This window comes from Spermophilus citellus, assembly GCF_964194105.1.
Source record: "Spermophilus citellus genome assembly, chromosome: 2".
Lineage (NCBI taxonomy): Eukaryota > Metazoa > Chordata > Mammalia > Rodentia > Sciuridae > Spermophilus > Spermophilus citellus.
This window is the reverse complement of record NC_138183.1, coordinates 147,701,580-148,278,295: the sequence shown is the minus strand read 5'-3', so window position 1 is coordinate 148,278,295 and position 576,716 is coordinate 147,701,580. Positions and strand designations below refer to the sequence as shown.

The 576,716-nt window shown below is 43.7% G+C and overlaps 5 protein-coding genes, 2 long non-coding RNA genes and 1 pseudogene across 9 annotated transcripts; 6 read left to right on the top strand and 2 right to left on the bottom strand.

The window, feature by feature from the left end:
- Positions 1 to 11,165: 11,165 nt before the first annotated feature.
- Positions 11,166 to 12,102, bottom strand: LOC308639824 (olfactory receptor 10N1-like; annotated as a pseudogene). Its single transcript has one exon. The product of its transcript is annotated as an olfactory receptor 10N1-like (transcript).
- Positions 12,103 to 20,446: 8,344 nt separating this feature from the next.
- LOC308642264 (von Willebrand factor A domain-containing protein 5A-like) lies at positions 20,447 to 51,821 on the top strand. Of its 2 annotated transcripts, none has more exons than XM_081281109.1 (18): positions 20,447 to 20,472; positions 26,889 to 26,945; positions 27,065 to 27,267; positions 27,566 to 27,788; positions 27,892 to 28,067; positions 28,352 to 28,466; positions 32,179 to 32,348; positions 32,587 to 32,675; positions 33,531 to 33,675; positions 34,100 to 34,179; positions 40,666 to 40,780; positions 41,572 to 41,736; positions 42,013 to 42,113; positions 42,437 to 42,684; positions 44,664 to 44,795; positions 45,164 to 45,294; positions 48,761 to 48,887; positions 51,200 to 51,821. In XM_081281109.1, exons 2-18 carry the CDS (start codon positions 26,903 to 26,905, stop codon positions 51,214 to 51,216), a joined length of 2,280 nt encoding a protein of 759 aa, XP_081137235.1. In that variant the 5' UTR covers positions 20,447 to 20,472; positions 26,889 to 26,902; the 3' UTR covers positions 51,217 to 51,821. The 2 variants fall into 2 exon arrangements, with proteins under 2 accessions (XP_081137235.1, XP_081137234.1); XM_081281108.1 differs by lacking the exon at positions 51,200 to 51,821 and adding an exon at positions 49,402 to 49,744.
- A 7,583-nt stretch (positions 51,822 to 59,404) lies between these two features.
- LOC308631423 (olfactory receptor 10D1B) lies at positions 59,405 to 60,334 on the top strand (the record flags this gene model as incomplete). The annotated part of the gene is made up of 1 exon (XM_081262636.1): positions 59,405 to 60,334. One exon carries the CDS (start codon positions 59,405 to 59,407, stop codon positions 60,332 to 60,334), a length of 930 nt encoding a protein of 309 aa, XP_081118762.1.
- Positions 60,335 to 78,877: 18,543 nt separating this feature from the next.
- Positions 78,878 to 79,816, top strand: LOC308642298 (olfactory receptor 10D3-like; the record flags this gene model as incomplete). Its single annotated transcript, XM_081281140.1, has 1 exon — positions 78,878 to 79,816. One exon carries the CDS (start codon positions 78,878 to 78,880, stop codon positions 79,814 to 79,816), a length of 939 nt encoding a protein of 312 aa, XP_081137266.1.
- A 46,533-nt stretch (positions 79,817 to 126,349) lies between these two features.
- Positions 126,350 to 504,439, bottom strand: LOC308641652 (kin of IRRE-like protein 3; the record flags this gene model as incomplete). Its single annotated transcript, XM_081280293.1, has 5 exons — positions 504,086 to 504,439; positions 162,397 to 162,474; positions 132,028 to 132,177; positions 126,524 to 126,673; positions 126,350 to 126,360 (listed from the first exon to the last, which is right to left on the bottom strand). Exons 1-5 carry the CDS (start codon positions 504,138 to 504,140, stop codon positions 126,350 to 126,352), a joined length of 444 nt encoding a protein of 147 aa, XP_081136419.1. The 5' UTR covers positions 504,141 to 504,439.
- Positions 126,876 to 129,722, top strand: LOC308642299. Its single transcript, XR_014020521.1, has 4 exons — positions 126,876 to 126,977; positions 128,393 to 128,574; positions 128,769 to 128,875; positions 129,633 to 129,722. It is a non-coding gene; the product is annotated as an uncharacterized lncRNA (long non-coding RNA).
- LOC308642010 lies at positions 212,863 to 258,232 on the top strand. The gene is made up of 3 exons (XR_014020481.1): positions 212,863 to 213,390; positions 217,601 to 217,726; positions 258,007 to 258,232. It is a non-coding gene; the product is annotated as an uncharacterized lncRNA (long non-coding RNA).
- LOC308642815 (potassium voltage-gated channel subfamily B member 1-like) lies at positions 365,799 to 368,698 on the top strand (the record flags this gene model as incomplete). The annotated part of the gene is given in 2 exon segments (XM_081282181.1): positions 365,799 to 366,980; positions 366,984 to 368,698. Coding segments are annotated over 2 exon segments (2,565 nt in total). The 3' UTR covers positions 368,367 to 368,698.
- Positions 504,440 to 576,716: the final 72,277 nt, after the last annotated feature.

The following is a 576,716-nucleotide window of genomic DNA, read 5'->3' as shown; positions in this document are numbered from 1 at the left end:
CCCCTTTACAGTTGGTGTCATCTCTTTTCTAATTTCCTTCCCTAATGGTCTCTATTTCAGACAACTTTCTTTATTCACATTTATGTGGTTAAACGTCTCAGCCTTAGCTTCCTTTTGTGTAAAGCAAGAGAAATGTTTTCCATATTCCAGGATAGGGCATAACATACATGTGTCACATAGCATCTGATATATAACAAACATTGTATTAATTGTAGCTATTCTTCTTGTCCTTATATATTTATAATCATTTTTTCTATTTGGTTCATCAGGCTCTTAAGTCCCTGAAGCACTTTCTACAGTCTGCAGTAGAGAATATCTCTCTGAGCTAGAATTTGCCTCCTGGAGAATGCATCAATATGCTTTCTCCAGAGTCAACTGTCATCTTTAGGGCTCAATTTAACAAAAGAGATGAAAGACCTATACAATGAAAATTACAGAACACTAAAGAAAGAAATTGAGATGGAAAGATATCCCATGTTCTTGAATAGGCAAAATTAATATTGTCAAAATGGTCATACTACAAAAAGCCTTATATAGATTCAATGCGATTCCAATTAAAATTCTAATGTCATTCCTTGTAGAAATAGAAAAAAAACAATCATGAAATTCATTTGGAAAAATAGCAGACCCAGAATAGACAAAGCAATCCTTAGTAGGAAGTGTGAAGAGGAGGCATCACAATACCAGACCTTAAACTATATACTATAGAGCTATAGTAACAAAAAAATGCCCTGATATTGGCATCAAAATAGACATGTAGACCAATGGTACAGAATAGAAAACACAGAGACAAACCCACATAAATACAGATATCTCATACTTGACAAAGGTACTGAAAACATACAATGGTGAAAAGATGACCTCTTCAACAAAGGGTGCTTGGAAAACTGGAAATCCATATGCTGCAAATTGAAATTAAACCACTTTCTCTCACCTTGCACAAAATTCAACTCAAAGTGGATCAAGGACTGACAAATTAGGCCAGAGACCCTATGCCTAATAAAAGAGAAACTAGGACCAAATCATCATGTGGGATGGGGTCCTGACTTTCTTAGCAAGACTCCTAAAGTGCAAGAAATAACATCAAGAATTAATAATTGGGATGAATTCAAACTAAAAACATTCTTCTTAGCAAAAGAAACAATCAGCAATGTGAAGAGAGAGCCCACAGAGTTGGAGAACATCTTTACTACACACACATCGGATAGAGCATTCATCTTCAGGATATATAAAGAACTAAAAAATTCAACACCAAAAGAATAAATAGCCCAATCAATAAATGGGCTAAGGAAATGAACAGGCACTTCACAGAAAAAGAGATACAATCTATCAACAAATATATTTTAAAAAGTTCAAATTCACTAGTAACTAGAGAAATGCAAATCCAAACAACTCTAAGATTTCATCACACTCCAGTCAAAGTGGCAATTATCAAGAATACAAGCAACAATAAGTGTTGGCAAGGATGTGGGGGAAAGGTACACGTACATTACTGGTGGAATGCAAATTGGTACAACCAATCTGGAAAGCAGTATGGAGATTCCGTAAAAAACTTGGAATGGAACCATCATTTGACCCAGATATCCCTCTCCTCAGTATATATCCAAAGGACTTAAAATCAGCATACTATAGTGACACAGCCATATCAATATTCATAGCAGCTCAATTCACAATAGCTAAACTGTGGAACCAACCAACCTAGATGCCCTTCAATAGATGAATAGATGAAGAAACTGGCATATATACATAATGGAATATTATTCAGACTTAGAATAAAATTATGACATTAGAAGGTAAATGAATGGAGTTGTAGAATATCATGCTAAATAAGCCAATCCAAAAAAAAAGGCCAAATGTTCTCCCTGATAAGTGGATACTGACCCATAATGAGGGGTCATGGGAAGAATGGAGGAACTTTCATTGGGCAAAGAGGAGGGAGGAGAGAAGAGGAGACATGAAGGTAGGAAAGATGGTGGAATGAGATGAACATCATTACTGTAGATACATGTATAACTGCACATATGATACAACTCTATATTGTATACTATGAGAGAAATGAAAATCTGTGCTTCATTTGTGTACAATGAACCAAAATTCATTATGCTGTCATTTATAATTAATTATAATGAAAAAGAGTACAAGCAATAAAACAATTAAGATTATTGTGCTATTATAAAGTGATTAAGTGGCATAGTGTGATTGGAAAATGGACTTGAATAGAATGTAAATGTATGTGTAAACTTAGACAAATACTGAAAGATGTAGGGGAGAAATTCTAATAATAATTAAGTATCACCTGGTCAGCATAAATAAGTGAAAACTATTTTTAAAACCTTAAGCCTGAAAGTAATGCAGATGTCAGTAAATCAGGATAATGGGTAACTGTAGGTCAGATAATTTTTATTCAGGGTAAAAAGTATCATTTAGAAAACCAAAATTAAAAAAAAATAGGAAACCAAAATTGGGGAATTGAGCACAATATATAGTTTGTAATAGTCTCTAATTATGCTTTTTTGCCCTGTTAATTGGCAGTGTACATACCTCATCCCAACTTAATTTTTTAGTCTTTAAATAAGACCAGAAAACAATACCCTTGAGAGAATGGTTAAAGAGTCATACACAGGCAGTTTGGAGGACAAATCAGGCAAAGACAAGAACTTTTGAGCAAAGAAGTGAAGGACAACTTACAAAAGCTTGTATCATGGAGTCTGATCAAGAGAAAAACCCCTACCTGTGCATCTATATTTGGATCTTGGAAGATGGTTCAAAGAATGATCTACTAAGATTAGCATGAGGCAGGAAATAAGTCATTGCTACATAAATTTGGTAGGTCAAGTAAGTTCAGTGATGATATTCATTTGTGTGTGATCAGAGGACATTGATATTCTCAGGGTTTTACTTCTCATAAATCCTGGGGTCATGTGGTTTGCATGCATGATCATCAGTCACATCCTGTTGAGCATGAGGTTTTCCTTTCAATAAGAAAAATATCTCTTAATCTGTTCTTTCAGGATGGGATTATTTTATGTCTATACTTAACTTGGATTCAAAAACCTTTTATGAAAGATGCTCTCTGTTTCCAAAACTTATATATTTCCCCCATAACTTTCCTTTTTCTATGTAGATTAGCATGACTTTGGTCCTGTACATCTATAGTATAACCTTAGAAAAGAAAATAACTTTGAGGATCATCAGTTAATATGGGAACATAAAACAGAATAGAGCAAATTTCCAATTCGGAGATAAAGAATAGCGATGTAATAGAATGAATTAGAACAAATAAACCAGACATTGATTTTGTTCCAGCTTTATCTTATGTTTGCTGAATGAACCCAATAAATTGGAGAGAAATGATCCAGAAGGTAAATAGGTCAGGGGAAGCTCTTGAAGACAATCAGCCTATGCTCAGATATGAAACTCAGTAGATATAAAATGTGAAGGCAGTGCAAGCTCAATATTTTCAACAAATGCAAGTGTTCAGGCCTAGTCTGACATTATCACTGTTAACTAATTTCACCTGCTGTTTCTCTGTTTTAACACTTTGTGGTTAATCTTTCTTAGCTTTACATAGTGTCATTTACTTGTGAAATTCAACTTTTCTGTTTAGGGCTCCTTCCACCAATACCTCCTGTCTTCCAGTTATTGATGACCAGATGCAGGTGGTTTTGTATAAGTACTCCTTCTCACATCTTTGCCTGCATTTGTGCATCCTTTCATTTCTTCTGTTTCATTAAAAATTTTGCTTGTTAGTAAAGGCATGATTCTCATACATGACTTTTTCTGCAAAACCTTGCCAATGCTCTCTAAGCAGAACAAATGACTCGCTGCTCTGTGCTGTTATGGCATCTGTACTAATGTCACAGTTATGGATTTTACAGTGAAATGATTAAGGAAAATTCCTTGAAGTGGAACTCTCTCATCTGAGATCCTGATTTTGCATTTTCCTACTATGTAATATTTAAGAAGTTATGTAGCCTCTCCATATCTCAGTTTACTCATATAGAAAAGAAGGATAATATAAACACCTACCACCTACTAGGCTAGGAAAATTGCATGAGTTAATAAATAAAAGTGTTCCAACTTATGTCTGGCATAGAATCAGTATATAAGTGTCTGCTATTGTTATTACCAAATTTTGTTATGAATGAATTCATGTGTGTCTAATTATTCCTTTGATGGGTGAACTCCATGGTCAAAGACCCTGTCTAACTTGTCTTTGTAGAATTAATGATTTCAATGCCTTTGTAGAATTAGCATTAATGTATTAATTATGCCTGGACAAAAGTAGGTAACCAGTGGAATGAATGACTTCAGAAAGGTTAAATGTCTTTGAAATGGTTTAGTCTTTTGGCCCAATTGAAATACACAGTAAAATTTGTGTTCAAAATATTTTCCTCTGCCTTTTTGTTACCTCTACTTACTATAATATGTGCAGAAACCTCTTTTTCTTAGGGAAAGACCTCATTTCTTTTATTTCTAAGATAATTTATGAATGAAATAAGATGTTAGCAGTTGTAAACACATTAATTTAAAGGCAAAATTCAGACCTGTATTTGTAAGGAGGGTTCTAAAGTATTCAATTTTTTTCTTTCCCATGGTTGCTTAAGATCCAAGTTGAACACCAGCAATAGAATTGTCATAAATGTAAGTTTCCAGAACAGGCTTCATGTTTTGCATTACCTGTTGTCATCAGTTAAACCATGTGTACATATAATAATAAAATAAGATGAAATAGTAAACTATGTAGATAACCAGTTGATATTGTTATTATTTCTATCATCATCATCATCATCCAGAGTTCGTGTTGCTTCCACCTCATTTATGCGTGGCAAGCACTTCTTCAATGATCTATATCCTCAGACCAGGACCTTATATTTAAAGAGAAGAAAAGAGAACCCCCAACAAATTGCCAAGGGACACTCAGTTCTCACTCATGGACATTGACTGCTACAGAAAAAAATAATGAATTAACACAAAGTCTATGAACACCACACCTATGAGAACTGTCAATCTTGACACTCTAAAACACTTTGGCAAGAAAGGACTGTACCCTAAAAAGGCTCACACATAAGAGCAGGAAAAAATCTTTCCCAACAGATGTATAAAACACAAAAAAACAAGGATAAAATAAAAATTAAAAAACAAGTTAACATAATTATATCTCCTAAATTTCATAGTGTACCAGCAACTGACTCCAAAATCTAGAAGTAGATTAAATACCAGATAAAGAATTAAAAAGAACACACAAAAAGCAAACAAACAAAGACTGAATGAATAAAGATGAAAGTGCAAAGGAGAAATTCAATGAGTTAATAAAAACATTAAAAAAAGAAGAAAACAGAAATCTTAGACATAGAAAAACATAAATAAAACGATGAGTTGAAAGTCTTGCTAACAGAGTATACCATACTGAATACAGAACCTCAGAGCTGAAAGAAAAAGTGGCTGGCCTTGAACATTCAGACAGAATTAAAAAATCAATAAGAAACAATGACTAGATTATACATAAACTCTGAAACAAAACTAAGACAAAATTTAAGAATCATTTATTTGGAGATGGTTGTGAGATTCAGGGAAATAAAAAAATTTTCAAATCTTGAGAATAAGATAGAATGGTGCACTTGAACTCAATGTGGGATAGAGGAAACCACAGAGCGCTAATGTGGGAAGCAAGTCATTCTTCCTCTCTCCTCTTGTATCAATTGCCCCCTGGAATGCCATGGACAACATAGGCAAGTCCCATGCTATAGATCTGGTATATCCTCTTCAGCCAACAAAGAAGTATCCTCACTTGGACTCAGTTTAAGCCACCTTTTCAGATGAACACCCAAACAATCTTTTGATGGAGAATATGGATAAACTGTTAATCTTTTTATCTTACATTTGCTGGTGCTTCCTGTTTTCATTCTTTGTGACTTATAACCTAGCAGGTGAGTAGAAGTCATAGTCCCCAATTCCATGTTTGTGGTCATCCCACTGGGGATAGGAGGAATCCGCTAGAGAAAGGAGTATAATTGTTGGCAAACACATGGATGAAGGCATATGAATTGACAGTATTGTTAAGACCCTGGGTTTGTTTTATAGTAAGAACCCTCCCAGAAAAAAAGTGCTATGCCTGAACAAAGGCACAGTCAGTGTTGATGTGTGCATGTGCAACTCTGTTATAACTCTTTTGTAATTCTATAGTACAGAATACCCAATCAGAATTAGTGTTACCATTTAGGGGAGACAAGTAGGCTAACGTGTTAAAGGGGCACTAACAGAGGGTCTACAAGACAGTGTCCTACTGCACTTGGGGCTCAGCCTTTGGATATGATTCTGCTGGGCCAGTGCCTGCGCAAATAAATGCTGCTTCCTGCAGAAAGTTTTGTTGACCTGACTCTCTGTGTGAGAATCCTAAAACATTTTATTTGTTTTCTCTGTAAAGGTTTCCAGGAAGGGTGTAGGAATGGGGCAGGCATGTGAGCTCCCTGAAGAATGGCAGGAAGACAAAATGGAGGGAAGATTAAGTTATAACTAATTGTAAGGGTGGTCAAGAAGGTGCCTGAAGCTAGACATGGTGGTGCATGCCACCAAAAGTCAGTGGAAGGAGAAGTTGTAACAGGAGGGACTTGTATCCCAGCTCACTGGCTTCCTGTCAGCAGCTGAACATGCCCACAGTGTCTGCATGGCTAGGTTTTCTAAGAGAAAACTCTGTCCTAGCTGAGATATGAAAAGGGCATCAGCTTGCCGGGGGTGGGGGGGAGAGGGGGGGAGAACAGTCTAAGGAGTGCAGGAGTGCAGTGGCCTGCACAAAGACTGTGCTGGAAGAGGAAAGAGAGTAAAAGATCCCTGAGTTAGATTAAATTTGAGAGACAGAAAAGGAAAGATTTCTCAGGGCCCCCTTAGCCACTTTAAAGTCATGATCTCTGCAGGAAGAGTTTTAGCGAAATTTAGTACTTTTTAAAGCAGCATTGTGTTTTAGATTATTCCAGGAGAATATAAGGGGTTAATTTTAGCTACAGTGGGGAGAGTGATTTGGAGGAGCAAGAGTATACCATGACACAAATAAGATCAATGGACTACAGAATTTTGGGATACTTGGTCAGGAACATAGGAGAAAAGATTGTGAATAGGAAAAAAAATACTATTGGCTTCATATGTGGATTGAGGCTTTGCTTTAGACTAATCAGAACAAACCTTCAAATGTGTGTTTCTATGTTTCTAAGTTTCTATGTCTGAAAGTATACTGTGAACCAGGCTTCAAATCTCATTACCTGTCTGGGCCCCACAATCCCATCTGGGAACACCTAGAGGGTAAGAACCAACAGAGGATAGCAACAAGTGACAATGAGAACAACAGAACCCTAGTCTGTGGATATAGAAGATTTTATTGCAAAGAAGTTTCAATAAAATGTGGAAACAACAAAACAACTACTACACCATTAAGGTTATCAATCCCTCTCTGTTTCTTTCCACTGAGTAATTATGCTGGAATTTTTTTCCACTTCAACTTTTTAGCTCAGTTAATCAGCCTCATTTAATCCCAGCCCAAAGTATCCATTCTTGTCTTTTAAAAATAGCTTTCGGGCTGGGGTTGTGGCTCCAGAGGAAGAGTGCTCGCCTAGCATGAGTGATGCACTGGGTTTGATCCTCAGCGCCACATAAAGTAAATTAAAGACTTTGTGTCCACCTATAACTAAAAAAATAAATATTTTTTAAATAACTTTCAAAAGAAAAAATCACAAACTCATTGCCAGATAATCAAAGTACCACAGAAAAAAATTATGAAAATCATCACAAATAAGATTATATATTTTAATATTTAGGTAGACATTGTCTCCATCATCCATTTGTACACACGCAATTTATATGGACATAAAAATGATTGTAAGTATTCACAATACTTTTACAGCTTCTGTCTGCTATAAATATGTTGGCCTTTGTTTATTTTTCTATAAAATAATTTGTTTTTGTCATTGGTATTAGTGTTGGGGAGAATGTTAAGTAATGGTATGTGCATATGTGTCTGAGTGTTTTTTTAATTTTTTTAATATTTATTAGTGCATTATAGTTACACATAATAGTGGGATTCATTTTGAAATATTCATAAATGCATATAACACATTTTACTTCATTACAATCCCCTATGCTCCCTCTTCCCCTTCTATTCCTAGTCCTCTCCTCTATTGGTCTTTCTTTTATTTATTTTTAAAATTGGTGCATTATAGTTATGTATAGAATTCTAATATATTGTGATATATTCATACATGCCTATACATGACATAATTTGGTCAACTTCATTTTCCAATTCTTCCTTTTTCTCTCATCCCTTTCTCTTGCTTCCCTGCTTCTTATTCTAATGATCTCCCTTGCCTGATTGCTTTAAATACAATCTTGTGTTAATTTTTTTGGGGGGGTCACAGGAAAGTAGGGAGCTGAAACTCCAAATCTGAATTGTATTCCTATAGAAGAACATTTAAGGTCAGACACCAAAAGCCATGTAAGAGAACTTCATTATAAGTGAAAATGAGACAAAAGTTGTTTTTTTTTTTTTTAAAGCAGGAAGATTAAGCAGAGGATTAATCAGAAAGCATTCTCAAGAAAGAGAGAGAGTGGGCCTTCTCACAGCAGAGAAGGGCAAGGGAGACAATGCTGTCTCCAAATTTATTACTGTTTGGTGTTTACCAGAACTGGGGTTCTCCTTCAGCAATCTTCACCATCAGGTGTTTAATTTCTTCATGTTGGGTGGTGGAATTTTCAACCTTTGTTGATCCTCTCCAGAACTGTCATGGTGGCCATCATATTGGGGATTGGAGGGCTTCATATACAAGTCAATCCCATGTTAAAGAGGGCACTGAAGTTAGAAGTTACCTCAGTGCACCTGCACACTTCCTTCCAGACAAGTGGAGAAATCTATAGCTATAATTCCTAGCTTTCCGCCAACCTTAGCAGACTCTGTCAAGAGTTAGTCCCATTAATCACTTTTTGACGTAGTTTCCAATTAACTCCTTAGATTCTGTTCCTTTTCTACAAATTAACTGCCACCTTTTTCTCTCTCATATATTTTGAATGTAGTTTAAAGAAGACTAAAATAATTTAAAGAATGCTTGTGACCTTGCCATTCATTTCACTGCTCATTGCTAGCTACTACCTAACACTTTTAAATATAAACAAATTGCTTTTCTCAATGAATGTCAATGCAGCATTGATTTAGGAGGGACGAAAAGAGTGGCCCTTCGGTTTGACTTTCATTTTTCCTCAATCTTATGTAAAGGTGGATAGATGATAGGATTGGCTAATGCTGGTATTGTGTATCCTACTAATTTAACTGATGTTCCTATTTCATTGAAAATAAGTATTCCTCTCTATCATCATTTGAATGTTTAAGTGTTATCCATCCACACATTTATTTTAATAAACCTACATTGGAAGCTTATTAGATCATCATTGAACTATGTACTTTGGATACAACACTGAAAAAAACCCCGAAACATTCTTATGGACATATTCATTGTCTAGAAAAGAAATCTGTTAAAGAAGCAAACATTCTTGTGGTCTGAACCTGTCCATCAACACTATCCAGACTTTGCCAGGTGTCAAGGCAGGTGGATTCTTCCACCAATATTCACCATTAGAACAGCAAACTCATACTGGAATAGTTTGAATCCAGCACTTCCCCTAGGACAGACAGCCCCAAAGTGTGGGGAAAAGCCTCATTGTGATCAGGGATTTTTGCCAATCAGGTCAGGAGGGGCCCTGGAATCCTCTTACTGCTTTTCACATTATTTGTTTATAAATAAATAATGCTAATGCTTGAGTGCACTGTATTTTATCCTCTTTGCCTCATTCACACTTTTGACAAGAGAAACTGTAGGTTTTATTTGAGATTTTCAATTTATTCACTTTTTTTTGGTTTAATAGTTTAAATTAGGATGGGAACTTAGAGAGTAAATGGAATATAAAAAATAAAAATGTCTAAAATGCCATGAATAATGAAGAGCTGGAATATCAGTGTAATCCTCAAAAAAGAGTTTCCTCTCTTTATCCTTGAATTCTGATAAAATTGAGATTTAATTTTCAAATTCAGCCTTATTTGAGACCAGGTTAGAAAATGTAACTTTGTGGGAGAACAAATGAGCACTTCATCTGAACAAATACTTAGGCCTCACACTGGCTGGGAAGGCCTTCCCATGGCTTTTCACTGAAAAAGTAATGCAAAATATTGGAAGCGTGGTAAAGAAGCAAACCATGACACCAGCGAGGGCTTGGGCTGAGGCCTGGATTTCCCATAATTGCACGTGTCATAGAAGGCAAGATACTTACTGCTCTCTATATAAGTGTGGGCAATGGGTTGGACAGAATAAAAGGAGTAAAGACCTTATCCAGTATATAAAGGTGACCTATGTCAGTGCTTACTTTACCAGTAAATCACTGAGTAACTTATTTTTAATGTGAGCACTTTCAACAGGTAATGAGGAGTTTAAACTGGTAAACAGGTCATTCAGGACAGCCATATAGTAGACAAATTAATACAGAGGCTTGGGTGTCAACTGGGTATGAGTGTGAGGTCTGATTTTCTGATTAATGCCCTATTTTGGGTATGTTTATCTTGAATCTTCAAGTCTTTTCAAGAAAATGTAGTCTGCTTTATGTTGGTGATGTGAAAACTAAATAAGGTGGTAGGAAAATTTTATCACAGTGTCTAGGACACAGGTCAGATTCTGTCAATGTTACGTAATATTTTTCTTTGCAAAATAGAGATAATGAAATGTTTGCTGATTGAAAAAGGAGACAAATTACATTGTAAGTAGAGCAAGAGTAAAATAGTATGGTTCAATTGGCACAAAGAAAGGCTATGAGAGAATATTTCTGAGAATATCCCTACTTGAATATTCAATGAGGCAAAATTGAGTGCCCATTATAGGGATAAGAAATTTGTCTGTACCTCTCTGCTATACCTCTCAGACTCCTTTCCCAATATTGAGGCATGAAGAATAATATTATAGTTAATTATGAGATCCTACCAACTAAAAGAACACAGCAGGATAAAAAGTTTTCTTAGGCCAATAAAATACATGGTTTACAGAGAAATAGCTCTAACTATGTGCTTATTTTTTAGAAGACCATAGGAAGTTGTTTGTCAGAAACACTTAACTTTAAAAATCCATTATAAACTCTGTAATTCATTCTTGAACAGAAAATACTGAAATTTGGAACACTCTTTTCAGGGACCTTTTCACTTCTTTGTTCCTTAAGGAGTAGATCAACGAGTTCAGCATGGGGGAGACAATGTTGTTTAGTATCTGCACCATGGCCCCAAGCAGAGGGTTGGGTGTGCGCTGCAGGTAGATGATGATGACAGGTCCGTAGGCACAGAGGATGGCAGTGAGGTGGGCACTGCAGGTGGAGAAAGCCTTCTGCCTGCCCTCTGCTGAACGAATCCTCAGAATGGCCATCCCAATGTGAGTGTAAGAGACACAAATGCTGAATGAGAGCATTAAAGCCAGGAGGCCAACATTAATGGAGCCCACTCTCTGGGCCAGACATAGAGCTGTCAGTACAAACCAAGGATAAAACTGCAGGGATGTCACAGAAGAAGTGGTCCACCTGACTGGGGCCACAGTAGGTTAACTGAAAGGTAAAGGAGGTCAGTGTGGTGGCCTGGAGACACCCCACCAACAAGGCTACCGTGACCAAGCTGACACAGACTGCAGGTTTCCTGATGAGCATGTATCTTAGTGGGTGACAGATGGCAACATAGCGATCATAAGCCATCACAGAATAGAGGCATCCTTCCGTAGAGCCCAGCAGGTGATAGAAGAAGAGCTGTGCAGTACAGCCCTTGTAAGAGATGGCTCAGCTCAGACCAGAGAGATAAAAGAGCATCTTGGGACAGGTTACAGAAGGGAACAACATGTCAAAAACAGACAGAAGTCCCAAGAAGAAATACATGGGAGTGTGAAGAGTGGAGGATGAAATGATTGCTGTAAAGATGAGTAAATTCCCAAGCAGAGTGAAGAGGTAGATGGAAGAGAAGATGGCCAAGAGCACAGTCTCCAGTCCCTCTGTCTGAGGGATTCCCAGGAGGATGACCTCATTCAGCAAGCTGTGATTTCCCATCTTGCTGGAAGGCTGTTCTAGGTTTTCACAAAGAACATGAAGACATGAATGTGGAGGCTGATTATGACAGACACAATACTACTGCACATATTGTCAGCAAATTTTGTGTAAACATAAAGTTAATGATGAAAATGAGAATTTAGAGTTTTAGTCCAAAGAGATTTAGGTACTAGCAAAATATACCTACCACTTCACAACTGAAGGCATGCTCCTTCACACCTATGAATACAAAGCAAAAATGAAACACTAACAAGGTGAAATAAAGGGTGGATTAAGAGACCAAAAATTTCAATACCAAACAGGAACATAATTTAATTAATATCCTTAGTACATTATATAATATGAATGTCCTATAATTACCTGACCTAAAAGGTTGATCTTCTCTATTCCTTTTCAGAGTATTATATTAATAAAATATGTCCCCTGATAGCCTAAGTATTCATGGGTACCCACATGTCTGACTAGAACAACAGATTGCCATACAGGGCAAGGAGCACTAGGATTTGGGTTGTATGAATAACATTCTGATTAAATATGTTCCTAGTATGAACATTTTCTTATTAAAAATGGTCATTTACTTGAAGATAAACAAGTAGTAGAAAGTTAAAATATTTTATGGGGACTCAAATAACTTGGAGATTAGATTCAAATATGGGATATTTGAACATTGTTAAGAGTGCATTTTTGAAAACTTAGAGTCAAAAAGAAAAGCTTTCAGCACTACCATTTTTTTGTGTAACTTTGCATTTAAAAAGAATAGTCATGGTAAGAATATTAAACATAATTAACCTTCTTTACAGATTTGAAAATACACTGTATAGTATTGTCAAATATAGTAGAACTTGTTCATCACAGTATCTGTAGCACACCATATCTACTATTGTTTATTATTGGAGTCAAATTTTCAAATGTTGTAAAGTGATTGTTTTTGTCCTAAGATAAATTTAAGCCTTTTCTAATAATCTCCAAAATCAATCACTGGATGAATCTGCTTTGTGGTCCAGATTCCATGACTAATGAAAGCAATTCACTAAAATTCAGTGTTATAGAATTCCTCATCTAGGATCCATAGGATGAGAATTGAACATCCTCATAATTACTGGCAAGTGCTCTATTGTAGGAGTGAAAAAACGTGATAGGTAGATGGGGAGTCAAGGGAAGATAATGAACTTCCCCAAGTAGAGGGAACACCAGAGTCATGAGTAAAGTTTTGTGACATGAAGGGAGTGGATGTGAAAAGTAATTAATATAAAAGTACCCCAAATATAACAAAGTTACTTACACAGCCTAAGGCTGTTAAAGATGCATTTGATCATGCATCTTAGTTCATGTGATAATAAATTAAAGAATGTTATCACAATATGTTAATGCAATGGATTTACTTTACTGCTGTCATGGCACCAAGTTTATGGAGGTAATTTTACTTTATGAGGTTCTTTGAGTCTTGGTTTATTTTTTGTCTTTTTTTTTGGAAGAACACTGGCATTCTTTACATTTTTTTTTTCCTAGACTATTTCCTGTTGAGCACCATCTGGACTTGAAGCCAGTTTGTATTTGTGCAAATAGGTGGCTCCTATTCTCTTGGGTAGCCATCTTTACACAGACATAATTGGAAGTCTCTGAACAATTTCATTCAGGCTCAATTAATAGAGAGGGGGAACCAATTAACTCCCATGTAGGTGTTCTAACACATTTCTATGAAAAGATGTTTAACAACAAGGTGGAGGAAATTTTTTAATAATATGTGATGCTTAAACTGTGAAAATGCAGGGGATAAATAGAAATGTGGGCAGGTGCTGAGAATCACCATACAGTAAATGGAAAAATACCATTGAAAGTTTGGGATGTCACTTTAATGGTGCTTGTCACATAGTGGGTGCTCAATAAATTCATGTTATTGGTTAACTCAGATAACTTTCCTGCCCAGAATTGTAATAAAGTTTAAATTATGGTGATATTCATGATACACCCTGGAAAGTATAGTGAACTTTACTGCTGTCTGGAGGATAGGAGATAAGGGGAATGGTGATTAGAAAAGATGAGATTTTAAGGTGGGCAGATTTGATTGTAAATTTAGGCTGAATCTTGCTTATTAATTTTGTGACTTTTATTTGTCTTCAGTTTTTTATATCTAAAATAGGGATTATATTACATTTTAAATGTTGTTTAGTAGATTAAACAAGGTAAGTTCCTATGAGGCTTCTAATAAAATGTTTATTGTTTTGCTGGTGTCCCCAAATTGATATTTGCTCTTTCATTCTATGCAAGGGAAAGACACATCTGTGCTGTTTTGGTTTAATATGAACATAAGCATAGCAGAGTTTGGGGAAGTTTTAAAAAATACCTTTTAGGTACACTTATACATTATTGGTGGGAATGAAATACAATCACTCTGGAAAGCAATATGGAGCTTCCTAAAAAAACTAAGAATGGAACCACATTTTGACCCAGTTATCCCACTCCTCAGTATATATCTAAAGGACTTTAAGTCAGCATACTATAGTGACACAGCCACATTAATGTTTATAACAGCACAATTCACAATAGCTAAGCTATGGAACCAATCTAGATGTGCTTCAACATATGAACAGATAAAGCAATTGTAATATATATACGACTGCCATAAAGAAGAATGGCTTTATGACATTTACTAGTAAATGGTTGGATCTGGAGACCATTCGTGCATAGTGAAATAAGTTAATCCCAAATATACAAAGGTCAAATGTTTTCTTTGATATGTGAAAGCTAACCCAAAACTGGAGGAGGGATATGATTTAAATGGATTAGACAAACGGGAATGAAGGAAAAGGAGTATGGATAGGGAAAGGAAGGACAGTGGAATAAATCCAACATAACTCTCACATGTAAATATATGGATACACCACAGTGAATCTCATTGTGTACATCCAAAAGACTGGGGTCCTAAATAGAAAAGGATATTCCATGTTAGTGTAATTATATCAAAATGGATCCTACCATTATGTACAACCAAATTGTACCAATAAAATATAAAAATCCTCTTTAGTCCCTCATGGAGATTGCTGAATTTTTTCTGGGGTTAAAAAATATCTATATGTAGCCGGGCACAGTGGCACACGCCTATAATCCCAGTGGCTCAGGAGGTTGAGGCAGGAGGATTGTGTCAAAGCCAGCCTCAGCAAGAATGAGGCATTAAGCAACTCAATGAGACCCTGTCACTAAATAAAAAATATAAAATAGGGCTGGGGATGTGGCTCAGTGTCCAAATGCATGTGAGTTCAATCCCCAGTACCCTCCCTCCTCTCCCCAAAATATATACATATGTGATGGAGAAGACTGGGAACCATCTATTAAGAGTCTACTGCCTCCCTCACAGCCCACATGCAAATCTGTCTCCAATTCATTCAAAACAGTGAAATATGAATTATGCTGGAACATATAACGATGTACAAAAGGAGAGATGAGTCATATTGTTGAGTCTAAAGGAAAATCCATGATTTCCTTTAGATATAGACTCAAAGTAAAGAAAGCCTACAAGAAATTTCTGATGAAAATTACACTATTGCAAACTTAAATTTCAATGACCACAATTAAAAATGTTTATCTTTATAACTTCAAATATTATTATTAAATCACTAAACAATCAATCTCACTATTTCTAGACTCACAATCAGATAATTTCATAGACATCAAAGACACATGGAACTGAATATGATAATTTAAATAGTAATTTATGGGCCATCCATAATAAAAATGGAGTCAGCTTCCATAATAGGTTGAACTCAAACTGTAGCATTTATCTAGAAAATATACAACATGGCATAGCCAGATATATATATATATATATATATATATATATATATATATAGAGAGAGAGAGAGAGAGAGAGAGAGAGAGAGAGAGAGAGAGAAGAGAGAGAGAAATTAGATGTTTAAAAGTCCACATTCAAAATCCTTCCTTGTTGTTTTTTTTTTTTTTTTTTGATGGTATGACTTTTGGGCTAGTAGTTTGTCAATTCCCAATTTAGCTTTTCCCTGTAAAGAAGTAGAACTTTCCTGGCACAGGTAGCCTTACCCTTAACTACTCAGTTAAAATTAATCATTCCAACCAGGACACTTTTCAGAGTAAAATGAATTAATAACTTAAACAGAATGATAAGGGTAAAACAGGGACGTTCAGGTCAAACCACTTTATATACTTTTTTTATTGGATCCTTGTGTGTGCCTCACAAGTCAGTACTTTGACATCCACCACGATAATAGTGTTCTGTGAGCATGTGGGATTTTCTTACAACCATACTTTGTACACAGTGGGCACTCATTAAATGTTCATTTTTCCAAAACTAATATAATATTTAACTCACCATAAAGATTGAATATCATGATGTTTTTAAAATATTTTGATAACATAAGATATGACATAAAATGGTAGAAATCATCACATTTATTATGGAAGTCCCATATTGATGGATTTGGGAAGGTGCCTGAATTGAGAGGAGTGTTGATGTCTTAAGGCCCAGTGACATCACTAGAGGAGACAGGATAAGACCAGTGCAAACTATGACTGGAGGCCAAACCTTGGGATACACTGTGTTTTAGGAAAAGGAGATGAAAAAAGAAGCATTTAATAAGAAATATGTTCATTCCTCAGAGAATTAGGAAGTGGATCAGGAGAATATTTTTTCAAATTCTTTCGTCATGAACTTTTTATTTTCTTCATGCCAGAGAGCATATCCAAATAATTTTTAGTCCTCATAATTTTTGTGATACTTGAAACATGATAGATGCTGCATTAGTTAGTAAATATATATATATATATGTAAATAAAATAATGCATTTCTTCATGCTATGTGTGCAAAAGAAGGAATGTGGAATGGACCGTGGCCATCACATCAGAGAAAAAGGATGCCCCAAATGAGGAATTCTGCATTTCAAGTCTTTAGAATGAGGTTAAAAGGCCAAACTTGAGAAAGATGGTGGGAACTTTTGAGTACTTACATTGTCAAGAATATCATGCTGTCCCAAGACAGAAGGAAAACAATTTTTCCTTCTTTTTATCTTCCTTTTCTTCTGCAGGGTTATGGATAGCTTCATCCCAAATGTCTCTCTTCCCTAGATGCCATGGAATTGACTTCATTCTCTAGCTACAGATGATCTTCTTCAAATTATCTTCATCATTCAAAATCAACAAAATGGATTCTCTACATGCTAGGTGACAGGGCAATTCCCTGCAAGCTACTGGAAGCAAAATTATCTCCTACATCTCTGGGATGTTAAATGACTTCATGGTCCCTTTGGAGCCCCCTCTGTGGTATGCCCCAAAACTGAGGAATAAGGAGCCCTGTGAGCATAGGTAGCAATTAAATGCTGAATGTTGAAATAGGTTTATAGTTACAAATTAGTACATGGTAATAAAGATAATCTTCAAGGAATTGGGAATTAAAAGAACTTGTAAATCCCACCTGACCACCCATTTCTCTGTTGTGGGCAGATATCTCATCAAATCTTTGTTCTCTATAGACCTTGGGAATCTGGCTGCCTATTCTATCATTTTTCTGATTTCTCCCTATTTTCTGTCTCTTGTGGTTTCTTGTGTTCCATGGGCCCAAACTTAATTGCAAGGTGACACCAGTTTTAAGGGTTGCTGGGAAATGAATTTGAATAGCCATGGACTTGGCTCCACTTGGCTTACTTACTAACATAAAAGAACATGATGACCAATATTGGGGTATACCCAAAGTACAAGCACAGACTTGTGAGGAGATACCTCAATGAAGTAGCCTGCATTTGTTCTGTGTTGTACTACACTCATGTTATTGCATGATGATGTTTACCTCCAAAAGTGGCCAAACCACACCACATCTACGATGTTGTCCATTAAAGCATCATAGAGCTAATAATATTCCCATTTCCTAATGAAATGAATGTCCCAACCATCATAACTTCATAGCACAGTAAATCATGTTTCGGGGGTAATTCTGTTTGAAACAGCCTACTGCACTGCCATCATATACCTGTACAGCACATAAAATTATGGATGCTATGCAGTACTTGAGAGTGATTATAGATGAATAAGTACTGGCGATGTATTTACTATACAATAAACCCCAGTAAATATGTGTTGACTTAAAATGAATTATGCATTTCACTTTCCAAAGGTTGATCACTCTACTCAATTTATGTGGGGCTGGGGATGTGGCCCAAGCGGTAGCGCGCTCGCCTGGCATGCATGCGGCCCGGGTTCAATCCTCAGCACCACATACAAAGATGTTGTGTCCGCCGAAAACTAAAAAAATAAATATTAAAATTCTCTCTCTCTCTCTCTCTCTCTCTCTCTCTCTTTAAAAAAACACTTTATGTGAAAAAAGTGGAATTATCCACTGTGTTTAGAAAAATATGATTAAACAAAAATATAAATAAACAAAATATAACATACCCATACTTCAATAAATATAAAGGCTTGTTTACTTGTTTATTGTGCTAGGTTTAGGGGCTTTTCATATATTTATCTTTTTGATGACCATCAACATAATGTGTTTCTTGATTCAGTTCCAGCTTCTCTTTGTTGCTTTCCAGAATCTTTAGCCAATAGAGTGAAATTACAGCTGAGAGAAAAAAATTACACACACACACACACACACACACACACACACACATATATATATATATATATATATATATATATATATATATATGATCTTTCCCAGGTAAATGGATCATCCTTTCTCACAGTTAGCTTGGCATATGTAGTACTAATAAGAATTAGTACTAAAATTTAGTACTGATAAAATATAATTTGTTCTTATGTAGTGCTTTTTACCTTTGTGCATGGATACGTATGTGTATTTACTTTCACATCCATTAAGATCCATTAAATCTAAAAACAACCCAGGGAGTTAGCTATGTCACTATCTTCATCATACAGATGCAAGAATGTACTTAGGCAGAAATAAAAATTCCACAGCAAGTGCATCAGAGAGATCAAAATCAAAGCAAGCCATCCATACTCATGATATATACTAAACACAGATTCTTACATTGACATGACTTTCTTTATGTCCCAGATTAAGTATGCATTTTTCAATACAGAGGATATAAGGAAATTTATCCCTTCTTGTGTACTTTAGCCAGGAAAATGAGTACAGATTCTCTCAGCTACTTGCATTGCTACACCATCCTGATGAAACACCCATGAGTCACCAGGCCCGGAAGAGGCAGTTCTTAAAAAATGGATAGCTCCCAAGAAAGAAAAAGTATGTTTTCCCCCATTGCTCTGGGTAAAATGTAGAGACAGAGAATTCAAATTAGAGATGGGGAATAAATGACATATACCCACAATGTTCCTATTAGCAGGGTCAGAAGCAGGAAGCCCTTGGTAAAGTCTGTTAAAGAGATATTTACTGTAGTGGGCTGATCACTCAGAAAACACTCTCAGTCTGAATTTTGTCCAAATGAGAGTTTTTTATTCAGCCAGCTGGAGACTGGTCCCTGCAGGAACCAAATTGTCTCTGCCAGGAACAGTGTCAGGTTTGAGTTCTATGGGGTTTATAAGAGGAAAAACCACATACTCGAAAATGTAGGTACTGTCAAGCAAGCAGAATACAAGGGCTGAGAAAGCAGTTAGCAGAGCACAAACAAACAACTACATCCTGGGTTTGAGCAATTTGTCGGCATATGAAGTACAGAAAAATATTTTTTTAACATCTTAGAGATAGCTTATATAACAGTTTCATATGGGAGTCATAAAAAGGAAGTCATGATGGGTATTTATACTTGCCTATTGCTATACATTGTACTTAAATATTGTTCCATTGACCTATGGGCTTATACTTATCAACTTACACTGTTCTATATTTTACTTCTAACAACTTAAATCTTATGTCTCACAGTTAGATGATTATGTCGTCCTACAATATTACTTCTTCTAACTTATAACTACAGCAGCTTAACATTATCTATTCTGTAACACTTATCACATAATCCTATTATCCTACTTATTAATATTTCATAAACTATAACCTACAATTTATAATCAATAATCTATATTGATCATGCTCAGACCATAAAATTTAGTGTATTTTATATCATTGCTAATGTTACTGTTGCAGCACTTTCACCTGAAAAACAAACCCCTTCCCTGTGTATCCCTCTAACAGTTCCTTTGTAGACACCAGTCAGATGAAAAATGCAAATGTTCTCCTCATGTTGGAGACTTTTACATGATCTGGAGAAAAGCAGAAGTGCAAATATTTGTTTAAGAATTATCAGTAGGTCCCTTAGTGATATAGTTGCTACTTTATAACTGGTCCATAGAAGGGGGCAGGACTTCTAGGGAAATTTAACTGCAGTTGCTTTTTCCTGCAGTGCAGAGCTCTGGGGACTTCAGGAGGAGGTAGGCAACCCTGCTGCCTGCACTGGGACAGAATCCCACCCCTGCACCTGAAGCCTGAGAGCCTCCCATTCTGCCTCCCTTTCTCCTGTCTTTACATCTGTTGGTGCCTGTTCTAGCCACAAGCTCCCAGGGTGTGGAATTTAGTACCCGTGTGTGCCAGAAGGATTTATGCAAGTTTGGCTGTTTACAGGAATCTTGGGGAAAGGCCCTGGAGCAGGAATTTAGCCATCTTCTGATAATCTCCACATTTCCCTTTCTACTATCATTTACTTTTCTCTCTCTCCATACCTCTACTTTTCCTTCCTCCTGTTTTATTTCTCTGGGAAAAAGGTGATGTTTTCTCAGTTTTGTGTAAGTTTGTGCTGTCAAAATGTGGCTTTAAGTCTCCACCCAACTCAATTATTGCAGTTGCTAAGCCCATTTATGTCGAAACTGAGATTGCTGTTGTTCCTTTTTGTAAATACCTGGACAATGAGAATCTAGGACTAAAAATTTAAAGATTGAACCACTCTCTGTTTCTGGGAAAGCCCCACTCTGCAGCCCAAATCACTTTATGGCTGGCCCAGGGTTTCCACTTCTCATAACAGGATGTTAGTGTGTGGTTCACTGGACTCTCCTGCTCCTCCCCTCCCTGCCTGCCTGTGACTGCTTCTGTCAGACTCTTGCATCTCTGATGTCCTGTCCAGACAGAGGTCCCAGCCTGAGAGAGAAGCTCCCTCTCCTCCCAGCTGCTTCAGATCCAAGACTTTGACCTTGGTCAGTTGCTGTGATCAAATCTTTGCCCTAGGAATTTCTAGGCACTTTTCTGAAGTACCATCCTGAGAGTTGGAACAAAATTCTGACCCAAACTAAATTTGATTGTATTGGGAAGGGTGGGGAGAGTATGAACATAGCACCTTTGCCTCAGTGAAGGCTGTTTCTTTGTAGGGAACCCTAGTCCACCTGACTTCTCCCATCCACTGGGGTAAAAACTGGGCATCTGAGAGCTTGAGTTTTCTCACACAGTCTTTGAGCTTCTTAGCTCCTGTGTGAATCTACTGCCTTAAGCTTTCTGAAGGTGTTGTTAGATGTTCTTCCCTGTCCCAACCCAGCCTCTTCTGTGTGTCCCAGTCTGGGGGTCATCCTAGAACCCATTTTCCTCAGTGTGTTCTCCTGTGTTCTCACCTAAACTGTCCTCTGTGTTGCTGTCAAAATGTGAGCTGTTTTGCAATGTATAGTTTTTATCCAATTGTGTAAAATAACAGATATGGAATGATGAGCCTGGCTTATTGCTATGCATTTGTATATGGGGGTGTGGGAGGTAGGTGCATAGGAAACACAAGAGATATAACATGGATGATCAGCATGGATATTGCATTGGTTTTGAAGATATTCATTCTCTCTCTCTCTCTCTCTCTCTCTCTCTCTCTCTCTCTCTGTCTGTCTCTCTCTCTCTCTCTCTCCCCCCTCTCTCTCTCTGATTGATTTATGTGCTATGGATCTTACCCAGGGTCTTGCACAAGTTAGATAAGAGCTTTTCTGCTGAGCGATATCCTCAGCCTCAAGGTGTGTTTTAAATGGTGATTTGAATGGACATCATGGGCCTATAAATAGTATTGCCAAATGTTTCAGAATTCTTAGTGTAGGATTGTTCCAGAAGGGAATCTGTCCTTCTCGAGAACATTTGTTTTCTGGCTTTCAGGTCCCTCAGGGAAGGTTGGGGTTCTGTGCACTCATCTGCTTCTGAGGTTCTGGATGAGCACTTGTGTGTCTTTGTTTTTCAGCATGGTCTGTGCTCCAGGTAGTGCCATTTTAACTCCTTAAAGCCTGTTTTTGAGGAAAACCCTTCCTGGTCTTAGAAATTTTAGCCCAGGGCACCCTGTTTCAGAACAGAGAAAGTTCATGATACAATGCATAATGGACCAAGGGTACAGAACTAGGATCAAACCCACCTCTGGATTCCCTGGTTGAAAGAATCATCATGTTGGGCTGGAGATGTGGCTCAGTGGTAGAGCAACTGTCTAGCACATATGAGGCACTGGGTTCAATCCTTAGGATCACATAATAGATAAATTTACTTTAAAAAATAAATCATAACCTGTATATATAAAATCTCAGTTTATTATAATATCACATTTAATATTTGTCCAAGATTATATATTATTAGCTTGAGAAATATGTATCAGACAGCCTAATTTAAAAATAGAGAAAAATGTGTATATATATGCACATAATGAAATTATTAATATATATATACATAATATTTTGAACATAGATAACAAACTGTAGTTTGGTTCAATTCTGAGCCTCATGAGGAAAATCAGAAGGCACGTGGTATAAAAAGGTGCAGGACTCTGAATACCATGATCCAAAGTGTATGAGTTTGGCAGGATGAACCCAACTACTATGTATAACAATAAAACTAAAATTTAAAACAGCAGATACATTGAACAATAGAAATGATGACAACAAGAACAATGTTGGTATCTGTCTCCATTGCTTAAAAGTCATCTATGCCACCGATTTATTCTTGGTTTTATTTTTTGAGCTTTAGCAGTCTTAATAAAGGCATTGGAGCTTGCACCAATATATCAGAGTGTAGACTCTATGGTCTCTTTTAGCAGTTGTAGTGTTTCTGTTTTCATTCCTAGGTCTTTGATCTATTTTGAATTGACTTTTATACAGGGTCAGAACTAGGTTCATAGTTTCATTCTTCTACATATAGATACACAGTTTTCCCAGTACTTTTTGCTTAAAAGGTTGTCTTTTCTTCATTGTGTGTTTTTGACAACTTTGTCAAGAATCAGATGACTGTATGATCTATGTGGATTTCTATTCTGTTGGCCTTCATGTCTGTTTTTTATGCCAATACTATGATGTTTTTTTTGTTACTATATGTCTGTAGTATAATTTGAGATTGGATATTGTGATGCCTGCAGTCTTGCTTCTATGCATTGCTTTGGCTATTCTGTTTTTATTCTTCCATATGATTTTTGGACTGTTTTTTTCCCCCTAGCTTTGGGAAATTTTTATTTTGATGGGGATTTTAGTTCAACTGTAGGTCACTTTTGTTAATATGGCCATTTTAATAATATCAATTCCGTTTTTACAGGAATATGGAGATTCTTTCCATCTTCTGAGATCTCAAATTCCTTTCTTCACTATTCTGTAATTTTAACTGTGGAGATGTTTTTAACCTATTTGATTAGATTTATCTAGTTTATTAAGTAGTTTATCTTTTTTGAGATTGTCATAAATGGAATTATTCCTGATTTCTTTCTCAGCATATTAATTACTAGATTATAGAAAAATTATTGTTTTTTGTATGTTACTCTCTGCCCTGCTACTTTGCTGAATTTATCAGCTAAAGGTTATCTGGTGGAGTTTTGGAAGTCTTTCAAGTACAGTATCATATAATAGTATGAAAAGAGAGCCTTCAGAGTGGGACACAATCTTTACCACATGCTCTTCTAACAGAGAACTAATGTCCAGAATATGTGAAGGATTCAAAAAAAACTTAACAACAAAACCAAACCAAATAGCCTAATCAATAAATGGAAAACAGATATAAACAGATATTTCTCAAAAGAAGAAAAATACATTCTCAACAAATATATGAAAAAAAGTGTTCAACATCCTTAGCTGTCAAGGAATTCAAATTAAAACTACCCTGATATTTCATCTCACTATAATTAGAATACAAATAATAATCATTACTGGTGAGATGTGGATATAAAGGTATACATGTTCATTGGGACTGCAAATTGGTACATTCATTTTGGAAAGCAGTTTAGACATTCCTCAAAGCACTTGGAATAGAACCACCATATGACCCTGCTATCTTGATCCTTGGTATTTAGCCAAAAAGACTAAAATCAGCTTATTATAGTGATATATGAATACCAATATTTTAACAGTGCAACTCACAAAGAAAAATTATGGAACCTGCCATCAACAAATGAAAGTTAAAGAAGATGGGGTATACATACACAATGGAGTTTTATTCAGCTATAAAGTAGAAGAACAAAATTATATCATTATATCATTGCTGGTAAATGGATGGAATGGGAGAGCATCATGTTAAGTGAAATAAGCCTGACTCAGAAAGTCAAGAGTTGAATGTTCTCTTTCAATGTGGAAGCTACTCACCTTGCATAGAACTTAACTAAAAGTGGATCAAATACCCAGGAATTAGACTAGAAACCCTGCATACACTAGAATAAAATGTAGGGCCAACACTCCATCATGTTGGCTTATGAACCAGCTTCCTCAATAAGACTCCTAAAGTGTAATAAATAAAATCAAGAATCAATAAATGGGTTGGTACCAAATTAATAGGCTTCTTCATAGTAAAGTAAATAATTAAGAGTATAAAGAGAGAGCTTACAGAATAAGAGAAAATCTTTGACACCTGTACCTCAGAGCATTAATCTCCAGTATATATATGAACTTAAAATTAACACCCTTCAAAAAAAACCACTCAAATAATCCAATTAATAAATTGGCAAAAGAACTGAAAAGAAGAAGAAATATGAATGGCCAACAAATATATGAAAAAATGCCAGGTGCAGTGGCACATGCCTGTAATCCCAGCAGCTTGGGAAGCTGAGGCAGGAGAATCATGAGTTCAAAGCCAGCCTCAGCAAAAGCAAGACAGTAAGTAACAGTGAGATCCTGTCTCTAAATAAAATACAAAATAGGGCTGGGGATGTGGCTCAGTGGTCCAGTGCCCCCTGAGTTTAATCCATGGTACCCACCCCACCCCCCGACCCCAGCAAATGTTCAACATCTCTAGCAATTAGAGGAATGCAAGTTAAAACTGCACTGATTTCATCTCATTCCAGTCAGAATGGCAACTATAAAGAATACAAGCAACAACAAATGTTGGTGAGGATGTGGGGAAAAATGGTATACTCATACATTGCTGGTGGGACTACAAATTGCAACCACTCTGGAAAGCAGTATGGAGATTCATCAAAAAACTAGGAAGGGAAACACTATTTGATCTGGTTATACCACTACTAGGTATACTTTTTCAAAGGACTTAAAATCAGCATGTTACAGTGACCCAGCCACATCAATGTTTATTGCAGCAAAATTCACAATAGCTGAGCTATGGAACCAACATAGGTGACCTTCAACAGATGAATAGATAAAGAAAATGTGGTATACATACACAATGGAGTATTCCTCAGCCATAAAAAAGAATGGCTTTATAACATTTTCTGGTAAATGGATGGATCAGGAAACTATTATGTTAAGTGAAATAAGCCAATCCCCAAATACTAAAGGTTGTATGTTCTCTCTGATATGTGCATGCTATCACACAACAAGGTGGAGAAGAGGGGTAGAAGAAAATTTCAGTACATTGGACAAAGGAGAATGAAGGGAAGGGAGAGGAAATAGGAATAGGAAAGATATAAGAATGAATCTAACATGACTTTCCTATGTACATACATGAACATACTGCAGCAAATCTCCACACCGTGCACATATACAAGACTGGGAACCTAACTAGAATAAGATGTAATCCATGTTTGTATAAATACATCACAATAAACTCTGATTCATGTATAACTCAAAGAACAAATAAAGTAAATTTTAAAATGTGGAAGCTAGAGAGAAGGAAAAATGAAATAAAAAATAACAAGCCACACAACAATACTAGAAAGACTAATAACGTTGAGGAAGGGGGTCAAGAGGGAGGGAGGAGGGGACTCATGGGGAAGTCCTGAGGTATGAAATCTATCAAATTATATTATGGCCACATATCAACATACTACCATGAATCAAATATATGTGTGCATATATATAACACACAAAATAATATTATTAAAACAAATTAGTAGAGCAAATGGATCAGGAGGAGGGAGGAGGGGAAGGAAGGAAAGGTAATGGGAAATGAGAGTTATCAAATTATATTTATATACAAATATACATAATGAATCCCACAATATGTATAATTATAAAGTACCAACGAAAATAGTATATGGCAATGTGAATAAAATAAAAAGCCATCTATGAGCCAGCCCTAGTGTGGGAAATTCATATGTGATTTGAAGGTACAATTGTTCTCATTTTAGAAAGAGAAAACCAAGGAGGATTAAGGTTACAACACCTATTCAGTATTTTTAAGAAAGGAGTATTAAACCCACTTTTGAATACTTACTATTAGTATTTGAAGCACCCTCTAGCTTTTTTAGGAATTTCTTCTTAGATGGCACTTATTGCATCTTACAATCTCCCCATCTGGGGATGGCATTTAAAAGGAGCCTAGCTATAGGATTTTTTGTCCCCTTCTCCCCTCCATGTTTCTTCCTAGCACAAAATGTGACTTCCTGAATGTATTCTTATGCAAAAGGAGGCTCATAATGTAATAATGTTTGGATGCATATCTCCCAACATGTCATTCTGCTCATGATGTATCTTTTCCTCAGGACACGGTGTCAGTATGGAGGGCTCCTGTGGCCTAATCACTCTCCAAAAGAAGCCAGGTAAGCCTGATTTCTGACTCTTGTGTACCAGTGTGTCTTTGATACCTAGCTCAATTCTTGGCTTGCAGGAGGCCTTCTATTATAGTGTGTTGAACCCTTGAACCCTAATCTATCCCCAGTGGCACTGAAAAGCATCTCTGTGACCTTGTCCATCCATGAGTTTGTGGCTTGTGTGTCTGCAACCTTAAACTATGAAAATGAGGAGAAAGTCCCTTTGGAGGCCTCCTTTGTATTCCCCATGGATGAAGACTCTGCTGTCTATAGCTTCGAGGCCTTGGTGGATGGGAAGAAAATTGTGGCAGAATTACAGGACAAGATGGAGGTACAGGAGATGGGTCCTTTGTCTTCTCCCTTCCTTTTACCTTAATGATTAATGTGAACTCTTTAAGATCTCATTCAAATGCACCTTCACAAAAAATGCTGGAGTTGGATGCTTTTCTATCTATGCACTTCTAAATTCTGATTTCCTGAGATCATTTAGGGATAAATCAATTAGAGGCATTCAAACTACAGCTATGAAATTGACAAGACCCATTAATTTCTCTAACAGTCTTCATTTTCTGCAGTCCTGTCTTTTCATTTGTTGTTACCTTTCTTTCCATCCCTCCTATTTTCCTTAGGCCCAACACAAATATGAAGATGCCATATCCCAGGGTCAGGAGGCCTACTTATTGGAGGAGGACTCAGACTCTAGAGATGTCTTCTGTTGCAATGTGGGGAACCTCCAGCCTGGGTCAAAGTTGGAGCTTACCCTGAGGTACGTGCAGGAGCTGCCCTTGGACGCTGATGGGGCCCTGCGCTATGTGCTCCCAGCCATCCTAAATCCTAGATACCATCTTTCTGGTAAGTACCTCTCCCCTTTGAGTAATAGTGGTGGCATAATAGGGGAATTCACTTTATATTTATGGGGGTGCTAGGGAAACAGAATGAAGTTCACTTTTTATAGGACGGCTTGAGGACAGTTGCCTTGATATAAAAACTCCTCTAGTCCCCTTGGAGGAACTGCCCTACACACTCAGCATGGTTGCCACCATCAGCTCCCAGCATGGCATCCAGAGGGTCCACTCCAACTGCCCCTTGAGTGCTGTTGAGTTCCTTGCAGATGATAAGACTTCTGCTCAGGTAATCAGTAAGAGAGGACTGTTGTTGCCAGGACCCTAATCCTTGGGTCTTGATTTTGTCCAGCCCTTCCCAGGTGGTCCTTACTTTTCCCTATTAACCCAGAGGGGGATGCATTGTGCTCCCTCTTCACCCAGGTTTAATGTGCTGAGTCTTCTCTTGATTCTCCGCTTTGCCACTGGTCATGCTCACTGGTGGAGAAAGACTGTGGCCCTCAACTCTGACCTCAGCTCCAGGCAGCAAAGAGTGATGTTCTAACCTGACTCCTTTGCTGGTCCCTAACTCAGGTTTCCTTGGCTGAAGGACACAAGTTTGACAGGGACGTGGAACTCCTGATTTACTACAGGGAGGTGCACAGCCCCCGAGTATCTGTGGAGGCAGGGATGCTTGAGAAGAAGCCAGGTATATTCTTTCTTCATTTGTCCTCACCTCCTAGGAGGTGTTTGTCTATCTTGGAATCACTGTCAAATATTCTCACTTCCATTTCCTCTTCCCAGTAGCAGGTAAACACGTCAATTTGAAATACTGAGAGTCTACAGCATGCACAGTGGTCAGGTTTGGGAGTATCCTGCGGTATTGTCTTGTAGGCAAGTTTAAGTAGATTAGTAGAGAATTGGGGAAAGGGCATAAACAGATAAATTCACAACAGAAAACAGCCAATTATATACCTGTGACAATCATCAATTTTAAGAGATGCAAATACAAATATGTGACATTTTCCCCATTCAAACCTAAAAGATTTCCAAATCCAGTCATGCCTATTTTTTCAAAAGGAGTGATATAGATTGTTGAAAAATAATTGGTTTTTAATCTTTTTGAGATAAATTTGGCATATAGGTTTAGTATAGTCAGCTTGTTTGCTGCTGTGATTAAAAGACCTGACAAGAACAATTTTAGAAAAGGAAAAGTTCATTTGGGGGCTCGTGGTTTCAGAGGCCTCAGTTCACAAACTTCTCTGGGTTCAAGGTAAGGCTGAACATCATGACAGAAGAGTGTGGCAGAGAAAAGCAGCTCACATGATGATCAGAAAACAGAGAGTGAGTCCACTTGCCAAATATAAAATTTTTACTCCAAAAGCACAACCCCCAATGCACACCTCCTCCGGCCACACTCTACCTGCCTTTGGTTACCATCAGGGGATTAATTCAATATTTGGGTTAAGGCTCCCATGACCTAGTCCTTTCTCCTTTACACGTCCTTGCTTTGGGGGAACATGTCACTTCCAAACCATATCACAGGTGAAAATATATGATCTTTGTGGTAATTCCTGTTTGAGGAATATTACCTAAGGAAGCAAATATAAATATAAGTAAAAATATGCACTAGGTATGTTTTAATATTATTAATAATGTTAATAATATCAGTAAAAAAAATCACAATGTCTCACTTGGACTAAATATACCATACTTTCAACAACTTGATAAATTATTATGCAGCTACTAAAATAATGTATGTTGACACATTGAAATAATTTTTAAAAAAGACCTCTAAGGAATTGGAAGTATAATGAAAGTAAGCCCTACCAATAGATTGCCAGTATATTATACCATATGTATTAGGAAAAAAAACATTTTAAAAATCAAGAAATATACAAGTGGTGTTTGTGATTAGATTAACACAAAATTGATTAACACAAAATTGAATTTTTAAATTTCTTTTTAAATTAAACAAATACTTCATTGGTTAATTGATCACAGCTACATATAATATCACTGCAATTATTTATTTTTTTAATTTTGATAAATATAAATAAAAATTTTAACATTTTAGCCATTTTAAGTGGATAGATCTATGGCTTTAATTTATTTACCTTTTACAGTAATCAACACTGTTCCTCTTCAAAATACTTTTAACATGCCTTGGTTTCTTAATTTTTAAGACTCAGGTTTGTAAATTAGTAAGCAGAGTTTCTTACTGAGGTTTTTTTTTTTTGTTTTTTTTTTTGCTCCTTTTTTTCTAAGTCTTCCTAAATACATATGTGCTTTTTTTTTTTTTTTTTTTTTTTTGTAACTAAAAGTGAAATAACCTGAGTCAGTCTCTTTCTTTGGCCTTCTGTGCTGCTTCCATTTTCATGACAGAAGAGATACTGCCCCTCAGCAACCTTTTCCACGTGGATGGAATGGAGGCATTCTTGGGGACAGTCACATTCACAGTGACATGGTTGGGGCTAGGCCTTTGTCTCTGTGACTACAACTTCTATGAGGACTGTTCCCTGGAATTGCTTCCATAAGCTTTCCCATGGTTGCTTCATGTTTGAGCTTACAAATTGGCACTCTTGGTGGCACCTCACTTGTCCAACTTTTCTTCCAGCTTTTCATACTGAAGTCACTCAGGGCCACCTAACCTCAAAAATATTTGCTATAACTAGTTTCCCTCCCACGAAGCTGCACACTCTATCAGTTAGTTACCTGGTGTTTCTTTTCCTATTGGTGAGCTCCTTCTTGAAATATCCTAGAAGGAACCTGGCCTTTACTGAGTATTATTTAAACCTTATCTTAAAGATAAGGATTGAGATTTCTGTCTCTTTCCCCCCAAGGTATTCCCTTGTTCCCATGCAGATTTTCTCAACTGCTCCTCCTGACTAACTCTGCAGGTCATAGAATAATATGAGGGGCAGTTTTTATCAGTCTTATGAATTCCTTGCAGCAGGTGCTACTTCTTGATCATATATTTGGTTTAGTTGATTGGATGTTATATATACACAATGATGAAAAGGAAAACCTTGAATGGCAGCCTGGCTCAGTAAAAACTTTTAGAACTTGTGCCACATGAAGCATATCAGTATGAGAGGAAAACACACTACATTATTGTTTTTTTTTTTTAATTTAGAATGGGTTTGTTAACTATATTAAGAATGCAATTTTAAAATTAAAATTTATATTTAACAAAATGTAATATTTAAAACTAATTTTATGTAAATATTACTAAGAGGTTAATGTGACCATCAAGAAAGTTCCTTAAAAGTATTGTATCGCTTAACGAATAAAACAATCATAAAATAGGTCTTATTACCATGATTTTCAGATGAGGAAATTGGAGATAACAAGTGGTAGAACTAAGGTTTGAAATACTTTGTTTGAAATCCAGGAAGCAGCATTGGTGAAGCTAAAGATAATTTGTAGGAGGCTGAAAGAATTATAGTAGACAATACACATGCAGTGCTCACCATGTATCTGGCGGTGTTCTGAACAGTTCATATGTACTAACTCCCATCATTCTCATTCAACCTTTCTGACTTCTCAGAGCAGTGCCAACCCCATAATACCCAGGTGTCTCTCATTTCAGAAAGGAATCTACCGTCACCTATCAAAACAGTGCTGCATTATATATCCAGATGTCCAGATTATGTAAACATCATTTTTTCAACTCCTCTTCTATCAAAAGTTTTTTTGGGTGACATCTACTATATTAAGTAGCCTGTTTGACTAGTAGAGTATCCCATGGATAAAAGATTAAACTGAAATAGGTCTCATGGTCATACTGAATCTCAGGGCTACTAAGATTTTAATTCTACCATTCTGAAATCAGTTTACAAAAATAGGATAATGGTATATAATTCCATATCCTCTTATACTCCCTGAACTTTAAACATGGAGTCAATATAACCCAGCCATTCTCATTTCATTTCCATCTCGGTAACTGATGTTTCAACTCCAGTATCAATTTTCATTCACATCTCAAAATGAAATCTCAGCAATGGCTTTGACATTTTATCCATAAAGGGTGGTCTCCCCATGTCTCCTCACACCGTTGTTTGTATGAAGCTATTTTAGTTTACCAGAGATTTTTCTAATCCCACAGCTTCCTTTTCTTGTGGGGAGCATGAATGAGTACTTCACACTAATGCACTATTATAATTATTGTTTGTGCCTACTAACCTCTACCCTCTCTCTTCTCTTTGATATGTGATCTATTTCTATACTTTTATATGTTTATAACTCACCTCCAGCCCTTTGTAAGAAGATTGTGAATAAGGATCAAGCACAGTGTTGTTTATATTTCAGTTTTTCCTGTCCCCTATTGTGTACACTACAATTACTTCCTGGGAATTTTAAGATTCTTGGGCTCTTGTTTCCCCCACCCCCCAGGATCTTTATCTTTTTTTTTTATATAGATAGTTTAATGGGAGATCCTTCTGTCATGGTGAGTTTCTATCCAAACATTCCTGAAGATGAGGCATCTGTGACCTGTGGAGAATTTGTCTTCCTTATGGACTGCTCAGGAAGTATGCAGTGTCCCATGAATAACCAGGATGGGTCTCAGTCACGCATAGAGGCAGCCCAGGTAAATCTAGTTTCTTCTTCTGAGTCAGGTAGACAAGTGAGGGTGAATCTGAGGAGTTAAAGTGGGGTGCATTTGGAGGTGTAGGTCTGTTCTCCACCTGAGCAGCAGCTGGTATGACCACGCGGAGGCCTTGGAAGGTAAAGTGGCATGGCAAGGTGACAGGCTACAGCCCCAAGAGTTGGCTCCACAGGGTCTGAGAAGATCCTCTCACTCTCTCCTCATCCTCTCTCCCCTTCAGGAAACACTGATTCTGCTGCTGAAGAGTTTGCCTATAGGCTGTTATTTCAACATCTATCAATTTGGATCTTCCTATGAGGAATTTTTTCCGTAAGTCTCTGAAAAGGCCAAAAAATAAATACTTTAAAGGGAGGAACTCTATTGTAAAGGGATTCCTGTTACCAAAAGCTCATTTCTTGTTTCTGATGCCAATTTGATAATGAGGACATCGTTTTGAGAAAAGGAAAAAGTTTATTTCTTTTCTGGCAAAGGGGTAGCTAAGGGACTCCTGTTCCACAAGGTGTGATTCTGCCCATCAGGGAGAACTGAAGGTTTTGTAAGAACAGTTCTAGGTGTTTTGTAAGAACAGTTTTGGTGTTGCCTGTGGGAGGTTGTGATTCACTTGTTAATTTGGGAGATTGCCATTTCTTAGATCTCTGGAGCTCCTCCTGAAGTCTGAGTTACTTGGTTCCTAAAGCAGGTGTGATAACTATCAGCCTAAGACTGGAAAAAGATAGCCCATCCCCCACCCCTAGGTTAGGGAATGGGAGAGGGAGGAGAGGAAAAGAAAACATGTCCATTTTAAAATAAGCTTCAGTGGCAGAGCAGCAAAGTCTATATTCAAAGCATGAGGTGTACCACTGTAGGATTACTGAAGGGTCAACCTGAGTTTGGGGGATTTGGGGTGGGATTGCTCTTTTTTTTTTGGTAGGAGGGTTACCAGGGATTGAACTCAGCAGGGGCATTCCACCACTGAGCCACATCCCCAGCCCTATTTTTTTGTATTTTATTTAGAGATAGGGTCTTACTGAGTTGTTTAGTGCCTCACTTTTTGCTGAGGCTGGCTTTGAACTCACAATCCTGTCTCAGCCTCCTGAGAGGCTGGGAAGGATTGCTGTTTGATGGGGTTTCTCAGCAGCAGGCAATATGAAGCTGCCACCATGCAACTGGATGCTTTTGTTTCAGGGAGAGTGTGAAGTACACTCAGCAAACAATGGAAGAAGCAGTGAATAGAGTCAAGCTCATGAGAGCAGATCTAGGGGGCACTGAAATCTTGGCACCACTTCAGAACATTTACAGGAAGCCCTCCATTCCTCATCACCCACTACAGGTAGGAATTGGAATAGACTTAACAGAAGGACACAGAGAAAATGAAAGAATTAATGTCCTTGAGCTTTACTGCAGGAATTTTAAAATATGGTGTGTATTTTGAAGACTCTATTTTATAATAAAGAGAAGTAAAGAGAAGTGGTATTTTTCTTATCCCTTCACTCAATTGGATGGACAGTGGAACTGCCTCTGTGGAATGCCCCAAAGCCTCTGGCAAAGTCAGTGTGTGGAGGAGCCCCAAATCCCCAGTGTTTCCAGCAATCCTGAGAGGACAGGGTCCCAGTGACAGTGGAACACGGAAGAGTGCATGCCTGTTTGAAGAGCCCTTGGAGTCTCTGGAATGAAACAATTGGGGTTTTCAAGGGCAAATCCTGATACCTTGCAATGAGATTGAGGATTGATGTGTATTTTCTTTCTTTGTACAGCTTTTTGTCTTCACAGATGGAGAAGTTTCTGACACATTTAGTGTAATTAAAGAAGTTCAGTCTAACAGCAATAAACACAGGTACGAACTGAAAGTGATTTCTGCTGGGGTGACCATACTCCAGTAGTGCCACATGAAGCCTACAGCCTCATGATACCACTGTTGACAATGTTTTCAGAAGAATGACCCATTCTAAAATTTTATTCTTACCAGTTGAAAATGTATTTTTCTTCACAGAAACAAATGGTAGTTTTCCAAATAACACCAACAACACAGAAAACTCTTTGTCCTTTATTTTTCTAAGCCACAATAGAAGAAAGGTTTCATTAGTGTGTTTTTCTTTATTACAAACGTCTTTGACAAAGTTAAACAGGAAACTACATGAATTACTGTGATTTAGCTTGATGAACTATCACAATGAGCACAGAGTGACCCCACACAGGTCTAGAGCTAGAATGTTATCAAACTTCTTCCTCTTTACCCTTCACTCATATCCTGTTCTCACTCCCAATCCACTTGTTCTTCTGACTTATAACTCAATGGGTTATCTGTCCTTGTTTTCAGTTTAAAATAAGTGAGCTATATAGTAGGTTTTTCTGTCTGTATATATTGTTTTTCTTCTTGTTTTCTACAGTGTGTTGAGATGCAAACATATGTTGCATGTAACCATGGTAAATTTTGATTAGTGAATATTATTCCATGGAATTACCATAATGTAGTTTCTCTTGATTCAAATGCTGATGGACTTTGGCTTTGTTGTTAAAAATAATGCTGCTATGAACATTCTTTCATCCTTGTATTTACCTTTTGTTCATCCACATCTTTATAGTTAACCCTCCACATCTACAAGTTCCATATCTGTGGATTCAAATTTTTATGTAATATTTATATTGTATTAGGTATTATAAGTAATCTAAAGATGATTTAAATTATACAGGAAGATATGTGTAGGTCATATGAAAATACTATACCACTTTACACAAGGGACTTGAGTATCAGATCTGGAGGTTGTTTCCACATGGGATTTTGGAACCAATCCCCCGTGGATGTTGAGGGAGGAGTGGGTATTGACATTTATATACATATATATTTCTTTCAGTAGACAGAGTTGCAGAATTTGAGGGAAATGCCAGACAGCTTTTCAAGTGGCTATAGTCATTTAATTCACAATGTCTTTACAGAAGGTTTTCAGTTGCTTCATTTTCTATCCAAAATTTATTGTGTATCTAAAGTGATATCTCATTATAGTTTTAACTTATAGTTTCTCAGTGGCTCAACATCATACCTAATTTCATCTGTATTGGCCATTCAGTTGTCTCCTTTTGTGACAGAGATTCAATTTGCTTTCCTATTTTTTTTAATTTTATATTATATGATTTATCTATAGTTCACTTTATAATCTGAATGCAAGCACATTGCTGACTATATGTTCCAAAAATATGTTTTCTCACTATATAGCTTGCCTTTTTACCCTCAAAATTTTATCTATCTTTTGAGTAATGGTTATTCTTATTATAATTCAATTTTTGTTCTTTTTCTTTATGATTAGTCTTTTTTAGATGTATTTGTGTGTGTGTGTGTATGTTTTATTTGAAGTACTTTCCTATCCAACATAATGAAAATATTTTCTTTTGTTGTTTTTATATTTTGTCATTTTGTCTTTTCTATTTAGATATAAAACATATTTGTAAATTATGTTTGTGCAACATGTGTAGTAGCTGATCATGTTTTATTTTTATCATGTAAACATCAATTTTTTTCTCATTTATTGAAAATTTTCAATTTCCCTCACTGATGGGCATGCCCTGTTTTCACACGTATGTGCCTGTACCTGTGTGGCTTGATTCTAGATTTCCTGCACCCCTCGATTGGTCTGTCTATTTGGATGTGTGCCAATATTACACCATTTAAATTAATGTGGCTTTATGTTTAATCTTGATTTTTCAATAAGTCCTCTACTTTGTTCATTTTTAAGGTTCACTTAGTTATATTTAGGACCCTGTAATTATTGTGATTGTAGTATTACCTTGTCAGTTTTTAACCAAAAAATATATAGTAGGATACTGATTAGAATTATACTGACTTTTTAAAATCATTTTTTTAATTAATTAGTTTATTTTAATTAGGCACATATGACATCATAATGCATTTTGATCCATTGTGCATAATTGCAGTACAACTTTACATTTTTCTGGTTGTACACAATTCAACATCACACAATATGTGCACTCATACATATACCTAGGGTAATCATGTCCATCTCATTCCACCATCTTGCCTGCCCCCTAAAATCAATTTTTGGAGGATTTAGTATTTACTATGCTGAGTTTTCCATCTATTTACAAGGTACATTTGTCCCTCAGTCTCTGTGCAGCATTGGTTCCCCAACAACCCTAAACTACCAAAATCAGAAGACGTTCACCTCTGACATACTTGGCATAGTAGTTGTATATAACATACTTACAGTCTCCCATATACTTTTAACCATCTCTAGATTACTCATAATACCTACTACAATGCAAATGCTAGGTAAATTGTTGCTATACTTTATCATTTAGGAAATAACAAAAAAAGTGGTCTATACCTGTTCAGTATAGACAAAATTAAAATTTATTTTTAATCTTCTGTTGATTGAATCTGTAGACAGAAAATCTATAGACACAGGAGGGTAACTGTATGTTTATGCACTCATCTTCCCCCCAAAAAAGGACATTCTGGCTAAATGGTCACTATAGAACTATTTAATTTAGAACATGTAGTATTGAGATAATATCATATTCCATATAGGCCATATTTGTCAGTTTTCTAATAATTTGATTTTTAGTTTTGTTTCTGTTGTAGAAACAAATCCAAGAAGAAATATTTTATTTAGTTGTTTTGACTCTTTTGTCTTTTTTACTGGAATAATTCAGTTTTTCATTACTTTTATAGGATTAATAGTTCAAAGAGAACTAGACAGATATTTAGTAGAATCTCGGTTTGTATTTGTTTGACTGTTTTAATTCATGTTTAAATTAATACTAAGAATTTTGGGTAGAAATATTGCAAAAGTGTAACATTAGGCCTGGTGATATTACCTTTGACAACTTAGTTACATACAGGGTGCTTTGTGACATATACATTTTAAATTTGGTAAACATGTTGCTTTCCAGAACATTTACTCAAATTTGTTACTTTAAAAATTATGTTATTACTATCTCTGGTAGTACAATGCTATTCTTTTCTTGTGTTTGATTTTTTTTTTTCAAAGCAGTGATTGGATTGAATCCAGAGCCCTACACATGCAAAGCAGCTGCTCTGCCACACAGCTACATCCTCAGCCCACAATGGTGACTTTTAAAGTATCAAGTTTTCCACATTCACTAGCAGCCATCCTTCTGTAAAGAAGAGCCTTTTCTCTCTTTCCTCTCTTCCCTTCCTTCTTTTTGTTCTATCAATGTGTATTCTTGAATTCTTCCACTATTTTTTAATGTATTAGGTGGCGTAACTATCATCATCTTTTTAGATTCTCAATATTTCCAGATCTGATCAATGGGAGCCCCTTTTATGAGCCCCCATATCTTTTCCACGTGTTTCTTAGGTATTTGAATATTTTCTTGTTTTCAACCCGGAATGTGCCCTTCCCCGGCCTGCACTCAAGCGTTTCCCAAGAAGCCCTGTTCCATTTAGTTGGCATCATAGGTAGAAACCAGCATTGAGTGCTACCTATGCTTCTGACTATTGGCCAATACTGATTCTAGGTATTTCAGGGCACAGAACTAGCAAATATTTTTTTAAAAAATCTTAAATTTTACTGATGTCCAAATTTCCAATGCAATAACATAGCATTCTTTCTCTTTATCTCAAATTCTATGTTGATATCTTCTTTCGTTCAGATGAGAAACTTAATTTTCCACAAAATCAGTGAATTTATTTATTTCCTTAATCTAACAACACATTCAAAATCTCTCTGTAATATTTTATAATTCTCTGCATAGAGACCTTCATGTATTTTTCATTAGTTCATTTTCTTTAGGTGTTTGATATTGTTTTAAGTAGTATTTTTTCATACTTTTATTGAATAGATATTTAATTTCACTAAAGAAATTAATTTTTCTTACATTAACTTTTATATAATGACTGTGCCTCATTGAGATATTAATTCAAATGGTGTACTGTAGATTTGTAGTGCAAAAATTGCCTTTTTCCCTATTCTGTGGAAGATTTCTTCTTAAGTATTTGCTAGAAGTTATAGTGGACTCTCTGGAACTGGAAAAGTATGGGAAATTATTTTTTAAACAATTTATGTTTTTGTATGTTCTTATTTTTATAAAAATTTGAATATTTTTAAAAAATTTCTTTGCAGTAACATTCTACAGATATCACCTTAAAGTGTCACTTAATGTCGTGATGTCTATAGTGATACTACTACCTTTTCAATTCTGATATTAGTCATTTGTACCTTCTATTTTCTTCACATAGAAGTTTATCAATTTTCATGATCTTCCAAAGACCACTATTTTTTGTTTTGTTCATCCTCTCTATTTGTACAAATTTTTATTTCATTTTCATTTGTTCCTGTTTCCATCATTTTCTTTCATTTAAAATACTTGGTTTAATAGTTGTTCCTTTTCTAGTATCTTGAGATAGATGTTTAGATACTTAATTATGAGGCTTCTTGTTTGTTTCTAAGTCAAGTTTTTAAAACTATAAATGTAAGTATATCTGTAGTTAAATTCTGAATTTGGACTTGTTATTTTTCATTTGCAAGTTTTTTAGCATATTTCCTAATTAATATGATGATTTTCTTTTTAAGCTGTGTTATTCACAAGCACATTGATTAATTTTCTCAGATTTTCTATATTCGTTTAGTTATCAGATATTTTATATGAATGTTCATAGAAATTCTTTAGACCTCTAAATTATATCCTGCCTCCTGCAGGTCTTACTCTGCTCTGATGGATGTGTACACTAGAATCAGACAATCTTGATATGGTTAGGATCTAATTAACTTCAGCCATGGTGATGGCCAGTCTATTTCTAATTCTCCTCTGTCTTGAGTGTAGTATCCTAGGGTTCTGTCCAAACAGCTGAGAGGTTTTCAGAGACACTACCCTGTTGGAGACCTCAGTCGCTGCTTTTTCTTCTCACTTTGGCCATTCGTTTTGTACTTGACACTTTCCTCAAAGGGTAAATGGACATCTGGTACCAGGCTCGAAGTTCTTGGCTTCCTTCCTCTTCCAGGATTTGGCACTTAGCTTCTTAAAGCCTTCGTACACAATTGACTCAATTATCTTTGCTGCTTTCAAATAAATTATTAAAAATATTGTGCACAGCTTCTCACTGACCAGAAACAACTCAGTCCAGCATTGCTGAGATCAGGACAGGGGAAGTTTTGATTCACACATTCAATTGCTATGAAGTCATAAAAATAAGTCATATGTTTAAGTTCTAGTTTTTCTTCTTGCTAGATGTTTGGAAAAATCAATTAATCTCTAAGCAATGGTTTCTTTACCTGAAATGGTGATACTTATAGTAGAACTTACCTTGTAGGTTTATTGTGAGGCTTAAAAGAATAAAACTATGTAAAACATCTAGGAATTGTCCTTGACACAAAATATGTACTATATACATTTTTGTTATCATTGCCGTTATTATTTTTATTATCATTGACATGAATCATGTTAGTGAGTTCTAGGCATTTTTCAGTTTAGTTTTTATAAATAAAAAACATTTAAAATTATGCATATATGCATTGTATAATATGGACTAGAGTTTAAAAATCATAATGGAAATTTAAAGATGAGATCATAAAGAGACTAGCAGGACGTGATCTTTTGGGAGAATGACTCCAGTTAAATCACTGCAATTACATATCTGGTCCTATCCTCACAAGTTAAGAGCATTAATCCTAATACTGATGTCACTTGAGGGTGATGAGTCACACAAACACATGTCAAAATAGACACATCAGCCTGCATTCTAGTGTATGAATTTATGATGAAAACTTTCATTTCTGCCATTTTAAGGCTTATCATAGCATTACTAAGGCATTGTCTGTTTATGTACAATTTTATTTTGGAACCCAAATTGAGGTTAAGAATCTCCATCAGTGCACATGGGCCACAACAGGATGAGAACTTTTACCTTAAGAGTAGGAGGCACTTTTCCATGCCCTAAACCTTGCAGGAGCAACATCATGATGCAGCAGTATCAGTCAGGCACTGATGACAGTTTCTAGCTTTTCCTTGGTTTGCTAGGAGACTCTTGTAGTTAGTCATAGCAGTGTTCTAGTGCCATGTCTACCATTTATAAAAGATGTGATCTTGCACAGATTTCTTAAATTCTTAGGGTCCTTGTTCTTTATGTGTGAAATTAAACACAACCTTGCCTCTGAGGAGACTCAGGATGATTCAATCATACTATTAATTTCAGGAATTTATTAAGGTTCCAAAATATACAATATTCTCAATAAATGGCTATTACAACTTTTCTAAATGAAGTAGACTATCTCATCATGTAGTTTTCACCATTATGTATAAATTTTATAAGTTCCTGTGTCTAACCTCCATTCATTTACAATTACAGATGTTTCTCATTTGGTATTGGAGAAGGTGCCTCCACCAGCTTAATAAAAAGCATTGCCCGGGTGTCAGGGGGAACTTCTGAGTTTATCACAGGCAAGGACAGGATGCAGCCCAAGGTGAGGGGCAAGCCATGTGTCCAGAGGTGGTCAATCCAGACCAAGTATGCAGCAGGGTGGGGGACACTGCTACAAGGGTAAGAGCCTAGCTTGCCTCTAACATGCATTTTTCCAAATACCCAAGGTATGAATTATATTTTCAGAGGAGCTGATTGGGTCTTACATCAAATGTTTTTACTTTGGAGAATGGCATCTGACCCTCATAGCTGGAAGTCCAGAGATTAGATTCTGAAAGAGCTTGGGCTGGGGATATTGCTCAGTGGTAGAGTGTTTGCCTGGCATGCATGAAGCCCTGGGTTTGATCCCAACACCACCAAAAAGAAAAGAAAAAAAAAAACCTCCCTGAAAGAACTTTAGGTCTTGTATTTAAGTGCCCAAACAGAAACTAAGAGCTTTGGCTATCATGTTTGAGACTCCAGGCCTATGCTTCAGGACCTCTTTTAGTGGCAAATTGATATTCCATTATCAGTGTGCACAAGGAAAAGATATCTCTGGTTCTGTTTCTAAGTTCCTCTTTCCCAGTTACTGCCATGTCTTCTCTAGTTCCATTCTCCATGGATCAACTTTCCCTAGCATATCATTCATTCACATTTATGCTATTAAATCTCTCAACCTTAGCTTCCTGTATATAAAGCAAGATAAATAATACCCATATCCCCAAGATAGGGTTAAAGATTAGACATAACTTGTATTGTACCATATAGCAACTGATACATGATAAATATTGAGTTAATTATAATTATCTTCATCCTTTTTTATTTATGTTTATTGTATTTCCTTTCCTCCATCAGGTTCTTAGGTCTCTGAAGCACTCTCTTCAGCCTGCAGTAGAAGACATCTCCTTGAGATGGAATTTGCCTCCTGGTGTGTCTTCTAACTTGCTTTCTCCAGAGCCAACTGTTATCTTTAGGGGTCAGAGGTTGATCCTCTATGCCCGACTCACTGGAAAAATGCCGGTGAGTCCCAGTTCTTATTTGTTTCTCTGTTCAGAGTAGCTACTGCCCTGACAGATTCGTTGAAGCTGGTTGGTGTATTAAGATTTTAGTAAGAGGTTGTAAATGCCAGGTAGAACCAGCTCTCTATCTCCCCCATCATTTCAGGTCTCTGGTTTCCTGGGATACCTAATCACTACTAAGAAATGATAATGTGCTGAGCTGGGGAGTTGCCCCAGTTCTGATCACTTTCTCTGTGATCTTTTCTTTTTATCACTTTTGTTCTTCTCCAATTTGTAGGCTGCAGAGGCTACAGGAGAAGTAGGCCTCAAGTACACGCTCCAGGGCAAAAGATTTGAGGATAAACTGACATTTTCTCTCAAACCCAAGCCAGATGCTGAGTGAGAATTGTTTTTTCCCTTCTCTTTCTTGTTTTTCTAACCTTTTGCTCCACTTCACTTCCTTGCCTTTTCATTTTGTTCCTTCTATTCTTATTCTTCCTTCTTCTTTTTTTTTTCTCCTTTCTTACTGCTTACTTCTTTGGACTGTGGCTTAAAATGTGTCCTTGTATTCATTCTTCCTTTGTGTGCCACTCTGTTTCTATTCTTTCCTTCTCTAATTTTTCTTTCCTCTGCTATCTCTAAATTTTAAGAGCACCTATTAGCTAGAATGTGGGTGTTTTTCCCCACCTCTCTGGAAATTTCTTTTTTTTTTTTCCTTTCAGCCTCACTATTCACCGTCTTGCTGCCAAATCCTTCATCCAGACCAAAGACCTTGGCCTCACACAGACCTCAGCAATGGACAAAAAAGACGTGTTGAAGATCAGCATTGAATCTGGAGTCATCAGCTCCTTCACAGCATTCATTGCCATAAACAAGGAACTCAAGAAGCCAGTTCAGGGGCCCCGGGCTTACAGGCAGATTCCAAGGCCAGTTCTGTACAAAGCCTTTAGGATCCCAAGGATTTTATGTGGTGAGTTCTATTCCATGCATAAGTCTCATGGATAGCTGCACACACTATTTTAAGGAAATTGTTGTGAAATATTTTTAAAAACATTGTTTTCTTTTTTTTTCAAAAAAAAATTATATACACATTTAGTAGTAGATAGACACAATAACTTTATTTTATTTGTTTATTCTTATGTGGTGCTGGGGACTGAACCCAGTGTCTCACACATGCCAGGCAAGCACTCTGCCACTGAGCCACAAACCCAGCTTGCCCTCCACCTCTAGGATTTCTGCCTAGTGTTAGAATTTTGTCTTACTGAAGTAGAATATAATCTATTGGCAGAGAGATTTAATATGAAAAGGATAGTAATGTGTACAAGGTGCACATAATCATTTAACAAATAGTTTAAATATGAAGCTGATTTATGTTCTTGATAATGAGGTAGCTAATGATTATCCAAATGGCTGACATTTGGAATGATGTGGTCCTGGAAGTGGTGGAAGTCAGGACTCAAAGAAAAGGCAAAGATTTAAAGGAGTCACTGGGAATAGTTGGAAAATGGATTGTCCAGAGAGAAATAGAAACATCTGTGAAGGAGGGTTGAGGGTCCAGTTAAGTTTGGCACCTTGACTTATTTTGTGGGACCACACTGCCAAAAAAAACCTTAGCTTATGTTTATCTTTTCAGCAACTTTGGCATAAAAATGTTGGGCTCATTGCAGTTTTGGGGTTTTGCTAGATTGGATGTAATGAAAGGAAATTACCAATGTGGATTTGTAGATGTTGATAAGCAGTTGGCAAAAATTAAAATTGAGATGTAGATTGAGTACACAATGAAGATGGAAGGAGGTTGATATATAGGAAAGCAATATATCAAAAGATATATTAAAGACTTAAGTGATTAAAGATTAAAGACTTAAGTGATCTAGAGGAAGTGAAAATTCAGATAAAACAGGAAAACTTGGATATTTATATTTAAAAGTAAGATTTTTTTTCAATTTATTTTTTATAAGTGAAACAATTCTTTGTGATAACAAAACCATCATGACTTGGGAGAGTGAGACCGAAGAAGAATAGAACCCAAGTAATTACATTGAGAAGGTTAAAAACCTGGCTGTCTCCATGGGAGCTGAAATCTCTCAAGAGGATGGCCGACCTAGGAATAGAGTGAAGTCTATGGTCTGGTTTTCAGTTTCCTTAGTGGATGATGGGAGATGACCAAGAGTTTGGGAGCTGACAGTGATAAGGACATTTGGGAGGTACCCTGTGAGGGTGGAGGAATATTGATCTGGACTGAATAGGTTGCCAAACCTGGATGGTTGGACTGCAGTACATTGAACAACAGCCAAGTGAGAGAGATGGAGGGAAAAGAATGTTTTGGGAGGATTCATGAGTCTTCATTTAAGACTTAGTTGGGGCTGGAGATGTGGCTCAAGCGGTAGCGCGCTCAGCACCACATACCAACAAAGATGTTGTGTCCGCCGAGAACTAAAAAATAAAATATTAAAAAAATTCTCTCTCTCTCTCTCTCTCTCTCTCTCTCTCTCTCTCTCCTCTCTCACTCTCTCTTTAAAAAAAAAAAGACTTAGTTGGAAGGAGCCTCTTGAAATGAAAGTAAAGAGGTAGGTAAGATTGTTTAGCCTGTGTCAGGGGTTAGAGAGGGAATAATAGAAAATAGAGATCTGAGAGTGTAAGGGTGTGTTGTGTTCAGTGGTGAGCTCATGGGAGAAGAATGACACAGTTAGGGTAGACTTTATATTATTTTGGCCTGCTGCAGACAGCAAGGGCAACTCATTGTGTACATCGGTATTTTTCAGATTTTCAACAGAACTCAGGCTATAGTGATTGTTTTTATCTATGATTACATGGGATTCAGCTTTCTTTGCTACCATGACATATCAGGAGAATGGTTAACATCCCCATAGGCCTATAAATCACCGTGGTCCACAGTGTAAGTGAGCATCTTTCCAGGGACATTTTCTCACCACTGTTTGTCACACATAGGATCAAGCGCACCTCTATTACATACTCAGAGCTTGGGGAATACATGCTCATCTCTCAGAGGTTCTGTCTTTATGATGGGAAACCCGTGTTCTTCCAACAACAGCAGGACCAAGTCAAAAAGTTATCATAAAGGTGAGGTGGCCTTATTTCACTTTTCTAATCTACCATGTAGACTTTCTAGTCTATGATGTCAACTAATGGGATGATTTCTAAATAAACACAGCCTTTTCCCCCCTCTCTACCTACATATGTTGTCTGCAGGCAACAGAGTTCTGTCTGGAAACAGCAGAACTCTGCTTTCACCCTGTTTGGGCCCCCATTTCCCTAGTCATCCTTTTACAATTTGGGTTTGAAGATAGACCTGGGTACTGTCTGACCATTCTCTCGGGAGCAGACTTGTGGCAGCCTGTCTCTGAATCCTGCAGCTTATCTCAGGTGTGCTCAGAGTTCAGGGGCTCAGTGGTTTCCTCTCGTTCCTTTTTTCTATTTTTCCCTCAAAGTGATTGGAGGCACTAAACTTATGCAGCTGATTGACCTCCAAAAAGCAAATGGTTCCTGGGATCTGAATGAAGATCTGACTAAGATCCTAGGTGTGAGTTTGGAAGACCTGCTTGCTGCACACCCTGCCCCGGTAAGATTCAAAGAAAACAATGGAGTAGGTATACTTTTAAGGAAGTAAAGTTTGTAATGGGGAGTGGGGGTGTGTATTGGTCATTGTTTCATCACTGTAACCAAAATACCTGACAAAAGCAACTTAAAGGAGGAAAGATTTGGCTCAGAGTTTTTAGTCCATGGTCAGTTGGCTCCATTGCTTTAGGCGTGAGGTGAGGCAGAATAGCATGGAGAAAGTGGTTGGTGGAGTCAAGTTGCTCAGTTCATGGCAGCATGGAAACAGAGAAAGAGCAGAGGAAGTGGGGTGGCAAGGGAGAAGATGCAGCGTTCAGAGGATGTCCTCAATGTCCCACTTCTTCCAAAAATGCCCTGCCTTCTCCCAATAATCCACTCAAATCATTAATCTACCAAATGAATTAATACACTGATGAGGTCAGAGCCCTCATTATCTAATCATTTCCTAAAAGCTCCATCAGTGCATTGTTGCATTGAAGAACAAGTTTTCACATCTTTGGGGTACATTACAGATCCAAACCATAAAAGGGTAGATCAGGATCCACCTGAGAAAGCAGAACACAGAGGGATCCACAGACATTGTTAACTTCTAATAAGTCAAGGTTGAAAGTTTTTCTGGTTATTTTAGAATAGAAATAACAAGGAATTTATGGGCCAGCTAGTAGGAGTTCATGTGAAGGTTGATGGAATACAAGGAGAAAGTCACAATCCTTTGAACTTAAAATCATATTCCCTTCCAGACATCTTAAATGTAAAGTTAAAACTCAGGTTGTCTTCTGTACCAGGAATTGTGCTAACTTAACATTCATGACCACATTTACTCCTCACTTCAATTAAATAAGGTGGGTCCTATTCACGTTGTTGTTTGTAGATAAAGAAGCTGAAGCTTACAGGAGTATAAATATGTGTCTGAGCCAGTGAGTGGCAAAGCTGCATTTAATGCTAGGACTATCTGTCCTCAGAACCACTAATAATAACCCCACTATTAATAGTAAAGAATGTGGTTCATACATAAAAATGTTCATCAAAGTCAGGATAGGTGAGTACAAATGGGAGCCACCTAGTTATTTTAATAATTGAAATATACTGACAGAGATAAAATATATTCAGAATGTACATTCAGTTAAGGTAACTTGCTAAAACTTCTACTCCTAGAGAAATTGATAAAATATGATGGCTGTCAAAAACATAAAATCCCATTTCAAACTTTCAAACTTAGGAAAACAATGAACAAACCTTCAGATTTTCTATGATCTGAACATGTAACATCCATGAGTCACCTGTGGCTATTGAGCCTTGGAATTGTGGCTAAGGTTAAATAAAAATTTTAATTGAATGGAGGTGTTCTATATTGTGAAATATATACTGACTTCAGGTAAAAAATAAACAATGTACAATGTACTATCAAAATTATTTTATGTTGATTTCAATTTAAAATAATGATTTTTATAGTGTATTGGCTTACATAGATACTAGCTGAAGTCAGAGCTCACCAGTAGAACACATGCTTAGCATATTGAGGTCCTGGATTCAATCCCTGGCACCAAAAAACAAAATAAAGTAAAATAATAATAAAATTCTGCCTATTTGCATTTTACTTTTTAAGGTATAGCTACTGGACAATTTAAAATTCATTCTGTGTTTGGATTTTATTTCTAAAATAAGTTGGAGCAGGGATGATGAAGTTCAAGGAGCACAAGACATGTCAGGTTGACGTTTCCTTTTTGACATGGCAACAAAGCCAACAAATCAAGTGCGTCAGAGACCTGGTAGATATATATTTCAGGAGGGAATTTGAATGTTTTGTAATGATGAATATCTGGACCAAGAGTAAAGGAGGTGAACATTCAGAACAGTTAATTATGAATTGATTTTTAAAATGGAATATATTTTTAAACCATGAAACTGAATTTTTATATATCTTCTGTGAAGATTTTGATGAGGATATAGATCAGATTTTCCTACTCATGGATGACAGAAAAGAGAACTAAAGTGTTAGGATGACAGAAAAGAGAACTAAAGTGTTAGTCAAGAGTTTGGGGATTCCTAAAGTCCGCTAAACAAGGAATTGCAATTTTTTCATGAAACAATGCGACCACCACTACTGCAAACAGAAAATATAGTAATAATACAACTAAAGAATAGCTTTTGGTTTTAAATTCTCAATGCCACAGTTGAAAGGGGGAGAAATGTGCCTCAAAAGTCATTGCATATTACAAACAACATCATCATATTGGAAACAGGAAGAGGGGAGGCAAGAAGATTTCCTGACCTGCCACAGTACTGTTGAACTGAGGTCAGAGAATTCATAAGAATTTTCTCCTCCAGTTGTTTTTCAAAAATAATTGTGACCTTTGTTTTTAAACCAGGAAAACAGCATGGGAGTTCCTGATGCTTTTACATGATCTTCCTTTTCAGGAAGAATTGAAGGAACTAAAATTTTGATAAAATTAAGACTATTCAAATAGGACATGGTAGCTTTTTACAAATTTTAAAGCTTATGATATATATGAGAAATTTCCCTTTATCCACTGACTCTATAACCTGAAGTTTTCATGAACAGTTGGTGAAACTCATGGGTGACAGTCTTCTGATCTATGGATGAGATTATCTTTTAAGGAGTATGATTACAATTAGACTATTCAGAATCAGTCACACCTCAATTATTTGCTGGAATACTAACTTTGGGCACTTCATTTCACTTCTGTATGAAGCATTTTTTGTCTTTAAAAATGTGGGACTGGGTGTGGTGGTGCATGCCTATAATCCCAGCGGTTCTGGAGGCAGAGGCAGGAGGATTGTGAGTTCAAAGCCAGCCTCAGCAATTTAGCTAGGTGCTAAGCAACTCAGTGATACCCTGTCTCTAATAAAATACAAAATAGGGTTAGGGATGTGGTTCAGTGCCCAAGTGCCCCTGAGTTCAATTCCTGGTACCCCCCCCAAAAAAAATTTGGTTATTGATAATTCCTCATGCCTTTGTTTAGTGGAGAGTAAGAATGAGGATTAAAATTTTAAAACATGGGGAATGATGTTGGCCAACTTATATCGTTATATCATGTGCATGTACAAAATATGTAACAAGAAATCCCACCATTATGTACCACTATAATACACCAATAAAAATGTGGGAACGAAAAAAAAACAAAAACATGAAGACATTTTATAAAATTGCCATGCATGTGTTTCTCTTACACAACTGGGTAGTCCTTGCATGGGTGTTAGGGGTCTCTACACAGCTCTGGATTTAAAGCTTATGACCTTTCTACCCTAAGACTCAGTAGACTGTTGCCTTGGGGTACATGGCCTATCATTGTGCCTTGCAAGTGATAGAGTTAGAGGGAGACCAAATAATACCATGTAGCAGCAATTTGGGACTTGCCAGTAAGGAGGGCATGGCACTCTTTGCATGTCCTTAAGGGACTTCCTGCCCCAGCCCAGAGTCTTCAGGGAAGTCTCTGTCTATTGTACAGCATGTGGACCTCTCAGGCTGGGCCACTGCCCTGGCTGTGGTCTGGCTGCACACCCATGGTAAAGACCAGAAGATGGAGTGGGAGCTTCTAGAAAGGAAAGCGGTGGCCTGGATTCACACCCAAGCAGGTAAGAACCCACTCCCAGGGCCTTTCCTTCCCTCTCAGCTATGCACCTCCAGCCCTGGCAGAGGGTGACCCCAAGAGTCTTCATAGTCACTTCCTTCACTGTCTTGGTCCAGACAATTTCTGGGCTTTCAGGAGTCCTTTTCTTGGCAGGAGGAGGGTAAAATCTTGGATTTGAAGTAGGAGGGGGAGAGTTGAGTAAAGATGTAAGGGAACATGGATGGGGAGTGTGAATTTCTACAAGGACATAAAGTATGCTTGCTCTCCTCTCTCTCAGTACTAAGTTGAATAAGTACCAGGATGGACTTGGAGAACCTCCTTCTTGGAGGTTTATTATCTCACAGCTGCTGAGTGATTCTGGGACCAGAGAAAACTAAAGGAGAATGTGGGCATGAAGTAAAGAAAAATAAAGAGTATTGAGGAAAGATAAAGCAGAACTCAGGGTTTGGGGGTCACTGGGAGAACAGCTGTCTCATCTTCTGTCCCCCATCCCTGATGGTTCTTAACCTTCTTCACAGGCTCCACTGTGCCCATGCTTGTGAAGGCTGCAAATACTCTCCTGAAGTCATCTGTGGACCCTGCTGTCTTTGCTCCCTAAAGATGTCTTCCAGCAAAAAGAAAAAGGCGGGGTAGGGGGAGAGGTTTCTCCTTGGCTATCAGCACCCTTTCACCATTTCTTCTACTGTAATGTTTTGTGTTTTAAATCTCACCTATATCTCTCTTGAAATAAAAGTAAAGGATGTTCACACCACCTTGCCTCTCTAAGCACATCCCTTTGAATGTAATCTTCTTTCCCCAGCATGACCCTCAGACAAGTAATGGTAGTCCCAGAACCTATACCTTTCCTAGAGAAGTTCAAAGCATCCATATGCAATACTTAATATTCCTCCCAGGCTTTCCAGAGTGATGACAAGAAAAACAGGTGACATGGGCACCAGACTAACAATTTCAATATTCGATGCCAGAGATTGCCTAAATAATAGAATTCTCTGTACAATTTTTGTCACCCATTTTTGCTCTTATATATTTACCAGAACTATACATGTAAGCTTTGAAGTCTTCTATCTTTGAAGGAAGAGTTGGAGGGCAATTAAAAGCCAACATCAGTGTTGATGTGACCTCAAGATTACAAAGAGAAGTACATGAAGGGTACACTGTGAGCCCTAGCCCTGTTGGAATCCTTCTCAGTGAATTCTTCTTGGGTTTGTGAGCCTATACCAGATACTTTTGCTTCCAATATATGCCTAAATGACATGAGTTGGGCTAATTGTTGGAGACAGATGTTCTCTTAAATCCTGAACACCTTGTAATAGGATTATAACCCTAGCGCTAGCCTGAACCCATGAGGACTGCATATTAGGTTCTGATCTAGTGCAATAGAGAAAGAGTAGGATTGATGGTAGACCTGAACCTGGGTTGCTCACCACATAAAGAACAGTGGAAATCCATCTGATGGCTCTCATAACTTATCAGAATGAAGTGGCCCTATTTGCTGTATTGTCAGTATTAGAATGCCTATTTGTATGCATACTTTGTTTTCTGGTCTTTCATAGATTCACTCATTGAATCTTCATTGGTTTTATTACCCTTATTTCCTGTGTCAAATTTGCTGACATGTCCACTGTTCGCACTGAATTCTGTCCCCACATCTCCTGTAGGCTGATTTACTGTCTTGCAAGAAGAAAGCAAAGGGCAGTTTTCAGAAAATCATATATAGCTAGGTACATGAAGACTAAGGCAAATGGCTTACCCCCTCAGGGGTAATTTTTCCATTTGCAGAATCGGGGCGCTAACCTACAGTCTATTAATACATTCATGTTGAATTTTCTAGAATTTGGAGCAGGACCTCAGCAGTTTTCTCTCAGTTATTGGATCATCTATGTGAAAACTGACTTTAGGAAAATTCGTGTGAATGCACTATGGATTCCAATCTAAATGTTCCTCTGAGTTTGCTATGGCTGTGATCAGTGGAACAGGACTGCAGGATCACCTGGATGCTTGTTAGAAATGCAGACTTTTGGGACAACACCAACGATTACTTTACTGAAGTCAGCATTTTAGCAAAGTTCCCTGGTTAACTTGTATGCACATTGGAGTTTGAGACCTGGGGGCCCAGTATTGTCAGGTGGCTGAATCCCACTCTGCAATCTAGATCATCTTTATCTATCACATGAGTATTATTGTAAAAGAAAAGTTTTCCAAGGACCATGAAACTTCTGGAACTACCCTCTGCACATAAAAATATGTCACTGATGTGTTTTATGCATAGAATTGGTCACTACACTTAATGTTCAGCCCCCTTTTCTCACTTTTCAGCTTTCAGACCAGACTAGGATTTGAGGCCGCCTGTGCTTTCAGGAACTGATGATACAGGCTGGGAACCCAAGAGAAATGCTGTTCTCATATCCTTGTGGTTTCCTGTACTCTGCACTTGTTTCCTGCCTGCCAAGAACTTGGCCACAGATAGATGATGGATAACCTTGCCTCAAGATGTTCTTACTCAAACAGAGGAGCTCCAATAGAGTGAGGAGACTTAATGAAATGCCCTGCCGATTCACCCCAATCCAGCACAGTCATCCTGGGGATTGATTATCTGATATTCCTCTCCCAGTTCAGTCCTTGTTTCTTTAAAATCAAGCAGCACAATTCACAATAGCAAGACTGTGGAACCAACCTAGATACCCTTCAATAGATGAATGGATAAAAAAAATGTGGCATTTATACACAATGGAGTATTACTCTGCACTAAAAAATGACAAAATCATAGAATTTGGAGGGAAATGGATGGCATTAGAGCAGATTATGCTAAGTGAAGCTAGCCAAGCCCTAAAAAACAAATGCCAAATGTCTTCTTTGATATAAGGAGAGTAACTAAGAACAGACTAGGGAAGAAGAGCACGAGAAGAAGACCAACATTAAACAAGGATGAGAGGTGGGAGGGAAAGGGAGAGAGAAGGGAAATTGCATGGAAATGGAAGGAGACCCTCAGGGTTATACAAAATTACATACAAGAGGAAGTGAGGGGAAAGGGAAAAATAATACAAGGGGGAGGAATGAATTACAGTAGAGGGGGTAGAGAGAGAAGAGAGGAGGGGAGGGGAGGGGAGGGGGGATAGTAGAGGATAGGAAAGGCAGCAGAATACAACAGACATGAGTATGTCAATATGTAAATCAATGGAAGTGTAACTGATGTGATTCTGCAATCTGTATACGGGGTAAAAATGGGAGTTCATAACCCACTTGAATCAAAGTGTGAAATATGATATATCAAGAACTATGTAATGTTTTGAACAACCAACAATAAAAAAAATAAATAAAAAAATTAAAAAAAATAAAATCAGTCCATCTTCCTTCAGATGAAAACCCCCATGCAATGAACCATCACATGGATTCTGTTTCTCCTCTCAGTTCTGAAGTTTTGCCTTATATATTTTGAAGTTCTTTTGTTAAGTGTATCACCATTTAGGATTATTATAACCTTCTTGGAGAATTGACTCTTCTATCATTAGGTAATGCATACCTTTATTGCTGATGATTTTTCTTTTTCTGAAGTTGGCTTTATCTAAAATTAACATTTCTACTCCAGATTTCTAGTGATTAGTGTTAGCCTAATACATTTTTCTCCATAACTTCAACCTATAAAATTGTTTTAATTTAAAGAAAGTTTCTTACAGAAAACATGGTGTTTTTTTTTAATTTTTTTGCTTGTTTTAGATAATCTACTCTGGCAATCTCTGTGTTTTAAACAGTGTATTTAGATCATTTATATTTAAAGTAATTATTGATATTATTTGGATAATATCTACTGTTTTCGTTACTATTTTCTTTTTTTTTTATTAGTTGCTCAAGACAATACAATGATCTTGACATATCATACATTTGATTCAAATAGGGTATGAATTCTCATTTTTACACATGTACAGATTGCAGGATCACATTGGTTATACATCCATGTGTATATATACAGCAATCCTAGTGTCAGTTGTATTCTGCTGCCCTCCGTCTCCCCTGCTCCTCCCCTCCCCTCCCATAACTATTCTCTAGCCATTCTACTGTGACAATTATCTCTTTCTCTCTCTTTTTTTCTTCCCTTCCCCCTCACACCATCGTATATGTATTTTGTGAACCCATGAGGGTCTCCTTCTGTCTTCCGTGCAATTCCCCTTCTCCCTCCCTTTCCCTCCCTCCTCTTTTCCTTGTTTTGTGGTAATCTTCTTCTCATGCTCTTCCTTCCTACACTGTTTTGAGTCACCTCCCTTATATCAGAGAAGACATTTGGCATTTGTTTTCTAGGGATTGGCTAATTTTGCTTAGTGTAATTTGCTCTAGTGCCATCCATTTCCCTGCAAATGCCATGATTTTGTTATTTTTTAATGCTGAGTAATATTCCATTGTGTATAAATGCCACATTTTTTAAATCCATTCATCTGTTGAAGGGCATCTGGGTTGGTTCCACAGTCTAGCTATTGTGAATTGTCCTGTTATGAACATTGATGTAGCTGTGTCCCTGTAGTATGCTCTTTTTAGGTCTTTTGGATATAGTCCGAGAAGGGGAATAGCTGGGTCAAATGGTGGTTCCATTCCCAGCTTTCCAAGGAATCTCCATACTGCCCTCCAAATTGGCTGCACCAGTTTGCAGTCCCACCAGCAATGTACAAGTGTACCTTTTTCCCCACATCCTCGCCAACACTTGTTATTGTTTGACTTCATAATGGTTGCTTTTCTTACTGGAGTGAGATGGTATCTTAGAGTGGTTTTACTTTGCATTTCTCTGACTGCTAGAGATGGTGAGAATATTTTTGTGTACTTGTTAATTGATTGTATATCCTCCTCTGTGAAGTGTCTGTTTAGATCTTTGGCCCATTTGTTGATTGGGTTATTTGTTTTTTTGTTGTTTTTGTTACTATTTTCTATGTTTCATTTGTTCTTTGATCTTTCCATCTTGTTTTTGCCTTTTCTAATTTTAATTAATCACTTTTATGTGATATTATTTTGTCTCTACCCTAAACATATTATATTTTTTTAAAAAATGTTTTAGCTGTTGCCTTATAATTTGTAATATACATTTAAAATTAATCTAGGACCACATTCAAGTAACATTGTACCATTTTATGCATTGTAACAGTGTTCCTAAATTCTTTTCTCCCATCCATTATGGAATTGCTCCTATGCATGTGTTTCACTTATTCACCTACCTCCCAAAAGAATTATTACTATTACCTTAAAATTAGCTTATAGATCAATTATGAATAAAAAGTATAGATTTATTTTTATTTTGATTTATTCCTTCTCTTTACTCTTCTTTCTTAATGTGGATCTGAATTTCTGACCTGTATTATTTTCCTTTATACTGTAAATTTCTTTGTTTAGGTATGTTTAAGTACACAGATACTTACTGTTGTTATAATTGCCTATAGTATTTTTTTTTTTTTAGAGAGAGAGAGTGGGGGGAGAGAGAGAGACAGAGAGAGAGAGAAAGAGAGAGAGAGAGAATTTTTTAATATTTATTTATTTATTTATTTATTTTAGTTCTCGGCGGACACAACATCTTTGTACATGGTGCTGAGGATCGAACCCGGGCCGCACGCATGCCAGGCGAGCGTGCTACCGCTTGAGCCACATCCCCAGCCCCTGCCTATAGTATTTAGTACAGTATCATTATACAAGTTTGGAGTCCAGGAGAAATAGGCTGTAATATATATCCTGGTGTGTAGTGGGCATACATCTAGGTTTGTGTGAGTATACAATATCATACCTTTCATCAAATGCTAGTAAGTGTTTTGTGTTTTCTTTATATACTTGTAGCCAAGATCTGAATTCTACTTTCACTAAACACAAAACTGCTCTCTCCCCAAGTCCTACAAGCTGCATATTTATGACTTTATTACACATCAGAAATTTCACAACAACACTATATGGACAACCTTCATGTCTGCGGCTATGTGTGTATCACTCAAGAGGTACAACTACAATACCTAGTGATATGACAATGGCATTCAATGTTCAAAGCAGAAAAATCAATCATATTGGAAATACCATCCTGAATTCACCTTTTTAAGATCCTCAGTTTCAAAACTAGAGATATTTTGACTAGCTGTTTTCCAAACTCAAGAACTAAGATCATACTCTGCTAATTTTGTTTCCATAGAAGATACTTTAAATACTTTTAAAAAATACAATATCAAGTGATTGATTTAGTTTCAGTATTGTACCAAAATAGGGAAGTTCTTAACATTTTAATTGTTCATGTAGGAGATGATGTTCTTACTGTTAAGAACTCTTTTTTTCTTTTTTTTTATTGGTTAAGAACTCTTATAGATACGATGCAAATCACTTATCAGATACATGACACTGCTTTTATGGACTTATTTAATTGGTTTAATCTTGACTCCAGCTAATATCTGTTTTAGGATATTTTTGTACTCTTAATATTTTAAAAAGGAGTAAATTAGCCTTGGAAAAAAGGAAAATCTTCCTACATTATACCAGTTGCATAACAAAATTTAAAATAATCACAGAAAACTTTTAAAAAACTCACAGTCACAACAATGCCATAAACTCAACAGAAGCAGAGAATGGAATGGTGGTGGCCAGGGTGTTGAAGAAGAGGAAGACAGGGAGATATTAATCAAAGGGCACAAATTTTCAGTTATACTGACGAAGTATTAGAGATTTACTGTACTTCATAGGGCTTATAGATGATAAACTGCATTTCATACCTAAACATTTGTTTAAAGGTGAAAGAAACTTTTGGAGGCAGTGTGTAGGTTCATTGTATGCACAGGTTTGTGATGATGGCTTCATGGTATATACTTATCTTTAAACTCATTTGCACACATTAAATATATAAATATTTTCATATGTTGATTATACCCCAACTATATGGTTTTTTAAAATTAAAAAAAGAAGAAGAAACTATTGTCACTGAAATGAAAGAGAAAGAAGAATATCACTGTGGTAGGTAGATCAGCACATTAACTCCTAGTGGGCAGAGGTTAGAAAATATAAAACATTGTTTCCCAGACTCCCTTGCATTTGGGGTTTTGATGTTATTGAAGTTCTGTCAGTCAGATGCACTTGAGAATTGGATGTTGAAACCAAGTCATATGTGGCAAAAAGCAGGACAATGGGTATCTGTATTTGCTAGTATAAACTGTGTGTTAGTACTAGAGCTGCCAACCATAACAATAGCTTCACATTTCAGCAGCTTTCTTAGTATCTCCTAATTAAGCAAGTGAGTTAGTGACTCAGGTCTACAGCATGGATTTGGATGGAGGTACAATAATAAAATAAATAAAATAATTTTAAAATCAGAAAGAACATGCACTATCTTCAGTTATTCATTCACAATGAGAATATCCTCAGTAGTACACTTAAGACTGTTCTCCTTATATCTTCTTAAATACTTACAGTGATAGAGAAAAGGTGGTATCATAAGGTTGCTTATTTTATTAATGTATATATTATAATAATTGCTTCTTATTTTTAAAATACATCTGTCTTCCTATTATGTCTGTCCATGATTCATGAGTCAGTTTATCAAACAACTCATATCACGTCTATCCACAAGTTCTGCAAACATCTGAAGACCACATTTTTCTCTCTTTTTATTCTTTGAGTACAAAACTCAAATCTCTGGAATTAATTATCAGTACTTTGAAATTAGAGTCTCAGCTTAGTTTCCTCCTAATTATTTAATATTTAAGTTACTTACTCTTTGTTTTGTAAAAAAATTATGTCAAACAATACCACCTACTTTATGAAATTTCTTTTAGAGATTAAGTGTAATAATAAATGAAAATTTTTATCACAGCTTTTATTATGTGGTAAGTGCTTAGAATTAATTATTAATTAAATAATAACTGTTTTGATAATTTGTTTTTGAGACGGTTTATATATTTATTTTGGTCATTCTGTTATGAATGGCTCCCCCATATTTCTCTTTTGAAATACGTACCTGAGGATACATACTGTTAGTAGATGCATAAGAGTTATTATCTAATTATAGTCCTGTCTTAAACAGTGATATTTACTAGAAACAAATACATAGTTACATTGATACACAGATATTTTTAAAAGTGATGAGAGAAATAGTATCACAAGCAAAGGCTTGAAGGTATGAAGGGTTACCAAATGTGGGCATAGCATAGCAGGTGATCTAATATTTAGTAGGCAGCCTATCTTCCCATGCCATCAATCTCATCCTCTTTATGATGATACCATTACTATTATCTCATGATTAGATGATGAATGAGGTTGACAAACTAATTGCTCCCTCAGAGCTATCACTGAGTTCCAATCAGGGCTTAAAAGGATGTAAAAAGCACTTCTAAGAAAGCAACCCAGGGAGAAAGAGTGTATGCTGGTCTCAGTTGCACAAACCCCATGAGATTCTATTTTTTATTAGTAAGGAATGGCGGCTCCTATGGATGGAGCACTCTGTGCTCTGCTCAGCAACGGTAAATGCAAGGTTAAACTTCTGTCAGGGTCTCACCATCAATCTCTGCCTCCTACTTATTAACGAGACCACATATGGGGACCTTTCTGGTCCTTGGAGCTTCTTTTTTTCCTGAAATGGACTTAAAAATCAAATAGCATCATCTAATCAGGGATTATCATGGTGTCTGATTATAGGCAAGGAATAGGGACTTCTGTGAGCCTTAGGTAACCAAGGGCAGGGAGTGAAGAGCTCACAGGAATTTGAGTTGTTCAGGGAGACTATTCAGGTGTGGCTAGAATTAGTAACAAGTGGTAGAATCTAACTCCCACCCCCTAAAATGTCGTTGTTTTTATCTTAGTGTTGATATTTTTGCCCAATTTAGAGTGGTATAGCTGACTTATTCTGGCATGGTCTTTATTTTTAGAAATGTTTTTCAGAGGCACGTTTCACAGCATATGATTGGAATTTCTATCTTGAATGTGGCTCTATAACGAGAAAGCTCCTGTATTAGATACTATACCACTATACTACAGCTGGTACTATGCTGTAGCATCAAAGGCATGGGAAAACCCAATTTTATGATCTCTAAAAGCTAAAGAGAATTTAGCCAAGTGTGGTCTAAAATGCAGACTGCAAATTACCAGGAATAATTTAGATGCAAAGATTTTTCTCACCTTCATGGAAAGCAATTGTGAGGACACATCTGGAAGGGTATAATTGCCCATAAGTGGAGCAGACTGTCTCAGAAAGCAGAGACAAAGAGAGGGCAGATTTGACTAATGATTAAGGGTGCAGACAATGAAATAAAACAGCTCTACCATATAGTAGCTTTGCATTCTTAGGCAATTTACTTAATATTTCTGAGCTTCTATCTCTTATCTGCAAATAGTAATAGTAAATTCTTATTATAGGTACACTTAAAAGATAAGTCACAGTTTCACAGCATGGATCCAGTCCTTGGAACATAGTAAGTACTAATTAAATGGTATGTGTGTATGTGTGTAAATATGTGCAATTATTATTACCTTGTTAAGTGAATAATGAGAAGGAGAACCTGCATCTTCCAGTCAGTAGATCCTGCTCTTCACTTATATAACCTTTCTGATTAGTGCTTCTGTTTCTTTTAGTTCAACATGAGACACTGTACTTTCCACTTTGTCACAGTAACATGAACTTGATGCTTTCCTTGCTGCTACTGTTTGTTTTGGTTAATATTTCTAAGTAGCCATAAGTCCATGTAGAAAAAAAATTAAAGTACTGGAATAACAAGAGCAGTGTCATGTGATAAAGTTGTGGAACTTAGCACTCTAAAATCCAGAGGAATGTATTCTGAAGAAAATGTTATCTAAGTCTATTCAACAGTGTTATTTAACAAAACATTTATTGGAAAATAATTACATAATACCAGCATTAATAGAAAATACTTAAATAACTATCTTTAAGATGCATAAAATAAAGGGAAATTTTTACTTAGGATATAGAGATTTGCCAGATATTTTCATGGACATTTCATAAACTTTACTGTGATACCAGGATGTTTTGTGCAAACATTGTTGTAAAAATTTTGGCTTCCATGTAGCAGATGATGAAACCAGGCCTATGGAAGACACTGTGCTAGTTATTTTTATTATTTCAGCTAATAAAAGGCTAAGCCAGGATTCATATAGAGTGACCTGCATCTTAACACAATCATTTTCTGTTCTTTGCAGAGTGTAATAAATAGTTGGAGTTTGTTACTTAAAGATATCACAAGCCTTCAAAATATAAATGTGCTCAAAGAGAATAAATCCATGGAAAAAGTTTTCTCACTTGAAGATGTTTTGAGTATAACTCTAAATTTCTGCTCTTGTCATGGTGGGCAATTATCAGCCTTTACAAAATATCCCTTCCAAAATTGGATTGACTGGCTCTGAAACATCCATCTCTTATTACCTGAAATTATTGCATAGATTTTTCTCTTGCCTTTCGTATGACGGCAGATTGCTTCTGTTTAAAAACATAGTCAAAGCTTGATAATGTGACTCTGTTGTTCAAATTTGGGTGCTTCATACCCCTACTCAGGGTCAGACTTTCTTACAACTATGATGAATCGCTCAGTGGTGACTGAGTTTGTCTTGCTGGGCATCCCAAACACAGAGGGCCTGGAGACCATGCTCTTTGTCCTGTTTTTGTCCTTTTACGTCTTCACCCTCATGGGGAACCTGCTAATCTTGCTCGCAATTATTTCCTCTACTCGGCTTCATACCCCCATGTACTTCTTCCTGTGCAAGCTATCTATTTTTGACATATTTTTCCCTTCTGTGAGTTCTCCCAAGATGCTGTTTTACCTTTCAGGGAACAGCAGAGCCATCTCCTATGGGGGCTGTGTGTCCCAGCTCTTCTTCTACCATTTTCTGGGCTGCACTGAGTGTTTTCTGTACACAGTGATGGCCTACGACCGCTTTGTAGCGATATGTTTCCCTCTACGCTACACCATAATCATGAGCCACAGAGTGTGTGCCATCTTGGCTGCAGGGACCTCATTTTTTGGCTGCATTCAGGCCACCTTTCTGACCACTCTCACCTTCCAGCTGCCCTACTGTGGTCCCAATGAGGTGGACTACTACTTCTGTGACATCCCAGTGATGCTGAAGCTGGCTTGTGCGGACACCTCAGCCCTGGAGATGGTGGGGTTCATCAGTGTTGGCCTCATGCCCCTCAGCTGCTTCCTCCTCATCCTCACCTCCTACAGCTGCATTGTCTGCTCCATCTTGCAGATCCGCTCTGCAGAGGGCCAACGCCGTGCCTTCTCCACCTGCAGTGCCCACCTCACAGCCATCCTGCTTTTCTACATGCCAGTGGTCCTCATCTATCTAAGGCCAACCCCAAGCCCCTGGCTGGATGCAACTGTTCAGGTCCTGAATAACTTGGTCACTCCCATGCTAAACCCTTTGATCTATAGTCTGAGAAACAAGGAGGTGAAATCATCCCTGAGGAAGGCCCTCCACCTGATTGACTTCCTTCCTGAATAATTGTAAAGAGAGATCAATAGCTAACACTTCAGCCACACATCAGAGCTGATGAAATATTTTTATTTGGTTTGCATAAGGTATTATTATTATCTCTATTTTATAGCATGGGGGACTGAGATGCTGAGAGTTAAAGTGATTTGTCTTAGGATGTGTAAGGAACAAGTAGCAGAATGAAGACTCCAGGGTTGGTCTTCTCACACTGGGATCCATGTTTTCTTGTGGACATCAGAGGGCTCATAAAGAGGAAGAGAAGTTTTCCCAGTAGGCTGAAAAAAAATGGAACTTGTGCTTCTCAATATTAATTGTCTTCATGCTTTTTCATTTCTACACCTCGTTTTCTTCTCATTCTGTTGCTGAAGATCAAGATGTGTGTGATACCTTACTTTATCCAGAGGAAGGAGAGCTGAGGAGTATTATCCAGGAAGAAACAGCCTACTTCTCAATCTTTCTTTTAGGGATCTGGGGAGGAGGGTGAGAGAGAATTACTTAGGCTGATATCTCTTAAACATGTGCCATTATGAAGGAATGTCTTTGCAGTAAGCTCAAATTCAGTATAGCTTCTGATTTCAGGGTTCTTCCCCAGCTCAGCATGTTGTTCTTGGATTGGGGGAGAGGCCTGGAGAAAAGAATTCCATCCATATCGCCTAAAGCAAACTAACCTGTCTGCTTGTCATAGTAGTTCTGAGACATGCTTACAAGTCTTGTGGTTCCAGGTACAGCCTAAACTCTCTCCATCTCAATAGAAGCTCAGAATGTCAGGCCCAGCCTGGTATATGGAGAACTAGGTTGACTTTTATGATAAGATAAAATTTGTATGGATTCTATCATTTAAGAGGCACCATAAGAAGCATTTGAGAAAAAGTATCAGTGGAGGAAATCCCAAATTAGGTAGCCCACGCCGCAGACTATTTTATCTATAGGGCAGATAAAGACAGAGGATCAAAGTTTAAGGGCAGGGAGACTGGAGAAGAACAGGAGTATTGGAGCAGAGGTTCAGAGAATAGTTTTGAGCAGGGTGGGGTGCAGGAAAGCATTTCCTGAGGCACTGGCTTTAAGCATGGCCCAGGGGCCAATCAACACCCAGCACCCTCCCCATATTCTCCATTTTACCCAAACAATTTCTGCAAAATACCACAGCACTCTCCACTCATGTTTACTTTTTGTTCCTTGCTAAATTCTTTTAAAAAGCAAAGCTTGTTCTGACTTTGACGTGTGTAATTTTTCTTTTCTGCAGCCCCTAGAGAACAAATGTGTGTTATGAGCCTCCATGGAAACCTATGACATAGACACTAAAAGTGATGTCCAGATCATGGTACTGACAAGGCAGAGAGAGGCTGTGGAGAGAGGCTTCCCAGGGAGTATCCACAGGGGTCTGCGCTGTTCATTGCCTACTCTCTCTGATGATTGGTTCTCAATGAAAATGGCTGAAGTCAATGAATAAAAAATCAGAAGTTAATGTTTTCAGTCACTTGATCTGCATAATGTTCTTGGTGCAAAAAATGCTATTTTTTCCTTTAGCACAATAACCATTCAAGCTAAAAGAAAAGCATTGCTATGTGGTATACTGGTTGACTGAGGTTGAAGGGCAACAATACCTGTCATTATTGGAAAGCTAGATCGGTGAGGATCTAGCCTATTCTCTATCATTCCTTTGTTTTATGTTTCAGCATACAGACAATTATTTTAATTCTTATCTCAGTGATATCCTATAATGACAATATCACAAAGTTATCTGTTATTGTCCTATTGATATTTTTTTAAAAAAAGTTTTATCCAATATTAAAGAATTAGAAAATAATATTAATGAAAAATAGGCTAAGTGTAAAAAACTATGATGCAATCAGTGCACATATTCCTCTACATACTTTAAAGAAAAGAGTGATGCCAGTGGAAATCCCCAGAGGTTCTGGCCTGATCCCATACTCTTTCCTCCTCCTGGATAACATCATTCTACTGAATGTGGTGTTTTCTTTGAATTTTGTCTCATATGTTTGTGTCCCTGAACACAATATTGCAAGGTTTTGAATCTTATATTAATAAAATTCTATTGAAATTTGCTTTTTTAAGTTGAAATATTAACTTTTAATATTTATGTATTTGTTTGCCTGAAATTAATTAATTCACTATTTACAGAGTGTAGCAGCCCATTAAATAAATACATCTACTTTGCCACTGTGTAGTATCACATTATGTCAATATATTAACATTTATATTTTTATTACTAATTAAATAAATATGAAACTCTTCTTTTTACGTAGCCATAATATTTTATTGAGTTCTTATGCCTCTCGTGTATACAAATGACACAAAGATACCATCACCAAACTCTCTTAAAGATTTCTTTCCATGAGGGAAAAGAGAAAACAGGAAAAACTATTTAGTTTGGATTTGCTCAACAACATACACTAGTACACAGGTTGGGTATCAGCAAATTATTTTGAAATATGCTCCCAAGAAGCATAGTAATGAAGTAAGTGATATAAGAAAGGACAGTCAATTAAGTATGTGTTTATAGCTCACTGTTATGGAGAACTGGAGCTCATTCCCATTAGGAATCCTCTGGAAGACAGAATAAAACCTTCTCCATTATTCCAAAGGATGCTGGGGTATTTTTGTATCAACCATTGCCCCAAACTTGTTAGTGGATGTTCTTTGGAACATTAATGATCAAGCCCTCTGGCCTGCTCTGTATACAGAGGCTAAAAAATCTTCCTTGGCCAGAGACTGCCCTCAGGCAGAGGACATGGGATCCCTCAGCATGCAGTGTGGTGGCACACACCTGTAATCCCAGCAGCTTGAGGGGCTGAGGTAGGAGGATCACAAGTTCAAAACCAGCCTCAACAAAAGCAAGACACTAAGCAATTCAGTGAGATCCTGTCTCTAAATAAAATACAAAATAGGGCTGGGGATGTGGCTCAGTTATCAATTGTCCCTGAGTTCAATTCCTAGTACAACCCCCGCCCCCCCCCAAAAAAAAAAGAGTAAGAGTTAACTAGGTGTAGGAAAGTGAAGAAAAAGGACAGATGAGTTGTCACAGTTCACTACTCTCTTTTCCTTTATTATTGGTGGAATAAACGGAAGCATGACTTCTGGGTGACATTACATTGATGGTCAGGACCTCAGTTTATGCATTTGCCACATGTTATTAAGTGTCTGGCGGTAACGTACTTGGGCTCTGATTTGAGAAGGATAGTAATGGTCTATGTTGACAGAGGTGACAGAATCAGATAGTCATGATTAATTTTGATCTGAACATTATGACTATTACAACTGTTAACAAGTCACACAGCTGATTTAAATTGCTACATTTTGATAAAATAGAAATATATGAATGTACTTTGTTGAACTGTAAAGACTGACTAAGTTCTTTAATTTATCTAAAATTACATTTTGAAGGTAAAAAGGATTTGATAAATTCAGACATATTGGTAACAAAGAATAGTGTTTATAAACAGTATGTGCTGGGCTTTAAAGTCAGACAGACATGAGTTAAATTCCCAATCAGCCACTTCCCATTGGTGTACCATTTGATAAGTTCTCTGAGTACAGTCTAATCAAATTTATTATCAGGATGAAAGCACCTCACTCACAGGATTGATGTGAAAATTAAGTGATGTTATCCACAACAGGAGCTCAGCTGAGGCTTAGTGTATAGTAAGAAATTAACAAATGATAGCCGTTTGTATGAGTCATAGTAGTCATGGTACTCCAGAAAACCATAGCCTATAGGAAGAAGGGTCATAACCCTGAACTTATAATAGGGTCACATCCTAATAAACCTATGATAAAATTGAAATATTGTCAACTGAATGTGCATTTAACACACCTAGACTCCTGAACATCAGGTTAGAAACATAGCACACTGTAGAATGTTGGCAGTTCACCCTGGTGATCCCATGCTGACTGGGAGCTGAAGATACTGTCACCACGCAGCATCATGAGAGACTATTGTATCACATATTGATAGTCCATAAAAAGATCAAAACTCAAGATTGAAAGTACAATTTTTATGACTATGTATTGTTTTTGCACAATTATAAAGTAAAACAACCATAAGTCAAATCATAAATCAAGGAGTGTGTTTGTGTATGTGTGTATTTGTGTGTGTGTGTGCGTGTGTGTGTGCGTGTGTGTGTGTTTTAAGGAACTGGCTCCAACTATAAAGGCTGAGAAATCCCAAGTCTGCAGTAGGCAACCTGGAGACCCAAGAGAGCCTGTGGTATAACTCAATGTAACTCTGAAGACTTGAGAACCAGGAGAGACAGTGGTGTAAATTTTGGGAGAAGGGCAGGAGAAGAACAAAGTGCTCAATCAATAGGGCCTCCAAATTTCTATTTTCTTACCATCCTAATTCTATCGAAGACTTCACATTAATTGAATAAGGATCACCCACATTAAGGAGGCAATGCCCTTTATTTAGTCTATTGATTGAAATGCTAGTCTCATTGAAAACATTTTCACAGATGCACTCAGAAAAATATCTGGCCAAGTGTCTGGAAACTGTGGTTCAATCAAGCTGATTCCTAATGTTAACTATTACATCTATTATTATTAAAGTATTTTAATTTAGTTTTCTATAAAATACTTTATAAATTAATTTATACTTAACAATATGTTGAATTAAAGTAAAATAATGGGCTGTTTCCCATTATAGTTCACACAATTTTTCTTTATTTAAGGTTACTTAAATGCTGAATCCTTTATTATATTGCCCCATAAAAATAGTAGACATTGAAAGTAATATTGGAATTACACAGTGTATGTCATTTCAATCTGTATTGGTCATTTCAATCTGTTAGCAGCAACTAACAATTTATATGCTGATATAACAAAGACTTGGTAAGGGGGATAAAGTAGAGAAGAAGACCCTGTGCCCAAATTGCCTCAAACTCTCAGGAAACATTAAAAATGTCAGTGCACCTGTTTGTAACCACTATGAATTAGGATTTTCTCAAAGTAATTTAACTGAAGCAAAAACATGAGATGAAAAGTTATATTAGATTGAATAGTATTTGGATTACATGAGCAAGCTGAGAAACTTATTAAAAATATAACTGCAGATGGGAAAGAACAAAATAAAGCTACTACCAGGAAATGGTTGTGATTAGCCAAGATTTCTAAGGCATTTAATAGATTAGCCAGGATTTAGAGAACATTTAATATGAGTGCTTTGCCTGGTCTTTTATATTCTTGTCTCATTTAATTCTCATGGTTTTTCCATGAGATAAGTAATTATTATCTCTATTATCTCTCATTTAGGAAAATGAGACTGACAACTTGGGCAACTTGCTCAAAGTATATCAAAGCATTCAGCCCCGAGTTTGTCTCACTCTTACACGTGCTTCTTCCCTCATGACTCTCATGTACAATCCATGATGGGAACCATTGCTACCAGCATGTGCTTTCCCTGGTCATTCCCATTAACATCATTTGTTGAAACTCAGAAAATAGTCCTTATTCCTTAAATTAAATAATGGAAAACTACCAATAAGAAACATTTTCAAAATATTATCTTACTCTCACATCAAGCTGTACGATCTCTCAAAGGAAATCACCAAAAAGAGAACTTTTTAAATTAATTAACCTCCAAGGAATCATTCCTATGAGATGCTTCTCATGCTCATTAAGACTTTTATCCTTTCCCTGTAGCTTTTGGTCCCCATCTGTGAGCTATGTCATGAGGAAAAGTGGATTAATAGGACTGGGATATATTTAGGCAGGGCAAGGGAGCTTGTTAAAGGGTTTATGTCTTGGATTCTCTCTGTAATTCTTGTTCTCAGGAAAAGCCAGTCATGAATGAGACACACACATGTGTATACACAGCTTCCTTCCCACCACACACATGCTCGTGGACAGTGTCATCCACCTCAGTTTCTTCAGTGTGCCCAGGATGAGGCCTGTGTTTCCTAACCCACTGCATTAAGCACATGCCTCTAACATTGCCCCTCTAAAGGAAGTTAGTGATAAAAGTGACACTGGCCACTCACACTGTAATTAAATCTTTGACTAGAATTTTAACAGTGGAAATATGGAGTTATTCATGCGTAGGCTCCAAATGAATACTTACTTTGAGTACAGACTTCTCTCACCTCCAAGAAGCAAGAGTGGAATTTGTCAATCATGTTTCAGTGGTCAGATTTAGGTTCACCCAGCATGTGGTGAAAAGCAGAATGAATTTCATGAAGGAATACATGGGCTCGTGACAGTTTTCATGGTTTTATTTTCATGTGTGTGTGTGCATGTGCGTGTGTGTGTGTGTGTGTGTGTGTTTCTTTTCTTATTTTTATTTTTTTGTTACTAGGGATTGAAACCACTTTCCTTTAATACTGAGCAACACTCCCAATCCTGTTGTTTTTTTTTTATATATTTGAGACAGGATCTCACTAAATTTCTGAAGGTAGCCTGGTACTTTCGATCCTCCCGACTCAGCCTCCTGAGTTGCTGGGATCACAGTCATGCAACACCTCACCTGACTTCATGGTTTCATTTAACCAGATAGTTGCTGATTCTTCTCATCAGTACATGATAAGATATATCATACCTCATATCAGCCCTTCCCCACATTCAGAAACCCCAAAGATAGATGTATTTTACTTTCATAGTTATTTTCATGGCACTAGGGAAGATTTATATTAAATACATAAAAAAGCATGCACATATGCACTTTTATGCACACACAGTATAATTAATAGGAATAGCAATAATTTGCAACAAATAAAGTTTATAAAAATGGAATAGAATCTATTGTTTTAAATAAAATATCATTAAAATCCTTCAGGATCCACAATAATTATCTATGTCAAAACAGATCAATAAATGCTTATATCTCGTTAGATGTAAGTGGGTAGAAATTGATAGAACCTTAAATGTCATGTAAAGCAATTATTTTGTATACAGTGAAACAACAGGATAGAGAGATCAAACAATATAAAGAAAATAACAGAACAAATGTCGACAAAGTTAGGTACTAGAATCTAATTTAGTATTTAAATCTTCAATTAATCTTGTCTGTTTTCAAATAAGTTTTATAATTGCCTTTATACTTGTCTTCTGCATAAATTGAAATTTCTCCAAGAATAGGCACTCTGTGTCTCCGTGTATATCTTTTTGCCTCTAATTCCATCTGCATTTCACCTATAGTGGTCAGCACAAGAGCTGGAGCATAACTGAGATTCTAACTACTAGTGCTGTTGAATTGAATATGTCCTTGTAAATGACATGCCCGTGTAGCTGGCCCTTGGCCCTCTCCAGTTTCATTATGTACAAAGCAAAACCTAACCACTTGGAAGTCAATGGTGAGCAGAATTGAAGAGAAACCTCTAGACTAGGCCCCATAACTATGTCTTATTTTTAATTCTTGATTATTAAAGAGAAACTTTGAACTAGAAGGAAATTTAGAGATTATCAGTGTAAGGACAATTTTTTTTTTCATAAATGAGGAAAAAGTCCTACATTGTCAAATGAGTGTGGAGGAATGAGTGCACCAAATTGAGAGCTCTGCATTCCATCAAGGAACCTGGACCATTTTAATTAACTGAGAACTAATTTAGAAACATTCACTGAGGATTTACTAGGCCACTTAGCAAGGAGCCATGGAGAATAAAAGATAAAACAGACAGAAGTCTTTATGAAACTGACTAAGTGAAATGTGTATATTACCAATCATCAGAAAAATACAGTTAAGCCTGGAAGTCTAGCCCTGACTGACAGACTGATTGCCTAGCATATGCAAGGCTCTGGGTTCATTCTTCTTTAATAAAAGGAAGGTTACAGTTAAAATAATGGTATAAAAAAGTTAGTTTGATCTGGAAATATCTGCGTAGGTCTGAAGAAAGAGGTAACATATAAATTGGATTTTATTGGCTGATAGAATTTGAAAATTTGGAAAAATTTAGAAGTAGGAAAAAATTGTGCACTGAAAAATTCAGAGGTTAGGACTAGAAATGGCAGGGAAATGAGAAAAAGTGATATTTTTCTTCTTTTCTTCAATGTAAAAAAATCAGTGATGTAAAATAATATTGTTTTACATATGGTTAAACATTTTGTGATTAAATATTATACCATATATATTGTCATGCACCACGTAAAGTTTCAATCACAGGACACTCATAAGATTTTAGTGGAGCTGAAAAATTCCTATAGCCTGATGACTTTGTAGCTATTTTAACATCAAACACAACATGTTATTCAAGTGTTTGTTTTGATGCTGGCCGAAAGAAACCTAGTGTAATGCCAGCTCTGTAAAATTACAGCACATATAATAACATGCTGTACATAATACTTGGTAACTAAAAGGACCAACTATGCTCCTGGTTTATGCATTTACTACATTGTGTGTTTTATCCTTATTTTAGAGAATACTTCTTTTGCTTATTAAAAAAAAAGTTTACTGTAAAGCTGAATGCCATGTTAGGTTGTTGCCTGGCTCATCCCATGTTCATGTGTATTTTGACTACATCAAGCAACCACATTTGGTTATTGACTTACACAATCTAGATTTGTCTAAATGCACTCCAGGATCCTAGCACAATAATAAAACTGTTTAGTGATGCATTTCTTATGACATCTCGACATGGTTAAGTGATGCATGAGTGTGCATTATTTTGATTTCAGACTATTTTTATAGGATAGTATTTTATAGCATTTACATTTTCTACAGTAGGGTATTAAGGAATAGATTTATATGCACTTAGTATAGTCCATGCTAAAAACTTTGGTTCTATTGTCAGAAAATAAAGAAAAGAAAGCAGCAGGCTTAAAATTAATTATTAGACTATCTCTCTTTTAGCTCCCTTTATCTGTGCATTTGTTTTTTACTGAGACCTTTCTATAGAGGACTTATGAGTCAACAACAGTCCAAAGCTAATACATGGAGCCCTGTGAGTCAAAGTGTAAATTTTAATTTAATGGTCAGTGGGATAGATACTATTAAATAACACACTGCTCAAATAAATTTCAAGTTCTATTAAATGTAATGAGGTTTATTATCTTCCACACATAGCCCTACATCTAGAATCCCACTATCAGACCCTCCATTCACACCCTGGTGTATATGATGGTAAAACTGATGTCACTGCTATACTTCTTGGAGACTCACAGTACACTGTATGTTTTGTGATGGCAAGAGGTCACCCAGCTCCATCTCCACATTTGCAGGAGAACCAATTTCTGCTGTGGTCTCCATATTGACCCTTAACACCATTTTCCCTTGGAGAATCCCCTCATCAAAACCTCATATGTGTTCATGGCTTCCCTTCAAAAGTTAATGTATTTCCTTTAAAATTTAATTATTCAGCTAGTAAAATGGTACACTTTTAAGTTTCAAAAGTCATGTTTTTTAAAAGTGAGATTACAACAAAGATAAGAATGGTTTCAGTGATGGTACCCTGAACTATAAAATCAAGTTCACCAGTAACAAATGGAAATTTCTTTTTATTAAATTCAGTATCAATTAGTTGGTTGTAAAAAGCAATATAAGCAGATCAAATTAATGCTACATACTAGAGTTTTATTGGTTCTATACTTGCTTTTTATTAGTTCATTTTTTTATTATTGTAGAAAGGTTAAAAGCAAGGGTATATATCAAACTTTGTGCTTGAGATAACATTTAAGAAAATCTACATTTCAATTTGAAATGTCAATAGTTTAAATCTAGCATTTTACTTCTGGGTATATACCCAAGAAAACTGAAGACACATGTACACACACACAAAGACATGTACACAAATTTTTATAATGACATTATTAATAGCCCAAAATGAAATAACCTATACATTCATAACCTAATAAGTGATAAACAAAATGTAGTATATCTATTCATGGAATATCACTCAATCATAAAAAGGAACAAAGATGTGAGAGATACTACAAAGTGGATGAATCTTGAGAACATTAAGCTAATAGAAAGAAACCAGACACAAAAGCCACATTTTATCTGTTTATATGAACTATCATAAAAATACAAATCCATGCATAGTGCATAAAAGTGCATTGCAAAGGCTATGGGAATAAGGAATTCTTATTTATTTTTTGGTACTGGGGATTAAACTCAGGGATACTCAAACACTGAGCCACATCCCCAGTCCTTTTTTTCCTGCATTTTATTTAGAGACAAGATCTCACTGAGTTGTTTAGTATCTCACTATTGCTGAGGCTGGCTTTGAACTCAAGATCCTCCTGTCTCAGCCTCTGAGCCTCTGGGATTACAGGCGTGCCCCACCATACTGGCAGAAATTCTTTTGAAGTGATAAATATATTCTAAAATTGTGTTACAATATTATTCCAAAACTCTGCAAATTCAATAAAAATCATTTAACTCTATGCTTTAAAAAGATGAATTTATAGTATGTGAATTATATCTTAATAAAATTGTTATTAAATTACCAATAATGTCTCTTCATGACATTATATCAAACTATTTATAGTGCTTATAAAAATAAGTGTCAGTTCTTCACATTTGCAGAGATTTATATTTCAGAGAAGCACATAGTATCTCATTTGAAATTCAAATAAACACCTGCAAGAGATATTATCATTTTAGTTTTATAAAAACTTGATGATCCTCAGAAAATTTTACAACTTGCACACGAAGAACACGAAGAACTTGAACACGATGAAAAATAATATTGAGATATTTTTCTAGTTTTGAAATTTGTTTAAATGAACAGAGCCATGATTGTTTTTGTTCCCTTTAAATTTGTTTTAAGATTTATTAATATTAAAACGTTTATCTGTAATTTTACAACATGTTTTTGTATTTGTTTATTCATACTTCTTGTCAGACATATGGTGATTTCTTATTATTATTATGAACATTCTTCTGCGTATCTCTGGGCTCAAGTTCAAGAGTTCCTCCAGAAGATACTTTTAGGAGTGGAAAGACAAACAGTTTTTGAGAATGAAGTGATTATTAAAAATGCATTTGTGGTCTGGGGATGTGGCTCAAGCAGTAGCACGCTTGCCTGGCATGTGCGGGGCGCTGGGTTTGATCCTCAGCACCACATACAAATAAAGATGTTGTGTCCACTGAAAACTAAAAAAATAAATATTAAAAAAATAATTCTCTCTCTCTCTCTCTCTTTCTCTCCCTCTTTAAAAAAAATGCATTTGTACCCTGAATGATGAAAATCCTAAAACATTCCTGTAAGCACTTTATATTGACACCTTTCTTAATATTTTTCAAATTGTTAGTGTTAGAATTTTCCATTCCATTTTAAAATTCAATCCCTGATAACTACTAAAGTTGAACATCTTCTAATATGTTTAAGGACAATTTACATTTCATCCTCCCGCCCATGTCTCACATGGGCAGTGAGAATGGATGTCCCCTTAGTGGAATGGGCTGGCTGAGAAATAAAAGCTAAGAGAAATAACACAGTGAAAAAACCACACAACACAGGAGGTAGTTTCAAAAGCAGGGATAGGAGAGGCAAGCTGATCCAATGGATTGAGCTTCTCATGATAATGAAACTGGAACCTGCTTTATTTATATTAGGAAACATCAAAGGCCTCCCATAGAATGTTCTTCACCAAAATAGGGTAAAGGTGAACTGTTCAGTTGCTAATGGGATACACTTAGCTCCAGTTACTACTATGATAGACCTTTCTAGCAGATCTGAGGGGAAGGTTATGTGCATTGGGCTATCTGTCACCATGGGAGAACAATGGAAAGTTCCCAATGCCAGGCCTAACCCTCCCTGGCTCCTATGCCAAGTGAATTTCCTCATGTATTTTACAGATGACTTCTCACATCATCCTTTGGGAATTTATATTATGTTTTTAGTTTTGTATTCCTTTTAGTATCTCAACTTTTAAAAAAATTGACTAATACTAGTTCTGTATGTACTTTAGATTTTAATCTCTTGGTGATAACATGTACTACAAATACCTTCTCCTAGTTTGCAGTTCCTCCCTTTTTCAGCCTTAAGGCATATTGTTGATAAAATCAATGTCTTCCTTTTAATATGGATGATTTATCAGTTTTCTTTTATAATTATAAATTACAGCCTCCTATTTAGAAATTACAATATACTTTTAGTTATGTTTTTAGTTTTTTGTGATTTTATTTATTCATTTTTAATTATTTTTCACTTAATGCACCTAGTATAGGTTTTTGTTTGTGATTGACATAAGAATTCAATTCTCTTTTACTTTTAAAAAATTTATATAGTTGTCCCAGAACAACTTACTATTTAATAGTTCATTGCCTCCTCCACACACACACAATGTCTTCAATGTTCCCCAATTTTAGGATTTTTGCTCTTGTGTAATCATCTGTTTAAATTTAGTGACTCAATTCTAGAAAATAGAATGTGGCAGGGTTGGTGGAATGACACTTCTGCGGTTATGTTACAGATAACTGTGCAGTCCATCTTGGGTACCCATTTTCTATCTTCCTGTCTCTTGGCTTGATTGCCTTGGGAAATGCCAGTTTCCATGTTGGATGAAGTGATGGGGACAGTCACAGGCTGAACAGTAGCTCTCTAAACATGCATGGAAGCAGATCTTCCACAGTAAAGCCTTCAGAGGAAGACTGAAGCCCCTACTTGTAGCTTGAGAGCAACTTCATGAGACACGCTGAGACACGCTGAGATAGAAGCACCTGTTTAAGCTGTGTCTGGATTCCTGAGCCACAAAAAAAACATGAGACAACAAATATGTCTAGGCCACTAAGATTTGATATAACAGGTTATGTGGCAAGCAACAGCAACTCATGCATATAATTACCCTTATTTTCCATTTTTGAGTCTCAAAAAATTGTTTCAGAAAGTTTTGAAATATAGTTTGTTTTGATAAAGTCACCCAAATTTACTTGCAAATATTGTAATATCTCTTATCATCTAATTAGACAACAGGCTCCTGTCTTCTCTTTCATTCTTTATGTGCTTATATGTGCTTTCTCTCTTTTTTCCAGAGATACTTTTATTACTTTATTTAAATAAAGTGCCATATTCTTGCATTCACCAACCCTCACATTTTTTCACTATTTCATTAGTTTATGCTTTCAAACATCCTTTTCCCCACATTTCTATTTGTGCATTACTATTCAACATAATGATGGGATTAGTTGTTACAGATTTGTACATGCACACAATATAAAAATATAATTTGGCTAATATCACTCCCTAGAACTTCCCCCTCCCTCCTCACTTCCCAACCCTTTTCCCCTTTCCTCTATGATCTCTCTTTCATTTTCATTAAATATGCCCCCACCTTTCTTTTTCTTTTTTCTTTTCTAACTTCCACATGTGAGAGAGAATATACAGTCCTTCTGAGCTTGGTTTATTTTGCTTAACATAATAGTCTCCAGTTCCATCCATTTTCCTGCAAATTATATAATTTAATTTTTCTTTATGACTGAATAAAACTCCATTATGTATATGTACCACATTTTCTTTATCATCCATCCATTGATAGACGCCTAGGCTGGTTTCATAATTTGACTATTGTGAATTGTGATGCTATAAACATGAATATGCCTGTATCACTGTAGTATGATGACTTTAATTCTTTAGGATAAACACTGACGAGTGGTTAACCTGGATCATATGGTGGTTCTTGCCTAGTACTTGGAGGAATCTACATGCTAATTTCCATGGTGGTTGTATTAATTTACAATCTCCCTGATACTGTAAAAGGGATCCTTTATCTCCACATCCTCTCCAGCATTTATTATTGTTTGTATTCTTGATTACTTAGGCAATTTTCTTGCTGTTTTAACTAAAGTAAAATGAAATCCCAGGCTGGGGTTGTGGCTCAGCATGTGTGAGGCGCTGGGTTCTATCCTCAGCACCACATAAAAATAAATATATAAAATAAAGGTCTTGTGTCCAACTACAACCATATATATATATATATATATATATATATATATATATATATATATATATATATATCAGTGTAGTTTTAATTTGTATTTCTCTAATTGCTAATGATGTTGAACATTTTAAAGAAATTTATTGGCCATTTGTATTTCTTCTTTTGAGAAGTGCTTGTTAAATTAATTTGCTCATTTATTAATTGGGTTATTTAATTTTTTTGATGTAAAGATTTTTGAGCTCTTTATATATTCAAGATATTAATCCTCCATAAGAAGAGTAGAATAGATTATTCCCCAATCCACAGGGTCTCTTTTTACATTTATAATAGTTTCCTTTGCTGTGCAGAGCTTTTTAGTTTTATGCAATCTACTTCATTCACTCTTGGCATTATTTCCTAAGCTTTGGGAATCCTATTGAGAAAATTGTTGCTTGTGCCCATATACTGGAGTGTTGATTTTACATTTTCTTCTAGGGGTTGTGTCGCGACCCCCTTGCCCGCAAGGAAGACGCAACACCGGGAATCTTCTTACAGCTGTTTATTCAGGCTCTGCAGAGTTCTTCCTCCCCCGGAAGCCCCTCCCAGCCTTAATAAAGTATCCGAACACCCAATGTGAAGCTGCCACGTGGAGCTTTCTCATAGGGTGTCAAAGAACCAAGTGCCAACTCTCCCAAAGAAGGAGTTGTTTGTCACAGACCACAACGAGGCCGGCGCCATCTTGTAATGGCGACCGGTCTGAAGAAACGGCTCACCACAGGGTTGCATAGTTTCTAGTCTAATTCTTAGTTCTTTGATTCATTTTGAGTTTATTTTTGTGCAGGATGAGAGATAAGGTCCTAGTTTTATTCTCTGCATATGGATAACCAGATTTCCTAGCACCATGGTAAAAAGACTTTATTTTCTTCATTGTATGTTTTTGGCTCCTTTGTGAAGGGTCAGATGACTATAAATGTGTGAGTTTGTCTCTGTGTCTTCTGTATTATTGATGTGTCTGTTTTTAATATGTTATGCTCGAATTTGGGTCCCCCAAAAGACCACCAGAGACCAAGATCCATGTAAGCAACAAAGAGGTGTGTATTGTGAGCTAGCTCAGTCCTCCACACACACATACAGCAACTGGTGACACTGAGAGGTCCCAAGCCCAGGGTTTGCAGCAGTTTTATACACTTTTTGGGGAAGGCAGGGACTTCTCATACATCATAGCATCTCTTAGCAAATAATCACACACCACAGGAAAATCAAACAACAACTCTTAACATTGATTAGCACATTCACTGGTGGGAACAAGTTGGGTAGGGGTGATAGGTTAGTACCAGAGGGGGATTTGTTTGAACTGATTGGTATAAGCCATGAGGGGTGTACGTGCTGAACTACATGGTTTCCCAACATGTTATCAACCACCATAAACTACTGGGAGGGTCATCTGGCATCCCAGGTATTTCCCTGTCTCATGCTGATTGGTGGCTGCTAGGGGGTTGCTATGGGTCCTCACCTAGCCTGACTGAGTCAGGGACACCTGACTCCGCAGTTCTCTCTTTTTATTAGTAGATAAACAACTCAAAAAGGTGGGTATGTGCCTAGGAGTGCTCTGTGAGTCTTTCAAAGGACAGGGGTCATGCCCCTTTCCTTGGACAGGCTTTGCTTTGAGGTAGAGGCTGGTTTCTCAAATACACATAGTTCTTTGATAATAATGAACCTTGTTATATGGAAGATGAACAAATCTTAGATTACTAACATCTGCAAAATCAAGGACAACCTCCACAGCAGAGAAACTCCAGACTTAGGCAACTTTTTTTGCTCATGGTTGTCTAGGTCCTTAATTAATAATTTTGAATAATATCTTAATATATATATATAAAATTACAGAAAACTCATATGAAGAAAAATTCCCAGCTTATGGTAGTCAATTTACCAAATGACAACCCTGTTTGTTGAGAAATCTGGTAATAGAAACTACATATACCAATAAAAATAATAGAAAACATAGTCTGAAAAGTAGAACTATCCTACTCTGCTAAGGTTGCCATAGATTCATACAGTCTAATAAATACAGTAGGACTGTTTTGAGGCCCTAGCTCCAATATATTCAAATGCAGAGGAGGTTATGGCTTTGATACATGAAATTGTGGGCAAGGTGAGCACAGTTCAGTCCATAGTAAGAACAGTTGAGAAACTGAGATTGAAGTGTGTGAAATTATATGAGTTTTTAAAAGCCTGAGAGATATAGGTGTTATTTCTTCTAATAATAATATATTTTCCAATTGGTGGAATGGTTTCTACATAGGTCCTAAAATTGAACCATATCCCTCACCTTTTCTCTAAGCCAGCAAGTGTTGATATAAGCCAGGCATAGTGGCACACGCCTGTGATCCGAGTGACTCGGGAGGCTGAGGCAGGAGTCACACAAGTGTCAGCCACCCCGGGAAACTTAGCAAGACCCTGTCTCAAAACAACAACAACAACAAAAAAAAAAAATTGTAGAAAAGGACTGGGGATATAGCTTGGTGATAAAGTGTTCCTGAGTTTCACTTCAGTACCAAAAAAGAAAATAAAAAGCGTAGATATGGCTCCATCCTGTGTATATCACAATAACACCTCAAGGGGAAGTATTATCATATTGTATTTTGGCCTATTTACCATTTTTAATTAATTAGTCCCTTTGCTACAGAACCTGCTTGAATAGTATTCATTCAGGCATGGAATCCCAAGGCTCCAAAGACATTTAAGTTTCCACCTATGTGGAAACAATGTAGCTATTAGTGTTTTAGAAAACATCTTTCCAGAAGAGAAACACAAAGCCAACTTTGTCATTTATCTGGATTCATCTGCCTAAAAAGAAAGAGCTTTACAGATTATGGGAGGAAATGCCTGACCTTGGTTTACATTTTGGACTTTAGATCCTAGATGGGCAGATGGTAAAAGGACCAAACTTCCTTCTTGTAAGTCCCCTAAGAGCCATTTTTATCACTTTTCTTTTCTCTTTGGTTGATCCCTCTTTCATGCCTCATATACTCAGAAAAGAGGAGAAATTGGAAACTTTGGTTTACAAATATTCTCAGATTTTTTGATGAAGAAGAATATACAGCTAGTGGGCATAAGAATATGTTATGATTTGCTTGGTTTGAAGGCGTTTTCATTTTTTAAAAAATCATTTGAATCTGATCCATCAGTTCACAAACCCCATTCTGATTGTTCCCCCTGATAACCAAGAATTTGTACTGGATTAAAAATGATTTTTTTAAAGTGAAAATTCTTAATGATCCTATGCCCAGATAATTTCAGCTCTTTTTTTTCTGTGGTTTGTGATGGCCAAAACTTTTTTGGAGGTGGTACAGATTTTGTGTAGTATGTGATTTGTATCTTGTCACCTGGAGGTAGATAGAAAACTTTTAAGTACTCAGTGGAATGGAGTAAATTGGGAACAGATAGATGATCAAGCTGTTTTACATGGTTGTTTGGGGAGACGGGGGGATATTATTAATTGACAGCATGACACAAGTTATTGTACAACACAAATGAGTTAATCCAAGTCATGCCAGACATTGCGTGAGTTATTTCATTCTTTAATTCACTGTTTATGAAGGACCTACTCTCCTATTTTATGCCAACCACTATTGTTTTCACTGATGACATAATTTAAACATGAAAAATTATTTACTCTCCTAGACGTGTGTGTGTGTGTGTGTGTGTGTGTGTGTGTGTAGCTGTAAACAGAGGTTCATTTTCATTGCTTAATAAAGAAGAGAGACAGATGAATGATATCCAGGCAAAGTTCAGCAAGGTCAATAATGCCTACAATGTATCACAGATGCAGTGCAATGGAAATACTGATCTCTTTCAAAAAATAAAAATAAAAAGCATTTGAATTTAGTTTCTAGTTTTTCCATTCACTAACTGCCTTAATTTAGGAGAACTATTTAGCCTTTCTCTTGTGAAAATGTTTTCTTTTCTGCAGATCCACAGTAGAGGGTCATCATGAGTAAACAGAGATCATGCATGTGTTTTGAACTATAAAGTAGTAATTGTTCAATCTTTCTTTATGACTCACTTTAAAAAGGAACAAACATAATGCTGTCAGTAATAGTGATTGACAAATATACTAATTTCCCTCATCCATGAGGGAGGAGCAGCATTTATTGTGTGGATCCTGATGTTCCCTTTAAACACTTTTGCTGCTAGAGTTTTCTTTCCTTCTTTTTATTTATTTATTTATTTATTTATTTATTTATTTATTTTTGGCACTGGGGATTAAACCTGGGGCACTTAACCACTGAGCCATATCTCAGCACTTCTTTTTTAAATATTTTTTTTTTTTATTTTGAGACAGGATCTTGCTAAGTTGCTTACAGCCTCACGAAGTTACTGAGGCTGACCTCAAACTTGTGATCCCCAACCTCCCCTCAACCTCCCAAGTTGCTGGGATTATGGGCACCCACTTCTGTGCCCAACTTGCTTTTACATTTAAAAAAATGTTGTTGTAATAAAAGACAGCTTTATTGTGAAGCAGTACAACAAAACTACTTGCTTCAGAAACTTCTAAGTTGGCTGTGGCAGCTCCACTCTAATATATAATGCCCTGAATCTTGGGGCACAAGCAGTCTCTCCATAACTTACAACCTGAATACTCATTTAAATTTCATTTCCCTAGTAAGGTCATTCCTAGAGAGTGAGCAAGGTCATACTTCCATGTCCTCTGTTTCTTCTTCCTTCCCAGGCCTGACTTTCATGGATTTGAAGAACAGCTCTGTGGTGACAGAATTCATCCTGTTGGGAATCCCACACACGGAGGGGCTGGAGACTATACTTTTTGTCCTTTTCTTGCCCTTCTATGTATGCACCCTGTTGGGAAATATGTCTATCCTGGTGGTTGTCATCTCTTCCACTCACCTTCACACACCCATGTACTTCTTCTTGGGGAACTTGTCTGTGTTTGACATGGGTTTCTCTTCTGTGACCTGCCCCAAAATACTGTTCTACCTTATGGGACTGAGCCGGTTCATCTCCTACCAAGACTATGCCTCCCAGCTCTTCTTCTTCCACTTCCTTGGAAGCATTGAGTGTTTCTTGTATACTGTGATGGCCTATGACCGTTTTGCTGCCATCTGTTACCCTCTTCAGTACACAGTAATCATGAACTCCAGAATCTGTGTGGTCCTGGCTGTGGGCACATGGCTTTTAGGGTGCATTCATTCCAGCATCTTGACTTCCCTCACCTTCACCTTGCCATACTGTGGTCCCAATGAAGTGCATCATTTCTTCTGTGATATCCCAGCACTCTTGCCCTTGGCCTGTGCTGATACTTCCTTAGCACAGAGGGTAAGCTTCACCAACGTTGGCCTAGTGTCTCTCATCTGCTTTCTCTTAACCCTCATGTCTTACACTCGAATCACGATCTCTATCTTGAGTATTCATACAACTGAGGGTCGCCACCGTGCCTCCTCCACCTGCTGTGCTCACCTCATTGCTATCCTCTGTGCCTATGGGCCCATCATCACTGTCTACCTACAGCCCACACCCAACCCCATGCTGGGAACTGTGGTTCAAATTCTGATGAATGTGGTAGGACCAATGCTGAACCCTTTGATCTATACCTTAAGGAATAAGGAAGTAAAGACAGCCCTGAAAAAAATATTGCACAGGACAGGACACATTCCTGAGAGTTAGTAAGAGTATTAACAAAGTAAATATTAGAGTCAAGATGAAGTATTTTCTTGTTCTTTCTCAACTGCCTGGAAAACAATTCAGCAAGGTTGTTCTTCCATCTATCTTATGTTTGACCTTGTGCTCAATTACTCTGCTTGAAGGTACCTGGGTAAATTGGGTTAGCTCCTAACCTTAGGATAATGAAAAGTATTGTGAGTATTATACACATGCACATACACACACCTTTGATTCCATTTCCATCTCACCACAAACTAATAATGTGACCATTACCATGGTTCATCAAGTCAGATTACCAGATTTTTCAAGTGGTTTTCCAAGTATTCAAAAATCCCAGAACAACTGATTTGATTCCAAGGTTTCCATATTAATGGTAGTTAATGAGACTGCTCTTTTATCTATCTTATATATTAGATTACTGGGCAAGAGTCCACTGAAAAACTTTGAAAGCCTCTGGACCATGCCATCCCTATGGTACTTTGAAGGACTAAAACCATAACATATATTCTTCTTTCTACATATAGATTTCAGGTTCTTCAACACCTAAATTTCAATCTTACTTCTCTGAGATTCTCTTAGGCTTTTTTACGTTGTGAAGCCTCCAACATTCACTTTATTTGCCTGCAGAAAATATCTGTTATTTACAATTAAAAAAAAAAAAAACCCTAGGTCTGAGGATATAGATCAGTGGGAGAGCATGTACTTTGCAAGATCCTGGGTTTGATTCCTGGACCCATAAAAACAAAACAAAGTGGCAACAACAAAAACTGTGAAGGAAATATTTATGATTAAGCTTACCCCTATATAACCTCCTTTTTTGGTATGCATCAAAGCTAGCTGTTTAGTTTCACAAATGGTCACACAGAAGCCCTATGGGGCTAATGACTGACTCTGCAGTACCACATTGTTAACTTGTTTTAGCATAATTCTAATAACCAGATGGGCAAAAAGCCACAAGAAAACCCAGGTGCCCCTCTTAAAACATGTTCCCATAGGAAAATGGTTCCACCACAGAGGATCAGATAAAGAGATGTTCTGTTTTATTGAATGGAAAGTCTCATGGTCAACAGGATGTGGTTGACCCTTAAGCTCATAAGACATGACCAGGAAAGACTCAAACTCTGAAGTCCCCTGCTCACAGGCCCAATGATCATTATCACAGAGTTTTAAAAAATGCTATCAAGCCTCTCTGGTTAGTTGCCTGAATCTTAAGATCTACTTATTCATTTTCCCTGTCCACTCTACTAAACTCTTTAACCTCCTCCAAATAAATAAATATGATGCCTCTTTTCCCTCCTAGATTTTACAGAATTATCCTGTGCTCTCATCAGATCTTTTCTGTATCTTGAATATTTCTATAGAAAATTTGCTCTGTATGTCGGTACTTCATTATCCCTCAAAATTTCATCTCAGGAGATGACTTTGAAGAAAGGTAAATTATTAGATTTGGGTTCAAAAGATGTCTATGTCTTAATTTCAGGAATCTGTGATTATATTAGTTTAAATGGCAATAGGAAATTAAAAATGCTCATGGAATTAAGTGGCTAACCAGCAAAACCCCTGAAGAGATTATTCTAGGTGATTTGGGCTAGCACATGATGATGACAAAGATTCTTGTAAGTGGAATAGGAAGGCAGAAGAAAGATATAGGGTAATTGTTTGAGAAAAAACCAAAGCCCTACCAACACTAATTTTTAGTTCAATGGGACCTATTTTGGATTTCTAAACTTCAGAATTGTTAAGATAATTGTTAAGACAATAAATTTGCATTGTTTAAGCCAGTTCACCTATGGTAATTTGTTACACCAGAAATAAGAAACTAATACAGCTTGCATACCTCTAAGCTTCACCATTGATTCAAAGCTGTCGTATGACTCTTCCTTCCTCAGCAGAGGTCTGAGAGCATGGTCTCTGAGGGTTGGATTGGGTCCCTGTGAACCTCTAAGCCTCACTGAGCATATTGGCATGTCTAACTAGTGGCACACAGGACAAATATCCATAGACTTTCTCTGAAACATGTCCTAGAAAAATATTGGTGTAAATACTCTGTCCCGACCTGTTCTAGGAGCACAGCAGTATGTTGGCCTTGAGCAGATGTTCCTTGGCCTTACAAAACAATATACTTTTACTGCCAAAGTTCCAGTCTGTCTGAGAATAAGAAGATAGACTGTAAAAGAATTATTACTCCTTCATTGTGCTCCAGAAAATCTCAAGTGTTAATTATCAAAAATAGGGATAATAATGTATAGATTGAAAGCTAGCATACCAATAACTGAAAAAAGGATTCATAGTTATAATTAAAAAGCACATTTATAACTTAGTATTTTAAGAATTAAGCACCATAAACCAATATAAAAAGGCTTAGTATAATGCCTGGAAAACTGATTTTGGGATGAAACATCGAAGTTCACAATATGTACTAAAATAAATATTAGATGAATGAAGAATTAAATAATAAAAATAAAAAAGGAAAGACAAACAAACCAAAATAATCCAGTTGAGAAAATTATTCTGTGTATTTTTTCTTACTAACTAAAGAAAAACAGAAGGACTGGAGATGAAGCTTAATGGTAGAGTGCTTGCCTAGGATGTATGAGGCCCTGGGTTCAGTATTTAGTACTGCAAAACAAAGGAAAGGATGGAGGGAGGAGAGGGAAAGGAAGTAAGGATGGAATGAAGGAAGGAAATAGAGGAAGGGAGAAAAAAAGAAAGGGAGGAAGGGAGTGAGTGGAAAGAAAGGAAGAAAGAGAGAGAGGAAAAGAGGTAGAATGGGATAGCAGAAGGGAGAAGAAAGAAGGGAAACCTCCCAAAGGGCCTCACTAGTGAAAGGCTGTCAATCACCATGTATTGCCAATTTCACCCAAATTGTTACAGTTCTCTACAAATAAGTACCTTACATTTAATTGTGGAAACATCTCTGACTTGTGCTATTGGGCTAACACTTAATATTACATAGCATGAAAACTACCTTCATTTTTGGAAAATAGAAAAATTTCTGTGTAAGTGAGGTTTGTAGTATTTCATGTTTATTTCAAAAATTCTGTCCTAACTTAAACTGGAGGGAGGGGTAGCTGAGAACTAGTACCACCAGCTTTGGTTCCATACCACTCGACCTGACAACTTAGTGAGCAACCCCAAGCCCCATTCTTTGCTCTCCCAAAGGGATATACAACCTCAGAAGAAAGGCCACAAAAGTGGTCTGGCATAGGCAGAGAGCCGCCATTTTTAATGTTTGTCAACAGTTTTGACCTCCTCAGCAGAGACAGTCCTTTAATTTTTCATTAAACATTTATTTTTTTCTTTCTTCTTTTGAGAGAAAGAGAAAGAAAGAGAGAGAGAGAGAGAGAGAGAGAGAGAGAGAGAGAGTTCTCTCTGTGCTGATTGACTTGTAGATATATACATTTTTTTCTTTTTGTTTTCTCTTAATTTTTATCCCTGTTTTTCTTTCCTCAACTCTTACTCTCCATGTTTTGACTTAGAAGGGTAGGATTTTTCTATTGTGTGTATGTTTTGGTTTTACTTTTTGTTTGTTTTGCTCTTGTTTATATTTCCTTTCTTATTCCTTTTTCCTCTTCCCTTTTCATAGTCATATTCCTTGTTTTCTTCCTCTTTCATTATTTATTTTATTTCTTTTACTTAATTTAACTCATCATTTTATAGCTGTCTATCCTACTTTTTCTCTTAAACTTCTGAATAATTTAAACTTTCTTTTACCTTCATATCCCATTTCTTTTCTCTTATTGAACTGCAATTTTACTATCCTTAAGATAAATTTAGTTTACATAACTACTTCATATTTTTGCAGCTATAATTACTGCAGAGGGTAAAGTTGACACCTATTGTATTTTTTAATTATGGATTAGTTTGTAGCTGATTATTGTTGTTGCTGTTGTTAAACAACACCTTGCTATTCCTCTTCTTGAAGTAATTAATATTGTGTTTGCCATAGTAGGCACAAGACATTTATTCTGATGTTGTATTTTGATTACTACTATTGTTGCTGTTGCTTATTTCCCTTTTTCTGAAATAGGCTGGGAAGAGACTGGTACACTACAAGTTCATATCACCCACACCTCCACAACATGTGAGCTCACTGTCTTACACACACAAACTAACCCCACTCAAACTTCAAACATACTTTATTTTTTTTCTTTTTTCTTTTTTTATTGGTTGTTCAGAACATTACAAAGCTCTTGACATATCATATTTCATACATTAGATTCAAGTGGGTTATGAACTCCCATTTTTACCCCAAATACAGATTGCAGAATCACATCGGTTACACATCCACATTTTTACATAATGCCATATTAGTAACTGTTGTATTCTGCTACCTTTCCTATCCTCTACTATCCTCCCTCCCCTCCCCTCCCATCTTCTCTCTCTACCCCATCTACTGTAATTCATTTCTCTCCTTGTTTATTTTCCCATTCCCCTCACAACCTCTTATATGTAATTTTGTATAACAATGAGGGTCTCCCTCCATTTCCATGCAATTTCCCTTTTCTCTCCCTTTCCCTCCCACCTCATGTCTCTGTTTAATGTTAATCTTTTCTTCCTGCTCTTCCTCCCTGCTCTGTTCTTAGTTGCTCTCATTATATCAAAGAAGACATTTGGTATTTGTTTTTTAGGGATTGGCTAGCTTCACTAAGCATAATCTGCTCTAGTGCCATCCATTTCCCTGCAAATTCCATGATTTTGTCATTTTTTAGTGCTGTGTAATACTCCATGGTGTATAAATGCCACATTTTTTTATCCAGTCATCTATTGAAGGGCATCTGGGTTGATTCCACAGTCTAGCAATTGTGAATTGTGCTGCTATGAACATCGATGTGGCAGTATCCCTGTAGCATGCTCTTTTAAGGTCTTCAGGGAATAGTCTAAGAAGGGCAATAGCTGGGTCAAATGGTGGTTCCATTCCCAGCTTTCCCAGGAATCTCCATACTGCTTTCCAAATTGGCCACACCAGTTTGCAGTACCACCAGCAATGAAAACAGGGCTCCCAGGAGCAGCAGACTTGCCACATAGAATCAGAGAGAGAAAAACACCAACCAATGACTGTGTTCTAAGTATGAATAACTATAGAGGAAAATCAGGTCCCAGTCTTGAACATTTACTCCTACAACACAATCAGAGAAATATTTCAAAACGATGGCTCAGAAAAACTCACAGAGTTATAGCAACTCTACAAGAGTGAATTAAATTGGTAGTTCTGCAGTGACAAACTCAGAGGAATTGGAGGTGGAAACTAACACTTCAACTAAACTGAGCCTAATTGTTGAAGCTTAGAACTACAAAAAACACAGATTTGCTACAAAAACATAACTACATACCAAAGAACATCCTAACAAAGGAGAAAAAATAATCCATTTAAATAAATGCACAAGTCCAAAGCCTTTAAAAATTTGATATAACAGGAAATAAATCTCCATGGGAAAGTTACAATTCCCCACTAAAGGAAATATGCATGGAGCAGGATAAGATTCCAGAGAAAGATGTTATAAAAATTAATTATTAAAATGATTAATGGGCTAAAAATGAATTAATAGATGAATTAAGGAATTAATTAAGAGAGCAAATAGAGGAAGTGAAAGACCAAATATTAAAGACAGAGAGAATCTAAAAATAAGCCAATTTGAACTCCTGAGAATGAATGACACAATCAATCAAATAAAAATTTTAATTGAAAGTATCACCAACAGTTTAGATTATGTAGAAAACAGAGCCTCAGGCCAGGAAGGCAGGGTATTTGAATTGGAACAGTGAGTAGACTGTTAAAAGAGCATGATTGGAATGTATAAGAACCCAGGGACAGCATTAAGAGACCACATGTAAGTCATTGTGATACACAGGAACATAGAAATATGGGCTAATGGCATTAGGTTTATATTATCTTGGCCTGTTGAACATTGTGGAAGAATATATGGAGAATGAGCCAGAAGATTTCTAAAATTGTGTATTTTTGTGGCTAGAAAATGTCAAAAGTGACATCATTGTTATTAATGGGAAAGACTGGCTAAAACAGCAATGTTTTTTTTAAGCTGTACATAAGTGAAGAAATTCTTTGTTCAGCAAAAATGCCCTGTGTAATCAGGGATGGCTGAAATACATTATACTGAGATTCTGGAAACCTAGATTCTACTTCTTACCTCTAACTAGTAAAGTAACTTTTACCAGCTCAATAAATCTCTCTATGTTTATTTCCTTACTTTTAAAACCAGAGGAGCAATACTTGCTTTTTTTGTTTTTAACTTTCTATATTATTTCATGATTTGACTGAAATAAAACATGCAGAAATCTTTTGAAATATATTACACAGCATACAAATGAAAGTTAATAATAATTTTTAACTTTGTGACTCTTTTTCTTTCAAATGATATCCTTGCTCCAAGTGGGCCACTCCTCTTACTTCAATTACCTCAAACTGATTATATGTCCATTTTTTCCCTGGAATTTTGGAGCCAAACTTCATCTACTATTGGTCTTTTAAGTCATTACAAGTTTTGTTTTGTATGTTGTTGTATGTTGACCAAATTGATCTTACCTGTCATTCAGTAGTTTTTTTTTTTTTCTCTACCTCATGGAAACAATTAAGAACATAAAGAGACAGTCTAAAAATGGGAGAATTCTTTGTTACTGTTTTTCTGACAAAGAATTAATATCCAGAATATATAATGAACTCAAAAAACTATACCCCCAGTATACTAATAACCCACAATAGATCTAACTTGACAATAGATCTAAATACAATTAACCCGCAATAGATCTAAGTTGACAATAGATCTAAAAAGATATTCCTCCAAAGAAGAAATAAAAATGGCTAACAAATATATTAAAAAAATGCTCAATATCCTTAGCAATAAGAAAGATGTAAATCACAACAACATCGAGAGTCCATCTCACCACAGAATGTCAGTCATCAAGAATTCAAATAAAAATTTCTGGTGAGGATGTGGGGGAAGTGATACACTTATACATTGTTGGCAGAGCTGCAAATTAGTTTAAAAACTTTGAAAAGCAGCATGAAGATTCTTCAAAAGACTAGGAATTAACCACTATATGACCCAGCTATTCCACTACTTGGTATTTATCCAAAGAAATAAAATAAGCCACCATAGTGATTCATGCATACCTATGTTTATAGCAACACAATCTACAATAGCCAGTTATGGAAACAGTCTAAGTGTTCATCAATGGAAAATGGATACAGAAAATGTGATACACACATACACACACACACACACACACACACAATGGATTTTTACTTAACGATAAAGAAGAATAAAATTATGTCATTTGTTTGTAAATGGATGGAACTGGGAACATTATGCTAAATGAAATAAGCTAGATTCAGAGACTGAAGTTTGGAAATTCTTCATTTTTTCTCATATTCAGATACTAGAGAGAAAAAAGAATGGAGAATAGAAGTGGGGAATTAGAAAGATGAAAAATTGGGGAATGCAGTTCACCAAACTGTATTGTGTGCATATATGATTATATTACAATTCATTTCAATTTCATGTATAATCATTATGCACCAATTAAAAAGTAAACACATAGAAGAAAGACTAATAGATGGAAGGAAGAGGATCAGGAGAGGGTGTCAGGGAGGGAAAATGCCCAAAACAAATCAAGATACCACATTATCCATGGACAGCACAGCAGGTGAAATGATGGAGAAGGAGTTCATACTTAAAATGTTCTGTGAATTAAAGAATGATATAAGAGGACAAATACAGGCAGCAATGGATTATTTTGACAAGAGCTACATAAGCAAATATAAGAAGCAAAAAATTACTTCAATAGGGAGATAGAGGTTCTAAAGAAAAAACAAACAAACAGAAATCCTTAAAATGAAAGAAACAATAAACCAAATTAAAAGTTCAATTGAAAGCATCGCCAACAGATTAGACCACCTGGAAGACAGGACCTCAGACAATGAAGACAAAATATATAATCTTGAAAAGAATGTAGACCACATAGTGAAAATGGTAAGAAACTATGAACATAACATTCAAGAAATATGGGATAGCATAAAAAGACCAAATTTAATAGTTATTGGGATAGAGGAAGGTATAGAGTTCCAAACCAAAGGAATGAACAATCTCTTCCATGAAATAATATCAGAAAATTTTCTAAACATGAAGAACAAATTGAAAAACCAAATTCAAGAGGCTTACAGGACACTAAATGTACAAAATCACAACAGATCCACACCAAGGCACATTATAATGAAAACGCCTAACACACAGAATAAGGAGAGAATATTAAAAGCCACAAGAGAAAGAAATCACATTACATATAGGAGGAAAACAATTAGATTATGTACAGATTTTTGAACCCAGACCTTGAAAGCTAGAAGATCCTGGAACAACATATATCAAGCTCTGAAAGAAAATGGATGCCAACCAAGAATTTTGTATCCAGCAAAATTAAGCTTTAGATTTGATGATAAAATAAAAACCTTGCATGATATAAAAAAATAGTTAAAAATTTTACAGCTAGAAATCCTGTACTACAGAATATCCTTGGCAAAATATTCTATCAAGAGGAAATGAAAAACAATAATGAAAAGCAGCAGAGGGAGGTATTACACTAAAGGAGAAGCTAATCAAAGGAGAAACCAAATCAAGTTAAATACAAAAAAATAAGCAAAAATGGCTGGGAATACAAATCATGTCTCAATAATAACTCTGAATGTTAAAAGCCTAATCTCATCAATCAAAAGACATAGGTTAGCTGATTGAATTTAAAAAAAAGACTCAACAATATGCTGCCCCCAGGAGACTCATAGGAAAAGACAGCCACAGACTGAAGGTGAAAGATTGGGAATAATCTTACCACTCATGTGGACTGTGGAAGCAAGCAGGGTTTCCATCCTCATATCAAATAAAATAGATTTTAAGCTAAAATTAATCAAAAGGGATAAAGAAGAACATTTCATACCGCTCAAGGTAAACATACACCAACAAGACATAACAATTATAAATATATATGCCCCAAACAATGGAGCATCTATGTTCATCAAACAAACTCTTCTCAAGTTAAAGAGTCAAATTGAGCACAACACAATAATTCTAGGTGACTGTAACACACCTCTTTCACCACTAGATAGATCTCTCAAACAAAAGCTGAACAAAGAAACTATAAAATTCAATAACACAATCAATAACTTAGGCTTAACTGACATTTATTGAATATTTCATTCTTCAATGAGAAATACAATTTCTTCTCAGCAGAACATGGATTCTTCTCTAAAATAGACCAAATATTATGCCATAAGCAACTTTTAACAAATACAAAAAAATCAGAGATACTACCCTGCACTCTATAATATCACAATGGAATAAAATTAGAAATTAATGATAAATTAAAAAATAAAAACTACTCCAGCACCTGGAGACGAAATAATAATATGCTATTGAATGAACAATGGGTTGCAAAAGGCATCAAAAAGGTGAGTAAAAAATTCCTAGAGGTAAATGAGAACACTGATAAAACATTATCAAAATCTTTGTGACACTATGAAGGCAGTACTTACAGGAAAGTTCATTGCATGGAATTCATCCCTTAAAAGAAGGAAAAGTCAACAAATAAATGACCTAACATTATATCTCAAATCCCTAGAAAAAGAACTCAACGCCAAAAGCAGTATAAGACAGGAAATAATTAAAATTAGACCTGAATTTAATGAAATTTTTAAAAAAGAAACAATTAGAAAAATTGACAAAACAAAAAGTTGGTTTTATGAAAAAGATAAATAAAATTGACAAATCCTTAGATACCCTAACAAAGAGAAGGAGAAAGAAAACTCAAATCACTAACATATGTAATGAAAAAGGAAATATCACAACAGACATTACAGAATTACAGAAGATAATTAGAAATTATTTTGAAAACATTTACTCTAATAAAATAGAGAATATTGAAGGCATTGACAAATTTCTAGAGTCATATGAGTTGCCCAAATTGAATCAGGATGATATACACATTTTAAACAGATCATTTTCAAGCAAGATAATAGAAGACGCCATCAGACGCCTACCAACCAAGAAAAGCCCAAGAGAAGCTGGGTATGCAGATGAGTTCTACAAGACCTCTAAAGAAAAACTAATACCTATATCCTACAAATTATTTTATGAAATAAAAAAAGAAGGAACACTTCCAAACTCAATTTATGAGGCCAATAGAATCCTGATTCAAAAACAGGCAAAGACATATCAAAGAAAGAAAATTTCAGATCAATATCTATAATGAACATAAGTGCAAAAATTCTCAATAAAATTCTGGAAAACAGAATACAAAAACATATAAAAAAAACAGTGCACCATGATCAAGTGGGGTTCATTCAGGGAGGCAAGATTGGTTCAAAATACAGAAATCAATAAACATAATTCAACACATCAATAGACTTAAGGAATCATATGATCATCTCAATTGATGCAGAAAAAAACATTTGACAAAATGCAGCACCCGATCATGTTCAAAACACAAGAAGAACTAGGGAATAGAAACATATCTCAAAGTCATAAAAAGTATCTATGCTAAGCCCAGTCCAACAGCATTCTAAATGGAGAAAAAATGAAAGCATTCCCTCTAAAAACTGGAACAAGACAGGGATCCCCTCTTTCACCACTTCTATTTAACATAGTACTTGAAACACTGGCAAGAGCAATTAGACGAAAGAAATTAAAGGGATACAGATAAGATAAAAAGAACTCAAATTAGCACTATTTGTCAATGGTATGATTCTATAACTAGAAGACCCAAAAACTTCCACAAGAAAATTTCTAGAACTAGTAAATGAATTCAGCAATGTAGCAGGATACAAAATCAACACCCATAAATCAAAGGCATTTCTGTATATCAGTGACAAATACTCTAAAAGTAAACAAGGAAAACTACCCCATTTACAATAACATCAAAAAATAAATAAATAAAATCCTTGGGATTCAACCTAACGAAATAGGTGAAAGACCTCTACAACAAAAGCTACAGAATGCTAAAGAAACAAATTTAAAAAAGATCTTTGAAGATGGAGAGATCTCCTTTGTTCTTAAATAGGAAGAATTAATATTATTAAAATGACCACACTACAAAAAGCACTATACATATTTAATGCAATTCCAATCAAAATCCCAATGACAATCCTTAGCTAGAAGAGTAAAGCAGGTGGTATCATTATCCCATAACAAACTGTACTACAGAGCAATAGTAACAAAACTGCATAGTATTGGCACCAAAAATAGACTGGTAGACCAATGGAACAGAAATGAGGATACAGAGACTAACCCACATAATTACAGTTATCTTATATTAGACAAAGGTGGCAAAAACACACAATGGAGAAAAGATAGCCTCTTCAACAAATGATGCTGGAAAAACTGGAAATCCATATGCAACAAAATAAATTAAACCGCTATCTCTCACCATGCATAAAACTCAAAGTGGATCAAAGACATACAAATCAAATCAGAGACACTTCACTTATTAGAAGAAAAAGTAGCCCCAAATCTATCATGTCAGATTAGGCCCATACTTCCTTAATTAGACTCCTATAGCACAAGAATTAAAATCAAGAATCAATAAATAGGATGGGTTCAAACTAAAAAGCTTCTTGGCAAGAGAAATAATCAGTGAGGTGAATAGAGAGCCTACATCTTGGGAGCAAATTTTTACTACTCGCATACCAGATAAAGAACTAATCTCTAGGGTATATAAAGAACTCAAAGAGCTAAATACCAAAAAAAAAAAAAAAAAAAAAAAACACACACACCAAAGAGCCAATCAATAAATGGGCCAAGGAACTGAACTAACACCTCTCAGAAGGTGATATACAATTGATCAACAAATATATGAAAAAATGTTCAATATCTCTAGCAATTAGAGAAATGCAAATCAAACCTACTCTAAGATTTCAACTCACTCCAGTCAGAATGGGAACTATTATGAAGATGAACATCAATAAGTGTTGGTGAGGATGTGGGGAAAAAGGCACATTCATACATTGCTTGTGGGACTGCAAATTGATGAAGCCAATATGGAAAGCAGTATGGAGATTCCTTGGAAAGTTGGGAATGGAACCACCATTTGACCCAGCTATCCCACTCCTCAGTCTATACCCAAAGGACTTAAAAATAGCATACTACAGGGACACAGTCACATCAATGTTTATAGAAGCAATTCAAAATAGCTAAACTGTGGAACTACACTAGATGCCATTCAGTAGATGAATGATAAAGAAAATGAGGTGTATATTCATAATGAAGTATTACTCAGCAATAAAAGAAAATAAAATCATGGCATTTGCAGGTAAATGGATTTGGTTGAAGAACATAGTGCTAAGTGAAGTTAGTCAATCTCAAAAAAAATTCTGAATATTTTCTTTGATATAAAGAGGCTGATTCATTGTGGGGTTGGGACGGGGGAGCATGGGAGGATTAGATGAACTCTAGATAGGGCAAAGGTATTGGAGGGGGAAGGGAGGAAAGATGGGGGTTAAAAAGATGGTGGAATGAGATGAATATAATTACCCTAAGTACATGTAATGAAGACATGAAATATGTGAATATACTTTATATACAACCATATATGAAAAATTGTGTTGTATATGTGTAGTGTGAATTGTAATGCATTCTGCTGTCATATATAATAAATTAGAATAAATAAATAAATGGAATTGAGGGTCCTATTTTTATCCTCTGCTTCCCTTTGGTCTGTGATTCTAAAGAATAGAGCACACAAGCTTACCTGTGGCTAATCAGATCACTGGATCTCCTGATGTGTTCCTTGTTTTCTTCACTAAGAGGGAAGCGATCATGGCCCTCTCCTTTTTAGCTTAGTTTTACAGATAATGGACATTCTGATCTAGTCATAGATCTACGATGCAATCTAAGAAGTCAGTAAACCGCAACAATAATTTGATTCCTTTGGAAATCTGCACAGCCTCTGTATTCTGCAAACTACTCCACTGCCCCCAGGTGGATACAAAAGCATCTCCAATCTTAGCACACAAAATGAACAGTTCTTCCTGGCTTTAGGCATCATGTGCTGTTTGTGTTTGGAGGGGTCAGGATAAGGCAGTAAATCTGTTCTAAAATTCCTTGGCAATTTGGAAAAAAAATGACAATCTTTTTATAAAAGTTATCAATAAAGATGTTCCCTACCATACTGATAATATGATTTGAAAAAAATCATAAGCAACTGAAATAGTGAACAAAGACAAAAACTGAACAAAACGTTACGCCCACAGGTAAAAAAAAGGAACTAATTTCATTGTAGAGTAGAAATAGTATATCCAAAGGCATTGAGGTTTGATAGTGTGTTTTGCAGAACTACAGATAACTTGGTGATTCTGGAGTATAATGATTAATAGGAAAAATATATATGGACATGAGGTTGGATATGTAGACACAGGCGAGTATAAAATCATTGTATATCATATTTAAATTTTTAGATAATATTCTAGAATTACTGGGTAGATAGAGGAACTGTTCAATGAGTACAAAATTATAGTTACACAAGATGAACAAGTTTTAGATTCTGCTACACAATATAGCATGTATACTTCAGAAAACAGTGTGAAATCCTTTGAATCATAAAAGGGTAGACCTCAGGTTAAATGATCGTACCACATAACCCACATTCACATGTAGCACCTGCTCCAAAATGAGTAAAGGGATACAAGGAATCCTTTGGAGGAGATAGATACGTTTATTACCTTGAAGTTGTGATGAAATCATCCCTTCATGAATATGTCCTAACTTATAAAATTGTGCATAAACATCAAATGTTTAGATTTTTTTCTTTTTGTATATCAATTATATCAATAAAGGTGAAAAGAGAAGAACACATTAAATTTCATGTCTAAACCAATCCACATAAATTTCAAAGTATGATGTAATTCTATCCACATGAAAGCCCTGCATGCATAATATCATCTCTTACTTGAGTAAAATATTTCATTTTCTCTAGAATTATCTCACTATCCCAACTATACACAGCAGTCCTTTCCATGCCCCACTCAGTCCTTCTACTCAATTCATGTAGAAGTTTCATTTCTATTTGTAGTTGATATTAACAGGTCCACATAGCTGTCTCTGATTTCTGAGTACATAATGAATGCTCACATGGCCTACCATTCACATTCTGACTCATTTGCACACTAACTTGCAGCACTCTCTCTTTTCTGAGCTATTTTCTGTGCTCTTTGTCACTGACCTCCCTAAAGGCGTGGGCCTTGATTTACAATGTGCCATGTCACAATCCAAGTCTCATTCTAGTTGTTTTCTACAAAGTATTTTACTGAATTATTATATGATTTTTGTTATTGGAGAAGTATAAAGCAAAATAAAAATAAAAGAATAAATTTTATTTTATACTAGAGGATTTCACCATCACATTACAAAGTTTATTTCAATGAATGAATCCAGTATTCCTTAGGGACCTGATTCCTGTCATCAGTTAGAATTAGTTCCATCTATATTTCATAAAATATAATTATCTATAACTTTGCATATATAGGAAAGAAATATTTCAGTAATAATTAGCAAGGTGATACCAATACGACAATACCCGCAGAGAAGGTTCGTCTGTCATCCTGTGAGCCATGGAGCACTTTCAGTCTCATCCCCTGAGCTGACGCTATTTATTTGCTAGATTCCTATCAGGCTTGCTGCTCTTGAAGTACTGGTGAATTTTAGACATGGCTCAGATGTAAAATCATGAAATCAAGAGATGGAAAAACTGAAAAATAGTTCAGTTAAAAAGAGATTATAGTCTAAAACAAAAGAAGGGCTGATTATAGAAAGATATAGACATGTGAAGACAAAAAAATTATGCACAGGATTGTCCAAGAATTTTTTTCTTTTCTCCTCACCGCTCTCCTTCCTTCTTTCTCTCCCTCTTTTCTTCCTTCTTTCCTCCCTCCCTCTCTTTCTCTATTTCATTCCTTTGTTATTAAACCAGGAATCATACATTGACATTAAATTTTTATTTCAGAATATTTGAAAATGCATACCAAGATTGCAGGGTTATTACAGAAATGTCTCCCATACCTTGCACTCTGTTTTTTTTTTTTTTTTGACTGTCAACATTATAGTGGTGAACTTGCCAAAGCTAAGGAACCATTATTGATACATCGTTATTATCTGAAGTCCCACTTTATTTCATTAGTTTTCATTTCTTTTTAGGCTCTGCTAGACTGTCACAGTGTCTCAGACTTGTTAGTGACGATTTTGATAGTGTTAAGGATCTTTTAGTTCCATGCCCACGCTTAATATTAGCCATTTCTCCAAGGAGTTCCAGTTACCTTTATTGAACAACCTTTATTTGAAGAACAGTATTAAAAACCCATCATAGCCTGGAAGCTGAATATGCTCATTGCTACTGGGGTATCATTGCTTCTGATTCCCTCAGCTGACAGAACCAGGAGATACATGAGTACATACTAGCCTGTATTCATGAACATGCTACCAATATGCCTCTATTTGTGTCTGCTTTGAGCTGAACATCAGTTCATAGTAATATTTCCTACTCTCATACAGTACCATATGGTTCACTCTAGAAATCCTCCATCGCTCATCTGTAACCCTCTGCTTCACAAGACCTGCTTGTCATTATCCACTGAACACTTTCCTATTTGTTTATTCCTAGTATGCAGTTATAGTGGTTTCATAATTGTTGACCAGTACCTTTATGAGAAAAACCTGTGTGTTAGTCAACTTTGTGTCACTGTGATCAAAATACCAGGAAAGAACAACTTAGTGGAGGAAAAATTTATTTTGGCTCATGGTTTTAGAGATGCAGCCCTTCTTCATTGGGGACAGTAACTCTTGGTCAAATGTGATGCAGAACATCTTATAAGGCAGAAGGGCATGGCAGAGAACAGCTGCTCAGTCATGATAGCCAGGAAAGAGAGGAGAGAGAGAGAGAGAGAGAGAGAGAGAGAGAGAGAGAGAGAGAGAGAGAGAGAGAGAAAGAGAGAGAGAGAAATAGTTCTGATCACCAGGGACAAAATCTAAAACCTGAGGTCATGTCCCCAGTAACGTTTTTCCTCCAGCCACACCCTACTTGCCTATACTTACTATCCTGATTGGATTATAATGCTCATAGTCTAATTGTTTCACCTTTGAACACTCCTGCATTATCTCACACATGAGTTTTTGGGGGACTCCTCACATCAAAATTATAACAACTTTATCTACAACTTTATCAAATACAGCACAGAATTAGACAATTTATTTTGTTTCTAATTTTGTTATTTCTACTCATTTCCTAAATTGTTTGGGTCAACACCTTTCATCTTCAACCCCTTCACTGAGATTATTTCATAAAGTACCTTCAAAATGACACATACCTAAAAGAGCAACTTTCACTAATAATTACAACTGATTACCTATTTGTCCAAGCCTTGAATAAGCAGAAGAGGATTAAAATCATGGTTTTAAATATTTCAGAAATTGTGTTCAGATGGGAAGCTGTTGTCAAGACCTCCTAGAACCATATCTATGAGGTGTTGACTTCTAGACCTTAAACTAATCATTGCTTCTTCTCAATCCAGAGAGACTATTATATACAAGGGAAATAATGAGAGTTTCATACAAAAAATCAAAAAAAAGGAAATTTTAATTGCTCTTATATCCCAAAAGATCATTCCTAATGAAAGTAAATCCTGAGGGAGCTTCCACCTATACATGGTTATGACAGCTCTTATGTCTCAAAACTCTAGATAAAAATGACATTACTTTTGGGAGTGCCTTGGGTAGAATTATGAGGAAGTTGGAAGAGGAAATCATGGCAATTGATTCATAAAATGTAAATGAACTACTCAGAAATTGAGATCTGTACTGTGATCCCCAAGGTAAATGAGAGCACAGGAGTCTGTTTGTAACTGCCTCCATCAACATCAAGAGGAATCAGCCTTGGAGAGCTCATCCAGGAGCCATATTAGAACTGCAGAGGGGTGTAGCCTACAGAAAATGGAAACCCAGATCCCTAAGTTTGCAATTAGGTCTGTATTGGCTTATCAGAGCCTAGCACACCTATGGAAAGTAGAAACTAGGACATTTTGCCCAAGGGAACACAGGTAAGAGAGGCTCAAGATAGTTGGGCTCTTCCTAGCTCCATGCATGAGTCCTGTGGCTGGTGGGGACTGACAGGCTATAGCTGGTCAGAAGGTTGGAAGAGAGAGTGTGAGCACATTTTGCTCTCAGCTTGCCCAGCCAGCTGCTCTGGCACCCACCAGCTTCCCGAGACCCTCCCGGGCCAGGACCCCAGGTTCATGCACCAGAATGGTCCCCAGCTCCCTCCCTAGTCTGACATCCACCACTTAGCCAGTTATGCCCGCAGCTTAGTCTCCAGCCCATAACCCTGCATGACAGGATGCTTCTTCCCACCAGAACTTCTCACCAGCACACATGTCCAGCATGCAGCTTTGCAGTCAGTCCACAGGTCCTGGCACCCGGTACTGACCCTCCCAGTACAGATCAACTGGGCCCTGACATGGCCAGGCCCAAACTTGCCCATAGCAGCTTTGCAGCCAGACATGCACAGTACAGCATATAGCTTAGTAGCCAGTTTTCAGTTCCTGGTGCCCAGCCCTGATCAACTTGCCACCTAGCTGTGGCCAAGCGGTTTGCCACCCACCCACAACCCAGCTTTCCCTAATTGCCACTTTGCCTCAAGTCTTGCAGCCAGGCCTGCCCACACTAATCTCCCAGGAAGGGGAATTGGGAAGTCTTAAACCTAAATCTTCAACTTGGTGAGCAACACAATAAAAGGAAGGATGCATAACACAGGGCCCATACTCCCAAGCTTAGATCATACCACAAGAAGAATCAAAAAGAAAACCAGATGGATATAAACAGTGAACACATATACTTAGTATTTTGTTCACCATAGTGGATGCAATACACGAATATCTTAACATCTCATCAGGATTTTTCTTTTTTTGTTAGTTTTGTTGTTGCTTATTTGTTGTGGTAGTAGTTCTGTTTCGGTATTTAAATTTGGGTTTTCATATTGGATTTTTGTTTTATTTGAATGTGTACTGACTGATTCAAGAATTCCTGCACATATTCATTTCTTTCTTTCTTTCTTTCTTTCTTTCTTTCTTTCTTTCTTTCTTTCTTTCTTTCTTTCTTTCTTTCTTTCTCTCTCTCTCTCTTTCTTTCTTTCTTTCTTTCTTTCTTTCTTTCTTTCTTCTTTTCATTGTAGTCTTTTATTGAAGGTGTTATTTTCCCATTTTCTATATTTTGAGGGTTAGAATTTCTGTTAGCTTATTTTTATTTTGTTTTGTATCATTTTTATCACTACTCTGTCTCCCTGTCTCCCTCTTTTCTCTACTCCTGACACCCAAAGCCCATTCTCCCTCTCCTTTATATTCTACTTTTATGTACCCTTTCGAACTAACAACATATCCTATGTTACCAGTACATCTACTCTATTCATCCTTTGATGTTGCAAACACTTTTCTATCCTCCTATCTCTTCCTTACACATACTCAACTTATCCTTAACACTTCTGAATACTAAGGAGCCTGTAACATTTATCCCTCTCACCAACATCATAGCAATAATTAATACAGGAGAAGGCAGAGACAACATCTATTTTTTAATTTTAAGCCAGTCATAATACATGATTATATACTGTTTTTTACTAATGGAAATTGCTGATTGCACTATCCCTCCATATGGCATCAGTTAACACTAGATATCAAAATAGGAACTAAGGACCAGATCCACTGATATGTATTGTTTACATATATTATTGCTCACCAATCTGTGAGTTCCCAGTAACATAGTGGGACACAAAAACAATATGAAAAAATATCTCAATAATACTATTGAGTGTAAATGGACTAAACTGATGAATCAAAAAACACAGACTGGCAGATTGGGATAAAAATCAAGACCCAAAAATATGCTGTCACCAAGAGACTTATCTTGTAGGCAAAGACATCCACAGACTGAAGGTCAAAGGATGGGAAAAACATATCACTCACTTGGATTATGTAAACAAGCAGGATTCTCCATCATCATAGAAGATAAAGTGAACTTCAAGCCAAAGATAATTAGAAGGTAGAAGGGACCAAAAATGTCATTTCAAACTGCTTAAGGGTATTATACATCAATAAGACATAACAATTATAAATATTTATGCCCAAAACATAAATATTTGGAAAATAATTGTTTGGGACAAAATATAGTGGAGCACCTATATACATCAAACAAACCCTTCTCAACTTCAAGAAACAAATAGACCACAACACAATAAAAATGGGTGACTTTAACATGCCTCTCTCATCACTAGATAGATCCTCCAAATAAAAACTGAAGGAAGAAACTATAGAATTAAAAAATAAAATTAATAATTTAAACTTAACAGATGAGTAGAATATTTAATTTATCAAAGACTGAATACACTTTCTTCTCAGCAACACATTGTTCCTTCTCTAAAATAGACCATATCTTAGGGCCCAAAGCAACTTCTAGCAAATACAAGAGAGAGAGAGAGAGAGAGAGAGAGAGAGAGATATGATATCTTACATTCTATCAGATCCTAATGGAATGAAATTAGAAACCAAAGATAAAATAAAAATAGAAGATATTCTAAATAATATGCTATTTGTATGGAGATTAAATAATATGTTATTGAATGACCAATGGATAGAAGAATAAATAAGGATGAAATAAAAAACACTTAGAGATAAAAGAGAATCGTGAAGCAACTTATCAAAATCTCTAGGAACAATATGAAAGCATTTCTAAGAGGAAAATTCATTGCACTGAGAACATTCTTTAAAAGAATAGAAAGTCACCAAATAAATAAACTAACATTACATCTAAAAACTGTAGAAAAAGAAGAACAAATCAAATCTAAAAGCAGTAAAAGACTAGAAATAATTAGAATCAGAGCCAAAATCAATGAAATTGAAACAGAAAAAATTAAAAATAGATGAAACAAAAAGTCATCTCTTTGAAAAAATAAAATAAAAAGTGGATAAACCCTTAGCCAAGCTAATAAAGAAAATGAGACAAAAACTCAAACCATTAACATTCATAATTAAAAAGGAAATATCACCATGGACATGATTAAAATTCAGACAATAATCAGAAACTCTTTTGAAAATCTATATTTCAATAAAACAGAGAAGTATATAATATTGACAAATTTCTAGAGACATCTGACCTACCCAAATTGAAAGAGGAACACATAGAAAATTTGAACACATCAATTTCAAGCAATGAAATTGAAGATGCCATCAAAAACCTACCAATAGAAAAAGGCCCAGGAGCAGATGGAATCTTAGCCGAGTTTCACCAGACCTTTAAAGAAGAATTTACACCAATACTCCTCAAATTATTCCACAAAATAGAAAAGGAGGGAACCCTTCCATACTCATTCTATGAAGAAAGTATCACCCTGATAGCAAAACCAGAATATCTTTACTACTTGCTCCTCAGATAGAGCATTAATCTCCAGGATACACAAAGAGCTCAAAATACTCAACACCAAGAAAACATATAGCCCAGTCAATGAATAGGTAAAGAGCCTAAACAGACAATTCAATGAAGAAGACATACAATCAGTCAAAAATATATAAAAAAAATATTCAACATTTATAGCAATTAGAGGAATGTAAATTAAAACTACACTGAAATTCCTTCTCATTCCAGTCAGAATGGCAATTATCAAGAACAAGTAACAAGAAAATGTTTGTGAGGATATAGGAAAAAATGGATAGTAATGCATTGCTGGCGGGACTGCAAATTGGAAAGCAATATGAAAATTCCTTAGAAAACTTCAAAAAGAACTACCATTTGACCCAGTTATTCCACACCTCAGTTTATACACAAAGGACTTAAGATCAGCATACTACAGTGACACAGTTACATCAATGTTTATAGAATATCAATTCACAATAGCCAAGCTATAGAACCAGCCTAGGTGCCCTTCAACACATAAATGGATAAATAAATTGTGGTGTATATATACAAATGGAATAACACTCAGCCATAAAAAAGAATGACTTTATGATCTTTGCCAGTAAATGAATGGATCTGGAGATCACATGCTAAGTGAAATAAATCATTCCTAAAACACAAAGGTCAAATGTTTTTGTTGATATGTGGAAGCTAAACCACAAAAAAGGTAAAGGGAGGGCAAGGAGATAATTTCAATAGATTAGAAAAAGAGGAATGAGGGAAAAGGAGAGGGATAGAAATAGGAAAGACCATAGAATCAATCTAACATAATACCTAAGTGAATCCCACCATCATGTACAGCCACAACAATGGGGTCCTAATTAGAATAAAATATATTCCTTGTTGTATAATTTTATCAAAATGGATTCTACTGTCATGTATAACTAAAAAGAACCAATAAAAAAATCAGTCTGAAACCCTTCGTTCTGAGTTTATAGAGTCAGAAACAGTTTGACTCAATCATGAGTTCACATTTTCTTACTCACAACATTATTCAGCTTTTCTAGTATAGAATTGGGCCAGAATTGGGGATTATTGTCCTCTGTAAGAGGTGGCCATTGATGATTCTAAAGAGAGGAGACATCAGAAAGCAGTTAATCTTTGTATTTCAGAAAATTTCCTCAATTATAATGTGAGTTAGTTTTCTTCTATTACATTTGTTCTTATTATTTTGTACTCGATTTTTTTTTCTCTAACAAAGACAAAGGGACATGTTAAATTGACCATGAATCTGCCTTGTGTCTGATACTTAATAGTCAATTGCTAGAAAGTGCTAGGCTTTTCTTGTCTATGTATTAGAGAGAAAAATAGTTTATGCTAGGAAAAGATATCATTTCTTAGTCAATATAGCATATTTTCATTTGTTTTTGGAAGGAGAGAGAAATGCTACACTGTGTGGGAGAAAACATAATAAGAATATTTGGCATAAATTCAGACATACCGCATTGCACAACTGAGAACCTAGATCAGGAGAGCTTACAGGATGGTGAGGAATGAGTAGGATGTGATGGGATGCTTTTTGTGTTCTGCATGGAGTCATAACACATTCATTGAAATGACGCTGGCATTTTATAAAGGTCACTGTTTTCAACTGTATATGCAATGATTTTTATTATGTCCACATAGTTGTACAACTACATGCTCTACTTGTAGAATATGTTCATCAAACCTCAAACGATTCTCAGTACCCATTAGCAGTCCCATCCATCATCTCCTTCAAATGGCCTTGGCAGACACTAAGCTACTCTCTGTCTCTATATATTGGCCCATTCTGGAAAGTGGAATGAACCTGACACAGCTTTCCTATGGACACATGTGAATACAACACAATGAATCCCCACATTGCATACAACCACAAGACTGAGATCTCAATTAGAAAATATATAGTCCGTGTTTGTATAAACCTGGTATAAATGGAATCACACTACATATGGCCTTTTGTGTCTGGTTTCTTTCACTTGTTTCGGGTCAGCTCATGACATGGCAACATCTCAGCACTCATTTCTTCTACTACAGAATAATGCTCCATTGTATGGCTATTCTACATTTTGCTTGTCCATTCATCAGTGAATGGGCATTTGTGTGACCTCTATTCTTTGGATCTAATAAATAAAGCTTCTCTGAACATCCATGTCCAAGGTTTTGTGTGGATGTATGTTTACAGTCTGTAAATAAGTGCTCAACAGTGAAACCTCCAGGCCAAAGGTAACTCTTTAATAACTTGAAAAACATCAAACTCATTTCCTAATGGTTTGTGCCATTGTGCAATCCCACCAGCAAGGGACGAGGGGTCACATTTTTTACATTCTTGTCAGCTATCTGGCTGGATATGCAGTGTTATCCCTCTGTGGTTTTGACTCAAATTCACAAAATAAAGGATGATAATAAACAAATTTTCAGGTGCTTATTGGTCACCTGTGTACGTGAATTAGAAGATTATTTATTCAAATCCTCTGACCTACTTTCAATTTGGCTGTTTGTCCTTTTAATTGTTCAGTTTTAAGAATTTTTTCTATCCTGAGTACAATTGATTCCTTAGTTATGTTATTTAAATTTGTTTTATTTAATAACTTCTGTTGTTTTTTACTTTCTGAATGGTATACATTAAGGCAAAAAATATTTTTATTTTTGTGATGTCAAATTTACACTTTTTTTTCTATTATATTCTCTGGTTTTGGCATCTTATCTAAGAACCAATCATCAAATTCAAGGGCATAAGGATTTAATTCATTTTTAAAATATTATTATATATTATCATATTTGATATGTATTAACATATATATATCAATATTATATATTTTCATGTTTTGTTTAAATATAATTATGTATTATCATATCATATTATTATATATTATCATATTTGGTTCTATGTCCTATTCAAGTTAATTTTGGGGAATTTTATGAGAAATAAGAAACTTTAATTAAAATGAAATATATAAAGTATGTAAAAGATCTCTACAAGGAAAATTATACAACTCTGAAGAAAAACTTGAAGAAGACATTAGAAGATGAAAGACCTCCCTTTTTAATTAACAGGCAGAATTAATATTGTTAAAATGGTCATTTTACCAAAATCTCTATACGGATTCAATGCAAAGCCCATTAAAATACTAATGATGTTTTTCATAGAATTAGAAAAAACTTTTAGTCCTAAAATTCATTTAAATATTCAGAATATACAAAAATTTTCTAAGCAAAAATAAACAAACAAAAATACTGGAACCATCACAATACCTGACCTCAAGCTATACTTCAGAGCTATAGTAACAAAAACTACATGGCATTGGCATAAAAACAGACACACACACACACACACACACACACACACACACAACCATGGAACAGAATAGAAGAAACACAGACAGACGCATATAGATGCAGTCAATTGATTCTTGACAAAGATGTCAAAAACATGTTGGAGGAAATACAGCTTATTAAAACAAGATGCCTGCACAATGGATTATCCATATGTAGAATGAAATTACATCTCTTCACTCACCCTGTGGAAAAATAAACTCAAAATGAATCAAAGACCTATAAATTAGAGCAGAAAAAATATAATCCTATAAGAAAATGTAGGATCAACATTTCTGCATGTTGGTGCAGGCATGACTTTCTCAACCAGACCCCCGAAGCTCAGGAAACTATGTCAAGAATTAATAAATGTGATGACATCAAATTAAAAAGCTCCTTACAGGAAAGGAAACAATTACAATATGAAGAAAGAAACTACAGAATAAGAGGAAATGTGTTAGCTATTCTCAGAAAATACTAATATCAAGAATGTATAAAACTTTAAAAAATCAAATAACGCAATCAATAAATAACAAGTGAACAAAACAGACATTTATCCAAAGAAAACCTACAAACTGAAAACAAATGTATGAAAAAATGGTTAATGTTCTTAGCAATCATGGAAATATAAATCAAAACTAGTGATTTCGTCTCATTCCAGTTAGAAGGAAAGCCATTAAGAATACAGAATATAATAAATACTCAAGAGAATATAGGGGAAAGGAAATTTTTCCATTATTAGTGGGAATATAAATTGAACAACTGCTGTAGAAATCAGTATGAAGGCTCCTCAAATGACTGGGAATGGAACCACTAATGACCCAACTATACCACCTCATTGTTCTGAAGAGTTAAAGTCATTATAATATATAATGTAAATGTACTCATGTTTATAGCAGCACAATTTACCATGGTCAAATTATGGAATTAGCTTAGGTGTTTATCAATGAATACATGGATAAAGAAGATGTAGTATCACAATGGAGTTTTACTCTGCATAAGGAATAATTATGTCATTTGAAGGAAAATGGATGAACCTTGGGAGCATTCTGTTTAGCAATACAAGTCAAACTCAAATAATCAAGGGTTGTATGTTTTCTTTTATATGTGGAAACTAGAGAGGGAAAATAAATGCTGGTGGTAGATCTCATGAAAATAGGAGACCAGTAAAGTAGAAAAACAGAATGGGGTCAGGGGGAGGCAGAGGAAGTTTAGGAAATGGGAAATCATATTGACCAAGTTATATTATTGTATTGCATGGATGTAGGACTATGTAACAATGAATCCCTCTTTTATGCATAATTATAATGTACCAATTAAGATATAGAAAAAATAAAATGTATAAATCATAAAATATTTTAACACCTATGAAAATCCACAAGAAAGCTGTGTGGAGTAGTCTATATACTATCTCTACAATTCTGTGTCCATTCCTGTGGTCTTGTCTTCATTCTCACAGCTTCCCCACCCCAAATGGCTTCCTGACTCCTCCCCGAGGATTCAAATTTTACACACATGTCAATGACAAAGACAACACCTTAATTCTCATGCATTTGTCATCAGTCCAGGTCACGATTAGGTGCACCTCTGTTTCATGACCCTTACTGCAATGATTTGGCCACTGGTATTATTTACTATTAATGATTGATGTGGATTACACTTATAAAAATAATCAAATTCTTGAGAACAAAACTTGTGTATTGTTTTTCATTCTATTTTTAATTCATTCTGAGGTTATATCTTTATTAATGAGCAACATTTTTCATGTGGCTATAAATTATGATATTAGGTTTTTGCCCTTTAAAATATTAAATGGTAGACTTTAGCAAAACACCAGAATAAAGGTCTGTATGCAAGAATAAATTCAAAATATTCCAGGTAAATTTAATTCTGAAAACTAACTGCAATTATTTTCTCAAAATTATATAATATTTAGTGGATATTTGGTAAAAACATAAAATACAATTTGACTTCCCATAATTTTAGAATGAGAATAAAGTCTGTACCATATATGTTTTAATTGTTGCTCCATTTTTCTCTTTTACTTTATAAGGAAAAATGTCCTCATCTCTCTTTTTTAGTCTTGTTAGGTATTCCTCACTGGTCATTTTCAGTATCAAATATATTTGAGCATAAAAGTTCAGTGAAAATTTTAGCTTTTATTCACATTCAAATAAAAAATTCTAAAAGCTACTGTCTTATCATGTATCATATCAAATACAGAGAATAGAGGTCAAGTACAACAATTTCAAGTCTTAGAAAATTGGTTTCTTTCCCTGATTAAATAATATTCCTTTCCTTTGCAAAAAAAAAAAAAAGTCTCTTTAAACAATTCCTTCAGTGTATGTCTCATAAGTTTCCAGAAATTTTTATTTTTAAATATGATGGCATGAAATTCAGTAGAACTCTAACAATATCTCTCACATGCTCCTTTTTCATCCATAATCAAATAAGAACATTGACAACATTAAACACTTGAGAACAAGTGTGGAACAAGACATATAAAATTGTAGATTTTCCCCAGATTTGACAACTTGAGGGATGAGGTTCCAATGGTAGATCATTATCAATGGTTGCTCCTAATTAGACTCTTATTGTCTATACACAGCATAGGAAATCATTGCATCAGCCAAATTTTAAAGAAATCCAAGTGTCCTTGGGCATGAGTTTTAGCAGAGAGCAGGATTAGTGACTCAAAAAATACCTTTGGACTATCATCTCCTCACACATGTAATTTTCCCTCCAGAGAAACTGAGAAGAACAAATAGGCAACATCAAACTAACTGGGAAGAAGAAGAGGTATGTTTTCATCCCATAATTTTATTTTTACGTTTTGAAATCTACTAATAGAGTTGCACGTGGCTGTTTATCTGCCTCTCCCAGTCCTCATAGTAAGAGCCACACCCCCGTGTGAACACAAATTCCCTCATCATTTCCCTGTCCCCTGCAGAATGAAATCATTGCAAATGCTTCCTTGTTTACCCTTTCAACTCAGGCATTGTAAGGGTTTTATTCATTCATTTTGATTCTGCAAGTGGATTTTTGATTGTTCAATGCAAGTGTGTAGAAAAACAGAGTGAGGTAGTTGATCTTTTATTCTACACTTTGCTTCACTTTTGAATTAGTTCTAACAGTTCATTTTATAGATATTTTTAGGACTTTCTATATACAATATTATGATACTTATAAATGAAGATAGTGGTTCTAATCTAAGTTTTCTTATAATTTACTTTTGTTATAATCTTTGCCAGACCTCTAGTGTGATATTGAATAAAAGCACAGAGAGTGGGTATCTTGTCTTGTTCATTATCTTAGGAAGAAAGACTTTCAGTCTTTCATAATTATGTGCAATATTTCTGTGGGATTTTTTTTAAATGCTACTGTTATTTTAGCATAAAGAGGTACCTTTTTTTTTCACTTGAGAAGATTACATATAAAGCACGAAAACTACTTGGATATGCTGGTGACATGGTGACATGTATACATGAAGTAGCTGAGGTGAGACATGGCAAGTTGGGGACTGGAGGACCACATCCTCCCACAAGGAGCAGCCACTACACAATTGGTGCCAAGCAGGCAAATGAGCCATGTTGCCCAATCTTTGCAAGAGAAGTCAGAAATTTTAAAAAACAAAACCAAAAAAAATTTTTTTGGTGTCTAGGAAAAACCCGGAATCTTGCACATACTAGGCAAGCACTCTACTATTGGACTACATCCTCAGCCCTTAATAATATTAGAAATCTTTTTTGAGAAAGGATCTTTCTAGGTTTCCCAGTCTGGTCTCAAACTTGTGATCCTCCTCCCTCAGCCTCCTGAGTAGCTGGGAGTACAAGTGTATACCACTGCAATGATCAGAAATCTGAATTTTAATCAAAAACCCTGTAGCATCTTAAATGTTGACAACAATTGTAGAACACTCTGGAGACATTTCTTGTAGAAATAGATAAAGCAACCATGAGATTCATATGGAAAAATAAAAGACCCAGAATAGCAAAAGCAATTCTAAGCAGGAAGTGTGAATCAGGCGGTATAGCGATACCAGATTTCAAACTATATTACAGAGCAATAGTGACAAAAACAGCATGGTACTGGTACCAAAACAGGCAGGTGGACCAATGGTATAGAATAGAGGACACAGAGACTAATCCACAAAGTTACAACTATCTTATATTTGATAAAGGGGCTAAAAGCATGCAATGGAGGAAGGATAGCATCTTCAACAAATGGTGTTGGGAAAACTGGAAATCCATATGCAACAAAATGAAACTGAATCCCTTTCTCTCACCATGCACAAAAGTTAACTCAAAATGGATAAAGGAGCTTGATATCAAATCAGAGACTCTGTGTCTGATAGAAGAAAAAGTTGGCTCCGATCTACATATTGTGGGGTCGGGCTCCAAATTCCTTAATAGGACACCCATAGCACAAGAGTTAATAACAAGAATCAACAAATGGGACTTAATTAAACTTAAAAGTTTTTTCTCAGCAAGAGAAACAATAAGAGAAGTAAATAGGGAGCCTACATCCTGGGAACAAATTTTTACTCCTCACACTTCAGATAGAGCCCTAATATCCAGAGTATACAAAGAACTCAAAAAATTAGACAATAAGATAACAAATAACCCAATCAACAAATGGGCCAAGGACCTGAACAGACACTTCTCAGAGGAAGACATACAATCAATCAACATGTACATGAAAAAATGCTCACCATCTCTAGCAGTCAGAGAAATGCAAATCAAAACCACCCTAAGATACCATCTCACTCCAGTAAGATTGGCAGCCACTATGAAGTCAAACAACAACAAGTGCTGGCGAGGATGTGGAGAAAAGGGTACACTTGTACATTGCTGGTGGGACTGCAAATTGGTGCGGCCAATTTGGAAAGCAGTTTGGAGATTCCTGGGAAAGCTGGGAATGGAACCACCATTTGACCCTGCTATTGCCCTTCTCGGACTATTCCCTGGAGACCTTAAAAGAGCATGCTACAGGGATACTGCCACATCGATGTTCATAGCAGCACAATTCACAATAGCTAGACTGTGGAACCAACCCAGATGCCCTTCATTAGATGAATGGATAAAAAAAATGTGGCATCTATACACAATGGAGTACTATGCAGCAATAAAAAATGACAAAATCATAGAATTTGCAGGGAAATGGATGGCACTAGAGCAGATTATGCTTAGTGAAGCTAGCCAATACCTAAAAAACAAATACCAAATGTCTTCTTTGATATAATGAGAGCAACTATGAACAGAGCAGGGAGGAAGAGTAGGAAGAAAAGAGTAACATTAAACAGAGACATGCGATGGGAGGGAAAGGGAGAGAAAAGGGAAATTGCATGGAAATGAAGGGAGACCCTCATTGCTATACAAAATTACATATAAGAGGTTGTGAGGGGAATGGGAAAATAAACAAGGAGAGAAATGAATTACAGTAGATGGGGTAGAGAGAGAAGATGGGAGGGGAGGGGAGGGGGGATAGTAGGGGATAGGAAAGGTAGCAGAATACAACAATTACTAATAGGGCATTATGTAAAATTGTGGATGTGTAACCGACGTGATTCTGCAATCTGCATTTGGGGTAAAATTGGGGGTTCATAACCCACTTCAATCTAATGTATGAAATATGATATGTCAAGAGCTATGTAATGTTCTGAACAACCAATAAAAAAAAAAAAATAAAAAAAAAAAAAAAGAACACTCTGGAGACACCCAGGGAACTGGTCAGACCTGTCTGTGAGCTAGCTTCGGCTTACCAGTTGCCAGATACTTTTGGAAAGCTAGGTTTAGCCATTCAAATGGTCTCTGCTCACTCTAACAGTGGGGGTGCTGGCAGGTGGCTCGTTGAGCAAACCCTTGCTGCTCAGCACAGAGTATTATTGACTCACCTTGTTGGACCAGCACGTCTCTAGGGAAGAATAGAGTTCTAGACCCCTCATGGGTGTGAGCCTAGGGGTTGTCCTGGGTGTGTTGCCCACCAACCCTCCACTCCCCCTGGTAAGATGAGATGGGGCAGATCTCTCTGTTGACACAGTCAGAAGAAGCTGTCTCCGATTCAATTAAGTTCTGGCTCCTAGTGAGTGCTAAAAACCTCCCTCCAGAGAACCATTTTCTGCTATGGATTTCTGAGACCAGTGGTTGGAGAATCACTCTCCTTTTCTTTCTTTCTTTTTTTGGTGCGGTGTCTCTAGTCAATAAATAAGTGGGAAAGAAAGGATTTGTGAGAAAATAGAACACAGTCAAAACGTAACTTGTGGACTTAAAAGTCCCTATGAGACTGGCACAGACTTGGAAATGTTCCGTGGTTTGTGGCTGTTTTCTTCTCTGGGCCCAGGTTCTAGGAGCTCTGGTTTGCATCTCTGAAAGGTAATCTTTAAAACTGATTTCCCTCGGTTGCATTTCATTGGTGTAGAAACTAAACAGGCCATTGTATTACAGTAATAACATCAACATTTCACCTCCCTTTGCCTTAATTATTTTTCTGTCTTGCCAATGAAACCTGTTCAATAAGATTTATAGGTGGTAGGCAGGTGGCGTGAGGTAGTGTGCGGCTCAGATAATCAGCCACGCTGATTTCCCCTTCATTGGGTGTCACTGGTGTAAAAACATGAACCGAAAGCTCTGCAGCACTTAAGTAATAATAATGTCAACGTTTCACCTACCTCCCCTTTAATTATTTTTCTCCCTCACTCTTTCCACCTAACCTGTTTAGATAAGATTGCTGCACTGATAAAAAACAAGGGCTCTCATTCTCTGGGCAGATAAGCTGCTGCTTTTCTGAGATTCAGTGTGTGAAGGGAGCTGAGTCGGCAGAAAGACTTTCCCTTAGATCTTCCCAGGGTGGGGCTGCAGATATAGTTCAGGGCCTGTGGATCCCAAATGGACCAGCGGTGACAGGAAAGGAGGTAGGGCAGCTGTCCAGGCATTGTTAGCCTGGAGGAGGGCATTCTGACCTGTGAGGAAGGTGGGCACTGGAAGCTGGAAGGGGGAGAGGAGCCACCTCTGTCCAACTTCTCTCTTCCCTGGGTGCTCCTAGGAGTGGGTGAATGGTTTCATTGGTCTGAATGGAGGGGCTCTGATTATGCATCCCACTAGGCTAGCCCTGGTGCAGTAGAAAAGCACTCAGGTAGCCCTAGATTCACAGCTAGCTAGCTGGTCATGTGAAAGTCACTCGATCCTTCTGAGCCTTAGTTTCTCAAAATTGAAGAGGTGAATTGCTGTGGACTGAATGTTTGTATCTTCTCCATTAATATGTTGAAAACTCACCCTCAATGTGATGATATTTGGAGTGGAGCCTTTGGTAGGTAATCAGGGTTAGATTAAGTCATGAGTGTAGGACCTCCTGATGGCATTAGTACCTTATTAACAGAGGAAGAGAGAGGAGATTCTTCTCTGTGTGCATGCACCAGGAAAGGACATGTGAGGACATGACCTGGAAGTAGGCCCTCACTAGAACATGGCCATGCTGGCACCCTGATTTCAGACTTCCAGCCTTCAGAACTGTGTGAAATAAATGTTTGTTACTTAAGTCACCCAGTCTCTGGTATTTGTTATAGCAACCTGTGCTGACCTAGACATTGGTCTATATTAGTCATTCTTAAACGTTTTAGAGCTGACCAACTCCTTTGAGAATATAGAACCTTTTCCTAGAAATGCATACATACATTCAAAATTTCGCATCTAATTTGTAGAAGTAAAAGATCCCACATAAAAACAACTTGGCACCATCCCTGATCCCTCTCTCTCGTATCAGATGTCTTCTACCTCCACTGCTGCTATGCTGATGAGTCTTCTCCTCCCTCATATGTATTCTGCAAGATCCTCTTTATTGTCTTCTTCCCTTCCCTCTTATGGAATGTTCTCAACAGCAGCCAGGATGATTCTTTTAAAATACAAGTCAGATCTTGTCATCCCTCTCCTTAGAAACCTTCAATGACTGCTTTTTCACTTCAAGTAGAAATTTGGCTTCAAGGTCCACAGCTAACTCCCTCACCTATATAAGTCTTTGTTCAAAAGTCACCTCATCAAAATCCGAATTGACCTGTGTCAAGTAGAACATTAAATTAATAAAAATAAATCTTCCCATAAAGGCAACCAGTTCCAGATGATTTCACTGATGAATTCTATCAAATAATATGATCTTTCATAAAATATTTCAGAAAGTGGAGGAATAAGGAACACTTTGCAATTAATTCTACAATACTAGTGTTACCCTTATACCTCATCACAGGAAAAGAGGATTACAGTCCATTAGTCATCATGAATGTAAATGAAAAACTGACTCCAGCAACATATAAAAAAGATTATACCTATGATCAAATAGTTTTTTTTAAATCCCGGGAATTCAAGGTTGGTTTGATATCTGAAAATCAATTAATACAATATACTGTATTAGAGGAATAAAGAACAAAACCCACATGATTATCTTTAGGGAAACAGAAAAACAATGTCACAATATCTGACACTATTCATGATAAAAACTCTCAACAGAGTAGTCAATGAGTACATAGTTACAATTAAGAAGAATGTGTTGTGATATTTTATTGCACAGTAAGCTCATCATAGTTAACAATAATGTAATGTATATTTCAAAATAGTTAGAAGAGGGGACTTCGAATGGTCTCACCATAAAGAAATGTTGAATGTTTGAGATAATAGATATGCTAATTATCCTGATTTGATTTCTGCATAATGTATACATGTATTGAAATGCTACATAATACCCCATAAATATAAATTATGTGTCAACTAAAAAAAATAAAATTTAAAAGGAATCTCAACAAAATAGGAACAATTGGAAACTTCCTCAACCCTATAGAGGCACCTATGGAAAACTTTCCACTGACATTACACTTGGGATGAAAGACTAGATTCTTCCCCCTAAGCCTGGGAACAAAGGTCATAAGTCTGTCCTCACCTTTTCTGTTCAGCATTGCAATACTGAAAGTTCTGTCCAGTACAGTAAGGACAAAAAGGCATCAGATTGAAAAAGAAGTAAAAAACAATCTTTGTTTACTGACAACATGATCCTGTATGCAGAAAATCTTAAGGAAATCACACCCATATACATACATGCATACACACACACACACACACACACACACACACAGCCTAAAAAATTAGTTCAGCAAGGTTATGAATTCAAGGTCGATATACAGATAGTCCCTGATGTAAAATAGTTCCAACTATTTATTTTCATTTCATGATATAATGAAAGCAATATGCATTCTTTGAATTTTCTTTGAATTTTTAGGTTTTTGTTTTCACCTGGCAATACATGGTACCACACTTTCTCATGATGCTGTCTAGTCAGCAGCATTGAGTCATAGTTCCCCATCAACCACTGGATCTCAAGGGTAAACAACTGACAGTCTGCAGTGTTCAGCAAGGATGTGAGTAGATTAGGTGTATTCAATGCATTTTCAATTTACAAAGGGGTTTATCAGGACATAACCCCATAGTAAGTTTGAGAAGCACTTGTATAAAAATCAATTGTACTTCTATATGGTAGCAATGAACAATCTAAAAATGCAATTAAGAAAACAATTCCATTCACCTGGAAATAGGTGTATTGTATTTTTCACTTCAAGTAGAAATTGAAGAAAGAACAAAATAATTATAACCAGACCTGACAAAAGAAGTATAAGATGTACAAACCACAGCTGAGAAAAATTAACGATCTAAACAAATGGAAAGGCATTCCATGATTGTGGATGGGAAGATTCAATATTATTAAGATGGCAATTTTCACAGAATTGGTTTATAGCTTCCATACAATTCCTACTAACATTCTAGTAGAATTTTTGCAGAGATTAAGTTTATCCTAAAATTTAAGTGGAAATGCAAGGGACCCAAAATAGATGAAACTATTTTGGAAAAAAAAAAGTTGGAGGCCTTACCTTTCCTGATTTCAAAACTAACCATAAAGCTATACTAATTATGACAGCGTGGTTCTGGTTTAAGAACAGACATATAAGTTGGGTGCAGTGGTGCACACCTGTGATCCCAGCAGCTCTGGAGGCTGAGGCAGGAGGATATTGAATTCAAAGCCAACCTCAGCAATGGCTAGGCACTAAGCAACTCAGTGAGACCCTGTCTCTAAATAAAGTTCAAAATAGGGCTGGGGATGTGGCTCAGTGCTATAGTGCCTCTGAGATGAATCCCTGGTACCTCCCCCGCCAAAAAAGAATAGACATATAGATCAATATATCACTATTGAGAACCCTTACGTTTTTGGTCAGTTGAATTTTGACAAAGATGTGAAAACAATTAAGTGGGGTAAAATATTTTATCTATGAAAAATAGTGCTGTGACAACTAGATATTTATCTGTAGAAATGATGAATTTAAGCCCTTACTTCACAAATTACACAAAAATTAACTTAAAATGAATTATAGACTCCATGAAGAGCTAAAACTATAAATTTTCTAGAAGAAAATATAGGAGTAAATTTTTGTGACTTTTAGTTTGGTAGATCCAGCATCACAAGAATAATTCATACAAGAAAAAAGCTAGTAAATTGGACTTGATTAAAATTAAAAGCTTTTGTGTTTCAAAAATCATCATTAAGAAAACAAAAACACAAGCCACAAACCAAGAGAAAATATTTGTGCATCATGTATCTGATGGAGGATTTGTATGCAGAATACATAAAGAACTCTTACAACACAATAACAAGACAAGAGATCCAATTTTAAAAATGGGCGAAAGATGTTAATAGACACACAGATAGATATCACCTTGTTTATCACATTAAAGGTGCTCAACACCATTAGTCATTAGAGGAATGCAAATTAAAGTCATGATAGATTGCTATTTCAAAAATACTAGAATGGACATAATAGAAAGATAAACAGCAAGTGTTGGCAGGGATGTAAAGAAACTGAAATGCTTATTTATTGCTAGTGGAAATGAATTAAAATGATACAACCACTTTGGAAAACAAGTTTGGCAGTCATAAGTAGCTAAGCATAAACTTTCCACGTGACCTAGCTATCCCACTCCTAGAAATATAACCATGAAAAATGAGATGGTCTCCACACATAGACTTGTTTGTGAATGTTCATAGCAACTGTACTCACAATAGCACCAAACTGGAGACCTTCCAGATGTTTACCAACTGGTGAGTGAAGAAACAGAAGGTGATATATCCATGCAATGGCATAGGATTCAGCGATGAAAAGAAATCCCTGATATGTGCCTCAATATAGATGAATCTAAAAAAACATTATGTTAAGTGAAAGGAATCAGATACAAAAAGCCACATATGCTCTGATTCTATTATATGACAGGGCTGGAGTTGTAGCTCAGTGTTTAAGTGCTTGCGTAGCATGTGCAAAGCCCTAGGTTTGATCTCCAGTAGCACACAAGACAAACCAAAAAAATAAAACAAAACAAAAAACCCCAAAAGCAACAACAAAAAAACTGAGAACTATTTATATGATAGATCCAGAAAAGCCAAATCCATAGAGAGTAAACCAGACGGGCAGATGCCTGGATTGAGACGGGAATTGATGAGGGGCTGTTTAGATTTATGGAAATGTTCTAATACTGGATTGTAATGATTGTACAACTCTCTACTTTTACTACAAATCATTGTGTTCTATGCTTAAAATGGGTTAATCAAATGTTGCATTTTTACCCCAGGAAAGCTGTTAAAATATAAAGGGAAGAAAAAAAAAAAAGGCCACATTCTCTATGAGGCCTGCCCCTCCCCTAGGAAACCCTAATGCTCAGACTGTGCTGTGAGTTTTTGAATAACATTTATCTCCTTCTAATAAACTATATAATTTTCTTGTTATGATTATTGTCCAGCTTCACCAGTTTCATTCAAGCGGGAGTTTTTTGTTTGTTGGTTTGTTTGTTTGGATCACTGATGGGCATTCCCAGTGCCAGGACTGGGTGTGTGGAGGTACATGAATACATATTGAACACAGAGTGAATGGAGAGCCATTAATGGGAGCATATCCATTCCCATCTGTCAAATTCTCTAATAAAGCTCTAATCAAAGTTAGATTCTGGAGGCTTCTTGTGGTCTTTAGTTAGAAGTATTGCCCAGGGCAAGTTGATATTTGGGGCTGGTCCTGGAGGTGAGATAGGGAATTCCCAGTGACATTGGCTCAGGGCTCAGCTTCATCTGGAAGAGTCAGAGGACTTGTTATCCCTTGTCCATGCATTGTGAAGCCTCAAGCATGCAGTCAACCCGGGTATCTATGAGGCATTATCTTAAGGACCCCTGGAGATACTCAAATCCACGGTGCTAAAGTCCCTTATATAAAATGGCATGGCATTTGCATATAACAGATCCACATCCTCCTGCATACTTTAAATCATCTCTAGATTCCCAATACAATGTAAATGCTATGTTCATAGTTGTTTAGGGAAATCATATCAAGAAAAAAACGAAGGTCTGATTATGTTCAGGACGGAAGCAATTTTGCCATTTGTTTTCAAAGCTGCGGAACTCTCAGATAAGGGAAGCTGACAGCATTTCCTTTCCTTGTTCACCTCAGCGCCCTATCTGTGAAATGGGTTCTCTTGAGCACCCTAGTGACTACACGTGGGGAGGAGTGATCAGAAGTGGGAGGAGTGTGTTGTTTGCGGGTAGGGCAGAGCCAGTCCTTGTAGGGGACCACTGTGTGCCCATCAGCCTTCTCTTCCCTTTCTTGCCTCCACCCTGAAGGTGCCACCTGGGTGATTTCCCAGCTGTTCACACTGTTCCTGACATATTTACACAGGAAAGTTCTTCCCTTAGATAAACATTTACAAACACCTTGATCAACTTGTGAAAATGTGACACTTTCTTGGAAGCCAGCCTTCTCAGGTTGCGGGGCTCAGCTAATTATTTTTGTGAGATGGAGGCAACTAGGGGTTTCTGGGGGCCTGTGAGCCTCCCTCTCAGAAGAACTCCCTCCACACAGACAGAGTAATGTAGGTCCAGAGTGATGGGGCAAGAAGTGGCAGAGTCCCCAGGAAAGTGGGTGCTGTGGGCCTCAGGGTCCTGGATCCTAAGGCACACTTGGGGAACAGGGACTGCCAGAAAGAGTTTTTGAAAGGCTTGGGTTCACTATTCAGGCAACTCCCTGACTCCGTGGGCCCTAAGCACGGGGCTCCTGGAGATCCCATTACTGGAAAGAGCTCTCGATCATTGTTCATTACCTTAAGGGGGAAAACAGGCAGCTGAAAGATAGAGCAGAACGTGGAAAAGAAAGAATTTAGGACAGAAAAACCCAAGCTCAGATTCTTTACTTTTGTTGTGTGAAAACCTTGGGCAAGCTAATGAGTCTAAGTGTGTGTCAGTTTCTTCATCCATAAAATGGGCTTGGGACCTGCCGGGCAGAGTTGGCAAGGAGGTGAGTGAAGGCACATGCATGGATTCCCCAGGGTGGTGGCTGGGGTACAGTGGGAGTTCACTGCTGTTGCCCTTTCTCTTTTCTCTCCATTTGGGACCACCTGATGTGCTGCCCTTTCTGTGGATAGAGGGCATGCTCAGTGGCACACACCCAGGGAGCTGCAGGACCAGCACCCCTGAACCAGGGTTCTGAAGCTGTGTCCCATCCCTGTCATTATTAGGTCAGATCTTCCTGTGAGTGAAGGCAGTCTGTTGAAGAAGACCTGGCCATTGCTCTGCCATCTTGCCATCATTTCTCACTCTGTCCTGGCACATACCTTTTGCTCCTGTGGGAACTCTGACTCAGTCGCCCTGTTCCTACTGGATTGATTCTTGCTCTTTCCTAGAGGTAAACTCCCAGCAAGGAGGCTGTGTTTAACTGCTATTGACCTTGAGCTTTCCTTTCCTTCTCCAGACTCTGAGACATTATTGTAGCTGGTGTGCATGTGGTAAGAAAGGACATATGGGGGTCTCCACCTCTTTTCTCCCAGCCATTATGCTCAGGCTCATATCTGTGACAATCCCATGGCATATCCAGAACTTACTTGGAGGTTTGCAATATAGCAGGGTTGAATGATATTCAGTGACTTAACTACCTGTTACTTTCCTTTATGCCAGTTCTACCAAGTTTCAGTGCTCTTGATGAAAACGTTTGATCTGGGTTAATAACCCACTTGGAGCTGGAACTCTCTCTGCAGAATCCATGACAAATGTGTGGCAGGGACATCTGGATAGGAAGGGAGCAATCTTAAATGGTTCTGCTTTTCTCTCTGCATCATCCCCTTTTTTGGGCCAGCCCACCCGACTCCTGCTCAGCTCCAGAACTGGGATTGTTGCTGCCATCATCTCACCTCTGGGAATAAATTGATTTCCTCCCTCTAACGTCAGGCATATGGGAAAACTCAGCTTCTGCTTGAATACTCTCAGAGACAGAGAGCTTATTACTTTACCACGCTCTGACTGTTAGTTTTAATTGTCAAGATTAAAAGAATTTCCTCCCTGGCCCTGGTTCTGCCCTCTGGAGCTCCACAGAATAAATCTATTTTTCTTCTTTAAATATTTGAGAAGGACCATATTCTCCCAAGTCTTCTCTCTAGCAAGCTGAGCCTCCCCACTTCTTTTAATGTGTACACAATACACATCTCATATCTTTTCCAGGTGCCAAGTTCTCCGGCAGATTTCAGGAATGTTACGCTGTCTATGGTGCCGATTGAGCTCAGGTGAACTGGGCCAAGGATTGGGTCTGGTGCCGCCAGGGTGTGCTGACCCCTTAGCTCTCTCCGTTCTTGCTCCTCTTTGTCTATTCCCAAGGTCTGAGCCAAATTATGACAACCCTCTCCCTCCCAGAGCCAGTACCCATAGGGAGGGTAAATGGCTGAGAGCTGGGGATTTGGGACACACGAAGGCCAACTGGGCTCACTGAAGATGGGCAGTGTTGGGAAAGTGTATGTGAGTGGCACACATGTGAGTGTGTATGTGTTGGAACATAATAGAGAATTCTTAATTGTGTCCCTTATCTCTAGAGCCTGCAGGGATGTCACCCTGGTATGGAATGACAAGGAAGACAGTTTCAGGAGCTCCACTGGCCCCTGGGATGATTGGAAAGGCAGTGGGTCATGGTTCCCACATCCTCCAGGGGGACCTACGGCAAGTGTCATCACAGCACAGGAGTTACACTCTCAGTTCTGAAGTGCAGCGTGTTTGCAGAAAACTGACCACAACCAGGTCCTGGCTCCTGGCTAGTGGCCACCACATACCCTTCCTCTGTAGTGTTCTGCTCTATCTGGGGCAGAGGAGTGTCCCTTAGACCCGAGCCCTGCCCACTCTCCTTGGTCCCTTCTCTCCTTGATTTTGGCTTCTTCCAGCATAATGTGGGTTGTGTGACTTTGTCTCCAAACTCTCTATGAAAACTGCGCCCTCCCTTACCCCACTGGCTGCCGGGGGAAGGCTTCCATTTAGTGGCATTTTCCTTTCTCATTTCATGCTGTAATGGAGATTCATTGCCAGTTTTAAATCCATAATTTGCCATGAAAGCTTCATCCCAGGCTTGGGCTGAGGTCAGAGTGGGGAAGTAGTGAGCTATTTTTAATCCTGAGGGCTCCCTGTCCAGCTCCAACCTCCCTGGGTCTACCCTGGGGCTGGCTTCAGACAGTCCTGAGGGTTCAGGCATGGGTGGCCTGGTGGACCTGTCCTCCCTCTCATCTGCAGTGACTCTTTTCTCTTGCATTTCATTTGTCATTAGGGGAAATCCATAGAGAAGCGGGGCTCATGTCGATGATATACCATGCTCCAACTACCCCATTCTTTTCTGGGCTTGACAGGGTGAGAGTCGATACTTTTGTCAAGTCACCAAGAACTTGCCCATTTCCCAACAGCGACTGATTCCCTTGACTGAGCATTCTTGTGTCTTTCTGCCATGAGGATACTGATGATTTAGCCATGCTTGCAGTGTGTGTGTGTGTGTGTGTGTGTGTGTGTGTGTGTCTGTGTGTGTGTGTGTGTGTGTGTGTGTGTGTACATTTTCCCTGAAGCTAAAGTGTCTGTGTGGGTACGGCCATGAATGATGCATAATCAAACTTTGTAAATGGACAGTGGCCAGCTGGACTTCCTGAGTGAGAACCCCAGTAGGGTACCAGGACAGAGGTAGGCCCTTGTCTGTGCTTTTTGAGGCTTGCAGGGGTATTGGAGCCAGGCCCACGAAGGGTAGAGAGGGCTTCCTCAAGGAGCTGCTCTCTAAAGGTTGCAGAAAAGGGGGTTGGATTTCTCAGGCAACACTGGAGCTTCTGCTTTTATGCCAAAGACAGACACCAGAGGATCAAGGTCCTGCTTTTTGCAAATCTCCGTGGTCTGAGCTCACGCTCTTCTTTTTTGAGTAGCTGAGCCTGCTCAGCATCTCCCAGGGTCATGCTTGGTTAAAGCAGCTGAAGGACATATTATCCTTCCTCTCAGGAGCAAAAGAAGAGGGACTCAGGGAACAATGCACCTCATGCTGGACCCCCAAACCATGAGCACTTGTGGGAGAATCATTGTCAAACTGCAGAGTGGATTTCCACTTCATCTTTCCGGGTTCCGATTTTACCAGGGAGAAAGAGGGCTTGAGAGGTTAAGCATCATTATCCTATGGCTCACAGCTGGACAGTGGCAGGACTGGGACAGCAAAGCACACCTCCCAGCTCCCGGATGAGGTCCCTCTGTCCGGCTTGGATCTGGAGAATTGCTAATGCTTGGGTATGGTGGTGTCACACTTCAGGACTGCACGGCACTGACCTGGAGAGCCTAAGTCATCTGGTGATGGGGATGGGGGACACTCAGAGATGGGCAGAACTAGGACCACTTGGGAAGGGAGCAGGAAGCTGAACACTTGTGTCCTGCAGACCCTGAGCAGACTCCTAAGAACCTCCCTGCCTTGTCCTGGTGTTGAAAGCCAAAGGATCTGGAGGAGTTGCTTCTCAGGTGGTCTTTTGGGGTGCTGCTTTCAGCTTTAAATGGTGAGTGAGCCCTGGGACAGCAGTGTTGGACTTCAAGGCCACTCTGGAAGGCTGATGAGACAATCGGCCTAATCTGTTTCAATCGCCCTTGGCGATACTGGGTGGGCTAGAAGTAGGGGACGTGTATCCCTGGCATCTGGTCTCCCCTTCTTGTGCAGTAACCTGCCTGTGACTGCCACCACATGTAGGCAGGAAAAGGAAGTCCCAGGTTCACTTTCATCCCTGATGGCTGTGGAGCCTTGGGAGTGGTTTAGCATCTGTGCTCCCCGCCTCATTTCTCAGCCTGATGGATGTCCCCAGCTAGGGAGGGGACTCACATTCCAGAGAGGCTGAGATGAAGAATGATGAGAAAGGTAGGGAGAAGAAGGCAGAGGCCTTTCCTTTCTGGGGCCACATGCAAACCAGTGGGGTAGGGCCATGGTCACGGGGGTGATCTTATAGTGCAGTAGGAGGGAGGGTCCAGGGAGACCAAGCTCTGGAGTTCAGCTGGCCACAACCCAACATCTACAGAGAGCCCCAGGGAGGCCCTCAATTGTCCCTGACCCTCACCACCAGCTGCTGTGGGCAACCACTCAGGGTGGCACATGGCCTGGAATCCTCTGTGATGACCTCAGAGATCATCAGCCCTCCCACAAGGGAATTCTAATTTAGAAGGGAGACTTTATTAGTCCAGTTGAGGCAGCTCCTCAGTTCTATGCTATGTTCCCCTTGTTACTGGCCAGGGCAGGTAATTAAGAGTTAAACTCAGAGGGAAATGAGGTGTGCAGTGGCTAAAGGGAGGGAGAAGAGGGGAGGGGACTCCGGGGTTGGCCAGGGCCATCAAGAAGGGCAGAGAAGCCAGGAGGGAGAGGGAAGGAGCTGGTGGTAGGGTGGGGTATGTGGGAATAGGGTGCACAATAGCTCAGACTGGCTTCCATATGGACCTTCAGGAGATAAGGATGTTTTCTTGCACTTTTCTCCCATCTGTGCCTTGTTTGCTGCCCCTGTTTGGGGGTGATTGCAGGGTAATGAATGTGGCAGGAAACAGCACACAGCACAAATGAGATAGAGCACCTAAGATCAGGCCGGGGCCCAGGCAAAACACGCTTAATAAGAAGATAAGGAAATCAATTCTGCTTGTCTTCCCAGGCATGCGCCTGGGAGGGGCCTGCAAGAACCAGGTCTTTCTGCCTTGCTAGCTGCTTGGGAAAGCTGCTGTAGGACATGGAGTCTGATGCCCTGGAAGGAGGGCTCCCTCCATGGTGTCTCTTAACATTGCACAATAATAAGAATAGTTAATAAAACAACAACAGCCATGGGCTTATTTGTCTTGCTGGACATCAGGCACTATTCTGAGACGTGCTTTGCATTATGTTGTTTCATTAAATCTTTTCAGTAACCCTATGAAAGCAGTTAGGATCTTATCTCCCATTTTACACACAAGGAAATAGGCACAGAGACAGCAGAGTTAATATTGGAACAGTCCAAGAAGAAGAGGGAAGTCGGGAGAAAGATTGGGAAAAATGCCCTTTAAAAAATAATTTATCAGACATCCGACACCCCCACTTCCAATCCCCTCACCCTGCTGCACTCTTTCTTCTCTATAGTGATTTCCTTGTTTAATCTGTTTATTATTTTATTGATTGTCTCACTCCATCCTAGAATTCAAGCTCTACCAGGGCAAGGGTGGTCTTGATTTTCATTTACTAATGAGTCCTAGATCAGGGCTGGGTGCATAATAGGTGCTCAGTAAATATTTGTGGATCAAATTCCTAGTACCCATTTTCTCCTTACCCTGGATCCCCCAATTTTTACTTCCCATCTTCAAGCAGTTTGAAAGAGCAAGTGCAAAGCCATCCTTATAGTTCTGACCTGTAATAAGAACCCTGGGGTTCCTGCACTTGGGAAAATTGTGGATGTGTGTGAGTGTGGGTATAGCTTTAGAGTAGATGACATTTTATTGTTTATAGAGCATGTGTATTTGAAGTTCATAATGACTCTGTGAGGGTGATATTTTAATTTTCCTCATTTATAGATGAAGTACCAGAAATTTCATTCAGTCATTCATTCATATTCACTTAAAAATTAAACCAAACAAATATTATTGAATACCTACTCTGTAGTAAGTGCTGGTTATAAAGAACACGCCAGGCTCAGCTCTGGCCCCAAGGACATTGTACAAGGTCACACAGTCAGCTGCAAACAGTATTCTACTTCCCAGCCTGGGGCTCCTCTTCCTATACCACAGCTCTGCACATGTGCATGGGCCCCTGTGATACTCACCTAAGCTGAGTCTCTGCACAGGAGGTTGGGTAAACGTGGAAGACCGATACAGAGGGAAGCCTGGCAGTTAAGATACCTAGCCACGCCCAGAATCCCAGGGCTGGATGGGACTCTGAGAGATCCATCTTCTAGCCTTAAGGTGTGATGCTATCTAAACCATCCTAATCAGTTACTTTCTAGGCCTCAGGCACCATAGGAATCTTGGTTCCAGTGGGGCATGGCCCATTTTCCTAAAATAGTTGGTGTAGCATGTTGGACTCCTGACTCTGGAAGTATAGCCTTTTGGGGAGCTGGACAGTTCTTAGACATTTTTTTTTAATCATCATCTCTTATTTTACAGGTGAAGAAAGAGACCAGAGAGGTTGAATAATAGCACCAGAAGCACATAGCTGGTCAAGAGTAGGATCAAGATCATTGCCTCTAAATCCGAGTCTCTTTATGATACCAAGATTCCTGAGTTGTTCTGCATGCAGAACAAAGACTGTTTTTATATGGACTGAGTAAAGGCTTGGTCCCTGGCAGCTGGGTGTATCACAGAGGGAATGGAGCCTGACCACTGACCTGGACTGTAGCTCCCCAGTCTAAACTTTTCTCAGTTTAGCAAACTCAATTCCTTCCCCCATGTTTTCCCCTCATTTTCTAGTTCCCTCCCTCTGCCTCTCGGGGTAGCAAATGTTCAGCTCAAAGTTGCTCCTTGCCTGATTGCATCTGAGAGCTGGAAACACAATGCTAATTAATGTGTCTGTGACTCTAGGCTTGCCTGCCGGGCCCAGTCCCCATCCCTTCCCTGGAGCCCGGAGGCTCTGCCAACTGGCCCTCTGGCTTCTTCCAGCACGGTGCTGTGGGCAGATGCATATTTTAACAATGCACATCTGTTGGCCATATAATCTCTCGTATTTGCCCTCCTCACTTGGTGCTTTGATGGAAGACCCCCGGGGGCCTCTCTCTGTTTCAGCCAAAGTGTTTGCTTTGCAATTTTGCAGGAATACCATCTGATTCTGCTCTCACGTCTTCTGCAGGTTCTAATCAGGCTCTTACTTTATTTAATTAAAAATCTATCTCAGGCAAATACAGACTAAATTAGGAAGCTCTCTCATTCCTGGAACACAGGGAAGGTAGCCCCCCTCGGGGGACGGGCTGGGACATTTTCCCAGGCTAAGATGTCACAGCAAAGCAGATGGGGTCTTGGGTGGAAGGAAGGCGGCTGGGCCAGGGGGCACCAACACCTTTCTCCCTTCCGTGGAACAGCCGAGTGTCCACCCACCCTTCCCAGATCAGGGCTCCTTTGCCAGCAAACTGAGTCAGCTTCTGCTTGTGGGGCCTCCCTTCAAGGCAGCAGGTGAAGCCCTCCACCTGGAGAAACAGCCAGGCAGAGCTGGTGGCTGGGGGACCTCTAGGACCAGCTAGGGCAGGGAAGGAGGGACCTATTAGGAACAGCTGAGGGGTGGGGGCATGGGGGAGACTCTAAGGAATAAGGAAGGACTCTAGGCAGAGCTCAAGGTAGCTTTTTCTTACCCAGGGCTTAATTTGCATTGGATGAATGGTTTTTACAGAGACTGCATGAAAGGCTGATGGACAAGATGCCTGTCCGGGTTCCCTTTGTGACTCTCAGAAATTGTACTGAGGGGACCCTGCTGGGGCCCTTTATGACTACTCTCCCTTTGGCTGATTTCCAGACTTGAATAGACACCTCCCCCGCACAAGCCCAGCTCTGTGCCCAGAAAACAATGTCAGGTCAGGTCACTGGAAAGTGGGGAGTAAATGCCTTTTAGATGTGATTCAAGACAAAATCAGGTATCTAGATTGGATCCCAAGGCCCTGCTCTGAGAAGTCTGGCTCCTAACCAGCCGGACAGATGAAGTCTGCTGGCATTTGAAATGAGGAGACTGGGCAAAGAGCATTGTTTAGAAGTTGGAAAGCATGGAGTTGATTTTCGATGTTAATTAAGCTCTGTGACCTCCTGTGAGTGCCTGTGCCTCTCTGAGTCTCTCCATTTCCTTATTTGTAAAACACAGGAATAATTTAGATTTAGAATGTTGGTCTTTGTGGTTTACTGAGATGGTAGAGGATAGGAAGCATGAATGACCAGGGTTGGTTGGTGAGGCTCATATGCCTCAAGGACTGGGTATGTCTCCATCTAATTTAGGTCTTGCATGAAATTGGAGGAGTGAACAATGCTTACTTAGGTTCTGCTCTTTGTGGCACCCACCCCCTCCCACCCTGCCCCCCAAGACAAGAGAGGTTCTTTGCAGGATGGAGCCTGGATCATCTATGAAGATAGAGATCCTATAACATCACTTAGCCAATCCATTTTGGTATTTAGCAGCCCTCAAATCAGAATGACCATTAGGCACTAAGTCTGGGGATGCTCTGTAGCCTCCCTGGCTGCCCCTCTCAATCCCCTCCTCCTGGTCCACTATCCAGCCTATTTACCCTGCAGAACAGTTTGTTTCACATCCTTTTCTCACAGACCAGAAAGAGGTTGGAGGAAGTTGGGAGGTTGGCCTCAACTCCCTCTCCCCATCCCAATAAGCCCAGCTCCCGGTTGTAAGTGATCCCCCGGGGCCTGTCTGCTGCCTTGCTTGGAATCATCTGCTCCAGTGTGTTTGGCCGTGTAGATTTGAAGATAACCTGACACGCTCTTAAATATTTCATCTCTGAGCAGCCGTATACCTTATCTTCCAGACGTCGAGGCTGCACCCCAGCTGCTGACCCTGCGGTCACTGCTCCGTTGCAGCTGCCAAGAGGTAGCTGGGGCAGACTGGGGCAGACTGGGGCTTCCCTCTTCTGCCCGTCGGTGCTCCACCCCCCATGTGCTTGGCAAAGACTCAACCACAAGGAGCCAGGGAGGTGGTGCAAGGAGCCCTGGCCAGCAGAACCTGGGCCAGGCCCTCTGCTTCTCTGAGCCTCAGTTTCTTAGCTGGGGTAACAATCCCTGACCTTAAGAGTGGCTCAGGAATGGAAGAGGTGATGTGTGTCAAGGGCTTTGAAAGCTACTGTGCACTGCTCTGCAAATGTGAGCTGTTATTACTTAGGAGCAAAACCTGTTTCCCTGCAACACTGATTCTCAGAACATCTGGCCAGAGGAGGGAGACTCCTGGGGACTGGACTCTCAATCAGAAGTGGTTTAAGGGGTTAACAAGTGAGCCCATCCCTGTCTTCATGCAAGTCTGCCAGAATGAAGGAGTGGAGACCTCTTTAGGAGAGCTGTCCCAGAGACATGTGAAGAAAGATCAAGGGGGAGAGGTATGATTTGGAATAAGGGCCTTAAATAAATTTTTCTAGGAATAACCTGAGAACCAAGATTCTTGGGGAACTGTGTGGTGTGGGGAAAGAACAGGGGTCACTGGCCATCCCTATGAACACCGAATTTATGGGGGAATCAAGATTAAGACTAATTCCACAGTCGAGGTGGACAGGTAGGGCTTTGTTGGCACCCTGGCAGAGGACAACTCAGAAAGAAGGGACTGAGATTGTGCACTGCCTGCCCTATGGCCTAGTCTTGTTCACACGTACAGAGCACCCAGGAGCCTTCATTAGCTCCTAAGGTGTGGTCAAACACACCAGAGTTAGTTGACATTGGCCTTCTGACATTTTTAAGGCAGGAGCCTTTACTTGTCCCCTGTGGTGGAGGGACAGGGGAGGGGGGTTACAGACACCATGGGGGCAGCTGGGGCCCTGTGAAGATGCAGTGGGGGGTCCCCCACCTGCCCAGAAGGCCCCTCCTGGAGCTGAGCCTGGTGGTGGCCAGAGTATCCTTGCCCCCTCACGCGGATGGCTCTTACCCAGGACGGTGAGGCGTGCGGGGCGGGACCGGATGGCAGCCTGGATGGCCTGGCATTCGTACACAGCATCATCTTGCAGTTCTGCCCGCAGGATCTTCAGGTGGTGTTCCCCTGACAGGTGGTTCCCCACCACCAGGTACTGGGGGTAACCTGTGGAGACAGCGGGCAGATGAGGGAGATCAAAACATCCCATCCCAGTAGACTTCTTTAGCCTGTTTCCTGATGGCTATTTGGAGGTGATACAGGCACCAGAGAGAACGACTCTGAAAAGCTGTCCACTTACAAACAGAAAGGCACTTAGTGGGCAGCGGAAGCAGGTAGAAGCTCTTCCATCTGATCTCTACTATCTGCTGAGGAAAAATCTTTTCACAGGGAGAAGGGATTGTGGAGCTGACCCCTGGCCCAGAAAGAGATGGCCTTGTGGTGACTGGGACTGACAGGCTTTATCTGCAGGGTAAGACCACCTTTGCTCCCCGCATTTCCCTCCCTTCTCCCTTCCAAAACTTTCATCGCCCCCTCCCCCCAGCAGCTTCAAGAACCTGTTTCAGCTCAAAATGTTATTTCAGTTTCAACTATCTGGCCCTTTCTTTGAGTCTCCTACTTTGAGGATGGTGCCCATGTTTCGGTACATTAATAAGCTTGTCTACTCCCCCCTGTTAATCTGTCTATTGTCAGTTTATGTCACAGGCTAAAATTATTAGACCCTCAGGAAAAAGAGAAGACTTTTCTTTCAGCTCAGGGGAGCCGGGTGGGGGTGGAGGAATGTTGGTCATTGCTCAGGGGCCCCCATCTGGAGCAAAAAACGTCAGAGTTTCCCAGGGTGTCAGGGCAGGGTGTGCATGTGAGTGTGTATGTGTGTGTGCATGCGTGCGGGCAAAGATGTTGTGGGTTTTATGTTTAATTGGAGCAAAGCCACTACCAGGAAAGGATAGAGAAGAAATGGAAACGCTAAGTGCGGTCAGATACAGCTGGGTTATTGCTCTAGAAAGTGAAATGCTCAGCACTGTGGTCTACTAAGAAGACAAGTGTTTTGATAAGGAGACACACGGCGGGGTGGGGTGCAAGAGAGAAAGAAGCAAGCCAGACTCACAGAGAAAAGATGGAGTGAGAGAGTGAAGGGAGAAAAAACAAAAGAGAGAGAAATATTTAGAAAGGATCAAAGGTGAATTTTGGGGAAAACTTTTGTTCCAGGATGTACAGGAGCAGAAATCTACTGGGACCTGGGAACCTCAGGGCACTTTGAACCCTAAATGGCCCTTTTCCAATCTTTCCTACTACCCACCTCCAGAGCCCAAGGGCCTGATTAAGCACTTGAGGTGCTCAGGACACTTAGGAATTTGGGGCCCCTTCTACCACTGGCAATGAATAATAGATAAATAAAAGTTTGAGGATGATAAATCATTGATCAGCTTTCCTGCTGCTGTGTAGGACTGAATATAAATGCTAACTTAGTCATAGCTGGCCAGGCCGGGCCATTCCTCTCTCTCTCCTGGATCTGGGGCCCTCAACCTCCTTAGTCTATCCCAGCAGGATCCATCTTCCAGGCATCCCCTCACCCAAACTCTACCTTCCCCAGGAAACCTGTGTACCCTGGGCTTCACACAGACACCCGCACCCCCTCCTGGTTCTTCCCTGCCTCCACCCACCCTCCAACCGCCCACATGGCTGCTCTTTCTGAAGCACCTTTCCCAGGATGGGGCATTCTCAGAACATCTCAGGATTGGACACATTTGGCCTTTTAAAGAAGAGACAAGGGCTAGAGAGAGAGGGGGAGAGAGAAAGAGAATGGACAGAGAGACACATGCAAACACTTTTTCAAATATTTCCAAGTCACGTGGTGTGGGTCAGATGTGTTCTTTTGCTCTTCAGGACAGCAGTGACACCCACAGACAGCACGTCAAGATATCTGAGGAGTCTAACAAGGGTTCAGTCCAGGCTGCCAAGAAGGGAAGTGAGTCCCCATCCCCAGCTATAGTCAAGCCACGGTTGGAGGCTCACCTCTCCAGGATGCTGCTGGGGTGATGTCTACACTGGATGAAAGACTGGACTAGGTGAGCTTTAAGACCCATCCCCTTCCATAAGCTAAGGATAGTCCGGAGGTGGGGCAGGGTTCCCTGGGCCACCAATGCCCATTGCTGGTCAGTGGGGTGAGTATCTGTGACTCTCCACCAGGCCTGGGAGCATGCTCTGGGGGGGGGCCCTTTATAGCCACCATCATGCTACTAAGGGGCTCTGCTCTCCACAGCTGTGCAGTCCTGGCCAGAGATGCTCAGGAGGCAATCAGCTGCACCCCCGAGGGCACCCTCTCTCCTCCTGCCCACTCACCTGCCCTTGACTGGCAAAGGAGCCCAGGTAAGGGCAGCTGGCTCAGCCCCTGGGGCCTGGGCAGGGGGCTTCGAGTGGGGCCGGGCTGGAAGCTGTCCAGTCAGATCCTCTCACAGCTGCCTGCCCTCAGTGCAGCTGGCTCACCGCCCCCAGCCCCTGCAGCCCAGCCTCTGGATCCCGCTGTCCTGTGATTAGTCCCTGCTCCCCTGCCGGCGTCTTGGCTGGAGCTGGTGTTTTTGTTGTCTTGTAAGCTATCACCAGCAGGATTTCACTCTCATGAGCTGCTGAAAACATCAGTGATGGGTTTGTTTGTATTTGCCTAATTAGGCGGTGAGCTGCGATGCTTAAACAGACTCAAAAGCATAGATTCTGAGGATGTTCTAGCTCCTTCCACAGCATTGTTACTCTCTGTCTACTCCTAAAGGAGGCAGAATTATTTAGAATCTGGGTTCTAAAGTCAAACTGCCTGGATTTCAATGCCGGCCTCACTGTTGTCTTGGGCAAGCTTCCTTCTTCCTTTTTTGGGAGGGGTGGGGTGGGGCATTGGGGATTGAACCCAGGGATGCTTAACCACTGAGCCACATTCCCAGCCCTTTTTTATTTTTTATTTTGAGATGGTCTTGCTAAATTGCTTGGGGCCTTGCTAAATTGATGAGGCTGGCCTTGAACTTGTGATCCTCCTGTCTCAGCCTCCCGTGCTGCTGGGATTATAGGCCTGTGCCACTGTGCAGGGCTTGGGTGAGTTTCTTTAACTTATTTGTGATTTTGTTTCCTTATTTATCAGTGAAATGAAGACAATGCAAGGACGTCACAGGTGAAGATGAAGCAGAATAGTGTCAAGTGCCTGGTGTATTAAAGGTTAATTTAAATAAAAGACCACAGTGAGTTAGAGGTGAGGTCTCCCCCTTTGGGGCTAGCAGACAGGGTCCTGTGCATTGGCATTGGTTATATAAATGACACAATTTCTCTCTCTTCTGTGACTCTGTTTATCTATTAAATAAAGGGGAAAATCTTCTTGTCCCTCTGGACAACTGTAGATTTTGAGATTATATCTGAGAAGTACTTGAATTTCTTAGAAGAAAAATGTTCTATCCATACGAGGAAGTATATTTATAAGTCATTTTCTTTGACTGGTGTTTCCAGCCCTGGTGACCAGAAAGACACTGAGGTCTTCGGTGAGGATCTCATGCCTGGTACACAAAGGGGGGCAACATGGTTCAAGTGGAAGTGGGCAGACCCCCAGCAGGTAGAGCCCAACCCTGGGCCTCAGTTTCCCTCCAGGAAAACTTTCAAGGTGTTCAGTGTTCTTCAAGTGCTTGCTGAAAGGGAGTGGGTTCTGCCATGCTCCTTTCCTCATCAGGCAGGCTAGGAGCTTTTATTGAGACGGATAAGTATCGATCATTATTATCAGGATGCAGTTTTGGGGACAAGTGATCAAATACAGAACAGATATTTATCAGGAGCTTGAACTTGGGCTATGTAGGAAGAGAGGGTCCAGCTTCTTCCTATAACTGGAGACAAGTTGGAGAGGAAGCCGACCCCAGTTCCTCAGACCCATTGTCCTTCAGCACCAAGCAGGCCTGGAGCCTGACCCCAGAAAGCCATTTGTGGAACTGGATCATAGAGGGGCAATCATCATGCTGTGAGGACCATTCTATGAACCATCCATGGTCACTGGGACCTTTTCTTGGCCACTGACCTAGCAAAACCCATGCTCCTGACTAAAGGCTGAAAACCACTGACCGGGAGCCCAGACGGCCTCTGTGGGCCAAGCTCAGAGCCTCCCAGAACATGAGCCGTTCTTGTTTGGGAAGGTTGTATCATTCTCCCAGTTTCTCTAGGGTAAGGGAATTCAGAGTCTCTGAAATTGGCTGGTTCCCATTATAGTTAAACTTTATGGCCGCACAGTATATTTTGGAGATATTATTGTGTATTTTATCCATGCTCAGCTGGGCTGCAGCATTCAAACCCTGTGACTGCTATTGACCATTGCTATAATGTTTCAATATACATTTTTGGCAAGACATAACTCACATTTTAAAATATTAATTTCCCAGCCATCAGGTTCCTGAGTGCACTTCGATTTTTATTTTCCTGCAGCTGTATACCATGAACAAGGCAAAAGCTACTTCTCAGTTGAATACAGATTTTTCACTCATCGCCCACACTCAGCCATTCCCAAATCACAGGGGAATGACACCCAGATCTGTCTTTGTGAATTTTACTGTTTATGTCAAGCTCAGTAAGCAACCATGTGTCTATCCACCCTGGGGCGGAATAACAATGGCTAAAGAGGGAGTGAGCGGGAGGATGACTCCATTCTTTCTCTGCTGGGGAGAGGTGGGTTGGAAAGGGGTTTGGATGGGTTTACAGGTAGCCACTCACAATAGTCAGCAAATGACACAACACAGACATCAATCAGGGAGTTCATGGGCCAGCAGCTGCAGGAACCCTGGAGCTCAGCGTGGGGGCACCAGCCTGCAGGGCCCAACAAGGTTTGACATTCATTGTAAAACCTTCCTGTCTAAGTTGGGTGTGGTGGTGCGTGTTCTTAATCCCAGTGATTTAGGAGGCTGAGATAACAAATTTAACAAATTTAAGGCCAGCCTGGGCAACTTGACCCTGTCTCAAAATCAAACATAAAAAGGGCTGGAGGTGTGGCTCAGTGGTACTCAGGTCTGCCACCTGAGTTAAATGCCCAGTACCAAAACAACAACAAAAACCTTCCTGTTTTCTGTCCCCATCATAAGATGATCTCTAAGACCAACTTAGGTTTCTTTATGACTTTTTAGTTCACTTGGCTTCCTTAATTGGGTGGGAAGCCAGGTTATGCTTTGAAAAATGGGGACTATATCTTGGGCTAAGAAACTAGAGCACTTAATTTCTGGAAATCAGATTTCATGTGCTTGACTTGGGAATAGATTCTCCAGGGCAACAGTGGGCTAGGCTCAGGAGGAGCCTGAGGTTGGAGGGTGGTTCATCACTGGCAACCAGAGACCCTGGAACTCCTAGGGAGTCTAGACTCCGGCCTTGCCTACCCTGGCTCTGCCCAGGAGTACAGTGGCGTGGGAGGTTTGACCTGCCAAGCCTGTGATGGAAGATGAGCGTTCCCTAGGGGAGTGGACAGTGGGTGGGGCAGTGGCCCGGCTGCTCCTGCCTAGGGGTCTGAAGGTACTCACTTGAGAGGTCTCTGCCTACACCCAGAGCCAAGCCGTCTTTGATCCACAGAACGAAGCCATCGTATTCTGGGATGGCGCACAGCAGCGTCACTGGCTGTCCGGATACCACCACCTGGTCCTGGGGTTGCTGGCTGAAGGAGTAGACTTGGCCTAGGAAGGAGACAAGCACTGTGGTCAGACCTGGAGGGTTCCCCTACAGCGCTGGAAGCAGAGCTGAGGCTGGCCCCGGAGACCAGGCCTCCCCAGGTGCCTCCCTTCCTACCCTTAGCTTTGTCCCCTTCTTTCAGGAACTGGCTCCAAACTCGAGCCCCTCTGCTCATCAATGCCTATCCCTGGCATTGGGGGTCTGCCACACTCCAGCTCCCTAAGAGGCCACCCACTTCCACATGCTGGGGCTGGCCACTCCCCCTTTTCCTTGTTTGAATTCCTACCTGTCCCCACTTACTTGGCGAATGATGTGGTTTAAGTTCAACCCGAGGGTCCAATAAATCAGATTGTGGTTTTGATTCTCTTACTCTTGTTCTAGTGAACCAGAGGGGCAGGTAGTGGTGCGGTGTGGGCAAAGGTGCACTGGAGGGAGCTGGTGGCTAGGGCTCACCACATGCTCTTGCCCCTTCCTGTGCTGCAGGGACCTGCCCAGCCTTCCTCCCGCTTAGGGAAAAATCACCAGAGGAGCCGGTGTCTCCCATCCACACCTCAAAACAAGGTGGCCAAAGCCAACACAGCTCTCAGTTCATATTTTACTAAACAAACACACGGCCACTCGTACAAGATGCAGGCTCTGTTCTGAGGTTTTCAGATATTAGCTCACTAATATTTTCATTCTTACAACAATGAAACAGTAAATACTAAAAATAGTAGGCACTATTTTTATGCCCGTTTTCCAGATTCGAAAGCTAGAGAGAGGGAGGTGAGAAGTAACAGAAGCTGTGCTGCTCGATCACTCATCAGCACTGGTCCCTGCCCTGCCTGCCACACTCATCTGAGCACCACCCACCTGACTCTGCAGGGAGTGGGCAGAGGAGGGCTTTGGGGTTAACTGGCGTGCCTAGGGATCATCTAGTTGCAGGTGAAGGTTGTGAATGCAAGTCTTCCGACCCTATAGACCTCGTTCTTTTCTACTGAGCTATGCTGATGCAGCTCCCTACGCCCGGTCCTAGAATGAGTTGTTAAAGACGGGAGTTTACATGGTCTGTGTTCCCTGGGCACTTACAATTGACCACAACATGAAACCAAGTCACTGAACATCTGGCACACAGTGTGATCTATGTTTACACACCCCCTTCTCCTTCTCCTGTGGTTCATTTAATATATTTCAGGGCAGAAATATCCCCAATTTATGACAAAGAAACTGGGATCAGAGAGGCATGGCAGACTGCCCAAGGTCACCCAGCTAACGAATGGTGGTTGGGCTAGGGTCCATCTGAGTTCTGAGCCCTCACTTTTCCTCTACCCGCTACCCTGCAGATATAAATGACCAAGAGGAACCGAGGCCGGTGCAGCCTCTCCTCTCCCACCTGGCACCACAGGGGTCTTGGACACTAGCTGCTGCTCTTGGAAGGGCCCAGCCCCAGGCCCAGACCACACATAGGGCTCAGCTCTCAGCAGCAGGTGACCTCAGGGAGGCTGGTGGTGGCAGCAGAGGGTGTGGTGGAGGCCCCTGCCCCAGAGCAGAGGTGCAGCTACACACCAGAGAGCGTGTGGCAGGCAGGCAGGTAGTGGGGTTCACAGCCTGATGAGATCCTGGCACGTCTCTGAGGAGTCTCATTAAAAATCAAATTGGCCTTGAATTGTGGGAGTAACACTTCTTATTCTGATTTGAGCTTTACAAATTAGATTTCATAGGACATTTTAATCAGCTGTGTGGTGGATTTCTCTGTCTGTCTCTTCAAGTTTTCTGTTGTAATTAGACTGTTTTTGGCACCAAAACAGAAAAGGAGGGAAGAGATGAGAGAGGAGAAAGGGGAAGAGGAGGGAGAGTTTGGAGAAGGAGCTGAGGAGGGGAGTAAGGGGCAGGAGAGGGAGGAGGGAGGGAAGATGGAGGAGGAGGGAGGGGAAGAGGGGGGAGAGGAGGAGCAGGAGGGAGGTGAGGAGGGGCAGGCGAGGGGGGAGAATGCCTTCCCCCAGGCCCTTTTCTCCCTGCTGTAATGGTGATTTCACAGCTCATTCTTTTATCTCAAAATCTTTCCTGGAAGAAGGACAATGTCAAGGCAGCCGTGGTAGCCGCCAAATATTGTGCTATCAGAGAGAATTATCAGGTTGTCAGCCTGGAGCTGAAGGGGCTGTAATGAGAAGTCCCTAAATGAAGTGGTGCCTGAGTCCTCCCAAATGTCCCTTATTAGACATGGATAATTGTCCCATTCGCCCTCCGCCCCTCCAGCCTGCTTCTGTTTGGAGGGAGCAGGAGGTGTTGGGTGGGGACATCTGGGGAGTTGGGGGTGCAGGAGGCATCCCCAGAGCAAGGGTGAGTCCTGGACTGTCACCATGGAGACCGGGCTCTGGAGCTCAGCACAGGGCTGTCTTCAATGCCTTCTAGCTCAATGGACGTGGTGGGGGTGGGGGCGGGTGGTGGACTCTGCATGGTCAAAGGCCCCTGGAGGTGTCTCAGGACCAGGATTTGGGGGCAGGCACAAGAGGCTTCTGAAGAACTCCCCAGGTTTGCGCAGAGTATAGAGAGGGTCCTGAATGGCTCACCAGAGAGGGCTCTAGGGCACCGAGCCCCAAAGTCCCCTGAAGGCTTCAGTGCTCACACTTTGTCTCTTTGGACCTGTTGGAATTTTCTATGGAAAGAATGTTCTTGGGGGAGATGGAGACACAGGATCATCTCAGAAAACAGGGAGGAAACATATAAAGTTATTTATTATCTTAGGGGGGTTAGTGATGAGTACTGTAATTGATAGTCTTCCTTTTCAGTCCAATTTTAATTTTTGTGCAGTATGTTAAGCCACTAAAAATACCTTTGTTTTCTCTGAAACCCGAGATGCTTTTTCAGATTTTGGGGGGTTGTTTTTACAGTATTGCGACCAAACCCAGGGCCGTGCCCAGGCGAGGCAAGCACCCTGCCATGAGCCACACCCACAGCCCCGCAGGAATCTTATATTGCGATTGATTATGTGGAGTAGATTAGTGTTGGGGTGCTGTGGAGGAGAGGAGTGGAGGGATGCGCCCACTCTCTTCACCTGTGAGACAGATCTTGAGGTCTTCCTTGCCGAGGGCTCCTGAGAGCATAGTCTCAAGCCATGGATGGGTGTCATTGCCCAAAGAATGCTCTTTCCCTGTCCCTTGCTCCCTGCTTTCTTTTCCCCATAAGATCTTCTACTCCAATGCAGTGAAATGTGATGGGCCTGGAATCATTTTCTCTAACCTCCTGGAGATGATCTTGAGCGGACGGCCACTCCTCCAGCACATGTGTGTTCTGCGCACCTTGACGGACACCCGCTGAGAGGCAGGAGCCCTGTCCTCTCATGGGAAATAGGTGATGGGCCTGGAGCCTTGTCGTGGGACCTGGGCCATCCGAGTGAGTGAGCGCAGAGCAGGTGCTGAGCCACGGAGCTCCTGCCCTTGGTGTAGCCTCAACACGCCCAGCACCTCCACCCCAGGTTGCCCCCTCAGGGTCCTATTCTGCCCGATGACAATGATGAGAGGCCTGGCAGTCAGTGCCACGTCCATTGTCCTGCCTCTCTCTTTTTAATTCCGTGATCTGGGGAAGGAACCAGGGCCTTGCGTGCTAGTCAGTTCTCCGCCCCTGAGCTGCATCTCCAGCCTTCCGGCACCATTTTCCATCTGTCACCATTTCAGACTCTGGTCCAGATGTCCTTCGAAGCTCTCTCAGGCTCATCCTTTCGTCTCCATTTCCTCTGCTACAACCCAAGGCCCGTGCCCTCATTGCCACCACCTGGATTCTTTCGCCACACCCCGAGGCTTCCTCACCCCCACCCCCTATTGCACGTGTCACCCTGGATCTTCCTTCTTAAGTCAACTCTCTCTGCCACCTCTCATGGCTGTGCACTGTCTGCGGGACAACATGTCACCTCCTTTCCTGGGTCACATGCTTCTACACAGACTGACTCCCCTTCCCTCTGTGTGGTCCACAGCACCCTATGCGGTTGCTCACTTATGCGACCTGCTCATGTCCTTTCTGTTCCATCATCCTGGGATGTACCTCCTCCTCACCTGACCCTTCTTAAGCAGCCCTGCCCATCATCCAAGACCCTGTTCTGTTCCCAGGAAACTTCTGTTACCCAGAGGGATCGCTGTCTCTTTTCTCCCTTCCTTCCCACTTCCCCCTTTCCCCTCCCCTTCATCTCCTTCAATTTCTCCAGACATTTGTTGAGCACCTACTATATCCGATGCTGAAGAAACAAAATGAAGGAACAGTGTTTTTCACTTGAGGGCAGAGGTCATAGCTATCTTTCCACCTCTGTCCCCAGAGTCTGGCCCCGCGTGAGAACATGGCATGCCTATCTGTTGAACATGCCTGTGTGCTTGCAGCTTACCGACCCTAGTTTGTCGCTGAGATCGGTCATCACTGTGGGAAAATTGGTTTTGCATTATTAACTACTGACCAAGCAGATATTGTGCTGAGCACACCACACAGAGTGAGAAAAGTGAAAGATAAAGGAGAAGGGCCAGAGTCTCGAGGAGTCAGGCTTTACAGCAAAAACAAAAAACAAAACCAAAAAACCACTGAGTTATTTATGTGTGACCCACTGGTGGCCAGGTCCAGGGTTTGCATGCACAGACTGCACCTGCAAAGTGTGGTGGCCATTGTCACCCACATTTTACAGATGAACTGAGCACTGGAGTTTGGACCTTAAGTGTTTCCCAAAAGCCTAGGTGTTAAAGGCCCAGGTGTTGGGTGGTAGTGGGAATTTTAAGAGGTAGGACTGGGAGAAGGTTTTTAGGTCATTGACGGTGCATCCTTGAAAGGAATTGTGGGACCCTGATCCCTTCCTATGTCTTGGTTTCACAGCTAGTGGGTGAGCGGCTTTGCTCTGCCATATGCGCTCTGCCATTGCCTTCCAGCGCCCCTCCAGCAGCCTAAAAGTACTGGATCTGCTGGATCATGCCCTGGAACCTCCCCAAATTGTGTGCCAAAATAAATTTAAAAAAATGAATTTGTGTGCCAAAATATCTTCTTTTTATAAAACTTTTCTTTTTGTAAATTGATTATCTCAGCTAGTTGTCATAGTGATGAAAAACTGATTGACACCTGAGGCTCATGGAAATGAAGGACCTGCCCAAGGTCACATGAGTAACCTGGGTGTAACTCAAACCCAAGAGTCCATATCCACTATCCCAAACTATCCACTGTCCCATATCCATACCCACTGGATATTGAATTAATGACCCGAAACCTGGATTTTGATTCTCAAGCTAGTATTCACCCCACCAACCAGGCAGCCTCCCAGACCATCTAAGGGAGGTGGAGGATCTCTGGAGTGAAGATGTTTTCCTGGTTCTTATGTGGTCTGCCTCCCAGCTGGGGGTCAATAAGACCGAGCTGGGGTTGAGGGTGAATTATAGAACTGGTCACCACTAGGAGGTATAAAAGAAAGGATGTGTAATGGGTGTTGCTTATTATTGTACAAATAACTACTACTTATATAATGATCATAAAACATAATTCTATAAATAATATACATATTCTATAATTATATACAGACAGTTCACAAGTTATAACTTCATGAAGGTGTGGAAGTGAAAGTACACAGCAAATTTTGGATTTGATCTTTTCCTAGGTGAGCAATACAGGGTACTGTTGTCTCTTGTGATGGTAGGCAGAGCAGCCAGCAGCAGCCTCCTGTCACTCACACAAGTGTGGGTTGAGGGAGGGACCACCCTCTGCAGCCTTCTGAGATGCAGGATATGATTGTTGGTGTGTTAGGTCTATTACGTGCATTTTCAACTTGTGATATTTTTAACTTATGAAGGGTTTATTGAGATACAATCCCATCATAAGTCAGGAAATATTATAAGCCATATTTCCATTGTTATAAAATTTATAATAGCTAACTTTTATTGACGGTCAAGCACATAATAAGAGCTTTTCATGATTATTTTATTGAATTCTCTCGAGTCCTCTGATGTGGGTACTGAATTAGACTCATGTGAAGATGAGGTTGTCTGGGGCCCACGTTCTGGCAGAATGGCAAATTCACACAATTTGTTCTTAGAAAGGACATCGGCCCCAGAAGTCTTGTTTCAGAGCCGTGTCCTAAGGTCCTTATTTGGATCTTATACACTTTACTATGCAGTCCCGGACTCCAGGAACTCACAGAACTGCCTTAAGCCCTAGGCCAGTGCTAGAGGAGGATGTGGACTGACTTCCCTGGGCATAATGTCCTCATGGGACTGATTCTCTGGGTGGGTGAGAGCTGACCGCCTAGCCAGGGAAGCTTCACCCGAGAGTGTGAATGTGGGCCTCTGGGTGCTCTGATCACCCTGTCCCTCACAACCACATCAGCCCAAAGAATCCTTCTGTCCCTTCACCCTGTGGACTGGGCAGCCTTTTGGGATGGAGGAGGTAGTGTCATGGTAATGAGTGGGGCCAGGGATTCCAGAATGATCTGGGGTTGAAACCTGGAATGTCCACTGATTTGACAAGCCTCAGTTTTCCTATCCATAAAATGGGGACACATACCACCCACCATCAGAAAGTCACTCTGGAGATTAAGAAAGAGTGCACATCTGGGCCATTGGGCTCAGGGCCTGGCTCACAATAAGTGCTCAGTGGAAATGGCCCTTTTTCATCAGGAATGCTCTTCTTCTTCTCAGAAAGCTGACCTCCATCTTGAACACCAGGCCAGGGCTGCTGACTTCCACGGGAGAGTGGGTGTGGGTGGGAGGCATGACCAGGACAATAGATGACTCCCTTTTGACATGAGAGGGCAAGGCGAGGTGGACTTTTAATTAGTATCAATGGCTCTTTGAGGAGCCGATGTTTCACTCAGGCAAACAGCTGCTCCTGTTTGCAGGCAGACCACGGTTTAGTTCTCAGGTGTTTTCAGGTGGCTCTCAAGGCTGGCATTTGGGGTGGACAAGCACAGATGTTGAGCATGTGGGCAGCTGTGAGCCAAGCTTTGTTGGTGGGAGGGGAGGGGTGAGCAACAGGCCCACGTAGTTGCTAGAGGGCTGCTAGCCTTGGCAGAGTTGGGGGTATCCCCTGGGCCATGGAGGGCCAGCTTGGTTCCTGGTCTGGCCAGTGTTGCGTTGGCTTCCATTTGTCCAGAGAGGCTGTGTGAGGGTGTCCTGTGCAGGGGTGGAGGGGCCTGGATGGGAACGCACTTGAACTCTTCCACATTTGGTGGGTTCAGTCTCTGCAGAAAAATGTTCTGCTCACTGCAAGGAGGGGTCCTGTTCCTGCAAGGAGTGGTCCTGCCAAACAGGGGACCCAGGGACTCTGAGATGAAGCTATGTCAGAACCCCGAGGTGACTGCCTCACCCTGTGTGCATCCCCTGCATGCTCAGGCTGCTGTGGCCTGGGCAGGCCGAGGGAGCCCTTTACCAAGGAGCCCCCTGGACTTTTCTATTTTCTTTTTTTTAATATTTATTCTTTAAGTTTTAGATGGACACAATGTCTTTACTTTACATTTATATGGTGCTGAGGATCGAACCCAGTGCCTCGTGCATGCTAGGCGAGCACTCTACCACTGAGCCACAACCCTAGGCCTCCCCGCTGGACTTTTCTAACACCATGGTAAGGAGGGGAGGGCTGCCGGGCTTGAGAGGAGAGGTGGAGGGGTGGAAGAGTTGGGAATCTGAGTCTGAGGGCCCCTCCTGTGCAGTTCTTTCTAACCCAGGTTAGCAGGAACCAGGAGCAGGAGGAGGTGGCCAGGCTAACAGGCGTGACTAAGAAGGCTTAAAAGTAGGGTGCACTCAGTCAGGAGCATCTTGATGGGGGAGCACCCATGCAGAGGTGCTGAGTTGGTGGGTGCTAGTGGCAGTGGGTGCTAGTGAGTAGCCAGTGGGAGGAAGTGGGGCAGCAGTGGCGACAGGTGGTGTTGGAAGAGACAGGTGCAGACTGGCCCAGGGAGAGGGACAGGGGAGCTGGGCATCAGGTGGTCCTCAGGGGGCTCTGGTCTTGGGGCGGGGTTGGGGGCAGGCTGTCGGTGTCCTTGCTGCCTCTCTCTCAGAACAGCTTGTTGCCCTCCTCCCCCACCCCATCCCCCTCGTCCTGCAGATGTTCCCCAGCCCTCTGTCCTCTGCTCAGGGCAGAGCAAAAGCAGGACATCACAGCTTCTCCCTCCTCAGGACTCCTCCAGATGCTTTTCTCCATGTCCCTGTAGATCTCCCCTCCTCACTGCCTCCTTCATCTCCATCAGCCCCCAAAGCTTCCGGCCTAGACTGCACCCCCTCCCTGGCCTCTTTGGGGGACTGACAGCTCAAGACAGCATGGAAAAACCACCACTCTGGCTCCGGCGGTCTCCGATGTCTTGCAGCAGAACATTTAAAAAGCTGAAGACCTCATGAAGATCTCACATACCTCTGCCCCCAGCCCCTGAGATCCCCAATTATTTCCTGGGGAGGGAGGAGCTGTGTTGACATGGGAGGCTGAGGTTACGAAGGCCGGCTCACGCAGAGTGATGGATTCCCAGCCCACACTGGGGCCCGGCTGCCGTGGTGCCTGCGCACCCAGGTGTGTTTGAGAGACTGATGGAACAGGCTTCTGGGCTCCACCCCTTTCCCAGCCAGACTTTTTCTTATAGAATGTAGGAAAGCCTCTGGTTTAGAATTTCTGGGAGAATTTTTTTTTTTTTTTCTGGAGCAGAAATGCTAGCTGAGGAAGCAAGATGACTGTGCCCAAGCCTTTGTGGATCTTGACCCTTCCCTCCCCACTTCCTCTTCTCCTGGCCTCACTCCCAGCTCTATTGAACCTTTCTACCTCCCTGAAACCCTCTCTCTCTGTACAGGCTAGGCCTCACTGTGCCATGAGGGCCACCTGGGAGCTCTGAGGGGACAGTGGTCTGTGTGGTCTTTAAGACCCTAGAGTTCATGGTGCTATGGTCTCTGTGTGTGCAGAGCATGTAGGAAAACAGCCAGTGTCATTAGGCCCATGGTGATTGGGGTCTTCCAGATCTGGACTCCTAGAGCCATCCCCGCCACCCACAACTGTCAGTCCCCAGGCTTCTGAGGGTATGTTCTGGTCCTCCAGAGTTCCAAATCTGTTGTCACTCCATAGGCAAACGTCCTTGTACTATGGCTGCACAGTGGTGGGGCAGGCTCAGCACAGATGAGTGCAAAAGCATCAGATCTGGGGTGGTTTGTGTGACAGAAGAGCTAGTGCCTTGGAACACACTCTGCACTGAGTCTGATGGGGGAGGAGGGGTGCTACATGCCCCTCTGACCCACTACAATCTCTCTCTTTTGATCCATGCTTGGAGGTCAGCTGGGAGGCCATGGGGGCTGGTGCAAGGGTGTACCCACTCTATTCCTTCTCAGACTGGCCACTTAGGCCTGGACTTTGTCCCAGAAGCAGGTTGAGGGGAGATTAACATTGTCCTTAGCTACACCTGGACAGAATGTCTGAGTCACAGGATGTGTGCCTTTGCTTCTAAGGAGCCTGTCTTTTGCAAACACATGTGCATGCCCACCCTCCTGGCTGTGAGCTGGGGCAGCCCAGCTGAAATCCTGCTACTCTGGTCTCAACTCTCAGGACATCCAGTGAAACTTATTGAGTCTTTGGATGGTCACACTTGATCCCAGGTCACTGGAGTAAAAGGGATCAAATGATCAGTTTGATGAAGATATCATATAAAGTTATTTTGGGGTTTAAGAGGGGCTTACTTCAAGTGTGGAAATTGGAAAGGGGGTGGCAGAGAAGCTCCGTGGAGGAGGAATCATGATATGGGGAAGGTGATGGAGGAGTAATGTCATTCTGGTGCAGGTAGAAGTATGAGTGAGGAATACCCACCCTTAGCTGCCCACTTGGAGTACCTGACCAATGGGTCACCTGCCAGGGTCTGAGTCCTGGAGAGTAGGAAAAAACACAGGGCCAGTCTTGCCTGGGAAGAAACTCTGACCATGTCACTAGCAGTGTGAACTGGGGAAAGCTCTTCACCCTCTCTAAGCCTTACGTTTCCTCATCTGCAAAATAAGGACGGCACACCTACTTGGCAAATCTGCTGTGAGGATGACAGGCCTTGTGTGTAAATGATCCTGGCAGGTGGAATGCGCCTAGTGAAGGGTTGTTCTTGCATAATAATCCATGAGTTTCTTCTGAGCCTGGGAATGTTAAAACTGGGACCAGAGCAGCACCTGTCATGAGGGGTCCTGGATCCAGCTGAGAATGGAGTCTTTGCAAATCAGAAATAGGACCAATCAGACATCTACTTCTTCCTATCCAGTGGTTCAGGTGAGAGATCTGAGTGTGGGGGCCTCTGTGGCTCCACCGTAGCCTGTCCCAGCTGGCCTCTGTCTCCTGCAGAGGCAGATCAGCCATGCAGAAAGGGCTAAGATATCACTGTCTGCTCTCTTATTAGTGACCAATTGGGGAAGGCTTACGAGTACTCGTACTGGGGATATTTATCACCAGCTTTCTCCCAGCCTGAGCATGCAGCAAATTGCCTCTTATGAGCTTAAAGAAAACCATCCTTGTCCAGAGGAGCAAGCAAATGGAAGGAAGGGTAAAAGAAAGAGCCAGCTCAGCAGCCCTGAGGATATCAGAATGCTGCTAGGTGGGGCAGGGAGGGACACGGCAGGATGGCTCAGATCCTTCCTGTTAGCCCAAGTCTTGACTTCTGCTTTTTTTCTGCTGCTCAGCACTGGGCCAGCTCTTGATGTAGGGAAGTGAGCTTTAGATTTCCAGAATGCCCTGTTGTAACACAGGGGCACAGGATTGGTAGTGATGGGAATGCACTAGCCCACTGATTGACATATAATTAATAAATATGATTTTTGTGGATGGCCTAAGGGATGCCAGGGATTGTGCCAACCCTAGGCATGCTCTAGTGGCCTCAGGCAGGAGTGGGGACCAACTCTGAGACCCTGGCCTGGGTACAGGGTGCAGAAGAGAGATAGCTATGTTTTCTGCTGATCAAGGCTTAGAACCTGGAAAAAGCAGATATAAGCACAACGAGCTGGGATCAAAGGCAAAAGCAAGGTAAACACAGTCCCCAGGGAGGAGTCACAGTGGGCTGACTTCTTAAGTGGGCTGCAGGGTAAGCAGGATGGAGGAGGCAAGGAATGTTCGCCGGAATGGAGAGCAACTTAAGCAAAGTGTGGGGGTCAGAGTGTGTTGAAGGAGTGAAATCACCCATGCTACACTGTCTCAGGTTGACCTCTGGTACTGTCATTATAGCTGTGCACCCCTGGGAAAGCTGCTTAGTCCCTCTAAGCTTCAATTTCCCCACTGAGGTGGCAGACACTATTTGTTGGGTTGTTTGTTAAAATGGAATAGGACATTTGTTGTAAAGAGCACAAAGCCCTTCCTGCCTTCCATGCAACTGTCACTATTATTACAAACGTGGTGTGACTGGTGCATGGGCTGTGTGTGGGGATATATTTAATAGGGTGTAATCTAGATGGGCATGGGGGATTTGACTGCATGTTCCCTCACGTGCATGCTAAGATGCTTGAATTTAATGAGACGTCATCAAAGGTTTTGGACCAACATGCTCAGACCTGAGTTTTCAGAAGATCAGAATAGTGACAGTGAGGAGAATGGGCGGCGGGTAGGTCTGAAGACGGGAAGACTTATCAGCAGCTTTAGCCTGTCTTAAGGGCACATCAGTGGAAAGAAGAAAATGGACTTAGGACCATTTGGAGCCATTTGGAGACAGAATTGATAATACTCTATAGGGGATGAGGGAGACAGACACTTATGGGTTTCTAGGTCCTGGCTTTCAGTGTGGGATGATGGGGGAGCCATGTGCTCTTAGAAGGAAAGTTGGCTTCACTCAGGCACAGTGGCACACCCCTGTAATCCCAGCAACTCGGGAGGCTGAGGCAGGAGGATTGGAATTATAAGATTAAGTGAGACCCTGTCTCAAAATAAAATTATAAAAAGGGCTGGAGATGTAACTGAGTGTAGAGCACCCCTGGATTCAATCCCTGCTTACCCCCTGCCTTGCCCATCACATAGAAAAGGAAAGCTGGTTTCAGGTGAGACAGTGAGCTCAGTTCTTGATGTGTCATTGGAGGGGAGCTTGGAGTCACTTAAGTGACTGGTTGTAGCTGGGAACACCCTGGATGTAGCTGGGGCTCTGGGTCTGCAGCTGGGAGAAGGTGTGAATACCTCACACTTACTGAGTACTCACCCAGGACCAGGCATAGGAGAAGTGTTTCTACAGCTTCTCATCTGGTATTTATCTGAAACTTCATTTCGAAACACCAAAGTTATAGACATTTATGTGACTACCTAAGAGGGACACATTTATTACATTAGGCTTGGGTTGTTAGAACCAGCTGCCTGTGGTGGAACATCTAACTCTTGTCAAAATTTGCACAGGGTTTGAACTCTGTTGGGATGTTAGGAGGTCATCTAGCTTAATCCTTAGGTCTGGGATTGGAATTATAAATAGAAAAGCCAGAAGAACCAAGCAAGAGTAGAAAATGGAACCTTCTCACCATAGTCTCTCTTAGCCCTTTGTTGACTTGGGAATACCTTCAACCCTACTGGTGACTTGATTGATGCCCAAGTGAGGAGAAGCTTGCCAATATCACAAATGTTCCAAAAATGACTAAAATTTTGTTTGGGCTTATATAGGAGAGTTGGACCCCTCTTCCCAGGTCTGGATGAGGGGCAGAATGTGCAAGGGGCCCATTCTTTCACCCTTCTTCCTTGCCTGAGCTGGGACAGCCCAGGTAGCTTGTGATTCTTCCAGTCTCACTCTTCTCTCAGCATATACAATCCACCAAGGTCATCCTGGACAGCCTGGGTCTTTAATGAAGAGCAATCGGGCTGGCTAAGGCAGGGTGAGTCCAAAGTCACTATAAATCCTTTGCCTACTGATTATCAGCCTTGCAGCCCCAGCCAGTGCCTGCCCTGTGCTCATTAGTGGCATGGAGAGGGGCTCCTCTATCGATCCAGCCAAGGTCTGGATGCCAAGAAGACACTGATAAGTGCTGCTGGAAATACCGACTCTTTGGTGCTTGTAAGGGAGCCCATCCATCCATCCTTGCCTGAGGTCACCCAGCGGTGGACGGGGACAGGTAGAGCAGTAAGTGTACACGGTGGGGGCAGGAGGGTGCAGAAGGGAGACACTCTGCAGTCCATGAAGCGGGGGCCCTGGTTGTATCTCAGGCCTGTTGCTGCGTGGTCAAGGGTCTCAGGCCATGTTCCTGTCTTTGCATCTCAGGTCCTTGTGATTTCTGGTTTGGAATATGCACTTATGGGAACCATCCCCAGAGGAAGGCTAGGGAGAGAAGCAGAGGAGGAAGTGGGACTAAGGAGCAGTGATAGAACTGTTTGTCATTAGTCCCAGAAGGCACTGAAGGCTTGACTGTGCGCAGAAAGCACGCCCACAGTAGCCTCTTAGAGGACATAAGCTTGGGCACCACTGAGACAGGCTGGAGACTGGGCTGTGGATTGGCTGATCCCATGATGCCTCTCTTGCTTCCTTTTCTAAAGGCTACAGTACAGATATGCAAAACCGGGTCCTTGCCATGAGTACCCAGACCCAGAAGGCACCAGTGTGATGCAGCCTCTGCTGTCACTTAGTTGTGTGTCTTTGGGCCTGATTCTACCCCTCCCCGAGGCACAGATTCCATTTTCATAAAATTTAGGGTCTAGACTATTAGTTAATCTGTCAGACCCCTTCCTCCCAACCTGAATGCTCTGCATTCTAACTTACCTAAAGTCTTATTGGAGGGAAAAATAATAAAAGCAAAAAAAAAAAAAAAAAAAAAAAAAAGAAAGAAAGAAAAGAAAAAGTCTCAAGGACTCTTGGCTTTTTAGGGGAAAATTCATTTCCTAAATATTATTTTTTTAAAAGCAAATATTTTAAAATAATCATTTTGTGCTGTTGTCAGTCAGAGTGGTTCTAAAACTTCCCCATATGTAAGAATCACTGATAGAAATGGCTAAAAATACACCTTCCTGGACTCCAGCTCAGAGGTTCTGAGATAGTGGGTCTGTGCTGGGTTGAGGAATCTATTTAACAGCTTCCTTCTGAAATCACACTGCAGATGGTTTCTGAATCACATCTGAGAAGCATCCTTGTATGCAAACAGCATGGGACTCAGGAGCTGGGTTCTTTCTTGCTTTGGTTCTTGACCTTGAGAACCTTGTGGTCTTGATCAAGCTGCTCTCTCTTCCTGAGTGTGCTTGGTTTTTCCATCTGCTCAGTGAAGGCTCTGGACCAAAGTTAGCAGTTTTCACCTTCTTTTAAGTTTATGCAACTCTTTTGTCATGGAAATCCCACGTGGAACCCCAATGTATAAAATGGGTAGAGGCAGAGCTGAGGTAGACCCCAGGGACTGATCCTGCCCCTGGCCCCCTACAGTGTATACCAAGGTCTCTCTGTGCAGTGCTCAGAGGTTCAGAAGGTGCACTGTGGTTTTGAGGGTCTGCAGGTGCTCCATGAAGGGCAAGGTGGTTATGTCTTATCGACATGAATGAATGTAAGCCCAGCACCCTGTGACACTGTGTGGCTGAGGCAGGCTGGACTTAAGAACAAGGTATTTTGGTCCCCCTCACTAAGCCTAAATTGAGAATCACAGCTTAAATCTGGTGCTCAGAGAGGAGTCTTCTTGTGGCTGTAGGAATTATTCCCAATTGGAAGTAAATAATCTCTGTGCAATGTCCTGAATCTCTCCCCTCTTGGAGACTAAATACAATCAACTCTTAATTATCTTTGCTAATGGAGAGGAGCAAGGGTGTGAATAATCCAAATGACGGACAACCCCAAATAATGAATAATCCTAAGTAACATTTATTTTTGACTTTAAAATGCATTTTGCTATTCATGTTTGAATATGGATGTGTTTGATGTTCTGGGAAATTTTAATACTTAAAACACACACACACACACACACACACACACACACACAACCCAATGATGGAGCTCCCTCCCTGTCTCCTACTCAGCTGGTGAAAAACATCACCTTTGATACTGGTCCAGAGCTCATGCAGGCTTATGCCTTTCTGGCTCACACCTTTCCTAGGAAGGGATGGGGGATCTTAACTGATTTTTGCCTTTAAAGGACTTTCATTCCCTTTGGGCCTCATGCAAATAAGAGCAAAATAAGAAGCTGTGAAATGTTAACAGAGGACTTCATTAAGCAATCTTGGTGATAGCATTTGCCAGGAATGGGGACAATTTGCCAACAGATAATTGAGAGCTGACTATATATGTGTCCTAATTAAAAAAGTGATTCTTCTTCTCCCTGCCCTGGGATCCTGGACCCAGTCTTCTGGTTGGTTTGGGATATTAACCACAACTAACTCTTGTATTCACTTTATACCTCACAAAGCACTTCACATACATTCTTTTACTTAATCCACCCTCACAGCACCCTATGGAGAGTTTCGATCATCAGCCCGATGTGGAGTCTTGAAGAGCTTGGGCTCAAAGCCTAATGTCCCACCATAAGTCTACCCTCCTGATTCAGCCCTCTTCCATCTCCCTCTGCCTCTTTTATCACTACCTAGTAGGGGCCCTGGAAAAGGCTCAGTTATTTGTAGCAACCTGAAAATGCAGCAGCAAAGAGAACAAAGCTCACTTGCAATGACTGTCCACTCTTCCTGAGCATTTGAAGTGGAAATGTTGATGAAGGAGAGATTTTGGGCTGGAAGCAGTTGAGAAAAGGAAGAGGAGGTATGCAGTCTCCAGGGGAATGCCTAGAAGGTGAGGTTTTCTTCCTTTCTAGGAGGCTCAGCTTGGGTCTCTGAGCCCAGGCATCTCAGAAGATAGATTGGCCATAGGGAGGATGAAATTGGTAGGGATAGAGCTTTTTGGAGGGAGGGGTAGCCCCAACTTCAGCTAGCCATTTTTAGCACAATCCTTAAAAACAGGACCATTCCTATTTAATGTATAAGAAAATGGAAGCTCAAAGATATTAAGTAACCTAATCAAGGTCATAGTGTGTACTGGATCTAGGATTTCAACCACTGGATTCCAGTTCTGGCCTTTATTTATACAAGAGTATTCAGCAGAGGGTGTTTGATCAGTGTTCTTCCTCTTTAGAAAGAAGAAGACTGACTTCTGTGCCCCTAACAGAAGTTATAGGAAGTTGCCCAAGGCTACCCCACTGTGCTCCAGAAACAGATATGAAGCTGATGGGACATCTGTTTCATGACCTCCATGTACGGCCCCTGCCCTACCTGTAGACCATAGAAATCTTCAATACTCCTGAGGTGCCCTTTGGGGCTGAGATCAGCTCTGTGAATAATAATTTAGGGCAAAAATCATCTGCACTCAGGCTGATGGATTACCATTTGTAACCCTACCCTGTGCAACCTGAAAGAATTCCCCACGCAAAGACACTTCGCCGGGAGAATTCCAATTTTATTGCAAAAGGCTGTGTGCTTATATAGAACTAAGGGGTGATGGTAGGGCTTAGATAAATGGCAGGCCACCCGTTTATTGGCAAGTTCTTCCAGATATCAGCTCCTTCACACGGGCGGGAACTTTTCGCGCCACTGCAGAAAAGAGGAAGGTAGGAAGAAGAGGTCCTTAGGCGCCATGTTGGGGTTTTTCTCTGGGGTGCGGCTGCCGTTTATACTTTTCCCAACACAACCCCATATAGAAGTGGATCCTGCAATAGCTTTCTTAGCTCCATCCTGGGCTTCGTGAATAATGACTTCCATTCCCTGCACTGCTGGAGCCTTGGGCCTTTGCAACAGTCATTGTGGTGCTGAGCCACTTATTGTTAGACGACCCAAAGAGGACCAGCTGGTGCCTGGCTAGGTCCTTCTGCTAGGGCATGGGATTAGGGGCAGTGAATGGCCGCCATCTTGCAAGATGTGGCTCCATCCCTGCCTGTCTCCCAAGACATCTCTATTTTGTAGCTGGAGTGCCCCTGGAGATGTCAACAGCTTCTCTAATAGGAGAGTTACTCATGGCTTCACTGGAGAAAACAGAACAGCTTTCAAACCTCCTCTCCTAAACGCAGCAATATTTGGTAACACTTGGCGTCTTGGGCAGAGAATTCATGTCCGTAATTAGTTACTGTATATCACCGTTAGTACTCTGCTCAGGATTTACTGGGCAAATACCATTTAACTGCACAATAACTACAGGTCCTTGCTGCTTATTGGGTAATTTACTAAGGCTGGGAGAATGGGGCAGGAGGGACGCTGAATAGAAGGTATTGTAACCCCTTGAATCAAACTTTATGAGTTTGGGTTTGGCAGGGAGGCTGCTGCTTGTAGCCAGCTCTCATTGCTTTGTTTTGCAGAGTTGGCTGGTGGATTGCTTCCTTCCTTTTATTGGTTGCAGGAGGACAGGTCTGAGATTGGGGTCTGGGGCTGCCTAGGGCTACCTGGCATTATGGAGGGGCCTGTTGATAGAGAGGGTCTTTGGCTGAGAGTCTGCAGCAGAAATCCAGGCTGTGTGCCCTGGGGACTTAATCCAGCCTCTGCCATTTATTTCCTCCACGGGGTCCCTTCTTTGTATCTGGGCCAGTGGGTGGGGAGTTCAGGGAACCATTCTTGGAGGGCAGCATCAATATAATCACTGAAGTCCTCTCTTCTCTCCCAAGCACGGGTGTTGCTTGGGAAGCAGCCATTCCTGGACAGTTGGCCGACATTCCCGGCCCTAATCTGCTTGAGCAAAGTCTGTCTTTGTTTGGCCATGCACTGTCTAAACTCCTCTAACCTATTTAGGCCACGGAGAGGGGAAAAGACACAATAATGAAAAACTCAACGTGCAACATTGCCTTACGCAATCTAATAAATTACTCAGTAGCCGGCTGCCAGCTCAGACTAAGCCCAATATTGCCTGCAGTAATTATTTGGATCAAATGCAGTTTATCTGCTTCATATTTGTGCTTCTGTGCTCAGTGGTAACTTATAAATGTCATTGTGGTGTTTATTTGTTATAATGAAACTTAATGGCATTGGAAGCTAGGAGCAGAACTGGTGGGGCGGCAGGTTTAAAACAATCTCCTCATCTCTGGAGAAGAAATGAGGCAAGATAACATGAAACTGCCCTATAGGGAAGAGATTTGCAGAGATGGTTGTGTCTTCATGCTGTGTGGTGGACGAGAGAGAGAGCCAGGAGCATCAAGTTGGCACCAAGGGGAGGCTCCAGGGGCATCCATCAGGAGCAGGGGAGATTTGGCTGTATTTAACCTGGCACTGCCCTATCTGTCCTTGCTCCATCTTCTAAGGGCTTTTTAGGGGTGGGAGGTGCTCAATCTTTGCACCACCTGATGGCTGGCTCAGATAAGCGATATGCATTGCCCAAGGTCTTGGGAGGCTGAGTCCTTGATGAATGGAGATGGAAATTAGAATCCTAGGATGATTGTGTTATGAGGACAGATAGCCGGGAGGAGGCTTAGAAGAGGGGGGAGGCAGAGATGGAAAACAAATAGAGGGATGGGGGCGGGGCTAAAGAGGGGATGCTAGGACTAGCTCGTTTGGCTTGGGAGGATGTTCTGGTGATAGGAAGTGTGAGGCACTTATAAATCAAGGAAGAGCAGGCAAGGTGCCCCACTGGCTCTGCAGCAGTACAAGGGATAAGGATGGGCCATTTAGTGTAGAACTCAAAGTCTTGGCTTCATGTAGCCCTGGGCTTTGGGAAAGTTATTTCTTTTCCGAGTTCTATCTTCTGTTTGGAAAATGGGAGTAATAGAAGATACCACTCAGGATTGTGGGTGTGGTTAAACCAGGTGCAATGATAAATGATAAATCAATGTCTTTGGTGGCAATGATTTGCCTATAGTAGATGTTCAATAAGTGTCTTTTGAGCAGATAAACGAAAAATAACATGTCCCACTTATATATATTACAAACCCTCTTCCAAACAGTTGAGCTTGGATTGGAATCTCACAATGTCTGGGCTGATTTTTCTTGTATCCATTATAGGATGGAAATGCAGGTCCAAAATGGTTATAGGAAGTTGCCCAAGGCTACTCAGCCAGTACCTGGAGCCGGCATTAGTTCTCCTATCCCCTGGGGGCAGCATTCCTTTTACCTGTCCTCCCTGGACAGACCCTCCTCTGCACTGGGAGGCTGAGCTCATCCCTTCTGACTAGCAGCCCCAAATCTCTGGAGACCAGGCCCAGAGCCTATACTGACCTCTCCAGCACAGCCTGGAGGCACAGGGAAGTGGAGCTTTTAACTGACCATTTCATTTTAATATGCATTTAGCCATTTATTCATGAAATATTCATGTTTCTCCCCTCGGTGACATGCTCATACAAGTCTCCTAACACTATAAATATGGATGAAGGTTATTAGTCATTGTTATTTCTCTCACTATCCCACCCCCTCCCTCAACACACCTTCTGTTTTGATCTCAGCAAAAATGGGACTGAATTGAGGGTATTAACCTGCAACACTAATAACAATGTCTTACGTTTGATGGCACTTTATACTTTTCCAAAGCACCTTGCACAGCCATTATGCAAATTTTATCCTTACAGAGAATACATGGAGGAAAGAGGGCTAGCATCTAGAGTACACCCATTTTGTAGATGAGAAAATACAGGCTAAAAGAGATTAAGGTCAAGGTCACATACCTACTCAGGAACAGAACTAATGTTCAAAAACATATTTTATTTGTTTGTTTTGAATCCTAATGAACTGTTCTCTGAAGTGGAGTGGATTTGCTCCATGCAAAGCAATAATGATGTAATTTTTTGAGTAGTATTTTATAAAGAGTGCTCATCCATGTTACTTTACTGTCCCCACAAGGCAGGCAAAATTTATTCTCATTTGACCAAGCTCTCACACTAGCTAGTGGCAGATTCAGGCCTTAAACCGTTATTCCCCAAAGTGGATTCTAAGGAACACTAGGCCTACTGCATGCTATAGGCAAAATGATTCTGTAGGCAAGTGAGTTTGGGAAACTCTGTGAACCGTCTCCTGCTTCTGATGCTTCATCATGCCCCTTGGTGTATTAAAGTCTCCAAGACGTTCCTTAGGAGAGAGACTTGTTTAATTAGGTCTTGCCTAGACTTTCCCTGCCTTATCTGACCGAGGAGGCTGTGTTTCACAGAAAACCTATTAACGTGCCATAGAAATGCTGCTCCAGGGAAGTGTGTGCACACTGTTCCTCCTCCCCTGCGCTTCTGGAGACAAGGCTGGGGGAGATGAGCACAGGGGTCAGGGATGGAGAGAAGGCCTGCTTTAGCGGACCACAGGGCTGAAGGGCTCCCAACCCAGGTTGCTTCCTTTTCTCCCTGTACCCCCTGGGCAGTGAAGCCAAGATGATGCATTCAATATTAGGCACAGTTAGCCACACCTACGTCTGGATCAGAGGGACAACCTGACTGTCCTGGCAAGGTCTATGGGAAGTATACCATGGGGAGGTAGTCCTGGGCCAAGAAGAAGTGGACAGGGACACACAGCGTGTCTCAGTCATGTCTGTCCTGATGGCAGTGGGGGATGTTACCCTACTCCATCACCCAAACACAAAAGCTCCTGGAAGCAGGGTGGAGGTAAGAAGACCAGGGTTTTCCTCTTTGCTTTATGTTGTAACAGCTGCATGTCGATAGGTAAATGACCTAGTCTCTCTAGATCTCAGTTTCTCCATCCATAAAATGGGATGAAACCCCTACCTTGGGATATGACGGGGATTAAATGATATAAGTGTGTGAAGTTCCTCCCTTGTCCCATGTCTTCATGGGTTAGCTCCTTTCTCTGAGCTCTCAGAAGTCCCCCACTGTCTCTCCATTCAGAACAAATGGCTTTCTTCACCTCTGTGTCCCAAGAGTGTGACATCTATAGACTGTACATCTCTTTGGCTCTAGTACCACCCTGCCTTCAGTTTTCACTGTATGCTCTCTCCCCATTGGACTCAGAGGGCTATTGCAGCCCTGCCAGGATCCTGTAGGCTGGACCTCCTCAGAGCCTGCAGGCTAGCTTCCAACAGCTGCAAAGGCCACATGGAGCAGGCCAGGGGTACCTGGAGCTAACAGCCCTTGACCCATTCCCTACAGGAGCTGCTGTTAAATACCTCACTCCTCGTGTGTCCTAACTTTGAGGTATGTACTCTATAGCACTTGTCAGAGTTCCCACTGAGATCAGGCTTCAGCCACCCACAGTGGTAGCAAGCTGGATGACACCCCTGTGTTGGCCTTCCACTTCCTGAAGCAATTCCCTACAGCCTTTCTGGTCCCCTCTGCACCTCCAGATGAATGATCACATTTAATTCCTTGCTTAGGGTCCGCTTCTAGGGGACCATCTTCCACCACTGACTAGCCCCCGCCCCCTGCCCCCAGGCACATAGTTGGCAACCTGATAAATCCTAAGTCAAACAGAAATGAGACATAAGAACAGACACAAGAGTGGCCTCTCAATCAGTGCAATGAGGACAGTAGGCTGGCCAAAGTGATGGCTGGACAAAATGCCTGCTCCCTTCCATGTCAGGGATCATGCACAGACACACTCTCCCCTCTGTACCTGTCCAGCTTGATTCCTGGTCAAACCTTAGTGAGTGCAGAGGAGCTATGGTCCAGTGTCCATCTTGGATGAGAGGAAAATGGCTTGGTGTAGGGTTTTGAGATCCTTTCATGAATAATGGTTGAGAAGTGCTTCTCTTTACTACTAAGAATGGTGGTTGTTCCTAGTCCATTTGACTCAGAGTTGGGGACTATTACATTGCTCTATTTATCCCACCCTCGGTATGCAGTTACTGAAACTGTCACCGTGTCCTATATTCCATAGGCCATTATGTGTATTTCAAACCATTATATAAATGGACTAGATTGGGTACTTCTGAATGTCATTAAACTCCTCCCATACAAGTAACAACACAGTTTCCATAGAAACGAATACATTTCAGAAGGGAAGGCACTGGGAAGAAGCAGGTGGCATGGGTGGGGGGAAACAAGGCCTTGGGATTGCTGCTTCCGGAGCCCTGGCCTGGCGCTGTGACATGACCGCTCTGTGGAGGTGGGGCGAGCTCCTTCGGGTTTTTATTGACTTTCCTTTGATGAAAGCCCTGGATAATTCATCTCAGCCCGAACCTGCTCATTCCAGCACACAGCTCTAAAAACTTTATGGCACTGCAGGCCATTAAGCACCCTCATTTTTTTCCCACTCCTCTGTGACTTCCTGCAGACCCTGGGGAGGGTCAGCATTCAATCAATTCATAGATGAAGTTTCTAAACTAGATGAGGATGAAGCAGAGAGAAAAAAGGAGGCCTCATCAGGACACAGTCGGTTTGGGGGAAACCACGGGCTCTTGCCAGTGGCTGCTGCTCAAGTCACTCTGTCCCTTTGTCAACAGTGCATTTGGAATGTTAAAATGAAGACTCTTTGGATGGAAGGAACACTGTATGTGGAATTTCTTTACGAGAGCCTGGCTGAGGGGTTCCCGTGACTTGGTTAGAAGTGAGTTTCCTGCCTCTGGAGGGATTCAAGCATAAATTGCAATGGCCTCTTTTTATTTATTTCCCTCATAGTTTTATTGTTATATTATAATTGTACATAATGGTGCAATTCATTGTTACATATTCATACATGCACACAATATGGCAATATTAGCCAATATCATTCCCCAATATTTCTCCTTTTCCCTCCCTTCCTGTACTCTACTGATCTACCTTTGATTTCATGAGATTCCCCACCTTTCTTTTCCTTTTCTTTCTCTCTAGCTTATGTATGAGAGAAAGCATCCAACCCTTGACTTTTCTGACCTTGGCTTATTTAACATAATGCTCTCAAGTTTCATCCATTTTCCTGCAAATGACATAATTTCATTCATCTTTACAGCTGAATGAAAAGTCCATTGCAATGACCTCTTATACTAAAAACGGCTAGATACCACTTTCTCCAGGAAGCCATCCTGGGTGCTCCTCACCTACAGTTTGATGAGACTCTTCTTCTCCCATAGCTCTTTATTCATCCTCAATTACTGTAATTGGGACATTATATTGTAATTGCTTATATACTTGACATCCGTGGGGGCAGAGACTGTGCCTTTACATTCCAGGGTCTAGCCCGTGACCAGGCACTGAGAAGGACTGGGTATATGGTTAGTGAATAGGTGAGCACCCAGTATCACAGTGTTCAGTGTTCGAGTCTTTACTATGCTGGTGCCTGGTGGGGAGGGAGATTGAACCAGCAGAAGAACTGTGCATTAGTTGACATTTTATCTCTCCTGGCCTCAAGAATCTCTAGTTATATGGTGCTAAGCCAGCTCTGACTATATCTGGGATGGAACCTAGAATCTCTCCGACTCCTAAGCCATAATGCTTGATCATTAAGTGTACAAGTCACAATGCAAAAATGAAAAGCTAAAACCAAAATCAAGCACAAAAAAACTGGTGGGAAGTGTGTCCCATGTCTCCAAGTGGAGGGCAACAATTTCTGAGGACAGAGATCATGTCCATGATCTTGGGAGCTTCTGTACCTGGCTCAGCGCTGGGCCACAGGAGGGGATGACTTTACTCTGTGTATTTGCCCATGTCAATATTCAAGGGACCTACTTCCCTTCCATTTCCCCAGGACCTGTGCTGCTTGTCTCAAAATATGGCTCGAAACTTGTGGCAGGCAGGTGTCCCTGATTGATCCACTTAACCATGTCATCCTCGGACTTTAAGAATAGCATAGTGAAGTGGAGAAAGAACTAGACAGGTCAGAAGATTAGGTTCTAGTCCTGGCTTGACTTTCCCCTGGCTGTGTTATGCTGAGCAAGTCACATGCCTTTCCTGAGTTGCAATTTTCTCTTCTCCAGGTGGATTTATTAAGTTTTTTTTTCCCTAAGAGTTTGTGATTCTCAAATTGTCCAGCTCTAGCATCTTGGAGATACGGACCAGGGGCAGAAAAGGTCACTATCCTCACTTTGCTGTTACTGATCATTCTGTGCAAACTCTGCTAGGCTCTGGGGGCATAAAAGAGACAAAACAGAACTGACTTACTGACAAGGGAGATGGCTATCAATTAAACAATTACAATATGAACTCATGTGCAAACCGAGTTTAGATGGAAGGGATGGGGCTCTATTTATGTACATAGTACAGTTGCTTGACCTAGACTGGGGAGGGTGGGTCAGAGGAGGCTTCAGTGGGGCAGATATTTGAACTGAGATTTCTAGGATGAGCAAGAATTAACATGTCAGGGGTTAGGGATAGGGTGTGTCCAGTGTGACATGTATCCCAAGAGGAGAAACTAGGAAAACCAAGGCCCCATGTAGGCAGGAGCATGCTGTCCTTGAAGAGCAGGGAGAAGGACCATGTGATGGGGTACAGAATATTAAGGGAGTAGAATGAGGTCCTGGAGGTAGGCAAGAACCAGATCACGCAGAGACTTACAAATCATGCAAAGGATTTGGGCATTTTCCAAAAAGCAATGGAAAACCATTGAAATAATTTCCAGAGGAACATGACATCAGATTTGTATTGGAAACATGGCTCTGGATGAAGTGTGGAAAATGAACTGACTAGGGACGGAGATGGGTATTGGACATATGGACGGGGATGGAGAGAGGCGGGTGGATTCTAGAGAGAGACCAATGTCCTAGGACCTGGTGAGGACTGGATATGGGCATGAGAGAAAAAGAAATTTGTAAAGGATCTTGGTGGACTCTGCAGCCTAGGTGACACCCCTGCCTTAGACAAACATTTCTCCAGTAGGAGAGATGTCTGGTGACCAGAGGAATGAGCCTGGGACACAGTTTTAGAATCCTCCATTGGATCATGGCAAGAGAATGGAAATTGTGGGTCTCTTGTTCCAAGATGCTGAGTGAATTAAATAACAATCATAAAGTGCCCCGGAAATCTGAGTCTTGCTATAAATAATAAACAGGGACGTTATACAAATAACCAGCTTTGCAGCCCCAGTGGAAGAAAACACATCAGTAAGAAAAATGAAATAAGAAAAAATGCACCCAAAAGCCCCAAATAACAAAATGACAATATTAGCTAACATCCTGGGGGCTCTGGCAGGCAGTGGAGAAACGGTCTCAGGAAAATGATTGTGCACTCTTAGCATGACCCGGAGTGTGGCTGCCACAGTTCAGGGGAGAAGCGCTGCACCAGCGAGGCTCATTCTTCCTGGGGTCAGGTCCCCCAGGCTACCTTACTCCTGCTTCCCCTATGCCCTGAGACAAATGCAGCTCATCTGCAGGCTTTCTAAACTACCTTTATGCCACCAAGAATGGAGATGACAGTGGTCTGATCTGGCCTTGTGAGAATAGACAGAAGAAAGAAACAAATCTTTCTTAGGAGGTTGCCAAGAAAAAATTAGTTGACTCCCTCTTACTGGTTCCTTTGGTGACCAAGGCATTTTAAAAATCATGAGATGGGAGCTGGAGATGTAGCTCAGTGGTAGAGTTGAATCCCCAGTACCACACAGACAAAAAAAAATTATGTGATGGGAGATGAGAACAAGGTGAAGACAGGGCATTGAGAGCCAAATAAGAGTTTTGCATAATGACATTTAGAACCGTACAGGTGATCTCATCTGACATTATTCAATCTCTTGGAGGAGAATATTGAAATCCAGATGTCCAGAGACTTTCCAGGGGTAAGTATTCACAGTTGGCACTTACTCCCTGACTTGTGGGGCATCTCTACCCACCCCCATGAATTCTGGGGAATTCTAATTCTTCTGTGGAAGTTTTAAGCTCAGTTTTATGGATTAGGGATGGGATGTAGAAAGAAATAACAGACTCCCACACCATCACAGATAATTTCAGGGCTGTTGGAGATGCCAGATTTTCATCCCTCCAGGGCTCAGCATCCCTCATAGGGCTGACAGGTGGAGATGGACACCACAGTGGAGGAGCGTTTGCACACAGAGCCTGGACTAGGACCATGGCATCATCTAAGAGCTGTGGCCCAAGCAAGAGCCAGTAGGGGGCCAGCTGTCTGTGGAGCCTGCTTTCCCCTTCAGAGGTGCTCTAGCCCCTCCCCAGGAAGCCCTGCATGTGCAGTGAGCATAGCTTCCTTTACTAATCACTCACGAGGGATGAATGGGACCGTGCTGGGAGGCATTTCTGCTTTCCCTTCACTGAGCTGGGAGAAGCAGCTGGTCACTAAATGAATGTCCTAGAAATCTGCTGCCTGCCCCCTCTGCAACTGGGGATGGCACCCACATAAAGAAGGAGAGCCCTTCTGTGTAGTCCCACCTTGGCCTCAGGGGCTGGTGGGAAGGGGAGGTCAAAGCTTCATGCTTCCTCACCCCTTAAGCATCCTCTTCCTCATTACTTCTTCTCAGCAATTCTATCATGGAATTCTCTGGTTCCTTAGGAATTAATTGTCTTTTCTGTTTCCTTGCTCTAAGTCTCTCTTGCGTTCCGCCCTTTCTTTCTCCTTGCCACCACCACTTTCCCTGCCTTTCTAGCCACCCTGAAAAACCAAGCCAAGTTAAGGAATTAGGGGGCCTCTGCTCTGTTCATAATCTCAGCCTCATCTTTAAGAATTCCCAGAGCCCTGAGAGTCCACAGACCAGGACTAGAATCCACTTCCTGATCCTAGTATGTGGCTCAATGTTCCTGAGTTGGCAGGCTGCACTGTCATCTCTGAGGTTGTCCATGGTTCCAACATGCAGGGCCACTGAGCTTTCTGAGGCAGGCAGAGCTCCTCACCTGATACCTTGTGACAACTTTCTGCTCTGCCTAGGAAGAAGACCAGCTCTGTGTGAGCCACATTCAGTAAGAAGGTGGTTCTGGCGGCTTCAGGCAGGAGGAGTCATCAGGGGGAGATCTGAGAAAGGGAGGTGAAGGGTGTGTGTGTGTGTGTGTGCGTGTGTGTGTGTGTGTGTGTGTGTATGTATTGGAATGAGGGGTGAGAGAACAGTGAGAACAGAGATGATAGGTAATATCTGCCTAGAGACACCCAAGAATGCCCAGCAGTAGGTGGGGCGAGGCAGGAATGCGTGTGGAAAGCAGGAAGATCACCCCAAGGAAGGCCTGGCCCTTCTGCTCTGCTCACCTGCCTCTGCTCTGGCTTCCCAGGAAGGGGCTCTAGTCCTGGGATTGAAGTGAGAGTCTGGGAGTTGCTGAATACGTGGAGACTCATTTGGTGGAACTCTCGGCCTCTGTCTGCTCTGCTGGATGAGCTTCTTCTCAAGACACACCTGACACCTACAAGTGATTTGGTACATTCCTTTACTGTCACTCATTCAAATAAAATGAATGCTTAAATAAACTTTGAGTGTGCAAGACACAAAGCCTGGAATGGGAGAAGAAGAAGAAAGTAAAGATTTTTTCCCTCCTGCTACTAGTTCTGGGTCCAACATGTAATTGCAAATTGTATTAAACACAACAAAATGAATAGACTGGTTGCCATGATGGAGCGTATGGTGGGGAAAAGGGGTGCTCAGCTTGGGTAAGGCATATGGCAGGGTCTCTGTGGAGGTGACATTTACACTGCGATGTGCCCCAGTGTTTTTATTGTGAGCTCCTTGAGGGCAGGGATAATGTCTTATTTATTTTTATATCTCCAGTGCTTACAAGAATGCCTGGCACTTATTTTTTTTTAAAAAATTGGCATAATTTTTATAATAATCAATGAATGTTTGATGCATAAAGAAATGATCTCCTCTCTGCAATCACTTTAAAGTGTGCTACTTTTAATCACAGGAAGACAGTGATGGCAAACAAATTTGATATTCTTATGGCCAGCCTGTCTTTATTCCCTCCTTTCTTGTCTGCCCCTCATTGATTTTTGTTCATATCGCCATTGGATGCCTCAGATGTGTCGAGTCCAAACAGGAAAGAAAACACACACACACACACACACACACACACACACACACACACTCACACACACTCCCTGCATTACCAACCACATCCATCCCTGTGAATGTTGCAGATTCTCTCTGTGAAGCTATTAAGCACTTCCAAATAGAGCAAACCTCTCATTGACTATCACATGCCTCCTTAAATGATCTTTGAATTGCGTTTTCTTTTTTATTGCTTTGTGTAGTTTAACAGCACCAATTGCGATTACTCTAACTTATGATAAATCCCAGATCTATAAAGCTCCTGTTCATTCATTATTTTCCTTTTGCTCCTTTTCAAGCTGTTATTGTTTTTTTTTTTTTTTTTGGAATATAGTGAGGAGGGGGGAGTGGAATGAGAAGAAAATAAAAAGATACCAAATTAACAGGGAAACAAGTGAAATAGGGGACCACTTGTCCCTGGGTGACAGACGCCCTATTAAGATACTGTTAGACAAAACAAATATGCTTTCGCACAGCACAAGCAGATCTTTTGTATTTCTTCTGAATTGGAAGTATAATGATCACCACCTTATCTTTAATAGAAGCAGCAGCTAATTGTTCCGGTATCTTACTAATTCCAGCAACTGGAAGAAAAATAATTATTTTTTACTATTTTGCCAATTGTTCAATTTATACCAAGGTATGTTGTGCGGCATGAACAGAGATTTCTGTTTCTTGATTAATATCATGACTGCTATCCCAGTTCAATTATTAATATGTGTGAATTATAATTATTTTTGGGTATTAGTATGAGATAATTATAAACCATAAAACAGCTCCCCATGCTTGTGGATGCCTTTTCTTATCTGAAGATGTGTTGGAGGTTGGGCACGTGAGCTTTAGAGAGAAACATGTATAATGTAGCACTGGGGGTAGCAAGGATGTCCGGAGTAGAGGAAGTCCTCCCTCTTCCTCACCTCCATGTTTTCCACCTCTCCAGAGTCCAAGCTGATCCACGTACTGCGCCTCTCCTGCTCCACTCACACCCTCCTTTCACCCTGTCTCCGTTTTATTGGTTGAGACTTGTAACTCATCACACATGTTGGCTCAGCTTGCTCACCACCCCTCATCTCCATGGTCACCTAGAAGCTGGGGTCAGAACCCTGGAGCTTGGAGTTTCAAGTCCAACCCAGCTCCTGACTTTTTGGCTTCCCTAATCCCTAGGAACCTTGGTGCTGCTTTTCTAGCCAGTACGACCAGCAAGAGAATATGTCTGTTCAGCACCATGGACAGGGGCACACTACCCATTCCTGCAAATGAGAAATTACAGCCTAGCACTCTTGTCAAGGTGGCAGTGAGAAAGAAAGGAAGAGAGAAAGAAAGTCAGTGAAAGAGATTGATGGGCAGGACCTAGAATATTTAGACCCCATACTAACTGTGCTCAGCCATGGGACTCCCCTAACTGAGAAGTGGCTTCCAGAGCCTTCTTACATAGAGAGGTGGCAAATGAGGGAGGTGAACGCTTCCTGGGCTTAACTGTGCTGACCTAATTCCTATCAGACTGTCACCATGACCGGTGCTTGTGGCAGAACCATAGCTGGTAAGTGCTCAGGTCTAGAACACATGGGGTCATTGGTGTTATAAATGGTGGGCTGGAAGCAGAGTCAGATGAAAGTCATAGGAAGAGGACACTAGAACTCTGCTGTGGTTGGCCTCTGGGGGACACAGGGGATGGAGGTGAGCTTCCTCCTCCTTTCCTGGAGTGGGGATGAGGCTACAGAGGCTCTGAGCCTCGGGAGGAAGGGGCCCAGCTTGTGGCAAGTGGGGTTGATGGGAAGCCAAGGCTTCATTTGTCTGACTTTAATGAATAAATGGCATCCCTGGCCATTGTTTATCTACTTTTGAATCCTGACAAACAGTCTGTGGCATCTGATGAAGAGGGTTATTAGCTGCACGAAGACAGATGGCTGGGGATAGAGAGGATTGGTTCTTTATTACAGCAGGCCCATAAGTGACGGCACTTCTCTTCCATCCAAGCCTCTGCGTCAATGTTAATACTTTCTTCAAGTCTTCTGTGACTCAGGCAAGCCTCAGAGGAAAGACCAGTTACAAGAGGAAAGCAGAATGGCTTGTGAGTAGGAGGGAGAGGCAGGTCAATGGAAAAGGACAGATTTCCAAGTGCAAGCTCTTTGAGAATAAAACACTCACATAGCACTTACTATAGTCCAGGCAATGCCTTATTCTTTAGGATTCTCCTAAGTGCTCTGCAAGGTGCTATTTATTCAATAGGCATTCAAGAAATGTGAATGATTGAAGAGAAGGACAGAGATGTTTGGATTAGAAAGATGAGAAAAGCAGATTTAAATGGCTGGGTAGGTGGGTGAGGGACAAATCTAGGGAAGAGATAGGAAGAAAAGTAGAGGACCCAAAGGGAAGAGGGTTGATAGCAAAAAGAAAAGGTTATGGGTCAGCATCCTGTGTCTCCGGTATTAGCTGCTCTTCCCCATGTTACTATGCAGACAGGTTCCTGATAATCCAGTGGAGCCACCCACTCTCTGAGATGTCTCAGGTTCCTCTGTATCATAGCCATAGGGCATAGTTCCTTCCCTCCACATCACCCCTGAGACAGTAGAGAGGTTCTCACTGACCTTCATTCATTCTCCGAAACTTGTCCTTGGCCATATAGCCCAGCACCAGACAGCATCCTCTCTTCTGGAGGCCCAGCTCTGGAAGGAAAGCATAGGTGGGTGAGTTGAGAATGAGTCTGATATCAGGGGAAGCCCCTCTGTAAGAGGCTGTGAAGTTTGTTGCTCTTATAAACAGGGTTTCTTATTTATTTAACAAACATTTATATAGCACTTACTATATTCCAGGCATAATTTCAAGTCAGTAGTTCTTATTCGTGTCTCACAACATCATGTAAGATCATTTCCCATTTGATATCATCCCCATTTATGAATATATGAAATAAGTAACCTTAGATGAATGAGCTAGCAGATGGCAGAGACAGAATTTTGAACCTACACCGTGTGGCTCTGGAATCCATGATCATAACCATTACTCTGGGCTCTTGAGGACCTTTATTACCCAAGCTTAGGGAAAGTGACAAGATCACCTTGGGATTATGGTCAGACCTGCCAGAGGAGAGGCAGGACTAGTTTCTGGTATCTTAGGTGAGAGTACAATCAGACATAGTGGGTACCCCAGGGTGAAGGTGACTGGGTGAGTTCAAGGGAAGATGTAGGGGTTGAGGTATTTTTCGGAATGGGTGAGTTTTTGGGACTTCCCTATTTTGAGACACCAATTTAGCACTGTTGTCCAGCATTTAAGAAGTGTAGACTAAGAGTTCAGAGGTTGGAGAGCTGAGAGACACAAGAACCCACAGAGCTTTGACCCAGGTAACAAATGCAAGAGACATTTATTTATTTGTTTCATAGTATTTTGTAAATCAGTGCCTATTGTGTGGAGCATTAGAGTAGAGTACATCTGCCTCATGAGACGAGACGGCAAGCTTTCCTCTCTGGTATTTATCCTTTGATCCTGATTAGTCTTAAGCAAATCAGGGTTCTTAAGCAATTCCATACCCAATTTCCCATTTAATGCTCACAATAGCCCTTGGAGGTAAGCAGATGGGCTAATGCTATTCATGTGACACAGATGGGAAAATTGAGTTTCAACAACGTTAAATGACTACCCTTGATTATTTTAGACTCCTCATCTCCACCTCTTTGTGTACATATCATACAAATGTGACAGCTGCCATAAACTGGGAAAATGGGGAGTGTGATTTCTGGAAGAGGGAAAGTGACTACTGTTTCCCCGAGTTCTTGCCAGGATTCCCAGGCACCTAGCTGCTTCCTCCCTTCTCAGAGGACAGTGAGTGGGGTGTCATGCAAATTCTCCAGGAGACTCTGCATGTGTCTGAGCTCCAGCCAGTCCGTGCCTGGGCTGTTAGGGACAGACAGAGTGGACTCATTCCTCCTCCTGCCTCTCCATCCACTTTCTGCTGTTCAGGTCCCCCCTCCAAGGTAGCAAGATAAAAGGGAGTGTAGGGCCCATGAGACACAGATAAGTCAAGCTTGGGGGCTCCTGCCCTAGAGAAAAACAAAGCGTGGCAGGCGGTGGCAGAATGCCATGGCCTAAGGAGGTCGCCTGCTTTGATCTCCTGATTCTTTAAAGGGGTTTATTGACTATCAGTAAAGAGCAGAGAGGCAGATCTGAGGGTGCTGTTTCCAAAGGCACTCACTTCTCTTCCTTCCCCTGCACACTCGCTCGCTGATCTGAAGGCGCAGCCAAACCGCCCTCACTTCAAACAGCATCACATCTCAGGCACCCAAATTGACCATGTTAAGTTCTTCCATCCAAGGCCTTGGCCCTTTCTTCAGGGGCTCCTGCTCTGTCATGGGATCAAAGCCCCTTTGATGTTTACTTACTATATTTGTGGATTCTTTCTAACAACCACCTCCAAGAGGCAGGAATGCAGCATGCCAGGAGGGGGCCAGCGGAAATACAAGCTGTGAGGAGGCGCTGAGCTTCATCCAACAATAGCTTCTTGCTGGAGATGGTATTGAAACCTCAGCATGCTGAAGACAGGCATTAGAATTCTAGGCGTTGCCCATCATTGGAAGGATACAATTGCTGATGATTCCTATTATATTTGCCATTGACTTCTTATACCCATTTAAAGCAAATAGGAACCTTGGCAGTGGTTGCTAATGAGAAAGAGAGTCTGAGATCCTGGACTGAGCCCAGGGGAGTTCTGAGGAAGGAGGGCAGAGGTGCTGGATGGACTTGGCCCATGCTCCAATTGGTCTTCTGAATAGTCTCCTGAACTCACAGGAAAGTGGAAGGGGGAATAATCCTCCTAAAAACTTAAAGTCTAAGCAACTTGTTGTATTTGATTATCTATGTTGGCTGTCTCTCCCAGTCCAACTCAACTTTTCCTTTGTCACATGCTAAAATGTCCCCTCGGGGTTATTGCCTAAGGAGATGTTTCATGTGCATAGTTATTATGAGCAAGAGTCTCCCTAACCATGTTTGATTTTTGTAAATGAGCAGGAAAAGAAGTTTTAAAAAAGCCCTGATTAATAAAAGAAATTGAGGACGAGGTAATTTCTCAATGTATTTGGCTCATTTAATTTGACACGTGTGGGTTAGTCTAAATTATTTAGGAGGCTACATTACACGGCGCTAATAAGCACACTGCAGATATTTATTAAGTGAGAGGGCTCTCTGATAGAGTCTTTGCTGAGAAGTGGGAAAAAACCACTGGAATCTCTGCAAGAACAAGCAGGTTGGAGGATTCGTCAAGCGAGAATTAGCTAGTTTTCTGTGCAGGGAAATTTGAGATGCTCCTTGGAGAGGAATGTGGAGCTAAATTAGAGGTCACTGAGTCCACATGTGGAGGCATGATGCAGGGACAGAAGGCTCGGAGGGGAGGAGAATCTGGAAACAAGTTGGGGAATTGGGCCATTGTTAAAGACAGACTGCAGAGAGAAGTGGGAAGGAACAGGAAGTAACCACTTTGACTTGGGGGTAATTCCACAAAGTCAATATAACTAGGGTATTGACTTCTGTAAATGAACAGAACTGAATAGAGAGATGAAAGAATATGGCAGAAAGAACAGGAATCTCTCACTTTGTGAGGTAGATCAGCCACCAGATGGTCACCTTCCTTGCCATATGGCACTGAGATGGTTGAGTCAGATCACAGATGCCCATTTTGGAACAGCAAGATGATGGGGTCTTCTCCAAGAAGGCTCTGGGCTGACATCTTTGACTCAATCAGTAGCAGAACCACCCAGATACACTGATGGCATTCATGGAAAGTGATTTACATGAATGAAGTCCTAACTTAAAAGGGAAATTTATAGCAAAGAAGTTCAGGGTCATCTGCAAATAGGGTGTGGAGGACAGTATTTGGGAGAACAAAGTTTAGGCAATATTGCCTATTCAAGGAAACAGTTATCAGGACAAGGTATGCTTTTTTAGGGAGAAAGGAAGCTTGCACCTCTGGGAACTCTTGGCTTATAGACTGTGAGCAAAAGAAGGGTCAGGACTGTGCCTTTTTCAGCTCTCAGTCTCAGTACCCAGCTCAATGTTCCTTACATGGCAAATGTTTGGGGAAAATCTGCTGGCTTAAAGAAAGGGTTGACTAAAAATATCGAGGAGTGATCATTACTCCCCAGTCCAGGTCACAATGAAAACAGGTCGGCTTAGATGTAGCACAATGCATTTAGGGAGGTGAGGATGGTTGTAGAGTGAATGAAACTTGTAATTCATTGGGACACAGAACAGTTCCACAACCAGGGAACATTGTGGGATTTCCTCTTGGGAGGAATAAAAAGGGATGGCTTTATAAATGCAATGGGTTTCTTCAGTTTCAGAGGGTGTAGATGGGGCTTTTTCTAGCTATAGAATTCCTTTAATCTTAGTAATAATAATGATGCAGTGATACTACTTCACATTTGTGAGATACTTATTTTTTTTCACCATATTGTCACATTCACTGTCTCATTAGATGCTCTCAGCAGCTCTGTGAAGCAGGCTAGGCAGAAATTATTTCCTCCATTTTGGTTTTAGAAACCAAGACTCAGAGAAGTGAAATGACAATTCAAGGCCAAAGCTCTCGCTCATCCCACAATTCAGGGCTGATTTCTGGCTTAATTCTTAGAGAAAGATGTGGTATCATAGGGCTGCAGTTGCTACAAATCAAGACAGACCAAAGAATAGACATCAGTGGTCTGGGAAAGGGCAGTATTAAAGGTCAAATTGGACCCTCACATTCATGTGTTAAAATCCTAATACCAATACTACGGAATGGGATCTCATTTGTAGATAGGGACTTGACAGAGCACCCATTGGCAGCCCAGGGTGTCTCTGGAATTCCTGCTTCCTCTGTGAGGACCATGCTGGCCAGCACAGTGCTTGCTTATCACCCCATCCAGAGGCTAATGAGCTGTCAAGTAACTGTGGCTAAGACAGGAGCCAGCCCCTGCTCCTTCCCCATGTCTGAAGCTGACCAGTGCATTGGGATGTCTGCTTGTAGGAAGACTTCCTATCCTGTCCCCAGATTGTCCACTTACAATAGTTCAGGTATTATGGAAATTTCACAGTTGTGTGGGCTATTTATTTATTTATTTATTTATTTATTTTTTGGAAGCCATCAAATTCACAATCTCATTCAGTTGCTGAAAACTCATCTTTTCCACTTGGAGCTATTGTCTCTAGAGATCCACCAAACACGAAATTGAATATTATTGGTGTGCAGTTTGGCGTGATTATAGCCGAGATTTGGAGAGGAAATGAAAAGAGATGAAAGAAACATAGGCAGAGACCAGATCCTGGAGCAGCTGAGAGCCTCCTTAGAAGTCTCAACTTTCTCCTATAGGGGGTGGGAAGCCAAGAGGAAGGCTGAGCCGGGGATGGAGAGGCTAGCCTTGCATTGAATAAAGATCACGTTAGCACGAGTACAGATGATAAAGGAGAACAGCCCAAGGAGGGAGCCAGCTGGGAGACTATTGCCATACTCCAGGTGAAAGATGATGGCTTTCCAGCTGCTCCCCCTTCCTGCTCTCTGAAGACAGAGATCAGAAAGCAAGTGAAAGGACGCTGAGTCTTCTCAGGAGGACACTCAGAGCCTCCAGATCCCCGCCACCTCAACACAGAGAGCAGCAGAGGGGCTGAAAATAGCTTCAATTTTCCAGATGGTGCCTGAGGCCATATGGAGAAGATGCCAGCTGGACCTGGTTGGAGTCACCGGGAGGCCACGGATGCTGCTGAACTAATAGAGCTTTCTGATGCCGTGCTGTGCACTTAACAGTGAGCAGTCTTCAGTGCTTCCCTGAACTTTAGTTTTCTCATCTATAAATTGCAGATACTGAGACCCTGCCTGCACGATGACTATGAAGATCAAATGAGCCAACATGTAGTGAAAAGTGCTGGGCATGAAGTACCTAAGAAGGTTGAGTTCAGTAACCAGAAACAAAATATTAGAGTGGGGTCTAGAGATCAGCAAGGACCATCCTCACATCTTTTTTTTTTTTTTCCTAAACAAATGTGAAAGCAGAGACACAGAGACTTAGAGTGACTTTGCCAAGGTCATGCAATGAACTATTAGGTGGTCTTTGTTCAGTAGCTATAAGTCAGATGGACTGAAAAAATGAAGGGTGTCAGGAAGATAAGCTAATGGGCAGAAGCAGAGGAGGCTAAGGGACTAGAGGTGCTGGGAACAGAGAAGAAATGGTGAGTCTGAGAGACAGTCTAAGGAGAGATTTTGAGGCTAAGCAACTGAGTGGGTCAATCAGAGAAAGGGGGGAAAGATGACCAATGTCTTTCACAGGAAAGATCGGCACAAAATCAAAGCAGGGTGCTGACAAAGGAGACTTCCTGTGTTTGAGATGATGAGGTCCCCAACGAAGAGGACCCAGCTGATAATGTGAGCAGAATTTTCAGTCTGAGGGAATACATATTTAACCAGCTGCCTTGAACTCAGAGCATGAATGGCTTGTTCTGGAGAAACAACAGTGGGACACTATGGGTAGCCTTTGCTGCAAGCATTCATGCATCCTCCACAATCAGCACTTAATGATAAAATTGAGTGGAATAAAATCCACCCCACAAACACTCATTGACAGGCTGCTATGCATGTGTTAGTCAGTTTTCCATTGCTATGACAAAATACCAGAGAGAACTTAAAGGAGAAAAGTTTAATTTTGGCTCACAATTTCAGAGGTTTCAGTCCATAGTTACTTAGCCCTAGCACTGTGAGGAGCACATGATAACACAGATCTGCTCACCTAACAATGGCCAGCAAGTGAGGGTCGGGGTGGGGAGGGAGAAAGAAAGGGAGGGGTTGATTGACTATGTGATACATCAATCAAGAACATGCCCCCAGTGACTTACTTACTTCAACTAGTCCATCAACTACTACCTCCTAAAATTTCTACCACCTCACCACGTAAGGCCATATTCCTGTCCCAAAGGCACAGACAGGTTGAGTAGCCCTTATCCAAATGCTTGGGACCAGAAGTGTTTCAATTTTGAAGTTTTTTGACTTTTGAATATTTACATAGATTTTACTCTTTGAGCATCCCTCATACAAAAGTCCAAAATCCAAAATGCTCTGAAATTCAAAACTTTTGGGGTACAAAATTTCAGCTTTGGGAACCTTTTGGAGTTTGGATTTTTGGATTATGAGTGCTCAACCTGCACTTGTGAGAAGGTAAATGAAAGTCAAGACAAGTAACAGTTCAGCAGAGAAAGTGTCATGAGCAGCACACAAGTTATTTCCACTCGAGTAGTGGTCATCCTTGCTGCTGGAGCCCTGAGGGGGAAGCAGAGCCACAGGCTGCTGAGGGGTGCCCCACACAGGGCCGCGGGGCTGGAGATTGTCCTGGGTTGGTGTTTGTTGGGTGCCCATCACCTGTCTCTCATAGGCGATCGTCTATCAATAGCCATCAGTAGCCATTCTGCCCTGCAATTTCTTCCTGATTGCAGGACACTGGAGTATTGTGTTGGGGAAGCTTCCACCTTGATTCTGCTAAACTCCTGTTTTCTGCCTCCATTCTGCCTACTTCTATTTTCAGCATAATTACTCACAGCCCAGGCAATAATGATGTCCATAAATCATGCAAAGATCACCGTTTTCTGATCAACTTCTATAGTAAAGAGACCTAAGGAAGAGGATTAGGTAGTTTATTAATTTTGACTAGTGCCTGGATGTGACCCTCTAGGACAAATAATAAGTGTTTGATAGCCCAATAATACCTGTTTCATAATTTTTGAGTCTCACTGCTTGCTACTCTAAGTTTATTAAAGAACTATAAACTTTACATTGTTGTAAAGACATAATTGCTATTTCATAGCTTACTTAATATGAGTTAATTATATTAGAACTAAGTTTCCCCCCATTCATATTAAGTATCAATTAGTTGTTTTAAACTATTGATTTGTATTTAATTAACTATGCTATTACATACCAATTAAATTCTTATAAGAGAAACTTGAAACAGCTGTGGTCTTAAATTAAGTTTTTAAAATAATGAATTACACAGAAAGCTCATGTTGAGATATTGTTTTTTAAGGAAGAGTTGACAATCATTTGTGGTCATTCCAAAAAGGTTCTGTGACCACCAGCCCATCCTTCCTTACTCTGGTGGGGACAACGCTCCTTCAGGCACCTGCTTGTGGCTTTGTGCAGCAGGAGCAATGACTGACATTGGGGCAGCTGATTGCCAGCCCTGCCCTCCTCGGCCTGCCTCAGCTGTGCCATTTTCTGGCTGGCACAGCCCTAATCACTGTCTGGCCAAGGCAGGAGCATTATTAGCAACTCTTCACCACCAGCTGTGGGGTCTAGAATGGGCTGTGTTGCCATTGGCTCCAGATCCCAAGTGCCTGCAGGAAATGTGGGTGCCCATGTGGTCATGAATCCTTTGGTTTCTCCACATCTCTGCTCTACTGGCCTGAGTCTATACATCCTGGGGTGGGAGGAATGTCCACATTGACCGAGTGGCAATGAACATTCTCCTCTTGTTCCACCTGCACAACAACCTCTTGAAAATAGATACTATTATCCCCATTTATTTATAAAGAAACTGACTTTCGATTTTTTTTTCCCATGCTAGGGATTGAACACAGGGCCTCGCACCTGCTAGTCATGTACTCTACCACTGAGCTTCATCTGCAGCCCAGAAATTGACATTTTAAAGGGGCCAGGAGTTTGCCCAGTGCCCACAGCTGTCAAGCGGTGAAGCTTGGAATAGCCCCATCTGCCCGCCCACTGCTCGGTAAATCCTACCACGCTCTGACTCCATTCTCTGTGAGACACAACCCCTCACCCATTCTGAGTCTCAATCCCTTGGCTGACTCTTGTCACCTTTCTTTCCTGGAGGGCTGGGCTTCTCCCCTCCCCTCAGACACTGCCTGGGCTCTTTCTCTCAACTGATGAACTGCCTAGAATTCCAACTGGCCACCAGCCGATGCACAATGTGGCCTTCCTCAGGATGCTTAGCCATCAGGAAGGGTCCCCAGGTTGGCAGAGTCCACTACTTCCCTCTGCATACTGGAATTGGGACACTGGCTATCCCTCTTGGGGGCTGAACACAGCCAAGCCTTGTCCCTTTCCATGGTTAGCAGTCACTAAGGGCTTACCCACCTGGGGCAAAGCCTACTTCATTTACTTGTGAATAATCATTCTCTGAGCTAAGAATTTTGCATGTATTATCTTTGTTAATCCTCAGAAAAACTATAAGGTATTCCCATTGGACAGAAGAGGAAACTGAGGCTCCAAAAGGTTAAGTAATGTTCTTAGGGCCCTATAGCTAGTACGTGTTGAGCACAGTAAAATTAATTAAATGAAATCTCTTTGTGAGGAGGATTGGGGGAGGAGGGTGATGGTAATAATGTTGATTAAAGAATTCTATGAGAAATTGGACAGGAATAGCTCAGGCCATCTCTATTTAAGATGTCTAACCCCAGTGGGTCAATTGCTCAGTGGGGAAACATAGGATCATGAAGGTCATTCTGGCCTCCTGGCCTGTCATCAGACTATGTACCCTGTGAGGAGCAGGAGCTGCTGAGGGCCATATGCCTGGAAGCCTTTAAGACTTCTTGTTAGAGGAAGTTGGAAGGCAGTGAGTGATGTTTGAATGGGGCCAGATGCACAGCAGCTGTGTGCCCTGCCCCTGGGGAGCTCCACCTGGGATGTTCAGTCAGTCATGGCTAGCAGGTCAGGCAGAGAGAGGGCAGCTCTTATTTTTCTTTTTTTCTTATAAGACCAACAGAGTCCCCCAAAGACTCAGCACAAGGACAATGAGGGGTCCCACTCTGCTGCCAAGTGCTCCTGTACTGTCCATGGCCATTTTCTTGAGGTCTAGATCTTTGCAAAGGCAGAGGCCCAATAAGAACCTGTGAATATAAACTTGACTTGAGGATTCAGTCTTCACACAGATTAACGAAGAGATAGAATTTCTGCCTCACTGCGCTTGCACAATGGGGAAGTAAAGGATCCAGGATAAAAACCCAGGCCTGTTTGGTTCCAGAGTCCAGCCCCAGTCCCTTCTCCCAGGATTCGGCATTGCTCAGGGACCAGGAGAGACCCAGGAAGAGAGGACCATTAGAAGGTGCTGGCCAATGGTCATGGGCATTGCGGCCCAGTGGTCAGGAGCACCGGAAACCCTCCTGGGATCCCAGGGGACGGGTCGGGGTGAAGTACCTCCTGGGGAGACGTCGGGAAGCATGGTAGGCGCCTGCCTGCTCAGGGTGGGCTGGCAGTAGGGCAAGACTGATGTTGAGTGATGTGCTTACAAACCACTTCGCCACCACTTATGGCCTAAATAAAATTGGGAATGTGGGGGATTGACTGAGAGTCCCTAAGAGTTCACCATGGGAGTCATCAGGAGTGGCCAACCTTTGCTCTTGAGACCCCTGGGTGGGGGGTGGAGGGAGATGTCTGCTTTCACATGGTACAGGGAGGATGACAGACAGAAGGAAAAATTCTCTTGAGAATGGGAGAGTGTAGGGTGTTTAGAGACCTTGGGTAGAAGAGGGTAAGCTGGGTTCCAGTGGGCTGGGAATGCCCATTCCACTTTCTGGGCAGAAAAGCAGCACAGGAGGGAAGTCAAGTGTTGATGGTAGGCTCTTGTCCCTAGCCACTACACAGCCAGAGTTGCCTCCATTTGCCTTCTAATGGCCAGGACTGGCCTTGTGGGTGAGCCCTGTCCATCCACACTGTGCACCTCCACTGGCGTGGAAGGAGGGTGGGGTCTAAATATGCAGTCTCATGCCCTGAGCTGCCACAGTTCTCTAGGGTGTCCTAATCCAGGCTACCTTGGGAGCTGAGGCCACCAAGGATCATAGAGCCTGGGTTTAGTGAGACCTTATTCACCTGGCAGAGCAAGGCCCAGGAAGTTGCTGCTCCTGCAACCAGCCCCAGCCCCCAGCAAGGGGTGAGGGGTAGACCCAGTGGAACAGGCAGGAACCCTGCTGCCCTCTGTTATGGAGATCCTCTTCGAGCGCCACACGCTCCATTACAACTCTGTATCTTATAATTAAATGGAATCTGCCAGTTACCTCTCAGCACGGCAGCAATTCAGGCTCATTGGAGGCTTTCTTTGTTTATTTCCACTTGTTTATTTATTTAACAATTATTTATCCAGCTATCTATATAGCTAGATGGAGGCCCTAGGCCAATATTTCTTTTGCCTTCAAAAACAAGAAAGCTCAAATAGAGTCTCTCCCGTGTCACTTTCAGGGAGAGGAGGGAAGAGATGGGGATAGCTGGGTAGCTGCCAGTCTACAGTACAAATCTGTCCCTGAAATGGTTTAGGTGAAGGTCACAGGCCGGGAGCTTTGCTGCCAGCTACAACTTGGATCCTGCTTTTGATTCTACCACCCCTTTTCTTGCTATGGACTTCTTATTCATCCTGAGAAAGTTCTCTGGCCAGAGAGGCCAATGAAGTCCACTATTTCTAGAAAGTTCCTTGGAAGGCTTTTGGAGCCAAGAGCCTGAGGGACTAGAACACAGGTCAGAGAATGTGGAAACCAGGCTGTGAATAGGGATTATTAGCAACAAACACACCTGTAGGGCTTGGCAGTTGAATAAGCAGTCACCAAACATATATTTTCCTTCAACCCTCACAGCACCTGGGAACATTCACTGAGAATCAGAGAGGCCCTGCAACTTGCCTAGAGTCACCCAGTTGCTAATGGCAGAGCTAGGATTTGAACACAAGGTTTGTGGGTAAAACCAAGCTCCCCTACTTCTCTCAGAGTCCCACATCCAAACAAGGCAGCCCAATCACAGAAACCAAAGTTCCTTTCTTCCCTTTAATGATAACCTTTCAGTGATGAGGGGGCGAAGGGAGAGCCTGCTAGCTTTGATTAAGGACTCAGCTTCAAACAGATCCAGGGGAGTGATTCTGAACCACCAACCATCACTTAATTCGAACATGAAAGTTTACTTTCCAAGAGGCTGGCCCAGTGGGAGGCTGATTGCTAATAGGCATACCAGGGATTGCACAAACCTTGCACATCAATAGCTGGGCCCCAGAGAGGTGACCCGATTTGGGGCCATCCCACCTAGCAGCCCCGTCAGAGCAGAGGATGAGGGTGGCTAGGAAGGTGTGAGAGCACACACATATGTGCCCGCTCACATGTTATAGTGGGAGAATGGGAAGGAATTCCAGACTAGAGCTGAGACTTTAGACTTAACTCCTTTTGAAGATAAATAGTATTTATTCACCACTTTTACCCTTGCTTAACTACTCCCACCAACCTATTCACTGGGCCACTCAGGAGCTGTTTCATACTAGGAATAGGAATGAGTAGTACCGGAAAAGCCCTGGGCACACTAGCTATTTCCTGTTTGTTCAGAAATAATTGAATTTACAAGGTTTTAGGAGGGATGGAGGTGGGCATCAGTGTGTTCTGGTGATGTGTTTGACCATGGGAAACCATCAGGGACATTGTTTGAGGCTCTAGTTGATCCACAGAGGGGTCATAGCAATGAAAAGGAGTTTGGTGGTCCAGACCCAGAACTGCATGAGGATTCACAGTTCTTATTCATCCTGAGAAAGTTCTCTGGCCAGAGAGGCCAATGAGGGAGGCTGGTCTGAGAGAAAGGGTCATTGAAAGGGAGGGTTGTTTAAAGCCCCTCCTTCTTATAGGCCAGGTCTTCTCCTAGCTCCTGAGTCCACAAAAAGCCAGCTCAGGATGCTTGTGCCATTGATCCCCTGTGTTATCATGTCAGCCTTTTATCACTGTAGAAAAATACCTGACAAGAACAACTTAGAGGAGGAAGAATTTATTTTTGTTCACAGTTTCAGAGGTTTCAGTCCGTGGTCAGTCAAGTCCATTCCTCTGGGCCTGAAGTAAGACAGAGCATCATGTTGGAAGGGTGTAGAGGAGGGAAGATGCTCAGCTCATGGCAGCTGAGAAGGGGGGGAGTGGGAGGAGGGAGAGAGAAAGAGGGGAGGGGGGAGAGGAAGAAGAAGGAGGAGGAGGAGGAGGAGAGGAGACTAGAGGAGAGAAGGGAAGGGAGGAGTGGGGGGTGGGGTGCAGAAAAGGGAATGGAAGGGAAAGAAGAGGAGAGAGGGAAAGGGTCAGGGCTGGATATCGTCCCCAAGGCTGCAGTGACCTACATCCTCCAGCCATGCCTGCCTGCCTATAGTTACCACCCAGAATTCTATTCAGATCATTAATCCAACAAATGGATTAATCTTCTGCTGAGCCCTCAAGAGCCAATCTTTTCACCTCTGCATTTTGCATCATTGTCTGACACATGAACTTTTTGGACATTCCAGATCTAAACCGTAACCCCTCCCCCTGCAAGCCCTTGAGACTTCCCACACAGCAGAGCAGTCCCTCCAACGGATGCTTGGCACTTGATCTCAGGTGTCCACCTTCAGTGTCCTCAAAATGCAGAATGGAGAGTTCCTGAGATAATGCATGTCAAATACTAGGAGGTAAAGGTGAGGAGAGGGGCATTCTTGTCATCTGTCCAAAGGTACAGAACCAAGTCTGGACACATTGTAAGTGCAGTGTAAGTGGCAGATAGTTGTAAGAATAACTATATCATATGTACTTATGAAGAAAGGGATGTGCTAAAAGTCAGGACAAACAGTGTGTACTCTAAGGTGGGCCTCAGAGCTCTGCTTCTGTAGTTTGAGGAGAGGCTACTTTCCATCTTATTGAAGTTGACCTAACTCACACTGTCACTCTCTGGGAGAGACTGGCACTGGGTGTCCTGCTGGTCCTGCCACCCCTGGCTCGCATGGTAATGTGGGTCCCAGGCTGGTGTTCTGCAGGAGCCGAGGAGCAACAGATTATTGGAAATGGTTATTGTCAACCTCACCAGAAGCTATTGAGTAACCGCACAGTGAACCCAAGGCACGTCTGGGCACTACATACAGGCAGAAAGAACTAAAAAAACCTCTCTCATGACATATCCAGTCCAAGCAGTTGCTGAAAGTTTCTATGGGGCACAGATCAGATCATGAGGTAGATACTGCCAGCTCTATCAGCCAGGCTTTAAGAAGCACCTGGATAAAGCTGGGGACACAAAGCCTGGCCATGAGAGCCACAGGTGAGGGAACTGCAGGAAGGAGAGAGATACCATGTCCTTAGGGAAAGTGTCAGGACCAGATGGTGGGGATGGAAGTCCCCTGTCCTGTCCTGCTGGGCTTGGAGGTTACCATCAGTGCAGTGGCCACCTAGTACCAGCTTGAAGAGCTGATGGTGTGCATCTCTTCCCAACTCTGCTTTCAGCAATGGCACAGTGGTATCTCCAAATCCAGCAAGGCGGGAGTGTTTACACGAAGAGAATTGGCAGAGCTAGAGTCAGGATTCTCTCCCTTCCTTTCCTCACCCCTCCCTTCTCTCCCATTCTCTTCCCTTCCCTTTCCTTGCCTTCCCTTCTGGAGCTTGTCTATTAGCACAGCATTGGCTGAGCTTCAATATTTGAAGAGAGAATGGTTTACCCAAACCCTGGCTTCTAGGTAAGTGTGACTGAGGACCTCACCTATGGTTTCTGCTTCCTTTCAGGTGAATGACTGCCCTTTTTGCCTCATCCTGTGTTTTCTGAGGTGAAGCTCCTGCTATATAAACTTGTAGGTGGGCGGCCATGAGAGCTCATGTGACTAGTTCCCTTGTTTCCTTGTTGCATTACTATTTAACTATTCCATAAAGGTGACAACTTGCCTTTAAAGTGTCCAGAAGAGCAAACTTATAACATCTCAAGGGCAGCAGCTGCCAATGGCATCAAGCTCTTCCAAGTCTTCTCTGGAGTCTTTTGTACTCTGCAAATTTTAGAAAGTATGGAAGATGTCTTCCTTTTTCTCCATTGTTTAGAGAGACAATACGTAGCTAGATTTGGGATCCTGAAGAGGATCTACTCTGCTGGGAACCACTGGGCAGCGTGATAAAACAGCTACAATATATTGCCAGGTGTGGTGCTAAGCATTTTAGATTCATTATCTCATTTAATCCTGACACCAACTCTATGAAGCGATACTAGGATGGTCCTGATTGTTTAGATGGAAAAACAGAGGCTTGTAAAGGTTAAATGTCAGCTCATTTACAAAGTAGCTGAGTCAAGATTTGAATCTGAGCCTGTCTGACTTCAGAGCTTGAGTTCTATTAAATCCCACTCCTCATCCCAGGAGTAGACTTTGCCCTGCACAGATCCTAATCTGCTCACATTATGAGGACAAGAATGTGGGAAGCCAGAAGAACTCCAGTGAGGAGAGCTGGTCCTCTGGTTTTCCTTAAGAGGAGTGTTCTATGTGGTGAGTGGGATGGATCCCAGGGGCTGTTCAGAGGGTGCTAAGTCAGGGAACCATTATCCAAGTCCCTTCTGGCTGGGGCTATGGGAAAGGTCAGCTGTCACAAAGAGTGAATGAAGCAGCAGAGAAAAACTTGGGGATGGCTGATGATCAAGGCTGAGCACCTGGCAGTCCAGCTTGGTTGCCCCCTCGCCCTGTCTGTGCCCCCTGCCAGAGCTGAGCCACGCCATCTGCCAGAGGCCTAGCACTGGGTCAGACACAGTGATGGTACCTCCCAGGACTCTCCCTGCTCAGGACTGATGCTGGCCTGATTTTCTGAGACCTGGCTCTGTTCTAATTAGCTGTGTGACACTGGAGAAGTCACTTAATCCTTCTCAGCTTCAATTTCCTCATTGAGCTAAATAGATTAAACTAGGGCAGGAGGACCTTAAACCCTGAACCCCATGTCTGAGGACCTCTATGTTCTGCAAAGGGGGTTTTGACACTTCTGAACTTGTATACAAACCAAATATGTTTGTGTCTTTCTACAGAAAGCTCAGGTGACCTTTATGATTCTCAAAAGAATGAAGTCTTAATCCATTTGGATTGTTAGAATACCATAGACTGAACGGCTTACAAACAATGGAACTATATTTCTCACAGTTCTGTAGGCTGGAAAGACTAAGATCAAGGCAGATTTGACATCTGGTGAAGCCAATTCCCTGACTCTCAAGTGTCTTTTCACTGTGTCCCTCTATGGTACAAGGGACAGGCTTCCTTGGAGCTTTTTTATAAGACACAAGTCCCATTCATGAGGGCTCTACTCTGTGGAAGGAAACATCTCATCTTAATGCCATCACCTGGGGGGGATTTCAATATATGAATGGAGGCTACATGAACATTCATACCACAGCAGCCCTCAAACTAAGAACCTTCCTAAAATCCTTCCAGTTTTAGGATTTGTTGGGTTCCAAGTCCTCCCCTCCCTTGATGAGTGCAGATTGACAATAAAGTCAGTCTCAGGAACTGAGGGCCATGGGGGAGGATTCCTAGGACTTTTTACCAAAGTACCTCTTCCCTGAGTGCTGGGATCTGGGGAGTGAAGTGAATTTCTGCTTGAGCCCTTGGACCAGCACTGAGGCAAGAAGGCAGCCCTCCTGTCTGCTGCTTCCTGTAATTCCTGCTAGGGGCACTGAGATCTTGCAGGGAGAGACTGCTGCAGGTGACATCTGGGATCCCTCCTTCCTTGAGGGCTGAGGGAGGAACTATGGGGTTCTGGAAGCCAGGGGATGACTCTGCAGACATTTCTGAGACTTACCAGTGTAGCTAGTCCTTACAGGTCTTCCACAGTTTGCACTAGATTAACCCATGTTTCTTTGTGTGTTTTCTTATGCCTCTGGTCTTGTGTACATATTTGATCTTGGGCATTAGTCAGAAATGTCATGCAATGTTAGAAGCTGAAAGGAACCTCAGCAGTCATCTTATCCAATCTTGCACAGAGAAGCAACCAAAAGCTCAGAGAAGGGAATGGATTGTCCAGAGTCACCCAGGGCAGAGCTCTGTCTTTTGTAGCCTGCGAGCACCCTGAATGGTAAGAATGAGCACCCCTGCCTGTCTACCTCCCCAGTCTCGCTCCTGACCCTCCCTTTTCTCCCCCACCCCACAGGGCTAGTTGCATGAGTTGTTCTGAGAACATGTCCCAACAATTCCAGTTCTGTGCCTTTGACATGTTCCTTCCACCAGAGATACTGTAGTCTTCTCATCCCACCCATATTTCAAGACCTAACAAGATACGTGGTGTGGTCTCTCTCATCCATCCAGATGGGTGGACACTCCCTCCTCTGGCAACACCTTCCTACCCCTCCACCTTGCACCATCATCCCTTGGCATCATTGGGAGAATGGGTTCCAGGACTCCTCCTGCAAGCCCACATCCTCAAATGCTCAAGTCCCTTAAAATGGTGTAATATTTGCATATCCATCATATCCATGATACTTTAAATCATCCTAGATGACTTGTAATGCCTAACACAAGGTAAGCGCAATGTATACAGTTGTTATACTGTACCATTGGGAGAATAATGATAATAAAAAGGTCTGTACATGTTCAGTACAGACACAATTGTTTTGATCTGCAGTTGGTTGTTGATGCAGAACCCAAAGACACAGAGGACTAACTGGATAAACCTTTGCTATGAGACTCCACAGATGTGGCTAAGGCCTCCCTCCCTCCTTCCCTCCCTCCCTCTGTCCCTCTGTCCCTCCTTCCCTCCCTTCCTATACTGGGAATTAAACACAAGAGCATTCTACCTGTCAGCTGCACCTCTATCTCTTACTTACTTGTTTGTTTTATTTTGATACAGGGTCTTCCTAAGTTGCCTGGGCAGATGTTGAACTTGCAATCCTCCCACCTCAGCCTCCTGAGTGGCTGGGATTACAGGTATCACTACTGTGCCCCACTGGTTTCTTACCTTTTGCTCCATCCTTCTGACTGAGAGGTGGGGCCATCTTGATTAGCCCTTGCATCTCTGATACCTAGCACAGAGCCTGGCACCTAGTGGACTGTGAATACTCATATGGGGTGGGTGACTCAAGAGACAATCTGCCTTGATATTCAACAGGTGACCATTTGATTTGGTACCTCATGTCCCTTCAAAATCATGGGAATCAGGGCAAGAGCTCAGATCTGGCAGCTTCTCTGGTAGTTTGAGAACAGGACTCTGAGCAGGGCTCTTTGACCTTGCATCTTCTCTACCATTACTCGCCTTTTCATAGAAATATGCCACAAGTCAGCCGCAGGCATGGGTTGGCCTTAACCTTCCAGGCAATTCTGGTTTTGGTCCTTGAGCTTTTCCCATCCAACCCTACGTTCACCATTTGTTGAGAGCTCACTGTGTCAGTGGCTATGGATATGGGTGGCAAACAGGATGGACAACAATTTTTGCTTTCCTGAGCTTCCCTTTTAGACAGCATCTATCCTCATGCATATAACTTTCTGGTGAGAAGTTTCCTGTGAGCTTGGACAAGTTTCTAATGTGCTCGGGCTGCAGTATCTCCATCTGCAAAATGCTCTCATTAATGCCTGCTTCAAGGGGTGGCGTGTGTCACTCTCCATGCCTTGGCCTGTGGCTGGGACTTGGTAACGTCAGTTGGTTTGGATGTAAAACACGTGAGAGCTAATTCATTTGTTTCCTGTCTTCCTGGTGCTTTGTTTTTGGAGGTATATTGAAAAGACCCTTTTTAATCTGCTGAGGAACAAAGGATTCCTGAGCAGCAGTGAAGTTCTCTGGGCTGGAATGCAGAAGGGACAGGGGACCAGCATCACTGGGCAGCTGCCAAGTGCTTGGGGCCATTACACACTTTTGGTGATGCCTTACACTACCCTGTAACTGGAGAGGCAGGCGCCATCTCCCTACTTCTCCGATGAGAAAGTGAAGGCGCAGAGAAGCTGAGTTTTACTAGGTGTGCAAGTCCCACAGTTAGTAAGCAAAGGAGTGGTGGCCAGCCAGTCTCTGTGGGACACTTCTCCACATGTCAGTGGGGGCTCCCAATCGCATGGAAAGAAGAGAGAAACAGAATGTCACGAGCCCTCTTTCAATAAAGGTCTCAGCAAAATGTTTGTCTTGGCAGTGTTTCATATCGACCTGGTGTGTGGCACACGGATTAAGTATGCAGTTGGGTGGTCTTTAAAGGATGAACATTTTCTCTGGGATCAATAAGCCGAGTGAGTTTGGATCTAAATTCATCAAAACGTCACCTGAAGCAAATTTAGTCTCTGGGCTTCTGCACGTAGGTCAGGTCAATGGCCGAGGATGCAGCAGAACCTGGGGAATGCCTACTTGGGAAGTAGGTCGGGGACACCTGTTGGACCCGTGAGAGTCCATTAACCTGGGTGGGATCCAGGTCCTAGCTGGCAACTAGTATCCAAGAAATTGTTCTGGCAATCCTTGTCAGGGGGCATTTCAGGGAGAGGGATTGAGTGACAACTTTCTAGTTCTAAGTTCTTCACACATAAGGGGGCCTCAAGGTCACTCAGTCCTACCCTCACACCCAGTGCAGGAGTCCCTCTATGGCAGCTATGAGATATAGTCATGTGTTTTCCCTGGGATCCTTCTAAAGACAGGGAGCTCATTACCTTCCAATATGTGCTTTTCATTCTTGGAGAGCTAAAATAATTTTAAATTTCTTCTATATTGAGCTTAAATAGATCCTCTCTTGGCCCACAAATTGAATTAATTAGTCCCAAATCTGCACTGCAGGGCGATGCAAAAAGAGACCAATCCTTCCATCAGCTACCCAGAAGTTTAGCATATGTCTTCTTTTCTCCAAGAGAAACATTCCTGGGATATTTGGGGCTTGGGATTTTTGCAGCCCAGGAGGAGACCCCTGGATCTTCTGCTCATCTGTGGCCTCGGCTTCCTTTACTGGTCCTTTTTCAGAATCTCATGAAGAACAAGGAGGGAAAAAATGGGAATTTGCTGTCAGAAATGGGAATTTGTTGACTTAAGGGTCTAGGAACAGAAAGGGGATGATCCTGATCTTGGTGTGGACTGCCACATGGGTGGTGTGTCACACATTAGTCCAAGTGGTAGTGTATATGGGCTCACATACGAAGATAAAGTGAGAATAGGAGTGTGACATGTCCCTGTCTGTGGACATGTTAGAGCATGTGGGGTGTGTGGGTAAGCACATGTGTGTGTGCACACTGCCGGCACAGGCCTTGGAATGTGTGTGGCCAACAGCACCTGGACCTCCACCTAAGCACAAATCCCACTCATTTTTTCTCAAGGGCCAGGTGTGTCCTTGGAGATGTAAAAACTCCAGCCTCCCATGTTGTACCCATCTGAGTTTGCCAACTCTGAGATGGAAAGGGACCTCCATCTCAGGTCCCTGTGAGAAGGTGTCTACACGGCAGGATGCTTTTCATTTTATCCTCAGCACTCCCAAAGATTGGAATTTATCTCTGTTGAACCGAAAAAGACCCGAGGATCAGAGAGGTGGTAATAATAGTCTGAGGCACACAGTTAGAGAGAGGTAGGACTGGATCTAGATCAAACTCAAAGCCCATGCACTGTCCACCAACATGTGCCACTTCCACAAAGCAGTGACCAAGGGAGTCTCTGTGCCAGAGCTTGCCAGGGTCTCTGTAAGGTTCTCCCTTCCTGCCAGTCATCCATGACCCTGGAGTTTGAGCAGACACTTCAAATCACATGATGGCAGTGCAGGTTCCAGGGGCTTCCACCAAGAGCCCTAAGACTCAGCACTTGGGAGGGTAGTTCCTCCCCAAACACAGGTGAGTATGAAATCCAATTTCTTAAATTCCATTCAGGGCCAGAGGAGCTCAAGCTGCTCTGTCAATTTTGACTTGCTCAGGTACCTGGGACTACAGCTCCTCATTTCCCCAAATCCTCCTGCTTGTTGTTTGAGCTTTTATCCCTCTGATTTACTTATTAGATTTCTACTAGGCCTTTCCTCAGCTGAACACTCAGTGTCTCCAGAAACCACTCTCTAATTTAACCAATAACTTCTTTCATGAACAAGATGGGGCACGGGATCCAGCAGGAATCCCGTGGAACAGGAGAACTGGGAGACAGAGAATGAGAAAGGAGGGGAGGAACGCACAGGACAGGCCCACGGGAGGTGGACCAAAGGGTCAGCTTGCTGAGTGGGGTGGCATTTATGTCATTCTCCACATTCAGATTTGTACCTGGAATCTGGACAGTTCTTACAAGTTACCACTGCTGGTTACCATTGTCCTCAAACCTCCTCACTGCCCCCTTAATCCCCCTGCCTCTCTCCAGTACTGTGCTACATTTATCTGTTTGTGTGTCTGTCTCCTTGGGTTGTAACATCTTTAAGAGCAGAAGCCAAGTTGTCTTTCTATACTTGTCACAGTGCCTGGTTCACAATAGGAGTTTAATATCTATTTGCTGAAACGGGCCAGTTGCAGAGAAAAACTGAAAGAATAAAAATGCGCTGGATTCCATCTCAGCCTCTCCAGGGTCCCCCACCCTAGTTGGGGAGACATGATGCATATTCAAAGGGCAACCCAAACCACCAGAGCTGGTCTGGCCAGGAAGTCTTCATGGAGAAGGTGGGAATAGACTGGGCCACCTAGAATGTCAGCTACAGAGGGGGTGGCACTGTAGCCAGGAGGAATGGATTGAGCTAGGGTTTGGGTAGAAATGGGCAAAGGGAGGTACTGCATGTGGCAGGAAGGCAGGCACTTTGTCTCTAGGAAAAAAAAGGCAGGTTCAGGCACACTGTGGAGGACTTTGCTGCAGAGGGTAGAGCCTGGAATTTCTCCTCCTTCATGATGGAGAGTCTCCAGCTTACCTAGGCCAAACCCCGTGTCAGGGACATTCCTTCATTGCCCTCCCCATGAGTATCCTGTGGTAGGTGGCATGATTTTTGTGTACCCAGGACAAACTTGGCCATGTGTGGCCTAGGACTGTTCTGCCCTTCTGAGCCCAAGAAGGGAGTACCAGGTGTGGACTCTTCTGAGGGAACCTCTGCCTGACCCTGCCTATACGAGGAGAATCAATCCTTTCTTCCTTCCTCTTCCTCCCTCCCTCCTTCTTTTCCTCTCTCCCTCCCTTCCTTCTTCCTTATAGTTACTTAGTTTCACTTGTCCTTCAGTGGTCCCTCCTATCAATCTTTGCATGTTCCTAATAAATAAATCTGTGAAGATCTGCATCCTTTTTTTAGGTAGATATGAATATATACACCATACCCTAGCTCCTGAATAGGTCTGAGAGTCTTTCTCAGACTGTGACTCCAGTGAGAGTTTACAGTTTGCACAGGAAGGACAATGACCTTAGAGACAAGGCTCAGTGATAATGCTGGGTCATCCACTCACTAATTAGGTTATAAAAATAATTTTGCTATGGTTTGAGGGTTTAGAGCTGGTCATGTTATATTTGTTTTTGAAGGCTTTCATTTATTTTTTAAAATTATTAGCCAGAAGTTGTATATATTTAAAAGATGTATACATTGAGGGACAACTAAATCAATGTCTCCATTACCTCACATACTCACATATAAATTTTTTTTGGGGGGGTGTGGAGAACAAATCTACTCTCTTAGCAATTTTCAATGATATAATCCATGGTTATTACTTATCTACAATCAGGCTGTTGTACAGTAGGCAGGAGACTCCTCTTGAGCAAGGATCAGGTATAAGCAGAGAGTGGGAGACTAAGTTCCTGGCATGGAGAGCTTTGGGGTCCCAGTAACTGGGAGAAAAGAACCTCAGGGGCCGAGAGGAGGGTGCTGGAAAGGAATCGTCCACCTGCTGAGTCCCCATAAGAGACCAGACCTGGCCTTATGCATCCCTGTTCCTATGAGGCAGGTATTTATAGTTCCATTTCACAGAGGATAAACAGAGACTCCTGGGACTTAAGCAGACTGCCCAAGGTCACACAGTTAAATGACCAAGGGGTTGGAAACCAGGCCCACCAACCCCAATCAGGCTCCTCCCCTTGACTTAACCCTGATTCTGCCTGTGGGAATGGTCTGGCTTTACTCAGTGATCTTGAGCAAATCCTTGAACCTCTCTGGGCGTCTCTTTGCTGTCTCATTGGGTCCTGCATAGGGCCAGTCCTCCTGGCTGGCCAGGGTCAGAGCAGAGCCGGCTCCCTCGCTCCCTGCCTGCAGCTGCCGGCTGCCAGGACGTGCTATTTGCTAGGCAGCCCTCGTTTCGCATTTTGCCAGCGGCAGCCTGGTGGTGCTGCAGCCGCCTCGCTAAGCCCCGGTTTGCGCTGTTGCCTTTGGTGTTTTGCCTCTGCGAGTTGGTATCAGAACGCACTCCCCTGATGCTGCCGGAAGCAATAATCCAGACACGGTTCGGGGGTTTAGTGGAAATCCTCCTTTATAGCGGAAGAAAGCGAAACCCAGCGAAACAAGGATTTCAGCAGATGCAAAATCTGCCCATTTACCTTCGAAATCCAGGCGCGTGGCAGGGAAGGCAGCTCCGGGTCAGGTGCGGAAGGGGCGAGAGCTGAGTGCAGAGGACTGGGGTCTCTGCAGGTCTAAAGCCCCAGTAAGACGAAAGAGGAAGGTCGCTCAGTCTTCACAAAAGATTGGAAGATGGCGATTTGACTTTAATGAAATGTGGATTGCGCAGCAAACCAGCGCTTGTCGCAGCTCGGCACGTTTTCCTATTAAGTCCTCACACCATTGACACAAGAAGCAGGATCATCCTTAATTTTGGTGTGAGGCTCAGCCTAAATGACTTGCCCAAAGTCACACAATCAGTCAATGGCAGAGCAGAACAGAGCTGCTTAAGGCTGACAGGGGACACCACTATCTATCCTTGACAGCCAGGCTCTCCTCTGTGTCCCCTAGATCATACTAGTTACCTGGCATCGTGGAAAATTACCTGGATATAGTCAGCCTGCTGCCGGGGCCCACACTCTTGTGTGCTTCTGGAGCCTCCTCCATCTGATACACCCGATCTGTGGTCCCTCCTGCTGTCCTCAGTTGACTGTTTGGTCTCCTTCCCAACTGAAGAGATCGGGCAGTTACCAGGAAAAAGGTGCCCCTGGCTCTAGGCTTGCCTGCAGCTCTAGGGCAATAAGCTATCTTTCTAAAATGAGGTTTTCCATTTTAGAGACTCTGGAAACTCCATGTCTGCCAAACTGCAGTCCTTCCTGGTTCAGGATGCCTGGGATTATAGCCAAGGTTGAACTGCTTAGAGTCCCCTCTTGGCTAACTCCACCAAACCAGAGATGACAACCCATCCCGGACCCCAGCACCACATACACAGTGTAGCTCATAGAGCTTCTCTTCCTCTTCATCTATTTACATATTTAGATAGAAACTGAATACACAAAGGTGTCTAGCATGATGAGTACAGTATTGTATGTGCTCTGGAGTTAGACAGACCTAAGTTTATCCCAGCTCCAGGACTTACTAATTGTGTCACCCTGGGCAAGACATCTGAGTCCTCACTAAGCCTACTTCCTTCTTTGTGAAATGAAAACAGTAATGCCACTCACCTCAAGATGTTGCTATGGGACCAAACTGAACAAGCACAGTGCCTGGCACGCAGAGAGGGCTCCATCAACAGAGGCTCCTGTGGCCTGTGGAATCACCACCTGTCTTCTCAATTTGGAGAGTGACAGCTGACGGCAGGCCTCAGGCTGCCAGGTAGGGAGGCTGCCTGTCTGGAGCCGCCATGAAGCCGCTGGTGGCTGCCGCCTTTCACAAGGCATTACAGGACATTGTTTTAATCAATACTATATTATTTCCTCCACAGCATCTATCCCCATGTTTATTATGTGTAAATAGGGTTTTTCAAGGATGTGAATGTGTTAGCTTAATGTAGCTGACATTCAGCGTGTACAATCTGGTGGCTGCCCCTCAGGACCTCCAAGAAAATGAGATGATGTATCTGCCACAAAGCCGTCCTCGTGAGTGAAATTTGAGAAATTCAACACGGTGGTGGCGGTCAGGATACCAGTGCATGCTTGCAGGCTTGGGCTGTGTGCTTGAGCAAGGAAAACAGACAATAAACATGAACCTGGTAGCACAATTCAGGTAGTAGGAGGGAGTGTGGAGGTTGGGGTTCTGGAAGTAAGGGATTGGGGCTCTCATCTCTTTGCTGCCAGATCTAGATTCTGCACAGCTCTACACGGTGTGGCCAATTCCTATCTTTCTTTTCTTGCCTGTCCCTGGAATTTGTCAAAGTTCACTCTTTCTGAGAGCTGTTCCTCTTTTTTTCTGGATTCTCAGATGATCACCTTCCTCTTTTTTGGATATGTGACCCCAGTGGTCTCAAAACTCATCTTGTGTATGTTTCTCTGGCTCAGCCCAATTCTATGGGTGGTACCCAACCTGGCTGTCAAGGTAGGTGGTGTGTGGCATAGCTGGCCTTTCCAAACTTTCCACATGGGCTCATCTCTACTCCTCCTATGCCAGGGTGCTCAGGATAAGAGATGTTGGTGTTCTCCATCCCTCTCCCTCAGACCCATAGGGCTGCAGTGAAGCAGGAGGAGAGTTTTATTTAGATTTTGGGGAGACATTCTCCACCATGACACCCTTCAAATTGCAGGTCAGAAATCTCTACCACACATGGATCACTATCAATAGCTAGAGTCCCAGTAATGGGCATTTAACACAATCTAATAAAATATCAGACAACTAGGAATTCATTGGTAGAGCTTGCTAGGGTGTATCATAAAGGAATTAACCATTTCCAAGATAGTTCATGGAATTTTACCAGCAGGATGTGTTTCCATCCACTATTTTCTTAACTGTGTTTGGAAGCAGAGGACTGGATAGGAAAATTGCCTGATTTCCATCTTTATGCCAAACATCAAAGAGGGCCCAAGGGAGGCCCCGTCTAAGAACTGTGGGAGGAAGGGATCGGTGCCTAGCCCTTCATGCCTGTCTGTTCATCTGTCCAGAATTCTTGGCAAACTCTGGGGGTCCATCTCACTAAAAGGTACTCTATAAACGTAAATGACCGTTGTTATCATTAAACTCCGTCTGTGTGCCTTAAACCCACCGAACAAAATGTGATTGGCGTTGGGTTTCTGCTCCCTTCCCTGCCTGAGCGATATGAGGGAGGTGTTTTTCTTGGCAAATAAATATGATATCATAAGCTCTGGCAGAATTCCAACCTGAGTAATGGCCGTCTGCCTTCCTAATTCCCTCAGCAGCTCGGAACAGGAACATTATTCTTTACTTCCTCTCTTTAAAAACAAACTCTCTATTGGAGAGCATTACTCAGCCGTAGGATCCCTCACAAGACGTGGCTGCTTTCTGACGACGGGATGTGAGTGATGAGCTCAGATTACAGTGCACATTTGGGAAAACACAGTGAGACATTTGGCCTGGAAAAGGCACCTGAGGACCTCGGATGACAGCGGCTGCTCTTCACGTGTCCTTGTTCATGAGGGATGCAGAGCCAAAGTCAATAAGAATCACATTGCTTAGTGCAGCCATTTCCCCTGTCTGCATCATTATGGAGTAACTGGGTAACTAGGTAATCGACTTGAGCTAGACATTCACCAGGAGGTATTGCTGAGCCTTCTCTCCATGCCTGGCTGTGGGGGCAGGGTGCTGGAGAATGATTCTTCTCTGCTCACCTGGCCACTGCCACCTTGAGGTATATAACCTGCTGCCATCTTTGGTTGTCATCAGTTCCTTATTACAACACTTTGAGAGAGGTAGCAGGTATTATTACCATTATGCTTTGGATCTTAAATACCCACTACAGGCCATGTGTTAAAGGCTTGGTGCTACTAGGAAGTGGTGGAACCATTGGGAGGTGGAGCCTAGTGGGAGGAAGTTAGGTCTTTGGGGGTGTATTCTTGGAGGGGATATTAGGACACTGGCTTCTTCCTCCTCTGCTTTCTGGCAACCATAAACTGAGCAAGTTTGCTCCACAATAAGCTCCTCACCATGATGATCTGTTTCACCCCAGTCCCCACAATGACGGAGCCAATTGACCATGGACTGAAACCTCTGAGACTCTGAGCCAAAATAGACCTTTCCTCTTTTAAGTTGTTTATCTCAGGTATTTTGTCACAGTGACAGAAAGCTAATACAGTTACCCTCCCTCTTAGAAACCTGAAAACAGGCTCAAAGAGATTCATCAGAGAACTTTTTCAAAACAACAAAATACACAGAGCAGAAGTGGAAGCCCAACTTGAGTCTTTTGACTTCAAATCCTATTTTTATGACATTACATCAGGTCTCGTTATGATTTCTGGACTGTGAGGACTTTGACATGCCACTTGCTCATGTTGAAGCAGCTATTACAGGGTGGCAGAGTGAAGGCACTGGGTTGGGAGCAAGGACACAGCTCTACCTCTGTTGGTCTCAGATCTGCTGAGGACTCACTGGCAGCCACTCAGACTGATGAGGACAATACTGGCTGGGCTTACAGGGAGGCCTTGAAGCTGGTATGCCTCCAGGAATCCTGGGAGAAGGGCAGAGCAGTGTGCAGTGGGCCAAGTCTCAGCATTATTGATTCAGCCAGTCAACATTTATTGGGCACCTACTATGGCCAAGCTCAGGGACACAATTATAAACAAGAGAGTTCCTGATAGAAGTTCATAGTCTGGTGAAAGAGGCAAGTCAACAGACCATTATAATTCAGGTTGAGCATCTCTAATCTAAAAATCCAAAATCTGAAAATTTTTGAATGCCTATTTGGTGCCGCAAGTGGGAAATTCTACACCTGGCCTCATGTGACCTGTCACAGTCAAAACGTAGGCACACTAAAAATATTGTATAAAATTACCTTCTGGCTAAATGTAAAGGGGAACATGAAACATAAGTGAATATTGTGTTTATAGAGAAACCATCCATTAGATATCTCATTATGTACATGCAAATACCTCAAATCCAAAGAGATGAAGAATCTGAAACACTTTCTGGTCCCAAGCATTTTGGATAAGGGATGTGCAACCTGTACAGTAAGATGAATGCTCTCACAAGAGAGAGCCAGGGCACCATGGCCATGCCCAGGGGAGCCCTTCATCAGACATGGCAGTTCTTAGAAAACACTCATGGGGGACATGACATCTCTGCTGAAGCCAGAAGGATAGATGGGAGATGGGCAGATAACGATGGGGCTTCAGATATTCCACGCTGAAGATGCAGCACTTGCAAAGGCCCGTGGTCAGATGGCAGAAGCAGTTAGCAGACCTGGTTGGGCATCTTTCCAATCAGGAGCAGAGAGTCATGGAGCCATCATGTCCCCCAAGCCCTTAGTGCTTCCCTGCCTCAACCCCATAGCCTGGAAAGTTTCCATTTTGCTCTGAATGTCTTTAGCCTTCAGTTGTGCAGGAAAGAAGAGCTGGAAATGCACCCTAACCAGAGCAGGCAGCACCAAGTCCAGAATCAAAAGGATCCGGCTGTGCTTTATCTAACTGAAGGACTGTAATCTGCGAGATGTTCATTTAACATATTTCTGCCTTCTGAATGGCTTTTACTTTTCACTAAATTGAAACCGCAGCACAATATATGTGAATGATTAGGTTGTGTAATACATTCCAGCAAATTTAGATTAGGAATGATTATGACTTAAGTAAAATAGTTGAACACAATTCTTATTGCCATATATCTTTTCTCTTCCTTTTAGTGTTCCTGGGAGTGATTGAATACAAGGAATGAATGACTCCTAGGAGAGCTGGGGCTGGGGCAGGGAGGGTTTGAGGTCTGTCTTTGGAGGGCTTTCAGGGGAAGGGAGAGGCTGACAGGAAGCCTCAGGTTCTGGTATGCAGGGAGAAGCCCTGGGCAGTTGGGAGGCAAGTCCCAATGGATCTGTCATTTACTAGCCGTGTGACCTTAGGCAAGTTACATAAATTCTCCGAGTCTTAGTTTCCCCTTAGCAAAATGGGCTATTAAAATTTCTGGTTCATGGGATTGTTGCAGGGATTGAATGAAGTCAGATATGTTAGAGCAATATTGTAGATAGACCAAAGGCTTGGGTGGGGAGGTGGAAGTCCCTGTCCAGTTCTGGGTCTACCACTTACTGGAGCTGTGTGACCTTGACCTTTGTTACTCAGCCTCTCAGAGCCCAAGTTGCCTAATCCACAAAATGGGAATAAGTGTAGGTGACCATGGGTATCCTTGGAAAGAAGCTTAAATCGGATTTTTCCATGTTAAAAGTGCTTTGCATTATGTAAGCCACCTGGGAGGGCTATGTGGCTGATAAGGGTAGGAATAGGAGTATGGGGGCATCTCCTTCCTGGGAACAGCAACCAGGCATGGTGAGGTGGAGATTTGCTGGGGGCCCTGGGAGTGGGGAGGGAAGAGAGGAGCCCCAAGAGAAAGTCCCCTTTGGAGTTCCAAGCCTTGCATCTGCCCCAGGCACTCCCAATCTTCCTTCTCCTGCTCCGTATTTCCTAAGTAGTATTGAACTCATTGTAACAGTTGGTATGAAGTATTTATGTATTATGTTCATGTTTAAAGTCAGCCTGCCTGGTTCAAAGGGCAGGGAGCTGTTTCTTAGTGTGATGTTTCTCAAACACCCAGAGCACAGCCTGGCCAGTTAGGAGGAGCCCAGGAAAGATATGTCAAGTGAATGGATTTATGAGTGAGGCTGAACCTCCATCTCCTGGGAATGACGAGCGGAGGCTGGGGAACCAGGGTAAACGGAGCGCATCTGTCACTCTGGTAGGGATCTTGCTGCAGGGAGAAAGAGCTGCAGTTTGGGGCATGGAACCTGGAACCCGCTCTTCAAGGGAGCCACAAGCCCCTGGAATTTTCTCTGAGCCCTAGAAGCACCCACAACCTTGATGATCTCCCTGTCCCCTCCTAGCAACCTGACAAAATGCCTTCCAATCAGAGTAACTATTGCTGTCCTGGAGCTGCTGACTCTTGAGGTGGCTGCCTCTTGTAGTACCTGCTGGAGACTATATTTCTTTTCTGTTCATCATGAGAACAGGGACAACAAAAGACAGTACAGCAGATGAAGGCCCCTCCAAACCCTCCAGAGCTGGGGGAGCCTGGGCTGGTGGCAGTATTGGCATGTGGGGGGACAGCGTTATGGCTCTTGGACTTGGGGCTGGCTGTGCCAGTGACTTGTGCTGCTCCTGGCCAAGGCAGGCAGGGCTGTGGCCACTGAGCCCACTCTCCCACCTGCAGGCAGGTGCTTAGAGTCCCTGATGCTCTTGGGAAAGTGCAAGGCACCACCCAGTAGGAGCTGGCATGCCATCAGGGGCCACCTGCCTCAGGTGTCTTGCTAAGTGCTTTTCCCTCCACTTGAAAACCCTGTAAAATAGCTGCTGTGTTTAAATGAGGAAGGGAAACTCAGAGAAGTTAAAAACAGTCAGCTCTCCATATCAGCAGATTCCACATGCATGGGTTGAACCAATCACAGATCGAAACCATAAAAAAAAAAAGTGGCATCAGACCTGAAGATGAACAGACTTTTTTTCTTGTCATATCCCTTCAATCATATAGCATAATAAGTATTTATGTTGATTTTATATTGACTGGGGTGGTATAAGTAATCCAGAGATGATTGAAAGTTTGTGGGAGGTCTTATACAAGTTCTATGCAAATACTACACCATTTTATATATGGGACTTGAACATCCATGGATTTTGGTGTCCTCGGAGGATCTGAAACTAATTTCTTCAGACACTGGCATGGGGGGCAGGATGTGTGTGTGTATGTGTGTGTGACTGTAATGCAACTTGTTAATTGGTATTGTTGGGGCAAGAACTTCCATGTTTCCAAACCCCAAGTGCCTCCACTCTCCATTCCACCCAGAATCCTCTGTGGGGTAGACATTCCCTGTAGGGGTTAAGTGCATCCCCTTACTCCCCAACCTCAGTTTCCCCACTATTGTACCAGCTATTGATGCCTAGGTGATGAGCCCTTAACTTCAACCTCACCTTATCCTGCCACCTTGCCTAACCTTGCCTTCAACCTCACCTTGCTTAACCTTGCCCAACCTTGGGCAGGACCTGTCCTGGGACCTGAGCTGTTGGCTGAGGCCCTGTTTCACTTGCCAGGTGTTGGCCCCATCCTTAGGAGCGGGGCTCCCTCTTGAATACCAGTCAAGGCCAATAGCAGAAGCGCACTGAAATCCCTTGGACACTGAGTTCAAAACACCAGTTAATAGCAACTTGGCTGAGAATGTTGAACGTTTCTTTTAAAAAATTTTTATTAATTGTTGATGAAATTTTTAAATTTTATTTATTTAGTTGTATGTGGTGCTGAGGATTGAACCCAGTGCCTCATACATGCTAGGCATGTGCTCTACCACTGAGCTACAATCCCACCCCTGTTGAACAATTTTTTGAACCCAGGAACTGGAGGTCTGAGGTCTGTGTTCTTCGTCATCATACTGTCCTGCCTTTTCTTCATTTGACATAGTCTTTCACCTTAACCACCTCAATGAGTCTGTTTCATTAGTATCCCCCTTCAAATCTAGAAAAAGATGCAGATGTGGTCTGACCAAACAAAGCCCAATTGCTTTGCGATTGATTCTGTCTCAGGTTGCACTCCCTTTCCTGGGTTCTTCCGTCCCAGGTGGGCTCCTCTTCCACTGCTCAGTTAGCCCTCTGTCTATAGGGCTCTGCCTAACTCCCCAGGGCTTCCAGAAATGGGCCTCCGTGGGAAAGCCACTGTGTGGCTGAGGTCTGAGGCCCCCAGCCATGTTCCCCCCGGCAGGTCGTGTCTTCGTGTGGCTCCCACCATGGCTCACAGCAGACACAGCAGAGGAAAGAACCTCATCTTGGGCCAGTCGGGGGCTGGGTAGAGACAAAACCGTCTGTGAAGGTCACTGCCGTTTCTCAGTGAGCGATCTGTCCCCATTTCAGCCTCAGTGGGAAAGTGATGGAGGGTGTAATTAGGGCCTGAGCAGAGCCTGTAGGGCTGCTGTGCTGGCTCAAGGAGGCTGGGGACACAGGCAGTAGTCTCTGTCCTCTGAGATTCCTTGGGATCGGGAGCCCAGGCTGCTCAGGACAGCTGCCTCAAGGGACCAGGGACCCAGGCCTTCCTTCACTCTTCTCCCCACTACTTCTCTCATCAGAATTTATTTGTCCTGTGTGTCTCATTTCACCCCATTCCCTTGAGGACTTGTCTTATTAGCGAGTGATCTAAGGCACTAATGTGGCATTAAGATGTGAAAGTCTAACAATTGGTTTTGATGTTTGTAGTCAGCTTATCCCAAGGGTGCAGATCTTGAACAGGAGGATTCCTTCACCTAAAGGCATGTATCCCTCAGGATGAAATTCCACACGTTCTGGAAGAAAGGTAGTTTGTGTAGTGTCAGCCCCAAGTGGTTATCACTTAGAGGGCATTACCGTGCACTGCACGAAGACGAGAAATGGAAGCTCCCCGGGATGTGTGTCTTTCCCAGGATCCCATTGCTAGTGGGTGGCAGGGCAGGGATGGGAGCCCAGCTTGGTTACTTTGAGTGATGAGCTCTTCCTGTGTCTCCTAAGGCATCCAAACCACATCCTGCGTTTCACCCGAACCTAAGGCTAATTTTGGGGTCCTGCTGTAGTTTAGATCTTGAATGTCACCTGAAGACATGTGCTCAAGGCTTGATGGCCAGCCTGTGGTGCTATTGGGAAGTGGTGGAGCTTTTCAGAGGTGGGGCCTAGTGGAAGGAAGTTAGGTCACTGGAGGTGTGCCCTTGAAGGCAATCTTGGGACCTGGTCCCTTCCTGTCTCTTTCGCTCCCTGGCTGCTGTCCTCCACCACATGCTCCTGCCATGACACACTGAGTCATCACAGGCCCAAAGCAACAGGGCCAAGTGACAATGGACTGAAACCTCTGAAACTGGGAGCCAAAATAAATTTTTCCTCTTTTTAAGTCGATTATCTCAGGTATTTTGTCACAGCAATGGAAAGTTGATTAACACAGGTCCCATCAGGTGTGTAGTGCTATTAGAAGGATCCGATATGGTCAGAGAAAACTCTGTCCTCCAGGAGAGAGGGGCAGGAGAACTATAACTATCACTACAATTTCTTGATCCCTTAACACTATTTCAGGATCTTCAAATACTCAGATCAATTTGTAAGTTATAGTACCATGTTCTGTTTGGCCAGTAAGGAAACGGAAGATCAGAAAGTTCACGTCACTTCCACATAGCCCTCAAAAGTCAGCATCTGGCTTACTCACTGTTCCTGGAGTCCTAAAAGTCCCAGCCCCAGCCCCAGCCCCAGGCCTCTTGCAGGGTCAATAGTCCCACCCCATTCCATCTCCTTGGGGCACTGACTGCTGTGTAGGGGTCTGCAAGGGTAGGCAGGACGCTGCTCGCCTGTGGTCTCTCCAGAGAGGAGTCCATGAGGGAGCTGAGGGCTTGCTCACTGCCCTGGGTGGACCATGAAATCAGATTCTAGAACCTATAGTGCCCCTTGGCTGGGGACCTCCATGTATTGGGTGCCTCTGATGTCCCAGGCCCTGTTCTAGATATTTTCCAAACAGTTCTTATTTTAATCATAACAACAACACAGTGAAGTAGGTATCATCCTTCCCCTTACATGGATGAGAAATCAAGGCAAGAGGAAGCACAAAGTCACAGAGCTAAGAAGTGGGGGAGTCAAGATTGGGTGGTTTCAAGTTATTCCAAACTCATGCTCTTCCTCCTGTACCATGTAACATTCCAAGGGAGGCTGGGGAGGGAGGAGGCAGAATCCTCCTGGAGCTGCTGACTGGGTTGGGGAAACAGAACGCATAGGATGGAAAGGACCATGGCAGCCTCTCTGGGTCCAGGGTGGACAGTGGTCACCTACTTGGCCCTGCCTCTTCTGTCAGTAGCTCAGGGCACTAGGCAGTGCACCTGGGGCCAGCGAGTCCTTTAGTTTGGGTAGAGGCCGGGAGTGCCAGGGTGGTAGGTCCAGGAGGCCCCTCCAGGAGGTCTTGGGGTGGATGTGAGTTTGGCAGCAGTCAGAGGTGAGGCTCTGTTCTAAGTGCTCTGGGATATAAAAGCTGCCGCACGGAGGTGGGCATGGCCAGAGCAGGAAGGAGCCTGGAGCAAAAGCCTCTCAGCTTAGCTGCAAACAGGCCGCAGCCCACAACAGAGGGACAGGCACCTCGTGCCTTTTCTGTGAGGGGACTGGGAGCAGGCTGGGACCCAGGGGGCAGAGGGGAGGAGGCACAGGGTCCCATCACATCAGGAAGCTTGCATAAAGGGCTTCTTGGCCTGCCAAAGCCTCAGAGCCAACCTCTTTTGCAGACGTGTGTCTTGTCTGATTTGTCCTCCAATAGGAAAAATGCCAGGGCTTTGGAGGAACAAATGTTGTGAGCCTGGCTTCTTCCTATGGAGCCAAGGCACTGTCTCCTGCAGGTCACCCTTGTGTGGAGGCGGACCAAGGGCCAGGCCGCTCTTCACAGTCGTTTCCCCACAGCTCGCCCCATAATTGACTGACTCATCGGTCACCGCTTGCGCGCTCAGCCATTGTTAACTGGTGACTTGAAAATTACCTTTATTTAGCACCGTTATCGGGAGGCTGCAGGGGTGCCGGCATTTCCACTCCACTAGTTCCCTCTGGCTGACGGCAGCAAGTGGACTTGTCGCACACTCCATAGTCCCAAGCTGCAGCCCTCCCTGCTCCCTGTGGGGATGGGGCAGCATGCTACGTGGGCGCGGCAGGAAGGCCAGCATGTGCCTGGCCTTAGCAGCTCCTCTGGGTACTGGGCGGGCGGTGATTATCCACCTGGCCCTGCTCCCTGCTGCCGGTCCAGCACGACCTGCCTGCCTCCCAATCATCTCCCGGTGGCTGCATCACCTTATATGCAGGAGCCAATCTAGAACAGGGTCCTCAATGGGAGTCTTGGGTACACAAAGTAGGGTGACTTGCAGAACTTGTTAAATTCCTTAATTTTGAGTGAATGTGACTATAAGCCTTTAGGGAGGGAGCACTTTTATAGCTCCCATAGCTTTCAGTAGACTCTCAAGAGGGGCTGTGACCTCCAGAGAGCTGGGAAGCCCAGTTCTGAGTCATGGGTTTCAGATCACTTCTCCACGAAGAACTGGGTTCACAGTCTGCTCGTCTGGGAGTATAAGTGGCTGCTTGCTGATTGACAAATCAGAGGGACAGAAGGGACTGGGCGTCTGCAAGAGTCCTGCCTTATTGGGGCAAAGAAATGTCCCATGGCTCCCTTTCCTCTGCATGTTGGCCAAGTGCATCTGCTTCCCGTCCCTGCGTGTCCCCACTGGTCACAGGCCCTGTGTTGTGGGAGGTAGGATGTGGGACTGGTTTAGTGAGAGAAGAAGGGGGGGCAGAAGAGGTGGGCAGGGAAAGATGGAGAGGTGGGTGCAAACTAAGGAGCAAGGTTGGGTTAGCTTCTTGCTGCTGTGACCAAAATACCTGACAAGAACAACTTAGAGAAGGAAAAAAAGTTTATTTTGGGGGTCAAAGTTTTGGAGATTCAGTCCATGTTGGGTGCCTCTGTCACTCTGGGCCTGAGGTGAGGTAGAACATTAGGGAAGAAGGTCAAGGTGGAGGAGAGCTGCTCAGTTCATGGCAGTGTGGGGTGGGGGGGGCGGATGAGGAGCACGGGACAGGTTACAATCCCCAGTGACATTCTCCCAATGACCTACTTCCTCTAGCCATGCCCCGCCTGCCTATAGTTAGCACTCAGTAGTTCATTCAAATTATTAATCCACCAAATGGACAAATCTACTCATGAGGTTACAGTTCTCAGAAGCCAGTCTCTCACCTAACACAGGCGCTCTTGTGACACTTTCAGAGCCAAACCATAACAAAGCTGAAGGTCAGGCATGGCTCTAGGGTGGAGACAGTCCTTCCTCCCCACACACCACAGCCTTCTCCTGCTGGAGTGGCTGTACCTGTCCTTTTTCCTCTCACAGGTGCTGCCTTTGAAAGTGCAATGAGGCCCTGCCGGAGCTGTCTCTAAGGTCAGCTCTGCAGTTCCTTAATGTCTACTCCTGGCTGTCTCTGGTCCTCACAGACAGCCAGAGACGTGAACAGAAAATAGAGGAAGTCATTGTCCTAAAGATCACCCAAATTCGGGAGCCTCAGAGAAGGAATCCGTGCGCAGGAGTGGCTTGCTGTTCTCTGCCACATCCCCCTTGCGTTTCTCAGTCCTCAGTGCCAGTAGCCCAGCCTCTGGGAGGAGGGGCAGTGTTTCCTGGCAAAGCCACCCTGCAGCTGGCCTGGCCCTCAGACCCATAGGGGCCTTTCTGGTGGCAACTTGCGCAGCATCTCTTCCTAAGCATGCCCTGAATATGGATGCAGAGTCCCTCAGCTGCCCGTGGCACTGTTTCCATGCAGCTGTGGGGACAGGGACAAGGTCTGTGGGCTGTCAGCCCTGCTGGAGAGCACTCAAGAGCCACTTCATCGACCTTCTCTTCTCTTTCCAAGCCTCTTAACCCACTGGAGTGTGGGAGGGGCTGAAGGGGGTGTGCCCTCATTTGGGCGGACAAGGGAGCACCAGTCAGCCTCCTCTTCAGCCTGGCTCTGCAGATCCAGAGGCGGGGACAGGGTCGGGGACAGGGGGCAGAGCACCTCTGGCAAGGCTGGTGGTCCCAGCAGGGAGGCAGGGTGAGAATAAGCCATTTCTGGGAGGGGAGGCCTTGGGAGGCCCTGTTCTGTTGATGACTTGTGATGTGGCCTCTTTCCTCCCTACTCAGAAACCTGGGCTTTAATTTGAGCCTCTTTAATTTACAAAGTATATCTGGAAGATGATGTTGCTGTGACTCAGAGAGACTGAGTGCTTTGCCCAAGGCCACATAACAGGTCAGTGGCAAAGACAGGACCAAAATGAGGTCTCCTTTCCCAAGGGGGATCCAGTCAATTCTCCACCCTCTAGGGCCTTCATCCCTTTGGAGTGACAGGGACTGCTAGAATTGATGAGCTCTGATGGCACATAGAGCCTCCAGAGTACCACCAGGGACCGAAGCCAGCCAGGACACCCTTCCCTGGGGCCTCCTCCAGCTTTGCTGGCATGGGCATGGTCTGCTTTTCAAGGGTCTTCTTTGGTGTCTGTGTGGCCAGAAAGAATTGGAATAAATTGTGACTTAAGGGCTGGAGTCACAGGCTGGCACTCTTTCTACCTTTAGGAGAGCTCTTGGCTCCTGGGGGGGAAATACTCCAGGATGAGTCTGTGTTGGAGGTTCTGGTGAACCCCAGGGAAAGCCAGAGAAGCCAAGGTTGAGAATCCTCGCTGTGGCTGAGCTGCTTTCTCTAGAATCTGTTCACCAGTCTCCAGAAGCACCTGTCAAGAAGTCCCAGCAACCCCAAAATCCAGTGTCCATGCCCATGAAGCTACCTAGCAAGACTGCTCTACTCACTGTTTTAGATTCAGACCTATGTAGTACCCAGCACATAGTAGATGCTCAGTAAATTGTCAAATGAATTAATTAAGTGAAAGGAAACCCAGAAGGCCATCATCTGCAGATAAACCATATTTTATAGGAGTGACATTTGAGGCCCAGAGAGGTCAAGTAACATGCCCAAAGTGATAAAGCCAGTTAGTGGTGAGGGAAGTGCCAGAATTTAGGTCTCATTTCACTTTCCTCTCTTCCTTCTGAAAGGGGAAGATAGGAATGTGATGCCTCTTGACCTCTGGTCAAGCAGCTGACTCCACTTCTGACAAGTTCTGTCCTTGTTTCTTAGCTGCATTGAGTCTATGGTTAGCGGATGAGGCTTGGTAAAAAGAGATGGTTCATCAGTGCCTTGGGCACATGGGAGCAGGGAGGAGGTGTGTCTCTTCAGTGCCTCGGCTTCCTTATCCACTTGGAGCCCAGATTTCCCCTCCCAGAAAGGAGCCTTGAAGCCACTATAGCCAAGCACTGCAAGAGGACGTTTTGGTCAATGATGAGCCACATGCCCTGAAACCGTAGGATTATGATGGAGCTAAAATGTTCCCACAGCCTAGTGACGTCATCACAGCTATAATGTCATAGTATAAGCCTGGCTCAGATGTTTGTAGTTATTTCACCATGTGTTCCTTCTACGTATAAAAGAAAAATTTACTGAAGGGCAGTTGTGGCCCCAGCACCAGTCTTGTAGCCCACGTGTTTACCAGGTCTCTGGAGCACCATTTTTTCCTCGTGCGTGGCTGAACCACATGTGGTTGATCGCAGCCTGGGAGCAGGCCATTCTCGGTACACTACCTCATCTAGGTGTGATGTAGGCTGTACCTTCCAGGGCTGAGTGTACTCAGTGCTGCTCACACAGTGAGGAAAGCACCTTGTGATGCATTTCCCAGACCTCGCTCCTATCCAGAAACTGCCCGCCTGGCTGTACTCGTCAAGTTAGAAGGTCCCAAGGTCCCTCTGCTGCTAGGGCTCTGGGAGACACAGCTTGGGCCCAGGTTCCCATGCCCTGTCCTAGAATCTCTTCAAAGCAGGGAGAGGGAGCAGGATGGAGCATCGTGTGTATTCTAGACCCTCCACTAAATTATTCAGGAAAGCCAGGGTGTGGGAGGATTTGGGGAGTGGCATTTGGTCCCACCTCTGAGGAACCCTGCTTTAGACCAGACATCACTAGGAGCCCGCGTGGCCCCTCTGTTCCTCAGAGGGCCGTTCCCAGCACGCATGATCCAGGAACTGCCCCACTATCAGAGCCTGGCAATTTTCAGTGGCCAGTGCCCTCTCTTATGGAGAGCAGTGTGGCCTGCCTTGGTGCCTAGACCTGAGCCTGTCTGTCACCCTGGGGCTCCTCAATGTGGGGACACTAAAGGGTAGTGCCAGCTGCTGACAAGGCTGAGCGCACACACATCAGTGCTGAGGAGTCGACAGGACTGTCTGAATTGAGTGGCTAAGTTTAGTTTTTAATTAAGCCCCCGTGGTCCTTTAAAAAGGTCACTGATGATACCATGTTCTTTAAGGCCAATATGAAAAGACATTCAAAGTCAAAGTTCTGAGATGGGAGCCTTGTAACTCGAAATGTCACAGGAAGAAATTTGGAAATGGGGGAAGAGGAAGCTGGTGGGAAGGACAACGCTGTCACATTGTCCTGCCATGGGCTTTACAGTTTCCACTTGGAGCTCCGGACTATTTTGGTCTCAAAGGGCAAAGGGCCCCACTCTGCTCTCTGGAACGCCTTCCCCACAGCTGCCTGTGGGGCTCCTTGTTTGCTTTGCCAGTGAAAAACAGGGCCCTTGTGTACCCGATGTGGAATAAAAGTTGGTGTCAATGGCAGAATATGGCAGCTTGCCCCATCTCAGGAATTAATTCAAATATACGCAATTGGCATCGTCCTCCTGCGCCCGTTCCTTCCAGACTTCTCTACAGACCTGGACAGATACTCTACCTCTAAAGTAAGCACACAGCCACTGAATCAACTCCCCTATCCCATAATGATCCCACAGTGAACATAAAGACCTGTGCCTGGTCCTAGGGGGGCCCAAGAGCCATAGACATGAGTGAGCCTGAGCAGAGTGGACAGCGCCCCCTAGGGGAGGGATGTGGCCTGGCCACTAGCTAGAAGCTCAAGGTTTGGTCACATGGGTGTATTTTCCTGGAGCCCCTTGGCTGGCACCAGTGTGGGGGACAGCAGGACATTCTTGATGGTGAATAGTTCAGTGTAGTCAGGGAAGTCTGGGTTACTTTGTTTTCCATGGTCACCAGGCAGAATAGAAAGTGGAAAGGAAGGACTTCAGATTTACACTCAGGAAATTTGGGTCTTGCGCCAAAGAATGTTGTTTGTCTATTTAATATACAACTCCCAGTTATTCACCATCAGAATACTTACATTGTTGACATGACAATGTGCTTCAATTAATGAAATATGAATTTCATAGCCTCCCTTGAGAAGTTAGGGCTGCTTAATGATATATATATATAAAAAAAATCACTGGGAGGATTTTTTTTAAAGACAGCTGATTCACCTGGAAGGTACACTTCTTACTTTCTTCTCCCTGCGTGAAATGTGGAGTTGATGGCTGGAGTTTCAGCAGCTATTATATGACCTGAGGTTATGCCCTGAGAATGGAAACCAGTGCTAAGGATGAGCTGGCTACCTTCCCTTAAATTTCATGTAAAGTGAGATAAAGTTAACCCTTGGTTTTCTTATGCCACTAAATATTACTTTGAATATCTGTTTCAAAAAGTTGCATATCAAAGTGACACAGATTGATTGCCAATGCTGTCATTTACTCCTGAGGGATTTGGGTAGGTCATTAATAACTTTGAGCTTCGGGTTCCTAACTCCTATAGTGGGAACAGTACTCTCATTTTGCCTTGTAAATGTTACTCCTGACTTGCAAGGCCCACTCAGGCTCCCCAGAAGGTTCTGGACGTGTTCTGAAGATCACATGGCTTTCCTAGGCTGGCAGTGCTGCCTCCCTCCCATTGTTGAGCCAGATAATAGTTCCTGATGCAGGGAATGTGCCTCCTTCCAGCTTCAATCGCCAGCCCAGGCTGTTATCAAGCCCCCTCGTGGGCTCCCATTTTCCAGAGACACAATAGCTTTTCCCTCCTCGCCTAGGCCTCACCCTCCCAGCTGGGCCAAGACAGTCTGCTGTTTCAAGCTGCTAAAAAGGAGGCTTCAAAGAGCCCACCTTGGCCCCGTCAGGCTCTGACTGACAGAGACGTTTCTGGAGATGCTCAAAAGCCTTATTAATCTGCTGAGATGTCCCGGGAGCCGGCAGCTCGCACCCTATTCCAGGCTTTTCAGCGGCCTCCATTGTCTCGGCCGCATTGTCCTCCTCGGTGTCGTGGCCCCTAATGGACTCTCTCTGAGGCAGGCTGGCTTTTGGCTGTGCCCACGATTTCATTTCCTGGCTCCTTTCTTCTTCTTCTTCTTCTCTGTTCCCTTTAACTCTTAAAATGAAAAGGTGACCGGTTCTTCTTGGGCTGTTTGTTCCCGTAACTCCCTGTGTGTCTTCTTCACCTCTTTCCTCTCTTGGCATTTGGCTGGATCCGGGTGGGGCACGGGTCTGCATGGGAAATTGGCACCCCGCTGCCTTTGCTTGCAACGCAAACCTCTTCCTGGGATCCCCACGGGCTGCTGCAGCGTACAGCCACTGGATAGAGAAGCTGGCTTCCCCAGGGAACACCTGACTCCAGTCCACCCATCAACCACTCTCAGCTGTGGAAGCTTCTCTGCAAAGGAGAGCGAGCCAGACACCGAGGGCTCTAGTCCTGTCTCCACCCACTGCTGGTTACCATTTTCTTTGTCTAAAATCAGGGGCTTGACTTTCTGGATAAGTCCTGTCTGTGGGTCTTCAAGCCCTCGCAAGCTTGGGTGTTAGTTTTCCAGCACTATAACAAATACCTGTGACAATCGACTTGCACAAAGAAGAGGTTGTTTTTTACTCAGAGTTTTAAAGCTTTCCGTCCATAATTGCTTAACCCTGTTGCTTTGGGCCCGTGGGGGCACATCGTAGCTGGAGTGCATGGTGGAGCAAAAGTACTCATGCTATGGCCAGGAAGTGACAGAGAGAGAAAGAGGAGGAGATTGGGGGTCCTCTAGTCCCTTTGGAGCGCACATCTCCAATGGCCTGAAGACCTCCCTGTTGACCCCGCCCCTTAAGTTTCTGCCACCTCTCAACCGATGCAGCCTCTAACACATGGACCTCGACTCATAGATGTGACTCATGTTCCACATTCAAACTCTCTGGGTGTGCGCTGGACCTAGAGTGACTTGCCTCTCACCAGGATACAGTGGAAGTGGAGGGATCACTTCTGCAACTGGGATGTAAAGGACTGGCCTGTGTGCTCTGCCTTGTTGACTTACTCCCCTTTGTTGTCCATCTGTCTTTCCCACCTGGGGAGGACAGCTGCTCCCCAGGAGAAGCCCAGAGGCAGGAATGAAGGGTGGGCCTTGGCCTGTGTCCCGTGAGCTATGGAGCCCTCAACCCTCCAGCCCAAGAAGCTGAATCCAACCCACAACCCTGTGAGCCTGGAAGCAAACCCTGCTCCAGGGAAGCCTTGAGATGGCCACAGGCCTGGCCAACGCCTTGGTTCCAGCCTGAGGAGAGGCCAAAGCAGGGAACCCAGAAGCCATGTCCAGATTTTCGACCCACATAAATTTGGAGATAATGAAAATGCATTCTATTAGGTGGTTAATGTTAATAAGGCAATAGATAACTAATACAGGTCCTCACTAGCAAAAGAGAAATGGTTTCTTTGTTTCTCTATATTTGGACTCAAGGTTCTATTTTTTTTGGGGGGGTGGGTATCAGGGATTGAACTCAGGGGCACTCGACCACTGAGCCACATCCCCAGCCCTATTTTGTATTTTATTTAGAGACAGAGTCTCACGGAGTTGCTTAGCTCTTTGCTGTTGCTGAGGCTGGCTTTGAACGTGTGATCCTCTTGCCTCAGCTTCCTGAGCCACTGGGATTACAGGCTTGTGCCACCACACCTGGCTACACTCAAGGTTCTTATGCCATTCATATCCACGAGTAGGTTACTGGGGGGTGCAGGTGCCCCCTCCCCCTCACATGTGCCCCCTCCTCCCACATGCTCTGAAATCAATGGGTTGCTGAGTCCCTTTGCCCCTATTACAATAATGCATGATCTATATATATATATATATATAGATAGATAGATAGATAGATAGATAGATATATAGATAGATAGATAGATATAGATATATATATATAGATAGATATCTATATATATAGATATATAGATATCTATCTATATATATATATCTATATCTATCTATATCTATATATATATATATATATATATATATATATGAAAGAAAAGAAAAAGGAAGAAATCACGAAACCAAAGCCCCACTGAGTTGATTCCTGTTTCCTATTAGGATCATATATAAAATTTGAGTTTTTGCCAGAATCCGAAGTGCTCGAAGGGGCTTGATTGATAAGGCTTGGGGGTCCTTATGGACCTCTGATAATTCAGGCACAGGGCTCGCCTTTCAGAGTGTGGTGCACACTGTCTGTTTTCATGATTTGCCGGTCCTCTCCTCCCCCTGCTCACCACCCGTCCACCCACCGTTACATATCCCCAATCTCAAGAAGCTCAGCATGCAGTGACATCTACAGGAAATCACCCCAGACTTCACAACTTTAGTTAGAAGCAAAATTTCCAACCCTTAGTCTCTCCTCCCTCCCCAGCTCCCCGATGTTCCAGGAAGCCAGAGCAGAGCCATCTCTCCAATCTAGGAAGCAATAAAGAAATGTATTTACGAACCAGCCTCTATCTAAGGGAGGGAATTTATGTCTCTTCATGCTCTTGTTGACAATAATAACTGATTGCTGCATCAATGTGATGCAATATAATTTTAAAACCCTCTAGAACAAGGATCAGAAAACAACTGGCAGGGAGACGGAGCTGCGGTGGGCACCTCTGGTGTTGCAGCGGAGGCCCGGCCGCTAATGCCCCGAGGCGGTGGGAACCCAGCCCTGGGAGCACCTGCCATCTCATTTTGTTTCTTTCCAAGCGCTAGGGAAGAAAAACAATTTGTTTGCTCTCATACTCTAAAGATGAACTTCCCGTGCTCAATCAAACGTTATTATACCAATGTAAGTCAATTTACCTTTGAATTTGAAGGCTATTTTCTTCCTAAATGGCTAATTATGGGAGATAGATGGCTGTAAACAGAAGACTTCTCCTTCATTCCTCAGCCAGCCTTCTCCCCAGGCACCTAACAGAACCAGAGAAAGGAGGCCCAGGCCAGGGCTGCCTTCTGCACCTGGTCTGGGCTGCCCCCTGTCCGTCTTCCCATCTGTGTTCCTAGATGCTTGTTCTTTGGAGTTTGGCCCCTTGAATTCTGTCTCCTGCTAACCCCCAAACCACAACCTCTGGCTGTGCTCATTTTCCAGAATGACATCCCCAGGTACCATCTCCCAGGGACTCCGTACTAAAAGAGGCCATCGCAGCCCTGGGGCTGCGTAAGCAGGATGTGGGACAGCATGAGTTTTAGGGGACAAGGGATCCTGTGAGCCGCTGAGATGAAACAAGGTTACCGGAGGCTGCCTCTTTGATTCAACCCTTTTCACGTGGAGTGATCAACACCTCGCAGGAGCTAATTGAATGGCTGAGTTTGTTTACCGAGAGGGGAACAGCAGCTCCCCTCCTTCCTTGCAAAACAAAGGCTTTCCCTGGGAGCTGTGGCAAGGAGGTCAAGCCCACAGCATTTTTGTTTGCCTTTTGATGGAGGCTGGATCTGGCCACTCTGAGGAAGAGCTTATTGTGTGTGCGCTGTCAGAGGTGGCGCCAACAGGGAGACCTTGGCTTTGGGAGCTTTCCAGGTCTGGAGGTCACTGAGCCCGTGGTGAGGGGCTTGATCTGGAGGAACCTGGCTTTCCAACTCCTTTCTCACAGGCCTGGCCTCTGGCCTTCTGCACTTCTGACCTGGGTGGGAGAAGTCCTAATAATAGTAACTCAAAAGTGCCTCCTGGCTTACAAGCTCCTATAGGCGTTAACTTATTTGATCCTCACAACCATTCTACAGTATCATCCTCACTTGACAGATGAGGGAGAGGCCCAGAGAGGTCAAGCTTTTTAAAATCTTTTTTAAAAGTTGTAGATACCTTTATTTTATTCATTTATTTTTATGTGGTGCTGAGGATCGAACCCAGTGCCTCACATGTGCGAGGTGCACGCTGTACCATGGAGCCACAACCTCAGCCCGAGGTCAAGCTTTTTGTCTGAGGTCACACAGCCAGTAAGTGGCAGAACTAGGACCTGCATCTGAACACTTGAACTTCAAAGCCTCCAATCTCATCATTTTGTCATAGCTCCATTACAGAAAGGATGGCATGTGGCTCTGAGGTCAACACGGAAGCCTGACTCTCTCTTTGGACCCAGGTCACTTGGGCGAGGCTTCTAATCCGTAATTCTTACTTTGACCTTGAAACCATGGCCTTGATAAACTTGCTTGCCTTGAACTTGCTGTTCTGGCTGGCTGGAGGGACCAGCGAGAGGGGTGAGCTTTCTAAGAACTGCCTTGGCAAAGTCTAGGGCCATGGTCAGGGTCAGCTCAAGGGGCCAAGCAAGGGCAGGCCTCTCCTCCTCAGCCACACTTACAGGGGTCTCAAGAAACCATCATTGAAGTCTGACTTTCTAAGGCATAGAGGACATTATGAGTCATTTTCTGTACTAGCTTAGATTCTGAGGGACCTTAGGACAGGCACCCTTGTGCCCACCTGGCCACCCTGCAGGGGAGGGGCTTGCACACCCAAGAAGGGAATTCATTTTGCAGTGGTGGACTGTCATTTTGAAAACCCCCTATGCACGCTCTGAACTGCTGTGCCTTGTGCCAGGGTGAGGAGACTGGGGCCCCTGTTTAGCTCAGTGCTTTGATTAAAACAATAAATTCACGTTGAACACGGATGGGCAGGCGGGGGGGGCATGCCAGCTCTGGCTCCTCCTGGCATCATGTCGCAGCAGCTGGTTTGAAAAGAGGTATCTCCCTCTCTCCCTTCCTGTGAGAGCCCTGGCTGCTGATAGATACGGGAGCCATGCCACCCTGGAGCCTGAGGAAGGAGGGCAACGTGGCTGGGGGCTAGTGTTCCTGGGCACTGAGGATGTGGGGCCTTGACCAGCCTGGGAGGAACAGGGCAACAGAGAAGAACATCAGGGAGATCTTAGTGACCAGCTCCCGTGTGCTCCCCGCCTCTGACCTGCCACAGACCTGCTGGCCTGGCAGCAACATGGATGGCTGTCAGCCTTCTGAGCAGCTGTCGGAGCCATGTGGCAGGTCCCTAACACTGGTGGCATTTGCATGACTCTCTGGGTTGCAGAGCCAAACGCCTAGCAGCCACCTGGCTAGTGGGTGTGCTGGGGCTGTCACCTTTCCTGGCCCTGAGGGGTGGGCAGCTCTGCTTGTCCAGGCTGCTGATGGGAAGAGATGTAAGGCAGAGGCCAGGGAGGAGAGAGGACCTACACCTCCCTGCTACAGGGGCTTTACCTGTGTTCTGTAGGACAGATCCCTCCTCCCACTAGCCCAAGACTGAGGATCAACTCCAGAGTCTTTAAGAGGAAACCAAGTCTGTTTTGGATGGAGCAGTCCACCAAAGGATGTCATTATTTTTATCATACAGCTATTTTTTTTTTTTTTTTTTTTTGGTACCAGGGATTGAACTCAGGGGCACTCGACCACTGAGCCACAGTCCTATTTTGTATTTTTTTTAGATACAGGGTCTCCTGAGTTGCTTAGTGTCTCACTTTTGCTGAGGCTGGCTTTGCACTCACGATCCTCCTGCCTCAGCCTCCTGAACCACTGGGATTATAGGTGTGCGCCACTTTGCCCAGCTGTCATGAAACTATTTTTAATTTGACTTCTTCCTTTCTTCCTCTGCCCCTTCTTTCCCCTCTCACTTCTAACTATCCATTAGTATTTATTGATGCTCCTTCTTAGAAGGGATGAAGCCAAACTGTGGAAATGAATAGGTGAATAAACAACGGCCCCTGTCCCTGTGCTCTCTCCTCAGCATCATGCCCACTGTATTTCTGAGCCCATGGTAAGGACACCCAGCTGACAAGAGTGAATGAGTGCCCACATAGGGACAGGTATGGAGACTATCTTGAAGATCTGAGACCTTCTGTCCCAGGAAGAAGCCAGTTTAGCCAATCCACCCTGGCTGCACTACATTCTTGGCTGGCAACTTTGTTCTATTCTTTAATAAGGACAAAAAGAGCCATCATTAATTGAACATGTACTATGTGCCAGGGTAGCACGAGACCACGCGTGTATAGTATCTCATTTAGTCTCTACCATAGCCCATTGTACAGATAAGGAAGTGGAGGATCGGGTGGTACACAGTGAGTTGGTAGTGCAGTCTTTGTTGGCCAGCCCTAACACCTGTGTTACGTCCATGGCAAGAGGTTTCATGTCCATTGCACAGATGTGTCCTGTGGGCCACAAGTGGAAGATGGACGCACACAGCACCCTGTCCAAAACCACAGTGCCCATGATGGTGTGTCTGGGCTGCATGGCACAGCATCCTTCTAACCTAGACCATCAGGACTCTGACAGCCACTGCCGTTTGGAACGTAGTAAAGCAAGAGGTCTTGGAGACGAGGTGAAGTGGAGAAGCAATGCTGGGCTTGTCCTGCAACTGCAGCTTGCTCCCTTGGCAGCCTCAATTCTGCACTGAACCCCCTGAGCCTCCTGCCAACATTGGTGCAAAAGGGAATCAGGCCCAGGTGATGACCCTCGCAGCAGGACTCGGGAGAAGCCAGCGGCAGGGCATGTATGAAAGCGTGTTACAAATTGCAAAGCGGCAGATGTGATCATTATTACTGCTTCTTGCACCTTGGCAAAGACCCATGGCCACAGACAATGCATGACCAAGTGGCCCCAGCCCTGCCAGCCCTTCTCGGTCCTGCTCCTTCTTTTCGGTTCCTCCCCTCCTCTTGCCGTTTCTTCTGCATTCTGTGCTCTCCTGCGGCCCTGGCTGGGGTCCCTGGAGATAACTCTCTCTAGTAATTGACTCCGGTGGGCTGAAAGCTGGAATCCCACCAAGCCACGTGTGCAGTTGGTACCTCCTCCATCACTGCCAGGATTCTGGTGGGGGTTCGTGGGCTGCATTTAATGTTTTCAATCAGGGCCCCACCAGGCAGCTCCGTCTTCAGGTGGATGCCTGGGGATAATGGAGCACCCTTGGTCTCCAGGCCTCGGACCACCTGGGTTGAGATTCATGACTCAGAGGGATGTAATCACTGCTGTAAGGAGAATGGTGTAGGGGCTCAAATGGGGCCCATTTCATGGAGAATGATGGATGGGAGGCAGGATGCCGGGACAGAGGCCCCACCCACACTGAGTAGCTTGGCGCATGCAGGCAGGTCTCTGCTCATAGACTGCGCTAGACACTTCATTTTCCAGAGACAACCAGTGTGTTTTAATAATGTCTACTTGGGTTAATGAAAGTTGTCGGTTTCACTTAATAAATACATCGCCATTCTTGGCTATGCATATCTGTCACACTGGGCCTGGAGCTGTGCATCCCGGCCTGATGAGCAGGGGAAGGGAGGAACACGTGGCCCATCACTGGAGAGCTGAGGTCTGGGAGGACCGGGAACCTGGTCCCTGGAGTGAAGTAGGGAGGCTCCTTGCATTGCACCTTTTCTCTGGGGTCAAATCAGGGCAGAAGGGAAGTGGGGGGGGCACTGAGATTTTACCCTGTTTTTTGTGGTACTGGGGTCTAACCCAGGGACACTTTACCCCTAAACTACATAGCCAGTCCATTTAAATTTTGAGACAGGGCCTCACTAGATTGCCCAGTCTGGCCATGAACTTGTTGATCCTCCTGCCTCAGCCTCCCAAGTTGCTGGGGTTGTAGGTGTGCACCACTGAGCCAGGTGAGATAGTAGCTTTTGGAGGAAAGCTGTGAGTAGTATTGCTGCCCAGAGGACTCAGGCTATGGATTCAGCCCAACTTGGGAAGGAATTCCCGTTGGCTACTAGCTGTGTGACTTTGGACGAGTTATTTCATCTCTCTGAGTCGCCACTCTTTCATTTATAAAATGGAGATAATAATGGCATTCGCCTCGTGAGCATTCTATGCTATAAGGCATGCACAGCTCTTATGCAGCGCCGAGGAAACAAAGCACTCAGATTGGAGCCAGTGGTCTTAAAATACTGTTTTTATTAAGAAGTTGTTTCGTGAGTGTTTATGAACAGGGGCTCTGGAGCCACGCTGCCTGGGTTTGGATTTTCCGCCTATCACTAGCTGTGTGATACTGGACAAATTGTTTAACTTTTTTTGTGTCTCAGTTTCCTAATCTGTAAAATATGGGAGAGTTATTATGGTACTTATAGGGTACTTATAGGGTTGTCATGGGGGGTTGAACAAATCAAGATGTGCAAATCCTCTAGAAAGGGACATAGTAATGACTCAATGAACCTTGGGGGTATTAGTATCATTGATGGCTTCACAGGGCCATGGGGAAGGGAGTCCAGACTCTGTGGGAACTGCCTTCTCCATTTAACCACAGTCAGGTAGTCACTGGGCCGCATCCGGGGTGGCTCTGCACATCCCAGGGACTGATGGGAGGCAGAGACCCTGGACCTGGGGTGTGCTGCTGCAGAGCAGGGGAAGGACTCCAGTCCAAGTTTCCAAACTGCACAACTTAGTTCAAGGTTGGCGGTGAGGGGAGGGGTGGTGGAGCATGTTTAACATTCTGGGGACATTCCCCCTGAACTCTGCAGAGGCCTTCAAACTTCCTGAACTGCTGCATGCATCGACACGCTTGCTTTCCTCTGTGCTCCTACCCTTGTCCACTTTTTCTAAAAGCTTAGGCTGATCAAACATGGGAATGGATCCGTGGGATGGGGGAAGGCCCTGGATGTGGGGAGGCAGAAGCTCAGAGGATAATGGGGAGGGGCCAAGGCAGCCAGCAGGCAATTTCTAGCTGAAGTAAGCAGCTTTGGAACCTGCCTGCCTACAGCCTGCTAGTCCAGGGTTTTATAATCTGCATGTTTACTTCATTAAGCAGTCACTCACTTCTGAGGGGGCTCCCTCTGGCAGCATGTCTTGTTGTGGGATTTTGAGTAGCCAGGGTTCCCCAAGGAGGCCATACAGTGGGTGGGAGTGCTCAGCCGTGGGGATGGTGGGGCCTCCCATTCCCTAAACCCAGGGACACGAAGGAGCAGCAGGGCTGGGATGGCCCACCTCTAACTTTTATAGGAAAATAAACTGAGCTGGGTGTAATGGTGCACACCTGTAATACTCGGGAGGCCGAAGGAGGAGGATCACAAATTCAAGGCCAGCCTGGACAACTTAGTGAGACCCTGTCTCAAAATAAAATTCTAAAAGGCTGTGGGTGGAATTCAGTGGCAAAATGCCCCTGGGTTCAATTCCCAGAATCTACACCCCCCCCCCAAAAAAAAAAAAAAAGAAAAAGAAAAAAAAAACTGAGGCCCAAGTGGCAATATGAAGAGTTTGCTGACACATTGGTGTGGTTCTGGACAGACCAGTCCCATTTGATGTGGCTGGGACTGTTTTCCGGTGTGGACTTGCAATCTGGCTGGGAGAGGAAGGACCTGTGGAACAAGCAGGCAGGAAGAGCAGGATTCCCTGCCTGGCTCTCGCCGGCCATGACCACCTTCCACTGGGGGGAGCAGCCTCTCCACAGGTGGGGCTGTCCCTTGGGAGCAGGAGCTCAGCTCCCTTGCCCATCGATAAGCAGCTCTCCGTGTTCAAAGAACTATTATTGCCATTATTAATTGCTGGCTGTTACTATCGTGTAGGCATTAAGTGGCTGCCCCTGCTCTTAGAGTCTTAACCCTGAGAGCCATTACTAGCAAGGTCAAAATGGGGCTTCACTTCTGCAAGGGTTTGCTCTGTGACCCTCCTATGATAGCCTTCTGCAATTGGTCATTTTACAGATGGAGAAACGGAGTCCTCCATGACTTTATAAGGACAGACTCCATCTCCTTCCCCTTCAGGGTCTTAGCCCTGCAGTGTGCACAGATGAACAGAGAGGGTCGCTGAGAGCTTGCAACCAACAGGGTGATAAGACAGAATCCTCACTCTCCCCAGGGACAAACACCACTCCTGGGTAAGCTCCATAGCAGCAAGACTGGGGGAAAGGGACCACCCAGGCACCAGGGCCACTGTCCAGCCCATTGTAGTAGCCAGGGCCATGCTGAGTCCACTGTGGCTCTCCTGAGGCTCTCTGGCCAACCCTTGTTGTGCTGAGGAGGGAAGTGTGGTCCCAGTGGAGTCTGAGTTAGGTGCCAATTTCCGGGACACTTGGGGAGGGGGTTGGGGTAAGGGGTGGGGCTGGGTCAGATCAAGTGGGAGAAAAAGGCAGGAGGTAGTTGAAGGGGACAGTTCCAGAAGCCCCTTGGAGGAGCTCCTCTGAGGAGCCTCCCATCTACCTGGTAGGCTGGAGAAACAAGGTGCTGAATAACGAAGGCGATTGTGCAATCTAATTAGTGCAGACCTAACTTCTGACTTCCTACACAGGGCTCCTCTTCTAGCCCCAGGCTATCGAGCTGAATTAAGCTGCCTAAGATCACCTCATTAAATTCACTAACCTTGCTTTTCCGCTACATTTAGCCTCTGGTGCCCTTCCTCTTGTCTGTGGGAGGCGCCTGCCTGGCGCTACTCCAGTGTTCCCAAGCAGGTGTTTTTAGGATCCTTCTCCTCTCCTTCAGGAATGGCTCCCTTAATCACTAAGTTCCTTTCTTCTGAGCTCAGTAATCACCCTGAACTAATCCATCCACAAAGTTCTGTGGCTGCGGTAGAAGCCGCCCCTCCTCACCCTCCCTGGTTAAGGGGATAGTGGTCCCTGGGTGTTAGGAATTCAATGAGGAGGGAGGCAGGGGACATCAGAGCACTGGGCCCGCTCGCAAACTGAGAACTAGCACACATGACTGGCATTTCCTGGGGCTTACCTGCCAGCAGTGTGCTTCTGGTACAGAGATGGGCAATAAGGAGGCCCAGGGAGAAAAGCATGTCCTGGCAGGAGGAGCAGGGACACAGAGGAGCCCTGGAGTCCAGCTGAAGAAGCACACAGTTCAGGCAGTTCATTCTGAGCCCTGATAAACAAATGAATCACTGTGGGTCAGGGGAGGTAGCAGAAACATTCAGGCCAGAGGGGTATTTGTTTCGAAAAAGAAATGTAATGCAATTAGTATTATAGGAGAATGGGGGGAAAACCTAGCTTGGAGATAACTCCATGCAAAATTGTGCTAAACTGTGGAGCGCTTCAGGGAGAGCTGGCCATCCATGTGACTTGGGTTTGTGTCACTCCTGCTGGCGGGAAGGGGCAGCTTGTGGAAGACTGGGCAGGCTTGAGAGCACAACTGTGTGGCCTTAAGCAGCTCCCTTAATGTCTCCGCTTAGCCTCTTGCCAGGAGAACTAATGCATGCCTTCCTCCAGGGGCTGGTGGCTGGGTTAATTGGACATTGTTTATGTGGCATTTATTATTTATGATTTCCTTTTGTCTATCCTGAGTGTGACAACGGTGGATAACTGACCAGAGTTATTCCTGCCTTGGGACATGTGTAAGGAAGGTCTCTTTCTCAACCTGTCTTTGAGGCCACGAGTGACTTCAGGAAAGGCAAGTGCAGGGGCATGCAAATGTGTTTGAAGCCAGAATTAGGCGACAGCTTTGCTCTTGCTCCTTGCTGGGGGACCTCAGATGCATGCTTACTTGTGGGAAATTGAGCTGGGAGGACTTTGAAAGAACTGGGATCTTGGATCATCTGGTTCCAATGGTTCTCCATTTTGGCTGCAGTTTGGATCCACCCGAGAAAGCTTTAAAAAGTACAACTAGTTCTTTACCAGAAATGCTGATTTAATAGTTACAGGGGAGGAACTCTGAGGTTTTAATTTTCCCTGTGATTCTAATATGCAACAAAAGCTGAGAATCACTCATACCTCCAACTCATTCTTATTGTGAATATTTTCTTGTTAATTATTAACAAACTAGCAGCTAACATTAATTGAACTCTTACTATGTGATAGGCATAGAGATAAGACTCATGTGCGTAGCTGCAACAAATCCTCAGAACAACCCAATGTTGTTGGAAGATACTATTATTATTTCTACTTTACAGATGAAGAAACTGAGGCTCAAGGAGGTTAAGGAAACTAGTCCAAGGTCTCATATTAATTCAGTCGCAACGTTAGACCTGACTTGACTCTAAAACCTGTGCTGTTAATCATTGTACTTCATTGAGCTTCAAAATATGAGAACAATGCCAAGAGAGTGGGGGAATTTTGAACTGTCATCTGCAAGAGGATTTTATTGAACAGTTTCCCAAGCAATAAAACTTATCAATAAATGAGCATGTTGGGCATGAGGACTAAGAGGACATACCTTGGATGACAGGCTAACCTGGCCTGGCCTGTGACCTTAATGGTACTGGGGGATAATGACTTCCATCTACTCACTATGAGAGAGGATTCAGGAAGGAGGCCTATGGGCTGCAGAGCACTCTACAAATATGAGGCTCTACTACTATCATGAAAGGGAGCCAACAGTGAGAGTCTGCAGGGGTCATTCTCTTCCCCTCAGGAGCCAGGACTATAGGGTTAGGGACAGTGGGAACTTGCTGAAGAGATCCATCCTTCCCTTTGTCCCTTAGAAGGCTGGCCATCTCCCTTAGGGCAGTTTCCTGCCTGGACTTTTGAAGCAGTCTCAGAAGCCTCCCCAGGTCTGTGCAGATCTGGACAGAAGCATCCTGCTCACAGAGCTGAAAATATCTGTTCCTTGCAGATGGCTAAGGTGGAACTTAGCCCAAGATGCTCTGGGCCTCCTCAGCTTGACACAGTCAGGGCTTTGGAGGCTGCAGGTTTTAGAAACACACCTCCTGGATGCATCTGGAGGCCTCTGGACAACCTGTGATGGAGGCTTTTGCAGAAAGAGGCAGGGTATCTTAGGGGCTAGGAAAACAGATATAGGAAGTGACTGCCATGTTAAAATCTACCTCCAGTGCTTCTTAGTTGTGTGACCTTGGGAAAGTTCTTAATGGAAGCTGAAAGGTCTGAGAGGTAAGGAAAATAATGGCACCTGCCTTGTCTGGGCATGGAGGTGCACGCCTATAATATCAGGGAATCAGGAGTCCTAGGCAGGAATATTGCAAGTTTGAGATCAGCCTCAGCAAATAACAAGACCCTCAGCAATTTAGGGAGACCCTGTCTCAATAAACACATTATATATATATATATATATATATATATATATATATATATATATATATATATATATGCTTATGGACTAGGGATGTAGCTCAGTGGTAAATGCCTCTGGGTTCAATCCCTAGCACCACCACCACCACCAAAAAAAAAAAATGGGGGAGAGAAGAAGAAGAAGAAGAAGAAGAAGAAGAAGAAGAAGAAGAAGAAGAAGAAGAAGAAGCACCTCACTGTATGATAGGGAAAAAGGGGAAATTAAGAGATAACGGTTGTAATGAACTTAGCCCAGATCTTGGCTCACAATGCTCTGTGCTGTCATTACTGTTATGGTTACCACCACCGTCTACCCTCTCATTATTTTCCTTTTATATCTTATTTGCATTTTTAGCTTTTAATACCTTTTGGGTGCTATGGTTTCAACATTCACGTGTTGAAAACCTAATTTCTGAATTCACATGTCAATTGGTATTTGAAGGGGGGCTTTGGGCAGGTTATTAGGATTGGGTGAGGTCATGAGTGTGGAGTCACCATAATGGGATTAGTTGCTTTATAAGAAGAGGAAAAGGGACCTGAGCTGCACATTTGCTCTGTCCTGCCATGTGACGATGCATGGACTAGGCCCTCCCCAGATGCTTCTTAGATGCAGGTGCTATGCTCTTAGACTTCCTAGCCTCCAGAACCGTGAGTCAAATAAACTTCTGTCCTTCATAAATAAGCTGGTCTGTGGTATTCAGTTACAGTAGCAGAAAGCAGACTATTATGGAGGGACAATGCCTTTTATAAAATTAGGCTTCTTTCAAACTTTGGGGTTCCCTTTAACAGTCTTTATCCACCTTGCTCACATCCTTGGTTTAAGCTATAAGATGGTCTTTGACTTAACAATCCTCCAAGTTAAGGCACTTTGGCTCTGCAAAAATGGATGCACATTCAGTGCAAACTCTTCTTCAGATTTTGAATCTTGATCTTTTCCTGGGTCAGTGATCTGCAGGATGATCCTCTCACCATGCTGGACAGAGCAGTGAATCTCAGCTCTCCATCACTTCTGCCATCAACAAGGGGAAACCCCAACACTATGGTGCCTTGTGTTGCTAAGGCAGAGTGTGCGGCAGGGTAGATGTGTCCAGTGCATCTTGGACTGGGGATATTTCAGCTCAGGAGGGGATTATTGGGAGGTCATCCACGTCCATTGAGGAGAATCTATGCTCCGTTCTGCCTAGGCGTCCCCTTGGGTTTTGAGGACCCCTTTCCCATCTCCTGGCCTTCCTTTTCACTTGGTTTCTCTTTCTGGAGGTGTGGCAGGCAGAGTCCAGATGCAGTTGTAACATAATTTGTCCAGCTTTACTTTCCGTGCCCTTCCCATAAGCATCCTACCGTTGGCAGCTCTCCAGGCCATACATGGCCAGGTTCTGACCCCAGGGCCAGGTGAGACCATGGAAGTCTCCACACCCCCTGGATGTCCAAGCGGCCTCTCTTTCCATCATTTCTCCAGTGGCTGAGCAGATCACGTCTCAGCTTGGTCAAGCTTAGGCTGAACATCTAGCATTTCACCTGACCTGCAGGACTCTGCTGTCCCTCTAGAACTCACGTCACTCCTGCCCTTGCCACGTGGATCTTCTTCAGTTTCTTAAAGCTGCTCTTGGTTCCCCGAAGAGACCACCTCCTCTAGGAAGCCTCCTGACCCAGGCCCGGCTGGCCCGTTACACATCCTCGCTCTTCCCACGTCCCCTGGGCCCCTCCTTCACTGGTCTCACCACGGCTGCACCTGCATAGTTAGGTGTGTGTGGTGCACTGTCTCCCCCGACCAGAGTAACAACTTCGAGAGCCAGGAGCACGTCCCCTTGTTCACTGGGGCACCTCAGGGCCTGAGCACCCCGGCTTACAATAGCGCTCTATCAGCACTGGAGCGAATAAGTTCAAGTGACATCCATTGGGATTAATTTTCTCCGTCTCATACCTGTGGTTATTATGTTTCTGTTATCTGGCTGTGCTACTAACTGGTGAAGCTGTAAGTTACCGGGGACAGTATTTTCTTTATCACACTCATTTAAAAAAGAGATATTGTTCAGGAAACATAAAATTTGCCCTATTAAAGTATATAGTTTAGTAGTTTTAAAGCATATTTATAACATGTACAAGCAAGGCCTCTATCTGATTTCAGAACAATTTCATCACCCCCCAAATAAACCCCATCCCCATTAGCAACCAATCTCCATTCCTCTCCACTTGCTACCAACCATTAATCTGCTCTCTGTCTCTATAGTTTTGTCTATTTTGGACATTTTATTTAAATGGAATAATACAATATGTGGCCTCTTGTGGCTATCTTCTTTCACTAAGTAAGCATAATGTTTTTAAGCTCTATATATGTTATAGCAAGCTTTAGTACTTAATTATTTTTTATAGACAAATAGTATTCCACTGTGTGGCCATATCACATTTAAAAAATCCACTCATCAGTTGATGGACATTTGGATTATTTCTACTTTTTGGCTCTTTTGACTAATGCTGCTAGGAACATAGGTGTAAGTTTTTGTGTGAATGTTTTTGCTTTCTTGGTTATTCATCTCTATATATGTATGTATAAATACAAAGGCTGGGTTCTGTGATAGATAACTGTGTGTTTTAATCAGCTTTTTTGCTGCTGTGACTAAAGGACTCAACCAGAATAATTACAGAAGAAGAAATTTTTATTTGAGGGATCATGAATTCAGAGGTCTTAGTTCATAGAAGACCGGCTCCATTCCTCAGGGCTCGAGGTAAGGCTGAGCATCATGGCGGGAGAGTGTGGCAGAGGGAAGCAGCTCAAAGGGTAGTCAAGAAGCAGAGAGAGAAACTCCACTTTCCAGCTACAAATATATCCCTCAAGCCACGCCCTAATTCCCCACTTCAATTAATCCCACCAGGGATTAATTCACTGATTGGGTTAAGACTCTCACAACCCAATCATTCTCCTCTGAATCTTCTTGCAGTGTCTCACATGCGAGCTTTTGGGGGACACCTCACATCCAAACCATAACGCTATATTTAACTTTTTTGTGAACTCCCAAACTGCTTTCTAAAGACAGTTTTCCTTTTAATTAATTAATTAATTAGTTTTTATTTTTTGCAGTCCTGGGTATAGAACCCATGTGTGCTAGGCAAGTGCACTACTACTGAGTACCACCTGCAGCCTTTATTTCTACATGAAGGGGTGGGCTGGTTTAGCAGTTCTTAATTTTTTATTTTTATTAAATTTTGATAAAGAACCCCTTTAGAAACACACTAAAACCCAGGGAACCTCTTGCCAGATAAAAGCATGTTTGTGAATATGCATGATTTCAGGGGTTCAAGAACCATCTGAAATTGATGATGGGTTCCCATCTTCTGTGATTACAGCCTCACACATGGATGCATTTTAAAGTTAGATTATTTTGCTAAACATAAAACTCCATTTACATTTTTTTTTGGCTTTTGTACATGGATATGGGAAATAGATAATTTGGTTAATGAGTTCTGATCCATGTTCTGATTTTCATTTGGGATCGGAACATTCAGCAACCAATCAGTCGCTTTAATTTTTTCCACCCACTCTGTAATCATCTGATTGATGTGCAGTTACCTCCCCCTGATCTGACACACACTTCCCCTTCTCATGTTTCCCATCTGACGCCAGATAACCTTCATTTTTTCCCATTTATTTTGTGTGTGTTGGCCACTGTTTGATATAATTATTTTTGCAATCATCTTCTATTAGGTGAAAGAATATTGCAGTAGAGAAAGAAGGAAAAAGAAAATAAATGCCTTCCTGACAAGTTCTAATATTTTATGTTCACAAATAATCTCCCAATATCAGAGCAATAATATTATTTTCTCAATGTGCATTTATTAAAATGTAAAGTAGCTCCGTCACATTGGGAACTAAAACCCTTGCATTACCTTGGCCAGAAAAATATCACTTATTTATTTCAGATTGCATTTCTGGAATTTTAATATTGTTGCTTTTTCTCCCCCTCCTGTAGCCTTTATCTAGCAGGGGGTGAACCTGACGGGTTGATTTCTAAAGAGGCATCGCTGAATGCTCAGGGCCTTAATTTGGTTTTACGAATTGCTTTTGGCTCTTGATTTACGATGAGGTTCCTTTCTGTGTAATTCTCTTGGCTGAGGAAAGGAGGAGTAGGAGAAAAATTATATAAGTGGAAGAAACGATTTATAGTAGGGGGGTGGAGAGAGAGAAGGGGAGGGGAGGGAAGGGGAGGGGAGGGGAGGGGAGGGGAGGGGGGATAGTGGAGAATGGGATAGACAGCAGAATACATCAGTCACTAGAAAGGCAATTTGTAAATCAATGGAAATGTAACTGATGTGACACAGCAATTTGTATACGGGGTAAAAATGGGAGTTCATAACCCACTTGAATCAATCTGTGAAATATGGTATATTAAGAACTATGTAATGTTTTGAACAACCAACAATAAAATAAAAAAAAAGACAAATCATTCAAATCCAATGTATGATGGAAGAATGGAAATGAAAACTTTATTTTATGTACACATACTTGTTAAAGCAATAAGGAACCAAAAAATTAGCTGCCTCTAATTTTTATTAAACTTATTTCTTACAAAAAAAAAAAAAACGAATAGAGGTCTCCCTTTGTGGATGGCATTTTGACACCACATTTTAAGACAGAATATAGCTGGTGAGAGGGAAACAGAGAAGACTAGAAGGAGGGTTACAGGGCTGGGAGTGTAACTCTGTGGTAGAGCATGTGCTGAAAGGGCCCCAGGTTTGATCCCCAACACCAAATAAAGGAATAAACTAAATTCAATTTAGGAGAATTAGCATGGTGAGTTTTAGGGTTTGGAAGAATTATCTCTATTATCTACTTCTCTATGACGTCTAGTGACGCATGCTTAAGATTTCAATTCCAAGTCAGAATGTTAATTTCTAGGTAGTGCCAAAGACACTTGATTGAAAACCAGAAGCCAGGAGTCCTAATCTTGTTCTCTACTCTAAGTAACTTTGTGACCTTGGACAAATCACTTCCATTTTGGGGGCTGTTTTCTCAAGTGCAAAAGGAAATACTAAGTGAGGATAGATGGGTTTTCATCCTGGCTGCATATTAGAATGCCCCAGAGAGCTGTGGAAACTATACTGATGCTCAGGCCCTTAGATCTTTTAAATCAGAATTTCTTTGGGGGTGGGTGTTGGTGTTTTTATCTGAGACACCTCGATGATTCTCTTGAATCCAGGAGTGAGCACCCGGTCCAGATAATCTCATGCGTTCCTCCAGATTTCTGTTCGTCTGGAGGGTGTCTCACCAGCTGAGGTTGGTGAGATATGTCTGCAGACAAGTGAAGCCACAGTCACAGGGTTGCAATCTGTGCTGGGGGTTGAGGTGCCCCCCTGGGGGACTTTAGGGATAACCTGGATGGAATTGAATTTCTCTTGGTCCCAGACCTGGGTTGGATCAGGTAAATCTTCCTTTCTTTGTGGCCCCATGGTGCTGAGAAGATGGATGAGCTGGGGCTGGTAAAATAGCTTTTGTTCCTTGGAGAAAGGCAGGTGGAGAGATAAGGCAGCCTTATTATTTTCAGACTGGAATGAGGGATGTTTAGCATAGAAACCAGGGGACTTAGGGGGACGTGATTTGTGGTCTTCAAGAGGCAGAAGGACTGTCAAGAGGTAGAGGGATCAGAGTGATTTCAGATGCTCTAGGGATGAACGAACCCAGGCCAGTGGGTAAAGTCAGGGGAGCAGATTTTAGTGCATTATAAGGAAGAATTGGAATGTTGAACTGTGCTCCTGTATTCCCTGTGCATACCTCTGTCTTAGGGTCTGCTTTTATGACCATCTTTTCTACATTGAGACTGTATTGTTCTCATCTCTGTATTCTCAGCACCTAATCCAGTTCCTGACACAGTCTTCAATAAATGTTTATTATAATTTCTGTGATTCTTAATTGCTCTCATTAATGCCCACTATGCAAATCACTTTCCTTGCTTCATCTCTTAACCCTTCTAAAGCTTTCTAAGGTCTGTACATTTGTTAACCCTCTATGGTGAAGAAAACTGGAGCTTAGGGAGGTTGCAAAAAAAAGAGTAAAAGTCAAAGCCAGTAAGCAGCAGAGGTTGGATGTGAGCTCAGGCCTGCCTGGCTGAAAACCCATGCTCCTGACCATTGTGCTACCCTGCCCGCCAGGACCTGGGTGGGCTGTCTGGGGAGACAGAGAGCTCTCCAGCTTCACAGGAAATCCAGTTGAAGCATATTTGGTGATTTGCTTGTGCCATGGCAGTGAGTGTGGACTGAGTTAGAACAGTCCCTCATGATGATAAAGCCAGAGGCTGAGCAGATTTTTAAAGCCAGGTCACCTGATTACTGTTTCTATCAGCCCTGTACCCCAGGCTCCACCAGCAAGGGGCTGGCTTGTGGCTGCACAGCTCTGGGATGACACTGCTTTCTTGACAGGGACGGTCATCTGTAGGTAATAGGTATGTGGCCTTCTTGGCCACCTGCCTGCATTTCTCATTAAGTCCCAAGGTGACATGTCTGGGGAGCACACTCTTTTGTATGCCCCTGGCGACAGGACAGGATGGAGAGAGACGTGCTGGGTGTATGTTTGTGTGGGGTGGGCAGATGCATGACTGCTCTGGCCATGAAACATCGTGTTAGCATCTCCCTTCATTTCACACAGACAGTGATTGCATTACCGCACAGCTCAGAGTGCATGGCAGAGGGCCGGGAGTGGGCACTCCAAGGAAATCTTTCATCAAAGTGCTGGCATAGCCACAGGCACCAAAGTCGTATTACTGAGATGGCGTGGCCAGTTAGTGGGTGGCTGCAAAGGGACCTATGAAAGGGAGGTTTGGGAGAGGGGCTGGACTGGCCATGGAGCCACAGGACAAGGAAATGCGGGATGGGGAGCAAACAGGGATGGGAATGGTGAGGTGGTGAGTCCTTTAAAATGGCACATCTCCTAAATACAGTCCACATCATGGCTTACCTAGAAAGAGGGCATTAAGTCAGAGTCCAAGGTAACCCTTCTGGTTGACATAGATGTGTTGTAGAAAACTCTTTCTCTGGAGGGTGGTGGGAGTGAGGAAGAGGGAGCAACAGTGGAGAGATGGGCTCTGGAAATACTGTGCCTCATCCCATTTGTTGCTCATAAACAATACAGACAGGAGGTGATGTGATTCTTGTTTTACAGATGAGGAAACGGAGACTCACAGGTGTTTCCAAGATTCAATTTAGAAACTAGAATGAGCAAGGCTTACCTAAATATGACTCAAAGACTTGTACTCATTTCACTCTCTCAAGCCATCTTCAGGTCTCCCACTAGGGCAGGCTGCGCTGAAGTTGGGGATTTAGGAAGGATGCTGTCACGAGCAGACCGAGCTCAGTGAGTTTTGAGGGGAAGGCCACAGGTCCTAGTGTCCTGCTAGACTGAGGCTGCAGACTCAACCCACAGAGCTCGAGATGCTCCTACTTGCAAATAGGAAGGGAGTTGTCAACACAGATGTGGACAGAGGGCCTCCCCATACAACTAAATGGCAGGCTGTGAAGAAAGATGGTCACTCTCCAAGGTAACTCTGAGAGGAGGGAAGAGGGGATCACTAGAAATCTGGGGCTTTATCTAGGGAATGGGATATGCAGTACAGAACTTCGAGGCTGGATAATCATTTTTATTTCTGTTTTTCAAAATTTACACTTATCTACTCACAAAACGAATTTGAAAAGGCAAACTATTTTCTCAGGAAAATAAAAGACACCCTCTTAATAGCTTTCTTGCTTGAATATTACCAGGAAATCATCCTTCTTATCAATCATTGATGGGTTGTAGAACAAATTATGAATACATAACTACAACTGCCATTCATTAAATCCCTAGTAGATATTTAACATCATGTTAGGCACACTGCACATATTGTCTTCATAAATATTTCCCACAACTCAGCAAGATAGGCATTTCTATTCTCATTTTTTCAGATGTAAAAATTGAGGTTGAAGGAGATTAACTGACTTTCTTAGAGTTCTGCCATATATACATAGTGAAACTAAGATTTGAAACCAGGTGTGTCTGACTTCAAAGGTAGTTGTATTAGTCCATTTTCTATTACTACAATGAAATACCTGAGTCTGGGTGACGTTACAAAGAAAAGAGATTTATTTAGGTTATAGTTTTGGAGGCTGAAAGTCTAAGATCTGGCAGCCCCATTGATGTGGCCTCTGGTGAGGACCTAAGAGTGAGTGGTCATGACTGGAACATATGTGGGAATGAGAGATCACATCATGTGACAGGAAACCAACACAGTTCACTCTTATAACAATTGGTTCTAACAAGAACTGACTCAGAATCCTACTGAGAACTAAAAACCTTCAACCAGGCCCCACTTCCAAAGATTTTACTACCTCTCAACCTCTCTACACTAAGAACCAAGCTCCCATATGGGAGCTTGGGGAGTAAGCTCTAACCATACCCATCCATAGCAGCAGGTGCTCTTTCCTCTCTGTGACCATGGGGCTATGAACGTGTGACTATGAAGCTGGAGTGCATCTCAACTTACCTATTTAATGCAAGGAAACTTTCCCAGCCTCCCTGATAGGGCTGTGCCTTGATTAACCCACCTCTGCTAATGAAAAAGTCAGTGATTACTCTACAAGGCAGCAGTTCCACTGTTGGATCCTCTGTTTGTTCATCCAAGGAATATTTAATATATTTCCACTCTCTGTCAGGCACTATTCTAGAATCTGGCAAGCCAGACAAAGGCCTGGTTCTCTTGGATCTTGATTTCTGTTTGGGGAAGCAAGCACTAGAAAGTTTAGCAACAAATCAACAAGGGTTTCAGGTGGAGACAAGAAACCAGAGTGGTCTAGTGAGCCTGGGCATGGGGACCACTTTGGATTGAATACTTAGGAAAGATTCTGCTCAAGAGCTGACAACTTGGCCCAGACCTGAATGACAGGAAGGATACACCATCCAAAGATCTGGGGGGAAGGTCATTTGAGGCAAAGGAAATAGGAGATACCAAAGCTTTGAGGCAAGGCTAAGTTTGGCACATTAAACAAGGCCAACAGCCCAGAGAATGCAACTGGGGGAGGACGGGAGAAGATGAGCTCAGGGAGGGAGGTGGAAGCCAGATGGTGCACAGCCCACCTGCTATTGTGAGGGCTTTGGATTTCATCCTAAGTGTGGTGAGATGCCATCAGAAGGGTCTGAATGGAAAAGTGACATAAGGTGATTCTGATCTTAAAAAAGATTCTGGGTAGAGATTGAATTGTAGGAGGTAATTCAGATTGTTGGCAAGATTGCTCTCTTTCCTGCTGGTCAAATGTGGTTCTTTTAGTGATGGGTCTTACAGCCCAAACCAACCAAACCAAAGGCTACTTACTTCCCTCTTCCATTTTTTTTTCCCCTAACCAACCATCATATTTCCCTGTAGTTCTTTCTAAATGTCCTTTGTTCTTCAATTGGTCCTTGGATTCCACACCTACCATCTTGGTCATTCTTCATTGGCTTATCTCTTATTTGCCCATGTTAAAATGTGGCACCCACTTTGGACTAGCCCAGAATTCTGAAGGACTCTTCAAGGATACCCAGTAATGAAGAGTATCAGACTGTCTTTAGAGGGGAGGCTTCTTAATCTGGGTCTTCTGGCCCATGGACGGGTCCATCCACACACCCTGTATACAATGGTATATGTGTAGGTTGTGTCTGCACAGCCTTCACTGAAGTCTCAAACAGACCCTCACCCTTGAGATTCACTGCCCTAGGAAGTTAAATTAAGGGATTTCTATACTAAGCAAAAGCTACAAATTAGTCTCTCTCTGGTCCCACATTTACTCTTTTCCTGTCTGCTTCAAATGCCTTTACAGATCTTTTGATCTCCTCTTCCTGCCTCATACCCCACTTTAAATTCCTTCCCTAGCTCCTTATACATCCTCCAAACCCAAAGAAGTCAGCTTCTGCTTTCTTAGAGCAGGCGCTGGTGAGGAAGGCTGTCCCCAACTAGCGGGATGAGAACATTTAGAGAAATGGGTACAGGGCCAGAGGGTTTTTTTTGTTGTTGTTGTTTTTGTTTTTGTTTTGGTTAGTTTCTTTTGTTTTCCTTTTTCTTTTCTGGACTCAGCTCTTCAGAACTGACCTGTGTTCCTCACTTGCAGACTCCCAAAGAGCAGGACACAGAACCTGGTAAAGACCTTGAATGTAAGCTAATGCAAAGGGCAAAGTCATCTCACGAGATTTATTATTCATTTCCCATTGCAGTTAATTTTGGCACCTTCATCAGGGTTTAAATTCTAGTACCATATCATGTCAAAGGAAAAAAGTATTTGATGTACGTGTTAATTACTGCTAAAATGTAGCTACTTAAATCAAGAGTTTAATCTTCATTTGACTATTCAGAACAGCTCTGAGCGGGGGATGGGGAGAGCCCCTTTTGATTTGGGTTATTTAAATAGGTGATGAGAACTTCAAACAAAATGGCTTCCTATTTTCTAAACCAGCGTCTGGATGTCTTGCAATTAGTACCCAGCTGAAGGAAAAATAGTTAGGAAAACCAAGTTCCTCTAGGAATTTCCAAGTTTTTGCCTTTTCTATGAAGCTGGGAGTTTTTTTTTTTTTTAATTTTTTAGTGCATTATAGTTATACAAAATTGTGGGTTTATTTTGACATATTTATAAATACACATAACATAATTTGCTCCATTTCACTCCTCAATACTACCTGCTTCCCTCCCCACCTCCTGAATCCTGATCTCCTTCCTTGACTCTATTGGCCTTCCTTTTATTAATTAATTTTTTACTTGGTACATTATAGTTATACGTAAAAGTGGAGTTCACTGTGACGTATCCACACATGTACATAGCATAGTTTAAGAAGGTTCTGAAAAACAATTTCATGTGCTCAAAAGACTTGAGATTGTATGATAGTCTAATAGTCAGTGATATCTTAAAAGCATGCCAGAGGCTTAAAAACTAGATCCATGGAGAAAATAATTTGCTATTATTTAAAAGCACAAATTGTCAAAATGATACTAGTCTTGAATATGCTCTTTGTAAGACACATCTTGGATGAATCCCTAATGTGCCTTTTTTTTTCAATACTATGAAACTATAAAACCCATCAAAACACCAAGTTATTTACCAAGTGATTAAATCATAGTCATTTGTTATAGTTTTACAAGAACATTGTTTTCTTGGATTTCCAAAGCTTTATTGCTTCAGATATAACACTTTGCTCCTAATAATCCCTATTGATTTTATTATATTACCTTATATTTTTATATTTGTTTTACTGCCTTGCACTAAACTCGAGCCTTAATGTGCTATATAAAATGAGATATATCATCATGTTTCTCAAACCTTCTGAAGATAATGATCTTGTCCAACATGGATGAAAAATGCTCATTTCTGGATGCTGACAGAGGTGGGGATCTGAGGTGGAGAAGGTACACTGTGGTCTCTGGGACTGATGGTTGTTTATTTCTGTGCTGTTGAGGTGCTGTCCATGTGCTGCGTGGATGCTGATGGGTGTGGTCATCGTTTTCATCCCAGATTAGAGGAGGAATTTGGGATCGAATTTGCCTCACGATTTTGCCACTCTCCCTTGGGGTTTGTGACTCACACTGCATCTACAAGATACTTTGCATACAGTAATTGCTCATTTGCTAAGCCAGCCTGCGGAAAACTTGATGTTCTTAAAAAAGTTATCTGGAATCTTTGAGTACTGTTTTAGTACCTTTTTCCAAGGTGCCACCTAAATATTGTTAAAAATGGTGACACATCTCATCTCAGGTGGAACCTGGCATCCCCATTCTTAAAATAAAAGTGTTGGGGTCTGCAGGAAGAGACTCAGGGTGCAGGTGGGGGAAGAGGAGCCAGTTCTGTCTCAAGTCTCTCAACCAGCTGGAGGAAAGGCATCTTTATGTAACTGAGGGACTGAGGGACACCTGAGACCACAGTGAGATCCCACACACTCTCATTAGGTCTTTGCACAAGTGACTTGGCACTTTCATTATACTTTAGAGGGGACTAGATTCTTGGCTATTCAGAAGGCTCAGATTCCTAAAGGGGAAAATAATCACACAGCTATACTTTCTGTAGTGCTCACCACTCTGCTCCAAGTGCTTCACCCATCCTTCCTTTCCATCCTTCCACTGGATATCCTAAGGCAGATACTATTATGTGCTTCAACTGATGATGAAGAAACTGAATCACCAATATGGGAAGTCTTTTGCCCAAGGCCACACAGCTGTAGTGAGGATTGGTCCCAGAATATGCATCCAGCCAATCTGACTTAGAGTCTAGCTGCTTAATTAATGAACAGACATATCATATTGGTAATTAACAGAGAATCACACACTGTCTAGTTTGATTTTCCCAACAACCTGTGGTCCCATTTTAGAGATTTCAGAAAAAAATTCATCATGTGTCGAAGATGATACAGCTGAAACTCACCAATGGGATGGTTTCTTCCTCTCTTCTACACACCTAAGTGGGTGGAAGATCTAGAAACATGCCCCAAGGAAGGGAAGTCAAAGGCATCTCTGCATAAAGACTGGCTGTTTGCACCAGATAATCTGTCCCCTCCCTGATGGTGCGAAGACAAGCCCCTGGGGTCAATGTTCAGAGCAGCAAATACTCTGTCTGGATTAAGTGCAAATGCACGGAGGGAACTTCTTGATCCTCTGACATCTCTGGGCATCATGTCCAACATGCCTTCTCTGCTCGATGCCCCTTCACTATCATTCCAAGTCCTTTGAAGGAAGAGCTATGTCAGTGTGTCAGTATTCTACCATGCTCACTGCTTGATGTGCTGATGAGGTTTTTAGCCACTGGAACGATCAGCAAAGCATCTCTGTGACTCCTGAATGGCAGAGGAGGAAGCCAGATCAGAGCGAGCAAGTGGGAAAGCACAAGGGGCCATAGTTTATGGGCCTGCGAGGAAGGAGAAAGGGTCTCTGTGGTCATGGCCAGGCGGTGTGCAGGGCATGCCCTCTTGCTTTCTTAAACTTAAACAACAGGCCAGTCAACAGAGGTGAAGAGAAAGCCACTGGATAAACATTAAGATAGAAAACACAGACATACATTGAAGGCCCTCAGAAAAGTGAACAAATCAAACATAGTAGTCCCTTTCTACTATGTAGAAAGTAGTCGTCTATTCTCCCAGTGGGAGGTGTTGAACCTTCCATTGAATCCAGCAATAAAACGCATGCCTCCCCCTCCCGGATTAGAAGGCGCAGGCAGGTAGATATGTTAGCCCATTGAGAAATTTATTGTGATCAGTTCCTGAATTTATTAGGTAGTACTTGTCCTGGTTAGAGTCGGAGACAGAGCAACTCAGACAAGGAGAGTGGAGAAGCGTGTCTCTTCATCAGCCACAGCTGCTTCTCTGTCTGTGTTCTGGGAGGGACCATCCTCACTGGTGATGGATGCAGATTTAGTGCTTTGAGTTCCCGGGAGGACAGATCAAGCAACCAGTGAGGCAAATGGTATTTTGGGTCAAATCAATAGGAATGAAGAAGTAGGACACGAAGGAGGGGAAGCCAGAGTGAACGATGGGTGGGTCAGAGAGTGGTGGGAAGTTTACTGCTGGGGTCATCTGTTATTCTCCCTAAACAGATTATTCTCTTCTCTTCTCTCCTGATTTCCATTAGGAGGAAAACAAAACCCAAGGTCTCTTCCAGAATAAGAAGCATGAATCACTTACACCAGGAAGATGAGGAAAGCTTAAAACGCAATGCTAATTGAATGAGCAAGAATTAGTGGTTCATTTCTAGCAGATAAACACACGCATGTTTGGGTGTAAAAACCTTAGTCTCCCTTTCCCATTCTGGGTGCTTTCAGAGTGGGTTCAGAACACTCTCTTGTGCTATTCACCTGACAGATTAAGCTCAGCAGAGACAGGCTGCCTGGGCATGTCGTGTAATTCAGCATTAAGTATCCTATTGATTCACTGAAGTTCTGCCATGGATGTTAATGGAGACAAATATTGTGGCTGTGATTTTTCAAAGGGCTGAGTAATTCCCAAGCATCAATAACATCTGTCATGATGTAATGCAGGGCGACCTCAAGATGTTTGACTTGAAGCCACCCATGGAGGGTGGGGCTGTGGGAAGGGTCTCCGGGGCACTGACCCAGGGTTTGGGGAAGGAGCCTGCACTTTCTCAAGGCCTACCAAGGTCAGGATGGTGAAGACTGGTGCTGGAAGTAGAGGTGATCCGTGGACAGCCTTTTCTATTCACTTATCACAAAGGTCACTGATCATTGGAAGGCACGGGCATCCCTAACTTTCATCAATGATCTCCCGGTACCCATGGGAGGGGACAGATTCTCTGGTGAAACAGCCAGTCTTTATGCAGAGATGCCTCTGACTTTCCTTCCTCGGGACATGTTGCTAGGTCTTCCACCCATGTAGGTGTGTTGAAGAGAGGAAGAAACCATCCCATTAGTGAGTTTCAGCTGTATCATCTTAGACACATGATTAATTCTTTCTGTAATTTCTGTAATCCCATGGGTACTGGAAGGTCAGACTCTTCCCTGATTCAGAATACAGAGTGCGTTTCCTCTCCTATTTAGCCAGAAGTTAAATATCCCCGGTATTTATTCCTGATAATAATGCAGCAGAACTACTGTAATTCTAACAGTTTCTACCCTGTGTCCAGCTTGACTAGAGCAGGTGACCACTTCAGTGCATGATTCTAGTTACTGTCTTCAGAGAATTTAAGTGACTTGCTCAAGGTCACATAGCGAGTTGGTCACAGACTAGGCTAGAATCCAGGTCTCAGGATTTCTTACCCAGGTCTATTTAAAAAAAAAATTTTATTGGGGTTTGAACTCAGGGTGCTTTACTATTGAGCCACATCCCCAGCCCTTTAAATTTTTTTTTTATTTTTATTTTGAGACAGAGTCTCATTAAGTTTCTTAAGGCCTCCTTAAGTTGTTGAGGTTGGCTTTGAACTTGCGATCCTCCTGCCTCAGCCTCTCTAATTGCTGGGATTACAGATGTGCATCACTTCGCCCAGCTACTCAGTTCCATTCCTAATCACCTTTTGGTAAGATTTCTGGAAACCATTTGAATTTATGGCTAGAAATAAGTGATATTTCCTTCCAAAAAAAGTCTCTGTGAGAATCTCAGGGTTGGTAATTGTCAGGAATCAATTACTCTCAAACAAATCCCATTTCAGTCAAATTCTGCAGGCTGCCCCATCTTTCCTAAACTCCAGTTCATTCTCTATAATGCTGCTCACATTATCTTGCTACAAGACAAATCTGATCTTGTCACTTCTTAGCATGAAGACCTCCATCAGCCTCTCTCTGCCGGCAGGATAAACTCGACCGGTACATTCTCTGCCCCCACTCTGCAGTCCTGTTTCCAGCACTCTGAATACTGCTGACCGTTTTATGCCCTTTCATCCTCTTGACACTTCATACATGGAATTCTGTGTCTGGAATATTTCTTCATTACCTATTGTCCAGGAATTTCCTATCCATCCTTCAAGAGCCAGTTCTCTTCTGCCCTGCCCTTGGGAACCGCCCCTGCCTCTTCTGTAAAGTTATGAACAGTTTCTCTGCTGAGATCCCATAGAACATCACTATCTCTGTATTGCATCTTATCCTGACAGCTTTCCTATGATGCTGTATTTGTTTTCTTGTCTTTTTCCTTTGGAATTTGAATTTCTGTGGTCAAGGAATGTGCCTCATATAGATATAGATAAAACACACACACACATATATATGTACATATATATATATGTACATATATATATATATCTTATATTATCTTGTATATTCCTCTTTTTGTCACACAGTAGGTGCCTATATGTGCTTATTCACTGAATGGATAAATGGGTTCTGTAACAAAAAACCTAAAAAATTGGTGTTTCTGTAGTTCGAGGTGTAGGAGCTACCCTCAGGTGACTGAGACCCGTGGGAAGAAAGACAGTGTCTTAACTCAGAAGCATGTTGGGGCCTTTGGAGAGGTTTGGTGGGGCTAAGTGGGCTCTTTGACCATTATGTCCCTCGAAAATAGAGACCCTGAACAACAACCTGCCTCCTGTGGAACAGAATCTGACAATCTAACAGAGGAAGGAGCATGCTAACTTTGACAAGCATCAGGCTGGTGAGCAACATGGATATTCTGGTTTTCAATAACTGTTCGGCTATATGACCAGTCAGAATGGGCACAGGCTGTAGGGTTACAGCAGAGTTATGGAAGTGCCCCTTGTGCCAGGTGTTAACTCTCCAGTTGCTGGACAGTAGAGGGTATCTTGGAAGAGGGTCTGGGAGGAGGAAAAGAAGCAGTTCGGGTGAGGGGGCTTAGAAGAGTGGTTACTGATTAGCCAATGTGAAAATATTTCAGGATTTTTCCAACCAGCCCTGGTACTGCTGTACTGGTACATGCCAGTCATTAAGGGGCAGCCACAGTTTTTAACCCATAGAGGAAGTTGCGTGTGTGTGTGTGTGTGTGTGTGTGTGTGTGTGTGTGGAGGGAGGGGGAGGAATGAGGCAAAACTTTTCTAAGAAGACAGAGCTTTTCATTTTTAGTTGTATTTCAATATTAAGAGAAGGAGGAAGAGGTGAGGGAATCTCAGGCGAGGAACTGAAGGAACCCAGAAGTATGCATGGCCCTGTGTGGGAGAGGTGATGGTACGGTGCTTTGGGATTCCTGGGAGAGATGAGGAAGGAGAAGTAGCCAAAGTCCAGTTACGAAGAGCTCTGGAAGCTGTGTTGCGGTGTTGTCATCTTGTCTGTGATGCCACAGGCAGCCCTCTAGGCAAAACTTATTGCTTGGGCAAGCTTCAGGGTGGCCCTTGCTTGGACAATCAGTGACTCTGTCTTCACCAAATCTGAGGATGTCACTAGGAGATGGGAACAAGCTTCTCCTTAATTAAGAATGTCATGGTGGCTCCCTGGCTCCCGATGACTGACGTTGCCCATCCAGCTGCCATGTGGCCCATGTGCCCTACCACGGTACATCATCTCCTAATTAACATGTCTTGTCAGGTCCAGCGGTCGGCTTCAGTAAACATGCTCTGAGCAGCTGTCACTGGGACCCTGCATGGGGCCTGCTGCCTCATTAGCTCGAGAGAAGGGAGATGGCATTGGTGGCAGGGGGAGGGAGAGGAATGCTCTATGGGGGGTGTTGGCAGGATATCAGATGCACAGAGAGAACACACAGGGTCCAGTGGAGGTTTGGGCCTTGTTTTTTTTTTTCTCCTTGAAGATAGGGTGGATGGCAGTGTGGTCAGAAAGACAGTCCAGAAACTGGAAGCCTGCCTCCTCATTCTGTCTTCCCCATCATCTAACAAGGTTCAGCGTCCTCACTTGAGGAACGGGAATGATCCCGGCTCCACTGACCTCTGAGATTTGTGGTGTGGGTCTAATGAAACAATGGACTAAATTATTCTTAGGAATAAAACTCATAAAAACAACAGAAATAAGGCCAGGGCATGTCTACTTTGGGGTGTCAGGGAGCATTCTTTGCTCAGGCAGGACTGGTCTTGTGAACACGCCTCCCTACCCTTCCAGATCTTCCTACCTGCTTCCTACCCACGTTGTCTGCTCACTCATCAAGCATCCTACAATACGGCCCCAACTCACTCCCTCCTTGGAGGCCCAGCCCAGCCTCACTTACTCCACAAGAAGGAAAATGAGATCATCCAGCAGGAAATGCTCTCCTTCCTCTGGCTGCTGGAGAATCACCCTGGCAGGAAGGACGAGCAGTGCCTCACCTCACAGATGGTGTAGACCTGCCTTAGTCCACTGTCCCATGGGGTTTTGAGCACATATCTCAACTTGGAATCCACAGAGCACAAAGTAGGCAGTGGATAAATGTCTGCTGAGCAGTGCAATGCGACCTCTTCTCGCAGCTTCATGATAGTGGTGGGTGAACTCACGGTTTCTTTCAAGGATTATTGCATTGCCAATCTTTCTATGGTCTTTTGGGAACTAACTCATGTCTTCCTTGGGACAGGGCAGATCTGTTACCTCTTTGTCCCAAGAAGAGACCAGAACCTTTTTGGTCTTTCCACCTATATTGCAAGGTGATATACTGAGCCTCTCTATCTCATCTTTTCCTGTATTTCTTTAATAATCAGATTTCTTGGACAAAACCTCATCTCTATTGCCCTCTCCAGAAGTGCTGCCCCTGTACTGGGTCTGTCCTGGGTGAAGTCTGAGCAACTGAGATGTTGTTAAAGCATCTGGCAGCAGCAGGGAGGCCGACTTTCCGGGCCCAGCAGAAGCACCAAACCCACACAGTTTGTAAATCTTTGATAATGAATGTTTAAAGGGCACATTCTAATGAAGGGAACCAGAATGACTGTCCATGAAATGCAGGCTGAAGATTTTAATTAAAATGCTTCTGTGTTTTTAGTTCTCCTCTGCCTACTCCCCTCCACCCCCTAAGATGCACATGTCTTACTTCTGGACCAGGCCTGTGCAAAAAGTGGGCATCTCATATTGCTACTTCTCTTGGGTGTGGGGGGGATTTGGTGCTCTTCTTTGGCATGGGTACATGGTGAAGGCTTGGTTTCACAGGGAATGTGCACACATGGGTGGAGGCGGATCAGGACTCTGTTGCTCAAGCCAAGCAGATGTCCATACCCCAGGAAGCACAGCAGGGATCCAAGAGTGCTCATGAATGAGTGGCAGCTGCCAGCCTCATGAGCTTCCTGTGGTGAAGCTCTGGGGTGAGGGATGAAGAACCAGCTGAGGGACTTCTGGGCCAAAGGGGTGTTTCTTGTGCCTTTCATGATACTTTTCTTTCCAAATGGCTAAATGGAGTGGGGAGCCAAAGCAGCTGTGAGAGGGCTTTGCACTGTTGTCCCTGGGGTGGGGTGACTACTCACTGGATGCCTTCCATTTGCTTCTCCAGACCCATGTCCACCCTGCCCTGCATCCTGGAGTCTGAGCCATGTGATGTCATCAGGGATGTCCTTACCATAGGCTTCTGATTGGTCTTGACCAATGAGGAGGCCATGGCAGGACATGGGAGGAAGTAGGAAGATGAGGTTGTACTACCTTCACCTGGCTCTTTGTCTGAGGGACATCTCAGAATTGGCTGTGTCTTTTGTTGGAAGCACATAGTTCCTTGTTGGTGTGGCTTCTGCACAAGATGTTCTCCTTTCTGGTTCTGTTCACTACTCTTGCCCCTCACCACTGGGGGTGGGGTGGAAGCTGCCATTCTTTTGAGCACTAGGATGCTGCTCTATTCCATGTGTTATACTCCCCCCACCCCCTGGGCACTACCTAGTAAATAGTCCCTCTATTACTCTCTCCAGATGACCCAATTCAAGAGTGTCTTCTGTTTTCTGCCAGGATCCTTATAGAATTATCATCATCTTCAGGCTACTCCTTTGCACCAGACACATGGTCAGAGGAGGCATCTTGTAGACTTCAGATTATTCCCTGGATCCCAGCTTTGATGCAGAACAGTCTTATGAGTGATGAAACTTCCTTTTCCCATATAGATGAGTTGGGTTTGCAAAAGTGCTAGTGAGTTTGCTTCCCAGGAACCAATGATAATACTTATCTAGAGATCTGTGCTGGGTGGAATAGAAGTCTTCTAAGTGAGTAGAGTAGGGGTGAGGTGGGAGTGGGGTTCATTGTTTCTCCAAATGTTTTCAGCGTGTCTATGATGCTATTTTTATTTTATGAATAAGGCCACTATAGTTGAGTGATTTGACCAGGATTTAATGAGGCATGCTTTCTCCAACTAATATTCAGCAAAGAATTACAGTGGATATTCTAGAACAAGTGATGGGAATCTCCCTCTATTGTTCATTGTTCCTTTTGTTATTGGCCCTATTTGCTATGAGATCCTGAATTTCAGGTATATTGATGGGGAAGTGAGTAGGGCCTTGACTTTGAGCTGGGAAGGACTCCACTGAGGTACAGCCTGCCTGTCAAGCTCTCAGACTTTCTTTTCCAATGGTGGTATATTTTCCTGCCTCTACCTGGTGTGGACCCTTGAGCCAATTAACTTGACTTAGCAGATTAGTTGTCTCCTGTTTTTGCTTCATTCCAAGGAGCTGAGCTTTTAGAAGAATGCTCCCTCCCAGCCAAAGAACTTGTCTTTTAACTCCTCATTGGCCTTCTTGTCTGATATTTTTACTTGCTGCTCCAGACCCCACAGAGTAACAGATTTCAGTGAGCACTACCACCCACAAGGTGAGCTGTGCTCTCTTGAGTGACACTGTGGCCAGCTGCTCTGTATTTGTGTTGCTCCACTATGTCCTCTTCCTTTCCACACTAACCCAAACTGAGAAAGATACTTTTTCCTAATACATTTTGCCTAAAGTGTCAGGTTTCTCCCTTGCCCAGGATTCCCCACACCAAAATATTAACTGAAGTTTATCTCATAATGATCCAGTCGTTTCTTTGTTTTCACTCTCCATTCACTTGTCTGTTGCAATCAGTCAGTTTTCATTCATTTGCTCATTCATTCATTCCACTATTTACTTAGTAACCCTTAGGTGCCAGAATTTGCAAATATCAACTCCTTTCATTCTTACAAAACAATGTGTTTCATGATTTTGGCCATGTTACATGCAAAGAAACTGAGTCAAAGTGACTAAGTGGCTTGCTGAGAGTCACAGTTCAGGCAGCTGGTAAATGTTGGATCCAGGGATTGAAGCATTAGCATGTGAACTCTCAAACTCCAACTCAGTGCTAGTCACAATTTGAAATTTTTCATATGTAGGATTAGAAGGCCCTGAGCAGATTCTGTCTCTCCTCCCTGCAAACCACATGTCTATTGGCTCTGCTCAGAACAGGTACAACTATGTGTGTAGGAAATAGAGAAATGGGAAGAGACAAGGGGAGAAAACTCCAAGAGAGAAGAGTGGGGTGGATGTAGGTGGAACCAGTTCACCCTGAGATGATTTGCATCTGTAGCAGAAGGGAGTGCATGTCACTGCTGTCACAGCCTTTCCCTGTACTGACATAATAACAATCCCTTACTTTTGTTAGCACTTTGTAGTTTTCAAAGCACTTTCAAATCCATTAGCTCGTTTTATCCCCACAACAATCTTGCAAAGAGGCAGCAATTGTTACCCTTGTTTTGCAGATGAACAGGCTTGGAGGCTATGTGATTTGTCCCAAGTCATGGAGCCTGGATGAGAACCTGGATTCCTGACTCTTGCTCTATGGTGTGTGTGCTGTGTCCCACTTTTTCTTGCACCACATTCTAATTTCAAGCCATTTGAAGGGAAAAAATGGCTTTCTAAACTCCCTCAAATCAATTACTCTTGGATTCCAGGTCACCAAGATTATATAGAGCAGTGATTCTCAAATTTAATTTGGTACCAGAATCAGCTGGAAGACTATCACAAAAGATTTCTGGGTCCCACTCCTATAGTTTCTGATTCAGGAGTTCTAGGTGGAGCCATGAATCTGCATTTTTACTAAGTTCCCAGATGATGTTGGTGCTGTTGGTCCAGGGACACACATTTTGAGAACCCTGGATGTAGAGTAATGCCTTATGAATATTTAGCTGGATTTTTTTCTTACTCAGGCTTATATTCTGGGCTAGAGAAACTCCAGACATAGAGAGAACTGCTCTTTGTGTGTGTCTCCCTGAGGTGAGCAATTTGTGTGTGCCTTACTTCACTGACTGAGGGTTGTGTGGCCCAGAGAATGTTAAGAAAACCTCAGGCTTTTTGGTTCATACATACAAAAAGAAAATGTCCACACATGTGATTATTAATTTGTTGTTCAATTAAGTTATGATCTCTAAAATTATCACAATATTTGACTCGGAGGAAAGCAGCATTGAATAGCTTGTTCCACGTAATGTGTGAATAATGTAACTTTATTACTTTTCTCGCTAGTGAGTAATTGTGACTGACACATTGGCAATAACACAGATTACCTTCCTACCCTCCCTTCTCCCTACTCTCGGCACTGAGCATATACTTTCTTGTCTCTGCTTTTTTCTTGCTCACCCTTCTCCCTGCCACCAACCCCCTTTCCTTGTGCAGTTTCTTTTCTGTCCTGCCACAGAGCAGCCCTGAGGAGGGGGCAGTGGAGTGAGGGACTGTGAGTAGCATGGCCAGAACTTGGTGGGAACCCTTCTCATTCATATCCCATTTATTCCAAATCCCTGATATGCCCCGTCAGGAGCAGGGAACCTACCACTCAGCTCTCCATTTCATGAGTTGACCTTGGAGTTGCTGTTTCTGTGTGTGGCAGGGTCCATGCATTCTGCTCCTAGGTAGGACTTTCCTTATTTTCTAATCCCTTTTCAATCCTGAACCCATCTTCTGCCTCCAGCTATTCAATTCTGGGGAAGTCTTACTCATTTGAGCCCCTGGTTTCTGTCCCCAGGCATTCTGGGCAGTGAGGCTGCAAAGGGCTGCCGTCAGCACCGGACAGCTCCACAGCTGTTTATTTTCCCACAAGCATCCTCAGTCTCATGTTGGCTGCAGGGGTGAGGAATATGCTGACGACGCCCCATCAGTACTTATCTCCCTATGCCCAGCCACTTGGAGTCTAAATTTTTTAAATCACCCTTTAGCTGCTAAAATCCAGTTTAAATATTATCTTGTCTTCCTTTCCATCATCCATCAGTGTATATTTTTGTACCAGCATATATGTTTAGTTAGGCAGAACCTGGGTGCTGACAACTTAGCTACCACATAGACATAAAAAAGATAGGAAGGATGTATCCAGCAGGGATTTCATTTCACATGGTTTAGTCATGTTTCTGCTGCAAAGTCCCTGTTCAGACACCATTTCTTGCCTTCTTCCACCTCCTTGGAAAGTACTGTCTACTTTACATGAATCAGAACTGCGCTTTGGGGAATTTTCCCCTCTTCTTCTGAGCTCTGGCCTGGGGATGTGGTTTAACTCCTTCCCAAGCTCCAGCTTGAAGGGAAAAAATTCTCTTTTTTTTGGAGGCAATACAGCATTAAAGGTCAATTTGCATGTGGACGGAGTGTGTTCTCTATCTTGCTCTGTTTACAGGTACTTAAGGCTCTGGGTAGGGTGGAACCAGATCATACTTTAGCTTCCCTGAGTGGTGAGAGCAGCAGGAGCTACCAGTTGAGCATCTGCTTTGTACCAGATTCTGTGATGTGCCTTTAATGTGGATTATTTCATGCAGTCTTTCATAATAACTGAGTACAGGAGGTGCCATTGTTTCCTGCCTTATACAGCTGACCAGTGACAGAGCCAGAAGTCTTCACTCTAAATCCAGTACCGTCACAATATCATAGTTTCCACCCCTGGGTACACCTCTACCTTCTCATCTGGGTACCTCATTAAGCTGATGTGCTTAGAAGATAGAGCCCAAACTGGGGAGGGGGCAGATTAAGTCTCTGTGGCATCCAGAGGAAGACCATCTGAGCTGGAGAGGCTACCAAGACTTTGTGGAGGAAATGAGGTTTGACTAGTGTTCTCCAAGTTGGAGGTTTGCCTTTTCTTTCTCAAAAAACATTAAAGGGATTCAAGTCTTTTGGTAGCATTGCCCTGAGTACATTGCAAAGAGTATATTGGGTAGAACACAGTCCACCCCCCCCCATCAAGCCCTCCTCACACCCAATTTCCATCCTGCCTGCACAGTTTGCACCTTGTTCATAAAATATCATATTTTCGAAAAAACAACACTTCTGGCCCTAGACTATGGGTCTGGGCCCTCTTGGCAGCCTTTGCTGGTGCTCTCCCCACTATGCATTGCCACCTTCCTGGTCTCCAACAGGGCTTGTTTCACAAGGGTGAGCCAGGAGAAGCTTAGGGAAGAAAGTCCATATATTACCTCATTTGTCCCCTAGCCATAGCTAGCCTACTCAGAATTGTTCTAACTTCTAACTTAACCCTAACTTTCTCCTAGATCAGGAATAATGCTTGTTTGAGTGGATGAGCACAAAGAACACTTTTAAAGGCCTGACCTTTTGCAGCTCTGCTCAGCAAGCAGGATTGAATCTTAAACTTGGTTCCCAACAAGAGGGTCTGTAGGAGGCCAGGCAGAACATCTCTGCCTCTAGGCAGGTATAGCAAATGCATATGTCATTTGCTGCAGAAGGGCTTCTGCTCTAAAGCCCTTCATTGGATAGTTCAGTGCCTCCCTCAAAGGCAGAGAGGCATAGTCCTACTGGGTCCAGAGCAAATCATTGTCTTTAGTTTTTTCCTCCCTTGTCACATGTAAATGAATGGGGATTTCATTATGGCTTAGGGGGAGCAGAGATGCTTCCTCATTAAAAAGGCTGGGCTGATTAGGTGTCCCTCTGGCTCCTGAGATATGGGAAGCTGGGAGGCTGAACAGTGGCTGATGGCCTGGAGAGGATACTGGAGGGGTGGGAAATGGTCAAGGTTGGGTATATACCCATAGAGATTAGCAACTCAGATTGGAGTGACCAGAGATCTTGGGTCAGTTGTTGGACAGATCTAGGTCCAAAATTTGGCTTTGTCACAAATGGGATATTTGGTTAAGTCTCCAGATATCTTATCTGTAAAATAGGGATGAAATTCCTGCTCTACCTACCCCAGGGGGTGGTTTTATCTGAAGAAGTGGTGGGTATGAAAATACCTGATAAAGAGCAGAGTGGGGCCTAGATGAGATGCCTCATCCTTCTCCTCCAAGGTGTCCACCTTTGTTTCTCATTCCCAAGATGAAAACAATAAGGAATAACTGGTTATTTGTAAATCATAGAAGGCCTTCAGGTGGTGGGAGGGATCAGTGAAGGAAGCAATAGGATTCCTCTAAGACTCCAATGTCCCCAGGTCAAAGACTGCTCCCCAAAGCAGGCCCTGTTAGTGTGACAGACATGGGGATATGTCTCAACTCTGTCAATTATTATTTTTAGAATTTTGAAAAAAAAACCACATAAAACTCTGAATTTCAGTTTGTGAAACACAGAAGTAGTAACAGCATAGCACTGTTTTTAGATGCTCAGGATATTCCCAGGGCATCTACCCAATAAAGTGGGCCAGTGTTGTTATTATTTGTATTTTTGGATTAATTATCTTTGTTTACTATGACAAAATGCCCATTTCAAAGAATTAGGGGGATAAAATGAGGAGACAGGTAAGCAGCACCTGGCAGATAAATAATGCCCTATAAGTACGCATCTTTCTTTTTATACCTTTTGGAGCTTGTTCTTTTGAGAACTCAGTGATGCCCAGATATTGGAATTAACCCCATGAGAAAAAGGTATAAAGCCACAGGCTATGTGGGAGCTCTGCCTTCACAGTACAAAACTCATCTTGCCTCCTAGATCTTACTTACTGTCTTTGTTCTGCTATCTTAGCACACTGTCTGCTCTTCTCCCAGCACCCATTACCTGGCTGGGCCTTCCTTGGTATCTGTCTGGGCCCTTGATTTGCTGCTCATGGCCTTAGTCTGATGGGCTGAACTAATCCCTTTGTGCCTCCTCAGATCTGTGGAGGGTACAAAAATAACACCAATTGGGAGTCCAGATGACCTAGCCTTGAACTTGAATTCTGGTTTACCTGCTTATTGTATAACTTTAGGCAAGTGGTTTAATGTCATTGGGTCTCACTGATACATCAATAAATGACATTGGCACCTACATCATGGTATTACTGAGAGATAAAAGAGAAACATGTGAAAGTACCTAGGAAGGCAAGGGCTTAAACAGCACTAGGATATTTTTCTTCTCCTTCCCCTGGTCTTCAACACTACTTAGAAACAGGGCAGGGCAGGGTGGTGAGTTGTTCCTTCTTCAAATGACAGAGCCCCTATTCCCCATTCACCCTTATCTCTTCATTATACTCTGGAAAACCCACATTAAAGTAGATTTCTTAGCTGGACCTATTTTGAAGGGCAAGGAACAGATTATCCTTGCAGGTGTGCTGAGTTTTGATTTCCATCTGGACTGATTTCAGAGTAACTGGGAAAATTTAGTGATTTAGCTGCATTAGTGAATTCACGTTGCAATCACTATCTTTTCCCTTCTCCGTCTGCATGCTCTAAACACCATTGTTAGCACTGCCCGACCCTCCCCTGGCCCTTGGCTTCATGCTCCCACTCTTCCTGCTGTAGATGTCATACTTCCTCCACAGCACTATGGGTCAGCCTCTGGATACTCTCCTATCTCCTATCCAAGCCTCTTCCCATTTGATTATCCATAACTCCAGCAGGCAAACTTAACTAGCTTGTCCTCTTGAAAATTACACACACATGAGTTTTTTTCAATTCAAAGAAAAAAGTGAATCATGTCTAAATAACAGACTGCTCATGTTATTTTTAATCAGGGCTGATGAAATCCTGCTTGAAGAGTGGGGGACCTATTTTTTTTTTTCTTTTAGGCTGGATGCCTCTGCATATTGGTCACTTTTTTGTGGGGGGCAGGGGTGGAAATGAGGATTTAACCCAGAGGCAATTAACCACTGAGCAACATCCTAGCCTTTTATATTTTTAATTTTGAGACAGGGTATCACTAAATTGCTTGGAGCCTTGCTAAGTCACTGAGGCTGGTTTTGAATTCACAATCCTTCTGCCTCAGCCTTCTGAGTCTCTGGGATTACAGGCATGTGTCACCACACCCAGCTCTGATTTGTCACTTTAAAAAGGAGGGTTTTCCTCAGGAAAAAAAATAGTAAGTGATTTCATCTATGCATTAATCATTCATTCATCCATCATCCATCCATCCATCCATCCATGTTTACAAAGTGCTGAGCCTAGTATGAGGCTTTGGGGATATGCCTATGGTTGGGAAGACTGGCAAATAAACTGATGATCACTGTGTGGTGTGAAACATGCTAACAGCACAGTGGAAGCATGAGGAAAGATAACTAGGTCAGTGGGAAGAATGGGACCACTTATCTTAGGAAGAATACTTGCATGAAAGATTGAAGAACAAGGAGAATATAGCTTTACAGTTTGCTTTTCTTGGTTTATATATGGTACCAAAGACAATAATCTGTGTAATCTTATAATGTCTTTACCTTCTCAAATTTTGAGGAGAATTATAATGTTTTGGGAATAGAGAGCTCAGAATAGGAAAATAACAGACTTTGCTTTCGGGTTTAGTGCTGACTTCTCAGAATCCAAGAATATAGAACATTTATGAAATCCAACATCCTCTTGATGAGATTTTCAATGCTCTAGAGATTGGAATAGAAATACCTTGTTATTCTTAAAGAACCAAAGCTCCATGATGTTTCTTTTTGTTCCATGACCTGTTGGGAAAACTCTTGTCTGTCTTCTGGCTGTGATGGAAGTCAGTCTGTGTAGGTGATCCAGGGACTCTCACTATCCCTGGTTTAAATAAGTCCAAGACTATGAAAATTATTCCATACTCTATCCTGTGTCTTCCTGGGCTCACAGAATCTACACAAGACTTAGAAACCATGACTCCATGAAGTTGGAACAATGTTAACAAACAACTAAAGTGATGAAGGGTAGCCATCTTGCCTTAGATGGGCAAGGGAGGATGTGTACCATGGGGTGGCATATTGATACAACCTCTTCTTATCTTTCCTTTGCTTATCCTACACTTTCCCACCACTGCAATCATTTGTGATGAGTTGTGGTCATAGATCAACTTTGGTGAGCCGGGATTCAGACTAAGGACATGAAATTCACTTAGCATAGGAACCTTGGTAAGAAGGTTGCTGCTGTGGCAGAGGGGACCACTATGTGGAAGGACTTAAGAGTCAGGTGGTGACTGAGGCATCACCCAGTGCGCCCCCCCCCCAGCCCAGTGACAGAAGGCATAGTGTTTAGATATTGTTTAATTACCTAGCTCCTTTTCTATACTGAGTAAGCTTTGTTTTGCTTACCTCTGTATCCCCAGGGCTTGGGACAGTGCAGTTTAATGACTTTGGGTTGGATGAATTGAGATTTACAAGTAATATGAGAGAAATGTCCATTTGTCCTGCTGCTGTCTCTCAGCCATGGGCTGGGCTGCCAAAGTTTGCAGCCTTTTTGTGACTTGGCCAGCCCCCAGTCATCCTAAAGCCCATCAAGAGAAACACTTCAGTGCTAATGGATCTGGAGACTTAAGCTCTGGAGGGCCACCTGTCAGATGAGATTTGCCTTCAAAGGCCACTGGCTCTGACCTTTTGGTAACATTTAAAAAAAGAAACCTATGTATTGACTGAATCAGTCCTATATCCAATGAAGGTCTAAGCAGCTATTTGTACTTCTATTTGAATTTCTTGCTTCTTTTCTTTTTCCACTTCTGGGTAAGCATAAAGGAAAAAAGTTCTTTTGCTTGACCAAACCTCATTTAAAAATTGTTTGTATTTTTTTTAATGGAACCCAATCCCTTAAACCTTTAAAAGTAACCTCCACTGAGCTCAATAAACCATTTCCAATGTGGCAGCTTCTAATCCAGGAAAGTTCAGAAGACAGATGCTAAACAACCACCAATTGCATCCCAGGACAGTTGCTGGAAAGTCTCAGGGTTCTGCAAGCTGGAGATGTGATCAGCTAATCCTGACTCTGTTCTTGTGTCAGCTCTGCTAGCTGGCCCAACTGTGCAATTAGTATTCTCCCTGGTGTTGATTTTGTTCAAATATATTGGGCCCATCAATCACCCACTTTCCAACTCATCTGTCTGGATCAGTCAATTACCAAGTTATTTTTGAGCCACTAGGATTCTTGTGAAATAGACACAAGAAGGAGCTAAACTCATTTCAGGTTTGACCTCTGCGGCTGGGATCTGAGAAGGCTTCGTTTGCTTACACTTCATGGCCATCCAATCCAATCTGGCCTGTAGAATAGAAAGGCCACTTGCTTAATTGGGAACACTTTAATATAGATATCCATTAACTTATGCTAAATTACAGTAAAACATCTATGGAGGAACTTGATGTGACATCTGCATGAATACTAAATAACTTCATTATGATCAGCACTGTGACAATGAATATGAAATGAACGTGCCCAGAGAAGACAATTAATCTCCCACCTTCCCAAGCCATTACTGTTTTATTTTCCCCTGCATTGACTAAAAAAAATAAGGCATGGAAGCTTTGATTTTCTGAGTCCATCACTTCACTTTCCTGCAGCTGCTGAGTGGTCCCCAAGAGCTCCTGTTATTTATAGGATGGAGACTGGCTTAAGCCACTCTGAGGAATAGCTGTGGATGGTGCAGAGGAGGGGATCTGAGGGTCCAAATTTGGTTTGGGAAAGGAGACTGTCAATACTGACGGAAACACACAGACACACACACACACACACACACACGGAATTGAAAGGTGTCCTCATCTGGAACTAGCAAACAGACTGTCAATTCAGATTAGCAACATCAAAAGCACTCCAATCTGCTTCCTGCATACATTACATGCATAGATCTGAGGGAAGAATTTGGCCTCTGAATTAAAGTCAGCTTTTTCCTCCTGGCTGCCTGTACCTGAAATGTGTGGCTAAGAAGCCCTAGTAGTCAGATTAATACTCCCCACAGCTCTTGTCTGAACCCCACAATTTGCTCTTAAAGATATACCCTCTCAGATTGCTTGCTGCTGCTTCACATAGGTTCTTTCTGAACCTCTGGGGTGAACAACAGGGCCTCATGCACAACTCTGTGAGGAGTAAATCATGGTAAAGGCACATGGGAGAGAATGTCTCTGGGTTTTCTCTACTGACCATTTTCCTCCTAGGTCACTGACCTCTTTGCCTTCTCTCCTTGACCTTCATAGCAGCATCCTGTGCATCAATTCTTGAGCTTCATTAATCTTAGAACTTTAAAATACCCACTCTACTCTAATGTCTCTCGAATTTCTCTTCACAGCCCGGGTCACTACCCTTAACTCCAGATCACACACTATCTGTCTACTCTTCTCTTCTTGGAAGTCTGACAGGCATCACAAGTCCCAAGAGAGCTCCCACCTTCTCCCATAGACCTTCTCCTTTCACAGTCTTCCTCATCTTTGTAAATAGAAGTTTTATCCTTCTAGCTACTCAGGCCACAAACCCTGGAGTGTTCCTAGACTTTCTTTCTTTTGCACCCATATCCAGTCTGTCAACCTATCATGTTGTCTCAAAATATATCCACAAGCCGCCACCTTTCTCCACTTCCTCCAAGCTGTCATCACTGGCTCTCCTGATGGTTGCTATGGCCTCTTCCAGGTTCTGAGTTTAGCAGGAAGTTCACTCCAGGCCTGGTCTCAGAGGAATCTCCTGGTGTTCACTAAGCTATTTGCCACTTTATCATTTCAGGGTTCAGGGTGTCGTGTGGAAGTATATAGCTCTGGTTACAAAGATCTGAGCTAAAGGGATAACTTTGGAATTAGTAACAAGAAAGGAGAAAATTGCACCTCCCCTCTAGATGGTAAGCAAAGAAAGTTCCTGTGAGTGAGAAATGTCCCACCAAGGCCTCTGTAGGCTATATTCAACACAGACCTCTCAGCTTCTTATGAGGACACTGGGTATGCACCATGTCCCACCCCATCCTTGCAACTAGCTCTTTCTCTACTGTGCAAGAAAATCCTCTCTTTGTATCCAGAGACTCCACTATACTTAAATACTGTCATCCATTTATGTAACAACTAATAGTGTACTCAAGAATTCAGAGTGAATCCACTTCCACATAGAAACCCATGTTACTTGATGAAACCCCCATGACAGAACTCTTGCGTGGATTGGCATATTCCCAACTTCTTTTCTTACTTTGGGAAAGAATGGCTTATGGTGCTAAGTGGCAGCTACGAAAAGACCCTCTCTCCATCTTACAAAAGGCAGATGTCCAGTTGGAAGGGGTCTTCCTCTGAAATGCTCAGAAACATGAGAATATCTTTGGATGCTTTGGGATAGAGCCCAGATCTCAATAGGCAGCTGCTGGAGAATCAAAGTCCCCTTTGGAAAGAAAGGGTAGGTCTCCAGAACCCACAGGAGGGCAGGGGGCTCCAACAATCTTGTTAGCACATCAAATAATGGATTTTTGATAGATGCCTCCCTGCCTTCTAGCTCCATCTTCAGAATCCTCTCTGTGCCAGTCTCACTGGGATTAGTGATTAGTTCTCACTGTTCCCACTTCTGAGACCAGCAAGAGGCTCTGTCTGTGCCAAGTCTCCCTGCACATATCCTGGTTATGCCCACACTAGGCAATGCATTCCTGGGAGATAACATTGCATTTGCTCTAGACTCCTGGAGGGAACAGGAGGGGGATGAAATTGCCTCTCTGTGAAAGAGCATTACAAACTCAACTCACCGGAAATGCTAACTCTGCCCTCCTCTTTCTACTCCCTCCCTTTCCTTTACTTTTTCGTAGCAAACTCTCAATGTAAAAAGATCAATTCCAGTTTCCTACATTGACCACCAACTCCAAAAGAACAGCCTAAGAGTAACTATGAACAAGCAAGATGCCTCAAGAAAGCCAAGAGCATCTTGTAGGAAAGGAAGGTCTTAGGGACAGATAGGAGTTGGAGGAGATGACGACCCAAGAGGTGGGCTGGAACCAGAAAGGGCTATAAGGATAATCTTATGCAGACAGGGGATGGGTTTATGCCTCTTCCAGGTTTATGATTTTATATGTGCAAAATTCTAAACTGTATATTTTATTACATAAAGTCAACATTTATTAAGCATTTCCTCTGCATAAAGCTCAAAGTGAAGAATTCAGTGGTAAACCAGGCATGTTCCTGAGTTCAATCTAGAAGGGCCAAAAAGGCAGTTGGGTCTTCCTTCCTTCCTGCTATTCTCCTTTCCCTCACTCCCTCCCTTTCCTCCTTCCTTTTCTTTTCTCCTTCTCTTTCCAGCCAATGCAAAGTGTATTATGTAGTTAAGGACAGGCAACTCTGGGCTGATGCGAAGAATGTTGGAATCAGATTTAGAAACTGACTCTACCACCTACTAACTGTAATATTGAATAGAAAATTCCAACTCACATAGCTTCCATTTTCTCATTTCTGTAACAAGAATATTAATGATACCTATTTCATAGGGATAACATGAGGGTTAAACAAGGTAATGTATATTAAAGTTCTTGGCACATAGTAGATGCTTAATAAATATTAGTTGAATGAGTGAATTGCCAAAGGAAAAAACATTAGGGAAACACAGAGGAGAGCTCATCAATAGTTGGGAGAGATTGGACTGAAATTTATAGAAGGGACAATATTTGAGATGGTTTGGAAGGGCACAGAGGATTTTGACATGTACAGATGAAAGCTATTTCAGACAGAGGAAACGGCTTAAGTACTGAAGTGAGAGAGCAGAGATTGTACTTCCAGGAGAGGTGAGTAGCAGGAAATGGGATGGAAGATGAAGGATGAGGCTATATCATGACAAGTCTTGATTGCCATGCTGAGACAAAGACTTGAACCTGGGGCAAATGTGAATCATCAGAGATTTCAGGGAAGGTCTGACTGAGTTTTGGAATACCAATGTGGCAATTAAATGGGTTGGATCATACTGGAGATGAGTTGGAGGTAGAGGAGTTTGGGGGCAATAATGATCTCAGAGAGATCAAATAAGGATCTTAACAAAGTTGGTGACAATAGAGACTAAGGGAAGGGGAACAGAGTCAATGTGAGTTGCAGACCAAAGGGATATGGAGAGTGAGAGAGAGGGAGGGTCAAGGGTAACTCTGGTGTTTAGGGAGAAAATTGAGAAGACCCTGATGTTGACTGTAGTGTGTGGAACACAGAGAATGCAAGAGTTTTTGGAGGAGGGTAAATTGTACTGTAGACGGTGCATTAGGGACTTTTCAGGAAACTTTTCAGTATGGTAGCTCAATACAGTGAGAACAGTGTGCCTGCAGTCAACCCAGGTCCCAGTCTAATGCTGGAGATCTGGTCGGACAGTCCTGTTCCTGATATCTACCACTGTAAGTGTGAGATGGATATGGTTGGGAAGGACTCAAATAACCCCTGGATTATGGGATTAGCACGCTAGATTGAAATGGATCCAGTGAGTAGTGGACTGAGAATTGGGGGCTGAAAAAATCAAGTAGGTGGAAGGACAACAAAGAGGGAATTCTAGAGTGTTAGCAAGAGTGGAGGTGAAGCCTGTGGCCATAGAGTTCAGAGTGACTGAAGCCGGGGAGGGAAGTGGGAAAAGAGGAAAAGGTGAAAGGACCAAAGGCCAAGAGAAAACCAGAAAACCAGGTCAAGAGGGAGTGAGAAGAAGGGTGTGGAGAGAGCGGGAGTTTGACAATTGGACCTGAATATTCAGCAGTTTTGAGTCATGAGTTTCAAGATGCAGAGCTACAGGTAAAGACTACTAGAGCAAAGACAGCTGGGAACTGAAGAGGTCAGAGGCTTGGAAGGGTCTGAAGTTATCAAGGACGAAATGGGTGATGGGTTAGGTTGGGTGAGGAAACCGAGGTCCTGGAGCTAAAATCCTCAAGGGGATGGGGTCATGTACTGAAAACCTGCAGATGAGGTGAGAAGAATAAAAAATTGGTACAGTGGGAGGAATTTTTGAATTTTGAAGTGGGTCTGGAGAAAGCACTCTGAAGAATCAATTGATTGATTTCCTACTAAATGCCTCCATGAGTTAACATCTTAAGTTGATGGGACAAAGATTACCCATGAAACAAATAATAATCAATAGGTTATAAAGCTAGCAAATATTTTAAGTGCTAAAGTGTATGGTATGGTCACACAGTCACTTGAGAGTGGTGCCTTTCACCAGCCACTGACTTTGGACAGCCTTTGACAACCATTTGACTTTTGACAAATGGAGAGCATTCCAAGTCCCATGAGACACCACCACAGCCCAGGAGAATTAAGACGCCTGTCCTGGAAGAGGTGGATTTGCAGTGAACCTTGAAAGAGGGGGAGGAGGGGATGGGCTTGATATGGCTCAAGTAGTAGTGCGCTCGCCTGTCATGCATGAGGCACTGGGTTCCATCCTCAGCACCACATAAAAATAAAATAAAGATATTGTGTCCACCTAAAGCTGAAAAATAAATATTTTTAAAAAAAGAAAGAGGGGGAGGAATTGGGAGGGGAGATTTTAAGCATTAGGACAGTGAATAAATGAACAGAGGAGGAATAAACTTGGTGTATTCTCAAGCTAGTGTAGGATGGATGCAAGCTGGACATTTTAAAGGAGAAAGTGGGGGGAATACAGAGTGGGGCCCGAAAATACAGGTATGAAGACTGTCATCATGAAACTGTAAAAGCCAATGATCCATTCCCACTTGATTCTCCTGCAGGCACAGGCTTGGGCCAATTGCAGTATTTTAATTTGTACATGAACCTCCAACATCCTGATCTGCAGTCCCCACATGCTGAGGACACAACCCTCTCGTGGCATAGCAAATGGTCCTGGTGGTTATGCCAGTCTTCCTCACTCTGCTGGGAGTCAGTCAAGGGCAGAGACCAGACCACCTTTTTGGCACCCCCTCAGGCAACAGGGTGTGATGCAGGGTGCAGAGTGAGGGCTCTATAGATATCAGCAGCATGAATGGACCAATCAATGAGTAATGGCAGGGCATAAATCAGAGAATATGCCCGGGAACTGGTCTCCAGCATTTGGCCAGAGTCTTCCGCATTTGAACAGAAAACCTCATGGCACATGGTGAAATCCTAAATTTCTAAAGAAAAAAAAAAAAACTGTAGGAAGGACTCTCAAAGCCGTTGTTAATTAAAAACATGCACAGCTCCTCAGGGAAACGTTCTCTACCTCCCATTCTCTCTCCTTGCACTGAATGGCAGATAAGGTGGCATCTTTACCTGTGCTTTGGACCACATTTAATTAAATGCCTACATTGACTGCTTCCTCACATACCTTGTTTTATTTCCTTCCCTTCCTTCCATGCTAAAGAGGGCCAGGGCTAATACTAATGCATATGCTGTTAAACCTTTTTAATTAACTTCAACTTCTTCCAGAGATTTATGTTTAAACAGTAAATTTTTTGTTGATACTCAAATACATAGGCGGCACTTAGAATGATGTACGAGTACTCTTGTCCTCAAAATGATTCTTCATGAGTTACCACCAGAGACGTTTTCATGAGCCTCTTTTATTAAAATAATAATACTCAGCAAGGCAATAATGCTATACAACCGGCAGCTAATTAACCCACCCCGCCCCCCGCCACAGGTCAGCATTAGCGGCTGCAGGTTAGTGATCTGACCGCCTTGTGCACCACCCCCCTACCTTACAGTCGGCACTGAATCAGTCTGGGGTTTTGCTCCAGCATCTGTGAGTAATGATTTTCATTTAAAACACATCTTTGTTCTTGGACTGTAGCTCAATCTATTATTATCGTTATTTATTTTGTTCTTGTTTAGGGCCTCCCCTGCACTGGGTATCAGTAAGTCTAATCTGTAGTTGACCTCTCGAAACAGAATTTAACCAGGCCTTGGAAAATCCAATGGATTAGAAACTCTGGTCTGATTGCAAAATCCATTTATTTTCCTGCAACTCTAAATTTGTGCTCCAAGTATTTTTAATCAGGATCTATGCTGTCAGCTGTAATTGCAACATAGCAACACTTTGCCAACAAAACCAATCTACCCACCCAAGTTCCCGTTCCATTCTTCTTGTTGAGACAACACTTTCCCTGCAAGCCGATGTGGTAGTTATATTCCATGTTGTACCACCGATGAGCCAATTATTTCAATTTTGGCATCAGATTCAGAAGAGAGTTTAATGATCCTCAATAGTATAAACTGAATTTTTAGTCCTACAGCAATTTAGTAATGATGATGGCACTTAAGTCCTTAAAAAGTATTTCTCATCTTCCAACCACTGACAAACACAAGGCCAGACAATCATCTGAGGCACTTTTCTGGACCTCAGCATCAATACCATTTTGCAGTATTTAGGAAGCTCTGGGTTCCCCTGCTACCCTGCCAGGGGCTAAAGAAAGGGAACCCCTCAGACCCAATGGCTCCCTGCTGTATTTCAGTTGGAAGCCCAGGTCTAGCACACTCATTTTAATTAACTCGTTTATTCACCTATTCAACAAATATTTAATGAGTTTCTACTGGGTAAGGAAGCGCAGCCCCAGGAGAGAGGCTGAGATGTATGAGGTATGTTCTTTTCCCCACTAATCAAATTAGTGGGTGGGGTCCAAATTATTTGAATTCTTCCTTTATGCATGTGTTTGCTCCATTCATTCAGCAAACATTCATCAGGCACCTTCTAGGTGGAAGATGCACTTGTGGAGCTGAGACATTTATAAGGAAGATGGAATCTATTAGCAAATTCCATTGGCTCTTCCTTTAAAATAAATTGAGTATATGGCCACTTCTCATCCTTCCATGGCTGCACCGTGGGCTGAGTCACAGAGACCTTAGATGATAGTCAGAGCCTTCTAATACTAGCCTTCTAATACAGCCTGCTTCTGTCCTTGCCATCCACTGTCTATTCTCATCAGAGAAAAATGATGCTTTTAAAAACATAAGTCAGGTAGAATCATTTCTCTGTTCAAAACATTTCAAAGGCTTCTTATCTTACTCAGAGGAAAAGCCAAAACCCTTTCTGTGTTGTCCAGAGTCTGCCATGGTCTTTGCCTCATTGTCCTTTGCTCATTCTGCTCCAGTCACTCTGGCCTCTTTGCTGTCCCTCTGACACACCAAGCATGCTCCTGCCTCACAGTCCTCTCTGGTTGAGATGTTCTGACCTCAGTCATCTGAGTCTCAGCTCCTCACCTCCTCAGGACATGGCCCAGTTGCTAACTTTTCTGGGCTGACCACTCTGTTTAAAATGTGCACCTCCCCTGTACTGGCACTCCTATCGCTCACCCTTCTTTATTTGTCCCCAGAGTGCTTATCCCCACTTGACACATTATTTATCTTACTTGTTTATTTTATGTTTCCCCCACTAGAATATCTTCCATGAAGGCTTAGAGAGTTGTCTGTTTTATTTACTGATGTAATAAAAATTAAGGCCTAGCATACAGCTATTTAGAAATATTTGTTGAATATTTTGTATATAATGAATATATGTAATAAACAGCACTATCAGAGGCTTCAAGGAACATATATCAAATAGGAGATATATCTAAAAATAACTAGGAGTTTTTTTTTTCCTTAAGGAAAGCTAAGAATTAAAGTCAATGGTGGTTTAAAGGAGAATTAATTTTGCCTGGTTGGGATCAGCCTACTAAAGTCAGGGCCCAACAACTACAGGTGGGTCATATCGGAAAATAACTGCAACCCCTATGGAGGGTCATTTTAGTCAGCTCTTTTTTTTTTTTTTTTTTTTTTTTTTTTTTTTTGCTGCTGTGACCACAAGACCCAACAGGAACAATTTTACAGGGGAAAAAGTTTATTTGGGGCTCATAGTTTCAGAGGTCTCAGTTCATAGACAGCCAGGTCCATTGCTCTATCCCCAAGATGTGGCAGAACATCATGGTGGAAGGGTGTGGTAGAGGAAAGCACCAGGAGGTAGAGAGAATGCTGCCCAATAAGGACAAAATATATAACCCAAAGGCACACTCCAGTGACCCACCTCCTCTGGCCACACCCTGTCTACCTTCAGTTTCCACCCAGTTAATCCCTATCAGGAGATCAATACACTGATTAGGTTAATACTCTCACAACCCAACCATTTCACCTCTAAACTTTCTTGCATTGTCTTGCACAAGAGGTTTTGGGGAACACCTCATATCTAAACCATCACAAGGGGGAGAAAAAGGCTCCTTGCTACAGATTTATGCAACTAGACCAAAAAAGGCTCTTGGGAATTGATGACTTTGAGTGCTGTATGGTGTTCTGAGGGCTTTGGTGGATATTCCAACCTGCATTCCTCTCCGTCCTCCCCAATCTTCATGGACAAAAAAAAAAAAAAAAAAAAAAAAAAAAAAAATCCTAGTGACAAGTCAACTCTGTGCCCCAAGCAGACTATTGCTGAGGGTTGTGGCTGCTCTTTACAGATGTCAGGGGAAAGCATTTGGGAGATGAAAAGTTGGTGTAATTTCTCCTGGCTGATCTTGTCAGGAGATGTCAGGTTAGAGCTAGTTATCCTGGAGCCTGACTGGATCTTGGGGATAAATCTCTTATTTTGGTAGCACTTTAAAATAAGTGGCAGCAGTTCATGCATAATTACTCCTGAATTATCTAGGGGATTCATCAGGTTTGATTATAGATGTATAATGAATTTACCAAATTTGTGGGTATTAGGGAGATATTAATTCCATATGAAACCTCACAATTTGGGCTGGGGATGTGGCTCAAGCGGTAGCGCGTTCGACTGGCATGCGTGCGGCCCGGGTTCGATCCTCAGCACCACATACAAACAAAAGATGTTGTGTCTGCCGAGAACTAAAAAAAAATAAATATTAAAAATTCTCTCTCTCTCTCTCTCCTCTCTCACTTTCTCTTTAAAAAAAAGAAAAGAAACCTCACAATTCATTCATGTGCCATTTGTTTTCATTCCTTTTTTATAATAAGCTAATTAGTTTAAATTATTTGTACTTGTACAAGGTCTTGAAACACATATAAGGAATGATTATACTAGAGAACCCAATAAATGGAAAGCTTTAGAGACAGCATTAATTGTGATAAAGGGTTCATAAAGCAGTAGATGTTCAATTTTCCCATTTGGGGCGGTAATAATAGGTCTAATCATGACACCTCCATAAAGTCGTGGGAAGTCCCTAATTAACGTTTCTGAATTCAGATATTTAAAATAAGGTGGGAGAAGTCATTGTGCCAACTGGAAAATGAGGCAAAAATGGGATTTCGACCTTGTGCTAAGCAAAGAATAAATGAAGCAGTGAGGGCTTGTTAATTCTGGGCCAGGAGGAAGATGGGCACTCATGATCTCTGGTCTGTCTGGACGATTCCTTTAAGAAGAACCCAAGGTTCTGAGGGTCCCTGGAAGGCTGGGGTTTCAGCTCCTTGGAAGAAAAGGAGGGGCTTCTTTGGATTGGGCCTCAGCATCTGTTAGCCCCTGTTGTTCTTTGGGTGAAGCTGGTACCCTCTTGGCCAGGAGCCAGAAGCTGGAGTCTCTGTGGATGGTGATTTTCAGCTGTCTCCTTAGGGCATGAGGAAGAACCAAGGCAGGAGGAGCTGCTGGCCAAGCTCACCCAGAGAATCTATGGTAATAAGAGCAAGAGCTACTACACTTTGGGCATGTTCCAAATGTTGGGCAGAGCTGGGGCTGTAGCTCAGTGGTAGAGCATGTGCTTAGCATGTATAAGGCTCTGAGTTACATTCCCAGTATTGCAAAAACAACAAACACATGCCAGGTATTTTATATACACATCATTTCATCCTCATAAAAGGTCTGTTATTAACTCTACTTTGGGGGACTGTAGACAAGAGGTCAAGGAATTTGCCCAAAGTCATCCATTCAATCCCTAGTGGAACTGAGGCTCCTGGAATGTCTGATTCTGGAGCCTGGCCCTTGAACCCCGTGTACATGGCCTCCCATAGGTCCTGCTATTACCCAGAGAGTGCTGATATTATAACCCCATCATTACTACCTTAATATTACTAACCAAATGGGGAACTCTGAAGAGTTACTCTTTTTTTGAAATCTTAATCTCAGACTTTCAGGTGATCACTAGAACAGAGGCCCTTTGATTTCACCTCTTGAAGTCCCCAGCCGAAGGACCAGCCACTTCACTGATCCCCTATTACCATTTATCATTAAGAAAAGCTCTATGGGGGTTAATGCAAAAAAGCTTTTTTTTTTTTTTTTGATGAGACACCAGTTTAATTTATATTTGATTAAAAAAGTCATTCATTCATGCATTCAGCAGCCGGTATTTGTTAAATGTCTCCTCCACTCTTAATTGGGTTTTGTAGAGGAGTGGGGAGGACGAGGGAAAGAGAGCAGGTTATAATAAAGCATATGCAGACACCTTGTTTATAATTTTCTTGTGAAGAATATATGTACACAGCTGAAAAGTAAAGTAAACAAGAGAGTGATTGAATAACCAGGCAACTGAGAGGTGCAGATAGTAAGCTCGATACAGGAAAATGGAGGAGACAACACTGGGGCCTTCCACAGTCTAGGAAAGCTCTGCAGAGCAAGTCGGGTGTGAACTGCTCAGTGAGGATGGGCAGGGACAGGATGGCAGCAGGGCCACCAGCTGGACCCTATCAGGAAACGGAGCCCCTCTCTGTCTCAGTAGGCAGCTTCAGTTATCTCCTCCCCTCGCCCACGCTAAAACCACAATGACCCTAAAACCATCCTCCTGCATCTGTCTGGAGGGGGCGTTAGCCTGGCCACATCCTGAGCCCTTTCCTGCCAGGCAACCTCATGGCTGACATGGAAGAAGATCTGAGCGGTTCTGTCTCCTGGCCTCCCATGGTGTTTTAGTCAGCTTTTTCCCTACTGCAGCTAAAAGACCCGACCAGCACAACTGTGGAGGAGGAAGAGTTTATTTGCAGGCTCATGGTTTCAGAGGTCTTAGTCCATAGAAGCAGGCTTCATTCCTCTGGGCTCAAGGTGAGGCAAGACATCATGGGGGAACAGTGTGATGGAGGGAAGCAGCTCACATGATGTTCAGAAAGCAGAGAGAGAGGTCTCTACTTGCCAGATACAAATATACACCCCATAGCTACGCCCCCAATGAACCACTCCCTCCAGCCACATCCCACCTGCCTCCAGTCACCACTCAGTTAATCCCATCAGGGATCAATTCACTGATTAGGTTAGCTATAGTCCAATCATTTCTCCTCCAAACTTTTTTGCATTGTCTCACACACGAGCTGTCAGGGGGACATCACATCTAAACCATAATATATGGATCCTGCATATCTAAGCCTCTACCCCTTCCCCTTCCATGCTCCCTTGATGTCTCTCAGTTGAAAATAGACAACAACAACAACAAAAGTTTGGGTGTTTTAAGAGTTTGCTTCTTTAAAGGTTTCACTGCCTCATCTTCCATATGACTTATACATTACCACTAACCTACTGGGTGATAGGCCAGGAGTCTGCAGAGGGTCATTCATTCTTTCAACCCAGAGCTAACTCCTTGCTCTGTCTTGGCCTTCAAAAGACAGCTTTAGCTGCTCAGTTTTAAGCAGGAGGAAAGGAGGCATGGAGAGACACTCCAGCTGCAGGCAGGTGGTGGTGGAGCTGTCTGTCTCCATGCTGAGGCTTGTGATTTGACAGCTCTGAGGAAGATGCGTGAGAAGGAGAGGGAAGGGCGAAGGGCTGGAGCAGAGGGAAGGGTAAGAAAGGAGAGGAGTCACTTGAGTCGGGATCATTTTCCCTGATGTCAAAGCCTCACGGAGGGGTGGAGAGCTTTTGCTACAGCTTGCTTTTATCTGGAAAACAATATGAGTGGTAGCTCTCAAAACTGGGTCAGAGCTGGTAGAGGCAGGGGCTTGCCAGGGTGCTAACTGCTTGAATTCTCGGTGGGTTTACGCAGCTCTCTGCTCTGACAAATGCTGCTTTTGTTTCTCTGAAAAGTCTCACTTGCTGAAGCATTCACACCTGCTCTTCTCTCCTTCACCTTTTTGCTCTCCCTATGAACAACTGAATTTGGAAGGGTAAAAAAAAATCTCTTTATTTGTCAACTCCAAAGCTCTGTCTTCCCCTCTGAAGTTGTTTCCCTCCTTATCCAGGGCACGAAGGAAGCCACTGTGCTATCACTCTGGAGACTAGAAACCACTTTGAGGAGGGTGTGGATCTGCAATTTTCATGACACAATTGTTGTCCTGGAGCAAGGTGTGCCAATCTGCCCTAAGAGAGTCTTGGGAAAGCTATATCAGATCATGTCAGGGGGCTGCAGTACTGGGGGAAAATCCCAAGCTGGGCAACAGGGCAGTCCTGGTGGCTTGGATTCCTTAGATGTGTCCTGGCTCGGGTTTCTATGTGATAGTAACATGATAAAAGTACCATCTACTCTACTAAGTTATGCGTGCGTGGGGAGGCCATAGCAGTGTCCACCGCAACAAATACTAGTTCTTTATATTTTGAGGACAGTGTGATTTTCTCTTATTCTTTTTGTTTCTGACACTGTTTGCAGTGACTAAAGTACCTGTGAGATCTCAGGCTAGTTTCTTAATCGTGGTCTCTTCAGTTTTTTTCTTTTGCAAAATGGGTTATGTAAGACAATATGTTGGAAACTCTTGACAAAGAATTAACACGAAAAATTGTTAGTTATCATTGGGGTTTTTATCATGTTTGTTGTGGAAGAAAATACAATAAATTATAGCAATAAAAAATTAGGTGTGTCCCCTCTAAAGTTCAGGAGGAGCCTTTAGAGGTGATTAGGCTGTGAGGTCTTAGATGTCCTTATTAAAAACGTTGATGAGGAAATTTGCCTTTTATTTATTTACTTTTTTTGCCCTGTGGTCTCCCTCTATGTGGGGACACAGCATTCCTGCTCTGCAGGCAGCAAAGAGGTGTTATCTTGGAAGAAGAGAGCAGCCCTCACCAGACAACCCTGGTGTCACTTTACACAGTGATCTTGGACTTCTCCAGAACAGAAAGAAATAAATTTTATTTTTAATAAGTTTCCCAATGAGTTGCACTTTGTTACAGCAGCATGAAGCACCCTAAGACAGATAGTATCATTGGAGTCTCCAGAAAACCTGGAATAATGGCTTCTGAAATTTTTCTCTTAAATAGATTTTTTTAAAAAATGAGGTTTAACATGGAATCTGAGCCCACAAAACTGATGCAAGGCAGTGGGTGACAAGCAGTGGATGGGCCACGGGCATTGCCTGCTCAGCCTCTACACTGATTATAGAGGCAGTTTGGACCTTGCAGGAACCTCAAGGTTCTGAGGAGCCCAGTTAGAAAACTACTGGGTTAGAATGTTAGGGAATCAGTAAATAATTTCCAAAAAAGTAAAACCCTGCCTAATATCTAGCTGGTTGATGTGTTTTAGTGGATTAAGCAAACCAACCCAGAAAGAAGTGGCTCAGGAGAAACTTCCAGTATGGCAGGGAACAGATTTGCAAGGTGAGTGCTTGCAGAACTGATGGCAGAATGGAGCATGTACTTTGGAAAAGCAAGGGCAGTGTTTGTTTTCTTTTCTCATCCAGAGGGGGCCAGAAGTTGTGGAGATGGGTTGGGGTGAGGGGGCCTAAGGGGATGGAGACAGTGACAGAGAAACACATGCAGACAGTAAGATGAATAAGCTTGGGAGGACCTGATGGGGTTTCTGCAGGTGGGGTCAGGTGGATCTGTGCAACTGGATCCTGTCCATGCAGAGAACTGTGCTTCAGCTAGTCATTGTGATGTTTTTTGCATTTCCATTGCCTTTTTCATCCTCTTTGTTTTCAGAGAAATTCCAATCTGGTTTCACTGCAAACTACTGGAAAAGACAGGGAAGTAATCTGACCAGAGGAAGGCTAAAGTTGGCAGACCCCAGTGACTGATCAATCCACAAGGTTCTCATCGGGAATGTCCATTCCCTTAACAGACGGGCACTGTCATGGCTCGGTCATGGCCACAGATTCCTTGGATTGCTTCTCAAGAAAAGACCCTTCAAGATGCACAGCTTTAATACCCCAAAACTGCCATGTCTGCAATGGTAATGAACAAAATAAAGAAGTCATTGTTATGCAAGAATGAGGGGGCTTTCCATGGTCCTGAATAATATGGATTTCTTCTCATTTTTGTACAATGGTGGGTATACTCAGCTTCAAGGAGATCATTATTTTAATTTTATTTCAAGATTGGTACCTTTAATTCTCCAGGGAAACACATAACCCCAACTTCCTAAGCTATTCTTATGAAAAAGCACAAATGCCACTTCAGTCCTGTGCGGGGAATAAAGGCTTTCTGGTCTCCTTCTTTCTCATCTTAGGCTGGAGGTGACTCAGGAATGTACCTTGCTATTTTCATGATCCATTGGTGTGTCAGTAATGAATGTTCACCACCGCAGTGCCCTCATTTAGCCTAATAACCTCAGGAAGGTAATATTTGATTTGTGCTAAGTATCTGACTAAACAACATAAAGTATTTAACCTATTGATCTTTTATACCTCACCAGCCCTGCATTCCTGGACATACTTTAATTATTGACTTGGAGAGCTTTCCTGAATGGGATTTGCATCTTGTTAAGCTCTTTTCTTTGTCTTTAGGGGCCTCTGTCACCAGCATTCTCTTCCTGTAGCCTTAGGCCTTCATTCCACTCCCTGCTCCTCCACTAGATCTGCATGATTCTGCCTGGAGACTGACATCCAGTTAATCTATAGGAAACAGTGTCCTTTATGGGAACATGAATCTAACTGCTTATTTTAGAAAGTCAGCAATCAACTAAACAATAAAACTCGTTACTTAGTCCGTCCTGATCTTTGAAGCATGGAATTTCTTCGAAGTGATAACTCTATTTATAGACAGTGGTCACAGCTGTTGGATTGACCTAACCCTTATGTCTTGCAAGGAGAATAGGCCAGTGGGCATCCATCAAGAGAAACCCCATTTGGACTGGCCAATTAGCTAATCACTGTGCTTTAAATTATTTCTTAGGAAACTATAGAAAACCAGACCCTTTTCCTCTTGCCTACAAGAATGTAGTCATGAATGTTAATAATAATTAGTTGATTTACATGCTGTCTTTCCTTCAAGAATCTCAAACATGCTGAGTTTGTTTATTTTGTTTCTCTTATTTTAAAATTGGCTCTGCAAAGGCTGAGATAGATTCTCCACGGGTTCTCCCAAAAATGAGAATAACACCTCATAGGATTAAAAGAATTCAATCAGAAAATTCATGTGGAACACTTACCATAATGCTTACCACCTAGTAAGTGCTCAATAAGCAGGAGCTATTATCATTGTATCATCTAAGATGACTCTGCGGCTTGTGTGCTGCCCGTGGATTTTTGGATATGGTCAGGCTGGGAAGAAGATGCACTGGCCCAAGTACCTGGGTTCTCTGCCTAGCCCACCTGACCATGCCACCCTGCTTCCTGGCATCCTTAAGTAATTACTGGCCCATCAAACATTAGTCTTGGAGCAAGGCTCATGGATTGTGGAGTGAAAAAGGCCCTGAAAGAAAAGTGATCTTCAAGCTGCAGCTCAAAATCAGATCCTCTAAACAGATCTTCCTGGAGAGTGTCTTGCAAAGGATGGTACATTGGATGGCACTGCAAATTAAAGGATGTGCCTCAGACAAATGAGCTGGAATTTCTTTAAGTAGGGTCCAGGCATTTGCAAATAAAACAATTTCCACAGTGATTCTTAAGTTCAATAAATTTGAGAATTTTAGCCCACCAAGTGGTCTCTTTAAAGAAAACCCTAAAACTTGCAATAAGCTTACAAGAAAGTCTAGAAGTTGCTTAGTTTTCAGAGAAATTTGCAAGGTGAGTGCTCGCATTGATTCTATAGAGCATCTGACAAGCTCCACCTCGTATATGGCCTTCTGGTAGTGAAAGGGTCAATAAAAATTTGGGGTCACTACCAAGCGGGGGCATATATACAGTCTGTAGAGAGTGGCTTGGATATCTCCCAATAGCCCTGCTGGGATCTGGGGGCAGAGAGTGGGCCCCCCAACCTCAGAGAATGTGCAGAGAAAAATGTGCCCCCTAAGGGAAGGGGTGGTGTGAAGCCAGAGCCACCCACAGAACTGCTGAAACAGAGCTCCCTGCCCCTCTTCATTGCTCTGTAAATACCTTGGGGAGCCTTCCTACTCCATCCTGGCTTTCCTCTCTCACTCATAACATAGTTGGGACACCTATTCCCACTTCCAAATACTGTTACCTCAGCGAATGCAGACACTGAGGCACATAAAGCACAGATAACCCCCAGAAATCATGATCCTGCTGGACACACACACACGAGAATATGCACACTTACATGCGTCACATCATTGCCTTTGTTCTGAAGCCAATAAAAGTGATTTTCAGATAATCTGCTGGTTTGTATCGTCTGCACTGCTGCTCCCCTCCATTAGCATGGCTAATTGAGAACTGACTGTGTGTTTTGGACCATTTCCAAGCAGGGAACTCTTGCCTGGATGATATGGACTCCCCAAGAGAGCCAAATCAATGGCTGGAGACATTCGGTTGAGTGCTCATTGGAGGAGGAGCAAACTTTTTTAAGTATGACCTGCCCATTCCCAGGCTGGAGAAGCAATCTTGTTCAGAATGTCACATTGATTGCCAAGTCAGTAAACCATAAAACTGTCCCCCAGCTAGAACATGCACTGACTCTGAGAAAAATGAGGCTTGGTTAGTAAAGGATGAAGCCATCCCAGGACCAATAAAAGATGCAATATGGTTTTCCCTGGGCTGTAGATTAACACCATCCTGGAGGCTATAGGGGACAGAGGCTTGGCAAATAAGTGCTTCGCTTTGACTTTTCCATAGTGAGGATGAGATACAGGCCAATGGGGAAATCACCTGGGGCTGTATGAAAGACTTGGGAGGAATACGCCTCCACAGCAACAGCAACCCAGTCTTTACAGACACCACTGATGTTTATGTGTCTCAGCCATAGTCTTCTGTCATATAACATCATGGAAAAATACCCCAAATAGATCTCAAAACCAAAACATACTTAAAAAAAAAAAAAAGCACAAAGTTGTAACTGCCTTCTGGGTAACCATGTTTTGGATGGTGTCATTTTTCTTATGACATAAGCTCCCAGATGGCATGGATGCTGTCTCTTAGAATAAATAGCAACTAGCAGAGGGTCATGCCTCATGTGGGTTTCTGATAAGTATTGTTTGGTTGTATGCTGTTTATCACAAAGAGGACAGATACTATTGTCAGACAGGCTCAGGAGCAGCTGCCTTTTGCAAGAAGAATGAGAGAAGTCCCCTACAACTTTTACAATTCTGTGTTCTGTCCCAAATAATAATGAGACATGAATCACCTGGGCTAAAGGGTAATTGAAGGCAGAGGCACATCACTCAGGAGGGTTACAGAACCTCTGTCAAGGGTTTCACTGTGCTCAGGGGGTCTTTTTTATGTGTCCTCTATGAAGCACAAGATCTGCTGACTTCACTTGTGCCTGGTCAACCCCTGTCCCTTACCTCCTAATCGGAGCTGGAGGACATGAACATACAATTATTACATGATAGCGTTCTGAGGGCAGCTGCCTATGGTTTGGGACAGGAGCTAGACATGGTAGTTTTCATCACTGGCTGCACATTGGAATATCCTAGGCAAATAAAGCACAAAACAGAACAAGCTCCTCTGCCAGAGATTCTGATTTAGTTCGTCTGGGGTGGGGCCCCACCATGGGTAAATTTAAAAAGCACCAAGGAGATTTTACATGCAAGCAGAGCAGAGGAGGTCCAAGCAAAAGCCTTCTTGGTGGTGGGAGGAACAACAGGAGGCTCTACTTCAACTCGCAGAACTGAGGATCAAGCCTGGCTTTGGAAACAGCATTCCTTATCTTTAAAAGATTCCTGGAACTGAATGGCCATGGGGGATGGGGTGCAAATAGGAAGGCAAAAGAGGAGGAGAGGGGAGAAAAAAAGGGAGAGAGCCAGATAGCTTATTGAGAGGGGAGAGATAATATGGGTTTTCTCCAAATAGTTTTTTTTTTTTTTCCAGCCAGGGTCTAAAATGTGAAGGATGTGTTTACTCTACCAGGTGAAAATTATGTCACCTGGGAAAATCCAGTATTTCTATCTGTGATCACAGAGGAGTCAGGCGACTGGTGGATAGCAATATTAGGGGCTCAAAGAAGGCAAAATACATCACTCTGACCATTACCATAACAACTGTAATTGACTTTGGGAATCTATCTCTTGACTATGAAAGAAACCAGAAAATAGTTTGGGTAGAGGCCCCTTGGAGAATACTAAAGGCTTCCTATTTTGTATCAAAGTACCTGAGATAAATCAACTTATAAAGAGGAAAGGTTAATTTGGTTCTTAGTTTCAGAGGCTTAGGTCCATGGTCACTCGGTCCTGTTGTTCTGGACCTGTGGTGTCATAGTACATCATGGCAGGCACATGAGGAGGAGAGACCTGGTAGCTGGGAAGCAATGAGAAAGAGAGAAAGGGGCCAGGGTCCCAGGAGCACTCCCCAGTGACCCAACTTCCTTCCAGTGGGCACCCGCTTTAAAGGTTCCCCCATTTTTTAACAGCATCACAGACTGGCCACTAAGCCTTCAACCCTGGGCCTTTGGGGACACTGACTGGAACCATGGCAAGGCATTTGAAAGCTGGGCACAGGTAGTAGGAGAGAAGGAAAAGCAGCATGTAGCCTGATACAGAAGTGACCTGTGAACAGAGAACTAAGAGACCCAGTGAGTCACCTCAGCTTCAAATGGGGTCTCAACATCGCCTTGTAGCACATAGGATCTTACTCCTTCCAAAGTTATTTCTTTTCTCTTTCTTTGCTCCATCTCTCCTCTCCTTACTTACATATTTCTACTTGGAATAGAAGCCAGGAATCCATAGTCCCTACTCACCGTCCTCTCTGACAGAAATTCTGTGGCAGAGCAGATATCCGTGGGACTGCCCCTGGCAGGGCAAGAACTATAGGCAGAGAGAGTACAGTGTCACCCACAGGATTCATGAGGAGGGGACCAAGGAGTATGAGCAGAGAGCTGTGCAGGCAGGAGGAAGTCTCTATATTGTGTTGGGATTTAACAAGACAAAGCTATAGACTGCGGCTCTCCTGCACCCCCTGCATTCCCTAGTGTGGAGCTGTGTTCTACTACACGGGGTTAGATAGATCTGCCTGTCATGATTAAAACACCTCATGGGAGTGGACACTTCTGTGTTTCTCTGGAAGATGCACAAGCAGCTAAGCATGGCAGTTTCCCAGGGAAGTAGCACATGACATCCTAGGGCTAGGCAGCAAGGAAGAGACACAGCACCCAGGCCCTTGGATTTCTAAGCTCTGAGCCTATTGCTCCCCGGAGTCAGTTCCAGATTCCATCTGAGCAGAAGAGGGAGACAAGAGACTTGGATGGGAGAGAAGATGGCGGCGGGAAGTGAGTAAGCCGCTCTGAGCCCCGCGCCGCGGCGTCTGAAAAGATGAGGTAAAGATCATTAAAGGAGATCTGTCGACAAAAACCCAGCACCGTGTCATGATAGGGGCCTAGGTGGAGTGAATCAGCCACTAATCCAGCCAAGGTGAAGGGAGTACAGCAGGACTTCAGCGCGAGCAGTAAGGCTGCAGCCCGAGCCGCCCGGCTCCATCAACCCCTTCTCCTTCTCCCTCCCCTTCTCCTCTCCGCCTTTCCACCTTGCTTCTTTCTCCCCAGCCATCTCTCCTCCCAAGCTCAGTCTCTAAATTTAGATCTCAACTTCTTTCCCCCACCCCGCCCGCTCTCCTGCGTGTCCGGTACCCGGACCGCGTGGCCTGACGCGCCGCCTCCCCTCCCCCAACCCGCACCCCCTCCCCGGGGGTCCCGAAGGCCGCCGCCGCTGCCGCCGCCTCCCACAGAGCACCACAGAGCAGACGCTTCACCGCGCGATTGAGCTGCCGAATTATATGAAACAGCTGATAAGATGAGCAACAATTTAAAATCCAAGTGATTCGAGAACACGCACTGAGCTCTGGCCCGCTGAATTCAAACTCCCGGTCACCTGCTTCCCGCAGACAAACAGCTATGACTCGGCATTAATTCATCCCGCTGAAACAACGGGTCAGCCCTTCTCATCCTACGAAGGTAAATGCCTACCGAGCCTTCATAAGTAGAGGCCACAGGTTTGAAACAGGGCTAGGGAGAGAAGGACCCACCAGTAGAATTAGTCTCCCGGCAAAGGGAAACCGTGTCATCAGACTGCTGTGGAGATAACTTTGTTGAAACAGGTGTGTGATCCCATAGCCTTGCCTCTCCACACATCGGGAAAACTCTAAGAGCCCCTCCCAGCTCTCCCCTAAGGGCACCTCCCAGCTCTCTTGTGAGTGCTTCAGCCAGCCCGAGGGAATCAGAGGTGGTGCGGGTCTCGCAAGCGGAAATACCGCTCCCACCTGGGCTGATTGCTGAGGCCTCTTGCACCACCTACGGGAAGTGGATACCAGAGGGCAAGTAAAAGCCGCTGAGGATTCTCAGCCCCAAACTCTACAAGCTTAGGGTCTGAGGGAATGGCAAACTGGAAGAGTGTGCCCAGTCGTTCATGAAAACAGGGCTCCCGGGAGCAGCAGACTTGGCGTGTAGCCAGTATTGTGGTGAGAGGGGCCTGGCTAGAGAAAAAGTGGGAAGTGACTAGACACAAGAGGAGGCCCTAGACACTCAGGATTGGAGACTCGCCCAGTCTGGGAGGAGCTGCTGCACAGTGATTGGTTCCCGCGTATTGACAGGAGAAACTTGACCTGGTGGGCACAGCGCCATCTACTGGAAGAGAAGTTAATCAAACTCTAAGACTGCAGTTATTAGGTTTTTTTTTCTTTTTCTTTTCTCCTTTTTTTTTTTTTTTGATTTAGGTTTTTCTTTCATTTTCATTTTTTTCTTTCTTGTTGTTTTATTAATTTTTTTTTACAAAATATTTTTTAAATTTTTTTTTCTACTAATTTTAACTTAAATTTTTTTAATTATTATTATTATTTTTTTTAAATCTTTTTCTTTTTTAGTTCCTATTCTTTTTCTTCTTTAGTCTTCTCATTTTTCTTATCCCCCCTTTTTTCTTGAATTCTACCTGCCTACTCTCATTCTCTTTAGAGACTTCTTCCCTTCCCTTCAAATACCTTTCCTCCCAAGCATCAAACTAATTTATAGGAGTAAACAGTAACTCAGCAGTCAAACAGAACAAGAAACAACATGAGCAGCTTCAAAAAACAAGGAAGAAAAGGAGTACAAACAACGCAGGACAGCCTAAATATTCAGGAGGACCTAGAGTCATCAGAAAAATGGTCATATAAAGAACTCAAGGAACACCTAAGACAGATGGAATGGAACCTTAAAGAGGATACAAGACAGCAAATTCAAGCAGCGAAAGAACACATTGAGAATGCATTTCACAAACAGATAAAAGAAGAAGTTAAGCATCTTTATCAGGAGATAGAGTCTATAAAAAATAATCAAACAATAATTCTAGAAATGAAGGAAACGATAAACCAAATTAAAAACTCAATTGAGAGTATCACTAACAGAGTGGAGCAAGTAGAAACCAGAACATCAGATAATGAAGACAAAATACACCATCTTGAAAAGAGTCTAGCCAACTCAGAAAGGCTGGTAAAAAATCACGAGAAAAACATCCAAGAATTATGGGATAACATTAAGAAACCGAACTTGCGAGTCATCGGGATAGAAGAGGGTACAGAGATTCAAACCAAGGGAATGAGAAACTTACTGAAGGAAATAATTACAGAAAACTTTCCAGAAATAAAAAAGGAAATAGATATACAAATTGAAGATGCATACAGGACACCGAGCACACAAAATCACAGTAGACCAACGCCAAGACACATTGTTATGAAGATATCCAATATACAGAACAAAGAGAAAATATTAAAAGCTACAAGAGAAAGGAGACAGATTACATTTAGGGGTAAACCAATACGGTTAACCACGGATTTTTCATCACAGACACTGAAAGCAAGAAGGTCATGGAACAATGTATTTCAAACACTGAAAGACAATGGATGCCAACCAAGAATTCTGTATCCAGCAAAATTAAGCTTCAGGTATGACAATGAAATAAAAATCTTTCATGATAAACAAAAGTTAAAAGAATTTGCAGCCAGAAAACCAGCATTGCAAAGCATTTTGAGCAAAACACTACACGAGGAAGAAATGAAAAACAATAACCAAAACCATCAGTGGGAAGTGCCGCAGTAAAGACAGAGGGCAAGGGGAAAGACAATCATGGAGAGACAAACTAAATTTTTTTTTTTTTAAAAAAAAGGATAAACAATCAAACATGGATGGAAGTTCAAACCACATATCAATAGTAACTCTAAATGTTAATGGCTTAAACTCTCCAATAAAGCGACATAGGCTGGTATCATGGATTAAAAAAATAAATCCAACAATATGCTGCCTCCAGGAGACACATCTGATGGGAAAAGACATACACAGGCTGAAGGTGAAAGGATGGGAAAAAATATACCACGCACATGGTCCTCGTAAGCAAGCAGGGGTGGCCATCCTCATATCGAATAAAATCGACTTCAAGACTAAGTCAATCAAAAGGGATAAAGAAGGTCATTATATACTGTTAAAAGGAACCATTCACCAACAAGACATAACAATTATCAATATTTACGCACCAAACAATGGTGCTGCGACATTCACAAAACAAATTCTCCTCAAATTCAAGAATCAAATAGACCACAACACAATAATTATGGGAGACTTCAACACACCTCTCTCACCATTGGACAGATCCTCCAAACAAAAGTTAAATAAAGAAACTATAGAACTCAATACCACAATCAATAACCTAGACTTAACTGACTTATATAGAATATATCAACCATCATCAAATGGATATACTTTCTTCTCAGCAGCACATGGATCCTTCTCAAAAATAGACCATATATTATGCCATAGGGCAAACCTCAGTAAATATAAAGGGGTGGGGATAATACCATGCATTTTATCTGATCATAATGGAATGAAACTGGAAATCAAGGATAAAAGAAGGAAGGAAAAATCCTACATCACATGGAAAATGAACAATATGTTACTGAATGATCAATGGGTTACAGAAGACATAAAGGAGGAAATCAAAAAATTCTTAGAGATAAACGAAAATACAGACACAACATATCGGAATCTATGGGACACAATGAAAGCAGTTTTAAGAGGAAAGTTCATCGCCTGGTGGTCATTCCTCAAAAAAAGAAGAAACCAACAAATAAATGAGCTCACACTCCAACTCAAAGCCCTAGAAAAGGAAGAGCAAAACAACAGCAAATGTAGCAGAAGGCTAGAAATAATTAAAATCAGAGCGGAAATTAATGAAATTGAAACAAAAGAAACTATTGAAAAAATTAACAAAACTAAAAGTTGGTTCTTCGAAAAAATAAATAAGATCGACAGACCTTTAGCCATGCTAACGAAGAGAAGAAGAGAGAGAACTCAAATTACTAACATACGGGATGAAAAAGGCAATATCACAACAGATGCTACAGAAATACAGAAGACAATTAGAAATTATTTTGAAAACCTATATTCCAATAAAATAGAGGATAGTGAAGACATCGATAAATTTCTTAAGTCATATGATTTGCCCAGACTGAGTCAGGAGGATATAGACAATCTGAACAGACCAATATCAATAGATGAAATTGAAGAAGCCATCAAAAGACTACCAACCAAGAAAAGCCCAGGACCGGATGGGTATACAGCGGAGTTTTACAAAACCTTTAAAGAAGAATTAATACCAATACTTTTCAAGTTATTTCAGGAAATAGAAAAAGAGGGAGCTCTTCCAAATTCATTCTATGAGGCCAACATCACCCTGATACCGAAACCAGACAAAGACACCTCAAAGAAAGAAAACTACAGACCAATATCTCTAATGAACCTAGATGCAAAAATCCTCAATAAAATTCTGGCGAATCGAATACAAAAACACATCAAAAAAATAGTGCACCATGATCAAGTAGGATTCATCCCTGGGATGCAAGGATGGTTCAACATACGGAAATCAATAAATGTTATTCACCACATCAATAGACTTAAAGATAAGAACCATATGATCATCTCGATAGATGCAGAGAAAGCATTCGACAAAGTACAGCATGCCTTTATGTTCAAAACATTAGAAAAACTAGGGATAACAGGAACTTACCTTGACATTGTAAAAGCTATCTATGCTAAGCCTCAGGCTAGCATCATTCTGAATGGACAAAAGTTGAAGGCATTCCCTCTAAAATCCGGAACAAGACAGGGATGCCCTCTATCTCCACTTCTATTCAATATAGTTCTCGAAACACTGGCCAGAGCAATTAGACAGACGAAAGAAATTAAAGGCATAAAAATTGGAAAAGAAGAACTTAAATTATCACTATTTGCAGATGACATGATTCTATACCTAGAAGGCCCAAAAGGGTCTACAAAGAAACTACTAGAACTAATAAATGAATTCAGCAAAGTGGCAGGATATAAAATCAACACGCATAAATCAAAGGCATTTCTGTATATCAGCAACAAAACTTCTGAAATGGAAATGAGGAAAAACACTCCATTCACAATATCCTCAAAAAAAATAAGATACTTGGGAATCAACCTAACAAAAGAGGTGAAAGATTTATACAATGAAAACTACAGAACCCTAAAGAGAGAAGTAGAAGAAGATCTTAGAAGATGGAAAAATATACCCTGTTCATGGATAGGCAGAACAAACATCATCAAAATGGCGATATTACCAAAAGTTCTTTATAGATTTAATGCAATGCCAATCAAAATCCCAACGGCATTTCTTGTAGAAATAGATAAAGCAATCATGAAATTCATATGGAAAAATAAAAGACCCAGAATAGCAAAAGCAATTCTAAGCAGAAAGAGTGAATCAGGCGGTATAGCGATACCAGATTTCAAACTATATTACAGAGCAATAGTGACAAAAACAGCATGGTACTGGTACCAAAACAGGCGGGTGGACCAATGGTATAAAATAGAGGACACAGAGACTAACCCACAAAGTTACAACTATCTTATATTTGATAAAGGGGCTATAAGCATGCAATGGAGGAAGGATAGCATCTTCAACAAATGGTGTTGGGAAAACTGGAAATCCATATGCAACAAAATGAAACTGCATCCCTTTCTCTCGCCATGCACAAAAGTTAACTCAAAATGGATCAAGGAGCTTGATATCAAATCAGAAACTCTGCGTCTGATAGAAGATAAAGTTGGCTCAGATCTACAGATTGTGGGGTCGGGCTCCAAATTCCTTAATAGGACACCCATAGCACAAGAGTTAACAACTAGAATCAACAAATGGGACTTAATTAAACTTAAAAGTTTTTTTTCAGCAAAAGAAACAATAAGAGAGGTAAATAGGGAGCCTACATCCTGGGAACGAATTTTTACTCCTCACACTTCAGATAGAGCCCTAATATCCAGAGTATACAAAGAACTCAAAAAACTAGACAATAAGATAACAAATAACCCAATCAACAAATGGGCCAAGGACCTGAACAGACACTTCTCAGAGGAGGATATACAATCAATCAACAAGTACATGAAAAAATGCTCTCCATCTCTAGCAGTCAGAGAAATGCAAATCAAAACCACCCTAAGATACCATCTCACTCCAGTAAGATTGGCAGCCACTATGAATTCAAACAACAACAAGTGCTGGCGAGGATGTGGAGAAAAGGGTACACTTGTACATTGCTGGTGGGACTGCAAATTGGTGCGGCCAATTTGGAAAGCAGTTTGGAGATTCCTGGGAAAGCTGGGAATGGAACCACCATTTGACCCTGCTATTGCCCTTCTCGGACTATTCCCTGAAGACCTTAAAAGAGCATGCTACAGGGACACTGCCACATCGATGTTCATAGCAGCACAATTCACAATAGCTAGACTGTGGAACCAACCCAGATGCCCTTCAATAGACGAATGGATTAAAAAAAATGTGGCATCTATACACAATGGAGTACTATGCAGCAATAAAAAATGACAAAATCATAGAATTTTCAGGGAAATGGATGGCATTAGAGCAGATTATGCTTAGTGAAGCTAGCCAAACCCTAAAAAACAGATACCAAATGTCTTCTTTGATATAATGAGAGCAAGTATGAACAGAGCAGGGAGGAAGAGTAGGAAGAAAAGAGTAACATTAAACAGAGACTTGAGATGGGAGGGAAAGGGAGAGAAAAGGGAAATTGCATGGAAATGAAGGTAGACACTCATTGCTAAACAAAATTACATATAAGAGGTTGTGAGGGGAATGGGAAAATAAACAAAGAGAGAAATGAATTACAGTAGATGGGGTAGAGAGAGAAGATGGGAGGGGAGGGGAGGGGGGATAGTAGGGGATAGGAAAGGTAGCAGAATACAACAGTCACTAATATGGCATTATGTAAAATTGTGGATGTGTAACTGACGTGATTCTGCAATCTGCATTTGGGGTAAAATTGGGAGTTCATAACCCATGTCAATCTAATGTATGAAATATAATATGTCAAGAGCTTTGTAATGTTGTGAACAACCAATAAAAAAAATGTAAAAAAAAAAAATAAAAAAAAAAGAGACTTGGATGCTCTTTCTAGAATTCCCTGGCAATTCCTGATCTCTGAGCAAGAAATGGGGAATGGTAGAATCATCTTTTCCCAAAGTGCCACTGAGCCTGGGAGCCACCCAATCCTGTAGACCTCAAGAGCTGGACAGGCAGAGGAAAGCACAAGATCTAGAGATCAGAGGGAATTTGCCTGAGAGTATATGTGTCTGTCATTTTGAGCCCATGCCCCCGGCACAGGGGAAATTAACCAGACTCTGCATGTTGTGGGAATTCTGCATGGCAGCCTAATCAAGGCTTAGTTTTTCATTAAAATTTCCATTAATACTGAAGCTGTTAAGATCAAGTTGAGTGGGAATATCTGTAATGCACCTTCCGTCCTCCATTACCAGTCTGAAGATCAGAGAGAGGTCATGCACGTTTGCTGGGGCCATTAGCATCTGTCCCATATGATTATCTTCATCCTCAGCACCTATTATACAGAGCAGGCAAAGTCCAAAAAGGATCACACAGTACCTGTCTTGTCCTATGTTGCAGGAAGGGCAAAAGTGGAAGAGGAGCCAGGCGGAGGTAGAAGTGAAGTACAATGAGACTTCCAGGATGTGAACTTGACCTCTTCATCATGGAGGAGCATCTACCTTTTACCATCTACTTCCTTGAAATGAGACTGCTCTGCTAACACTGGCTGGAATAGTCCCAGTGAGGCTAGGCATCAGGTCTTCTATTGGGGATGGGGATCTTGAATTTGGGTCTCACCCCTTGGGGACATTTTCATAGCAGAGCCACCTGGATGGGTGTTCACTGTCCCTACCAGCTCTGTTATGCTCTTTATACACAGCCAAGGCCAATTCCATTTGGAGATGCCCACTACTGTTCCCTGAGTGTGGGATGCCTCAGAACTGGTGTGCTGGTTTCAGAGACCCTGGAGACTGGCTTAATGTCACTTCACTGAGCCCCTTCCCTTTCCATCATTAGGTGTAGCCACATGACACTGTTCCCTAGTCCATAGACATCCTGAGCCCTTAGACATGTGTCTCCCCAGACTTCATGTGTTGGAGACTTAATCCCCAAAGTCATGTATTGATGCTACTTGGAGGCAGGGCTTTTGAGAGGTAATTAGGAACAGATGAGACCACGAGAGTGGGGCCCACCATGATGGCATTAGCGGCTTTATAGGAGGAAAAGAGACCTGAGCTAGCACACCTGTTGTCTCACCATGTGATGCCCTCTGCCATGTAATGAAGCAGCAAGAATAACCTCACCAGATGTTGGCACCTTGATATTAGACCTCTAATCCCCAGAAGTGTGAGTCAAATAAGCTTCTATTCTTTATAAATTACCTGACTTCAGGTATTTTGTTATAGCAATAGAAAACAACTAAGATAGGAATGTCTTGTTTATCCACGGGTAACCAGTGCTCATCCTGCAATGACCAGCTTGAAAGCCATTATCTTGTTCCCTTCAGGTAGAATTAACAGTGATCTTATTCTAAGCTTCTGCATCCTTCAACATACTACTTATAATATTAGTGTTACTTGGGACCATGGCTCTTTTTCCCATCATACTACAATATTATCTCTACACACCCTAAATTATTCAGTTGGTACCCTCTATGTGAAGTAGGGCAAATCACATGTAAAATTGTTTTAAAATTATAAACTTCCTTCCACTTGTTTGAAGTGAGCCTCATTGCTGTTACCAAGAAAACAATTCATATGCAGAAAAACAGATCCCATTAAAAAGAAAATCCAAACACAGCCAATACGCGCTGCAACTGGTGTCTGTGGGATGATGCAGTTGACACATTCTGTTTGTGCTACACCTGTGTTTGCCACATGAGACTGCCAGCTCCGAGGAGAAAACTCGACTATGAGAACATTTAGAGTAAGATTTAGTGCAGTGGCTCTTTGCCAGATATGTGTTTCAGGATATATTTCAATAGAAACTGGCTGTTATGGTCTGAACAATCTCCCCCCTCAATTCATAGGTGGAAATCCTAACCCCTAACACTATACTATTAAGAGGTGGGGCCTCTGGATGGTGATTAGGTCATGAGGGTGAATCCATCACGAGCAGGAGAAGTGCCCTTATAAAAGAGACCACAGAGAGCTGCCGTGCCCCTTTCACCATGTGAGGACCCAGCTAGAAGTTGCTTTCCCTGAACTAGAAAGTGGGTCCTCACCAGACACCAATCTGCTGGTGCTTTGATCTTGAACTTGCCAACCTCCAGAACTATGAGAAATAAATTTCTATTGTTTACAAAATTACCCAATTTCAGGTGCTTTTTTGTAAGACTGGGTGTTACTTATTTGGCAGACAGGAAAGGTAACCTGGTGGAAAAGATATGATTTCTTTTTTCTTTTTTTTTTGGTACTGGGGATTGGACACAGGAGCAATTAACCACTGAGCCCCATCCCCAGCCCTTTTTATTTTTACTTTGAGACAGGGTGTTGCTAAGTTGCTTAGGGCCTGGCTATGTTGCTGAGGCAGGCTTTGAACTTGCGATTCTCCTTCCTCAGTCTCCAGAGCTGCTGGAATTACAGACATGTGTACCACACCCAGTTAAGACATGATTTTTTGAGTGTGAAAGATTTGTAGTCACCTTGAATCTCCAATCTCCCTTCTTTGTTAAAATTCATTTTCCCTTACTTATTAGCTATTTGATTTTTGGCAAGTTAATTATCTCCCCAAGTCTTGAGAAATCTTTATTACTCTTTATTATTAATATTATTACTCTTTATTATTAATATTATTTTTGATCCACAAATCATACTTGCATACATTTATGGGGTGCAATGTGGAGTGATTAAATCAAGCTGATCAACAGATCTACCAATCTAAGGGATTTTGTGATGGCAGCCCAAATGGTTTAAGGCATATACTTGAGTCCTGTGGCTAAGGGAATGGACTTGGAAAATGCAATCTGGGTTTGCCACCTGCCTCTAACTTAGCTGCGTGACCTTGGAAGGTTTATTGACCTCTGTGTGTGTCCAATTCTCCATCTGTAAATTGGCAATCATAATAGAATCTCTTGTATACAACTGCTGCTTCAGGAGGGAATTTATACAGAGAGTTTAGCATAGTTGACACTTATACAGTGTAAGTCTAAGTTGTTGCTGTTATTACCAAATCAGAAACCATGGAGGTCTGAGTTGGGTATCTTTATGTGGAAAGTACAGTTTAGGAAATTCTGAGTTGTGCCCTTGCTTCACAACCACTCACTCATTGGATTGTTTACATGACAGAAGTTGAGGAAACATTAATTAATAATAAATAAGTGCAGTGGGATGTTGGTTAAGTAGAAAGCTCTTGGAATCCTAGCATCCAATTCTCATTTGGCAAATGATTTCAAGGGATCTTGCCATCCTCCTCCTCGCTGAATCTGAAACAGACAGCCTTGGGTTTCACTTCCTGCCGAGGTACCAGCTCTTCTTCCTGCCTGCATGCACGTGGGCGAGGGAGTGCCTGAGAGCCAGGAAAGGGAAGAATTCAAGAGTGGGGGTGGTGCACCAACGGGCGCCAGCCCCTGGATGATGGACGGCTGTCCACGGTCAGAGCTCTCCAGGGGCTCTGAGCTGCCTGAGGGTTTCTAACCAAGATGGGACAAATCTAATGATAAGAAAGTTACTGCAAAGTTTATTGAACAATAACCCATTTCCTTCACTTAGAAACAATGAAGAGACATTTTTCTCACTTCCATGGCATGGGGAAAACAATATCAGGGATTTGTGCTGCCCAGTTTTTGGGCTTCTTTACCAACTTGGCTCATTTTCTTGCTGCACAATATTAACACTGAGGGGTGAGAACAGCCTTGTTTTTCCTCTGGTGAAGGTTCTGCTTTTATGGTTTTTTATTTATATTGATGATGAGGTCTTTCATCAGAAGGATAAGAGACCATTATTCGAGATCAATCCACCCTGCTGGTGTGGGTTGCTGACTTTGGGTCTGGAATGGGTTAACACCTGTTGAAAGACTCCTGGGGAGGAAGAGGGCTTGGATGAGGGTCAACATTCCCAGTGCTACAAAATTCAGATCCCTGATATCTGTCTCAGGAAATTCTGGGGTGATTTGGAAACTTTTTGAACAAGGTGCTTTCATCTGCCAATAGTTCTGGATCATTTCATCCAAGTTCTCTAAGGGATAGATACCACTTTGGGTTAAAAAAAAGGTGGGGGAAGCTCTGGGCTTATTCATGATGGAGGACAAAGCATCTCAAGAAAGTAACTTTGAAAGTGGGGAAGCTAGAGGGGAAAAATAAAATAAGAGGCTAATGAATTCAATCATAACAAAAGTCCATTTCTATTCCCTTGAATTCTACACAAACAATTTCCAGTTGCAAATATCTTTCAGAAGCACTGTACACACACGGTTGGATATTAAGTTGCTTGGCAAACATTTCGGATCAAAACTGCCTGCCTAGAAATGGCTGCTGGAGCAACAATAATGTGGCTTTAGAAAGAACTGGCTGTTTGCACATAGGTGTAGCCTCTGAGTTTAATGGAATTTTGCAGAAGGGAATTGCCTGGAAAACAGTGGGTTTTTAAGGATGCACTTTTGATTTACATTTCCTTGACTGCTAGAGATGGTGAGCATTTTTTTCATGTACTTGTTGATTGATTGTATGTCCTCCTCTGTGAAGTGTTTGTTCATGTCCTTGGCCCATTTGTTGATTGGGTTGTTTGTTTTCTTATTGTCTAATTTTTTGAGTTCTTTGTATACTCTGGATATTAGGGCTCTATCTGAAGTGTGAGGAGTAAAAATTTGTTCCCAGGATGTAGGCTCCCTATTTACCTCTCTTATTGTTTCTCTTGCTGAGAAAAAACTTTTCGGTTTAAGAAAGTCCCATTTGTTGATTCTTGTTATTAACTCTTGTGCTGTGGGTGTCCTATTAAGGAATTTTGAGCCCGTCCCCACAATCTATAGATCGGAGCCAACTTTTTCTTCTATCAGACGGAGAGTCTCTGATTTGATATCTAGCTCCTTTATCCACTTTGAGTTGACTTTTGTGCATGGCGAGAGGAGGGGATTCAGTTTCATTTTGTTGCATATGGATTTCCAGTTTTCCCAACACCATTTGTTGAAGATGCTATCCTTTCTCCATTGCATGTTTTTAGCTCCTTTATCAAATATAAGATAGTTGTAGCTTTGTGGTTTAGTCTCTGTGTCCTCTATTCTGTACCATTGGTCCACCCACCTGTTCTGGTACCAGTACCATGCTGTTTTTATTACTATTAAGATACCACCTCACCCCAGTAAGATTGGCAGCCATGATGAAGTCAAACAACAACAAGTGCTGGCGAGGATGTGGGGAAAAGGTTACTCTTGTACACTGCTGGTGGGACTGCAAACGGGTGCGGCCAATTTGGAAAGCAGTATGGAGATTCCTGGGAAAGCTGGGAATGGAACCACCATTTGACCCAGCTATTGCCCTACTCGGACTATTTCCTGAAGACCTTAAAAGAGCACACTACAGGGATACTGCCACATCGATGTTCATAGCAGCACAATTCACAATTGCTAGACTGTGGAATCAACCCAGATGCCCTTCAATAGATGAATGGATAAAAAAAATGTGGCATTTATACACCATGGAGTATTACGCAGCACTAAAAAATGACAAAATCACGGAATTTGCAGGGAAATGGATGGCACTAGAGCAGATTATGCTTAGTGAAGCTAGCCAATCCCTAAAAAACAAATACCAAATGTCTTCTTTGATATAATGAGAGCAACTAAGAACAGAATAGGGAGGATGAGCAGGAAGAAAAGATCAACATTAAACAGAGACATGAGGCGGGAGGGAAAGGGAGAAAAAAAGGGAAATCACATGGAAATGGAGGGAGACCCTCATTGTTATACAAAATTACATATAAGAGTTTACGAGGGGAATGGGATAACAAACATGGAGGGAAATGAATTACAGTAGATGGGGTAGAGAGAGAAGATGGGAGGGGAGGGGAGGGGGGATAGTAGAGGATAGAAAAGGTAGCAGAATACAACAGTCACTAATATGGCAGTATGTAAAAAATGTGATGTGTAACCGATGTGATTCTGCAATCTGTATTTTGGGTAAAAATGGGAGTTCATAACCCAATTGATTCTAATCTATGAAATATGATTTGTTATGAGCTTTGTAATGTTGTGAACATCCAATAAAAAAAAAGATGCACTTTTGACCCCCAATATGGGTGATAGGGAGTTTGGGGGAGACTACAGAGAGACAGACAGCCTCTGCAGACCTGTTTTCTCTGGAGAGCCATGCCTGTAATGACTTCTACTTTGCTGTGATGGACTCAACGAACAATTTAGCCCAGACTTCTCTTCCAGACACAATCTCAACTCCTTGGCGCAGCTGAATGGTCATCCAACTGGATTCTAAGGCCCATCTCGGGACCTCATCTGAGATATTTACAACTTCCATTACTGAGAAGTGTGCAAGTGTGTCGATGTGTGTCTGTGGCAGGTACAATTTTAGAGAAATAACAAGGATAGTGATGTTTGGGGAAACCTTACTTTGGGCAGGAGTGGGGAGACCCTTTGAGTAATGCACAAAAGAGTTAAGATCCTGGATTTGGCTGGTGTGGGGAGGTTTGTTCCCTCATCTTGAGACAAAGCAATTTAAATCCTGGGACCTCTGAGAGAAATCCTACAGCTAACTCCTGGGTTGGGGCTGGTTATTCTCACTGGTTGGTGATTTGTGGTTATAAAGAATCTTATGTCTCTGAGCCACTTCAGTATTTCCTGGGCGATTGATAGTTGAATCCCTGTGACTTATTCCATTTGAGCTTGCTATGACAAAGTGCCATAAGGCTGGGTGGCTTATAAAGAACTGAAATTTATTTTTCACAATTTTGGATGCTGGGAAGTGCAACATCAAGGAGCCAAGGGGTTCAAGGACTGGGAAGGGGCATGTTTTTACAGATGGTGACTTTTAGCTGTGTCACTACCAGATGGAAGGGGGGAGGGGTGTCTCTTAGGTCTCTTTTATCAGGGCATTGCCATGATTTGGATTTGGTTTTTCCCTCAGGAGTTTGCATGTTGGAGGCTTCATGCTCAAGGACGTAGTACTGGGAAGTGATGGTGCAGCATCATGGGAGGTCCTTGGGTCACTGGGACCCTGTCCATGGAAGAGATTAAGGAAGTTCTCATGTGACTGCTTGGTAGTTCTCAAGACAGCACTGTTATAAAGACCAGAGCCAGGTCCCACCTAACTTTCTCTGGCTCCTTGTATCAAGATGCAATTGCTGGTTCCCATGTGCTTCTGTCCCTGCCATCCACCATTATGGGACATAGCCAAAAAAGCCTCATAAGAGCTGAGTGTTCATTTCCTTAACTTCCCAAACTGTGAGCTAAATCAGCCTCTTTTTTTTTTTTTTTTTTTTTTTGTCTTTAGAAGTAGTTTGCCTCCGGTATTTCGTCGCAGATATTGAAAAGTTAACTAATACAGGCACCAATCACCTCCTGAGTGCCAATGTCCTCATACCACTCAGATCTTAGCGTGCTGGCCTCAGTGGGACACGGTACTTGATCTCCCCAGACTGTTTCCCTTTCTCCACAGTCTGACTGCTGTCTAAGTTTGGGGCGTGTCCCCTGTGGTAGAAAGACTCTGTCAACTGGACCCAGGGAGATGTGATGGCTTCTCTTCCTGCTTCTTTTTCATTAGTTTCTTCCCAATTCCCCAGGATGACAAAAAGGGCCTCCTCTCACTTTTCATGATGGCTGGGAGTTGGCAGATAACGTGTCATTTTCTGCCTCAAATCTATAAAGAGCTGTTGGCAGGTCATTCTTTTTTTTTTTTTTTAAATGTAATTCCCCTAGGTGGCTCACCTTGGTTTTTAATAACTTTCAGCTCCATTTTAAACTCCTAGCCCTGAGTGTGCAGCTAAGAATCTATTTCTGAGTTTTTTGGTTATTCTACATCTAAGGAAAATTTCAGCCCACCTTTCCTGTTCATGCTGAGGTGATGTGTAGTGCTGAGATGAGTGACATCCCCAAGTGTCACTCATCTGTCCAGGACTTCCCAGCCCAACGAATGTCAAGAAGTGTTCCCATATGAAGCCAATCAAGGAATTTCTACTTCCCAACTTGTTGGCCTTTTGTTTTCTTGCTTCTTTGGGATGTGAACCTACCTCTTGTTTCTTTTGGCAAGAATTCTCTCTCTCTCTCTCTCTCTCTCTCTCTCTCTCTCTCTCTCTCTCTCTCTCTTTTTTTTTTTTTTTTTTTTTTTTGACTAGTGCAGGGAATTGCTAGGTCCATTGTAGAGATGACAATAAGGGGACCTTGAGGTCTAGGGTCCTGGTCTTGAGCCCAGATTATTTCAAATGCTTACCTGGTCTTTCTCCTTCCCTGGGACACCTTCTTGTCCTCCTCCAGAAAACAGTCCCCTCTTAACTGTCGATTTTTAACCGATTCATAGTCCTCAATCTTCCCATCTCTTTAGTTAATTCTTATAGTATCTGTGTATCTAAAGGTTTCTTTGTTAATTGTGGGGCAGTTAGAATTTTAATTCCTGGTTTGGAACCAATACATCTTTTCTAGCACACAGTTACGGATCTCAGCAGCACACACTGAAAATTGTTAACTCTGTGGTTGACTCATTCAAGCCCTCCTAGGAGTCAGATTACCCAGTCAGCCAGCAAATGTTGGAGGACTCCTGGGCTTCATCGTGGGCTTTCCTCTCTTCTCCATTTACATTTTTCTCCCAAGATAATTGCATGAGATTCCAAGGTTTTAAATACCATTGAGATACAGACAATTTTTAAAATTATAAATTCAGCCCTGACTTATCCCATGAGCTCCAGATTTGTGGATTCAACTGCTTTCCTTAATATATTTTGGAGGTTTAGTAGCTATTGACTATAATATGTCCAAAATTGATGTGCAGCCCTGGACCTGCCAGTCTTTCTCTCCCAGTCGTCGACATGCCAATACATTTGAATGCCATCCGCCCAGCTGCTTACCCACCCCCACCCCACCATAGAAAAAACTCTCCTTGATTTCTGTCTTTCCTTCTCTCACTACATTCAACCTGCCAGAAAATCCTGTTGACTCTTTTTCCAACCTACATCCAGAATCTGTTCATACCTCTCCATTGCAGTCATTGTAGCACAACCCTTGTCTTGGCTTTAGTTTTAGACTCCCCTTGTAGGGTCTCTTGTTACTTTTCTTGCATCCTAAAAGTCCATGCTCCACATAACTGGCAGTGTGATCATGTAAAAAAAAAAAATCAACATTTGCCACAAAATTCAATATCCATTCATAATAAAAGCTATCAAATAATTAGGAATAGGGGACATGATTAACAATAGGAAGAGCATAAGAAAAACCAAGAGATAACATTGCACTTATTGGTAGAAGGCTGAATGGTTTTGTGCTAAAATTGGAGGGAGTCAAGGATGTCTGTTCTCACTGCTCATGTTCAACATTGTCCTGAAAGTCCTAGCAAGTAGAATAAGACAAGTAACAGAGATGAAAACCATGTGGACTGAGAAGAAAGAAAATAAACTGTTTTTATTCACAGTTGATATGATTACCCATGTAGAATATTCCAAAGAATCTATAAAGAAAACAAAACAAAATTTCTAGAACTAATAAACCAGTATAGCAAGGTTTCAGGATACAAGATGAATATACAAGTTAACGATTTTTAATAGAAAGAGTCATGGCAAGGTGTTTGCCTTGTTCTATCTTTGCAGACTACATTTTGCTTTTATGAATAGGGATAAATGGTTTAATGGAAAGAAATAAAAATTGGTGTCTTGAATGAAAAAAGAAGTTAACTATTTTACTTGTACCAACAGTGACCACATGGAGTTCAAAATTAAGAAAACAGTACCACTTGTAAGAGTACTCTCCCTTCCCACCAAAAAAACCCAAATTAAGTACTTAAGTATAAACCTAATAAAATATGTACAGCACCTAAAGTGAGAAACTAAAAACACTGATGGAAGAAATCAAAACAGATCTAAATAAATGAAAGAGACATTTCATGTTCATGAATAGGAAGACTCAATATTATGAAGGTGTCAGTTCTTTTCAGTTGATAGAACCAATGTGATCTCAATCAAAATTTCAGAAAATTATTTTGTGATATCAATGAAGTGAATATAAATTTTACATGAAAAGGCAACGGACCTAGAATGTTCACAATACTAAAATAGAACAAAGTCAGGCTGGGGTGTGGCGGTGCACACTTGTAATCTCAGCACCTCAGGAGGCTGAGGCAAGAGGATCATAAGTTTGAGTCCAGCCTGGGGAACTTAGAGAGACCCATTCTCAAAATAAAATAAAAAAGACTGGGGATGTAGCTCAGTGATAGAGTATTTGCTTAGCATATGCAAAGCCCTGAAAAACACACAGACATAACACACACACACACACACACACACACACACACACACACACATATTAGAAAACTCATACTACCTGATTTTAAGACTTAATATAGAGCTATAGTAATCAATACAGTATGGTATTGGAGTAATGATAGTCAAATAGATGTGTGGAATAGAATGCAGAACCCAGAAATACACCAACAAAAGTAAAGTGAACTAATTTTTTGGTAACAGAGATTGAACCAGTGGTGCTTAACCACTGTGTCATATCCCAGGCCATTTTTTACTTTTTAATTTTTTTTTTTTTATTTTGAGACAGGGTCTCACTGAGTTGCTTAGGGCCTTAGTTACTGAGGCTGGCTTTGCACTCACAATCCTCCTGCCTCAGTCTCCCAAACTGGCAGGAATATAAGTGTGTGCCACTGTGCCCAGCAATAAGTCAACTAATTTTTTTTTTTTAGAGAGAGAGAGAGAGAGAGAGAGAGAATTTTTAATATTTATTTTTTAGTTTTCGGCGGACACAACATCTTTGTTTGTATGTGGTGCTGAGGATCGAACCTGGGCCGTATGCATGCCAGGTGAGCGCACTACCACTTGAGCCACATCCCCAGCCCAACTAATTTTTTATAAAGACATAAAAGCAGTTCAATGTAGAAATGACAATGTTTTCAACAAAACAATTGCCACATATATGCAACAAAATGAAGCAGATTTTGAACCCTACATAATACTGAACTCAAAATAAATTACAGACTGAAATGTGAAATAGAAAATTATAACATTTGCAGAAGAAAATGTAGGAGAGAATCTGTATGACCTTGGGTTTGGTGGTGAGTTTTTAATTTAATATCAAAACCACAATCCATAAAACTAAGATTTGATAATTTAGGCATTATTAAATTTAAAAACCTCTGCTCTGCTAAAGACACTCTTGAGAGATTGAAAAAACAAGTTAGTAAGAGAAAATATTTGCAAATCACATATCAGAAAAAGAACTTGCATCCAAAATATAAAAGGAAATCTTAAGACTCAACAGTAAGAAAACAGTCCAATTTAAAAAAAAAAAAAACAGTGAAAGATCTGAACTTATTTTTCATCAAAGAATATATAAAGATGGCAAATAAGCATATCAAAAGATGCTCAATATTATTTGTCATAGGGAAATGCAAATTAAAACTATAATGAGATTTCTCTATGAATCTTTTAGGATAGTTATAATCCAAAGAGCTGAGTACTGGAAAGACCACTGAGCAACAGGAACTCTCATTCATTGCTGGTGGGAACACAGAGTGGGACAGCCCCTTCACAAGAGAGTTTGGGAGTTCCTTACAAAGCTGAACATAGGTGATTAAATAATCACCCTCCTAGATATATACACAAGTGATTTGAAAACTTATGTGCATGTGAAGGCTCATAGCAACTTTATTTGTATTAATCAAAATCTGAAAGCAATCAAGAGGTCCTTCAATAGTTCAATGTATAAATAAACTTGGGTAAATACATACAATGAAATACTATCCAGCCATAAAAAAGAATGACCTATCAGGCCACAACATGAATAGATTCTTTGCTAAGATAAAGAAGCCAGTCTGGAAGAAACTACATACTGTATGGTTACATTTATGTGATACAGGAAAAAGCAAAAATGTGTAAATAGTAGTTGCCAGGAGTGTGGGCTAGGGAGAGGGTGGAATAGATGAAGCACAGGGGAATTTTTGAGGCAGTGGTGTATAATTGAAAAAAGAGGTATTTGGTATTTGTCCTCAGTTCCTGGCATAGAGGTAAGAGAATACAAAGAATAAGAAAAACAGCCCAAGAATACCTAGGGAATTTATTATCTAGTCAGATACCTGATAAAGTATTTCTTTTCTTCTATGTATAGTGATATTCCTTTCTTGTTACTTATCTAAGCTAACTAACTTGTTAAATATTTTTTTTCATTCCAATTTGAATCAGTGTCTCAATTGCTTTGGATCAACCTTTTTTTAAGTCTCATGTTCTTTAAGTTGATTTTTATTAATCTTCCCTTCATCAAATTATAGAAAGTAGCATAATAATCAAGCTTGCATTTCCCTCTCTTGGCTCTCACTGGGGAAAGGAGTAGAGATGGAAACAGCCCCTTGTGTACCATTGGGGCCAGGGAGGGGGACTACGGCTGTGGACTTGGGTTACTCAACCAGAAGCCCATCTGGAGGAGGGCAGTTGGTTGTACTCTGCTAACTCAGACTGCCACACCTGCCAGGATGCGGAAAAGCAGATGACCCAGACAAATGAAGTTCAAGGAAACAAGTCCACAGTCGGCTGGGAAGGGCAGAGAGGTCGACTGGTCAGCGAGAGAGCTGTGCTGCATGTGCAGAATCTGAGCTGGTCCCATCTGTTATCTGTCCAGGACAGGCGGCTTGCAGGCAGAGTTTGGGCTCCAGCGGGCGGCACCGAGAGGAAAATTTATGAATAGACCTTTAACTCTGGTCACTTTGGAGCCCAACAGCTCTGGAAATTAGATCCAGATGGATAGTATTTTGATAGCTTCTCCTGACCAAGGAATTTATGCTAATTCTTGGGACCCAAGGGGAAGGAGGAGCATCTAAAGGCAAGGAATCCATAATTGCTTCTTAATATGTTTCCAAAATTCATCTGTGTTTTCACTCATCACCACAGTCGGGGCTGGTACGGAGACTGGGGAAGGGAAAATCAATGGGAGCCCAGGGCCCCACTCATCACACACATGCCTTCTGTGACATGTCCTGCAGCAGAACAGCAAGAGGGTTTTGGAATATCCCCCAATCCAGGAGCAATTCTGGGTTGGATTTGCAAGATCTTCCTCCAGTGGGGAATTTATTAATTCTTTCTCCTCTTTCCTAATCCCAAGCAAGAAATCATCCTCCAATACTGATAATGACCCTGCCATGGTCACTGCTTGGGGACGTGCAAAAGGATATCCTGCTTGTTTTCTCTTCTGAATTTCACAGTACGGGCATTTGAAGGAGTTAGTGAGGAATGATGGCAGGCTCTCTGAGGTGTCCCCTTTGCTTGGGGGCTAAGAATTTTAACTTCTTAAGAGATGGCCACAGTCAGTAGATTCCAAGAGTTGATGTGTCTTCTCTGTACACTACGTCCATTCTCGCAGGCTGGGCCAGGAAGGAAAACACGTTAGTCTTGTCTCTATCATTTGGATGGCTAGAGGAGATGACACAGCGAGTTTTATTTCAAACTGAAAAGTGGGGAACAAACTGCAGGGGTGCAGTTCATGTTGACCAGTGACCACAAGAAGGGGTTTGTCTTGTGTAAAGAGGAGGATGGTGTACCTGGCTCTTCTGGGTCAAATCCCAGTTCAGTATTCAAAGAAAACCCTCACCTTGGGGTAGCTGTCTGCTAGCTCCATTCTGTGACCTCTTACAACTTCAGAGGGGATGACGTCAGCCCCCAACTCCCTGCTGGTTTCATTTATCTCTTAAACATACCATCCAGCTCTGGGGGCCTTTATCTGCATGCTAGTCTCATATAATCAAGTCCAACTGAGCCAATGATCTGACCTTTTATGCTTCCTAGAGCTAGTATTCATGTCTTTAGAAATGGGTTCTGCTGTTCAGAGCACTCAGTTTGTTTGATCTAATGGGCTGGACCTTCCTTGCTCTGCTCTGTGATTATGCATTGGGAATGTTATTAATTATGGCTCTGCTTTATATTTTAAAAGCCCATGATTTTGGACTGAGGTTACAACAAAAACATTTAGCATCAGCACACATCTGCCTTCACATAAGAGGGAGGGAGTAGGACAGTAGGGAGCAAAATTGGCATGATAGGATTGAAGACTGCCAGCATCAGGATTAGACAATTTCTCTCTCCAGCAAGGGACGTGGGAGTGGTGAGGGATGAAAGGGTCAATCAGCAAGTGATGTGGGGACTTCCCAATGTCACTGTCTGTCTTTGTCACTCCCAAGAACAAAAGCCTGCTTCCTGGATGACTGGGGCCTGACCATGGTGGAGATGGGGAGTAAAAAGAGATGAGCTAACAGGGTCAGTTCTTGAAAGGTTTTGTAAGCCAAGCATAGGAGTTTGAACTTTATTCTGTAAGCAATGGGAAGCCATTTGAAGCAGGGAAATGATCCCTTCCGAAGTGGTATGGGTAATGGATTAATGAGGAGCAATTGGAAGCTTAGGGACCACTCAGGAGGCCACAGTGGTAATCCAAGCAAAGAAGAGGAAGTTATTTAGTAGGCAGAACCCAATGGACTTGTTGACCGAGAGATAAAAGGAGGGAGGAACGTTGATGATGCCGTGCTTTTGGTTTGAGAAACTGGATGAATGATAATGTTAACAGCCAGAGTAAGAAACCCAGTAGGAGGAAGATGTTTGAGAAAGGGAGAGAGAGGGTGACAGATTTGGTTTAGGACCTTCTGCCCTGAGATGGTTTGGGGACATTCAGGTGGAGTTGTTCAGGAGATAGTTTGTTCCTGTAGGTCTAGTGCTCTGGAGGGAGGTCTTACTAGAGATGACAAATAGGGGTTATGTTCAGCATAGAGATGAGATCTTCCACAAAAGAAAGCACAGAACCATCAGGAGTGTACCATTAAGGGGCAGTCAGAGGCAGAGAACTTCTGAAGGGGAAGGATGCGGTTGGTGTCCTGGAGTGAGCTCTGACACACACGGGCTGTCTCACTCAAGGGAAGAGTTCTTTCCCATTCTGGGGCCTCTCAGTCTTCTGGAGCCACAAAGGCTGGTTCTAGAGAATGGCTGCACCAATGCTGTAGTGTTTCTCAAACTTATATCTGCAAATGTATTGCTTCGTTTGGGAGAGAGGTGCTGAGAATTCCCTTCACAGAGTGGGAGTACATGGTGTTGGGTTCTCAAGTCCAAAAAACTCTGAGGTGGCATTTGATTCTGCTCACCTGAACTTGAGGGAACTGCCTTGGCCTGTCTAGACCAGAGGTATATGTGAGGTCATTCGTAACTCATCCTGCCACCAAGTGGTTCCATTTTTTCCTCTGTACATTTTAATTTTTATGAAGAGCTGATAGAGTTGATGGCCTTTGAGATAGGATTTTCATAAATGGATTTCAATACATCCATTTAAAGTGTACGATTCAATGATTTTCAGTATATTCACAGATATGTGAAACCACGACCACAGTCAATTTTAGAACATCATCATGTCAAAGAAGCCCTGTACCCTCTAGCTATCCCCCTACCCTTAGCCTCTGCTGTGGTACAAATATGGTGTGTTCCCATGAAAACTCATGTTAAAATTTGGCTGCCTTTCTTGCAGTATTGACAGGTGGGGCTTTTATGTGGTAATTAGATCATTAAAAGGGACTAATAGCCTTTTTTGCAGTAGTGGGTTAGTTATTGCAAGAGTGGGTCGTTATACTGAGCCCAGCCACTCTTGATTTCCCTTTTGCACATGGTCTTCCCATTTTCTGCCATGAGTTGAAGCAGTGCGAGGCCCTCTCTGGTGCATGCTCTTAGATTTTCAACCTATAGAATCATAAGGCAAATAAAAATCTTTTTTAAATGAATTGCTCAATCTCAAGTAAGAGGAGACAGGAGAAAATGGACTCAGCTTCCCTAGCCCTAGGCAACCAGTAATCTACTTTCTGTCTATACATTTTCCTATTCTGGACATTTCATTTAAATGAAGTCCTATAACACAAATGGTTTGCTATAGCTTTTAAAACTTTCACTGTCCTATCTGATTATTTCATCTTAACTCTGGGGCGAGGATGTTGGCAGTGTGCAGAGTGCTGGGTGTTTTTCTACCTCTTATCTCTTATAAATCTCCCCAATTCCTTGGAAGGCCAGCCTCATTCATCCCATTCTACAGATGAGAGAGCCAAGGTCAGAGAGGTTAAATAGCTTGTCTAAGGCACTGGGGTGGGCGTTTAGCTCTGGCTGACTGCAAACCCACTGAGTTGCTGTTGTGCTAAGTGCTGAATGAGGGATGGCGAGGGAAGACAAGATACCCAGCCTCCCAGAATGAGTCCCACGGAACCTGCAGGCCCACAATGGTGTGGGCCGATTTCAGGAACAACCACACCGTTGCCCCGTGGTTGGGGTGAACTTCCCTCTTTTGCTGCTTCTCTATTAGTCTGAGCCCCCAGGCACTTGGTGCTCTGGGAATGTTCTGGAACCACATGATTAAGGCTGTCCTCACCATCAAGCCCTGCCATATCATTAGGCTCTGGGACACAGAGAGATGCCCCTTCTCTAGGCTCCAGCTTTGTGGAGCTTCAGAACAGGGGCTCCAGGACATCCGCCACAGGGAACTTATCATCTCATTATGAAGGAGCTTTCTCAGTCTGGTTATATGCGGTAATGAAGCATGCAGAAAACCACACAAGATAGATGGCAGCTTTCACTGGTGGAGCCGAAAACCTGGTTAACTTAATAGTCTATTTATTACATTCACTCTCTGAGCTAACGGCATCTGATTAATATTGCTCATCTCCCCCCTTGCCAGACAATTAAAACTAGTAATATCTGATTGGATAAGCCATCCACAGCACAGATGGGTGTGGAGTGGAGCCCGAGATGAGGAGTGGAGAAGGACTTTTCTTCCTGGTCATGAGGGTGGAATCAGATCCCTGGCAGGTTAAATAAGAACTGCTTCTAATGGAGTGACCTTTGAAAATTCTATAAACTTGAGAAGAGGCCCCTTCTGCCGCCCATGGCCTGGCCTTACCCATTCCCTAGCTTCAGGCAGGAGCACAGCAAGGCCTACATACAGAAAAGGTAGCAGAGCAGATGGGTACATACCCTTTAGCAAAAAGGAAAGATGCTGGACATAATCTCACTCACTAAAATAAGAAGGCATGAGGCTGAATTAGAAAATAAAGATGTAGCCACGGAAGGGCGAGTGGCAACTTCCTGCTCTCTCACATGCCTGTTACCAGAGAGCTGGTTATGCAGCCACATTCTCATCAATGAATGGTTGTCAAGAGAAAACTTCTAAGTTGTTTCTGGGAAAGATTTTTTTTTTTTTTTTTTTTTTTGCAAAAATGGCAAGGCACACTAGGAGGACTGCCTGGTGCTGCCTTTTGCTCCTTCTTCCTGAATGTGGGTACAATGCCTGAAGCTTTGGCAGCCATTTTGTGAGTTTGAGAATGGAAAGGTAACATGCTATAGGTAGGAACATTAAAACTGAAAAAGCCTGGATTGTTGATTGCATTACCTGGCTGGCAGACTAACTCCAATGTCATCTTCCTCTGGACATTTTGTTAAGCAAATATATGGCTTTATGGTGAAGCACAGTTAGAAGGGCACTGTGGTAATATAAATAGCTCTCCTTTATTAAACTTCATGAACATTTTTGTTAAGTGCTTTGTGTTCACTTTGAATCATCACAGCATGTTCCTTTTGAAGGTACTACTACTACCTCTATTTTGTAAATGAGGACATGGGTTTAACTACATAAGGTCATGATCAAGAAATAGCAGAGCTAAGATTTGAGTCTGGATTTTTCTGACTGTAGAGTGTGATTACAATGAATCATTATAGTCTATGACTTTACCAATGGGACCCTTCAGCATGGAACCCTGGGGTGAATGTCGCTTAGAGTCTAGTTGACTTCAGAGGACTGAGCATCTATCAGGTGTATCCAAGGGACCCGATGAAAAGACATGATTCAGTCTAACTGGTGATTGGGCATAGACTGCTCCTTCCCCGCTTCAACCCTCTACAAATGGCCCGAATATGACACAGGCATTGACAGGTCAAAATGAGTCAAGCTAATCTCACCCACCCCAGCCTAGTAGATGGCCAAAGGGTGACCCGGTTATGAGGAGAAAAGTTCCCAGGGAGAGCATTCGAGTTAAAAGACCCCTGACCTGAGAATCTGTGGATCCCATCAGAGCCCAATGTGTAGCTTTTGAATACAGAAAAGGTGGCATCTCACCCATGGTACTGAAAAACTCTAAGAAATTAGAGTAGGAGAGTTTTGAAAACTGTGTCTGGTTCTCTCAGCAACACTTTGGTTGCTTCTCCTTAGTTGGAGAAGATAGTCCAAGTATGCAATTGTTCTTTTACTTGAACCCCACCCCCCAAACTTAACTACTTGAGTCTGTTTCCAATTCTTGGAGGTACTTAGTGAGCGCTGATCACATAATAGGTGTTCAGTAAATATCTGTTGCCTTTGTGACCAGCCAGAGTAATAAAAAAATGAATATGATCCATCCTTCTATTCTCTAGTGAAAGGTAAAAAACATGCTCTCTTGGAGGTCTGCCAGCTGATGATACTTAGCATGCGAGGGGCCACTTATTGATACTTTCCCATCAGCCCAGGGCTCATCAACTCTCCAGCCGTCCACCGAGGGACTTGGCCACAACCCATCAGACCATTATTCAGCAGGGGAGTCTTCCCCTCCCTGCCTCCCCTCCAGGGCAGGAGCCATCTAGAGAGGGGAAAAAATAAGAATAAACATATGCAAGAAGTGGGGCTTAAACATCCCATGAAGATTAACTTATCTTCAGTAATTGCCTTAACTAGGGGATTTTTAATGCTTTTCAAAGTTTCTTAGAGGAGGAAAATTATGCAGAGTGAGTCCTATAGCAGCCAACAGAGGAGATCCTTAGAGGGGAAAAAAAGGTATCAACTGTAAGAAGCCCATAGCTAGGAAATTTTAAGGCACTGATTCTAGGGGATTTAATAAGAATGTAATTTGTATAATTAACCATTCATCAATGTCAATTTCATTAAATGAATGCCAGAAATATTACCTTCAGCAGCATGACCTAACTGGATTGGAATATATTAAATGAAAAATGAACACTTAGTGGTTCCCCCCTCCCCTGCTCTGTCTGTCATTGCAAGATTTGCAAGGCTGAGAAATAATTTAAAGGGTAGTAAATGAAACTGGCTAAGGCAAATGTGTGCATTTTGGTAACTAACCTCCGTCATGATGTATGAGAGTTTATGTCAAAACGTTTTCCTACAGCAATGACTAAAGGGACCTGTAGCTCCCTCCCAAGTGGCAAAATGAGAGAAATAATATCAGGAGCTTCCGGAAGACACCCCTTGTCCCGTGCCTGAATACAGCCCACCTTTCACTGGATTAGGGTCCAAGATCAGGAGTCACAGGCTTTCATGTCCAGATTTTGCAGATCTTTCTAACTCCTCCAGCGTGGCCTCTCACTGGACCACTTGCCTATCTGTCCAGGAAAAGTGATGATTGATGCCCAATAGAAAGAAATCATTCTGAGTTTCATTCATGTTATTGCCTACCGTCACCAAGGGAACACGGGGCTTAGTGTAGGTGGGCTGATAAAATATTTGTAAATAGGACTTATTCCCAAGGTTGTGCATGAGAAAGGCAGTTTATGGGGGATTTATTCATTTCAGCTCACTATGGGAAACATGGAAGGTTGAGGGGGCAATAACTTGCCTGCTTGTGTGCTCTTGGGACTGTAAGCATTGGCATATGCATACCCACACCCACACCCACACCCACCCCCCTCCCACACACACATTGGATCAATGATATAATTTCACAGTTGAGTCTTCAGATTTACAAACTATTGTCATTGGACTTGGTGTGTGCCTTGCACATAGTAGGTGCTCAGTCAGTACTCATTTGACTGCATTTCCCACAGTCTTCGTTCCACTTCTATTCTCTTCTGTTTCAGTATAATTTTAGGATAATAATGTTATATCAGTATTCCTGCAGAATCTGCTTTTTAGAATCCCAGGTCCTGAGAGACAAGAAATATTTGGCAAGCAAATCAAATGTACTTTTAAAAAAATGAAATCATGCCACAGAAAGGTTTTTCCATTTTTTAAAAATACATTCAATTTTGAAAAGTCACACATCCTAGGAGGAAGAAAGAACATATTAGTTTGGGAATCAAGAGACCAGATGTCAAGATCGGACTACATCCTTACAGCTGTTTCCTGACTTAAAGTTATATGTTATCCATTATTTGATGTGAAGCAATAAAATATTCCTCCTTCCCCTCGCTGTGGAAAAGAGAGGTCATACCTAGTACTTGAGGAAAGGCAGAGGGTGTCAGAGCTGCTGGGCAGTGCCTGCCCAAGTCCTGTGCACCAGATCCCTGGGGCTCCAGGACTCAAAAGCATTTGCTCCTCTTTCTGAAACATCTCTTGAATGTGCTCCCTCTTCTCCATCCCCACAGCCACACACTCTTCTTCTAGCTTGGACTGGGTGATTTGAGTAAGCAACCTGTCCTCTCTGAACCACAGTTTCTTCATCTGTAAAATGAGGATAATGATATCTCCTTCCAGGGATGCAGTCAGAATTCAGAGAAATGGGTATAAAGCATCTCGTGATATAGAAGAGAAATTTGGACAATACTCATTTTTTCCCTTAGAGGCTGATTTTCTACAAATGAATAGTGATATCTAAGGGCTGAGTTCCTTCCTCAGTCTCCTAAGAGGACAGGAAACTTGGTAAACACCTTAAGATGTTTTGAAGTTACCCTTGAAGAATATTGGGATCTCAGGAAAATGCAACAGGGAGAGGTTAATGTCTCAAAAAGGAAACTGGAATGGAGTTCATGATAGAATTTTAGGTATCTTCTTTCCATAGATGATATGTTTTTTAGAAATATGATTCAGTGTTGAGCCCTTTGATCCTTATCGTATGGGTAACCATGATCTATATTTTCTAGCTCCTAAAGTGGGACATACGGTGTTTGGCACCACTGGAATCTCTGGAGCTACTTCCAAAACCATGAACTGAAGCTGGGAGGTGAGGTGGGGATTCCGAGGTATTGGAATGTCTGGATAGTCCAGGGATAGACTGTGTGGCATTTAGACAGTCCTCCAGAGAACAATGCTTCCCCATGTAACTCAGTAGTGGGTCTGAGGATCCATTGGTCCTTACCTAGAGTCTCCTATGGCTTTAAGCAAGTGACCAGACCTCCCAAGCCTCTATTTCTTATCTGTAAAATGGGAAGAGGGATGGCAATCTCTTTAAGGAGAATAATAGAGGGGAACAAGATTTGGCTTGCAGCACTCTTGGTACACTGCCTGACACATAGCAGAAGTCAATGTTAGTGACAGCCAGAATATAGTTTCAAGACCTAGGGACCAATGGGACGGGGACCAAAAGTACAGGAGCTGAAAATAAGTGAGCTCATCTCAAACCCTTTCCATTTTGTCTACAAGGAGCAAAAGTCTCCAATTAGGCGGCTTCTGCAGGCCTGGCCAGCTCCTCTCTCAGGAGGCAACCTCGCTTAGAGTACAAACATGACGCAGACTGGACACATGCAGCCAGGCCCCAGACAAGTGTGGGTCTGCCTATCATGAGTCTGCTCAGGGTACCATTCCCACCTGGACCCTTGCAGGGACTTTCCTGGGCTGTGGCCTCAGCGCTCCTTCACAGGGGGTGGGAACTGGAGCCCAGGATTTGGCTCTGGGCCTCTGGGCCTCTCCAGCTTCATTTTGAAGGTGGCTCAGTGGTGTGGCCTCACTCGCTGACAGCCGTGGTCCAAGCTGAGCCTGACACCTTGTCCGAGAGATGCCAGCTTGGGACAGCTGCTCAGAGCCCTGGAACAGGAGGCTCCCTGTGCAGGGCCAAGGGGTAGTAAGTGATGTGGAAAAAGCCAGGCCAGAGTGTGCAGACACAGCATCTATGCCCTGCCCTGCCACCAGGCAGCTGTGGGACTGTGGGAAGTCCCAACCTCACTGGACCTGTTTCCTCCACTCTAACAGAGGGGGGCGGATTAGATCAAGGGCTGCTGAAGTTGTTATTGTTTCAAACAGCAGAAACCTTTTCACAAATTGAATGTAAACAAAGAAGTGATAAAAACACACCAAAGTAGAACTTTCTGGTTAAACTGGCTTTCCCTTACCCCCAAAGTGGTCTTGAGTCACCTGCACAGATCCCCAGAGCCCTGAGGGATGTTGGGCAAACCATCAGCGTTCACTGTGTCTGTCGGTCATTCTGAGTTCATCTGACTGATTGTGTCACTGCATGGTTCTGATGAATATCCCCTACCAGGAAAGCCTGATTCGACCCACTGATGACCAAATAGGAGGGAACACTTTTTAGAATCAAGTTCATTTCTTTGGGTAGGTCTTTTCTTTCGTTTGTGTTTTCTGAGAAGGCATTTATGATGTCAATGTGACTTATAGTTATCCTGGTAGGCACTGAAGCTTGTAAAGGCCACCTAATCACTTTGCTTTGGTGTTCATTAGTCATCTTACACATATAAAGAGTGGAGAGAGGCAGAAGTTGCGTGTGGGTGGAGGCGGAGGCGAGGTGGTCCTGAGAATAGAGGAGGGAACTAACTCCAACCAGGGCAATACAGGGCCAGTTGGTGGGGCTTGGAGTTATGTGAACACACAAAGCTTCTCTCTCGCCGGAAGTAGGCAGATTTGGTGGTGGTGGTGGGGGGAGTGTGCTGGGGATTGAACCTAGGGCTTCGTGCACGCCAGGCAAGCGTGTGCTAGGCAAGCACTGAACCACTGAGCTATGGGCTACTTCCCCAGCTCCACTAAGCATATTTTGTGGAGGGGAATTTTTGGATAGTGACCGAGAGGCAGAAAGTTTATGGGAAGGACAAGAGATAGCTGCCTTGAGAGAGGGAACGGGGTTCCCCAGGCAGAGTTATGCTTCCCATCCCCACACAGGCTGATGAGACCCATTTGAGAAAGAGGTCTGCCCCCTGCACATAAGAATAGCAATGATAATTAATAATTTATACTTAATGATATTAAATTAATAATTATTTTAATTATGACATGTTTCCCTCCTCTCTTTCCCCTGCCAGGGCAGACTTGGCGCTTCTCAGGATTACAGTCATAATGGTAACAGATAAACCTTAATTAAAACATTCCAAAATACAATGGCTGAATTAAAATGCTGTGACATGTCGTTCTCGTCTCATTTTGAGCTCTCGCCGATGACGATGAATGTCTCCCCACTGCTGGCAGCATCTTGGCAGTTCAGAGCAGTTGCCCATACATCTCTCAGTGGTGTCTGCCGGAGACTCCCTCACACCCCTTGGGGTCAGCTAGCAAACCCCCTGGACCAGGGACCTCTCTGGCTCTCCCTTTCTCATGCCTGGTAAATGTTGAGCATACTTTCCCTGCATGAAGCCACCCTTTTCCTGGCCCCAGCCTGCCTCCATCTTCCTTCTCTGTGCTTGTTCTCAGGCCATTGTGGATCCAAGGAAAGCATTCTGGGTTCTGGCTCCCTGAGCACCATTCCTAAGGTTTAAGCAAGGCCTGACTCGGTCAGGGGCTCTTCCCTTCCGTCTCAGTTACTGGCTGGAATCTCGGCTTTCTGCCCTCACTTTGAGCTTTTCCTGCACAGTGTACTCATCTGCAGATACTTACTGTCTGTCTTAGCTTTTTTGCTGCTGTGACAAAAAGATCTGACCAGAACACATGTAGAGGAGGAAACTTTTATGTGGGGGCTCACTGTCTCAGAGGTCTAAGTCCACCCACTGCAGGCTCCATTCCTCCGAGTGTGTGGAGGGAAGTGACTCTCGTGATGATCAGGAAGCAGAGAGACTCCACTTTCCAGATACAAATATATACCCAAAGCCACACCTACCTGCTTTCAAATACCACTCAATTCATCCCACCAGGTGATTAATTCACTGATTGGGTCGAGGTTCTCATAACCCAGTCATTTCTCCTCTAAAACTTCTTGCACTGTCTCCTGCTTGAGCTTTTGGAGGACACCTCACATCCAAACCACAACACTGTCTCATGGCTCCTGTCTAGAGACAGGTTTCCAAGTATGTATGGCTCTCGCAAAGCCATCTCCAGATCAATGGCCTTTTTATAGTATTTAGCACTCACTGATTCAGCTATGTATTTGCACTTATTAGTAAACATTTAGGACGATTTATGCTTGGTGCTGGGCTAAAGAGGCATAAGATACCCTCTTGTTCTTGTGAACCTTATCGGTCCATAAAACAGAACAGAAACTACACCGACAAAGTGATTCCAGGTGTGAGTGTTCTGATGGAGTCTTTGCTGGCTGGTATGAACAGGAGGGTGGGGCTGCCCCAGACTGGAGAAAGGCAGGAGAGGGAGTTTCCTGAACACGTGACCCTGTGCTGAACAGTAAAAGAAGGCATTATTCAGGTGATTCCAGGGCGAAGTTCACACTGAGCAGCATCAGAAGCAAGAATGCCCAAAGGAGCCCAGCATTTCAGGATCTACAAGTAGGGAGGATGGCTATTGGGTGGCATTCAACAGGGGAGAAGAAGAAGGGGAGTCTGCAGATTTGGTTAGAGCCAAGACCATGAAGCATGTTGAAGGCACATCTAAGAAGGCTCAAGTTCATGAGCAGGTGCATCAAAGAGCAAATTAATTGATATGAAGCTACCATCAAATGTACTGAGTCCTGCTTGGTACCAAGGCAGTGAACTAGTCCTTATTTTCCCTTCTAGCTTTCATGCCAAAGCTAATTAACAAAGTTGCCCTAATTTGAGTCATTTGCAGTACAAAATCTCTTTTAGTTTAGCACAGAGAGGGAAAATAAATGTGCACATGCAAACACACACACACACACACACACACACACACACACACACACACACTCCTAACATAACATCCCCAAATTTACCTAGCCCAGAGTTATTTTAAAATATTTTCATTCTAAACGATTAAGCCTTGGAAACAAGGCAATCTCACCCAGCTGGAAGCTCTCCTGTAGAGAATCTACAAAAAGATACACCAAAGCCTCTGGGAGTTCCCCTGGCCCTTCGGAGCTGCTAGTTCTGGAGCCATGATGGGGGGAAATTGCAGGGTATTTTATTAGCTCCAAGGAGGTGTTACTATTTCCTGAGAAATGCTCCTGCTACCACCTCTCACATCCTTGGTTAATTGATATTGATCCATTCATGAATGCATTTTCCCCTTTCTTCACTTAATAAATCTACATTGTGCTCACTCCTCCTTGTGCTAAGCATTGTTGTGGATGTTGGGATGCAAAGATGAATGCCACAAGGCCCCTTGACCAAAGCACTCCCCATCTAGGGAGAAAGCTAGGCAAGTCCATAGCTAAGGACAGGCAGAGGGAGGCAATGTGACAAGGTCTTAAAGAAGCACACGAGTGAGGAACAGGCTGCACTGCTCCCAAGGAGAAACCCCTCCCACCCACCAAGGGGAAAAAAGAACCATCTAGCAAAAGAAAATGAAGGTTTAATGCCCATAAAAGGTATCCAGAGCACTAGTTAAATTCGAGAGATAAATAATTTTATTTATGAAAATGTCAAGGGGAAGGAGATGCATAACTTTTTCGAGAATAACTCCTTCCTCTGCTCGTATGTCAATAACAAGAAGCCTAAAATAATTTGGGCTTGAAGATGGATGGAGCTGGAGAGCTTGGCATTATTGCCAGCATTGTAAATCAGTGGGCCACGAGCATCTTTCTCCCACCTGTCCTGCGTCTGCTCCCTGGCTACCTCCTCACCTGGCTCTGGCTGCAGTCAGATGATTGCTTCCGTTTGGAACATGATAGCATGCATGCTGTACATAAGAGATATTGATTGTGAATACGTTGCTGACTGGAAGACATGCCTCTGTGGACATGTTAGGAGGGGGGGAGGAGAGGAAATAAAATTAAAAAGAGAGTGAAAAAACACCCACAGCCCTCAGTTAGAAACTGCTCACATATTTGAAGCTAATGATGTTTTTGTTGCCTATTTCTTTTCTTCCTTCCTTTCGTTTTTTTTTTGTTTTGTTTCTTGAGGTTCTAAATGTCAATATTGCATTTACTGCTGAACAAACTAAAATCATCACAAATATAATAAAAGGAGAGAGGTAAGCTTTGGCTCTCTGCAGAGAATGATTGGCACTTTTGAGCCCTGGATTGGTCGGGCCTTTATCTTGACTGCATCAGCTCATAATTAAACAATAAAGGAAGGGATTGCTACTTGCTTTGAATATATATATACGTGTGTGTGTGTGTGTGTGTGTGTGTGTGTGTGTGTGTGTGTGAGTTTTCTGTATGGAGGGGGCACAGCGTATTTTATAAACTCGGATGCTGCCCCAGTTTTCTGTAAGGAAGGAAATGTGTGTATTTTATAAACTCTGCTCTTGTCTCTGTCAATGCTGAAAGATTCAGAGGTGACATGATAGCTGTCACAAAGAGTTTTTGCTCAATAACATTGAATGCTAACCACCCGGAGGTTCCCTAGGTCCCCCAGAGGAGTGGGAAGATGATGAGGGAGGAGATAAAAGCAAGAAAATGGTTGGACAGGAGGATTTCTGTAGAAGTGTATGTGTGTGTGTGTGTGTGTGTGTGTGTGAGAGAGAGAGAGAGAGAGAGAGAGAGAGAGAGAGAGAGAGAGAGAGAGAGAGAAAATCATGTATTGACCATGAGCTGTCTCGTCTTCACCAGGTGATAAACCGAGCCTCTATGATCTTACAGGAAACATCAACTGCCTAAGGAGTGCTGTTTCAGCGACTAGAAAGAATCTTGGAAATAGTCAAGATGATTTTTCAGTGAACCAAAATGCTCTCCCAGTGGTCCCTGAGATTAAGATGTGGTATAGGAGGGCTGGGGCGGGGGCTCAGTGGTAGAGTACTCGCCTGTCATGTGTGAGGCACTGGGTTCAATCCTCAGCACCACCTAACAATACATACATACATAAATAAATATTTAAAAGAACCAAAACTAAATAGAGCTTTAAAAAAAAGACATGGTTTAGGAATTTTATCCATTAAACCTTGGGGGAGATTGAATCACTCCTGAGGATGAGCCTGAACCAGGTCACAGAGTCACATGTTCCCCCAGGAACTCAGGTATCTCATAACCTGTCATTTAACATCTTTGTCCAATGTGTGCACAGGAGATATCAGGGCCACCAAAGGAGCTTCCTCTGCTCTGGAGGAAGAGGAGGCTTCATACTTTCAGCTGCCTCTGTCACTCAGCTCTGTTGTACCTTGACACTTCCCCGGGAGACATATCTGATTATTCTACACAAACCCAGCTGGGAGATTGGAAGAGATGTCCTGTTAGCCAGTTGCTCGGGTAGCTTCGATTGCAAGGGTCCATCTTTTGCTTTTTCCCCCTTCAAGTCATTGCACCTAGTAACCTGTCTGCCTGTCACTTCTCTATGGCCCCCTGGGTGTCAGCAGAAGCTCTCCCAGGACTGACAGGTTAGCAGTGAAGGCATAATCTGCTAGTCAGATTTCACACTGCTGCACAGGGAACAAGTACCCTTGACAGGGGAGTGACTAAATACGGGAAGACACTTGGACACTTGCTATTACCTGCAAATGGCAAGCAACACCTTAGAAAGCTATTAGTGACACAGAGACAGGAGTGGGACAGGGGACACTTGTTTGAGTTTATTCCTGTGCCTCTCACGGCCTGTCTGTCCCTAGCTTGAATACCCTCTCTTGTAGTCTTCCCAAGCCACTAGAAGAAGTTCCAAAAAGGAGCCTTGATCCTTTTGTGTGACTAAGATGTTTTCCCTGTTTTAGTCGTGCTACTTCAGAAGGGACCTTATGCTGGCTTTATCTGCAGCGCAGGCTATGTTTAAAGTCATTGGAGCTGATGTCCACACTCCTTAATTCACATATTTGCAGGGATAACTTTCACCTGTTTCTTCACTCACCACCAGAAAAAACATACCTCAGGGGGGGAAATTCTTTGAAGTCTAAATACTTAACCATGCCTTTGGCTCCAAGGAATGTTTGAGAGAAATTAGTTCTGAGTAGGTTTTTTTTTCTTCTTTTCATTCATCTGAGAAGTTTTCTGGGCAAGAAAAATGGTTGCTCTTTTCTTGGTGGATGGCCAGTGATGAAAGGTGTCCCCACATCCTCTGGGATTACCTGGAAGGGCTCTGGCTTGGAAAATATTACCTGGTTGTCTTTGAGAAGAAGAATTGCTTCATGTCAGAATAATTGCTTCAGTTTTAGAGGTTTCTAAGGGTGAGAGCCCCTCGTCTACCATCTGGGAGCATGTCTTCATGTCCCTGCGAATACCTTGTCTCAACTCATACGAATTCTCCGGTTGGTAAAGGAAGGAGCAGCGGGCTCTTCTGACTCATCTCTGAACTAGCTAAGGACAAGGCTTCAGATACTTGTGCCTCCATAAAAGAAGCTTTCCATTTAGTGTTGAGGAAACGTGACTCCATGACCAGCTGCTGTCATGAATACAAATGCATCTTTAGGGCTGACAGTAATAACTGGGGGATTTTTCTGTGAAATGTTTGTTATTTCTTTTTCCCATTTCATTTTAAGTGAGCTGCCCTGTACTTGTATATATTCTTTTTTTTTTTAAAGAGAGAGTGAGAGAGGGGGAGAGAGAGAGAGAGAGAGAGAGAGAGAGAGAGAATTTTTAATATTTATTTTTTAGTTCTCGGCGGACACAACATCTTTGTATGTGGTGCTGAGGATCGAACCCAGGCCGCATGCATGCCAGGCGAGCGCGCTACCGCTTGAGCCACATCCCCAGCCCCACTTGTATATATTCTTCACACTCATTCTTTGTCAGCTTATGTGTGTGGTTTAAAAAAAAAAGAAAGAAAAACTTGTCTCGGTCTCTAACTTGTTTTTCACATTCTTTGCAGTGTCTTGATGAGCAGAAGTTCTTAATTTGATTAAAGAAACACATATGGTCAATAAACACGTGACAAGATGTTGAAACTTGTTAATATTTAGGGAAACGCATAACAAGGGCAAATGAGATACTGTCTTCACTCATTTGAATGAAAAAGTGTGGCAATATCAAGTCTCGGAGAGAAAGAGGATCTCTAAGACCTTTTGTATATTACTGGTGGGAGTGTGAAATTGTGCAGCCACTTTGGTATTTTCTTGTAAAATTGAACACTCGAATGCTTCCTAAGCCAGCCATTTCACTAGTGAGGAACCATTCTACCCCTTGCGTACATGTTATGGGTTGGGATATGAGGCATTCCTCAAAAGCTCCTGGGTTAGTGCTGGGATATTCAGAGGTGAAGTGCTTCCACTGCAAGAGCTGTAACCTAATCAGCTCCTCCTGGCTTGGATGGACTAATTGGGTGGTAACTGGAGGCGGGTGGGTCATGTCTGGAGGAGGTTGGTCACAGAGGGTGAGCTCTGGAAGGGTTCTCCTTTCTCTCTGTGCTTCTTGGCTGCCGTGCATGGAGCAGCTCTCCTTCACCCCACCCTTCTGCCATGATGTTTTGCCTTACCTTGGGCCCAGAGCTCTGGAGCCGGTCTACCCCATGGACGGACCCTCGGAAACTGTGAGCTCAGAATAAATTTTCCTCCTCCAAGCTGTGCTTGTCAGTTATTTTCATCACAGAGACAAAACCCTGACTAACATGGCCTGCAAGGGCAACTCTTGCATATGCACACTGGCAGACATGTATGAGAAGGCTCACATCGGCATTATCTAGAAAAAGAAAAACCTAGAAACAAAACAAATGTACTCTGACAGGAGAATGGATAAATATATTGTGGTGTGTGTATATAACGGAATAACAAACCTCAGCCAAAATGAATGAATAATAGCCCACGTGCAACAATATGGATTACTCTTAGTAATAGAATTTGAGTGAAAAAGCAAATCCAAGAAGAATGCATATTGCATGATATCCTTTGTATAAAGTTAAAAATCAATACAAACCAAAATATTCCTTGGTAAAAGAATATATATATATATATATATATATATATATATATATATATATATATAGCTGGGGGAAAAAAACAAACCTCTGCAAGCTGAAGACTGCAGCTAAAGAAAAGGAAAACAAGTTGATGGACATAAGCTTCAAGATAGTGCTTGGTTACTTTGGGCAGAGGAAGATGAGATATGACACAGATTGATATGGGTGCTCTAGTTTTCTTGTTATTTGGTGATTTAGTAAACATTTATTACGGCATAAATAGGAATACATAAATGTGCCAATAAAAATAAAATAATTAGATCAAAAAGTGGGCAAGAACACAAATAGACATTTTTCCAAAGGTGATATACAAATGGTCAAAAAGCACATGAAAAGATGCTCCACATCACTAGTCATCACAGAAGTGTAAATCAAACCCAGAATGAGACATTGCCTCATACCCATTAAGATAGCCACTATCAAAAAAAAAAAAAAAACAACAGAAAATAATAAATGCTGTTGAGAATGTTGAGAAATTGGAAACCTTGTGCACTGTTAGTAGGTTATTAAATGATGCAACCATTATGGAAAACAATATGGAGTTTCCTCAAAATTAAAAATAGAATAACCATATAACAGCAATTCTACTTCTGGGTATATATGCAAAAAAATCAAAAGCAAGGTATTGAGGATATATTTGTATGCCCATGTTCTCTGCAACATTATTAAAAATAGCCTTCAAGGATGACTAGATAAACAAATTGTGGTGTATACACACAATGGAACTTTACTCAGTTTTTTTTTTAAAGGAAATCCTGTCACATATTACAATATGGATAAAATTTGAGGACATTATGCAAAGTAAAACAAGTCACAAATAGAAAAATAATGTATGAGCCTTTTCACTTAGATAAGGATTTAGAGTAGTGAGATTAATAGAAATGAAAAGTAGGGACTGGGAGACAAGGGGATGGAGACTTGTCTTTTCATAAGGGTAGAGTTTCAGGATTGTAAGATGTTACAGTTTGGATCTAGAGTGTTCCCCGTGTTTTTAAGCCTTGTGTGTTGAAGACTTGGTCCCTAGCTGGTGGCACTATTGGAGGTGGTGACAGGGCTTAGTTGGAGGAAGTAGGTCCCTGGGGGTGTAACTTTGAAGGGTGTACTTTGTCCCAGTACCCTTCCTCTCTCTTTGTTTCCTAGCTGCCAGAAGCTCAGCAGCTTTCCTCTGCCACATGCTCCTGCTGCCGTGATATTCTACTTTGCCTCAGGCTCAAAGCAATGGAGCCAGCTGACCTTGGACTTCAACCTCTGAAACCATGAGCCAAAATAACCCTTTTTCTTTTAAATTGTTTATCTCAGGTATTTTGTCACGTAATGAAAAGCTGACTAACACACAAGATAAAAAAGCCTGGAGATTTGTTTCACAAAAGGTGAGTATACTTAATATTTCTGAATTTACATTTAGAATAGTTAAGATGGTAAGTTTTATGTTATGTATTTTTTTAAAATCACAGTTTAAAATACACTTAAAAAGGTAGGAACTATACTGTAGGCATTTACTTTATCACTGCTGAAAGGAATCTTGGGTGAAGTTAGGCACTAAAGGAGAAAATCACACTCAACTCCCCAAATTCCAACATAACAGCCAACATAACATAATGATCAACATAACAATAAGAAACATAAATGAACAAATGCATCAATTAAAAAATAATGAGAGCCATTCAGAGACTAAAAGTAGGAGTGTGTGGTTTTGTTCTATTTAATCCTGCTGTGTTGCACCCTGGATTGTTGTTACTCGTAAAATGAAGTTAAGGCCACAAATAGAAGCATCCTGAAGGTTCTGATCAGGACTGAAGTAAAAACCTCAAAGTAGCATGAACATTGAATCTTACCAGGGAGGAGGGGGACTGGCCAGAAGGCCAAAGCTACAGATCCTTCTTAGTCTCCACTACCCAAAGACTGCTCTCTGGGCAATGGACAGGCCAGCATTTTTGATTGAAAAAGATTTGAATGCGCCTTGATTGCTTATTAATGGAAGTAATAAAACCTATTGGATTCACATTTGATTTACTATCGTCTTATGAACTCACAGGTTGGCTCATCTAATGATAGATAGAATTGATCCCTTGATCCCATTTAATTAGATTACTTATTTGACTGTGACAAAGGCTTTCTTCCCCTCATCGGCAGCTGGGATGACTATGCCCTGACCAAACTGGGAAGAGATCAAAGCTAAGTACCAAAGAGGATATAGAAATGAACATAATTACAAAAGAATTGGTTTTTCCATTTTGTTCTAGTTTATATATCCATTCATTAATGGGTATGGCAGATTGACTGCAAAAATGTCTCCAATTCCCCACCTCTCCTGGGATCCACCCCTATGCAATGTGACTGTCCAGCTGTCTCCATCAAGTTGTGGAAGTCATTTGCCCTTCCCTTGGATAGAGGCTGGCTTGGAGACCTGCTTTGGCCAATAGAATGTGATGGAAGTGAGGGTGTGCGAGCTCAGAGCCTGGGCCTCAAGAGACTTGTGTACTTCTGCTTGCTCCCTGGGAAACACGCCTCTGTGTGAACAAGACTATGCTAATGTGGTTGACGACAGCCATGTAGCCCAGCTATCTCTGTCATTACTAATTGTCAAATGTGTAAATGAGGCGAACCTAGATCAGCCTTCCCCTGGCTGTCCCTCAGGTGACTAGTGACAGTTGAGAGTTCAGCTAAGTTCCACTGAGCTTGACTAGACTAGCAAAATTGCTCAGCTGACACCTGGAGAGATAAGCAATAGGAATGCTTATTGTTGTTAAATCACTGAGTGTGGTACTACTTCTTACACAGCAATAGCTAACTGCTCCTGTAAGACTGAGAAAAGTCTGTGTATAGGAGTTAGTTTTTTTGTCTTCAGAGAATGTACTAAACTAACATACAAGAAATACTTTGAGAATAGTAAATGAGATTGTAAAATCAAATGTTAAATTGTGTGACCCTGTAACCTGGGCCTGCAACATGACCTTGTGTGGCAGCTTTGCTGGGACTGAGCCTCACAACATAGTCCTAAGGAAGGCAGCAAGTTTAGGGTCAGGGAAAAAATGGTTTAATATTATTAGAAAAGGCAGATCTTGGTTGCAGGCAACTTGTTTTGGTTTCAAGCATGGTGAGGACTTAATGAAACCAGGCCAGAGGACCAGAGGAGGAGGGTGTCTGTAGGCTAAGACCAGAAGACAGGTGATTTTGTTGGGTTTTAGTCCTAATGTGGAAAATGTCCCATTGGGAGGTGAAAGATGCATTTAAAAATTAAGGAAAAACCGAGACTGTGCTGGCATGCCATAGAAGCATGTAAGTTATGGCAGAGGAACATGGAAGTCTGTGCTGTGTCACACACTTGCATCCATATGTGCACATGTGCAAATGCTGTGAGTGCGTGTTCATGCGCACACGTGCTCTCTCTCTCTCTCTCTCTCTCTCTCTCACACACACACACACACACACACACACACACACACAGTCAGAGGGAGCCTCAAATCAGGTCAAGTTTCCAAAGTGGAAATTTCATTAGTCCCCAAGGACAGCCTCTGCAGCTTTCCATGTTAATGTAAATTTGAAATAGGCTACCTTTTAGTGATCAAGTCACATCTGACTTCAGAGAAAAATCGAGAAGAAAGGGAGACACTTCCAACCATGCTCTGGACTGGGTTGCAGCCCATTCCACTCAACATCTAGACACATCTTTATGAAACTCAGGATGTTTCAGGTTCAATTTCCTCATCCTTGGCCCTTCCCTAGAGGCTGCCCCTGTCTGCCCACCTTATCTCCCTGGATGCTCAAAACTTAGGACAGAATCCTGGGCGGGTCTGTCGGGGGAGAGGGCAGGGCCGAGGAGCCGCAGTTCAAAGGTAGAGGAAAGATGCTCAGCTCACAAAGTAACACTTGGACAATTTGAAAGTTGCATTTGGCAAGTTGCAGCAGGCGCTGGGAACACAGGCTCCATCCCTAAGGAGCCACATTCGCTTTTTTCCCTTTCAAAGTCATCAGGCAGTAAAAGAAAATTGCAGGGATGGGGAAATAATGAAAAAGGCTCTTTGTTTTCCCCCCAGTCCGAACTCCTAGCTCATCAAAACTTGGAAATGCTCACTGCAATGGCTGCTCCTGTTTTATTGCTTATTTATGGGAATCTATTTAAAGTGAATTGCACTTTTCCATTGTATCCTAGCGAGCATGTGCCGGAGTTGTGTCTCCCCTGGCTGGGGGGCTGTCTGGACTGGGGATTCTGTCTGATTGTGTCAGCATCACGCTCCGTGACATTTGAAAGTGGGGAAGGAAAAATACTGCAGAGGAAGCAAGGAAAGTGTGCAGAGTGATTGCTCAGGCCTCCGTCAGCTCTGGGTGGGTGCAGGGAGAGTGTGGATTTGGGGGTGCCGACCATGCCTTCACACAAAGAGGAATCTGCGTTTTGGGATTAATGGAGGACTGTGTACCTTTTGAAGTCTTTGAAGTTTTAATCTGGTTCTACTCTAAGCAATGGGATCTTATGGCAGTTATCTAAACTCCATGAGCCACATTAAAAAAAAAAATCTATAAAAGAGGTTATTAATACAGGGCTATTGTTAATAATAATGATGATGTTCATGATTGTGGAGATTTATTATATATGTGAAAGTACTTACTTAGTTCAGGAAATGTACTGACTAAATACAAAATATCCTTCCAAGGGCAGCTGGAATAGGGGTTGGAAGAAGTAGGGAAATACTCTGTGATAATTTGAGTCTGGAATGTCCCCCCAAAAGCACATGTGTTGAAGGCAATCCTGCAAAGTCCAGAGGTGGAGCTTTTAGGAAATAATTGGATCAAGAGGGATGTAACCTTAGCAATGGATAAATCCGATGGGTGGATTAATAATTTGAATGGACTACTGGGTGGTGACTGTAGGCACGTAGGCAGGTGGGGCATGGTTGGAGAAAGTGGGTCATGGAGGCGTGCTTTTGGGGATTGTATCTTGTCCCTGGTCCCCTCCTCTCTCTGTTTCTTTCTGCTTTCCAGATGCCATGAGCTGAGCAGCTTTCCTTTGCCACACCCTTCCACCATGAAGTTCTGCTTCACTTCAGGCCCAGAGCAGTGGAGCTGGCTGACCGTGGACTGAGACCTCTGAAACCATGAGCCCAAATAGATCTTTCCTCCTCCAAGTTGGTCAAAGGAACAAAAGCTGACACATACCCCATCCTCATTTTCTTAATCCAAGCCCATTGACTCTTGAAAGGATGAAAGTCCATTACATTCTTTGCCTTGACTGGAAGATCAGACACAAGGTTCACTGTGCAGAATGCTCACATCATTAGGGCTTAGCAAACAATGTCCAGATCTGGCCTCCATTCCTGAAAGTAAAGCTTTCCTGGAACACAGCCATGTCTACTTTTTTGTACACCATCTGTGGCTGCCTTTGTGCAAGAGTGAGAGCTGAGCCATGGTGAAAGAGATCTTGGGGCCACAAAGCCCAAAATATTTACCATCTGGCCCTTTCCCGAAAAACTTTGCCAACCCTGTTCTAACTCATTGGTATTTCTAGGGATCTCTGTGGTCACAGGAATCGCTGTCTGTATGACGTTAGGGCAGGAAGTGATCTAAGCCTCAGTGAAAAAGATTGCAAAGTTAGTGTCTGAGTTAGAATGGCGATTAGATTTCCTGATTTCTGGCCCCGTGTTTCCCCATTATTTAAATGCACCATTTCACAGAGATTCCAAAGCCATTGGGATTAGGTTTCAAAAGAAAAAAAAAGTCAGTAAGTCACGTGGCACCTGATTTCCACTTAGCTGGTGAAGTTGGCATTGGTCCCTCTTGCTTTTTCCAAGGCTCTCCTCCATTACACCCCTATGTCTACAGGCTCAGCAAACATGTTTAGAGGCCAGCATCTCCTTGCCATGAGTCCTTTACGAGCCAGCTGTGTTGGCCACTGTTCCAGGTTGACAAGGGTCAAGCCAGCTCTTCAGCACAGGGCCTGACTCTCTGTGTGTCTGCCAGTCTTTGGGCTCTTGTGTCTCTGGGGCTCTGCTACTTTGTAAAGGGGTGCTGGACAGGGATCCAAGAGCGGGTGGGGAAAGACATGGAGAGAGAGCTTCAATTCCTGGAGGATCTTTCCCCCTTGGAGACATGCCAGCAGGTAACAGGTATGGAGTCACATTTCTGGAAGACTTTATTTTATAATTTAGTTTTGGTGGGGGAAGGAATGAGGTAACCTCTAATTCATGGCAGCATCCCCAATGCCCTGGCACTATTGTTTCCCAAGATCCCTTTGTTCAAGAAGCCCTGATGAAGCTTTCTTCTTGATTAATTTGTCCTCCTCCCTCTCCTTCTGCACTGTCTCCTCCCCCTTGAATCTCTAGTGTGGCTAAAGGCAATACCATCCAATTTTTAGGCTACAACTTCTGAGTCATCCTTAGTTCCTGCTATTCCCTCATCTGCAACCTCCAATCAGGTATCAAATTTGCTGCTAAACTTCCCTGGCTTTAGATGAGGCACCTCACCTTTGCCTTCCAACCAGCCTCCAAGCTAGTTCTCCTCCTACCATCTTCCTCATGAGTGCAAAACATTGCCAAACATCCGTCATCACTCCACAACCTAAAATCTGCAGTGATGCCACACTACCTTGCATGGTCCTAAGGCCTTGGAAGGTGACATTAGGCTCTCTCTCACACCAAACACTTGCACACACCACATGCTGGTCACACCAAATGTCCCTCAGAGTCCAGATATACTGTGGCTCTCTCCAGATCAAGGACACAGGATAGACTATGGAATGAGGATGAGGCTGACCAGGGTTCAGATGCTGGCTCTACTATATCACCTGCTCTCCAGGCAAATTACTTAACCTTCTGAGCCTCAAGTTTCTTCATCTGCATTGAAGGAGACTACCTAAGGGCCACCCCGAGGATTAAATGTTCTGGTGTATGTAGAGGACTGGACAAAAAGAAATTGTGTTCAATAAGTGCCAGCTCCTTCTTCAAACTCCTGCTTTTACACACCTGCTTTTCCCTTTTATCAGATGTCCTTCCCTGCTCTCTCTCCTGGGTATACTCCTATTTCTTCTTTAGGCTGCTGTTGAAGGATGTCCTCTGCAGATGACTTGAGAATGTGTGCATATAACTACTGTGCTTTGAATATGCTTTTCACAAAGTTTCTGTATTGGAAACTTAATCTCTAACGTCATTTATGAGTGGTATTTGGAGGTGAGGGCTTTGGGAGGTAACTAGAATTAGATGAGGTCATGAGGGTGGGGCCTGCAGGATGGCATCAGTGGCTTTATAAGAAGAGGAAGAGAGACCCAAGCTAGCACCTTGCTCTATCTCACCACGTGATGTCCTCCACCACCATGTTATGATGTGGTGAAAAGGCCCTCACCAGAAGCTAAGTTGATTGTGGTGCTGTGCTCTTAGACTAAAATCATAAGCCAAACAAAACTTTACTCTTTATAAACTACCCAATCTCAAGTATTTTGTTATAGCAAAAGAAAATGGACTAAACAGTCATTTCCTGCTCTGGCTCCTTCTGACTTCACCTGGCTTACGGTTCTTCTTAGGCCCTAGGGAGTACTGCAAACAGCACCAGCTTCACAGGCCAATCAAGCACTCCATTATGTCTCTGATCTGGGGAAGCAACTCAACCTCTCAGAATTCTTTTTTCCAGTACTAGGGATTGAACCCAGAGGCTTTCTACACTTGAGCTACATACCCAGCTCTTTTTATATATTTATTTTGAGACAGGGTCTAGCTAAGTTGCTATCATGCCTCTAATTTGTGATGGTTGAACCTTAGCCTCCTGAGTAGCTGGGATTACAGGAGTGAACCTCCACACCTAATTTTGGTATTTTTCCCCTTTTATTTAAAACATGAAGACACTAATTCCTACTTGCCAAAGCACCATCTGAGACCCTAATTCAGGCAGATATTCAATGACTTCTGGTTCCCTGTACCTTTCCAGTGTTAAGTACTATGACTGGGACATAGGAGATGCTCAGTGACTCTTTACTGAATGAATATGTGAATAGTGCTTAGGAATGAGTATAGAGCTTTAGGCCCACATAAGTCACAAGATTTGGAAAACCCCTGCTAACCTGAATCCAGGTAAAACTGGATGAAAACAGAATATTGGCTCTCTCCTCCCACTCCAAACCAAGGATTCCAAGTGGATGTCCAAATACAGGTAGGTAAAAGAAATCAGTTCTAGTATTCCACTGCATAGTGGGGTGACTATAGCTTATAATAACCTACTAAATGCTTTAGAGGAGCTTGAATGCTCCCCAATATAAAACAAAGATAAGGAGATGGTAATGAAAGTTACTCTGTTTTAATCGGTACACACTTTAGTCATGTGTTGGAATGTCTCACTGTCCCCCACCAATATGTACATGCTAATCCCCAAATCAAAAGTTACAAAAATTGTGACATAGTTAAAAAAAACAACAAACTTTTCTTCAACTTCTCCCATAACTTCTGAGAGGACCTGGGTCAGAAGTCATGGCTTCTGGATGTTCTGGTCCCTTCTCTTTTTCCCACAATAGATCATGTCCCACTCAGGCTGCAGATAAGCAGCCCTACTCCTGACTGGCATCTGAGCATCTTTGCTGGGGATCAGGAAAGTGGGAGGAAGGGAGTCTGAAGGGATGAAAAGTGGCAATAAGGGAGAGACTCAGGGAGGGGAGGGGAGAGAGAGAGAGAGAGAGAGAGAGAGAGAGAGAGAGAGAGAGAGAGAGAGAGAGAGAATACAACTGCCAAGAAGAGAAGATGGCAATGTTGGTGAAATCTGAACAAACGCAAAGTCAAGCACAATAATAATTTGGGCAAAATGGCAAATGGCACAGCTGAGGAGGAAATAGCATTGTGAATGTAAAAACTCCTAAATGGATCGCAGATGGGAGGGAAAAGTGTAATCTTCTGGAAAAGCCTCTAATTGTCTGCCCACACTAATAATTTCAGCAAACGCTCCCTCTCTCCCTCCTGCGTATAATTACACCATTCCATCTGTCTATCAGCAGGTTTTTTACTGTGCCTTACTGCTACCGCCTTCTCATGCTTGTGGAGAGATGAGGGGTTTCTGAAGACTTAAGAATCCTTCTGACACACATCCTGAAGAAAAGACACTCAGGAGAGACAAATCCCTCTCCGAGGCCTGCTAAGACTCCGTTTTAAAAGTCATATAATCTCTTCAAACACTATTATGGAGTCAAATGGTGGCAGGGCCACACAGTCCCCCAGTTTGGGGGTGCTCATCAGTCAACCATGGTGGACCCTCCCTGGAAAGATGACTGGTCGCTGGCTGCAGCTAGGAGGAGGCTGGTGGACACTGGCCTGTGTGTTCCCAGGTGGCAGGCTCTGAGAACAGCTGTCCCTTGAGTGTTTCTCAGGTGTGGAAGGCAGGGTTCTGCTGTGGGAGGAGGAAGAGGAAGCCTAATGGAAGAGAAGCTGAGTGGCAGGGGTGAGGGAGTGTCCGTGGCCCGAGTGTAAGCTCAGCTCGGCTGGCCTGGGAGGGCTACCCAGTGTTCCGTCCAGTGCTTTGCATGGTCCTAACTGCTTTCAGCTCATCTCCCTGCTCTATCAGTGAATCCCAGAGAAGACAGGTGACCTCGTGCACATAGCCCAGTAGGAAAGGCTCCATGTGTCCGACCCACATCACTGCCCACCCTGTGCAAGTGGCACAGTGTGTTCCATTTCCTTGCCCCATGGGGGGAGAAGCTGCACTCTTAGGATGCTGCTGAGGATGTGATCTTGGGGTGCTTGGAAGTGCCTGCCGGTTATTCATCCTCAAACTTTGTTTTCATGTGGAAAATTCACGTCCCCATTCATCTCTCCTCTCCCAGTAAACAGTTTCTAACTAGTTACTGGGGAGGGGAATGCTGGAAGGGGGGTGGGGCATGTGAAAAGGGGGCATGGAAGCAGTCCCCCAAGTGGGAACTGAAGGCTGAGAGGTACCGAAGTGATGGCACCGTGGGATGTGACTTATTTCCAGATGTGGACTGGGCCTGAGCCCGAGCCCCTCCACCCTGCTCCTGTTCTCATAGTCTAAAAGCAGAATCAAACTTCCCCCACAACTACCCAGTGGGTGGAGAAGCGTGGACTCATGTCACAGTTCATTCCACAAATATTGATAGCGTTCCCACAAGGTGCTGTGAAAGATGAAGACAGCCTGTTTTCAATTCTCTAGGGTAGTGCTGCCCAATATAAATGTAATGCAAACCCCATCTGCAATTTTAAATTTTATGGTAGTATTCAGTGAGTAAAAAGCAATTTTCTTTACTAATAATTTCTACTTAATATATCTAAAATATTATTAAGTCAACATATAATCTCTATAAAATTATTTATTAGCTACTTTCCTTTTTCCTAGGTAGCAAGTCTTCAAAAGCTGGTGTATATTTACATTTACAGCACACCTCAGTTTAGACTAGCCACATTTCTAGTGCTTACTGGCCACATGTGACCAGTGGTTACTCTATTAGAAAGTATAGATCAAGAATTAATTAAGGAGAAAAAAAAGTGTGTATGTGTGCAATGTTCATATGTGCATATACTAGTTATTGTAGTTAAACTCCAGATAATGTTCACATACAGTATTTTATTGAATCTCAGTATTTTGTGAAATGACAGTTATTGCTATTTTTTTATTATAAATAAAACAAAGGGCTGGGGATGTAGTTCAGTGGTAGAGTGTTTGCCTAGTATGTACAAGACCCTGGATTCAATCCCCAGTACTGCAAAAACAATGTAAAATATTTATGAGATTAAATAAAAATGAGATTCAGAGCACTGAAGTGATTTGGGACCTCAGAGAAGCAACTTAACAACCTTTTTCTATCTTTGTTAAACACATGGACACACATCTTTTTGAAATGGCCCAGGATAGCTCATTGGAGGATGTGGCATTCCAAAACAAATTCCATTTGTCACATAGAGATGGGAGAGGGTGGGAGGAGATTTATCCTTCGAAGAACTTCTATGACCAAAGATCCTTGTGGAGAAGAGCATCACTCCAAATGGAGAAGAGCATTAGGCCAATTATCTGCAGAGCTGGCCAAGAGTGAGGGGGAGTTGAAGATTAGGCTGAAAAGGGAACTCGGGACCTGGTTATGGAAAGCTCTGAATGCAGATGGAGGGATTTTGACCTCATTGAGCAGGTGATGTAGACTTATTGACGACTACTCCATGCATCAAACACTTATTGAGCACTTATGATGGGCAACAATGATTTTGTATGGGGGAGTGGAGTGGCCAGAGCTTTGTCTTAGACAAAGTGTCTCATGGTGATACCTGGAGTGGACTGAGTGGATTGTGATGGGAGACTAGGGTGAGGGGGGAAGCAGAGAAGCCCCTTCATGAAGTAGGCTTAGGGCAGCATGGTAGGGTGAACCTGGGAAGGAATGGGTGGATGGAAGAGGTATGTATAGTCATTTTAACTATAGGATGCAGGAAGAAAGGAGAGGCCAGATATGACTTCCATGATTTTGAGCTAGGAAGACAGGAAGGACAGGGCTTCCATGTACAGAATTGGGGTAGTCCCAGCAGGGGTGATTGCTGAGCTGTTAACAAACCTCCCTCGAGGGTTCTCCAGGAGAGGAAGAGGGTGCAGGATGGGTACAGTGATGTCTTAGTATTCCCTTTCCAGCCTATAGTTTCTAGGGTCTAAGAGAAAATAATTCATACCATTTTACTTGATGATAATTGGAAGCCATCTATCTTGATGAGGTGGAGTTTATTCCTTTTAGGATAATGAAAAGGATGTCTTAGTTAACTCCCTTCCCCTCTTCTCCCTACCCTTCCCTTACTCTGCAGGCCAACCTTGGCTGGAGTAAGGACTATGGATTCTTGGCATCTCCCTCCCTTCCCTCTGTCTGCCTCATTAGTACTGCAACCATGAGTTGGGTCTAACCCAAGCTCATGACTCATCTGTAGAATGGGTCTAATGCCCACAGGGCTATTTTAAGAATCAAATGAAATCCTGTATGTGAGAGCCTTTGCAAACTCAAGAACATTATCTAAAGTGGCTTGTGGCTTGTCGCCTGCTGCATTTCCTTCCCAGTAGATGATCTGTGCTAGAAAAGAATGCTGCTGTTACTGTTGCTCCCAACTTCTTACTAGGGCATTGCTCTTTCATGCTTCCAGAGATTTGGTATGTGCCGTCCTTCTTCAGGAATCTCTTCCCTTCCCTTCCCCTCTTCCTCCAAAGTCAATTCTTTGCAGACTTTTTGGATCCTCCACCACCCAAAAGTTAGTCACTCTCACAGCACTTTCTTTCTTTTATTATAATTATTATAATGCTTGATGGTATCTTAAATCCTTATCTGTCCCTAGTCTATGAGCTCTTTAAGGGAAATGTCTTATTTATTTTTGCATCCAGCTCCTAACAATGTTCCCAGCACATGGTCATACACAGGAAATGTTTCCAGAATAAATGAAAGAGAGTAACAAGGAACCATATCCCAAAGCAAAGTTCCTTGGGGACAGAGTCCAAACTTGATGTCTTGAATCAGTGTCCTATTGTTTTCCCACCCAAACTCCCACTGGTGACCATTCTGTGGTTATAACTAAGGAACATGGACTCTAGCCATGATCCTGTCTAGCCTCCTCATCCAGCTCAGGAGATCAGTGGAGCCTGTCACATGAGCTTGAAAATCCTATGTCCTTGAAAGAGTCAGGTGGGAGGAGGCAAACACCTTCCTACTATTCATGTTGGGCTGTGTGATGTCATCTAACAAGTGGCCTTGCATCCTAAGCTCCTGGAAGTTTTCCATTTGGCTCATTTTAACCTTCATTACAGCCTCTTTCTTCTTAAGGACCTTTAAGCAGCAGGGCAGGAAACTGTTGGAGGTTTTCCTACACATACCCTCAGCTCCCTTTATTAACTTCTGTAGCTATCTCCAGATCTGCTGAGTTTCCTTCCCTGGCTGGTCTTCTGTCTCCAAGATGACCTGGTGGACACCATTCTCAGAGGCGTGGGGAGTCCCTCAGGAAGCAGCCAGGAGCTCTGGTGCCCAGGCATTGTCTCTTCTGCAAGATTCATCCCATTATTCAATTCAGCAAATCTCTCCTGCAATGCCCTCCCTCCCCCACAGCATCCAACAGGCCTGAATGTGTGGTGGGCGAATCTCTCTCTGGGAGCTTCTTTTCAGGCATGGCATTTGTTCCCTGCATCCTCAGACCTCAGCAGTGCTAGGCTAATGAGCTCAGTCCTTTCAAACTCAGCTCCTGTCTCTGCCTATCCAGCACCTCCAGGCTTTGTGTCCGGCCATGAAGACAAAGCCCCAAATTAAGTCCCCCAGCTTCATTTCATTTCAGGAGAACCCACAAAGCCATCTCAGCAGCCCATTCATCCCAAAATAGCCTCTGAAAGCCTGGGTATACGTCAGTGTCCCTTTGCAGAAACCACACTGCATTGTCATGAAAGGACCATTTGAACACGGTCTCCAAGTGAAATTATCTCAATGCATTTCAATCACCTGGAAACATCAAGGCTTATTTCTCAGTAACCCAAGCCCTTTGATAATAAATGAATTACACGATAGGTGTGCACGTGCGCATGTGCATCTGTGTGCCATCCTCCTTCATGGTGAATTCTTAGATGTATCAATGTCACAGGTAATTGGTCTATGTGTCCATCTCTCAACCTAAGTCCCAGGCAGCCATAGGACATGCTGAGTAACACTGGGCCCCCTGGATTCTCTCAGTCCTGGGAGTGAGGACTGTGTTCATGCTGATGCAAATGGACATCTAAGAGGAGCAGCAAGCAGGGATGTCTTCCCACTTTATAGATGGAAGACAAACATCTTATAAAGTTGCCAAAAAAGGCTTCGTAGGGAGGGTCCTAAAAATTTCTCATATTAAGACCCTTAGACCAGTCAGTGCAGTCAGACCCTAGGCTCTAGGCTTACCATTAAGATGTTATCTAGCCTCTGGCAGGTCATTTGACATTTGTTAGAGCTCCATTCTTTCTTTATAAGGAAAGTTACCCCATGTAAGTTATAAGTAAAGTTAAGAGTGTAGGCTTGTAGCCAAACACACCAGACTTGGATTCTGGGTCATTGATATGTCATCTTGGAAATCTCCTAAGTTTACTGCTTCCCCTCCCAACCCCCACCTCTACATGTGGATGAATAATACCTGCCTTAGGTTTGTTTTGAGATTTAAATGATAATGCATGTAAAATGCTCAGCATGGGCCTGTCACATACAACATACCCTGTTGATGTGAAGCACAAAGTTGTATTGAAAAACAAATTAAAGAGAGCAAAATCTCCTAGAAAACAGCACAAGAATTCACAAATCTATAACATCATGATTATTATGATCATCATTGCAAATGTTACATCTTCACACAAAGCTGAGTGCTGTGGGCGTTAGCCGTATTGCTCAGGCCCAGCCAGAGGCACTGCGGACAGGGGCCTCCTCTGTGAGGCTGACATCAGGAATGCTAAAGGGAGGCAGAGCTCAGTTCTTTCCTACCATCAGCTTCCTCTTCCAGGAGAGCCCCAGGGTCTCCTCTAGTTACACTGACCCTTTCAGAACAATGCACAGCAGAACAAATAGCACCTAAGCTGCCAGATACAAAGCACTTGTACTCTCCAAAGGCTGGCAGACTCCCTGCTTTGCCCTGCCCTGCTACCTACTCTGGCCCTCACTGCCCAGCATCCGCCACTCTGATCATGCTGCCTGCATGTGCCTTAGGAGGTGGGCACTCGGCAGAGTATGTATGTGTCCAATCTGACAAGGGATCATGTTGTCCCCTGAGGAAGGCCAGGCAGGACCCTGACATCCTCTGTCTAAGTTGTCCCGGGATGGACAAGCCTACACCAGGGGACAAGCCCCAGTTCTGTCTCATTCACTAAAGGGTCATGCCAGTTGCAATTATTTTCAGGGTGTCAGGGAGGACAGTTTATGGTGAGTGTGGACCAAAATGAGGAGAGGGTGAGTGGATGGGACATTCTCCAAATCGTGAAAACTAGTCAGATCAGTGATGGCTGGGCTGGGGCCAGAGACACTGTAGTATGCTGGGGGACCTGGATTCCTAGCAGCTGTGCCACTTTCATCCTGTCTATTCTGTTTGGCCTCCTTCACAGGAGGTTGTACAGGGCACAAATTCCATTTGCATAGACTGTGAATGAGTAGTGCTCCTTGGAGCTACACTATGCAGCAGTTTTGTTCATGTGGATCTTGTGATAAGCAAATAGAATCACTGTCATCATCATTAGTAGCAGAAGCAGTAGCAGAAGTGGCATTTTTCCAATTATGGATTGCCTGATATGGGTCAGGTTCTGTGCTAAGCACTTCAAATTTTATCTTCTCCTACATCCTAAAAGATAGGTACTATTATTATCTTACTCTATTTTACAGATGAGAAAACTGAGGCCATCAATTAATTTTTCAAATGTCAATCAAATAGGGAGTGATGGGGCTGTAATCTGAATGCAAGTCTGGCTGACACAAAAATTCAAGCTCTAAATCTTCATTCACTATGCACAAGAGATGTTGATTTCCCTGAGATCAATGGGCAGCAGAGGCAGAACCTCTGGCCCTTTGATTGACAGGGCCAAAGCTCCTGTGCTAGAAGTCCTGTCTCTAAGAGGGCAGGATTCTTCTCATTGTGCTCTGACACCCTTGTCTTGGGGTTTCTCCCATAATGAAGACTGTGACTCTCACTCAGGGGGCAGTGTCACAGCAGCTATGATGGAGACATGTATGTTCCTTGCTTCATTTCCTCAAATAGGAAGAAGAAATAGTGCTGTCAGATTGTCTGGACCAACTTTCCAGAATTGTCATGCCAATCTTTCCAGAGATATTGCTATTGGAATTATTCCTTTTTCTCACTTTCCCGCCCTTTTTCTCTCTCTCCCTCCCTCCCTCCCTCCCATTTCTTACTTGCTTGCTTTCACTCCCTCTCACTCCTTTTCTCTCTCTTACTCATACACATAGACAGAAACAATTAGATGTACTTCTACATTTAGACATTTACACACTTCACCAATTGATCTTAGCACCTGCTTTTGATCGGCAGGCTTGGAAAGCTATCACATAACTCATGCTTGCATATCCTCACATACCCATATATCTGAGCAAAAAGTGTTCACCATATCCCTTCACATATTGCACACATATGGTCACATGCATGCATGGGTACAATGGTCCTATTTGATTGTAGAACCAAATGAGCACAGCATCACAGAGCAATAGCTCTGTGATGTAAGAGACCCTGTGGATGTGTGTGTGTGTGTGTGTGTGTGTGTGTGTGTGTGCGCGCGCGCGCGCAAGTGCATGGGGTGGAGGGTAGAGGAAGTGGAACAGGAAGAAGTAAATACCTTCAGAAAGAAGGCTTTCAAAAGATTGCAGCAACTAGCTCCCACTGACTCTCTTCTCAGTTTGAAGGTCTGGCTGAGAGATCTTAGCAGAGGGCAACTTCAGGGGCACAATTCTGCAGTTTTCCATTGGGAGATCATCTCATCCATGCCATGTGCCCTTAGGACTTAGTAAGGTCCTAAGCTACTTAGTGAGAACCTGTCTCAAAATGTAAAATAAAAAGGAGTGGAGATGCAACCTTGTGGTAGAGCTGCTGTGGGTTCCACCCCCAGTACAGAAAAAAATTAAAAAGCTGTAAATGCATTGAATCCACTTAACCTACAGAACACCATGGCTTAGCAACAAAGTGCACTGCATGTCATGGGTCATTAACCTTTGTGACAGAACCTGAAGCTGGCTGCCATTGCCCAGCATTGAAGAGAGAGGATCACATTGTGTGTGGCCACCATGGCAAACAATCAAGATTCAAATTTTGAAGTACAATTTCTATTGGATGCCTATTGATTTGGCAACATTGTAAAGTCAAACCATTCTAAGTTGAACCATTGTAACTCATTCTGTGTGTGGGTGGTAAATTTATACTTTATCCACTGAATACAGCTCACTATAGTTCAATAAATGGGCTTGTTTTTCTTTTTAAAAAGTGTTATTTAATTTAAAAGTACATATTCATAGTAAGAATATAAAAAGTACAAAGATGTTAGTCCTTTTCTATTGGTGCCAAAATTATGAACAGTTTCCCAAGGATTATTATTTTTGCATATGTCTATGCATGTACAATAGATATGCACGTATATATGCATCTATATGTACGAGTATCAGCGGAAAGTACATGCTGGTGGATTGCAGATGGCCACAAAATCTTTGCCACTTCTCTCATTTTCCTCCTCTTTTAGACCCCGGATGGCTTTGACACCTGCTTTGCCTATTAGAACAGGGAGGAAGTGATGCTGAGTAACTTGTGAGAATGAAAAAAAAAAAAAAACCAACCCTTAAGAGATTTGCAGTTTTTGCTTTCAGGCACTTGGAATGCTTCTTTTTAAATCCGGTAGCTATGCTGTAAGAAGCCTACACCACATGGAGAGAAACACAGGAATTGAAAAGGCACTGGCCAACAGCACAAATTGTTAGCAGTCAGCCAGCCCGGATGACACCTTCCGAGGGAACTGTTTAGCGCCCTCTAGTGTCAGGATGGCGGCAGCACCAGGGCACAGTGTAGAACAGAGGAGCCATTCAGCTGAACCTATCCAAGCGCAACCCTGAGAAAGATGGTGAATGCTGGTTTATGCTTTAAACTACTACATTTTGGGGGTGGTTTATTATATTGAAATAGAGAACTGAAACTTGTCTATTTGCCTTATTCAATTTAGTAATTCGTTGACAGTTCTCATGTGTAAATATATATTTCTAGGTTACATTCCTAGAAATAAGTGATATGCAAATTTAAGTACTTGATAGATATTGCCAAATTATCCCCCCCCCACTGCACTGTACCACATTTTGCTGTCCACCGAAAGTAAATGAATGTGCCCAGCTTATTATGCCCTTGCTTATGCAGCATGAGGATCTAACAAACTTTTCATCTTTTTTGGGGGAGTGCAGGGGGTCTAATAGATTACAATCTATCATGTACTTTGCTTTTTTCTAATGATGATTGAAGTAGCGGTTCATCTTTTGATGTGTTTTATAAGCATTCTTTTTTCTTTTTCTGTGAATATCCTCTGCCTGCTTTTCTACTGGTACATAAAAACGTTTTTATTTATTGAATTTTAAAAATTATTTTTCTCTTTTGAATTATAAAAACCCTCAGATGTCAAATGATACAGATTAGCTTGTTATCTGTCATTTGTATTGTAAATATTTTTTCGTAGATTAATTTTTGGCTTTTGACTTTGTGCATATATTCTCACACACAGGCACATAGTCATGACACATTTTTATCTTTTTTTTCCCTCATTTTGTTTATCTTTTATTCAGGTAGAACTTGTTTTGCTACAAGGACTGAGGATGGGATCTGTTTAATTTTTCTCTCCAAATGTTCTAATGAGTTGCTTAACAGCATTTATTGGTCTATAGACTACTGTTTAGAAATACTATCATATACTATTTCCCAATATATGTGTTTGGGTCTATTTCTGTACTCTATTTTGTTCCATTGCTCTCTCTATTCATATAACAATACCTAAAGTCTGCTTCTTCCAATCTACATTTCTTCTGTGAGTCAGGGACCAAGTTACTCAGCCCTTGTTTCCAATCCTAATACAATGGCTCCATTCCAATTCTAATCTAACCCATTCTTTCCCAATAGTTTCCCCTTTCTCTTAACTCTTTCATAGAAAGTTTCCATTCTCTGGGTCATTTCTCCTTAGTAGAAAAAAATATTTCCAATCATAGCTCCTAAGCTTTTTCTCTTAGTCCTTGTGATTTTCTTTTCCAGGAACCCTTCTATTGTGGGCCAAAGCTTCGCTCCTCTTGACTGCTCTGGGATGGAGTTCTGTATTTGTGGACCACTATGTTTACTCATTCTCTTGCCTGTTCCCTCATCTGCAATACTACACGGAGTAGTTTGGTCGAGGAAGTGAAGATTGAGGGACCTCTCTGGATGTTCAGACCCCCATGTGCTATCTGATCACCAAGTAACAAGATGAGTCTCCCTCTTTCACTTTTTTTCCACATGTGAAAAGAAGACCTGATCAGCGAGTCAGAAAACATTCATCTGGCTGAGATGCTGCCCTTTCCTCCCTGCGGTTTATAATGTTATTCTGCGACTAAAGTAGCCAAGTGAGTATGTGAAGCCAACCATCAGAGAAGGCCCAGAATGTCTGAAATAAACAATATCAGAATAACAATGTCCTACTCAACAAGGGCCTTTAGGCAGAAAAGTGCTCCTTCTTAGGAAAATGTTTTTCTCTTGGAAAATGGGAAAGCAGTTCAGAAATTTAGCTGTGATACCCTATTTTTGTTTTAAAGAAAATCGCTGCAGGGAAAGACAGGAAATAGAGTCCTTTATCTCAGACCTCAAACCCTGGCCCAAGGCACACAAGAACTAGGAGTCACCACTATCAGTAACAACAGCATAATTAATAAGCTGCTGTTCCCACTGGGTTTCTATTGGTGGGAAGGGAGGTCCAACATCCAGGAGAGGCATTAGGTAAATAGAGAGCCAAGAGCAGTGATCTTGCAGTGGGCTGCTGGTGCTAGACCTCCTCTGCCATTTCTCCATTGCCTGCAGGGGCCTCACCTTTCTTTCAATATGACCTCCATGTATGAGATCCAACTGCCTCCCTCCATCCATTCTCTAGCTCCCATTACTGCCAAATGCACCTTTCTCCACTAAGCTGGGTCTAAGACCCTGATCTATGATCTCTGACTTTCATTTCCACTATTCCCTCCTCATAACCAAACTACCACTAAATTCAGTGCACCTTTCTTCAGGGTGTTTCTTCAATCTGTTTCTACTCTATCCCACTGTTGCCGTCCTGATCTGTGTTAATCCAGCAGTTTCTGCCCCTTCCGTAGGATGACCTATGTTATCATGACCAGATGGTTCTTTCTACAACATGTGCTCAGCTCATCCCTTCTGAACAAGACAAAAGGCAAGCAAGGCTCACTTTGCCCTGGGCCACTGTGTTGTGCTCTGTGCTATTTTATTTAATACTTGCAACAACCATAGGAGGTGGGTTTGATGATCCCCTAGCAAAAGGACAAAGAAATTATCACATCAATTCCAAGTCCTCTTCCTGGCAATCAAAACTTTCCTCAAATTGTGACTCTGATGTGATTACTTGGCCTTATCACACACTCCATCCCAAGTTGAACTGCTGATTCTGTTTAGGACTCTTTCCTGAGGGTGGGGCTGGAGGGGAAGACACTCTGGGCAGGAGGTGCAGTCAAACAGGAAACACGGGGAGTTCACACCTAACTGGCTAACACCCAGACAAACAGTGATGGTGGTGGTGGTGATAGGGGGCTGTAAGTGATTGACTTGTGTCCCCCCAAGTGCAGACGCTAGAGTCCTAACCCCAGTATCCTAGAATGTGACTGAATTTAGAGACAGTGTCTTCAAAGAGGTACTAACTTCAAATGAGATCATTAGGATGGGCTCTACATGACTAGTGTCCTTGTACAAGTAGAAAATTAGGACAGAAAGAGGTATTCAAGGAAGAACCGGGGAAGACAACCATCTATAAACCAAGGAGAGAGGCCTCAGGAGATAGCCCTGTGGACATCATGATATTGGATTTCTAGCTTCCAGAATTGTGAGAAAATGAATTGCTGTTGTTTAGGCTACCAGTCCATGGTGCTCGTCTATGCCAGGCCTAGCAGACCATTATAGAGGCCAAACAGGTTTTGTCTGAAGAAGTCGGGAAGCTGGGCATTGGGTCACCAGGGTGGGTAATGATAATTACCACCTTTACTGAGCATCTTCTGTACATCAAGCACCATGCTCCTATGTATGCACTTCACATTTGTTATCTCTGATTTTTAAAAACCCTGCAGGATTTTTATAAGTAGTTATTGTCACAACCATTTTAGAGATACCATTTTAGGACCTAAAGCTCAGAGCAGCAGTACATTTCCCCAAGAGTTACTGATAATGAGCCTCAGGTCTGGGATTTGAAGTCCAGCGTCCTCTTTGCTAAGCTTGTGCTCATTCTACTATGTTATGCTGTGCCCATCAGCCTGGGGCCAATTGACCCCAGGCCTGTCCCTAGCAGCAGAGCCCTAAATACCAGGTGGGATCTAAGAGCAGTGCCTGGGAGGACATGGTCACTGGATGCCTGTGGTCAGAAACACAGGACTTTAGGAAACAGGAAAAGGACCAGCTGTGTGGCTTCCCATTCTTTCCACGGAACCACGTCCCCTTCCTATTCCTGTTCAGCATGGTCCCAGAAGTTCCTGAATGGGGAGCCAGTTTTAGTTTCCTGAGACAATTCAGTATCATTCAAGGAACGCTTCATGGCGTGCTGATATTCCTAATAGATGAAAACGCAGGTTTTAAAGCTCCTGTTAATGTGTGTGCAGATGGGAGCTTGGGGGACTGTTCCTCTAAACGGTGCTGAACATGAATAACCATCACCCTTCCTATCTACTAGGGAGGGCGCCCCTTCTCTGTCCTCAGATGTGGGATTTCCTCATCCCATTTGGACTGAGAGTCCCTTGGTGCCCTGAGGGGAAGCAAATTAGTCTCATTTATAATTATGTGTCTCAAATAAAGATTTGGTTTAGATTTAATAAGAAAAAAATGATTCCAAGTCAAACAGATCACAATTGATTATTAAGAATAGAATTACTAAAGTTCAACAACAGGCAGAAACACGAATCTTATTTCAGAGTTGCTAAACCTTAATAAATACCATTTTAATGATTAATCAAACTTCAATTGATGCATGGCAACAGTCTGAACCTGATAGATCTCTTTACAATGCATAAGTTGTGATGGGGCTGGAGATGTCCAGGAAGGTGTATATTAGAGAATGGAGGACGGAAGTACTAGGTCCCAGGTGCCCTGTCCCTGGGGCAAGGAGACATGCAGTTGTCTCAGCTCAGTGAGGGAGGGGCCAGCCAAATTCACCTTTCCCCAAGAAAAATCTATAGCATATGCTAATCAAATTAACAACTGAATTGTCAATTACTCCAAACATTCAGGTTGGCAACACCAACCCCAAGAGACTATAAAGTGCTTTGGCATTCTTAAAGTTTCTGTCCTCTCTTTTTGTGGATCAAGTGGCTGGCAGAAGGGATACAGTTACTACAAAATAGTGATCTTCAATCTGTCTGATGTGTGAACAAATAACCACATGAGTTTAAGAAGTATTCTTGATACAATTCACTAAATTAGTGGTTTCCAAGCAGTAGAACTAGTATCAAGTTAGCTGTAGAAAAAAATCAAATAAATAAAATTCTGTCCTGTCATCTAGAAATTCTGCTTGAGTAGGTATGGGATTAGGGTTCTGATTTAGTAAGGTGGAATTCAGTAGGCTCAGGAACCTGTATCTTCAATACAGTTTCCCTGTGTGATGATGCTGTGCCAATCAAAGGACAGGGCTTCTTCAAGTCATCGGCCACCTCTCCAGGTGATGCTGATGCACCATCAACTATGGGAGTCACTTCCTTATGAAGAGCAATACATTCTCTGAGAACATGATGACATTACAGGGACATGAATAAGCTAACACTCCAGTGGAAATGCCTCTTTGGAGTCCAGGAAGGCCACTTGCAGTGACACTGACCTGTGGTTTCTTAGTTGCAGTGAAACCTGGGCTTCTGCCATCAGCTCCTCTCCCACCAGTCCTCTTTGGACCAGAAGGATGCCAGGAAAAGCAAGAGCAAACCAGCAAGCTGTAGCGTTTCCCACTCTGGTAGCTTTTTCTTCCTGTGTCTCTGGTGAGTCAGAGTTTGTTTGAATGTGAATTATCTGCAATCATAAAAGTGACAGTACAGCTGGCTGCTGGGAGCCTGGAGAAAACGTGTATTGCAGATAAGGAAGGAGGTGTGTGTGTTGTGAGCATGCCTGTGTGTATGGGGTGGAGGCAAAGCTGTCCTCACTTACCCAAGCAATCCCTAAGAGGGCTTTTCTGAATGAGGCTGAGGCTAGGAGGGAACAGTCCCTCACCCCCCTCCACCAGATGATTCTCTGATGCCAAAAGGCCAGCATATCTTCAGGCCCCAGAGCCCCTCCTGCAACCTGCCCCAACTCTCCAGCCCTTGGGTTGAAGTTTAATCTCATCTTATTCCCTGCTTGCTAGGGGTGTGGAAGGAGAGGAAAAAAATGGAGACCTGTGACCACTACTCTTATTCTCCTGGTGCTGGTATCTCTGCCTCTGGAGGAGGAGGCAGGATGCAGGAAAGGACTCCGGCATCATGCCCTGGACTTCTGTTAGCAAGAGTCAGACCTTCTGTCCATCATTATGTGAGGCTTGTGGAAAGGAGTGAAGGGAGAAGAGGACTTTGAATTTAGGACCATGGCTTTCTGAGATTGGTGAGAGGGTGGAAGAGGTGCAGCTGGAGATAGTGCTTTTCAATCAAGACCTCCTTTTCCCATCCTTGATCCTCCCACAAAATGAAAGATAGTCTGGAGGCTTCTGAAACTCCTCTGCCAGTTGTCAAAGAGAAATCACACTTTGGGTGTTCTGGGGAGTTCTGTTCATTCATTAGATGTTTACTGATTGCCTCCTATGTTGTGCCATGGTGCTAAGATCTAGATTCTACAGGCTGTGTGCTCGGTGCTGGGTGCTGGGTGCTACACTCCTGGTCTCAGGGGCTCACAGTCTGGCGGAGCAACAGACAGGTAAATAGTTGTAATGCAGTGTGAAAAACATGAAATCTGGTAAGCCCAGGAGGCCATGGATATCCACAGTGCTGATTTCTAAGCAAGACTAGGGGAGTTGGGAGCATGATAACAAATGGTCTGGGAAGTGCTCTCAGGGAAGCCGAGAGCCTGGACTGATTCCCAGAAGAGCAGAAAGGGAGGAAATGCATCGTAGGCAGAAGATATGGTGTGTGTAAAGACCTGGAGGTCCAAGGGAGCATCCTGCATTTGGAAAGTAAGGGACACCTAGTTGGGCCACGTCATGGAAATGAAGGGAGTTGGCTAAGGTGGGAGAGGAATGACTGCTGGGTTGGTGGTCAGGGTCCCAACTGTGAAGGGCCTTTTATGCATTTCTTGGAAGTCCATCTGTTCTCTTGAAGGCAAAGGAGACCCACTGGATGCTTTTAAGCTGAGGAGTGAGGTGTCCAGGAAGATCAGTTGGGAACCCTGTAGAGGCTCAGGTAAGAAACCGATGGGTCTGGACCAGGACTGGACTGGTTGGGGTGATGAGGATTGGAAAGACTTGAGGGATATTAGCAAATGCACTCAATGGGCCTTGGTAACTGAAGGGAGCAGGCCTGCTGCAGAGGGAGACGGACATTAAAGCACTAATTACACAATTAATTATGCAATTGCCCTGTGATTCGTGATATCAAGGAGAGTGGAGAGGTGAAGACATGTTAGGGGCCTCTGACCTGGCTAGGGAGTGGGTGAGGCTTCCTTGAGGAGGTGATTTTGACTGAAGGCCAGAAGACAGATGAGTAGGGAATATCCAGGTGAGGAGATGACGGGGGAGCAGGCAACAGCACCTGCAAAGGTGGGTGTAGGAAGATCAGGGTGCTTTGAAGGCCCCAAAGACCAGTCTGGGTGGAGCATGGGTGGCCTAATTATGGTCTTAGGGTCAAATGAAGTTTTATGTTGGTTTTTAATAAATGGAGTTTTAGTGGCACATAGCCACACCCATTTTTGTGTACTTACTAGGAATGGCAACTTCTGTATAGGGTGTGTTCTAGTGGGAGGGAAGAGATCTACCCAGGTGTGGCATTCAAGGGGGCCCCAACCCACAGAGGGTTTACAGTCCACAGTCCTGATAGCCAGTGCCTTCCTCAATTTTGTACACTGGACACTTGACTTGCCTTCTATGGTCCCTGGCCATACTGTAACAGCAGAATGGAGGAATCACAGCAGAGACCTTCCAGCCATAGAGCTTTCAATATTTACTCTCTGGCTCTTTGTAGAAAACTGACACCTGGGCTACAACAGCATGAGTGGAGGGCACATGGCCCCTTGCCAAGTCCAGAGATGTTTGCACCACTGCCCACATCTCTCAGTATTCAACCAGACAGGCAGAAGTCACCTGCAGTCCCACCTGTGATTCTCTGGGTAAAGGGGGGCATGCTGGAAGGGGACAATTTATAGCTAGAGGACTGTGCTCCACCTGAACACAGGGCAGTGCCAGTGTGATAGAGAGTTACTGACCCAGGGAAGCAGTGGGGGACAAAGATCCCCATTTCCTCACTTCTCAGGGAAGATGTGACATCTGAAATTCCCCAGTAGGGCTAAGGACCAGTTGCAAGCAGTGGTACCTGGCCCTATGATGGATTCTTTATTGTCTCCCTTCCCTCCCTTTTCTGCTCACTGCCTTATTCTCCTACTGAGGATTTCCCTGATCACAACCAGAAATAAACTACTTGCATTTGAATCCTTGTCTCAGAATCTGCTTTAAGGGGCTCAAACAAGGCAGTGGGATATCCACAAGCTTCCCAGGGCAAGGTGAGGGCTCCCACTATTGAGAGCGAGGCAGGTTCCTTTCTAGATTAGCAGAGTTTGGTTGGTATGAACTCTCCCACCTGTCCCCAGTCTCAAGCCACAGGGTGACGACTGGGACTTAATCCTTTTCTCAGATTCCAAACTCACACCTGCCTTTCTATATGACTGCTTGGTTGGGGACTGTATACTCCTAACAATTGGGTCCTGTGCAAGCCTATTACCCTTTAGTTCCAGGAACAATGCCCAGACAACGGAGGTAGTCTCTGTTTTGTCTGTTTCTTTCCTCCGTACAGAGAACTGTGCAGAGAAAGAAATCAGTTGAGAAAAACAGCCTTGGCCTACTTACCCCATTTCCATCTGTTTTGTGAGGGTAGAAAACATCACTATTTAGTATTTCTGAGTTTCCTTCCTAAAGAGCTCAGGTACACTATTGGGGCCAGACTGGGCCATCAGCGGGCTTCTGCCCATACCCACCAGCCCCTAAAGGGTCTTCAAATTAAAATGCAAGTTTTAAGTACATGCTTGTCTTTCCTGGGGATTGTTGGCAGCCCAGGACCACGTGGGCTCATCAGTGTGATCTCAGAGAGAGAAATGATCAGGGCAAATGGCTCCAAATGGAGATGAAAAAGCTTTTACAATGACAGGGAAGAGATATTGCAGGCAGATTGAGAAAATGTAGTTTGGGAATAGAGGGGCACATGGGCCACTGTGCAAATCAAAAACAAGAGGGAAGGAATTCTAGCACGTGAAATGATACAAAAGAAAAAAGCAAGATGAGACAAGAAAGAGGGAGAGGGCAGGCAGGCAAAGCAAGGGACGGGAAAGTGAGGGGATGCAAACATTAGAGAGAATTCAAAAGAGGAGAGGGAAGACAGAATGTGTTCAAACATCACCACAGATGAAGGCAGGGACAGAGGGACCAGCGTTCTAACGTGAAGTATGCAGATGAGCTCCTGGTGCACTCTGAAGAATACAAGAGCAAGCTGCAATGTTATTGACTGATGGAAAAATGGCTTCTCTTTGACTTAGCATGGGATGCAATTTATCTTCACAGAGTACCCTTGACATGCCCAATGCTAGTGCTTAGATGCTCTGGCAAGAGGTGGGTGTGAGAAACATGGAGGAAGAGGTGTGGGGAAAAGAGGCAGATGGGGAGGGGCAGAGGGATGTGGGAGGAGGTGAGAAAGAAGGGGAAAGAAGAAAGGATATGGGGAGCAGGGGAGGGGGACAAGAGAGAGGGAAGGAGGGACAGAGTTATGAGAAAGAATGGGATGAGGATTTGGGATAGAGAAGCAGGCAGTGGGGAGGGTGAGACGGGCAAGAAAGATTGTGAAACTCTAATGCTAAGAAGAGCAAATCAGCTAAGGTTTTTGGAGGACCTGGTAGGTGCTTTGCACTCTTCACACCAGTGCCTCATGCTATTGCCCTGAAATGGGATTCTGTGTATCTCAATAACTTTTGAATCACAACATTGAGGAAGTAGGGAAGGGATTCAGATGCAGGAATACAGGGGGCTTCAGATGAGTCAAGATCTGCCCCCTCCTCCCAAGAAAACAGGCAGGCATTTGCTTCCATGGTTCCAGGACCCCATTTAAGTAATACCTATTTAAGTGATACCTATAAAATTTCAGGATTCTTGGGATACTGTAGACAGTAAAAAAAAAAAAAAAAAAAAAAAAAAAAAAAAATCTTAGGCCTCCAGCCACCAGGGGGAGCCATCTCCCCAGCAGAAACAGAAACCCAGTTCATCTAAGAACTAGCCACATCAGACAAGAAGTTATTTAATAACTTGAACTTGAAGAACATTGGTTGGTAATCAACAGTGGAGGGCAACAAGAGAGAAAGATTCCTATTGACTGGTGTTATGGTTTAGATATTAGGTGTCCAACAAAAGCTTGTGTGATACATTGTATGCAAGAAAGAAAGCTTAGAGTGAAATGATTGGGTTATGAGAGCCAGTGAATTAATCCCCTGATAGGGATTAACTGAGTGGTAGCTGTAGGCAGGTAGGGTATAGCTGGAGGAGTGGGTCCCTGTGTGTGGGGGGGTGACTTTGGGGTATATATTTTGTTGTTGTTGAGTGGAGTTCTCTCTGCTTCCTGGTGACATGTCCTGAGCCACTTTCTTCTACCACTCTTTTCCACCATGATGTCCTGCCTCACCTCAGCCCCTGAGTAATGGAGTTGGCAATCTATGGACTGAGACCTCTAAAACTGTAAGCCTCCAGATAAACTTTTCCCTCTCTAATTGTTCTTGTCAGGTCTTTTGGTCACAGTGGCAAAAGAGCTGGCTAAAATAGCTGGTTTTCATTTTGTCCTGGACTTCATCTAAATGGGATCCACTCATTGTTTGCAGGGGATATCTTTGCTGCTTCTTTTTCCAGCTTGTGGCCACAGACTTGCTTGCTTTGATTTGTTGTTTCTTGAAAGGCAGGGAATGTTCACTCACACCAGTGGGCCTGGGGCCATCATAGTACTGGGCATATCACAGATGGTCGGAGTGTTTTTGACAAATGAATGAGCAAAGGAAAGGATGAAGACATGCTTGAGCAGGAAGGGATCTCGGAGAAGCATTTGATCCAATCTAACCTTGCTTACATCAGAATCTCAAATGTCATCTTTTTAAAAAGAACTCCACAAAGAATTGCTTTCCTTAGACCTTCATATTGACTGCCATCTCATTCGAGATCATCCTTCTTGGTCTTTAGCTGTTTTAACCCACTACGGTCCTTTGCTAGGGCTGAGGCAGGGCATTGGGAGGAAGATTTATTATCCTGTTGTGTCCTGGGACTGATAATAATAAAGCCTCACTTCTGAGGCTGTCACAATATTTAGTGAGACAGTGGACATGTGATTGTCTTTTGTAAGCTAATGCATGTTGTAAGTCACTATCCTCCATGTGCCACTGTTCTTCTAGTGACTGTGTGAACCAGCAATGAAAGAATGTTGACTGTGCCTCACCCTAGACCTATTGAATTTCTGCAAGTTCTTGTTGGGAACAGGTTCTTGTAAAGTCTCCTTGGACTCAGGATTGACTACTGTCACACATTTCCTCCTCTGTATTCATGGCTTTCCTTGGGCTTCTCACCACCCCAGCCCAGTGATTCCTGTCTCTCTTGGTGAATTCAGAGTCATTGCCAAACTAAAAAGTCGGTTTCCATCAATGCTATCCTTCATTTTGAGTCACAACATAAAACACTTTATTGCGATTACAAACAGCAAAGTTATTTCTGCTGAGCCTCAGCATCTGAACTTAATAGCACGCTGTAATGCCACCCTGTGCTGATGTGTGGCATATCTAATATCCATCTTTCTTAGAAATAACAGTGTTCAGAAATTAGAAGGGACTCTAGCAGCGAAATAATTAATGTGGATAACCATCATAAATGCCACAAATGGAACAAATACAGATGGTAGTGAGCCGTGATTGCTAATATGCTAACCTGTTTTGACAGAACTTTAAATTTTTTCCTTGGAGGTTTGTGGATGGAAGTTAAAGCATCCCTTTCCTCATGACAAGAGCCCTGTCTTTCTGGGTCAGGGATTCAGTGATCTCCTACCTGGGCAAGGTGGATCACAGCAGCTTGGCTAAAAGGAAGAATTGCATCCTGGGGAGGAACTGTCTCCCTCCCTGCCTGCCCTGAGGCTGTGTCAGGAGAGAGATTTCCATCTCTACCTTTCTGCCTCCTGCTCAGTGGCTCTGAGGGAAAGGCGGGCTCCCTGGCTGGACTCCACTCCGTGGGAAGCAGCTCTTTGAAGATCTTAGCCGCACACAGGTGCAGGTTATAGAATCCATCTCCAAGAAGCTGCACAGAAATGAAAAATTGTCATGGAAAGATGACTCATCAAACTCACAGGCAAAAATCTACAGAGGCAAATTGAGGAAGGGGGTGTTTAGGGACACTGGCAGTACATGACTGTCCCTGCTTTCAGCCCGGCTGGCTTTTGAGCAGCATTAGAAGCAGAAGGTCTATCCAGTGTTTCAAAAGGAATCAGAGGTCCCCAGAGAAAAACTACAGGGCAAGAGGAGGAAGTGTAGGAGGGAGCCAGCCTTCAGTTCAGCTCACCCCTTCTATGAGATAAGCACTGGGCTTTGTACACAGGATTTGATTTCCTCTTCACCATGATTATTTGAGGTGACCGTGGGAAGATGATAGTTATGACAAAGAAACTGAGAATTAGACAATAAGTAATTTTCCAAGTTCACCAGGGGCAGGCAAGCCATATATTGAGTTGCTGGGCATCTTACTTATCTTCCTGGGCTCTGGGTAGCACCACGCTGGACAGGCACCCCTATCCCTGAATCCTCTAACCCCAAGGAGGCCAAGCTCTCCTCTTTGAGGCTCAGTCCCAGTTTCTCTGTCCCATCCAAGGACATTGATCCAAATATTTGTCCCCTTTCTCTCCAGTGCCATCACTGTCCCCCTTTATTTAATCATTTTCTTTACAAGTATTCTGAACTATATATTTTTAAAAGAAAATGAAGGAACTTCCCTTGACCCTTATCTTCGTCCTGCTCTAGCTCCTTTTCTGTGTTGTCTTCCACAGAACTCACAAGAGCTGTCTCTATCCCTGGCTGCTCCCTCTGCAGGATGAATTCCCCTTCACAGCTCTCTCTTGAACCGCCTTGCTCAGGTTTTGTCTCAGCTTTCCACTGAAGTCATTTTTTCCAAGGTTGACGGATGCAGGTTTCCAACCAATGACTCTACGAGGACAAATCCAGGGATCAACTTCTTGACATGACCGCCTCCTCTGCTTATTTGAATGCATTCTTCTCTTAGCCTTGAAGAGCTCTCTCTTGGTCCCACCAAGAAGGAGTGGCTGCTCCTTCTGCAACTCTGTTAGTGATTCTTCTCCACCTCCAATTACTCTCAAAAGCTGAAGATCCTCAGGGATCCTCTGGTCTGTCTCCATTCACTCTCTAGGTTATCTTATTTAATCCCATGGCTTTCAGTGCCATCTACCCTCTTCCTTGACATCTTTGTTTGGATGTGTCGTGGACATCTGACATGTAACTTATCCAAAACCAGCTCTGAATCTCAGGCTTCCCACTTCACATAACTCTCCTGTCGGATCCTATCAAAATCATCCCCGTCAGCCAATGGGAACATGTTCTTCCTTTTGCTCAGGCTACAACATTAGACGACATCCTGATGTCTTGCTTCCTCTAACAATTCTCATTCGATATTTTATTCAGAAAAATTCCTGCTTTTTACCATTTCTGTTGCTGCCACCTTGGTCCCAAACAGAATCTTTATGTACCTGGATGACAATATTTGCTCCTAAGAAGTGCCCTGTGGGCTGGAAATGCAGCTTATATTCTTGTATTCTTGTCATCCACCTACATACAGTCTCTTTTCAACTCAGTGGCCAGAGCCTTCCTAATACAATGAAGTTGGTTCCTATGGATTTTCTGTCTCCTCCCACTTGAATATAAGTTCTTGAGAGGAGGGATTTTATCTTTTTTTTTGTCCAAAAATGAACCTTTAATGCTCAGAGTAATTGTTACTGATATCAGGAGGGGCCACCAGGAAAGGGAGAAAAGTGCTGGGATATTCAGTATCATGTTAGGAAAACGGGGCTGGGAGCAGTCTGGGAGAAGGATGTGTTTCACATGCCTGAGAGAGAAGAGCGAGAAAGACTAGGATTTCCAAGGAAGAAGCTAACTGGGTACCAGCTGAGCTGGTGAGGGAGGGGGGCCATGAAATGAGCACAGCTTTGGCTGGGGGCCAAAGTGCTTTCTGGGACTGACTGAATGAGACTATCATGGAGATTTGGAAGGAACTTTGAGTCCAGATTGACTTCGTCTTGAATCCTGGCACTCATTAACTTGACTGTGGGGATGTCACTGATGGTGCTCAGCCTCAGTTTCCATGTCTACAAAATGAGGGTAATACCACCTTCCTTAAAAAACAATGACACATGTAAGACAGCTAACACTACACTTTACATAGTAGGTGCTTTTTTTCTGGCAACAGAAGACAACTGCTTCTCAAGGGGACAAAGATAGGATTGAAGAATGGGGTTTTATTTTGGACTTGCAGAGAGAAGTTAGGGGATTCTCAGGCCCTGTTACTGCACTTTCCATCAGCCTCAGGCAAGGAGCCCTGCACATCAAAGCAGGGATGGTAACCGGGTTCTTTGAAGGGATGCCTGCAGTTCATGTGACAAGCCATCTGGGTCACCATCACTGACCCTGACTTATGACAGCTACATATGGTTGAAACTAGGATGGCATCGCAGAGTCAAAAGGATTGTTTGCAGTCCTGAACCATTTATGCATGCTTTGGTCAGAAGAGAAAGATTCCTAGGAAAGTCTTCCCCTATGAGCAAAGTCAAGACTCCTTCACATGAAGGTCAAGGCTTCTGATGTGGTTTCCATTTCCAGACTTACCTTCTGTGTGTAATGCTATGTTATATACCTCATGCTCCTGTCATATCATTCCATTGGTGATTTTATTGTTCCTAATGAGTCATCTGCTGTCACTCTGTCTGCCATGCCAAATCTGCCTGGAAACATCTTCTCAGTTGTGACCTCCTTGCTTGCTCTTGAACATGGCAGACTCATTCCAGCCTCTATGGCTTTGGACTTGCTCTTCCCTCTGTCCAGATGGCTCTTCTCCTGGGCCTCCGAATGGCTCACTTCCTTACTTCCTACAGGAAATCTAGTCTGGGCACCAGCTGATGAGGGAGGGCACCGTGAAACAACTTTGGTTGGGAGACAAAGTGTTTCTGGTAAAGAATGAAAGAAACTATCAAGGTGATTTGAAGGAAATTTGACTTAGTCCTGGCACTCACTCACCTGACTGTGGGAGTGTCACCTTTGCAGGTATCTTCTCCCTATTAAGATTTCAAGCTCTTTCTCTTAACTTTTTTTTTTTTTTTTTTTTGCATTTAGCTTTCCTTTCCTGATTTAGAAAGAAATTTGTTTTAATTGAAATCCACCAGGACCTTTAATCTAAAAAGCAAGGTGGGGAAGGGTCTGGGAAATGCTTTCCTCTTACCAAGGATGTATGAGGTAAATGTCAGCCTCGGCTGCTTAATGATGCCACAGGGCATGTGCATCAGAGGCCAAGGGGAGTAGATTTCAAAAAATGGTTACCTTTTGTGCCAGATTGGGATGACTTCTCACTACCTAACTGACACTACTGTCTAACTGTGGCCTGTGGGCCCAATCCAGCCCATCCCTTGTTTTTGTAAATAAGATTTTACTGGCATGCAGACATATCTATTCACTTATGTAATTGTACTGCAATGGCAAAGTAGTTGCCACTGAGACCATATGGCCCATAAAGACTAGATTATTTACTAACTGGCCCTTTGCAGGAAAAGTTTACTGACTCATGCTCTAGCTTATTTATATTGTTAATTTTCTGTATCCCCACTAGAATGAACATAGGTTTTATGAGGGCAAGGACTTGAATCCATCTTCTAAATTATTGCATTGCTCCTTACCCAGGATAATGTAATAGTGACTCAGAAAATACCTACAGCACAAATGAGTGTTGAAAACTCTACCCATTGTCAAGGTCAAGGTCAAATATCACCTTTTAATGAAGCACTCCTTGATCTTCTAGCTAGATGTATCCTCCTTCCTGTTTGCTCCTGTAATGCTTTCATTTCCTTTGTGACACAGTGCTTTCTACACAAAATATCATTTCTCCCACTAGATGGCAAGCTCCAGGTGTCACCTCTATCATGAAATTATCCTTTGCCTCCCAAGGCAGAGCTGCGCCTATCCCATCTGTTCCTTTTGTGGTTTCCTATGGCTGCACATAGCACAGGGTATTGTAGTAGGATACAGATTATTGCTCAGTCATCCTTGTCACTGGAATCCAGCTAGAAGCCTGCAGCACTGGCACATAGTAGGTACTCTGAGAACAGAGCCAGGCCTCCCCATTGAAATCTCAGCAGAGGCAGGTGCATATTGAGCTGTGGCTAAGCTATGCTTGTGGAATAGAATGGAAGGCAAGAGGAAGGGCTGATGCCGAGAACACTGCATTGGGGGAGGCTATGAAGAGGAATCCAGAAGTAAATAAGCATAGGATGAAGAGGATATATTCTATTTCACCCCAATCTGGCTCCCCTTGGCCTCTGATGCACATGCCCTGTGACATCATTAAGCAGCTGAAGCCTACATTTACCTCATACATCCTTAGTAAGAAGAAAGCATTTCCTGGACCTTTCCCCACCTTGCTTTTAAGATTAAATGTCCAGGTGGATTTCAACTAAAACAAGCATTTTCTACTCCTCTATGTTGTGAATTTTTTGAGAGTAGTGACTATGTCTCACTCATTTATGTTTTTAGTATCTAGACCATAATTATATTATAGATGCTTAATTAAATTTTTGAGTTTCATAAATGATAGTATCTGAAAAAGGAAGGGAGGAGGGAAAGAAGGAAGAGAAGAAGAAAATAAGAATTGTACAAGTGCTTGTTGGGACTTGAAACTTGAGAAACAAGCTCAACAATCAACGAAATACTCAAAGTACTTCAAGAGGGTAAAAATCATTGTTGTTTTCTTCCTCTCTAGGGCTCCTAGGAATTTTCTTCTAGTCAAGAACACAATCACAGAAAATTAGACTGATGATCTGATTGCTTCCATGAAACTCTATGATAATTAAGGGAGGTGTAGGCAGATCTGCGGCCACACATGATGGAAAGATAATAGATGAGGCTTTCTCTTTTCAGCCTTTGTGTCTTGCCTGGCTCTTCATCAACACCAGGTCTTCTTCTGGGGATAGACATGGAGACCAGACCCTGTGTCAACCGGCCCTCTGGCTTCTGCCACCACAAGGGGAAGACTGGTTCCTATGTAATATTCCTCCTGTCTCCTTGAGGTGGGTTAATTTTCTCTATATTTTAAATACTGGTGCAGTAATACACTAAATCCTAATCAAGAATCAGGGCTCTAGTCCAGCACACATACAAACTCATGCACACCCACGCACATGCACAAACTGACTTATTGTCATAGTTCATTCCTCTTACAGACAAGATGCAGAGTGAGTGAGCTAGCAGATGGACACCCTGGAGGTTCTGAGCCATGTCACTCCCTATCAGCCCTCTCCAAAGATCCCAGCAGGATCTGGGAGGGGCTGCTGATGAGATGGGTGGGCTCTATGCATTTCCAGCTGGAGTGAAACCTTTCTCCCTCTGGGGCATGGAGAAGCCTCTTCAGCTGCTCTGTAGATGCATCATGCTGAGATGGAATCCAGGTGTATATTTTAGCTGCCTTGAGTCTTCCCTGTCCCTTTCGAATTCTAGTGAGACATCACTTGAATGTTGAGATTGGGAAGCAAGACAGAGATGGTGTAAGTGCCAAGATGGAATATACTTATTATACTTCGAGTAATCATCATAACAACTTTGTGGCATTTCTCTTTCTCATATGTCAACGGGTCAATTAATCCTCATTTAAGAGATAGGTTTTGTGCATTTCTTTTGTGTCAGGCAGTGTGCTTGATGCCAAAGGAGGCATTTTCATTTCTGTTTTTCAGATGAAAAGAAGGAGGTTCAGAGAGAAGAGGGATTGGCTTAAGGTCACTTGCTCTAGAAGGTGGCTGGGTCTGCAATCAAAGGCTTGTCTTCTGGTGCTGTTTAATGGGCTTTCTGCATCACCCAGACTTTAGCCAACGTGGGTATCAGGTGAGGAAGAGGCCAGAAGAGGGGAGGACACAGGGGTTATTTCCTAAGCCCGTGGGTAACCACTGAGGCAGCAGGCCAGAAGGACATGTGACTCAGTGTGATGTATGGGAGAGGACAGCATGGTGCCGGGTATGCCAGGAAGAATTAATCTCAAGGAGATGCTATTGAGCTCCAGAGACTTAACATCAGTGCAGAGAGATCAAAGATATGATATCTCTGGCAGAGTGCATTATCAGAAGGGATCAAAGCAAAACAAAAGGGTTCATTTCAGTGCTCTGTGCATTAGTGGCCTGGCTGATGCTGGGTACAAAGGGAGCTGTCACATTTTGGAAACTGGGCTAATACCCACCTGCACCTTTTTTTTTTTTTTTGACATTTCCTTACATCTCATTGCTGTCTGTCCATAAGCAAGAATTCTTTCACATCTGTCAGTTTGTCCCTGCTCATCCACAAGCTAGGCTTCCCACTTTCTTCTGAGCATGCCGACGTGTGCTCGGTAACTTTTCTGCCTGCCTTGGGTTATCGTCTTGGGGAGGCTACCCTCATGTGGAGGGGAGAGTGTAATAGAGCACACCGCTGCACTGTGCACAGCACTCATGCCCTGACCTTGCTGAAGGGCTTCTGGAGTACAGGGTGGAGGCTCTCAATGCCCTGGTCCAGCCTGTGCAAAGGCAGGGCCAGGGACTGCTAAGGGTGAGGAGGCAGGAGCTGGCCACCAACTCACTGCAGAACCTTGGTCAAGTTGCTTCACCTCACTGAGTCTCAGTGTCCTGTTCTGCAAAACCAGACAGGTCTAATGACATAAATTTTCCCCCTTGCCTTCTCTGGCAGCAAAATGTTTTCAAATCAAATCATAAATCCAGGTAGTATGTATCCAGTAAACAACTGGATGAATGGATCAAAGCAAATCTATAACATAAGAATGGAAATGCTCTGACTACAGTGGGCAGGACCCCGGAGAACCACTCTCACCCCAGCACCTTCCCTCCCATTCTAAACCCCAGTGCCCTGGAATGGGTTTCTAAGGCCCTTCTGTGGAACCTCTGGGCTCCACTGCACCCACTTTGACAACTACATTATAGACTTGCTTGAGTTTCTTAAAGTTTTGACATTCAGTGCTTTAGGGGAACCATTATGTTTTCAATCCTTCATCAATCTAAGAAAGATCACTGTTATATGTTCTAGAATTTTCTCTTGGAAATTTCTCTGAGTTTCTCCTGGAACTTCTCTGGGGTTATCCTTTGGCTTTAGGAAAAAGTCTAAATTTCTCAAGATACTTCTTTGTGAGCGACTTCAACCTACCTTACCTATCGTCTCTATTCCTATCATTTCCTGTCTCCCAATCAAACTGTCTTGGGCCACACACCACTTCTGAACATGTTATGCATTCCTGTGCCTCTGTGCCTTTCCTTATGCTATTCCTTGTGATATTCCCTGTCTACTTTCTTCCCGGAAACCTCCTACTCATCCTTCAAGACCTGATTCAAATGCTCCGTTTCTTGAAAGGTTTCACTTCTCACTCACATAGGCAGTCCCCGTGACCTTGGCCTCTGGGACACACAGTTGTCACATAGCTCAGAAAAGTCAACCATGGCTGATTTGAACATGCCATCTTCTCCTCTATATGAAGAGCTCCTTAGAAGCAAGGACTTAGCTCTAAATTCCCAGGGCCTTGCACAGACCTTGATGCATAGAAACAACTCTACACATGATTGTGAAATTAATAGCAAAACAACAAAGGCTCATGTACATTTGGGTATTTTCTAGAAGAGGCGACTGCCTGGGCAGCTCCTCCTGGAGGCCAGAGTGGACGCTCATTCCCTGTTCTACATCATCACAGGCTCCTGTCCCCACCTCCCTTCCATTCTATCAGGTAAAGTGTTCCTAACCAGAAATTATTTTTTTTTTGTGCCCTTAATCTGAGAAGAAAGGCAACAGAACTTACAGACCTAAAAATTAAAATGAATAAGTAAATGTACATTAGTCCCTGGGCTCAGGGCTTGGGTCTAAATTTGGAGGAATTGGCATCCATGGTAGGTCAGGAAGTCTGCAGGCTGAGAGGCTGCCCTGTATGGTGCGCAGCTCTCTGCAGAGTGCTGGATCCCATTTGACTGGCATATTCTCTACTATGCTGGTCCCCTTCCTTTGCCCCTCAGGGCACTGGCCATCCCATGCTGAGTGTTCTGTTTTTCTGGTCCTCCTTTTTCTAATCTCTGTCTGCCTCACCAAGTAGAGAATTTGATTTTCTTCCCCAAGACAATCAGATTTGACTTAGCTTCATCCATTTACCCAGGTGCTGCAGAAACACTGTCTCTGTGAGGACAAAGGGCCAAACTAGAAACTCCCAGTGCAGAGGTGGACCTAGGATGCAACAGTGCCCAGGTGACCAATCTGATACGGATCTAGCTGGAGACAGCTGCAGGCAGAATGATGTGGGTCTGAAGCTCTGGGGCCCCAGAGTCCAGTGATGAGGAGACCACAGGGAAGCATGCAAAGTAGGGCATGAGCATTGCTTTCCATTTGCCACTCCTAGGAGCTCTGAGAGAAGCAGGACAGCACCGCCCAGCATCTCCCAGCACATCCTGTGGGATGGGGGATCAAAGGCAATCATTGTGCCACTGGGCAGATCAGAGTGACAGAGGAGCTAGGTATATCAAAGTGATGATGTGGTAAGGCCATGCATGCTACAAGTGGACAAAATGTGACTGGCAGAGCAGTGATCACCAGCCTCAAGGAATGATCAGAACTACAGCTCAAGATGTAAGGTCAGAGGACCTCTAAAAAACCATGTAGGCTTGGAGGAGTCACTTGAAGCTGTGGAGCCTCAGTTTTCCCATCTGCAGAATGCAGAGGAGGGACACCTACCTCACTGATATTACATAGATCAAAGTTCTTTTGTAGCATGCTATGTGTGCCTCTATGGCTCATGCAAGTATACTTACCCACTATGTTAAAGACAATTGTCCTTGTATATATGTCCCATAGAATGTAGGCTTCTAGAGGAACAAGGATAGGTCTCACTCATTGCTTTCTTCCCAGTTCTAAGCAGTCTGCCTGTTCCCCATGGAGCTCAGTGCTGTCTGCTGACATGAGCTGAGATGGTGAATACTAGATTGCTTGCCATTTGCTGCACACTTACTGTTTTGCAGGCTGAAGAGATGCCAGGGTGGGACCCACAGGGACCTATACAACCTTGACTTTATATAGGGAGAGGGAAAGGCAGGAAAAGCCCAGGTGCTTATCAGTTGAGTGAGGCTGGTAGGATTCAAGGGGAGGCAGACTGAGTTCAGTATGTAACTTGGTCATGAGATAAAGATTCTGGACCCCTAAGTCTCTTCTGCTCCCTGTTTTGGCTTCATGGCTTCTCATCCATCCTGCCCCAATTCAAACACTGCAGGGCTGCAGATGACTCCCAGAATTCCTTGCACCTTTCAGCTGATGCCCTTTTCTCAGAGTGTTGTCTATTCAGGAAGCAGAAGTTAGGCGCTGAAGCTTGAGGGGTGGGAGGAGAGATGGGGCTGGGTGAGCAGTGTGCTGCCCAGTTTTGGAGAGACATTGAGGGAGATGGCTTTGGGGAACATGCCTGATTATATAGCTTCAAAACCATAGGCAGCATGTCTTAAACCAGGAAGTATGAGCTGGGTCCTCACCTGTCATCTTTAGCAGAATGGTTGCCTCCTTAGTCCAGACTGAGCCCTGATGGAATGCGTAGGTAAGATGCCAAGCAGGGGCTGGGGATGTGGCTCAAGCGGTAGCGCACTCGCCTGGCGTGCGTGCGACCCGGGTTCGATCCTCAGCACCACATACCAACAAAGATGTTGTGTCCGCCGAGAACTAAAAAATAAATATTAAAAATTCTCTCTCTCTCTCTCTCTCTCTCTCTCTCTCTCTCTCTCTCTCTCTCTCTCTCTCCTCTCTCACTCTCTCTTTAAAAAAAAAAAAAAAAGATGCCAAGCAGATCATAGAGGGAATGAGAAAGGAAGAACCTATCAGAGTATGGCTAAATCTTCCTTGGGAAATAAACTTCCAGAAACACAAGAGTTCTGCTTCAGTAATAAATCTAATTCTTTTTGGGAAGAGAGGTAGTGCATAGATCATGTGTGGAAAGAGAGAGAAGAATGAGGAAGTAGCGTCTGGAGAAGAATAAAAAGCATCAGCATGGGCTGGGGGTGTCTCAGTGGTAGAGTGCTTGCCTAGCCTGTGCAAGGCCCCAGGGTTTGATCCTCAGCAAAAAATTTAAAAAGAGTTTGATCAAGGGTCCTTTTTGAGAATATGATGCGGGAGAGACAGGAGGTTGAAGGTGGGCCTTTTCACTAGATCAGCCACAGCCTCAGAAGGGAATCAGTGGGTCAACAGGTTCAATCTCCTCCACTGTAGGGGGAATGATGAGCCTTAATATGCCAGGTGGTTCCCCTGTAAACAACGAAGCTGACAGGTGACACAGGAGTGAGTTCCAGTGCATAGAAAAGGGTCACAGGAGCCTACAGGTGGGTGTGAACCTGGGAGTCCTGTGTGGACATTTGTGGGGTTCAGGGCACTCACTCCCTGGGGCAGGGGAAATGCCAGCAGCTCAGATCTCAGAGCACACTCTTGCTATTTTATGAGCTTGGAAGGTCACTGTGGTCAGAAGCTCAAGGAAAGGAGACTTAATAGTCATTAGCCATCACTAATAATCACTTCAGCATGGCTCGTTTGTCCAGTGTTTTTGACTATTTCCAAATATTTCAGATTTTTAAGCTTGTTGGCCTCCAAACCAATCCTTCAGGAATTCCACAGCCAAATTTCCTGCCCTTCCTTTCCTGGACATTTATGCAACACTTGACTTGATTCTTCTGGAAACTGTCTTTCCTTGTCTTCTTTCAGGGACACCCTCCTGATTTTCATTCCCCATCAGGTACCTGTTCAGACCCTGCTTCTTTTCCCCAGAATCTGAAATGTTGATGTCCTATCCTCAGCCTTCTTCCCATTCAGAACAGCCTTCCTGTGGGTGGGCCCTTGGTTCCCAGAGACTTTTCCATCTATGTCTCTACCCAGCCCTTGGCTTGGACCCACAGGCCTGTGGAGCCCACTGCTTACTGGATCTCTCTGTGTGGGAACTGTAGGCCCTTCCTCTGGGACTGTATAATCTATGAACCTCCTTCTCCTCTGAGTCTGGTCTATCCCATCTTCCTGCATCCATGCACCATCAACATTCCTTAGATGTTCACTAGGAGTCAGGGAGTGTTCTGTCTGCTACCCTCTCCCACCCACCTATCGGCTAGTCTCGAGTTCCTCTCTGCCTGATTCCTAAGCGTGTCTTTAATCTGTCCTCACCTGTGCATCTCTGTGCTCACTCCAGGCTTCCTAGATTTGCTTAGATCAGTGATTTCAACCAGGAGTGATTTTGCCCCTAGGGGATATTTGGCAATGTCCAGAGACCATTTTTGATTGTCACAGCAGAGTCTTTGCTGCTGGCATCAAGTGAGTGGAGGCCAGGGATGCGGCGGAACATCACACAATGCACAGGAGAGGCCCCTCCACAATGAATCAGAGTCCAAAGTGTCGTGAGTGCTGAGATAAAGAAACTCTGGCTTATGATATGCAATATTTTCCCAAGGTCTCTCAGACATCTGGTTTCCCTGCAAGCCACTCTCTTCATTACCTCCTAAGAGAATTCTTACCTTACAAACAAATCAGTGTACTTCTCAGCATAGTTTGCAAAGTTCCCAGTTGAAGCCTCTGCCTTTCTCCAGCCCCACCTCCATTTCTCCCCCAACTCCATGCTCCTGCAAGACCAGATAATTTGCTGTTCTCTGATTGAATCATGCTCTTCCATTCCTTTTGGTCTTATTCCCATGTCAAAAATCATGCTATCCCAATGTTCACCCCACTACATTCATGGGTAGCATCTGAGCTTATTCAATCCTTCAAGACTCTGCCCCAAATTTACCTCCTGTGCAAAGCCTTCCCTTTGCTGTGCTTACAGTACAACTTGTACATCTTCCCGTATCTTCCTGTCACATTTTTGCCATCTTCTTGAGGTCACAGATGTGATTTTATTTATCTTTGCAGACCAGACGCAATGCCTGGTAAAAGAATAGATAGAGAGAGAGAGGGCTTTGGCAAAGTTGGCACTCTTGGCTGCTGGAAGGACCAGGATGGGGATTTAGCTAAGTCTTTGGACTTTCAAGCTGTGCCCTCCTCCCCAGCCCTGAGGGCTCCATGGAGGCCAGGCTCAGGGTCCTGAGCTACTTCCCCATCCAGGCTCCCTGTTGGAGGAGAACAAGAAACTAGCCATGCATGGCTGTTGCTGCCTCTCTAAGTGCTTCCATTTATTCACAAACTAAAAGACAAGAGCATGGCCCCCCAGCATATGCCGGATCAAAAGCAAAGAACAAAAAGGACTGCGAAAGAAAGAAGCTGGAAACAGTAGCTACTTTAATGCAGGCAACTCTTTGAGGAAGCAACTGAGGACTGCCCCCAGCCGGGAGGAGAGGGAGCTGCCAGAAGGTGAATAAAATCACCCAAGGAAGGAAGGGAGGGGCCTCAGGAGCTGCTCTGATGGTTCCCAGTGAAAGCCAGCAACAGGGGTGGGGAGCCTCATTAATCTCCCTTCCTTGCCGCCTTGCCTTGGGCCTTTACAATCTGTTCCATTAGGAAACTAAGGATTCCAACTGGAGTGGCAAACTGAGCCTGAGATTTGAGAAGGGGGATTATACTTAATGGCTAGAATAATAGAGAAATTAGTAGGAAATCATTAGCAATGCAACAATTCCATAGTTTATAAAAATGTAATATTTAATAAATGTATGAATGCATGAGAGCTCAAAACCCCTCCTCATGAAGTGCCCCTGAGAAAACAGGATCCTACAAAGGAAAGCAAAGCGATGCTTTATGGTTAGTTGGGCTTGTGCTCTGATATCTAGAGCTCTCTGTATAGTTGTACAAGGTTGTGTTTTCTACTAAACAAGTTAGGACTAAACACTTTGCTAACAATGGACAATCCAATACACCTGGCAGCCTCAGGAAGGCTGTGCAAGACAGAGACAATGAGATAATAAATATATTTCTTTGGAATTCTGGGTCTAGGTGGACCTGGGCTGCCCAGCCCTGAATTAGAACAATCTCTGAGCTGGTGCCATCTGGGAGGACACAAAGAGGAGAGGGTAAAGAGACACTTGCAGGAAGGTGAACTTTTAGTTGCTGGGATGAAGATTTTGCCCAAGGTGAGTCTTGAGAACTGACCTCACAGAGCTACAAAGTGGAAAGGGAAAAATGGGAGTCACTTATCTCACCAGAAACCCAAGCATACCAGAAGGCAGCAGGAGTGGGCCCTACATTAAACAGTAGTGCTTCAGTGTTTCTTTTTTGGACCCCAAATAGGGTACTCACCCATTGCACTCACACATACTGCAAGACTTTTCAATACAATGTCAAAGGAGGAAGACAGGCTCCCATTGTGGCTATTGAAGAAATGAGCCCCAGGCTCTGAAGCTATCTTGAGCTATTTTGAGCATTTTGCCTCTGAAGAGTACAACCTTACAATTCTGATATGTAATTTCTAATATCTTTGTTGAAAAGTCAGTTATGGCACTTTACAGTTTCACTTTGGGCTTTGGGCTGAACTTTTCAGAAGCTTTAAAGCAAGGTGGGAAAGTATTTTTAGAGATGGTGACAACTCACTGGAGCCATGCATACAGTAGGCTCTCTGATGCACAGGGCCATGAACACAGTTGGAGCTCAGTAAGTGTCAGACGAGGAGGAAGAACACAGTCATGGCTAAGGCACCTTCTCCGAATAGCCCCTCGTCCCTTAGAACTATAAGAAAGCTGCATCTTAAGCTGAGGAGACCTTAATCATCTTCCCCAGTCCTCCCTCTGTCCCCTGAAGGGATGCAATGTGCTGGGAACATCAAACCAGTTTGCATCTTTGGAACTATCTGGATTCTTTTCTTCTCCCTCTGAGCTGTCACTCCCTGTAAAAACAATCATTGATATTCAGCCATTATAGTTCCATAATCATTAATATTCTTAAAAGGCTCTTGGAAACACATTTATACAAGGCTACATGATCAGTTCCTGCATTTACTTTCAATTTAAATAACGGTTTTAGCCAGGGTTTTGATGTGCTGTTTACTTTAATTACTGTTCTGCCCCTATCTGTGTCTTGACACAGTGTCATTTAATATTTTATGAATTTCCCTTAGCCCTTTTTTCCCTGATATGTGTGATTCTAAGGGGCTGCTGATACATTTTTTTTTTAAACTTGCACTTTTAACTTTTCCGACGCTTGCTGTAAACAAGATGTGGCATGTCTCCGGATTCTCTTCCCCCGGTGATAATGGGAAAGAATAAATAAACCAGCAGACATCTGCTTTGCCAAGCTGGCACAGGGATGCCAGGGCCTTCTAGCCCTGCTCAGAGTGACAGGCCAGTGACTTCAGATGAGGTAGGATGCAGTGCAGAAGAAATCAGAGTCAGCTTCTCAAAGTGTGGCCCAGGCAGCATGGGTGTTACCTGGGAGCCCCACCCTGGAACTGCTGAGTCAGCATCCGAATTTGAACCTAAGCCACACCTGATTTCTCTGGCCACTGGAGTTTGAGAAGCACTGCACTAAAGAAAATCAATTAGTAGGTATGAAGAAAATGGGCTCTGGTCTGTCTCTTTCCCTGAATTCCCAACCTTTCATGGAAAAAAGAAAGAAAAAAGTTCTTGTTTCAGGATCTATAGTAAATTCTTAAGACCATTTCTAAATAAATGCTTTAAATATTGTGTTCATTATCTACCTTGAGATTTCCCCCTGCCCCATGTTTTCATTAATCTAGTCATTCATTTAAGATATTTTTGGGACTGTGTGCTGGGAATTATGAAAAGTAACAAGTCAGATAATATATGCAATAGCAGAGATGTGTCAAAGTGCTAAAGATACACAGCAGCAGAGACGAATGGGCACGTGAGAGAACTTTGCATTGGAGAGGCAATTTTTGAATTGATTTTTGGATGATGAATAGGAAGGAGTTCACCAGGTGGAAGAGAAAGGGTGGCTGGGCTGGACAATGTTAACTGAGGCAGACGGTGTCTGTGGCTGGAGTGGCATCGTCTTCTCGTCTACTTCTGTCTGGCTCTGGACAAGGGCAGGGCCAATGTGCATTGCCTATAGTAATTATAGTGTCTGCAGCAGAGAGGCTCCTAATGGGACATTTATTACCCTTGCAAAAAAAAGATTTCCCTACAGGATCATGTTGGCTCCTGCAGGACCGAGGAACACACACTGGAATGTGGAGCTGGAAGGGGTTTGCAAACAGTTCTACCCATTGCTAGGTGTGGTCTTTGGTGATCCTCTCTGTAAAAGCTGTACAAGGTATTCCTGTGAAGACAATCTGAGATAAAATACAAAAAAAAAAATGGTAGCCATAACTTTTGCTGTGACTGAATATTGCTGAGCAGGAGGGGAATAATGGCAAAGACAAGGAGAAGGCCAAACCCTTGTAAGTATCCCTGAGAACCCAGCACTAGAGTCCTGAGGGATGGCCAAGCAGGAAGAAAAAAAAGAAAATATGCGCTGGCCCCTTTTCCAGCCTCCTTCCACCTACTCTTTGTTGACACTTAATATAGAAACTAGGCCTGTAACTGGCGACAGATCAATACCTTCAGTGAAGAATAAAACCTCTCTTGGGGCAGGCCAGAGCAGAGATGTGATCTAAGTAATGTGCATTGGGGAATTGGGGCTTATTGGAGGAAGGTAGTTTTGGAGGTAACAGGCAGCTGTCAGACCCCGGAAAATGGAAAAAGACAGAAGCAGAAATCGAAACCTGTAACTCAGGTTTAATGACAGATATTATTTCCTTGTCTCTTTCTGTGTGAACTGAAGTCAATTGCCCTTTAGGCAGAATCCAACCAAAGAGAAGACATGAACTCATTGCAAGGGAACAAATCTAGCTAAAAATTACTTTCCTGCTGCCCCACTTCTGATAGATGTCATTTATCACAGGTAACAGATGAATAGATTGTCTTAATTTAATGGCAAAAATTAGGGGAACAATTCCTGATACTGAAGGTGCAAAATAAATACTCAAGTATTTGCAGATCCTGAACTTGGCCGTGGCAGTCTGGCAGGGTTCTGAATTTGTCCATCAGTTATGGCTGCAATTATCAGTCCTCAAACAGCCCTGATTTAGCTTGAGAATTTTTGTGAAACTGCCCAGCACAGCACCCAGCACAAAGTAGATGTTTCATACATTTATTGTTTTCTTTCTTTGCATAGTTATTGCTGCTGGCTCCTTGCATTTATGTGCATTTGGTCTCAAGAGAGATTGTCTAGAGAGAGCAGATGGTCTGGTTTACTTTCAATCCTAGTGATAGCATTAAGAGCACCATATATGGGACAATATACCATGTTCCAGAAGTTTTACACACATTTGCTCATTTAATTCTCCAATCAACCCTACAAAATAGGCTGTATAATCTCCGTTTTGCAGATAAGCAAACTGAGGCTCAGAAAGGTGAAGTAATTCGACCAATTATAAAAAGTTAAAATGTAAATACTGAAATTGAGATTTGAGTGACATTGATATACATGTGACATCTTGACCTAAGCTGTTTTGAGCATACATGCCACTTTCCAGCCACAGAACTCAAGAGCCGGGAAGATCTTCAGGGACCTCAAGTGGGTGCAATTTGCCTTCTTGGGGTCATGTGACAATGTCAGAAGATATTTTGGTTGGGACAGCTGGGAGGAATGGGAAGCACTTGCTACTAGCATCTTGTAGGAAGAGGCTAGGGATGCTGCTAAACATCATACGATACACAGGGCAGTCCTCAAACTAATATTAAAAGTGCTAAGGTTGAGAAATCTTGGTCTGGACTTATCACCTTATTTTACAGAGGAGAAAACTAAAGCAGGGTAGGTTTAAAGCTCATGGTTATTTCCTTAGGATGGAAGCTGTTGGGATCACTGTACTCTGCTCCCTCTGCCTTCAGTATTTCCAGCACCCTATGCTGCTACTAGGAGAAAGAAGCTATCAGGAGAGAGAATTCAAAGGGTGTGTTCTCGCCTGGCTGTCAGCAAGCAGGGTAGAGAGGCAGGACCTATTCAGCCTGGGAGCCAGCAAAATTTGTTACATCAGAAAACATTATCCTCAGGAATGGCATCCTGATATAGATTTCATGGGGGTGGGGGAGGCTAAAATTTCTCAAATATTAAGTTTCCCAATTTTCTCCCTTTGGCATTTCTATAGTGAACTCGCCAAGGGGAAATGAGTGTCCTCCTGGTGGTGCGGGCCTCACAGATAATGGTGGCTGCCAGCACACTGGACTGGGGCCCAGACCTGAGGGAAGGGGCAGGCAGGAACTCACCTTCAGAGTAGAGTGTAAACTGTGAGCTTCTAACTCCAAAGGACAGAGAGGGCCCTGGCCACCGAGGGCAAACAGTGGGAGGCTGGCCCTCCAGCTCCCTCATCACCCCAGCACCTGCATGACTCTGGGGGCAGCCTCCAGAGTCCTGAGGGTCTAGGGCAGGGCTGGAGGGGAAAGAACAGAGCCTTCTGGGTCACAGGTAGATTCTGGTTGGCAGGCTTTGGGTCTCAATTTCCTTGCTGGTGCCATGCTGACAATACCACCAGGTGGGGGGGATTACATGGCCTGGTGCCAACAGATAGAACTCATCCATACATTCTAGTTTCCTCTCTACCTCAGAACCCTCCTGTGTGGGAAGGTATTTTTGAGTGAGGGGAGGTAGAGGAAGCTTTTGTACACAAAGTGTTGTTTAAGGTGGGGAACTTTAAATATGTAGTACACTTGGCCCTCCATATCTGCAGGCTCCACATCCACGGATTCAAGCAACTGCAGATCAAAACATATTTGAAAAAGATTGTCTCTGTACTGAACATATGCAAATTTTTTCTTGTTATTATTCCTTAAATACTATGCTATGACAACCACTATATAGTGTTTACATTGTATTGGGTATTATAGAGAACCTAGGAATGCTTTAAAGTATACAGGAGGATGTGCCCAGGGTCTTATTTAAATACTATGTCATTTATATAAGAGACTTGAGTATCTGTACCTTAATGTATTTGCAGAGGGTTCTAGAACTAATCTCTCATAGATATCAAGAGCTGACTATATTCCTAAATCTTTCTATGTATTGAAGCATGCAAAACCTGCAGCTTAGCTCAGGAACAAAACCCAAGGTATCTTTCACTTATAGGACAGAAGCCTCCAGCAGCCCTCCTTTAGCCCCACTTCCATTCCACCCTGCCTTATCTGGCTCTCATTATCTCCAGGCTCCCAGACATGGGCTGCAGATGCAAGTGGGCTTCATGGAGGATCCCCGGCTGGGTCTCACTTGCTGTGCCCTGGCTGTTCCTTACTGGGATGCTCAGTGTCAAAGGACAGTATCTGATGCGGAATCTACATAGAGAACTAATGTAGTCCTTTAATATTCAGGCTGAGTTTCCAACTTTTTCTTTTCCTAAGAGTGCAACATTGTGGTTCAATATTTGCTGGGTGGTAATTAATAGCACTTAATCTGTAAAGCTGGAGCTTGTTTCTCATTTGTTAAGAAATGAAGTTAACACAGCCACCCAATTTTTGGCTCCTTTTCTCTTTTTCCTTTCCCAGAAATGTCCGTCCCTATTTCAGCACTAGCAAGTCTTAGGAACAGAAAGCCAAAGCATGGAGAGAGGTTCATGGGTGCATTAGTGAAGCCATTAACTGAAAAGAGGTTTATGAAGAAAGAAAAGAAACAGACTCTTACCCCATCCCCAGGCCAGATCAGTGTCAGCCTCCTTCTAGGCTGAGGGGTCTTTTGCTTCCTTTTCTTCCAGACAATGTTGTAAACAAAGTGCCTTTGATGATTAAGTCGTTATTTATTAAGTGCCTACTGTGTCCAGGTGTTCAAATATGTATTTCATTGAATTCTCATAACATTGCAACAATCTTAAAAGGCGGGTACATATTATCTCTATTGTACAAATGAAAATCAGGATTCACAAACACCAAGTAGTGTGTTTGAGGCTATGTAGCTAGAAAATGGCAGAATGAAAGTTCAATTAAATTCAGACTGGGCTGGCTCCCAAACAACTTTTCCACTGTTTTCATTTGAAACACGAATAGCCTCCTTATGAAATGAGGAACTTCTGTGTATGACTGCCCCACACTACATTAGATGAAATGGATAAAGACATGCATTTGACCTCATTTTGGTAGGTCCCGGGGCTTCTCCATAAATTGCTTTCTCTTCATCTAGATAACCTTGTGTGGTAGGCAGGGCATGAATTTGTGAATGACTCTTATTTTACAGACAGAGAAACTGAGGCTCTGCGACATTTAGACTTTGGGTAAATCAAACAGCTCGAGAGTTGTATTGAGTGTGTTTGTCCCTGTGTTGGTGGAGCACGCTGACTGGTCCCTGTTCCTCCTCTTCCCACTTCTCACCTGGCTCGGCTGCTTTGTTTGATAGCATATTAACAACATCTGTGTTTTGGGAAGGGGTGAGGAGAAGCAATGAGATGAAAAGCTGTGAGTGTGTGGGTGCTTGGCAGGCAAGCCACTCACAATGAATACTCCTGCCACCCACATCGATGCAGATACCTATAGCAGAAATGCAACCACGCTGAGATTCAGGTAACGTGCATCAGATTTTAAAAACCTTGGGGAGTTTTGGGCCAGCAAATAAAACGTGCTCCGTTTTGCCAGAGCTGAGGGGATTGGACAAGAAGGAGCATTTAGAATTTTGACACTGCACTTTGATCAGTTTGACGGGTTTAATATTATAGAAATATTTCATTGTTCCAGCAGAGACGAGGAAATCTAATCATCCATCCAGCTGAACTCTAGATTTGTCGTGATTCACTAGATGGGTGGGGGGTAGGGGGAAGAGAAAGCAAGCAACCAATGCTGATTGAAAATGCAGCTTCACCTGAGATAATTTGGCCTATTAGTTCAAATTGTGTGTGTGTGTTTCCCCCTTCCCTCCCTTTTTATTTAAGTCATTGTTCTATTTTTAAGATATTATTTTTTTAAAGTGGCATCTAATTATGTTTTCTCTCCATATTCATTTTGAGCAGGTAATGAAGGCTACAGTGGGGAGTTCTACTGTGATTAATGGAAGAAAATGCAGATGGGGCTGAATTGAAGCAACAGTGCAAAATATGGCTTTATAAATAGGGTTGAAATAAATTAAAGTCCTCTATTGCTAAATTTGGTGGAGATGGTATTCATTCTCTTTTGGTGCTGCAGTAGTGGTCTGGAATTTGTATAGAGAAAAGTCCCTCTGTATACCAACCACTTCAGCTTTCAGTGCCTACTCTGTGCTCTCACTTGGGGGTGACATGAAAGCCCCCAACTCACAGGGGGCTACCTCACAGGGGGCTACCCAGGAAGCATGTTGCTTCTATTTGTGACTTTTCACTATGGGTAAAGCTTTGCTCTCTCCCAACATTCTCTTTTATCTTTGGAGGGAAAACTAGCAAGGCAAGATTCCCTTCTCTTGACAGGCTGTGAAGGAGAAGCTGATAGGAAAGTGCCTGGTGTCTTGATGGAGTAAAGGACAAGGGCAGGGGCTAGGAGCTTGGAGCACAAAATGGATTAAAAGACAGATAAATTCTTAGTTTTGTATAGCTAGGCTCTGATGTGTCCTGTTCTTGTCGGAAGCAGGGAAGGTAACTGTGGCTAGATTTGCATTAAAATGAGGTCATGCTTCTTGGAAAAAGAAGACTCACCAAGCAGAAGATGTACATTGTTCCATGAATTCCCCCAAGGTACAATAAGTGACAAGGCTCTTGGAAATACCATCAGATAGTGCTTGGGTGAGACTGTTATGGTTTGGGTATGAAGTGTTCCCAGAAAGCTCATGTGTTTAATGCAGGAATGTTCAGAGGTGAAATGATTAGGTTATGGGAGCTGTAACTTAATCAGCAGATTAATTCATTTCATGCATTTGTAATCTGAATGGACTACTGGTTGGTGACTGTAAGAAGGAGGGGCATGGTTGGAGGAAGTAGGTTACAGGGAAGGTGTGCTCTGGGTATGATATATCTTGTCCCTGACTCCTTTCTCTCTTTCTGTCTGTCTGTCTCTCTGCTTATTGTCTACCATGAACTGAGCTGCTTTCCTTTACCATGTCCTTCTGCCATGATGTTCTGCTTCATCTTAGGCCCAGATGGAGTCAGCCAACCATGGACTGAGACCTCTGAAATTATAAGTCCCAATCAAACTTTTCCTTCTCTATGTTGTTCCTATCAGATACTTTGAACACAGTGACCAAAATCTGACTAACACACTTGGAAAAGTGGCAGGCCAAGGAAGAGTTTCTACCAGAAGATGCTCATTTCCAAAGGATTTAAATAGAAAACTATCTCCAAGTATTACATAATGCAGGCCAACTCTTCTTCTTAACAGTAGGAAGAGGCAACTCAGGTCAGAGATGGAGCATCCTCTCCTGTGCATAGGTCTCTTGTCTCTTTCATAGTTTCTTTGTTTGAGCAGTACCTTCTCCTCCACATTTCTACATTTCCCAGCTCTTTGGAAACATCCAAGTTCTAAGCCAAATCCTTAACAATTATACTGACCTATTACCTAGGCATGCATTGAAATGTTAATATGCATTTAATTTTTATGATATATCTTTATGGTCTTTACATTCTCTTCCTTAATGTTTTTGTGTCTGTTCCGATTCATCTGTTAGCTTCCATGGGGTAAGCACAATGACCCTTCCAGGGGTTCTGCAATTCACAAGAAGCCAGATGCTGAGCTCTGCATTGCAGCAACTCATTCTAGTGTGTTGAGGTTGATGAAAGAATTTTCTTTTCATCAAACCAGACATCAACAAATTCATGGTGAGTCCTCAGATATCCAAGAGTCCACAAATGGGGCTTTAGGAAAGTGGGAACTTTTAGCACCTAGTAGAGTTTAGGATGCATGTAGAGAAATACAATTAAATAGAGTATTCAGGAATAAATCATTGAATTTTGGGAGGCAGAGAGAGAGAGATCCTGATGGTGGGGAACATGTGGATAACTCAGATTCTGGGCTTTACTCTTGGATTATGAGTCATTAGGCAGGGCCATCTAGAATCTCCTTCTTAGGGAACTCTAGCTGACATTTGGGAAACTCTGAGGTCCTGGGTGGGTCCCAAATAAAGAAACTAATGCCTGGGACAATGAAGTGCCATCTAATGCCATACGGCTAGTTGAGAGGGAGAGATTAGACTCCAATTTCATTGCTCTTTCCATTACCCTAACTGCCATCCATTAGTGTTTTGCTGGTAGAGAATCTCTGTGGGTCTGAGGGTATCAGGGGGTTGAATGGAGGACACTTGGCTAAGAAGGGAGAGCGATTTAGAACACATGTGAAACTCTATTTGCACCAAGTTTTAAATTGAACTTCCCATTTTCCAACTTCAGCTTCCAGAATGCAACCTTAATCTAGTTCATTTGCATAAGCTTTAAAATAAGCCTTTAGAACAAATGTAAATGGATCTTCAAAGAACAATATTATGATGGGTTCAGTGTAAATGACTCAAAAACATATGGACAGCATTTCTTGAGGATTTCCCAGAGAGTCTTGCTGTCTATCTGTATGCAGGGGAGGTTTATTATCAAAGCAAAACCAGGGGGTTGGAGGAGAGCAATATTCATGGGAAGATAACATATCCTAACCTCTCAGTGGTTCTGATTTATTTTCATGCCTCAGTGAGTTGGCTTGATAATTTGGACTGGCCAACATGAAATAGAACTCAAGTCTTCTTTATGGGGCTGAACTTAGGTTACAAGGAGCCGCTCACACCCCAGGGCTCAGGACACTAGAACATAGATGTCAGAAATGGAAGTCAACCAAGAGATTTTTCCATAAGACTCTTTTCATCATAGGGATGAGGAAACTGAGGTTCAGAGAGGGCAAATAACTTTCAAGGTCACTCAGCCAGTATGTCTAACTGGTATGTCTAACTTCAAATCTTACTTTCTTTCTAATATATTACCCAGCTACTAAGAAATCAGTAGGCAGTGGTTCTTAGAACCAGGCAGGCAAGCACAGCTTTAGGGATAGGTTGGCAGCTACAGTTTTATTGATCAGCAGCTTTGGCACATCACTGACATGCTGGTTGCTGGGCAACGTGGCTCCTTTCTGAAGAGGCAAGAAGAAGATCCCAAAGATGATGGATTTGCATTAAGCAAAACCCAATAACAAAGCACTTTCAGGTCAAAGACATGGTTTTCTGTGGTTTTGAGTTTCTAGGTCAGCTGCCCAGAGGCTGTCCCCTGCTCAGCTTATCTGAGATGAGGCCATCAGTAAAGACCTCCTTGGAGAGAACACTCGGGAAAACCAATTTAAGATCCCCTTAGCCAGTGCAGATGGAGATATGGGCTTGTTTTATGCCCAATGTTAGTACTGTATCTTATCTTGCAGCTAGGCTAAAAATCAGGAGTAAGCTAAAAAACCCCAGCCAGCAAGATGACTTGGGGATGGGAGGTGGGTGCTGCTAACCTTGGATGAGTCTTTTGACTACTGTGGGCCTCAGTTTATCCCTTCATAGAATGGTGGCGTTACACTAGTTTTAGAACATTAGTCTATAACATCAGGTTCCAGCTGGCTGTAAAAGAATCACCTTGGACGATTATTAACTTAGAGACTTTTAGGCCCTAATTTCAGCAATTCTGATTTAGAAGCTTTGGCATAGTACCCAATAATAATTCCATTCATTCATTCAGAAGTATTTGCTGCACATCTAGGGGATGTTTTGGACTCTGGATGGGGTGCTGGGAATATAATTGTAAATGCACCCTGCATGCAAAGAGCAATGTGGAGCAACTGGGGTGCGTACTTGTTTAAAAAAGAATGCTTGCCTTAGGAATGGTAGTGTAATGTTACATGCATGGAATGTGGCCAAAACTGGATTTGAATTCTTTACTTGGCCACTTCCTAGCTGTGTGACCTTATGCATGTGACTCACCTAACTTCTTTAATCTCATGCTTTGTATGGAGCTTCATTATGGTGCCTCCTTCATAAGATGATTGTGATGATCACACAAGATAATCTGGCTGAGTTCCATAGCACTGTCCCCTGGAGTACAGCTAAGTCTCTTCAATGGCAGATATACACACAGACAGGTGGGGGATCTTAGAGGGTGGGTGTTTTGCATGTGACAGTGTGTGATGATGCACAAGCATGTACTTGTGAGCAGCATACACAGTGATGGGAGGGCCTACTTCAGCACGTCCACTGGCTTCACTCATGGAAGAGGTGACATCAGATTGGGATCTTGGCAATGGGTAGCATTTTGATAAAATGATAGAAATGGAGAAAGGCAGAAGTGTTCCAGAAAGTGGGGTATAAGCCAAAGGACAGAGGACCCAGGAAGGCAGCAGTGTATTTGGGGATGCAGTAAATTAACAGGTCATTGTGGAGATGAATCTGGACAGCTGGCCTTTAGGAGAAGGACCTTGAATGCCAGGCTAAGGAGCCTGGACTTTATCTTTAGTCAAGGGACATGATTGACTTCAGTTTCTCTTTTGAAACATGCAAGCTGACTTTGGGGGGAAGGCAAAACTGTTGGCAAGAGTCTGTTGAATAAATGACTAAGATGTTGAACAGAAGATCAGTCTTTCTAGAAAGTTCTGGGGGTGGTGTACAGACCAAAGAGGATGGAAGGTGGCTGGAGGCAGGGGGATCAGGGCTGTTGGAGTATCCCAGGTGTGAGTTATAGGTGGCTAGACTAGAGAGGAGTCCAGGAGGTGTGAGGGGAGGGCAGATGCAGGACCTGTTTCCATGGAAGCCAAGACAAGCCTTGGTGACTGATCAGAGGGAGAGAGATGGAAAGAAGAGGCCGAGACCCTGGTTTTCAAAGTGCGTATCTGGAAGAATATTAGAGCCCATGGGGCCAATCAGTGGAGTTAAGGGAAAGGACTCAGAGCCTTTCCAGCCTTCCTGTCTAGTCTAGGCTCCCTGCTCTATGTCCTGTGATATTGCCTGGCAGACAGCAAGTCCCTGAAGAGCGTTAGCTATGTGTATCACAGCAGTCCTCACTTATCCACTGGGACACTTGGAATGTGCTCCAAGGCCCCTGGTAGATGCTTAAACCCACGGCTACTACTGAACCTCATAATACTGTGTTTTCCTCTATGAATACATACCGAAGATAAAGTATGATTTATAAATTAGGAAACTAAGATATTAACAATGATAGCTAAGAATAAAATAGGACAATTATAACAACATACTGTAACCAAAGTCATTTTATGAATTGTTTATTTCTCGAGTTTTCCATGTTATATTTTTCAGACCACAATTGACTGTGGGTGATTAAAACTTTGGAAAGTAGATCCATAGATAAAAGGGAATGGCTATATTATTATTTATAACGCTCATGACAATGTCAGTAACAGTTTGAGTGCCACTTTCCCTGCTAAAGTGTAGACTTTGCGAGGCAGGGGCTTTGTCTGCCGGGTTCCTGATATCTAAAATTGTATCTGCCACAGAGTAGACGCTAAGCAGAGGTTGAAAGAATGACTGGGGACTGAGGGAGTAGTTCACCTGGTTTGAGGCACTTACTTCAGCTTGGAGGAGATGGGGAAGTCTTGGCAGAAGTGTCCATTGTGTAGCTGTGCATTCTGGGTGAGTGGTGCAGTTCTAAAGGAGAGACCTTGGTCCCCAGTTGGACCCTCTTTCATTCCAGGCATTCACCGTACCTCTGCTCCTTCCATTGAGAGGATTACATAGAATTTCCCTCCAAATCAGCCTCCACTCTCCAGGTCCCATGTTCTGGTTTCTCCACCAGCGACTCTTGACTTTGAACAGTGGTAATATTCCTCTGATGCAGAACAGCCTCCTTTGCCTAAAGAAATTTGCAGACTTCCAAAGGAAGTTTTGCAGTATACCTTATAGCAGCTCAAAAGGGAAAAAATGAAGGCTAAACAATTTCCTGGGACATTGAAAACAGCATCTTATTCACATTTTAACATCTGAGAAAAAAGACAAAAAAAAAAATGGAATTTGGCAATGTGGCCCGTGAGCTGAAACTAATGAAGAAAGATCAAGAAGGTGGGGGGAAAAGATGAAAGAAAAAGTAAAAATGAACAAAGAAGATGAAACTGGAAAGAATGAACCCTGATAACTGGCTGCATTACTGTGAACACTTGGTCTGACCATTTCCAGTGGCTTGTTGTTTCCCCCACAAATTCCCAAACACCTACATGAAAACAAGCTGAAGGGGGACAAAATCAGAGGTGAAGGAAGTAAGAAAAAAATGTATCCAGGTAGTTGCAGGTGGTCTAACCACTGAGCATCCCTCCAGCTACTGGTTTGGCTGTGGTTTGTCCCCCAAGGACATGTGTTGGAGGCTTGGTCCCCAGTGTGGTGGTTTTAAGAGGTGGTGGTATATTTAAAAGGCGTAAAGTGGAAAGATCCAGTGGAAAGTCCTTAGGTTGCTGACAGTACTGCCCTGGGAAGGGATTAAGCAGTTTCTGTGAGACCCCTGAGTTAGTTCTTGAGAGAGGGTTGTTATAAAAGAGCTAGCCTGGTTCATCCCTACAACTCTGGCTTCCTGTCTCTCCATGTGATCACTCCCTCTTGTATGTGCTCCTACCATGACATCCACCATGATGGGATATAGCCAAGAGGGGCCCTCAGAAAAGCCAGAACCATGTTGTTTGGACTTTAGTCTCCAGAACTGTGAGCTAAATAAACCTCTTGTCTTCATAAAACATTTATTCTCAAGTATTTTATTATAATAACAATAAATGGACTAATAACAGACAATTCCATTCCTTGGAAATCTAAAGCCAGAGCTCGTCCTCCAGTGATTCTTTGGATTCCTCTGATCACCTCACTGCTCAGTACCCTCTGGGTTTCCATAACTTTACAACACATCCTCTGAGGCAAGGGCTGTTTGGACTTGCAAGGAGAGAATCATTGGAAAATTCTAGAGGCCAGGCTTGCTGTTGGTTATGTCTTTGTACAAGTCCCAGCCTTACTCCTGAAGGGGACAGTACCAATGGTCACTGCAGTGAGCCAGAGCTCTGTTTGGCCTCCATGTAGTAACTGATGTTGGAGGTCACCCTACCATTCCTGAGGATTTTTCCCCCTTTCTTCTCCTCCATATCACTATTTTCTTTTGCTTTTCCTTCTGCTATTCTATCCACTCTTTGTTAGGTTTCTTCGCAGATTTATTTTCTTCTACCCACCCCTTTCATGTTGATGATCACTGAAACTGGGTCCACAGAACTCTTTTTAATGTTGGCTACATTCCCTATTCTACTTCACTTATTAAACAAAATTTAAAAAAGAACCTTATATGTTCCAGACGTGGTATTGGGCATTTGGGATATGAACACAAATGATGGGTTCTTGCCCTTAATCAGCCTGTGGTTTAGTAATGGAGCAGGTGCATAAAACAAATAGATACAGCACCATGTGGTATGGGTTACACAATGTGTTCTGGAAGTGCAGAGGAAAATGGGACTAACTCTGCCTGGTGCTTCAAGATCCACTTTACACAGAATGTGGCAGTAAGCCCAGACTCCCAAATTCACATCCCTAGCCATGACCTGCTCCTGTCTTCTGGGTTCCACATTTGACTTTCAAATGGCATACATCTCCACTGGCATGTTTTTCAGATACACCAAACTGAAGATTTTCAAAACCAAACCCCTTCCCATGTCACCCCAAACTTCTTCCATTAACACCATCAGCTACCTGGTTGCCCAAGCTGAAAATCCCAGAATGATCTCAGACCCCTCTCTCCCTCCCTCACCTTACCACATCCTGATGATCACATCTGTACACAAGTTCTACCTCCTTGCATACCACCACGATTCTGTACAAGTCAAGGCTCTCGATATCATTAATCTAGAGTATCATGAGTATTACCATCACTTCCCAACTCATCTGTCTCCAACCCCAGAGAGCTTGCCAATCCCTTGGAGAGTTTGTTACAAGCATTCATTCTTCATCCCCTTTCCTAGAGATTCTGGCTGAGGTCTGGTGGCCCCAAGGTTGGTGGTTTGTGTACCAAGTGGTGATGAAGGAGCACCTCCCTGATTTAATCCACCTGCTGTCACTAGTTCTCGCTGCCTCCATTCTACATTCTGAAAACAGACTTGTTCAGGTCATTTCATGGCAATGATTCTGGACTCCTTTGCGTAGGCATTGAAAACCTTTTGTAAAATAACTGAGTTCTTTGAGCTGTGTAACTAACTCTTTTTCCTTCTCCATCAAATGAGCAAGTTGGCTTCACTGGCCTCCGAGACAGATTTTGGGTCTGGTGTATTGGATTCTAATTCTTAAATCTCCCGCTTTCCCTAGTTGCCTTCATTTGTAGCATAGAGCTTAGTGCCTGGCTTCATCCCAGGCCGGAAAGCTTCACATCCATGCTCTGCCCAGATGAGCTCTGACCCTCAGCAAGTTACACATGATTATACTTGAGAGGGCTGTTTTATGAGGATTAAATAAAACAAAGGTCAAATACAGAAAGTCAGTGTTATCATCTCAGGCTCTTGGTGATTAACCTGGACCATTTGCCATTCCCGAATTAAGCCACACAGTCTCACGGCCACATTGATTGCCTTTTTCTAAACAGCAGACTCCTCTTCATCCTTCGAGGGCCTTTTCCTATGTTACCTTCCTGCACAGCAGTGCCCTCTGCAGTTCCTGCTGTGTTCACAGAGAAGGATTTGCATCTCCTTCCCTCATGGTATTAAGGACCTGTTATGATTGGGAATGTATATCCTTTGAGCTCTTTGGGACTAGAGACTGTTTTATGTATTTGGGAATTTATTTTGGAATCTCTAAACCTACCCAAGTGCCTGGCACAGAGTAAGCACTTAGTAAAAATTTAGCGAATGGAGGAAAGGAGTGGGGCAAGGCCTATGTACAGACAGTCATAAAAGAAGCCCTTGTCCCTTCCTCTGCTTTGCAGAGCTGACCTTTACAGATGGGACGCTCAGTGGCTCTTGCCCCTTATTGACTCACATCTTCAGAATAGCTTTACTCTCTTTTCCTATCACTTAGCCTGGATGTGGCCTCCTCCAGTGGCTTTCTATTCTATTCTTCCTCAGTCTCCATCTGAACCAAGCCCAGTGGCTCCTAAAGAGGTCTGTCCCATTAGTAATGATCTCCCACAGATGGTTTTATTGGGTCCATGAGTCTGGAGTGATTGACCTTTAAGGTGAAAATAGCTCAACCCTGAAAAACTGATTTTTTTTTGTTTAAACCCCATTCCAGTTCCAGGAACTCTAAAGGGGCTGGGGGCCCTCTCATCCCGCCTCTATGCTTTCTGGGCTTCTGGGGGAGCAGACAAGCTTACTGTTTCCGCAGCAGAAGACAGTGTTCGCCCCAGGAAGCTGTGAAAGCAATAAAAGAACTAAATGTTTTCTAGGTCACCGCCTGATCAAGTCCCCACTTAAACAATAATCTTGCCATTGCATCTGCAAAACCCCAGACTCAGGACCCAAAAGGTTATTTCATCAATCATTCTTGAGCTTGCCTACGGCGAGAATTATTCCCAGCAGGCATTTCAGGCCATCTCTAAACAGGCTCTGTGGAGGAGAGGCCTCGGCTCCACTCAAGTACTTAGGCAGGAACCATTAATATTGTTGAAGGGGGAGGGCAGGGCAGGAAGGGCGCTGGAGTGTGTATTGTAGGGGGGAAGGAGGCTGAGGACTCAGGAAGGGGGCCGGGCCCAAGGCCAGGCCCACTCAGCCTTTGGTCTGACAGGGGAAGCTGTGTTGTACGTCAGTAAATGTGGATTAAACCGGGGCGAGCGTGCCATCCAATGTGAGGAATAAGGAATCTCACTGACACACACATCCCTGCGTGGGATGGATCTTTTTGGGAATCTGCAGCCTTCCATCTACTCTGTCCCTGGCTAGTAAGCTGTTGAAATGGGCCTCTTTGATTTACTCAGCATATTTACCAAGCAATTTGCAAGAGCAAGTAATTACTCCTCAGTTCATTGACTCATAGGTGGGAGAACCACTCAGGTCCTCTTATTTGACCTCCATCTAGCCTTCCAGGGCCTCCTTGGACAGTATTCCTATTAGCATTCAATGTCCTCCTGCCCCTGTCTGCAGGTAGCAGTGGAGTCTGGGCCCCTTCCCTGGGAGAGTCTGTCCCTTTGCTCATTGCACGTCTCAGCTCTGAACTTTCCACTCTTGCGCTTTCCACCTCCCTGCTCCAAGCTGAGGACTGTTGCACCTTATCCCCCCTGGCTTTGGAGACACTGATAATTCCCTTCCTTCATTTATATTGTTATTGTAGAGGTATTTATAGGCTGTGATTGTGTTCCCTCTGAGCCGGATCCTTTCCCAACTATATAAATTTGGTTCTCTTGCTCTCACCTGATACGACTTATCTGCTAATCCCTAGAACATTTGTTGGTATTTATGTTTTGCTTGGATTTTCTACACCTCTACTAAATTGCACTGACTAGTACTGCTCAAGTTGCCCTGTTCTTCAGTACCAGGAAACTAAAATCTGTCTCGTGGTTCTTGTCGGTTTTCTCCTGGGGATTTCAGCTTCTGAGAATCAGGAAGATCATGCAAGGGGAGAGGAGGTTAACAGATGGCTCATAATTATATCACAAGAGCATCTCTAAAGGAAATAGGATCATTTTTCAAGTGACTTCCTTACCAAAGTACTCTGTTGAATTCTCTCCCCCCACCCCACGAAAAGCTCCCTTTTTTCTTTAGAGTCAATTATATTTCCAAGAAGGAAAAAAAAAAAAAAAAAAACGTGCCTCCCATGTTTACAAAGAAGCAAATACTAAAGGAAGGGGATGAGAGAGACGGGAATCAATTTTTGTGAAATCACATTTCCATAACTCTGCCTTCAATGTGTTCAGGGGGCTTCTGGAGCTGGGAGGGAGTCCAGAATTATGTTCACCAACTTTTGGGGCCTGAAAAGCCTCTAGAGACCAGAATCTAACCTCATTTTCTACATGAGGAAACCAAGTCAGGGCAGGTAGGGGAACAAGTACCCATTTTGATGTCACAAATCCTGATGTCTGTTTATTTGCTGACTAGCAGCCATTGGTGGTTTTTGATTTAAGATTCTCAACTTTACTGAACCTTAGTTCTGTAAAACGCAGCTTTCACTATCTACCTGAGGGCCTATCATGGGTATTGAAAATAATGAATTAAATAAATAGATACCTGGCATATAGTAGGTACAGAATAAATAATCATTGTAACTAAGACAATGTGGTATCTGTCCAAAGCACTTTGGTAACCCTGGAGCCAGAACTTGGGGCCTCTATTTCCCTTCCATGTGGTAATTCCCCTTCAGTATTTACCCCATTGACTATGTTCCCATTCCTGAAGGCGCCATGAAGATGTTCTCAGTAACAGGCCGTTCGTAGAGGTGTAGAATGGCATGAACGTGTCAGGGTGTGTCAGCAAGGCCTTTCAGGGGCCCAGTTAAAGCTGAAATCAAGAACGCTCCATGGAACTTTTTTATCAGTGAAGTGCCAACCTGTATTGTCAAGCATTCTTCTGGGTGATTTACAAACGTTGTCTAATTTAACATGTCCCTTCCCATATTAGGTAGCAGGTGGATTTTTTTTAATAGATAAGGAATCTGAGACTCAAATATGTCCTGTGCATCATTATGAATGGGCAAATGGCAGAGTGGACATCTGAACCCAGTTTCTTAGAAAATGACAGATGTTCATATTCTCTACTGTCATATGAGTATGCTAATAAAACACAAGGTGGTAATCACTCTGGAGAGGCCTTGGATTTACAGAGCACCTATCTAAGGAGCTAAATACATTTATAGATTTTTATAAATCCAATTAAGTTAATTATCTTAATATGATCTTGTCTAATTTCTCCATATGGATGAGTACACATTTGACTTGGACAGGGAAATCAATTTGGATTATTCAGACTGATTATATTTTATCTTATGTATATGTTATAGAATTTATCCCAAAATTGATAAAACTGGCTCTTTGTGTCCACAGTATAGATGCTTGGACCTGGTAGCACCCTGGGACTCACACTGAATGAACCTTCTTCTGGGTTCACTCCACCCACTCCCCTAAGTTTAGAAGGCCCCAGGAAGCAAACTCTTATTCTGAAAGACCTTCAAGGACAACCTGACTCAGTACACTGTCTCCTTTTCTCACAATTCTTCACAGCCAGAAAAGTTCCTATACATAATCAGAATGTCTACTGCTTTGAGTGAATCACTTCTCCTTCTGTTCCATTCTTGCTGGCAACGGAGAGCAGCTGGGAAGGGTTGTTTTGTTTTTTTTTTTTTTTTTTTTTTTTTTTTTTAAAGAGAGAGTGAGAGAGGAGAGAGAGAGAGAGAGAGAATTTTAATATTTATTTTTTAGTATTTGGCGGACACAACATCTTTGTTTGTATGTGGTGCTGAGGATCGAACCCGGGCCGCACGCATGCCAGGCGAGCGCGCTACCGCCTGAGCCACATTCCCAGCCCCAGCTGGGAAGGTTTTGATAGCTGTTATTAACTTGAAAGCTGTTTTAAAAACACTGCTGCAATTTCCCTTCCACTGGCCAAATGAACTTGATTCTTTTAGCATTTGTCACACAGGGAGACAATCCTCTACACATCCAGCCATTTGTTAAGACAGTCACAATGATTTTGAAATGTGGAATCTTAGGGGCAAGAGTGACCATCACTGAAAAAGCAGCTGTGCTAAGTAATTATTACAAAGTTGGCTGCAAGCAGATTCTTACTACATATCAGTGTGTGTGTATGTGTGTGTGTGTGTGTGTGTGTGTGTGTGTGTGAAAATCAGAAAAGAGTGAGACTAATGGTAGATTCTAGTGTCTATCTGGAAGTGTCCATATGGGAAGAAGAAAGCTAGAGAGTAAACAAATGAAAGGGCAGGTGAAAGAGGATGAATAACAAAAAGGGTAAAGTCCATACTCCTCAGTTTGCATTTATCTGTAAACTAGAATAGAAATCTACCATCACTAGAATGGGGGCTTAGGGTAGGAAAGACCAGACTCCAAATTCCAACCCTGCCATGGTGTGTGACCTTGACCCAGTTATTCTTCTTCCTTGTGTTTCCGTTTCTTCTTTGCAAAACAGGTATGATGAGGATATCTATCACTGGGTTTTGAGGGTGGAATAAGATGCTATGTTTAAAGGTTTTCCAAGCTCATGGGAAGTTCTCAAGACATCACAGGTCTTATTATTCTCTGAAACCAAGCAGTTACCTATGGGTCTAGGCTTTGGAGACCATATTTAGAAGCCCCCTTGCTTTTGGATTTTGTAGATTCCTCTTCCCAAGAACTGAAATGATGGCTATTTTTTTTAAATGCCAGGATTAGTTGCCTAACTAATTTATGAGTTCAAGGGATCCTAGATGCTAACTGGCTGAAGAGTTAATTATGTAGATATGGAATTAATATTGTCATTACTGTGTTAATAATAACGATTGCATAATAGCATTATCCCTACAGCTCAAGAAGACCACAGGGTGTTGTACCTGGAAACTGATGCAGGGATAGAGAATACTTAACTCTCTCAGGTCTGGATACAATTGGCAAGCATATTTTGAATTGCATATCATTGGCATTTAAATATCTATTCTTTTCCTCCCACAAGATTTACGTGGGGAGGAATAGGAATGCAGATTCCATTTCTCCTGACCAAGAAATCTAAATTCATAAGTTTGACTATCTGTATCCCTGAAAGAAAACTCTCCCAAAGTGAAGAGCATAAGAAAGAATAATTGGTTTGCATGTTTCCTAGCAGATTTCAGGGGGAAATGGAGCTGGGATGGGTGGTGCTGGAGGTGGTGAGTGTGGATGGCAACAAGCCCTCCTCATTCTCTAAAACGTGAGTCCTTTGCTGAGAGAAATAGTAGCAGATTGCCACAAATCCAGCTTTTCAGGAGATTCCTGTGATAATATTAACTTATGTTTTAGCAGAAAAGCCTTGGGCTCTTCACGTGGCCAGCGAGTACAAAGATGATAACAGAGGCAAGCCCTCCACAGATGGTCCTGCCTTCCCCAAGTCAACATTAAGGGACATGTGAGTGGACTCAAGGGACAGCATACATTCAATAAACCTGCTCTATACAAAAAGGGAGAAAAAGCAGGCAGAAATTTTCCCCAGGACATAAAGTATTGATAAATGTTTGTTTGCCTACACCAGAGAAGGCCTCTCAAATCAAAGGGACCCAGCTCAGAGCAGTCAGTGCATCTCTAGCTGCCTTGGAGGTGCTTTGTGGTTTTCTCTAGGACTTGTAATCAGTCAGGCTCTGCAGAACCAAGCAGAGGGGCCTTTGGTTATCCCAAGGAGCCTCAACCCTCAATCCTGCACCATAGCAGTGTCCATAGTCCTTTCCCCTAGACTCTTTAAAGAGAGTGGGGGGGAAAAAAAGCAAAAAAGGACATTATTTTAAACTGCATGAAGATTTTTAAATAAAAATAAAATTAACTAAGACAGTTGTGGGGGATGGGAGTCTTCTTCCCAACTCCCCAGATGGCATGTCTGTGCTGATTCATTTACTCAGTGACAACTTGGTTTTCAAATTTCTTGGACAGTGTAGACCTAGTTCAGATTATATTAAGATCTAGAGAGGGGCTACACACTGGGAGCGCCGCTGGATAAAGCAGTATCTTTACCTGGGCACTTGATCTGAGCTTCTGCCTCCCATCCCAGGTCCCCTGTATGGAGCCTGCTGGGTAATTCCATCACCACCTGTCTCCTCATCTATAAAATGGGAATCATCACATCTGTTCCCTCGTGATGCTCCATGCATCTTCATTACAGTCATAGAAAAGATTCAGTAGAAGGGTCCAGAGCTAGTATGAGTCTTCCAACTACAACAATCTTAATAAATATTTATGCTGCCCAATAAAGGAGTGTGTGGCATTGGAAGAGTTTGTATGCAGTCTATTTAAGACAGGGACTGGGAAATGAGGGCAAGAGATTACCTTGTCACTATTTATCATTCCAAGTTAACAATGTTAGATATATGATGGCTGCTAAACAGTTTGGTGGCAGAACATCATAAATGAAGTCTGTTTTCCCTGGAAACTGCATAACCATTTGAATTAATTTAATTTGATATTTCAAATTAAATTAAACTGTAGAATAATCCCCAAGGGAGAGCATATTTCATTTGCAATGTCTTTTGATGGAGTATTCCCTGCCAAAAGTTTTGCTTTGCATCTGGCTACAGATCTAAATTTATTGCATTAGCTTTGAGAAGACTTTTAATAGAAAGCGAGATTAAAAGAAAACTTGATCGAAAATGAAGATATTCAATGCTGAAAACAACATTCCCCAGAACCTACTTCAAAAACTTTATTTTCTCTTTCTGTCTCTGGTCTTCAACTTTCACCATGCAGCTAAGCAGGATGTTTGGTTGGAGAACTTTCTTTTTGACAAAGCCAATTAACATACAGAAAATAGCAGAGAAAAATGGTTCAGATCTACTTGATATAAAGCCTGTACGTTGGATAATATGTTCAACAGATATTGGCGAAGGAGATCAACATCATTCGGCAGGCCAAGAAAGCCCCTGGAATGGAAATAAAAGATTAAAAGATCACATTTAAAGACACCAGGGAGTCTGTGTGCATTTAGTGGGGCCAGCAGCTGTACTATTCTTCCTGAGCTGTCTTGCCCTCAACCTTCTCTCCTCTGAGCACAGTTCCCTGTTAAGGCTTCGGGTCTACAGGTGGGAAGAGAGGCGCTGGTGACGCATCCTACAGTGTCTTAAAATATAGGTCACTCCAAATCACCACTTAGGAAATGACTGGTCTCCTTCCATGGCAAGACATTGAAGAAAACCGCATGGAGCAGCTGCCTGTAAGTTGATACAGTGGGAATAATCTCTTTCCTGGTGAGCAAATACACAGCGGGAGAGGCAGATGTGAAGGGAAGGTGTTTGCTTGAAACAAACAAAACTGGCCCTTTAAGGAGGGTTTGTGCAAGTTTAAATTGGATCCAAACAGATAAGAGTATCTTAATCAAATATTTTAAAAAAGCATTAGGCGGTCGGGATGGAGGTGAGAAGGCGGCCGTGACGCCCGCCCGCGGGAACCCCTGCACCCCAGCAGCCCACAGCGCTCCCTGCCCCCCTCCCCCGCGGCAGAGGGCCTTGCCATCCAGTCACAGCGGCCTGGGGGAGGGGGGGGGACCTGCAATGCCGGCGGGCATGACGAAGCGTGGCTCCCGCTCCACCAGCTCGCTGCCGCCCGAGCCCATGGAGATCGTGCGGAGCAAGGCGTGCTCGCGGCGCGTCCGCCTCAACGTCTGGGGGCTGGCGCACGAGGTGCTCTGGCGCACCCTGGACCGCCTGCCCCGCACTCGGCTGGGCAAGCTCCCGGACTGCAACACACACGACTCGCTGCTGGAGATGTGCGACGACTACAGCCTCGACTACAACGAGTACTTCTTCGACCGCCACCCGGGCGCCTTCACCTCCATCCTCAACTTCTACCGCACGGGGCGGCTGCACATGATGGAGGAGATGTGTGCGCTGAGCTTCAGCCAGGAGCTGGACTACTGGGGCATCGACGAGATCTACCTGGAGTCCTGCTGCCAGGCCCGCTACCACCAGAAGAAGGAGCAGATGAACGAGGAGCTCAAGCGGGAGGCCGAGACGCTGCGCGAGCGCGAGGGCGAGGAGTTCGACAACACGTGCTGCTCCGAGAAGAGGAAGAAGCTCTGGGACCTGCTGGAGAAGCCCAACTCCTCCGTGGCGGCCAAGATCCTGGCCATCATCTCCATCATGTTCATCGTCCTCTCCACCATCGCCCTGTCCCTCAACACGCTGCCCGAGCTGCAGAGCCTCGATGAGTTTGGCCAGAGCACGGACAACCCGCAGCTGGCCCACGTGGAGGCCGTGTGCATCGCCTGGTTCACCATGGAGTACCTGCTCCGGTTCCTGTCCTCACCCAAGAAGTGGAAGTTCTTCAAGGGCCCCCTCAACGCCATCAACCTGCTGGCCATCCTGCCCTACTACATCACCATCTTCCTCACCGAGTCCAACAAGAGCGTGCTGCAGTTCCAGAACATGCGCCACGTGGCCCAGATCTTCCGCATCATGCGCATTCTCCGCTTCCTGAAGCTCGTGCGCCACTCCACCGGCCTCCAGTCCCTGGGCTTCACCCTGCGCCGGAGCTACAACGAGCTGGGCCTGCTCATCCTCTTCCTCGCCATGGGCATCATGATCTTCTCCAGCCTCGTCTTCTTTGCTGAGAAGGATGAGGACGACACCAAGTTCAAAAGCATCCCGGCCTCTTTCTGGTGGGCCACCATCACCATGACAACTGTCGGGTACGGAGACATCTATCCCAAGACTCTCCTGGGGAAGATAGTGGGGTGACTCTGCTGCATCGCGGGGGTCCTGGTGATCGCTCTTCCCATCCCCATCATCGTCAACAACTTCTCCAAGTTCTACAAGGAGCAGAAGAGGCAGGAGAAAGCGATCAAGCGAAGAGAGGCTCTGGAGAGGGCCAAGAGGAATGGCAGCATTGTGTCCATGAACATGAAGGATGCTTTTGCCAGGAGCATTGAGATGATGGACATCGTGATTGAGAAAAATGGAGATAAGAAGGATAAACTCCAAGACAACCACTTGTCTCCCAACAAGTGGAAATGGACAAAGAGGACACTGTCCGAAACCAGCTCCAGTAAGTCCTTTGAAACCAGGGAGCAGGGATCCCCCGAGAAGGCCAGATCATCTTCTAGTCCTCAGCACCTGAATGTCCAGCAGCTGGAAGACATGTACAATAAGATGGCCAAGACCCAGTCCCAACCCATCCTCACTACCAAGGAGTCTGCAACTCAGAGCAAACCAAAGGAAGAACTCGAAATGGAGAGTATCCCCAGCCCCGTAGCCCCTCTGCCCACTCGCACGGAAGGGGTCATTGACATGCGCAGCATGTCGAGCATCGACAGCTTCATCAGCTGTGCCACAGACTTCCCCGAGGCCACCAGGTTCTCCCACAGTCCTCTGGCTTCACTGCCCACCAAGGCTGGGGGCAGCATGGCTCCAGAGGTGGGCTGGCGGGGAGCCCTGGGGGCCAGCGGGGGCCGGCTGGGGGAGGCCAACTCCACCCCTGATGGCAGCCACTCCTCGAGCTTCCTCATCGAGAGCCCCAAGAGCTCCATGAAGACCAACAACCCCCTGAAGCTCCGAGCACTCAAAGTCAACTTCTTGGAGGGGGACCCCAGTCCCCTGCTCCCCGTTCTGGGGATGTACCCCGACCCTCTTAGGAACAGGGGGGGCGCTGCGGCCGCCGTCCCAGGACTGGAGCGCGCCACCCTCCTGGACAAGCCCGTGCTGAGCCCAGAGTCCTCTGTCTACACCACGGCAAGTGCCAGGACGCCCCCCAGGTCGCCCGAGAAACCCTCAGCAATAGCATTCAGCTTCGAAGCCGGCGTCCACCAGTACATCGACGCCGACACGGACGACGAGGGTCAGCTGCTCTACAGCGTGGACTCCAGCCCTCCCAGGAGCCTCCACGGGGGCACCAGTCCCAAGCTCAGCCTGGGCCCCAGAGCGGACAAGAACCACCTCGAGAGCTCCCCGGTGCCTACCTCCCCCAAGTTCCTTCCGCAGAACTGCCTTTACCCTGCGGAGGCGCTGACTGGCATGGGCCCCGGGGCCCAGGAGAAGTGCAAACTCGAGAACCACCTCTCCCCCGACGTCCGGGTGCTGCCCAGGGGAGGAGCCCTGGGGAGCAGCAAGGATCAGAGCATCTGAACTGGCCGCGGAGGCCAGCGTGCAGGTGAGGCCCAGGGAGAGGGGCGGCTGGCTGCCTGCTGCAGAGCTCTCCCGGGTGGACAGAAAGTCTCTGCAAAGCCCCCAGGGACTCCAGAGAAGGTCCCCTAAGACCCGGAGAGCCAGGACAGGCCCGTCAGCATGAAACCGGCCATGCCGGGGGGACAGCGGCTCCCTGTAACAACCCTACTGCCCTCTGAGGGAGATGACAGGCGCTCACAGCCACCACCACCCCATCGTGACCTGACTGAGGCCACCCACTCCCCACTCTTCTCTGGAGGCTGTCCGTCAAGGCCTCCAAGGGCAAGTGTCCATCGCCCGGGCTTCCGCAGGAGGAGAAACTAGAACCAGTGGCTGTTGAAAGAGTGGGTTGGCCGATTTGGTATGGGGTGTGGCGGGCCACCTCCAGGCACACCTGCCCGTCCTGGATCATCGCCTCCTGGATCGTCACCTCCTGGATGGATCGGCTGTTGGAAGGCTACTGAGAAAGCCTGTGTCGCCGGAAAGTCTCTGCGCAGACCTCACTCAAAAGACTTCACAGACTTCAGTGTCCCCTCGAGCCTGAGGTTTTGTGTTGAGATGTCATCAGGGTGAGTGGCACCATTTGTACTCAATTTTAATTGCCCCCAGCAGTCTGGGAAGGGTTCAGAAGGAGGAACTCAGAGCTTTGGCCTAGGGATATAGGAGGAAGATGCTTCTGTGCTCCTAGGGTAGACTGGAAAGATATGCAAGTGTCAAATATGCAAAAGAAATAGCTACTCAAAGAGACCGTGTGCTACCGAAGAACAGCATCAAATCCAATTTCTTTTTTTTTTCTTTTCTTTTCTTTCTTTCTTTTTTTTTTTTTTTTACCTGCAAAAATGCAAGGGAAAGAACGCCCTCATTGAGATGCCTCACCCGGACTCCTGAATGCCTCCTGCTACAGCGGGGAGATCACCTACTATGATAGAAAGTTCTTTTTGTTTCCTGTTATATTCAAGCTAAAAAAAAATGTTAATAAAAAGCACTTTATGTTTTTCAAAAATAGTTCTACCAGGGACAGTGTCCACCTCTTGCACTTTAAACAAGCACTATTTCCGGGGACCACTTGCTGACCCTGTGGTTGGGTTGTGGCCACATGCCCATTCTGGCCACGGTGGGTACCACTGTCGGCCACACCAGAGTCTGGGGCTCCTTCCCTGCCCCTCTGGAGGTTCCTCCCCGCACCCCTAAGGGGGCAGGAGGGGCCAGGGCCTCCCCCAGACTCGAGTACAGGAGACGGGCGCACCTCAGAAGGTCGCAGCAACGATTGGGCACCGGGTGTTCCACTCCGCTCTCTCTGTCCACCAGCCTTGGGTGTGTTTCAGTGTCTGTCCTGAAAGCTCAGCTGTCCCTCCTGCGGCCACCATGCAGATGGTGCAGACACAAGCAATAAGTCTCTGTGCGCATCCTGAGCGCTCTGCTCTGTTTCTTGCTGTTGGTCCTCTTGTCCTAGCTTGATGACCTGGCATTGTCCTGCCTGCTTTTAGTCCATGGCGTGGCATTGTTGGCTGTCCCTCAGCCCAGTGACGTTGGGTTGGACCACTGTGGTATCCGTCTGTCTGTCAGTAACGATGCCGTGTTCTGGTCTGCCCGTCTGCAGCACGATAGTGCCATGTGGTTCTCTTAATGTGACATTGGTGGGTGCTGTCCCAGGTCCAGTGGTGTGCTTCTGCCTGTCCTCAGTACAGTGCCAGGCGTGTGTCTTCCTGGTGGCTCGCCTGTCCTTCACTGGCTGGTCTGCCCACTGTACAACGGCATCACCTACCTGTCAGTACACAAGTATCACAGGGTTGTCCTGCCTGCTCTCCACTCAATGGCACGAGATTGGCCACCTGTCACAGATATGATCATGTAGGGTCATTTACCACTCAAAAATGCGTTTTTCTGCTGTACAGGAACCCAATTCAGACCACTTCTCAGCATCCCCAGGGACTGTGGATCCTCCCGAAAGGGAACAGTCCTGTTATCTGCTGATTTAACATGGAAAAAAAGAACTCAGGTCTTCCTAGGGGTCTTCAGAGCATTCACACAGCAAGCGCATAGGTCCTGGGGCCGGACAGTGTGAGGCCACCTGGGGCAGGACAGTGTGAGGTCACCCTAAGTCAGTTGGCACATTGGAGGTAGGAAAGAGCAGCGCTTCCAAATCCTTCCCTGGGTGTACCTCCGGGGCTGGACCTGTTGAGGACGACTGGGGGGCAGTCCTCGCCGGCATCTTTGTGTCTCTCTCATTTCCATCACGTTTCTGTCCACCATCATCACAAATGTGAAAATTCAGGGAAAACAATCAAATGCTTTTTGATAAAAGTAAATAGTTGTGATTTCCGATTCAGATATTTTTAGAGCTGATGCTATCTGTAAAAAAAAAAAAAAGTCAATACCACTAACAATAATATAGTCTATTTTACATATCAGGAGAGCAAACATGTTTAAATATAGCCATATATTGCAAGAGGGAACTCATCACCCCTTCTTTAAACCAAGGCATTTCATGTTGGTTGAAGCAGATGAGGAGTGCACAGATTGGAAAGACCCTTCCTTCCTTCCGTCCTTCCTTCCATCCTCCCTCCCTGCCCCCCCCCCCTTTTTAACTAATAACCAATTGGTGCAACTCTCCTTGTAACCAAAGGCCCTTTCTGTCTTGTGTCACGCTGGACCTGACCCCTCCTCCCTTGTGTGTGTTGTCTGACTTTAAAGTAGCATTTTATTGAGTCACTTTTGAAGGACGAATTCAGAAGTATCATTAAGAACCTACCTTTTCAGGCTGCATAGCCAGAGTCCTATATAGTGTTCTTATAGAAACAGAATCACTGAAATTCAGCATATACTATGCTTAGAGAGTACTCCATTGCAGTTTGGGTTCTCCCCTCCTTGACTCTGTGTGTGTTGTGGGAACACAGCTTCTACCCTGTGCTCAACTCAGAATAGAGGATCGTGACATTCCCCAGCCTTCCCCCACTCTGCCAAACAAAGGACATACCCAGATTCTGCACATGCATACGCCGACCTGAACCAGTGTACTCGTGCGGCCATGCACTGGGGAATCTACCCAGGGGTCCCCAGTGGGAAGCGGAACTTCAGGGACGGCCTTGGTAGAGAAGAGGAGAGCCGTGGTCTGGGGCAGCTGAAGAGGACTGGGGCCTGCCATCGGTCACCATGCGTTGCTGAACCCGCCAGACACAGGAAGCAGGTGGACCCAAACAGGCAAGACAGGCGGCTGGAGTTCAATGAAACTCACCATGAATCCAACTGAGCTGAACTTCCACCATCACCAGAAAGGGCTAGGGACCAGGCTGCTGCATGCTCTGGTCACACTGGGAGGGTCTGGCCACCTGGGGGAGAAGAGGGCCAGCCCCGGGGGAGCCGCTCATCGACCTTCTCCTCTTGGGGCAAAAGAGAACAAGAGGTCTGTGGTTCCGTAGATGTCTCAGTGCCTTCTTTAGGAATTCTATCTTAAGCACACTTTGAGGGGAAAGAAAAAGGAGAGAGAACACTTGTTCCCGGGAGGCCCCTTTCTCTAGAAAGATCGGGGACCAAGAGGGAAGAAGAAGAAGGGAGAGCGACAGAATCCTGAGGAGCCCTGTCCTTTCTACCGCTCAGCCTGCCCCCACTGCGGCTGGTGACACAAGCTCCTTCCTGCCGTCCCCCAGTGTCCTCCGCGTCTCGGGACCCACAGCCTCGTCTCTGCCTTCCTCCTGATACCACCCGCTTTTCTAAGGGAAAACAAAACAGTGTTCTCTTCTGTAAAACTGAAATGTGCTGTTGATATCTGTAACATTGTATATTTCTCTCCTGCTCCCAGATGACTGGGATGTCTAGTCCATGAATAAGCAGATGTTTAAAATTCACATCTCTGAAGCCAGATCCCCAGACCCCCACCCGCTTCCTCCCTCATTTCTCTGCCGACTAGACTCAAGTACGCACCCCAGGTTTTCCAGCCTCAGTCAAAGGTGGCCGCAGCAAAAAGTCCCTCGCCTTCGGGGCGTTTAAAACGATGGTTTTTTGTAACTTCAAAGTTGGCAGAAGAAAGAAGGGGCATTCCTGAATCCCCAGAAGGACAAGAAAACTCCCAACCCCAAGTTTCCTCACCTGCCACCGCTTATGTGACTTTCATGTCACCCAGCGGGATGACCCAAACCAGCCCTGGCCACACCCAGAAATAAGAGTCAACCTCGGCGCACCTTTGCGGTTCTCCTGGCTCTAAAAGCATCAAATGTGTGACTACATCACAGAATCGTCTATTTTTCTGTTCAGATAAAATATATATATATATATATATATATATATATATATATATATATATATGTATTTTTAGCAGATTTATAATAGGGCAATTGAGTCTAATTCCTTCTTTTGCAATACAGAGTGCTATCTTAGGAGTCTCATGGTTGGATATTATCCTCGCTGATATTTTCTGATCTTTTTCATTTCCTCCCAGAGTCCTTTGGGCCTTTTTTTTTCTTCCTGCGGATGCTGATTCTCTGGAGGTGGGAAGACTTGGGGTCTGACTTCCTGCCTGTAGGTCTTTCCAGGCACTAGGAAATGTCTGTCTCTTACCTCATTCCACCTCTGTGTTTCTCCTACTCGTTGTTCTCTAGAACCCAGGGCTCAGATGCAGGAGCGAGAGGAGGGGAGTGGGTAACATTGACCCTCAAAGTCAGCCCTGAGCTCCCGGTACCACCAACCAGACCTGAAGACCAGAGCGTGTTCAGGTTTCTCTGAACCACAGAAAACCACGCTGGGCCCCAGATCTCCTCCACTTTGTATCAGCCCCTCATTTCAATCCACTTCTAACTGAGAAACAGTGGTCACACACCCTTGCAGCCAAGAGACGAGAAGAGATGGCCCCCAAATCTGCTCTTTCCTCTCCCCTGGCCTTTCCTTTCCACCTGCCTGGCTGGATCAGTCTCAAGGGCAGCAGTACTTTTCCAGCTTCTGCCTATCTGGCCTGAAGAGGCCTCGCACTGTCCTGATAACTCGTTCCACATGGCAGTCTTCACCGTGGGTGGGCAGAGCACAGCTCACTGAGCAGGACCTTCAGCAGAAGGTGATTCTCTGCCCACGGGCTCATGCAGGACCCTGAAGAAGGCCCTCTGATCATTCAGGCTTTAGTGTCCCACCTGCCTTCCTGTCTCTGGACACTGCCCAGAATAGAGATCTGAGCCAAACCAAGACCCCCAGACAGCAGTGACCCAGCCCCTAGCATGGATCCCCAGAGGAAGTCAACACAAATAGGAATCTGTGACTCTGGACTATGCTCCTATTTGGATTTTCCCACCCACCCCCAAAATCCCTGGCAATCTGGAATAAATACAAATAAGATAAAATAAAACTGACAAGATTAAAAAAAAAAAAGCATTAGGCTTTAATCTTCAGCACTTTAGTAACCTTCTAGTTTATTTTAAATCTTGATTGGAAGAATTATCCTGACAAGAAAATTAGTAGTAAGTCAATAAGTCTGTGGCCCAAAGATAGGGCATTAAGTAAGCAGAGGGAAGGAAAAATTTATTCCAGTCCAAGGTCCCTGCCTGCCCTCCTCCAGCCACAAACACAGGCCTGCAGGCAGTTCCCTCTTGATCCCTTGTCCTAGAGTGGGTGGGGAAGTTCATTACTATTTTAGCCACGAAGCTCTGAAGTTCAGGTAATCATATTTAAAAAGATAAGGAACAGGACAAGAAAAGAACCCAGCTTCATGAAGAAATTCTAATTTTCAGCAGTCATGGGTGGAAAATCAATACTCCCCTGTGATACAAAATGAGACCTCGACTAGATAAGGCCACCTCCTCCCTGTGTTCTCTTAAAAAAAAAAAAAAAAAGCAATGCACCAGAAAGTTTAAAAGAAACATAAAAATGAAGGAATGAATGAAGTGGAGAAGAAGAAGACCTGTAATAGAAAAGATGGGCAAGTGCTCACAGTCCCAACCTCCCTGTGTGCCCTGGCAGCCTTCCCTAGTTCCTGCTGAAAGCCACTTTCCCCTGGCAAAAACCTAATCCCAACCCTCTTTGTCAAGAAGTGTCTCCCTGTCAGTGCCACATAGCTCTTCCTTGTGCTGTGTAGCTACATTTTTTCCTACTTCCTCATCCCTACTTTGCACGTGTGCTTGCCATCTGCCATTCAGGCGGGGGGGGGGGGGGGGTAGGGGTGGGTTGGGGAGAGAGAGAGCATGAGAGCCCAGTACCCTATTTTGGAACCGTGCTCAGGACTACTCAAGCACATTCATTCAGTCATTACCTTGGTAGAAGGAAAGGTGTCATCAACTGACTAGCAATGGAACTGTGGCTCTTTAATTCCTTATCATTCATTTAGGGTAGCAGTTTTAGGAGATTTCTGTTTTAATCACCAATTATGTATTTGGCCAATAAAGCTCATATTGTTAACATTAATATATACATATTTATAACTCAATGGAGCTAGACATAATTAAGTAGAAACGTTCAAATTAACAATGATGATAATCATTCAAAAATGAGATTTCCCTGATGTCTTCCAGCAGTGGAATCCACCCCAACACTGCCATGGAGATTGTGTGCAGCTGAGATGTCATTCTGCCCACACCTTATTTAAATCTAAACCCTTTAAAATGGTCTGTCAGATGTTAGGTAAATAGAAAGATAATGAGTGTATTGATTGTGTATATGGAATGTCAGCTGTGTTCTAAACCTTCAGCTATGGAGGACTTCTTGTAGGTGAAGGGGCTTCTGGAGGGCTGGAGGACGGGTGAACATGAGAGTACGGCAGGTCTGTTGGAAGGCGTGGCCTCTGAATGAGCTGACCAGGACCAGGACAGATGTATTATCATCCAAGTCCGGGGAATGCCAGTGGCATTATCTCACATCCCTGGAAGAGAGTGGAGCCATCTGCTCATCTTGGCTTCAGTAGTCACATGCAACAGGTTCCCCGAGGAGGAGGAGACTACAACTCCCAAGGCATCAGGGGAGCCAAAGCAATAAATAAAACCTTTCTTTCTGGTCAATCTGGCATCTGCCCTTCATCCCACCTTCACGCCCAAGGTGCCAATGTAGCTTTCCCCTTCCTTGGCTTTTGAGCAGCATATATTCCAAATTCAGCTTAGACTATATTCCCACATCCCTGCCAAATTCACTGGTGGCATCCTGTGTTTTCTCCCCATCAGTTAGATGATAAGCTTCTTAAGCCACAAGCTACCCCTCTCTTTATTCCCAGAATGCCTAAGCAGTACTGGGCAGGTGCTCAGGAAAACTTGCTGAAAGAGGGGATCAGTGGATAAGCCTTCCAGAATTTCTGGTGGGGAAAACTGGTGCTGTTGTGGACTCAAGTCCATTTCTTAAAGTTGTCACCACCTGTACTCAGGACACTGGTTTCCTTGACTGCCTGGCCAGGCACATCCATCGAGACTCAAGGGTCTGACTTGCAACAAATGCGGCTCCAATTCTCACATTTTTATATGCCATGTTACACACATCATTTTTGAACCTCTCAGAAGCCCATGCATTTCTGAGCATTGGCAATCAAGCATAAAGTTCTGGGGCAAGCTGTGAAATCTCTGAAATGAAAATCAATTCCATCTCCATTTCATGGAGACTAATGTGGCATTTACAACATAAACAATCACTTCTGTTAGGGAAGAAAATTAAAAGCTGTGCTACATAAAGGCACAATGTTTAAAGTTCTGGTGGAAATGAGCACTTGGCTTTGAGATGATTACAAAGGGAATTGGAAAAAGAAGAAGAAAAAAAAAGAAGGAAAGAAAGAGAAAAGAAAACAAAAGAAAAACTCAGCCCCAACAGTTCAGAAGTGCAGAGGTTTCATAATGCAAATTTGCTATGACCGAAACCATTGGCCTCAGCTCAGACCTCTGGGGATAAAACCAAAACCTTGAGTATTTACTAAGTAATGTGGGAAGGTGTTCAAGGGCTCATGAAAGTCATGCTACTTTTCTTTCCTGATGGTGTCAGAAGACACAGGAATTTTCCCCTGGGAAAAGAAGGGCCCAAGAGCCACAGGATGCCGGGGCAGTGAACCCCATGGTTTAATCACTGCAAAGTATAGGTCTTTTGAGTTTTTGATCTGGTGACCCCGTTTCCCTGTGGTTACAACAGGGTCCCATGCATTTCTGCATGAACAATGCCAAAATTCACAGACCAAAATCAAAATTAAGGGTGGAGGAGGAAAAGAGCCTATTTGAAGTCAAAACCCTAGAATTAAGGTCATCTTTACCACTGGGTGATTAAGAAACTCTAGACAAGAATCCCAACCTCTGAGGACTCAGTTTCCTCATCTGGAAATCGAGATGTTAGATCCTGTGTTCTCCAAAGAGGGCTATCCCTAAAATGTTATCACTCTCTAATTCTGCATTAAACTACAAACAACCATTCAGTTGGCCTCATTTGCAAGGGTGGTGGGGAAGAGACACAAGCTGTTGCCAATCAGGAGGTGCTCATTTGCATAATGACTGATTCACTAATTAGCCAGAAAGACTTCCATACAGCCATATAGGAAGACACCAGCTTTCCCTCTGTGACATTATTTTACCCAGTCCCTGGCTTTGGCTATTGCATTCTCAAAATACTAGCCAGCAACTAACTGACTTTTCTATAAAGCTGCCCAGGCAATTAAGAACATTAGCATAAAAGAATCTTCCTCAATTAACTATTTTTAGAGTGGGCTGGAAGGCTGTCTTGCATCCTTTAAAGATTTTTATAACAGCGCTATGTTTGTTGTATTACCCATGTCACATGTATATTTTTCATTCTATTTTTGTTCTGCAGAAAAATGATTTGTTGTAATACTATTCTGGAGGATAGTTACTTTCAAACCATTTGAAGAGAAGTCAGATGCATTTCTGATAAAGGCAGGCCTTATTAATTTCAATCTGAAGATGGGACAACCTAGGGTATGGCTGGTATACACGTCAGCCAATCATCTCATCACACATCTAGATTTGCCTTGATCAAAGAAGCAATTTGTGAGACATTCCCTCCCCGCTCCCCACCAAAGTTGCTAATCACCTTTTTGAGATAGAAGATAGATGGGAAACACTGTACAAATTCTTGCCATAGCCCCCAAATACTAATCACTTACGTACATCTAAATTATGACTTGAGACCTTGCATGATAAGGTAGGAAAATGGTACGGTACATACAGAACTATTACTTACCAGTGTCAAAAATAACTAGCCTATTTGCATAACTGTGAGGCTAGATTACAATTTCTTCCTCAAAACTGCTTCTGTAGCAGAAAAAGCTTTGACCGATATGAAGTGTGGCATGTTGTTATCTTTTTAACCCTTACAAAATGGAATGGAAACTCTTGAAATTAGATGTTTGAGCACTGATTTGGAAAACAGGAACTACCCAAGAAAACAATTTAGAGTGCTTGTTTTGATATAGTTTCCTTTGGGTATATTAGGTGCTATCTTGTATAAGCTGGTGGCCTCCAAAGTGGGTCATATGTACCCCCAGGAAGTCATTTGACCCTTTGGGGTGCAGAAAGAATCTATTTTATCTCTTAATTCTGTAATATCTGTTTTGCATTTTTTTAAATGCTGTTATGGTTTGGATGTGAGGTAACCCCCAAAAGCTGATGTGTGAGACAATGCAAGAAGGTTTGGAGGAGAAATGATTGCATTAAGAGTGTTAACCCAATCAGTGAATTAATCACCAGATGGGATTAATTGAGTGGTAAGTGAAGCCAGGTGGAATGTGGCTGGAGGAGGTGGGGCATTGAGAGCATGGCTTGGGTATATATTTGTATCTGACAAGTGAAGTATGTCTCTCTGCTTTCTAATCATCATGTGAGCTGCTTCCCTCTGTTACATTCTTCCACCATGATGTTCAGCCTCACCCTGAGCCCCAAGGAATAGAGCTGGCTGTCTATGGACTGAGACTTCTTCAACCATGAGTCCTTAAATAAACTTCTCCTCCTCCACATTTATTCCAGTTAGATCCTTGAATCCCATTAGCAAGAAAAACTAATTAAAAATGCATATAGTATATTAGAATTGGAGTATATGTATATAATTTACAGAAAAATGTATATACTCTAGGTATATGCGATTTTTTTCCAATGGAGGTTAGTGATAAAAGAAAAAATCTTTGAACACCACTAGTAGACAGTACATATTTTTTATGTTGGCCAGGAAGATGGTGTTTTTCTTTTTATTTTTAATTTTTTGGGGCTTTTTTTAGTTGTAGATGGACACAATATAGTGTCTAACGCATACAAGGCAAGCGCTCTAATGCTGAGCTACAACCCCAGCCATAGAGATGGTGTGTTTCTAAAGAGAATTTTCTATAGGAATAAACTCATTGGCTGTATCTACAAATATATTGTTAGAGAAAGTACTTCCATGACATAAAGAAGCCTGGCTATAAGTGTTGAACATGAATACATCTAACATTTTATAAACCCTTCTATTCAGACAGTAAAGAAATAAACTGCTCTGAAAAACTATGCAGTTATCAATGGAGACTCTCAAAGTAAAGAATCACAGATTCAGTTCTACTTGGGTGAAGAAAATAAATCTGGAACAATGCTTTGGTATGGATCTGGAATGTACCCCAAAGGCCCTTAGCCTACAGTCTTGGTACCCAGGGTGGTGCTACTGAGAGATGGGGGAACCTTGAGGAGGAGGCCCCACTAGAAGGAAGTTAGGTCATTGGGGGTCTGCCTGAAGGGCATATTGGACTCTCCCTTTGCTTGATATCCACCAGGACATGGGCAGCCTCTTCTTTCATGAGCTTGCACCATGATGTGCTGCCTTTTCATAGGTCCCAAGTGATGAGGCTGGGAGACCATGGACTGAAAATAAACCTTTCATCCTTTAAATTGTTTATCTCAGGTATTTTGCCACAGCGATGGAAATCTAACAAACTAAATAGGGGGGAGTATTTTTGGAGCAGAACAGTCAGCATAGAGAAGTAGTTGAAACATACTATGTTAACAAAAGCACTACACAGCCAGTCCCAGCCCAAGTCCAGGACTCCCTACAGAGACAAAACTTCTGACATTTCCAATGCAACTCATTTTTATCTATCCCCTTCTCTCCTTATCCCCATTAGCCTTCTGCTCTTGCTCCCCATTCATTCAACCACGAATATTTATTAGGTATTTAAGTTCTGCCAGATGTGGTTCTGGCAATTTTGAGATTTTTTCTATTCCTCCTTACTCTCGTCTGGGGGTCACTCATAGGTCTCTGGGCAGGAGTTTTGAGAGGCTGCCAACTCGTGACTCCTATTTATTGTTCATTGCTCCCCTACTGAGAAACCTAGATCATCAAATATATTTCAGGCGAAGCTGTAACTGGAGGAGTAAAACTGAGAACTCTCACTGAGAATGGAGCCTAGCTCCATTCTGCACTACCTGCACTGTCCCCGCTTCAGAATTTCAGGCTAGTGCTGGTGTGCCCTTTCATTTTGCATTTCTAGGGACCATCGACAAATATTCCTTTCATTTTTGAGAACTTCTTTTATGTTCCATCTTGGGTTTGAAGCACCTACAAGTCAGCCCTGTTTGTCCTGAGCTTGCACAGGAGATACGGGATTAATTACAAACCCAGACTACAAAGAAGCACTATCCCAGAGCAGGACACGGGGGAGTGGCAGGGCTCTAGTCATTATCTACTAAGAGTCAGGAGGACTTGGTCTTGAATTTGAAATCAGACGTTAAGGACCTGGATCTTAGCTCTATCTCTTATTAGCTTTATGACTCCAAGCAAACCACTTCTATCTATCTTTAAGTATCCATTTCCTCAGAATGAGAATGATAATGCCTATTGATAGCATTGTTTTGAGGATTAAATGGAACATTGGATATGAAAATGCTTTATAACCAAGAAAATTCTAAGCACAGTTTAGGAATTAATATCAATGGAAGGTGATTACTCTGACTGGAGTGATCAGGGAAGCCTTTATTCTGTTGTTCATTTGTACTCTCCAGGACAGGGACTGTTAAACATGAATAGAAGTGGGAAGCCAAAGGCCAGCTCCTCTAAGGATTCTGTGAGGCTGGACCATGGGGATGGGCATGGAGGTGGCCCACTCCTGTAACACACCTCTTCTTCTGAAGAATCTGCTAAGACTTAGGATACCTAAGACCCATCTGAGAAAAATGGAAACACTAGGTTGAAATAGAATTGACAGGGCTTTGGGACCATGTAAAGCTTAGAGGAAGAAGGATGGAAACCAAGTTGGCAGGCTGTTGTGTTCTGCCAAGGGAAAGGCTTTTGCTAGACATCTCCAGCAATTACTCAGAAGCGACCATGGGAAAGTTTTATCTCCCTGGGAAAGTTTTCTGCCCACTGGGGTCTTTGGTGTATGGTGACTCATCAACAAAGGGCAGCGTCCAGAGTCCATTTTCCCTTTCTTTCGCTGAGGAGGAGAAAGACTACCCCAATTCCACTCCCCTGCTGTTCTCCTTCAGTGTGTGGTTAACAGTTGACAGTTCAATGTAAATGCCTTGAGGTGTCAAGGGTAGTAGTAAAAGAGAAGAGGATTAGGAAGTCCATGTATGCCTCACTGGTGGAGCAGATGATGTGGTTACACTGTCATTACTTTGGTTCATAGTTACTCTTAATGCTAGCTCATTTGTAGAAATGTAATTATTGTGTAGTTTCTTTATATCACCAGATCTTATGAGGTAGATCAGTGGACCCTACTCAGCCCCTAGAGACTACAGCAGTGTTATGATTGGCACTATTTCGTCTTGGTTTTACATTCATTCCTATAAAGTCTCTTGAGAAAGGAGGAAGTTGTACCCTGTTTGCAATTTTCTGATACCTGGTTCTGAATTTTCTGTAACTGAATACCGTCTCCTGGCTGTTCATCCTAGCTTACTGAGTTTTCTTATGCAGACACCTTGGTGAGTGCTACATTCTGTGGCAGGACCACTTGGCTAGGGAACTGGGTTGGGTTGTTACAGAAGATACATAATATTCATTAGAAATAGTGTTCACTGAACCGGCTGCAGTGGTGCATGCTTGTGGTCAGGAGACTGAGGCAGGAGGAACAGTTGAGCCCAGGAGTTCCAGCCTGGGCATCATACTAGGACTTCAGCAAAAAGTAAAAATAAAAGTAAATGGTATCTACTGAGACAAAAATTACTGTCTCTAATATCCATTATTCTATGCTTCTTTATCTACTAGTAAAGGACACCCTAAATAGTCATAGCAAATATGGCTCCACTTCTGGCTCCCTTGAAGCTGTTTGGTCAAATTTTGGTCATGTGGACAGCAGGGCTCTATACAACTTCCAGATGATGCCCTTCCCAGTTGCTTCTCACCTTCCCACTTACAGGAACCTGGGAGCTAGAGCACTTTTGTGGATCAGAGATGGAAGTCATCATGCTCTACTACCCACCTCCTGAATGGCTATGATAGAGAAATTATTTTTATGGTTTAAGTTTTTGTCACATGACTTTTAATAGAGACTTTTGCTATAGAGATCACCTTCAGTGGGGGATCTGAGGGTACAGACTCAGACTCTTCTTCATCAATCTGTGTTGCAAGCTCTACATGGTTAAAAGCTAAGTGGGACATGGAGGAAACTCCACTGAATCTGGGACCATCTTGTGCAATAGACTCTCTTAGCTCATACTTGGCCCTGGATACTCTTTCATTTCTTCATTTTCCTTTGGTTATGACTGACATCCTTGGAGTTACACCCTCAGAGGCCACTCATGCTCAGAGTTCTTGGGATTCAAGTTTGAGAGCATGACAAGGTAGGAAGAGAGGGGCTATGGCCAGGATGAGCATTGTTCCAATTCTGAATAAATTCCTACCATTGCCTGGCATGGAGGAAAGAGTACTGTGCTGGGTTTGGGAATTGATCCTGGCTCTGTCACTCACCAGTTGTTTAATCTTGAGCAACTCCTCTCCCTGAGCCAAATGAGGGAGTTAGATTAGATGATTTTTAGAATGTCTTCCAATGTTAGTATTCTATAGTGGAACAATTCCATGACCAGCCTTGTGGCTCCAGTGTCATCTTCAATGCATGAATCAGAGGCCCATATCTATACTAAGGGCTGAATAGAGCAGTTCTACTAACTGATCATTGGCTCACTGAACAGAGAAAGGGGTCCTGATGTAGGGAGGAGGGGAGAGGACATGAGGACAGAGGAGGTGGAAGGTACTGCAAAGGTGTCAAGTGACAGAGATCTTCTACTGGAGAGTCTAGTCTCTCTGGGCCATGTGGATTGTGTGTACATGCACACACACACGCACATATGAAATCTGTGAGAATTCATAGTTACTGATAAAATGTGCCCTTGGTATGGGACCAAAGCGCAAGGGAAGGTAGGAAAGAGGGGAGGGACCAGCACAGTTTTGGAAGCTCCTTGAATGAGTTGCTGAGCCTCAGTTTCCTCTGACATGAAACAGGGAAAATGGATAGGTCTGTTTGTAAAGTACCTGACAAGTGGGTACTGAGTCCATTCTAGCTTCCGGGCTCCTTCTCTCCTTCTGACTCCTGACAAGAACAGACTGCCTGATCAGGGCTCCTACTTATTTCCAGCTGCCACATGAACTTTCTGCCTTCTGTCCCCTGGGATTTCCCTCTCTTTTCCTGCATCTCTTATAGCTCTGTATCCCTCTCCCCATCTGCGGCAGAGTTCCCCCACCATCGTTCCTGTTCCTTCTTTACAGAGGGCAGGGAAAGGTGGGGTAATACAGATGCCCAGTGATATTTCAGAAGCTCTAATTAAGGGAAGATTATGCATGCCATTTGAGTTTTAAAAGGGATTCAACTCAGAATGAATAAAATGCTAACTTCTCCCCTGTCTTACCCACTCACCCGCATACCCTGGGGCAAAATGATACATAACTCAGTTTCTCCAGGAAAGGCAGGTCATTCTGGTCAACCAGCTGACAGCCGTGGCACCTACGGTCTTGGCAAATGTCAATTCTATCATGTGTCCTCTCTCTCGCCACCTTTTTGTTAGCTAGATGTAGATAGATGAAAATGACTGCATTTGCTGAATCCTTGCCTCAGATGGAAGCTACATATTCTGTTCTACAAACAGGTGGCAGTGTAGATTCCAGGCTGTGTGACCACTGGTGGACTGCAGAGAAATTTTCCAGTCTATCACCAGGAAAGTGTCCCATCTTGTCTGACCTTGGAAGCTGAGCAGGGTTAGGCCAGGTATTAAGGATCTTCTTTAACATCAGTCTCTGGGGCCCACCCACTTCTTGGCTGAAAATCAACCAATGCCGCCCCTACTGCCTCATGAGACCCTTGCCAGCTCTCTGTAAGCCAATGACAACTGCACCTTATTCCCCAAACAGTTCCCTGCTGATCCCTTGAGTCTTCATTTAGGTGATTTTTCATCAGCAAGTGCTCATACAGATAGTAATGTGTACACCCATCTCTCTTTAAGTTTGGCTCCACATGCTGGTTTTGTGCTATTTCACATGAGTGGACTGCAGTATCCAGCTCCATAGAGCCTCTGCTCTCAGCCTCTTGTGGCCCTCAAACACGACTATTTTTGTGGTCCTATTTCAACTGGGTCTTAGGCCAATAGTCTCAGTCTCCTGGCTTGGACCCCCTTCAATCAACTAAGTGTGAGTCATGTTGGTACTTTCGCTCTTTTTTCAGGGACAAGTTCATTGCTATAGTTTGAGGAATTCTGGGAAACAAAAATCACACGAGCAAAACAGTACAAGGTATCAGGAAAGGGGACAATGATGTTCTAAGAGATGCACCAAAAAAGACCAATCCTCAGAGATCTGCAGGTACTAAGAAGTCTCTGGAATCTTTAAAGCAGCTGTGATTACAGAATAGAAATGGAGAAGCAAGCTCCTGTTGGTTACCAGAGACCCTGGCCCAACCATATCCCATGGTTCTGCAAACTCTTTTTAAGGACTTGATATCAGTTTCCCCATCTGTAAAATGGAGACTATGATCATGGCCAACCATTGAGGGATGAAAGAAAATCTTACCAGAGTTGTTTTCAAGTATATCTGCAGAGGAGAAATACCTATCCTTATTTTAGCCTTCACTAAAATCCCAGAGTTAAGCCCCTGTGTTCTTTCCCATTCTCTTACCACATCAACACCTACCCAGCACAGCTCCTGTGTGCAGACATTGCCCAGGTGGTTGAGACAAAGAAAAGACCACTGTTAAGACCAGGAGGGGCATTTAAAACAAAACTAGCAACCCCATTGCCACACCTACTCAACCAACCCTCACAGAGCGCCTGGCTTTTTAATCTTCCTTATTATGGGTATTCATAATGCTACATCTCAAAGGTTTTGTGGCTCTTGCATTTAGCTGTGGAATAAATGCAATTCTGAAAATTGCCAGGTCACCGTTATTTACCTCTATAGTTATTTTTACTTAAGAAAGCCCTTTCCCCTGGGTTCCAACAAGAAGGCAATACTATAATTTTCTTCACTGTTTCCCTTTGATGAGGCCAAAGGTCAGGCAAAGGAAGTTGGACAGTTTTAGAAGTGACCCAGCAATCCAGCTGACCTCGGCCAGAAGAGTTAAACATAACTCACTCCTCAGGGGGATTAATTGCTTCTGGCTACTGAAGCCTGGTTGAAAGGTGAGGAAGTGATTATCTCCAAGTACTCCAACTAGGTTCAAATTCACCATTTCTTTTCCTAGTTAATAATTTTTATTCTCAATTTGCTACCTGGGTAGGGAGGCAGTCTGGTCCTCTAGCCCTATAATCCAGAGCTGTACAATTTCCATTGCAACTGTATTTTACAGAACCCACCATCAGCAATCCGAGGTTGGCCATGCTGGGAGGATGCTCTTAGTCCAGCGGTTCACCTCTTTGTTTTACTCTTTGCTGCTCATGTCCCAACACCCATCGCGATTGTCAGTCCTCCTGGGATGGCATCTGGTACGGTTTGATGTCTAATGTTGTGAGTGGATTAATGACCATGGAGGCCTGAACTTACTGGAGTCTTTCAAAATTTCCCTCTTCTCTTGTGTTCCTGGCCCTCGGTTGGCTGAGAACAGTAGGAGCTCATAACAGACAGCATGTCATCCATTCTTGACAGCCTCGGTGCTGTAATGTGGGCCTGCCAAACCCATTACAGTAACGACAGCGCTGCAGAATTAGAACACTCACTCCTACATCGGCGAGGGAAAAAAATGGAGAAAGAGGGGGCAGGGTTGGAATCTTATGTGATCTTGCTGTCTTTCTTTTTCCTTCCTCGTATGATGTGGGATTCTTCTCTTTTCTCTTTCTTTTGTTCTGTTAAAGAGATAAGCAAGCATGCTATCATAAACCCCAAACTCAACAAATGAGTTTTCAGGGAAGGTGATGGAGTCACCTGGGTCTTGGGGGACCTTCTGAAAGAGATTATTGTGCCTCATGGTGGAGGAAGGAGTGTCACTCCATTGTCATCTCCCCAAATGGGGCGTGTGAACACAGAAGCTCTTTACTGGGGCCTGGATAATCTCAATAGGCGCTGACAGAATTAACTTTCTGCCTTGGGCTAAGGGACATGGGGGGTTGCAAAATGTAATGATCATCTTTCTGACTGGGGATCATAAAGGACTGTTGGTAATTATGATAATTAAAGTGATTTGCTTACAGTAATTAGTCCCTAGGACTCCCTTGAGGAGGTAAGATAAAGAGATTTCTATGTTTTGCATATAGGCCAACTGAGGCACAGAGAGCTGGGACCAAGCACTAATCCTGTTTGCCCTCAAGAGACAGGTCTAGGCACATAGACTGGAGACTCTGTCTAGACTAGGTGGTGCTGGAGTGGCTGTTTTGTGGGTAAAGGTGCCTTTAACATGAGATGAACAGGACCTGTTTGAGGCAACAAAGAGTTGGCCTGGCCCAGGATATCCTGAGTGCCTGCTGAGTATGGATGTTTAGCCGGAAGTATATATCAGTGGAGGTGCTGGGTTTTCCAGGGGCTGCCAGGTTCAAATGGGGAGACAAAGTGCTCACAAAGAGACAGCAAGCCTCAGAATCAGCTTCCCTGTCAATGATTTTCAACCAAAGGACTTGTAAAAATTGAGTGTATTTTCTACCTAATCTGACAGGGAGCAGTGGTGACATTCTTGGGACACCAGGTAGAGCCTATGCATACCACTGATGATCAGGCTACACAGAGGGAGGCCCCTGAACTCTTGCCTCAGCTGTGACCATTGGATCTGCTTCCCAGGGACTGCAAAGGCCAGAAATGCAGATGCACAAGGGATACTAGAGCAGCAAGAACAAGAAAGAAGTCCTGAGCCTCAGGTTTGAATCCTGGTTTCTTCTGTGTGACCTCGAGCAGGTTGTTTATGCTCTCTATGCCTTAGTTTGCCCATGAATGGGGATAATGATACGAACAACACAGGGCCCAGAGCGTTGTAATGTTGGATGGGTGTTAGTTTCCTTCCTTTTACTCTGTGAGTGTGCTCATGCGCGTGTGCACATGCTTATGTGCATGCATGTGTAATGAGATGCTGAGGGTGGAACCCAGGACCTGTCCTATGCTAGGCAAACATTCTACCACTGAGCTACGTCCCCAACCCTCTTTTTACTCCTTTAAGGGACCACCTCAGACATTCAGTCAGTCGACTGATATCTCATTGAAAACCTATTATGTGTTCAATCTGGTGTTAGAGAAGTTTGATTGAGGAAACATACCATAAGGATGGAATGAAAAACTATATAGAATGTTGAAAAACTATACAGAGTTCTCTGTAAAAATCAGTTAATGCTATATGACTAATGATTTGGTAAGATAAGGTTCAGGCACAAGAAACTGTCATTCGACGCCAATTGAAGCAAAAGATAATGCCAAGCTATATTGTCTGGTGAGAATGATAAATTCTCTAGAGTCTTCATAAGCTACAGGATGAAGTCCAAATAAACACAACAGCTTTTGTCATCAGTTCCTGGAATGTCTCTCATCCTCAAAGTTTGTTCCTCATAGCAGCTTTGTCTAGAACTATACTATCATTCATTCATTTCACCCATCCTTCATTCCATTCATCCATCCATCCATCCACCTGCTTATTCTACAAAACCAATTGCCTATTACATGTAGGCACTGAGTGTCCCAGTCTCTGGGAATGCCAATATATCAGTCAGGCAGGCTGAGAATCTAATGAACCTATGCTTTAGAGTGTGTAAAGAAACAAACCATATAATGACATAAATAAGATAGACCCAAATAGTGAGAAGTACAAGGGAGAATATCAAACAGGCCAATGAGAAGGAGAGTATATGGAGATGGTTTGAAACCCTTCTCTAAATGGGGTGGTCAGGTTGGACCTTTGGGGAATGTGACATCTGGGCTGAGAACTGAATATGAACTCCTGTCCCTCCAACTAAGTGGGTAGTTAAGCCAAGAGAGTCCCAGGTAGATAGAGCTGCTAGTGCAGTTTCTGGGGTGGGAATGGTTTGGGGGGTCCTTCAGGAACAAAAGGACGGCTTCTATGGAGGGAATATGCAGGTACTTGGAGAACAGGTGATATGACATGATATCGGAACAGGAAACAGGACCAGATGTAGAGGACCATCCATGTGAGTCAGGGAAGGAAGTTGAGATTGCTTCCTGCACAATGTGTGCCAGCCAGTGAGTACTTTCAGCAAAGAAATCACATAATCTGCTTCATGTCTTATTTTTAAATGATCACAACTTGTAGTTTCCAAAATACATATTTCCATGCTTTTGCATAGCAGTCCCCTGGGACCTTATTTACCTGTCTGACTCTTCTCAGCGTTGAACTCTTATCTCAGGCACATTTTCCTTACTGAAGCCTTCCCTGTCTTTTCTGCAGGCTCCACCCCCTGCCAGTCACTCCTTTTCCTTGCTCCCATGCTTCCAATACACCTCGAATAATGCATATAATTGAATATATCACCATTACCTTCTTGCATGTGTCTCCCCTAGTGAAGGAGCTAGAACATGGTAGGAGCTTAATAAGATTTGATAAGGGCCAGTAGTCAGGGTAGGCTTCATGGAGGCACATCTTGAAGGATGAGTAGAATTTTGATAGATGATAAAGAGAGGTCAGAATCACACAAATCCTGCAACATCTGCTTAAGTCGATGTGAGACATGATTGGAAAGATATTGTTATGGAGAAAAGTAGCCCACCCCCAGTGAAAACCACAAGACCTGCTCTTTTTTTTTTCAGCCCAACAGGAACACAGGCAGTTAATGAGAATGATAGATGATGCTTTGCATATGATATTCATGCATTCTGCATATTTTTATTTACCATTGAAATGCATGGACAGACTTCTCAATCCCCTCCTTCCTTCTTTCCTTCATTTAACAACTTTTAATTAAATGTCTCTCGAGTATCATGCATGATGATGGGCCCTGTGATGGAGAGGCAAGTAGAAATTTGGTTTTCGTGAGTTCATATGTAACAGTATACAGGGGACAACTGAAAGAGGACATGGTTTCCAATTCTGAAATGAGATCATGTTGAGTGTGAATAGTGTCTCTAATGAGTTGTACTATCTGTGATTTCAGGCATCTATTTGGGTGTCTTGAATTATATCCTGTATGGATAAGAGGAAACTTATATGTTATTACCCTTATTTCATAAATGAGAAAATCAAGACTCAGAGAGGCTAAACCAGTTGCCCAAGAGGTGATTCACATCTTATGCAAGATCAAACAGCATGGTGTAGAACTTTAACATGCTACTCAAAAAGGCATATAGTTTAAAAATTAATTTTTTTCTTGACTATTCCATTTAATATTTTCAGACTGCAGGTGACTTTGAGAAACTGAAACTATGAAAAACAAAATTGTGGGTGGGGGTGTCTACTGTGCCTACCTAATAGGGTGGCTTGTTAGAGTGCTGGGCATGTAGATAGATCTCTGTGAATATTAGCTATTTATTATTATTTCTCTAGGATGCATCTATGGGAGGATTTACAGATTCATTACAGATTCATTGTTCCAGGCTAGGCACAATGGCACATGCCTGTAGTCCCAGCACCTCAAGAGTCTGAGGCAGGAGGATCATGAATTTGAGGCCAGCCTGGGCAACTTAACAAGATGCTGTTTTGAAATAAAAAATAAAAAGTTCTGGGGAATGTAGCTCTGTAGCTCAGTGGTGGAGCACTCTTGGGTTGAATTCTCAGTACCAGGAAAAAAATTCTAGTTTGTGTCCAAATTTGTTTCTTTCCAAATTCCAAGCCTTCAGAACCCAAATCAACTGCAGCATTAACTTAGGACAATGGTGGGAATGCTGAGTTGGGCGGGGAGGGGCCATGGAGAGCCTCCTGCTTTGTATTTGTCAAAGGTTCACCTTGGCTGGCTCTTCAATTCTAAGCAGAATCTACCTACTTCATTCCTTTTTCTTCTCTTTCCTTAAATATGCCCCAGAAAGATCATAAATTGATTTTCCCCTGACCTACAGACACCAGGAAGAGTCTTCAGGGTGGCTCCCAAGACTTCTGCCCCTTCTCTGCCAGTCATTCACTTCTCTTTTCCTGTCACTATGGTCACAACCACCGTTGGGGGTCAGCGAGTGGGTTGAGAGAGCTCAGACATGGTGTATGGTATGATTCATTTGCACCAGGAGATTCTGAATAGATAATAATCATCTGCAAATGGCAATTAACATAATCTTTTTTTCTTTTCTTTTATTTTTTTATTGGTTGTTCACAAAATTACAAAGCTCTTGACATATCATATTTCATACATTAGATTGAAGTGGGTTATGAACCCCCAATTTTACCCCAAATGCAGATTGCAGAATCACGTCGGTTACACATCCACAATTTTACATAATGCCCTATTAGTAATTGTTGTATTCTACTACCTTTCCTATCCCCTACTATCCCCCCTCCCCTCCCCTCCCATCTTCTCTCTCTACCCCATCTACTGTAATTCATTTCTCTCCTTGTTTATTTTCCCATTCCCCTCACAACCTCTTATATGTAATTTTGTATAGCAATGAGGGTCTCCCTTCATTTCCATGCAATTTCCCTTTTCTCTCCCTTTCCCTCCCATCTCATGTCTCTGTTTAATGTTAATCTTTTCTTCCTGCTCTTCCTCCCTGCTCTGTTCATAGTTGCTCTCATCATATCAAAGAAGACATTTGGTATTTGTTTTTTAGGGATTGGCTAGCTTCACTAAGCATAATCTGCTCTAGTGCCATCCATTTCCCTGCAAATTCTATGATTTTGTCATTTTTTATTGCTGCATAGTACTCCATTGTGTATAGATGTAACAGAATCTTTTAAAAAAAATGTCTTGATGGTTATAAAATGGAAGGCAAAGCACACCATGCCTCTTGTTGTAATTACAGAGGCAGTATGTTATGCACAGATTTTGAATGACCTGATATTTCCACCCAGTCACTCTGAAAGATACAAGTTCCCTCCACGTTTAGTCTACAACCCTTTTTCTCAAGGATGGTGTGTTATTCAGCTTTTCATTGCTGTGACCAAAATACCTGACAAGAACCACTTAGAGGAGGAAAAGTTTATTTTGGATCATAGATTCAGAGGTTCAGTGCATGGTTAACCAAGTCCATTGCTTTAGGTCCAAGGTGAGGTAGATTGTCATGGCAGAAGGGCCTGGTGGAAGAGCGCTGACTTTGCTCAAGGTGACCAGGATGCAGAGAGGGAGGACAGGGCCATAGGGAGGATGAACCTTTCCAGGGAATGTCCCCAGTGACCCACTCCTCTAACCATGCTTACCTACCCACAGTTACCACCCAGTCAGTCTATTCAAACTAGGATGGGCTGATTAGGTTATAGCTCTCACAATCCAATAATTTCACCTTTGACTATTCCTGTATTAGCACTGGAGCTTTGGGGGACACCTCATATTCAAATCACAACAGATGGCATTTGAGGAAGATTCATTTCTGAAATCCTCTCTTTGGCTCCACATTATATCCCAGGGTAGGAAAGAGAAATGAAAATCACCACCATTTGAAGACAGAAGGAGAAGAATGAAGAACTCACATTTATTACACAGCAAGTCTTTTGTTAGCAGCTTTTACTCTCCATATCTCAATCCATCCTTAAACAGTCTAGCAAGGAAGTTTTATTCCCTCACTTTTTTAAAAAATAGATGAGGAAACTGAGGTTTTGAGAGGTTAAATGACTTGCTGGAGGCCAGTTAGCAGAAATGAGATTTAGCTTTGCAGTATGTGTTTACGGGGGCTGCAACCTTTTCTACTAGACAATATTCCTACAGTTCTCCATTAGAGTATTTAAACTGTTATTAATTGTCCACCTATCTGATTATTAGCCTCCTTTCCTGTCTTTGATATAGGGTTTGCCAAGGCAGGGAGACACTGTCTTCTGATTTGGCACCGTATAGTCAGCGACTATCCCACTGATAGTCCATTCATTTGCTGAGTGAATGACATAAGTCTTGGAAGTGACCAATATAAGGCCATCTGATGAACAAGCAATATCTTTATTAAGATAGGGCAAAGGGTAAAAGGGGAGGGGGGAAAAGGGAGGGGGCACGGGGGTAGGAAAGACAGTGGAATATGACGGACATCATTACCTAAGTACATGTATGAAGACACGAATGGTGTGACTTTACTTTGTGTTCAACCAGAGATATGAAAAATTGTGCTCTATATATGTAATATGAATTGTAATGCATTCTGCTGTTATATATAACAAATTAAAATGAAAAAATGAAAAAAACTTAAACAAATAAACAAGTGGGTGTGATGGGGCACACCTATAATCCCATTGACTCAGGAGGCTGAGGCAGGGGGATCACAAGCTTGAAGCTAGCCTCAGCAACTTCATGGGACCCTGTCTCAAAATAAAAAATAAAAAGGTCTAGGGATATAGCTCAGCAGTAGAGTACCCCTGGGTTCAATCCCCAGGCCTGCAAAAACCAAACCAAACCAAACCATAAGACCCCACAACACTTTCACATGAAGCCATAGACTTGGTACTTGTCACATGTCACACTATGAAGTCTTGGTTGGTAGTCATGACTTTTGTCTTGCAGGAATCTTCCTCTGAAACAGATGAAGTCCATCTCTGTAATGCCTGTTCACAGGCTGAGCGTGCACCAATAGAAATCAATACCTTTCCTTAGCTATATACTATTATCCTCAAATGCAGCCCAGCTTCCCTGAAGCTCTTCCTTTTCTCCTGGATCCTAGGGTACAGAGGAACAGGCACTCTAAGAAAACCATGGCCTTTCCATCTTGCCTAAGAAAAGGGAGCTGCCAGCTGACTCTCTTGGCAGGCAGCACTGGAACAGACTGTCATCAATGTCTGAACTCTTGTCAACTTTAGACTCCTACACCTGAACTGGTTGAGATGATTTTAATGAAATCTTCAAGTGTTAGTTGGGATGAAAAATGCACTACATCAAAACAACATTGATAAGATAGGGGTAGGAGGGCTCGAGAAGAATGCCAATTCCATCCTGGTCAATTTTTTTAAGACCAGACTGAAACTGGAGGCTGCTAAGATGGATTCTGGGATACAGAACAGCAAGCAGCAGACACTCAGGGGAGTGACTGAGCTCAGGGGCACCCTGAAGGCAAGGAGGGCTTGCGATTTGAGGAAGATGTTTAGGAGGGGGAAGTTTTGGTTGCTCTTTTCTTAGCACGCTTTTGACACCTGTGCTATTCGGAGGACGTGAAATGGCCTGCCTCACCTCCTGAGTCACTCAGTGGGGCTCACAGGGCAGGAGGGCTAGCGAGCAGACAGGGTGGGTAGAAAGAGCAAAGGTGCACCGCAGGTGGCTAGCTGGCGTTTTCCAAGAGGCATCCGTCTCCTTCCTTCTCCTCCTGCTCTCTCACTACCTCGGGGTTGGAAGCCTTAGAGGCGATGCCTGCCTTTTTGAGTGTGGCCCACAGTCTCCTGGGCTGTGGTTCTGGTATTTTCAGCTCTACCTGCCCTTGGGGATTTCTTCCCAGATTCCAAGTAGCTATTTTTTGCTTGTTAGGCTTTAAAGCCCCTGTCCTTAATGCCCACATTATGCCTAATGGATCTCCATCCTCATAGTTGGACTGGGACTCTGCTATCCCCAGGTGATTCTTATGAGCATTAGGACTCAGGTCCTGAGATTCCATCACCTGAAGTCCAGTAGAGGCAGCAGCGGTGGGAACATTTAGCGATGCTGATGTTGAGCAGAACTCGAAGGGCATCACAGTTCTCTAAAAATTTTCAAAAAGGAAAGGACTGTCTCTGTCTCATGTATCAAGTTGTTCGACTCCTAAAATACTGGAAACGTGGGAATCTCTGAACTCCTTAGACTTTAATCTCTTGATTTTATAGGCAGTGATGGTTCACTTTTATGTGTCTATTTAGTAGGGCCATGATACCCAGATATTTGGTCAAACATTCTGTAGTTTCTGTGAAGGCGTTTTGGGGTGAGATTAACATCTGAATGAATAGCTAGAGTAAAGCAGATTGCCCTCTTTAATATGGGTGGATCTCATCCCATCAGTTGAGGCCAGAAGAAAACAAAAAACTGCCTTCACCAGATCAAGAGAGAATTCTGCCATCAGACAGTCTTTGGACTTATCTTGCTCCTTCCTGGGTCTCCAGTCTACAGCCTGGTCGTACAGTTTGGATTTAGCTGCCACCATCATTGAATGAGCAAGTTCCTGAAAATAAATCCCCCTATATATAATCTATACCTCTCTCTCTATAAAATCTATACCTATCTATACATAAAACATTGTGATAATTAGTTTTCCATCACTATAGCAAAACACCTCAGTTAATTAACCTATGAAGAGAAAAGGTTTATTTTGGCTCATAGTTTTGGAGATTCCGTTCATGATCCATTGATGTGGCAAGATAGCACATTGTCATAGAAGCATGTGGCAGAGAAAAACTTCTTGCATCACAAGTTAGGGAGCAAAGAGAAAGAGAAGAAGGGATGGAGGTCCCCAAACTCCCTTCAATGGAACATTCCTACGAGGCCCCACCTCTCAAAGGTTCTGCTACCTCCACTAGCACCAAGCTGGGGACCAAGCCTCTAACAGATGGACTTTTGGGGACATTTAAGATCCACACTATAGCATACGACCTGTTGAATAATCCTGGCTAATTCAAGGTGCAAAGGTGCTAAAGCTGGATCCAGATCCCAACTCACTACAGAGATGTGGAATTAGTGGGTTCAGTTTAGTTCTCCCTACAGGGAGGGCTCCAGCTCCTGCCACAGGAAGGGCATCACGCTGCATGTGTATGTGCATATGTTCCCGTGAGCTCCTCAGAGGCTGGGGCCCACACATCCTATTCCTCTCTATGGTCCCAGCTCCTGATTCTGAACTTTACAGATAGTCACTGTCGAGTGGGTGATGGATGAATGAATGAAAATGAAAAATTCTGTGGCTCTAAGCTACACCAATATTCTGGGGCCTTTCCAAAGCTCTAGGCAGCAGAACACATCCTGAGGAGGTAAGGAGCTTGTCTTCCCTCAGTTTCCCCATCCCCAATGAATATGTTGTCAAATAGGAACAAGGGCCAGGGGAGAAGATGTAGAGCCGCTGATTGGAGGAAGAAGCTGATTAAGGGACAGAGATCTCCTCTTGGTGGCTACCACTCTGCTAGGTATTTGTGTTTAGGCACTTGCAATTAATACTTATTCTTGTCAATATGAAGAATCCCTATATAGTATTTTTTTAAATAAATGAAGAAGGGATAGGAAATTCAGATGGGAGTTAGGGATGGTCTTAAAACCTAACCTTAATCCAGCAGGAAAACAGTTTCTAGAAGAATATTTCATGTACAAGAGAAGGGAGAAAGAACTCAGGTCTGTGCTAGTGGCTACTGCCGTCACCTTTAGCAGGGTCCCCTGTGGTAGCAGAGCAGAACCTCTGTGGCCCTTGGGATGGGCTTTATTCTTACATATACAGATAAAAGAGGCCTTAGAAGTGGTCTGGCTTGCATTCCATTGCAGAAATTTGCTTTGGTTGTAGAACTCTGAGCCACCTGTGCTGAGGACGCTGGCATGCCCTACCCAAACCTAGTGTGGTGTTGTGTGCAGTATGCAGATAGTGAAGCTGTGAGTGGATTGGAGGTGCAACACCCAGCACCACAATACTATATTTATATGACCCATGTCTCCCTCAGAGCAGGGGAGGAATGGGGCTCCTGTCAAGTTCTTTCAGCTCCAGCTGGAATATCGCTCCTGTGGACAGCTGAGCCCTTGGGCTGGTTGCTTTGTCCAGGGCAGGGCTGTTGCAGACAGAGACCCATCTTCTGAACCAACTGGATCTGCATGCTAAGTGGAAACCAAGCTGACAGCCTGGCTCCTGCTGAGCCCAGCTTCACACTCCCTTAAGCTTCTATTTTTAAAATTGCTGCTCCTGCCCCTGTCTGTTTCTTGTCCTGGCCACTGCCTGTAAACTGTTCCATCCAACAGTACCCCAGGATAGACCCCTACAACACCCCAGAAATCCTAAATGTGTTTTGTAGTGATAAAGTAACAACTTTCCCAAGATGCTGTGGGTGACCGGTTGTCCATTAGACTTCAGTGTTCCTAAGCCGTTGGGGAAAATACTCAACAAATACCTACTCCCCAGCCCCAGTCTGGGTCTTCATTCTTAGACATCATTGCATTTTGCCTCCCAGCATTTTTTCTGCAAAAGAATATTCAAGCCATGGGAGGCCGGCACAAGGAGCTGTGTGCCAGATGTGCACACTTAAGGAGTCAATTGATTTAAAAAATTCAGATAGATGTGTTGGAAGTGGGTTCCCGAGAGCAAAATGGAATTCTCCCCAGTCCCACTGAGTTAAGCACCAAGTCACATATCTTTTCTGCCAGCATGGGCACTTCCAATACAGTAAACTTTGTATAGGGGATGCAACCTGGCAACTCCTTGATGGGGGTGACCATCCTGATCCCCATGAGATAAATATGAGCCCTGGGGCAGTGTCACGGCCTCTCCTATTCCTGTATCAGCCTTGGCTTTATTTACCTGCTCCTCCCCAACTTGCCTAATTCATCCTTCCTACTGCATATGCACAGCCCAATTCAAGACTAGCCCAGCTCACTCACTGCCGGGTCCTCAGGCCCCATTAGCATTCCTGGTGCATAGTAGGTGTTCAAAAAATACACCCTAATAAAAGAACCCCTTGGATGTTCCAGGTATTGGAAACTGGCTTAGGTATCCATACACTGTATTACTTTTTATTTTTTAACCCAACACCAATCTCAGAGGTGGAAGTGCTGTTATTTGCATTTTTAAAAATTTTGTTTTTACATGATAACTTTGTGTTATTGGGGATGCAGTGTGATATTTTGATACTTATATACAATAGAGGAGAGAACAGAGCTGGGGGAGTGGAGCTGGGACTTGATTTCATATTTTCTCAAGCCAAGCGTGGGATTTGTTCCCATATCACACTGGCAATGTCCCTCCTCTTTTTGCCTGAAAGCTCTGAGAAAGTGGTAGTGCAGATCCCCGATTCTCCTGGCTCAGGGAAGGTGAGATGGCTGAGACAATAGCCCTTCCTGTTGGCCAATGCTGTGGACCAGGAACCAGGCTCCTGAGGCAGCACCAGGGATCCAGGGGTAGTTATCCCAGAGGGAAGTCAGGCCTGGCTTGGGGGATGGTGGGGTGACCTTCATTTGGGGAGCTCCCACAATCTCTGCCAGCTCTATCAGGCTCTGGCATGTAAAAGCTGGTCTGGGTTTGTCCACAGGTGACTTCGCTCTTATGGCCACCACAGAGGCAGCTCTGCTGTCTCCCAAGGCCTCCTCCATGCCCTCTGCACCGGGAAGAAATAGGAGTGTGTTTCAGATAGTGTCTACCAAGGGGCTGTGGGGGAGCTGCAGACTCAGGGTTAAAACTCGTGGGCTTTGGGTCTGCCTTAACCAAGTGATGAAACCTTGTTAGATCCTGGTTTCCTGCTGATAGAACAAAGTCACTGAAAACTGCCCAAGGGTGTGTGAGAGTCGAATGAGATGATGCTCAGTGCATAAAAAATATGTCTTAGCAGAGATGTGGCATTGCCGCAGGGCACTGGCTGCAAGGCCAGATCTATATGGGTTTCAGGGTTTGATGGGTCAATGCTAAGGTTATTTCAGAACTTTTTAAGAAAAACTGAGTCTTTTTCTAGCAATAAGCCTTAGTATGATCCAATGCAAGGGTTTCTTTCCAAAGCCAGGGCAGAACAAACAAGTCTCTGAGGCACACCAAGGATTTGGGGTCAACTGTTCAAACCTCATGCTTATGGCAAACTCTCATTCCTTTCAGAGACCTGTCCCTGCCTCTCCATGGCAAGCATTTCCAGACCAGCCCTGCTGATGGGGCTCACACTTAGCCAGCATCATCCCAGCTTCCCTGGACCCTGCCTGGGGCAGCACAGCTGAAGTTCAGGGCAGCAATGTCCCAAGGGGGCCTCTGAAAGGTCTCAGGAACTTGGATTTGTAATCACAGATGCCCCATGTGGCTTCTTGAGAGATGACAATGCTGCCATCTGTGAACTGTCCTAACCCTAAAATGTTAGGAGAGACACTGTCTCCTTTCCACAGGGTCCTGGTTAGATTGCAGTATAGGAATGTTCTGTGCCACAGAACTGGACCCGATGCGTCCATGTTGTATATTGCTTGCTAATTGTTTGAAACGGACAGGTTTCATTTCCTTAGCAACTAGGAGCAGAAATTGGATGCTTTTCAGCACCCCATTAGCACATAGCACAAGGCTGAGCAGACAGAGGAATCCAGTAAACACTGCTCCAGCAGCAGCCCTGGGCAGTCAGAACCACAGGGACATTGCTTCTAATCTGTTTCTAATTCCCAACTTTCTGGATCAGGACTTAGGCACAGAGATGTTTAGTGACCTTTGTATTTTACATGGTCAGTAATTGCTGTGGTTCTCAACCTGGGGCAATTTTGTCCTTTGGGGGACATTGGGAATATCCGGAGATGCTGGATTATCATGACTGGAGGGATCTATTGTACCTCCTGAGTAGAGACCAGGGATGCTGAAACATTCCATAATGCAAGGTACATTCCCCACAACTGATAATTATTTGACTCCAAAGGTCAACAGCACTGAGGTGAAGAAACCCTGGGTGAGCATGGATCAAGGCATCAGGTTGCATGAGAGTGTTGTGGTTTGAGTATGGCTTGTCCACCCTGAAACTCATGCTGGAGTTTAATTTAATCCCCGTTGTGAGACATTAAACTAGTAGAAAGTTATCCTGACTATGGTGGTCAGAGGTGGGGGTCATTGGAAGATGATTAGATTAGATAAGGTCATCAGGGTGGAGCCTCCATGATTGAATACTGGTGGCTTTGTAAGAAGAGAGACCAGAGAACACACAGGCACACTCCCTGCCTCTTGTCATGTGGTGCCCTGCACTGCCTCAGGACCCTGCCTGCAGGAAGGCATGCCAGATGTAGCCCCTTGAAGCTGAACCAGAATTATAAGCCCTAATAAGCCTCTTTTCTAAATCACTTAACCTGTGGGGTTGTGGTTTTAGCAACAGAATGGACTAATACAGAGGGTCTGGCAGGTCTGTGGAACAGAGAATTCAGGTGTGAACTGGGAATGTGGAGTTGAGGCAATGATGAGGAAGGAAAAGTGGGCTGGAGCCCGTGAGGGCAGGGTTGTATGCCAGATAACAAAGCTTTGTTCCACCAACAGCAAAGGCTCCCGGGGTTAGTGAAGGGCCAACCAGAGTGACACTAAGCACAGTGAACTGCCCATCTTGCCACACTGCCTCTTTACCCACCACTTGGTTTGGCAAAAATAGAGTCATGGAGAACAGAAGTACAGCCAAAGCCTGCCCAAAGCCAGGCAGGTTTTACAACCTTCAGGATGAAATCAGACCCCTCTGTGAACCCAAAAGTCCACACACTGGTTAACCTACCACACCATGTTAGGATTATTTGTCTATGAATCGACCTTCCTGTTAGAATGTGAGCTCCTTGAGGACAGGAATTAAGTCTTAATCATGCTCACAGCACCTGGCACCTTCTGAGGACTGGAAATGATGGGCACAGCAGGTACAATGGCTGGATAAATGAAGAAATGAGAGGAGGCAGTCCAACTGGCTGCAGAGTTGTAAAGACCAGGGTGAGCTTAACTCTGCTGTCTTTTCTCTGGTATATAAGCAATATATGCTCCATGTAATAAAATAACCCAAAAGAATACAATAAAAAGCCACCTTGAGGATCTTCCCACCCCATGATAAAAATGTTTAACATTTCAGTGGGTATCCTGCCACCCCTCCTAAGGCTGTGTATTCATAAGATTCATAGGAACATATTTTTCTTTCTAATTAAAATGGGATCATATATACATATTGTTCTGTATCCTGCTTCTTCACTTAAAAATATATTGGAAACTAGTGCGGTGGTAGGCTGGGAGACTTGTTTTGAAGTTGTGTTTGCATAGCAATCACCTATTTTATTTAAACTGCATCTTTGAAGAGGGACTCAAATGATGTGAACGTCTTTCCATATCCATAAATATAATTCTGCGCCATAGCATTTAATGGTGCAAACTAGGCAACTGTACAATTGTGCTATAATGTATTAAGCCAGTCCTTGATTGTTGGAATCTGTATTACTTTTATATTTTCACTATGACAACAGTGCTGTGATAAATATTCTTTTAGTGAAATCTTTGCTCATATCCCTAATTTTTCCTTGGTTTGAATTTGTAGAGTAGAAATTGCTGGCACAAAAAAATGCATATTTTACAGGTTTTGAAAAGTATGACCACATGACTCTCCACAAAGGTTCTGTCAACAAACATCCCCATCAGTGCTGTATGGAGAGTGCCATGTTAGCTCTTTCCGAACAAAAGCTATTTCGTGGGACCTGTGGAAACATCCAGGCAAACTATTTCCATTCATTTAAGGCCCCTTCTCTAATTTCTCAGCATGGAAGAACAGCCATCTTGCTATTTTACAGCCTAACAGATGCCTGTGCTTAGTTTTGGCATGAAGAATCATGTGGTTGTGGCCATGCTTCTGAACATACCCATGAGGAAATACATATAAAAGTACCTAGCACAGTGCCGGGTACATAGCAGGGACGCAGCAAATGCCCCTTCCTCCCATGCCTGTAATTGCTGCTGTGCTTATAGCCCTTTTCCTGCCTTATCTGGATACTGTCTCTTGACTCCCGTCTTGGAAACCAACAAGCCAATCTACAACACGTGCCAGAGTGATTTATCTAGAATTCAAGGTGGAGTATGTCACTTCCTGGTTTAAACATAGTTTAAGCTCAGTTGTATCCACTTTCCATATACTAAGGTCTGAACCTGTTGGTAATGCTCATCAGGCTCCATGACTTGCCCCCAAACCCCAAAGGTTTATCTCCCAGAGATCTCTACTTTCCCACACTTGCCCGTGTCCCAGCCATCCGAGCCATGGATCTTCTGGAGGATTCTATCTTTTATTCCCTTGTGATTTGGCATGAGGCTACAATCTCTCCTGGAAACACATTTATCTTCTTTCCTACCTTGTTTGTCTGTAGAATTGTCTCCAGGGAAACCTGTGTTGACAGCCTTTTCCACCTACCACCCAAGCAGTGCTATCTTCTCCTATATTGCCAGAAAATCTTGCCCAATGGCTGTTTAAAGAGTCTTTCATTGCATCATAATTATTGTTCTCACATGCATCTTCCTAGCCAGACTGTTTAGAATCAGAACCTTGTTTTACTTATGTCTGTATTCTCAACACCATCAGCAAGCTAAGTGCATAGTTGATGATTAATAAATACTTCCTGCATGCATGAATAAAATGATAACGTCCTCTCTATCTCTCTCTCGTCCTCTCTCCCTCCTTTTCTCCCTCCCTCCCTCCCTCCCTCCCTTCCTCCCTTCCTTCCTTCCTTCCTTCCTTCCTTCCTTCCTTCCTTCCTTCTTCCTTCCTTTCATCTATCCATCCATCTGCAGGACTCTGTCCACAACATCACTCTTGGTAACATACTAGAGTCATTTCAACACTTTCTCTCATTCAAATGGTGTTCCAGGTTTCAGGGAGTGATTGATGACACACCATAATACTCTTTTCTTAGGCTCGGGAAAATTAACCCCACCAAATGCTTTGCCATCATCTGTATCTTTAAGAGGAGACCCAGTTGGCAGGGGATGGAGAGAACAAGGGCTCGGTGGGTCCTTCAGAGGCTCATCAAATGTGAGCACCTGGAGGGGAACTGGCTACATTAGCTTCCTGGAATGGACGGGAAGCACCATGCTTCATGTGGAAGGGAGGACTGTGCTTTGGGGACCAGAGACAGAAGACACAGGGCAAAGAGAAATAATGCGACTTAGGAGAGGGGAGATGGACCTAGAAGTCCAGGGATTCCGAGTTCACCAAAGGAAAACAGGGAGAGGCTGCAGATAAGAAGGGAGAAACGAGGAAGAAACATAAGCCCAAGTTAGCATGGGTGTGTGCACCCCGATTGTGTGAGAAGAGTCCTGGAGAAGTATTGTGAAGGAGACAGGCTTAGCTTTTTACCCAATGTAATTAATTACTTTGTGGCTTTAAATAAAAACCGCTATTTGCAGAGAAGCCTGACAGGGTTTCTTTTAACTTAATGTTTGCTGAACCATCCCTTCTATCTCACTTACCTGATGTGGAACATATGCTGGAATCAGAATGACAGAGAATAAATCACCAGATTTGCTTGGCTTCTTTGAAAAATTAATTTGGGGGTTGAGATTTCTCATCAGTATATATCTTCCCCTAGCAGCCTCATGACAGGGCGGTGAGTGTGGGGGATGTCCTGTGCGCAGGTAAGCAGGTATCCGAAAGTGCCCAGATGTCTACATCTGGCAACAGATCCATTACCTTGGGACACAGGCCAAGCCACCTGTGCTGGTTGACAGGTGTATCCAGGGCTGGCTTGAGAGCCTGCTGCAATCTCAGGGATAGAAAACAAGTGTGGACTTGACACGACCTCAGCTAATATATATTGAGCTTTTAGTATGTATCAGAAACGTGATTTGGTGAGGAGACTTAATGGGGACAGTGTCTGTGTAAGGTGAGGTGTGCACCTTGGGTCAGAAAACCTGGGCTGAGTCTACTTCTGAGTTCTTTCACTGGCAGCCCTGAGTGTGCCTCAGTTTCTTCACCTGCAAAATGGGATGACACAGCCTCATGACTTCATTTGCTGTGAGTTCAAATGCCAGTCATCCTCTCTCTGTTCTGGCTTTGAGAATGAAATGTTTGAGAATGAATGTTCTCATTCTCACTACTGGGTTTCAGTGAGTTATTAAGTTCTAGCACAATGCCTGGCCTATGAGAGACACTAAATGAAAGATCCTCTCCCTTCCAGGATAGAAACCTAGAGGTTTTAAGAGCTTCAAGCCTCCTGGCTGAAATGGAAGGAAGGGCTGACAAGCATTTCTAACTCTGGGAATTTTGGATCAAGATGAAAGGGTGGTGTGGATGGGCATGTGGTGTGGGTGTCAGCAGGGGTGACTTGGCCCTGGGGCTTAGCCTGCATCTATCTGCCAGACTTTCTAACTGGAGCTACAAGGAAGAACATGCTCTATGCTAGAACTTTGGCTCTTACCTTTCAAGTTAATATTGGCATGATGTTGAACAAATCGTTTGATCTCCCTGTGTATTGGTTTCTTCATCTCTGCAATGGGGAGGTGAGTCGAATTGGATGCTTTAAAATTTTTTTTTAGCATTTCTTTTCTGATTATTAAAGTCATGGATACACACCACAGAAAGCTTGGAAAATACACACAAGATAATTAAGGCCACTCATTATCTCACCACTCAGAGGAAAACCACTGCTCATATTTTGGTGTGTTCTGCTTTCCCTGAGCATAGTATATTAGAGAGGAAAATCATACTGTTTACAATTTTGCATCACACTTCCCCCTGCCAATGTGAAATTATCATAAGTATTCTCCCCATGTCATTAAGGAATTATCTGGACCTCATTTTTAAGGTTCCTTCTGACACTGAAATTCTATGAAGAATGGGGCTCATCTCCTTTGTCATTAAAAAACATTTGTTCTCCTACAGCAGCAGACATCATATGGAGGAAGGTGCCCTTGGATGGTGGCTCTCAATTCCCTTTGGCAGATGTATCATGCAAGGACACCAAAGGGCTCCTTGGACCACCTGGTTTACCCACATTGATTTAGCACCTTAGCTCTTGAGAATAAAGGGGAATGCAGAGGTGCCCTGGAAGAGCCATCCACAGGGATGATGCTTAAAAAAATATTAAACATCATCGAGGATGACCTTACACATTGGCAGAAGAAGGGGCTACCTACAAATAGAATTTCAAGAGTAGAGTTAATAAAAATTTTCCTAAATTTCCCCTTTTCTTTTCCCTTCCCCCCTGGCTGTGAATGTTCAAATGTCTTTATCATAAACAAGGCTTCTTGTTTCAAAGTTAAGATACAATTTAAAATAGAATTGATTTTGAGAAAGTTAACACAAGGACTAATGTTCGGGTTACAGGCGTGGAGCGTGGTACGTGTTCATCATGTGTTTTTCTCCTCCTGGGATCACAGAACGACCATTGCTTAGCCTTCATAGAAACTGGGTTTAAGTCATGAACTGAATTCTGGCCACAGGCATTAGGTAGAGGGAATATAATTGACTTCTAGAGCTTGCCCTAAAAACCAATCCTACATTAATTTCAGTCCTCTCTGGAAATCCACATGCAACAAAATGAAGCTGAACCCCTTTCTCTCGCCATGCACAAAAGTTAACTCAAAATGGATCAAAGAGTTTGATATCAAATCAGAGACTCTGCACCTGATAGAAGAAAAAGTTGGCTCGGATCTATATATTGTGGGGTCGGGCTCCAAATTCCTTAATAGGACGCCCATAGCCCAAGAGTTAATAACAAGAATAAACAAATGGGACTTACTTAAACTAAAAAGTTTTTTTCTCAGCAAGAGAAACAATAAGAGAGGTAAATAGGGAGCCTACATCCTGGGAACAAATCTTTACTCCTCACACTTCAGATAGAGCCCTAATATCCAGAGTATACAAAGAACTCAAAAAATTAAACAATAAGATAACAAAGAACCCAATCAACAAATGGGCCAAGGACCTGAACAGACACTTCTCAGAGGAGGACATACAATCAATCAACAAGTACATGAAAAAATGCTCACCATCTCTAGCAGTCAGAGAAATGCAAATCAAAACCACCCTAAGATACCATCTCACTCCAGTAAGATTAGCAGCCATTATGAAGTCAAACAACAATAAGTGCTGGCGAGGATGTGGGGAAAAGGGTACACTTGTACATTGCTGGTGGGACTGCAAATTGGTGCGGCCAATTTGGAAAGCAGTATGGAGATTCCCAGCTATCGCCCTTCTCGGACTATTCCCTGAGGAACTTAAAAGAGCGTACTATAGGGATACTGCCACATCAATGATCATAGCAGCACAATTCACAATAGCTAGACTGTGGAACCAACCTAGATGCCCTTCAATAGATGGATGGATAAAAAGAATGTGGCATTTATACACAATGAAGTATTACGCAGCACTAAAAAATGACAAAATCATGGAATTTGCAGGGAAATGGATGGCATTAGAGCAGATTATGCTAATCGAAGCTAGCCAATCCTTAAAAAACAAATGCCAAATGTCTTCTTTGATATAAGGAGAGCAACTAAGAACAGAGCAGGGAGGAAGAGCATGAGGAAAAGATTAACATTAAACAGAGATGAGTGGTGGGAGGGAAAGGGAGAGAGAAGGGAAATTGTATGGAAATGGAAGGAGACCCTCATTGTTACACAAAATTACATATAAGAGGTTGTGAGGGGAAAGGCGGGGGGAACAAGGGAGAGAATTGAACAACAGCAGATGGGGTAGAGAGGGAAGATGGGGTAGAGAGGGAAGATGGGAGGGGAGGGGAGGGGGATAGTAGGGGATAGGAAAGGTAGCAGAATACAACAGTCACTAATATGGCATTATGTAAAAATGTGGATGTGTAACCGATGTGATTCTGCAATCTGTATTTGGGGTAAAAATGGGAGTTCAAAACCCACTTGAATCTAATGTATGAAATATGATATGTCAAGAGCTTTGTAATGTTTTGAACAACCAACAAAAAAAAGATAGATGTAGGAGGATGGAAAAAGCCTTAGTGAATAAGAATTTCAAATAGTGTAGATTTTCCAATTTGTGTAGATTTTCTGCCCTTAAGGAGGTGAAGCGTAACTCCCCATTCCTTAAATGTGGGGTGCACACAACAGCTTCCTTCCAAGGAATGTGGTGTGATAAGTGCAAGGAAAGATAACTGCAGTGGGGAAACCTCCTGAACACGACCTCAGCCAGGAGATCAAGGTCACCATCAGCGGTGATGTCCTGGGCATAGCACACCACCCTCAGTGGATGTTTTGAAAGTAGCACTTCACCTTAGTGACCCTCCTTCGCCTCCAGCAAACCCAGGATCCCAGTCTAATCATGAGAAAAAACACCAGACAACTGCTAGTCAGGGGATATCTTACAGATGCCCACCAGTCCTCTTGGAAACAATGAAGGTCTTCAAAATAAAATCTGAGATATGGCAAGCTGAAGCTTAAGGAGACAAGACTACTAAATGAAACTTGGTACACTGCTCCTGAGGCAGAGAAGAAGACATTGAGTAAAAACTAAGGGAATATGAATAAAATACAGACTTGAATAATAACACATCAATATTGGTTCATTCATTGGAACAAATGTAGCCTGTCAATATAAGATAATAACAACAGGGGAGCTGGCTGTGGGGTACATAGGAACTCTTTACTGTTTTGCAATTTTTCTACAAATATAAAACTACTTTAAAATAAAAATATTTAAAATTGGTACTCTTAGAATGATAAAAACAAGTGGACATAGCCTCATAATGGGGCACGTGGCATGGCTAGTGATCAATGTACTGGGTGTCAGTCTCCACGCACCTCCTCAGCCAGGTCCCTCCCTGGGCAATGAACAACCCGTGTGGCAGTCTTGAAGTCAGACTTCCCCTTTATCACTATTTGACCTAAGACTTGTCGTGCACTTCCCCTTAGAGGATTGTGTTTCATTATTTACACGGGGCCCAGTGACAGTGAGCCAGGCATCTCTCAGTATGGAAATATCTAAATACAGCAGAAATGACCATTTTGTGTTATGCATGACAAATCTGATATTAATGCATTGATATGTTTCTTTTTTCTTTTTTTTAAAGAGAGAGTGAGAGAGGAGAGAGAGAGAGAGAGAATTTTTAATATTTATTTCATTTTTTTTAGTTGGCGGATACAACATCTTTGTTGGTATGTGGTGCTGAGGATCGAACCTGGGCCGCACGCATGCCAGGCGAGCACACTACCGCTTGAGCCACATCCCCAGCCCAAGGGTGCATCCACCTCCAGCAGGTTCGGAAGCCTCATTTGTCCCTTACTTGTTCATCAAGTGCCCTGAGGTCACAAGAGCTCCCAGGAGTGGGAGGGGCTTCTCTAGGAGCTTTCTGAGAAGCAACAGAGCCCAGAGTGTTATCATGTGATACAATGCAGTTGTCATATCAGGTCCCTCATATACAAAATCAACAGCTCTGATTAAAAAACCCACAGACCCAGGAAGCTGAGACAGGAGGATTGCAAGTTTGAGGCCAGCCTCAGCAATGTTGTGAGACCCTCAGCAACTTAGTGAGAACTTGTCTTTTTTTTTTTTAATATTTAATTTGTAGTTGTAGTTGGACACAATACCTTTATTTTATTTATTTATATGTGGTGCTGAGGATAGAACCCAGAGCCTCACACGTGGTAGGCTAGTGCTCTACTGCTGAGCCACAACCCCAGCCCCCAAACCCTGTCTTAAAATAAAGAATGAAAAATGCTGAGGATGTAACTCTGTGGTAAAGTGCGCCTGGGTTCAATTCCCCCGTCAGGGAAGGGTGGTAGGGGAAGGCCTACAGAATATGTTCAGGCTGGAAAACAAGTTGATACATATCTACAGCTAAAAAATACATTCATATCCTTTGACTCTGTAATGCTACTTTTGTCAATCTAAGAAAACGATTCTAAACTCCAAAAAATTTCATTAAGTGTATCAGCAAAAGCAGCCTAAATATTCAACAGTTGAGAAATGGTTAAATAAATTAAGGCTCATAGACTTGATGGAATATTATAGAGTCCTTAAAATGATCATTTCTGAGAATTATAGGGAAATTGCATATGATAAGTACGCTAAGTGAAAAAAAGGAGAAGATAGAGAGAGAAGGGGAGGGGAGGGGAGGGGAGGGGGGATAGTGGAGAATGGGATAGACAGCAGAATACATCAGTCACTAGAAAGGCAATTTGTAAATCAATGGAAATGTAACTGATGTGACACAGCAATCTGTATACGGGGTAAAGGTGGGAGTTCATAATCCACTTGAATCATTCTGTGAAATATGGTATATTAAGAACTATGTAATGTTTTGAACAACCAACAATAAAATAATAAAAAAAATATATAAGTAAAGATAATTATTACCATGTTAAAATATGCATAAGAAAAAGACTCAAAGGAAATTCACCAAAACACTAACAGTGTTTGCATTAGACTGGTGGGATTCGAGAAGATTTTTTTTCCCCACTAGTTTCCAAATTTTCTATGATGTGGCAATATTGCCTTATAATGGAAAAAAAATATTTTTAAAATGTGTCAAGTCCTGTCCCCAAATGCATATGAATAGTAGAACAGAGTTCCACTGTCTTTGTTAGAAAAATGTAATAATGGTCATCAATAATAAAATAACCTTAATAAAAATTAATAACTTTAGAAAAAACACAACCCAAGAAAGAATGGGGCAATGATTTCCTAACGCTGAGGTACTGACTTCCTCCAGGATCAGGTTTAGGGCCTTTTATTATCAAAGTGATTGGAGCTTGTCAACTTCAGCTGATTAGGAAGGCAGGACAGCTCTAAGCTTGCATGCTGCTCACAGATTGGCAGCCAAGTAGCAAATGCCCTGCTGAACCCTCTGCCAGTGTTCCCCACACCAGGCTCCTGCTGCTGACACTATAGAGTGCTAGTTGGGCTGGTCTGGGCTTCTTGGCTGGTCTGGCTTAGAAGGCACTTTGGATGAAGCCCTCATTTGATTCCTAATTGGGCCAGAGCTGCTGGACAGGCAGTCTGTTGCAAAGGAAAGGAAGCCCAGTAGGAAAGTGGGACAGGAAAAGGAGCTGGTTTTTCCTAATGAGCAATCAGTAGTTGCTATGCCTGCAAGAGGGGGTCTGAAGGGACACGCAGGGGCTCTGCATTCCTTTATCTAAATTAGAGAAAATCTTAGCTGATGGACCATGGTGGGCTTTGGACTTTTGCCTGCATTAATAGTGAAGAAAGGGCCGGCACAGGGGGCCAGTTATGTTATCAGTAGGAGTGTGGGATGAAAATAATTTTAGCTGAGCCAGGGGGCCACTTGCAGGAAAGAACAGCTGATGGAATAAATGGAAGGAGGACGAGATGATGGAGCCAATCAACCTCCAGTTGGATGAGCTTCATCATCCTCGGCTGTACATGTTTATAGGACTCTCTCCGATTTGCAATATGTGGGCCACAAGGAAACAGCCTGATTTACATGTGGGGAGATTGCACAATTAGTGACATCACTAGGGCCAGTAACCTGGTGGCATTTACTTTTCACATAATTTCAATTCTCGCCAAACACTAGAAACAGTAGAATCCGCCTCACCCCAAACCAACATAAACACATCCCAAACACCCAACAGAACTTTCTCAATACGATTTCTCTTGCCAAAGCTAAAGACGGGGGACCCAAGTTTTCATGAGAACTTCTGGCGTCTTCTTTTCACATTTTTCACTCAAGCAAAAGAAGACTAGTTCTTTTTTTTTTTTTTTTCCTGGAAAGATAAATGTAAATGTTCTTTCAGCTCCTGAGTTTGGCGGAAGGGACGGTACATCTTGGACAGCCAGTCTTAGGAACACAATTGCCTTGCTTCTTGTTATTTCGATTCCTTTTCATTACCCACTGAAGCACAGATGTTCTGTGCTTATGCCTTTGTTTCTGAGCTTGCCATACCCTGAGCCAGCAGAGACAGCTTGTCTTAGAAGGGAACATTCCTGATGAGTTGGCCTCACTGGATTGTCTTCTAACAACAGAAGTGGGTCTACCCTGACACGCCTACTCTTCACTGTGTTTCTTCTTGGCATTTGTCAAGTTTTTATTTATTAAATATCTACAGTGCAGCAGGCGCTATTCTAGCTAATCCTCACAATGACCCTGCACAATAGATATTATTGCTATCATCACCCCCATTTTACAGATGGGGAAATCGAAGCACAGAGAGGTCAAGTAACTTAACCACTGATGCATGAGAAGCTTGGCCACAGGCTCATTCATGACAATATTCTGCCTCCCATAGCACCTAACACCTGCTAGGCATTGTGTGGGGGCGGGGAGTAGGGATGGAGCTGGGGTTGGGACAAAGATGACAAATGCAGGATCTGGAAGAAAATTGTTTCTAACTGTCCTTTTTCCATTCCTATGGGTACTCCCCGCAAGGCTGCTCTCTGGGTCCCAGTTCCTTTGCATTTGTCTTGTTCTCACTGGACTTTGGCTTCCACCTGTTGGCATCAGGTTTCTCTCACTAGTCTACTCAAGAGGGTGGGCAGCCCTTAGCTTTGAACCTGAGACAGGGCTGTGCTCCCCTTCTCACCTCCCAGTCTGTTTCCTAATAGAAGCTCTGCACGGTGACAAAAACTCCTCCTAAAGAAGTTCAGGGAAACAGTATAGCTGCTTCCTGGGGAGTCCCCTGGGTAAGAAACCTCTAGCAGCAAGCTCGTCTCTGCCAGGTCTGTCTTCAGGATGGAGGGGGGGGCTGGGTACTGCCAGGCTGCATGGTAGCTTCTGTGTTGTTTGGGTTAAAAACCAGCTTGGCCTCACCAGACCCATGATCACCAGTTCTCTGCAGAACTGACCACAAAGGCCTTACAATCACCATCCTCAGAGACAGCCAGGGTTCAGCCTGAAGTCATTCAGGCAGCTGCACGTTATGTTATCTGCATCATAAGGCAAAAAGAAATAAGGGACTCCTCTGTAGATCTCAGTTTCCAAATCATGATCTCTGTTTACAGGAAATTAGCATTCCAAATAATCATTATCAACAAACAGTTCCATCTATTACGTCCCTATTGGAGGGTGAGGTGAGACTGGGCATCCTGTTAAGCCAATCCTTGTTGAGCTTTCTTTCATCTGATATCAGCTCAGTTGAGCCCCTGTGTGTGCCTGACTCCCATGGCATCATGTGAACAGCTCTGCCGCTGCCTGTGATGATGATGTAGCAGGTGTCTGTCTCCCCTGTGTGATCATGAGCTCCTTAGGGGCAGCTGGGATGGGGACTAGCCTTCATCAACATCATCAGTGCCCAGAAACCAGTACACAGTAGGTACTTAAAACAGATTTGTTAAATAACGATGACTCATATTTCCACTACCCAATCTAGGACCCTTCTGCATTTGCATTCCTTTTCCTTCTTTTGTTCTCTTATATCTAGTGTTGCTCATGGTCAAAGCCAACCCTCACCATGTGCTCCATCTCCTGCTACCTTCTCAAGAACTCCCTCCGCTCAGCCATCTCTCTCTTTCCTGCATACTGCTGTAGTTTGGACCTCAAATTTCCCGGTAAGGCTCATGTGCTAAAGGCTTGACCTCCAGTTTGCAGCTTTTGGGAGGTGGTGGAAACATTAGGGGAGGTGACTAATGGGAGGTTTTCAGGTCACTGAGGGCATGCCTTTAATGGGGATAGTAGATCCAGAAGATTCCTTCTTCTCTGTTTTTTTTTTTTTTTTGCTTCCCAACCACCATGGATAAACAGTTTTCCCTACCATGTGTTCCCTGCCATGATTTACTGTCTTTCTTTGGCCCCAAAGCAATGTGGCCAGGTCACTCTAAATTGAAGCCTTCAAAACTGTGTGCCAAAATAAACCTTTTCTCTCTATAAGCTGATTATCTCAGGCTTATTTGTTACCGTAACAGAAAGCTAACACATATACCAAAGCTCTTTCTCTTTTCCCTGGATCTTTCCCATATGGCAAAAAACAAGCAGCCCTATACTCAATTATCTCCAGCTCTTGAAATCTCCCCTAGCTATTATTCTATTGTTCAGCATCTCTTCTTAGGAAACTTCTTGAAAAAGTTGTTCCCACACAGAGTCCACATTCTCCCATTTTTGAGCCCATTCTTTCTTGTTTGTACTCTATGGTTCCAAAAATAATTTGTTCTGGTCAAGCCCATCGTCAACGTTTTAAGCTGCCAAGTCTGGTTCCTTCTGTCTCTGCCTTATCTGAGTTTGAGGAAGGATTCCATATGATTGCTCACTGACAGCTTCTCCAAATACACTTCTCTCAGCTTTGAAGACAGTGTACTATGTACTTGGATGTTTTCCATCTCTGTTTCAGCTTCTTTCCAGTCTCCTCTGTCTTCTTTCCCACTCCTTAGATAGAGAACTCTGCTCTTGACCTTTCTCATCCTGTATTCTCTCATACATTATCTCATCAATTTCATCCTATGCAGTTGACAATTCCTATATTGATTTATGTCTCCCGCTCAAACCTTTCCATTACATCCAGCTGCCCACTTGACATGTTTTCTTGGCTGTCTCACAGGACCTCAGAGATGAGATTCCCCACAGGTTCCCAAGTTTTCATTGCCCTCACCCCCAGATCATGTCTTCTCATGCTCCTCACCTTAGTAATTAGCTTCTGTCCAGCTGCTGCTCAAGCTGGGAATCTGAGCATCATCCCTCCTCCTCTTGCCAGCTCCAGTGGGATGATGTCACCAAGCCATGGATTTATTCACTTGTCTCTCCTCCCCAATCTTAGCAGCTGAGCATTGCAACTGGGTCCTGGGTGCACACTCATTAATTGAACAGACTCGATTCACATTCATGGGAAATATCTATCAGATGAATAAATGAAAAAAAGACTGGGTAATAATAAAAGGAAAGGCCCAGAGTGTCATACTTTTAATTATATATATATATAATTAAGGAGGATATATATATATATATATATATACAATTATATATTATATAATTATTACATATTATGTTTATTATATATTATCATATATAACAATTAGATATATTAAGAATACAGATTTATAAATATCATTCTTTATATATATATGTGTATATATATGTATATATATGTATATATATATATATGTGTGTGTGTGTGTGTGTGTGTGTGTGTGTGTGTGTGTATCTCCTCCTGGTCCTCAAGAAAAAAAGGCTGTGCCCTGATTAGTTTGGTAACATTAGTCATAGAAGTGAATCTTTCTAGCACTCTATTTCTTGATCAATAAAATGAGACCAGTAACACCTGATGTCTAGAGTTAGTCTAAGGCTTTAATACCTAGCATCTAGTTAGTTTTCGGTTCATGCTTAATTTGAGGAAAAAAAAATACCTGTAAGACAACCCACCCTTTTAATGATTGTTTTTCCCTACTTTTGGTCTGTGTCACCCCCAGCTAAACAGCATGTGAACACATAAATAAATGAGCACGGAACATTACCTATGAGTGAGAGAGAAAAGTTAATTCAACCCTAATACCAGATGTGGGGCAAGCCCTGGAGTACTGGAGCTCAGCACTGCAGAGTAGCCATGTCAGGCGAGGGTGGGGACCCTGGTCCAGCACCTCTGTCCCTGTATCCACCCTGAGCCCCGTCTTTGCTACTGTCTCCTGTTCCGGCTCCCAGGAGGCACATGATGGATGGAAACATCATAAACCAGAACAATGCCTATTGTGCTCTACTTAGAAATCGGCTGTGTTCTTTTAAACATTATGAATAAAATAATATACTGACTAAATTGGGTGGTGAGGCGGATTTGCAAATGAGAATGCAAATGAGAATGAGGTCACTTCTTAGGTTTAGGAAGAAAAAAAATCAAGTGGTCCCTGAAATGTTCTTTGCCTTCTGTTGGGTAGTAAGGGAAAACCATCTTTGCTCACAAAAGATCTAAAATTGCTTCCTGAGCACTGCTTGTCTATTTAGAAAAAATTTATGTGTTGAGGAAATCTATTATTGAGGAAAGAGTACATTTTGGGGGACCTGTATTGACGGTTTGACTGATATTTTGGACCTGATGAGGTGGGAAAGAGTTGAGGTATTAAATCCTGAAGGGAGGGCATACTAAGACCCCTGGCTCCAGCCTAAAGCACCCAGCTACCGAATCACCAGGCTTCAGCTCACAGGTCCTTCATCTTGGCGTTTGCTTATGGGAAAATAAAACATGGCCATTCTAGACCTTTGTGGTATATCATGCAGCTCTTTTGCCTTTTATACCTTTCTTTGGAAAGGAATGAATTCATTGGCTGCTTATGAAAATGAGTGGCTCATGAAAGGAGGCTGGAGCAAAGACTTTTAGAGATAAAGGGGTCTGGGAGCAGTTTCTGAGCCGGTGGGCAGGGCTGTGGCCCTGGCTCAGTGGGTCTCAATTTCCCTGGGCCCTGTCACCCAGGGTCCAAGGGCTCAGATTCCTAGACCTAGGCCATGTGTCAGTGAATTCAAACCTGGGGGAGGGGCAGGAGATGGAGGGGTGACCAGCCTTGCTTTCCTTTGTCTACAGAAGTCTCCCTTTCTTTCTAGAAGCTTCTTAGCAAATGGACAGATAGGTGAGGTCTGTGGCAAAGGGCTCTCAGAGTGTGAGATGTGAAAATGGGGTTATGTCACCAATTCACACTTGATTTCTGCTTTCAAAACAGTCTGGAGGCAACAGAAGGGACCCAAGACGGAGGGAGGGGCTGCTCTCAGAGGAGAGCAGGCTGAGTTCATGTATGGTGTTCTCCTCCTCTCTCCAGGCCACCCTTCCTTAATTCCTGGTACTCCTGTTACTCCTTGCAACTCCACCCTCCCCTTTGTGAGAAACTTGTTCTTACCTGGCTAGTGAAGGAATCAAGCTAGTCTTGAAAATGTCAGGGGTGGGGGTATGTGTGACTTGATATACATAAAACCTGGTTCTAAGGTAGGTGAGCCAATAGTCAGATCACTGCTCTGTCAGTTAGTTATCTGCTAGCTGACCATTTTGAGTCCTTGAACCCTAGTGCTTTCCAATATCTGTAAAATGGGAATGATTATCACCACTTCATGAAGTATCTATTATTAGAAAAGCTCATGAATTATATGGGTATATGAACTCATTTAATCCTTGAAGCAACTCTATGAGATCAGTACTATTATTATCATCCTCATTCTACAGTTAGGAAGATGGAGATGCAGAGAAATAAAGTAATTCGTCCCAAGTCACACAGCCGGATTGATGATAAAGCTTGGACTGAAGCCAGCCAGGTTAGGCTAAAACTCACATACTTAGCCACTCCACTCCACTAGGTTGTGAACTTGGTTGGATCTTCTTAATGGCCCAGCAGTTCTTCCAGGCACAAATCTAAGTGCCTCAGAACACTCATGCAAGGCAGTTCACAACAGCATTGTTTATTAACACCCTCCAAACTGGACTCAACCCAATTGTCTACTAATAGGAGAAGAGATAAATAAATTATGGTATATGCACACAATGCTATGAATGACAGATACCAGCAACAAGACCGATAAATCTTAGAATACAATGTTGAATGGAAAAAAGCCAAGTTGCAAATACCATATAAAGTCTGAATCCATTTTTATAAAGCTCAAGAACAAGCAGAACTAAAATATATTATTTCGGGATAAACACAGGAGATAAAACCACTGGGGGAAACACAGCGAAAGAGAAATAGTAAAGCTTTTTTCTTGTGAAGATGGAGGATCACATAGGAACGCGGTGCAACGGGCAAGTTCTCTTTCTCACCTGGGGCGGGGGGGCTTTACAGGGACCATGTCATTATGAAACTTATACCCTTGCTGTGTGTATTGCTTTCAAAATTCCAAATATTACATGATGAATTAAAGCATTTAATATTTTGCATGTACAAACTGGTCATATTTTAGCTCCTCATTCCTGTCCACTCCAATAAAAACGTATATGGTTTATTGCCCCAAAGCAACAGAAGGCAAAAAATGAATTGACTTTTCTAGTGAGACAGCAGGCCAGAGCACATAGGCATCTCTCAAAATTCCTTTAGGCTCTGGGAGAAAACCACAGTGCAGACAGTCTCTGGGAGGGGTGAGTGGGGGCTGAGGAAGGGCTAATTTTCCCTTTTGAATCCCTCTTACTACCCTTGGACAGTAATGCTGAATCAAGGGTCTGATGAGTGAGCAGAGAGTGAAGGAGAAAGAGAAAGAGTGACAGATGACAGTGGGAACACAGCCCTGATGTCACCAGGGTAGTCTAGCTTTGTGGCCAGGGCTTGCACAAGGCGGATGACAAATTTCCAGCAGCAACTCCCACAGAGGAGCCAATGGAAGGCCAGGTACATCCTGCCTCAGGAGAGGAGGCTGGGATTTGAAAGGCTGAACAATTTCACCCAAGGAGACTGAGAATTGAGGGGATGTGTAAATTACTGCATTGGATGGGGTTTACTGGAGTGGACCAAAAGCCTGCTCATGCTCATGAGAAGCTTGGATAAGGAATAGACAGATATGAATAACTCTAGTTCCTCTGCATATCTCAACTCCACAGTGAATCGATTAGCAATCTAAATACACATGTTGCTTCTCTCCTCTGTTTCCTAGGACCTGCATTTTAATAAGTGCCTGTTGAAAATCCAGAGAGCTATGGCAAGGCCTAAAGCAATGCATTTCTATTGGTCAAATCTCTGGTGCTGGCAATAGGCTGACAGATACCTTGGATGGGGTGAGAGCAGGTCTGGATTAAAACACTGAAGAGGTAGGAAATACTGAAAATGCTTCAGTATATTGTCCTACATTATTTAAAAAAAATAATCCTAAGGTGTAAGATAATGTTAAGGGAATCTAACAGAGTCCTGGTATCTCTCATGATGGCTGAGATTAATTTAACATGAAATACTAGGTTTTCTCCAAAATATATTTTAGATATCTTTAGACATAGTTGATTTACTGAGTAATTTAGCCTTAGCAAGGCCTGACAGCATGAACAATCTCTCCCTCCTCAGTATTATCTACTCTGCATCTGTGAGGGTTGGCATTATGGGACAGATTCAGTGAGCAGGGACTTTGTAGTCAGAAGATTAGGTTCCAGCCTCTATTCTCTGCACTTTCCGCCTAACCTTGGGTTTTCATATAATTACCCTGAGCCTCAGTTTCTTCATCTATAAAATGGGGATAACAAAAGCTTCCTCATAAGATGGTAACAAAGATCAAATGAGACAATAGATGTGAAAATGTCAAATAATGTTGGTTTATATGATTGTAAAAATATTTTAATGTAGGCATTTCTTACAAAATGGGTAGCTTCTTATAAAACTAAACATAGTCTCATAGGATCCAGCAATCACTCTCCTTGGTGTTTATGCAAAGAAGTTGAAAACTTACGTCCACCTAAATACCTGCATATGAATGTTTATAGCAGCTTTACTTAAAATTGCCAAAAACTTGGATGCATTCAAGATGTCCTTCAGTAGATGAAGAGATAAACAAATTGTGGTGCATCCATGCAGTGGGATATTATTCAGCAATAAAAAGAAAGGAGCCCCCAGCCACAAAAAGATATGGAGAAAACTTAAGTGCTCATTGCTAAATGAAGGAAGTCAGTCAAAACAAAATAAGCTAAATAAGTACTGAATGATTCCAAATGGTCTTACATCCCGGAAAATGCAAAGCTACAGAGACAGTGAGATGATTTGTAGTTGCTGGGGGTTGGGCAGGAGGAGGAAGAATAGGAGAGATGAATACTGGAACACAGGGATTTTTAGGGCACTGAAAGTAATTCTGTATGATTCTGTAAGAGTGGATACCTGTCACCATACTTTTCTTCAGACTCATGGAATTACTATATGAAGAGTGAACCTCGGGGGTTGTGGCTCAGTGGTAGAGCACTTGCCTAGCATGTGTGAGGTACTGGGTTCAATTCTCAGCACCACAAAACAAAACAAAACAAAGATATTGTGTCCATCTGCAGCTAAAAATATTAAAATAAGAGTGAACCCTAATGTAAACTAAGGACTTTAATGAATAACAATGTATCAATGTACCACAGTAATGCAAGGGGCAATGGGCAGGGAAAAGGCAGAGAGGGAGAGGGTATGTGTAGGAATTATCTGCAATTTCTGTTCACTTTTTCTGTAAATCTAAAACTGCTCTAAAAAATGAAGTTACTAATTAAAAGAAATTTAATTACAGAGCTTCCTGAACCACTGGCCCTTCTTTCCCACCATGTATGCCAAGAGAATCGACTCTTAGGAGGAAGCATGTCAGTTATCCCACGTCGGTCTGGCCTCTGGATTGCCAGGCTCATTGCCACCCTGGGTAAAGGCTCACATGGGTATTAGGAAAACCATGAATCAAAAATGACAGCACATTTTTCATGCTGAACTATTACCTTGTCTAATTATTTTCCTATTCATACTGCCAATCACAAGGCACTCTGCTATCTTGTCTTCATTTAATTTATTATTTTGACTAACCTTTCATTGGGGCACTTTGTATTCACGTGTGGGAGGGTAGATTTCATTTTAGTTTTAACTAATGCAATAAAGTTGGAATTCTAAAGACATTCTTCAGTTTTCAGAGGTGATAGGGGAACATCAAGGGTAAGGAGGTGGCTGGCCAGACCCAGAATTAGATAGGACTAAATGTTACTGGTGAAAAAAAAAACCCAAACCCCAAAAGATTGGTCAGTGGGATACCAAACAGGGATGTAGTCCATCATGTTGATTCCCTGGCTTCCTGACCCCAGCCTGTGCTGAGCCTATATATCAGGGTTGGAGATTATCCATCTGGATGGAGGGATGTCACTCTGCAGGGCCTATCGTGATGCACAGGGAGTGGACATTGGCAGAGCCCAGAGGGAAGGTCAAGAGTACTGTAGAGTCTGATGAGAACAGCCAAAGGAGGGGATTTCACAGCTGTGGGTCATAGAGCTGGTCTTCACCTTTAACACAGCAGGCTGTTGAAGTGGTGCCATCTGAAAAGCCCCTGGGGTCTCTGCTGCTGAGACCTGAAATTCTCCTTCCTGAGTGATGACCCCAGCAGGTACTCGATAGGTAAGAGGGCTCTAGATGCTGGGGCTGGCTCCCTCCATGTTAAACATTGCCCTTGTCTGCTCTTTTTAAATACTGATGCTCTTAGCAGGGCTGCACTTAGAGCCCAGGGGTATCTGTGACTTATCAGCAGAGCTCTGGACTTCAGGAGACCCTTGCCTGTTAGTGGGGTGAATTAGCATGGAGCAGGAAAGTGAGAAAGATACCAAAGAGAATATTTGTGGGCTTGAGCTGTGCAGATTCTCTGCACAGTATTGCAGGGCAAGGTGGGTATTTCAAGGGAGGGAGGGAAACCCATCATTCAGTCTCCCTGAAGTGCACATTCAGGACCACCTGGAATTAGCAAACCAGAACCTTGAAGATGCTGTAAGCTTTCTGAACCTTATGTCGCTGAATTTGGGAGCTGAGATATTGTGCAGGGTGTAGGCCTCTGAATACAGAATCAATTCAGATTTAGCCCCTGCCTCTGTCACTTATTGAACTGAGACTCAGCTTTTCAACTATAAAACAGATTAATAATAATAACCTTAGAGCTATTAGAAGAATCAAACGCACCAAGTTTTTAGCGTAGCATCTGGCATAGAGATGTACCTGATACAGCTTTACTGGTGCAGCTGTTATTAGTCAGAAAGAATGTGCTGGTCAGTGTCTGGGTCCCTCCAACTTCTGCCTGCAGTGTCCTCCCCACCCCCACTCATCTGTTCCCTCTGTGGCTGACTTCACCACACCTCCTTCCCTGCTGAGCTCCAGAAGCAAGCCCTGATGGGCACTCTGGTTTCATTAGTGGCTTACCATGGAGCTTAGTCCTAATCTACCCAGTGGCCTGTGGCAGCTGGGGTTGTGTGATGGGGATGCTGATGGGGCCCTGGCAGCGTGAGACTCAGCATCCAAGCACAATCAGCATTGGGTTGATGTATATGAGGAAAGCACAGAATCATATGGTTGAAAAGAACTGTAATTGTAATGGAAATTCAAATCACTCCACTGAACCTGTTTTCTGTATTCGCATTTTGTCCTTGTAAATCAGAAGCACCGGGAGCAATTTATTTCTAAACATCAACAATTCGGAATTAGAAGGAAAATGAAATAATTGCATTCTGACTCGCTCCAAACAATTCATCTGCATGTACATGCCAATCCTGAGGCCTATGGACACTGCAAAGTAATGCCTGGGGCTGTTTCTTCCAACTCTCCGGAGTGCCTGGAAAGGAGAAGGAAGGCTAATATTTTGGAGTCAGGTGGAATTCTCCCTGACTCTGAGAATCTGATGACTGTGGAAGCAATGGCTCATTGCAGCCACCACAGCCAGGTGGAGGGGAAAACCTGGCCTGTGCTGGGGGGCCCTGGGTAGGCATCTGTGTGGTCCCTTTCTGCTCCTCTGACTCAGGAGCCCCCAAGGGTGCCCTGGAGAGATGCAAGATGTAACCCCTCTAAGCTCCTAGGTGCACTACTCCATTCTCTTTAACTCATGACAATTCTCCCCTTTCTCTCCTGGCTTTCTCCTTTGCCAGGCCCCTGGGATTCCTCACCTGCTCCCCGATGTTCAGGTACCTCCTATAAGGCTTGTTCAAGGTTCAGGAGTCTACCTGGTGGTAGAGATAAATGTAGTGGGTCCAAGAAAAGCAGAGGTAACCAAAGAATTGGGAAAACATGTTTTGGAAAGAATTTGGTATTTGATATTTCATTAAAAAACTGAAGATATTGTCATTAGGAAAAGTGAGTAGGTTTTCTTCTGCTGACTTATGGATTATCACTATTTATAAGCTCATAATGGCCTTGGGTTCAAGGGGAATGTGGAGGGGCTTCATATGATCTTTTAAACACATGTAGCCTCTAAGTTTGCCTGTGACTCTGCCCTTCCAGATTTTTCCAGGTCATTCTGGTTTCTATAGTTCTGATGGGTGGACACATATTCAGGATTAGCATTGTCCATCTCTTTAGGAGCATCAGCCTAAACAACACTTTTTGATTGAGGAGGCAACATGCTATAAAAGACAAGAGTATAGAATAGGATCTAAGGCTGGGTTCAAGTCCTTAGTGGTTCTGTGATTTTGATTATGCTGTGCCTCAGTTTCTTCATGTGTAAAATGAAGGTAACAATAGGGTCTTCCACAGAGGAGCATGGGAAAGGATTTATATGAAAATGTTTTCTGAACAGCAAAGTGCACGTGTGTGTGTGTGTGTGTGTGTGTGTGTGTGTGTGTGTATAAAAGAAGACTGAGCCAGGCACAGTGACACATGCCTGAAATCCCAGGAACACAGGAGACTGAGGCAAGAGGATCATAAGTTTGAGGCCAGCCTCAGCAACTGAATGAGGCCCTAAGCAACTTAGTGAGATCTTGTCTCAGAATAAAAAATAAAAAGGGTTGGTGATGTGGCTCAGTGGTAAAATACCCCTGGGTTCAATCCCCAGTACTGAGAGGAGAGAGAGAGAAAGAGAGAGAGAGAGAGAGAGAGAGAGAGAGAGAGAGAGAGAGAAAGAGTTTGAAAAACTATTACATTAACTGCTGCCCCCTAAATTTCTTCACTTTTTCCTGAGTATTTGTTGGAAAAACAAGATTATAAAGAAAGACTTGGGGAAAAGATGAGACCCTTGGAACTTGAACGTAGATAGAGCTAATGGCTATACACAAAACTAAGGCCAGATCCAGCATTGTTCTGGAAAGAGTGGGGAGCCAGAAAAAACGAAAGGGATTGGGCAGGATGAAGGGGGATAGCCAGAGAGTTGGTTGACAGAACCTGTTTCCCTCCCTGGAAACCCCTCAATTCCCAATTCCCCAACTTTTATTAACTTCTTTTAATAAAAGGGTGGAGGCTGGCTGCATGGTTTTTTTTTTTGTTTTGTTTTGTTTTGTTTTTGTTTTTGTTTTTTTGTTTTTCTTTTTTGTGGAAATGTTAAAGCCCCAGAAAGAGTTCAGGACAGATAGCTCCTAAGAGCATAGAGGCCCAGCACAGAGAGTGAGTGGCTGCATATAGAGGAAGGCTTCAATGATTGGTCTCAACTCTGGCTTTTCTTTAGAATCATCTGAGTTAGAATAAATAACAAATAATGAGCCCAATTAATCAGAATCTCTGTGGGTGAGGCTCCAAGCATCGGAATTACTTTGAAGTTCCAAGTAAGACCCCAAAGTGAACCAAGGTTGAATACCACTCTTTATGCTGTCACTGGCCACTGGAACCAGATCTCAAAGGGTCAGGGTCTCAACTACATCTGGGGAATATCTATTATGACACTGGGTCTGGCATTTCTCGAATTCCCTGGGAGATCTCAAGGAAGTAGCCTACACCAACTGAAAATTAATAAAGTTAGGCCATTTAGAATCTGATCAGTGGGACCAAGAGCCTCTATCTCCTCCCGCCAGAACCTTCCTGTATCCCTGGGTTCTCATTCGAACTCTTGGCTACCTGCCTGAGATCCTGCTCCACTTTCTAATCTGGGGAAAGGTAGGTTTTCATAATCCATCAGGGGCGTTTACTGTGATGTACTGGGTAAAAGAAGCTGTGGGCTAGAAAGACAAAACCCCACTAGGGCATTTGCACAAATGGTGCAAACAGAGGCCGCTCAGATCTCCCTGCGAGGTTTTCCCCTAGATTAAGATTCAGCTGCAGAGGAACATCAGCAACCTTATACCCCTTGTATGTAAAACAGTGCTAGGATTCTCAAATACGCTTCTCTTCTCACTTTTCTACCTGCAAACAGCATTTGTGGTTGTGCAACCTTCAGGATTACTTCAGGAATAATGAGCTCCAGGCACCTCTGCAGCCCCATTAGTAAGAAAGATGCAATGATCTGTCCCCAGCATACAAACAGGACACTTCTGAGGCCAGGAGGGAACTTTAGGCTTTCTGACTGAACAGGACTATTCAACCCCTGGACAATGAGGGAGCGAACAGGAAGCTCAGGTATCATTAGACGGTGGATGTAGCTGTGATGGGGATAATGGGATGGCAGAGCACACTGACTGGTTCTAAGTCCATTTTAGGAAGCACCAGTTAATAGGATGTCTGCTGGTGGTGGGGGCTGTTAAGGAGAGCATTGGGCATGCTGCTTTAGTAGCTAATATCTCTGGTGCATGCATGCCCACAGACCTGATATTTGCAAAAAAAATTTCAATTCCATTGGGCTTTCTGATTTTTAGGAAAACCTTGATTAACTTGAGTGCTTGAAAAAGATGTAGATTTATGGTTAACTAAGTGTACTCTGCATAATTGAGGATTAACTAGAAACTCCACCCCTCTTACATTTCAATTTTTATAGAAAATAGTCTTTAAATGCACTAGCTCTCTTTTCTATCCTAAGAATTATAGTTAATTGATGATTTCAGAGTCTTTGGGGACATCAGACAGATAGATCATTTTTTGTGGACTCATTTACTCAGGCATTTCTTGAATTTCCACTTTAAATCTAGTACCCTGCAAGCTGCTAGAATAGGGCTGCTGTGGGTACAGTCATGGTTGTGGCTGATGTAGCACCTGAGCACAGGTCCCAAGACGAATGCCCTGATTCATGCAGAATTTCAAAGCCGTGTAACCATCCCCAAGTCTCCAACAAGTGGAAGTCAGATGAGAGGAAAATTCCACCCAAATGAGTCATGTTAGCATGGGAGTGCAGTGCAAGTGCAAAGAGAACACGATTCAGAGCAAGAGGCTCCAAGTTCAAACCCTCACTCTGCCATTCATCAGCAGTGGGACCTGGTACTCTATCTCCTTGATCTGATTCCTCGTCTGTAAGATAGAATCATAACACCTACCTACAAACAGGGAACAAACCCACAAAAGCCCAGTGTGGCAACTGTTGTGGAACAAATTCTTTGTTAATATTTCTTTAAAATAAAGAAGTTGAAGGCTGGGGATGTAGCTCAGTGTTAAGAGTGCTTGCCAGGCAAGCACAAGACCCTGGGTTCCATCTTTAGCCCACAAAATAAATAAAAAATAAATACACACATAAATAAATACATAAATAAAATCATTAGATCATTTCCCCAGAATATAAGAAAAGCAAAAATAAAACAAATTTCCATCTCACTGCCTCCAAATCCCACAAATCCTGAGTCAGTTGGTTACAATCTGATTAATTGCTACTCCATAGATGAATGATGTGGCGCATCAGTTGTTTGTGGATGTGAGAGAGAAGAAGAGTGGAGACAATAGATGTTTGGACATTGTTACAATGTCAAAGATCACTACTCCTGAGTCCCAGCATCTTAATCATCGGCTAGCAGTTTTTGCTCTCTTTGCCTCAGCCCTATCTCAACCGGAGAGGAGTCCCATGTCCTGTATGTGGATGGCTATGGTTCAGGGGGAGCAGACACAAGGCCAGAGCAGCCTAGAGAGATGGCATTTGCACCAGGCAGCTCATCACGACAGCCCTCTCTACAGGAGAGGACTGTGTTCCTTGGGTGCTCCCTAAATGGGTATTACAGACTTACCTAATTGTCTCCTTCATTTATAAATTCAGAGACACCAAATATGTGAAAATAAAGTGCCAGCCCAAACATGTCACCAGGTGTTCTGAGAAACAGAAGGAGACCGGTGGGCACATGTGGCACTCTGAAGCACCTAGTCCAAGGAGTCCAGTTTCAACTGCTTAAATGTCACATATGCTCTAGCTGTGGCACGCTCATCAGGCAGTGGGATCTCTTAAGAAAATGGCTTTCATCAGATCTGTTTAGATACATGTATGTAGCCTTCACAGAGCTGAACATAAACCAGCTGGGTCCTCAACATGAGAAACAGAGATCACCAAGCACAGTAATAAAGGAACAGCATTAACAATAGAGGGAACAGCCAAGCAAGGTGATGACACATGTAACCCTAGTGATTCGGGAGGCTAAAGCAGGAGGATGTAAGTTTGAGGCCATCCTCAGCAACTTTGTAAGACTCTCAGCACTTTAGAATGAGATCTGTCTCAAAAAATAAAAATGACTGAGGATTTAGTTCAGCAGTAAAGTGCCCTTGGGTTCAATATCTGTACAAAAAGCTAAACTAAACTAAATTAATTAACATAAAATAAGATAAAATAAAGATAAATGAAACAACTTATACAAATACCCAATCTGCTCTTAGAGAAGTCCCTAGTTCTGTGAGCATTAAGGAAGGATTGAAGTTAGGAAACTCTTGTCTTTTCCTAAAATTTGGGAGAATATATATTATAAATCTCACTAACTCTGGGATTTATAAAGTATAAAAATCATAGTATTCACCTGTAAAGTACTCAATCAGCAGATTGGGACTAGATGAGACAGATGACCTCACAGAGAAAAGGGCCCTTTCACTCAGGATGACTGAGCTAACTTTCCAAACACACTGGGGCAATTGCTGGCTGTCAACTGAGGCATCCCCTGGATAGAACATGGGTCTTTACCTCTTTTCTGACCTTCTTGTTTCATGTGCACTGTGTTTCAGCCATCAACTAGATATACTCCAGGGTAAGAGCTCCATAGGGACCTAATGCCATACGTGTAACTATATCTGTTGCCAAGGAAATGGTAATAATACCAAATTGGAACAGGACCCTTTGAGGTAGGATATAGCAGAGTGGTACACTGAAGAGTTATCCAAACTGAAGAGGGAAGAAGTGGTGTGTGATCTTGCGTGTCTATGTCTGTGTGCATGTATATGTGTCTGTGTTTATAAGTATACATTCATGCACATCTGCCTGGGAGTGTGTGTGTGTGTGTGTGTGTGTGTGTGTGTGTGTGTGGTGTGTGAGTGTGTGTTCCACACACTCTGGCTGTATTTCAATAATATTTCAATAAGGGCCCATGTCAAGAGCCAGCAACATGCTAGGAAATAAACCTGATAAAACCAAAAACCTGTAACCATTGAGGTCTTAATCGGAGAAGGAAATTACAGTTTAGGAGCATGTGATTTCTCTACTTGCTGTCAAGAATCTCTGAGTTCTGTGGAGAGCAAAAGTCTGAAGATGACCTTTTCCTGGCAGAATTGAGAGTGGAGAAGCCTATTATGAAGCATAAGCCAATTTACTTTGTACAGATAAGTGGCAATTTTCTTCCTTAAATACATAAAGGTGGAAGGGAAATGTCTATAAACTGAAAGATGCTCTCCTATGGCCAATCTCCTCTTATTTGTGGAAGGTAAAGGATGACAATCCAGTTAGGGATTTATGGTGAGATGTCAGAGGAAGCCAGTGCAGATTCTCTGCTGAACCTCACCTTGGAATATATTTCTGAAGGAGGGTTTTGGTTGGGGAGGAGAAGAAGGAGGTGGCATATGGGTAAATATGTCTTGACAAGAGTGTTTTAGCGAAGGAGCAAGAATCAATGAAATATACCACCCTGTTTTAATTTGTTACTTCTCTTTGCTTAAAGCATTCTTGGGCATTGTAGGTTGAAAGAAACTAACAGTAATAGATGGGCCACATCTTCAACAACATTTACTAACAGAAATGGAAACATCATTGCTATATAACACTCCTAGCCCCACTCTTTCTGCACAGTCAGGGGCTCACAACCCCAGAGTACCCCAATCCCTAAGAGTGGATGGACTTCCTGAAGCTGAAGGCTGAGTTCTGGGTTCTCAGATGTAACTAGGTTTTCAACTTGGCTGGGGATGAAGGTCAGAGGGTGATGAGTTTGAATGGACATTTGGTTGTAAGAGGTGATGAGATGATTATGACTCAAAACAGTTGCTTATTTTTTAAGGATCACAGTTTATAAAGTCTGAGGTATTTTAATAGCTGGCTCTTAACCTGTAATGAAAGACTCACATTTGTGTGCATGCAGGTATTTTTGTATTCATACATTAAAATGCCATCTTTGTATCAGATTAGTTTTCTCCTAAATGAGCATAAAACAATGCAGTGATGACATGTGTTTGGAACTTGTTCATAAAATTAGGTCTCATACTGAATGTTGGGAGAAGGACTCCCCCTTACCAACAGGCATCTATTTGGAGGGGGAAAGACCATGATCCTGTTCCAAGCTTTCCTGGGTGGGTGGCAGTGCTTCAGTGACTCAAAGTCTCTTCTCATCCTCCTCAGAGATCCTAGTGCACGTGGTTGGGCCATTCCCCAGCGGCTTCACCCCATCTCATCCGGTTGGCTTTGAACTCCCATGTTCAGTGAGGTGCAGTGTCCCGACAGAAGAAAGAAACCTTGATCTGATTGCATGCTGCCTCTGAGTTGCCATTCATTAGTTAATGAATAAATTAAACAGTACTTCCTCACTCTGTCATCTTGTCACCTGAAGAGCTTTTATTTTCAGGGTGATTGCGAATCTCCACAGTAGAGAGTATGTAATAGATCTTAAATATTTATTTACTATATAAGTAATAAAAAACAGAGGGGAGGAAGAAAGGAGGGAGGGAAAGAAGAAAGGAAGAAAAACCAAGGGAGGACTAAACAAAGAGGAAGGGGAGGAAGAGAAGGGAGGAGTTATTGGTCTTCCCCCTCAGCTTCTCTATCCAAGCCCCTACTCCACCCAACCCACTGGGCAGTCTAGACGGCACCTAGCCATCCTGGTGCTGCCTGCTTCTCTGAATGTGCCTGTGCCCCGACTCCTCCCTTTAATACCAGCACATTGGAAAAGGCCACACCAAGCCTGTGTCAGTTCAATTCCTGAAGAGTCACCAGCCTGACAGTTGTACAAACATTCAGACCTTGAGTCCCAATTTGAGTTCAAACTGCAACAAGACAGGAAAAAAAAAAAAAAAGTCTGGGGAATCAATAAGATGAAAGCCCAGCTAAGATCTTCAGGGACAGCTATTGTCTTGATTTTGTAGCCTTGATGAGCCTCATGGAGATAATAAAAACATGAATAATATTCTCCCTCATGTACTCACAACAATATGAGTACTAATAGTGATGGTAATAAAAGGGATATATTGCCTTCAAATACCATCCTTTGCCTAGCATTGCCCCAAAGTAGCCTTGGGACCCTGGGCTAGCAGCCACTTCTTCCTGCATATCTCTGTCTGGGAACTGGATGGGTTGGCAGGAGAATTAGTCCTTTCTGGCCCTAAAAGTCTACAATTCCATAAAAGGGAGCCCAACAAAATTTTAGTAATTGTAGAAGTCTTTTATTGAGCCAGACATGGCAGCTTGGGGTACCAGCTGCTCTTCATGGGCTACTGAGTGCTTAGTTGAACTTCTAGTTGTATCCTGTATCTCACTCTGTCTTCAACTCCATACCTATCAATTGGGGAAAACAAGAGCATTCTTAGGTAAGGATCAATTTCCTTGAAAAGGGGATGAATCTGAGACATGCAGAGGGTAACTTTCTCCTTTTGCAAGTCCCAAGCACATTTGTAAGCAGGATGTGGCCCAGTAAGCAGATGGGCTGACTGCTCCAGACCACCCCCCCCGCCCGCCCCCGTCAGACATTATTTCTTCTGACCACACTGATCGCCACTGATATCATCCTACACTTCTCATGCAATAAAGACACTTTCATGCACTGAAATGTTAGATTTTAGTACAGGGTCCTGTTGGATTATTAGGGTGAATCAGGATCCCATTTTCATGCAATGGGAAAGACATTAGGAAAAAGGATATTTTAAAATGTTATGATATTTAAAAAATATATTAGGAAAAAAAGTTCCTGAGTGCACCAATGTTCTAACCAGTCCCTCAGCTTCCAGTGATTGAGACCTTTGCATTCGTTATATGTTTACGTATTTGAATATGTATATAACTATTAACATTTAAAAATGTTACATATATAACATTTATATAGAACATATACAACTATTGATATAAATAAAAATATTAACATTAAAAAATATGTCTCAATGGCTGGGTGTGGTGGCACATGCGTATAACACCAGCAGCTTGGGAAGCTGAGGCAGGAGGATTGAGAGTTCAAAGCCAGCCTCAGTAAAATCAAGGCTCTAAGCAACTCAGTGAGACCCTGTCTCTAAATAAAATACAAAATAGGGCTGGGGTTGTGGCTCAGTGGGCGAGTGCCCCTGAGTTCAATCCCCAGTTATCCCCACCCCAATATGTCTTAATGTTAGAATATAAACAGCCACCTGGAATCCCCAAGTGCTTTGTGCACCATGGTACAGAGCCTACGTTTCACCCACTCATACTTGTGGGACTACTTGCAGGTCCCCAGTTACGGTCTGTTTATTCTCATCTTCATATCTTTCAACTTGCCCCTTCTTGTGCCTGGAACATCTTTCCCCCTCACCCTTCAAACCTGAGTTTTACAAAATTGTCTTTTAACACATTTTTAGACATCTTTTGAGCTTGTTCCCTGAGTGCTGAGCATAGTTCACGGCTTGTGGTTAGCAAATAAATATAAATATGGAATGGATTAATGTCCAAATTGATGTGGGTGAGAAGAAAGGTGAGCAAAGAGGATTCACAGCAAACTGCAGATGGGTGCAGATACTGACCTGGGAATGAAGAACAATTGTGTGCAGCTTGGAGGCTGGAAAGGCACATTTGTATCATAAGATGTCCCTGCAGGGAAGTCATCAGGAAAGAATATTTCTTAAATACTAAATGTCTTAATTTCTTTCTCAGGAGGCTTCATGACTGTTTTTGGTAAGTTGTGATTGAGGGAGAAGGTTTCACAGATTCCTCCAGCAACTTCATCCTTGCCCCAGGCCTGACTGTCCTCCTTCTAATGCTATGAGTGGGGGTTCATGGGCTCTGCTAAGGTGTAACACTCATTAAGCCCATCGGATCAAGTTTTTTATGGAGTGTTTTTTCGCCAGTGACCTCCTGAGGGAGCAGACCCATAGGCTCACTGCAGTGCTGTACCTGGAGGTATTTTATGTCCTTAGTCTTATAAATCAATTTTAATTGTAACAACAGAAACATCAGCAGCAAAATATAGCCAAATGGGCTGGGGCCCTTTCCTGCACTCTCTAACTAGCTCAAATTAAATGCTGAATTATATTTTGGGGTCTGAGTTTTGTCATGCAAACGAAGAAAAACAACTTGCTTTCCAATTTCCACATGCAAATATAGAGTGAATTGTTGAGACGGAGAATATATTTTGCCATCTCAGTGGTTCTAGAAAAGATAAGGAGCTCTTGCAAAAAGTTCCGCAATTTGTCAGCTGGCAGCTTATTAAATACCCAAAACAAATGTTTATATAGCATTAGAGGGACACTGTCAAGGTCGGGAGGTTCCAAAATGGACCAATTCTGCTTTATTCATAACTGTTTGCAAAATCTCTTGTTCTTTTCTTCCCTCCAAAAAAACAAATGCATCTATTCTGTTTTCTCTGCCTTAGGACAGAAAGGGGGAAAAAAAAAAAGAGGCAGAGAGCCAGCCCTTGTGTACAGGCCTCTAATAATAAACTCCAATGCATGGCCAGTTATTCAGCAGTCATATGCAATCTACAATAACAGAGTCTCACGACCTGGAGCCTTTGGCTTCAGCAGAACTTTCATTAAGGGGTGGTGGAGGACAGGGGGTTCACAAGGTCTAGAAAACAAGGCCTGACTCACATGCCCTACGAGCAAATGAAATTGGGTGGGAATCTGAAAAGAAAATGGAATATGTGCTCCTCTGTGCTCCAGGAGAGGCATTTTTAAAGTCAAAGAGCTTATTATCAGGAGGGTCCCTAATCCAGTCTGATAACCATTTATTTAGGTGCACACTAAATGCGATGTATGTTGGGTAACACAGAAGACAGACAAATAAGGCCCTGAGCATGTCCCCAAAGAGCCTTCAATCAGGTGGGCAGATAGGGAAGACTGAAACATAAGTAATTGTGTTGCTGGTTGGAATAATGAGGGTTATGAGAAATACGCGTATACTAATAAGGGAGAGGAACAAGTAAAAATGAAAGGCCCCCATCCCTTGTCTTTAGACCAATGATCTGTTGACAATCTTACTTAAGAGGTCTGTTCATTAACTAATTATTTAATTCAATCCCTCTATGCTAACTGCAGAGGTTAGAAGGTTCATCAGAGGTCATCTGTTGCTAAGAGGGTAAGGACAAAAACCTGGGGTCCTTCCCAGTGCAAGGCTTTACTCTCCTCCCCACCTCTAGGAAATAAGATCCATGTGGCCAGCAAAAGTGGATGAGAGACAAAACACTCGGACACCAACCTCTTTCACATCCCTCCTCTCCTCCCCCACCAAACTCTGGAATCCTTTCTTAAATCCAGTTAACTTGAGATGGTCTGATTTTTGGCAAATGAAATTTTCCTGGGGCTTTGGGGACTTAGGCATGAAAAGTTCTCCTTCCCTGGTGCCATGTCGGTCGCCTCAGCTTGTTTCATGGCTAGAAATAGATTTCTGTCATTCTTAATAATGGCCCCATTTGGTTTGGGAAGGGCGGCATGCTGAGCTGCTGGCCACACGGGGCACTGAAGCAGTGAAGTGAAGGCTGATGGGAGGAGGGGAGCTGTCAGCCCCTTGCTCACACCAGACTAAAAGCATGTAATTCACAACTTCTGTAAGCTTGGGAAGTTATCATTTGAAAGTTGTTGCTCTAGAGTGCCTTGACAGTCTAACAATACAAAATAAATCTTCCATTCACGCCTCTCCAGCAAGCAAGGAATCCAGGAATATGCAGCAACAGCGGAAAACAGCGATAAGTTTCTTGTTATGTCGTTGAAACTTACAGCAGCTACACACTGTGTTGATTACCATATATTAGCTTTCTGCAGACCAAGGGGGACTTTCTGGGAGGCCTTCTTTCTGGACAGTGCTTTAAATATTTTTTTCTGTAAACCCCCAGGTCCTTTTGGGCCCCTACAGAATCTCTGATTTCCATAGGCTTCCAATCTGTAACTTGTTACCTCTGGTCATGGTAAATAGCTTGCAAACATCCCCAAAATGGGGATACGAAGCCACAAGGAAAAACCAAAAGCTCAGAGATCTTCTCAGCTCAGGTCCTACACTTGGGCATCACTAGTATTTTAGAGGCTGCTGAAACCAGAGGCGTTTATGTTGAGGAAGGGAAATTGGCTCCCAAGGAAAGGCTCAGGAAGGGCTCATAAAATGGACATCTGTTTGGAGGAGTAACTGAAAGAGATGAAGACCTCATGGGCTACTGAGTCTAAAACACCAAATGAATCCAGGAGGCCCAGCAACAGAGAGCAGTTTCCACCTTTGGTTGAAGCCCTGGCTGCAACTCTGAGAATATGATGGCTGTTCTTAAGGTTGTCTTAAGCCCCCCAAACCCCTTACTCTCTCTCCGACAGCTGTGGGCGTTCATGTGCATATTGGAGTGTGTGCAGCGAAGAGGTAGCACACTAATGAGCCATGCAGCCTGTCAGACAACCCCATCTGCTTCATTCTATTGGCAACCCAGGCTCTCTGCCTGCCCTGTCTGTGCCCCTGGGCACCTGGTGGTCCCTGCCTAAGGCCAAACAGGAGTGTTTAAATCCCCCATTCTAAGCTCCTGCTGCAGCCAGGCTCTTCAACAGCCGGCAAACAGCTCCATGGGTTGTTGCCCTACCCAGGAGCTCACAATTGCCTCTTTTCTCCTGCTCTGAGAAATCTGCTTCTTCTCTAGAAGGAGCTTGGCACTCTCTTGCTTTTCCTTCCATCCTCCTCTTTCTCTGAGAGAAGTTTGACCCAGTCACCAAATGACTTTATGAGGAGCCACGAGCTCCTTGTCTGAAATATGCATGTGGTTGAGGCCTGAAAATTCTAGAGGATAGGGAACTGCACCTGAATTGTTTATCCCTTAGAATCTTACAAAGTGCCTGGCACACAGAAAATTCTCAATAAGCAGTTGCTGATGAACTGGAGGGATGGATGGATGAGTAAAGTAACAGGGATGAGTGTGTTTTGAACAGGGCCAGTGCCAGCTACAGCTAAATCCTTTACCACATGCAACATTAATGATGCACTTCCAAAAGAAATCAGACAAAGACTTCAAAATGTTAGTTTGCAGTCAAGAGATTATGTCTGAATCCAGCCCTCCCACTACCCTGGCATGACTATTGATAGACTACACATCTTGTATTATCAGTGGTAAATATGAGGAGGTTAAGGCACTTTTCAGGATTAGAGAATTTCCAAACTCAATTTACGTAAAACCATTTATCCCGATGCCCAGCTCTAATAGAAGCAGTCCATTAAGCAAACCATTTGCCATTTGCTACCATTTAACCTATGCTTTCTATGATGATCCTAAGAAACAGAAGGCCAAAGATCTTTACTCTCCCTACTATGGAACTTGAGGGCCTTTATGATAGCTCTGTATATAAAGCAGGCATTCAATATTGTTTTGTAGATGAGGCTGATTTGATAATGGGAAGGAAGGTGGGGATGGGCGCAGACAGGGATGAAGCATCCTATACAGGCTGACCATTTCTGCTTTGGACAGACAAAGCTCCTTTCAGAATTTATTCAGTCTCTATGACAGTGTTTCTTGATAAATTCTGAAACCACTTCACAATGAAATGTCCAGAGAAGAGGATGATGCATGCTAAGAATCCTTGCCATCTAAAGGTAAGGTGACATGTCAATTCTGCACATTGCCTGGCACGACTAGACACTTGACAAATGCTACAATGAGTTGAGGCCCAGATTCCAATCTGTGGATTTCAGATGCAAGGTAATGGTTAGTAATTACATTTTCTTAGTCTGCCTTGACCTTCGGCCTCTGTCAGTGTAGCACCGTCTGAGCAGCTATGTCACTGTGGTGCTGAGACACAGATTCTGGTAATCAATGGGTTTCAGTGAAGCTCCACAATGATCCAGATTCTGGGCTGGGCACTGTCTCTCCATTTCCTATTCACTTGCTAGAAACATGGTTCTGTCTAAAGAAAAAGGCCTAGGGAAGTTCATCACCTCGGCTCCAACTGGAGGATCTTAGGCTTTGGTTCAGAGTGCAGATGGGGTCAAACTGCAGAACATAATGAGCAGGTCAAGGCAATAATGCCTGTTTCTCCATTTCATTAGCTACAGCTCACCCTGTGTCAGGTCCTGTTTTCTCCAGTTCAGACTCAGAAATGGATTTCCATCATTGAAATAGGACTCACCTCTCCTTTTAATAACTGCAAGACTTTAGGGAGGTGTAGAAATTGAGTGAAAATAATTCATCAACTCATTTGAGCTGAAAATAACTTGATTCAAGGACTGCACTTTCAGATACCCAGGACTCACGAAGATAAAGGCATTTGCAACCTTGTTTTCCTTTGTGTCTGGAGCATTAACAAGGCTTTGGGATTCACTTCAAAATCATTAAAAACATGTTCATTAGTCCAAAGCACCTCTCACCACCTGTGTATGAAGCAAATTAAGTAGTGGAACCTCTGATCCCTGTAGCTTGGTGCTTCTGGGGTAGTCCCTTATTTACCTCATCACACATTTACTCTGCCAGGATGATAATTTTTGGTTAAAAATTTATAAATATTTTGGACGAAAATATTACCTTGAGATTTTCCCTACCTGACTTTCACTGAAGGAATGGAGTATTTTTCCCAAAGAATTACTGAAGAAAGAATTCCTTTGCTTACTGAGAGCTTCATATTGTCAGTATCTCAATTAACATTAACCCTTTCACCCTCAGGACGATGAGCAGAGACAACTGATGTTAAGGTTCATATATATGACAAATTTCAAACAAAGAGGTCTCAACCATGAGTAAGAAAATGGGGCCCTTACCTCTTCTCATTCAGAATCTACAAATTAATGAAGCAAAGAGAGAGAAGAGCTTGGTTAGATCCCCCTCCTGCCTTTGCACACTAAATTTGAGGGTTCATCTCTGACATGAAGGTACCTAAACTTGTTGATCCTCTCTTTCAGCTCTAAAGCCTTAAGAAATAAGAAGTCTACACTCATGGTCTCAGAGTTTTTAAAAATAGTTAAAAAGCATCTCTTGGCTTGCAGATTTATCATCATTGTCTAGGACCATTAGAAGCAAGGAGCTCTTAAGAGTTTACTGCCACATGATCTTTGGCACACGGTGTGTTTCTGACTTGAGTCAGGGGTGGGTCCGTGAGTGCCAGCGCAGCCACTGAGATGGCCTGAGCTACTCTAGGTTCCCTAGAGCTACTCTAGGTTCTAGGAGGGACAAAGCCAGAGAACCCGGTCAATGTGACTTCAGTTTTCAGTTCTCCCTTCTCTCACTGTGGGACCTCAGCCACACAACTAACTTCTTTAAGCTCTCAACTTCTCTGTGACATGGGAGGCATAGTAACTGCTTTGTAAGGTTGTTGAGGGAAGGAATAGGACAGTTTTGAAGGGGAGATGAACGGTGGCAGATTAGAGGAAGGGTACACTGTCCAATTGCTCTTCAGCTGAAGATTCAAGCAACTAGAGTATTGTTTCTCAGCCAGAAGATGACTGAAGAAATTCACTGAAATTCAATATTGAATAGTAAAAGAATCATGGAAACACAGAAATTCAGAAACTCTCATTATAAAACAATAAATAATATGTTATCCCAGCCCACTGCTGAGGGTAAGGATAACACAAGCATAAAGGAAAAATCATGGTGATCTGATTTGGGAGAACTTGTGGAATAAGAGGCTTATCTTACCTGATCCAGAGAATGTTGATGATTGAAAAGTGATTATAATCTCTCAGCTGTCAAAACAAAAATTGTTACATAATCCATTTGTTTTCAAGTGGCCATGTCACAGCTTTCAGAGGCCAGAGATTACAAGCTCATAAAAGTCATTGCCAACCTGACCCAGAAGTCACCTGTTGTGGGGTTCAGAGTGTGCTTGGGCCAATGTGACTGAAACTAGTGTAGAAAGAATTATGCCCAGGGAGATCCAGGCTGGAAATACCGAGGGGAGACAGAATGGAGTTTTCTTTGTTGCTGCTGGCCCAACAAGCAGCTGAGAAGAGGCCAGAAATTGGTCAGTCACTCATGTCTGCACTTCAGATTTGATATTTGGAAATTCACATCGATGGATGTGGACTATGTGAGACTTGTGGAAGATTAGATCCCTTACTCTAAGAGTGAAATTTTCAAGAGGTCCCTGAGACCCAGATGTTAAGCAAAGATTGGCATCTGACTATCAACAGGAAGAATGGATACAATATCAAATACCTTCTAACAAATTTCCAAAATAAAGTTAAGGCTAAACCCAGACAACTGAAGCTTCCCATATAGAACTTTGCATCAGTCCTGTTTTGGGAGTACATCAACCTCATCTATGACCACCTCAGCAATTTTTTTCAATTTTTAAAATTTAAACTATTTTCTTTTATGTGTTCCATTCTGTGTTTGTGTATATGTGTATGTGGGGGAAAGGGAGACTTACTGCACTAAGCCAGCACCACACAAAATAAACCCAAAGTACCCAAATGGATGAGGCTCTCTAGAAGAGTAACTAAGCAAATAAAAAGTAAGAAATGAAAATTAGGAAATAACAACCTTTCCTAATAACACTAAATGTAAATGGTCTCAATTTCCCAGTTAAAAGACAGAGGTTGGCAAAATTGATTAAAATCAAGATCCAGTTATATGCTATTTGCAAATAATTCATCTTTTAGGCAAAGACATCCACAGTTTTAAAATAAAATTATGGAAAAGGATATTTCATATCAATGGAGTCTGAAATCAAGCATGAGTAGCTGTTCTTATACCTGAAACAGATTTCAAGAAAAATTTAATCAGAAGAGAATAAGAATATCACTATACAGTGATAAAAGGAAAATCTAGCAAGAGGATATTGCAATAGTAATATGTATGCCCAAAATGTCAGTGTATCTCATCACATAAAACAACAACAAATACATTTCTTGACATTAATCCCAAATTTAATCCAATACAATAATACTGAGTGATTTCAATACATCTCTTTTAGCAATGGACAGATCACCCAAACATGAAATCAATAGAGATATTTCTAGCCTAAATAATGATATAAATCAATTGGACCTATCAAACATCTACAGAATACTTCACCAAAACATATTTGAATTTTAACTTTCTTCTTAGCAGCTCATGTAACCTTTTGCAAAATAAACCATATTCTAGGCCACAGTGTAAGTCTTACTAAATTTTTTAAAAATCAAGTAATCATGTGTATCTATCAGATCATAATGTAATTAAATTATAAATCAGAAGAAAGAAAAATTATAGAAACTACATAAACACATATAGATGGACCAATACTATTTAAGTGAGGAATGGATTATAGAAAAAATGAGAGAAGACATCAAGAAATTCTTACAAGCAAACAGGAACAGAGATACAACATATTCAATTCTCTGGAACAATATGAAGGCAGTTTTAAGAGAAAAGTTTATAACACCGAGTTCCTGCATTAAAAAACAAAATAGAAAGATCCTAAATAAATAATCTAACATTATGTCTGAAGGTCCTAGAAAAGGAAGAACAAAGTAACTCAAAAATTATTAGAATACAGACAATAGTTGAGATCTAGGACCAAATTAATGTATCTGAGAATAAAAATAATACAAAGTAATAAAGCAAAAAATAGTTGTTTGTGAAAAGGTAAACATAGTTGATAAATTGCTAGCCAAACTAAATAAAAGAGAGAAAAGACTCAAATCAACAAAATTAGAGCTATAAAAGGAAATATCACTACAGACACACACACACAAAAAAAAAAAAATAAAATTTTTACTTTTCCAACCTTTTGTGTATGCTTTCAAACTATTAACAAATGTTTAGAAGAGCAAAAGTGTCTAAACTGACTATAGTAATTCTGAGAACTGGTAGAGAACATGATATTAAAATATTAGCATTAGGGGAATGAAAGATGGACAAATCATATTGTTATATTTTGTGTATGTAGGAATATGTAATAATGATTCTCACCAATATTTATAATTTTAATGCACCAATTAAAAACATAGAAAAAAATATTAACAAAGTTATCAGATTCCAAAATGGGGGAAGAAGTGCTACCACAAAAAATAAAAGAAAGTGACCAAGGATATTGAAGGAGAGCTTGTACAAAAGATAAAAACACATAAATTTGTAAAATTAGTAAATACAATTATAAAAGAGCACATGTAACCACAAGTTTTAAAGATTAAAAAGAGACAATAGAGTATTCTTGAACAAGATACAGTGATAAACATGGATAATGTTTTCAAACACAGTTTGGCTTTGATTTCTCTGCTACAAAAATGTATGGATTTCAAAAAAAAAAGAGTTACTGACTTTCAATTAGCATTTTCAGCTATCTTCAAGATAGCACTGGATTTTAGACAGAATCATTTTTTACCTTCTAAATTAATTACGATTAGGTTTGGATGTGCATCACACATGCCCATGGCTGTAAGCACGCATGCACGCGCGCACACACACACACACACACACACACACACACACACACATAATGCTGTCTTAAACCAGATGATTCCAGATGCTTTTAAGGTTTTTCACAGATGTAATTTATTTTAATGTTGTTGTTATACTATGCAACATGTAACCACTATCTTTGTCTCAGATATGTCTCCAGATCCTTCCTTTATCTCCACTACCTGGACATCAGACAGAAATAATATGGAAGGGGGAGAAAATGTCCCCTGACTTGAATAACACTACCTGGAAGATAAGCCTCCCCTACGTATGTTTGGTAAAAATCTATACACAGCATATAAAATCATCACATTGGTCAACCTTCGCAGAGAGCCAAATGGCTTTGGGAATCAGTTTCATCAAAGATCAGGATCAGTGACTCAAAAAATACCTTTGATCTGTTACCTCCTCCTACCAACAAAGTCATTTTCACTCCAGAAAAGCCGATAAGAAAAAAGTAGGGAACACTGACCTCTTCGGGAAGAAGGAGGGGGTTGTCTGAATCTCAGACTTTGACTTCTAAAATCTTTGAATCTTCTGCTGCAGTCTTTCTTTTAGGAGATGCACATGGCTATTTATTTGCCTCTCCCTGTCTTCATTGTAAAACCACACAACCCCTGAGCTCATGTTCCCTTATTTCCCTGTTCCCTGAACTATGAAATCATGGCAAATACTTCTTTATTTATTAATATCAACTGGCAGTGTGAGGGTTTTTTTGTTCTTTCATTTTAATCTACTATTTACTTGTCTCTCCAGTTCTTGCTACAATTTTATTGATTATATTTTATTGAGACTTGTTATATGCAAGGCACTGTGCCAATGCTATAATGAATTTGCAATTAAGTGTAGAAGAAAAGCTGATAAATAAGCCATAGTTAATCATTACTGGTACAAGCTACATGGAGGCAAAAGTAACATGCTCATGGACACACAGAAATTGGTCTTGTTAATTGGTATGTCACTATTCCAACGATCTTAACTATAGTGCCTTAATTATCAAATAAGGTGATAGAAGAAAAGAGGAAAAAAAGAATTATGAGTTAAAATTGAGGGCCTTCCAAGTGTCCTTTCAAATCATGTTCAGGCCATGTGATACTTGTTTAGACACAAAAGAAGGAAACCTATTGTTTTATTTGTCTATAGAAGTCTTCACTGACCCCATTCTGGTCTTGAACCACAATAACTGTGTCCTGTAGCCCCGGTCTAATCAAAGTATTTACCACAGGGTCTAGTTGGCATTCCTGTCTTCTAGGTTCCTAAAATTCTGAAGAGAAAAGATTATGTGTATTATTCATATCAACATACTGAAAACCCAGAGCAAACTTTTTTTTATTAGTTTGCTAATATTAGTCTCCATGCATAGCCGAAGTGTATATTCTTGACTCTTGAATACCATGTGCTTCTTCACTATTACTTTATATATACTGCATATACATATGCATCTGTGTATATGTATAGTTTAGTTTTTTATTGCTTTTTTCAAGCCAAGTCTAAAAAAGATATTCTTTGGAAAGATAGCTCAATATATCTTACTTTAGGAGTGATCTGTAGTTCTGTCCACCTAACTACATTGTTCTCCATTTCACTTACACCATGTAACTGTGTCATGTCCATAGAAGAGATTAAACAAATAGTTTATTAAAATCAGGATAACCTGGGAGTATTCATTTTTTTTACTTTATCAAGGAGTAAAAATTTAATGAAACACAAAATCTGAGAATAGTTTGTCAGTCTTTTGATAATTTAGTCATCATTGTTTTCTTTTATAAGAACTCAAAAATATTTTCTTCCCTGAAAAAAATTTTGGCATTTTACACAAAATGAATGAAGCTGGAGGAAGCTGTGATAAGCATCAGAAAAGGACAAATGTTGAATAATTCTACTCATATTAGGTATTTACAACAGTTCACTTATAAGTGAACTGTTATAATAAGGGGTTTACAAAGCCAAATTTCGGCTGCATAATGAATTAACAATTTCCTACTGTGGACATACTTCAGCTTTTCTGTTAAGTACAGAATCCAGCACAAGGCCACTGATGAGTCAGAAGAGAGTGAACATCAGGAAGCAAATTCCTGGTACTCGACTTCAATCTGCTGGGGATTTTCTTATAATTTTTAAACTCATTTGTAATACAGTCCTCCTTAAGAATATTTTTTTACTGATTTATATTTTTCTCTGATAACATCAAGCCCAACCTAGATGAATAAGGCTTACAGGAAAGTGAAAAATCTAGTAGTTGGTTGATGGTATGTTTTGTAGGGTAAGTATGGTGTCATCACTCTTTTGTAGTCATTTTAATTTTTATAACAATTTATTGAAATGTAAATCATATATTACAATATTAACCTTTCTCGTGTATAGAATTTAATAGTTTTTAGTGTATCCAAGAAATTTTATGCCCATGTCTATGATTTAATTGGAGACTATGTTCACCACCACCACAAAAATAGCTTATACCCATTAGCAGTCCCATCCAGCACCTCCTGCCCACGTTCCCTGGCAGACACTAAGCTACTTTCTGTCACAATAAATCTGCCTGTTTTAGATGCTTTTTATAAATGGTGTCACACCATGGATGATCTTTTCTGTCTACTTTCTTTCATTTAGAGTGTTTCAGGCCCATCCGTGATGTGCTATATCTCAGTGCTATTTTGAAATGTTGCATTTTGCTTGTCAATTCATCACTGAGTGGTCATTTGTGTGGATTTCACTCTCTGGTCTTATGAGCAAAGCTGCATTGAACATTTGCACACAAAATCAACGTGCATGTTTTCATTTCTTGTGGGTATGTATCCAGCAGTAAAATTGCTGGGTGACGTAATAACTTTATGTTTCATAAGATGAAGTAATGAACTGTTTTTCTAACAGTTTGTACCATTATTCAGTCTCACCTGCAATGGATGAGGGTTCACATTCCTTCCCACTCTTCCTAATACTTGTTTTCTTCTCAACTTATGATCATAACATTCCTGATAAATGTGAAATATTTTCTCACTTTGTTTTTGAATGAAATTTCCTTAATAATTAATCATGAGAAACCTATTTTCAGGGCCTTATTGATCATTTGTATGTATTACATAGTCACGCCCACGTCCCTTGTGGGAAAGGGAATGGGTTTCCCTCTGGAGGGATGGGCTGGCTGAGAAATGAGAAAAGTAACAGAACACAGAAAAGTTGTTTCAAAGCAGGGGCAGAGATGGGCAAAGCTGACCAGATGGGTCCACCTTCTAAGAAAGAAAGGAGCCTGGGTTTCCTTTATTTACATGGGAATACATCAAAGGATTTCATATAAAGTTCTTCACCAAAACAGAATAGAGAGGGGGTGGGGACAAGTAGGCTACTCAGTTGCTAGGGCTCACACCCATCTCCAGTGCTGCAGAAGACGTCTTGGCACAGCTGAGGGGAAGTTCACTTGCATCTGGGTGATCTTACCCTGTGGGACTGCCGTGGGAAGTTCCCAGTACCCAATCTACCCCCTCACTGGCTACAATGCTGAAAAAAACATCCTCACATGTTTCACGGATGGCTATACGCAACATAGAAAACTATTTATTGAGGTCCTCTAGCTGTTTTCTAATTGGGCTATTTGTTTTTCGCTCACTAAATTTGAAGATATTTTTATTTATAATGACTACTACCTTTTCTGTTATATTACTAGTATCCAGTAAAGCTAATATAGATTAAAAGAAATTTTCCCATTCTGTGTGTCCAGGCAGGACAGCAGACAGAAGTCTGACAGCTCAGGGGTGGGGCATGGGCTGAGGGATTCCTGCCATTGCAAGAGCTCCTGGCTGTCAAACTAAGCCCCGCCCACCCTCACCAGAGCAAGGCTAGATACAAACCCTAGCTCACACCTTCAAGGGAGGACAAGGTGTCCTTGCCCAGCCCCAGCAAGCGAGATCCTGGAGATGCCACCACCACTTGTTCCCCTGCTGGTGCACCGCCTATCTAATGACATTGCTTTCATCCCTTCCCAGATGACCCGGAAACCTCACTGGGTCAGGAGGTGGACCAGCGGGATCTGAATCACCTCCCAGTGTCAGCACTCAACAGTCCCCCCAGGACCCACGCACCCACCAGGCACGCAGTTCCCTTGCCTATTTCTTCCTCATCTGGTGCACGCACCTGGACTTTGCACGTGCATGCAGACTTTGCACAGGCACGCGGAATTTGCACGCGCGCGTCCGTTCCTGGCGCAAGCCTGCCTCTTTTCCAGTATTGAGGGTTTTCCTCACGCGCTCGCGTGTTCTCCACTCATTCCTTGCTCAGCTGCGCCCTTTCAACAGTCTGACAGCTCAGGGGCGGGGCATGGGCTGAGGGATTCCTGCCATTGCAAGAGCTCCTGGCTGTCAAACTAAGCCCCGCCCACCCTCACCAGAGCAAGGCTAGATACAAACCCTAGCTCACACCTTCAAGGGAGGACAAGGTGTCCTTGCCCAGCCCCAGCAAGCAAGATCCTGGAGATGCCACCACCACTTGCTCCCCTGCTGGTGCACCGCCTATCTAATGACATTGCTTTCATCCCTTCCCAGATGACCCGGAAACCTCACTGGGTCAGGAGGTGGACCAGCGGGATCTGAATCACCTCCCAGTGTCAGCACTCAACAGTCCCCCCAGGACCCACGCACCCACCAGGCACGCAGTTCCCTTGCCTATTTCTTCCGCATCTGGTGCACGCACCTGGACTTTGCACGTGCATGCAGACTTTGCACAGGCACGCGGAATTTGCACGCGCGCGGCCGTTCCTGGCGCAAGCCTGCCTCTTTTCCAGCATTGAGGGTTTTCCTCACGTGCTCGCGTGTTCTCCACTCATTCCTTGCTCAGCTGCGCCCTTTCAACAGTCTGACAGCTCAAGGGCGGGGCATGGGCTGAGGGATTCCTGCCATTGCAAGAGCTCCTGGCTGGCAAACTAAGCCCCGCCCACCCTCACCAGAGCAAGTCTAGATACAAACCCTAGCTCACACCTTCAAGGGAGGACAAGGTGTCCTTGCCCAGCCCCAGCAAGCAAGATCCTGGAGATGCCACCACCACTTGCTCCCCTGCTGGTGCACCGCCTATCTAATGACATTGCTTTCATCCCTTCCGAGATGACCCAGAAACCTCACAGGGTCAGGAGGTGGACCAGCGGGATCTGAATCACCTCCCAGTGTCAGCACTCAACAGTCCCCCCAGGACCCACGCACCCACCAGGCACGCAGTTCCCTTGCCTATTTCTTCCGCATCTGGTGCACGCACCTGGACTTTGCACGTGCATGCAGACTTTGCACAGGCACGCGGAATTTGCACGCGCGCGGCCGTTCCTGGCGCAAGCCTGCCTCTTTTCCAGTATTGAGGGTTTTCCTCACGCGCTCGCGTGTTCTCCACTCATTCCTTGCTCAGCTGCGCCCTTTCAACAGTCTGACAGCTCAGGGGCGGGGCATGGGCTGAGGGATTCCTGCCATTGCAAGAGCTCCTGGCTGTCAAACTAAGCCCCGCCCACCCTCACCAGAGCAAGGCTAGATACAAACCCTAGCTCACACCTTCAAGGGAGGACAAGGTGTCCTTGCCCAGCCCCAGCAAGCAAGATCCTGGTGATGCCACCACCACTTGCTCCCCTGCTGGTGCACCGCCTATCTAATGACATTGCTTTCATCCCTTCCGAGATGACCCAGAAACCTCACTGGGTCAGGAGGTGGACCAGCGGGATCTGAATCACCTCCCAGTGTCAGCACTCAACAGTCCCCCCAGGACCCACGCACCCACCAGGCACGCAGTTCCCTTGCCGATTTCTTCCGCATCTGGTGCACGCACCTGGAATTTGCACGTGCATGCAGACTTTGCACAGGCACGCGGAATTTGCACGCGCGCGGCCGTTCCTGGCGCAAGCCTGCCTCTTTTCCAGTATTGAGGGTTTTCCTCACGCGCTCGCGTGTTCTCCACTCATTCCTTGCTCAGCTGCGCCCTTTCAACAGTCTGACAGCTCAGGGGCGGGGCATGGGCTGAGGGATTCCTGCCATTGCAAGAGCTCCTGGCTGTCAAACTAAGCCCCGCCCACCCTCACCAGAGCAAGGCTAGATACAAACCCTAGCTCACACCTTCAAGGGAGGACAAGGTGTCCTTGCCCAGCCCCAGCAAGCGAGATCCTGGAGATGCCACCACCACTTGCTCCCCTGCTGGTGCACCCCCTATCTAATGACATTGCTTTCATCCCTTCCGCGATGACCTGGAAACCTCACTGGGTCAGGAGGTGGACCAGCGGGATCTGCATCACCTCCCAGTGTCAGCACTCAACAGTCCCCCCAGGACCCACGCACCCACCAGGCACGCAGTTCCCTTGCCGATTTCTTCCGCATCTGGTGCACGCACCTGGACTTTGCACGTGCATGCAGACTTTGCACAGGCACCCGGAATTTGCATGCGCGCGGCCGTTCCTGGTGCAAGCCTGCCTCTTTTCCAGTATTGAGGGTTTTCCTCACGGGCTCGCGTGTTCTCCACTCATTCCTTGCTCAGCTGCGCCCTTTCAACAGTGTGACAGCTCAGGGGCGGGGCATGGGCTGAGGGATTTCTGCCATTGCAAGAGCTCCTGGCTGTCAAACTAAGCCCCGCCCACCCTCACCAGAGCAAGGCTAGATACAAACCCTTGCTCACACCTTCAAGGGAGGACAAGGTGTCCTTGCCCAGCCCCAGCAAAGGAGATCCTGGAGATGCCACCACCACTTGCTCCCCTGCTGGTGCACCGCCTATCTAATGACATTGCTTTCATCCCTTCCGAGATGACCCGGAAACCTCACTGGGTCAGGAGGTGGACCAGCGGGATCTGAATCACCTCCCAGTGTCAGCACTCAACAGTCCCCCCAGGACCCACGCATCCACCAGGCACGCAGTTCCCTTGCCTATTTCTTCCGCATCTGGTGCACGCACCTGGACTTTGCACGTGCATGCAGACTTTGCACAGGCACGCGGAATTTGCACGCGCGCGTCCGTTCCTGGCGCAAGCCTGCCTCTTTTCCAGTATTGAGGGTTTTCCTCACGCGCTCGCGTGTTCTCCACTCATTCCTTGCTCAGCTGCGCCCTTTCAACAGTCTGACAGCTCAGGGGCGGGGCATGGGCTGAGGGATTCCTGCCATTGCAAGAGCTCCTGGCTGTCAAACTAAGCCCCGCCCACCCTCACCAGAGCAAGGCTAGATACAAACCCTAGCTCACACCTTCAAGGGAGGACAAGGTGTCCTTGCCCAGCCCCAGCAAGCAAGATCCTGGAGATGCCACCACCACTTGCTCCCCTGCTGGTGCACCGCCTATCTAATGACATTGCTTTCATCCCTTCCGAGATGACCCGGAAACCTGCATGGGTCAGGAGGTGGACCAGCGGGATCTGAATCACCTCCCAGTGTCAGCACTCAACAGTCCCCCCAGGACCCACGCACCCACCAGGCACGCAGTTCCCTTGCCTATTTCTTCCGCATCTGGTGCACGCACCTGGACTTTGCACGTGCATGCAGACTTTGCACAGGCACGCGGAATTTGCACGCGCACGGCCGTTCCTGGCGCAAGCCTGCCTCTTTTCCAGCATTGAGGGTTTTCCTCACGTGCTCGCGTGTTCTCCACTCATTCCTTGCTCAGCTGCGCCCTTTCAACAGTCTGACAGCTCAAGGGCGGGGCATGGGCTGAGGGATTCCTGCCATTGCAAGAGCTCCTGGCTGTCAAACTAAGCCCCGCCCACCCTCACCAGAGCAAGTCTAGATACAAACCCTAGCTCACACCTTCAAGGGAGGACAAGGTGTCCTTGCCCAGCCCCAGCAAGCAAGATCCTGGAGATGCCACCACCACTTGCTCCCCTGCTGGTGCACCGCCTATCTAATGACATTGCTTTCATCCCTTCCGAGATGACCCAGAAACCTCACAGGGTCAGGAGGTGGACCAGCGGGATCTGAATCACCTCCCAGTGTCAGCACTCAACAGTCCCCCCAGGACCCACGCACCCACCAGGCACGCAGTTCCCTTGCCTATTTCTTCCGCATCTGGTGCACGCACCTGGACTTTGCACGTGCATGCAGACTTTGCACAGGCACGCGGAATTTGCACGCGCGCGGCCGTTCCTGGCGCAAGCCTGCCTCTTTTCCAGTATTGAGGGTTTTCCTCACGCGCTCGCGTGTTCTCCACTCATTCCTTGCTCAGCTGCGCCCTTTCAACAGTCTGACAGCTCAGGGGCGAGGCATGGGCTGAGGGATTCCTGCCATTGCAAGAGCTCCTGGCTGTCAAACTAAGCCCCGCCCACCCTCACCAGAGCAAGTCTAGATACAAACCCTAGCTCACACCTTCAAGGGAGGACAAGGTGTCCTTGCCCAGCCCCAGCAAGCAAGATCCTGGTGATGCCACCACCACTTGCTCCCCTGCTGGTGCACCGCCTATCTAATGACATTGCTTTCATCCCTTCCGAGATGACCCAGAAACCTCACTGGGTCAGGAGGTGGACCAGCGGGATCTGCATCACCTCCCAGTGTCAGCACTCAACAGTCCCCCCAGGACCCACGCACCCACCAGGCACGCAGTTCCCTTGCCGATTTCTTCCGCATCTGGTGCACGCACCTGGACTTTGCACGTGCATGCAGACTTTGCACAGGCACCCGGAATTTGCATGCGCGCGGCCGTTCCTGGTGCAAGCCTGCCTCTTTTCCAGTATTGAGGGTTTTCCTCACGGGCTCGCGTGTTCTCCACTCATTCCTTCCTCAGCTGCGCCCTTTCAACAGTCTGACAGCTCAGGGGCGGGGCATGGGCTGAGGGATTTCTGCCATTGCAAGAGCTCCTGGCTGTCAAACTAAGCCCCGCCCACCCTCACCAGAGCAAGGCTAGATACAAACCCTTGCTCACACCTTCAAGGGAGGACAAGGTGTCCTTGCACAGCCCCAGCAAAGGAGATCCTGGAGATGCCACCACCACTTGCTCCCCTGCTGGTGCACCCCCTATCTAATGACATTGCTTTCAACCATTCCTAGATGACCCGGAAACCTCACTGGGTCAGGAGGTGGACCAGCGGGATCTGAATCACCTCCCAGTGTCAGCACTCAACAGTCCCCTCAGAAACCACGCACCCACCAGGCACGCAGTCCCCTTGCCTATTTCTTCCGCATCTGGTGCACGCACCTGGACTTTGCACGTGCATGCAGACTTTGCACAGGCACGCGGAATTTGCACGCGCGCGGCCCTTCCTGGCGCAAGCCTGCCTCTTTTCCAGTATTGAGGGTTTTCCTCACGCGCTCGCGTGTTCTCCACTCATTCCTTCCTCAACTGCGCCCTTTCAACAGTCTGACAGCTCAGGGGCGGGGCATGGGCTGAGGGATTTCTGCCATTGCAAGAGCTCCTGGCTGTCAAACTAAGCCCCGCCCACCCTCACCAGAGCAAGGCTATATACAAACCCTAGCTCACACCTTCAAGGGAGGACAAGGTGTCCTTGCCCAGCCCCAGCAAGGGAGATCCTGGAGATGTCACCACCACTTGCTCCCCTGCTGGTGCACCCCCTATCTAATGACATTGCTTTCAACCATTCCTAGATGACCCGGAAACCTCACTGGGTCAGGAGGTGGACCAGCGGGATCTGAATCACCTCCCAGTGTCAGCACTCAACAGTCCCCCCAGGACCCACGCACCTACCAGGCACGCAGTTCCCTTGCCTATTTCTTCCGCATCTGGTGCACGCACCTGGACTTTGCACGTGCATGCAGACTTTGCAAAGGCACGCGGAATTTGCATGCGCGCGGCCATACCTGGCGCAAGCCTGCCTCTTTTCCAGTATTGAGGATTTTCCTCACGTGCTCCCATGTTCTCCACTCATTCCTTCCTCAGCTGCGCCCTTTCAACAGTCTGACAGCTCAGGGGCGGGGCATGGGCTGAGGGATTCCTGCCATTGCAAGAGCTCCTGGCTGTCAAACTAAGCCCCGCCCACCGTCACCAGAGCAAGGCTAGATACAAACCCTAGCTCACACCTTCAAGGGAGGACAAGGTGTCCTTGCCCAGCCCCAGCAAGCGAGATCCTGGAGATGCCACCACCACTTGCTCCCCTGCTGGTGCACCGCCTATCTAATGACATTGCTTTCATCCCTTCCGAGATGACCCGGAAACCTCACTGGGTCAGGAGGTGGACCAGCGGGATCTGAATCACCTCCCAGTGTCAGCACTCAACAGTCCCCCCAGGACCCACGCATCCACCAGGCACGCAGTTCCCTTGCCTATTTCTTCCGCATCTGGTGCACGCACCTGGACTTTGCACGTGCATGCAGACTTTGCACAGGCACGCGGAATTTGCACGCGCGCGGCCGTTCCTGGCGCAAGCCTGCCTCTTTTCCAGTATTGAGGGTTTTCCTCACGTGCTCGCGTGTTCTCCACTCATTCCTTGCTCAGCTGCGCCCTTTCAACAGTCTGACAGCTCAGGGGCGGGGCATGGGCTGAGGGATTCCTGCCATTGCAAGAGCTCCTGGCTGTCAAACTAAGCCCCGCCCACCCTCACCAGAGCAAGGCTAGATACAAACCCTAGCTCACACCTTCAAGGGAGGACAAGGTGTCCTTGCCCAGCCCCAGCAAGCGAGATCCTGGAGATGCCACCACCACTTGCTCCCCTGCTGGTGCACCGCCTATCTAATGACATTGCTTTCATCCCTTCCGAGATGACCCGGAAACCTGCATGGGTCAGGAGGTGGACCAGCGGGATCTGAATCACCTCCCAGTGTCAGCACTCAACAGTCCCCCCAGGACCCACGCACCCACCAGGCACGCAGTTCCCTTGCCGATTTCTTCCGCATCTGGGGCCCGCACCTGGACATTGCACGTGCATGCAGACTTTGCACAGGCACACGGAATTTGCACGCGCGCGGCCGTTCCTGGCGCAAGCCTGCCTCTTTTCCAGCATTGAGGGTTTTCCTCACGTGCTCGCGTGTTCTCCACTCATTCCTTGCTCAGCTGCGCCCTTTCAACAGTCTGACAGCTCAGGGGCGGGGCATGGGCTGAGGGATTCCTGCCATTGCAAGAGCTCCTGACTGTCAAACTAAGCCCCGCCCACCCTCACCAGAGCAAGGCTAGATACAAACCCTAGCTCACACCTTCAAGGGAGGACAAGGTGTCCTTGCCCAGCCCCAGCAAGCAAGATCCTGGAGATGCCACCACCACTTGCTCCCCTGCTGGTGCACCGCCTATCTAATGACATTGCTTTCATCCCTTCCGAGATGACCCGGAAACCTGCATGGGTCATGAGGTGGACCAGCGGGATCTGAATCACCTCCCAGTGTCAGCACTCAACAGTCCCCCCAGGACCCACGCACCCACCAGGCACGCAGTTCCCTTGCCTATTTCTTCCGCATCTGGTGCACGCACCTGGACTTTGCACGTGCATGCAGACTTTGCACAGGCACGCGGAATTTGCACGCGCGCGGCCCTTCCTGGCGCAAGCCTGCCTCTTTTCCAGCACTGAGGGTTTTCCTCATGTGCTCGCGTGTTCTCCACTCATTCCTTGCTCAGCTGCGCCCTTTCAACAGTCTGACAGCTCAAGGGCGGGGCATGGGCTGAGGGATTCCTGCCATTGCAAGAGCTCCTGGCTGTCAAACTAAGCCCCGCCCACCCTCACCAGAGCAAGTCTAGATACAAACCCTAGCTCACACCTTCAAGGGAGGACAAGGTGTCCTTGCCCAGCCCCAGCAAGCAAGATCCTGGAGATGCCACCACCACTTGCTCCCCTGCTGGTGCACCGCCTATCTAATGACATTGCTTTCATCCCTTCCGAGATGACCCAGAAACCTCACAGGGTCAGGAGGTGGACCAGCGGGATCTGAATCACCTCCCAGTGTCAGCACTCAACAGTCCCCCCAGGACCCACGCACCCACCAGGCACGCAGTTCCCTTGCCTATTTCTTCCGCATCTGGTGCACGCACCTGGACTTTGCACGTGCATGCAGACTTTGCACAGGCACGCGGAATTTGCACGCGCGCGGCCGTTCCTGGCGCAAGCCTGCCTCTTTTCCAGTATTGAGGGTTTTCCTCACGCGCTCGCGTGTTCTCCACTCATTCCTTGCTCAGCTGCGCCCTTTCAACAGTCTGACAGCTCAGGGGCGGGGCATGGGCTGAGGGATTCCTGCCATTGCAAGAGCTCCTGGCTGTCAAACTAAGCCCCGCCCACCCTCACCAGAGCAAGGCTAGATACAAACCCTAGCTCACACCTTCAAGGGAGGACAAGGTGTCCTTGCCCAGCCCCAGCAAGCAAGATCCTGGAGATGCCACCACCACTTGCTCCCCTGCTGGTGCACCGCCTATCTAATGACATTGCTTTCATCCCTTCCGAGATGACCCGGAAACCTGCATGGGTCATGAGGTGGACCAGCGGGATCTGAATCACCTCCCAGTGTCAGCACTCAACAGTCCCCCCAGGACCCACGCACCCACCAGGCACGCAGTTCCCTTGCCTATTTCTTCCGCATCTGGTGCACGCACCTGGACTTTGCACGTGCATGCAGACTTTGCACAGGCACGCGGAATTTGCACGCGCACGGCCGTTCCTGGCGCAAGCCTGCCTCTTTTCCAGCATTGAGGGTTTTCCTCACGTGCTCGCGTGTTCTCCACTCATTCCTTGCTCAGCTGCGCCCTTTCAACAGTCTGACAGCTCAAGGGCGGGGCATGGGCTGAGGGATTCCTGCCATTGCAAGAGCTCCTGGCTGTCAAACTAAGCCCCGCCCACCCTCACCAGAGCAAGTCTAGATACAAACCCTAGCTCACACCTTCAAGGGAGGACAAGGTGTCCTTGCCCAGCCCCAGCAAGCAAGATCCTGGAGATGCCACCACCACTTGCTCCCCTGCTGGTGCACCGCCTATCTAATGACATTGCTTTCATCCCTTCCCAGATGACCCGGAAACCTCACAGGGTCAGGAGGTGGACCAGCGGGATCTGAATCACCTCCCAGTGTCAGCACTCAACAGTCCCCCCAGGACCCACGCACCCACCAGGCACGCAGTTCCCTTGCCTATTTCTTCCGCATCTGGTGCACGCACCTGGACTTTGCACGTGCATGCAGACTTTGCACAGGCACGCGGAATTTGCACGCGCGCGGCCGTTCCTGGCGCAAGCCTGCCTCTTTTCCAGTATTGAGGGTTTTCCTCACGCGCTCGCGTGTTCTCCACTCATTCCTTGCTCAGCTGCGCCCTTTCAACAGTCTGACAGCTCAGGGGCGGGGCATGGGCTGAGGGATTCCTGCCATTGCAAGAGCTCCTGGCTGTCAAACTAAGCCCCGCCCACCCTCACCAGAGCAAGTCTAGATACAAACCCTAGCTCACACCTTCAAGGGAGGACAAGGTGTCCTTGCCCAGCCCCAGCAAGCAAGATCCTGGTGATGCCACCACCACTTGCTCCCCTGCTGGTTCACCGCCTATCTAATGACATTGCTTTCATCCCTTCCGAGATGACCCAGAAACCTCACTGGGTCAGGAGGTGGACCAGCGGGATCTGAATCACCTCCCAGTGTCAGCACTCAACAGTCCCCCCAGGACCCACGCACCCACCAGGCACGCAGTTCCCTTGCCGATTTCTTCCGCATCTGGTGCACGCACCTGGAATTTGCACGTGCATGCAGACTTTGCACAGGCACGCGGAATTTGCACGCGCGTGGCCGTTCCTGGCGCAAGCCTGCCTCTTTTCCAGTATTGAGGGTTTTCCTCACGCGCTCGCGTGTTCTCCACTCATTCCTTGCTCAGCTGCGCCCTTTCAACAGTCTGACAGCTCAGGGGCGGGGCATGGGCTGAGGGATTCCTGCCATTGCAAGAGCTCCTGGCTGTCAAACTAAGCCCCGCCCACCCTCACCAGAGCAAGGCTAGATACAAACCCTAGCTCACACCTTCAAGGGAGGACAAGGTGTCCTTGCCCAGCCCCAGCAAGCGAGATCCTGGAGATGCCACCACCACTTGCTCCCCTGCTGGTGCACCCCCTATCTAATGACATTGCTATCATCCCTTCCGCGATGACCTGGAAACCTCACTGGGTCAGGAGGTGGACCAGCGGGATCTGCATCACCTCCCAGTGTCAGCACTCAACAGTCCCCCCAGGACCCACGCACCCACCAGGCACGCAGTTCCCTTGCCGATTTCTTCCGCATCTGGTGCACGCACCTGGACTTTGCACGTGCATGCAGACTTTGCACAGGCACCCGGAATTTGCATGCGCGCGGCCATTCCTGGTGCAAGCCTGCCTCTTTTCCAGTATTGAGGGTTTTCCTCACGGGCTCGCGTGTTCTCCACTCATTCCTTCCTCAGCTGCGCCCTTTCAACAGTGTGACAGCTCAGGGGCGGGGCATGGGCTGAGGGATTTCTGCCATTGCAAGAGCTCCTGGCTGTCAAACTAAGCCCCGCCCACCCTCACCAGAGCAAGGCTAGATACAAACCCTAGCTCACACCTTCAAGGGAGGACAAGGTGTCCTTGCCCAGCCCCAGCAAGGGAGATCCTGGAGATGTCACCACCACTTGCTCCCCTGCTGGTGCACCCCCTATCTAATGACATTGCTTTCAACCATTCCTAGATGACCCGGAAACCTCACTGGGTCAGGAGGTGGACCAGCGGGATCTGAATCACCTCCCAGTGTCAGCACTCAACAGTCCCCCCAGGACCCACGCACCTACCAGGCACGCAGTTCCCTTGCCTATTTCTTCCGCATCTGGTGCACGCACCTGGACTTTGCAAGTGCATGCAGACTTTGCAAAGGCACGCGGAATTTGCATGCGCGCGGCCATACCTGGCGCAAGCCTGCCTCTTTTCCAGTATTGAGGATTTTCCTCACGTGCTCCCATGTTCTCCACTCATTCCTTCCTCAGCTGCGCCCTTTCAACAGTCTGACAGCTCAGGGGCGGGGCATGGGCTGAGGGATTCCTGCCATTGCAAGAGCTCCTGGCTGTCAAACTAAGCCCCGCCCACCCTCACCAGAGCAAGGCTAGATACAAACCCTAGCTCACACCTTCAAGGGAGGACAAGGTGTCCTTGCCCAGCCCCAGCAAGCGAGATCCTGGAGATGCCACCACCACTTGCTCCCCTGCTGGTGCACCGCCTATCTAATGACATTGCTTTCATCCCTTCAGAGATGACCCGGAAACCTCACTGGGTCAGGAGGTGGACCAGCGGGTTCTGAATCACCTCCCAGTGTCAGCACTCAACAGTCCCCCCAGGACCCACGCATCCACCAGGCACGCAGTTCCCTTGCCTATTTCTTCCGCATCTGGTGCACGCACCTGGACTTTGCACGTGCATGCAGACTTTGCACAGGCACGCGGAATTTGCACGCGCGCGTCCGTTCCTGGCGCAAGCCTGCCTCTTTTCCAGTATTGAGGGTTTTCCTCACGCGCTCGCGTGTTCTCCACTCATTCCTTGCTCAGCTGCGCCCTTTCAACAGTCTGACAGCTCAGGGGCGGGGCATGGGCTGAGGGATTCCTGCCATTGCAAGAGCTCCTGGCTGTCAAACTAAGCCCCGCCCACCCTCACCAGAGCAAGGCTAGATACAAACCCTAGCTCACACCTTCAAGGGAGGACAAGGTGTCCTTGCCCAGCCCCAGCAAGCGAGATCCTGGAGATGCCACCACCACTTGCTCCCCTGCTGGTGCACCGCCTATCTAATGACATTGCTTTCATCCCTTCCGAGATGACCCGGAAACCTGCATGGGTCAGGAGGTGGACCAGCGGGATCTGAATCACCTCCCAGTGTCAGCACTCAACAGTCCCCCCAGGACCCACGCACCCACCAGGCACGCAGTTCCCTTGCCTATTTCTTCCGCATCTGGGGCCCGCACCTGGACATTGCACGTGCATGCAGACTTTGCACAGGCACACGGAATTTGCACGCGCGCGGCCGTTCCTAGCGCAAGCCTGCCTCTTTTCCAGCATTGAGGGTTTTCCTCACGTGCTCGCGTGTTCTCCACTCATTCCTTGCTCAGCTGCGCCCTTTCAACAGTCTGACAGCTCAGGGGCGGGGCATGGGCTGAGGGATTCCTGCCATTGCAAGAGCTCCTGACTGTCAAACTAAGCCCCGCCCACCCTCACCAGAGCAAGGCTAGATACAAACCCTAGCTCACACCTTCAAGGGAGGACAAGGTGTCCTTGCCCAGCCCCAGCAAGCAAGATCCTGGAGATGCCACCACCACTTGCTCCCCTGCTGGTGCACCGCCTATCTAATGACATTGCTTTCATCCCTTCCGAGATGACCCGGAAACCTGCATGGGTCATGAGGTGGACCAGCGGGATCTGAATCACCTCCCAGTGTCAGCACTCAACAGTCCCCCCAGGACCCACGCACCCACCAGGCACGCAGTTCCCTTGCCTATTTCTTCCGCATCTGGTGCACGCACCTGGACTTTGCACGTGCATGCAGACTTTGCACAGGCACGCGGAATTTGCACGCGCGCGGCCCTTCCTGGCGCAAGCCTGCCTCTTTTCCAGCACTGAGGGTTTTCCTCATGCGCTCGCGTGTTCTCCACTCATTCCTTGCTCAGCTGCGCCCTTTCAACAGTCTGACAGCTCAAGGGCGGGGCATGGGCTGAGGGATTCCTGCCATTGCAAGAGCTCCTGGCTGTCAAACTAAGCCCCGCCCACCCTCACCAGAGCAAGTCTAGATACAAACCCTAGCTCACACCTTCAAGGGAGGACAAGGTGTCCTTGCCCAGCCCCAGCAAGCAAGATCCTGGAGATGCCACCACCACTTGCTCCCCTGCTGGTGCACCGCCTATCTAATGACATTGCTTTCATCCCTTCCGAGATGACCCAGAAACCTCACAGGGTCAGGAGGTGGACCAGCGGGATCTGAATCACCTCCCAGTGTCAGCACTCAACAGTCCCCCCAGGACCCACGCACCCACCAGGCACGCAGTTCCCTTGCCTATTTCTTCCGCATCTGGTGCACGCACCTGGACTTTGCACGTGCATGCAGACTTTGCACAGGCACGCGGAATTTGCACGCGCGCGGCCGTTCCTGGCGCAAGCCTGCCTCTTTTCCAGTATTGAGGGTTTTCCTCACGCGCTCGCGTGTTCTCCACTCATTCCTTGCTCAGCTGCGCCCTTTCAACAGTCTGACAGCTCAGGGGCGGGGCATGGGCTGAGGGATTCCTGCCATTGCAAGAGCTCCTGGCTGTCAAACTAAGCCCCGCCCACCCTCACCAGAGCAAGGCTAGATACAAACCCTAGCTCACACCTTCAAGGGAGGACAAGGTGTCCTTGCCCAGCCCCAGCAAGCAAGATCCTGGTGATGCCACCACCACTTGCTCCCCTGCTGGTGCACCGCCTATCTAATGACATTGCTTTCATCCCTTCCGAGATGACCCAGAAACCTCACTGGGTCAGGAGGTGGACCAGCGGGATCTGAATCACCTCCCAGTGTCAGCACTCAACAGTCCCCCCAGGACCCACGCACCCACCAGGCACGCAGTTCCCTTGCCTATTTCTTCCGCATCTGGTGCACGCACCTGGACTTTGCACGTGCATGCAGACTTTGCACAGGCACGCGGAATTTGCACGTGCGCGGCCGTTCCTGGCGCAAGCCTGCCTCTTTTCCAGTATTGAGGGTTTTCCTCACATGCTCCCGTGTTCTCCACTCATTCCTTCCTCAGCTGCGCCCTTTCAACAGTCTGACAGCTCAGGGGCGGGGCATGGGCTGAGGGATTCCTGCCATTGCAAGAGCTCCTGGCTGTCAAACTAAGCCCCGCCCACCCTCACCAGAGCAAGGCTAGATACAAACCCTAGCTCACACCTTCAAGGGAGGACAAGGTGTCCTTGCCCAGCCCCAGCAAGTGAGATCCTGGAGATGCCACCACCACTTGCTCCCCTGCTGGTGCACCCCCTATCTAATGACATTGCTTTCACCCCTTCCGAGATGACCCGGAAACCTCACTGGGTCAGGAGGTGGACCAGCGGGATCTCAATCACCTCCCAGTGTCAGCACTCAACATTCCCCCCAGGACCCACGCACCCACCAGGCACGCAGTTCCCTTGCCTATTTCTTCCGCATCTGGTGCACCCACCTGGACTTTGCACGTGCATGCAGACTTTGCACAGGCACGCGGAATTTGCACGCCTGCGGCCCTTCCTGGCGCAAGCCTGCCTCTTTTCCAGTATTGAGGGTTTTCCTCACGTGCTCCCGTGTTCTCCACTCATTCCTTCCTCAGCTGCGCCCTTTCAACAGTCTGACAGCTCAGGGGCGGGGCATGGGCTGAGGGATTCCTGCCATTGCAAGAGCTCCTGGCTGTCAAACTAAGCCCCGCCCACCCTCACCAGAGCAAGGCTAGATACAAACCCTTGCTCACACCTTCAAGGAAGGACAAGGTGTCCTTGCCCAGCCCCAGCAAGCGAGATCCTGGAGATGCCACCATCACTTGCTCCCCTGCTGGTGCACCCCCTATCTAATGACATTGCTTTCATCCCTTCCAAGATGACCCTGAAAACTCACTGGGTCAGGAGGTGGACCAGCGGGATCTGCATCACCTCCCAGTGTCAGCACTCAACAGTCCCCCCAGGACCCATGCACCCACCAGGCACGCAGTTCCCTTGCCTATTTCTTCCGCATCTGGTGCATGCACCTGGACTTTGCACGTGCATGCAGACTTTGCACAGGCACGCGGAATTTGCACGCGCGCGGCCCTTCCTGGCGCAAGCCTGCCTCTTTTCCAGTATTGAGGGTTTTCCTCACGGGCTCGCGTGTTCTCCACTCATTCCTTCCTCAACTGCGCCCTTTCAACAGTCTGACAGCTCAGGGGCGGGGCATGGGCTGAGGGATTTCTGCCATTGCAAGAGCTCCTGGCTGTCAAACTAAGCCCCGCCCACCCTCACCAGAGCAAGGCTAGATACAAACCCTAGCTCACAGCTTCAAGGGAGGACAAGGTGTCCTTGCCCAGCCCCAGCAAGGGAGATCCTGGAGATGTCACCACCACTTGCTCCCCTGCTGGTGCACCCCCTATCTAATGACATTGCTTTCAACCATTCCTAGATGACCCGGAAACCTCACTGGGTCAGGAGGTGGACCAGCGGGATCTGAATCACCTCCCAGTGTCAGCACTCAACAGTCCCCCCAGGACCCACGCACCCACCAGGCACGCAGTTCCCTTGCCTATTTCTTCCGCATCTGGTGCACGCACCTGGACTTTGCACGTGCATGCAGACTTTGCAAAGGCACGCGGAATTTGCATGCGCGCGGCCATGCCTGGCGCAAGCCTGCCTCTTTTCCAGTATTGAGGATTTTCCTCACGTGCTCCCGTGTTCTCCACTCATTCCTTCCTCAGCTGCGCCCTTTCAACAGTCTGACAGCTCAGGGGCGGGGCATGGGCTGAGGGATTCCTGCCATTGCAAGAGCTCCTGGCTGTCAAACTAAGCCCCGCCCACCCTCACCAGAGCAAGGCTAGATACAAACCCTAGCTCACACCTTCAAGGGAGGACAAGGTGTCCTTGCCCAGCCCCAGCAAGTGAGATCCTGGAGATGCCACCACCACTTGCTCCCCTGCTGGTGCACCCCCTATCTAATGACATTGCTTTCACCCCTTCCGAGATGACCCGGAAACCTCACTGGGTCAGGAGGTGGACCAGCGGGATCTCAATCACCTCCCAGTGTCAGCACTCAACATTCCCCCCAGGACCCACGCACCCACCAGGCACGCAGTTCCCTTGCCTATTTCTTCCGCATCTGGTGCACCCACCTGGACTTTGCACGTGCATGCAGACTTTGCACAGGCACGCGGAATTTGCACGCCTGCGGCCCTTCCTGGCGCAAGCCTGCCTCTTTTCCAGTATTGAGGGTTTTCCTCACGTGCTCCCGTGTTCTCCACTCATTCCTTCCTCAGCTGCGCCCTTTCAACAGTCTGACAGCTCAGGGGCGGGGCATGGGCTGAGGGATTCCTGCCATTGCAAGAGCTCCTGGCTGTCAAACTAAGCCCCGCCCACCCTCACCAGAGCAAGGCTAGATACAAACCCTAGCTCACACCTTCAAGGGAGGACAAGGTGTCCTTGCCCAGCCCCAGCAAGCGAGATCCTGGAGATGCCACCACCACTTGCTCCCCTGCTGGTGCACCGCCTATCTAATGACATTGCTTTCATCCCTTCCGAGATGACCCGGAAACCTGCATGGGTCAGGAGGTGGACCAGCGGGATCTGAATCACCTCCCAGTGTCAGCACTCAACAGTCCCCCCAGGACCCACGCACCCACCAGGCACGCAGTTCCCTTGCCTATTTCTTCCGCATCTGGGGCCCGCACCTGGACATTGCACGTGCATGCAGACTTTGCACAGGCACACGGAATTTGCACGCGCGCGGCCGTTCCTAGCTCAAGCCTGCCTCTTTTCCAGCATTGAGGGTTTTCCTCACGTGCTCGCGTGTTCTCCACTCATTCCTTGCTCAGCTGCGCCCTTTCAACAGTCTGACAGCTCAGGGGCGGGGCATGGGCTGAGGGATTCCTGCCATTGCAAGAGCTCCTGACTGTCAAACTAAGCCCCGCCCACCCTCACCAGAGCAAGGCTAGATACAAACCCTAGCTCACACCTTCAAGGGAGGACAAGGTGTCCTTGCCCAGCCCCAGCAAGCAAGATCCTGGAGTTGCCACCACCACTTGCTCCCCTGCTGGTGCACCGCCTATCTAATGACATTGCTTTCATCCCTTCCGAGATGACCCGGAAACCTCACTGGGTCAGGAGGTGGACCAGCGGGATCTCAATCACCTCCCAGTGTCAGCACTCAACAGTCCCCCCAGGACCCACGCACCCACCAGGCACGCAGTTCCCTTGCCTATTTCTTCCGCATCTGGTGCACGCACCTGGACTTTGCACGTGCATGCAGACTTTGCACAGGCACGCGGAATTTGCACGCGCGCGGCCCTTCCTGGCGCAAGCCTGCCTCTTTTCCAGCACTGAGGGTTTTCCTCATGCGCTCGCGTGTTCTCCACTCATTCCTTGCTCAGCTGCGCCCTTTCAACAGTCTGACAGCTCAGGGGCGGGGCATGGGCTGAGGGATTTCTGCCATTGCAAGAGCTCCTGGCTGTCAAACTAAGCCCCGCCCACCCTCACCAGAGCAAGGCTAGATACAAACCCTAGCTCACACCTTCAAGGGAGGACAAGGTGTCCTTGCCCAGCCCCAGCAAGGGAGATCCTGGAGATGTCACCACCACTTGCTCCCCTGCTGGTGCACCCCCTATCTAATGACATTGCTTTCAACCATTCCTAGATGACCCGGAAACCTCACTGGGTCAGGAGGTGGACCAGCGGGATCTGAATCACCTCCCAGTGTCAGCACTCAACAGTCCCCCCAGGACCCACGCACCCACCAGGCACGCAGTTCCCTTGCCTATTTCTTCCGCATCTGGTACACGCACCTGGACTTTGCACGTGCATGCAGACTTTGCAAAGGCACGCGGAATTTGCATGCGCGCGGCCATGCCTGGCGCAAGCCTGCCTCTTTTCCAGTATTGAGGATTTTCCTCACGTGCTCCCGTGTTCTCCACTCATTCCTTCCTCAGCTGCGCCCTTTCAACAGTCTGACAGCTCAGGGGCGGGGCATGGGCTGAGGGATTCCTGCCATTGCAAGAGCTCCTGGCTGTCAAACTAAGCCCCGCCCACCCTCACCAGAGCAAGGCTAGATACAAACCCTAGCTCACACCTTCAAGGGAGGACAAGGTGTCCTTGCCCAGCCCCAGCAAGCGAGATCCTGGAGATGCCACCACCACTTGCTCCCCTGCTGGTGCACCCCTTATCTAATGACATTGCTTTCATCCCTTCCGCGATGACCTGGAAACCTCACTGGGTCAGGAGGTGGACCAGCGGGATCTGCATCACCTCCCAGTGTCAGCACTCAACAGTCCCCCCAGGACCCACGCACCCACCAGGCACGCAGTTCCCTTGCCGATTTCTTCCGCATCTGGTGCACGCACCTGGACTTTGCACGTGCATGCAGACTTTGCACAGGCACCCGGAATTTGCATGCGCGCGGCCGTTCCTGGTGCAAGCCTGCCTCTTTTCCAGTATTGAGGGTTTTCCTCACGGGCTCGCGTGTTCTCCACTCATTCCTTCCTCAGCTGCGCCCTTTCAACAGTGTGACAGCTCAGGGGCGGGGCATGGGCTGAGGGATTTCTGCCATTGCAAGAGCTCCTGGCTGTCAAACTAAGCCCCGCCCACCCTCACCAGAGCAAGGCTAGATACAAACCCTTGCTCACACCTTCAAGGGAGGACAAGGTGTCCTTGCCCAGCCCCAGCAAAGGAGATCCTGGAGATGCCACCACCACTTGCTCCCCTGCTGGTGCACCCCCTATCTAATGACATTGCTTTCATCCCTTCCGAGATGACCCGGAAACCTCACTGGGTCAGGAGGTGGACCAGTGGGATCTGAATCACCTCCCAGTGTCAGCACTCAACAGTCCCCCCAGAAACCACGCACCCACCAGGCACGCAGTTCCCTTGCCTATTTCTTCCACATCTGGTGCACGCACCTGGACTTTGCACGTGCATGCAGACTTTGCACAGGCACGCGGAATTTGCACGCGCGCGGCCCTTCCTGGCGCAAGCCTGCCTCTTTTCCAGTATTGAGGGTTTTCCTCACGCGCTCGCGTGTTCTCCACTCATTCCTTCCTCAACTGCGCCCTTTCAACAGTCTGACAGCTCAGGGGCGGGGCATGGGCTGAGGGATTTCTGCCATTGCAAGAGCTCCTGGCTGTCAAACTAAGCCCCGCCCACCCTCACCAGAGCAAGGCTAGATACAAACCCTAGCTCACACCTTCAAGGGAGGACAAGGTGTCCTTGCCCAGCCCCAGCAAGGGAGATCCTGGAGATGTCACCACCACTTGCTCCCCTGCTGGTGCACCCCCTATCTAATGACATTGCTTTCAACCATTCCTAGATGACCCGGAAACCTCACTGGGTCAGGAGGTGGACCAGCGGGATCTGAATCACCTCCCAGTGTCAGCACTCAACAGTCCCCCCAGGACCCACGCACCCACCAGGCACGCAGTTCCCTTGCCTATTTCTTCCGCATCTGGTGCACCCACCTGGACTTTGCACGTGCATGCAGACTTTGCAAAGGCACGCGGAATTTGCATGCGCGCGGCCATGCCTGGCGCAAGCCTGCCTCTTTTCCAGTATTGAGGATTTTCCTCACGTGCTCCCGTGTTCTCCACTCATTCCTTCCTCAGCTGCGCCCTTTCAACAGTCTGACAGCTCAGGGGCGGGGCATGGGCTGAGGGATTCCTGCCATTGCAAGAGCTCCTGGCTGTCAAACTAAGCCCCGCCCACCCTCACCAGAGCAAGGCTAGATACAAACCCTAGCTCACACCTTCAAGGGAGGACAAGGTGTCCTTGCCCAGCCCCAGCAAGTGAGATCCTGGAGATGCCACCACCACTTGCTCCCCTGCTGGTGCACCCCCTATCTAATGACATTGCTTTCACCCCTGCCGAGATGACCCGGAAACCTCACTGGGTCAGGAGGTGGACCAGCGGGATCTCAATCACCTCCCAGTGTCAGCACTCAACATTCCCCCCAGGACCCACGCACCCACCAGGCACGCAGTTCCCTTGCCTATTTCTTCCGCATCTGGTGCACCCACCTGGACTTTGCACGTGCATGCAGACTTTGCACAGGCACGCGGAATTTGCACGCGCGCGGCCCTTCCTGGCGCAAGCCTGCCTCTTTTCCAGTATTGAGGGTTTTCCTCACGTGCTCCCGTGTTCTCCACTCATTCCTTCTTCAGCTGCGCCCTTTCAACAGTCTGACAGCTCAAGGGCGGGGCATGGGCTGAGGGATTCCTGCCATTGCAAGAGCTCCTGGCTGTCAAACTAAGCCCCGCCCACCCTCACCAGAGCAAGGCTAGATACAAACCCTAGCTCACACCTTCAAGGGAGGACAAGGTGTCCTTGCCCAGCCCCAGCAAGGGAGATCCTGGAGATGTCATCACCACTTGCTCCCCTGCTGGTGCACCGCCTATCTAATGACATTGCTTTCATCCATTCCTAGATGACCTGGAAACCTCACTGGGTCAGGAGGTGGACCAGCGGGATCTGAATCACCTCCCAGTGTCAGCACTCAACAGTCCCCCCAGGACCCACGCACCCACCAGGCACGCAGTTCCCTTGCCTATTTCTTCCGCATCTGGTGCACGCACCTGGACTTTGCACGTGCAGGCAGACTTTGCAAAGGCACGCGGAATTTGCATGCGCGCGGCCATACCTGGCGCAAGCCTGCCTCTTTTCCAGTATTGAGGGTTTTCCTCACATGCTCCCATGTTCTCCACTCATTCCTTCCTCAGCTGCGCCCTTTCAACAGTCTGACAGCTCAAGGGCGGGGCATGGGCTGAGGGATTCCTGCCATTGCAAGAGCTCCTGGCTGTCAAACTAAGCCCCGCCCACCCTCACCAGAGCAAGGCTAGATACAAACCCTTGCTCACACCTTCAAGGAAGGACAAGGTGTCCTTGCCCAGCCCCAGCAAGTGAGATCCTGGAGATGCCACCATCACTTGCTCCCCTGCTGGTGCACCCCCTATCTAATGACATTGCTTTCATCCCTTCCAAGATGACCCTGAAAACTCACTGGGTCAGGAGGTGGACCAGCGGGATCTGCATCACCTCCCAGTGTCAGCACTCAACAGTCCCCCCAGGACCCATGCACCCACCAGGCACGCAGTTCCCTTGCCTATTTCTTCCGCATCTGGTGCACGCACCTGGACTTTGCACGTGCATGCAGACTTTGCAAAGGCACGCGGAATTTGCACGCGCGCGGCCCTTCCTGGCGCAAGCCTGCCTCTTTTCCAGTATTGAGGGTTTTCCTCACGCGCTCGCGTGTTCTCCACTCATTCCTTCCTCAACTGCGCCCTTTCAACAGTCTGACAGCTCAGGGGCGGGGCATGGGCTGAGGGATTTCTGCCATTGCAAGAGCTCCTGGCTGTCAAACTAAGCCCCGCCCACCCTCACCAGAGCAAGGCTAGATACAAACCCTAGCTCACACCTTCAAGGGAGGACAAGGTGTCCTTGCCCAGCCCCAGCAAGGGAGATCCTGGAGATGTCACCACCACTTGCTCCCCTGCTGGTGCACACCCTATCTAATGACATTGCTTTCAACCATTCCTAGATGACCCGGAAACCTCACTGGGTCAGGAGGTGGACCAGCGGGATCTGAATCACCTCCCAGTGTCAGCACTCAACAGTCCCCCCAGGACCCACGCACCCACCAGGCACGCAGTTCCCTTGCCTATTTCTTCCGCATCTGGTGCACGCACCTGGACTTTGCACGTGCATGCAGACTTTGCAAAGGCACGCGGAATTTGCATGCGCGCGGCCATGCCTGGCGCAAGCCTGCCTCTTTTCCAGTATTGAGGATTTTCCTCACGTGCTCCCGTGTTCTCCACTCATTCCTTCCTCAGCTGCGCCCTTTCAACAGTCTGACAGCTCAGGGGCGGGGCATGGGCTGAGGGATTCCTGCCATTGCAAGAGCTCCTGGCTGTCAAACTAAGCCCCGCCCACCCTCACCAGAGCAAGGCTAGATACAAACCCTAGCTCACACCTTCAAGGGAGGACAAGGTGTCCTTGCCCAGCCCCAGCAAGTGAGATCCTGGAGATGCCACCACCACTTGCTCCCCTGCTGGTGCACCCCCTATCTAATGACATTGCTTTCACCCCTTCCGAGATGACCCGGAAACCTCACTGGGTCAGGAGGTGGACCAGCGGGATCTCAATCACCTCCCAGTGTCAGCACTCAACATTCCCCCCAGGACCTACGCACCCACCAGGCACGCAGTTCCCTTGCCTATTTCTTCCGCATCTGGTGCACCCACCTGGACTTTGCACGTGCATGCAGACTTTGCACAGGCACGCGGAATTTGCACGCCTGCGGCCCTTCCTGGCGCAAGCCTGCCTCTTTTCCAGTATTGAGGGTTTTCCTCACGTGCTCCCGTGTTCTCCACTCATTCCTTCCTCAGCTGCGCCCTTTCAACAGTCTGACAGCTCAGGGGCGGGGCATGGGCTGAGGGATTCCTGCCATTGCAAGAGCTCCTGGCTGTCAAACTAAGCCCCGCCCACCCTCACCAGAGCAAGGCTAGATACAAACCCTTGCTCACACCTTCAAGGGAGGACAAGGTGTCCTTGCCCAGCCCCAGCAAAGGAGATCCTGGAGATGCCACCACCACTTGCTCCCCTGCTGGTGCACCCCCTATCTAATGACATTGCTTTCATCCCTTCCGAGATGACCCGGAAACCTCACTGGGTCAGGAGGTGGACCAGTGGGATCTGAATCACCTCCCAGTGTCAGCACTCAACAGTCCCCCCAGAAACCACGCACCCACCAGGCACGCAGTTCCCTTGCCTATTTCTTCCGCATCTGGTGCACGCACCTGGACTTTGCACGTGCATGCAGACTTTGCACAGGCACGCGGAATTTGCACGCGCGCGGCCCTTCCTGGCGCAAGCCTGCCTCTTTTCCAGTATTGAGGGTTTTCCTCACGCGCTCGCGTGTTCTCCACTCATTCCTTCCTCAACTGCGCCCTTTCAACAGTCTGACAGCTCAGGGGCGGGGCATGGGCTGAGGGATTTCTGCCATTGCAAGAGCTCCTGGCTGTCAAACTAAGCCCCGCCCACCCTCACCAGAGCAAGGCTAGATACAAACCCTAGCTCACACCTTCAAGGGAGGACAAGGTGTCCTTGCCCAGCCCCAGCAAGGGAGATCCTGGAGATGTCACCACCACTTGCTCCCCTGCTGGTGCACCCCCTATCTAATGACATTGCTTTCAACCATTCCTAGATGACCCGGAAACCTCACTGGGTCAGGAGGTGGACCAGCGGGATCTGAATCACCTCCCAGTGTCAGCACTCAACAGTCCCCCCAGGACCCACGCACCCACCAGGCACGCAGTTCCCTTGCCTATTTCTTCCGCATCTGGTGCACGCACCTGGACTTTGCACGTGCATGCAGACTTTGCAAAGGCACGCGGAATTTGCATGCGCGCGGCCATGCCTGGCGCAAGCCTGCCTCTTTTCCAGTATTGAGGATTTTCCTCACGTGCTCCCGTGTTCTCCACTCATTCCTTCCTCAGCTGCGTCCTTTCAACAGTCTGACAGCTCAGGGGCGGGGCATGGGCTGAGGGATTCCTGCCATTGCAAGAGCTCCTGGCTGTCAAACTAAGCCCCGCCCACCCTCACCAGAGCAAGGCTAGATACAAACCCTAGCTCACACCTTCAAGGGAGGACAAGGTGTCCTTGCCCAGCCCCAGCAAGTGAGATCCTGGAGATGCCACCACCACTTGCTCCCCTGCTGGTGCACCCCCTATCTAATGACATTGCTTTCACCCCTTCCGAGATGACCCGGAAACCTCACTGGGTCAGGAGGTGGACCAGCGGGATCTCAATCACCTCCCAGTGTCAGCACTCAACATTCCCCCCAGGACCCACGCACCCACCAGGCACGCAGTTCCCTTGCCTATTTCTTCCGCATCTGGTGCACCCACCTGGACTTTGCACGTGCATGCAGACTTTGCACAGGCACGCGGAATTTGCACGCCTGCGGCCCTTCCTGGCGCAAGCCTGCCTCTTTTCCAGTATTGAGGGTTTTCCTCACGTGCTCCCGTGTTCTCCACTCATTCCTTCCTCAGCTGCGCCCTTTCAACAGTCTGACAGCTCAGGGGCGGGGCATGGGCTGAGGGATTCCTGCCATTGCAAGAGCTCCTGGCTGTCAAACTAAGCCCCGCCCACCCTCACCAGAGCAAGGCTAGATACAAACCCTAGCTCACACCTTCAAGGGAGGACAAGGTGTCCTTGCCCAGCCCCAGCAAGGGAGATCCTGGAGATGTCATCACCACTTGCTCCCCTGCTGGTGCACCGCCTATCTAATGACATTGCTTTCATCCCTTCCGAGATGACCCGGAAACCTCACTGGGTCAGGAGGTGGACCAGCGGGATCTGAATCACCTCCCAGTGTCAGCACTCAACAGTCCCCCCAGGACCCACGCACCCACCAGGCACGCAGTTCCCTTGCCTATTTCTTCCGCATCTGGTGCACGCACCTGGACTTTGCACGTGCAGGCAGACTTTGCAAAGGCACGCGGAATTTGCATGCCCGCGGCCATGCCTGGCGCAAGCCTGCCTCTTTTCCAGTATTGAGGGTTTTCCTCACATGCTCCCGTGTTCTCCACTCATTCCTTCCTCAGCTGCGCCCTTTCAACAGTCTGACAGCTCAAGGGCGGGGCATGGGCTGAGGGATTCCTGCCATTGCAAGAGCTCCTGGCTGTCAAACTAAGCCCCGCCCACCCTCACCAGAGCAAGGCTAGATACAAACCCTTGCTCACACCTTCAAGGAAGGACAAGGTGTCCTTGCCCAGCCCCAGCAAGCGAGATCCTGGAGATGCCACCATCACTTGCTCCCCTGCTGGTGCACCCCCTATCTAATGACATTGCTTTCATCCCTTCCAAGATGACCCTGAAAACTCACTGGGTCAGGAGGTGGACCAGCGGGATCTGAATCACCTCCCAGTGTCAGCACTCAACAGTCCCCCCAGGACCCATGCACCCACCAGGCACGCAGTTCCCTTGCCTATTTCTTCCGCATCTGGTGCACGCACCTGGACTTTGCACGTGCATGCAGACTTTGCACAGGCACGCGGAATTTGCACGCGCGCGGCCCTTCCTGGCGCAAGCCTGCCTCTTTTCCAGTATTGAGGGTTTTCCTCACGCGCTCGCGTGTTCTCCACTCATTCCTTCCTCAACTGCGCCCTTTCAACAGTCTGACAGCTCAGGGGCGGGGCATGGGCTGAGGGATTTCTGCCATTGCAAGAGCTCCTGGCTGTCAAACTAAGCCCCGCCCACCCTCACCAGAGCAAGGCTAGATACAAACCCTAGCTCACACCTTCAAGGGAGGACAAGGTGTCCTTGCCCAGCCCCAGCAAGGGAGATCCTGGAGATGTCACCACCACTTGCTCCCCTGCTGGTGCACCCCCTATCTAATGACATTGCTTTCAACCATTCCTAGATGACCCGGAAACCTCACTGGGTCAGGAGGTGGACCAGCGGGATCTGAATCACCTCCCAGTGTCAGCACTCAACAGTCCCCCCAGGACCCACGCACCCACCAGGCACGCAGTTCCCTTGCCTATTTCTTCCGCATCTGGTGCACGCACCTGGACTTTGCACGTCCATGCAGACTTTGCAAACGCACGCGGAATTTGCATGCGCGCGGCCATGCCTGGCGCAAGCCTGCCTCTTTTCCAGTATTGAGGATTTTCCTCACGTGCTCCCGTGTTCTCCACTCATTCCTTCCTCAGCTGCGCCCTTTCAACAGTCTGACAGCTCAGGGGCGGGGCATGGGCTGAGGGATTCCTGCCATTGCAAGAGCTCCTGGCTGTCAAACTAAGCCCCGCCCACCCTCACCAGAGCAAGGCTAGATACAAACCCTAGCTCACACCTTCAAGGGAGGACAAGGTGTCCTTGCCCAGCCCCAGCAAGTGAGATCCTGGAGATGCCACCACCACTTGCTCCCCTGCTGGTGCACCCCCTATCTAATGACATTGCTTTCACCCCTTCCGAGATGACCCGGAAACCTCACTGGGTCAGGAGGTGGACCAGCGGGATCTCAATCACCTCCCAGTGTCAGCACTCAACATTCCCCCCAGGACCCACGCACCCACCAGGCACGCAGTTCCCTTGCCTATTTCTTCCGCATCTGGTGCACCCACCTGGACTTTGCACGTGCATGCAGACTTTGCACAGGCACGCGGAATTTGCACGCCTGCGGCCCTTCCTGGCGCAAGCCTGCCTCTTTTCCAGTATTGAGGGTTTTCCTCACGTGCTCCCGTGTTCTCCACTCATTCCTTCCTCAGCTGCGCCCTTTCAACAGTCTGACAGCTCAGGGGCGGGGCATGGGCTGAGGGATTCCTGCCATTGCAAGAGCTCCTGGCTGTCAAACTAAGCCCCGCCCACCCTCACCAGAGCAAGGCTAGATACAAACCCTAGCTCACACCTTCAAGGGAGGACAAGGTGTCCTTGCCCAGCCCCAGCAAGGGAGATCCTGGAGATGTCATCACCACTTGCTCCCCTGCTGGTGCACCGCCTATCTAATGACATTGCTTTCATCCATTCCTAGATGACCTGGAAACCTCACTGGGTCAGGAGGTGGACCAGCGGGATCTGAATCACCTCCCAGTGTCAGCACTCAACAGTCCCCCCAGGACCCACGCACCCACCAGGCACGCAGTTCCCTTGCCTATTTCTTCCGCATCTGGTGCACGCACCTGGACTTTGCACGTGCAGGCAGACTTTGCAAAGGCACGCGGAATTTGCATGCGCGCGGCCATGCCTGGCGCAAGCCTGCCTCTTTTCCAGTATTGAGGGTTTTCCTCACATGCTCCCGTGTTCTCCACTCATTCCTTCCTCAGCTGCGCCCTTTCAACAGTCTGACAGCTCAAGGGCGGGGCATGGGCTGAGGGATTCCTGCCATTGCAAGAGCTCCTGGCTGTCAAACTAAGCCCCGCCCACCCTCACCAGAGCAAGGCTAGATACAAACCCTTGCTCACACCTTCAAGGAAGGACAAGGTGTCCTTGCCCAGCCCCAGCAAGCGAGATCCTGGAGATGCCACCATCACTTGCTCCCCTGCTGGTGCACCCCCTATCTAATGACATTGCTTTCATCCCTTCCAAGATGACCCTGAAAACTCACTGGGTCAGGAGGTGGACCAGCGGGATCTGCATCACCTCCCAGTGTCAGCACTCAACAGTCCCCCCAGGACCCATGCACCCACCAGGCACGCAGTTCCCTTGCCTATTTCTTCCGCATCTGGTGCACGCACCTGGACTTTGCACGTGCATGCAGACTTTGCACAGGCACGCGGAATTTTCACGCGCGCGGCCCTTCCTGGCGCAAGCCTGCCTCTTTTCCAGTATTGAGGGTTTTCCTCACGCGCTCGCGTGTTCTCCACTCATTCCTTCCTCAACTGCGCCCTTTCAACAGTCTGACAGCTCAGGGGCGGGGCATGGGCTGAGGGATTTCTGCCATTGCAAGAGCTCCTGGCTGTCAAACTAAGCCCCGCCCACCCTCACCAGAGCAAGGCTAGATACAAACCCTAGCTCACACCTTCAAGGGAGGACAAGGTGTCCTTGCCCAGCCCCAGCAAGGGAGATCCTGGAGATGTCACCACCACTTGCTCCCCTGCTGGTGCACCCCCTATCTAATGACATTGCTTTCAACCATTCCTAGATGACCCGGAAACCTCACTGGGTCAGGAGGTGGACCAGCGGGATCTGCATCACCTCCCAGTGTCAGCACTCAACAGTCCCCCCAGGACCCACGCACCCACCAGGCACGCAGTTCCCTTGCCTATTTCTTCCACATCTGGTGCACGCACCTGGACTTTGCATGTGCATGCAGACTTTGCACAGGCACGCGGAATTTGCACGCGCGCGGCCGTTCCTGGCGCGCGCCTGCCTCTCGTCCAGTATTGACGGTTTTCCTCACGCGCTCGCGTGTTCTCCACGCATTCCATCCTCAGCTGCCCCCTTTCAACAGTTGTGACAGCCGTTCCTCCTGAAGCTGCGTGAGCCACGGACGAAGGCCTTCTGCGATCAACGCTAGAATTAGCCACTAGCGCCTTCGCTGAGAGTGCCATGGAGACTTCTCACAGCAAGTGTTGTCCCTCACCCCTGCCCCTGGCGCTGAGGGCCAGAGACCTGCCAGAAGGGTCCCACCAGAAGCCCGATCATGGGCCGCGCGGACATCCCTATACTGGTGGGCCACTAAGGGCTTCCTGGGCTGTGCGCAGGTCATCTTGCCGCCATCCTGCAACTGCTCCTCAGCGGTTGCGAAATGTGCCTGCTGGGTGCTTTTCCAGGGTCCTGAGGGCCCTTGGATCTTTTCTCGGAGTCTTGGATATTGCCTCCTCCCTTGGCATGCCAGGTCTCCTGAAGAGGACGCTGCTGTCAACTGCAGCTTTCATGAATTCCTGCATCCCAGGCCGCAGACTCAGACAGCCGCCTTGTAGGGTGCAGGGGCAGGAAGTGGCTCCTTGCCAGCTTCCAGCACCCCAAGAACCCTGCCCAGGGAGGACTGTGATCACAGCCCCTGGGGACAGTGGCCAAGTGGTGGCTGAGCAAGCAGAGCACCCTGTAGACAGAGACCATCAGAGGGGGCGCCCTCAGGTCACTGGAAGAGCATCTGCTTTTAGGCCCCTGGGGGCCCATAGCTGTGTGCCTGCCTTTGTGCCCAGGCCTGGGCCTCTGTGGAGTAACCTCTGCACCCAGAGCTCCCAAGACAGAGCTGAGAGCTCCCGGGCCATCTGCATGAGCTCCTGCCCCAAAAGAAACCCCATCAGCAGCTCCTACAGCTCCACGCGAGGTCTGCGAGCCCTGAAGAGGAGGGCTCCAGACCCATCCAACGGGGAGCCGCCCCTGGGATGTTCTTCATCCCCAGGGATTGCCCCAAAGAAGGCCCAGGGTGAGAAAGTGGCAGAAGGCAGGGCGGGACACCCATTTCCCAAGAAGAAGTCCTCACCCACGGGAGACACCAGTGGGCCACGGAAACGCAAGTTTCCTCTCCTGCAATGCCGCCGAGGGGAACCTCTGAAGCTGCCACCACCTCTGTTACTGGCCTGTGTAGTGACTGCTGAAGACCTAGACAGGGAGAAGAAGAAAGCTCTGCAGCGCATCAACGGTTTTCTGATGGGTGAGACCCAGGTCATTGGGAACAGCTGTGCCATGGCCCCACAAGCCCATGGGGGGGTCCCCTCTCCACCGGGAGGGGCCAGGCCTCTGGCATCAGTGGGCCTCAGCCAGACCTTTCCCCATCCCCCCAGCAGCACAACCATGGTGGCCCACACCCCAGTGTGGGTCAGCTCTGCTGTCTCTTCCCAGAGCCATCCTCCCATCACCAACCTTACAGGACCGCTCTCCCCCAGCCTGCCAATTGCTGCTTTGGCCCTTCCTCCCAGGCCCTCTCTCAGCACATTGGCAGGCTTGGCTGCACAGCCAGTGGCCCCCTTTGGGGTCACACTTTCGAACACCACTATGCCTTCACAGCCCCCACATCTGGGGCCTCCCTCCACCTTGGGTAGGAGCTTCCGGCGCTCTCACCAGGGCCCAAAGCCCTACTGTACACACAGGCCCTCACCTGTAGCAAGCTCCAGCTCTCCAGCTCCAAGGGTGCGAGGACACATTCTGCAGGGGAAGCAGCCTCTCACCCCTGGAGCCACCGTCTCACCCAGTTCTGGGGTTCCTGGTGGGATGAAGCCTGGAGCCCCTAGCTTTGTCAGCTGTCGTCAGCATGGACACGTAGGAGCTCCAGGTCCAGGGGGGGCAGCTCCGATGCCACCCTTGAGCGTGGGCAGCCTAAACTACTCAGCCCTTGGGTCTGAGAAACATAGAAACTCCACTGTGGGTCCTCGTGGCAGCACCCAGACACATGCAGTGACCTCAAAGGCAGATGGGAGGAGAGACTTGTCCTTGGGCCGTACATCACGCAAGGAAATATCAGGCTCAGAAAGTAGAGAAACCCCCAAAACTAGAGAGCACCGTGGGGCAAGTTTGGGAAATGACACCTCCAGTGCCCCTAGCCAGAGCACCACCATGGCACCCAGAAAACCCACAAAAGAGGGTAAAAAAGGGCAAGAAAAGAGTGGAGTTCCTACCCCGAGTGCCATTCCTCAAAGCCTGCCCACCCAGAAACACCAAAGCTCACCTCAGGGGACAAGTACTACAAAGGGTATCTCTAGTTGCCCTTCAGTCCCTGGGACATCAAGGAGATCAGAGAGCCCAGACTTGCTTCCTGACCTCATGTCAGCCTTTGGGGCCTGGTGTAGCTCCTCCCAAAGAGGAGAAACCCCAAGCAACAGGCAGCAACAAGGAGCAATGTTGGAACAGAACACCTCCAGTGCCCCTAGCCAGAGCACCACCATGGCACCCAGAAAACACACCAAAAAGGGTAACAAAGGGCAAGGAAAGAGTGGAGTTCCTACCCCGAGTGCCATTCCTCAAAGCCTGCCCACCCAGAAACATCAAAGCTTACCTCAGGGGACAAGCACTCCCACTGAAAAGGGTATCTCTAGTTGCCCTTCAGTCCCTGGGACATCAAGTAGATCAGAGAGCCCAGACTTGCTTCCTGACCTCATGTCAGCCTTTGGGGCCTGGTGTAGCTCCTCCCAAAGAGGAGAAGCCCCAAGCACCAGGCAGCAACATGGGGCAAGTTTGGAACAGAACCTCTCCAGTGCCCCTCACCAGAGCAGCACCGTGGCACCCAGAAAGGACACCAAAGAGGGTCAAAAAGAGCAGGGAAAGAGTGGAGTTCCTACCCCGAGTGCCATCCCTCAAAGCCTGCCCACCCAGAAACACCTAAGCTCACCTCAGGGGACAAGTACTACCACTGAAAAGGGCATCTCTAGTCTCCCTATGGCCCCTGGGACATCAAGGAGATCAGAGAGCCCAGACTTGCTCCCTGAAATGATGTCAGCCTTTGGGGCCTGGTGTAGCTCCTCCCAAAGAGGAGAATCCCCAAGCAACAGGCAGCAACATGGGGCAAGGTTGGAACGGAAAACCTCCAGTGCCCCTAGCCAGAGTACCACCATGGCACCCAGGAAAAACACAAACGAGGTTAAAAAGGGGCAAGAAAACAGTAGAATTTCTACCCTGAGTGCCATCCCTCAAAGCCTGCTCACCCAGAAACACCAAAACTCACATCAGGGGACAAGCCCTACAAAGGGTATCTCTAGTTTCTCTTTGGTCCCAATGACATCAAGAGGATCAGGGAGCCAAGACTTGCTCCCTGAACTCATTACAGCTTTGGGGGCCTTGTGTATCTCCTCCCAAAGAGGAGGTACCCCAAGCAACAGGCAGCAACAAGGGGCACAGTTGGTACAGAACACCTCCAGTGCCCCTAGCCACAGTACCACCGTGGCACTGGGGAAACACACAGAAAAGGGAACAAAGGGGCAAGGACACACTCATGTTCCTACACTGACTGCCATCCCTCAAAGCCTGCCCACCCAGAAACACCTAAGCTCACCTTGCGGGACAAGCAGTACAGCCAGTAAGGCTACCTCTAGTTACCCTTTGGTCCCAATGACATCGAGAGGATCTGGGAGCCATGACATGCTCCCTGAACTCATTATAGCGTTTGAGGCCTTGTGTATCTCCTCCAAAAGAGGAGGTACCCCAAGCAACAGGCAGCAACATGGGGCACAGTTAGAACAGAACACCTCCAGTGCCCCTAGCCAGAGCACCACCATGGGGACCAAGGGACAGAAAGCAAGGCACACCCCAGGGAAAGCAACGTCTGGTGTGGCCACAGTTACTGCCATCCCCCAAAGCCTGCCCACACAGAAAGGCTTAAGCTCTCCTGGGGGAACCAGCACCACATCCTCAAAATCAACCTCTACTTTGACGTCCACCCATAATGCATCTATGAGGCCTGGGAGCCCAGACTGGCTCCCAGATCTGATCTCTGCTTTTGGAGCCATGGTCATCAGCCCACGTGGAGAAACAAGAAGCGCCAGAAAGCGCTAAGAACACACTTGGGCTTTAACACCTTCAGCCCCTCTACCCAGGTAGGACTGATGCTGCCTAGATCCCAACAGTCTTCCACTGCCCCCATCTGGGCCTCAGCTGGCCCTGCCTCCACTCCATGGGGCCACTGGGCATCCTATCACCTCCACCATAGGATGGTGAGTCTGGCATGCTGTAGCCCTTGAAGACATGTGAGGGCACTCAATTTGGCCAGGGCATCCACCCCAGTGAAGCTCCATGTGTCACTCAGCAGGAGTGAGACTTTTAATATCACAACTTTGAAACTTTTCAAAATAATTGTGAGATTTAGTGGGGTTATATGGGATTTTGTTTCCCCCTTTTTGTTTTTAAAATTGTAGAAAAAAGTTGATATAAACTGGACCACCATTAGCTTTAGAGAATGGCCCAGCACTGTACAAGTATTTAAACAGCAAGAAGTGACAATACATATTTTTATTTGGCCAGGAAAATTAGCAAGAGTGACCTGTGATGCAAGGGAGGATTGTTAAAGTCCATGCTGTCGAACCAAAGAGGGCACCACAGCAAAAGGAGGCCTAGATTTTTGTTGTTCTGTTTGTTTTTATGAGTCTTATGATTTTCCTTTGTCTCTACTAATGGGCTAAGCAATAAAAGTATAAACTGGGGCCAGTATAGATACTAAAATACAGAATTACAACTTGTTTGTCTTATAAGTAATCACCTTATTATAAATTACCTTCAGTTGTTACATTAAAATTTGTACTTGCATAAGGCTTTACGAGATAATAGTTTTGAAACTTGTAAGGATACTACAATATAAAACTAATAAGAGTAAAAGATTTAATTTTATAATAGTTATAAATTAAGGAATATAATTTTTATAATTTGAAACATTTACTTATTTATATATAGTGTTTTTGTTTACTTTAGGAATAGAGTAATCTTTATGACAAAAGCCTATCTTCTGAATTTAATTTTAAATATACTTGAACAATTGTCTTATCTTGGAATGATATGAAAGAATTTTAACGTAGCTATGGTGGCCGCTTGTTCAATCTTAGGCAAGATGTTTTGATTTTGAAACTAATCTTAATTTTTTACTTGAATATTATTTTATAAAAACTTATACCTAATTTAAAAATTAATATTAATTAGTGAACGTAATTTATCATTATGTAAAGGTAAGAGAGCCTTTAATTCCCTCTTAAGGGAAAGAGGCAAAACATTTTTAAACTTTAAATAAGCTAGGCTCTCTTTGTTGTCTTTTAGAGATATATTTGAGTTGACTTCTCAGGAGAACATAAAATTTTATAACATTTCTCGGTAGTCATCATGAACCATAGAGTGAAGCTGCTTGAAGAGGTATCCCATCGGCTTATAGGAGGGTGCAGTTGGCTGAGCGAGGAGGCCAGTGGTGATACCCTGTCTTTCATCCATAATGAGGTGGAAAGGGTGTTTAGGGTTAGGAAGAGAGAGAGAGAGTGTAAGAATATGTAAGAGCATTCCTGAGCTTGTAAAAGGAATTGGCTACTAGCTTAGGGGAGGTGAGGGTCCAATGAGGGGGTCTCCTTAGTGGCCTTGTATAAGGGGTTGGTAAGAAGTGCAAAGTGGGGAACCCAATGCCTGAAAAAGTCTGCCAGACCCAGGAAAGAGAGGATGTATTCCACTGTTTTGGGTGGTTGTAGGTCATGGAGAGCTTGAATTCTGTCTGATGTGAGGCTTTTAGAGGTTGAAGTGAGAAGTGTACCTAAATAATTAACTGAAGAGGTAGTAAGCTGGGCTTTGGCTGGAGAGGCCCAATAGTCCAGGGACCCCAGGAGATCGAGGAGCTGAGCAGTGTGAGTTCACAAGCCTTGAATGATGAACCGCATAGAAGGTCATTCACATATTGTAAGAGTGTGCTGCCCCAAGTGTGCTGTCACAAGCAGTTAGATCCCATGCCAAGCCTTGCCCAAAGAGATAGGGGCTGTCCCTGAAGCCTTGGGGTAGGACTGTCCAGGTCAGCTGATGATACCTTCCCATGTGAAGGCAAAGAGCTAATAAGAGTCAGGATGGAGGGACACAGAAAAGAAGGCATCTTTAAGATCCAGGACAATAAAGTGAGTGCTCAAAGGGGGGACATGAGAAAGAAGAGTGTCAGGGTTGGGAACCACCAGGTGGATGGGAATAACTGTCTCATTCATTAGGCGAAGATTCTGGACTAAGTGATAGGCTCCTGAGGGTTTGCATCCTGGCAATTTGGGAGTGTTTCAGGGGGAGTCAGTAGGAAAGCGGGGTCCCTGGGCAAGTAAGCAGTCTATAATGGGTTTAAATTGCTCCCTATAGGTTTTGGAGATGGGAAAATGGTCTTGAAGGGTCTGAATCATCTGTCTCATCCACTAGGGGCCCCACTGCCCACACTTTGCCCTTTCTGAGGTGGCCTCTTCTTTTTGATCCTTTGTGCAGTTTGTGAGTCTTGGGCCAATCACCATCACAAACATCTTAAAAGAGAGTGCAGGCCTGGCATCAGAACACCTGGGCCAGGAAGAACAAGAAAAGAAAACTCACTTGTTTTTGAACCTAGGGAAAAATCACTTCAAGGGTGTAACATATTCTTGAGGCATTGGTGTCATTCTGCTTTGACAGAGGAAGAGTGCCCCCTGAGTACATCTTCCCACTTTCTGGAATTGGGATGGCAGTAGAGTGTTTTCTGTGTGAACAAAAAACTTAATCACAGTAGAATACACTAAGATGGTTATTCTGCACCTATTTTATAAATTTCATGAGAAAAAATCAAACGGTCATAACTACTACCCAAAGTGGGGGTGGGGGAATGTAGTATCCAGGAGCAGCTCTTGGTTGGGTCATCACCTCTAGGATTCCAGCTCTCCTTTAGCTTGATTTGGATCACTTCACATTTCTACCAGGACACTTAATTTACTGAGAGCCATGTTGCCTGCCTCAAAAAGCTGACACCTGTGAAGACTTGTGTTGGAGTTTCTTTTAGGGCTTCCTCCGATGCCATCAAACAAATATCTTGTGGCATTTTGTCTCTATTAAAGGGTAGGCTAATTGACAAGTCCCCTCTCTCCCCACCCCCCAAAACAAGCAAACAGTGGTTTTATGTGAAATGAGATACCTCTCAGTTTTTGAGAGCTGTTCCATTCTCTTAATGACTGGTTGTCTCAGTTGTTGGGGTTAGTATCAAGACTTCCGGGAAATCTTTATCATTTTCCCCATATTTTTACTGATGCAATATGGCTCAGTTCCCCTACCCCTACCACTTGGTCCCTTTTCTCTACTCATCTTTCCCACATTCCTTTTCCTTTTTGTTCTTTATTTTTTTTTTTTGCATATCAGAGAAAACGTACATCCAATATTTGTGCATCTAAGTTCTTTGGGGATGTTGATGTGTAGGTTTTTTTCCTTGATGTGTCCTTATCTGGTTTGGGTGTGTGTGCAATGCTGGCTTTATAAATTTGGAATGTGTTCCATCCCTTTGTATTTCATGGAGTAATTTGAGGAGTTTTGGCATCACTTCTTCTTCAAAGATTTTCGGTAGACCTCAGCTGGGAGTCCAGCCAGCCCTGAGTTTTTCTTTGTTAGAGACAGTAATGAAAAGCCTTCCATCTCATTACAAGTCATTGGTATGTTTGGGTTTTCTTTTGCTCTGGATTCAGTTTGGGGAGATCCTATTTATCTAGAAATGTATTCATTTCTTCTAGGTTTTCCAATGTATGGGAGAACAAGTTTTCAAAATAGTCTCTAATGATCCGCTGGATTTCTGTGATATCTATGATATCTATAATCTCTAATTTTATAAACTTGGCTTTTCTCTGCTTTTTTCTTGGTTATTTTAGCATGGGGGCTTTTCAATCTTGTTTTCCTTTTTAAAGAAACAACTGTTCTATTGGTCCTTAGTGTTGTTATGTTTGTTGTCAAGTTCATTCATGTTGGCTCCGATTTTATTTCCTTCCTTCCTTCAGTGTTTGCTCCTCCACCATAGCCTGGATTTACATCATTTCCCATTTACACAGTGCATGCTGTCGGCTTCCTCAGTAGAGGGCGCTGAAGTGACACCGCAGGAAGCAGAGGCCTCTTGTGGTTAAGCTACTGCACCATTGCTTTGTGATGCTGGTATGAGTCCATGTGAGGGCAGCGTGGATCAGGTGAGGAGATCCTCAGATCCTGAGTGAGGCTTTGGTCTCCAGGAAAATTTCCCAACACTTTCCAAGCTGATCTTAGGTGATGGTGCCCTCCTAGTGAATGGTCCAACTGTAGTTGGAGGCACCTGACCCTGAGTTCAGAACTTGGCAGTCCCTGGCTCTACCCATGCCCACCTGAGTTGTAGCACACCAAACACACTGCCCTTACCAGGCACATATTCCCAAGGGTCCCCCATCCCTTTCTGTTCAGAGGACACTGTGAGAGCCATGGCTGCTGCTCCCTCAGGTAAGGAAGGTCAAGGTGGGCTGGGGAGTGGACAGCCCTGGATGCTCCTACCATGTGGTCACCCATGCCCACCGGCTTGTCCCCTAGAGATGAAGACCTGGCATAAGGCAGAAGCTGCTGCAGAGTATTGAAGCTGCTGCTGACCTTGAGGAAGAAGGTAGGTGCAGGCCGCACATCTGGGAAGGCACAGCCAACTTGGGTGGGGGCCAATGGTTCTTGGAGGGGTGCTCCCTGGTGACAGGAGCTGCCACACTGTAGGCAGGCTCACCCAGGATGAGCATCTACCTCTGGAGGGCTGGAGGGATGACCCATGTGTTTAGGGTTCTGGGGCTGGAGGTATGGGGTACCTGTGGTGTCTTTAAGCTGTGTGCAGGGGTGGATGCAGTGTGAAGATCCTCCAGGTTGGGGGCACACCTTGAGGTGTCTGGTTGGGACCCCCTGTTGTGCAGGAACAGTTGTGTGGGTCTCAGTGAGGGGGCCTTAAAGGAGAGAAAAGCTCCTGGGGACAGGTAGGCCTGTTTGGGGAGGACCATGTTGAGTGGACCTGCCAAAGAGGGCCCAGCGTTCAGCAAAGGAGAGGTTCAGTTTGGGGACAAAAAGACTCCCTCCTGCACGCACACATTCTCAGTACCCAGAGCCACCACCACCAGGAGACAGAGGCCACTTCTTGGGGGTCTCAGGTCTGTGGACTGCTCCATTGGCAGGCAGCATCGCATCATCTTAACCACCTAACACAGGAGAATGACAAACAGACTTCTGCTGCCCTGCTGCCCATTTACTGTCCCTTGGGCCATGGTGGAGATTAGTTCAGCCTCTGGATGTATAGCTAGTCACCTCTGAGGTCCCTGTAGAGGTAGGGAACATTTAGAGTGGCCGGGCTGAGGATGGCATCTGCAGGTCTGGACTGAGTGTGCGTGGGTACACACATGGCTGTGTGTGTGTGTGTGTGTGTGTGTGTGTGTGTGTGTGTGTATGTGTGTGTGTGGTGTGCATATGTGTGGAGTTTGGGCTGCAGTGTGTGAGTATGAGAATGTATGTGCATCTGTCTGCAGATGTCCAAGTGCATTTCCAGACATTGCATGTGAATCGGTGTGAACAGTTTTTGTGAGTCTGTTTAGTGTAATGCATGAGTATATATGAATAAATAAGGCTATGATTTGTGTGTGTGTGTATGTGTGTGTGTGAGATTTGCCCTTCTCTTGTCACCCCCACCATTGCTCAGCCTGGCACCCCTTTGCAGCCATGTTTGCATCTTGTGAGCTGTCAGCTCGAGATCTTACAATGTGTAGACATTTTGGGCCAGCCTGGTCTGTCTGTCTGTTGTCTGTCTGTCTGTCTGTCTGTCTGTCTGTCTCTCTCTCTCTCTCTCTCTCTCTCTCTCTCTCTCTCTCTGTGTGTGTGTGTGTGTGTGTGTGTGTGTGTGTGTTAGGGGTGGCATCATGTGGTGGATGAACTGAACACCACTGAGGCTCCCCTCCTCGTGCAGATGCAAATTGAGCACTTACTCACATGCTTTCATTGAGAGTACAATCCAGTCTGAGGACAGGTAGATAAATAATAAGTTCCATGGCAGACATGAAGGTCAGAAAGACAGGGAAAGGGCTCACCAGAGGTGGTGGTCAGCTTGGCCTCGCTGAGGGGATAATGTTTGAGCAGAGCGTTGAAGGAAGGGAGGACATACACTCCTTCAGGAAGGGTGTTCCTGGCAGAATTATCAACACCTGCAAGATCTTGAGCTGGGAAGACAGAGTAGCAAGGTGGCCAATGAAACCAGAGCAGAGTGAAGGAGGAGAGTGATGATGCTGTCAGAGAAAGAACAGGGTCCACCTTGCAGAGTCTCGTGGCTGCTGTGGTCTTTGGCCCTCACCCTGGGTAAGATGGGAGCCCTGGGGGAGTTTGGACCAGAGGAGGTACATGGAAGTATCAGGGACCAGTAGGAAGGAAGCACTGTCACTAGGGTGTCAGGCCAAAGAGGAAACTTGGGCCTATTCTTTGCAGAATTTTGCCTCTGGGCTGGGAACCCCAGGCTCAGCCTCCACTTTTCAGCATTCAGAGTAGGGGTGGCAGAATCCTTGTTCATTGAATGGGCACAGAACTTCCAAGAAGGACATTTCTGGGTCCCTTGAGTCCTGTAGGATTGACTCAGTTGAGCCTGTGTGTAGGCTCATGGGGGCAGAACTTCTCATGAATAATGCTGTCCCACCCATACGATGTGTTTTGAGGCTGTTTCGGGACTCTGGCAGCACAGCTCCTGGGAGCTTTGGATAGTGTCGGGTGTCTGGTAGCCTTGATCTTCCTGGTTATCAATAGTGAGAGTGGCAAGAGGGGCCTGGCTTTCTTGTTTGCTTGTGTCTCCTGTGCCATGCTGTTGGGTCTCCCTGCAGAAGCCTCGTGAGGTGCTGTAGTAGCTTGGGGGAGGATTTTGTCATGGGTTAACAAGTAGGAAAGGGCACTTTTGTCACCCCCATGGGCCTGCAAAATTGCTAGGGCTTCAGGCACCTGACGCAACAGGACATGGCCTGAGCCTTGTTCCCAGGCCTCTGTCCCTAACAACCATGTGATTCCTAAAAAGTCCCTGCTCACATCCCCTGTCCCTGCTTTCTAAGCACAGGAGGTTCTAGAGCTGACCACCACCTCTGGTGAGCCCTAGGTTCTAGCCACCAGCTGGCACCACGCTCTGTGACCGGTCCGCCCTGGAATTTGCCAAGGCTGTACTTAAGACATAATAAAACAGCAGCTGATAAGGCTTGCTCCCCTCCAGGAGGCCTAGGATTCAGTTAAAGACATCCTGAGTAAATAAAAGCATAAAAACAAACAAACAAAACAAAAAATTACCATATGATACCTAGCTGTTCAATAGACAATCTCATTTAAGCACCCCCATGCTCTGTGGAGTGAACAACACACCTTCACTGGTGCATTAGAAAACTGGGACAAGGACATGGCAGGTATCTTGCCTAAGGTCACAGAGATAGTGAGTAGTTCACCCAGGGATCTGGCTGCAAACCGTGCTTTACATTGCTCTGCAGCTGCAACCAACAGCCCACGGGCGGTTGTGACCTATGCTGGGAGTGTGAGTTGGAGTTGGCAAAGGGCCAGAGTTTGGAATCAGACAGTCCTGGGTTCAAATTGTGGTCCTGCACATTTAGTAGCACCTGAACCTCTGGAATGACAGTCTCTTTTCCCTTGTGCAGCAGTGTTGCTGACCTGTTCTAGTGGTGCCATCTGTATGCAGGAAGGACTGCTTCGCTCACTCCAGTGGGAGCAAGATGGACTCAGCTGCAGGGGGTCAGTTTCTGCCATGTGCTCACAGATGACTTTGCAGATGCTCTCAGAGCATGAGCTTGATCACCTGGATAAGCCCTTGGTAGGGGTGCCGCAGGCCCCAGAGCTGTGCTATATGTTGAATGCAAGGGGTATTTCTTGATGTCCAAAGGGAAAAGCTCTTTGGGGGGAGCCTCCTGATCCTGCCATGGAGTTGTCCTGAGCCCTTGGGTGAGGGGTTTCAGAGTTCTAAATTCAGATGGGTCACTGTGTTTTTCTTTTAGTGATATGAGAAGATGGAAGATCCATATTTTTATGCTTTTTCTGTTCCTGATGTTTTAGGAGCTCAGATTGTGGGTGTTCTACGGAATGCAACAGTTGCTGCCATACCAAGGCCACATTGAAAAATCAGATAGCTGAGGCCCTAGGAGTCAGACACTCAGTGATACTTGGGTCTTTGAAAGCATTCCCTGTAGTTATTCTTCAGTCAATCATGCTTAATTAGTAGACTAGAATTATAGAATCTTCAGTTCATCAAACATCAATCCTAAGTGCTTTGCCTTGTCTCATATAATCTACAAGGCTGACTTCCTCTTGTGTAGGTGAAAGTAGCAACTCCTCTTTACTAGGAAGGAAGTTGAAGCTCTGAGGGTTTAAGGACTTGAGCCAAGGCCAGACAGCTATGAAGCAGCAAAGCGGTCCACCTTTCAAATTGGATAAACCCTAACACTGTTAGCTAGATCAATAAGTAAACAAGCATAAGTTTACAGGAGAAAGAAAGGCTGACAAGTGGATTGCTTTGGTTCACATGTTTGGGAGTTGTGGGCTGAACACAGCAGATTCAGGCACAGCTTTATCCAGAGGTTGCAGTGTCATCATCAGGACACTGCCTCGCTCCATCTCCCGACACTGCCTTCTTTGCCCACCCTGTCTCTGGGGGTGGTGGCATGTTGCCAAGCAGCTTTAGAGACACGATCTTCTAGTTTGGCATTGGAGGAAAAGACAGTGTCCTAATGATGATAGTGAAAGTCATGGGCCAGCCTGGGTCACTGCTTCTTTCTGCCCATCATGGTGGGATGGGTTGATCTCAGTGGTCAAGCCTGGAGGGGCTGAATCATTGTGTGAGAGAAAGAAAGAGTCACCAAAAATATTCAAGGGTAAATGATGAGACAGGGAGATGAAAGCCATGCAGGCAAGCCACAGATGTCCCCACTGAAGGGGTGAGAGCAGCCACATTTAGAACACAGCCCCTTGCAGTAGAGGTGGCTGATTTTGCCCCTGTGCCTGTCTGTGGTCTTAAGTGCTGCCTGCAGGCTTACTATTTGCCAGGTGTCCACTGGATCATGTGAGCAGACCCTGATATTGTACAAACAGACACCAACTGGCTGCATGGACAGAGCATCCTCAGCTTTCCTGGGTACCTCCAAGTGTCCTGAGTGCAGTACCCAAGCCTGGCTCAGATTGCCCAGGTCTTAATCAGTGGAGGCAGTTGTAACTACAACCATCAACTGTGTGGCTTTGAAACATCAGAAACTGATTTCTCACAGATCTGAAGGCCGGCAGGCCAAGATCAGGGGGCCAGGATGGCAGGGTATGGTGAGGGCCCTCCCTCAGGTTGCAGCTGACCCACTTCTCATTATATCCTCACCCTATGACTTTTCCACAGCTTCCAAGCCCTCCTTTCCAATCCTGGGGGAGCTTTGGAGACAACAGTGAGCACAAGGAAGGCCCCTACCCTCTTGGAGCCCACAGTCTAGAAGGAGAGACCGAGCGAGGACAAGTAAACTGATGAAGACATAGGATGAATTCAGAAATGGTTGAGGAAACAGAGGAGAGAGAGGGTCAGGGTGTTCCTAGGTGGCAGTCAGAATGGGCTTCTCAGAGGAAGTGTCATGAGCGCTGAGAGCTTCTTGATGGACAGGAGCTGCTGGGCCAAGAAGTGGGAAGGGCAGCTCAAAGGTGCTCAGGCAGCAAGCAGCTGGCAGCCTCTGAGGGAGCAGGGGTGGAATGGAGATAAGTAGGGACAGCCCAGGGACAGAGAGGGAGAGGTAGGCCACCCTAAATCTGAGTCTCCCCTCAAGGCCTTCTGAGGAGGTGTCAGGCAGGGCTTCTGAGCTGTCACCATCAGACAGCTTCTCTATAAAGACCCCAAAGCCCCTTGAAGACCATGCTGTGCTGAGCTTGGAGAGAGGCAGGTTGGGAAGGAGGTGCTGGGTCTGTTTGCCCCAAGCTCTGGTTGCCTGCCCTCAGCCTCTCCCGGTGCAGAGTGACAAAGCACACTTCTTCCTCCTCTTGTTTTTTACTTGATAACTTTTGAGAGAATTTTTAAGCTCAAAATTGAGGGGAAGACAGAGATTTCCCAAACGCTCCCATCCCTGCCCAGCCTCTGCCTCTGTCACCATCACTACCCACCAGAGAGGCACATTTGTTCCAGTTCAGAAACCCACATCATTGTCACCTAGAGTCTGGAGCTAACCTTAATCTTTCCTCTTGCTGATGCACATTCTGTGGGAATGGACAGTTGTAGAATGACATGAACCCACCTTTGGCCATGACCATGATGTTTCCTGGCTGTGATCTGAGGAAGCAGGTGCGTTGGCCATCAGGAAAGAGCAACCTGAATCCATGTGGAGCTTCACTGATGCAAAGTGCAGTCTCCTCACAGGCCTGATGGGCCTTGCCTTCCTAGGTCAGCAGCCTCATTGGAAGCTTGGGAATGGTAAAAGTGGGACCTACATTGCATGGGTGCTATGAATCTTTGGGCTTACACAGGAAGCACTCACTTCCAGGAGGCACCCATAGGGGTTTGTTGAATGAGTGAATAACGGTACTCTCTTCCAGACTTGGTGTGGGACAGCCTGGATTTGAATTCCCACCCTGGCACTTGTAGCTGAGTATTCTGTGGCAAGTCATTTCATCTGACCATGACTCATTTTCCTCATCTCTAGAGGGGGGATATACCCATCACATTGAGTTACCATGAAGAGTTGAAGAAACCATATCCATGAGCATGGGCCAGAAACACAGTGGTAGGTGGTGCTACTAAAACAAATGTATGCACACTTACTATGCAGCAGCTACTGTCTTCAATTCTTGAAAGGTACTGCATTCCTCCCCAAATTTGGACATTCCTCAGAAGGTGCTGGAGCTGCTGTGTAAAAGATGTGTATTGCTTCCAAGCCCTGGCACATGGCCATCTCCTGCGTGGTGCTGGGAATTCTGGGAACTCAGTCAGCTCTGGGAAAGTAGTGTTTTCAGAGGAGCATCCTGCCTGGATGTTTAGAAAACCGAGTAGGGCAGGTCTGGTTCTGTGTAACTATAGGCAGCCTATAGCTCTGGCCTTACCCTGTGGGCATATCCCCTCCCTGTGAGAAAGTTCTCTGCCTCGGGCCTCACCACTCTGAGGCTTCAAGAAAAACAATTTCCACATTTAGGAAGGAGTCTGTGGATTGCATCTGGGAGCATTCCAACCTGCATGTAGCCAGAATAGGGACACCTGGGGAGAAACGAATAGGGTCCTGGCCCTGAAGAGCTAGGCAGTAGGTGGTTTGGCTCAGTCATCACTCAAATGTATGTGTAGCACCTCCATGGGCCATCATTTGGCCTATTCTTTAGGAATCAATGCAGACAAACCTACTAGTCCTCCTGGAGTTCCAGTATTGTCAGGAAGTTAGTCAAGCCCACCAGCCATCTTGGCAGATGAGGGGCACAGGATGTTAGAGGTGTCAGCCTCCTCACCATCTCTAGGTATAGAAACTTGCAGCCAGATGTTTGTGAGGAGTAGCTTCAAGGAAAGAAGGGGGTGTTCTTTGGGCCAGTCAGGAGGGCTCCTGTTTCATGGGGAGCTCTTATAAATGATGGCTGGGCAAATCCCAATTTCCACCCTGTGTGATTTCCTGCAGAGGACTCAACTCTGGGGTTTACCCTGTAGAAAGAACATATTGTTCTGCATTTGATTCTGGGCACCAAAGGAACAGAGTAGTGGTTGGGGCCTCAGAGCCAAGCCCTGTGTGGATCCCTTTCCAACACAGCCAATCCAAACCCAGGATGCCACTAGTTATCTGTACAGAGACCGGAGAGCAAGTGTGGGGAGCCCCTTACCCACACATGTGCCTCACAGGTTGCCCTTTTGATCTGGTACATGGACTTGCCTGGCTACTGTTTGGGAACCCATGATGCAGGGACCTTGGGAGGTTCCAGTTAAAAGAGAGGCCCTGTCCATCATGACTGCCTGTTTCACTCCACATTCCACAGCACCCTCTGCTCCATCATCAAAATGCAGCTGTACCTCTATCCAGAATATCTTTGAGGTCCCAAGACTTGGACAACCTGAAGCTTCTCAGGACCTTCCTGTTGATCATTATGCCTGAATCAGAGGGGAACTTCCATGTGCTTCCCCAACTGAAGAACACAGATCCTGTAAGTCTGAGCTCTCTGATGATGGGGTCTGGGGTGGATGAGTGAAGGTGTGTGCAGAGGAATCTCAGCTGGTGCCCCTGGGATCTGCCATATGTTCCCAAGACACACAACTCTGACATCCTTCAGCTGGTGGAACCTAGTCTGGGAAGATGGCCAATTGTGGAGGAGGGCCAGGACTATTCTCAGAGGCAGGGTTCTAGTGTGAATTGGGAAAGGCCCAAGGAAAGTCAGTCATGTTGGGTGTTTTCTCCTGCAGCTCTAGCACCATATCAAGTGATATAATTGCCTCCAGCAGCCATGGCTCAATTTACTTGCTTACATTTGGGGGAGCATATCATCACATTCCCTGTGAAGGAGAAGAAATAGCCCTCAAAATCAGAGGTTGGTCCTCCACCAGCATTGACCACACAGGAGGATATGGAGCCACCAGTGGCCACTGAACCTTCAAGAAGAGGAGGTAGCTTAGCTGCCAATAAGCAGGTCAGTGGATATTGAACATTACCTTCCACTTGGTATATATGTATGGTACATATGGTGCTCCAAGCTGCCATCCCATCCTCTGAAAGAGAACCACCTTTCCTGGCAGCAATATAAATTCAGGGTCCAAAAAAATAGAGGCAGGAGGTCAAGAAACTATTAGGCCACAGCCCTCCACATCTCCTAGAATCTATCCTCACTTCCCTAGTTCTGAACTTTTCAATGGCATCTCCCACATGTGAGCTCCTGAGCATTACCCAGTGCCATGACCCCAGCACAGCTATCCTTCCCCTCCCCTCTGAGATTATCTACTTTATTTTTTCTGATGCTAATTCTTATGGCATTGTAAGTATTTTTAGTGACATTCTTTTATGTTGACCTAAAAGTGCTTAATCCATTCACCAGGCTGTGCCACCACCAGTACTACAAAGCTGCTGATGGAGCCCATGTAGAGCTCATAGGTGCTGTGAGAGAGGATACAAACAGGCCATCCAGGAGGAGGTGAGATAGGTGCCCCTGTTATGGAGCAGAAGGGACTGCCTAATGAGTGTTGAAGATTTCAGGCCATTATAACTCATACTATGATCTACTTTAACTGTCATGTGGCACTACAAATCCTTCTCATATAAGATGAAAACCTTAATATGTACATTCTTATTGCTCCACAGATCATGGCTCACCATCATCTTTTTCTTCAAGACACAATATTGAAGTTAGAACCGTTAATGACTCAGTAACGGTCTGTATTGTTGACATAAAAAGAAGAGTCTTACGTTTTGCACTTCAAATAAAAAGCTGTGCATCTTACACTACTTTGTCACACTGAGAATGCAAAGGAAATGTTCAAGAAGGAAATTAAATTGCTGCTCCAGGGCATATGCAAATGACTAGAAAGCAAAAACAGCCTTATTGCTGATCTGGAAAAACTTTTTATATTCTGAAGAAAATAAGAAACAACCCACGTTCTATGAAGATGAAGTCAAATCCAGATAAGGCCATCACTTTAGATTGTTATACTGACAAGAGAAGTGAGAAAGCTGCATAAGAAGTTTGAAGGTGCCAGAGTTTGGTCCATTATGTTTTTGGCAAGAGGCCCCTCTCCATAAAATAAAAGTGCAAGGCAAAGAAACAAGTGCCGATGCAGAAGCTCTCGCAAGTCATCCAGAAGGTCAATCTTGGGACAGCAGGCCTCAGAGTGGCTCCTCCAGGCAACTGGTATTGCTCCTGGTAGGGCCTGCCTGCCCACGAAGCAGGGCGCAGGAGCTGGTGGTACCCAGACACCTGGTGAGGACCTTATGCTGCTCATTCCAGCAATGCCTGGCATTGGCCTTGAGTCCACCAGGCTGCTCACCTAATCCTTGAGTTCACCCTGCCCCTCCCTGAGTTGCAGCCTCTGAGGAATGAGTAGGCCTGCTGCCAGCTGGGGAGCCATGGGAGAAAGCCCCCACCCTCCCCATCTACATCTCCCCTGGGCTGTGGTAGCAGAGTGCAGAGGTGGGAGGTGGGGGGGCCTAGAAAATCCTCACCCTCCAAGTGCATCCCTGGGGCGGGACAAGGGTGGAGGGCACAGGGGCAGTGGGAGTCTAAGAGCAAGCAGTTCTCTGTCTTGGTCTTCTGCCACCCCCAGCCACAGAAATGCACTTTGGGCGTGAAGATGTCCTAGGACCTCTGCTTTCTGCACCCACAGTCCATGCAAGATGTGGCTGGGGATGGTGAGGTTCTTTCCCAAGACCGCCCCAACCTAGCAGACAGCCTAGTTCCTCAGTAGAGAGGCTATATCAGGTGATGGGGTGAGCAGACACACAGTGGGCTCATGGCCAGAGCGAGACATGGCAGCTCTGGGAAGTATAAGGTCATGGGCAGCTGCCTGGGTACCACCGCCTCCCGCATTCTTCTTCCTGAGCAGCCCAGTCGACGAGGCGCAAGACCAGGTCCTGGAGCCTCCACCACAGAGGACATCCCATCTACTGGTTACCTTATCACTCTGACACCCACTATCCCATGCCCTTGCTGCCATGCCAGCCAGGAGCTCTTCGCTGCAGCCAACCAGACTCCCCACGTGGCCACTGGATGCCACCTTCACTGTCCTGCAGCTGGACGCCAGTTACTTCTGCAGGATCAAGATGCTCACTGCTGGACGCTGCCTGTTGTTGCTGCCCCTGCTTCTGAACTCTTATGGTGCCACCACCATTGTGCAGCACTCAAACTTCCAAACTCCAGATGAACTCCAACACTGCCCACCAAGGCCCTAGTGTCATTGTACTTTATCCCACACCTGGTGCCCGACCCCTATACTGAGGCTGGACCCCTGATGCAGCTGCATGTTGCTCCCGCCCCTGCCAGACTCTGGAGCTCCACCCTGCTGCCACCAGACTTTAACATGGATACTAGACAGTGACACTCAGTACTGGGGCCAACTTCATTGCAACTGCCAGAGTTTGGTGCATTATGTTTTTGCCAAGAGGCCCCTCTCCATGAAATAAAAGTGCAAGGCAAAGAAACAAGTGCTGATGGAGAAGCTCTTGCAAGTTATCTAGAAGGTCTTGCTAAGCTATTCGATGAAGATGTGTTGTGCTTTACATAGTAGGTGTCCCCAGAAGCTCATGGGTGAGCCAATACAAGAATTGTCAGTGAAATGATTCAGTTCTGAGAGCTTTAACCCAATCAACGGTTAATTCCCCTGACAGATATGAACAGGCAGCAGGCATGGAAGGGCATGTGCTGGACCCTTCCCAAGCCTGGAGGTATAGGTGGCACCTGCAAGGGCATCTAGTGGCTGTGAAAGAAGTCTGGTTTCTAGGACTGAAGCATATAGAAGCCAAACTCAGCGTTCCACAGCAGGAACTCCTGGTCACTGGAGGTTCCCAGTGACCAGGAGCAGTGTCAGAGTCCTGTAGCAGGGGCATCCATCTGTGGGGAGAATGTCAAAGAGCAAGCCTATGTGTCTTAAGGGAGTTTGAGGAGCCCAATGTATCAGTAGCAGGATGGAGAATTGGCCTCAGGCTTGGAGGACAGCCATGGGCAGGAGCCTGGGCAGTGAAGCCTTGGCGTTTGGAATCTGTGGAGGTATTGGTGTCTGAAGTGCAGTTATGGCAGTGGTGGCAAAGGCAACTGAGGAGTCTGTAGGTGGCAACGTCAAGCCAGGCATCCAGAGAGTTGCATTCTCATCCTCTGGCAGTGGCAGGAGTCTGGCCCCAGTGCAGTGATGGTGGCTGCGGCATCACTGGTGGCCCTGTGGGGACTCCAGTGGCTTCAGTATGGAGCTCTGTTAGCGGTGATGGTGACAGCTTGGGACAGCAGGCCTCAGAGTCAGAGGGCGACTGGAGGCTGTGATGGCCTCTGCAGTGGCTCCTCCAGGCAACTGGTATTGCTCCTGGTAGGGCCTGCCTGCCCACGAAGCAGGGCGCAGGACCTGGTGGTACCCAGACACCTGCTGAGGACCTTATGCTGCCCATTCCAGCAATGCCTGGCATTGGCCTTGAGTCCACCAGGCTGCTCACCTAATCCTTGAGTTCACCCTGCCCCTCCCTGAGTTGCAGCCTCTGAGGGATGAGTAGGCCTGCTGCCAGCTGGGGCAGCCTTGGGAGAAGGCCCCCACCCTCCCCAGCTACATCTCCCCTGGGCTGTGGTAGCAGAGTGCAGAGGTGGGAGGTGGGGGGGCCTAGAAAATCCTCACCCTCCAAGTGCATCCCTGGGGCGGGACAAGGGTGGAGGGCACAGGTGGCAGTGGGAGTCTAAGAGCAAGCAGTTCTCTGTCTTGGTCTTCTGCCACCCCCAGCCACAGAAATGCACTTTGGGCGTGAAGATGTCCTAGGACCTCTGCTTTCTGCACCCACAGTCCATGCAAGATGTGGCTGGGGATGGTGAGGTTCTCTCCCAAGACCGCCCCAACCTAGCAGACAGCCTAGTTCCTCAGTAGAGAGGCTATAGGGGTGAGCAGACACACAGTGGGCTCATGGCCAGAGCGAGACATGGCAGCTCTGGGAAGTATAAGGTCATGGGCTGCTGCCTGGGTACCACCGCCTCCCGCATTCTTCTTCCTGAGCAGCCCAGTTGACGAGGCGCAAGACCAGGTCCTGGAGCCTCCACCACAGAGGACATCCCATCTACTGGTTACCTTATCACTCTGACACCCACTATCCCATGCCCTTGCTGCCATGCCAGCCAGGAGCTCTTCGCTGCAGCCAACCAGACTCCCCACATGGCCACTGGATGCCACCATTACTGTCCTGCAGCTGGACGCCAGTTACTTCTGCAGGATCAAGATGCTCACTGCTGGACGCTGCCTGTTGTTGCTGCCCCTGCTTCTGAACTCTTATGGTGCCACCACCATTGTGCAGCACTCAAACTTCCAAACTCCAGATGAACTCCAACACTGCCCACCAAGGCCCCAGTGTCATTGTACTTTATCCCACACCTGGTGCCCGACCCCTATACTGAGGCTGGACCCCTGATGCAGCTGCATGTTGCTCCCGCCCCTGCCAGACTCTGGAGCTCCACCCTGCTGCCACCAGACTTTAACATGGATACTAGACAGTGACACTCAGTACTGGGGTCAACTTCATTGCAACTGCAGCCAGACCCTTGTCACTAGGGCAGATGAAAACACTCATGGCTGGATGCATCTGTTGTTACAACCACTGTTTCTGGATTCTTCCACTGTCACCACCACCTTGAGTAGGAAGCACGGAACTCCCAAATCACAGCTGCATGCTGACACCGCCACAGTCGTCCCCACCCCACGCCAATACTCAACTCCTGACTTTTGACGCCTGATGCCCTGTGCCCAAAACAGCTGGATGCTGCTCTTGCCACCATATGCCACCATTTTCTGGGATGCTCTAGGATAGACATTCAGAACCACTTCACTGTACAATGCAGAAAAGCTATCCTTTGTGAACATGAGCATCTCTGATGTGCAATGTCAACTTCCCAATCATTCTAAAAAGCAGGTGGAAGGAAATCAATGCCATGCAGAGCTGCATTCTTCCCTGTCAACAGAGATCCTCACGCTGCTCTCTGGGTTCCACTGAGGTGGTTCAGGGCCACAAGTTACTGAAAGGAAGGGCTCTCAGCTTCTTCCCAGTTGTGAGGAAGGCGACAATCAGTGACAGATTGGCAAAACCATCATGTGCCAAATCCTCTATTCTTGATCTTATCAAACCTTTGGTTTCCTGTATCAAGATGAAGCTTGAGCCCTGATTTCATTCTCATTGTTGGTGCGAGTCATCCCAAACAATGTAACACGAAAACCATGAGGGACAGCTCCTGGGAGTCACCTCCCATTACCTGGTTGGAAAGTACTCTCAAACCCTGTAGGCTTCATGTCAGCAGGGTTCATGGGATGAGGGGAAAAGGGGCAGCAATGAGGCCTGTGTGAGAGAGAGCAGCACTCTCAAAGTTCAGCGTGCCTCAAAATCAGCTGGAAGTTTGTTAAAATGCACAGGTTTCTGGGATGAGTCCCAGAGTCTCCGTGTCACAGCAGGTCTGGGCTGGGACCTAAGAAAACAGACTTCTAACAGATTCCTGTGTGATGTTGGTGCTGCTGAAATGGGTGACCTACAGATTACACCTGGAGGACCACTGTTCTTGAGGATCCAAGAACCATAGTAAGGCCCCAACATTTCCTTGATATGCCAGTTTTACCTGTCAAGAACACACAAATGAAGTCCACACTTATAAGTAGGGAGATATATTGATGCCCTAAGATTCTTTCCCCACCGTAATGAGTAGATTTTTATATTATGTCTAAAATTAACAACATAAGAAGACTAAGACAATTAAACTAAGAAAGTTTATGGGATGTGTGTGTGTTTCTCTGTGTGTGTTCAGTGATATGAGAAACACAGGTTTCTTATTAGGAGAACAAAAGGGGAGGATAGTAATACATTTTTAGATGGTATTTCTTGATTTTGACCAGCTTCAGCATTCAGTTATTTTTGCCTATAAAGCATGAATTTCTATCTGCTTTAGTTGGATGAAGAGAAAACCCAAAGCAAAGCTTGTGCCTGGAGAAAAGGGTATCCATATGGATTTGGAGCCCTGGCACGAGCTGACAGTACATCATTGCCATTATTTGTGGGGTCCACAGAAGGGCTCAGGTTGTGGAATAAAAGGAAGGAATTTGATGTCTTCCAAGCCAAGATCTGCCTTGCATTCTTCCTCTGTATTTCTCTGATTCCATCAAAAGGGGCTTTTAAAATTTCAAAGAACTTTCATGTTTTGCTAGCTTATCATAAGTGTCTATCTTAAGCCAATACTGTGATTTCAAGCATGGCCTAGGCAGATATGTGCGATCTTCTGAAATGATTTTTGACACAAGGTAAGTCATACCTGCCAAAGCCAAAGTGAGGAGAATCACAGGCTGAACGATATGCAGGCTCTCCTGAATCCCAGGAGTCTTTTTTATTTCTTTCTAACAACCATTATTAATCATTTCAAAACCATGGACTATCCTGACATTTTTACTATTCTAGACTGAAGGAAAAGGGGGGTTTGATGTTCTGGAAAGACTTTTTATGTAAAATAGCTTCAGTCTTACAACACACAGCTACCATGAAACTACCCTCTCCCTAAACAGAATGGTGTTTAATTTAAAAAAAAATCCACTGAAGGGAAGTAAAGTAGAAATGGATGTTTGTTTAAAAAAAAATTAGGTTTTGGCTTTCAAAATATTCAGTTAAACTGGAGCTGGGTGTGGTAGTAAAGAGTAGTCACTAGCCACGCAGGAAATATCAAATTCTTATTTGGCCTTTTGCATTGGAGTGGGGTGGGGGGTGTGTCTCCCATTTTTACCAGCTCTTCTTCACAACACCTACAAGCTATGGAGGAGAAACTCAGACCAGGCCAGAGGGCTTCTGTGGCTCACTGAGTCACACAACTGCCAAGGTACCATTGTGACTAGAATTCTTCACAAAGGGACTCGAAGCAAGAGTTTTGGGATCTGAACACTCATGCTTGATGGGTGATTTTGTCACTTACCAGTTTTGTGACCTTTGGAAAAGGAATGGAAACTAAACCTCAGTAGTTTTCATGGCAAATGGGTATAACAATATCTGCTTTATTTGGTTTCTAAAAAGAGTAAGAGAATGCACACAAAGCTCAGCAGGGGACACATTCATAGATAGCCCTCAGTGACATCTCCACACAGCTAGTCCCAATTCAGCAATCACAGGCTTCAGAGTTGAGAAACAAACACGAACAACCCAGAGTTTTGAGGCCAGCGCAGGTTATGATTTTTTTTTTCTCAACACTCCCCTGCATCCCTAATTCAGAATTCCGTTAAAGGATCCCAAAGCATTATGTGAAGTCTCATGTGTGAAGGAGAAAGGAGAGTAGGCAGCTAAGTCAAGGGGCCAGGAGCACAGCAGATCAAGGTCAAAGGCCTTGTTGGTACAGCATCATTTAATTCAGGAAGGAACTCAGTTCCCATTCTTTTCATCAAGTTCCCAAACTATGCAGCTCTACAATTCCTCTCTGACCCACATAGCATCAAATCTGCAGTTTGTAATAAGGTTTTGCAAACCTTATGAAAAAGTTTTCTTCTCTGACATGAGATGCTCAGAGGTCCCTTGGCACTTGCCAGTAGAACTATCAGTGAAATGAAGAGAGCAATCCTACCTTCCCCTCAAGTTGATCTCCCCCCATCGCCACCGAAACAAATAGTGAGAGGACAAATCAGGCAGACAGCAGCTCACCTTGCTTCAAAGAAAGCAGCAAGGTCCACTCATGGTGTCAGGTGAAGGGTGCTTCTTGGGTCTAGGCAAACCTCACAGAACAACCCACTGGCTACCCAACTACAGAAAGGTCAGATGGCATCTGATGACTGCAGGCAAGATAAGTGACCAGTGCTAGCAACACAGGCCACATAGACCAGGCAAGGGAATGGGCCACTCCAATGGTGACCTCATCCTTCCCTCATTCAATCTCCATGGCTTTAGTTGATGCTGTGTATGGGTCAACTCTGGGGTCTAAGATACATCTCATTGTAATTCCTAAAAGGTTTAAAAAAAAAGTCTAACTGCCATGTCCTTAAAGATTAAGGGAAGCACAGTGGCAAGGAGTTCTTGAGACCTAGGACTCTTCCACTATCCCTCTGGCAGAATACAAGACAATAGCTCCCTGCACCTGCCACCAGGATCTGGTTACCTTACCTTATGTGGAAGGTGCCACCAGGATCTGGTTACCTTACCTTATGTGGAAGGATGCACTTTTAAACGGCTGTGTTTCATGGAGATTTTTTCCTAATGGTGCCATTAGAAAGAGTGATTCTGTCCAGAGGTGAGAACAGAGTAGCACATTAACAGCCTGCTTGAGAGATCAGGAACAATGAAGCCCCATTGAGGCTGTTTTGCTTTTTCAGGACGTGAGGGACACAGCAACAGCAGCAGTACTGGCTCCCAGATGGTGAAGAGGGCAGACACCAGGGAGAGGGGCAGTGGGCGCAGGTGTGGGGGCTTCTGGCTGTGGAGAAGTGGGGCTCCTGGCTGCCAGCCCCATCCTGGGGAGGATGATACTCAGCACACACAGGAGAAACATCACCCTTCACTGCAGGGAAACTGACACAGTGAGCTGAAGTTTCTCACTCCCTTTATTTGTAGCTTTCTCAAGCCCCTTTGATCATTTTTAATTGTACACACCTAGCTCTTGCCATTCTTTATAGGGATTCCCCTTAACACTTGGCCCTCACCCCCAAGCAGAATCAAGAGGGAGGAACCTAGCCTTCCAGGAAAGCTGCTGCCATCTGAAACACCCCCTTCACCACACAGACGCAGATGACAAGAGCCCATCCATGTCTCCCCTGGGTCCACACCCCCTGCCTCCTCCAGGCTTCTCCTGTCTCAGTTCCTGGAAGCCCTGCTCCACATAAATACTATTGGGCCTCCCCGGGCAGCCAGCTCTGGGCTCACTCCCGGGTGTTGCAAGCGCTGCTGCTGCCACCATCAGGCTGACTTGGGAACTGCAGTCTTCACAGGGCATCTGATTCCCAAACATTTCCCAGTCACAAAAAGCTGGTCCTTTCCTCTGCAGTTGCCCTTCACACAGGTGCAGTATCCTTTGTAAGAAAAGCTTTCAGGAGCCATATTCCTGAACAAATGCAACTCCCTGTGAATGTGTAGTGGACCACATTGTCCACAAATGATGCACAGACAAGTGCAGGTCCCAGAATATGGGAACAAAGCCACTAGATTAATTGGCAGTTTCTCTTAGCCACCAGGGCAATGAGGCAGAAAAGGATGGAATTCTGTTCTTGAACAGCACCCGGATGCATGCTCTAATGTTCTGTCCCCTGAACGCCTGCACAATGAGCCAACTGGGCCCCGATGTGACTTCGAAGCTGTACATAGCTTCCAGCATTGCCAAGGGTGACAGGTGGACTGTCACGCTGCACCAGAATGGAGTCACCTGTGACATTTGCAGGTGACTGACAGAAATGGGCACTGACATGCATTAAAGAACAGAAGGGCGCAATGGTTTCTTACTGAAGCCCAGGAGTAGGTTGCTTGCCAGAGGATGTTTCTCTTGGCAGTGTCCCTGGTGACCTGATGGGCATTCAAGGCTTTCTGCAGAGAGGAACAACTTCCTACAGGGAAAGGCTGAACTTTAAATAGTTGGGTTCTTTGCTCTGCCACTGGCTGGGGCCCTCTCAACATCTCTGCTGATAATACATGTTCTGTTTTCCTCTCTTTCTTTCATTATCCCTCACACTTTTTTCCAATATCTCAACATTTATTCATACCATTCTATGTGTCCAGTAGTGTGCTAGGCTCTGGCCATAATAAATGACAGATATTTTAATCAATCAATTAGGAGAAGAAAAGTCCCTTGCTTCCTTCCTACCTTTTCGTGCATGTGGGGTGGGGGGTAGAGAGGAGGTACAAAAAGAGCTACCCAAGAACCATTTCCTTGGTTACTTATCATTCCAAAAGGCTGGCCTTTCACTTCCCTACAAAGTCTTACAGATGAAACCAGATGCCATAATTATGAACTCAGAGTCTGAAATTTAAAAAGTAGAGGGCTGGGGATATGGCTCAAGCGGTAGCGCGCTCGCCTGGCATGCGTGCGGCCCGGGTTCGATCCTCAGCACCACATACCAACAAAGATGTTGTGTCCGCCGAGAACTAAAAAAAATAAATAAATAAATATTAAAAATTCTCTCTCTCTCTCTCTCTCTCTCTCTCTCTCTCTCTCTCTCTCTCTCTCTCTCCTCTCTCACTCTAAAAAAAAAAATAGAGCTACCATGCTGGGTTACTGTTTGAAAGTTAGCTCTGGGATTCAGCTCCCCAATCTTCATAGGGAATCCCTAAAATACTCTTATATGCCTGGACACTGAAGAGTACCACAGATTATAAGAATATGGCTTGTCTTAGGCCACAGATTGGAAGGACTTTTGTTAAGCAAGGTAACTTTTAGGGGTGTGACAGCATCATGCTTGCATCTCCCTGCTATCACAGTGACAAAATAAAATATTTGCTTGTGGAAATTGCACTCTGCAACTTGTGAAGCATTTTACAAATGTTAATTATCATCATAGTCATCATGATGAAAACACAATTGTTACCACTGCCACCACGAACAACCAAAGACATTTGCCAGGAACCTACAAGAGAATGTGCTGGCAAAGAGTTCCAAGACCTTCTAGGAATGTGTTATCCAAAATAAATATGTTGTTGCTAAGAGATAACACTCAGGGAATTGCACAACTGGAGAGTCTGGATGTCCTCTGGCCCACCTCAACCTACTTCTCAGGCATTGACTTACATTTCTGATGACCCAAATCTACTCTTAGAACACGTTCAGCAATGGGAGATTGCTCAATGGGCCAGCTTGAGACATGAGTTTTAGATATCTAGACTTTGAAATGTCACTGTCCTTTCTTATAGAACAACTGGGGTTTTTGTTTCCCCATTGAGTTTGTCCTGCCAGCCCCCCCCCCCCCAATTGATGAAGAAAATAGGCCACAGCTCAGAACACACAGGTAGATCTGCTGACACTGTCTCCCCTTGAATGAAAGGTTACTTGGCACCGGAGACTTGTAAAGCATTTCTAACATCTTCTGCATAGAATCATTTAACTTGTAACCTTGCTTTCCCCAAAGCCACTACAGCTTAGTTTCCTCTGGAGAACAAGAAAGACATCATCAGCAAAATGTCCCTAGGTATTTTCTTGCTTTCCTCTTTGCTGTCCTTGTCTCCCTTTCTGTTTTACCACTTATCCTCAGGCTGCTCCATCTCTGTAGCCTTCCAGGGGCCCCGGAAACAAATCCCATTTCTGCATGCTCTCCCCTCTCCTATGCTTTAGTTTGTTCTCAGAAATCCCTGCTTCCCTGTGCTCTGCATCCAAGTCCACATTCTTTATCTAAGGGACCACTCCAACATTCATCTACCTATTCTCTTTCACTGCTTCCCCTCTGGAGTGCAGAGCAACAGTGAAGGTCAGTTCCCTATTATTATTCTCTTACTCACTTCTCCGTCCCTTTATATACATGTGATGGAGGAAGATACGCTAGAAAAGGTAAGTATATTTCCAATCAATTCTACATTTTTTTCAGCCTATGTGAAACAGAAAATATTAAGAAGAATAACTAACATGCACATACCCAAACCCCATGACACTGAGAAAAACACAATCCCCTGAGTTACTAGTAATATTTTTTTAAAGCATTGACTTAATTCTGTCAACCCATCCTCAAAAGATGTATCATGGTATTCATGATCATTCGTAAGCTGACCCTACCCATCCCAAGTTTCCTCTCCGCCTCCTTAACACACCAACATTCCAGCCACCCACAGTTCCCACTGCTTCTGAACAACTCACACTCCCTTCTGCCTTCTTGAGTTTGCATTCACTCTCAGGTAAAGCCTGGAACACTACTTTCATGCATCATCTGGAGAAATCCTAGGCATCCCTTAAAACCAAGTGTTAATGCCACCTCCGCTGTGCAGCCTTTCTGATGCTCTGGGCTATTCCAGCTGTTACTAGGGCACTGTGACACCTCAGAGCCCATCACATTGTAACCTTAGTTGAAGTATCAAGTCTCTCAGCATCAGATTTCAAATTTCTGTCTTGCAGGCAGAAGTTGAAAAGAGTCCGAAATTGCAACCACCATCCAGTGCATGCAAGCCCAGGGAATCATGTGAGCATGTCAGCTCTATGTGAGCACATCTTTTCTCACACTGGCATGCATGTGAGCCTGGGAGTTTTAGTTTCAATGATCCAAAAACCAGCCTCAGGTAAATCTGATTGGTTTTGCCTTATTTAAGGACACAGAGAAATAAGAAGATAAGGGTGAGTATATTCTTCCCATTTGAGGGACCTTGTTGACTTACTCTCGGTCCTGAAGATATCACTGCGCTTTAACAGCAAGTGGTGTGTGCATGTGTGTGTGTGTATGCAGTGGGGATAAGGAGGGTGTGGAAAGGCTTCTAGGCTGCCATAAGAACCTCCCTAGACGACGCAGGCGGTGTGTGTGTTGAGACACTTGCTTGGCGGTTGTTCCCGGGAAGGAGATGAATGATTGTCCGCTTCCCACGCCCCACAGCCCATCGGGGGCTGCAACAGAAGAACTCTGCAAGAAGCAGGATACACCCATGCTGGCCACTATTTCCAAGGACTTTGCTTGTTACCAAGTGTACCCAGGGAAAGCTGACATTTATTTAATCCTCATAGTGGTGTTGACTGTGTACTCACTGAAACACTGTATGCTTATGGAAGACATTTGTTTCCAAGCAGCTTATGCTAAATTGCAGTGATATAAAGGAAACACTTATCTAATATTGACATTTACTGACTTCCATAAGTATGTAGCCAGAATACTCATTTTTACCATTAGGAGAAGAGGAAAGGGGGGGAAGCCTAGTGTTTGATACTTAGATCCATCAGTGAGTTAAAAGCAGAAAATGGATAAAATTTAACATTAAATGAATCAGAGGTACAGCAAAGGCCCATGGTCTCCCTGAGATCCTTAACTCAATGGCACACAGTGGGTGTTAGACAGGGTGGAGGTTGAAGCCCTCTCCTGCATAATAATAAAGCAGGGCAGAAGATTCTTTGCTTGCCTGGGTGAGGATATTCAATGATCTAGAAGGTATCTATATTCTCACTTGACATGCACACCTAACTGGGTAAATTCTGGCTTTCCCCTGAGAGAACAAAATGACACCTGATGACAAATGGAACAGCACTGTGTCTCAATGCAGATGATTCTTGCCTCTTTCCCCTAACTGGAAATAAAATCCCACTCTGCTTGAAACACAGGGAGAAGCTATGACAACGAGGGCACAGAATCCTGGCTGACTGTGTTCCTCACACCTTTGTGGCTAACAGTGATGAGATGTGACACCCCAGGGAACAGACAGCTCTCAGAGTGGCAGCTCTGGCTGAATACTGCTCCTGCTCCATGAATTCTGGGGTGTCCACTGGCTTTGAGGGAAAACTGGGGCTCCAACTGCTTAGCTGCAAGAACCACAATAAAAGTCAGGATCCCATTGGTGGTGACAGTCCAAGTGTGGGTTCCAGCATGCTCACATCTACCTGACTCCTGTTCTGCTAGAATATCCTTGTTCCCAGGCAGAGGATGCATTCAGTTCGGGGCCTCTCAGTTGCTTGAATGACCCCTATAAAAATGCTTGCCCTGTTTTTTTTTTTTTTTTCACATGAAAGTCATTTTGACGTCTGACAAGAATAAAGACTCAGTAGTTGAAAAATAACGTCTATACCCATCTCCCCCACAACCCCATCTGCATCAAGACCCTAAAACAAGGGCTCTGGGCCCTTCTCCCCACTCCTCTATCACAGGCAATTTTCTTTTCCTCATTCATGTTTCCAAAACAGTTTATCTTTTTATCTCCTTGGAAGAAAAGTACTCGGCAAATCAAAGGTATCATTAGTATTGTTATTATTTCTCTATTGAAATCTCTTGAATTCACTCTGGATTATTCATGTGCTTTTTTTGGGTCTGCAATATAATACTGCCTAAGTCACCCCCACTGGGTTGAACAAAAAAGAAAAATTGCATCTTCAGGCCTAATCCCCTGCTCCACCTGTCTCCTGCTGGCCCTGGCTTGTACCAACACAGGCACACACCAGCGGGGCTGATCCTTGGTACCATGCCTAGCTCACTGCTGCCATGTTCCAAGCCAGATCCTCCTTCGTACACCCAAGGGGGGCCATGGTATCCACTCTGAGCAATGGGAAGGCGTTGACCACACCCACACCCTCTGATCCCCCTGGGGAGTTTCTTTTCCATCCTCAATAGTGCTCCCTGTTGGGCAGCAGACACTGTGACTGCCCCCACACCCAACAAACAGCATGTTCTGGTTCTCCACCCATAAGATTTGTTAAAGAAGTGTTCCCACACCCTTGGCAGTTGTGTGCTGACCTTCCAGGATAAAGGAAGTGCTTCTTCCTCCCTGAGACAAGATGTCATAGTGCTTGGGGTGCCAGTGCCAGTGGTGGGGAAAATCACACTGATCACTTGCCTCATCTTTTGTTATTTGGCATTTCTGGGTAGGTTAAGTGCTTCCAAGGTTGCTGCTCATTCCAAGTTTCCTGTTCTGATCCTTTCCTCCCGATCCTCCTCCCCTCCCTTTCATCTTCTGGGCCATCTCTGATGCGCTTTTGCTGTCTTCTGATGTTCTGTCCCCTTCTTTTCTCTCCCAAAGGGAGCTCCTGGCAAGTTAAAGCTTCTTGCAGTGTCTTCTCCTTCCATGCTTCTTGTCACCCAGTGGCTCCCCTCACCCTGGCTGGTTCTCTTCACCCACTCTGATTTACCCTTTTGTCTACTGGATGATCTTTTATTCTCTTGGAGATTCAGGATGCCCTAAACCTCTGCCATCCTGACTTCCCTTTTGATGTTTCCTGCCAATTGAGAGAGCAAGTGGGCTGCTTAGAGTTTTCCCAACAGGGATATGGTGTCCCAAATTAATTCTCAGCTCAGATATGCCATTAACAGGCAAATGCAAGTTTTTACTTTCACCATCATATGTTTAGAGTAGCAAGGTGCATGTGCAAAGCCAATCAGACGTCTGGGTTCAGCAGAAATAGAACTTTCTGAACCTCAAAGTCACTGGGCAGGACAGGAGGCTCTGGCAATGCCAGAAAAATCTGTCAGAGACTGGGGAAATAATGGTTCTTAGAGTGACTGAAGTAAAGTCCACCAAGTCTGCACCACTGCGCATCCCCCAAACTATCTTAGAACTTGCGATGTGATGGAAGCAGGGAGCCATCAGTCCTGCTGAGGCATTATTTTTCCAAAGCTACCTAGATGAGCATGCACAGGCTGGTTGGGATGATGCTTGAAGATTAAGGAGGACATAGAAGGAAATAGTTGGGAGCGAGCTGAAATGATAAGGGGAAAAAATATAGCAAGTTCTAAGTTTATGGATGACAAGAGAATCGATTCTTCTTCACCCAGGGGCAGAACATGCCGTTTCTCCACAGGAGGCAAATTGTGCTGTGACATTATCCCTCTCTGTACAAAGCACGACCATCCTGACAGCTGAGGGAAGAGGCATCCCCAGCAAGAGAGAAACCCACAAACAGCACACACTGGCAGCTCTCCATTTTCTTGTTGGGAGCCAAACTTAGGATCATTGGCAGGGGCCGGAATGGAGGAATGTAATTTAGCCTTTCTACAGCCCCCTTAAGAAAGATAAAGAAAGAATCATATCTACATGAAAAACTCAAACTTTAAAAGAGTAAAGATGCAGCATACTAGTGACATTAATTATACATTAATTTCTGCTCCCTCTCTAAAGGGAGGGATGGAAGAAAGTAAAGGTGAATAAATATATTCAACAAATTAGGAGGGAAAGGACGGTTGAAATAAACTTTAAAAATTCACTTGCACTTTTGCTCTTAAAGTCTTCAGAGCATTGTTGGAGCTCTTGCTTTGCTTAGGAATGAAGACCTTGGGAGCAGAGGTCTTGGACTATGTTCCCAGAAACTCCAAAATGACTTGCAGGATTCCACTGTGAGAGGTGTTGGGCAGCAGATGGCCATATCACCAGAGTGCCAGATAAGGCCCTAAATATAACCCTAGACACTTGTTCTCTCTGAGTGGAGAGGGACATCCTGAGTCTCTGCATATTTCCTTGCAAATGCATCTGTACAGGAACAGCGTGGGGGCAGGCAAGTGATTTTGTGTGCATGTATGAAGTAGGGGTGGTCAGGTGGGGTTCACCCTCATTCCTCAGTCAGGGGGACAATAGTGGGGACCATCTATATTCACTTGGGCTAGTCTTCTTATGGATATACCTTATCCCATAACTGGATGAATGTAGGGTACTGGGTGGGGTGGGGTACCATATATGAGTTATGCAAAGAGGGTCACAGAATCCTCTGAAGAATTCACAGTACTCCAAACAACATCCATGTTTTTCAAAATGTCTATGGATCAAATCAAAGGTATCCCCAGCACACCAATGAAGTCCATCAAACATCTTTTCTCATTATCCTTAATTGCTATTAGTCAGATGTTCTCCATTCAAGATCCCTACAGTGTCCAGTGAGTGAGGCCATTCTGACTGGCTATGTCCACTTTAATCTCTGAATCTTTCTTGAGACCTGTTTTAGTTTCTTGTGCATCTACCACTTGGAGGGATGGGTAGTGCTAGCCAAGCTCAGAACACTCAGGAATAAAAGCCATTTTGAACTGTATGATGCTGTGGTTTCTTCCCAGTTTCCTCAGGGCTAAGGGTAGATGAAGTAGAGCATTACACCTCTATAGGTAAATATTTAAAGGTTCATCATATGAGGCAGTCAAGGAATAGCTTGGTATTGAGAAAGGAGGAAACAAAGTAGAGGATGCACACTGTAATGATTCAGACAGGAAGAGAGGCATTTAAACACCTATAGGCTTCTTATGCCAATCTAGAGAATAGCAGATCAAGCCTCTAAAAATACAAAAGACTGGTTAAAATTTGCACTAGTCCCATGCAAATGTGTGTATGAGGCAGAGGTGAGGGGAATGGTTGGAAGATTCCCTCTTCCTCTCAGGGATTCAAATGCAACTTCCTGAGTGAACTGGTAAGAGAGAAGAATGGAAGTCAGTGTGCATATACGTGTGTGTGCGCGCGTGTATGTGCACGCACCCATAAGCAAGCACATGCACTTCCAAGGAAGAGGGTAATCTCACAAAATGGTAAAATAACTGAATCTGTTTCTGTAACACTGTTCTGGGATAGTTCTTATTCATTCAGCCTGAAAACTCTGGAGAAGGCAATTTATCTTCCTGCTGCTGTAGGGAGTCCTGGTGAGATGCATACAACCATATGAATACATGAGTGTGTGTGTGTGTGTACACATTATAATTATGCACGAAAATGGGTCTATACATACTCTCATGGGGGGGGGGGGTGTGGTTCAAGTTTAATCAGTAAGGTCAATAGCAAAGTTTGAACTGCACAGATAAGGAGCAAATCTGCAGCGACCACAAGGACAGTAAAAAAGTGGAGAAAGGAGGCAGGTTTTTGCTTATATTTTGCTTCTTCCTGAGAGAGGAAGCAACGAATGCATGCTGTTTGCTTGCAGAAGAAGTCACCCATGGTGATGCTCTGCTTTCTCAAAAACTTTTACCCTTCATTTAATCAACAGATGGACGTGCTCTGTTGTGGATTTTTCTGAGAGTCCTGTCCCTGTAAGAGCTGTGCTGGCTGGCACAAATGCTGCCTCAGATGGCAGAGGCGGCATTGGCATTCCAAAAGAGTGGGAAGGAACCTATTTACTTGTCCCCTTCAAACTCAATTCCACAGGTGACTTTTGATGCCAATAGCTAAGTAAGCACTCACAATCCCTCTCAGGAATTTCTCTCTTCTCCCTTTACCACCCTCAGCCCCATGGCTCCTAGTGGCAGGGAGCCCAGGGGCGGCAAAGTTCTTTCCCGAGAGTCCACCAGCTTCTCTGCCCCTGCCAGGCTGCAGAAAGCAAACAATCAGCACCAGGGGTGAAATTCCATTTTATGCCCTGAATCCAGTGCTGTGTAGGATTTAGAATTCAGTCTTATTTAGGAAACTCGACATTCAATGAAACTCTTTACAAGCTTTCCCCAGCCACTGCATATTACCCTCACAGTACATTCTGTAATTGCAACCCCTTCGACAACCCTTGCAAACTGCACACGTTGGCTTTTGAATACACTCATGCAAGATAGACCTTTTTGGAACTGAAATATCCATTTAAGAAAGGCTTCCTTTTCTGCCCCTCTCTTTCCCCAACCTGGGTGTGGAGAGAAGGCGCCCTGAAGTTCCAAAAGGCATGGCCACATACATACTACCCAATTAACACACCAGGAGAATAAAGAACTCATTTGCATCGGAGAGTTTGAGTTGGATGTTGACAAGTGAGAGCAGAAAGTCGCTCCCCCACCACCACCACCCTCTCAGTCCCTTCCTTCCAAAGGAAAATAAACAGTACCATTCTGTTGCGTTTGCAAAGGCAAAAAGGCAACTCCAGAGCATCTCGGTCCGGCACCGAGGGAACCATCAATCAGTGCGAGTTACCGAGGTCTGCCCACATTCCTACCCTCTGCCTCCCGCGCCCTAACAACCCCGCCGACTTTGCTCCAACTCCAGCAGCGCGCCGGTCCTACCTTGACTGAAAAGGAAGAAGCAGAGGAAGAGCAAATCGAGCTGAAAAGGTTTCATTCCTCAGCACAGCAAGGGAGAGCCGGCGGGCAACTTGGGGGTGTAGTTAGTTTCTCTTCCTCGGCGGCTCGCGGTGCTCAGCCTCCAACGCCGGTCCTCTCCGATTCGTGCCGACCATCTGTCTGTCCGCCCGTCGGTCCCTTCGGGTGGTTTCGGTCTCTTTGTGTCTCCGGGTTTCTGCAGCCAGCTGAGACAAATTGCCTGTTTTTAACCGCCTCGGGAAGCCGGGATCCTCAGCAATGTCCCCACTCGGAGCAGATCCATTCTCTGGCTCTTGGCATCCCAGGCACACGGCTTCCTCCGGCGGGCTCCTCCCACAGCGAGCGAGCGAACGAGTGACGAGTGACAGAAGGGCTCCTTTCACAGAAGCTGTGGCGGGGGGAGAGGGAGGAGAAACAGGTCATAATTAAAGAGGAAATACTTGGAAAAAGGAGATCTTTGCAAAACGGAGGATGGGGGAAAGGCTGTGTTCTTTCCTTCTTTTCCCTAAAAAGGAGGATATTCAGCTTTTGTCACCATTATTGATTTAAAAAAAAAAAAAAGTCGTGAACGCGGAGCAGAGCTGTGACTTTTTGTCCACACGATGTAATGTTGTTTAAGGGAAGTGAAGTTAAAGATGACTATATGCATGCAAACGTATTAAAATGTGCATGCCTTGCCTTTGCATAAGAAACTAGAAACTGGGCTGAGAAGGAGCTTGGGAGGGGAACAGGGGCACAGGGTGGGGGGGCGGGGTCTTTCTCCAGCAAGGACTAGGCCAATGTGAGCAGCAGGAGGCTAGGGAGTTGAAGAGGATAAGCATGCTTTGCATTTTTGAGACTTTCCAACAGGGGTAGGTAATAAAACCTGAAGGTTTGGATATTAGTTTGCTTTGCATTGCTCTGAGAAAACCAAATGCTGGAATGGGAGAGAAAACAAGTAGGTTTATGACACATACCCATTTATTATTATTATCCTGGTCTGTGCATTTCCTAACAAGAACAGGAGAGCAGGCTGTCTTTGTATTTGGAGCTTCTGCACTAATGAGCACTCCGTCACTCTGAGCATCTTTTCTCCAAAAGGTGCTGAGTCTGATTTCGAAGGAGAGGCCAAGGTCATAGGCAACCACCTCCTAAGAACCTTCAGGTCTTTTACCTGTCATGAAATTCACACTCAAATCAAACTCGATTTCCTCCAGGATATCAACATGAATTTATCTAGGTCCATTTATTTGATAGACATTTAGGCATGCCTGGAATAAGCAGGCCACAGGGGGAAATAAAATAGTAAGCATAGACCATGCCTTCAGGAGCCCATAATCTATAGAGTGCAAGCAGAGTATACACACTAGACACAAACTATAAGGATATTACAAAGCAACGTTTTAAAATATGCAGCATTATATGAAGTAGACCAAGGGGGGGGGGGGGTAAAGAGAGATGAGACGCGAACAGGACGAGGCTGAGGAAGGGCTGCGAAGGAAGGGCAGGCCGGTCACCAGCCAAGGCCGCGTCCTTCCCGCTCCCTCTAGAGTCACAGCGAATTCCCAGCTTGCTTTGAGCCTCTGGAGCTCCTTCCACACCCCCACGGAACAGATTCCTGCGCTGGGGGCCACCAGGTTCAGCAACAGCCTGCAGAGTGGCCAGGCCAGGGAGCAGAGCCCTCGAGTGCGTTTTTGGTTCGATTATAAGGACAGGTGAACAATGACAAGCCCAGCCAGCAGAATCCCTCATTGAAGGGAGGTCCCCCGATGTCAAGTGCTACACAGACAGTGACCGAGAGACTGGGCAGGAAGTCTACCCGGGCTTCTGCCTTTGCTCACTGCAGATCCCACCCAGCAGTCCTTCAGGTTCTGTCCCCACCTCAGTATGGCATGGGTGTGCCCCTAGCTGCCGTCCCACCACTGAATGGCACATGCTGGCCTCCAGGAGGCTCACCATGGCCCCTACAGACAGAACCCCTCCCCAGTCGGGAGGGAGGTCATGGTGGGCACCAGGTCACCTCCTGGACACCACTGCTCAGGATGCCATCCTCTCGACAGGCACTTCGTTTCCCCAGCTCATCTGCCCTCTACTCTGTGGCCGCCCAGGCAGCAAGGAGAAGGGGCAGCCAAGAAGCATCCAGAGCCCAGGGGACACCTACTCTCAAGGACAGGAACATGGTACTGGCGCTGACTGCAAAGGAGAGGATGGCCACCACAGAGCAGACAATGAGGTCCGACCTCAGGACATCCCTCTGAAAGAGAAGACCAGCTGTCAGGTTTATGCATCCAGTTTCTCTCGGCAGCTCTGGGTAACCAGGTGAGTCAGACGGTGGGTGCTGGCCTGATATGACTCTTCCTGCCCGACACCTGCTAGCATATCCCCAGTGGCATGCCCTGGCCAGGCCCATCACCAGCACATTCACGGTCTCCTGCTGGGGGAATTTCAGGGGACCAAGGCTGGGGGTTGGGGGGTAGACCTGGGAGGTAAGCCCACCTGCTAACCAGGCAAAGCAAACAGGTGTGTGCACCCCAGGAGGCACAGGGCTGCTTCCAAACACACATGGGAGACCTCATGTCCAGAGCACCCCAGAGATTAACGAGACCTAAGGAGACCCAGGTGCCACCAGGCACTACTGGGTCTTGGGGCAGCCTGGGTTTCCTCATGCCCACAGCCTGGGCATGCCAAGCAGAAGCCTCCTGCACCTTTCTCACCATTTAAACCAGATCAGAGTTCACATTTCAATTTCAGTCCCATGGAGAAAAGGCTACTTCCAATGGTTGAAACACATGTGCAGCGTGACTTGGACATGTCTCTCCAGCACACCCACTGTGGCCTGAGCAGGAGCAGGGGAAAGCAATGTCAGGCCTGAGAACACCAATGCAGGGATGTCAGGCCTGAGAACACTGATGCAGGGATGGGAGAAGGGCCAGGGACCCTCACAGGGCATGATGTTGCTGACTGGCAGGTTAACAGGATATAAGGCACTATCAATTCACTTCAGTTAGTTATGATGCACAATTACGGATAACTTTAAGATATCTACAGTTCTCTGAAAATTCTGAAGTCTCCAATACTTTTTTACCTCCCTGTCCTTGATTAAAAAAGAATTATGCTTTTGAAATTACTGTTTGGAATGTTATCTGCCAGGAAATGATCCAAAAGACAATCTCTACCCCATCTTTTCGGATTTTTAACTAAAATGTGGAGCTTCCTACCATGCTACTGGCTGCCTGTGTTGACCCCCAGAGCCAGGAAGGACCCAGACAAGGGCAAAGGGGGCAAAAAGGACCCTGGCCGTCTGTGGCTGACCATTGCAGCCACGGTCCTGGCTAGCCTAACCAGCTGTCAAGGAAGAGACACGTCCTCCACGTGGGTTTGCCCATTACCTGCTGAGGTGGTCTTGAATCTGCCCTTGCATGTTTACAATTCACATGAAAGTGTGGAAAGGGAGGAGCCGCAGTTTAGATTTTATTTCAGATTTATTCTTTGTAAGAGCAATCTGACTGTGGAGCATGGAAACTCACTGGCTTTTAATTCTAAATCCATGAAACATTTGTGATCAGAGGTTTTCACCAAAATTTCACTCTCCGAAATAGCCAAGATCCACATCCCCCCTTGCAGGCCAGCCCCACACCCAGAGGGTGTTCTGGGGTTCTGTGTCTTCCCGCTGTGTAGATATGCCAATTCCCCAGTGTTTCAATGACATGGTTTTATATTGTTTAAGAGGCACTGAATGTTTCTCCCAAGGGAAGTTTAAAATTTTTCCAGATATTTCACTTAAAATTGTGTCAACTTTAGTCACCATTCACGCTTGTTTAAGGGACAGCAGCAGCCCAGGGTAACTGCTGGATGGGGGCCCCTGAGCTGCTCAGAGTAGGACAGAAGGGAGTTGGCATGACCACTGGTCTCCCTCGAAGCTGGGTGACAACTGGAAGCAAGGGTGACCCCTGTCAGGGTCCTGAGGATTCCTCATAAATAACTACCAACCACCCTCGGTCTTTCTCTACTCACTGAAGTGCTCTTTCCACCCATCTCCCTTCTATACTAGGGTCTGTGAGCAGCTTCACTAGGCCTATGAACCCCGCCACCCCGCCCCCCACTTTACTGTGTGCAGCTTGATGAGTTCTGATATATGGTCACCTCACAATCATCACCAGAATTAAGTCATTAGCATATCTATCCTGCTCCCAGTTTTCCCTCCATTCAATCACTCTGTCCTCTGGGGCCACTGGTCTGCTCTATCACTAAATATTTTTTTCTTCTCATTTTCAACAATGTTATAAAAATTGAATTATAGTATATGTGCCCCTTTTTGGTCTGGCTTCTTTCATTGAGAATAATTATTCTGAGATTCATCTATACTAATAGTTCATTCCTTTTCATTGCTAAGTAGTATTCCTCTGTATGGAAATACTGGTGTGTTTATCTATTCACCTGAGTAGACATTTATTTGTTTTGGGTTTTAAGCCAATTGTATAGTCTTATGATTTGGTGGGGTGGGGGGAAGGGTAATATTTGTTTAGATTTGCCAATGTACCTTCTTCTTGCTTTCCTCTTTATTCATTCTTGCATATTAGACCTTATATCTGAGATCCCTTTCTGCTGAAAAATATCTTTCAGACTGTATCCCTACTTTTAGCTGGCCTTAGTGGCACCTGCTTGTCATTCCAGCAACTCAGGAGGCTGAGGCAGAAGGACGGCAAGTTTAAAGCCAACCTCAGTAATTTGGCAAGGCCCTGTCTCAAAATAAAAAATAGAAACAAAGGGCTGGGGATGTGGCTCAGTGGTTAAATGCCCCTAGGTATATTTTATATATATATATATATATATATATATATATATATATATATATATATATCAGCTTTGTTTGTCTAAAATATTTTTATTTTGTCTTCATCCTTGAAAGTTATTTTTGCTGGGTATAAAATTTTAACATGGCAGTTACTTTATTCACAACACATTAAATACATAAAGCCTGTCTTCGGGCTCCATGGTGCTCTTTAAGGGAGCTCATTTGAGTTCAGTCTGTCTGCTGTATTTACCTGTGTGCGGATGGTCTGCATCCCTGGTGCTACAGTCCCACTGAGGTTGGACTGTGTGGATTCTTTCTTCTTTAATTTACCTGCTTGATACTCATTGGATCCCCAGTATCTACATCCTACATCTGTGCCTTCCACCAATTCTCACAAGTTTCTGACATTATCTCATCGTACATTGATTAGACTCCAGTCTCTGTTTTCCCAGGGATTCTGATCAGATATGGTAGGACTTCTTACTCTGCCCTTGAACTCTCCTCATTCCTATTTGGTATTTACCAATTTTTGCCTATCAGAGTTGTATTCTGGAAATTTCCTTCTGTTTATCCTTCAGTTCACTAGTTGTCTCTTCAGAGGTGTCTAATCACTTGGGGTGGAGGAGAGAGTTGGTTTTATTTTTTACTCTATTTGCTTTATTTATTTGCTTATTCATGTAGGAAGCTCAATTTGACTTTTTCAAGCGTGCTAGATCACCTTAAATACATCCTATTGTCAATAAAGTTTTAAGCTTGCCCATACTTCTTTAAATACAGTAGGTATAGTTATTTTAAAAATCCATGTCTGATACTTCCAACATCCGCAGTATTTGTAGATCTCATTTTGCTGGTTCCTTGGTTCCCTGTATACTTTCAAATTTGTACTGTGAACTATTCGTTTTCCTTAGAAAATCAGCTTTGGAAACACTTGCAGTCGGAGAGAATATTCTATTGAGGACTTACATCTTCCCTCCATAAGGTATTTCTGGCTGGGAACCGTATTAAACTGAATACATAAATCAAGGGGTTTTGAAAGTGTGCTACAAATCCCTGAAAAGATACAGCTTTCCAAGGACACACGGCTTGCTTGGCATGGAGGCCAGTCTCCCTCTGCGCCCTGGCACTGGGGATGGGGGAGCGGCCTTCCTTCCTCTCAGCCCCACCTGAGACTGAGGCTCTGTGGGTCCAGGGCTGGCGATGGCAGTCTGAATTGGACACTCCACTGCAGCAGGCCTGGGCCCCAGGAAAAGCAAGCTCCCTGCCCCACCTCCTGCAGGTACCTGGTTCAGATTTTTACCTAGCAGTTCCTTATTATTTTGTCAGTTATTCATTACATTAAGAAGAATTTTCTAATGTTTTATTTAGAATTTGCTTTTGGTCAGCAGAGTTTGGTTTTGATTTATCTGCCCTAACACAGAAACGGAAAGGCCCCCTGTTTTCTCCTCCTCTCTCTCCCTCTTCCTGACTCGTTAATCCCCCTCTGACTTTCATTGGTGTCTGATGAGGGATTAGTTCATAAAATTCTTTTTTCTCTCCAACTGCTAAATGCCATACACTGAATAATCAATTCTTGACTGTGACATTATTTTCCATATAACACGTTCTTATAAGTAATTTGTCTCCTTTCTGTGTTTTTCTGATCCACTAATCCCATTCTCTAAACTTGAATAGGTCTCATATTTTGTTCTGATTATTCAGTTTTAATAACATACTCTTAAATCTCAAAAGTGCTAGTTCTTTTTCTTATTCTCTTTCAAGTTTTATTGAACTATTAACTGCTAGTCTTCTACATAAACCTTAGAATCATTTCCCAATGCTGTGAATATAACTCCATCGGAACCATTTTGAACAATATTAAACCTATAAATTTACTTTCAAAGAACTGGCAGTGTATAAATCTCAGCTTTCCTGTTTAAGATCGGGCTACGCGTGTCCTCCACTGCGCTTGTCCACAACTTCATTTGCCTCGTAAGGGAACTCTGCTGCTGAGTTCATAACAGTGCTGGTTAAGACCCTCTGGTCAAGCCATGTATTTGTGGTTCTCCTGAGTTGGGTTATGTTTTCATCGTATTTTCCAGGAGTATTGCTGCCCTGTTAGGGTGTCTTGCTTATCCAAGTTTTCTTCTTAGGCTGTATTTACGAACCCTCTTACTCTGATGGTTGATTCCAATGGGCCTTTCTGTGCGTCCCCTCTACATGTCACTGGGTCATCTCACAGCTCTCCCGTCGGGCCTCATGCTGGCCAGGACTACTAAGGCAACACTCAGTGATGTCAGCACTTCCCTCCATTCTCATGTTGCGGGCACGATGCTGAACTAAGGGGGTCACCTGCTCTCTCACATGCTTATTCCCTGAGGCAGTCTTCATGGTACTTCATGCTCCCTGAGAGATGAAGCAGCACTGTCTGGTCTCCATGCCCAGCAGGTTTGCGCAGCGTGGGGCCCAGGGAAGCAGCAGCTGCAGCCAGAGGCTCAGGGGGCGCTTAGGAGGGGCCCCTAAAGGCCCGAGTTCCACACGTGAAAGTTGGGAGGTGTTTCAAAAAAATTTTGGACCCTAGGAAAGAAGGAAAATGGACATAACAAAAGCAGCACATCGGAAGAGGACAGGGCTGTAAGTGAGGCCCGAAGGCTGTAGGCCAGCGGCCCACGGGAGACGGAAACTGCGGTGGGGGTTCCCACCTGTCCTGACGGTGGCACTCTGGAGATGAGCCTGTGTGTGGGACTCGTCTTGCTCCGGGCACCCCCAGGCACCGGCAGAGCTGTCTTTCTGGAGCAGCGGCTCCTCGGGCGCTGTCTATAAATCTGCAGGTCAGAATCCCGGTGGACATGCTGATCGGTATGCAGGTCCCCAGGCCACTGCTGACAAAGAAATCAGAAGGGGAGGAAAGGCCAGAAACTGCAGTCTAAGAGCCTCCCTGGGGTTTCTCGTGCAACCAAGGTTCAGGAAAAGAGACACACGGATGGAAAACGAAGGGCAGAGAGAAGACGGGAGCGCAACCAGAGACCACCAGGAGGGAACCTCGGAATCACACCGTGGCCCAGGTAGTAGGCATCAGCTCAGAGAAGCCAACTCTGATGTTCCCGTTAAGATGTTAGATAAGATCAGAGGCTGTTCAGAGAAGTGAACACAAACATCACATGAAGTCACCTCGCCAGCTGTGTGCTGCCTCTGCAGAGACGTCAAAGGGCACGAGAACCAGTAAGGCACTGCTGGCCTTCACATCTAATTACACTAATGAACTGCTATCAGCAGCGCCAGGCAAGTTTCCCATCATATTTCTTTGTAATTCTTTCCTTACTTTTACTGCAATAAATCAGAAAATGGAGAGGCATCCTCATTAGGTGTGAGATGAGGAGACTTGGGGCGCACAGGGAGACTCGGGCTTTACGGCAACCTCTGGGACATTGGCTCAGCCACCGGGTCCCCTGTCACTCTATCAGCTGCGGTGCTGCTCCCATGTCAGCACCTCTCCCGTCTGGCTGCCACCACATCAGCCCTCCAGCTTTGCCTCCTGCCCTCCTCTGAATGTACCTCTGCTCTTAAAACTCACCAACCACACCCCTCCTCCCACTCAGTGGTGCGTCCTTTGAGTCTCTGGAGGTGACACAGAATACTGAATGCTCTAGCTTGAACTGTGGCCACTCTAAGGCCAGGGCTGAGTGTGCACTTGCTAAAACGTGGTCCTGTTGGCCATGAGTCCTGTGTCCTGAAACAGCAGACTGCAGTTAACTCGTGTGAGTCCAGCAGAATGTCCCGAGCACCTATTGTGTATCAGGCACAGTGGACACTGAGACACATGAGATGCAGTTCCTGGCTGTGTCTGATCACTGACTGCTTTTCCCTTTGTCAGTCCTAAAACACAGGAGAGCAGGAACTGGGGACCAGGCTCCGCACTCAAACGTGAGGGGACTTGCACAGTCAACGCGCGTCACTTCCTGAGAACTGATGGAAGCTGATTCTGGGGCAGCTGACACTGCCCAGAGTCATCTTCCTGGTGCACAAGAAATAGTGTCATTATTTTACTGCCCCAGGACTCTCCTCTTCCTCCCTCTCTCCTCCTTCCGTTTCCAACCAGGATAGTGATTCCCCTCAAACTGCACCACAGCTGTGAGCCTAAAGCCGGGGGCCCCTTGGGGGTGGTGCAGATGCCAGTTCAGAGCCAGAAGACCTGGAAGAGTGTTCTGGGCTGAGCACCGGGTGGTAGCAAGGCAGCAGGAGCAGCGGGTGGGGGTACCAGGACTGCAGGTGGCTCGCATTCAGTCTAGGGACCTGCTGTTTGGAGCCAGTAAAGAGCAGAAGCAACTGAATGGATTCACGACAACATCCGGGCCAGCTGCTGCCACCGAAGACCACAGGGCACCTGGGGCCCAAGGAGACGGCACCCCCCTCGGGTGCTCCATGGCTCCCACCTGGCAGCCAGTGCAATGGGCAAGCGCCAGGCCTGGCTTGAGACTGGCGCCTCTGCCTGCCCCATTCCCTCCCGTGGCCATGACCACAGCCCAACCCTGCTGACTAGGAGGCCCACCCCCAACACACAACGCAAAGGTCTCACCACCGAGTCCTTCATCTTCTGTGGGAGAGGGTCTGAGGCCGACTCTTCCAGATTTTGATGTAAAAATTTAGGGAACAATCTGCATTGAATAAAAGACCTAAGAGTGGAAAACACACAGTTTTAGTTTTAAGATGCATCTGGGACAGTGCCCCTGACCTCACACCCACAGATGGCAGACAAGTGCCCTTGTGAGGAAATTAAAATGAAGGAGGTGCCTCCTGAAAGCAGTGTCCTGATCTTTAAACTTCCCCGATAAACGCAGTTGAGTCCCCTCCTCGCTGGGCACTGGCGCTGACGAGCAGCAGTGAGTGCTGCTTCTGCCATCCTCCAGGTTCCTCCCAGAACACCTCAGCAAGGCCATGCTCCAGGGGGACCTCTGACACCAGACACCATACAGACCACGGTTCCCTCTCGCACCCACTTCTCATACACCCAACAACCTCAGATTATGTCACTCTAGCCCCCAAGCAGAGTTTCCCTGGCACTGGGGGTGGGGACCAAGGCAGCCTCCTTCCAAGTGCTGCCCAGGCTCCATGCACGGTGCCTCCGGGGGGTTCTCTGGGGGCTTCTCCGAGACTCACCCAGGGGGGTCTCAGTGGCCCCCACATGGGGCCACCTCCAAGCAGGTGGCAAAGTGGTGGCAGGATGCCCACCCTTCAGCTTCCGGTCAGCACTGCACCGCTGCCCCCTCGTCCGGCTCCCTTGACAGCAAGCATCCAGCGGTGCTGACGGCTAAGGGCACCTCCCACCTCAGCGCCAACACGGGGAATGGGGAGCACTGCAAGTTACTCACAGGAGCACCGTAGGGTCACTGCTCTGCCGGCTCAGATGGTAAGACAATGAGACCAGGAGACTGCAGAAGGCGGAGAAGAGCGCGGGGATGTGCTGCGTGCTCCACGGCTCCTGGGGAAAGACAGCAGGTGGCTGAGCAGTGCAGAGGCTGGGAACCCAGTCCAGTGCCACATGCACCTGCTGCTCCTGCCTCCACACACAGGGAGACGCAGGTGTGGCCTTCAGGCTCCTGCGGCACCGCCACGGTGGGCTCCCGGCACCAGACATGCATGGCATGAGTGGTACATGTGCACCATGGGACCCGTGTGCGATGGGTCTGCTTGTGACAGCACTGCATGGACGCGCTATATGAGCAATGATGATGTCACTAGGCAACGGGGATTTTCCAACTCACTGCAATCTCATGGGACACTGTGGTATGTGCTGTCCACTGACCAAAGGTCCTGGTGGGGGTGGAGGGACAGAGGGAATGTATTCTGTCCACATATTTTCTAAAAATTCACAATAGAACTGTGTGCTGTATGTCCTGGGCAGCAGCTCATCACCCTGTGTTTCCTGGGCTTCTAGACAGGCGCTGTCCAGGTGGGCACCCACGTCACTCCACAGCCAGGTGGGGACAGGAGCTCTTCTACCACACAGGACTCTGACCCCCCCAAGTGGGACTTCTGTTGTCACAGGCTGCTTGGTGAACCACCCCGTGAACTGCCCCGACCAGTGCTTCTCACTGACTACCAGGCTGCCACCTTCCTGAGGCGCGTCCTGCACTGGGAAGGGTTCTGCCAGCATCGGCAGGCAGGCGTGGGGCTAGAGGCAGTAAGCCACAGCAGGGCCACAGGCAGATGGAAGCTCCTTCAACAGCCTGAAGGCCAGGTGACGCAGGAGGCGGGCTGCTTCCTAGGAAAGGGCGGAGCCAGGGACGGGCGAGGCACGGACTCCAGGCCTACCTCGGCCCCATCACTCCTTCCCTGGGCTCTGAGATGGGCAGCAAGGGCAGATGCCCAGAGCTCCCCTGGAAACACCCCTGAGCTCCAGGTTCTGCATTATTCAACACACACACACAGGCCAACTTCCCAGGGTCCATCCACAGACACACACACACACACACACACACACACACACACAGGCCAACTTCCCGGGGTCCATCCACAGACATACACACGCACACACACACACACAGGCCAAGCTTCCTGGGGTCCATCCACAGACACACACACACACACACACACACACCACACACACACACACACACACACACACACACATATCAGGCCAACAAGCTAAGTGTAAGGGAACCACATGGGGCTTCCACAGAGTCGGGTTGGGGTGGACAACCATCTCTGTTCCTGTCTGCCACCCTCAGGTGGTTTCCTCCCTACCCTGGCGCCTCGGGCAGGTGCGCCCTCCTGAGAGTGGCTTAGGGCACTAAGTTGCAGGGTCCCCAAGCCTGGCAACTGAGGGCCAGTGGGTGTTTCAGGAATGCCCGGGGAGAAAACGCATTTGAGGATTTTTATTTTCAGTTTTATTTGAAGTCAGAGAAGGAGATATTGGCATTCAAATAAGAAGGTCAGTTTGCAGGACCAAGTGGCCTGAGGAGGGTTTTGGAGCAGAACAGCCAAGCGGGGTGTGCAGCTGGAGAGGCTCAGAGCTTGTGCTGCCCACCTCTCAGTGGGAGCGAGGGCAGAGGAGAAGCACCAACCGGCATTTCTAGGTTTAAAACATGAGCTCTTTCCTTCCAGATGTGTGTGTCTAGTGTTGAATCATTTTCCACCCACAAGTATTTATGACACTCACACACAGACCCACAAAAGCATGACCATTTCGAGGGAGACCAGATTTTAAACGATCTGTCACTCATGGATAATAAAGCACACACCACGGGACAGTTTGCTTCAACCTCAACATCCCTAATTGCTTTGAGATGTGTCTCAAGAGCCCCTAAATTGGGAACGATACGGATTGACGAGTGCGGGTTTCACAAAGCTCCATCAGGTTTGGAAATGTTTTTATGAGGTACAAGAAAAGCTGCCTCACAGGCACATTCCCCGAGGATCCGTGTGCACTGGGGAGTCACTCTGGGCAAGTGTGCATGTGGGGGCATCTATTTTGACAGGAATCTTGTCTTCTGTGACTATGAAGAGACACAACTGTAGCCATAAAGTGCAATCTGTAATATAAGTAAAAATGAGCTAGAACTCAGGTTTTATTTTCAAATCCACTACATTTTTTTTTTTTTGGTACTGGGGATTGAACCCAGGGGCACCTGACCACTAAGCCCCATCCCCAGCCCTATTTTGTATTTTATTTAGAGACAGGGTCTCACTGAGTTGCTTAGGGCCTCCCTGTTGCTGAGGCTTGCTTTGAACTCACCATCCTGCCTCGGCCTCCCGAGCCACTGGGATCACAGGCATGCCTGGCCCACCACCATTCATATCATTGCCATCACATGTGTCATTGTGACAAGCATCAAGTGCTGATGTTAATGAGCTATCCTTTGTGCTGCTTTTGTACTGCTAGGTAACAAAACCCCACCCTCTGTGGCTTAGAACAACGCAGGAATCGCATAGTCTCGGTGGGTCAGGAGTCTGGGCCCAGCATGGCGGGTTCTTTGCTCAGGGTCCCGCCAGGCTTAAACCATGGAGCTGGCTGGACCTTGGGGTCCATATGAGATGAGGGCCCTCTTCCAAGGTCCCCAGTCAGCAGGACCCTTGGTCAGCAGCATTCAGTGCCTGCAGGGCTGTAGTGCCTGCTTTCTGGCTGATGGACTACTGGGCCCAGCTCTAGTGACTGCTGATGGGTCCCAGCCACACAGCCTCTCTGACAGCCATGCACACGTGGCCATGTCCCTCCTTGAGGGCCTCAGCAGCTCCTCCTGGCCCCTTAGACCTTCAGACCCTCGTTTAAAGAGCTCCTGTGATTAGCTCAGATCTACCCAGGATAATCTATCTCCCTTTTAAATTAGATTCTGATTTAAAACCAAGTTCTCTGGTTGGAGACCCTCACTGTGTCTGGAGCTCCTCACTTTTGCCAGATGATGGAACCTAACCAGGAGCCACCTCCCTTCCTCCCCCAGGCCTGCCCACAGGCCCTGCCATGACCCTTCATCCCTCAGGCCCTGCCCGCACACCAGGGGTGGAGAATCCTAGCAGCCCTAGATCTTTGCCTCCCAGGCTGTGTATCAAGACCCCTTCAGAGAGGGACTTCACACACAGCCTCCATTCCATTCCATTTCACCCCACAGCTAATCCACTTTACACTAGGAAAAAGCCAGTGCAAGTTGGGCATATGCTCCTAGGCAGCCAAAGCTCTGCCTGGGTTCTTCATGGAGCATAGAAATGCTAATGCTCTCTTTGTCCCTCACCTGGGATGTAACAAAGGGCAGACAAGAAAGCACTTGGGAAACTGTCTCATGAACCAAGGCATTAGGAAAGGCATCTACCAGTGGTGAACTGACTGTCCTCTGGTCAGAGAATTCATCCTGAGACGTGGAGGGAGGTGGTGCCAGAGAGGCAGGACCGTGAGACGGAGCTCTGGCTGGGACACAGAGCACCCTGCAGGCCCCACACCAATCTCCCCATCTGGAATAATACAAGGGAAAAGCTGGGCCAGGGACGTCCAGGTTCTGCAGCAGCACTGAAGATAGCCCACAACGATGAGTTGAGTGTGCTTCCCACCTGCAATTAGACCTTAAATGCCATCCTTGGTACCTGATGGTATCACGAGGGGGACCCTGCCATGAGCTAATGGTGCTTGTAAAGCACCAAATGATGCTTGTAAAGCACCAAAACAGCAGGCCTCCAAAGACTGGTAAAGCCTGGTAATAATAACACAGACCCTGGCCACACTCGGAGTGATGGCCCATCTTCAGAGTCCTCACAGGGTTGGCTGATGGCTTTATTCAGGTTCATCACAGCCCAGTCTCTGTCACTATGATACTTGCTTTTTTGGGGGATCCTGCTGTTAGGTACAGAAGCCAGGGCCTCATGCACATGGAAAGCACTCGGCCATTGAGTGACATCCTCAGCCTCCAGCCCCAATCCTTTTCCTCCCTCCCATCCCACTAAATGTCCTGAACATTGTCCATCCCAGAAGTTGCTTCCTGGGGAATCTGCAACCTCCAGCCCATACCAGGAGGAAGGGACCAAGGTGAGGCTAGAACACAAGAGCCAACACTCTTGATGATGACATCTGTGGTCTATTTCTATGGTGTTGGGCCCTGAATCAGGATCTGGGAATGAAGTCCTTCACAGATGACCCTGTACTCCATGTCTTCCATGTTTGAAAGGTGCCAGGTACCAGACTTATATTACTGACAGGAGTGCTAACCTTACTTCAGGAAGAGAGGACAGGATGTTTGAGAAGTAGCTATTGAGCACCAAGTCAATCTAGGGGAACACAGAAGCCTTGCCAGAGGCAGGGGTGGTTGAATCAGGACCAGGGAGAGTGAGGACAAGTTAGTCAGACCAAGCGAGGCAGGGGGAGAGAAAGACTTGTTTCGAGAGCTAGAGGCATGATAGGTTGGAGCATCTGGATAGTCAGGAAAGTTCTGGATCCTCTCTGTGGGATGTGGCTTTCAAAGACACTCACAGTTGATGACTTCCTCTTTAACACACTCACTGCTCCACCCAAGGAGTGGTGGGCTACATCTTCTGGCACTTTGGATCAAGTGGCTTCCTGGGCAACAGAATGCAGCAGAATTGACAAATTGTCAGTTTGGGGCCTCATTCTGAACAGGGTTGGCCCTTCCCACCATCTTTCTGGAAGCTGAGGTCATGCTGTGAAGAAACTCACACCATGACTGAACCATGAGACATCCATGAAGAAGGGGCAACCACATGGAAACACACCATGGGGTCAGGCAAGTGAGGGAGCCTCCTGGACTTTCTAGCCCAGTGGGACCTGGAAGGTACCACCAGCTGAGGACAGTGAGTGAACCCCACCAATGCCAAATGGGACAGAACTGTCTAGCTATGCCTTATCTGAATTCCACCAATGCCACTGTCTAGCAGAACTGTCTAGCTGTGACTTACATGAATTCTGGACCCACTGAATTATGAGAAGCAATAATGTAAGAAATGATAAAGTTTGTTGTTTTCAGCCTTGAAAATTTAAGTTGTCTTGTTACACAGCAAGAGCTGACTGTAATATTCTCCTCTAGTGGGAAAATATTCCAGATACACATGCATACCCAATAGCTCAAATTTATTGAGTACCAATACTGTGCCTGGCTTTGTCCCCAGTGTTGTTGCTCATTTTCTGCAAGACATGTCAAGTCTTGATTTACACGTGATTATACACCTAATCATATAATTAAAATTTAATCCAAATATTTTTAAGTCCAGTTTTATCAGGACTTCCCCCTGCAATTAAGGTCTATCTTATTTGTGTATTTAAGCACTGATGGCCCTGGCTACAAAGTCACACAGCCTGTCTACTAATCCCCACCAAGAAGCAAGAGAGGTGGGGTGTTGGCCTGGGTGGGTCAGAGTTCCAGTGGCCCTGCTGCTGCCTGGAGCCAGTGCCTAGGGAGTCAAGGCTCCCTGACCTGTCAGACCTGTCATCTGCAGCAGCCAGGCCTTGGCACAGCAGGGAGGCCTGCTGCAGAAGCCCATGCCATGCATCACTGCAGCTGGGTCCACAACCTCAACTTCCCACTACTCAACCTCCATTGAGAAAATGGAAGTCGGGCATACATGAATGAATGGTGGGAATATAGAATTGACCAATAGCATTAGATCATTTCCAAACCTGATTGGCCAAAGTCTGGACCAATAGCATTGGTACATTTTTCAAACCCTAATTAGCATAACTTTGAGCCAATCACAGTAACCCAAGGGCTATATAAGACCTCTTGCCGGACACATTTCTCGGCAGAAGACCGCGGCGGCCGCAGAGGAGAAGACGGCAGAAGACGGCAGCGGCAGCAGAGAAGCAGAGGAGAAGACGGCAGAAGACGGCAGCGGCCGCAGAGGAGAAGACGACGACGGCCGCAGAAGAGAAGACGACGACGACGGCGGCGGCCGCAGAGGAGAAGACGACGGCGGCGGCCGCAGAGTCGGCGGCCGCAGAGGAGGAGACGACGACGGCGGCGGCGGCCGCAGAGGAGGAGACGACGACGGCGGCGGCGGCCGCAGAGGAGACGACGACGACGGCGGCGGCGGCCGCAGAGTCGGCCGCCGCAGAGGAGGAGACGACGGCAGCCGCAGAGAAGAGGGTGAGTGAGTTTTTGCTTTTTGCTTTTTGTAGTTGTTCTTGTTATTGACAAATCTAAAAGATATTTTTGTCTTTCTTCTGAAAATTGTTTTTCTCAAAACCCAGTATATCTATGGTTGAGGTATCTGAAAGTTAGGCTTCTGGATCCTGATGTAAGAAAACGTAGGGTAGCTAGTACTAAGTTCAGGAGGAACCAGGAAAAAATATGAAGGGAAGACAAGAAGAACCCCTGAAAAATGTAACCTGCCAGGTCTTGATTTACATGTGCTTATACACAAAAACAGGTTTTTCACCATATGATTAACATTTAATCCAAATATTTTAAATCTAGTTTTCTCAGGATTTTTCCTCACAAGTTAAAGTATATCTTATTTGGCTTTGAACTTAGTCATTGAATAATTAATGCAATAACTAATTTTGCTAGAAATAATTTTAATATTTTCCCCCTTGTTTCATCTATTCATTTCATCATTTTCTTTCCATGTCTTTTGCATTTTCCTTTACCTCATATTTAGTTTATTATTCTGAGAACATGAAGGAATTTTCTTTCAAATACTTGATTGAATTATCACATAAGGTTCTCATGAATGGGATATGCCATTCTGACCAAGATTTGATAATTTCAAAGAAAATTATCCTGTGGCACCCGTGAGAAAGGTAGATGTCTATGCAGTTTCTTACTTTCCAGGATCTTGGCATCTATTGTGTGTCCACATAGAAAGTGATGAAGTATCATTTCTACCTCTTTCATTCAAAGACTGAGCAATATCCCCATCCTCAACAATTTAAGTTACTCAGCATTAAAAGAGAATAAAATTATGGCATTTGCATGTAAATGGATGGAGTTGGACAATATTATGCTAAATGAAATAAGTCAATCTCTAAAAACCAAAGGCAGAATATTCTGATAAGTGGATGCTGATCCATAGCAGAGAGGGGTTAGATATGGGAAAAATGGAGAAATATATTGTTTTTAACTTTAAAATACAATAATCCTTTGTTGGTATTCATTCAATTTCTTTAATATATACAATACCATTCAGATCATCTACTTATTTTGTAGTAGGCATTTTGGTAGATTTTGTCTTTCAAGAAATTATTCCATTTCATCTAGGTTTTCAAATTTCTGATTTCATAACTATTCATAATGTTACTTTATTATCCTTCTAACATTCAGAGAATATTTAGGAATGGCCTCTTTTTCATTTCTAATATTAGTAATTTATGATTCCTCTCCCCCCCCCTTTTAGCTACCTTGATTAGATTCTTACCAATTTTATCTTTTCAAAAGACCATCTTTTTTTTTTTTCATTAATTTTCTCTTTTGGTATCCTGTTCTCAATTTCATTGAGTTCTGCTCTAATTTTAATTATTTCTTTTTTTCCTTTTATTTAAGATTTAGTCTGCTTTCCTTTTTCTGGTTTCCTAAGTGAGAAGCTTAGGTTATTGATTTCAGATATCTCTTCTTTAATATATGCAATCAACATTACCAATTTCCTGCTGTTTTTAATGTTCCCCACAAATTTTTATAACTTGTAATTTGATTTTTGATTATTTTGAAATGCTTTTAAATTTCTCTTGAGATTTCTTATTTGTCTCGTATCACTTTAGAAGTCTTTTTTTTTTTTACCCTTCCAGTATTCAGGGCTTTTCACTATCTTCCTATTGTCAGTTTCTAGTTTATTCATTGTGATCTGAAATTAGGCATTGTAATTTCTACTTGTATGTTTGTTAAGGTGTATTTTATGGTCCAGAATGCGGTTTGATTTGGCTGGTGTTTCATATGAGCTGGAGAGCAAAATGTATAATTGTATATATGTGAATTAAATACAGCTAATTAGTATTAGCACAATGGAGTCAGACTAATTAAAAATAAGAAAAAATTTGTGTTTGCATTTTTCTTTCACTTAATTCTTTGTCTAATACTCATCATGTCTATATGTAGATCTGTTTTCTGAGCTGTGATATTTTCTTTTCCTCTGAGGCATTCCTTTTAATACTTCTTGCAGGGCAAGGTATACTGTCAAAGAGTACCTCAATTTTTGTTGAGAAAGTCTTGATCTCTGCTTCACATTTGAAGGATAATTTTACTGAATACGGAATTTTAAGTGGGTGGTTTTTATATTTCAATGCTTTAAATATGTTGCTGCATTTTTTTATTTGTAAGGTTTCTTAGCAATGTCTGATAAATTTCATGTTTGCTCCTAAAGAGCTAAGGCTTTTTTTTTTAATAGAACTTCTTTCAATTTATTTTTCTTTATATTTGGTTATCCACAGTTTGAATATGGTATGCTTAAGGTATTGATATTTTTTACATTTATACTGATTGATGTTTTATGAGATTTCTATAAAGATCCGATGAACATGGTAAAGAAAATTAAGATTTATAAGTTAGGTATAAAGCTATCAAATAGATATGGTCCATGATGGAACATGGACAATATGTAATTTGAAATGTTCCAATTACTACATATAAAATGCTGGAAATCATAGTAACTATGAGTGGTAATGGCTATATTAATTAATTTGACCATGGTGATCAATACATGATACATACATGATATGTGCACATGTGTGTATACATACATACAATCGTTTTGCATACCTGAATATATATAGATTTATGTGCTTATTAAACATTTTAAAGTAAATAATAAAAATCAACAAATTTAATTTTAATAATGTAATTTGACTCAAATATGAAAATTATTATTTCAGTACATAATTGGTGTTTAATGACTAATTGTATCCCTTCTTTTATATTAATTCTTTGGTACCTGTGGTTTATTTTGCATGTATAGTCCATCTTAACTCATACTAGTCACACTTCAAGCATTCAATTATCATATGTGGCCAGAAGTAACTATATTGAACAGTACAGATCTATACATTGTTATGTATTAAGAGTTCATAATGCAAATATTATTTCAAAATGCCACTTAACTGGTATTTTCTTGCTATATTCCCATGATTAAGTCAGGTTTGTGGGTGTTTACCAGGAAAATCTCACATATAAAGTGTCATTTTCATACATCATATGAGTGGTACATAAGCTTCTTTGATGTAACAGTATTGTTTTTTAAATCCTAATCCATTACTTAATATTTTGAAGAAAGTCACTGTACACAGTGGGAAGGTTTTGTTTAACTGTAGATATGAAATTCTAATTTGGATTTCTTTCTTGCAACACTTTAGATGTTTCACTGTACTCTTCATTTGCTTGCATATAATTTTAGAGGAAAGAAGAAATAAGTTGAAATAATTCATCTGTTTTTTTTTTTTTTTTAGTTATGCTGAGGGTCAAACCCAGGGCCTCAGATATGCTAGGCACGTATTCTATACCCCAGTGAGCTATAATTCTTAACTATACTCCAGTCCCTATAATTCTTAACTTTGTTCTCCATAGGTGCAGTATTTTTTCCATTAGACTTCTTTCAAGATTTTCTCCTTGTCTTTTGTTTTCTGTAGTTTGAGGTGGATATATGTAGGTGAAAAGGTTTTGATATTGTATCTGGCTGCTGGAGTTCATCTCTGCTTATATATAAGAAAGAGACAGAGAGGGAGAATTTTTGAGAAAATTGATATTGGACTTTTTTCTTTTGGGTTTTTGGAAAGTCTCTCTTCCACAACTACAGGGAGGCCTTGATGGTATCTCTTAATGAGGACATCAATCCTACCATATCGAAGCCCCCATTTATATAAACTCATTTAACCTTAATTACTTCCTTAGAGAACTTACCACCAAATAAAGTTAATTTGGGGATTAGGGCTTCAGTATATGAATTTTTGTGAGAAGAAATCAGTCTACAGGACCAGGTAATGTCAAAGAGAATGGACTCAATGTCATACTTGTGGTTTAGGAAATGGAAACACAAGCAGTCTAAGCCCATTTCTCACATGAGGCAAATAATAATAATAATAATATGTACAATAAAAATAGAGTTGCAGTGGGACATATTAGGAAACTGAATTTTAATTGTTGTAACCCTAGTATATTCTTAGCCAACATTCTTTTTAAGTCAGGTTATATACTACATAATTAGTCTAGGGATACAATTGTCTCACTACAGTAAAATATTTATGAGAGAAAGAATATATAATCCTTCCTTTATTTCCTCATTGTTCAATGTTAACACCCTCCAATAGTTATCACATTTTGAGATTTAGAAAATGTTCTGAAAATTAAATGGGGCCATAAAATTGAAACAGGAAAAGCTACTATGGCCAACTCAAAATATTTGAAAGTTAAGAAAAGCATTAGAAAAGCTGAAAAACAATCCTGATTATTTCTGTCAACTAACATAATTTGCCTAAGGTCATTGCAAATCATATGACCTATCAAAATCTTTGGGCAGTTCTACTACCTGCACTGAGCAATACAGTACACTCCTATAATTCATTCACTCCTGTAAAAACAATTTTGTTCTTCAATTAGCTTCTTCACAATACTCTCCTATTTTTTCTCCTATACACTTTTTAAAATCAACACTCTTTCCAAATCATCTCTTCCACTCTGGGCCTTTAAATACCAGAGATGTGCTAATCATTCTCAAGTTTACATGGGAATATCTCACCTCTACCTCAGTGTTTCATACCCACCTTCTTACTCAGTACTTCTCTGGCTTTCAAATAGGCATCCAAATCTAGCAAGTTTCAAACTTTATTCTTGAGTCCAACATAAGCCAGCAGTCCTTGAAGTCCAAACCCACAGAATCACATCTCATCTCTCCTCATAAAAAAAACTCTTCAAATAACCACCACCTCTGCCATCTCTCATCTGGACTTTGGCAGTAGTCTCCTGGTTGATTCTGTCTCCTCCACACAGACTGCAGATGCTTTTTGGTTCATGGGTTTATAAAAGAAAGTGAGATGGGAGGTGACGGATATCTTGTTCAGGTTATGCTGAGCCTGACAATTGTCCCATCATTCAGAGCAGAGAGCAACTATCCCATGCCTCAGAGGCCCTCATCTGCTACCTCCAGATTTGCTTTTCTTAAATGAAGAAGGGAGACAGAAGATATCAAAATCACTCTTTTTATTAGTATGTGCTTTGCTAATGGTGACCTCTGTGGGATCATGTTTTCATTTCTTAATTTCCTCTTGGCCCTCTTCTCCCATGTGGAAAATGAATTTATTGATACTCCCTTCACCTTGAGGTTGATATGAAGATTAACTGACCTTAAACTTCTCTGTAGTGCCTGACTCAACTCAGGTTGACTGTATGGTCATTTGTATTCATGGGATTCTTTTATTTAGGTAAATTCCTTGGAGGTTTGCTGCCTCAAGCATCACGTATAAGTGAAATAGTTTAATTCCCAAGAATAATTTATCACCTCATCTCCAGGTGCTTGTCATTCATCTTTTGTTATGGTTTGGATGTGAGGTGTCCCCCAGCTCACATGTGGAACAATGCAAGAAGGCTCAGAAGTGATTGGGTGGTAAGAGTCTTAACTCAATCAATGATTTTATCCCCTGCTAGGGATTACCTGAGTGAAAACTGAACTGGTAGGGTATGTCTACAGGAGGTGGGAATTAGGGCATGGATTTAGTGTCTATATTTATATCTGGAAAGTGGAGTCTGTCTCTTTGCTTTCTGATCACCATGATGTGAGCTGTTTCCCTCTGCCATAGTCTCCCATCATAATGTTCAGCTTCACTTTCCCTCCTGGGAAATAGAGCCAGCCTTCTATGAACTAAGACCTTTAAAACCATGAGCTTCTAAATAAGCTTTTCCTCTTCTATAATTGTGTTGGTCAGGTCCTTTAATCACAGCAGCAAAAAAGCTGAATAAAACATTTTTTCTATTCCGTTGGAATGCTGTCTCCACCATGTAAGTGTGATTTAATGACCAAAGTATTGAAAAGACAGTAAAGAAAAGGATATTATTTGTATCTTAAGGAAGAAGGGACATTATCTCAGAAGAGATGTCAGACTTGAGAATGGAACACATTGGCCTTGCTGTTTCTAGGTTAGGTTACTACATCTCCTTTGGGTGATATTTCCCAGAATCCATCCAGGGCTATAGAGAGCTCAGATTTTTATCTCCTTACATTTCAAAAAAATACTTAGAAGACCATCTGGGAAGTTTTATTTTCTTACTTTGGTGTCTTCATTAAGACTCCCAAAGACTCAAAGTTGGCTTCCAGCTGAACCAAAGCTGCAGACATCCATCAATGCCTGGGACCAGAGATTTTTTTCAGAAACAAAGGAGTTCTCCACCAAGTCTCAGGATGAGGGACAAGACACCTGGAAGGTCTAAAAGTAGCAGGACCTTCTCCTCCTTCATTTCTGTTCAGAGATTTCTGCATGGAAGTATTCCAATCATGCATTGTTTTATTGCTTCTCTTCCAACTTTCTGTTCTCCAGCTTAATTCATGTGTAAATCACAAGTAAAAGTTGTGTATATTTAAGGCAGGAAACATGATGTTTTGACTTGAGCATAAGTGGGAATGCTGGGTCATATAACAGGCCTATTTTTAATTTCTTGAGGAACCTCCATACTGCTTCCCATTATGATTGTACCAATTTACATTTCCACCAACAGGAAGCAAGTGTGAAACTGGTGAAAACAGCTTCCTCATTCTTCTCAAACAGAATACTATAAAGAGGTAGAGAAGGAGGTAAGAATGAAAGTCCACACAGACCTCCAGCACCATGGTGAAACACTCCAGCTGCTTTGCCAGGACACAGTTCCCTCAAAATTTATTTTTTCCCCAAAATTGTATTTTTCCTTTTAAGCAAAGAGAATTATTTTGAGAATTCATGTTTTAACAAAAGAATGTTGTGGATGAAAGCAAGTCAGGGAGACCTGATAATTGGGAGGCACCACCATTGAATAAGAACATGAGGTTCCTGAGTGCTCCCTGTGGAAGCAGCCCCATCCAGCCAGCCTTTTGGACCAGGCCTAGCCAGGCACAGCACCCTCCACCAGCCATGAGCCAGCCATGGTGTAGTGATAGACCTGGATCCTTCATTTAGGGACCAGCTGAGGAGCTACTGGGCAGCTTAGCAGGCCCATGCCCTCAACTCCAAATTTTCAGATGGTAGCAGCAGTCAAGGCCACTGCTACTTTCTTTCCTATCCTGAAGAGGATTTTCTTCCCCTCATGTCTTTCTTTTTCTTAATGTTTTAAAATTTAATTTGTGAAAGCATTATTATTACTAATTATCCCATAGTAATTGGACATATGTTGGTGTTATCCAAAGGAGTTAGAGCAGTAGAGTTCAATCAACATGTACAGGGTCAAAGACCTCCACTCTTTGCCTTGGTGAATGGACTCATGTAGATGAAACTGTGCTCACAGGACTGGTGGTGATTAAAAAGTCCTCAAAGGATTGGGACAAATTAAAGTGGCCTTACTAGATTGGCATAGATTAACATGTCCTTATTGGATTTGTAAAGATTAACGTGTCTTTATAGGATTGGTTTAGATTAATGTGGCCTCACAGGATTCATATTGATTAAACTGTCCTCACAGGATTGTATATATATATAAATGATCTTTCTACATTGGTATTGATTAAGCTGTCTTCACAGGGATAGGATCACATCACTTCTTGCAGTAGCCTTTTGTTTGAAGTGGAATGAGCCCTGTCTGTGTGAAGGGTTGATTCCTAGCCCCTCACAATTCTTACTTTGAAGTCCTAACCGAGTAGCTCATAATTTGGAGACAGGGTTTTTTTTTAGTGATTATTAAATTTAATGAGGCTTTCTGGTGGCTCCATTCAGATGCAAGCAGTGTCCTTAGAGCTGAGAAAACTGGGCACAGATTCCCAGAGGTACCAATATAAGGACATAGGCCATCTGCAAGCTCAGAGAGAAGCCTCAGAGGGTACCAGCCCTGACCACACTGGTTGTCAGACTCTGGCAAGCCCTGTGTTGGGGCTACCTACCCCACATGTAGGTGGCTATCCTGCCTGTGTACTGGGAGATCTCCCCATATAATGTGGAGCAAAGTGCAGCGGCAGCTTGACCTTTCTGACCACCTGTCTCTGACTCTCCATAATCCCTCCCCCAGTTTTGTCCCTGAATTTTCCTCACCTCTTCTTCTGCCCTCAGCACCTCTTCCTGGCTTTCCAATCAATCCTGAGGACAGCCCCTCTTGGAAACTTCCCTGAAGATGGATAACCCAAAGTGTCATCTGGGAGCTCTGAGTAGCTCTAGTCCTGTCACATTCTGGTTAGACTAATGAAACTCCATCTCGTCTTCCACACTCTAAGATTACTCAAAGTGACTTCTCCCCAACTCTGCCTAGAATTTTGCATCATATATGATTATATGGGCTGTCAGCAGCCTTTTGCATTACAGCCTGAGCCCCTAGGCTCTGCTACCTGAGGTGATTATTTGTGCACATGCTGAGTACCTCTGACTTTGGTCAGCTAAAGTGCAAGAGGATGACACTCCACCCCCAATACTGAATTTCCTGACTTTCCATTTCCATTGAGTGAGAATTCAGTTCCACCAATCTGATCTGTTTGACCTTAAATCTTTAAAGCATATCTCAAGGCCTTTTTGAATTTCAAAATTCTAGAGTGACACAAGTACATTTAAATGCCTTTCAGATTTTTTTTAGAAATGTCTAAAAGTATCCCCTTTAAAGTAGTAGTAAATGTATGAATATGCTTAGATGCTTAGATTCTCATAGACAGCAGTCTATGTAAATTTTTTCATTAAGCTGAATTTCTGAGAATGAGTCATTGTGATATTTTTTTTTGTCAGCCACTTATTTATGAATGTGCAAAATCTGTGCACCCTCAGGAGCTGAGTGGCAGTGATGGAGAAGCACAAACCTCATCTCGGGGTAAGGGTCAAATATTTTGTCAGAGGAAATGACAATTTTTAGAGAATTTGTCTTTTTAGGGTCTTGGGCAGAGTTAGCCCAGCATGCTTTGGTTTCATGGATAGTGTCTATTCCATGTGGCCATTGAGCTTGTGAATTGTGGTTGGGGAGACTTAGAAATAGACTTTTGGTTTTAATTATTTAGAATGAAAATAGTTTCATGTGGCTGATGGCTATTTCATAGGACTCTGGGGAGTTGAAGAGATTTGGACATCATGGATGCCTGCTTTCCTAAGAGAAGTCCCTGAGGGCCACCCAGGCCCTCATGGGGCAGGGATGCAGAATGGAGACAGATGACTTAGGAGCTGAGAGAAACATGGAAGACAGGAGGACAGGACAGTATATTGTGCTGTGTGTTGCCAACCCAAAGCCATCCTCACTGTAGAGGTTGCTCTGTGGAAAAAAGACCAGTCTGTCTGAGGTGGGGGTAGAATAGATGCAGGGGAATGGTGTGCTGGGTGCCCAGGATCTGTGGTCTCAAGGACATGTCAGATTCTCAACCACTAACAATAGGCCCTTCTATGCTAAGGACATTGCCGGTAAGTGGTGTGAGGCCAGAGGCCTCTCAAGAGCAGTGATGGGCACCTTGGTTCCTTGAAAGTATAGCCATCGGGACACCCACCAGCCTCAGAGCTTGGGAGTAAGACCTGAAGAAGCCGCTGGAAGGCCTTGCCCCCAGGAAGAATGTCATTCCTCTGATTATCCTGCATCGCTGAGCAAATTCTCTTCTCAATGCCAGTTTCATTAGTGTGCCTGGCACAGCTCCTTAGGGAAGCAACCAGAGGTCAAAAAAGAGGTGAACTGGCAGAAGAAGTCCCAGGGTAATGTCTGGTGTCCACAGTCATAGAAACAAAGCACAATGGATTCTTCCTCTTATTTCACTTGTAAGAGAAAATGAATGAGGTGGAGGGAAAGGAGGAGGCAGGGGAAGAAGACAAGGAAGAGGAGGAAAGAAAGGTAAAAAGTCATAGGATAGAAGGAACAGAAGAGAAGGAGGAGGAACAGTAAGAGAAAGTGAAAGAAGATAAAAAAGGAGGAGTGAAGGAAGAGGAGGAGGAGGAGGAGTAGGAGGAGGAGGAGTAGGAGGAGGAGGAGTGGAGGAGGAGGAGTGGAGGAGGAGGAGTGGAGGAGGAGGAGTGGAGGAGGAGGAGTGGAGGAGTGGAGGAGGAGGAGGAGTGGAGGAGGAGGAGGAGTGGAGGAGGAGGAGGGGAGGAGGAGGAGGAGGGGAGGAGGAGGAGGAGGGGAGGAGGAGGAGGAGGGGAGGAGGAGGAGGAGGAGTGGAGGAGGAGGAGGAGGAGTGGAGGAGGAGGAGGAGGAGTGGAGGAGGAGGAGGAGGAGTGGAGGAGGAGGAGGAGGAGTGGAGGAGGAGGAGGAGGAGTGGAGGAGGAGGAGGAGGAGTGGAGGAGGAGGAGGAGGAGTGGAGGAGGAGGAGGAGGAGTGGAGGAGGAGGAGGAGGAGTGGAGGAGGAGGAGGAGGAGTGGAGGAGGAGGAGGAGGAGTGGAGGAGGAGGAGGAGGAGGTGGAGGAGGAGGAGGAGTGGAGGAGGAGGAGGAGGAGTGGAGGAGGAGGAGGAGGAGAATTATTCCACATTGTGGACTATAGCAAATCAGAGAGACCCACTCTTTGCAAAGCACAAACCATTGCATTAGAATATGGGGTCCCTGAGTACTCCCTTGTGAAAGGAGCCCCACCCAGCCTGCCCTTTGGACCAGGAAAAAAAAAATGCTTGGAGAGGAGGTTTCATAGGCAGGCCTGGCTAAGCACAGCAACCTTGCCAGCTATGAGCTAGCCAGGGTGTGGGCAGTCCCGTCTCCTTTGCTTAGGGACCATCTGTGTAGCTGCTGACAGTGTAGAAGACAGGTAACTCTGACTTAGTCTTCAGAGGGTGGCAGCAGTCAAGTCCACTGCTGCTATCTGAGATTCTTTTTCCTATTTTGGGGAGGATTGTTTCCCCTTAAGTCTGTTTTTCCTCCCCAGATCTTTAGTTGCAGATGGACACAATACATTTATTTTGTTTATTTAACTTTTTTTTAAATGTGATGTTGATGATCGAACCCAGTGCCTCATGCATGCTAGGCAAGCGCACTACCACTGAGCCACTACCCCATCCCAAGTTTGTCTTTTTCTTAACATCCTAAGTGAGTTTTTTTATTTAACTTATAAAAGTAATTTTATTCCTAATTATCACATAGTCATTGGACATATGTTGGTATTATCCTGAGAAGTTAGAGCATAACAGTTCAACCACGTACAGGGGAAATGTCCTCCCCACATTGTCTTGATGAAAGGACTCCTGTCAATGGGATTATCCTCCCAGGACTGGTGTTGAGTAAAAAGTCCTCACAGGATTATAGATTCAGTTATAGATTAAAGTTGCCTTACCAGATTTGTATTGATTAAAGTGGCCTTACTGGTTTGGTATAGATTAAATTTGCCTTATTGGATTGGTATTGATTAAAATCTTCTCACAGTATTGGCATAATTCAAAATGGCCTTACCATTTTGATATAGATTAAGCAATTTTCACATGGCTTGGATCATGTAACTTCTCACAGTGGCCCAGTGTTTGGAGAGGAATGAGCCCAATCTGTGTGATGGGCTAACTCCAGGCTCACAGTGCATATGTTGAAATCCTAACTCAGTAGCTCAGAATGTTACTATTTGGAGACAGGATCTCTACTTGCCCTGGAGTGAGTGCTGAACCTGTTTTCTGAGACCATAGCTGACCCAGAACTGTGTCAACACCCTACAAGGAGCCTCAGAGTCCAGCCTCTGGGAGGCCATCACACTTCTCACCTATGTCCTGGCATGCCCCAGGTAATCCTCAAGCCTGGAGGAAGAGGACGGCACTAGTCCTGGCCTCCCAGGTTCCCTGAGTTCAGCAGGGTGTGTGGAGTTGGGGGAAAGCTCTCTGCCTGCTTTCCACAGCTGCACTGGGCCCCTGTGACCCCACCAGGAAGTCTCTCCCAGAGTCAGGGCAGAGGGAGTGACTACTGTGTTTTAGGCTGGTATAGGGTGTGGCAGCTCTTAGCCCTCTCAGGAAACATTCAGAACCCTGAGCTCATCCCAGCCTCAGCCTGTGGCCTTTCCTGAAGATGGGAGGGTCTAGAGTTTTAGTAGGGTGAAGCCTGTGAGAAGCTGGTCAATTAGAGTCAGGGACTGAGTGATGACCTCAAGGTCCTTTTGCTTCCTATGCTAGACAGGCAGTGGGTTCCGTCCTGAAATTTCCAGAACCCTGGAACTTCATCATCTGACTTCATCATGTCCATTTTGAGGAAAATGGACTAAAGTGCCTGCAGCTGACCCTTGACTAGGTAGGAAAGGACCTCCTGGGAAGGGGTAACTTTGCAGTGTCCAGAGGTCATCTGGATGGAGGCAGGAGTTCTCTCCTTAGTCCCTGTGCTCAGCCCCTATGGGGAAAGGTGTCTACTCTCAGTATACTGACAGCCAGCCCCCTTCCCTTCCACCCATCTGTCTTGCACCACTCTTATGGGTGTGGCTCCCAGCTTGTTCTGTGCTCACTCCCTTGAAGGGCCAGCTGGGCCCAGTGGGCACAGGTGAGACACCATGACCAAGTGGAGTATCATCTACTGTACATTCCTGAGGGACTCTCCCTGCTGAGATTAAAAGAGAAATTTTGTCTGTTCCAAAGTGTGGATGGCAAGAGGGGAGCTGAAAGAGAATATAAGGGGTGGTTTGTTCAGCCCTGGACTTTCTGGGCTCCAGGGCTTTGGGGACATAAAATATGGGTGGAAAATATTCAAACCATAGCACCATCCTTTTCGATCAAAACATGGGATGATGTGCTCTATTTTAGCTAAAATATGCAAATGTATGTTGAATAACTAGAACAGTGAATTTCAGAGGTTGTGCATCAGGACTAGGTAGTGGCACAGCTCTCTCTGCAACACTAAACAAGCTAATCAATCAACAGAATCCCTGAGAACCCTGAATCTGCATAGCCTACAGCTCCCAGGAGCATCCATGGTGAGAGCTGGACAGGCAAGAGAGTGAATTACCTAGAATGCTCTCAGAGGCTACTGGGAACTTGGTCTGAACTCAGGTTCTTCTGCTCTCCTACAGTGGTCACCTTGGGCTGGGAATTATCAGATTTTCTTAAAACCCCTGATTCTAAAACAGAGCAGTCCCTGGCTAAGTCACTCTTATCTCGAAGACTACATGTCCCAGAAGCCCCTGTGGTGGTCTGTTTCTGACCTCTGTCCTTGGAAGTGTGAGTGAAGGTCTAGACTCCCTGTAGCTGCCTTCCTCTGTGCCTCTGCCTGCCTGGCTCAGGCTACTGCAGCACTTGGCCTGGTGGAGTGCTGGGAGAGGGGGTCTCCTGGACTCCATTTCAACTCTCCTGAGATTCCACTCCTCATGGTGCCACAGCCAGACCTATTTACAGCAGTGGGAACAGATTTTATTCAGTAACTGCCAAGGGTGGAAGAAGGCACTGACTTTCATCAGGGAGCTGGGAGAGGCCCTGCCTTTGAGCCATGAGCAGCTCCTGCACTGCCTGTGGCCAAAGGGGCATGGTCAACAAGGGGCAGGGCCTTGCCATCATCTTCAATGATACCTCCTTCAGAGTGAGGAGCTGGCTTCCCCCTCAGGATCAACCCAGGAGAGCCCTAGCTCACAGGGCAGATTTCCCTTCTCAGAGAAGATTGTGTAAGGGTCAGGCGAAGCGTCGGAGAAAGAGACCACAGGAGACTAGCTTCATGCAATTGGCAAGGGGGGTTTATTAGGGCTCTGTGCTCACTCAATAAGGGAGAGCAGCCCAGAGCCCAGAGCAGAGGTCAAGCAGAGCTTAAGTACACTTTTTGGAGAGGGCAGTGGGCTTTGCATACATCAGAACAAATCATCATGAGGCGGGGGAAAATTGAACAACAACTCTGAGACATGATTAGCACATTCATTGGCAGGAACAGTTTGGGCAGGGGTGATTGGTCACTTCTAAGTGGGGTACACATTTAAACTGATTGGTTTTGGAGCCTAGATGCTTACGTGCCAAGTTACCTGGAGCCCTTAGCTATTAAACAACCAGGGGATCAATGGAGATATTTACTGGGCAGTTCCCGCATTGTCCTAACAACTTACAGAGATTACAGGTTCCAGGGGTAGCAGAGGAATTGTAACAATAGACTTACAATTGTAACAATTGTCTTTTACTTTTTAGCCCAGGCCTTGTAATCTAGAAGCTTTACAATGCCCAGTCTTTTACACTTTAACTCAAGCTTTTGCAGCTTGGAGTCAGCTTAGAAATTTTGCCTTTACAATTGAGAGAGACACCCTCATGGTCACACCTCCAGGGGGAGCTCCCTTGTCCTCAGAGCTGCCTCAGGGGACTCTTGGCTTAGAGACTTTTGTGAGTCTTGTCTTTAGGGATGCCTGGGGCTCCTTTCTCCTTAGAGCAGCCTGAGGGGGATGCCCCTTTTGGGCACCCTTGTGTGTCACATTTCTAGGGTCGCCTAGGCTTTCCTTCTCCTCAGAGCAGCCTGATGAAGATGCCAGGGTTGGGGACCATTGTGGGTCTTGTCTCTAGGATCACCAGGAACCCCTTTCTCCTCAGAGCGGCCTGAGGGAGAAGCCTGGTGTGGGGACTCTCATGGGTCATGTCTCTAGGGACACCTTCTGAGAGCACCCTGAGGGAGATGCCAGGCCTTGGGACCCTCATGGGTCATTTCTCTAAGTAGATCCATGGTTCCTATCTCCTCAGAGTGGTCTGAGTGAGACGCCAGTGTGGGGACCCTACTGGGTCTCATCTGTAGGGCAAGTCACAGCTTGTAGGGGCATGCTGCAACATGTGGTGCCACAGTCTGGCTGGGCACAAAATAACCCAGCTGCCAGGAGGCACTTGTAGGTACAAACAGGAAGTCCTTTATTGCCTGAACTCCTGAGAACACCACCCACAGTGCCATTCCAGGAACACCACCAACCGGAAATCCCTCCTCAACCAACACAAACTCCCCAGGAATCCCCAGGAGAACTCCAAAGGAGCAGGGCACCCTGGGCAAACTAGGCAGACAGCAGGGGTCTATATACAGCTGAATATGCAGCTTAACTTAGTCATTATCATCTCAATGGCTCACTGGCATCACCTCTCAACCACTCCCTCTGGTAAAATGCTAGGCATCATTCCCACTTGAATGTGGCTCTTAATATCTCCCCCCTGACAGATTATGCTAATGTCTTCTTTATGTAAGTGGGTTTTCCGCACTGTGGGAAAAGGAGCAGTTTTAGAGATGTCCCTTCCTGAGATTGTTACAGAAAGACAGGAAAGCCTGTGCTCTCCCATAAGGTAGCTATGAATCTTTATGCATGTAATAGATTTTGGAGGGTCCCACACCATTGCTGCTACTGAGAAATTGTGGAAATAGATCATGTAGGAATGACCAGTCCATTCTACTAGTGTCAGGTAACCTAGTGGAGACTCAGGTGAGGTCTGACTTCCACCTTAAATCTTCTTTGATTTCTGTTTTTGGCAGAAGAAAGATGGTCCAAATTTAGGTATTCAAGCTAGGAGAGACAGTGCAGCTCATCAGTGCTCTCACAATCAAACCTGAGAGCAACAGGCCTCCAGAGACTGCAGACAAAGGTGAGCACTGGGCTGGCTTCTGAATATTTCTCAAAGGCTTCATCAGTTTGCTTGCTTCCACATAGGGAGTGGGAAAGGTGTTTCAGTAGCACTGATGGAACCAAGTGAGGGATGCCTGAGCACAACAAGATGAGGCTGATGCACTTTGCTTCCTTTTAGAAAAAGCCCCTTTTGTACCTGATTTGTAATCTGGTCTATTAAGATTTTTGTTTTTATGTAGGGTGCTTAACTTTGGGCAGGGAGATAATTAATTGGTATTAGCAGATGCATTTACCTCCATTATGGACTTAACTAAGGCACTAGACTGTGTGGTCTGTGACCCCTCCTCTAACAAGTGTGGAAGAGCAATGAAACCTCCCTTGGATTCTTTTGGTTGGGAAACAAACTAGAATGAAAGGCCTTGTCCTGACATTTGGTGCTACATGATCTATGGTAACACTCTTTTAGCACCATCTTAGCAGGCACTCCCAGATGAAGCTTATTGTACATCTCTCAGAATGTTAAGGATCTTTAATATCCAGTTTCTATGCTATTGTCACCTGGCTGCTTAAACTCTTTCCATCTAAATATATATAATGCTAAATTGTGCTATGATGTGAGTATCTCTTATCCAAAATGTTTGGAACTGGAAATGTTTAAGATTTTCAGATTTTGTAATACTTGCATGTATATATATATATATATATATATATATATATATATATAGAGAGAGAGAGAGAAGAGAGAGAGAGAGAGAGAGAGAGACAGAGATGTTTTGGATACTAGTAGTCAAGTCTCAACATGAAACTTATTTATGTTTCATATATAACCTATACACATATATGAAAGTTGTTGTAGGGGAGGACATTTTTTTCCCTATTGTTTTGTTTTTTGCTGTTTTGGGCGGCCTTGAACTGAGGATCTTGCATGGAGTAGGCAAGCACTCTGCCTTGACCTACATGCCCAGCCCCTGAAAATAATCTTACGCAATATTTTTAGCAACTTTTTTTTTTGGTACATGCTGCGGATTGACCCCAAAGATGCTTAACTACTGAGCAGCATCCCCAACCCTTTTTATGTTTTATTTAGAGACTGGGACTCACTAAGTTCCTTAGGGCGCCACTAAATTCCTGAGGCTTGCCTTGAGCTCATAATACTTCTGCCTCAGCCTCCTGAGCTGCAGGGATTTACAGGAATGAATGGGTCACCATGCTGGATACACCTTCATTTTGACTGCAACCCATCACAGGAGGTCATATGTGGAATTTTCTACCTTTGTCATATCATACCGGCACTCAAACTTTTCAGATTTGGGAGTATTTCAGATTTTTTAATTAGGAATGTTCGACCTGTTGAACATATTCCAGTGGTATTTCTATTTGAAAACCTTGATTGACTTCACTTGTCTATGGACATCTCAGTCCAAGCCTTGAATTTCACATAATCACTATGCTACTTAATTCTCAAATATTTCTCTTAAATTAAATATATAGAAATTGCCCTACAAGGTGACCCTTGATGCTAATACTTGTGTATTAGATTTTATCATACCTAAACCACATGGTTGTTACAGAATGAATACAGAGTTTCATGTTAAAGACATCAGCACTGCCAAAATTTTCAGAATTCCTTGGAGACCAAATTGAGAAAGCTTCCCAACTAAGGCAGCTGTCTTCTTACCAGGAATCTCTAGTGTTGAAAGTAAATTTTTATACTTTGGGATAATTGTGGGAATGTGTAATGTAATACCTTTTTAATGATTTTTAATTTATGAAAAATGCATCTAATATTTATCGAGTACTTCCTATGGACACTTGCTATGTATTTTCTCATGTACTCCTGGTGCCTGTCCTGGGAACATGAGTATTCATGCATTAAGCCCATTTTACTGATAGGGAAAATGTCTAATTCTGAGCCCTAGGGAGCTAGTTAAGGCAGAATTCAAACTGAGACTTTTTGCAACCAAACTTGCATTCTAAACCAGTATTCCATCTGGTTTTTCCGTTGATCTTCCTCAGTGTTGGAGACTAAATCCTCTCTTTGACTGTGAGAACAAAATGAAGTCCTTTTAGATGTCAGACACTTGGTAGAAATTCTCTAATCCTGTTGGCTGAAATATTGCCTTGAGAATGAAAAAGATACAGATCATCTGGTGGCACTGTTCTGTTTCTTAACTACCAGAAAGAAAATTGGAAGGGGTGAGTGTGGAGGAGTGCAGAGAGAGAGAATACTTTTGAAAAGATACAGTCTTTGGGGCTGGGGCCTTAGCTCAGTGGCAGAGCACTGGCCTAGCAGTTACGAGGCCCTGGGTTGGAACCTTTGCACCATATAAAAATGAAAATAAGAAAGAAATGCTGTTCATCTACAGCAACAACAAAATTTAAAATATTCAATCTTTGAAGTCTATATGGTCCTCGTTCTTTTTTGGTTAATTGAAATCAAAATCACATAACAGTCACCCTCTTAAAATGTAAAATTGAGTGCTTTTTGGTATATTCACAGAGTTACACAACAATTACCACTATCTAATTCCACAAAATTTTTGTCACCCCAGTAGGAAACTCTGTACCTATAGAACAATCATTCATTCCCTAGCTTCCTTACTGGGTTTGGGATATTTTATATGAATGGAATCATCATAAGTGGCCTTGTGTATGCTTCTTGTAGTATAATGTTGTCCTAGTCTGTTCATATTGTAGCATGTATCAGTACTTCATTTCTTTTTTGGCTGAGTAAAATTCCATTGTATGGACACAGCCCATTTTATTTATCCAAGCATGTGTTGATTATTGTTTGAATTGTTTCCATATGGGGACTATTAGGAATAATACTGGTGAGAATATTATTGTGCAGGGTTTTGCAGATATGTTTTCTTCCCCTGAATATGTCTCTAGGAATGGAATTGCTGGGTCATTGCCAGATGCACTGATTCCGCACTCAGGCCTGTAATCCCTTTTCATCCTGCCTGAGAGACTACCATGTCTCACAGACACAGGTCGTTATCTCAACTTTCTTTGTTCTAGTCAAGAAGATTCACCAGCTTACAAGCCCCAGGAACCAATTTCTTAGTGTTCTTGTGGGATTTATATCTGTATGGGGTCCTCACTTACCCAACCTAGTCCTTGTGTTGAGCTATAGTCAAGCCTCACCTGCCACATTCTCAGCTCTCTGAGAAAGATTGGGTAGTGATCTGAGTTTGGTTTTCATTTGCAATGCTTTAGCTATTCTGTGTGGTGGCTCCTACTGCTTCTTTCTTTAGTTTCCCTAAGTACTGCTTCCTAATCCTTTTATTCTACTGATATATGCCTGGCATCATAATGTTTACTTAAAGAGCCTCTCCATTATTCAGAGAGGCAACAGGTCCTGTAGAATTCCCAGAGGAATAGAGTGCCTGGCTTCAAGATGCTGCAACATACCTGGCACCCAAGAATGGGTCTGTGGCAACAAAGCTGAGGAGTGGACACCTTTCCTTTGCTCCTGGCTGTTTTGCATTCCACAGCAGTTTCCTTACTTTGCATTGCTGCACATAACCCCTCCAACCTCCTGTGGTGGCTCTGCTGGTCACAGTGGAGAATTTTAACTCCCGTAGTTTTTATTGACAGCTTTTTTTTTTTTTTTTCTGTGTATCTCATTGGCTTGCTTACCAACACAAACTGGTTTTGGTTTCTTTCATACCCAAACCAGAATACATTTGGGTATCCTGAAATTTTATAGAGCATGCATTTTTTTGTTATATGAATCTCACCTACCTTGTTTTCTCTTATGAAGTAATGCAAATCTACTTTGTTCTAGTGGAGCTATTTTGGTAACATAAGCAATTTTGGTTCAGTTTAGGGAATGAATTCAAGGTTTTCAAACTCAGTTTGAGCTTCATTTCATATCAGTGACAGCCATTTTAATTAATGTGAATAAAAACATTTTGTTTTTCTCTCATTGTGTCTTACAAAGCACCCCCCTCCCTTGGTTGGTAAGAGAAAGAAAATCTTCTTTGATTCCTATGTTTATGGCTTCTATCCTCCTTTGAAAGCTGAGCCTAACTGATCATTGGCAAAAAATTAGTGTTCTAGAATCTACCTTCAGAATTAAAGTATTATTGGTTGTGAAGAAGTGAAGACTATAGGTCAGGGGCTTTAGGTCTCCGCAGGGTTGAAGGGGGCAAGGTGAGGGAGAAGTGAACCTCTGCCCATGTTCTCCCAGAAAAGATGGGCTTAGTCCTGCTTTGTATTTTGAGATACAATATAAGATCATGTTTACACAAGGAAAAAATGGTTCCACTTAACTTTAAAAAGTAAAAGTGAAAGAAAATGGCTTCAAATATATTGCTAGAGGTCATATAGATAGGACACAGGCTTTCTTTGCAGTTGCTGGACCTAAGCCCTTTAGCCCACACATGGGGGAAAAAATGAACTACATTGCTGAGGGCCATAGTGGAGTTGGAATGATGCGTTGCATTTTTGCCAGAATGGAGTGGTTGAGAGGTGATGCCAGCAAGCCATTTAGATGATAATGGTTATGTTAAGCTGTGTATTCAATCATAAATTAGATCCCTGTGTCCTCCTGGGCCTGCTACTTTGGAGTTCTCCCTGGATTCCATAGAGTTCCCATTAGTTGGGGAAGTGACCAGGGAGGATTTCCGGAGGAGGGATTTCCGGTTGGTGTGTGGTGTGTCCTGGGAGAAGGCCGCGTGGGTGGTGTTGGTGGAAAAGCGCACGTGCAGTGCCAGTGAGAGTTGAAATAAAGTAGTTGCTGTTTGAACCTACAAGGCTTTGTGGCGGCTCGGTTATTCGTGCCCAGCCAGACTGCAGCTCTACATGTTTACTTACTTTTGAGAATCACAATCACACACACCACACTCCACAAAATAGGCAAAACTTGGCAGTTCTCTCAGGGACATCTACATTTAAAGTTTAGATCAAATATGGTTAGTTGTTTTGCTCATTTTCAAAATAAATGGGAAAAATTTGTGTGATAGAATCAGGCTTTTTTTATCTTTAAAGTGGGGCCAAATATCTCATAATTATCTTTGTGTCTCCTTTTTGGACCTTTTCCAGAAAGTATAAAAATTATTAATATTCCCATGTAGTAGAATGACAGGGGACTCAACTTTTGTGTAGCCATGGATATCTTAAGATACATGCTTTGGATGTGTTACTCCATATAATATTAGGTGGTTACCACCAGCCCTTTCAGTAAGCAAATCTGTAGACCAAGCTGATGACACTCCATACACAGTGAAGCATTCATTCACCAAGGATGTTTTAAGAAGACATGATTAGGGAAGGGATACCATGGGGTGGAAAGACCAGAAAGTGTAATGCCAGGCAGATGTAAATGGGAGAAGAGGCTCAGAGAAAATAACAAAAAAGAAGAAAATGGCATATGCCCTTGGAACCTGTCTCATCAGTAAAATAAAAATCATAATAGCTATTTTGCAGTGTTGTTCTTTTAGAAATAATGTAGAGAAACAATCAGCTAAGAATTGATACATCATAGGTATCACCAAGTCAGAACATAATGTGGTGAGATTCACTGACCTCATGATGACTTGTTTGGCAAGTGGCATAGTCACTGTGGACTGGCATGGCTATGTACCCTCAGGCACTGTTACTCTTGTGGCAAGTTTACTTCCCATCCTGCAGAACAGCAGTGCCTTTGGGGACCTAGCCCAGGGTCTTGAACACATTGAATACTTGTTGGAGGGAATTTTGCTCATCCACAAATATTGGCTCAATGTGTCTCTTCAGAGCCAGCCTCCAGTTCTCATTGTATTGGTGAGACTTGTGCCACCATCACACTTGGGGAAGGACATTGCCTTTCTCCTGGCAAATGAGATGCAAATGACTCTGACATTTCAAAAACTTTACTAATTAACTTCTAAATGGGCTCTGACCTGTGTGTCAAGATCACTTACTTGACATTGACTCCATTTTCTAATACCTGGCACCTGAAACTCTCACTTTCAGTGAGAGGAGGCTACAACCCTCAAGCAAAAGTCTGCACATTGGGTCAGTTCACCCCTTGGGTCAGTGTGGAAAGGGAATAGAAGTGGACATGGCTTTCAGGACCCTAAAGAAAGGGGTAGAAGGCAGAATGGTCCAGTATGGGAGAAAAGTTCAGGCTGCAGAGGGTTGGGGCAGAGGGGATCTCCCGAAAGACAATTGGGAAGGGGGATGGGGTCTGTCACTCTGGCATCCTGTTAGGTGAGGGATGCTGTGGGACCACCAGAGCAGGCTGCAGGGGAACAGGGGCTTCTGCCTAGGAGCTGCTGCCTCTGAAGGCATGACACCTGTCTTCATGGAGGTGCGGCTCTGATTGAAGATCCGGAATTTGGAGTTGAATGTCAATATTGGCAACAGCCTGAGGAGGGCCTATTCTGATCGCAGCAGTCATCCCATATCTGTGTCGGGAAGGATTAAATACTTAGATGGAGTAATAGAATTTAATTTATTATATTATATTAACTTATTATTCAGACATTGACTTGAATCTTCTGGTAAAATACATGTATGTTTTGAAACTAAAGAATGAAACCAATGGGTAGCTTATGAAACCAGTAGATGAGCAAGATGGAATATAAAAATTCAGTAAATGTGTGCTTCCTCTTCCTGTAACACCTGAGGTGATCTTGGAAAATGGTTCATTATTCATGTGGCCCAGAAACCCCCACAAAATATGAAAATCAAGTGGTTGTAATCCTTGTATTCACATAAAGACCATAAGTGAAACTACCACGCCTGAAGGGTCAAGCCTCAAATGTTTTCTCTCAAGAGAGAGAAGGAAAAAAAAAAAGAGAAATACATATTTTTTTAAAAGTGTAGACTCTCACAAAAATATGAGAAAGACCAATAGAGTAGAGGAAGGGGATTGAGAGGAAGGGAGGAGGGGAGGACATAGGGAGGTACTGGGGAATGAAATATACCAAATTATGCTATGTCTTTCTGTAATTATGCCACAATAATCATATATGTATGTATGTATGTGTGTGTGTGTATGTATATGTATGTGTGTGTGTGTGTGTATATATATATATATATATAACCTTGATATTGGACTATTTAGCTTCCAGAAATTTAAGAAAATTATTTTCTCTTTTTATAAACATCTAGTCTTGGGTATTCACTTGACTTATTTCACTTAGCATAATATTCTCCAATTCCATCCATTTACCCACAACTGACATAATTTCATTCTTCTTTATGGCTGAGTAAAACTCCATTGTGTATGTATAGCACATTTTCTGTATTCATTCATCAGTTGATGTACATCTGGGCTGGTTTCATAACTTGGTTATTGTGAATTGCACTGCTATAAACACTTGTATGCACCTATCATTATAGAATGGTTTTAGTTAGCTTTGTGTCACTGTGACCAACACACTGAGGAAAAGTTTATTTTTGTTCATGATTTTGGAGGTTCAACCCAATGGTTTTCTGAGTCTATAGCTCTGGGCCTGAGATGAGGCTGAACCTCATGGCTGAAGGTTGTGGCAGGGCGAAGGGCTACAGGGTTCATGACACCTAGAAAGCAGGGGTGGAGGTAGGAATCCAGAGAGAGATCCTTTCACTGGAGCTAAAATATAAATCCTAAATCCAGTGACCTACTCCTTACAGTCACTCTCTTTGCCTACAGCTACTACCCAGTTAGTCCATATCAGTGGATTAAGTCACTGATTATGTTACATCATTTCACCTCTGAACCACAACACATTTGCTGAGTTTAGATCTTTTGGATAAATTCCAAGTATTGGGATACTTGGGTCATAAGATGTTCCATTCCTAGTCTTTTGAGGAATCTTGATACTGTTTCCAAGGTGGTCGTACTAATTTGCAATTTGATCAACAAGTTGTAAGTGTACCTGTCCCCCCACATCTTATAATTATTGTTCTTTGTATTCCTGTGACTTCCATTTTAACTGAAATGAGATTAATTCTCAGTATAGTTTGGATTTGCATTTTCCTAATTGCTAAGAACGTTGCCCATTTTTATATCTTTTGAGGAATGTCTATTTAAATATTTTGTCTATTCATGTATTGCATTCCACTTATTGGTTCTTGATTTTATTTCTTTAGCTTTAAGAACTCTCATTAAGGAAGTCAGCACCTGCACCAAATAACAGTTGCAGTGTTTACGGTTTAATTAATAGAGAATTTGATACACTTTGAGTTAATTTTGTGCAGTAATTGGAGATAGGGTATTGTGATACCACTAATGCTGATTTTATTTCATTTGAATTTTATGGTTTCTTCTGGTTATGTGAAGTATGTCACTGAAAGGATTGCATTGAATCTGTAGATTGCCTTTTGTAATATGGCCATTTTGACAATATTAATTCTGCCTATTCGTGAACATGGGAGGTATTTCCATCTTCTACAGCCTTCTTCAATTGCTTTCTTCAGTGCTGTATAATTTTCATTGTAGAGGTCTTTAACTACTGTAGTAAGATTTATTCCCAAGTATTTTATTTCTTAATTTTAGACTATTGTGAATGAAATAATTTCATTGATATCCTCCTCAGCACATTTATTTTTGGAGTACAAGAAACTATTGATTTTTGTATGTTGATCTTTTGTATGTATCCTGCAATTTGATAAATTTGTTTATGAGATATACTACTAGGTAATGTTTTCTAAGTTTAAGATCATGTCATAAGCAAACAGAGGTTACTTGATTTCTTCATTTCCCCATTTATATCCCTTTAATTTCCTTCCTCTGCCTCATAGCTTTGGCTCTAGAGTTCAATAACTGTATCAAGTAGGAGTGACAAAAGTGCACATTCTTATTTTGTTAATGATTTTAAAAGAATTCTTTTGTTTTTTCTCTGTTCAGCATGATGTTGACTTCTGGTGTTTTTTTCGTTTTTGTTTGTTTGTTTGTTTGTTTTTGTTTTTGTATATAGCCTTAATGATGTTGAGGTAATATCTAGTTTCTTTAGTGTTTTCAACATGAATGGTTGCTGGATTTTGTTGAAGGTATTTTCTGCATCTACCGAGATGGCCATGTGGTATTTTGTCCCTAATTGTATTTATGTGATGAGTTACATTTATTGATTTATGTTCCAAACTTGCATCTCTGGGATGAATCCAAATTGATCATGGTACACAATATTCTTATTGGGTTTTTGACAGTGATTTGCTAATATTTTATTAAAGATTTTTAGGTTCATGCTCATCAGGGATATTTTATCTGTAGTTTAATTTCCTGTATGTGTCTTTTTGTATGTGGTTTTATCAGACTGATACTGACTTCATGTGATGAATTTAGGAGTGTTACCTATCTTTCTTTTTTTTTAATAATTTTTTTAAGAGAGAGTGAGAGAGGAGAGAGAGAGAGAGAGAGAGAGAGAGAAAATTTTTTTTAATATTTATTTTTTAGTTCTCGGCGGACACAACATCTTTGTATGTGGTGCTGAGGATCGAACCTGGGCCGCACGCATGCCAGTAGTCAGAAGTGATCCTTATTTGTTTAGCTCTAAATGTGATCTGATGTTTCTTTTGTTTTTTATTCTCTGTTAAGCATTTTAATTACAATATATCTTGAAATGTTTCTTTTTTATCTTGTCTACTTTCAGTTCTTTGTGATTTCTGTATGTGGATATCCATCTCATTTCCAAGGTTTGGGAAATTTTATGGCATTATTTCACTGAAAAGGTTTTTAATGACATTAGACTGTATCTCCATTTCCTATTCTCTCTCAAATAATTCTCATTTTAGTCTCTTAATGTTGTCCCACTATTTGTATATATTCCGATCATAGTCTTTTAGTTGTTTTTCTTTACTGCACACTGAGTGTTCAAGTTTAAATACCTTGGCTTCAATTAATGAATTTTGTTTTCTACATAATCTAAAATACTCACAAGTATATTAGATTTATTCTATCTTTCATTTCAGGAGTTCTGTTTGGTTTTTTTTCTCAGAGTATCTGTCTCTTTATTGAAATGGTCTAGTATCTTCTGTATTTGTTGTCTTGTTTATTTTATATGTCTTGTTTATTTTATAAGTCTTCATTTAACACATTAATAATTTTAATAGTCATTTTGTAGCCTTTATCTTGAATTATTCCCTTCCATATCTGTTGGTTTCTTTTGTGGGAGAATTATAAATTTTAGAGGGAAGACTTGTTTGTCTCCTCACATTTTCAAAGGTCTTGTATTTATGTATTATGAGTTATTTTCCTCTTTATGAGAGTGTCCTTAAGTGTGTACTTATCTCTTTGGTAATAAGATCTAAGCTGTTAATATATCTTAGTTTCTACACCTAGACTTAGTATAATTCAAATATTAATTTCAGGTGCCAATCTCACTCAGTTTGCTGCTGCAGAACTGATGATTTATTCAATTCTTGCAGAGCTATTGAAGCACTGTTGGTTCCTCTGAGTCATCACCTGGGAACCTCTCTCTGCATTGTTTTGTTTTATTTTTTATCTCTCCAATTCGATGTATTAAAGTATTGAAGCTTAAATGGGGTCATTTTGTGTTTGAAGCAAGGTATGCTGCCACTTGATAGAGTTTAAGTGTAACTCAGAGGCAGAGTCTCTGCCCTGGGAACATATAATATCCTAGTTAATTCTCAGCTCTTCTCAAAACTTGGAAACAAACAGGAACAACAGTATAAAACAACATACAACATTAAAACAAATGCCCAGTGTCTACTATGAAATCTATGACACTAATTGCAACACAAAGAAGAATGAAGGGTAAAAAGTCAACAACGGCAACAACAACAACAACAACTAGTCATTAACTAGATTTATCATTAAAATAAATAGGAGGTGTCAACTATGCCATTTACAGTACTAGTAGTCAAAATATAAATTGTAGGGGTTAAAATTATATAAAATACATAGTTAAGGGAAAGGAAAATAGAATAGAAAAATAAAATCTAATTATTTTAAAAGTATACTGAAAGCAGAATAGAGATAGCAAGTGATGGCATGGCAACAGAGAAAGAAGAGTAGAAAAATTTGACTATTAGAGTGGGGAGAAAGGTAAGGAAGAGTAACAAGGAATAAAAATAAAAACAAAAAAAACAAAAAAATAACCAAATCAACCAAACAAGTAACCTAACCCCACAAATAATAAAGGCAAAATCACAGAAGATGGAACAAGAAAAAAATATGAAAACATTCTTAATGAAAAGTGAAGGAATCATCTCCTCTAAGGTAGCTAAAATCCTTAATGAGGCCCTTACTATCTCTTCTTTGACCATGTACTAACAGAGCACGGATAGGAAACTGTTAAACCAATATTCTTTATGTTGCTCATCAATCTGCCAGCTGGAGTGGAGGCTGGCAGATTGATGAGCAACACAAAGAATATTGGTTTAACTCTCTCACCTTTCCTTCTCACCAATATAAAGTAGGACAGAATGGGAAGCACTGATAATTGGAGTTTTTTCTGAAGTGACAAGATCAATGCCCTCCCAGAGTGGTGCTGATGCAGAGTTCTAAATGAGAAGTTTCAACAGCTTGTGGCTATTGCTTAGCTTTGAACAGGACTTAGGCCTTTGTCAGGTAGTATCCTCTCCAGAGAGATTAGAACACCATGCTCTAGGACTAGTTAGATTCTAAGCTCTGCCGGATGTCTAGATGTTAGGAGCCTCCCAAGAACTCCATTCATAGAGTGGGCTATCTAACTCTTCACTGATCTCCAACATTCCATTACCCATGGATATTGTCTTTGGTGGATCAGATCCTGGTGCAATCCCAAACACCTGACCAGCTCTGGGACTCTCTGCAGCTGGTCCTATGAACTGCCAAAGGCAAAGTGACCTACTTTCCCTTCCGTATCCCCATCATGAACTCACCTAGGCACAATCATCCCGGTGGCCCACTTGAGCTGCACTCCTCCAAGGACACTGTAGGCCCCGAGCAGAAGTTTGTTGGGACAATCTGACAATGTTTACTATGATCTCCCAGACTCCAACAGCAGAAAACCACCACACAGTTCAAGATGGCCTCCTTCCTCAGCTCTGCACTTAGCAGCCCAGAGATTCAGAGAACTTTTCAAATGCCAGCTAACCAAGCAGCCTCTGATGGAGTTAAGATCAGAATGTCTCTCTTTCTACAAGTTCTCCCATGCTAAATGTGTTCACTGTGCTCCTCTCTTCCTGAGTGTGCCACTCCTCCTCCTGGGTAAACTGGTGGTGCTGGCACCACTGGCTTTACTCTAAAGTACTCTTTTCTCCTGTGTTCAAAGCACACAAATTTTGTTGTCTTTTTTATTCTTTTCCATTTCAATATTGAATTTCAGTGTATTTTCCTCTGTCATCCATTCACTGAGAAGCTATGTTCCCACTGCTTGAATCCTGAGCCACAGAGCAGCTTGAAAACACAGTTTCTCTATTCCATTATCCTTCCTTCTCTGCATCTCCACATATGTAAGTCTATCTTTATATATTTACCACTTCACAAATAATATAAAATCTTACACGATATAATTGTAATTATCACCCACAAATTATAAACCTTGTTGTCATGTATTTTGCTTTTACATATTTTAACACTTTATAATATCTTGAAGTTTGTTGTATTTAGAGTGTTAAAAGTCCTTTTTTTAGAAGCTTAAAGATATGTAAAAATAGAAATAAATGCCTTCTATAATTTTCCAAATACTTATGATTTGCTGTTCTTTGTTTCTTTCTTTTCTATACATAATGTATTCTCTTATTATTATTTCTCTTAAGATTCTTTTCTATGTCTTTATCTACATGATTATTTTATTTTAATTTATTTTTATTAAGGATAAAAATATTAAGAAATATTAAATTTAATATTTATATTTCTATGCTTACATTATATATGTTTTGACATTCACCTGTTCATTTTTATTGTATTTTAGGTTTGTTTTTCCTTGTCATCTGAAGGTTACTAGGAGAGTATTTTCTACGATTAATTTTGGTTTTAGTTGTAGTTTTTCAATTTTTCTTTCTAGTTTTAATGAATTATGGCCAGAGAAGATAAAATTACATACTTTAGGAAATATATAGATGGCCCCTGATTTATAACAGTTGGACTTGTGATTTTTTAATCATTATAATGATGCAAAGTAATGGGTACACATTAAAAAACATTACTTTGAATTTTGATATTTTCTAAGTTTATGATATGTAGAACCACAATTTTTCATGACATTAAGCAGCCACACTAAACTGCAGCACTCAGAGAGTCATGAGATTATGAAGATAAACAGAAGATACTTTACAGTGCTCTGTATTGCCAGTGTTTATTGGATATTGTGTTCGATGTTGTGTTTTCATATCTCATCATGTCTACAAAATGTCCATCTTGTACTCACACAACCATTTTCTTCTCTACCTTTTAGCACCATTTTCAATAAATTACATAAGATTCTTAACATTGTATTATTAAATAGGCTTTGTGTTTGGTGATATCTCCCAAATTCAGGTTAATGTAAGGGGGTTCTGGCAATGTTTGTGTTGGGTACGTTAGTCTCTATTAATAACAATTGAGGCATGATAGAATACAGCACTGGAAAGGGACACACAGGTGTCTGCCGTTAAATACAAGAACCACTTAACTGTCATCAAGGGGCTTACGTGAAAACCTAGGTGAGGATACAGCCATCAGAGCTGGGAGCAAAAATCTATCCTGAGAAAATTGTTCTTTTCCTCTGAACACAATTCCTATTGGTAAAAGAGCTACCTGACTTGCTTCCAGGCCATAGTAAACACTTTGATGGGAAAACACTATGGTTGGAATCTGGGATGTTTCCCAAATCTCATGAGAAAATGGAGCAATGTTGAGGTAAAATAATTAGATTATGAGAGCTGTGACCTAATTAGTAGACTAATCCATTTTAATGGGTGAATAATTTGAAAGGACTATTGCACTGCTTGGTAACTGTCAGCAGGTGGGGTAGGACTGGAGGAGGTGGGTCACTGGGGACAGGCCCTGAAAGGGTTTATCCTCTCTGCAGCCCCTCTGGCATCTCTGATTCCTGGCTGTCATGAGCTGAGTAGCTTCCTCCTGTTGCATCCTTCAGTCATGATGTTCTTCTAAACTTTGGTCCAGAGAGATGAAACCACCTGACCATAAACTGAACCCATAAAACCATGAACTCCAAAATAAATTTCTCCTCTTCTTAGTTGTTCAGGTATTTTGATCATAGTTAAAAAACAAAAAACTGGCTAGCATGGAAATTGTCACCAAGAAGTGGGGTCGTTGCTGTGACTAATGGTTTAGAAACTTTGGAATTGATTTGTGGGAGGAGTTTGGAAATTTTTGAGATGAAGACTGGAGAAGCCTTAGGATGTTTTAAGAAGAGCTCAATGAGCAATTCTGGTGGGAGCTCAGAAAACCAGAAGGCTGTCGATAATAACACTGTGCTTGTGAAGTTTCAGAGGGAATGAGGACCCTATTAAGAACTAGACTAGAAGTTATTACATTTTGGTCTTTACCAAGTCAGGCAGCTCTTTTACCAATAGGAATAGAATCTGTCTCCATTTTGCCCATCTGAGACTTTCTGTGAGACTAAATTTAAAGGTGATAGAATAATTAATCTGGTGGAGGAAATTTTAAAGCAGCACAGCATTTAGTTAGTAGCATGGATATTGCTGGCAGTTTTTAGCCAGGTTTGCTGTAAGAATTGGGAGCCCAGAAAGAGGATTTTTTTAAAACTTGAAATTTATCAAGAAAAAATGCATCTAAAATTGGAGCCAAGAAAGATGTGATGGTGAAGACATTATACTAACAATAAAGAGAAGTTAAGTACTTTGCACAGAGACAATAACAAAGATTTCTTGAGGTAACTCAGAAATTAGCAAGATCACATCTATTGCAGACTCGAAAGTATAGAAGTGAAAATTCCATTAAGAAACCATCAGGGAACCCTGCATGCACAATGGTGCCCAGAAAGTTGTTTCTCCAGGATTTATTTCACTGTGCTTGAAAGCTCATGCAGTCAGATGCTGCTGCAGCTATGGTCCAGGAGAGGCTAGTTATTTCTTGAGAAGTGTTAGATTGTGGAATCATCCAAGTAGTGCTGATTCTGAATGAATGCAGGATACTGGAGTAAAGAGTCTTGAAAGCTTCCACTGAGATATCAAAGGCCTAGGAGGCCAGGCAAAATGTGCCAGCTCAGAATCCCCATGGGCAAGCCTTTAGAGAGATACATGAAACTCTGAGAAGAAAGACAAAGCCTAAATTGAGAAAAGAGATGCCAATATTGTGAAACATATGCCAAAGAAAGTTATTGACTGTTGACAGACCCAGTCTCAAAAACAGACATGAGCATGGCCACCGGCAAGGACTGCCCAAGACCAGAGATCACATCTGGCCATCATATGACCCAGATGTTGGGATATGAAAGTATGGAACCTAATGTTTGCCTGGCAGGGTTTAGGTCTTGCTTTGGTCCCATTTCTTCTTTTTGTGCCCTTATTCCTTTAGTATGGTAATGTTCACTCTGTATCATTATATATTGGAATATGTAATTTGCTTTTGATTTTTTGTGAGGAGGGCATTAGCAGGGACTGAATCCAGCGGCACTTAGCCACTTAGCCACAACCCCAGCCCTTTTTATTTTGAGATAGGGTCTCACTAAATTGCTTAGGGCCTCACTAAGTTGCTTAAGCTAGCTCTGAACTTGCAATCCTCCTGCCTCAGCCTTCCAGGTTGCTTGGGATTATATCCAGCTGGCTTACTTTTGATTTTTACAGGGACTCACAGTCACAAATTTGCCTTGAGTCTCAAAGGAAATTGGGACTTGAACTTTTGGATAACTTTTGGATAGCTTTTGGATAAGTCTGTTAAGACTATGGGGACCGGAGATGAACTAAATGCATGTTGCATTGTGAGATGGACATGAGCTTCAGAGGGTCAGGGATTAAATGCTCTGATTTGTATTTGAGATGTTCTCTGAAAGCACATGAGGCAATGTAGCAATCTTCAGAAGTGAAATGATCAGACTGTGAGAACTATAACCTAGTCTGTGCATTAATCTCTTTGATGGATTAATAAATTGAAAGGACTACCATATTGGATGGTAATGTTAACAGTGCCCACAGTCTTAACAGAGTTATCTCCACTGGAGGCAGCTGAGGTAAAACTGGAGGAGGTATATCACTGGGGGCAAGCCCTGGTAGAGTTTACCTTCGATGCAGTCCCATCCCACTCTGCTTCCTGGCCTCCATGAGCTGAGTAGCATTCCTCTGTTGCACTCTTCAGCCATTGTGCTCTGCCTTGCCTTGACCCCAGAGAGATGGAACCAGCTGATCGTGGACTGAACCTCTGAAACTATGAGCCCCCAAACTTTTCTAAGTTGTTCTCATTAGGTATTTTGGTTACAGTAATGAAAAAGCTAACACAGAAATCCTGTTTTAAATTAGAGGTGGAAACATACATGGCTTCTTGAATCTCTTCCTCTGACACCTGCCTAAGATTCAATGAAAGAGAATTCTTGGAAAAATAGCCACAACCAAAGACCACTGCAGGCCTTGTTGCTATGGTAAAGCGGTCTTTCTGCTCCAGATGAGCATGTGGAAGAAAATACAAAGAAGTTTAAGAAGATTTAGTTTAAATAGAACTGAATTGTTTCCAAATGTCTCTATGTTTGCATAAGAGAGTCCCAAATCAGATCTAAACCATAATCACTGCTTGAGTTGTAAGCCTTCCTTTTAGCTATTAGATTCTGCTAATTATACTCCAAAGTATGAGGGGTATTTGCTTTGTTTATTGTATCTAAGCACCAGTTTTTCCTAAAATGCATCACCAACTTATAACCATTTTCAAACTACTCAAGTGTGCCAGTAGTCTCTCTCCAGAGGCAGTATTGCAAAGGGTTATGAGCATAACTTTTAGGTTTGAAAAAGCTGAATTTGAATCAAAATTTTTTGCTGATCTTGAGTACATTCCTTAATTCTCCATTGCCTCACAAGTAAGCTCATATGTGAGTTCTAAGACCTAAAAGCTCAAATGCAACCCTCCACCCCACTAAAAAAGAAAAGGCCTAGTATAGATTATAAGAGATGGTGAAGGATAAATAAGATGATAATCGTTATCTCTTTACTGTTGATTAACTCTAGTAAGTATATGGACTACTAAGTATATGATAATTATTTAATAGAGTAATTATATAGTCCATTCTGAATTGCTAGACTCATCCATCTGCCAGGAAATAAAGTCATGAACCTTTATTTATATGTATCATAGTCAGTCACATGGCTAGAATTTGAATCACAAACCTCTTTGAAAATATAATGAAATCCATAGATACCCTTCCTCCAAGAGAAAAATTGCCATATTTTTTAAAGATAGTAAGGGTAATAGCAGCATTATTTACAAGTGCTTAAAGAGGGAAACAACTCAAATGTTCAATGGATAAACAAAATATTGTGTATACACACAATGGAATGAAAATTTGTCACTTAAAAAGGAAAGAAATGTCTGACATTCTATGACACAAATGAACCTCAAGGACATTATGCTAATTGAAATGAGACAGATGCCAAAAGACAAATATTGTATGATTTCATTTACATGAATTACCTAGAGTAGTTATATAATAGACACAGAGGTAGAATAATTTTTACCAAGAGATAGGGAGCGGAGAACTGCAATTATTGTTTAATGTGTATGATTCCAATTTGTGTACTGGAGACGGGTGATGAGGATAATAGTACAAAAATGTGAATATACTTAATGCTTGTGCTGTAAACTTAAAAATGATTAAAATGTACATTTGTACATTTACTCAAAATTAAAATTTATACCAGGGCACTTTGGTTTAGTAAGTCTAAAGGAAGGCTTAGGTATTTGTAAATAGGTTCATTGAAATACTATACATACTACAAAATTCATCTACTTTAAGAGAACAATTAGTCCAGTAATAGCAAATTCATATAATTGTAAAACCATCACTGTATTCCAGTTTTGCAATATTTTTATTACCCCCTAAAATTACCATTTGTTCATTTGCAGTGAACTAGTACTTTTGACTCAGGTTCAGAAAAATGCTCAAGTGATTTCTGCCTCTTTAGTTTTGTCTTTTCTAAAAATTTCCCATGACGTGGTATTTTGTGTCTAGTTTCTTTCATTTACGATGTTATTTTTGAGATTTTTCTACATTGCTACGTATATCAGGATTTTTTTTCTGTTTACCAGTATTATCTCATTATAAGATAAACCATAAATTGTTTATTCACCAGTTGACATTTGGCTTATTTCTTGTTTGGGGATGTTACAAATAATATTTCTGATAACATTCACAGACAGGTCTTTGTAGAGACATAAGATTTCATTTATCTTGCCTGGAATGTAACTACCAGGTTATACAAAAAGTGTACATTTAATGATTCAAGATGTTGCCAACCTGATTTCTAAATTATCTGTATCATTTTATGTGCCTATCAGCAGGTAGACTAAATCTTGCTTTTGCAGTTAATCCATTTCATTTTGAAGCCTCGTAGGCACCTGATGAACAGCTGTTATGTGTCAGCAGATGGAACAGATGGAAGCCAGTTGATTAGGAATTCACTTGTTATCTAAATTTCTGTGGGATAAATGTGACTATTGATGTAGAGATTCATATTGTTTGCTGTCCTTTTTTCAAAATATAATTGAGAAATGTTGTGATCAATTCTTCTAGTCTTTCATTATCCTGCCATTTTGTCTCGTCCTGTTTTCATTTGCTAATAGCAAAATACCATAAATTGGGTGAGTTATAAAGAGAAGAGTTTCACTTTGTATCATACCTCTGCTCCAAGTTCAAGGAGATGCATCTGGTGATAGTGTTCTTTCTGGCTGATTCCTCAGACACAACAGAGCATCTCTTGGTGAGAGAAAGGGAACACTGAGAGTCCTAGCCAAACTGGCTTTTATAGCACATCCAATCTGGAGATAACCATTAATGCATTAATCCATCAGTTGAAGAAACAGATTAATCCATTCATAAGGAAAGAGCTCTCATGATCTAATAATCACCTTCTAGAGGGTCCATCTGATCCCACATCTTAATATTTCATGATGGGAATTAATTTCATCATGAATTTTGGCAGAGAGGGGGGAAAACCAGCATATTATAACCATGAAACCTATTAACTCCTCCTTTAATCTGGATCCTGGGAGTATATAATATGAGGGACAACGATTCATAAAAAAGAGCTTAATAGCATATGTGTTACCTTTTCAGGACCATCTCTACATTCATGGGCAGAATTCTAGTCTGGGGAAGAACATGAGATCGATCATGAGTCAATCTGTCAGGTATGGAACCTGACACTCCACCACTAACCATCTTAATGTTTTAAGCACCTTATTTAACCTCTCTGTATGACATATTTTAAAATACACACATGCATTCTCTCTCTCTCTCTCTCTCTCTATTTCTCTCTCTCTCTCTCTTTCTCACACACACACACACACACACACACACACACACACACAGCTTTTAAAAAGAAAATACATGACCAAGATAAATGTTGAATCCAAATAAATGACTAGTAAAATACTAGTATATAGTTGAAGAGATCCAACTCAGTTCCACTCTCTGTGTTGAGTCCCTTAATGGAATATGAAAATGATTAAAATATAGTTCGAGAACCAAAACAATAACCTCATATATGTGTGAAAAAATATTGAGGGTAAAGGAAAGTTAAATACTCAACAAATGTTATGATAAGATCAGAAGGCAAGCTTATTTGGTTCTCAAATTTCTCTATTCTCTTATTCTGTGAGCATTCATAACATTAGTGTTTTTCCTTCTCTTTTCCTGCTGCTCTCTTCTCTCTCTCTCCCTCCCCCCATTGTTGTGCCCCCCCCAAACACACACATTAAGATACACTATGGAATGTTGCAATCTAGACTCTATGTATTGAAAGGATTCAGGTGGAATGAATTCAGTATGTATGAGAAGAGAAATATTTTAATGATGAACACCAAAACATTAAAATGAGAATACTAATTAGAAAAGGATAATTTGCTCTGAATTTCACAGAAGAAGCAAAGACCTACAGCATATGAAGGCTTATATAGCATTATGTGGTAAAGCTGAGGATGCCCACTATTCATTCTCCCTTACCCCATCCTCAGAGAAAACCAACAGTGTGTTATGGAAAACATCTTTCTCCAAAAAGAAGTCACAAAAATTCAGGAATTTTTTAAAAGAAATTAGGGTGTCAAATATATCTCTATATAAGATATAGGCATGTGAAGTAACAATATCATGATGTCATATTTTCAGAATTAGGACTAACATTCTGAAAATTTCAGAAAATTTTGCTTTCTACTAAATCATGATGGGCCCACTGATCTTAACCACCTTAAACCAGAAGGAATAGTAATGTGAAAGGAAACAAGCAGCTGCTATTTTTCTTAATTACCTCAGGGACCTTCATATATCAACCTGACACTTGTGTTACATCAGCTTGCTAACTCTTTTTGTTAGTGTAAAAGCCTTACTTTCATTTGGAGGAAAAGCTCCATTCCCCATTGAAACCCAATGCTAATATTGCTCCCTGATAGAATTGTGTAGCCTGCTTCAAGCACATATTGCAGCAGTTATACCGGTATTAATTTCTGACCTGACTTCCATCCAAACTCACTTGAGCAAAACCTGACAAAAACTCCTTGCCTCCTTGCTATCCCATCCTTTCCCTGCCCCCCCAGCCTCCAGACAAGAAGAAGTTTATGACTAGGACAACAGCAATAAATACCTCAGCTTCTCTCAGGCCCAGCCCATTCAAGTTCTTCCGGGATTTGTACCCAACTGTTTCTTGGTTAATGGCTTCTATAAGAAGCCAAGTGTGACCTATAGACAGGAAGAGACAAAGAACACAAGGCTTGACTTGAATTTTTTTTTCCAAATCAGGTATTACATGGAGAAAATTAAAAAATGTTATGCTACATGACCTGACAATCCTAATGTATTTGCCCAAGCACTGAAGCAGACTATTTGAAAATACGAATGTCAAGGAATGTCTATAGACTTTTGAAAACTCTTCAAAATATTGTAGATTTATCTTTCCCCCACATTATTATCAATTTTGGGCACATTCATTCTAGTCCAGATCTGAGTCCATAACACTCTAGATTTGGAGGCAATTAATCCCTTAGTTCCTTTTCCTTTTGCTGTTTTTAAAGAAACATATTGTTAGGTATATTTCTTTATCCTATCCTTTATATACGTGTTCATGTCTTCTCATCCTCCTTTCCTTCTTAGATCATATACCAAACCATGAATTAGATCAGTGGTTCTCATATGGAGTGAATTTGGCATTCCTTGGCCTTTGCAGGACAATTTGAAAGTATCTGAAGCTATATCTGGTTGTCACTAGAGGGGAGGTCAGGAAGAGTGTTCTGCTGGCATTTAGTGAGTGGAGACCAAGTAGGCTGCTAAACTTCCTACAATGTATAACACAGCTCACCGAAAATAAAACAAATTACTGTCCTAAAATGTTGGTACCATAATTGTTAAACCACTGACTTGATACAGAATAATCGGAGATTCCACAAACTATTCATTGTCTAATGGAGGGAGCAGCTAAATGCAAAATGGTAATGCTATCCATTGTTAAACTTTGATTAATATGCATAAACTATGGTGGGGGGACATTTGTGTGAAAGTATAAAGAAGATTACCAAAGTAGGCTTTGAAGTGGATGGGCCTGAAAAACTGAGTACCAAAAGTTTAATACAATTTTTCTGTGTAGGCAGAAGGAAAGGCTCTTGTCAATTAAAAAAAAAATGTTGGAAGAGGAGGAAAAGCACATCCTGCTTTTATAAATATTCACTAATTTTCATTGCTGAAGAAAAGATTATAAAGACTTTAGGTTTTGCCTTTGGGCTTTGTCCTTTATTATAGACAGTGGAGAATCATTTTAGTAAAATGGCAGAATAAGATATACTCTGTCTACCATGTAATCTGTCTATGGTTCTTGGAAGAAAAGATAGAAGGTACCACTAGAAAGGAAGCTATGGCTAGAGTCCAGGAAAATAATACTGTGCATGTGAAGCATGGCAGGGAATTTGGAATGAAGAAAGGGAGTGAAAATGAGAGACACTGGATAGTCAATGACAACTAATGACTAGATTTGTATGTAGTCAAAGAAAATAATTGAGAAAGTATCTAGATTTTGGCTTGTGTAATTGTGCAGAAACCATGAAATGTGATACAAAGAAAGGAGCTATTCCGGTGGTGGGTATCTTTCTGGAAGTGCCCACCAGAGTATCTATGTCCATGGCACAAAATCTGTTACATTCTGTCTCTTCTTCTGCTAGCTATATTATAGAGCCAGATTCTTCCACTGTGGGCAGATTACATCTGATGCTGCCACTTTACCAACCTAATCCCTGTAATAGATTTCCAGTATTACAAAAGAAAGGGCAAAGTCCAAATGCAGAATCTTAAGTCTTTGTAATCTGTTCTTCAGAAATAAAAATTATCCCAAAAGGGATAAGTGACTATTTAAAATAAGTATGCTTGAATTTGTAGACATTTGTGACCTATAGAAATTGAAACATTTGGGAAACTGTTGGATGAATTTGGAGCTCAAGAGAGACGCCTAATTTGTATAAGCAACTGGAAAACAGGGAAGGCTGAAAGAGGTTGCTTTGGGGAAAGTCAGCAACCACTATACAATGCTCAGGGGAGAAGACACAGCAAGCCCAGACCTAGGCATTATTTATAGCAATAGGTGCCTATTCCACTGAACAAGTCCCAGTAACAGGACCTTTCAGAAGGAAACAAGACAAAACAAAACCAACAACAACAACAACAACAACAACAACAAATCATCACCAACAACAATAACAAACTTCAGCCAGATTAGGGCATAGATTTAAGGATTTTATTACGGATGAGGAATCAAGCATCAGGAGATAAACCTGTAACTCAGGCCAAGACTAGACAATTGGTTTGATCTAGGACTCTGGACTCAGCATGAACTTGAATTGATGGACCATAAACAAAAATGGAAGTGAAAGCTGAGCCAAAGTGTTACTATGTACACATATGGTTGGTCACTTGAATTACTAGTTGGTAGAATGGAGAATATTCCTTGCTCTACTAATAACTGGTTTAGATACATGTAAAGCTATGTGTCCAAGAAGTCAGCTTTAGGGCAAGCAGCTTAGTACATTTCATTCAACAGAAACAAATGGAAGCTAAGGTTAAGCCTGAACCAAAAGTCTCCTTTTCAGAAAATGCCCAAATTAGATAAAATATTCATATTCACACCAGTGAGATTGGTATGGCCACGTCTTTTGATTTAGCTTGTAAAACTACCAAACTTCTAAAAGTAACTGAAAATTCAAGATGAAACTGAAGATTCATTTTTTTAAAGAGAGAGTGAGAGAGAGAGAATTTTTTTTAAAGAGAGAGTGAGAGAGGGGAGAGAGAGAGAGAGAGAGAGAATTTTTAATATTTATTTTTTAGTTCTCGGCAGACACAACATCTTTGTTTGTATGTGGTGCTGAGGATCGAACCCTGGCCGCACGCATGCCAGGCAAGCGCGCTACCACTTGAGCCACATCCCCAGCCCGAGAGAGAATTTTTAATATTTATTTTTTAGTTCTCAGCGGACACAACATCTTTGTTGGTATGTGGTGCTGAGGATCGAACCCGTTCGCACGCATGCCAGGTGAGCGCGCTACCGCTTGAGCCACATCCAGTTTCATCTTGAATAAACCTATCACTGACAACTCTGGAAGCATTCAATCACTTATTTCCTCTCCTTCTCCTCCTCCTACTCCTCACCCCTCCCCCTCCTTCTCCTTCTCCTCCCGCGCCCCCCACCCCAGCTTCTTCTTCTTCTTCTTTTCTGGTACAAATGCAATTTCCATTGCTTCATTATAAAATCTGTCATCCTGAATTGCAATTATTATTTATATGACATGTATTTATCTTGATATCCCTGTTACCTTAAATATACTTAGAAATCAATAGTTTTGTTAGTTAAAAAATAAAAATGTTGATGACCCTTTGTTTTAGGTAGCTTTTTCACTGCTGTGACTGAAAAATTTGACCAGAATAATTTTAAGGGAGTAAAGTTTATTTGGGGGGGCTTATGGTTGCAGAGGTTTTGGTTCAGAGATAGCAGGCTCTATTCTTTTGGGCTCAAAATAAGACAGAACATCATGGTGGAAGAGTGTGGCAGAGGGAAGCATCTCACACGATAATCAGAAAGCAGAGAGAGAAATCTCCACTTGCTGGATACATATACCCCAAAGCCATGCCCCTAATGCCCTACCTCCCCTAGCCACACCCCACCTGCTTTCAATCACCACTCAATTAATCACATCAGGTGATTAAATCAATGATTGGATTAAGGCTCTCATAACCCAATCATTTATCCTCTAAACTTTCTTGCACTATCTCACACATGAGCTTTTGGTGGACACCTCACATCCAAACCGTAACAACCCTTAATTCATGTTTAATTCATAAATCTTTGTCACTGAGCTTTTCTTTTATTCACTGCTCTGTGACTTTTTCATTTAAATTCCTAAATTCCAAATTGTTCGTAATATGTACACACATGAACAAACATTTTTGTTTATTTAATAGTAAAGCACATTTCTTCTCTATGAGGCTGTTGAGTTCTAGTTTAAATAAGCTCCCTCAGAGCCATCATCTTAATCTTATTTGATTAGTTACATTTTGGGGGTGGAAAAAATATTTAAGCTGTGATTCTCAAATTATATTTGGCAGAATATAACATGTTTCAGTACCCAACTAGAAAAAAAAATACGATCAGATTTCCAAAATAATGTAAGGGTTTAAAAAAATAATACAGAAGTGGTCCCAGCTTCAGCCTAAGCTACCTTCACCACTGGGACTCAGATGTGTTTCAGTTTCACTGTTCAGCTGGTGGGACCCGCAGCCTTCTGGCATCTCGTTGAATGAGTTCAACTGCATGTGGGAAAGGAACCTACATGAAGGAAATGGATAGGAAAACTCCAGAAGACTTTCTGAGATCTTTTAGGTTCCCTGAACCAGCATTAATAGTTCATTTTTGAGCCCTGTTGAAAGAAGGGTGGCTATAAAACAATGAACGTGTTTGCACAATGTGATTGTCTTCTGGGAGGCTAGAGAGTACACCGGTTCTGCAGTGATGCTACAGTGAGGAAGTCTACAAGAGAAGCCTCTATTCATGTTTTCACCAAATTCAGCAAAGCATTGGTGTATTGAGATCTCTGCTCTGGCACTGAGACATTCTGGAGATTTTATGACAACAGTCATAGATACTCCATGGCCAGTACTTCTTTATTGGAAAGAATGTGACTTTCCAAACTGTCTTATCAGGTAGCAAGCACTGAAGATGGTACCAGAGCAGAAACTTGCTAATACCATGTGGCAAAAGATTGCTGTTAAGCCCCAAATTATGCCAATCAATTCAATTTGATTCTGGAGGGTTTCAGAGATTTTGTGGAACAAAGTAGCCATTAGCATTATGCAACTTTTCCTATTGTTTCTGTACTGTCTGTAATCATAAGTCTGCAAAGCCTATGGAAGCACACAACATTATGTGAGGCAAAGGCATATAGATTTTAAGTTGTCAGTCAGATGAGTAAGTGATAAAACTTTCTGCCTCATCTAAAGGTCTTTCTGTTCACTTGTTTTCTTTTTTTCTAAAATGATTGTTTTTCCTCACCAGGATGTTTTAAAGTTGGTATTTGCAAATATTTATTAACTGATTACATCATTTTTCAGAATACATGACATATGAGGATTGACTATGGATTAGGTAAACATAGGTTTGAATCTTCTTCTTACTACTAACTAGATGACTAGTGCCAAGTGTTTAAATCTACCTGTTTTAATTTTCTCATAAGTAAAATAGGAATAATGTAAAAATACCCACATTCACACACTGCATTGATTTGTTGCAAAGTAACATAAAAATAATTTTTCAATGTTTGAACATAATAAGTGCTCATTGATGTTAGCTTTAATAATCAAGATCAATATTATCATCTAAAATTCATTGTGGTGATGGTTGCACAACTCTGAATATACTAATAGCGATTGAATTGTGTGCTTTAAATGGGTGGATAGTGCAGGATGAGAGTCATATCTTAGCCCAGTTGAGATGCAATAAATGCACAGGTAATAACCTCTAACTTGTCCCTCACTGCAACACACAATGGACTTTAAAAAATAACCATGACATACTAAAATTTCACCCCTGGAATAGTGGGGACATTTATGTTACAATGCAAATATGGGAGATTTCTTCAAGAATGAAAAAGATACTAGAATGAAGAGAAATTAAAATTTTGAGCTACAATTTAAAGAAATGATTTTTACTTTGGCTTGTTCAAGGTAGTGCTTCATCAAATAGGCTGTGATCAGAGTCTTTGCTAAAATATTTTCATTTCTACAAAAAAACTGTATTAGAAGAAGACAGTGCCTGTGAAATTGTCAAGTCCAAGGAAAGCGGCCCTAGAGTGTTCTGGAAGGAAAACTCTGGGTCTTTTTCTCATGTTAGTTAAAGGCCTTTAGATCCTGGGAGGTGAGAGTAGGAGGGTGAAGGATAATACTTATACAAATGTCCCATATACACTTGAGGGGAGGCTTTTTCTCTTAAAGGGTCTAATTCCTGCGTTAGCTAATTTACCTTCCTGACTTCCTTGAGGTGGGATTTGGCATTGTCATCACTTTCTAGAATGTGGAGGGAAGTAAACCAGTCACTCACTGGATCTCTTGCAAAGACAGGAGCAGAAGTTGTTCCAGCTTAACATTGACCCAGTGTCATTGGGCTGACACAGGACAGGAAGGGGACGAGAACTGGGGATCCCAGGCGAAACAGCAAAAGGAGCTTGGGGAGGAAGGATGTAATTACAAGGCACCTTCAAATAATTATGCTATTACTATGTAATTAAGAAGTGCCACTTTATACTTTAACTACCTGAAATTCAGAGATCACCTACCAGTGACTCTCCACTGAGCTTTGGCTTGCCCCTGAAGGAAGGAAAAAAGGACACAGTAAGGAAATACTGGCTTTTGAGGGGGCTGCAAAGTTGCTGAGAAGGAGCCAGAAATGATCAGGAGAACTGTCATTTTCCTGTGCTGTCAAACTTCTTACTTTTCTGAGCCTCTTTGGAGATATCTGCAAAATGAGGAAAAGAACATACCCTTCCTTGACTTGCTCATCATTAGGCTGGTAAACAAATCAAGATCCAAATCTCTGTGAACATTTTTAATCATCTGTTCACATGGGTGAAACCGCTCAATATGCATTTGTTAATGTTTGCTTTCTTAAGCCACTGTACCCCTATAGTGCAGGGATGCAGGAGTTTTAAGACACATAGGTCCCATCCTCAAGTCCCTTTTAATCCAGTTGAAGACACAGAATGGAGGCGTTGTTTGATTCAGTCAGACAGTTATGCATTCATTCAAGTGTTCATCCTATTATTGAGCACCTGGTTTGTGCCAGGCATTATATGTAGGTACTGGCAACACAAAAATGAAAAAGAAACACATTCTGTCCTCAAGGGAACTGTTGTGGTCTTGGGACATGCAGAGGACAGCAGTATAAGCTTTCGAGGGAAGCTGAGAGTGATTCAGAGATGCAGATATTCTGAAAAGGGAACAATTTGCTGTGGGCCAGTTGGACAGAACAGCTTGAGGACAGGCCTCACCCTGGCCTCTGGAGCAGGAAGGAACAGGAGTCAAGTCTAATCTTTGTTCCAGCTAAATTTGAGACCCTGAAACACTTTGCCCTCTTATTCTCCACCTCATGTTTCACCTTCCCAAACACAAGCAATAAAACCTAATAGGAAAGGCATCATGTGGTAATAGAGAAGATTAATTCCCAATTTTGATTTTTTTTGAACCATTTTTACTTGACTGAGTCAAACTTGCTGTGGAAGATGATTCATTACTATCTATTTTAAATCAAGATCAGGAAGCACAATGACACCCCAAAATGACAGAGAATGTATTTCAAGCGAAGAAATCTTAATTTTTAAACTTTCTTTTTGAATAATTTTGTTTTTCTTTGGAGAACATACAGACAAGAAAAGACCTAAAAAAATTGTTAAGGAATTCACTACTAGTGATGGAATCCATATATTACTTATGTAAGCAAAAACCAAAAAAGACACTTTTTAAAAAAATCAAATATTATAGAAGAATATTGAGTAAAATGAAAAATGTCTTTTTATATCCACTCTCACCCCAAATCTATTCCTGGAGGTAACCATTACTGACCTTCTTAGTCTCTTATTACATAATTATATGCACATATGAGAATAAGTACCTGTATATACATACATAAATGGAGTCGCCTGCCATGTGTATTATTCTACAATTACATCTTTTTTGAATTTAACAACATATCTCATAGATTTTTCCAATGATAGTCTACTTTAATATGCCTGAAGGAAACAGAAATTGAATCATTCATTTCCTTTTGTGTTCTGCTTTCCAAGGGAAGACCAGCTTCTTTCATCCATATCTGATCTAGCCTTCCAATGAAGCAATAATTGCTGTCCAGGTCAGGGAAATGGGGCAGAAAGGAAAGGGTAAAGGTATCAGAGTTAATATGAGCCACAGTGAGTTCCCAGATTTTTAAATTTGGCCCAAATACAGGAATGGAAACCAGACCAAAAAGTAATTCTTGAAACTTTCAGGCAAACTTTGATCAGCTGACCTCAGGGAGTAAGATAGTACTGACCTCAAACTGATCACTATCAAATCCATATTTATTGATCTGCATGTGAAAAAATGTGCAAGAGCTTTAGTGATGTTCCTTCCGCTATCTCCCCTGTACTGCAGGAAGAAAAGAGGAAAAAAGAAAAGAAAAAAAAGAGGAAGGGAGAGATGAAAAGAAAGGAGGGGAGAAGAGGGAGTCCGGGAGTAGAGGGAGAGAGGGGACAGAGAGAGGGAAGTAGAAAGGGAAGATGGAGGACAGAAAATCTCGTATCTGGCCTCTGCCCTCTGCAGGCTTATAGTTGAGTTCCTATGGTGTCTCTCTTGTGGAAAGACTGGAGGCTCATGTTTTCTCATCCCTCCAGGAACACAAACATGGCAGAAAAGGGTTTATTCTGAGTTTACTCTGTTTTTCTGGTGTTTATTAGATCTGGACTCCATATTCAAACCTTTCCCCTCTGGAGTAGGATGAGTCTTTGGGGAAGCAGTCTTTAATGTATTTAGTTTTAGACCCAGTTAACCTGAGACCTTGCTATCCGTGGGCCCTTATCTCCTATTCTTTTCTCATCTCTCAAAACTCAAGCAATCAAATTATAAAGGAGAAGCATTGGTTTTTGTATCAGAGAAGATTAATTCTTGAATATACAAGGTATGTTAGTGAAGTTGTAGAAATAAACAGGACATCTGAACCTTTGATGAAGCCTCACTCAGTCCAGGAAGAACATAAGAAAAATACCACCCAGGGATTCTAGGGAAGCTAGGGTATGCTTGGGGAGCCAGTTCCTGGCAGAGAATAAGGTACACTCAGATGGGATTTTGAATGAGATTTCATGAAGTGATTACCTACAGGGTGTGGGCAGGGCTAAGGGAACCAATGAGGGTGGTGTGGAGGTATGCAGGGTGACTAGTAATGGTAATCAAGAAAAGGGGAAAAGAGGAAAAAAGAAAAAGTAATGTGAGCCATTACTAGTCTTGCCATGAACTAAGAAGGAGAGTGGAGTGTTATCAGAACCTGGTGAGAACTGAGGCCACCTAGAGGGCAGGATACTGCCAATACCAGAACCCAGCCCTGAAGTAGAGAGGGAACTGGGAAGAAATACTCCTGTACACCTCTTGCCTCACTCCCACCTCTCAAAGGTGCCTCCTGATGGCTGAATCCAACTGGAGCCAGATGGAAAAGGAATCTGGAGATGAAATCCATAGAGTCAGCACCTCAGGCCACAGAGTGAAATGAAGAAGGTCAGAGAATGAATCCTGGTGGTGGTGATGATAGGCCAAACATAGAGAATAATCATGGTTTTAAACTAATGGAGATTCAGATTGGAGACCGAGAGGTCAGGGCAGGGAAACTTGGCAGAGTTTCATGAGGCTCAGGATCAAATCAAAAGGGCAAATAGTGTTGTTCATTTTACTCTGGTGTTCTTAGAGCTGGAAGGATGCAGAGTAAACCACTTGTCACTGATTTTCCACAGGCTAGAAAAGAAGTTGGGAGGCCATTCTTCCGCCTCTAAGGAGGATAATGCTAGACTCTTCCAGGGAGATGGGAGGTGTGGAACTCTTTACTTACATACTGTGATGAGATATGCATTCTGATTCATCATCAGCCATCTAAAGGAACCTAGAAAAAGTAATTTCACTTATAAACACTTGAGCATTTACTAAGGGACTGTTAAGGTTTGAATGTGAGGTATGAAGTTCATGTGTGAGACAATGCAAGAAGGTTCAGAGGAGAAATGATTGAGTTATAAGAGTCTTAACCCAATTAGTATTTTAATTCCCTGATAGGGATTAACTGAGTGGTAACTGGAGTGGTAGGGTGTGGCTGGAGGAGGTAGGAATTGGGGCGTGGATTTGGGTATATATTTGTATCTGGCAAGTGGAGACCTCTCACTCTGCTTCCAGATCAAAACATGAGCTGTTTCCCTCTGCCACGCTCTTCTGCCATGATATCCTGCCTTGCCTGGAGCCCCGAGGAATGGAGACAGCTTTCTATGAACTAAGACCTCTAAAATTGTGAGCCCTTGAATAAACTTTTCCTCCTCTATAATTGGGCTGGTCAGATCTTTTTTAATCACAACAGCGAAATAGATGACTAAAACAGGGACACACAGAATTTTAGACTTGTACTGGATACAGAGATGGGCAAGATATTGTTTTTGTTTTCTTTTCAGAAGCTTTTCCTGATGAATGAAGCAGATAAGTGCTAGAAGATTATAGTTCAAGGTGGGAGGGGATCAGTGCTCTAGAAGAGGTAAGTACAACATATTATGAAATCAAGAACAAAATTGGAGGTTAATTTTGATTATGCATATTAAGGAAAGCAGAGAGGTATTTCAGTTAGGTCTCAAAGAAGAGGAATACAATGAGTTGGGGAGCAGCAGAGGAGCACAGCTCATGCTCAGAAGGATGTGGAGAGCTCTGGGATGGTTGAACTATGCAGAGGGAGGTTGAGGGCTGTAAGAAATGGAAATAGAAAAGACTCTTAGGGCTAGATCACAGAGTAGTGGGGCTAAGGCTGCCGGTTGCCTGTTCAATACTTTCTCCTCTTCATCCTTACTGCTTCAGATTGGAGAAGAGTTTCTTAAAAGTCCATGTTAAAGACGTGGTCCCTAGGATGGCACCTTCGGGAGGTAATGGAACCTTTGAGAGATGAAGCTTTCTGGGGTATCCTTAGGTCACACATAGGGTGTGTCCTTGAAGGGGATTGTGAGATTCCTGCCCCTTCCTCTTTCTCTTTGCTTCCTGGATCACGAGGTGAGTGATATTGCTTTCTCACACATTCCTCCCATTATGTGCTGCCTTGCCATAGACCCAAAGCAAAGGAGTCAAATGGTCATGGACTGGAACCTCAAAAATTATGAGCTAAAAATGAAACTTTTAAAAATAAATTGATTATCATTTCTGTTGTAGTAATGAAGAGCTGACTAGCATACTTACTAACAACACCCTTTTAAAAATTTTTTTGGAGTGGTATATGCTCATTCAAAACCATGAACCTCCTCAGGTGCCTTCTCAGGTGGAGGGGCATCCCCTGGCTAGTTCTCACCTACAGTGCACCAGCAGCCATCTACTGGGTCAGGTTATGGGAAAGCTATTGCATGACTGATAAAAGGGACTCAGTTGGCCCACACCTTTTGTCTTCTGCTCCTCTCTCTATCTCCATGTCCAGAATGTGAATCCAAGGCCTAGAGGTAGAACAGACATCTGGGGACCTTGAGGCAAATGCCCATACTTAGAAGGGCAGAAAAGGAATGCAAAAGAACGAGGGTCCATGATGATTTCCTGGAGCAGCAGCATCTGTTTTGAAATGCCTACCTCCTCACTTTTTCTCACACGTGGAAAGAAGCCTCCACAGTTATCATTTCACTATATGTAGCTGAATAGACCAGTCTATGCCTGTTGCTGGAGTTTATGGCATAGGATATTGGGATCAATGAATCCTGTTAAATGATAGGGTAGACCTGCCATGAGGGAACTTCACCTCTGAACATGAAAATGAATTTCCAGAGCTGGCATTAAGTCCATCTTTATCCCTGACCAGCCAGGTGACTCAGGGTGACTCACTTAGTTTTCTGGGAACAGCATCATCATTTTAAAGGTATGGATTTTAGAAGGTCCCTGATGTTTCATCCAGGTTCATGGTTTGAACTTGACCAACCTATTAAGTTGACCAAGATGGCAGGTGGAGATGTAGAGGCTGGCAGCAGAAGTGAGAGTCCAGAGAGAGAAAGCTGGTGATAAAAGAGACTCAGTGTGTGGTTATTACACTTGGAAAGGTAGAAAATAGTTAAGAAATTGAACCAAGGGTATAAAGAGTCAGGAAAAGGAGTTGGTTGTAAAATCAATGGGTCTCTCAGATCACTTGGATGGAGGCTGTGCTGAACAGAGAAGTTGTAGTGGATTAATCTGAAAGGTGACTAAAACACAAAGAATGTAAAAGGACCAAGTATTCTTCAATATTACAAAAATTTTGAATAGATTTTTGGAGATGCAGAAATAGTGTGTGGCCTTATCTCACTCTTAGGAAGTCATAGATGCAGAAGCCAACAATAATAAAAATAACTTTGATTCATGTCACACTTTCCCCCTCAAGAACCCAATGCATGTTTATATAGTTGTTGCAAGCTTATCATTGCAATGCCCTTGCACAGGGAAGAAGCCAGGAGCATGCTATCTCTCCCTACTAGATTGACTAGAAATGTTGTCTGAAGAAGCAGGGATCTGACCAGAGTGCCAAGGCCAGCCAGGGACAGAGAAGAGCAGAGATTAAGCCACTGGGGCTCTTCTGGCCCTGCAAGATATGAGAAAACCTGGGCTCTGGATTCTCCCCACTCAACATACTAGTGACTACACAATGCATGAGTTAATAAATGATCTCTTTGCCTCGTTTTATTTCTTGTGTCAGATCTAGATGTGCAAGTCCTACCAACAGCTTTATAGTTCTACATGGAAAATAAAAGCAGGGCATCTCTGCCTCAGTTTCCTGCACCTATGGGGTGCTGAGTTGCTGCTTGGGATCCCTGGAGGAGTTCTTGCCTTAACTTGCTCTTCATTTCCTTACCTGCTGATTCTGTCTATTCTGAAAGTTCAGGTCTCTATTTCTATTTTTTTTTTAACCTACATTTCAGTTTGGTCAAATCTCATATACAATTCCCTTCCCAGATCTCTCTTATAAACAATGGGGCATAACTGGTATATTTTAATCCCAAAATGGCATCTGAAAGCGCTCTGCAATGCCGCCAAGCCAGCACTTTCAGAAGCATCTGACGATATTAATTTCAGTCTATTTCCTGAGGTTTGCAGGAAACTAAAATGTAGAAAGCGCTGTGGCAAAAAATTAAAGCTTCATGGAAGGGGAAAAAAAGGAAGATTGACAGGAAACGAGGTTTCAATAGGACAGCTTGCAGAGTAGTGCTGTCCTCTTTTCTGCATATCAACATATGCATAGGGAAAAATAGCTCTCTCCCCCTTGCAGCTCTGCAATTGGGAATGGGCTTTGCCTACACACGGTAGGTAGGTAGCAATTGAGGGTAAATATACACAAGGGACTGAGCTCTAGGTCCTTTTGACTGAGCTGTAAATCACTGTTGGTGACCTGACTTCCATTACAAACAAAGAGGCATCTGATTTTGTCCATTAAAAAAACATCTAAGGACATACTGAGATCAGTTTTTCTACAGCCCATGATTATTTGTGCTACTTGATTTTCCTATCTCCCCCTCCCTATTTTTGTTTTTAATACATCTGAATCTGATATTTTAAATTCAGACCTTTTGGGGAAGAAATTCCTTCTAAATTTTCCATGTCAATGATAATTTAAACTCTACCCCCAAATATAGTATCTTTTATTTGAAAAGCATCTTCCCTTGTCTGTTTTCCTTTTCTTCTGATGATAGTGTCCTGGTTTACTTGACTGCTTGAAGCAAGCCTTCCCCAGCTGGACTTCTTCCAAGGGTCTCTTCCTGTTTTTCGCCAGTAGGTGGACACAGTCCTGTTCAGCACATATCCAAGATTGCTAGCCTTTTGACCAGAGAACCTTGCCTGGACTTAGGAAACTCCATAAAGAATTAACATGTGAGTGCTTGGTTGGTCACTCCCAAATTTTGTGAAGATAAGGGGAAGGACAAAATGCCATATCATGCCAATGGGAAAAATGGTTTAGCTTCTCACCTGCATGGGTGACATGATTTTAAAAGCAACATCTAATCATTTTTATCTTCTGGAGCTGTCTTTGCTTGTTGCTATGGGATTGGCAAGGGCGAGATGACAGAACCTGGAGGTGCTTGTAGGTCTGTGTCTTTGGGGATGGATTTTAGGGAAAGACCAAAGAGCCCTTGAAGTCCTTGCATGAGGCACTGGGTCCCACAAGATGGGCATTCTGAGGGACCTACATTGTCAGCAAGTGAGTTTATAAAGAGATTTCCTAGGGGAAGCAATGGAGGAAGGGAGAACTTGTAGAAGACGCCTGGGTTGGGTTGAATTGAGACATGACACACCCTGGAGCTAGATCTTCTCTGGCCTTTCTGTATTGCAGCCCAAATGACACTTTCTTTTCTTTTCTTCAAATTTATAAGTGCAAGACATGCCCAAATGCCACCACGGATAGTGTTAAGCCTGTTATGGTTTGTTGTTCCTGAGACAAGGTGAGAGGTGAGGTGGTGAGAAAACAGTTCTTCCTCACCCCTAGCTGTAAGTCTGAACTGAGACAGCGAATCCAGTTCAGCAAATGCCTGGTACTGTGATGGCCCCTTTAAGGACATAATATATTTATTATCTCTATCAAATATCCCAGTACATGTGGGCTGTTTCTATTACAATCTCTGTGGAATGAATGAGAAACAGAGGCAGTGAGAGGTTAAGTGATTTTCCCATGGCCAAGTGGTAAAGTGGGAGGGATGGGGGATTGGCAGCCACTAAAATCCGTTCTCAGGAAAGTGCATGATTAATTGTAAACTGCTGTGCAAACTTTGCTTCTTCTTGTTATTCTCAGATTGGAAGCCAGGACGTGTGGTGAGGAATAACAATGACAATTAGGTTGGCTGAGTGAATAAAAGACTTTGGAAAAGTCCCCTGCATTCCTGTGGCCTTTGTTCCTCTGTGGTATGTGCCCAGATTATGTCACTGTGTTAATCTGAATCCTGATACTGCATTGGCAAGCCACGGTGATGAGCGACATGGGAGACGGGGGGCCAGGGCCTAGGGTGGCCCTCAGAGGTGTCTGCAAGGGGAAGGAGGGAGGGGCTAAGTGGCTTCTCCAAGGAGTGGAGAAGGAGGTTTCCTTCGGAAACTGAGCGTTCAAGACTCTGAGGAGCTGGATGGAGGTGTACCTACATCCCTGGCTCCTGTCTCACCTACCTGCTCAAACATTGGGACATTTAGTCCTGGTTTGATGGTTACTGGCACAGAAGTTAAAGGCCATTGGGGAAGGGGGAATAGAAAGCTTTTTCTGAGCTAAAAAGTAAGTGTGGGTTTGGCCTATTGATCTGAGCACAATAGACAGTTTTCATAATTTGACGCCTATGTTGTCAGACACACAAAGCCATTTGCTCCATCACAAGTGCAGTAAATACAATTTGGGAGTGTGTGAGTGGCAGGGGTGAGCCAAGAGAAGGGACAGTGGGTGGAAACTGAAGTTCAGAGTTTGGATGAAGGAGCTCTCAAGATTCCAAACACCTTATGACGCTAGCTAATAGCAATGCATTTTTAATTTAAAATTTGCTAAGAGAATTGACTTTAACAATTTCCACTACAAAAAAATTGTGTGTGGGGGGGAGTATGTGAAACAATGCATATGTTAAATTTGCTTAATTCAGTCTTTTCACAATGTATATATATATATTTTGAAACATAATGTTGTGTACCAAAAATACATACAACTTTTGTCAATTAAAAAAGGGAGAAAAGTCCCACTATTCCCTTTATTCGAATCAGTTCTCTAAAAACTGCTATTTTTATAAAAATGTCATGATAAAAGAAAAAAATCTCACAATAGAAAACAACCTTTTTTTGAAAAATATAAACAATGTAATTATTCTGTGCTTTTCTGTAATATTTTTGTCATCATCATATAAATATATGCACATGTTGGAAAAGCTGAAAATTCAAAAAAGATTCACTAAGATTATTAATAATAAGATAACTACTTGAAATTTGCTATGTTCTAATATTTTCCTATGTACAGTCTTCAACATAATTGAGCTAAAAGATTGCTTTATATTATGAATATTCACCCATTAAAGAGTCTATGTTTTTTTAAAAAAAAAATTATGTAAACCTTATCAAAAAGCTTGTATTTTCAAGTTATCTTTTTCAGAGCAGATTTGGGCCACTCTCTTCTACTTCAACCAATAATCCAGAATCATGGCTTCCACAAACACCTCTCTCATAAGAGCTTGGGGGACCGTGATCGTCTGAACTGGTTGTTCTTGGTTTCAGATGCTCTGGGACTTATATGCCTCCACCTTCCTTGGAGTATTCTAATGGGAGCTGGGTGCAGCACAGTTGCCTGCGAGGGACCAGCTGTGGTAAGTCTTAGAGGCTGACTGGTGATTGAGTGTTCTGTGATCTCCCATAATGAGCTGCTTCTCTTTGGGACCAGGGAAAATCATTTTAAAAGCTGAAACCTTTTGAAGTAACAAGTGGCCACTTTTTTCTCTCCTCATTTCAGCCATGCTGAGTTTTAGTTCAGAGAGGTTGCTAAGGGACCTCTCCATCATAGGTCTGGAAACCCTCTATACTTAAGGATTATTTTACAGATTTCCTGAAAGTAAAAGGAAAATAGGAAGAGTAAAAACTTGATGTTTTCCAAATGCTTGACTTTTGAGGCACATGCCAGTGCTATAATTTCTGCAGGAATATTTCTGGCAAGACACTTTCCTTCTTATTCCCCAGTACTCCTTCATTCTGCCACTCTGACTTCCCAAGCCACAGTCCTTTTCCCCCCATACATTGGCTCAGGATTCCCACTTGACTTCCAAACTTCCATTCTTTTTCTTGTTTATTATCACATGTCCCCATTATATTAGAGGGAGACACTAGGCTCCATCTTGCAGAGTCTGGGAACAAAGACCCTACAGTAGATGGGGAGAAATCAGCTGCTAGAACGGTCACTTCATGACTAGGGAGCATGCATAGGGTAGACCTGCATTGCCCAACACAGTAGCTACTACCCTCGTGTGGCGGTTTATGTTTAAATCAATTAAAATGAAATAAAATTAACAATACTCAAACCAGTCACTTGTCAAGTCCCTAAGAGCCACATGTGGCTAGTGGTGACTGTACTGGATACTATAGATTTTAGAGACCATTATTTCTATCAGTACAGAAAATTCTATGGGATAGAATTGGTCTAGTTTCTTTGCACAATCAGATTTAAGCTGGTGCTGTAGGGATAAAGACTTTTATTCAGAGTTTGTCCCTTATGAATGAAAGTCACAGAAATGGTCAAATCTTGTTTTTCTAACAGTAATACCATTGAGTGGTGTAATCCACAGATGAAAAAATTAATAGTGTTCCTATCTATGTCTCCAAGTCCTAATGAAAGATGAAGGAACTTTACTGTATTTGGAAATAAATGATTGGGCATCAATTGACCATGGTTGTGATGGGGCAGAATTGTGTCTTTCCCCAAAATTTCTGTGTCTAAACTCTAATCCCCAGTGTCACTGTCTTTGGAGACAGGTCTTTGAGAGGGTGAGAAAGGTAAAATGAGGTCATAAGAATGGGATCCTGATCAAATATGACCAATGCCTTTATAAGAAAAGGAGGAGACACAGAGTGTTCTCTCTCTCTTTCTCTCTCTCTCTCTCTCTCTCTCTCTCTCTCTCTCTCTCTCCTCCCTCTGCCCTTGAACACAAAGATGTCACATGATTGTTGAGTGCCCAGCAACAAGACAGAGGGTGTACTGACCCAGCAAGACAGCCCTCATCAGAAACTAGTCATGCTGGCACACTTATATCTGACTTTTGGCCTCCAGAACTGTGAGGAAATAAATTGATGTTGTTTACTGCCACCCAGTTTATGGTATTTTGTTATGGTAGCTTGAACAGACTAATATAGTAAACTTGTATTTGGGTCATTGCTACTAATAATGGCCAGCATTTGTATAGCATTTTGCCAGGTGATTTTAATGTATCTTGTTTGCTTCTCACAAAAGCCTTTGAAGTTGCTATTAATATTATGATTTTAGAGATGAAGAAATAGAGAGCTGAGAATGCTTAAATAATCTGGGGTCACAGTGAGACTAGAACTCAGGGCTCTGAACCCCAGGCCTGTTCTCTGGCCACTCCAATATATTGTTTTGAATGTCTGTGACTGTCCAGAACAGACTGAGTCTGGCAACTCTGAACATGAGGGCTTATTCCTGGCTGTTCTCACACTTGGATATGTGCAACAGAAATAACTGAGGGATCAAGAATGTGCAAATCAGTATCACAAAGTTAACAAAGAATTTGTTTCCAGAAAATTAAAGAATATAATCCTACAAATACACTTTAAAAACATTTACTTGCAAATGCCATGATTTTATTCCCTTTTATTGCTGAGTAATATTCCATTGTGTATAAATGGCACATTTTTTTAAAATCCATTCATCTACTGAAGGGCATCTAGGTTGGTTCCACAATTTAGCTCCTGTGAATTATGCTGCTATAATATTGATGTGGCTGTGTCCCTGTAGTAAGCTGTTTTTAAGTCCTTTGGGTATAGACAAAGGAGAGGGATAGCTGGATCAAATGGTGGTTCCATTCCCAATTTTCCAAGGAATCTCCATACTGCTTTCCATGTTGGCTGCAACTATCTGCAGTCTCACCAGCAGTGTATGAGTGTGCCTTTTTTCCCACATCCTCGCCAACATTTACTGTTGTTTGTATTCATAATAGCTGCCATTCTGACTGGAGTGAGATGAATCTTAGAGTAGTTTTGATTGTATTTCTCTAATTGCTAGCGATGATGAACATTTTTTCATATATTGGTTGATTGATTGTATATCATCTTCTGAGAAGTGTCTGTTCAGGCCCTTGGTCCATTTATTGATTGGGTTATTTGTTTTTTTTGGTGTTAATTTTTTGAGTTCTTTATATACCCTAGAGATTAAAGATGTGTGAGGGGTTGGACGGAGTTGGAGGAGTTAATGCTAAGTGAAGTTAGCCAATCCCCCCAAATCAAATGCTGAATGTTTTCTCTGATATAAGGAGGCTGATTCATAGAGGGGTATGGAGGGGGAGCATGGGAAGAATAGATGAACTCTCGATAGGGCAGAGGGGTGGGAGGGGAAGGGAGGGGACATGGGGTTATAAATGTTGGTGAAATCTGATGGTCATCATTATCCGAAGTACATATATGAAGACACGAATTGGTGTGAATATACTTTGTATACAAGCAGAGATATGAAAAATCATGCTCTATATGTGTAATATGAATTGTAATGCATTCCACTGTCCTATGTAAATTTAAAAAGTTAATAAAAAATGAAGAAAAAATAAATATTTTAGTGGCTAAATTAAAAAAAAACACCAAATACACTTAAAAAACAAAACAAAAACAAATTGATGAGGACATGAAGAAATCTACAAAAGAGGAAATTCCAAGAACCAAAAAATAATTTTAAATGTAAAAATTTGTTAGTAAAGAATAAAAAATACATGTTAAAACAAAGGGAGGTCATATTTCTTACTATCCAGTTAGAAACAAAGTGTAAAATTCTTGTAATATCAAACATTGGAGAGGAAACAGGAACAGTCATAAACTGGGGATACAAGCATAACTTAGTGCAGGCTCCTTGGAGAATAATTCATCAATATCTAGTAAAGTTGAAGATAAACATGACTACATTCCAGTGTGTGTTTATCTAACTTTTAAATGTCCATTCTAGAGAAAGTCTTGTACCTGTAGCAAGCAGATATGATCAAAGTCATTCATTATAGTTTTATTAGTGATCACGAAAAATTGTACACAGTTAAATGTTCATCAATAAAGTAATGGATAAATTGTAGTCCATTAATATAAAGAAATATTCTCTAGCAGTTAAAATGGGCTAGATTTACATACATTCAATGAAGATACATTTCAAAAACTTGATGTTGAATGAAAAAGGCAAGTTAAAAATACGTGTGCAGATATCATTTATATAAAAATTAAGAACAAAACATTACATATGGGTTATAAATATATAAGTAGTAAAAATACCAAGGTTATGGTTTGGATCTGGAGTGTCCCCCAGATACTCATGTTTCCAGAAGTGGGGCTTTGGGGATCATATGATTGGATCATGAGGGCTCTGACCTTGTCAATGGATTGATTCATTGAGGACTGAATGGACTACTGGGAGGTGGGAGTAGTTGGGAGAAGCGACCACTGGCAGTTTTTCCTGGAAGGTTACCTTGTCCTGCGGCCCCTTCCTCTCTCTGTTTCCGAGATGCCATGAGCTGAGCAGCTTTCCTCTACCATTCCCTCCTGCCATGCTGTTTTGCCTCGCCTCAGGCCCGAAGCAATGAAGCTGGTGGATCATGGACGAAAACATCTGAAGTGGTGAGTCAAAGTAAATCCTTCCTCCTCTAAATTGTTCTTGTCAGGTATTTGGGATAAAAGCCGACTAACACAAGACGTAATCAAAATCTCCCTTCAAGATGGTGATTACTTCTAGGAGGAAGGAAAATGAATGGTGTAGATGAGGGTTCAATTACATGTATTCTTATTTTGAAATTCTTTCTAAAATGGGTAGAAAAAAGGCACTTAATGTGTCAAATGGTT

What these genes read in the sequence shown, in the direction of transcription:
- LOC308642264 (XM_081281108.1), top strand. Translation starts at nt 26,903, where the DNA reads ATGGAGGGCTCCTGTGGCCTAATCACTCTCCAAAAGAAGCCAG. An exon ending in CACTCTCCAAAAGAAGCCAG is followed by an intron (nt 26,946 to 27,064) that starts GTAAGCCTGATT and finishes ATCTATCCCCAG; the next exon opens with TGGCACTGAAAAGCATCTCT. An exon ending in GATGCTTGAGAAGAAGCCAG is followed by an intron (nt 28,467 to 32,178) that starts GTATATTCTTTC and finishes TTTTTTATATAG; the next exon opens with ATAGTTTAATGGGAGATCCT.